We start from the raw sequence: 576,716 nt of genomic DNA on the forward strand, positions 1-576,716 counted from the left end.
AAATGTATAGAATGTGAAAAAGATTTCAAATACAACACAGGCCTTACTCAACACCAGAGGATTCATACTGGTGAGAAGCCCTACAAATGTACAGAATGTGGGAAAGCATTTACACGAATTTTAAGCTTCACTGAACACCAGAGTGTTCATAGTGATGAGAGACCATATGAATGTAAGGAATGTGGCAAAGGCTTTAAGTATAATGGAGTCCTTATTCAACACCAGAATATTCATACTGGAGAGAAGCTGTACAAATGTACAGAATGTGGGAAAGCATTTATTGACTTTTCAGCCCTGACTCGACACTACAGGATTCATATAGATGAGAGACCATATGAATGTAAGGAATGTGGCAAAGGCTTTAAGTTTAGAGGAGGACTTATTAGACACCAGAGGATTCATAGGGATGAGACCATACAAATGTAATGAATGAGGCAAACATTTGAAATTCATCTCAACTCTTACTGAACAGTGGACTATTCATACTGGAGGGAAGCCATATAAATGCAAATAATGTGGAAAAGCATTTATTCAGAGCTCACATCTTATTCAACACCACAGGATTCTTAATGATGAATGTAAAGAGTATTGCAAAGGCTTTAAGAACTGCCCAACCCTTATTAAACATCACAAGGTTTATAGTGATGAGAGATCATAGAAATGTATGGACTGTAGCAAAGACTTTCAATGCAGCCCTTTCTTACTGCCAGAGAATTCATATTGGAGAAAATTTCTATGATTGTAAAGAATGAGGCAAAGCTCTTAATAGGAGTTCATTTTTGGTTTTTAACTTGACTTGGTTTCCCCTTTGATTGACTTTTTCTGTAGTGTAGTTTCTCCCTCTGCTAACTCATTGTTTTTCATTTCCTCCTTGTGGAATAATTTTCTTAGAATGTCCGGTAGTTCATGCTTTCAATTTGTAAATTCTTTTACCTTTCATTTATCATGGAAGGATTTTATTTCATCATCAAATCTGAATGTTAGTTTTGCTGGTTATAAGATTCTTGGTTGGCTTCCATGTTATTTTAGAGTTTGAAATATGTTGTTCCAGAACCTCCAAGTCTTTAGTGTCTGGACTGAGAAATATGCTAGTGTTCATATTGGATTCCCTGTATATGTAATCTGATGGTTTTCTCTCACAGACTTTAAAATTCTATCTTTATTTTATATGTTAGACTTTTTCTTTATAAAGTGCCTTAGTGTGGGTCTGGTGTAATTTTATACATTTGGTGTCCTGTAAGCCTCTTGTAATTGATTTTCCATTTCATTCTTCAGTTTGGAAAATTTTCTGATGTTATTTCATTGAGCAGATGTTTCATTCTTTTGGTTTGTAACTGTGTCTTTCTCAATCCAAATAATTCTTAAATTTGACCTTTTCATGTTATCTCATAATTCTTGGAGGTTCTGTTCATGATTTCTTTCAATCTTCTCTTTGTAGTGAACTTTATTTTCTTTCTTTTTTTTATACTATTATAGTTTTTTTTTTTTGTAAACAAATGGGATACATGTTGTTTCTCTGCTTGTACATGGTGTAAAGGCATACCATTTGTGTAATCATAAATTTACATAGGGTAATGTTGTTTTATTCATTCTGTTATTTTTTCCCTTCCCCCCCACCCCTCCCACTCCTCCCACCCCTCTTTTCCCTCTATACAGTCCTTCCTTCCTCCATTCTTGCCCCCTCCCTAAACCTAACTCTAACCCTAACACTAACCCCTCCCACCCCCCATTATGTGTCATCATCCACTTATTAGCGATATCTGAACTTTATTTTCAAGATGAAATATTTTGTCTTCATTATCTGAGGTGGTGGGGGAAAAGGTACACTCATACATTGCTGGTGGGGTTGAAAATTAGTGCATCCACTCTGGAAAGCAGAGAGACCCAGATTGAAGACCCCGCAGCTGGATATCAAGTTGAGCAACAAGACAGAGGAGGACATCAAGAAGGCAAGGAGGAAGTCCACACGGGCTGGTGATGACCTCATGTGCTGTGTGGACCTCCATAACCAGGCCCTGCAGAAGTGGTTTGAAGCGATGATGACCACCACTTTGGAGCTGGAGCAGCTGGTAGTGGAGAGGGTGGAGATGATCCAGCAACATTTGTGCCAGTACACACAGTTGCAGCATGAGACGGACATGTTCAACCAAAGCACAGTTGAGACTTTGGACCAACTACTTTGAAAAGTTGACACGGTCAAAGAGAGAGAGCTGTGGGTCAGAGAGCACACAATGGGCAACATTCACCCTGTGGACATGGAGATCTATACATGCCTGTGTGACTCCGGGAGTCCTGCTCAGGAGAGGGGCTGGGTGTCCCATGGAGAGGAGATGGTGTCTCCTGCTGGATGAAGCTGCCCTCCCACACACTCCTGTCCACTGAGAGAGCTGGCAATTCCAGAAGGGTAATCTGGATGTCCCAGCTGGGGGATCCCAAATATTCCCAGGCCAAGAAGACAGACCTGCAACCCTGCCCTTGTCTCCAAGACTGAAGCTCCCGCAAACCCCAGGCCATGCTTGTTGTTCTGAGAACAAACTGAGGTTGGAAAAAAAAAAAAAAAAAAAAACAGAAAAAAGTGAGTAAAGGGAAGGTAAAAGGGATGGACATAGGAAAGACAGAATGAGTCAGGCCTCACTTTCCTATGTTTTTATATGAATATAGAACCAGTATAACTCCACAATATATACAGCCTCAAAATTGGAGAGCAATACTTCATGTATGTATATATGTCAAAATACATTCTACTGTCATGTATAGACAAAAGAACAACTCAATTTTTTTCTAAGATTGTAAAATTTTATTGAGCTATAATATGTATAGTCACTGAGATAGAGAGCATTTTTATAATACATGGTATTCTCAATTTTTGTTGCCATTTCTGAAATTATATTCAGAGTTTTCATGTTCATGTTTTTATAAAGACGGAGGTTGTAAAATAGCACACTAATTTGAATAACCTTGAGTTAGATACCATAAAGAGTGAAACAGGAAATACTTTAGGATACACTTTTACTCACTATATTAAAATTTATAAATCTTTCACAAGTATTCTACAGCTTAACTTCAGCAGTAGAAAAATCAACCTGAAATGTGGCACTCAGATGAGTGAGTTCATTCTGAAAAAATTTTTATTTCAGCATCAAATAAAAACAGTTTAAAGATGAATCTTACCAATAAAAATACAAACTACTATTAGAAGCCAGTCGTGATATTTTTCTGGAAACAGAGAACACTAAATTACAAATTAATCTTATCAGAAACTATGAGACAATGAAATAATGGCAATAGAAGGTTATCTTTCAGTACAATGTTCAATTAAGTGTAAACTGGACCACAAGTCCTAAAATGAAAATTATCTGTAATGATTATGTAATATTTTTATTTGAAACTTTTTTCTTATGTTTGATGACTCTATAGGATGTGGGGGTTTTTTTTGTTGTTGTTGTTGTTTTGTTTGTTTTTACTGGTTTATCCAAAGTCTGGCTTTTAATGTTTGAAATAAATAAACATTAAGGAAATATTATATGAAACATGATTATAATATAAAAAAAAATAAGCAAACAAGCAGTTGCCTCATAGATATTTATGTACATAAATATGAATATATGTTTATGTGTATATATATTTACAGTTGGGGAAAATGTTAGGTGAATTCACTGTAGCCAACTTTACTTTTTACAGTACATTTTAGATCCTTTTCAAAAGCCTTGTGGCATTGAATCTCCAAGAGATAATATCTGTGAAAAAAAACTCTAGAGGATTATTTTCTACAGAAAATTTTATGAATAATCTCCCAGAACAGGTGATTCTTCCCATTATTTTTTAATAATGTTTATTTGTGCCTATATTTACTAATTTTGAAAACACGATTTTTCCAATTTTCAATAAAAAACACATTTGTTAATAATGTCTTTATAATGTGACAAGCATGAAACAAAAAGTTAATTTTACAAAATTCACTTAAATTTTCACTTTTTCCCAGAGTTCGCTTCTTTGGGAAATTATTCCTTCCAAAAAATGTGAATATCAGAAAATAAACATAAAGATTATTTTCTTTATTTTGTTTTTGGCACTGGGGCCACTTAACCACTGAGCTACATTCCCAGTCCATTTTATTTTAACACAGAGTCTCGCTAAGTTGCTGAGGTTCTTGCTAAATTTCTGAGGCTGACCTCAAACTTGCAATCTTCCTGTCTCTGCCTCCTGAGGCACTGGGATTGCAGGTGTGCCACCATCCAGCACCATAAAGGTTCTCAAAGTATCCATATAAAATACTATAAGCTCTGTCTCAGAAAAAGAGAGAATTAATATACTTAAATCATGCATGAACCACTTAAACTATGAAAAGTGTCATTCTATGATCATGTCACTCACAGAAACATTGAAGTTGTAAATTTTCTAGAAATGGAGTTTTGAGGGATCTGTCTGAGGAAGATGGGTAAATACACTAACAACCTTGTGAGACACCTGAAACAGCCCTGAAGACATTAAATAAATAAATCAACAAATAAATAAATAAGGAATAACATTCTATATAGTTAAAGGAAAGAATTAAAATTATAATATCTAGGACTATTAAGTTAGGAGATAAGTGATCCTCAATGTGATCCAAAGACAGTAATCAACACTATAGCTATATCTTGATGATTTCTATATTATTCATAGTAACATAGAGCTCTATTTTCAAGAAAAAAAGAAATTTATACAGAACTATTTGTAAATAGGAGAACAGGTAGATAAGCATGAACTTTACATACAAACCTAGGTTCTAATTTACTTAAAATCTTTCCGATTCTTGGTCAACTAACAATATATTAAATCATTTCTCTTCCTATTTGTAAAATATAGGTATTATCATCAATATTTTTGAGTCTTTGAAAAGATCAATGATACCTTGATTATTAGTGGGTATTAATGGAAAGCATTATAGTGTTAGCTTTCTAGTACTGCAATAAAATCATTAACCTGTAAAGATAAAAGGGTTATTTTAGCTCAAAGTTTTGAAAGTTCCAGTTTATAACTGATTGGCCCTGTGGTTTGGGAGTTGAGGTAAGCCAACACATCATGGCAGGATTGGTGTCTGATGGAGCAAAATCTCTCACCTCATTGCCCTGGAAGAAACAAAACAAAAACAAAACAGAAGAAAGGAATAAAGAAAAAGAAAGTAAAAAAGAAAGGAAGGTATTAGGGTCCCACAGTCCCCATAGCAACATGCCCTCAATGACACCTTAACCTTCCATTAGACCTCACCTCTTAATACTTACACCACTCTGGGGATCAAGTTTTTAATAAATGGGTCTTTGGGGGATATTCAACAACCAGACTATAGCACCTGCTATTTCTGTTACCATTACTACTAGGGAAAAGTACATGAAACTTTTATTAAGAGATTTATAATTCATGTTGTTAATAAGAACAAAATGTGAAATTTCCCCTATATACAAAACAACTCATTCTATTTATGCTGGTAATTGTGCTGATTTCTTTGGTCATGTGGTTGTTATTATAAGCTTCCTTTTGAAAGATTTTATGCTCACTGCTTTCCATCATAAGGAATGAAGTTCAGACTTTATAGTTAAACAATTTTTATGCCCTTTTCTCCATGTAAACCAAATTGACCACCTGTATTGTGTTCAAGATGGAAGACAATAATGCTTTTGGAAGTTCATCTTGGGCCTGTCAAGTTCTCTTTGGGACTGACTCTTCATTCCAAAATTGGGGTAAATGCAAAACCTTCTTTACTGTTATTTGTGGAGGCCTTGGAGGAGTCCTAAGGTAACATCAAAGTGATTCTCTTTTCCCAAGTTGGGATAAAGGCCATGCTTCCAAATGCCATCTCTCCTAGAGCATTGATTCTTTTAATTTGATTACTGTCTTAACAAAAATAAACATGAGTATACTCTGGATCAGACTGATTATCTCCTTTTTTTTAAGGAAATGCCAGCATGGAACATGGGTACTTGGATTAAAGCTATGTGATTCCCTTAAGAAATATCATTTAATATAAAACATGTGGGTAAATGCCAGTATGCCTGTCACCTTTAAATTAACATAATTTTGTCAAAATCACAATAGTCTCAATTAAATTGATCTCAATCAGGTTTAAAGGCAAAACTCTTGCCAAATGACAATTTCTATCCAAATGATATATTTTTTTTACTGTAGACAAATGGGAAACATGTTGTTTCTCTGTTTGTACATGGAGTAAACACATACCATTTGTGTAATCATAAATTTACATAGGGTAATGTTGTTTGATTCATTCTGTTATTTTTTCCCTTCCCCCCCACCCCTCCCATCCTTCTTTTCCCTCTATACAGTCCTTCCTTCCTCCATTCTTGCCACCCTCTCTAACCCTAACACTAAACCTAACCCTAATCCTAACACTAACCCCTCTCACTTCCCATTATGTGTCATCATCCGCTTATCAGCAAGATCATTCTTCCTTTGCTTTTTTGAGATTGCTTACTTCACTTAGCATGGTGTTCTCCAATTTCATGCATTTGCCGCAAACGCAATAATTTTATTATTCTTTATGGCTGAGTAATATTCCATTGTATATATATGCCACAGTTTCTTTATCCATTCATCAACTGAAGGGCATCTAGGTTGGTTCCACAATCTGGCTATTGTGAATTGAGCAGCTATGAACATTGATGTGGCTGTATCTCTGTAGTATGCTGATTTTAAGTCCTGTGGGTATAGACCAAGGAGTGGGAAAGCTGGGCCAAATGGTAGTTCCATTCCAAGCTGTCTGAGGAATCTCCATACTGCTTTCCAGAGTGGCTGCACTAATTTGCAACCCCACCAGCAATGTATGAGTGGACCTTTTTCCCCACATCCTCGCCAACACATATTGTTGCTTGTATTCTTGATAATTGCCATTTTAATTGGGGTGAGATGGAATCTTAGGGTAGTTTTGAATTGCATTTCCCTTATTACTAGAGATGTTGAACATTTTTTCATATATCTGTTGATTGCTTGTAGATCTTCTGTGAAGTGTCTCTTCATTTCCTTAGCCCATTTGTTGATTGGATTATTTGTATTCTTGGTGTAGAGTTTTTTGAGTTCTTTATAGATTCTGGAAATTAGCTCTCTGATGTATTACTGGCAAAGATTTTCTCCCACTCTGTAGGCTCTCTCTTCACATTACTGATAGTTTCCTTTGCTGAGAGAAAGCTTTTTAGTTTGAATCTATCCCTGTTGTTGATTCTTGCTTTTATTTCTTGTACTATGGGAGTCCTGTTAAGGAAGTCTGATCCTAAGCTGACATGTTGAAGATTTGGACCTACTTTTTCTTCTATGAGATGAACAGTCTCCGGTCTGATTCCAAGGTCCTTGATCCATTTTGAGTTGAGTGTTGTGCAAGGTGAGAGATAGGGGTTTAATTTTATTGTGTTGCATATGGTTTTCTAGTTTTCCCAGCACCATTTATTGAAGAGGCTATCTTTTCTCCATTGCATATTTTTGGCCCCTTTGTCTAATATGAGAAAATTGTATTTATTTGGGTTTGTGTCCATGTCCTCTGTTCTGTACCATTGATCTACCTGTCTATTTTGGTACAAATACCATGCCATTATTGTTACTATTGCTTTGTAGTATATTTGAAGATCTGGTATTGTGATATCCCCTGCTTCGCTCTTTCTACTGAGGATTGCTTTAGCTATTGTGGGTTTCTTTTGCTTCCAGATGAATTTCATAATTGCTTGCTCTATTTCTGTAAGGTACGTCATTGGGATTTGAATTGGCATTGCATTGAATCTGTATAGCACTTTTCGCAGTATGGCCATTTTGACAATATTAATTCTGCCTATCCAAGAACATGGGAGATCTTTCCATCTTCTAAGGTTTGCTTTCATTTCTTTCTTTACTGTTCTGTAGTTCTCATTGTAGAGGTCTTTCACCTCTTTTGTAAGATTGATTCCCAAGTATTTTTTTTTCGAGGATATTGTGAATGGGGGAGTTTTCCTAACTTCTCTTTCTGAAGATTCATCACTTATATATAAAAGTGCATTGGATTTATGAGCATTGATCTTGTAACCTGCTACTTTACTGAATTCACTTATGAGTTCTGAAAATTTTCTGGTGGAATTTTATTGTTCCTCTAAATATGTAATCATGTCATCAGCGAACAGGGATAGTTTGAGTTCTTTTCCTATTCGTATCCCTTTAATTTCTTTGGTTTGTCTAATTGCTCTGGCTAGAGTCTCAAGGATGATGTTGAATAGAAGTGGTGAAAGAGGGCATCCCTGCCTTGTTCCAGTTTTTAGGGGGAACACTTTCAGTTTTTCAACCTTTAGAATGATATTGACCATGGGCTTAGCATAGATGGCCTTTACAATGTGAGGGAAATTCCCACTATCCCTATTTTTTCTAGTGTTTTGAGCATGAAGGGATGCTGCATTTTATGGAATGCTTTTTCTGCATCTATTGCAATAATCATGTGATTCTTGACTTTAAGTCTGTTGATATGGTGAATGACATTTATTGATTTCTGGATGTTGAACAAACTCTGTATCCCTGGGATAAAATCCACTTGATCGTGGTGCACTATCTTTTAATATATTTTTGGATGCGATTTGCTAAGATTTTGTTGAGAATTTTTGGGTCGATGTTCATTAAGGATATTGGTCTGAAATTTTCTTTCCTCGATGTGTCTCTGTCTGGTTTAGGTATCAGGGTGATATTGGCTTCATAGAATGAGGAGTTTGGGAGGGTTCCCTCCTCTTCTATTTCATGGAATAGTTTGAGGAGTATCGGAATGAGCTCTTCTTTAAAGGTTTTGTAGAACTCGGCTGAGAACCCATCTGGTCCGGACTTTTCTTTGTTGGTAGGCTTTTGATGACCTCTTCTATTTCATTGCTTGAAATTGATTTATTTAAGTTGTGTATGTCCTCCTGGTTCAGTTTAGGTAATTCATATATCTATAAACATGTTGTTATTTTCGAGGTTTTCTTTTATGTTGGAATATAGATTTTCAAAATAGCTTCTAATTATGTTTTGTATTTCACTCGTGTCTGTTGTGATATTTCCTTGTTCATTCTGAATTTTAGTAATGTGTGTTTTCTCCCTCTTTCTCTTTGTTAGTATGGCTAAGAGTTTATCAATTTTGTTTATTTTTTCAAAGAACCAACTATTTATTTTGTTAATTTTTTTGATTGTTTCTTTTGTTTCAATTTTTTGATTTCGGCTCTGATTTTATCTATTTCCTGTCTTCTAGTACTTTTTGTGTTGCTATGTTCTTCTTTTTCTAGGTCTTCAAGTTGTAGTATTAGGTCGTTTATTTGTTGATTTTTACTTCTTTTTTTGAATGCGCCCCATGTAATAAATCTTCCTCTAAGTACTGCTTTCAGAGTGTCCCAGAGATTTTGATATGATGTGTCTTTGTTCTCGTTTACTTCTAAGAATTTTTTTATTTCCCTCCTGATGTCTTCTATTATCCATTCATTATATAATAGTGTATTATTTAATCTCCAGGTATTGGAGAAGTTTCTGGTCATTTATTTCTAGTTTCAATCCATTATGATCTGATAGAATACAAGGTAGTATCTCTATCTTCTTGTATTTGCTATCAGTAGCTTTGTGGCATAAAATATGTTCTATTTTAGAGAAGAATCCATGTACTGCTGAGAAGAAAGTGTATTCGTTCTTTGTTGGTTGGTATATTCTATATATGTCTGTTAAGTCTAAATTGTTGATTGTGTTATTGAGATCTATGGTTTCTTTATTCAATTTTTGTTTGGAAGATTTATCCAGTGGTGAGAGAGGTGTGTTAAAATCGCCTAGTATGATTGTGTTGTGGTCTATTTGATTTGTGGAATTGAGAAGGATTTGTTTGACGTACGTGGATGAGCCAATGTTTGGGGCATAGATATTTATGATTGTTATGTCTTGCTGATTTATGCTTCCCTTAAGCAGCATGTAATGTCCTTCTTTATCCCTTCTGACTAGTTTTGGTTTGAAGTCCGCATTATCTGAAATGAGGATGAATACTCCAGCTTCTTTGCTGTGTCCATGTGCATGGTGTGTTTTTTCCCATCCTTTCACCTTTAGTCTATGGGTATCTCTTTCTATGAGGTGAGTCTCTTGCAGGCAGCATATTGTTGGATTTTTCTTTTTAATCCAATCTGCCAGTCTATGTCTTTTGATTGATGCGTGCAGGCCATTAACATTCAGGTTTATTTTTGTGATATGATTTGTATTCCCAGTCATTTGACTCATTTTTGTTTTTTGACATGGTTTGGGTTCTCCTTTATTTGGCTATTCCTTTAGGCTATTTCCTCCCTTTTCTGATTTGCATCATTGTTTTTCATCTCTTCCTCATGGAATATTTTGCTGAGAATGTTGTGTAATGCTGGCTTTCTTTTTGTAAGTTCTTTTATCTTTTGTTTATCATGGAAGGATTTTATTTCGATGTCAAATCTGAAAGTAAGTTTTGCTGGGTATAAGATCTTGGTTGGCATCCATTTTCTTTTAGGGCTTGGTAAATGTTGTTCCCGGCCCTTCTAACATTTAGGGTCTGGACTGAAAAATCTGCTGATATTCTTATTGGTTTCCCCCTGAATGTAATTTGATTATTTTCTCTGGCAGCCTTTAGAATTCTGTCTTTATTTTGTATGTTAGTTATTTTCATAATAATGTGCCTTCGTGTGGGTCTGTTGTAATTTTGTATGTTTGGAGTCATATAAGTCTCATACCTGGTTTTCCATTTCATTCTTTAGATTTGGGAAATTTTCTAATATTATTTCATTGAATAGAGTGTTTCATTCCTTTGATTTGTTTCTCTGTGTCTTCCTCAACCCCAATAATTCTTAAATTTGACCTTTTCATGATATCCCATAATTCTTGTAGATTCTGTTCATGATTTTTTACCATCTTCTCTGTTTGGTCAACTTTGTTTTCAAGATTAAATATTTTGTCTTCAATGTCTGAGGTTCTGTCTTCCAGGTGTTCTATCCTATTGGTTATGCTTTCTATGGAGTTTTAACTTGGTTTATTGTTTCCTTCATTTCAAGGATTTCTCTTTGCTTTTTTTTTTTTTTTCAGTATCTCTAATTCTTCATTGAAATGATCTTTTGCTTCCTGCATTTGCTCTTTTAACTGTTGATTGGTGCAATCATTTAATGCCTGCATTTGCTCTTTCATCTCTTCCTTCAATGCCTGCATTTGCTCTTTCATCTCCTCGTTTGCTTCCCTGATTGTTTTAATTGTGTACATTCTGAACTCCCTTTCTGACATTTCTTCTGCTGTGCTGTCATTGGGTTTTATTGACATAGTATCTAGGTTTGTTTGGGACATTTTCTTCCCTTGTTTTCTCAATTGGTCAGATATTAGTGGGACTCTGAGATATTGCAGATTTCCTCTTTGGCTCATAATGTCCCTGTAGATTTCCAGTATATCCCCTCCCAGCCTTCAGTAGTCTGAAGTCTTGGAGAAACTTGATGATGCGGTGCTTCCAAAGAAAGCTGCCCCTAGCCCGCTACTAGGTCCAGGGCTGGGGGCTGGTTCTGCATGGAAATCCTCTCACTGGGAGGTCCTGCTCCTAGAAGCTGGCTATAGACAGGGCCTGCCCCCACCTGAGAGAGCCAGGTCACTAGGGGAAAGCCTCTCTATGTCCTGCCTTGGTCCTAGAAGCTGCCTGCAGGCCGGGGCCCGCCCCTGGGTTCAGGGCTTGGGGTTGGCTTGTGCGGAAAAGCTTTCACTGGGCAGCCTGCTCCAAGAAGCTGGTTGTGGACCCTTCCTGCCGCCAGAGGGAGCAGGGCTGCTTGGGGAAGTCTGTGGCTGCCCTGCCCTGGTCCCAGAAGCCTCCTGTGGTCTGGGGCCCACCACTGGGTCCGGGGCTTGGGGTTGGCTCTGTGCGGAAAAGCTTTCACTGGGCGGGCTTCCTCCTAGAAGCTGGCTGTGGATGGAGCCTGCTGCCAGAGAAAGCAGGGCTGCTTGGTGAAGACTCTAGCTGTCCTGCCCTGCTCAGAGAAGCTGCCCCTGTCTGGGCCTGCTGCCTGGGCTGAGCTTCACCTGGTGGGAGAGACTCACCCCACGGCTCTAAGTTGGTCGGAGTCTCTCAATATCTCCCCTTCTTGAATCCTGGATTCTGGAGTGACAGGAGATGCAGTCACCCTCTAGTCCGCCATCTTGAATCTTCTCAGGATATTTTTTTGGAGCAGGAATTTTTCTGTTTAATTTTCACATAACTCGAGATACTGATTTCACAAAATGGAAACAATATATAGTGGCAGAGTAACAAACTACTTTGAAAAGCATTAAATGATTTTTTAAAATTATAAAAAATGCATTTTTGGCTAAAACAGATGTTATATCACTGAAAATTTCTTAGCAAGTTGTGGTAGAATATGAACTTACTAACAGGAATGTTGACAGGTACTAACATATCACATCAAAAGTAGATTATTTATTATCTGCATCCAGCACAAACTATTCCAAAATGATTCATTAAGAGTAAGTATACTTTACTGTTATTAAAAGTTGAGATCCACCATATAACCCAGAAATAAAGAAGACTATTCAATATGGATGTAAGACACCTTCTTTTCCCTATTATGTTCTTTAGCTGATAAAACTATTAAAATTTATAAAAAGTTTCAGTTAATGAGCTAAATCTGACTTTTCATATTCCTACCATGGGCTTTATTAATAATTTATGATTATATAATTATAGTTTATAACTAATTTATTTACTAAAGTTGTAATTTATCTGTACATTTATGAGGAAAAATCTTAAAGTCAAGTTGAGTGGCTTTAGAAAACCTTCAATCCTTTCTTCTAGAAAGGTTAGCTATGAATGTATATATGTGAGCAGTACATTTTAGCAAATATTTACAACCTCTATCTTTCTACCTTATTATTGACTTTTGCTTTAGAACACAGAATCTTAGTCCTCAGAAAATTTAGAGATAAATGTGTTGGTCTAAAAAGTAGATAAAAATATGCTGATAAAATAATTTTTTTTCCTTTCTCTAATAAATGTAACCTTCAGTTACAGTGAATACTGGGCAATGCTGAATGTGAAAGTCTAGTTCATCCTCCAACACAGGCACTCTGTAGGGAATTTGTAGCTTCACATGCCCTGTGGAATTGCCTCAGCACTTGTTGCAATCCCCTCCCTGATTATGTCTTCCTTTATTTCCTCATGGGGGTATAAATTCTGAGAACACTTTCTAATTAATTTCCTACGTGTGGTCTCCATCTCTGAGTTTAGTTTCCAAGAAAACTAACCTCCCTGAGTCTGTAGGAAGCATAGTTGGTGAAAGTAGATGTGACCTTGGGATTCTGAAGCTGGCTGCATCTCCTCTTGGCTGGCTGCCTCTGTTCACTTGTTGGTAAAAATGGATATGTGTTGCTCCACCTACTCTTTTCAAATAATAACTTCTGTTCTGTATATCATTCTGTATTGTGTCATAATTACAGAAATTTCAAATTCATATGGCACAAAGAGAAACTTCCTGTTTGAATTCTGAGTTTAAACTCTATGCTTCATTTTCAAGGGCTACGTAGCTTTTAGAGGAACCATGACACACCAGTGAGTCAATATCTAGTGACCTACAGTAACTTTGTGAGTATTTAATATCAGAAAAAGAGAAAATGTATGAGGTGGTTATGACTCAATTATGTGGGAAGTTAAAGAAGAGATGAAACATGGAGAGTCAGGAAATAATGAAATGTTCAAAGGAAGGTGTCATCAGTGGGTAGAGTACAAGGTCAGAAAATGGAAAACCAATGAATCATAACACTTGTAGAATACCATATAACAAAAATCAGTAGGTAAGATTCAAATATGAATATCAAACTTTAGAATTTTATTAAAGAAGTCATGGTTGCTTCACTTGCTCCCAGAAGGAACATCTGAAGTAGTCTAGGGATTAGGAGTGCTAATAGCAAATCTATTTAGAAGTATGTCCTTGCTTGAGTTTCCCTCAAAAATGAACCCTGAGATGAAGACCTGTGTATAGGTTACTTATTTGAAAGATGATTCCAGAGAGTACGAATGAGAAAGTGGTTAAGAATGAGAAAGGAAGAACAAAATGTCAACATGGGCTTTCACCATCAAAGGATCCAAAATCTTCTAAACTGTATAAAATGGTAATTGTGGGCTTTGAAGTTATGCAGACAAAGCTTTGAAAGTGATATACCTACACTTATGAATGGGGTCTTCTAATGTACAGTTTCCTCATTTGAAAAATAAACATATTATCACAGACCTTGAAATGTTATTTGTCAATTAAATAATAATATCAGTTGAATTTCTTAACACCATGTCTAGACTATAGTAAATATTCCTGCTTTATGTTACTGCTCTGTGATAATTTAAAAGACAAAAGAGCTAAAACCATTGAAAATAATATCTTGCACATAAATTTCTTAGTATTAGTCCAACTAATCTGCATTTAAAAATATTTTATTTATTCCTTCTTAGTAGAAATTAGATGTTCAATTTGCCCAATTTGCCCAGTTTGAAAGCCAAATTTTATTATTATGTATATACATCTTTAATATCCAAATGTGAAATAAACTTTCAAGAACTTCAGTGGAAATTATAGTATGGTCCTACTTTTTTCTAATATTTTCATTTTAATTACTTTGGCATCTGAAAGAGAAAAAAATTAAACAGTGCCATTCTTCCATGATTTTAAATGGTTTACTTAAAATAATATCTAGAATACAGTTCTTTGTGATTTTGTGTCATCTTTGGAAAAAAGAAGGGCAGTGAAACACCATGTCCCTGAAGTGTCGCTCTCCATTGTCAAGAACCTAGCCAAGTTAAGGAAACAATGAGAGCAAGTCTGCGCCAGATACAATGAGAGCAAGTCTGCATACAGATAAATATTATCTTGAAGGACACACTGGTTTTCTATCATAATGCTGGGAATTAGAGCAAGTTTGTGTTATCTGTAGAGAGTTGCCTTCTTGCATGCATGTTTAACTCTTTTGAAAGCTGGTCATGCGATGGCACAAAGCATAATGATGTCACTGCTTCTGTAGCCTGGCTTATAAAACTCCTCTCCCTAATGTATCTGGTGCAGAATAGAGGGCACTGTGGAGACTTGTGTCACTTGCCCAGCTGATTGCCACTACACAAGGTGTCATGAGGGCTGGAGATGTCCTTTTCTGGAGTAACATTGTGATGGATGGAGTCATTCCTAGTTGAAGCATCATGAGGGCAGAGGTCTAACCAGCCTGCCACCAAGGGACTTTCCCTTTAAGTGTGTTTCAATAAATCTTGTTTTTCTCCAGGTACTCTCTTGGGTGTCTTGGCAACCTATCTCACAGCCTAGCATAGTGAGGCTGTGAACAGAACAGATTCCATGATAACATCATGTTGACTTCAAAAATATTGACGACATTAAAATTAGGGGTGGGCAAATTGTAACCCATTGGCAAAATCTGACTTACTAATTGCCTTGTGAATAAAGTTTTGTTGGTACAGAGTCATATTCATTTAATCAAATAAATTTATACATCATCTGGGCTCATTCTTGTATCAGTGATTTAAAAAATAGGTTTAGGCATGTTAAAAATATTAACTTTTAATTAAAGAGACTATCAGTGACCCAACATGAGACGTAGCTCCCTTGGTCCAGCGCTCTCTTTTTTTATATTTCAATTTATTCCAATTTGAAAGTAAGTTTGCCCTTTTGGCTAATGTGAATGACATGTTAACTGAAGATGCTTATGTTATTAATATACAAAAATTCTGACTTTCTTCATGAAATTTGTCAAATATTAATAAATTTAAAAGTAGCAAACACACTGGAAATGTAGAATTATACTTTCTTTGTTTAGAAAATTTCCTTCAGAAATAAGATATGCAAAATATACCTTACAGCAAAAGTATTTCTAGCATACGTCCTAGAAATAGTCAGTGAGAAACAATAAAGTATTTTACAGAATAGTTGAAAACTGAATAAAATTCATAACATTTTAAAGATGTTTATTTCTGTCTTTCAGACTCAGTTGGCCCCTACATTTTAAAATAAAAGGGAAATAATCTGAACTTATAAATAGGTGAAAAACAGGAGTGATTGTTTCCTTTGCTGTGAAAAAAACCTTTTTAGTTTGAATCTATCCCAGTTATTGATTCCTACTTTTATTTCTTGTGCTTTGGGAGTCATGTTAAGGAAGTCTGGTCCTAAGTTGACATGATGAAGAATTGGACCTACTTTTTCTTCCATTAGGTGCAGGGTCTCTGGTATAATTCTTAGGTCCTTGATCCATTTTGAGTTGAGTTTTGTGAACTCAAAAAACTTTACACCCAAGAATGCAAAGAACCCAATCAATAAATGGGCTAAGGAAATGAGCAGACAATTCACAGAAGAAGATCTACAAGCAATCAACAAATATATGAAAAAAAATGTTCAACATCTCTAGTAATAAGAGAAATGCAAATCAAAACTACCCTAAGATTCCATCTCACTCCAATTAGAATGTCTATTATCAAGAATACAAGCAACAATAGGTGTTGATGAGGATGTGGGGAAAAAGGTACACTCATACATTGCTGGTGGGATTACAAATTAGTGCAGCCACTCTGGAAAACAGTGTGGAGATTCCTTAGAAAACTTGGAATGGAACACCATTTGACCCAGCTATCCCACTCCTTGGCCTATACCCAGAGGACTTAAAATCAGCATACTACAGTGATGCAGCCACATCAATATTTACAGGAGTCCAATTCCCAATAGCTAGATTGTGGAACCAACCTAGAAGCCCTTTCAATTGATGAATGGATAAAGAAACTGCAATACATATACACAATCGAATATTATTCAGTCATAAAGAAGAATAAAATTATGGCATTTGCAGGTAAACGGATGCATTTGGAGAATAACTTGCTAAGTGAGAAAAACCAATCCCAAAAAAACAAAGGCCAAATGATCTCTCTCATAAGTAGATGATGACATATAACAGGGAGTGAGAGGGAGGCAAGAATGGAGGAAGGATGGATTGTATAGAGGAAAAGGAGGGCTGGGGAGGGGTTGTGGGGAAGAAAAAATAACAAATGACACAAACATCATTACCCTACGAACATGTATGATTATGCAAATGGTGTGACTCTACTTCGTGTACAACCAGAGAAGAAACAACAGTTGTACTCCATTTGTGTACAATGAATCAAAATAAATTTTAAAAAATTAACAGTAAATATCATATAAATGTTCAAACAGTAAAGTAATTCCCATCAGAGTCAAAAAAAAAAAAAAAGGAAATAATTGGATGATGTTATGAGGATGTACAATGGGATCGGGCCCTTTGTAGGGCAAAAAGGAACTCTGGAGTCTCCTCTGTGCACAGTGTGAGAACACAATCAGAGGTTGAGTGCAAGGTAGGGAGAAGGCATTCTTCAAGAATTAAATCTGCTGGCACATTCATTTTGAACTGCTCAGCCTCCATAACTCTCTTGTTTAAGTCACCCAGTCTTAGTATTTTGTTATGGCAACCTGAGTTGACTAGAATAATGTATAAAGTAAAATTTACTATTTTAATTAATTTAAGTAATTATTTTACTTTTACAAATCACAATTTTGTAGTCACAAACACTGTTCATTTTCAGAACTTTTTTATCTTTCCTTATACCAAATGGAAATTCTGTATCCATTAAATAGTAAGTGTCTGTTCTCCCTTCTCTCCAAGCTCCTGAGGTTATTCTTCATGTCTCTATAAATTTGTCTATTCTATGTACCTCCCCTAAATGGAATCATACAGTACTGCCCTTTGGGTTCACCTAGCATAATGTTTTAAGGTTCATTCACATTGGAGCATATATCAGAATTTTACAAGACTAAATAATGTTCCACTGCACGAACATATCATATTTTGTTTATTCATTCATCTATTAATGAACATTTTCATTGTTTCTAGTTTTTAACTATTGCAAATAATACTGTTATGAATATTTTGTCACAAGTATCTATTTGAGTTCCTACTTTCAATTATTTTGAATATATACCTAAAACTAGGATTACTGGGTCATATGGTTCATTCTAACTTTTATAAAAAGTCATAATGTATTCCACACCATTTTTCAGTCCCACTATCAATGTACCCATTTCCAATTTACCTTATTCTTATCATTATTTGTTAAATTTCTTTCTCTCTTTCTTTTTGATGATAGTTATTTTAGTGGGTATAAATTGATGTGTCATTGGGAGTTTAATTTGAATTTCTCTACTAGTTATATCGAGCAAAAATTTTCATTTATTCATTGGTCACTCATATATCTTAAAGTACATTAAAAGTCTATTCAGTTTTTGTTGTTGAGTTGTAAAGTTTTCTTTATATATTATGAGTATTCATTCCCTTATCAGATTTTAATTTGCATATGTTTTCTACTATTTTGTAGTTGTCTTTGATAGTATTCTTTGATACATATTTTAATTTTGATGAAGTACAGTTTATTTCTTTAACTTTTGTAAAATATGTTTTTGGTGTCACATCATAACTCATTTTGCTACTTCCGTGTACACAACTTCACAAATTCTCCTCTTTCTTTGGACTTAATGAATCAATTAAGACCCAGAAATAGACAGAAGACACTAGAATCATTCAGTCTCCAAAGCAACGACTACCATATGAAGTTTTTCCCTTATTTCAAATACTTAAACTAATTTTCAGTGACTTAAAGAGAAGGTGAAAGATGGGGTCATTTCAAGAAGACAAATAATTTCCTCTGAGACTTACTGCACGAGGAAATAGCACATGAAAGAGAAGAATGTAGCGATCACTGGTATGCATTCCTGGCCCTATGAAAAGTTAAATTTCTGGTTCACATAGGACTCTTCTGGTATAGACATAAACTTTAATAAGTTGTAAGTGAGTATTTCTACAACATCACCACCAAATAGTGATGTATTAGTGTTTGTTAGACAACAGTTATAATTAATACAACTTTTTTCTTGTACAATGTCATCTGGGCACCTAGAAGTTATCATATTAGTCAAAAAGTTGGCCAGGAAAAGAAAAAGATAATCTCTCTATTGCATTAATGAGAGAAAAAAAATGAATACTAATTGTTGATCTACATTTCTTTTTATAAGCTAAAAGCTTAACTGCAATATGATCCAGCTACATTGCTCCTGGGTATATACCCAAAGGAAATGAAGTCATCATACAAAAGAAGTATGTACATACCCAAGTTCATCTTGGCACTATTCATAATAATCAAGATGTGGATTCATCCTAGGTGCCCACCAATAAGTGAATAGAAAATATATGTTATATATACACAATGGACTATTATACACATTCAGCCATAAATAAGAATGCAATCATGTCATTTTCAGAAGAAGTAGATGGAACTAGAGAAACTAGACATAGAAGGATAAATATCGCCTCTCTTATATGTGGGCACCAAATAAACAAATCAATTTAATTGATTAGTTTAAAAATGATCTGAAAGTACAAGAGGGGCTATTAACGAAAGTGGAAGGAACTCTGGAGGAGCAGGGAGGGAGTGGAGGGGAAGGTAGGGGAGTAGAGACTAAAGCATGATATTTACATGGAAATGACACACTGAGACCTATTAATTTATCTAGTCAATATGGATTAATAATTATAATTAAAAGTAAATACATAAAATACATACAACCATATGTAAAGAAATTATCTGGTTTTCCTCTACAATATTAGACTATCAGAGTGATGTTTAAGTCATACTCTTTTGTTATGAAAATTAGGGCAACAAAAGTTTTCTCACTTGTGATATCTTTATTTTGTACTTTTGAAAAAGAAACAAAACCTGACCTTGAAAGTTATGTGTTTATGGGCCGATAGGTCAAAAATAATGAGTTACTTGACAGTTACATGATCATGTCTACCAAATAACGATTTTTAAACAAAATCATTTTGTTCTGTTTAAAAAAAAATTTTATTTTCTACAAAATATTTTCTTCAGAAGTAGATTTATTTTTTTTCATGAATGCACTCATTGCTCAGTATAAAAATATACTTACCAATAGAAATGGACATGGACACACAATGCACACATGTACAAACACCAGAAGTCAATATACTAACACACCATGGGGAATGGTAATTACAAAGTAAAGTCATTCTTTTCTTGTAGTAGAGTTTCAAAGCCTAATTAAATAGTCAAAATGGCATTTACAGAAACCGAATAAAATGATTACTTGACCCTAATGGTTTATCTTAATAAACACTGGCAGTTTTTTACATTCACTCCACTCTATGAATGCACCTGCAAGACCGAGAAGATATTTGTCGCAAAATAAAGAAATAATAAAGAAAATAAGAGTCACAAATTTTGTTCCACAATTCACACCACCTTTTGATAAAAGATAATATTTTCTGGTTTTATGCTTTTTACCACTGAGTACCAGTACTAAACTTTGGCCTCTTTAAAGTCTCAATAAAAGTTTCCACAAACATGAAACTAGTTTAAGAATTTTATTTAGTCTGCCTTTCTCACTTTATCTAAACCAATAGCCTCATATAGCAGGAAGACATTTTGGGGAGTTCTCCAAGGACTTCTGCAGTAGACTACCAATGAATGTACTATTCCTCAGGATGAACCCACTGTGACTAGCTTGGTAGGCATAATTATTACAACACTGTATGATCTAGAGAAACCTTAATACATATTTTAAATGGACAGAAAATACATGAATTCCAGTAGAAATTTAATCTTTAATTTGTCATTAAAAAACATCATTTCTATGTATTGGCTAAAGGATCAATGGTGTAAAATCCTACTATAGGATACATTTTACATTAAAAGATCATTAAAATGCAATTCTAAGATAGATTTTTAATTTAAAAATTAAAATTTAAAGAATAAACTGCTTTAGGAAAAATCTGCACTTGAATAGTTGAAAATATTACAAAATCCAACCAAAGACTTTAAATACCATTTAGCAAATGGGCATGCTGTATTTTATAAAGTGAATTTATATATGCTTCAAGACACCATTATGAATATTTTATAGTGATCAGCAGAGTAGGAGGGATAGTGCATTAATCAAGAATATTTTATTGTCTAAATGCCCCTAAGACAGGCTGAATAACATTGGTAGTACATATTATATACTCTAAGTTGTTCCAGTAGTAACGGAATAATCCTGCCACTGAACTCTTCAGTGCATAATAAATGCAACAAACATTGTCAAGATTCAAAATTATCTGTATGCTATATTCCTATCAAAATAGAATATTTTTAATCTTAGCTAATCTTTTTATATTTTATGAGCAGAGGATTCTGCAGTCTTAGTGACTTATCACCTATTCATGTCTCTGACAATCTTTATATCAGAGTAATAAATGCATTCAGGGTGAATGATGATTTTGTAATAAAGAGATAAGTTCAACAGTATATTGATAGACGATTTTGTTCCCATTGTGCTCAAATTCTTATTTTAAAAGAATACATTGCAAACTGGCCCTTAATTTTTTAAAGGAAGAAAAGAATATTAGTCAAGCTGTGCAGATCTACTCCAACAATACACAATATCACTGATAGAATGAGAACATGAAAAGTGACCTTTTGTGACAAACATTAAATCTTTCTTCAGATTTCACATATTAGCTTTTGCATTAAGGCAATCTTTATTTAACATAAGTCCTTGGTCTTAGAAGAGAACCTTAGGCATAAATCCTTTGGTCCATTTATTCACACTATACTAGAGAGAAATGAAAATCTCTGTCAGATCTGGAATCTGGAGAGAAAAATATCTGTTCTCACACATGTGTAATTCCTTTGCTTTTCCTCCTTGGGTTACCATAGTTTTTAAACAGAAATATATGGAGATATTTATTCTGTTATCTTTAGGATGCATAATAAAAAGTGTTTAACTTATTTGGTTTAACATCTATATTTAGAAGAAAACACTTCAGTAACCCAAGATGACACTGTTAATGCCATTTTCCCCAAACAACAGTGATTTAGGAATTATCTTTCTTCGTGTTGTCCATCGCTGAATAAAGATGCAACTGAAGAACAAAGAATTTCAGAGGACTACAAACTGAGTCTGAGAAAGGAATCTACCTTGATCTCCTGGGTGAAAATATAATGTCCTCTCATTTTTCCCGTGTCTTTCATGAGAATTTCAAGTTCAAAGGGTCAGCAAGAAATGTTGCTCTTTCTGGATGAGGCAGTATTATGCTGTATAGGATTTACAGGCAATTAGAAATAGAAAAGCATTTCTGATGTACTCTTAGAAACACAAAGATGCTGTATACTGAAAGAAAATGAGAGGAAAGAAGAGATTCAATGCTGGAGTTTGAATTTAAAATGTTGTAACTAACCTTGGCATTAGAATTCACAGGCCGGTTTCATGAGATCTGAAGAGTTCCAACTATATAAATTATTGGCTTTTGATTGCTCAGTTCGGAAAAATTTTCTGACATGTTGCAGACCATGCTATTACACATTTTTATTTTAACCAGTGCAACAACTCAGTAAATCTTACCTCACATGGTGGCACATACCTATAACCCTAGCGATGCTGGAAGCTGAGGCAGGAGAATTGCAAGTTCTAGGACACCTCTGGCAACTTAGTGAGACCCTTTCCCAAATTAAAAATAAATCAAAGGGATAAAGTTGTGACCCAGTGGTAAAATATCCCTGATTTTGAACCCCAGTATGCAAAAAACAAAAACAAAGTAATTTAATAAGTTTTACTAAATTTTTTTTTTCACAAACTAGAACTGAAAAAAATTCAAAGATACTGGGAGGCCAAAGAGAAGAATCATTTCATGATTTTTTTGATGTCTTAGATCTGCAAAACTGGTGTCTCCCTCTAAAACTACTCTAAATCCATTTTCTTTTTACATCATACATGGCTTTTTCACTGGGGATTCATCAATGAGTGACTAGGATGGCTTCTAAAAACATAGAATTTTTTTTTCTTTGTCCAATTTTGCTTCTCATTAATTCATTCTTTACACAGAAAGTAGAATGATCTGTGAGATATGCAACTAAAATCACAATATGCATTATATAAATAAATGTCAAGGGATTTCAAGGTACAATTTGAATATTACCTTTTATTTGATCATTTTGTCTAATGTTGATCCTTCCTTATTAATATTGAGAGTAGAACTCTACTTATTTATAGCACTTATTACAATTTATAAGCATATATATCCTTTATATATGACTATGATGTACATGTATGTACAGAAACACATACACATGTTTCTTTAAATATATGTTTTCTGCCCACTCTACAAACATGTGCAAAGGGAAAGAGGATTCAGGAAGGCCAAATTCCTATATATTTCATTTACCAGCACATTTTTTATAATAAGGAACAGAAATATTCATTAGCAAATGTAAGCACAACTAAACTCTTTTTTTTGTGATTGTGCTTAATTTTAATTTTTTATTTTTATTTTTACAGACTGCATTTTGATTCATCATACACAAATGGGGTTCAACTTTTCACTTCTGTGGATGTACACAGTGAAGATTCACAGCATTCGCACAGTCATACATGTACATAGGGTAATGATGTTTGTCTCATTCCACCATCTTTCCTTCTGATCCCTCTTTCCCCTCATTTCCCTCTACGTAAAGTTCCTCCATTCTTTTCCTAGCACCTGCCCTGTTATGTATTATCATACATTTATCAGAGAAAACATTTGGCCTTTGTATTTTGGGGATTGACTTATTTCACTTAGCATGATATACTCCAACTACATCCATTAACCTGCAAATGGTATAATTTTATTCTTCTTTACGGCTGAATAATATTCCATTGTGTATATATACCACAGTTTCTTTATTATTAGCTACAGTATATTATCTACAGTATAACCATTAGGTTTGCAATGAGGTCTACAACTTCTAATTGTGAACAGAGGATGGGGTGTTGTGTAGGATGTTAATGGGATAAGAAGTGAGTATATAGATGTAGTAGATCATAGGAAGAGGGAAAGCAGAATCAGAAAAAGTTGGTTGTTAGCATGAGAGAAGGGAGAAAAAGACTCCAAGGAAATAGATAAAAAAGAGGAAAACAAAGAGTGAGGAAAATAAAATAAATAAGTAAATAAATAAAAATTAAAAAGAAAAAGAAAAAATTCTACAATATAACTGTCACATACTAGTCAAAGCTCTCAGTCTTCAGCAGCCTGATGCATGAGAGGTACCTGACAATGAACTTCTAGTCTCTGGTAGGTGTCTCAGGATGGGAGCTGCCCCACTTAAAGATGGTGGCTACTGCTTTGGAAATAATCCAAGATGGCTGCAGAGGCTTCTGAAGGTGTTGGTAGATGGGGAACCTGGGTGCTCACTGAAGTTCTCGGGTGTATGGTGGAGCACAACTAAACTATTTCTGCACAGAATTCAAGAATTTTGAGTCAAAAGAAAGTATACCAAAAACTTAGGAAATTCTAGCTTTTGTAGTATCTCTCTCCCCTTATATAAAATAAGATTGACAGCAACAAATACAATAAAAATACTTTTTAAAGTATTTGTTGATTTTACTCTGTAGGTTTGATCTTCAACAAACAAAAAGTTTGGTGGAGTGGTACATTCCTGCAATCCCAGTTGCTCAGGAAGCTAAGGCAACAGGATCATGAGTTCAAAGCCAGCCTCAGCAAAAGTGAGGCACTAAGCAACTTAGTGAGAGATTGTCTCTAAATTAAATACAAAATAGGGCTGAGATACAAAATAGGGCTGAGGATGTGGCTGAGTTGTCAAGTGCCCCTGAGTTCAATCCCTAGTACCCTCCCCTCACAAAAAAAGAATAACAAAGATTTTTTTTAATTACTTGTAGTCTTTCATATAAGAATGTAATGAATTTTGTTAAGTGAGTAACTTAATGCTTTATGATAAGACTTGTGGACTATGAAAACTAGAATCCCCAGCAGTCATAAGCATCTTCTTCAATGAGACAATAGTCTAGTTCAGGAGATTGAGAATAATACTTCAAAAAATGTTCAATTAACAATAGAAATGTGCTCTCACAAAACCATACTATATAAAAATAATAACAAATATATGACTAAGCTGCTAAGGGAAAATTTGTCCAGGAAATATTTTGCACTATTTTAATACATTTGAATACAGTATTTGGGATTGGTAATTTCCCTCACTGAATTAAACAGTCATTTTGGTAAACATTCATTTTGTTAAACATTCATTCAACAAAAACTGTTTAAGGGAAGTGGGTAATCATATTTCCTTAACCTATGGACACAACCTGTCAGGTCCTTTTCATTCAGGTTATGAAAGCTTTTAATTAAGTAAAAGTGAATGAAAGATAAGGAAGCACAAGAGATTTTAATACAGATTTCATAAGCATGCTAATGTTTGAACAGTTGTTCAGACTATGCTACAGAGATTCTCTTGTTTTACAAACATCTTTATTTTAGTCACTTTCCATTCCCTTTGCACAGTTCCTGTATCTTCGTTTGCTATTATGAATTCATTGATCAGTTTAAAATTGAAAAGAAATCAAACAACTGTAGAGTCAAAAGGATGATTCCTTTGTTTTATCATTTCACTGATATTTTTCTGTACTTTCAGGAGTAGACAATCAAAGCTTTTGGTATCTCTGTTATGGTTTGGATGTGAGCTGTCCCCCAAAAGCTCACATGTGGACAATGCAAGTAGGTTTAGAGGAGACGTGGTTGAGTTGAGAGCCATAACCCAATCAATGCATTAATTGAGTGGAAACTGAAGGTGGGTAGGGTGTGGCTGCTGGGGGGGTGGGTCTTTTGGGGAATACCTTTGGGATATCTATTTTGTATCTTGAGTGGAGTCTTGTTCTTTGCTTTCTGATCAATATGTGAGCTGCTTCTTTCACCACACTCTCCTGCCATGATGTTCTGCCTCACCTCAAACCCCAGGGAATGGAGCCTGCTGTCTATGGACTGAAACCTCTAAAACTGGGAGTCCCCAAATAAACTTTTCCCCATCTATAATTGTTCTGGTCAGTCTTTTAGTCACAGTGATTTAAAAGCTGATTAAAATAATCTCTTATATAAGTTCCCATTTTTCCTTTAATTCCTTGTTCATTAAAAGCAGAATCTTCAAAAAGTTTTAAAAATTAATGAAAACATGTATTTTTTTGTAATTTATTTAAATATTCTCTTTATACTTTTTGTTTTATTTTCTATTCCTTTTATATTGACTCTCATCAATGCTGTTGTGATTTTCTAATGCAAATAATAGTTATTAGGTAGCTATTAAAATCACATTACCATCAGGAAATCTTTACTGGAGACTTCGAATCTGATTTAACTAATAACAATACTATAGGCAAATTTATGCTTCAGTTAGCTTACTGTCACAGAAAATGGCATCTCCCCTTAAGGAGGAAATAGCTGACTACACAGAAAAACAAATTTAATGAAAGGCTTTAATGTTGTCTATTATTTTTGACATCATCATTGTCATCTCTTCTTTAAACTACAATTGAACAGGTGATGGAACTCAAAAGAACAGGATATGGAATCATCTTAAAATCAGTATTTGATAAAGTTGTAGTGAAAATCAAGTTATAGCTAAAAATTTGGAAGCCTATAATTCATGAATAACTGGAATTTTTCATAAAGATATTTCTAACTGATTATTTTTCCAATCACAAATTCTCATAAATACCTACACCATTTAATTTAGAACCAAAACCTAAATACCCACTTAATAATCTGATTTATATATAACTACAATATTTTTATGTTTTCCTAGTAGATAGCTCACAATACCAGAGGACACAATGGTTTTACATATTCTTGATTTTGATGTTTGTCAGTTATATTTCTCTATAAATACAAAAGTTGAATACAATCAATATCTGAATTCCCTTTTAGCTTCAATTCCATATTATCATGTTGCAGCTGCTAGCTGAATGTTATTTCTCTATAACTATTATACAAAATCTTAATAACTATGATCTTATTGAGCAAAAGAAAAGTAACATAATTTATGTGAATAAAGAAGAAATCTATATGGGAGAATTGAAGACCATAGAACACAAGGATTACAAAAGGTTTTATAGGTTATGAAGAGGATGTGGCCTTTGTCTCTAAGGATGAGGGACATTAATTAATGATTTTTAAAAGGTAGTTAATAAAATTTGACTTATATTTTATAAAAATTATCATGGTGAAATTCTGGTAGAGGTTAATACATAATTATGGAAAAGAGATGCATATTCATATATTTTGATTTTTGTATAGAAAACAAAAAGATAAGCCTCTAAAAATAAACAAGAAAGGAGTATTTAGTATCTGACCTGATTGTCTTAAATTTCTTTGAAATGACAAGACAATTTTTAAAAATATGAGAGAATGGAAACTTTTGAATAAGATGTTGATAATGTTGGGTTGAAATTGGAAATCAGATATACAAAAGAATAAAGCAAACATCAGACGTAAGTGCATTTAAAGTAGGAAATGAAAAGACTAGAAAAGTATTTTCTGCTGTTTAGAAATGTGACCTTTTCATAAAACAAAGAGTGAAAGTCTGTGCTTAGAAAGTGCTTCTATAGTCCCCTCCAACATCCCTGCTGTCTGATGCTCAGGTGGATGAGACTATGCAAAACACCCCCAGAGCCCAGTAGAAGCAGTCAGAGTTCAGCACAAGAAACAATTTAAAGAAACTCATATCATTCTCATAGCTACTAGGGGGAAACATAGAAGGTAGCTGTGAATTATTTACATCTCTTTTCCATACTTCAATAATTTTTATAAAATATAAATTAAATTGTATTACCTCCCTTCCTAAAATTGTTCATTAACATCCCCTGTACATATGGATAAAGGCCACACCATGCTCGTAATCTGCAAAGTCTTGTAATGTGGCTCATGTTTATATCTGCAATCATATCCTGTCCCATTATTTGCATAATATATTTCATCCATGTGGTCCAACTCTGAGTTCATAACATGTAGCAACCTAACTCAGCTGAAAGTCTTCTGCACAAACTCTTCCCTCTACTGGCATGCTCTTTCAATCACCCTTCACAGGAATGACTCTCATTCTCTGGGTCTGAGCTTAAGTCCATTTTTAAGACCTTTCTTGAAGTATCCTATTTTTAACCTGATCAGTTAGGCTTACTTCATCAGTCACTCCAGTTATAGTTTGAAACAATAACTATGTTTCAGCTCACTATTCTTTAAATCAACAATTTTAGTTGGACTTAGGCAGGCAATTCTCTGGTTCTGGGTTGAATCCTGCTTTTGACTTCCCCAGCTATGTGTCACTGAGGGCTGGATTCTCTGTGGTAACTTCAGTTAGGAAGACTTATCTCTGGTCCATGCATTTCTCATAATCTCAAAGGCAAGAAGGCTAACTTGTTCACATGGTGAAAAGGAGGAGAGAGAGAGACCTTAAGGTGTGTGCTTTGAGCACTCTGTCACTACATTACACTGCAATCTATTGGTCACTGAAATCTACAAGGCAGCCCAGAATCAAAGGAAAAGGGAATAGACTTCAGCACTTAATGAAGGATGCTACAGGCATATTATAAAAGGGTACGGAAGTAGAAGGGATTGTGACCATTTTTTCAGTTGATTGCTCTAACTCCTTTACCAGAGAGCACCCTGTTTATGTCCTTTGTCCCATATCCTAATTGTGTTTCACCAGTTTGATGTTTACTGGGTCCCTCTAGACTATAAACCCCATGAGAACAGAGACCACTTCTTCCTTTTTAATGTAATGTAGCCATGACCTGGCATAATACTGGGTGTGTGACAGACATTTAATGAATGTTTTACATAAAAATTTGAAAACCAAAATAAGGGAACTATGTAGTGATAATTCCCCTCCCTGTTTTTAAGCATGATGATTCCTCTTAAGGCTTGTATGTCTGTCATCTACTCACAATCCCAATATCTAGTAAGTACATTAAAATTCATAACAGCAATAGAAGAAAGTTATAGCACAGAAATTGGGCAAGAACTTTACATAACTAGAAGGCATGGCCTTATTCAGAAGGAAGATAACTAACTTACATTTGCTCTGTGCATTCAGCACATCACAGAGTACGCTGATAATTTTGTTCACACCATCACTAGTCTGCAAAGCTAATGAAGGAACAGAAGAAAGGAGATCTAAGAGAAATGGCATGAGGTATCTGACTTGAGGAATGATGCTTGGGTTATTTGGCAGGAATCTGGGAAGGGCTGGGATATTACCGTGGAAAGGAATTGCATAAGAAATTAATGCTAGTGTGTAATTGCCGTAGGGCTCATTAAAATATAAGCACACTATGACTATGTAATATAGATTTTTTCATAAGGAATTTTCCTCAATATAACTACAGTATTTTGGCCCTCTTCCCATATAATGAAACACTCAGAATATTTTCCAAAAGATATTAGTGTTTAAGGATGCTGTATCCACTGAGATTTTTCAACTGCAGTTTTAAGATGAACCATGTTAGAAAGTAGTAATAACTCTAATGCTATGACAGTTTCTCAGCAGTACTTGTTATTTGAATCAGACAGAATTTTTTTACTTTAATATTGGCAATGCAGATACATAGCACATCAGAGAGTATGCTGATAATTTTGAACATAAAAAAGAATCATTTTGCTTAATCTTCTTTAATGATAAAGAAGTACAGTAAAGCAAATGGAACCTGTTCTTATAAAAATGAAACAGCTATTACAATACTAGTATTTGTAAGGCATTGTGCTTTCAAAATTTGTACACAGCTAAGTTTATTTGGTCAACGGAATTCATATTTAAATATGTTGAATAATTTGTGTAAAGTCTTCCAGAGTAACATAAAAGGAAATCTGAAGTTCCTAACTTATGGCCCAATATCTTATACTGCTTTTTGATTGAATAGAAAATACATCAATAAATTTCTAAGTAAATAAAGAAAATTCATAGAATTAATTGACATAATGTTCAATAAATTGCTCCTTGAAAGGAGTGTATTAGGTTTATGGTTAAAAATAGTCAATATTTTAAATAATTTGCAAATCAAAATGTATAGAATTAAGTTAAAATATAATTTCCAATAAATTTATATTTTAAGAAGCAGATATGTTAAGCTGGTTTGTTCCAATTTCATTAATTTCCCTTGTCTTTTCTATATGTCCCATTCTTCAATGTCTTTGTATCCAAATAATATTTGTACAAAAAAACATTTCAAGGGGAGAGACAATCTTATTTCATTTAATTCCCATGATTCTATTTTCAAAAACGCATAAATATTCTATAATGAGAAAATATTTTAATGCTTATAATAAAAGTAAAACTTCTCAGGGCATTTACATTTTGCAGTCATGAAGTTTTGCCACTTTTTTCTTCCAAGACTTGGAAGGAGATAAACTATCTTTTTCTCTACTGTGTCCTGCCCAACCTCGACAACAGTTATGAACTCAATTGTGAATCCCCCCTCAAAAAAAATTCCTGTGCTGAAGTCTTAGCCTTCATAATGTCACTGTATTTAAAGACAGAGTTTGGAATAATTCATAGAAGTAGGCCCCAATCCAGTCTGACTGGTCTTCATACAAAAGAAGGGAGATACTAGGGTTGCCCATGTAGTAAAGAAAGGCCACTTGAGGACACAGCTAGAGATAGTCATCTGCATGCCAATAAGAGAGGTCTCTGGACACAGTAAGCTTGCCAATACACGGTTCTTGGACTTCCAGCCTCTAGAAATGTGAAGAAATAAATTTCTGTTGTTTAAGGCACATGGCAGCCCTAGCAAATGAGTACATCTAACTATAAGCATCTTAATTATAAGACTAGGAAAAAGGCAACTGGCCTCTATTATAGGAATAGTCATCATGATCTGGCTATAAGTCTTACATCTAACAGAGTTTGTAAAGAGGCCAACCATCCTGGAAACCACTTCTCCTGTGGTGTTTTTTCTCTGTGATGATTAATCAAAGTCTTATCTATGTTATTTTTACTCAGAATTTCCTTTTTTTTTTTCCTAATTATAGATGATCACAAAGCAAAACATGGATCTAGGCAAACTCTCCCGTGTTGCAAACCTGAATATACACTTCCGAATTTTGGGAGGTGTTTCCTTGCCCTTTACCTAGACCCACTGTGCCAAGCTGACTTCCCATTCATGCTTCTGGCATGCATTCTTTGGCTATTGTCCAAGACCTTGGTCATACTCGTTAGGTTTGATCACCAGCACATCAAAGGGCTCATTAAAGGTTTAAGACACTGCAACAATTCATGCCTTCCCCAATACACAATGCTATTATCAGGGACTGGCACATATCCAGTTTAAATTGATATTTTTGCCTACAAATAACATACAGTGAAAGGTTCAAGTTTTGCATCACTTATAGTATATGCTTCCTACAGAAATTTAGTAGCCAAAACATAGAAATTCAGAGAAAAGCTATTATTTGCATTTCAGGATAAATAAGGAAGCATTCATGTTGCTCTTAAACCTAAGCAATTCTAGGCCAAAGAAAAGAAGAATGCACATATGTTATTGTCTTTTATTCTGTGGTACTTCTCCTTCAAACTGAAGGAGGTAGAGAGATGGTGATGTTGGAGACTTTTATGCTTTGATCTCTATCTTGAGAAATCCCTCAGTATTTCAAGAGATATGTAGTATACTTAGTGTTGTCCAGAAACTTAGTTCCTATTACATACTCCAGGAAAAAAAAAAAAAAGGCACAACTGGCAATTCAAAAGGCACATTTTGAGTATATATCGCAAACACTGAGTATATCTCGCAAACACTGCCGGCGCATTTGAAACTCTGATGTGCAGCCAAGTTTTATAAAATTCTAACTTTGTGAGTAAAATAACATTTTTCCCCTGAAACTGTAGCAAGTTTTCTGATCTGGGTATAAACTAAGAAAACATTAAAGGTGCTGGGGCTCCCCCTAATGATCATGAAACCAAAACGAGACTATTTTTGCTTTTACAAAATTTATTTTTTCATACCTTAAATGCTCTTAAACTTTAGTGTTAATCTACTTATACTCTCCTTGACTGAAAGTATTCAAATTCCCAAGTGGCCTGGATTCTGTATACCCCATGGAATATCAATTGCAATACTCCCAAACTAAACTCATTATGTGATTACCTCTCCAGATCTGCTTCTGTATGTTCCCTCTCATGGAGGATTCTATTTAACCACCTCTCCATAAATTTTGATTCTCCTGTCCTAATTGAGAATGACCACTGTAATTGATCTCTACAATCACAAATTTCTCATTATTACTCCCCCACTTTTTCTGTCTGACCCCAAAGCAACCCTCTTCAGTGGTGTCCTATATTACTCTCATGTGTCTTCTCCTCAAATCTCTTCATATTAGTAGTTACACAAATATTTTCAATATCTCTTTTTCTTTGTGCATGTGTAAAGCCCTTAACTTGGTCATGTGTGGTCTTCTCTAAAACTACTTTCCCAATCATCACAGAAATGAAGATTTAGACCATCCAAGAGTTACACTTGATAGAAAAATGGGAAGTTATCTGGGATCCTCATTTTTTTCAAAAACCCCTCAAACTTTCTCACTTTTGTGAAACACTTGTCATCATGAGTTTCACAGACATTTCTTTGACAGTAAATAAAGGAATAATAAATAAATAATAAATCTACTCCTTAAAAAGAAATGAGACAATATATTCTTTTTGATAAATTTAGCAATTTTAGATTAAATTTTAGTAATTTTCCCCTTTAAATAGATTCTTGCATCATTTTATTAGTTGCAGTATAGGTCATGAATCACTCCCCCCATGTTAATTTCTGCAATTTATAACTCATGGAATCAGGTGATTTGTATGCTTCAATATGACTTGTAGAGAACATATGTTACAGAGTCTACACTCACCCATAAGATATAAGAGCTTCAAGAACCCTGTCTCACTGTCCTGAACTCATGTATCCCACATCTCATGATATCCACATTTAAATAAAATTACAAAAGTTTTCTCTCCACACAGGAACTGTGGGTAGAAACTGACAAGAATCTGCCTGGTTTACAAAGCACTAGGCACCCTTTAGTTTTGTATGACACCGTCATAGTCTCATGTTTTTGCTTTGCTGTGTGGATGTTTTACTTGAGTAGCATGCCCTTAGGTTTTATTTTGATATAACTATTAAACATTACTTAATATTAAGCTGTCAAGAGGAAAGCTTGTTTACCTAAAAGAAAAATCCTTCATGCTCAAACTATATTTGGGCATTATTATTTTAAAATACAGATATCACCCCATTTACAATGGCTCAACTTACTAATTTTTTTGACTTTACTATGGTGTAGTAAGAACACACATAGGGAGGAAATTGTGTTTCATAATTTGAACTTGATATTTTTCCCAGGTAAGCTATAGGCAGTGCACTAATTTCTCTCAATGACGGGCAGAGGCAACAAGCCTTAGATCCTTAGCCAGTTATGTGATCATGAGGTTAAACTACTGTGTTGGTAAGCTGTGATGTTTGGCAGCTAAGTGTATCAAACACATTTTTTAATTACAGTGTTTTGATTTACAAGTACACACACACACACACACACACACACACACCAAAACATGTACATGACTAGTTAAGTATGTCATGTTTTAACAAACAAGTTGTTTTTTTTTTTTTTTTTAGATACAATGTAAGAAATGCTTTTGGGAGAATCCAAGAAAAAAACATGAATTCCTCTAAAAATAAGACAATGATGAAAGTCCATAAATTTTTTTTTTTAAAAATCACGGAAGTTTAGACAAGGAAAAGATTTATAGCATATTAACCTTTTAACACTTGTGAACATTAATCAGCTCTTGCATTCTGAGGATAACTTGTAAGTTGGCTATAATTTTCCCCCCTTTTAGACCAATCATGCAGATTTCTTCAATTCTGCCAGACTTGGGTTTGGGGGGAAAAACTCAGAGCCTTAGAAAGGAATGATATCAAGATACACGGTTAAGGCCAAGGGTGGTCCTTCAAATGGTCCAGAAGAAGAAATTTGGATGACAGTTGAACAAAACTTCATGAAACTGTATTTTATAGAACTGAATGGCTTGAAGTTTAATTATTCAGGATAAAATTTTCTGACTTCCCTTTTCCTTTATCTTCCTCTGTTCCAGCTCTTCCAAGCCTCCTCTCTTCTTCACCCTTCTTTTTGGTTTCTCTCATTTCATTGTCTTCTGTTCTCCCTTCTCCCTTTTCTCTTATTTTTCTTAATTTATTTATGTTCTTCTTGCTTCATTCTTCTTTTCCTCCTTACCCTTCCTCATCTAACTCTGCCTGTCTCAATCTCTATCTACCCACCCTCTTTGTCTTTGTTTCTTTTATTTCCATGTGCTAAAAATTCCATAGGAGAATTAGACTAATAATTTTACCTCCATTTATTTAGTTTAAGTGTTGGTCTCCTGGTTTATTCAAATGCAACACAGCACTGTGTTTAGTGAAGTATGCTATGACTAACAGCCTTGCATGGTGACACACACCTATAAAACTGGTGACTTGGGAGGATGAAGCAGGAGGATTGCAAGTTTGAGGTCAGCACAGAAAACTTAGCAACACCCTCAGCAAGTAAGTGAGAGCCTGTCTCAAAATAATAAAACAAAATAAAATAAAAAGGATTGTGGATGTACCTCAGTGGTAAAGCATCCCTGGATTCAATCCCCAATCACAGAAAAAAAGCATCATCTATAGCTAACATACTTTCCCTCCAACCAGCCATAGAAGCCACATATATATAAAAGAGAGAGACATGAAAAAAAAATGTAATGATAAGATCGGTGTAGAGGTGCACACCTCTAATCCCAGCAACTCAGGAGGCTGAGGCAGGAAGAACACAAAGTTGAGGCTAGCCTCAGTTACTTAGTGAGGCCTTAACCAACTTAGTGAAACCCTGTCTCAAAATAAAAAATAAAGAGGACTAGGAATGTAGCTCAGTAACAAAACATCCCTGGGGATAATTCCCAATACCAAAAAAAAAAAAAAATTAGTGATGATAAATGCTGACTCTTCCAATGGTCTTCACAGAAGGAAATGTGGAGACTATAGCATAAAATTTCTAGTCAATTATACCAGAAAATTTTAAATCTATTATTTAGCCAAAGCTGAAGTCATATCCGTGTTGCTGTCAATATATAGTTAATGAGAACATATAACATCAGAATAAAAAGTCTTGAAACTTTGTAAAAGAGTGCTCAAAAGGGAAAATGATAATTTTATTCTTTAGGCTGCATCTAATTCCTTAATTAGCATAATTTGATGTTCAAATAAAATTACAATTATTAATAGATCACACAAATCAAGACCTGCTGACTGTACAAGGACATTTAGATAAGTTAACTTGCATTTGTATTCTCCATATAAAACCAGTGTTTTTCACATTCCCTTGGCTATTGTTCTCTTTATGTCAAAACGGATATTTAGAGTGAAACTCTTTTATTTATATTGCATGTAAACAAAAGAGGTGCTTTTTAGAAAACTCAAAACTTGAAATGTAGAATTGGCCTGGAATGATTCAAAATCTCAAAAACTGTAGTTGATTGAACCATTGAAACTTTATTTCAAGGAGAAGAGGAAGCCTTAAATGAATGGTTTTCAATTTCCTGAAGTTAAAGAGAAGGGATGTGCCCCAGTGCACCATTCTTTCTTTTTAAAATGAGAAACTGCTTCATAATAAAGTCTGTGTTCTCAGGCTGGAACGGCCCTAAGACTTAAAATTTTTAGTATGATAAACACCTTAGAATTCAGAACATTTTGGAAAATCCAAAAGAATGATTAACTTTGAGGAAAATAATCATGTATGAATAATTTAAATGGTCTCACGTTAGTTGAATGATGTTCACAGATTTCAAAGTGCACATAGAGTCCTAATTGCTTTTTTCCTCTTTTACATTTGTAATTACTGGCAATAAACTATATAAATATTTCATAATTTATTCTCTTCCTATAATAATTCTCTAATTAAGAATTATTTTGAATATGAAATAAAATTAGAATATTTATGTGTGCCTTTTACTTAATTTTAAATTGTTTCTAATGGCACAAATAAATATGGTTGTATATATGATTCTAAAATTGGTATCTTTATGTCACAGTTAATGCTTCTCCTTTCACATGTCCAGGAAAAGACCTTCCTGGTGGAAAAGTACCTGAGGGCTATAATAAGGGTGTGGCAGGTGCACCTACCAAAGTTCCAGCAGAAACCAGAGCAACATTTGAAATGCAAAAGTATGTAAAGTTGTACTTTTATAAAAAGGAGATAGAAAATAATAATCATTTCATACTTGAGAAGCATATTTTGTATGTTTTGGTTACATACTGCTATCTATCAAACTACCTCAAACCTTAGTGTCCTAAAATATGATTTTGTACCTAAAATATGATCTACAATTTGGTTGACTATGGGTTCTGGAAAGGCTTGGCTGACCTTCTGTCTCAGAACTGCACACTGTGAACTGGAGTAGCTGTGAGTGGGATTAGGTTCCAGAATGACTTCACTACTCATACATACTGCCTTGGTGGAAACCATAGGAATACTTGGCTTTAAGGGGATACTTTTACTCCTCATGTGGCTCAAAGGTGTCTTTGCATGATATCTCCAGCAGGGTTCTTTGACATCTCACCTCTTGACTCAGATCTCCAAAGTAGTATCCTGAGTGATAGAAAGCAGAAACTGTTCTTGTTACAGGATAGAACTGGAATTGCCATAGAATTATCTATGCCACACTCTATGCTGGAATATGTCATAGGACTGTACATTCAAATGTAGTAAAACGAATAGACCTCATCTCTCCAGGGGAGCTGTTCACATTGCATATTTCTCCTCTACCCTACACACACCCATTTAAAAACATATTTATACAAATGTTTTCTATAACTATAGGAGGATGCACTTATAAATGCATGATTGCTCTAGGACCCTATCGATAATACTGTGATTGGAAAAATGGACATAACTTGAATCTAGATATATTACTCTCCAAAAGTCTATTTCATATTTTCATTTGGAGGTGTTCAGAATATTTTTCTCTTAATAATCCTCTATTACTTTTTTCCAGGGAAAAAGAAATATCTTTATAAAGAACACTCTAAATCTTTAAAAAAAAAATCATATTGTTGTGGTACTAAATGGAACCTGTCTTTTCATATATCTCTGCTGTCTCCAAGAAAATATTTAAAAACTGTCAATATCTCACCCATATATCTTATGCCCATGTATATTCAGAACACAGTGTCCTATGATCTGATGATTCAGTAAATGCCTGAGGAGAAATCTTGGAAAATAAAATGAAAGACACTAATATTTAATGAGGATACCTTATTTAATAGATCCTTGATGAATGATAAACCATCAAATTCTCTCACAGGAATATCTATAAAATAGATATTTATTACCCCTTTATTGAAGGCAGATTAATTGAGGATGAAAGAGAATAAGCAAATTTCCAAGGTCACAATATTTACCATCTGTCTGAGACAGAACTTGAATTTATCTAATTGATTCTCAAATCTGCTGCATAATCAGGATAGGTTAAATTTTGTTGAAATAATAAACAATCCCTCAATACTCCCCAGAATCAAATGAATTTTATTTTGCTAAACAATCAAATGAAATCCACGTGACTTATAACAACAAAATTTTATATCTTAGTCACATTACTAAAAGTTCTTCATGAGCTGGCTCAGCTCTCCAACATTACTTTCCATTTCCTAAGCTAAAATGACAGAGCAGTCTCTTTCTGGAACACTGTTATTTCTATTGAGAATGAAAATGTATAGTAAACTACCAGATAGCAGTCTCCAGAACTTTCTGCTTGAAAGTGATAGAAATCACATTTGCTCCCATTTCATTGACAAAACACATAATATGTCCCAAGTCAAATGTCAATATAATAGGGTAGTATAATCCCATGCTGGGCAGTGATCACCTGTGACCAACAATGAAATCTACCACACTTATTTTTTATTTATGTATTTTTTTGCTCATTTGATTCACTTCCTTCACCTTGTACTTGATATATTCTATTCAGTATCCTCTGATGTTTTGAGGACATTAGATGTCCAGTAGAAATGGAATCACTGAGAGAAGCTGCAGTGGTTGATGATGTGCATGTGATTTCTAACACCAAGAACAACTTTACCTGGAAGATAACATGTGCTACCATCTGCAAAGTATGACAGGAACTCCCTAATATACTTTAGTAGGACTGGTGGAAAGAAGTCAAGAGAGGTCTGTGCTGAGATCCTATGAGGACAGTGGAATTTGAGTAATTACTATTAAAGTGATCAATGTATTTTAACTCTCATTTCAGTAAGACCTAATAATTTTCCAGTTTATTAACACTAAATGACTTTAAAGAATTACTATTGTTAATCTAATCATATAAAGTCATCTCTTCACTCAATTAATACCTAACATTTTGTATTCTTTGAAATAACTATCTATGAGAAAATATCCAGAGATGAATATTGGTTCATGCTTTTGCCAATAAAAATAAAGTAGTAAGAAACCTAATGTTTTGAATTACTGATGCTTATAGTATAAAAGTGCCCAGGCATATCCTTCAAATGCTAAATTACTGCCATCCTAAAGTGCCATCCATAAGACTCTCATTTTGAATCATCATATAAACACAAGTCTTGGCTCTTTCATGAACAGGTGAGTGCTAAGGATGAGCAGAAAAGGCTTGGATGATGAAAAATATGTAACAAAATGGCATTTTAATATACATATTACTTTTATATTGCTATATATTTAACAAATTTTTCCAGTCCCAGGGCATCCTTTGGCAAGAGGCAGGGAATAGGTCTCTCCATCCCTCTCCCTCTTTCTCTCTCTCTTTCTCTTTTTCTCCTTCTCTCTCTTTCATCTTTCTCTCTCTGGGTGTGTGTGTGTGTGTGTGTGTGTGTGTGTGTGTGTGCGTGCATGCGTGTGTGTGAGTGCATGTGCATGGTTTCTGATGTCTTTTCCTCTTCATATAAGGCCAGCAGGATTCAATCATGTGACTCCACTCTCACGACGACCTTAGCCAATGCTAATCCCTACCTAAAGACCCCCACCTCAGAGCCATACTAAGTTCCCACGCTCTTAATTCTTCACAATGAGGATTAAAGTTCAACACATGAGGGTAGGGAGACACTTAAACCATATACAAAGCATAGCATGCCACTTTTGGTCACCAAGAATAATGTCCTTCTCCCAACACAAAATGCAATCCATTTATCTCCAGTAGTCCCAAAGTCTCAATTCATCTTATCTGAGACTCAAGGTAACCTCCTTGCATTTATGAGTCTATAAAATGAAAACATGTCATCTATTTCCAATATACAGTGGTGGGAAAGGCATAGGATATACATTCCCATTCCAAACAGAGGAATGGGCAAGTAGAAAGAAACAACGGATTCAAAGCAAGACTGAAACCTAGCAAAACAGATGGACAATACTAAAGTTCTAAGTCTGGTGTCTTGTGCACAGTGCAGTGAGGGGTGGACCCTAAGGTCTTAGGTAGCCCAGCCCCTATGACTTTGTGGGTTTCTGTCCACATAACTTCTCTCTGGCTGCACACTGATGTTGGCATCTTCTTATGGAGAACTTATCATGTTGCTGCTTCCTCTACTTTTAGGACTCTCTGCTTTGGCTCCATTTCCACAGCTCTCACTAAGCATCACTTTATTGGGAACTCCGTATAAGGGCTCCAAATATGCAGAAAACATTTGGTTGATCTCCCAGGTCATCATTTGAAATCTTGGTGAAAGCCACCATAACCCCAGAACTCTTGCATCCTTCACATCTGCAGATCAACGTCACATGGACTAAGTCATGCCTGGCTCTGCTTGAACCAAGTCTGCAGAGCACTTCTCCAGGAAGCCATAACCCAGATGCCACAGTGGCCTTGGTTCTTGAAATCGATTTGTATTTTTTAGACCTCTGAACCTGTGATGAAAAAGGTAGCCTAAAATATTTATGGGATGCCCTTGAGGTCTTTTTTTCAAACTGTGTCAATACAAAGCAATTCTCTTCCTATTATTTGCGCTAATCTTTTCATTAGGTGGTTTCTCTTCCACATCTTTACACATTCTTTCCCTATCTGGCCTGTAAATTTTCCAAATATTTTTATACTTCTCCCTTATTGACTACATATTTCACTTTTAAGTCATATCATTGCTTCTGAATCCGGCTATATGCAGTTAAAAGTAACCAAGTAGTGGCTTTAATGCTTTGTTGTGCAGATACTTCCTCTGCCAGATATGCCAGTTCATCACCTTAAAACTGAACCTTCCAGAAAACTTCAGATCATAGTTCAGTCAAGTTCTTTGTCATAGAACAGGTGACCTATAGTTCAATTTCCAACTGAGTCCTCTTCCATCAGACATGTCATCAACACGGCCCTTACTCTCCACATTTCTATCAGCATCCTAGTCACAATCACTTAGACAATCTCTTATATGTTCCAACTCTCTCCTAGTCTCATCTTCTGGAACCTTAACTAGAACTGCCCATAACATTTCACTTACAGAATTCTAGGCATTTTCTAGTCTGCTCCTCCAAAATCTTCTGACCTCTATCAGTTACCTAAATCCAAATCTGTTTCTACATTTTAGGTACAGTTATAGTAAGGGTCTTTCTTCATTGCCAACTTTCTGCATTGGTCCATTTTATAGTGTTAGAATACTAATGAAATGCCTGAGGCAGGCTATTTACAAAACACAGAGTTTATTTTGGCTTGCAATTCTGGATGTGATCAAGAGGCCCAATCTGGTGATGACCTTCTCACTGGCAGGGTACCAGGACATCTCCTGGCAAGAAATAGGAAGTACACTTCTCTGTACGTGCCTGTCTGCATATAAAGGCAGCAAGATTCAAACATGGGCTCCACCCTAATGAATTTATATAACACTAATCACTTCCTGAATGCCCCACCACTAAACACCACAAATGGATTAAGCTTTTCAACCACGTTCACGAACTTGCTAAGATGACTTGTACACCTAATAGATCAATAAAATATAAAAAGAAGATAGTGGGTGTCCCTGTTGATGTTTAGTAAACATAGATATGTTGCTCAGAGAATTTACATGACTTACTCAATGCCAAATTTAGTTATATGTTTGGATGATTCATGCAATTGATTTACCAAATATTTATTGAGATCAATGTATATGCCAAGCTCTATTCTCCACCATTGCAGGCAAAGTTGTGAAAAAGAAAAAGAAAATTATGAATGTCACCTTGTAATATATATTTCTATAGGTAAGAAACATTTGCATATGTATTATTAACATAGAATACTTAAATATAAATCTACTATTATTATTGGTGTGGAGAAGGGGAGCAGTTAAATCCACCATTGTTATTGGTGTAGTAGAGAGAAGTTAATAATACATATACAAATACATAGATTACATAGTATTTTAGAAAACATTAAATATTAGAACAGGGTAAGAGAGAACTGGTGTGAAAGCAGTTTGCAAGGTCATATACAGTGGTCCAAAGGACCCTCATGAAAAACTCAGACTTTGAACAAAGATTTGAAGAATGAGATGGAGTACATGCACATAACTGAAGGTATCTTGGAGAAGATCAGGCAATGGAGCATCCTGTATACTGGCATTTACATTGGAATGTCATAGTTTTTCAAGGAACACCAAGGAGTCAGCATGGAGAGAGCAAGATACATGAGTGGACAATTAAAGTAATTGAAGACAGACTGTTAATTGTAGTCAAATTATGTAGAAATTCATAGGTTCTTAAATTGATTTTGTGTTTTAGTATCAGAGAATATATATCCCGCTTGAAATTTTATGAAAAAGAAATTATTTTGTCTCTTGGAAGATTGAGATATAATGCTCATCTTGATCCAGGGGCTCAAACTTTGTCATGAGTTTTATCTTTTTTCCTGTTTCCCTCCTTGTGATAACCTGTTCTCTGCTTGTGCTCTGTGCATTGTTCCATAAAGCTTGAATATGGCCATTAGTAATCTTGGTTACTGGTATAGGAAAAGCCGTGAAAAGCAATTTTCTCCCAGTGATATTATATCAACTCAAGTTATTGGCTTTGCCTCATCATTTGCCAATCCTAAAATACTCACTGATGTCAGGAATATGCAATACCTGAACTTGACAAATCTGTACCACTTGACAACTCCTGAATCCTGGATGACAGGTGGACATAGGTTATCCAGTAAATTCACATCAAATAGGGTAGAAAAATTTGCACAAAGGTGGCGATGCTGGGCAGAAATAATGAAGATCTACCTCTACTTTAATTCCTCACTCATACCTTCTGATTCCAAATTCAGCTTCCTTTACTTGTGCAAGGACATTGTCATGGCTGATGCCATGGTAACCCCAAAGATCTCTGGAGTTCTACCTATTGGTGTGGCTGACTGGCAAGATGCCTTTCATGCTATGTACCATTCCACAACTCCTTCCGCCCTTTCTGATGTCATATGCTCAGTGGATGATTATGTCCTCACTTTATAGCAGGAATTCTTGGTTTGGAGAATGTAAATATAAATAGCACATTTCTCCTTCCTGAACTTTTAAACAAGTACTCAGAATTGTACTATCTATGCCTCTAACAGAAATTCGAGTGTGGAATTGAATTCTTAGTGATAGAAAAGATCAATTCTTGGGGAAAATCATTGAAACTCACATCCTATAAGTGAAACTATACATAATAATCAGCTTACTGGGTTCACACTCATCCCTCTATCATCTATTGATGGGCTATGAAAAGGGTCAAGGTTAATAATTAATAATGATTCAGTGAGTCTTAAATGGATGGAACTCTAGAGACCTTTGGTAATTCAGTCTTTCAAGGGCTGCCTGGACACCATGTCCTTAGATGAGAAGGTTTTGGAGTGTGATGTTAATAAGTATGAGTTTCTATATGCCTATGTATAAGACCACAGATGAATATGTGCTATCTGGATTCAATTTTGTGGTGTTTTTACAATTAACCATATTGACTTTGAACAGGGACAGATAAGATTATATTCTATGGAATTTGCCTTAGGAAATGGTGGGTTCTTCAAGTAATCTACATCTACCAGAAGATAATTGTATTCCTGCTTGGTTTTTCTTGTCTTTATAAATCAGAAAAGAGGTAAAATCTGAGTGAGACTAGCTAATAATTAAAAGTTTAGACAGAAAAACAAGTAAAAATATGTATTTTGTTAATTTAGGTTTTTTTTTTATTCACCAAACCTTAAGAATAAAGTAAAAATTCATAAGACTGAAGTCCTTACTATGATCTCTTTTTTATCTGTCTGTGACTCACATTATGTTGCATGACTTATCCATTAAAAAGTATTATGTTATTATAAGTTATGCTTCAATAAAATTCATTAAAAGTAGCCAGCTTGAGGTTTTTGTCACTTGGATACACTTGGATATGGAAATATCCAAAATTATTTAAAAGTTTGTGTTGGGATCTTTTAGAAACATGGAAAAGAATAGGATCTTAGAAGTTTATTTAATCTTAACTTTTCACTGGGAAACCTTCACAAATTAAATATTGTTTAATAGAAGCTAAAAACCTTCACAAATTAAATATTGTTTAATAGAAGCTAAAAATCTTACTGCTATTACATAACTTATTATTTGCAGTATTATTAATCAGTAAATAGTAATTGGTTGAAACTATCCTAGAAATCATAATTCAAAGATACATTTTAAAATTTGTATCTATATAGTTTTAGTGTTTCTTTTTTTAAACCAACTTTAAAAATATAAAGATTGAAGTATATAAAAAAGTGAATTTCAGCAATTTTTACTTGACGGGAAGAAAAATACACAGTTTTGTAAATCTCAGCAGGGATCTTCCAAGTAGGAAATTTGCAGTGTACATTCTTCTTACATTGTTCCCAAGAAATATAAAAACGTTTTAAATTTAGTTCATATATCACTGGTTTGTAACAATGAAGTCATGCTTCCTCTGTCTCTACTTATCATTTGCCTTTTTGGCGAAGGCATTTTTTTTTTTTTTTTCTTAACAGTGTGGAGTGGGGAAGTGTCGAGAGCAGTGAGTAAGAGAGGAATCAAGTTTGGTTCCACCAAGTGTATTTTATTCATGCAATGCACATTCAACTTAACATTCCTAAAAATAGCAAGTCACAAATGCATTGAAGATTCACTCCCTTGTTCATCTACAGTCAAATCCCCATGGACTTACTCAATGCAACGTCTCTTAGCCAAGAAGTAGTCAGCAAGACCGAGGGGATTCTTCTCAGCCATAGCCTCTCTCACCTCCTCGGATGTCTTTGGCTGGCCTTGGGTGTCTGATAAGCCGGAGGCTGGGTGGCAGTCTTCCCAATGGGAGACGTGGTCAGTCGTCTGGCCTCAGTGACACCGGTCAATCAGCAATCAGTGATGGAGTGGACACTCAAGAGACAGAGCAATGTGGAGTCCTCTGGTCACGGTGCTACTGACAGTTTGCTCCAAAAGTCCAGGGGTTTAAGTAGTGATTTTCAGCCCAGTCATGCTCTGGTCTTCATTGATAAAGAAGAGAACACCACTATACTAGGAGCCACCACACAAATCATAAAGGTTCATATCAGCATTGTTCAGGAGTGTCATCCTGCCATACAGCAAGTTTGTCACCAGGTGCCTTTATTTTAGTTTTATAAGTTCAGGCAAATACTAAATGCAGCTTATCATTACTGCATAACACACAACTATAGCAATTCCTATTATTTCCTTGTCTCATTACAGAGTGTGGAAAGAAGTAGTCAGTGGTACAGTCATTTGAACGTCACATCACAACAACAGAAATTCTACTCCACAACAATAATTTGTATTAGTAAGTTGTAATTGGTAGTTCTGCCTAAATTCATATTTTGAAATGTTGGATAAAAGAGGAACAGGATCCAACGTATTGAATTTCCCTATAAAGCCTTTCGGGCAAATATACCAGATTCCTAAAACCTTTACAGTCTTATTTACATGTGAATAAAATAATTACCAAATAAATGACATGCTTTTTAGAAACATACTGGATCATCTCAGACCTCAAGTCCTTCTTCATGTGCATCACAAGACCAAATATCACTGCAATAACTTCCCTCTGCCTTGGGCCTAGAGTATTTCTTTTTCTTACTTTGTTTTTGAAGTCTTATAAAATTATAATGCTTTTCAAGGTAGTCACACCTCAATTCACCTGAGTTAAAACTTACAGAACTTAGCTGCTCTTTGGGGAAAAGAGATCTGAAGTACCTGAGGATAGAAGAGGTACTGCAGGCCAGAAAGAGCCCCAGGAAAGCTAATGTACACAAAAACAGCCTAAGCAGGCTGTCTCCTGGCGAGCCCCAGGAGAGATTATTAGATAAAGTATTAAGACTATTCTTAAAGTGATTTATACTTTACTTGGTAGGACAAAGTTTATAATTTGTAAATTAATTATTAAAACACTAGGAAAATGGTCAGTTCAATTAGACAGTACTCCAGTCAGACTGAGTCATGAGACAGCAATATTTGAAGCATTAAGAGCAAGGAGGTCACTATAAATATATCAGTCTTAAATAATTACTTTTCAATATTTATTAATTTAAAAATTCAGTTATATGTATCATAATACATAATCTCTGGATACAAGTCAGAGATTTTTAAAAACAAAACTATTTTAGACATGGCTCCTGGCTCCTGGTTTCATATAATTCACTTTACATAATTATTTTTAAAAACTATAGATTTTCTTAATGATTGTTAGGAAGAAAATATTTCCTATATCTTAGTCCTAAAAATGTTTCATAATTTTATGTGTTCTGAATACAGCTCAGGGGCATGCTTAGTGGCCAAATAAAATTGGACAGAAAGCAGTTGAAGCAAATTTTATTGGAATTTGGCTCTTGGGTGAAATTCCCAGCTCCCCTCCTCCTGGACAGGTCAGGGTAGAGAGCCAGAGAAAATCGCACATGGCCCGGGTTGCTCAGGGTCATTATAAGTCGGAATGGGCGGGGGTCCTGCTGAGTGACAGGTGGATGTAAGGGTGAGTGGAGTTTTCCTGCCTGTTTGATTGGTCGCTGTGTGGTGCGCTGCCCTTTGCCTCAGTTGCTCCGCTCTCCATCATATAGTCGCCCAAATTCCGACCTAACAATAGTTAGTTGCCTCTTTCTGACACTTTACACAATCTGTAGCATAGGTTTTTATTTCTTCTTTATTTATTTATTTATTATTATTTTTTTTATTTTTTTATATTTACAAACTGCATTTTGATTCATTGTACACAAATGGGGTACATCATTTCGTTCTATGGTTGTACACGATGTAGATTCATACCACTTATATAATCATACATGTATTTAGGGTAATGATGTCTGTCTCATTCCACCATTTTTCATACCCACCTCCCTCTCATTTCCTTCTACATAATCTTAAGTTCCTCCATTCTTCTCTTACTCCCCACCCCCCAACCCTATTATGTATCATCCTCCACTTATCAGGGAAAACATTTGGTCTTTGGTTTTTTGGGCTTGGCTTATTTCACTTAGCATGATATTCTCCAATTCCATCCATTTATTTGCAAACACCATAATATTATTTTTCTTTATGACCGAATAATATTCCATTGTGTATATATACCACAGTTTCTTTATTCATTCATCTGTTGAAGGGCATCTAGGTTGGTTCCACAGTCTAGCAATTACAAATTGAACTGCTATAAACATTGATGTGGCTGTGTTACTGTAGTATGCTGATTTTAAGTCCTTTGGGTATAAACTGAGTTATCTCCAAAATTTATAAAGGACTTACAAAACTTTACACCAAAAACACAAATAATCCAATCAATAAATGATCCAAGGAACTGGACACTTTTCAGAAAAAGACATATAGATGATTAATAAATATATGAAAAAGTGTTCAACATCTCTAGTAATTAGAGAAATGTAAATTAAAACAACTCTAAGATTTCATCTTATGCCTCTTAGAATGACTATTATCAAGAACACAAACAATAATAGATGTTGGCGTGGATGTGAGGAAAAAGGCACACTTGTACATTGCTAGTGGAGTTGCAAATCGGTGCGGCCACTCTGGAAAGCATGTGGAGAATCCTCAGAAAACTTGGAATGGACCCACATTTTGACCCAGTTTATTTCTTCTTGGTACCGCTGTTTAAAGGTGAGAGTTCTGTTTCCTCAGGTGTTGAAGTATAACATCAGAGAAGCACGCCAAGGCAAGCATATTAAGCAGGTTTTATTTAAAGGTAATAATACAGACTTCTGCAAAGAGGGAGAAAGGGGCCATGGCTGATGTTCTAGAATCCCAAGAAATGAGAGCGCCCTGCAACTCTTATAGATTATGGTCTTCTTTGTTCTGTTCTCTCCCCACTTACCTCTCCTTGCTGACTATGTGACTAGGTCCAGGAGTTGCTGGTGACAGAGCAAAAAAGGTGAGCAGATGGCAGGGGGAAGGGCCAAATGGAGATTCAGTAGGGGCCCAGGGGACATTAATTAGCAATTCCCTGTCTGCAGCATTTTGGGAGGGGTAGTTAGGCAGGTAATCTTGGTGATCAAAAGGGCTCTAGAGACACTGATATTCCAGTCTCCCAGGAGGGTCTGCAACGTCCAGATGCAGATGGCTTTCATGGCCTCCTTTTCCTTGATTTGACCTGATCCCCTGTTTCTACACTAACTGCCTGTCCCCACTTCTGGCTTCTGTCTTCTTCTTCTTCTTTTTTTTTTTTTTTGGTACAGGGATTAAACTCAGGGGCACTCGACCACTGAGCCACATCCCCACACCTATTTTGTATTTTATTTAGAGACAGGGTCTCACTGAGTTACTTAGTGCCTCACTTTTGCTGAGTCTGGCTTTGGAACTCTGGATCCTCCTGCCTCATCCTTGGGAGCTGCTGTGATTACAGGGATGTGCCACGGCACCAGGCTTTTATTTCTTCTTGCTTATATAATTGTACTGTATTTGCACTAATTTAAAAATCTTTTAACAAGTATTTTTGTTTATTTAGTCAGTTTTTAATTTTTGTTTGTTTGTTTTGTTCTGTTTTTGAGACCCTCCTATGTACGAGGTATATTCCAGGCAACAGAGACACAATGGGATCAAGATTGGCCAAATCCATGCTGGGAATGTAGCTCAGTGGGAGAGCATCCCTGTGTTCAATCCCCAGCACTGGAAAAATAAACAAAAAACTCTACATTCAAACAGTTTCTATTTCACTGTTCGTTTTTATACAAATAAAGAAATGTTGTTGTTTCAGAATGTGTAAGTACTTTGAAAGGAATGAATCTTGTGGCATAATAGAGAGTAGTGAAGCCAGAATTAAGGACAGGTAGTTAGTGTAGAAATAGGGAATCGGGTCAATTCGAGGAAATGAAGCCATGAAGCCATCTGCCTTTGGAAGTTGGAGACTGCCCCTGGAAGAATGGAATGTCAAGGATCTCCGGAGCCCATTGATTACCAAATTTACCTGCCTTTATCAAGGACTGCAAGCATGGAGCTGCTAATTAATGCCCCCTGGGCCCTTGCCTGCCTGAGTCACCTTGGCCCTCCCCCTGCCCATGGCTTCTCACTTAATGCAAAACCAGGCCTAGTCATGTAGGCAGGAAGGAAGGAAAGATAAGGGGGGAGAAAACTGGAGAACAAAAGAGACTTTAACCTATAAAAGATGTAGGGTGCGCTCACTTCTTGGGACTTTAGAACATCAGCCATGGCCCCCTTCTTCCTGCCGGGAGAAGTCTGTATTATTATCTTTAAATAAACCTGCTTAATATGCTTGCCTTGGCGTACTTCTCTAGTGTTCAATCTTCAACGTTAGAAGGAGCAGAACTCGTCACCGGTAAACGGCGGTATCAGTAGGTCTTTGGGATTGATACTTAACCTTAGATTTGAATAGTGAGAAATTCCAGAAGTACAGAGATGAGAAAAAGCAACAGAGACCAAGGGAAATGAATGGGTTCTACAGTCAGAAATGGGGTCAGCATGTTGGCAGTCAAAAGAAACAAAAAGAGTTTAGTTAATTTTAAGCTGACGTATATTGAGAGATTTTCTTGGGCGTTTTGGTATGTCTAGAGAACAGAGGCATGAACTAGACTTTGTTCCAATCTTTTCATGAATGTTATCCAAATAAGAGAGAGTCATCCAAATAAGGCTCTCATTCTGTTCTTCCCTTTAATTTTTATGTGTTTTTGTCTTTATTTTAGTGTTCTTATTTGTATATTTAATTTGAAATTTAATTAAAGACACAATTTACCTTAACATATGACATCCTAATGATACCGCCGTTTACCGGTGACGAGTTCTGCTCCTTCTAATGTTGAAGATTGAACACTAGAGAAGCACGCCAAGGCAAGCATATTAAGCAGGTTTATTTAAAGGGAATAATACAGACTTCTCCCTGCAGGAAGAAGGGGGCCATGGCTGATGTTCTAAAAGTCCCAAGAAGTGAGCGCACCCTACATCTTTTATAGGTTAAAGTCTCTTTTGTTCTCCAATTCTCTCCCTCCTTATCTCTCTCCTTCCTGCCTACGTGACTAGGCCTGGTTTTGCATTACTGAGAAACCATGGGCAGGGGGAGGGCCAAGGTGATTCAGGCAGGTAAGGGCCCAGGGGGCATTAATTAGCAGCTCCATGCTTGCAGTCCTTGATAAAGGCAGGTAAATTTGGTAATCAATGGGCTCCGGAGATCCTTGACATTCCATTCTTCCAGGGGCAGTCTCCAACTTCCAAAGGCAGATGGCTTCATGGCTTCATTTCCTCGAATTGACCTGATTCCCTATTTCTACACTAACTACCTGTCCTTAATTCTGGCTTCACTAACCTCCAGTCTCAAGTTCTCAGAACTCTTGAGTGATATTTTATAAGTCTACCTCAGGGTTTATTTGAGAACGGACATGACCCATTTACCAAGAAACACCTGATTTTTCTTAAAGTAATGAAGTTGGTTCTATAAGCTTATGGCCAGTCACCATTCTCTTCCTGGATCAATCTCCCCATGTCTTCCTTTCCTCCCACATATAAAATAATCTAAATCCTTTATTGTGCTCTAGGAAGTCCTGTGTGATCTCTCCTGAGCCCATAGACCTTATTTCTTATTGTCCTTTCTCCTCCCCTTTCCCTCTGTTTACACTGACTTCTTTCTCTATTTTCCAAGAACATGGAAATGTTATCTCTAGATTTTTTCCCTTGCTGTCATTTATACCAAGAACACACCCTGTATTCATATCCTGTTATAAAATAATCTCTAAAAAACCACTGGTTTTGTCATTCAACTATTTTAAATCCTTGGAAAATGTTTTAAAACTTCAATATAATATTCAAACATTGATATGACATACAAGGCTTACCAAATTCAAATCCAACATACATTTAGACCTTTTATCACCCGTCCCCTTATGAATCTTACGCTGTAGCACTTTGGGCCATTTCCCAGCATTTCCATAACTCTTGTTTCTTATACTTCCAATTGTTTTCTTGACCTAACTGACTTCTCCTTCCCCTGCCAAACTCTTAACTCAAACTATCACTGCCAATCTAGATAATTGATAACTCCCTCTTTTGTGATATTACATTTTCTCAGACTGAATTTTTTTTTCAAATATTATGTCATGGAACTGTTCAAGGAACTTCCCAAGAAATTGAGTTCACTGAAAAATGACAATTGGGTTCATTTAATATATTGAAGTATATTAAATAGTTCAGTATTTATTATACTCTCAATACATTGATTAAATTCAAGTGAAAATTAGCAGAGTTCATATGTGAACTATGCACTGTGCATGGTATCATATGCAGTTTGATACCATGAGGAAGAATCAAAACTTCAAAGTCCTTGATTCAGTTCTATTACACTTAGATTGCTCAAAGGTATTTAATGTACAGGAAGTATTGGTTTAGATTTTAGATTTTGTCTATGCAAGATCTACTGTGGTCTAAAGTGTTTTTGTGTCATATGATTTGACATATCCAGATTGTTGTAATCATAAATAAAAAGAAAATCTGAATTCTATTGTGTCAAAGGATTGTCTATATGGACTGTGGTTAAAGAGTCAAACAACTTGAAAACTGAGTTGCAGTTATCTCTAATAGGTAACCTCAAAGCCCATCATATGACATGTTCAAAGAAACAAAAAATGATGAAAGAAAGTTTCAAATTTGTTCTTTTCCTCACTAGTAGGGTACATTTGATTATACATTTAAGTGTTTTAGCACAATCTTCTTCTAAAATGTAGCTTTCTATTGACCTCTAGTTCTTTTATCTAAAAAAAATATTTTAAAAAGTCGATGGTATTTGCATTTCAATCTAGGTTGTAATGAGACTGCTTGGCTTTAAGAGAAGCACTATAGAGTAATGATTCAGAGTAGTGATCTGAGGGCCAAAATGCTTAGATTTGAATCCTGGCTCTGCTATTTAAGAGCTGTGCTATCTTGAAATATCAGGCAAGTTATTGATATATCTCTACCTCAGTTTCATCATGTTTATAAAGGGGATGGTAATGAAACTCATCTTTTAAGGTTGTTGTGAATATTAAATGAGTCAATATACATAAAGTATTTTGAATATTATCTAGAATTTGCTGAGTGATAGGAGAGGGTTAGCTATCCATATTAAGCCCAGTGGGCCAAGCAGGCACTACATATACACTGTTATGCATCCATCAACCTCATTATTCATTAACAATGGTCCTGCAAGGTCATAATATTCAGCAGCACAAACATGAATATTCTACAAGAACTTGTCTTCCTGTGGACTCCTTAACTGGAAAATGAAGTTTGAATTACATAAAACATGACTGTAAAGGAAAAAGCTGTCACACTTAAAAAATAATAGCATGAACTTTGTCTAAATAGCAATGTTAATTCCTGGTAATAAAGATGATCAAGAAGTATCTTTACAATATCTAGCTCACAAAACTCGTAACTTTTTGTTGTCTAATTTCAGAAACCAAGTCATAATTTTCAGGTACATTTTAAAAATAAGGAAGAAAGAAAGAAAAAAAGAGAACCACAATCTGACAAAATAAGTATTGTTTTGTTTTTGTAATTGTTGTTTCTAAAATTGATTCATGGAACCATCAGGGATTTAATTTTGGCGTTAGCAGAAAGAACTAAATGCATTAATTAATTTTTAATATGAGACATCTTTCTCTCAGAAAAAGATTATGCAACTAGCAATCTTAAGAGTCCTCCTACCCCAGCTATGTATAAGTGTGGTCACCAGTAGTGTTTAGAAAGGTTCCTATAGGAAGGCATGAGTAAAGAAGCAAAAGATTGTTCCCAGAGGGAGCTGCCAGGTTCAGGACAAGCATGGAAACCTCTGGTTCAGGCAGATCACTGAGCCTTCTCCAAGATTCGCCTTCACCATCAATATGGAGAGGAGGTTGAGAGTGACAGGCTTGACGTAACATTCTGGCTCTCATTTGTAATCGTCTATGTGTTCACAAAGGGATAATAGTTATTATTAATAAAGTATGTCAATGTCACTGCCATTGTCACTATTATTGTTATTACAACTTGTTTCAAACAGCAATTATTTGTTTTAGAACAATTTATTTTTCTAACTGATCCCTGAATTCACCATTTGCTTTCACAGTGAATCTCTCAGTTTAGATTTAATGTTTGCTGCTTCTGATTTAGACACACTAAGGGGTCTTTTTCCTTAAAAAAATTTTTAAAAAATAGAAATTAGCAAATTTATGTTTTATCTTTTTCATCTATGCACTAATCACAAAGTTGTTCTTTTATTTGGTGGATATGATTAAGAGGATACTTAATGGTCTTGGAAAATGTACACAAGGAAGGACACAGCCTTCCATATTTTAGTATCGCTGGCCCTAATTCTACAATTTCACGTCCCTCTATACTGCATTCATCTCATTCCATATTTTGTACAAGTTCTAATTTATCCCTGAGTTCATTTGGAGAGCTTTCTGTACTAAATACTGTTTTTTGAAATTTGACCTAGTAATCCATGAAGGACACTTAGGAAAAAATAAAATAAAACCATTTATAAATATTGAAAGAAAATTCTACCTTTCACAAGATGGTCTCCTCCTTTTAACATAACCTTGTGGATCTATTTTTTCTAAGACCACCTGGAAATATTTACCAATACTTCTATAATATAACAGACATTCCAATTGATTTCTCCTTTCCAAGTGCTGATGACTTGTGAAATTAGACTCAGGGAGAGAGCCTGGGGAGGGACAGGAGCCTCTGCCTCCCACCCAAATTTCCAGAATGAATAGCAATCTTTTACTCCATTTAAGGAGTACTTACATTTTATTTCAGAAGTATCATATGTCTCTATGAAAATAAAAACTGGAAGTCAAAAGGACTGATTTATTTTTTTTTTTAATGTGGAGAATTTAGAATCTTGGGTAAAAATACAGCAACAACTAACAATTACATGACTTCAATAATAAACATAATTAGTTTATTTTGAAAAAGTATCACAGTAAAATCCATGATTTAGTGTTCTTTGTTATTATTTTTTAAGTATCTCTTCTCCAATGGAAAAGGAAAAACTTAAATACATAGCTTTTTATTTATTTACCTTGAATCTGTATAAATTGAAGAAAGACTGTAAAATGTAGAAAAAATATGTACAAAAAATGTTTCATAAAAACAGAAAACAACTCACAATAACTGGACCCCTGCTGTTATATCACAGGATTGTGGACTCACATTTTTCAATAATATGCATATCTTCAGGCAAAAACAAAAAGTATATATGTAAACAAGGAGTAGAGGGTTTAAGATTTTTTGATTTTTACATGTGTAACTTGAAGTTCAAGAAACTGAGTATGATTTAATACAATGAATTTTTTATTCTAAAACTAAAATGTCTTTAACAAAGTATTTCAAAAGATACCAGGAAGAGTTTCATATGTGGACGACATTTCTCAAACCTAGATATAGTTCACCCTTGTTCTAAACTATCCAGTCAGATACTTCTGTCTTTGAGACTGTGAATAATCAGCCACAGCAATGTCATCAGAAAATGTTTTACATGATCTCCCCAAGAGAAAGGATGAAATCAACTTGTCAGTGTGAATCACTTAGCAGGAATAGTCTAACTAATTTAATTCAGATGAAATAAATGCAAAATAAAATGACTGTCTATTAAATTGATTGAGTTCTTTCCTGCCCTGGAAATATTTTAAGAAAAAGAGCTAAATAAATAAAAAATAACATCCAAAAGAGAAATAAAAGTGATTGTGAATAAAGTATCACCCTGTGGGATGGACTTATCCCTGCCTCAGTCTTCAGTCCAGCTTGCACACTCAGCAGGACACACAAGGTTATGAATGGAACCTCATCTCAGGCTCTCTGATGCTGTCAGAGCTCAACAGTGACAAATCTATGGTGCTGACAGTCATGCTATGACTCACCAGAAGGAAATTGTCAACAATACTGTTTGAGATCTGCCAACCTTTGTAGATCAGTTAATTCCCAGATCAAACATTTAAAATAAAAGAGAATCAAAGAGTGCATAGCAATTTTCTGGAAGATCTAAGTACCTTCTAATCAGTGTCTTTTATTTGTTTGGGGTTATTTAAATGTTAGTGTAGTAATGCAAATATTCTTTGGGTCATCTATTAAAATGAAGAATTTTGATGAGGTGGGGTTCTGGGTACTCAGTGACCATGAAAGTCAAAGCGAATGGCCAGATAGTTTATTCGTCTTTCCCAGTTCAGATAAGGGGACTTAAAACTGTTTATAACACTTCTGATCAACTTCAGAATTTGTTTCCTCAATAGTAGGTAATACTGCATGAATCTATATTAGTGTGTCTGTACATACACACACACACACACACACACACACACACACACACACACATCTTTACTTTGTTTTTGTTTTTGTTTTGAGGTGCTGGGGATTTGAACCCAGGGTCTTGTGCTTGCAAGGCAAGTGCTCTATCAACCGCGCTATATCCCCAGCCCTCACATCTTTACTTTGTAATTTTTCATTCAATAAAGACCTGTTGAGTGTAGCTCATATATGAGGGACAATCCTAGATTCTATAATAAGAAAAATTGAATAAAACAAGGTCATTGCTATGCAGAAGCTCCCAGGAGATATTTCTATTTTATTCCATAAGTTAATTAGTTGAAAGAGGGAGAATTCAAAGATATTAACATAGAAGTCAAATTTTTAATACAATTAAACAACTCAGTGTAGAGCATATTACTGACAATGTGGGGTATTTTCATATTTTAACAGCAATAAGAAGGACAGCATCTATTATTTGATATTTTGAGAGACAGGATACTGTGCTAAGGACTTCATATAACATATTAAACAAATGTTTATTGGTATCTACTGTGTAGCAGGAATGAGTTAGTGAAGTCTGGGGCTTCCAATACATTTTCAAACAGAAAATCTAACACCTAACAAGGTAAATGGTGTTTTAACTCCAATTTCTATAAGCAAGTCACTGTGATATAAGGAATTCCTACTTCTTCTAACTCCTCTATTTTTATTTATACAGCATGAAGTGATAAAGTGCATGAGAAATTATAAATTCAGAAAGCTTTACTGAGTTCTCTCTTCCCTTCAACTCTATAGCAATTTAGTGGTAAGAGCAAAAACTGCAAAAATATAATTTTTACTTCCCATCCCAGTACCTTTTGACTCATATTTTTGCTGAAAGGTATACAGTTTTGCTGTTTACTCACTCTTTGAACTAATTTCCAAATTACTTAAAAGATGTAAGAATAAAATAAAGAACTTCTTTTCCTGAAACATTTCAGAAATGAAGTTTCATTACCCTTTTATTTCTGAAAACTCAATTTGTATTTCCTATGACAGGGACATTATCTTTATTAGGTCTATACAATCAAAGAAACAAAAAGTTCCTATATATTTCATAAACACAGACTCTTCAAGAAGGAAATTTTACTTTTATTTCTTTATTTATAGAAACTAAAAAGCTCAAAAGTGCATTTATATTACAGAAAATATTCTTGAAATTTTAATGATAAAGTAGAAATTCAACAATAAACTGAAGAGTCAGAAGATAAATGTGTGACAAGGTGAGTAACTTAGTAATAGAGCACTTACCCCACATGCACAAGGCTCTGGGTTTGAGGCCAGCACTAAACTATATCAACAACAACAAAGAAAGAAAGATGAAGAAAATAAATGTGAGCAACTCACCCAAAATATACAATCTAGTTGGCATGTAAATTTGCAAAGCAGAGATCATAAAATCAGTCATCTTAATACAATATTCAAAAAGTCTTATATATATATATATATATACATATATATATATATATATATTTAATTGTTGTTTTTCACTATTCATGACAATAGCATGTATTTTGACATATTATTCTTACATGGAGTACCCATTCCAGTTAGAATCCCATTCTTCTTGTACACGATGTAGATTTACACTGGTCATGTACTCACATATGAACATAGGAAAGTTACATCCAATTCATTCTACTGTCTTTCCTATTCCTATTTCCTATTAATAAAATTTTTCTTATTTCCTATTAATAAAAAAAATCAAGAAATAGCAACATAAGCATATTGTATAGCGATACCATAAAAGAATCAGCCAATATAATTGAAAGTGGTTGCATCTGTGTGACAGAAAAAGGGTTACAAAAAGAACACAGGAAATTGCTTTTTTAGTAGTAAACCTAATGGAACCACTTCACTGTTTAAATTACCTACATGTATAAATTTGATTAAAATAAAAAGTAAATTGAAAAATACCATACTGCATATATTGAAGTCTAAATGCAAGTACAAAAAGCCATGTTTTCTTAGTGCATTTTGAATTGATTTGAGATTAAATTATTTTATGAAAAGTACATAAGCTTTACAGACTAGTTAAAATTTTAAGAATACAAAATGAAAAACACTTATTTTTCAGTAAAAGGCAAATATCTTTTAAAGCTACTGCTATGGTTTGGAGGTGAGGTGTTCCCCCAAAACTCACATGTGAGACAATGCAAGAAGGTTCAAAGGAGAAATGATTGGGTTGTAAGAGTCTTAACCCAACCAGTGAATTAATCCCCTAATAGGGATTAACTGAGTGGTAACTGAAGTGTTGATTGTGGCTGGAGGGGGTGGGAATGGGGGGCATGGCTTTGGATATATTTTTTACATTTTGAGAGTGGAGTCTATCTCTCTGCTTTCTACATGTGAGTTGCTTGCCTTCCCCAAACTCTTCCACCATGATGTTCAGCCTCACCTCAAGTCCTGAGAAATGGAGCTGGCCTTCTGTGGACTAAGGCCTCTGAACCCATGAACTCTCAAATAAACTTTTCCTCCTCTAAAATTGTTCTGGTCAGATTGTTTTAGTCACAGCAGAAAAAAAAAAAATCTGACTTAAACAACTACTAAACCTAAAACAAACATTTCACAAAATATTTACTATAGAAACTATAAATACCTTCAAAGGCAATATTTTTGGCTAGAAAGAAAGAAATTATTACAAAGAACTCAGATTTATATACCTAATAATTCATTTGTAAAATATTGAAAAAAAATGTGCCCATAGGAAAATGTCATCAAAAGTCACTGTCCCCATTTCAGTATTAGTGGGATTATGGATAATTCTACAAGTTGTCACACATCAATGCTGGGTCCTGCAATGTTTCTTTCAAAATTCAACATTCGTGGTGAAACTAACAGTAACATCATTCATCAGTCACTTTCAAAGTTTTGTTGGTGATTCGAAAATGTTTTTATTTCATCTCCTCATGGAGATTGCTTTTGAATGTTTTAGTCTGAGTTCTAAAATATATGATTAAAAATGCAATACATTGTGAAACTCAAATAATTACATTATTATAAATATTAAATAACATATTTATTAATGGTGTCTGATTTACATGGTCATGGAACGATATATCTTGATCCAATTGAGAATTAATTTGCATTTTTATGTATAGAAGAAAAGGAGAACTGACAGATCATAAGGTGCCCAGGTTATAGATGTATTCCTAAGATAGAGAAAACACATAGAACGAATGCTTGACCATTTTAACCTATTTTTTCATTTTGCTTTCACATTTTACTAATCAGATATAACAGTAAGATGAGCCTAAGAAAAGATCCAGCTTAAAAATGCAGAAAATAGAACAAAAAATACCACAAAGACCTAGAGATCAGCTTTCTTAGACCATCCATGGGATTCTATACCCATATTAACTCATTACTGTCATGGGAGAAACCATGTACATTAATGCCACTCCCAGGCTGTCTCTAACCTAAACCCCTATAAACAGCAATTCAGGACCCTCCTTTCAAGCTATGCATCTATAATCTGTAAACCTAACGAATTGTGCATTATATATCTCCTTCTAGGGGTGCACAAAGCTGGGATAGGGAAAGCAATCAAAATGAGGTGTGAAGTCCATTGGATTAGATGAAGGGGAATGAAGCAAAGGGAGGGGAAATGGGAATAGGAAAGACAGGAGAATGACTTGGATATGACTTTCCTATGCTCATATGTGAATTTGTGACCAGTGTAACTCCACATCAAGTTCAACCACAAGAATAGGATCAATATTGTAAAGAGGTACACCCCAAGTATGTATAACATGTAAAATACACTATACTGTCATGTCATAACATCTAAAAACAACAAATTTAAAAAATGAGGTGTGCGAATCTTTCCCCATAGAGGCATACAGGTATCTATTTTTCCAAACTTATTGTCCACAATTATAGTGCAAGGAGAACTTTGGAAATCCTACTTACAATTTAGGATCCCAGTCATTTGTCATGGAAAATAAAATAAACAAAATGAGGAAGAATGAGATTAATTCATTATGGCACCATTTCCAAAATGTCATATGTTAAGGCCTGGACAATTCACACCTAATATCATTTATACAACTTTAAGCAAGAAAAGAAGATTCACTTAAAATTTAACAAAATTCTTATGGAATTACCAATCTGGCAATAACCAATACAAATCCTAGGCTGTGCTCCAATCTTTTCTTTCTCTACTGTTTATTTTTTAATACTTCTTATATTAAGATCTTCATGCTAATATCCCTGGCATTCCCTGCAGCCTGCATGCATGGCATGGTTAAAATAGATCCTTAATGCATGTGCATGTGCGTGCACACACATACACACACACACACACAAACACACACACAGAGAAAGATCAAAATGGGCCCTGGGAGATACAGGTACTAAGTTAGCAAACAAAATATATTTCTAACTACAATGGGAAGTTGAAATATTTAGTTGAAAATTGCAATTTATTAATTTTTGCAACATTGAGACTTTTTATTCCTGTTTTACAGATAAAGAAATGGAAACTATAAGACATTAAACAACATGCACAAAAACACACAAATGTGTGAGGGTATCCATATTCCAGTAAGTCTCAGCCACTATGTAGGTGGTTTTATTAAAACACTCAATGTCTTATGAAGCATGGAAGAACTGATGACATGATTAGTTAGATGTGGAGTTAATTGCTCACACTGTATAATTTGAGGTGCATTAGAAAAAGTCTATTCCCATTAAACACTGTTCTGATTTTTCTTGTGTCACAATTAGGCATGCATTACTTTGGGATATGACATTCCATTAAAATGGGAATTGAAATGTGGCAGAATGGTATGGATCATTAGATATCTAACTGATACGGTCAAGACATAAGGTATAAAATAAGTATCAGTAGACAGGAATACAAATATGAGAAAACCTGCGTGATATTCCCAAAAGAAGATTTGATTTACTTTGCAACTTTTCACACTTGACTAATGGAGGACAGCTGTTACTCTTCTTTGATACCTAGAAAAACAAATCTGGATTCTTAGGCCAAGCAAAAGCTAAAGAGTCAAAGTACTTTCAGACCAAATAAAATTGTTTAGAACTTCTGTTATATAAACTCATTTGGTTCAAGAAATTATGGAAGGAGAAAAATTAGCAATTCAAAACTGAGAAATATAACAGAGAAAGTTTTATTTCAGAAAAGCTGAACAACACCAGGAGCAACTCAGCTGCCAGGGATGTTTCCTCTTTTGAAATAGCATGTCCTAGAAGAAAGGAAGAGCAACAAGAAGAGAATGGAGATAGCTCCTACTGAGCTCAAACCTTCACACTTGGCCCATAACTCCCTGACAATGAGTGTGAGTTGGTGTCTAGAGATGAAATCCTTTTGTCATCTCAGATCAAAGAGAAAACTTGACTTCATTCTGAGCCTGGAATGTGTCAAAAGGCAATTGGTATTCTTGACATAAGATTAGTCACCTTCTCTGTGCAAAGGACCAAGGGAAGCAGACTCAGTGTGGAGTTAAAAGTAACTGCATCCTCTTTCTGGGGAAAAAAAAAAAAAAAAAAATCAATGGTAACAATGATAATTAACAATAACGACTAATTTGGCCAGGGCTGTTGTATTTTTAGCATTATCCTACTTGCTTTATGGAGAGTGTCTCATGTAAAACTCTCAACAACCTGATGAAGTGGTCACTGCATTGTATTTTATTTATGAAAAAGCTGAGAAATTATGTGCCACATCTAAAATAATTCAGATCAAGCAGTGGACCATGATTCAAAATTAGCTCTGAGTGTAAAGTTTTTATTCCCTAATCCCTAAATATACAGATATTTTGAGTTTTATTGACAAGTGTTATTTTAATGAGGCTCTTCCTGACCAGAGCTTTCTAGATTGCATTTGTGGAAAAATATCTTTGTCACTTTCTCTCTCTGCCTTTATCTGAATGAATATTTATAGATAAAATATATAGAAATGAACATATCTACCTAGCATCTAGAAATTAATAGATTTGTGTATATCCTCTATAACTCAATAGACTATCATCACATTCTCCTCATTTTGAAATGGTACAAAAATTATACTGGAATTTTATCATTAAAAACTGGAAAAAAATACCTGTGGTTAAAATATCCTTGACTATCTAATTCTAAAAGTGCTATTTTTTGAATAGGATTATGAAGGCTGAAAATTCACCTTGTACTCTGCTTAGTAAAAGCATTTATTAGGCCAAGGTGGATGCTGACATACTCATAAAATGTTCTTCTTATAAAGCACACAGCACAAGAAAACAGCTAAATAAAATCACTCATAAAATCTGTTTCTGTACAGACAACTTGAAAAACAGATTTGCAACTCATGCTTGTCTGAAGTCTAAGCTCAGAGTAGAGTCAAGGGGGTAAAAATGTTCTTCTGTGTAGCCAAAGTAGTAACATCAAGCCACAAAGGATAAAAACAAAAGGCTCCACATACTGGATGGTGATGTCTTGGTGCACACACTATGGCTGGCAAGGAAAGCTGAAGGGATGTCAACCTCAACCCTCGGAAGGAAGAACAGCTATGGTGAAACGGGAAGCACCATGGTTGCAGGTAAGAGGCACTGTCTCCCTGGCAAATCCCTGGCACAGCTCCACTTAAGTATCTACATCTGTGCAATAAAAACATCAGCACCCTTTATCCTTCTGGGGTTACAGGTCTTGGAATGAATTTGGTGGAAAAAATTGGGCATGTTCACATACACATGAAAATCTATATAAAATCCAAGATACCAAAATCTCTTAGTGCTAAGTATCCCTGAATTGAATGATCTTTGTGGTCTTTCCCAGATAACTCCCCCTTTCATTTTCTCTCTTTTGGATATAAAATAAGGTATTTTGTACAAAGTAAATAAGATTTGTTCTGTTTTCAGACTTTAGATATCACAACTAAATAAATAATGAAAATGATACTGTGGCCCCACGTGTGAATTTATGTTTTGAGATGTGAATAAGCATGTTTTACTCTCTATTTTTTGTCATTGAAATCCAGGTTATTTGGGGGTTTATTTTCCATACTGTTCTAACAACAAGCCTCTCATCACCAGTGACTTCTCACTCTTTCTGGAGAGTTCAAGGGGGTTGGATCCTTAACTGCACACAGATTTCATGCTTGATGGACAAATAAAGAGCAACTTAAATTCATCTCTTGATGAAACCGGCAATTACCCAATCCCCTACTGATGCCTTAGAAAAGTGGCACTACCTTTTCTGTTCTGGCACTGCCACAGATAAGAACACATCTTTCTGGACTCTTCTAGAACAGCTCTTGGAACATGGAGAAAAAGAGAGAAGTGTCTGACATTTGCAGGGCGTTGCTCAAGACTGCTCTGAGCAGAGGAGAATGAAAAGCAAGGCTATCTGTAGCTTAGCTGAAAATGTCTAGTCAGATCAACTTTTTATTTTCTGCTTTAATTAAAAACACTGATGTGCGTTAACGCTGAGGAACTATAGGGGTGAGCCTGGTCATCCAGAGATTATAAAGGTATATTTGTGAAGACAATAGATTACAATATGTTTTTCAAATTAGTTTGCTTGCTTGACTTACAACTTTTAAATACTTAAAACTCTTACAACTACAGTGTACACAACTCCACTTACCTTTGGTCCAGGACCAGCATGCTGCAGGTTGAGTTCCACCTCCCCTGCTCCTAGATTATCCCTTCACACACAGGACTCAACTACCAAACCACCCTTACCTCATCACCTTGTAACAGTGGTCCACTTTATGCTTTGAATATAACCCTTGCTGCTCAGCCACTGCAACTTATTTTTTAAATGGACAAGTTTCTTTCTCTTCCTCTCTCCTTGCTCCTCCCTAATCTCTCCTGCTCTCTAATCTCAGGGAAAACAGCATCACCTTTCTTCCCCATCCTAAGCAGAGTTTTCTGTCCCTGAGTACATACCCACCATAGGAAAGAAGTAAACCAGACTTTGTGGATGGTACCAGAAGATCTTAGAAATGACTATCTCCCAAATTAAGCAGTGAATTACAACTCCAATTATAATTCCACATAGAATGTAGCCTTTGAGTGACCTCTTTAAAAGTCCCCTGTTCCTGCTGATGGACAGAATCACAGCCTTTGGGACAGGAATTCCCTGTGTTTCTCCTTATTCTCAAAACTGTGTCCTCGTTAATGAACAGAGCTTTTAGCAATAACCTCCAGAGTCAAGTCCTCTGCTTCCTCTTTTACTTTTTTCTAATTTTCTTATATAACATATACTAGATCATGTTTCTTGTTAATACAATCCTTGTTTCAAAAACTCAAGTATAAGTAAATTTTTATGTGATATGAGTTTTAATACCTCCTTTAGAAGTAAAGACTAGAAATAATTATAGAACTCAAAATTTTGTGGATGTTTCTGGAAGACAGGGTAAAATCAGATATGCAGAAAACCACACAAAGTTGAATAGTTCAAGATATTGTCTCTTTGATTATCTCATACCATTTTCAAAATTTTCACATAATGAAATGCACTTAGGACTGGTCAAACACTTGAGAAGTTAAAAATCGATGTAGATAGAAGGGGTAAAGATTCAAAATACAAAGAACAATTATAAATTCCAAATGGATTGTTCCTCAGGTATCAAACTTAGCTTTTTTCTTATAAATGAGGATATAAGTGGTTCTTTTAATGATGTCAGTCTCCTTGAAAACACTTTAAAACCTAGTTTTACCAGGTTGAGAACACATCGATAACATTAACAGAGAAAGGTAATGTATTACAAAATATTTCAGTTGTCAGGTTTCATTTTGGATCTTCCTCTCTACCCTAAAGATATTAAAAATTATAAAACAGACCACTAAAAAGTGATTTAGAGTAAGAGTTGTTAGTATAAATTTATTACAAATGAGAATAGAATATATGATTTTCAAAGGAGACCTTGAGAGTTGCTTTAAATATGATCACAGAAGAGGAACAGCCTTTATTCTGTGTCATTTGAGAGGAATGAATGGGATTAAGAGGCACAGTTTCCAGGAGACCAAACCTTGACCTAAGGAAAGACTAATGATTTTCTCCCTGATGAGATAGAGTCTTCAGGGGATTTCCAACAGGGAGCTCTGGGAGACCCGAGCTGTTGTGCAGGTTGTTGTTCACTCCCTGGGGGGTAAACTAGATAACATTATCAGGTCATTTTTCAACCAAAATATGCCATGCAACTAATGCTCATTTCTTGCCATACTTGAAATGTCACATACACACTTTCACATGAGAAAATCGAATTACCAAAGCTATATTATCTTATTGTTATTATAAAGACCTTATATCAGTTATTCATTCTGGTAGTAGTGCCATATAGCGGCAGCAACAACAAAATTTTAAAAGTTCAGTAGTTTACAACAAATCTTTAATTAGCTCATGGAATTATGAGGTTCAGCTGACCTGGGCTATACACAACAAATCTCAGTGGGGTTCACTTACATATCTAGAAGTGACCTGACTGGCAGCAAACCTAAAATGCCCTCAGCTTGCCTGACCAGGCAACTTACCTCTCCTCTACTTTAATAGACTCTAATAGACTCTAGAGTCTTGCCTGGACATGTGCTTAAGGACATGACAAAGAACCAAGAATGCAAGTTGAAATACGCAAATGATTTTCCAAGCCTCTTCTTATATCGCCCTTGTGACCATCTCACTGCCAATCACAGGGTGTAGCTGGCAGAATGGGTGGCTACAAGAATGTTGTGTGGCAACTGGTAGGAATAGAGGGAAACTGAGGAATTCTGGTCATTAGATTTCATCAATCTACCAAACACCCTACATTTCAAAAGAATGACTAATAATTATCATGAAAAACCTTCACAAAATGTGTTTATTTTTTAATATATTTTAGTTTCTTTTTGTGAAGAATAAGAATATAATTTTAAATGACACATATTATCAAAAGTCATTAATAGTGATTTCTATATTCAAATTTTATTTTAAGTAGGTCATTATACATATACACATACATATATATACAATTTAACATTTAAATGTCTATTAGAATAGCTAAAGTCCAAAATAAATAAATAACAATAACAAGTGCTATTAGAGATATAATTTCTGTAGATACCTCTCCCTCCAGGAGAGAGATGAAACTTGACTACTCATCACTTGAAGGTAGATTTTGCTTGGTGACTTGGTTCCAAAAAAAAGTTTTTAAAGAATAAACAAACAAACAAACACACAAAAAATCAAATAGAGATGCACCTAGCAATCATTATGTTGGCCCAGTGATGTTAATTACCCTCACGAGTGATAAGTCACATACACTGCAGGCCACCCTTGTTAAAATGTGATGAAAATATCACTTTACAGTTATTTTTTGGTCTTGTGCCCCCAAATAATAATTCACATCTAACTTGAAAAAAAAAAAAAAAAATCCAGACTGAATGACATTCAGCAATATACCTACCAGCAATCTTTAAAACTGTCAGTCATCAAAAACAAAGAAGCTGAGAAACTATCACAGTCAAGAAGAGCCTAAGGAGATATAATAACGGAATATAATGTGTTATCCTAGAAGGGATTCTGGAACAGAAAAAGAACATTAGGGAAAAACTAATAAAATCTTAAAAACGTATAGGTTTAGTTAATAGTAATAAACCATATACAAGTTGGATATGATTTATCACGTATACATATATATATATACAAATAAATATGTGTGTATATGATAAGAGTGAAAGCATCAACTTTTCCTATTAATTTTAATTTATATGCATTTTCTACGCATGAATAGAGTCCTAAGGCAGATGAGTAAAATAAAATAGCAAAAATTCCCAGAGGCCACCTGCCATTATTCATTGTAATCTCATTCAGGAGCCAGTTTTTGGTAAACAATTGAGGGCATATTTAAGTATGGAATATTTTCTTAAATAAGCCTTTGAAACAACTATCTAAATATAAAAAGGGTTTATATTATTAGTATTATTTTAATTAGTCTGTCTCAAACTGAAATAGTTTACTCCCTAGGTTGCAGGCAGTGTATTTAATTTTTACTAAGATTTGTGTTTTTACTTATCTTTCTTCTTCAAAACCAAATAAGAATTTCCTTGAAGTTAGCAGTCATCGGACATATGTATTTTTTTTTTTATTTTAACCACTCATAACACCTCATAGCTTGACCTTACACATTTTTGCTGGCTTGATTTTGTATTTTGTGCTTCTAAATTAAAATTTTCTCCATACATAATTATTGACATTGCATATTCTATGAAATCTTAAAATTCATTAATATTTGGATTCCATTTTTAAAATATTTTTTATTATTTTCATTTGTATTATTTGTATCAACACAAAATCAAGCAACACACTGCTTATCCTAAAATGTGTCTTAAAATTCTACCGTATCAGAAAAATTATTTATTTTAAAAGAAAATAATAAATTCATTTAAACACATCCGTAAGGTTTCTATTACTGTAACAAATATCTGAGATAATGAACCTTATAAAAAGAAAAAGTTTATTTTGTTTTATGGTTTTAGAGGTTTCAGTCCATAATAAGTTATCCTTGTTGTTTTTAGGACTGTGAAGAGGTAGGCATCACAGCTGGGGCACATGGCAAGGAAAAAAAAAAAAAAAGACCTGCTCATTTTATGGCCCAAAAGCAAAAGAAAGAGAAAGAGGAAGGAACCAGGGTTCCCCACTACCCTTTTAGGGCACACCCCCAGAGACCTGAAGACCTCAAACAGACCCACCTTCCAAAGGTCCAAGAGCCTCCCAATAACACCACAGGTTATGAACCAAATCTTTAAGACATAGGCTTTTGGGGGAAAACTTATTCAAACCATAACAATACATCTCTTATAATTTTTTTTCATATGCAAGCAAACTATTTTGTTTGGTCAGCTCACTGGGTATTTTGATTATGTACACTAACAAGATTACTTCAAAATGATACATGAATAATTTTATTGAAAAACAACCATAACAGAAGAATCATTAGTTATAGAGAAGAATGCTAAATTCTTAAATTTCATGGTCAAATAATGTTTTCACCAAAAATAGAGGTTATTTATTGTGTAAATTTATCTAAGCACAAAGTAAATTATTTTGTAGGAACTTACTGTTCACATGAATTATGAAATGGAAGTCAAATATTAAAATATAATTATCATTAATCAGGAAGGGTATCAAACCTTTCAAACCTTAGGGTGACCTTGTATCTTTATAATGTTTCTCTCTTTTTTGCGATCAGGTTAGATGGATTATACTAGATAAATCATCTTCCAGAACTTGCTACAAAACTGTCCTCTTAGGAGAAGGTTATAGGCATAAAAATTGAATAATATATGCAATATCATTTTTGAAGTTTGGATTGGGGTACTAACTTTTCTCATAGTTAGAATTTATTATTGTATATGGGGGAATGTTCACTGCCATCAAGTACAAAAGTTCACAAGGATGAGAAAGGAACACTTACAACAAATGGTTTAAGTTGGAAAGCAAGCCCTGTCTTTCCTGCCAATAGTACCTTCCTCTTCTTTTCCCTTCCCACTCCTTGTTAACATAGGCTAGCACTGCTTCTTTTAAGTTGGGAAATATAACTGATAACTGAAGATGTTAGAGGACATTGTAATAGCATTACTTACAACATTTATTAAAATTCTTTATGATGGAGTTTGCATTTGGTTCAGATGTTGCTTTGCTCCTATAAAATGAAAAATACACTAAGTCTGGTGAAATATCCTAAATTCACTGTATAAGCCTTCCCTGTTTTACCTTCAGTATAATGTTTTCCCAGCCCACAAGTCAATTCTCATTAGAATAAGTTCAACCTGATTCTTAATGAATAAAATGTCATTACAACTATAAAAGATTTTTCCTGAATTTATCCAAATGAGAAATTTTCCATGTGAAATACAAAAAGAAGGCAGACTTGACTATAAAATAAATTATAAAAGAGATTAATGAGTAACTAATGGTGGACTTGAGTGTTTTCACAGGATCTGCCTATTTCCAAATAACGTATCTACATAATGATAAATGTTGGCATTTAGTTTAACATCTGCTATTCTAAAAGCAAAACAATTTTGAGGTCTTTTTTTTCTACTTTATATCTTCTTCCCACCCACTGCCAAATATCTGCCAACATGTGTATTAGTTTTCTACTACTGGAATAAAAAGTATTCTCCAACTTCTTGACTTAAAGCAACACAAATTTAGATTTATGATTCTGTAGGTCAGAAATTTACAAAATCAAGGTACCAGAAGTTGCATTTCTTTCTGGAGACTCCATAAAAGAGTCCATTTTTTGCTCATTCATTTGGTTGGTAGAATTCAGTTGCTTGTAGTTAGTCAAAGGGCCAAGTTCCCTGTTTGCTTACTGGTTATAAAGGGAAATTCCTTTCCTGCCTTGAGTCTCCCACATTTCTTGACCCTTGGGTCCCTTCCTCTGCATCAAAGGAAGTAATAGCAAATCAGGTCCTTCTCATGTCACATCTCTCTGACCAGCCTCTCTGAATATTGTTCTGATTGTACATTTATGCATTTTGATAAATCATACAAAAATGAAGTAATTTGTCATTTTTCTGATTGCACATATTGTAGGATCACATTGGTCAAGTAGTCATATATGTACATGAGGTAGTAATGTCTGTTTCACTCTACTATCCTTCCTACTCCCATACACCTTCCCCTCAGTTCACTTCCCTCTACCTAATCTAAAGTAACGATATTCTTCTATGGCGCACCCCGCTGCCCATTGTGAATTAGCATTCTCATATAAGAGAAAACATTTGGCCTTTGGTTGTTTGGGTTTGACTTATTTCACTTAGCATGATATTCTCCAACTCCATTCATTTACCAACAAATGCTATAATTTCATTCTTCTTTAAAGTTGAGTAATATTCCATCATATATATATATATATATATATATATATATACACACATTTTCTTTATCTATCATCTGTTGAAGGACACCTAGGTTGGTTCCATAGTTTAGCTATTATAGCTGAGTTGCTATCAACATTGATGTGCTGCATCACTGTAGTATAATTTTAAAATTATATTTTACCAGGTAACATAAAATAATCAAAGGTTCTAAGGATTAGAAACAGATGACCTTTCTTGAGTGTTCAAACTTGTCTCCCTCAACCATAGCTCTGATGTTGCTCACTGTGCTTTTGAAGAGTTGTTATTCCTATCCTTTTCTGAACCCCTCAATACCCCTCAATAACCTAAAAGTCTCCTCCTGCACACTGGATAGTTTATTAAATCAAGGATTCATATTCCTTCTCCCAGGAAGCATTTATTCATTATGTCCCAGAAGGCCCTATCCCTAAGAAATGCCTACATCCCAAGTTATAACCTAGCATGTGCATTGTACAAACCTTGGTAAAATCATGTAGTCAATATTGTCAGAAGCAGGACCCTGTAGCCATTAAGTGATACAACAAGCTTGGCTGCCTGTGAATTAAAGATCAATCAAGCTCCTTAGTTTTCCTGGGTCTCAGTTTCCCAAGTTAAGAATCATTCTCTCCATTTTCAAAATAAAAGTACATAATGTCATTTTATTACTATGGAGTGGAGACATATGTTGGTTTCTGCCCCACAAGGATAGTTTGAACCCATGACACTATGTCTTTCTTTGTTTTGTTTATTTTTACATTGTTTATATTTTATGCTTGGCCTCTTCTTGTTTTTGATTTTTGCATTCCAATAATGTTAGATCCTAAAAATGCATTTAAAAATAAACCTCTCAAATTCTTGGAAAGCAAGAATAGTATATATAACATGTAGACAATAGCTGCATTTTATTCCATTACTTACCCAAAATACCTACTAACATTTTCTGTGCTTCAAAAATGCCGAAAAAAATACTTTGATTTGCTATTTGGGGTTTTTTCTTCCACTCACTCTTCCATTACTCTGAAAGAAGTTGATGTTTTTGGATAGTTTGTACTATTTTGAAATAGTAATGCATTTTTGAAAATAAAATAATAATAATAAAACTCCCACTAGCACTGCAAGTCAACCTGGGAACTCAAAATTAAATTAAATTCTTCTGCACATTGCTACTATAAAATTTACCATCAGAACTTTTTAAAATGTGCTGATGATGCACAAAGGAAAATGAAATCCATTTTGGAAAGGGAAATAAATTAGCTCTCTGCAATGGGCAGGCTCAGTCCCCAAGCAATAGCCTTGAGTCTATAAAGGACTGCATGCTTGAAATACGGACATATATAAAATCAAGCAAGGAGGTCATATACTTATTATATATTTTGTCAGTTCCAGTATAACATATATATATCTCTCTATATATAATATATATGTATATGTATATACACACATATATATGTAATTACATATTTATATTTATAAATTATATATATATATATAAATATTTTTGTTAACCTCACATTCATCAGTCTATTGGCAATTTCTATTCAGGACCAAGTAAATGAAAATGTATACAATCTGGATTATCAATACAACACAGATACAGACATGTTCTGCAGAAGGTAAGTCTATTATTAACATTTCACTCCTCTATTCTCTTTTCACACTGATTTTAAGCAAAGATACCATTTTGCACATTTTGATATAATAGTCTTCCTTAAAATTATGCACACCTATGAAAAAGAACATTTATGAGCTCTAACTTCCCATGTTATTCTTTGGTGAAAAGTAAAACATAGTAGAAATTGATGGAAAATAGTACATAAGAGGAAAGTAAAAGTGTATTTAAAAGATTATTGGAGAAAAGAAAAATGAGAAGAAACACAGGGAACCAGAAATCAAACCAGACTTTGTATCATTCTTTTGACATACAAAATCTATTTGAAGTCTTCAGTGGTTAGAATTAAAGGCTAATGATTATTACCACTTGCAAATATTTCAGGTCTCATGTAAAAACATATTTAAAATGCTTAGGCATTCATGCATCACACAGACATTAAAAGAAAAAAATAGATATTCTTTTTAATCATTTATTCACCTTATGTCTGTGTGACTAACAGTTCATGACTCTCCAAATGTCCCATGAATCAGAATATTTTCAGAGAGTAGATAAACACCTTAATTTATTTTTTACAAGTCCTACATGTATCTCTGTCATTTGTAGACCACTTAGATAAGTACTGTGCTTAAAAGTGGGGCAAGGCATAATACCAGGTCTGTAAAACCTTAAATTCCATGCTCAAAAAACTCTTCATAATTATTGATTATGAGAATAAAAACTAAAATAATCTATAACTCTCAGTATGATACTTATTCTTTATGTATCTCATTTTTTTTCTGTAAAAAAGGATTAGTTGTATTATCTATCTTATAAGGTCATTGTCAAGATCAAATGACAGTATATCTGTGAAGTTCCTAAGATAGAGTTCAAGGCCTCTGTCAAGTTTTCAACAACTACCAACCATTAATGAACATCAGTAATGGTCACTCCTCATAGTTGCAGTCATTAGGAGTCTCAAGGAAAAATAATTGAGGCACTCTGAGATATATAAATTGTTAATGCATTAGTCAGGGATTTTCAGAAAACAGAACATGTATTTTAATAATAAATATGTATTATATAGTCATACACAATATATTAAAATAAATATTAAATATTTGTATATATAAATGTATGACATATTAATTATTAAAATATTTTATAGAGAAGATAAATTGTTGAAATTGGCTCACATAATTCTGGTGAGAGAGAAGCTGTAGAACTAGGAAGCTAGTGGTGTAACTCCCAGTCTCAGACTGAAGGCCTGGACACTGGTTAGGGTCATAAGACCCCCAAGGCAAAAGTCCTGAGAACCAGGAGCTCCAGTATCAAAGGGTAGGTGAAAATGGATGCCACATCTCAAGAAGAGAGAGAGAATTCACCTCTTCTCTACCTTTTTGTTCTATTTGTGTTCTCAGTGAATTAGATAACACTGGCCTCCATCAGTGAAGGTGGACCTTCTTTACTCAAGTGTACTGATTCGAATATCAACTTCTTCTGGAAACACTGACAGACACACCCAGAAATGGTTTTGACCAGTTACCTGAGCATTAGTCAATACTAACTAGCCTAGTCAAGTCAACACATAAAATCAACCAGTTACTAAGAAAAGTGTTATGTTCCATAGCATTGAGGGACTTGGTAAATTCTTTTCATACCTCTACTTGTTAAAACCTACTAAACAAAGATCACCAGGGTTACACTGGCTGCAAACTTACCTTTACTGCAAGACTTGCAAGATAGAAAGCAATCTGTGAGAAAAACGGACTTCTCAAAAATTGACTGTTAAGAAAGTAAACTTAGAGGTCCTGGGGTCTACAGTTAGTCACACCATTTTGACAGGGTTTGGCCATCATTTGTAAACTGAGGGATTTGCTGAAATAGTGTCCTTATCTTTAGAACATGTGACCTCATGCCACATTTCTGTTAGATTGACTTGTCTGAGGTTTTATCATTAATGTATGGGAATTAAAAAAGAGTTTGTGCTGAATGTGTCCTGAATGTCCTGGTTTGGTAAAAATTTATCTGTTTTGTGACTCATAGTAATGTTTTACAAGTTGTGATTTATATTCAATTCTAAGTTCTCCCATCATAGCCTATTTGCCAGCAGGGCCATATTTCACAGCATCAGCAATTAGTTTGGAGACTTCCAGTAGTTCTGGTGAGAAATAATTGTGGCTCGTAGAGAGATATTGTAAGTGGAAATGGAAATAAATGACTGAACTTGAGGAATATTTATGAAGCAGAACTATCAGGTTTTGGTGATTGATGAAATGCCAGGGGCTACAGGAAAAAGAAACATCAAGGATGCCAGTTAGAAGTCTAAGTACACAAAATTTTTAGCAAATATATATATGCATATACAGAGCAAAATAAATATCTACCAAATCAATATTAAACAGAATGAAAAATCAGTATTTTAAAATTATTACATAATCCATAAAAATATCTTTTGTATTATTAAAATGACTGCAATGTTAAGCATGGAAATCATTTAAAGAAAACAATAATAATGAGTAATTTTTTATTCACTTAGTTGCAAAATTGCATTTATTTTACTAACATCTCACATTTCCAGAATAATATTTTATTTGGGCTTTGATGCAATGATCTGAGTGCAGATGTTTTATTTAACATTTAACAATCCCATTGAATTTGATCACCTGGTGGCAGAGATTTTAAGAATTCATTGATTTTATTCATGTAAAAGTTATTCCTCTCCACTGAGTAGCATCTTTGCAGCTTTCTCATTCTTAATGCCTGTTCATTCACGCACAAGAGAACATTTTTAAATAATGCTCAGCATCTGACCTGCGTTTCATAATATTCACATATGCACAGGGCAGTGGTAAATCAAAGATTTTGTGTTGCAAGCATTAAGGAAAGCAATAGAAGAGAATGAAATGAAGCTTAAAATTAGAGCTCTATTAAAGGGTCCTGCTAAAATCTGGAAAATAATTGTACAATGGAGTTGCATTATAAGCTAGTTGAAGACCTCTGCTGACTTAGAGCACATGTGAAATCTGTCTTCCCAGGGATATCTTCCATCATGACTGTGTCTGCCTTACCTGCTCAGGTAAAAAAAGAAACAATAATGCAGATTTTTCATAATGCAAGTTAGAAAAACTAAATGAAGTCATATTCTTTTCCCAACTTACTAGGTAAGCACCCATTTCAGGTCACCTATCCCCAGATTACACAGTTAGAATAATCCAGTCAAATTATGTATCCTTTGGTCTTCCTGCCATTATGAATAATCACCCTCTTCTCCTTGGGATTATCAACTTCTATCCATGGTAAATTTAAAAACTCCCCAGGTGTTCTGAAGACACCAGGTTAGAGGCATCCTCTATTTGTTTGTCCTTTAACACATTTAGGATAATTTAGTGACTATTTGTTATTTGATATGACCCTAATAAATCATAATAAATATAAAGTGAAAAAATTGTAAATATCTCTTATTTTAAAAAATTAGTTAAATTAGTTTGATCTTGAAACAAAATGCGTGCCAGCAAACACTCTGAAAAGTCTTTTCAAATGTCAAAGCAAGAGATTTAAAATGTTGTGAAGGTGTGTAAAGCAAAAATGAGGGTTTATGGGTAAAAGTGCAAATATTATAAGTTCATATAAAGTAAGCCCATGATTTTCCAACCCAACAATATCTAGAGGAAGAGACCAGAAAACACTTGGACCTAAAATGTAATGCAAAATGGAATTTATATATCATTATATGAGTCACTTAAAGTAAATACAGCTTTTTACAGATGGAGGCAATAAAATGGTCTGGTTGTTTTCTGAACTGAAACAGAAACATATTTACTTACATGTCATCAGGTGGAAATTGTGGTCTATGTCATCCTCCTCCGAAAACACTCAGCTTTGCGCGAGTCTGCCTTTCCTGCAGTAAGGATCACAGCTTCTAAGGATAACTGACTCTACCACAGTAATATCCTGCCTGGAGTCTCACAGGCAAAGTCTCAATCTGTAGAGCACATTTTACAAGTGATAAGTGATGCCGTCTTGTGTTATAATACATTTTTTTCTGAAATTTTGGATATTTTTCAATAGAGAAGAACACCAATGTGGTCCCACATATATTTAACATCCAACCAGAACTTTGTTCAAACACAGAAAGAGGACAATAGTTTTCTAAGAAACATGAGCAACAGAGGAAGTTTATCATATCCTTTCTTAGGTACTTCTTCTCTACATTAAGCAACTACATACATTGATAACTGATATATAGAAGGGAATGGAAAGATAAGGCAACTCATATTTCCCCTTTCTTTTAGTCCTTCCTTATCCACTAGTAAGCATGAACATGTTTCTATTAAGTGTGCATATTGATGAGTTGAGTATAACAATTGAGTTAGTTTTGTGTAGTGTTTTCACTATTGGTAATAGAAAAATATATATGCAAGTACATTCTGTGAACTATGAATTGTGTAATTTTGATGATTCTGGGAATAAGTTAAATAATTTTATATCTGCATTTGAAATTGCCATTGCACAATATAAAGATGAAGGCAAAATTTCATTCTCATAATTTAAAAAGTATTGTTCTTTACATAGAAGAAAGTTGAATAGCAAAACAAAGCCCAAAAAATGCATGACATATTGAGAAAGAGACCACGGATGAGAGGAAAAAAAGTTTAGATTTTGGTATATTTACTAGCACTTTTTTGGGGGGTTTGAACCAGGACCCCTGCTGAATGAAGTTTTGACCTTTCATTTTGCATTAGGGCCTAGTAAGTTAATAGCCAGCCCTGAGTACTGCCTTTTTATAAGAAAAAAGGCAATATTTGAGCCAATGGACAATTTAGACCAAGCTATTTCTTCAGAGCTATTCTGGTTCCTGTTTCAAGCTGTGAGTAGAAATTCCATTTCAGGAAGTGAAACTGGTGAGGTCTATGTAGATGGGGGTAGTTTTGTGCTATAGGACTCTGTAGGATTCTCTGCTATTTGTATATAGAGGACTTTAAAATTTCAGAGATTTCTATTTCTATTTTTATAGTGCTACATACTCCAGAAGGGAGTCTCTCATAGATTAAGGAGAACTTGTGGATTTAGCATTTTATTTTATATCTATTAGTTTCTGGACCATGAAGATATTTATCTTGTTTAGTTCATGTTTCCCTTTAAATTTTATATGCACATATTTATTTCATCCAAGATCTGTATTTGGAACATGTTAGTGGGTAGATATCTCCACAAGAACACTCATTAACAAAAGTAAGGAGCATTCTTTTAGACAGATTTAATGAAATGTTAAATAATAGATGTTATGTATTTCACATTTCTAAAAACTTGCAATTATTAGTAAAGGGGAAAACAAATGGTTTTGTCTCAAAATATCTACAGTATCCAAATGATTCGCCCCAATTCCCTTTCCTTAGTGATCACAGAAAATCTCTCTAAAACAATTAGGTTATTAAGTACATAACTCTCTGGGTCTGACGGTTACTAATATGGAAAGGCTCTTTCCCTTCTTTGCCAGATCTGTTTAATTTAAATTTATGTTTCAGTCAGTGATTATTAAGCTTAACCAAGAACTCCTTTCTGTTTATCTCTTGTCAATAAGAAGTGATGTTGAATATAAAAAGAGCATTTGCTTAGTAGCTCCACTAACTAGAAATAAAACAGGTAACATGGATATGAGCAATTTAGAGACTTCATCTTAGATTATTTTACTCATCCCATACAGAAGTATTTATTACTACTCCATTTCACATAGGGAAGGGCAAAGATACATCATATTCTGAAAACTCTAGTATTCCATTATTATGGTTTGTTTATCCGTGCACTAGGCTCAAGGTCATGCATAAAGGACATTATTTTCTTGTTCAAAACTTGTCTTCTGCAATGTGGGAGATAGCGATCTGAATGTAAAGAGCATAGTCAACGAATTTCCTCTGTTCCTTAGCCTTCTGGACATTGCCAATTAAATACCTTTAACCTTATACATGTGAAGCCCAAACCCTTTTTAGAAATGGCTTCTGTTCTGACATAATTGCATTGCCTGGAATGTTAACTCTCTTGGTCAGTGTCACATGCCCGATACTGAAGTAAACAGATTGAAAGTGGTAGGACCTGCCCTTTGTAGCACAAAAATGCAATTGCCACTTAACATTCTGTCCAGTAAAGACAAGGAAGTACCCATTGTCACAACACTGCTTTGTCAGCTAGTCGCTCTCTGGCAGCTGCATGAAGCAGCTGGCTTCACTACTAATTCCATGTTTTTCCAAGACATTATTGAATTTCTCTCCCTTCTGGATCACTTTTTAAATGAAAGAAGTAAATGGCAGTCTCTACTCTCTGTTGCTTTATGTATGTCGGAGGGCCAGTTTCTGACCTGCCTGTATAAGAAACATGTACCTTTGTCAGACAGTCAGGAATAGCTTGACATTTGTGCCTCTTTATCTATTTAATAATACCTACACCTGATTTGATAGATTGAACTTGAAACAAAAAGATGAGTTCTTTTTTTTTTTTGAAAGCAAACATAGTTTTTAATTCACATAGTTAATACATATTATTTTCCCTTGGAAAATTCTTAGCTATCAAATGGTGTGCAAATAGGCTCTTAGGAAAAAAAGATAAAATTTCCAACGTGCCAATATTATTTTACTTCAAGGCAACTGAATAAACACCATTACCCTATGTACGTGTACAATTACACAAACAGTATGAATCTACATCGTGTACAACCGTAGAAATGAAATGATGTACCCCATTAGTGTACAATGAATCAAAATGCAGTCTGTAAAAAATAAAAAAAATAATTCAGATTAAAGGACTGGGGATGTGGTTCAGAGATAAAGAAAACATTCCTGAATTCCTTTCTAGGATTCCCCCACTCCAAAATTAAATCCAGTATTAAACTGAGATCTCTTTTTCCCTATTGAAATACATCATGAAAAGAATCCACTTTGTTATTTTAAAAAAGATCAGTTCTTAAGAATATAAATATTTTGAAATGACACATAAGCAAGAGGCAAGCAAGTTAAAATTTTAAAATTTGTGATCTTTATGTTTACCTTAAAATATTTCTTTGCAATTTGTCAAACAATTAACAAAAACTTCACAGATTATCCACTATGTCAGAGAGTTTTTTGTCATTTTGGAAAACAGTCCTTGTTCAAACATTGGAGTAGATTCTCACTTATAGAGATATTACTCTTCAAACTTTTCATCTAAAACTGAGTATAAGAGTATAATTAAAATCAGGGTTGAAATCAATGAAATTGAAACAAAAGAAACAATTCAAAAAATTAACAAAACAAAAAGTCAGTTCTTTGAAAAAGTAAACAAAATAGACAAACCCTTAGCCACACTAACAAAGAGGAGAGAGCAAACTCAACTTAATAAAATTTGTGATGAAAAAGAAAATATCATGACAGACACCACTGAAATACATAAGATAATGAGAAGCTACTTTGAAAATCTATATTCCAATAAAATAGAAAATACCAAAGACATCGACAAATTTCTAGAGACATATGCTCTTCCCAAACTGAACCAGGAGGACATACACAATTTAAACTGATCAATAACAAGCAATGACATAGAAGAAGACATTAAAACCCTACCATCCAAGAAAAGCCCAGGACCAGATGGATTCTCAGCCAAGTTCTACAAGACCTTCAAAGAACTCATTCCAATACTTCTCAAAATATTCCAGGAGGTAGGAAAGGAGGAAACCCTGCCAAACTCATTCCATGAAGCTAATATCACCCTCATACCCAAACCAGGCAAAGACACATAAAGGAAAAAAAATTTTAGGCCAATATCCTTGATGAATATAGATGCAAAGATCCTTAACAAAATACTGGCAAACCATATCCAAAAGCATATCAAGAAAATTGTGCACCACGATCAAGTGGGGTTCATCCCTGGAATGCAAGGATGGCTTAACATCCATAAATCAATAAACGTAATCCATCATGTCAATAGACTTAAGGATAAGAATCATATGATTATTTCAATTGACGCAGAAAAAGCCTTCAACAAAATGCAACACCCCTTCATGCTCAAAACACTAGAAAAATAGGGATAGTAGGAACATACCTCAACATTGTAAAGGCTATTTGTGCTAAGTCCACAGCCAATATCACTCTTAATGGAGAAAAATTGAAAGTATTCCCTTTAAAAACAGGAACAAATGGGATGCCCTCTTTCACCACTTCTGTTCAATATCATACTTGAAATACTACCCAGAGCAATTAGACAGACTAAAGAAATTAAAGGGTTACGAATAGGAAAAGAGGAACTAAAGCTGTCACTATTTGCTGATGACTTGATTATTTAGAGGATCCAAAAAACTCCTCCAGAAAACTTCAAGACAATATCAATGAATTCAGCAAAATAGCAGGTTATAAAATCAACATGCATAAATCTAAAGCATTTTTATACATAAGCAATGAAACATCTGAAAGGGAAATGAGGAAAACAACTCTATTTGCAATAGCCTCAAATAAACAAAAATATTTGGGAATCAATCTAACCAAAGAGGTAAAAGATCTCTACAATGAAAACTACAAAACATTGAAGAAAGAAACTGAGGAAGACCTTAGAAGATGTAAAAGATCTCCCATGTCCTTGGATAGGCAGAATTAATATTGTCAAAATGCCCATACTACCAAAAGTGCTATACAGATTCAATGCAATTCCAATTAAAATCCCTATGACATTTCTTATAGAAACAGAAAAAGCAATCATGAAATTCATCTGGAAAAACAAAAGACCCAGAATAGCCAAAGCAATCCTGGGCAGGAAGAGTGATGCAAGAGGTATCACTATACCAAACCTTAAACTCTACCATAGGGCAATAGTAACAAAAGCAGCATGGTACTGGCACCAAAATAGACAGGTAGACCAATGGTACAGGATAGAAGACACAGAGACATACCCACCTAAGTACCGTAACCTCATACTAGACCAGGGTGCCAAAAACTTATAAGGGAGAAAAGATAGTCTCTTCAACAAATGGTGCTGGGAAAACTGGAAATCCATATGCAGTAAAATGAAACTAAACCCCTATCTCTCACCCTGTACAAAACTCAACTCAAAATGGATCAAGGATCTAGGAATTAGACCTGAGACCCTTTACCAAATAGAAGAAAAAAATAGGCCTGAATCTCCATCATGTTGGCTTAGGACCAGACTTCCTTAACAAGACCCCCATAGCGCAAGAAATAAAAGTAAGAATCAATAAATGGGATAGATTCGAACTAAAAAGTTTTTTCTCAGCACAGGAAACAATCAACAATGTGAAAAGAGAGCCTACAGAGTGGGAGAAAATCTTTTCCACATATACTTCAGACAGAGCACTCATCTCCAAAGTTTATAAAGAACTTAAAAAACTTTACACCCAAAATACAAAGAACCCAATCAATAAATGGGCTAAGGAAATGGGCAGACACTTCACAGAAGAAGATATACAGGTGATCAACAAATACATGAAGAAGTGCTCATCATCCCTAGTAATTAGAGAAATGTAAATTAAAACCACGGTAAGATTTCATCTAACTCCAATTAGAATGGCTATTATCAAGAACACAAGCAATAATAAGTGTTGGCGTGGATGTGGGGAAAAAGGCACACTCATACATTGCTGGTGGAGTTGCAAATTGGTACAGCCACTCTGGAAAGCAGTATGGAGATTCCTCAGAAATCTTGGAATGGACCCACCATTTGACCCAGCTATCCCACTCCTCAGTTTATATCCAAAGGACTTAAAATCAGCATACTACAGTGAAACAGCCACATTAATGTTCATAGCAGCTCAATTCACAATAGCTAGATTGTGGAACTAACCTAGATGCCCTTCAATTGATGAATGAATAAAGAAATTGTGGTATATATAGACAATGGAATATTACTAAGCCATAAAGAAGAACAAAATTATGGCATTTGCTGGTAAATGGATGAAGCTGGAAAATATCATACTAAGTGAAAAAGACCAAGTCCAGAAAACCAAAGGCCAAATGTTTTCTCTGATGAGTGCATGACAATATATAACGATAGGGGGTGGCAGGGGAAGAGAAGAATGAAGGAACTTTGAATGGTATAGAGGAAATATGGGTGAGAGGGGGTGAGGATGAAAAAACAGTGGAATGAAACAGACAGTATTACCCTATATATATGTATGATTACATGAATGGAATGAATCTACACTGTGTACAACCATAGAAATGAAAAGTTGTTCCCCATTTGTATACAATGAATCAAAAAGTGTCTGTAAAACTCAAAAATATTTTAAAAAATAAAAAAAATTTAAAAATTAAAAAAAATTTTTAAAAAGAGTTTTCTCTACATAGATAAGAATTTAAAAGAGATATGCCAGTAGTTTGACATCTTTGGTCTGTCTATGAATCACGTGGAAGACAAACTTAAATACAGATTATGTGGGTTACAGCTTATCAGATTCTGGTTCAGAATTCCTTGATATGCAAGAGCATGCATCTATAAGCATGAACCACAGTGATACTGCTTTAAGTCATCAGTGGAAAATTGGAAATCAACAATATATGTAAACCAAATAGAAAAATGTATAGGTTAAGAATTTTACAGGTACTAGGAATTATAATGCACAGAGTTAGAACTATAGTAAAATGCTGGTACAATCTACTAACCCTTCTTCTCTTGGATATCTGTTCAGCCCTTACCAAAAGATAAGTAGGTTAGGGGCCCTGCCTGAGGTCAGTCCAGATCCAATTATTATCTTAGTCCTGAGTTTCTGCTCTCAGTTTATGAGTCTTATATTGATTAGTCATTCTGTACATAGGTAGACATATCAAGTGCAAAGATCTCATTTTCTCTCTGGCAGTTGCTCAAACTTCTGCCACCTCTTTTGGTATTTATATTCTTTAAGTGTTCTGCACAGGAAGTGATTATCACCTGGTTGCCCTGGCTGTGTCCCTTTAGGTTACTTGGAAGGTCTGAGAATGTCATCTATTCTTTCACTCTTTTCTTATCATTGTCATTTAAATGTTCTTGCACCAACATCCCTGGGAAAAAGAAGGTCCTTCCTAAGATCTATATTAAGTCACTCTGCAGAGTCATGCATATGACCATAGTACGCACATTCACAAATAAGAAAAATAAAATGTTTAATAAATAAATGGACAGCTTTTGGGGTTGACCACTACCTCTCTTTTTCTCCCTACTTACTAGATGGGTAGTTAGGGGAATCTTAGAAATTGGTTTGATTTTTAAAAAGTGTCTGAATAGGATGGTCATAATACGTAAATAAAATAGAATGCTCGCAAAAGAATATGGTTTATAAGAAATTACTTGCAGATCCTTTTCCTCTATGGTAATATAAAAGACAATGAACAGACTCATTTCTTTGATCAATTATTTCAATTTAAGCAATCTCTTATTAAAATGATAATATGCTATATGACTCTCATGTAACTAACAGCCCGCTTGGAAAACTCACTTCAACAAGTGGATGTTACTAGTTAAGATTTTCAGACAGAGAAGGAGAATGCAGGGAGGAATGCTTCCCAGACATTGGCAGCATGCCTCAGGGTGCCAGGGTGCTGTCACATGACATATGGACCTGGCAGAACAAACTTGTGCACTAAAATTGGGAAGAAAAGAAAAAAAAAAAAGGAAAAGTGGACAGAATTAAATTGAAAATTCAATTACTTCACAATTTTTCTTGGACTTACTTTGTCTCTAAATCATCTTGAGAGGTAGATTTGATTCTGTGATGTGCCCCAGAGGAAGAGGAATGAGTGATAGTCTATAGTCTCACCTTCAGAGAAAGGATGTGAGACAAATATCCTCTGACTGACTCAAAACCTGAGCAGTGTGAGGAGTTTAGAATATTTCATAAAGATTGCTAAATTTCAAAATGAATTATATGGATTTTTAAAATAATTTTAAAACCACAGAATAAGTTGATTTGTTTGTTAAAATATTTTTAAATTTAGTTTCTTCGGTTTTATCCTTTCAACTTTGACTCTTCTAGTAAAATTAACATTCCATAACTGCAGAACTTTTTAAATTAGAGATAAGCAAATCTGGTCTTCACCTGTTTCTTTAAATAAAATCTTATGGAAACGCAGTCAGTTTGATGATTGTATTCAGCTGCAATATTTCTGACGAGTGGTTATAACAGAGACCAGAGACCTATGGCCTATAAGTGTAAAATATTTGCTATCTGGACCTTTACAGAAAAGTTTACTGTCCACTCATTTAAATGTCAAAGTCCATTACAGAGCTCAAGCATGCCTCTCTGCAGTCGCCTTGACCTAGGGTCATAAACACTCTGAACATCGCTTTCTAGAGGAGTTGCTTTTGAATTATTAATTCTTAACAATGCCACCTCATAGAGGAAAGACAGTGTTTAAATTAGAATATCACCAACTTGGGTATGAGTAAACTTAAAATCTAAAATAAGACAGTGCTGGAGAATGAAAGGAGGTAGAGGGAAGATGTGGTAGGAATGGGAAAGAAAGATTTACAAGAGAGAAGGTGAACAGGGAGCAGAGAGAAGCAGTTGTGAACACAGTTCAATCAGTACAGAGTCTCCCCCAGGAAGCTTGCTTCCTTTTTATGGAGGCCACCTCACTTAGATCAGATGGAAGGGAACTCTTTCAAGGAGTAGAACAGGCCAGAGAGACAGTGCTTCAGAGACTTGCTTAAGCCAAACAGACCTCTCAGAAAACATTGCCCAGAGGACCACTCACGGAGAAAATTGCCTGCTTCACCTCACAGTGCTGGCTTCTTGGCAGCCACCAGTTCTGATTAAACTTAGCTTTCTGAGAAAAGTAAATTTATACTTACTTGTCTGCTCTAAGTAGAGCACAGGAAGGGTTTGGGAAAAATACTGTTTCTTCCTAGTCTCATCCTCTACATCAGGATGTCTGATAATTAAACTTTGGAAAACAAAAATGGGAGAATATCCAAAAGTTTTCTGTAATCAATAGCCCAATTGATCACTTCTATTTCTTATTTATAGTTTTTAAAATATGTAGCCATTATTTATAGCTGCCCTTCTAAGTCCACCAAAAAAAAATGTATCCTAAAAATTACTCACTCTAGAGCAAAAACGGGCTTGGTTAAATTATATATATATAAATACACACACACACAGGCGTATATATACATATATGCTTATATTTTACATATTTTATATGTATCCTATATTTCATATTTTACATATAAACATATTTCATAGATATATACAAATGTATTTTTATATATTCTATATTATATATTTCATATAATACATATCTATTATACATATAAACCTAACTTCCAGAGTGACCATATTCCTAATACAGCAATGCCTAAAAACTTAAAATCACAATGACAATCCTGATATTTGGTAATATAACAAAAGTCCCTACCATTTATTTTCATATATGACCATCATATTAAAAACATTATCTGAATTATATTTTGAAAAACTCTATGAAGCATATAACATTTTAGCTAATAAATATAGTATTAAGAAAACATGGTTTTCCTATTTAAATCACACTCTGACCACTATCTGATCACATAGCTGATTTAATCAATCAAAACCAATGCTCACATCACAATTTTCAAATACCTAAAGAGGGTCTAATTTAAGGAAAATGTCAAACTTTTTTAAGGAACACAATTTCTAGTTTGCTGCATCTGCAGTTGTTATGGTCTGGATGTGAGGTGTCCCCCAAAAGCTCATGCGTGAGACAATGCAAGAAGGTCTAGAGGAGAAATGCCTGGGTTATGAGAGCCAAAACCCAATCAGTGAATTAATCCCCTGATGGGATTAACTGAGTGGAAACTGAAGGTGGGTAGGGCATGGTTGGAGGAGGTGGGTTTTAAGGGCTTGCCTTTGGTGTATTATTTTGGATCTAGCAAGTGGAGTCTTGCTCTCTGCCTCTGATCATCGTGGGAGCCACTTCCCTCCACCATACTCTTCTGCCATGATGTTCTGCCTCACCTCAAGCCACAAGGAATGTGACCTGCTGTCTATGGACTGAGACCTCTGAAACTGTGAGTCCCCAAATAAACTTTTCCTCCTCTATAATTGTTCTCATAAGGTTTCTTAGTCACAGCAGTGAAAAAGCTAACTAAACCAGGAGTCTATTCTGATATAACAATTTTAAATCCAGGAATCTTTCCTTTAAACTCAACTATCCACTGGAGTCAATGACCAGAAGAACAATGCCTACTTTGCAAAAACAAAAGTATCTTTCTTCATAATATAACCATTACAGGAACAATCCTAATTGTGCTCTAATAATGTGAAATACATATGTTTATTCTCTGTATTATTTGTTCAAGTCTCGAGGCAGCTCTCAGGTTTTGTCTTTACAAATACTTCTATTACTTCAAGGACTTTAATTTTGGGGAAAATGTACCCACATATTTTTACTGACATTGGAAAATACACATATTTCTAGATAATTTGCACATTTTTCAATATTGTCTTCTCAAATGAGTAAATGCAAAATTATTTTAGGATATCATATGAAAAAATATAATATTCTAAGACTGGAGTGTAGCTCAATTTGTAGAGTATAGGCTCAGCATGCATGAAGACCTGGGTTCAATCCTCTGCACCAAACATAAAAATTAAAAATAAGAAATCCCACTGTTTGGTTAGTTTTGTGAGGATATGGATAAATAGCCGATAAATAATTAATAGGAGATTGTGATACTAATAAAATGTTATGCTGTGAATGATAACATAAGCAACATAATTCAAAAGATTAATCACACTTTCTGACCACATACTGAATTTCATTTATATTACACAGTTAGAACTTTCTAACATGCACACCATTACTCAAATTTTACATTAATATATTTATACCTATTAATTCATATGCAGTTACTGGAACATGGATGTCTTATTGCCCATCAGAAAGAGATAATGTATTAATGGCTTAGTCTTCCTAAAGAGTGTTTGTGTGCAATATGAATATTTCATGTCTGGGAGAGCTCTAAATTTGAATATAGATTGACTCATAATGTGTTCTTTGGCTCTATTCAGCAGTACAAATGATACTGAGTAACTTACATAACTTCTGCAGAATCTACAAACAAACTTATTCAGATTACTAGATTAGATACCTTTGCAAATTAACTATCTGACAATGAGTTTCAGAAAATGAATATCCACAGAAAGCTTATTTGAATAATTAAATATTTTATTATTTAAAAATTAATAGGTTTGTGATAGAAAAATATGAGGTCACCAATCAAATCCTTAAAACTATTTAAAAGTTGTTCAGTCATAATTTCAATTACATAAAGATGTCATTCCTTATCTCCAAAACTGGTTAAATAATAAAAATTATTACAATTATTGGCAAAAATGAGGCAACAGGAAGTTCATGCAAATCCTATGGTAATAGAAATTAGAAAACTCTTGTGAAGGCATATTTCACAAAATTTAGTAAATATACAGATGGGCTTCACTTTTGGTCTATGTCTAGAGGTTTGTCATGAAGACATGGTTCAATAATATAAAAATATATCTATGCAAAATATTCATAGCAGTAAAGTTCATAATTCCAAGGTGCAGTAAACAACTTAAATGTTCAAATATAGAAGAGTAGTTGAAAAAATCTGATCCGACCACATAGTGGGCTACTGTCTAGCTATTAAATAAGATCTCTATGACCTGAATGGAATGATTTCCAGGCTATATTATTAAATAAAGTAAGCTAATTGCAATGGAATATCTATACTGTGCTCTTTTTTTGTGCAGATAAGAAAAACTATAGACATACACACAGAATAAATAAAAAATTGATGAGACTGATTATTCATAGAGGTAGAAAGTGGAACTTGGTAGAAGAGGGTAGAAGTAGTAAAGAAAAAATAACAGGGGAAAGGTATGACAGTTACCTGAACATATAATATGGATTGTATCTATCATTTGGGATTTTATGAGTTGCTCATACACTCAAAAATAGAATAAATCAAATTAATAAAGATACAGGATAGTGGGCTTACCTAAGTAACTTTTTAGCATATTATATGATTTAATGCTCTCAGACTAAATACAAAAATAACAAATGTTGAAACAGTTAATGCATTTCTGTCTTTCATTCTTTGTAGACATTTTTTTATGGTTTGTTTATTATTGGTTTTAACAGTCAAATTGGGTAGAAAAAATTGTTACTTTCTGTTAATTTTAGAAATGAAAAAAAAATAATTTAGCTCTTTCACATTTCTAACCCTGAATAATGTATCCAATATACATCTATTAAGTGTCTAATACAAAATAGCCACCAGCTATACAGAGAAAATCTAACAGAAATTAAGGAATAACAAATGCATTCAGTGAGCTTAAATTATATTTGGGAAGATAAACTCGTCAATATAATTTTAGGGTAGAAAATAAAACGTGAAAAAATATCTATGCAAGAATTTTCATTAAAAATGTTTACATGTACTTGTGAGTAATGAGTCAAAGATTTCAAGAACTAAATCAAAATATTCATGCCATTTTTTGGATGACAACATTGTTAAGAAGAGATCTTGAGGAAGTATTTTTCATGAAATAAATTAAAAGAGAAATTAGCAACTTGCCCCATCCAATGGCAGGAGAAGTGGGTCACTGTTGAATGGTTCATAATAAATGTCAACACAATCCAAATGATTATATGGATTCTACAGTTATGTATGACAAAAAGAATCAATAAAAAATTCAAATGGAGATAATTAGAATAGAAAAAAGGGATTGGGGGAGGGAGGAGAGAAGGGAAACAAAAAATCCAGGGAATGATGTTGAAGAAATTATATTGTTATATATTGTGTGCATGTATAAATATGTAAGAACAAAAACCCCACCATTATGTACAAGCATAACGTACCAATTTTAAAATGTGGACAGATTACTTCAAGGAAATAAGGCAAAAAAAAATTTTATACTATCTATCTAAATATCTATTAATAATTTTTTTATTGTCAGAACATTACTTACTGGGTGATTAATGAGACACTTATAAATTGAAGAGTGATTTGTCAGAATTCTTGTATTTCACCTTTTTTGTGGAGTTCATATTCAGACAGTGGGCTATTTGTTACTGCTGCCATTGTACAAAGATGTCTTCTATAACCATTTTCAAATTGTTTTCATCATACTGTAGCTAATTTTAATTTCATTAGCATTTATGGCATCTACCCATTGCTGTTCAAGTGAAGTAAGAGCTCAAATATGTGTAATAAATCTAAAAACTTCAAGAAGAAGGAAACAATGATCAAAAGAAGCATGTCCTTTTATCTCTCAGACTTGGACTCATTTGTTGATAGTCAAATGAACTGTCAGAAGAGGAGGTAAAGAAAATCAATTTTGCATAGCTTGTACAGACTTATTTTATGCAAGGAACATTTACTTTATCTTATACAAATCAGGGTATAATGTAGAGGAAGAAGACCTATTTATGTTGTATTATACCACAGATATCACATTGTGTCCTATCACTTCAAGAGGACTTTAAACATAGATCTAAATACAGGCATTACAAATTTCAGAGATTAAAAAAAGACAGCACTTACTCCAGGCTGATTATTGACTGCTATTATTTCCATGAAAAAAAAAATTATGTATTATGCTACAGGACATTCTCTTCTGTATTTAAACTGAGGGAAGTTTCCTTGGAAGAATTAGGCAACTAAAGTGGTTCAGGGAAAATTACTTAATTTTTCCATAAATAAGGTACATGTAAGTCTTTAGGAATGAAGGTATCTTGTCACTTGAATGAGTTTCTCATGCATTCTAATAACTATGGAATTCCTTTTCATGGGAAAAAAGCATTTGGCTGGAAATTTTAGATTCAGTGCTAAAAAAGAAGTTGCTGATTCTATTGTGAATTTTATCTCACAATCTAGTTCTGATTCCTGCTGCTAGTTACAAGTCAGAAAGGTAAGAACTATTTAAAGAAGCTTTGATATGTGTATTTATGTGTGTGTGCATGTTTGTGTGTAAGTTTGAAAGAAGTAAAATGTAGTTTTTGATTTACATTGTAGTTAAAACGTTGAAAAGTCAGTAATTTAGAAAGAGATTGTTGGATAGTGACAGATTTGGTGAGTGAAATGTGTTATCCTATAAAACTGCAAACAATTATATCTTAACAAAATATTGGCAAAAGAATTACCTTAGTGAACTAATATTAGTAAGACCAGGTGTTCTATTTACACTTAGTGCTAACCTAGTGATAAAGTAAATTCTATACTTTAATCACTTAGAATGGTACTTTTATTCAACATGTATGGTAAACTTTAAGGGAATAATTTTATTGTGTGTATAGTTGAAATTTGCAACAGATTGTAATGAGTTTTGTTATCTGTAAGCTTTCCTGAAATGATAATTTCCCCAAGAGGGAAATTATATAATCATATAATCTTGACATTGTATAAAAAAAAGGTATTCCTTAGCTTATATTACTTCACAAAAAACAAGTCCATCAGAATAAGGATTTTATAATGAGTGGACAGTAGTCATAACTCCAAATTTAGTGAAAAACTTGCTTTATATTATATTGGAAGAAAACCTTACCTGCTTGGAAACAGGCCTTCTAATGCAGCAGAGCATAAATTTACAAGTTGGGAATCATAAATTCTCCAAGTAGATTTCTGAAAGTGATGATAGGAGGGATTTTTCCTTTAACTTTTGCTTCCTTTAACCCATTATGTCCCAAGTTTTCAATTCTGTGAACATTTCAATGAAATTGACAAAGTTGTATTTAAAAGGTGAGAAAAAAAATGTCTAGAGCTTATTATATAGTTTATTATCAATAATATTCATGATGTCATTAATAAATATTATTAGTAATCATTCAACTTTTCTCAAAGGAGCAGAATTCTAAAATCATAAATATCTCAAAGTTACCATAAGTGGCACATCTGTTGTTTAAGTCTTTTGAGTTTTCCATTAAAGGGTAGATGGTACATAATGGGTTATTATGTACCTGCAATTCTAGATATTAAGAAAGCAGTCAAGCAAAATAAAATACAATGGCATAGCATTAAACACATCTTGGGATAAAAATTAAAAAATGTTATTCATAATAAGTGTTTATAGGTATGGAGGAACTGGAATATTCATAAACTGCTAATGGGAATGCAAACTGATAAAACTTTTACAGTTGCCTAAAAATGTTAAGCCATTTCATGCTTAGTTATTTATCCAAGAAAAAGATAGGTCTATAAAAAGATACATACACAAATATTTATAGTAGTTTTATTTGTAATAGCCACAAGCTAGAAGTAATCCAAAGTCTATCTGAAAATGAATGGTTAAACAAATTGTGGTTTAGCAGGTGATGGAAGATGACTAAGTAATAGAAGTAATGAAGCATCAATATATATAACAATATATATAAATATATATAAATTCTTATGAATAGAGCACAAAAAGAGTGTAAACTATGTGAATGCATTTCCAAAAACTTGAAGACCCCTTAACAAGCAATAGTAACAAAAAATATACCAGTGGTTATGTGATCATGGGAGCTGACGAGGGACAAAGCTAGTATTTATAAAATGGGCACGAAGAGCCCTTTGAGGGTAATGGATATGCTCACTACTTTGATGTGATAATGGTTTTATGACTATAACTGATATCAAAACATAAGAAATTGTGCAGTTTGAATTCATGTATATTATTATGATGTCTCATAAAAAGCTCTTTCAAAAACAAAATAAATGTGCTATATATTCAAAAACAAAAAAAGAAAGTAGACTCATATGTTAACTATTGGTTTCGTACATGTATTAGAACACACAGTGAGTGCAGTCTCCAAGACAGTAATTTAGCAAAGCTTTTAAGAGGTTATTCCATTGTTCTATTAAGCTAGGTTTCTTTTTTCTCTTGTAGGTTATATAGTGTAGGGAAGGGTAGATTGAATCTCTGATTTGTCACTCATTGTCATACCTCTTTTACCTATTTATGGTCTCTTGTTCTGAGATGATGTTATGTTGCATCTCTTGTCAGAACGTCAGACGATCCATAAACACTCAGAATGAGTTGCAGACAGAGGTATAGAAGTTAAGGAAATCGCATAATGTGAATGCGTGCAGGCTCCAAGGTAAAATAGGTCTGCAGTTACTAGCTTCTCAATATTTGGCTGACTTCTGTCTGACTAATGGTACCATATTGAAGACTCATCATTGACAATGGCTTGGGCAGACAGAGTAATCTGTTATGAAATTAACTAGATCGTTCTTTTTTAAAATTTCTTTCTCACTGCTCCAACTCCTTTCACTCCCCTCCGCACAATCCAAAGTTCCTTCAGTCTTTTCTACTCATCCCACACTATAGATCAGCATGTGCTTATAAGAGAAAACTTGCAGCCTTTGGTTTTATAGGATTGGCTTATTTCACTTAGCATGATATTCTTTAGTTCCATTCATTTACCTGCAAATGCCATAATTTCATTATTCTTTAAGGCAGAGTAATATTCCATTATGTATATGTACCATGTTTTCTTTGTACATTCATCTGTTCAAGAATATCTAGGTTGGTTCCATAGTTTAGTTATTTTGAATTGAGCTGCTATAAAAATTGATGTGACTGAATCACTGTAGTATACTGATTTTAAAAGTGGAATAGCTGGGTCAAAAGATGGTTCCATTCCAAGTTTTCTGAGGAGTCTCCATACTGATTTCCAGAGTGGTTGTACCAATTTGCAGTCCCACCAGCAATGTATGAGTGTACATTTTTCCCCACATTCTTGCCAACATTTATTATCACTTGTATTCTTAATAATTGCCATTCTGACTAGAGTGAGATGAAATTTTAGCATAGTTTTGATTTGCATTTCTCTAATTGCTAGAGATGATGAATATTTTTTCATATGTTCATTGATAGTATTTCTGTTTTTCTGTGAAGTGTCTGTTCAGTTCCTTAGACCATTTATTGATTGGGTTATTTGAGTTTTGGTATTAAGTTTCTTGAGTTCTTTATATATTCGAGAGATTAATTCTTTATCTGAGGTACATGTGGTAAAGATTTACTCCCATTCTGTAGACTCTCTCTTCAAATAACCAATTGTTTCCTTTGCTGAGAAGAAGCTCTTTAGTTTGAGTCCATCCCATTTATTGATTCTTAATTTTACTTCTTGCCATTTAAGAATGTTGTTAAGGAAGACAGATCCTAAGCTAACATGATGACGGTTTGAGCCTATATTTCTTCTATTAGGCACAGGCTCTCTGTTCTAGTGCCTAAGTCTTTGGTCCACTTTGAGTTGATTTTTTTGCAGGGTGAGAGATAGAGGTTTAATTTCATTTTGTTACATACAGATTTCCAGTTTTCACAGCATCATTTGTTGAATAAGCTCTCTCTTCTCCAATGTATGTTTTTGGCATCTTTGTTATGAAATAATCATATTTATGTTTGTTTGTCTCTGTGTCTTCTGTTTTGTACCCGTGTCTCTTTTGTTGCCAATACCATGCAGTTTTTATTACTATTGCTCTGTAGTGTAGTTTAAGATCTGGTATTGTGATGCCCCTGCTTCACTCTTCTTGCTCAGGATTGCTTTGGCTATTCTGGGTCTCTTATTTTTCCAAATGAATTTCATGATTGCTTTTTCTAGTTCTATGAAGAATGTCATTGGAATTTCAACAGAAATTGCATTAAGTCTATATAACACTTTTGGTAGTATGGTAATTTTGACAATGTTAATTCAGCCTATTCAAGAACATGGGAGATCTTTCCATCTTCTAAGGTTTTCTTTAATTTCTTTCTTTAGTGTTCTGTAGTTTTCACTGTAGAAGTCTTTCACCTCTTTTGTTAGATAAATTTCTCAAGTATTTTATTTTTTTTTTTGAGGCTATTGTGAATGGGGTAATATTCCTAATCTCTCCTGCAATGGATTTGTTGCTTATGTATAGAAATTCATTTGATTTATGGGTATTGATTTGCTATCCTGCTACTTTGCTGAATTCGTTTATTAGTTCTAGAAGTTTTTTGGTGGAGTTTTTTGAACCTTCTGAAATAGAATCATGTCATTGGCAAATATTGATAATTTGAGTTCTTCTTTTCCTATTTATATCCCTTTAATTTCTTTCATCTGTTCTGGCTAGAGTTTCAAAGACTATGTTAAGTAGAAGTAGGGAAAGAGGGCATCCCTGTCTTGTTCCAGTTGTTAGAGGGAATGCTTTCAATTTTTCTCCATTTAGAATGATGTTGGCCTTGGGCTTAGCATAGATAGCTTTTACCATGTTGACGTATGTTCCTACCATCCCTGGTTTTCTCGTGTTTTGAACATAAAGAGTTGCTATATTTTGCCAAATGCATTTTCTGCATCTGTTGAGATAATCATGATTCTTGTCTTTAAATCTACTGATGTGATGAATTACATTTATTGATTTCTGTGTGTTAAACCAACCTTACATTCCTGGGATGAACCCCACTTGATCATGGTGCACTATCTTTTTAATATGCATTTGCATGCAATTTGCCAGAATTTTATTGAGAATTTTTGCATCTATGTTCATCAGGGATATTGGCCTGGTGTTTTCTTTATTGAATGTGTCTTTGTCTTGTTTTGGTATCAGAGTAATACTAGCTTCATAGAATGAATTTTGAATGATTCTTCCTTTTTTGTTTCATGGAATTCTTTGAGGAGTATTGGCAGTAATTCTTTGAAGAGCTTGTGGAACTCAGCTGAGAATCCATATGGTCCTGAGCTTTTCTTGATTGGTAGACTTTGAATGGCATCTTCTATTTCATTGCTTGAAATTGATTTGTTTAAATTGTATATTTCTTCCTGATTCAGTTTGGGTAGACCATATGTCTCTAGAAATTTGATGATGTCTTCAAGATTTTCTATTTTATTGGAGTACAAATCTTCAAAATAGTTTCTAATTATTTCCTTTTTCATAAAAAATTTTAGTAATTTGAATTTTCTCTCTCCTCTTCATTAGTGTGGCTGAGGTTTTATCAAAGTTATTTATTTTTTGAAAGAACCAACTTTTTGTTTTGTAAATTCTTTTGTTTCTTTTGTTTCTTTTTTTTATTGATTTCAGTTCTGATTTTAATTATTTCTTGTCTTCTATTGCTTTTGGTGTTGATTTATTCTTTTTCTAGGGGTTTGAGATGTAATGTTAGGTCATTTATTTGTTGATGTTGTATTCTTTTAATGTATATACTCAATGTCATGAACTTAGCACTGCCTTCACAGTGTCCCAGAGATTTTGTATGTTGTATCAGTGTTCTCGTTTACCTCTAAGTGTTTTGTTTTGTTTTTTTTAATTTCTTACCTGATTTATTCTGCAATCCATTCATCATTCAATAGTATGAAGTAGTTTCTATTTTTAATTTTGTCATTGATTTCTGTTTTCATTCCACTATGATCTGTTAGAATGCAGGATAGTTTTACTATTTTTTGTATTTACTGAGATTTGCTTTTTAAATTTTTTTCATACATGTATATAGGATAATAATGTCTGTCTCATTCTACCATCCTTCCCATTCCCACAGCCCCATCCCTCTCCTCATCTACCTTTCCATAACCCAAAGTTTCTTTTTATTTCCCTACTCAACCCCCATATGGATCAGCATTCACTTATCAGACAAAACATTTGGACTTTGGTTTTATGTGATTGGCTTATTTCACTTAGCATGATATTGAGCTTTTTTTTTTTTTTTTTGGCATAACATATGGTCTATTTTACAGAAGGATCCATTTGCTGCTGAGAAAAAAATGTATTCTCTTGATGATGGATGAAATACTATGTATATATGTCTGTTAAGTCTAAATAATTGTATTATTTAGTTCTATAGGTTCTTTGTTTAGCTTTCATTTGGAAGATTTATCCAGTGGTGAGAAAGGTGTGTTAAAGTCACCTAGTATTATTGTTGTGATCTATTTGATTCTTGAAATTGAAAAGGGTTTGTTTGATGTACGTAGATGCTCCATTGTTTGGGGCATATATATTTACAATTTTTATGTCTTATTGATGTATCATTCCCTTAAACAGTATGAAATATTCTTTTTTATCCCTTCTGACTAACTTTGGTTTAGTCCATTTTGTCTGATATGAGGATGGAAACCCATGCTCCCTTAATTAGTCCATGTGAGTAACATGTTTTTTCCCTACCTTTCTTCTTCAGTTTCTGGATATCTTTTCCCAGGAGGTGACTCTCTTGAAGAGAGCATATTGTTGGGTCACTTTTTAATCTAATCTGCAAGTCTATGTCTTTTGATTGATGAGTTTAGGTCATTAACATTCAGGGTTATTATTGTGATATGATTTGTATTCCTGGTCATTTTGGTTTATTTTTGTTTTTTAATTTGACTTCTTTTCTCCATTAAGTGACTTTTCCTTTAGTGTAGTTCCTCCCTTCCTCCCCTTGCTGGTTTTCATTTTTTGTTTTGTTTTGTTTTTTCATTTCCTCCTCATGGACTATTTTGCTGAGAATGTTCTGTAGTGTAGGCTTTCCAGTTGTGAATTCTTTTAACTTTTATTTTTCATGGAAAGTTTTAATTTCATCTTCACATCTGAAGCTTAATTTTGCCGTATATAAAATTCTCAGTTGACACCCATTTTGTTTCAGAGCTTGATATATGTTATTCCATGATCTCCTGACTTTGAGGGTCTGGGTTGAGAAGTCAACTGAAATCTGAATCAGTTTCCCCCTATATGTAATTTGATTTTTTTCTCTCATAGTTTTTAAAATTCTGTCTTAATTCTGTATGTTAGTCATTCTCATTATAATGTGCCTTGGTGTGGGTCTGCTGTAATTTTATACATTTGAGTTTCTATAAGCCTCTTGTAGTTGATATTCCACTTCATATTTTAGATTTGGGACATTTTCTGATATTATGTCTCTGAAAAGATTGTGCATTCCTTTGGTTTGTATCTCCATACCTTCATCTATTCTGATAATTCTTAAGTTTGGTCTTTTCCTGTTGTCCCATATTTCTTGGAATTTCTACTCATGGTTTTCTACCATCTTCTCTGTGCAGTCAGCTGTATTTTCAAGGGTATTTATTTGGTCTTCATTGTCTGAGGTTATGTCTTCCATGTGGTCTAGTCTGTTGATGGTACTTTCCATTGTATTTTTAATTTGGTTTGTTTCCTTCATTTCAACAATTTCTGCTTGATTTGTTTTTATGATCTCTGTCTCTTTATTGAAGTAATCTTTCACTTCCTATAGTTTTTTTCTGACACCATCCTTTATTTCACAGATCAGCTAACTATGTACCTTCTAAGTTCCTTCTTTGACATTTCTTCTACTGTGTTTTCTATGAATTCTGTTGTTGTAACATCTTGATTTATTTGAGGTGCTTTGTTCCCTTGCTTTTTTGTGTTTTTTTGTGTGCCTTCCCATCTAGTGGTATGGATCTAAGGCAGTATTGTCTCTACCCTGTAGTCTTATGGTGTCCCTGAAGGCTTCCCATACTGCACCTAATGGAGAGACCAAGATTAACAGCACCCACTGCAAACAATATACAACCTTATACCTAATAACTCCTGTTAATGTGTCTACAGTTTTGTCAAAATAAAGAGAAATGAAATGTTCAATTATTGTCTACAAAACAAACAGTAAGTTTGCTAAAAGTGTTTAGCATTTCAAATTATAGACAACGAGGGAACAGAAGGAGTATAAGATGTGATGTTTATGAGAAAGAAGGAGAGAAGATAGAGGTAAAAATTTATAAGATGTGATGTTTATGCAAAAGAAGGAGAGGAGATAGAGGTAAAAATTTATAGTAAGCAAGATGGAGGAATTAATAGAGGTTGGCTGTTAGTATGAGAAAAATTAGAATGAGAATCCAGGGAGAAGATAGGAAAGAGAAAAAAAATCATATACAGATTTATAAAAAAGAAAAAAAAGTAAAACTGTAAGAATTCATAACAAAACTGCAATATACTATTCAGACATCCCATTCCTCAATAAATTGATGCATGAAAAATATTTGGATTCATAGATGATAGAGGTGTGTGAGAGAGAGAGAAAAAAAAAGAGGAAGTCTCAATGGAAAATTGAACTACTGCTTCCGTTGGCTTTCAAAATTTTTCTCAGCTTCTCTTCTCCACGGATAGGTGGCATTTTCTGAAGTTTGATGTTGGCTTCAATCTGGTGGATGCCAGACCAATTGGATGGGTGAGTGGATAGCAAGATATCCTCACACCCTCTTCCAGTCTTCCTACCCATTGTAGCTGGCTCTTTCCATCACAGAGCTCTTTAGGACTCACTGAGCTACAGAGTACCAGTTTTTCTCCAGTTTCTCTAACCTGTGCGGGTGAAGGGTGACCAGGGAACTGCCCCTAATCTCTGACAGACTTGCCAGACCCAGACTGGCTCACACAAACCCAGCTGCATATGGTGACCTGAGCTTCAGTTTCCCCAGGCTCTGCCTTACTGCAGTCCCAAGATCTCAATGCCCTTTCAAATTGCAGACAGACCAGCAAGGATGTGCTCATAGAAAGGAGTGACCTATCAAAGAGGCAGCCAGATTACAGCCATTAGCACACCAGCAGAAAGACCTCAGGTTCAACCAGACCTGCAGGTAAACTGACAATATATCTCCAGGTCCTCACTAGTCTCCCCAGACTGACGTGGCTGAGCCCCAAGATGGTGGTGGTGGTGGCAAACCTGAAGGCCTTGGCAGGTGCCCCAAGATGGTGGTGGCCATGTGTAATCAAACAGGGAGGTACCGTGACAATGGACTTTCAGGCAGCAACAGGCAGCAGGCCCTGGGTGATATGCTGGTGGTCTGGGGGTATTCTGCAGGCTAACAGCAGGCAAACAGCAAGTGGATGTTGGGAAGTGGATGATGGCAGGCAATGGGCAGGCAAGAGGCAGGCAAATGGGCAAATGGATGATGATAGGCGGTGGTCAGTGAGCCATCTGCACTCAAAATGCAGGCGATATACTGACAAACAGGGGGTAAACAGTAGGGGATTGGTGGGCAGTGATAGCTGCCTCGCAGAGGAACACTATTTCCTCTGCTTGAATACCTAGTCAGGGAGCAATGAGGAATGCATCCTCCCTCTAGTTCACCATCTTGATCTCCCACCCTAGATTGCTCTTAATGAGAAGTTCTCTATGCTATCGGAGACATGGTTTACATAACCTGCCTGCTACGATGTGTCCTGCATTCACACTACTTTTGAACAAGAAGTAATTGAGATGATAGGCTGGTTGACAATTATCGATAAATCAGTATGTCCACCTGTTAGTAAGTGACTTCTCTGTGGTGGGTATTTGCAGGAGACTAAACATGTACATGCTTCATGCTCACTCCCATAGGTCTATCTACATTTCTCTTCTTAGTCTTTCTTGTTAGTCTTTTAATCTAGCCTATTTTATAGTTAAGTCATTCCCCTCTGTTTGAGTGCAGGTATATCATTACCTTAGACAATGTTTCCCCCATAAGTGGGAAAGACCATGTGGCCTGCTCACAGCAATGTGCAATGGACAGAGTCTCACCTCCAGCATACTATCATTTAGAGTGACACCGGGAAGGAAATGTAATGTTCCAGGCTTGTAATTTTAGCTTCCATCAATACATCAAGTAAACCCATCTGTTATCTATACCCAAGATATTTTACACTTCTATTAGATAGTTATAGAGAATTCCCTATGAGAACACAGACATAGTTTAAAAAGAGGCATTAGTATAAAAGAGGCATTGAGTCTGGACTACCACTACTTTATGTAACATTGTGAACATTTACTTGCTAAGGCTAATATAGAATGGAAATTTTCTATTATACAAAAGATTGCTATTTTAACTTCGTGACTTTAAATCATAGAGTATCTGATGCTTCCCAACATCACAGGCAGCTGTGTTTAACTTCAGAATGCTACTAGGATCCAAGAGCTCATTAGGAACACTGTTGTGAATCTGGTAAGTAGTTTTCTGCTGCAAATGACATGACTTTTCTCTGCAGTTCTGTTAAGGCATGACAATGACTCCATAAAGCAGTATCATTCATCATGAATATCTAAAACAATGAAGATACTTGAGCATTTTTAGACAACCTGAGTAATATGGTTTAAGTTCAGAACAGCTTATAGTGCAGTCTGTCCTAATGCAGAGCCCATTGTTTTCTAGGTACCACTCAAAACAGGTATTTTTTCTGTATCTGTAAATTTTTTGGTCAATTTACCCAAATACAGTAAATATTGTCTCCAATATCTGAAGAAACCTACTGAGCATTGTCCCTCTTTTGTAGAGGTTCAAGTTGCAATGACTTGTCTACTTTTGAGGGAATGTTGTGATATGCTTTAGAACACTGAACCTACCTTTGGAAGAGTCAGGACTTCAAACTCTGTGCATTTTTCTCCCAAGTTCTATCTTGTGTCTTTCTTATATGTGATTGCCATTGCTAGAGTCAATAAACTTGATGATATCATGAGATGGACTAGTGTGATATGTTTCAGAAAGCCAAGAAAGCAAAGGTCCTATAAACCAGATTGTGACCAAGGTTATTATAGTTAACATAAACTGGGTATGATGGTTAATGTTTCCTATAGTCCTTCTAATGTAACAATGAGCTGGTTTTGATTTTCCTTAGTAATAAGAAATGAAGAGAAAACATTCTGCTGATCAGAATTCTGTCTCTATATGAACTGTCATAGGTATAATATCAATTAAAGTTCCAAAGGTGGTGTCCTCTGAAGTTATTGCTACAGTTATAGATGAGCTTGGGTTGATCTGAAGCGTTTCAGAGAAAAGCATCTTACATAGAATAGATAGCTGACTATCTTTAAAATAGACAACAATTTCCGGCTGAATGCAAGTTTGAAATTGTTTTAAAACTTTTAAATTAAGTCAAAATATTCTATCTTGTTTAACACACAGTAAAATAATGGAAAAGCTGAACATGGCATATTTACATATAGTTAGTATGTTTCTTGAAACTTATGTGTCAAACACTGTGATGCAGAATTTCATCCTATAGTTCATTGAGTTGTTTTACCTGAACACTATGATAAATTTGGAGCTCAAAGAGGTTATTTGTCAAAGTCACACAATCATTACTTGGAAAAGCATGAGATCCAAATCTGGCAGACTCAAAAGCTACCATACTTTCTATTTTAGTACCTTACTTCCAAGTTCATTGCTTACTTTCAAAGACTTTTATTTTCTAACATTTGTTTACAACATCTGTTACATCCACAACAAGATAATTGGAGGGAAATAAAAAATAAAAATGTTAAAATGATATAAAATTGCACAGCCTGCCTTATTTTAAAATCAAAATATAATAATAAAATCAGCAAAAATTTAGCAGTAGCAGCCTACAAGGAAAATTGAGACTTCTGATGACAAAAATTCACAAAATAGAAACTGAGGAATAAATGATTCTGAATCTGTGAAGTGCAAGGTTCCAAATTACAACACTAGAAATTTTACATGCCTAATTATTCTTAAAAATGTTCCTTACAGATATTAATTTAGTCTGTAGAGATGTAAACTGAGTAGATGCACCTATAACCTCTTCCTTCTCCCTTCTGACTGAGATGGGGGACAGATGGGTAAAATGATGTGGGGCTGGTGAACATTCAGGGCTGATTCTCTTTGTGTTTTAAGAATCCAGGGCTCGACATCACAAGGGTATCCACCAATGAGAATGAGTTTTCTTCGTTTCACGTTATTTACACTAAAGAAAATAATATAACTTTCATGACCATTAACATTGACTCCTTATTTATCAGAGACCCAAAACCTTGGAAATATCATTGCTTATCACTATTCCTCATAAGTGGAATAAATCATTCTCTTAAGCTAGTTTAAGTTGACCTGGACCCATTATGGACTGGAGTAGAATTGCATAGTTGGTCAGAGCCTCACATAACTCCAGACATGTCAGAAAAAAAATATCAAAGAACAAAGGAAGAAATCACGGCCACAGGTACCTCCCAAGAACTTTGGATTACTTTACATATCACTCAGATGTTTAGGCTGAGCTAAAGTATCCTTATAAAAGATTAATCCCATTTGGAAAAAAAAAAAAAAAAAAGAATAGCATAGAAAAAGAAATGACTTTTAAAGGTCCTTTTTACATATCCCAGTGCTTCCTCTCCTGGTTTCAATAGATATACTTAGTCTCTTGATGCTGTGTTATCCTTTATTTCCTAATCTTTTAAAATAAGGTGACCTCAGTCTTGCAGGTTGTAAAAATGGAAATTATTGAATAAACATTAGTGCCACAGATGAGAATTGCTCTTTTAAAGTTAAAAATTGTTCTGCTTTATGTGCCTTTTCTAAAGTGCATGCATTTCAATTCCCTGTTTGCCCTTTTTTCTGTTTTAATATAATTGAGTGGAAATGATGTTCTCTGGAATAGATTCTTTGCAGAGGTTAGATAGCATATACTCAGTAGAGGGAAGAAAATTCTTACTAAAATCCTTTACCCAGCATTAAGTTATAGTTTGCACTTTATAACTTCCCATTTGTTTTGCACTATAGAATGTTCTACATACAAAAACTTTCTACTACATCCACAGGATGATAATGATAATGATTATTATTATTGTTATTGTTGTTGTATTAGAAGGATGGCTCAATTTATTTAGACATTGTTTCTATTTCTCCTCTCCTTTAGTATTTCTAAAGTCATTATTACATGTTTCATTATTAAGTTGATAGATCCAGCTCTGATTTCTTCCCTTAAATTCATATACTTTTTAGCATTACATATCTTCATCTGGATGGCCAATAGATGTGTCAAACCAGTCTATCCTTAAGAAATTCTAGTGTTTTTCTTTTTGCTAATTCTCAGTCCAGTAAAAGTTTTATCCATTGCAAAACCTAGAAGCTACTTTAGCTTTCTCTTTTTTGCCTAATACATTAATCATCAACAATCAATGCTGGCTTCTTCTTCAACATAAATCCTGGATCTGATCATTTTTGCCACTTTTCTGTTGTCACCAACTGAGATCCAATTACCATCACCTGAAACCTAGATGTTTGAGTCAGTTGTTTTGCTGATATAACCAAAAGACCTGACAAGAACTGTTGTGGGACGTAACTTAAAAACAGAATGATCATCACTGAGAAGTCCAAACTTGAGAGTCTTTAATAGCCGGCTGGCTGACTGTCTCACACAATGCCCCAAAAATGGCTATTTAGAGAACAACCCTGACTATAGGGTTGCAGGGATTTTTATACCATAAATCAGTACATGAATCATAAGTGTCTATTGCTATGAGTTAAAATTACAAACTAACATAATGAGAGCTGAAATCATTAGCAGAGGGGGAAGTGGGTCAAAATGACCTTACTTATGTACAAACTAAAGAATGGTCACTAACATCTAAGCAATCACTGTTGACATCACTGTTAACATAGTACATTGTTTAGGAACAATAGGAATCAAAAAGAGAACCATTTTCCATTATATAAGAATTGTCATTTTTCATTTTGTATTGCCAAACATGCCATGCTAAATAACTGATGACAGGTACAGAGGTGGGGTACTCCTATGGGAGAAGCATTTCCTACATAACTTGGAGTCTCAGAGCAAAATGGAGTCTGTTTAGTCATTGCCCATGTAGCCTGGCCTATACCATTTCTATGGAGTCAAATATGTCAGCCCATCACAGAACAATTTTAGAGGAGGAAAAGTTTTTTGGGGGCTCACAGTTTCAGAGGTCTAGGTCCATAGATGGCCAACTCCATCCTTCTGGGCCTGAGATGAGGGAGACCATCATGGTGGAAGAATGTGGTGGAGGAAAGCACATCAAGACATGATGATCAGGAAGCAGAGAGAGAGCTCTGCTCAGCAAGGATAAAATATAACCCCCTAAGACATGCCCCCAGGGACCCACCTCCTCCTGCCACACCCTACCTGCTTGTAGCTTCCACCTAGTTAATTCCTATTACATTAGGGTAAACTCCTTACAACCCAATCATTTCATCTCTAAATTTTGTGTTGTATCACACATGAACTTTGGGGTACACCTAATATCTAAACCATAACACTAGAAGAAAGCAACAACTTTTTAATTAATATTTGATTTTCATTTTTTCTTCTCCATAAAGGAGCCACAATGTTTTTTTAAAAATTAAATGATGTTATCATTCTACCTTTTGAAATTCCACAAAAGATTCTCATCACACTTATAATAAAACCTACATTCTTACCAAGTTCTATAACTTCCCACACGTTTTGCTGTTTGCCCATCTTTTTAAAATGTATATCCTAGTGTATCTCTGTTAATTCTACTCTAGTTGAACAGAATTATTTGCTGAATTTTCCAGATGTGCTGTGCTTCAAGAGTGCCTCTTCTTCAAGTGCCTCATCCTCAGATTACCATATAGTTCCCTCCCTCCCTTGGTTCAGGTCTCTGAACTAAAGTCACTTTAGCTATAATTTCTCCTCTTTACCCCCACGAGGCTTACTCTAAAATTTTCTGTAATTTTTTTCTATAGTACTTTTATATCTATAACTTTTGATTTTATATTATGTATCTACTTGTATGTGATGTGTTGCCTTTCCTAGCCAATATCAGATAAAACTAACAAGGAAAGGGTCTTGGCTTGCCTCTTCTACTGTGCACTTCTATTATTCCAAACCAGGTATGTTCAATCTTGGAACTATTAACATTTTGAACTACTTAACTCTTGGTTTGGGGAAATTGTTCTATGCATTGCAGGAGATTTAGCCAAAACCCTTTACCTACGACTTCCCTGCTTTATCTCTAAATATTCCCAAATTTTCCACAGGGGACAAAATTATCTGACATATGAGAAGCAAAGTCCCATACCCTAACATTGCCATCACTTAGAGAAAGTTCTTTGTCTGTATTCCTCTTTCTCTATTTTATATGTAGCCAAGAACATAGAATGACAGAGAAATATGTTGATTTCAGATTTTTAAAAATAGAAAGAACTTACATGGTTCATTTATGCAAAATATAATAATAAATTGGATGTATTTTATATTTGCATAATAGAAAAAATAGAAGAACACATATAAAATGATATAAACAATCTGAGAGGTGTCATTCTGAGTGACTTTTTTATGTTTCTCTCTATTCAACTTTTTTGATTGAGAAAATAATTATAATCTTTGTAAAGAGCAAAAGAATAAGAAAATGATATGCTTTAGTGATAATAGAACAGAATTCATGGCTTATTCTGCTCTGCTCTTAAAGAGAGCTGTTTAATTTTTATTTCTTCTTTTGTGCTATTTTTACATTGGAGATGGTATTAGGTACTCTCCCAGCAAAACTGTTGTGTGAATGTTTCATGTGAGTGAATGAAAATATGCCAGAGACATCTAGGAGCATGGTGATACACGATGGTGTTATGCAGAAGGGAATTGAGCATACAATATCCACCATCCTGTCTCTCTGATCAACCCTATACCACAAAGGGAAAAGGGTAAACAGGAGATCCCCAGCAGCCTCATGTCAGAAATTATATATTAATAGTTTATAGTTTCTGACTATTTATATATATAAATATATATAAATATATATTTATAATATATATAACATATATTATATGTTATATATATATGTTATAATATATATATATATATATATATATATATATGTTATATAGTTTCTGCTGGGAATCCTGCAGCCTTCAGAGTCTCTGGGTCCAGTCTGAGCTATATGGTCTCTCCCATTTTCCCAGAGAGAGCCTGATGAGTGTTTGGGACTGCCCGGGCCCCCAGGAAACAGATGAGTAACCCTGCCAAACACTTTCATCCCAAGGAATCAGCTCCTTCTGAGTAATGGTGCTCACCTACCCACAGCCCAGGATGTAGCCAGGGAGTCAACCTGCCCAGTGTGGTTCTACACACAGAAACTCCTGGGAGAAAATGAGCTGTCCTATCCATTTTTCACAACTTATGAAGCAACCAAATAGATTGACCTGAGCAGCTTCTACTACAAGGCCCTGAGAAACAGACAGGAAGGCCCAACCACACACTGTTGACCCCAGAAAGCATACTGCAAGATGATTGGTTCATAGAGACTACTGGAAGTCATCTTAGGATGACCTTAGGACGCATCACTGGGAGAAAGTCTTTTATCATTAAACCTATCCTATAAAACTGATAAACACATTTTATCCACCAGATGACAAATATCAACATAGGAAAACAAGAAACATAAAATAAAGATAAACAAGTGTAATGGTTTAGATATGCATTGTCCCCCAAAAGCTCATGTGTAAGATAATGCAAAAAGGTTTAGATGCTACACAACTAGATTATGAGAAGTATAACCTAATCAGTGAATTAACTGACTGATATTTATTAAATGGGTGTTAACTGTAGGCAGGTATGGTATGATTGGAGGAAGCAGATAAGAAAATGAACATTATAGACATATACATCTACATAGCAAACAGAGAATTTCTCCTTAAATAGTACCTGAATATAAACCCAGTATCAAATATACACTGTGACTAATTAATTAAATAAAACTGATTAGTCTCTACTATGTGCTAGGCACTTGAACCGGGGTTGTGGTTATAAGGATAAAGTAGAAATATACATGTCCAGTTCCGTGGGCCTCTTCAACTAGTACTTAAATGGAGTAGGAACTAATTACACCTTAATAATTCTGCCCATGCCGTGTCATTTATTATCCACATTAATCAAGGAAAGTGTAGCAATTGAAATCAGTCACCTCTTTTCTTGTTTCTTATCACTCTAAAAGTCCATGAACTAACTGTGCTATAATTAGCTTTGTACTGTGCCAAACAAACAAACAAAAAAGAGTGGGCTCAGTTACTGGTCTCCGTCCACGGTGAGGGGACAGGAGGGCTTAGTGCATTAAATGCATTCTTGACTTAATAATACTTTTAATTTCCAGTGAGTTCATTATTATAAGTCAGGGAAGAGTTGTATCTTGGATATACAATACACACATACAAGAGTGAACATTACCCATATGTGGAGTTCAATTTATTTTAAGAAACCGATTACATCCAAGTAAAAGCACCTCAATCAGTAAACTACAATCAGTGTTTCTGCAAATTCATTCAAAGCTCCCTTCCAGTCAACAGCCTTCATAGGGTTCTTGAGCCCAAGGTAGCTTTTATCATGACTAATTGGTAAGGACATTTGTAGCTGAGCCTGCCTGCCCGCCTGCCCCCCTACTGCTGAGGGACACTGCGCCTGTCTCCGTGCTCAGTGCACCCTCACTGGTACTCCCCAGCTCCTTTTGGAGGCTGGTGCAGGCATTTTGAATTATTCCTGAGGTTTGGTCATCATCATTGGAGGGGCGGCTCCCTTCCTGAGACACCTACAGTAGACTAGAGCCCCTTTGACAGGTACCTCTATTTACTCACTTATATCCTACACCCTTTCCCCATCTTGTTCACAATTAGAAATATTGTAAATAGTAATTGAACTGATCCTGTTTATTTTAAAAATGTTAAAGTCTTTATAGGGGCTATCTGATTCAGGGCTACATTTTCTTTGTATTGGGTGCTATTGGTATTGATCTCCCCTTCAAAGGAGAGGTAGTGGAAAACTGCAGGGTCATAATTAGCCTGCAGGGGGGGAACTTCACTATCTCTGATCTTCACTGCTAGAGGGGAATATACAGAAACAATAAGAAAAAACAGGGGAAGAAAGTGTTCCTAAAAAAACACTTGAGTTGCTATTGTGATAACTCCAATAATAGCATGGCAGTAGAAATGACAAAAAAAAGAGTTTAGAATCTGCATACTTAAAATGATCCATGAAGCAAAAGATGAGATAAGAGAGCAAATGTAGGCAATGCATGACCATTCCAGTAGACAGTTAAAAGAGCAAATGCAAGAAGCAAAAAAACACTTCAATAAAGAGATAGAGACTCTGAAAAAAAATAAATAAATAAATAACAGAAATACTTGAAATGAAAGAAATGATAAACCAAATTAAAAGCTCAATAGAAAGCATCACCAACAGAGTAGACCTGGTGGAAGACAGAATCTCAGACAATAAAGACAAAATATTTAATCTTGAAAATAAAGTTGAACAAACTGAGAAGATGTTAAGAAGTCATGAATGGAACCTCCAAGAATTATGGGATATCATGAAAAGACCAAATTTAAGAATTATTGGGGTTGAGGAAGGCACAGAGATACAAACCAAAGGCATGAACAACCTGTTCAATGAAATAATATCAGAAAATTTCCCAGACCTGAAAAATGAAATGGAAAATCAAATACAAGAGGCTTACAGAACACCAGGTGCACAAAACTACAACAGATCCACACCAAAACACATCATAATGTAAATATCTCACATACAAAATAAAGATAGGATTTTAAAGGCTTAGAAAGAAAAGTGTTAGATTATATATAAGGGGAAACCAATACGGATATCAGCAGATTTCTCAGCCCAGACTCTAAAAGCAAGAAGAGCCTGGAACAATATATTTCGAGTTCTGAAAGAACATAGATGCCAACCAAGAATACTATACCCAGCAAAACTAACATTCAGATTTGACAATGAAATAAAATTTTTCCATGATAAACAAAAGTTAAAAGAATTTACAAATAGAAAACCTGCCCTTCAGAAATTTCTCAGCAAAATATATTGTGAGGAGAAAGTGAAAAACAACAGCACAAGTCAGTAAAGGGAGGAACTACCCTAAAGGAAAAGCCAATCAAAGGACAAGTAAAAAACCAAAAATAATTCAAAATGAGCAGTAATACAAATCATTTCTCAATAATAACCTTGAATATCGATGGCCTAAATTCAATAATCAAAAGACAGAGACTAGCAAATTGGATTAAAAAGAAAGACCCAACAATATGCTGCCTTCAAGAGACTCACCTCATAGAAAAAGACATCCACAGACTAAAGGTGAAAGGATGAAGAAAAACATACCAGGCACATGGATCCAGTAAAAAAACAGGGGTCTCCATTCTCGTATCAGATAAAGTGAACTTCAAACCTAAGTTAGTCAGAAGGAATAAAAAAGGACATTTCATACTGCTTAAGGGAAGCATAAAACAGCTAGATATAACAATTTTAAATATTTATGCCCCAAACAATGGAGCATTTACATATATCAAACAAACCTTTCTGAATTTTAAGAATCGAATAGACCAAAACACATTAATTGTGGGGACTTTAACACACTACTCTCACCACTGACTAGATCCTCCAAACAAAAACCAAACAAAGAAACTATAGAACTAAATAATATAATTAATGATATAGACAATGGATATTTACAGAGTATTACATCTATTGTCAAGCGAATATACTTTCTTCTCAGCAGCTTATGGATCCTTCTCCAAAATAGACCATATGCTATGCCACAAGAAAGCCATTAGTAAATACAAAAAAATAGAGATCTTATACTGTATCCTATCAGATCATAATGGAATACAATTAGAAATGAATGATAAAATAACAAACAAAAACTCCTCATATACCTGGAGACTAAATAATATGCTACTGAATGATGCAATGATAACAGAAGACATCAGGGAAGAAATTTTAAAAAATTCTTAGAAGTAAATGAGAACAGTGACACAACATATCAAAATGTCTGGGACACTAAGAAAGCAGTACTAAGAGGAAAGTTCATTGCATTGAGCTCATACATTGAAAAAATAAAAAATCAACAACTAAATGACCTAACATTACACCTCAAAGCCCTAGTAAAAGAAGAACAGATCAACACCAAAAATAGTAGAAGACAGGAAATAATTAAAATCAGAGCTGAAATCAATGAAATTGAAACAAGAGAAACAATTCAAAAAATTGACAAAACAAAAAGTTGATTCTTTGAAAAAGTAAACAAAATTGATAAACCCCTAGCCACACTAACTAATAGAAGGAGAGAGAAAACTCAAATTACTAGAATTCATGATGACAGAGGAAAGATCACAACAGACACCATTGAAATACATTACATAATTAGAAGCTACTTTGAAAATCTATACTCCAACAAAATAGAAATTATTGAAGACATTGTCAAATTTTTAGAGACATGATCTTCCCAAACTGAATCAGGAAGACGAACACAATCTAAACAGATCAATTTCAAGGACCAAAATAGAAGAAGCCATCAAAAGCCTACCAACGAAGAAAAGCCCAGGACCAGATGGATTCTCAGCCAAATTCTACAAGACCTTTAAAGAAGAACCAATACTCCTCAAAATATTACAGAAAATAGAAAAGGAGGGAACACTTCCAAATTCATTCTATGAGGCTAGTATCACTCTGATACCAAAACCAGACAAAGACACATCAAGGAAAGAAAACTCTAGACCAATATCTCTGATGAACTTAGATGCAAAAATACTTAACAAAATACTGGCAAATCACATATAAAAATATATTAAAAAGATAGTGCAACATGATCAAGTGGGGTTTATCCCAGGGATGCAAGGTTGGTTCAACATCCAGAAATCAATAAATGTAATTCATCACACCAAGAGACCCAAAGTTAAGAATCATATGATTATTTCAATAGATGCTGAGAAAGCGTTTGATAAAATACAGCACCACTTCATGCTTAAAACACTAGAAAAAATAAGAATAGTAGGAACATACTTCAACATTGTAAAGGCTATCTATGCTAAGCCCATGCCAACATCATTCTTAATGGATAAAAACTGAAAGCAGTTCCTTTAAAAACTGGAACAAGACAGGGATGCCCTCTTTCAACAGTTCTATTCAACATTGTCCTTGAAACACTAGCCAGAGCAATTAGACAGATCAAAGAAATTAAAGGCATACAAATAGGAAAAGAAGAACTAAAGCTGTCACTATTTGATGAAGACATTATCCTATATTTAGAAGATCCAAAAAAGTCCACTAGAAAACTTCCAGATCTAATGAATGAATTCAGCAAAGTAGCAGATATAAAATCAATACGCGTAAATCTAATGCATTTCTATTCATAAGTGATGAATCCTCTGAAAGAGAAATTAGGAAAACCACTCCATTCATAGTAGCCTCAAAGAAAATAAAAATACTTGGGAATTAATCTAACAAAAGAGGTGAAGGATCCCTACAATGAAAACTACAGAACATTAAAGAAAGAAATTGAAGAAAACCTTTGAAGATGGAAAAATCTCCCATATTCTTGGATAGGCAGAATTAACATTGTCAAAATGGTCATTCTACCAAAGGCACTGTATAGATTCAATGCAATTCCAATTAAAATCACAATGATATTCCTCATAGAAATAGAGAAAGGAATCATGAACTTCATCTGGAAGAACAAGAGACCTCGAATAACCAAAACAATCCTGAATAGAAAAAGTGAAACAGGACATTAAACTATACTACAGAGCAATAGTAACAAAAAGAGCTTGGTATTGGTACCAAAATAGACAGGCAGACCAATGGTACAGAATAGAAGACACAGAGACAAAACCACATAAAAACAGTCACCTCACACTAGATAAAGGAGCCAAAAACATTCAATAGAGAAAAGATAACCTGTTCAACAAATGGTGCTGGCAAAACTGGAAATCCATATGCAAGAAAATGAAATTAAACCTCTATCTCTCACCCTGCACAAAACTCAATTCAAAATGGATCAACGACATAGAAATTAGACCAGAGACCCTGCACCTAATAGAAGACAAATTAGGCCCAAATCTTCATCATTTTGGCTTAGGATCAGACGTCCTCAATAAGACTCCCATAGATCAAGAAATCAAAGAAAAAATCAATAAATGGGATGGACTCAAACTAAAAAGCTTTTCTCAGCAAAGGATACAATCAAGAATGTGAATAGAGAGCCACACACACTTCAGATAGAGCACTTATCTCCAAAATTTATAAAGAACTTACAAAACTTTACAACAAAAATACAAAGAACCCAATCAATAAATGGGCCAAGGAACTGGACAGACATTTTACAAAAGAAGATACACAGGAAATTAATAAATATATGAAAAAGTGTTCAGAATCTCTAGTAATTAGAGCAATGCAAATCAAAACAACTTTAAGATTTCATCTTACTCCAATTAGAATGGCTTTTATCAAGAACACAAACAATAATAGATGTTGGCGTAGATATGGGGAAAAAGGCACACTTTTACAATGCTGGTGGAGTTGCAAATTGGTACAGCCACTCTGGACAGCAGTATGCAGAATCCTAAGAAAACTTGGAATGGACCCACTTTTTGACCCAGTTATCCAACTCCTCAGTTTATACCCAAAGGATCTAAAATCAGCAAACTACAGTAACACAGCCACATCAATGTTTATAGCAGCTGAGTTCACAATAACTAGATTGTGAAACCAACCTAGATGCCCTTCAACAGATGAATGGATAAAGAAACTAGTATATATATGCCATGGAATATTATTCAACCATAAAGAAGAATAAAATTATGGCATTTGCATGTAAATGGATGGTTTTGGAGAATATTGGAGAATATCATGCTAAGTGAGATAAGTCAACCCAAAAAAACCTAAGGTTAAATGTTTTCTATGATAAGTGGAGAGTGTTACAAAATGGGGGTGGAGGTGGGGAATGAGAAAATAATGGGGGAAATTTAGAATATATAGAAGGAAATGAGAGGGAGGGGGTATGAAAATTGGTGGAATGAAATCGACATAATTACCCTATGTACATGTATGATTACATGAATAATATGAATCTATATTGTGTACAACCATAGATGAAATTATGTACCCCATTTGTGTACAACAAATCAAAATGCAGTCTGTAAAAAATTAAAAGCTAAATAAAATTTTTTTTTAAAAGAGTTTATATGAAGAGGTTACATGGGAATGTTTATAAAATAACCATGAAATTAGTATCCTTATAAAATATGAGATGGATTTGATGGTATTAGTCTTGAAATGCTGCCGTGGTACATTTAAATGAACTAATTATACACTAATTTGCAGTTATTTTTGCATAAAAGATTTTGTTATTGTATAAAAGTTATATTGTTTCTATAATAGGTGAAAATGAAAATGTGGGTTGATATCTGGTGTTTTATGTAAGAATGGTGAAGAAAAAATAAATAGTTAAGTCTACTTTTTTGATCTCTTTAAGTTTAACCAAGTCATTTGATTGTCAAGCATTTTAATCTCTCATTTATGAAAGGAAAGATTAGAAGTGGATTTCTTCAAGAGAGCAGATATTTATATATTATCACTCCCAAAATTAAAAGAGAAATTTAGCTATATGCAAAGATAAATATTAATTACCTTGATCATGGTAATATTTTATTCTATACATACATTTCAAAACATGTCATTGTGTAATTAAATATATACATTTTTGTCCTTTATACCTAAATAAAGATGGAGGAGAAAAATTATGTCTTCTGGCTCTAATAGTCTAGGTATAAAATAGAGACATTTTAGCCTCTCTATAACTCCATATAAATTAATAGTAAAAATTCTAAGAGAACATGGAAAATTTTAAAGATTTTCATAGTAAGCATGTACAAAATCACCAACCAGATGCAAAGCTGATTTATGACATATCCATCTTTCGATTGCTTTTCATCCATCCTTAATGCATTTGTAAGAAAGATGCCATTATCAGAAAGTTTTCACCCAAATACATCAGTGTACAGATTATAAATTTGAGTTCAATATTATCTTTTGGTTAATTTCATTTCCCTTGATGGAAAATTTACATACTTTTAAATTCATAAGTTATAAGTTTGTCACAGTAGGTTCTGGCATTTACATACCCTTGTATAAACCGAACCCATATCAAGAAATAAATCACTATTATCAACTCAGGAATCTTCATATCCTCTTCTCAGTAAAATCCTACCATTCATGCCAAGATAAACATTATGCATTCAACCTGTTTTAGATATAAAATATTTAAACCAAATCATAAAGCATGAAATAATTTTATTAAAATTTCTTTAGCATCTTAAGATGTTTTAAGTCTCATCTCTATTGTTTTACCAGCAAATTGTTCATTTTACTGGTGAAATAAATGCCACGGTTAATATTATTGATGGGCACCTGGACTGTTTATAGTCTCGGACTGTTATGAAAAAATTCTGTGAAGATCTTAAAGATTCATTTCTATGGACTTTTTTCTCTTGGATAATTATCTAGGAGTGATACTGTTGTCATAGGCTAGATACGTGATTAATTTTCTAAAACTAAAACTTTTTGCAAAGGGATGATATTATGTATATTCATACCTTTAATATATGAGAGTTTCTCTTATTACACATCCTCCCCATCATTTGGCTTCATCAGTTTTGATGTTGCCATAATTATAGGTATGCTATGGGATCTTACTATGGTTTTTATATTGCTCTTCTTATTGACTAAAAATAATATATGTTGTTTCATGTGTATTATTAGTAATTTATGTATTTTTATCAAACTTTATCCACCTTTTAAAATTATCTTGCTTTGTCATTATCTTATTGAAATATAGAAATCACAACTTGGGCACAAGTTCTTTTTCAGATAAATGTTTTGCAATTTTTTCTCTCAGTTCATGGCTTGTCTATTGATTTTCCAAGTGATGTCTTGATGAGTAGATATCAGAGAAATATTATGTACTTCCAAGTTGTGAAAATATCCTATTTTAATGCATAGCTTTAAGGTTTTGTATTTACATTGAATTAACAATTTGGAATAAATTAGGTACAGGTAGAGCTGCATGTTTTACCATATGGAAATCATGTTTTATGATTTGTTGAAAAACCTCTTCTATCACCATTGAATTCTTTTCTTTTTCTTTTTTTAATCATTTTTATTGGTTCTTTTTAGTTAATCTGACAGTAGAATTCATTTTGACATAATTATAAAAGCATGGAATATACTGTGTTCTGACTCAGTTCCTGGTATTTCCCTTCCCCATCTTTCCTCCTACTCTACTGATCTTTCTGCTATTTGTTGTCGTTGTTGTTGTTTGTTTTTGTTTTTTAGATTAGTGTCTTGTGTGTGTATATGATGGTGAGATTACCTGTGGTACATGTACATAGGAAATTTAGGTCAGATTCAATTCATGGTTGTTTTAGTCAGTTTTTTCACTGCTATAACTAAAGAACCCAACAATCACAACTGGAGAGGAGAAAAGTTTTATTCAGGGGCTCATGGTTTCAGAGATCTCGGTCTATAGACAGCAGGCTATATTCTTTGGGTCTCCAGGTGAGGCTAAACATCATAGCAGAGTGTGTGACAGAGGAAAGCAGCTCACATGGTGGTCAGGAAGCACAGAGTTCTCCATTTTCTAGATAAAAATACTCCAAAGACATGCCCCAATTCCCACCTCCTTCTGCCACATCATACAACTTCAGTTACCACTCAGTTAATCCCTATAAAGGGATTAATTCACTGATTGGTTTAAGACTCTTACAACCCAATCATTTCTCCTCTGAACCATCTTGTGTTGTCTCACACTTGAGCTTTTGGGGGACCCCTCACATCCAAAACATAACAACAGTCTTTCCCTATTCCATCCCCCCTTTCTTCCTTTCATTCCCCTTTTTCTACTCCACTGATATTGTATTCCTTTTTTTTTTTTTTTAAATCTCACCCCTTATTTTGGATTAGCTTCCACATATCAGAGAAAACATTCAACTTTGGACTTTTGGGGACTGGCTTGTTTTGCTTAGCACGAGGGTCTCCAGTTCCATTCATTTGCTGGCAAATACCATAAAATCATTTTTCCTTATGGCTGGGTAATACTCCATTGTGTGCATGTATGAAGGACACCTAGGTTGGCACCCAAGTTTGACTATTTTGAATTGAGCTGCTATAAACATTTATGTGGCTACATCACTGTAGTATGCTGATTCTAAATTCTTTGGATAAATATTGGGGAGTGGGATATCTGGGTCATATGGTGACCCCATTCCTAGATTTTGAGGAATTTTCATATTGCTTTCCAAAGTGGTTGCACCAATTTGTAGTCCTACCTACAAAGTGTAAGTGCACCCTTTTACTTTACATCCTCATCAAGATTGATTATTACCACTTACCGATTTCTTATTTTACTTCTTACGCTTCAGGAGTCTTGCTGAGGAAGTCAGTTTCTGTGCTGACATGTTGGAGTGTTGGGCCTACATTTTCTTCTAGCAGATACAGGGTTTCTGGTCTAATTCCTAAGTCTTTGATACTCTTTGAGTTGAGTTTTGTGCAGGGTGAGAGATAGGGGTTAAATTTTATTGTACTACATACGAATTTGCACTTTTTCTCAGTACCATTTGTTGAAAAAGACTATCTTTTGTCCAATGTACATTTTTGGCACCCTTGTCTAGTATGAGACAACTGTATTTATGTAGGTTTGTCTCTGTGTCTTCCATTCTATTCCATTGGTCTTCATGGTTGTTTCGGTGTCAGTACCATGCTGTTTTTGTTACTGTAACTCTGTAATATAATTTGAGTTCTAGCATCATGAAGCCTCCTCCTCCTCCTCCTCCTCCTCCTCCTCCTCCTCCTCCTCCTTCTTCTTCTTATTTATTTATTTATTTATTTTGCTAGGGATTGCATTGACTCTCCTGGGCTTTCTATTTTTCCAAATGAATTTCATGACTGCATTTCTATTTCTGTGAAGAATGCCATTGAAATTTTGATGGAAATTGCATTGAATCTAAATTGCATTGAATCTGTTTAGTACTTTTGGTAGTATGGCCCATTGAATTTCTTTCACCTTTGCCAAGAATCAAATAATTATTTAAACCTGTATCTATTTCTGAGTTCTCTATTCTGTTATACTGATCAATTTTATCAGTTCTTAAACCAGTATTACTCTGTCTTTATTAGTTTATAAATCTGATTCCTTTACTTATTTTTTCAATTTTGATGTATACTTTAGAATCTGTCTATAAACTTCCAGGAAACTGAATAAAATAACATTGACATTGTCATGCTCAGAATGGCTTCAAATCTCTAGCTCAAATTGAGGTGGAATTGACATCTCAATAATACTCAATCTCTTGATCTATGAACATGGTATATTCCTCTCCCTATTTGAGTAAAGGGAAAGCATTTATTTTCTTGAATGTATTACTAATTATTTTCCTTTGACACTATTATAAAGGAAAAATTTTTAAATATATACTCCAAATTCTTACTGTTAGTATTAAAAATTACCCTTGAATTTTGTGCATTTGACTTTCATTATTGTTACCTTTCTAAATGTAGTTACTAGGTCAAATATTTGCTTTGCAGATTTTCTACAATTTTCTATGTAACCAATTTTGCCATGTTTTCAATAGAAACATTATTACTTTTTTCTTCTTTATTATTATTATTTTTATTTAGGTTTTAATTTTTTACAGACTGCATTTTGATTCATTGTACACAAATGGGGTATATAATTTTATTTCTATGGTTGTACACAATGTAGATTCATACCATTCGTGTAATCATACTTGTATGTAGGGTAATGATGTCTGTCTCATTTCACCATTTTTCATACCCCCACCCTCTCATCTCCTTCTACATATTCTAAAGTTCCCCCATTATTCTCTCATTCCCCCACTCCCACCCCTATTATATATATCATTCTCCACTTAGCAGGGAAAACATTCGGCCTTTGGGTTTTTGGGCTTGGCTTATTTCACTTAGCATAATATTCTCCAATTCCATCCATTTATTTGAAAATGCCATAATATTTTTCTTCTTTATCCCCTGAATAGTATTCCACTGTGTATATATACCAGAGTTTCTTTATCAACTCATCTGTTGAAGGGCATCTAGGTGCGTTCCACAATCTAGCTATTTGAACTGAGCTGCTATAAACGTTGACGTGGCTGTGTTACTGTAGTTTGCTGTTAGGTCCTTTGGGTATAAACCGAGGAGTGGGAACATTATTACTTATTACTCGGTAACTTTTTTTCACTTAGAAATATTTTTTGTTCACAAATGGGGTGCATTTTTGTTTCTATGGTTGTGCACAATGTAGATTCATATCATTCGTGTAATCATACATGTCCATAGGGTAATGATGTCTGTCTCATCCCACCATTTTTCATACACTCCCTCCTCCCTCTCATTTCCCTCTACATATTCTTTACATATATTTCTTACCCTTGCCTTATTTGAAAGACAATCTCAAATATAATGTTGGATAAATATGTTGAGGCTAAATATCTTGCCTTTTTCCTGATGTGAAAGAAAAAGCATTTCACCTTTCAAGATTAAAAATGTTTACTTGGTAGATTTTCACAATATTAGTATGATGTGCTGTAGTTTTAGGTGAAAAGAATATTTCAATACTTTGAAGTTCCTATTTAACATATAAGTTTCTTTTTAACTAAGATTTGCCATTCACAGGAAAGATAGTCAAGTGATCTACATATCTCATTTCAAATGAAAAACTTTCTCGTCATGTATCTTTTCCAAAACAAAAGTAAAATTCATCAAAAAAAAAAAAAACATAAATACTAACATGTCTTGGTGAGTTTTACTTTTTTAAAGATTGAGAAATAGATTCTCATGCTAAATTTGTACAGTTGTCACATTTTAAGAAAAGGAAAATAAATCAAACATGATTTAGGTTCTAATGAAACCATTCTATATTAATAATGCTATGGAGGAACAAACACTGGTATTATCTTTGAAGGTATATTTCTTCTCTTTATGCTAATAATTCATCTTCCCAAATCCTTTGCTTCCAGGCTCCTAAGGAACATACCTCAAACAAAACCACCCCTCACTACATCACTCGTGTTATAGTTTGGATGTGAGGAATCCCCCAAAGGCTTACATGTAGGACAATGCAAGAAAGTTCAGAGAAGATATGATTGGGTGAATTAATCCCCAGATGGGATTAAATGAGTGGTAACTGGAGGAGGTGGGCATTGTGAATGTGGCTTTGGGACATTTACTTGTATCTGGTGAGTGGAGCCGCTCTCTGTTTTCTGATCATCTTGTGAGCTGCTTCTCTCTGGTACACCCTACTGCCACAATGTTCTGCCCCACTTTGAGCCCTGCAGAATGAAGCTGAGCTTCTATGGACTAAAACCTCTGAAACTGAGAGCCTTCGAATAGACTCTTCCTCCTCTACAATTGTTCTGGTGGGTGCTTTTAGTCACAGCAGTGAAAAAACTGACTAAAACAACTTGTTTGATAGGGTTTCCAGTTCAACAATGCATCCATGAGTTTTTCAGATACTCCTTGAAAATCCTGTCCACTACAGTTACTTGACACAAACTGAAACGAGTAATATATTCACAGCTAACTTATCACCTGTTATGTAAGCTCTGCCTCAAGTAGTTTACTTTTAGTTTCTTATTGCTGACTTCTCTTGGTGGATTTCCTCCTGTGAATGGCCATAAGCTGTGTCTTTTCTCTCAGTGGATTTCAAAACTATTAATTTTATATGAGGATGTTATAAACCTCTGAGCCACTGCAACATAAAAATTTAATCTAATTTCCCTGGATATAAATTTCCAATACACTCACCATTTCACTTTGTGTGTGTGTGTGTGTGTTTGTGTATGTACTGTTCCAACTTAGATGTTATATTTAAAAAGCAAATTTATTAAATTATATTTATCATACTCTCTCATTTTAGGGCTACCATATCATCAAAAGATCATAATTTCAATTTTTAATACACAAATATCACTTCTTTGGCTTAAAATTATCTACATGTATCCCAAAGATAAATATAGATATGTTCCAAAGGAGTTAACTTCTAGACATTATTAGTCATTATAGCTTGCAAAGGTAAAACAAATTAGTAAAGAAAACTTTCTATTGAAAATAAGGGAATGAGACAAACATCATTATCCTATGTACATGTATGATTACACAAATGGTGTGACTCTACTTTCTGTACAAGAAGGGAAATGAAAATTGTACTCCACTTGTGTACAACGAATCAAAATAATAATAATTAAAAAAATTAAAAATACTGGAAAGACAAAAATTTTTATATAATTAATAATAAATGTTTTCCCTCAAATAATGCTAAATATATCATGAAGTTAATAAAATACAAGCTAACAATTGTTTTAACACTTTGAAAAAAAAGAAAAGGGAAGAAATTACCTTTCTATTTTATTTTTTTATTTATTAATTTATTTATTTTTATGGACTGCATTTTGGTTTGTTGTACACAAATGGGGTACAACTTTTCATTTCTATGGTTGTGTATGCTATAGATTCATATCATTTGTTTAATCATACATGTACATAGGGTAATGATGTCTGTCTCATTCCACTATCTTTCATACCCCCACACTGTTCTCTCTCATTTCCCTCTACATAATCCAAAGTTCCTCCATTCTTCTCTCACCCCCCACCCCCACACCCCCATTATGTATCATCATCCACTTATCAGGGAGAACATTCAGTCTTTGGTTTTTTGGGATTGGCTTATTTCATTTAGCATGATATTCTCCAATTCCATCCATTTATCTGCAAATGCCAAAATATTATTCGTCTTTATGACAAAATAGTATTCCTTTGTATCCTCAGTAAAGAATATAATCAATAATTTAAAAAGAGAACCTACAGAGTGGAAGAAAATCTATTCCACACACACTTCAGATGGAGTACTAATCTTCCAAAATTTATAAAGAACTTACAAAACTTTACACCAAAAAATACGAAGAACCCAATCAATAAATCAAGTGTCTGGCCAAGGAACTAGACAGATACTTGATAGAAGGAGATATACAGGTAAATAATAAATATATGAAAAAGTGTTCAACATTTCTAGTAATTAGAGAAATGCAAATTAAAACAACTTTAAGATTTCTTCTTACTCCAATGAGAATGACTATTATCAAGAATACAAACAATAATAGATGTTGACATGGATGTGGGAAAAATTGCACACTTCTACATTGCTGGTGGAGTTGCAAATTGGTGCAGCCACTCTGGAAAGCAGGGTGGGGATTCCTCAGAAAACTTGTAATGCACCCACCTTTTCACACAGTTATCCTACTCCTGGGTTTATACCCAAAAGACTTAAAATCAGCATACTACAGTAACAGAGCCACAACAATGTTTATAGTGGTTCAATTCATACTAGCAAGATGGTGGAACCAACCTAGATGCCCTTCTAAAGATGAACGGATAAAGAAATTGTGGTATATATACCTTCCTATTTTAAAATTTCAGTTATTTATAAAATGAAGACTTTTAATGATTTTTTTCACTCTTCTTTTTAAGAAGGCATCCAGGATCACCAAAGATATTTTACTACTTCCTTTGGAAAATTCAACGTACTGACAGAGCCTGGTTGCTGGTGACCTGCGAGGACTCAGGATTCAAGAGGAGGAGATATTGAGAGACTCAGGACCAACTCAGAGCTGCTGGGTGAGACTCTCTCACTGGGCAAGGCTCCCTAGCCAGGGCGGTAGTCCTGGAACACAGGGAACTTTGTGGAGAAGTTGCCCAGCAACACTCCCCCATTGGAGCAGTGCACCTGGACTGCAGGAAACTTCTTGGAGGAGGGCTGCCCATTGAGAGACTTCTGTGCAGAACGAGGCACCCTGGCCCTGGTGATAGTTCTGGACCACAGGGAATGTCACAGAGGAGGGCTGCTCAGCAAGAGGCTTCCTCGCAGGGTGAGGATCCCCTAGCCCAGATGATAGTTCCGAACTGAAGTGCACTTCTCAGAAGAGAGCTGCCCAGCGAGACTTCTCCACCAGGTGAGACTTCCCCACTGTGCGAGGCATTCGCACCAGGGCAGTAGAACCAGAAACCCAAGCCCAGACCAACCATGCCACAGCCTGCAGTCTAGTCCCCCTTTGGCTGACCATAGGACAGCAAGTGGAGGTGCCTCTACCCACTAGCAGGAATTATACTCCACCTGAAGACCACCAGCGCTAGAGGGGCAGCATCTTTGTGGAGCACTGCATTATCAAATTCCTCCAAGACTTCAGGCTACTAAAGTCTAGGAGGTAACTTATTGGAAATCTATAGGGATACTATAAGTCAATAGGGGAAATCTGCAATATTTCAAAGTTTCACTACTAGAGGGGAAGATACCTGAGCAATATGAGAAAACAAGGGAAGAAAATGTCCCAAACAAACCTAGATTCTACATCAATAAAATCCAATGACAGCATGGCAAAAAAATGTCAGGAAGGGTGTTCAGAATGTACTTAATTAAAATAATCAGAGAAGCAAATGATGACATGAACAACAAATGCAGACTTTGAAAGATTGAACCAATCAACAATTAAAAGAGCAAATGTGGAAAGCAAAAGATCATTTCAATAAAGAGTTAGAGATACTGTAAAACAAACAAACAAACAGAAATCCCTGAAGTGACGGAAACAATAAATCAAATTAAAAACTCCATAGAAAGCATAACCAATAGGATAGAACACCTGGAAGATATTGAAGACAAAATATTTAATCTTGAAAACAATGTTGACTAAAAAGAGAAGATGGTAAGAAATCATGAACAGAAACTACAAGAATTATGGGATATCATGAAAAGGACAAATTTAAGAATTATTGGGGTTAGGGAGGCACAGAGAAACAAACCAAAGGGATGAAATAATCTATACAATGAAATAATATCAGAAAATTTCCCAAATCTGAAGAATGAAATGGAAAATCAAATACAAGAGGCTTATAGTGCTCCAAATATACAAAATTACAATAGACCCACACCAAGGCACAATAAAATGAAAATACCTAACATACAAAAATAAAGACAGAATTTTAAAGGCTGCAGGAGAAAAAAATCAAATTACCTTCAGGGGGAAACCAATATGGATATCAGCAGATTTTTCAACCCAGACCTTAAAAGCTAGAAGGACCTGAAAAACATTTTTCAATCTCTGAAAGAAAATAGATGCCAACCAAGAATCTTATACCCAGAAAAACTTACCTTCATTTTAATGACAAAATAAAATCCTTCCATGATGAACAAAAGCTAAAAGAATTTTCGCCAAAAAGAAAGCCAGCACTACAGAACATTCTCAGCAAAAATATTCCATGAGGAAGAGATGAAAAATGATGCAAATCAGCAAAGGGAGGAACTACCCTAAAGGAATAGCCAAATAATGGAGAAACCAAGTTGTGTTAAAAAACAAAAATGAGCCAAATGACTGGGAATACAAATCTTATCTCAATAATAACCCTGAATGTTAATGACCTGAACTTGTCAATCAAAAGACATAGACTGGCAGGTTGTATTAAAAAGAAAGACCCAATGATATGCTGCCTGCAAGAGACTCATCTCATAGAAAGAGATTCCCAAAGACTAAAGGTGAAAGAATGTGAAAAAACATACCAAGCACATAGCCCATCCTCATGTCAAATAATGTGGACTCCAGGTCAAAGTTACTCAGAATAAAGAAGGACATTTCATACTGCTTAAGGGAAGCATAAATCATCAAGACATAACAATCATAAATATCTATGCCCCAAACAGTGGCTCATCCATGTACATCAAACAAATCCTTCTCAATTCCAGGAATCAAACAGACCACAACACAAGAATACTGGGTGACTTTAACACACCTCTCTCACCACTGTAAAGATCTTCCAAAGAAAAATTGAACAAAGAAACCATAGATCTCAATAACACAATCAATAATTTAGACTTAACAGACATATATAGAATATACCATCCAAAAAAGAGTGAACATACTTTCATCTCAGCAGCACATGGATCCTTCTCTAAAATAGACCACATATTATCCCACAAAGCTACTGTTAGCAAATACAAGAAGGCAGAGATAATACCTTGTATTCTATCAGATCATAATGAATTGAAATTAGAAATAAATGACAGAGTAAAAAACAGAAACTACTCCAACACTTGGAGATTAAATAATTCGCTATTGAAAGATGAATGGATAGCAAAAGACATCAGGGGGGAAATAAAAAAAATTCATAGAGGTAAACAAGAACAAAGAAACATCATATCAAATTTCAGGGACAGTATGAAAGCAATACTTACAGGAAGAGTTATTTCATGGAACACATTCAATAAAAGAAGAAAAAAATCAACAAATAAACGTCCTCACACTACAGCTGAAAGTCCTAGAAAAAGGAGAACAGAGCAATATCAAAAGTAGTAGAAGACAGGAAATAGTTAAAATCAGAGCTGAAATCAATGAAGTTGAAACAAAACAAACAATTGAAAAAATTGACAAAACTAAACAAAATTGATAAACCCTTGGCCACACTAACAAAGAGTAGGAGAGAGAAGACTTATTAAAATTTGGAATAAACAAGGAAATATCACAACAGACACAATTAAAGTACAAAACATAATTAGAAGCTATTTTGAAAATCTATACTCCAACAAAATAGAAAATATTGAAGACATCAACAGGTTTCTAGACACATATGAATTACCTAAACTGACCCAGGAGGACATAAACAATTTAAATAGATCAATTTCAAGTAATGAAATAGATGAAGTTATCAAAAGCCTACCAAGGAAGAAAAGTCCAGGACCAGATGGGTTCTCAGTCGAGTTCTACAAAACCTGTAAAGAAGAGATCATTCCAATACTCCTCAAAGTATTCCATGAAATAGAAGAGGAGAGAACTCCAAAACTCCTCATTCTATGAAGCCAATATCACCCTGATACCTAAACCAGACAGAGACACATCGAGGAAAGAAAATTTCAGACGAAAATACTTAATGAAAATTGATGCAAAAATTTTCAACAAAACTTTAGCAAATCACATCCAAAAATATATTAAAAAGATAGTGCACCACGATCAAGTGGATTTTATCCCAGGGATGCAGGGTTGGTTCAACATCTGGAAATCAATAAATGTAATTCACCATATCAATAGACTTAAAGTCAAGAATCACATGATTATTGCAATAGATGCAGAAAAAGCATTCCATAAAATACAGCATCCCTTCATGCTCAAAACACTAGAAAAAATAGGGATAGTGGGAACATTCCTTAACATTGTAAAGGCCATCTACACTAAACCCATGGCCAATATCATTCTAAATGATGAAAAACTGAAAGCGTTCTCTCTAAAAACTGGAACAAGGCAGGGATGCCCTCTTTTACCACTTCTATTCAAAATCGTCCTTAAAACTCTAGCCAGAGCAATTAGACAAACCCAAGAAATTAAAGGGATACGAATAGGAAAAGAAGAACTCAAACTATCCCTGTTTGCTGATGACATGATTATATATTTAGAGGAACCTGGAAATTCCACCAGAAAACTTTTAGAACTCATAAGTGAATTCAGTAAAGTAGCAGGTTACAAGATCAATGCTCATAAATCCAATGCATTTTTATACATAAGTGATGAATCCTCAGAAGGAGAAGTTAGGAAAACTACCCCATTCACAAAAGCATCCAAAAAAATAAAATACTTGGGAATCAATCTCACAAAAGAGGTGAAAGACCTCTACAATGAGAACTACAGAACACTAAAGAAAGAAATTAAAGAAAACCTTAGAAGATGAAAAGATCTCCCATGTTCTTGGATAGGCAGAATTAATATTGTCAAAATGGCCATACTACCAAAAGTGCTATACAGATTCAATGCAATTCCAATTAAAATCCCAATGATGTACCTTACAGAAATAGAGCAAGCGATCATGAAATTCATCTGGAAGAATAAGAAACTCAGAATAGCTAAAGCAATCCTCAGCAGGAAGAGTGAACCAGGGGGTATCGCAATACCAGATCTTCAACTATACTACAAAGCAAAAGTAACAAAAACGATATGGTATTGGTACCAAAATAGACAGGTAGATCAATGGTACAGAATAGAGGACATGGACACAAACCCAAGTAAATACAGTTTTCTTATACTAGACAAAGGTGCCAAAAACATTCAACGGAGAAAAGACAGCCTCTTCGACAAATGGTGCTGGGAAAACTGGAAATCCATATGCAGCAGAATGAAACTAAACCCCTATCTCTCACCCTGCACAAAACTCAACTCAAAATGTATCAAGGACCTGGGAATCAGACCAGAGACCCTGCATCTTATAGAAGAAAAAGTAGGTCCAAATCTTCCACATGTTGGCGTAGGATCAGACTTCCTTAACAGACTCCCTTAGCACAAGAAATAAAAGCAAGAATCAATAAGTGGGATAGATTCAAACTAAACAGCTTTCTCTCAGCAAAGGAAACTATCAGTAATGTGAAGAGAGGGCCTACAGAGTGGGAGAAAATCTTTGCCACTCATACTTCAGATACAGCACTAACTTCCAGAACATATAAAGAACTGCATCTCTGCAGTATGCTGATTTTAAGTCCTTTGGGTATAGGCCAAGGAGTGGGATAGCTGGGTCAAATGGTGGTTTTGACCATTCCAAGCTTTCTGAGGAATCTCCAGACTTCTTTCCAGAGTGGCTGCACTGATTTGCAACCCCACCAGCAATGTATGAGTGTACCTTTTCCTCCACATCCTCGCCAACACCTATTGTTGCTTGTATTCTTGATAATCCCCATTCTAATTGGGGTGAGATGGAATCTTAGGGTAGTTTTGATTTGCATTTCTCTTATTACCAGAGATGTTGAATATTTCTTCATGTATCTGTTGATTGCTTGTAGATCTTCTTCTGTGAAGTTGTCTGTTCATTTCCTTAGCCCATTTGTTGATTGGGTTATTTGTATTTTTGGTGTAGAGTTTTTTGAGTTCTTTATATGTTCTGGAAGTTAGTGCTGTATCTGAAGTATGAGTGGCAAAGATTTTCTCCCACTCTGTAGGCCCTCTCTTCACATTACTGATAGTTTCCTTTGCTGAGAGAAAGCTGTTTAGTTTGAATCTATCCCACTTATTGATTCTTGCTTTTATTTCTTGTGCTAAGGGAGTCTGTTAAGGAAGTCTGATCCTACGCCAACATGTGGAAGATTTGGACCTACTTTTTCTTCTATAAGATGCAGGGTCTCTGGTCTGATTCCCAGGTCCTTGATACATTTTGAGTTGAGTTTTGTGCAGGGTGAGAGATAGGGGTTTAGTTTCATTCTGCTGCATATGGATTTCCAGTTTTCCCAGCACCATTTGTCGAAGAGGCTGTCTTTTCTCCGTTGAATGTTTTTGGCACCTTTGTCTAGTATAAGAAAACTGTATTTACTTGGGTTTGTGTCCATGTCCTCTATTCTGTACCATTGATCTACCTGTCTATTTTGGTACCAATACCATATCGTTTTTGTTACTTTTGCTTTGTAGTATAGTTGAAGATCTGGTATTGCGATACCCCCTGGTTCACTCTTCCTGCTGAGGATTGCTTTAGCTATTCTGAGTTTCTTATTCTTCCAGATGAATTTCATGATCGCTTGCTCTATTTCTGTAAGGTACATCATTGGGATTTTAATTGGAATTGCATTGAATCTGTATAGCACTTTTGGTAGTATGGCCATTTTGACAATATTAATTCTGCCTATCCCAAAGAAACAATTTAAAAAACAAAACAAAAAGTTAGTTCTTTCAAAAAATAAATAAAATTCATAAATATTTAGCAATATTAATAAAGATAAAGTGAAAGAAACTTAAATTTGTGATGCAAAAGAAAATATCAGGACAGACACTATTGAAATTCAGAAGATTATCAGAAACAATTTTGAAAATGTATACTCCAATAAAAGAGAAAATCTTGAAGGCATCCACAAATTTCTAGAGATATATGAACTACCCAAATTGAATCAGGAAGAAATACACAATTTAAGCAAATAAATTTCAAGCAATGAAATAGAAGATGCCATCAAAAATGTACCAGTCAAAAAAAGCCAAGAACCAAATGAATTCTCAGCTGCATTCTATAAACTCTTCAAAGAATTAATACCAATAGTGCTCAATGTATTCCAGGAAATAGAAAAGGAGGGAAACCATTCAAATTCATACTATGAAGCTAGTGTCACCTTGATACCAAAATCAGATAAAGACACATCAAGGAAAGAAAACTTCAGACTAATATTCCTGATAAACATAGATGCAAAAATTCTTGATAAAATTCTGGCAAATCCCATACAAAAATATATTAAAAAGATAGTGCAGGACAATCAAGTAGGGTTCTTCCAAGGGATTCAAGGTTGGTTCAACATAGAGAAATTGATAAATGTAATTCATCACATCAATAGACTTAAAGATAAGTTTCCTATGGCCATCTCAATAGATGCAGAAAAAGCATTTAACAACATACAGCACCTCTTCATGTTAAAACACTAGAAAACTAGGGATAGTAGGAACTTACCTCAACATTGTAAAAGTTACATATGCTAAATCCAAGGCCAACTTCATTCTAAATAGAGAAAAATTGAGAGCATTCCCCCTAAGATATGGAACAAGGAAAGAATGCCCTCTTTCACCACTTTCATTCAACACTGTCTTTGAAACCCTAGTCAGAGCAATCAGTCAGGTGGAAGAAATTAAAAAGATATGAATAGGAAAAGAAGAACTCAAACTCTCACTATTTGCAGAAGACCTGATTCTATATTTAGAAGATCCAAAAAAAAAAAAATCCAGAAGAAAACTTCTAGAACTCATAAATGAATTCAGCAAAGTAGCAGGATATAAAATTAATACCATAAATCAAATGTGTTCCCTTACATTGGTAAGGAATACATCAAAAGAGAAATTAGGAACACTACTCCATTTACGATATCCTAAAAAACAAAAATCTGCGAATCAATCTAACAAAAGAGGTGAAAGGCCTCTACAATAAAAACTACAGAACACTAAAGAAAGAAATTGAAGAAGACATTAGAAGATGGAAAGATCTCCCATGCTCTTGTATAGACAGAATTAACATTGTCAAAATGGTCATATTACTAAAAGTGTTACATACATTTAACACAATTTCTGTTGAAATTCCAATTACATTCTTTATAGAACTAGAAAAAGCAGCCATTAAATTCATTTGGAAAAAAAATAAAAGCCCCAGAATATCCAAAGAAATCCTTAGCAAGGAAAATGAAGTGGGAGGCATCACAATAACAGAGCTTAAATTATAATACAACACAATAGAAAACACAGAGACAAATCCTCATAAATATAATTTTCTCATACCAGACCAAGGTGCCAAAAATGTACGTTGGAGAAAATATAACCTCTTCAACAAATGGTGCTGGAAAAACTGGAAATTCATATGTAGCAAAATGTAATTAAACCTCTATCTCTCATCCTGCAATAATTCAACTCAAAGTGGATCAAGGACTTAGACATTAGAACAGAGACTCTGCACCTCTGGGCCCAAATCTCCACCTTGTTGGCTTAGGAACTAACTTCCTTAACAAAACTCTTAAAGTCAGTAAGTAAAATCAAGAATCAATAAATGGAATGGAATCAAACCAAAAACTTTACAGCAAAGGAAATAATCAAGAACATGAGCAGAGAGACTACAGAACAGGGAAAATCTTTACTACATGTACCTCAGATAGAGCATTAATCTCCAAGATACTTTATATCCTGAGTTTTTTATGAGCTCAAAAATCTTAACACCAAAAAAAAAAAAAAACCCAATCAATAAATGGGCTAAGGAACTAAGGAGATAATTCACAGATGAAGAAAGGCAATATATCAATAAATACATGAAAAACGTTCAACATCTCTAGCAAGTAGAAAAATGGAAATTAAAAGTGCATTGAGATTCCATCTCACTCCACACAGAATGGTAATTATCAAGAATACAACTAACAGTAGGGCGTGGTGGTGCACATCTGTAATCCCAGCACTCCAAGGCTGAGGCAGGAGGATCAGATTCAAAGCTAGCCTCAGCAAAATCGAGGTGCTAAGCAACTCAGTGAGACCCTGTCTCCAAAAACATTAGAAAATAAAGGTTGGAGATGTGGCTCATTGGTTGAGTGCCCTTGAGTTCAATTCCTGAACACTCCCACCAACCACCAACAAAAAAAGAATACAAAAATTAAAATTAAAAATATTTTAATTAAAAAAAATGAGATTATGACATTTACTGATAAATGGATGGAGTTAGAGAATATTATGCTAAGTGAAGTAAGCCAAACCCAAAAGACCAGAGGTCGAATGCTTTCTCTAATATGCAGATGCTAATTCACAGTAAGTGGTGTGGGGCTGGAGAGGAATAGAGGTACTTTGGATTAGGTAGAGGGGAATGAAGGGAGAGGAAGGGGTATGGGTGTAGAAAGGATAGTAGAGTGAAACAGACATTATTACCTCATGTACATGTGTGACTACATGACTGATGTGATCCTGCAATATGTACAATCAGAAAAATGAGAAATTATACTCCACTTATGTACGATTTATCAAAATGCATAAATGCATTCTACTGTCATGTACAACTAATTAGAACAAATAAAAATATTAAAAAAAAAAAAAAGAATACAACTAACCATAAGTGTTGACAAGGGTGAGGGGGAAGAGGTACACTCATATATTGACTCTGGAAAGCAGTATGGAGATTCCTCAGGAAACTTGGAATGGAACCACCATTTGACCCGGTTATCCTACTCCTCAGTTTATACCCAAAGGACTTAAAATCAGCACACTACAGTGACACAGCCTCATCAATGTTTATAGCAGCTCAATTCACAGTAGCTAAACTATGGAACCAACCTAGGTACCCTTCAAAAGGTGAATGGATAAAGAAAATGTGGTACAATACACAATGGGACATTACTCAGCCTTAAAGAAGAATGAAATTATGGCATTTGTAGGAAAATGCATGGAACTGGCTTATTTCATGCTAAGCGAAATAAGCCAATCCCAAAGAATCAAAAGCCAAATCTTTTCTCCAATAAGCGGATGCTAATTCACAATAAGTGGGCAGGTTAGGCAACAATAGAGTTACTTTGGATTAGACAGAGGAGCAAAGGGAGGGGAGTGAGTTTGCGGGTAGGAAGGATAGTAGAGCGAATTGAACATTATTACCCTATGTGCATATATGATTACACAACCGATGCACCATGTACAACCAGAAGAATGAGAAGTTATGCTCCATTTATATATGATGTGTCACAATACATTCTACTGTCATGTATAACTAATGAAAACAAATTAAAAAAAAAAAAGATAGATAGTGTTCCCTGTTTCCCAGTTTCTGTGAGAGGGTGGGAGTCTAACTTCACTAGTGCCTTGCTTGAAAATTATCCCTCACAAAGATAAGTTTATTTATATTTTGTAAAAAGCCTATTATCTAATGCAGATTGGTCACCTGGATTACAAAATAAACTTAGGTTGATCTATGTAGGAATATTGGTGTCTAGTATTCATACTTGAAAGCTAGTTATTGTCTCTCTTAAGGACATATTTATTTTGAACTTCATCTTCTTGGTAACAGAAAAGAGTGAAGAATCTTTCTGTGTATCCCTATGATGCGTAACACATTCTTATTCAATGGTTATTCAGTAAATTTTTCTTCTTCTTGCATATGCAGAAAGGTTTTCAGGCTTGGCTGGAGATTTTGTTTTTAATTCTATTTCCTCAGTATGCTTTAGCCCTAAGTAAAATAAAAATACTTACTAGCCCTTTAGAAAATATTTTCTATCCCTTTAGATCAAAATAAGATAGCATAAGATAACAACACACATATTGTGATGAGAGAAAAGTTATATATGTTGATTCAGAAGAAGGAAGTATATTGAAAAGAAAAATGTATTCAAGTAGTACATTTAAATAGGTACTGTGGAGAAAGGAAGATGGCAGTTTTAGGGTTTCATAAAAAATATGAAGGAGAGAGTTGTGGAATTAATCTACTAAGAAAATTGTCACAAAAGATAGCAGAAAATATATTTCAGTTTTGTGTAAACTGGATTGGTTGGGATTAATGTATATTAATGATAGAATTCAGTGATTCAAAATGAAATTACTAGTATTATGTTGTGAAATGTGTGTGTTTCATACATGTATAAAGTATATAATTATTTATTATGATATTTTATCTATAGAGTGTCTTCCACACTATGGATGCTAAACATGTTATCTGAGTATTTAAAAATGTTTTATGTTTTATGCTAAGTTGCCATGGTCAGTAAATTTAAGAGGAAAAAATTTATATAGTTGCCTTGCAGAATCAAGAATATAAATCTACATTATCTTTACATGTGCATCTGGTCATAATTTTGTGATGTACTAAAGTCACTGGTAGGAACCCAGCCAAGCTGAAAAGCCTTCTAGGTAAAGACTGGATTTCACAAAACACTATTCCTGGGTACAGACAAGAATTTGGGGACAGGGTAGGGATGTGGTGAGGTGCACCAAAGAAGAGTTCACATGGGAAGGATGGGATGGACCCAGTAGCTTCTAATATAATATATATTATATATAAACAGTGTGTGTATATATGTGCATACACTGAGCCTGTGTGCATGACAACTTCATGAGTACAAATGCAGATGTATTATTTCTTCTGTTTATTTGAATATAAGTCATTCCAAGTTAATCATACTTTTTGTATATCCTGTGGCCCCACTTTTCCCACCTGTCAACAATGTTCCAGAAATGAAAGAGATGGAGAAGAAAGCAAGAATCTAACCTGAGAAAGAACAGCCACTGCTCCCCTGGTGGCCTGCATGAAGTGTCTGGGGACGGCAGCACACAGCGTGGGCTGCAGTTTGATGATTACGGTGTTCTCTTACATCATTTGTTCTGCCAAAGTGGGTCAAGCCCTTCTTAAGGAAGGAATGAGAGTACACTGGCAAGTCAGAAAGTTAGAATTATAGTGGAAAGAGAAGGAAAAGAAATATATTATGAATTTGAGAAAACTGAAGAATTACATTCCAGATAATCAAGGCTTCAAAAGCCCTCTTTAGAAAATCAATCATAATATCTAGGCAACACTATACTAAAAGGAACTCCTAAAGCATTTATAGAATCTTGTACTTTCAGTTGAGAGCTTTGAGTTTAGGCCTTTATCCGTTGACACAATGTATTGATTTCATCCCCGTTGTCCATGAGTCCCTTTTATTTTTTTAACAGCACTACTATATTGTGAATCACAAAGAACCTTGTGGTTTACATAGTTAGGAAGTTACTATCTTTTCTTATTACCTTAGGACCCAAAGTAAGACAGAAATAACAGTCAAAGAAAGGAGACGCAAGTGAGTTCTTTGCCCTAAGCTCTGTTCCTCCTTTAATAGTGACCATAATTGAAGGATCTGCCAGTTTCAAGATGGGATCATTTTTAATGGGTAGTCTCTCTTATTTCTTTAAAGAGATGCAATGTGAAGGTAAGGATTAAAAAACCTTGCTTTTGCATTTGAAACTTTTACTTTCTCAGAAAGAGTAATTTGAAGTCTGTTTCTTCAATCTGAGGCACATGAGTCTTTGCTTTCAAGAAATGATTAAATGAAATCACAATTTTAGGAGTAAAAAAATTTAAATAAATTTGTCTGATATGTATAATAAATGTTCCACTTCCTGGAACAATATTTGTTTGTTTGTTTGTTTTAAAAGGAATCTTAATTGGTTTGAAAATTAAACAAGGAAACTGTGAAACCAAAAACTTCTACAAAGGACCAGAGTGTGTTTCCAGCTTTGGGGACCTGATTGGATTTGCCTGTAGAGAATAATCTACAGCCCCGGCTAAAGGATATATGAAAAGTATTTCAACACATTTTCAAGTGTTTGAAAAAGCTCTGAATTATTTAAAAAAAGAAAAAAAGAGTGAAATATATATTACCCACAGCTTTTCCACCTATAGATAAAATATTATATATAAATTAATATATTTACCAGTTTTTTTTTCTTCACAAGAATATGAGACAGAAATGGAATCTTATGGACTACACAGTCTTTTTCTGTTCTCTTTTTATATTTGTTTCCTTTTTATATGAATAAAATTGTTCTGAAATGTTATTTTAGTTGTCAAAATATTAAAATTTAATGATTATAAACTGATTTTTGTAATTATCTCCTCTATTTATAATTTGTGTTGTTTGCCACATATCTGCCATACTGCAAATAATGTATGTTTTAAATTGAATTTTGATCTTTTTGGTTTTTGTTTATTTAGCAGATTTTTAGAAGTGGATACTACATTTCTAGAGGTTATTATAGTATATAAACTTTTTGAAATAAAATCTGGATATGGTCCAGTTATCCCACTCCTTGGTTTATACCCAAAGGGCTTAAAATCAGCACATTACAGTGACACAGCCACTTCATTGATTATAGCAGCTCAATTCACAATAACCAAGCTATGGAACTAAACTAGGTGTCCTTCAACAGATGAATGGATAAAGAAAATGTGGTATATATACACAATGGAATATTACTTCACCATAAATAAAAATGAAATTGTCACATTTGCCAGTAAAAGGAGAAAACGAGAGAATATCATGCTAAGTGAAATAAGCTAATCCCATAAAAACAAAGGTCACATGTTCCTTCTGATATGTGGTTGCTAACCCATAACAAGGAAAGGTAAGGATGGGAACTATAGAAGTTCTTTGGATTAGACAAAGAAGAACAAAGGGAAAGGAGGGGGGATGGGAATAGGAAAGACAATAGAATGAATCGAACATACTTTTCCTATGCTCATATATGAACACATGACCAGTATAACTCCACATCATGTATATCCACAATAATGGGGTCAAAGTTGGAATGGGTTGCACTCCATGTGTGTTTAATATGTCAAAATACACCCTACAGTCATATATAGGTAAAAACAACAAATAAAAAAAACTGGATATGGAAAACCAAATTACTTTTTATAAAGCATATGACTTCCTATTACATCACATGCTCATGAGTAGACATGGTAACTGTTTTAAAGAACTTTTCATTTAATTCTTTCTTAAATTAAATGAGAGATAGAATGATTTAGGGAAAGGAATAGAGATGGTGAGGAAAGAGTACTCTAAAAATTACTTTAACCCTGAAAGGAAATGAATATGTACACATGACAGGTTTCTACGACATACATATGATGCGCTTCTTTATGAATTGGCACAAAGAATATTTTTCCTTATAATAATAAAGTTCTAATGACAAAGTTGTAATTATAACATCTTTTACTGTTCAATTGCCAAAGTAGGGTAAGAATTTCTGAAAATTGTCTCATTCTGTCTATTTATTCTGTTAATGACTTCCTTTGCTGTGAAAAACTTTTCAGTTTTTCAGATTTAATCCTTTTATTTCCTATGTTTTGGGATCTTTTCAAAAAAAAAAATTCCTTGCCCATTTAAATTTTCTGAAGCATTTTCCCTGTTTTCTTATAGTAGTTTCATAGTTTCATGTCTCACAGTAATGTCCTGAATCCATTTTTAGTTGATTTTTGTAGATGGTGAGAGATAGAGGTTCAGTTTAATTTATCTGTATGTGATATCCAGTTTTACAAGCATCATTTATTGAAAAGACTGTTGTTTTTCCAATATAAGTTTTAGCATGTGTGTCAAAAATCACATGACTTTAGAAACATCATTTTATTTCTAAACCCTTCAGTCTGTATCTTGGTCTATGTGTGTATATTTATGTCAAATGCTATGCTGTCTTAATTACTATAACTTTGCAGTATATTTGGAAGTCAGGTGTTGTAATGCTTCCAACTTTGTTCTTTTTGCTAAAGATTGCTTTCCTTATTCAGGGTTTTTGTAGTGCCATATTAACTTTAAGGTTGTTTTCTTGGGTTCTGTGAGAAATGTCATTGATATTTTGATAGGTATTGCATTAAATCTATAGATTGATTTGAGTAGTATACATCTTAACAATATTGATTTTTCTGATCCATGAGCATCAATGTCTTCCCATTTCTTTGTGTCCTCTTCAATTTCATTCATGAATGCTTTAAAATTTTGAGAATTTTCAGAAAAATCTGAAATGTAGTACCATGAATATGCATCTACCACCTAGATTAATTATATTTACTTGTCTATCTATCCAGAGAGCTATAAATGCAGAACTTTTAATTATTTCTTTTTTAGTAAATCAATAAAAATAAGATCCAGACACTATTAACACTTTATCCTCCAAAGTAATTCAGCTTCCTCATGTAAAAACCAAGTATGTAATCTCAGTCTCATTATTTCTTCCAAGAATATTAACGATAATCTCCTAATATTAAAAAGATTAGCATATGTCCAAATTTCAAAAATCTCCTCAAAGTGTACCTGTTATATGGAAAAAAATTTACATGTTTTTATCTTTTAAACTTGACCAGTTTTTCTACCACTTGTTTTTCTCATTGCAGAAGAAAAAAGTGAATTTAAACACATTACAAAAGAAATTATCCAAAATAGAGAGTATGATGCAGAAAAAAAAATTGGAAAAAAATAAGCAAAGCAATGGTGAGCTGTGAGAAATTTTTATGCTGCTTTACAAATGTACAAATGCAGTCCATGACTGAAAACAGAAAGAAAAGATGAAATAAAACAAAAAAATCAGAAAAAATAATAGTCAACAAATTCCAGATTTTATAAAAAACAAATAAATGCAGATCAAGAATTGCAGAAACCTGAAATCATGAGAAACCAAGAAAAGAAGCTAAAATAAATAATCCTCTAGGGTCTCATAATTCTGTATGTTTTATCATCAAATGCCTTTTCTTAGCTCTTTGTAAAGGATGATTGTATAGAAAATTACTTTAGAAAATCTATTTAAAATCTCTCTCATGAGCAAGGATTAGGCATGCCTACTGGGGTATTAATTAAGGCTCAAATTACCCTATAATATAATTTATTGCATATGCAGGGGTCACATAGTTCTCATCACATCACAATTTGAGAACTGAATATTGACAAACTAATGCAAGGAAGTATTAGTTCTAGAACAACTAAATATCCTTGTGGAAAATATGAACCTGGGTTTTTACCTCACACTATACATAAAAGTCAACTCCAAATGAATTGCAGACCTGAACATAAGAACTAAAATTATAATGTTGAAGAAGGAAACCTTAGTGATGTTGGAGCAGGCAAAGACTTTTAGGATTATAGAAATAATAATTATCAATTGGATTTCATTAACAGTTTTTAAAAAAAGCTCTTTGAAAAATATCATTAGGTCCTACGGGGTTTTTTTTTAACATATATATATGTTTTTTTTAACATATATATATATTTGGAAACTAGAGAGAAAAACGGAGAAAGTGACATCTCATGTAAACAAGGAGACAACTAGGATAGAGGAAGACAGGGAGAGGGAGAACAGGGTAAAGGGAGATAGTAGGGAATGAAACTGATCAAATTATTTTATGTGCATGCTCAAATATGTCACAATGAACCCCACTATTATGTATAATTATTATGCACCAAATAAGTGTTGTTGTTGTTGTTTTTAAAGAAAAACACCATTAAGAAAATTAAAGGCATGCTACAGATTGGTAGAAAACATCTGCAAGATATTTATCTGGAAGAATACCTTTATCCAGAATATATAAAGCACAATACAAACAGAACAACAAGACAAACAACACAATTTTTAAAATGGGAAATGTTTAGTACACTAGTTTATTAAAGAAGATATTCACATGACCTTGAAACATGAAAAATTAGTCTATATCCTTTTATCAGGATAAGGTAAATTAATGATGAAACACCACTATAGAAGTCCTAAAATTTGAAAGACTGACATAGTTTGCCATATCTATACAGCAGAATATTATTCAGCAATAAAATCCATGATGTAATGATATGTTAATTAGCATTTAAAAGTAAAAGGAAGAGGGACAAAAGGGAGCATACTATGGTTCAATTTCTATGAAATTTTACAGACTGAAAACTATTCTTCAGTGACAATAATTCAGTTGGGGGACAGGAACTGGGAGTACAGATTGATCCCAGAATAGAAGTGTAATAGAAATATCCTATATTGTGTCTATAGAAAAGATCTTAGGGTATGTAGAGTTGTGAAGGTCAATTGAAGGGTAGAGTTAAAATGGAAAATCATTTCTCAAAAAAGTTGATTAAAAAAAATAAGACCAGTGAATATTTTACTTTCCAGAGACTTATACAGGAATTTTACTGCTTGAGGAATTGAGACTGATTTGGTTGACAGAGAGGTAAAGGGCAGCAGAGAAGATATAACATTATACCAGAGGGTATTCATCTTTGATTGGGGGAATTAGGACAACTTCAGTAAGACAAATGTAGAGAATATTGCCCCAAACTGTAAAGGAGAAAAGGAAATGAAAGCTCCAATGATTTAGAGTAGACAATGTTTGTATGCCTTCTGGTCATTAATCATGTCACTTATTTATAAGCACTCTCATTTTCCTTGTTCATTTTGTTTATTAACAAGAATCACCATTCATAATTCTAAATATTTAAAAATGGGTTCAATATCTTATATTTCCTCATTCTCTGAAACTAAATATTTAATACACTGAAGTACATCAATAGTTTTTAGTTGACTGTGTATTTTGTAGTAAATTTCAAAAAACATGTTGTAATTTTTTTTTTTTTTTTACCTACCCACCAATCTTCATATTTAACCTTTATCTATCTATTAATTTATTTTTTTAGGCAAGACTTGATGTTGCTATATCTTCTTTTCCTAATATTTATTTCAGATTCTGTCACTTGAAGTTAAAAATAAGATTGAATTTAATATATTGAAGGTCATTGGACTAATTTTAAATTTGTTGATAATGTATATCTTAAATATTTATTTGATAGTAAAAATACATATGATGATATCATTGATTCATATAGGTATCATGGAGCAAAAGTTTGTCCTATTTGCTGTTATATCTGGATGATTAGAAGAGTGTACAATAATCACTCACAATACAATTGCTATGAATAAGGTTAATGCATGCCATTCATTAATAGTTAAGACAATTAGTTTCTATCTTATGGTGGCAACTATATTTAAATATTCTCTCATTCTCTATTTTTATTTATTTCTCTCTGCCGATGTCTTCATTTTCTTATTTTGACACACTATCTATTAATCCAACTGGAGTCAAAACCCCAATATTGGGAATTTTTGTAAATTTTGGATTCCATTGAATTTTAAAACCAATTTCTTACTACAAATTCCTAAAAAACTTTCCATTTATCTTCAAATGTTAAGAAGGTAGCTAGTGCCTTACAGAATTTAGGAATTAAAAATTCTTTCGGGTTGTTACAAACATTCATTTACCCTCTGCTGTTAAAATCACATCCTGTTAATACTTGTGTGGTAAGGAATTTAGGCTTTCCCGAAGAGATGTCTGGATTTTACTTGACTCCTTGGAGGTAATCTCTAAACCTTGAAATGTTATGCTTGATAGGATTGTGTTAAAAGGTGGGTTTTACTATGCTAGGAAGTCAGACAATGTGATTTATTGGGAAGTTTGGATCACATGATATCAGCTCAGCTTAGAGACGCAAAGTGAGAACAACCACTTAGACAATCAAGCTGTCTACGCAATGGAGCTATCAACACTCAGGTGAACTTCCTTGTTTAGAAATATATAGCCATACATTGTTGCCACTGGTTAACACTTTCATGACTCCATAGGGAGAAAATACCTGGAAGCTCATGTTTGGAACCTTCTTATTTTCTGTCCTATCAGTTTCTTCCATTGACTGATTTTAATTCATATACTTTCCCAGTAATAAATCGTTGTTATGCATATAAAATCTGTCAATTCATTTTGTTGTGTTCTTCTAGCAAATTATTGAACCTGAGGGTGATTTAGGGATCCCAAAACTTGAAAATGGAGTCATAAATAAAAATGTTCTTGTGTCTTTCCATGCTTTCATACCCATGATTACATGGCCTCATCATGTTATTAATGTTCCATTCCAACAGCTTTACGACTATTTTGTACTATCTGAAATCAATTTTTCCATTTAGTTACTGTTTTAGAACTTGAATATTTTCACATAGGCTTTGTCAACAATAGGTTATTCTTCAATAAACATTTATTGCCCTTTTAATTCACGTGTTGCATGCCCACTTTCTGCTTGGAAGCCTCATATCTTTTATACCTTTCCCTTTACCAACTCCATGATTTGATCATTCAGATTCTATCATGGTTTTCAATTTTTGCTTAAGTTCTGTTAATTCACCTTTCTTCTCAACTTGGAAAACTTTGCTAAAAACTAATTGTGATGCCTTACTTTATGATCTAGATTTGACTTTGTTTTGTGTTCTTTTAGCAATTCATGCCTATATTTATCACAGAAGGTTCCAAGTTTCTCATTTATTGCACAGTCAACACATGCAATTTAGAAGGTATATTTTGAGAGCACTCAGAAGGAATGACTTTTAATAGTTGAGAATTCAATACCTTTGTGCTAACTTCATCCTGATAGTTTTACTTGTACTTGAAAATGCTACTGTTACCTATCTGCTTTGAGATCAGAATGCTACCTGTGAAGGTTCAGGCTTCAGTATCAGAATAGGAACCTCTGGGTGTTTTACGGAAACAAATGAAGAATTACCTACAACTCAGACAGTGACTTAATTATATGACTCTGATTATTTAACGAGTGTTTACACTGTGCCAAGCATTACACTAACCATTTTTCATGTATTACCTCAGTCATAAAATGCAGAAAAGCAAAACAGTGCTGAAAGAATGAGTAAGGAGTAATTTATTTCAGACTTAAAATTGCCAGCTACACATAGCTACTTCATTGGTATGTTTGAGCTGCCTTTAATATGTCATATATAAGAACAACATAAAATCAGTTGTAACTCCTTCCTTCCTGGAGCATGCAACCTAGAAAGAAAGGAACACACACACACACACACACACACACACACACACAAACTATATAAAGACTCTTGTAGTAAGAGTGTTATGGTTTATATATTAGCTGTCTCCCAAAAGTTCATGTGAGAGGCAATGCAAAAAAGTTCAGGTGGGGCATGGTGGCCCACATCTATAATCCCAGCAGCTCCAGAGGCTGAGGCAGAAGGATCACAAGTTCAAAGCCAGCCTCAGTGACTTAGTGAGGCCCTAAGCAACTCAGCAAAACCCTGTCTCAAATAGAATACAAAAACGGGCTGGGGATGTGGCTCAATGGTTAAGCACCCCTGAGTTCAATCCCTGATTTAAAAAAAAAAAAATCACAATAAGATGAAAGTGTTATGAAAATATTAACAGTACATTAACAGTGGATTAATCAGTACATTAATCCATTTATTGAATAGATTAACTATGGTATAACCACAGGCAGGTAGGGTGTGGCTGGAGGAGGTATGTCTCTGGGGGTATGCATTATGGGTTTATATTTTTTGTCCCTGGCGAGTTAAGATTAGTCTCTTTCTGCTTCCTGGTGGCCATGTACTAAGCTGCTTTCTTCCACACATTCCACCACAGTGTCCTGCCTCAGGCCCAGAGCAATGGAATTGGCCTTGTATGAACTGAGACCTCTGAAACCACAAGCACCAAATAAACTTTTTCCTCATCTAAAATTGTTCTTGTCAGGTCTTTTGGTCACAGTGGCAAAAAACAGATTAAAACAAAGAGGAATATGTAATATGCAGAAATACAGACAGATTATTTCTTTTTAAGAATGTTGGAAGTGTTTTCAGATAGAGTAAAATGTGAACAAAGACTGCCGGGAATAGTATTATCTTCCTTTATAACTTGGACACTCTGGTTAGAAGGAATGAAGAGCTACATGGGATTTATGTAGTATTTAGCATGAAATAATTTTCTGCCCTTATACCTGTTGAATGTATTTAAATTTGTTCAAGATGGTAGCTTTACCAATACTGTAGACTTCATTTTAAAATGGTGGTAAATCTCTCAGATTATGGCATAATGAATTTTAATGCACTTATGAGTAATGTATCAGTGCCTTGGAAATAATAATCAGATATCAACAAATAATTTAATATGAATTTATGTTACTTCTTAAATTTTTAAAATTGTTTCCTTTAATATTGGTCATAAACTTATCAGTTGCAGAAAAAAATATGCAATTTTGACTGATTCATTATTTGTCATTTACACATGAGCTATAATTAGCTTCTTGGCCACCTATGTCATATTTAAGTTTTGGGACTCTTGACTATGTATTGCAGAGTTTTCCTGTATCTAATTACTCAAAATTTGAATAAGACAGGCAAAAATAAAAACCGTCTTCCTTGCACTTCTTTCATAGTTCTTTGCTATGACTGTGTCCCCCCAAATCAACGTGTTGAAAACTTAATTTGCTCCCTGCAATGTTTTTAAGAGGTAAGTTTTAAGAGGTGAGCAGGTTATGAAGACTCTACTCTCACAAATGAATTAATTTCATTTCATGAGAGTCTGCTTATTATTGTGGGAGGAGGTTTGTTACTAAAGCAAATTTAGACTCCTTTTGTCATCTCTCATGCCTCTCTCAAGACTCCTCTTGCCCATTTCCATTCCACCTTCTGCCATGGAAAGACCCATCAAAAAGGTCCTCTCCAGATTCAATCCTCTCATCTTGGACTTCCAAACCTCAGAAACCAGGACCCAATTACGCTACTTTTTTTTTTTTATATAAATTATCAAGCACGTGAAATTTTATTGTAGTAGCATGACTTGTCTAATGGAGTGCTCTTCCTTATACCTTAATACCCCTTCCATTTTCCTTAGGGTTTTGTTGGACTTTGTGCTCCCCATCCCACCGATATATTTACTTTCTGAAAAGATCGCTCTTTTTTTTTTTTTTTTTTCATCCTTGCCCATAATGGCAAATGCACTTTTTATTAAAACCATGATAAAAAAAGAAAAGAATGAAAGTACTGGGTGTATATTTTAATGAGGTGATGAACTTGTTGTGTTATAAAACAATATATATTAGAGGTTTAATATTCTTCATAGGGAGAATCCCTGGATAGTGCATTTTAGAAAAAAGCAGCTCATTCAATTGTTTTATACTCTTTCATTTAATTACCTGTTCATCATTCAGTGAGGTGCCACTGCCCACCCACACACTGTTACTTATCCCATGACTGACAGATTCATGACAGCATTACTAATCCTTTTCCCCAGTCACAGAGTAGATTTGGGCCAGACAAGGTTATTATCTTTTTAATTTCAGCAAGATTAGCATAGTTAGAAACAGCTTTATAAAATTCAGCATAAGGTTAACAGCATTTTCCTGTCTAGATCTAAAATGCTTACATTTTATTTATCTTGCAATTAATCAATATAAGCACAAATGGCAAGTTTGCATGGACACCCATTGGTTGATAGCTTTTTATACAAATCTCAAAATCCAATTGACATTTTGTGCTATTTTCCTTTCATATTTCAATAACCTTTTGCTTTTAAGCATTTTGTTTTATTTTTAAAACTTTGCTTACCTTGTCGTTAGATTTAGTATGCATCATACATCAGTTCCCAAAGGGTCCAGCAGTGATAATAAAACAAAAAGCAGATTTCTTTTATGAGCATCATATTAGAGTGTATTGGGGATAAAATTTTATACCATGTTGCTTAAGTTTAGCATCCTTTTTCCTTCTTAAAAAATTTCCACATTCAATTCATTAACTAAATGTGAGTGATCACATATATGTAAGTGATATAGCACAGGACAAGGCAATTTCTTTTGGAGGTATAATACATATTTCACCCCTGTATTTAACTTCCTGATAAAAATTGTGAAAGTTAGCAGATATGTGCATACAAAAGGATCAGATTGTATAATCTTTGCAATATGTATTTTGTTTAGGCCATGAATTGGTACGATTTCACTTGATTTTATAATTACTATATTCTGACTTGTAGATGGAAGAAATATTATAGTCCAAAGGAATCTGAAATTTCTAAATTATACAGATATTTTACACATATAAACTAAAATTAAAATTCTCATCAGTTTTAATCTTCAACAATCATTGTTAACAAATATTCTACATGGTGTTTCTTCTATTAATATGTATAATACATACTTTTTGAAAGATATTTAATTCTAGGCTCCTTCACTAATATTTGATATACTAAGTGCTATGTGGTAAAATGTATTCCAATAATATTCTAATAATACCTTGATGTGTTAAATATATCTGATACTATATTTGGTATGTGATATTTACTAATCTGATACCTGGTCAATAAAATTCATTTTATTATCTCAGTGCTGATATTTACTTTTTAAATTAAGTTAGAAAAGTTAAACACTCATTTTCAAATTCCCTAAAAACTAAATGTAGATAATATCCTCAGATACCAAGGAATTAAAACCAAAGCACATATCATTGAAACATATGCAGAAGGACTTAGCAAGCTCAAATTAAAAATGCCTTCCTATAATTGTATAGTTATGATAGTAACTCCTATAGTCAACCAACCAATATGCTTCAAACAGTACTAAAACTTGACAGTTATTACAATATAAAAGAAATGGCTCTTGCCAGCCTAGAAAGAAAATTATATATATCCTTTTTTTTTGTGTGTGTGTGTGTGTGTGTGTGTGTGTGTATCAAAATGTAAATGAAATTTTTTTCAGAAAAAAGTTTTGAGACCACATATCTGGAGATCCCCTTTCATTAATTTACAAATAATTATTAAGAAATGTGAATAGTTGATCTTTCAAATTTCTATTACTATAAAGAAAAGTTGTCTGGTCCTAAAAAACAGGACAACTGTAGCTTGTGAGAAGTAATCTCTGGGATAAGAGAGAAGACTGAAATTTTAGAATAGTTGACAAAGGATGCTAAAATAATTTGACAGTGCAAATCAGTAAGCTTTGCTTTGTGATCTAACATATTATAATTATTATTACAATGGATTGTTAGAAAATGAATAAATGTGTATATTTATTGTTAAAGGTTAGAGTGAGTTCCTTCAATATCCATATGTTGAAATCTCAAACACTAGCACCTCAGAATGTGACTGTATTTGGAGATGGGGCTATAAAGGGATGAACAAGTTCGAATAAGGTTGTTAAGGGCCTAATCCAATTTGACTGGTGTCCTGACAAGAAGAGGAAATCAGGACACAGAGAAACACCAGGTTATACTCGCAGGGAGAAGACCATATGAGGACACAGCAAGAGGGCAACCAGTTGTAAGCCAAAGACAGAGATCTCAGAAGAAGAAGAAACCAAACCTGCTGACAAATTGACATTGAACTTCCAGCCTCCAGAACCATGTGAGAAAATAAGCCTTTAGCTACAGGGACTAAGAAATAAAGAATGTTCTAATTTCCACTTCTAATTTTATATAGCATAATATCTTATATTTTAAAATGCATCAGTCATTACTATTAGTATGACAAAAGGTTAGAACTGGTTTTTTTTGGATATTAAAAATTGAGTATAATTCATCCATTATAAAACTTACTTTTTAAAGTGTACAATTCAGTGCTCTTCAGTTGATCCACAGTTATACAAATATTCACAGAGCTGTGATTATCACTTTGTAATTATAGTACATTTTATCACTTCAAAGACAGACCCTATACCTGTTAGTAGTTACTCTCTAAATCCTGAAAATGATCAGTCTATCTTTTTTTGTATGAATTGGCTTATTCTGGACATTTAATATAAGTCAGTTCATTCCAAAGGATTTTTGTGCTTGGCTAATTTGATTTAACATAATGACTTCAAGGTCAGAAATACACTTTTCCAAAAACAAAGGCAAATAGATAAGCAGAGAAGAAAAAGACACTTCCAGATTTTTATGAATCTGATCATTCTAACTATTCCCTAAGGATAGATCCATGCACATCCTTTGATAAATGAGTATCAGAGATGATGACATATGGCAGGATGGCAAACCATTTTTATCTCACTGGAACTTCTTGGATTTCTTTCAGAAAAATTAGTAATATTCAGGGTGACCTGCTGGAAAATGGACTACTATTGTTGTGTCTTAGTCGAGAATGATAGGGTCAGAGTCACTAAAGCAAATCTTGAATTATGTGATCTGACAAGCAGGGAATGGATTTCCTTTACTCTAATGCCTATGAATCCAGGCTTTTATTTCTATTTTTTTTAATTGTTTGTGTTTTGTCACAAACAATTAAATGATTGCTTTCTTTGATTCATGAATATAGAATAAAAACTTTCTTTCTTTACAAGTAGCAAGCTTTCGAATGAAAAATGAGAGAACGCCAAATGTAAATCATATTATTCTTATCCTTTATATAAATTTATACAAACTTCTCCCTTAAAAGCAGGCTATACTTTATAAAAGTTTATCAAGTCTTTCTTATTAAAATCTCTATAAGCAGTGTTAGGATCTTTAATATCTCTATAAGCAGTATTGGGATCTTTGGATCTGATCTATTTTCTCCACCTGTCCAAAGGAAGAATCTAGGATATCTCACTTAGCTGTCAATGGATGTTTATTATTATTTGTCCTTTAGTTATATTCAAAGAATATATGAGACTTATGAATGACATTTTATGTGGCATTTGAGATGTTTAAAGCAATAATTATTAGAATTTGAATTGACATAATGGAAAATTCCCTAAAGAATATAATTATGATATTATTACAATAAAAGATAAAGTAGGAGGTCTAAGGAGATGAACTTCTAAATCTTTGACTTACTGGGACATAATAATCTTTGCGTTCTCTCTACTCCCCAGCACTCTAAAGATAGTAGACTTGAACCTGTTTGATAGATAAATTTCATTTCAATTATAAATAATATTAGTATCCCTATACTGCCCACACAAACCTAACCACTGTTTATGTGTACTTCAGTTTTTCAAAAGAAATAAATCCTAACATATATTTGAGGGACAGTCTTCATCTCCACCCTGAAATTTCTCCCCTAACACCTTCCCCAGAGTTAAGTTTATTTAACCGGTATCTGTCTTTCTCATCCAGGTTTAAATTCTCCTCCAAATATTTGAAATCCCAGATAATATATAAGATATACTTTTTATGTCATTATAAAATTAATAAAAAGGATAATGAAAAATAATAATATTCATCTGTAATAAATAAGGAAAATTAATTTTAGTTATCTAGGTCTTTTAAGTTATGTCTACTACCTGGATGTTTGTCAAGACTTTTCCCCCAAATTCTCTTGGGAGTGTATTGACATACATGCACAATCAATATATAGCCAAAGGTATGGAACTGAAAATTATTGAATGTCCATACCAAAAATTTGAATTAATATAATTGATGATAACCATACAAGTATATTATACATTCATCATAATTAGATTATATGAACCAAAGAATATACTTGTCAAGGAAGTAACTATGACAATAATATTAATAATAATATTAATAATAATAACAGGTAATATTACCTGTTTGGGAGGGACAACTGTTAATCTTCTGTCATTCTAACTAGCCAACATTTGTTAGAAATCTGTGATTGCATATAAATAAAAGAATAAGTTCCTTTCCTCAGGGGCAGAGATGGTAATGGAATGTATAACAGTGGGACTTTAGAACATGAGCCTCTACTGAAAGTTCACTAACTCCCTTCAAGAATTTAGTGTCAGAGGGGCTGGGATGGTAGCTCAGTGGTAGAGTGCTTGCCTAGCACAAGTGAGGCACTGGGTTCTATCCTCAGCATCACATAAAATAAATAAATAAAAATAGAGGTAGTAAAAGACTATAAAAAAATAATTTAGTGGCTGGGTGCAGTGGTGCACACCAGTAATCCCAGTGACTTGGGAAGCTGAGGCAGAAGGATCATGAGTTCAAAGCTAGCCTGAGCAAAAATGAGGCACTAGGCACCTCATTTGGACCATGCCTCTAAATAAAATACAAAATAGAGTTGGGGATAGGGCTCAGTGGTCAAATGCCCCTACATTCAATCCCAATACAAAAAAAAAAAATAGAGCTAATTTTGTTGTATATCACCCCAACATTTCATGCCTTAAAAATTATTTTAATTTCCTCCAAAGTCTTTCTCCTATTTGATTCAGAGCTCCAAAAGCAATATCCCAAGACTAGAAGTTGAAGCTGCCATGTTCTAAGACCTGTGTCCAGAAAATGCAAGTAGTCACTTCTGCACAGCCTAGTTATCTAATCAATCATGGTTTCTTCCCAGATAAAAGGGAAGACAAGGGAGTCAGAGAATATGTGGTCATTTTAATTGACTACAGTTATAACTACTAAATCTTCATGATAACTTGTAAAGAGTAAACTGCTAGCTCAAAAATTCAATTCTAAGCATGATACCAAGATACACTGACTTTCCAGGAAAGTAACATTAAAAGCTTTCAGTTTTTAGGGCTGAGGATGAAGTTCAGTGGTGGAGAAATTGCTTACCATGTGCAGGCCTCTGTAGCCCTATGAACCAAAATAAAACAGAAAAAGAACGTTTAATCTCTAAAAACTGAGTTGATTTAAGAAGCATTATTCCTTATTTTATCTAAAAACTTAACATTACAAGGAGAAGTTGGATTTTTCTTATTTCTCCATCATGTTAAGCAGAGATCAGCAAACATTTTTCTATAATAGGACAATAATAAATATTTTCAGCTTTGCTGACCATTAGACTTTGTCACAATTCTTCAGCTCTGTTGTTGTTGTAACATGAAAGTAGCTGAAGAAAATAAGTAAATCAATGGGCTAGGCTGTGTTCTGAAAAGACTGTATTTTAAAAAAACAGCTTCAAAAGCCATAGTTGCTGAGTTCTATGAGAAAATAGTTTGTATACATGTGTTATCATATGAAGCAGTTTGTTTAAAGAAATTACAAATTTGTTAAGAAATACTTGTGCCTGGGTGGTTTTCTGTACAGGTGAATGATTTTTAGTTTTAATTAGGTAGTTTATACTCATATAAAATAAGCTTAAAAATAGCTAAAAGCTTTAAAAATGTGGTCCTTTATGTGTAAGATTATGAAGAATTAATCAGGATTATGAAGAATTAAACATTATAATCTAATTGAATTATAAAACCCAAAGTAACCATAATCATGCCAGTGATTATAATTGCACAAGGTTAAATGCGATTATATATAATGAAATTATTTTTTCCTCAAAATCTATAATATTTTATAGATTCACTTTTTCATATGGGAATTAAGTGTCAAGTTAATTAAGTGTAATTGAATTAAGTCATGGTTTTGAAATTAGAGAAATTTGTATCTTAAAACCTGCACTATGTCACAGACATAAACATATATTCCAAGAATACTGTCAACGCAGAACTAGAACCTGAATTGTTCTAATGTTCAGATTTTATATTAGTGAAATGAAAATACCTTAACCAAAATGATTTCCAACCCCCATTCCTAGTCTTGGAGGTTGTGATGCTCTAATTCTCATGTTGTACTTATATAGCCTTCTTTATCATTCCTCTAATCAACTATTCATTCAATAAAATCATCAGGGCTAAAATCACTGTGGTCAAAACTAGCAATATTTTTTTAGGATTAAATTCAGTAGTGCTTAACCTCTGAATCACATCCCCAGTCCTTTTTTCATATTTTATTTAGAGAAAAAGCCTCTTTATGTTGCTGAGGCTGGCTTTGAATTTGTCATCCTCCTGCCTCAGCCTCCCAAGCAGCTGGGATTACAGGCATAGCCCATCACATCCAGTTTAGCAATGAGTTTGAACAACACAGATGTGGCTCCTGCCTTCATGGAAGATCATTTCACAAGGAAACAAGCTAGTGAGAACTACCCATGATTTCATGCTCAAAAAAGAAATTTAAAGTGAGTCCTTTTTTTTGGCGGAAGTTTTGCTCCACCATCAAATCTTGTTGCTTACTATTGCTTCCTTGATATTACTAACTTGCCTCCCCTGTTTTCAAATTCTCAGACTATGTATGAGACAGATAATTCTTCACTCCATGTCTCCATAGCGGATTGTCTCAGATATGCCTTTCTTTCTATGGTTATATTGAATACTACCATTCCGTGTACTTAGAACATGTGTTGAACCTGTGTTGAACCTATTGTTTCTACTGGATCCAAGTGTACAAGCACCAAATCTGAAGCCAAATTTAAGATTATAAATGCCTTTAATTTTAGATTTCTCAAGCATTGAACTGTGGGATGGATTGTGGGAAGTAGCGTTCTTCTCGATCAAACTTTCAGTCCTCATCCTTTCCAGTCAAAGTGAAAATCTAAGATGAGATCAATTGAACACCACCACAAACAATTAATAATGAAATTAGTTTTAGGCCTAAATTACATAAGCATTTTATATATGAGTCAGTGGAGAAATTGAATCCTTTATTCTATTCCAAAGGAGCATCAATTTAGACTAAAGGGCCAAAACACACCAGAAATAGCATCAGTGAAATATCTTTAATCTAGTTTGACATCATCATTTTGGTGTTAGTTCTTAAAAGTCAAAATTTATTTCTTAGACTCTCTACTCTGGTAATTACCAGATCATCAGAATTGTTTGGAAATATTACATAATTTCTTAATCACAGTTAATCGTTCTTTAAAAGAAATAAACTCCATTTCTAATCAAGATGAAGTAACAGGTCCAGATTTATTCTATCTCCTGAAAGGACAAAAAAGTGGAACAGAACATGAGAGCAATGATTTGCAAGGCTTTAAATATCAAGCAGTAATACAGGGATCCCTAAGAGACAGGAAACAAAGCAGGTATCATCTATGATTGCCTCTGCCTATTATATTGAGAGAGTTTCCAGAGGACAGCAAAGGGAGGGGAACCCAAGTGGAAGCTACACACTCCTTGGCTTGAAGAGATGAGCTAAGTATGTACAATGAGAACAAGGCAGCTAACTTCTGCACAGAGTACCAAAAAGAACAGCACTACACAGACAGAAAACTTGTGATATCTATAAAGGGTCTACACTTGAGTACTTTGTTGAGTACTGATCAGTGTATGTGTGTGTGAAATACCTACCTGATGTTGGAGAAAACAAATAAAAAAAAAAATATATATATATATATATATATATATATTAGATAAAACAGTGCCTAGCATTTGCCCTTGGTAGGAAATGGCTCCTTTCATAGTCAAACTAGAAAAATTTTAATTCACAGCATGGTATAGAATACATAGAAGACTCTTGCTTCAGGGCTTAGACAAAGAGACAGTATTGCTTTGATTATGCACATATCTTAAAAGCAAGATCCAAAAGATTCAAACTGTTTCCAGGTAACTAAGTCCCAAAAGAAAGTTTAAGATATTTATAAGAATGCAAGCATATCTAATATCTTTAAAAAGAAAAGGAAATGAAAACAAAAATTTATAATATTGAACATCCAATAAAAAAATTGCCAAGAATGAAAATAAAAGGTAAAAGATAATTTGGCTGCAACTAGGAGATAATCTATGTCAACCCAAAAACAAAGCAGAAGAAGGGGACAAATAATAGATGAAGCATATAGCAAATTGTGGGTGATGAAGGATTTCAACTAATCTTATTAATAACATCAAAAGTAAATAATCTGAATTTTCCCTGCAATGGTTAATTTGAATTGTCAACTTTATTGTATTAAGAGATGCCAAAGATTAAGAGGTTCCTGGGTGTGTCACTGAGGGTGTGTCTAGGAATGGCTGGCATGTGGGATAGTGAACTGAAGTGGAGATGCTCCCTAAGCGTGGCAGCACCTTAGGATAGTGACTTGGATGGAATAAAAGTTGGAAGAACAGGGAAGCAGCAGATGTAAACTCGATTTTCCTTGAACAGGTTCTTGATTGGTGCTGCCATCACATGAGGATATCAGATTCTCACTCTTTAGCTCTTCCAAAGTAGAAACTCTGTGGGCAATTCCACAGGAAGTTTCCAGAAGTCTTTGGTCTCAGACTAGGAAAGCAACATTGATCCCTCTTGTTCTGAAGCTTCAGCTTCTTGGACTGCACAGCTACTGGTCCCTCAAGCTTACCAGCCTGCAGATTGAAATTGTGAACTATCCAGGTTCTGGTCATGAAGCCAATCTAATAAATTCCCTTTTTGTAATCATACTTTCTGTTGATTCTGTTCCTCTAGAGAACCCTGACTAAAACACCCTCAAATAGAAGACAAGAGGGTAAGGTTATAGTTGTGTTTTTTCCTAAAGCACACACTGTCTTACCAAAATCTCAAAGTGCATAGACACAAAAGTGCTGAAAGTAAAAAGGTAAAAGCTTGCATATGTTAACACTAATCCATAAAAGCCTGAATGATGGCTACATTAACATCAGTCAAAACATATTTTGGAGCAAACAATATAATATGGAATAAAGAAACTCATTTCATCATGATAAAGGGATGAATTTATCAAGAGGACTTCTCAATGCTTAAATATTCAATTAGAGAAGCTTAAAATACATGAAGCAAACACTGATAAAACCACAAGGTGCAAGAGAAAAATACATAGTTACACTTGATGATTTCAATACCCCTTTATCAATAATTTTTAGAAATATAGACAAAAGATTAGTAATGGATACAAGATTTGAACAACATTAAAGACTAATTTGAACTAATTGATATTTAACTAATTTTAACAAATATGTATGTTTCTTCCAATTACACCTGAAACATTTACCAAGATGGACAATATTTTGTACCATAGCAAAGTCTCCATGTATTTCAAAAGTTTCTGTTCATTCAAAGTACTTTCTTTGACCAAAACCAAGTTAAATTAGAAATCACTGAAATATCCACTTACAGAAAATAACTAAATACTGGAAACAAATTAACAAAGTACTAATGACTCAGGGTCAATAAATCAATGAGAAAGAAAAATCAATAGTTTTTTGAGTTGAAGGACAATGAAAATTCAACATATAAAATTTCTGAATATCACTAAATTAACACTAAAGAAGAATTATTGTTTATAGCTATAAATACTCATTTTAGAGAACGAAAATGATCACAAGCCAATGATCTCACCTTCCAATTTAAGAAATAATTCCTCCAAAGAAATAAGTTGAGATTAGGGTGGAAATCAGAGATACAAAAAACCGAAAAGTAGTAGACAAAATAGAGGAAAACTAAGACAATTATATTTTTATGCTTTTTAAAAAACTGTTCTAATTATTTATCCATGATAGCAGAATGCACTTTGATACATCATACACAGATGGAGTATAAGTTGTCATTCTTCTGGTTGTACATAATGTAGTATCCCACCAGTTGTTTAGTCATATATGTATATTCTTCCTAATCCCCCAACCCCTCTCCTCCCTTCATTCCCCTCTGCCTAATCCAAAATACCTCTATTTCTTCCCTGGCCCCCTCTGACCCCTACCCTTATTGTAAATTAGCATCCACATACCAGAGAAAATATTTGACATTTGCTTTATTGGGATTGACTTATTTTGCTTTCCATGATATTCTCCAGCTCCATGCATTTACCAAAAAATGCCATAATTTCATTCTTCTTTAAGGCTGAGTAATATTCCATGGTGTATATGTACCACATTTTCTTTATCCATTCATCTGTTGAAGGGCATATAGATTGTTGCATAATTTAGTTATTTTGAGTTGAGCTGCTATAAACCTGTATATGACTGCATCACTATAAAATGCTGACTTTAAGTCCTTTGGGTATAAATTGAGGAGTGAGAAAACTGGGTCAAATGGTGATTCCATTCCAGGTTTTGTGAGGAATCTCCATACTGCTTTCCATAGTGGTTGCACCAATTTGCAGTCCCATCAGCAATGTATGAGTGGACCTTTTCCCCCATATCCTTGTCAACACTTATTTTTGCTTGTACTCTTGATAATTGCCATTCTGACTGGAGTGAGAGTAGTTTTGATTTGCATTTCTCTAATTACTAAAGATGTTGGACATTTTCTCATATATTTGTTGATCATTGTATTTCTTTTTTTGTGAAGTGTCAACTCAGTTCCTTAACCCATTTATTGATTGGGTTATTTCTTTTCTTGGTGTTAAGTTTTTTGAGTTCTTTACATATGCTGGGATTAATTCTTTATCTGAGGTTCATGTGGTAAAGATTTTCTCCATTCTGTAGGCTCTCTCTTCATGTTATTGATTGTTTCCTTTGCTGAGAAGAAGCTTTTTAGTTTGAATCCATTTCATTTATTAATTCTGGATTTTACCTCTTGTGTTTCAGGAAGTCAGATCCTAGGCCAATATGGTGAAGATTTGGGCCTACATTTTGGTCTATTAGGCACAGGTTCTCTGTTCTAATGTCTCTGTTCTAATGTCTTTGATCCACTTTGAGCTGAGTTTCATGCAGGGTGAGAGAGAAGGTTTAATTTCATTTTTTTACTTGTAGCTTTCCAATTTTTCAAGCACCATTTGTTGAATAGGCTATCTTTTCTCCAGTGAATGTTTTAGTCGCCTTTGTCTAGTAAGAGATAATTGTATTTATGTGGGTTTGTCTCTGTGTTTTCTGTTCTGTACCATTGGTCTACTAGGAAAAGAAGAACAAGCAACCACCAGAAAACAGTAAAAGATAGGAAATAATATCAGAGCTGAAATCAATAAAATTGAAATAAAAGCAACAACTCAAAAAATTAACAAAACAAAAAGTTGGTTCTTTGAAAAAAATAAATAAAATTGATGAATTCCTACCTTCACTAACAAAGAGAAAAATAGAAAAAAAAACTCAAATTACTAAAATACATGAGAAAAAGGAAATATAAAAAAGAACATGACTGAAATTTAGAAGATAATTAGAAGCTATGTTAAAAATTTAATTTCCACTAAAATAGAAAATATTGAAGACATGGACAATTTCTAGACACATATGACCTACCCAAACTGAATCAGTAGGACATACACAATTTAAACAAACCAATTCCAAGTAATGAAATAGAATATTCCATTAAAAGCCTACCAATCAAGAAAAGTCCAGAACGAGATGCATCCCCAACCAAGTTCTACAAGATCTTCAAAGAATAATTAACACCACTACTCCTCAAATTATTCCATGAAATAGAAAAGGAAGGACTTTCCAAACTCATTCAATGAGGCTAGTGTCATCCTGATACCAATACCAGACAAAGACACATCAAGGAAAGAAAGCTTAGGACCAATATCCCTAATGAACATAGATGCAAAAATTCTCAATAAAACTCTGGCAAATCATGTACAAAATCATATTAAAAAGATAGTGCAACATGATCAAGTGGGATTCATCCCAGTGATGCAAGGTTAGTTCAAAATAGGGAAATCAATAAATGTAATTCATCACATCAATAGACTTAACAAGTTTCATATGACCATCACAATAGATGCAGAAAAAGCATTTGACAAAATATAGCACCCCTTCATGTTTAAACACTTAAAAAAAACTAGAGGTAGTAGGAACATACCTCAACATCCTAAAAGCTATATATGCTAAAAGCATGGCCGACATAATTCTAAATGGAGAAAAATTGAAAATCTTTTCTCTAAAAACTGGAATAAAACAAGGATGTCCTCTTTCACCACTTCTATTTAATATCATCCTTGAAACTCTAGCCAGAAAAATTAGTAAGAAGAAATAAATTAAGCAAATAGGAAAAGAAAGATTCAAACTATCACTGTTTGCTGATGACATGTTTCTATATTTAGAAGATCCAAAAAATTCCAGCAGTAAACTTCTAGAACTCATCAATGACTTCTGCAAAGTAGCAGGATATAAAATCAACACCCGCAAATCAAATATGTTTGTATACATCAGTGATGAATCTACTGAAAGATAAATTAGGAAATTTACCCCAAAATATCCCATTCATAATAGCCTCAAAAAAAAAAAAAAAAACCTTGGGAATCAATCCAACAAAAGAAGTGAAATACCTCTACAAGGAAAACTACAGAACACTAAAGAAAGAAATTGAAAAGACCTTAGAAGATGGAAAAATCTTCCATTTTCCTAAATTGGCAGAATTAATATTGTTAATATGACCATACTACCAAAAATATTATGCAGATTTAATGAAGTTTCTATTAAAATCCCAATGACATCATTTATAGAACTAAAAAAGGTAATCGTGAAATTCATTTGGAAAAATAAGAGACCCAGAATAGCCAAAGCAATCCTTAGCAAGAAGATTGAAACAGCAGGCATCACAATACCAGACCTTAACTATACTACAGAAGTACAGTAACAAAAATGGCATAGTATTGGCACTGAAAAAGATGATTCTTTTAGAAGACAAATAAAATTTCATGATTGATCATGAAATTGACAATTATATGATTGTATAAAAATCATACAAATCATCAAAATCAAGCATGAGATGATTGCCAACACTAACCATTGTAGATATAGTATTAGGTTAATAACATAAAATTATGCACAACTTTTTACCAGTGAATTTTGGAAACAAATTCCTAGAAATATGCAAACCATCAAAGCTCACTCTGAAAGCACCAGATCAACTAAAAAGACCTATATTTAAGCAACAAATAGTATCAATTCTATACAACTATTACAGAAAAATGGAAAAGATCAGTTATCAAAACCTGAGGAAGATATTTACAAGAAAAGAACATTCAAAAACCTTTTAAAACATAGGTAGAATGTTCTAAATGCATGTTGAGCAAATGAAAATCAACAATATATTAAAAGATAGTAAAGAATGACCAAGTCATGTTTATCATAAGGATATAAGTCTAGTTTGAAAACCAGTTGAAAGAATTCATCTTTCTTCTTTTTTGCAAATGATCTTTAGAAATCAAAAAATAAATAAATCATCTCAATGGACTTGGACTTGACAAAATTCAAACTCCATTTCTGATTTTTAAAAAACTCTCAGCAAACCAGGAATGAAAGGGATTTTTTTTTCAACCTGAAAAGGGCATCTATGAAAAACCCATAGCTGACATATGTACTGAAATGTTTCCTCCTAAGGAACAAGAGAAGGAAGTCAGCCCTTCCACTTCTGTTCAGTAGAATTCAATCAACATATTACATGATATACAAATACTAACCAAAAATAAAACTGCAGAAAGAAAGTATGGGTGAAAACTTTGTATTAGACAAAGCTGTGTAGGGACAGAAACAAAAGCACAATCATAAAAGAAAACACTGGCATATGAGAATTAATCAAAATTGAAAACATTTTTGAAAGGCATTACAACAAAAATGGAAAGTCAAACCATAAACTGGGAGAACATGTCTGGACATAACATATCCAATAAAGAAATTGTATCAGGATATATATTTTAAAATTAAAAACTCCAAAAATTCAATAATATGCAAAAACACATTTAAAAGGGGGAAATCAGTTTTAAAGGGACTTGTCACCAAACAAGAAGTAAGCAATTGTGAAGTTGTTCAATTATTTTTTAAAATTAATTAATTAATTAATTTTTTTTTTTTTTTTTTTTTTTTGCGGTACCGGGGACCGAACCCAGGGCCTTGTGCTTAGAAGGCAAGCACTCTACCAACTGAGCTGTATCCCCAGCCTGAAGCTGTTCAATTTTATCAATAATTAGGAAATTGAAAATTAAAATCACCACGAGACACTACTACACACCTATTAGAGAAGCTAATACTAAAAATATTGATAATATTAAAGAGGATTTTGATATGAAAAGCCAGAAAGGACATTATTTTAGAAAATTCTATGAATGGGTTAGAACTGAACTTTTCTGTTCCTGATACTGCCATGACTAATCTTCCAAACACACAGGGTATTTCTTTTCAAAGTATTGTCGTAAGTTGTTCCTTTGAAAATAAATCAAAAGGAAGGAAAAATGTACTGTTTATAATGCAACATTTTTGGGGGTGGGGTACCAGGGATTGAACTCAGGAGCACTCGACCACTGAGTCATATCCCTAGTCCTATTTTGTATTTTTTTTAGAGACAGGGTCTCACTGAGTTGCTTAGTGCCTTTCTTTTTCTGAGGCTGACTTTGAATTCTCAATCCTCTTGCTTCAGCCTCCCAAGGCACTGGAATTACAGGTGTGGGCCACTGCACCTGACTGTGATGCAACTTAATTACCTTCACTGGATTGATTCCTCATCTGACAGGATGTTGTTCTCTATCATAATGTCAGTATTAAAGAGCAATATTCCCTTTATAAAGTATGAAAACTTCACTCAACTTTAGTCTAAGGACTTTATGGATCACAGTTAGTTTCTTTTACTCTGTGATATGTTCTGAGGGAATATGTAGAACATGAAAGAGACAGTTAATCCGAGTGGGGATTGTAAAGAATTGGAATTTCAGGTATCTTAAATCTCTCTTACTCAACTTTGAAATCAATCTTTCAATAGTATTTTAAGTCATTGATTATCCAGTTGAATCCTTGAATTCTATAATATTCTCAGATATGCTTGAAAATGCATATTTACTGAAACAAAAGTAGTTTGATTCAAATACTGTATGATATGTTTTATTCTTCTTACCTGAATATATAACCCTGCTCTTGTATAGCTTCTAAATATCTGTAACAGAATGATAATGAAAATTTTATACAATGAAGGGAAGTGTAATTGCCCATTTACAACTTAAATAGCTTAAATTTTAAAACAGAAACTCATTAATGTATATATATAAATTTCTTACTAACCTTTATTTTAGAAGAATGATAAAGAGTTGAACAAATGCAAATATCTTTTATATAAGAAAATATTTATTTTGGATATGAGTAATATTAGTTTAAAATTCTGTTATTTTCATGAAACGTTAAATTATCATAAACAAATAATAAATTATTTTTAAGTTTGGACTGTTTGAACAATTTCCTTCTTCCATTTTACTGAAGATAATGAATTCTGTATATTAGAATGATAATGCAATTTTGTTGACAAGAAATGCAAAACAAAAACAATAAAATTATTTATTTGGTTGTTTTTGTTATAAAAAAGACTGATTGTCTTCTTATCTACATTACTTGCTATAAGATTCAGTTAAACGCTTGATTTGGGTTGGTGTGTAACTCAGTGGTAGAATGTTTGCCTAGCATGTTTGAGGTACTGGGTTTTATCCCCAACACACAGAAAACAAAACAAAATAAAAACATGACTCCATTAGGAAAATACAAAATGCAAATTCTCCTGGAGGGTAAGCCTCTCCATTCTCCCTTAGTAAGTAAAGGGATTGTACCACTCCTGGTAGAACAATCAGAATATAGACGAGTCTTAACAGAAGAAGAAAATAACTGTCTATACAGTCTCATGCTAGCAAAGGCTTAAGAACAACTGAGCTCCTTACATTGTAGTTTACATTTCTATTTCTCTGACTAAATTATTTAGGTAAGTACTGCAGTATTGATTAGAGTTAATAACCTGGGAAAGTATCTGCCTTTGGCTGGAAAATACATGACATGAAATTTAAGCCCTTGTGGAACCTAAAATTCTTTTGCTCATTAATAATTCTAACAACCAAAGCAAAACAAAAATGAATTCTAAAAATAGTTATCACATTATTGGGTAGAGGGTGAATATCTTTAACAATAAAAGAATAAACAAACATACATTTTATAAATGTTTTAACAGACTAAATCAATTTTGAGTTCAGATTTGCAAAAATATTTGTTAACTATGTTGAATTCTTATTTATAGAACATATTTGTGCTATGATATTTGTGCTTTAATGAACTCAAACACCTCTATTGTCTCAGAAGATTCTCTGGAAGATAAATGAATTTTATTTCTATAGCAATCATATATTTCAATGGCACTCATTTCAAGTTTCCAACCCCTAAATTTATACCCATCAGGTACTACATATATATGTATATGCATATATATACACATATATATATCATTTTCCTATTAACAGTTTAGTATTTAACCTTCTGAAAATTTATTTATATATGAAGCAAAACACATATCTGAATGTATCTTTCTTTACTTTTTTATATTTAATAATTACTGCTACTGTTTTCTGGGCATCATATATTAGCTTTATATATGTACTTGAATAATCTTTACAATCACATTTGTTTAATACAGTATATACACTTAGATCAAGTATCTGTCTTCACCCCTAGCTTTAAGAAGTAGAGGGAAGAGCCAAACTCATTCCTAACTTTAAGCCCAGGACCCCCTCATTTCCCAAGTCACTCTTCCATAGAAGACTTCATTACATAGAATTAGATGAACAGATGTTTCTCCTAAAAGAACAAAAATCTAAAAATTAAAGAATGTGCTATATAAATTAAGAAATTTATATATATCTATCACTTATATACAAATATATATAAATATGCACACACAACACACATAAATGGCACCTTACAAGGATAATAGATGATATCTTATTTTTAAAACTCTTTAAAATATTGCTTTTCTCTCTCCTTTCCTTTTCATTTAAATGTACCCAAATTTATTTGATTGTAATGCAGTACACCTTAAGATTTTTTTTAGTGTAATGTTTGTGCTGCCCTGATATGTATTAACTTCACAAGGAAATGATGTTATCTGACTTACTTTCATATTCTAAAAAAGGCAAATTTAGATTAAAGATGACCAGCACCAATTTGGGCAATTCCTTTTTGGAAAACCATTAAAGCCAAGAAATCCATCTCACCTTCCAGGATGATCATCTAAAATTTCAGGATGTTCAAAGACATGATCACAAATGTAAACAATATATTTTTCCTAAATATGTATTTTGTTAGGAAATGAAAGCATGCCCAAGCCATGTGTTCTGTCCCAGCACCTCTGAACTAATTCTAGAATTTTCAGTGATTATACTTTCCCTTATTATTTTACCCATTCAGTAAAAATTCCATGGATAAAATTCTTGTAAAATTCATCCTCTGTCAGTCATATAAGGAAAGGTTTTTCCTTTTCCATTGTTGAATTTTAAAAACAAGCAACTCTCATTTATTGCAAGAAGTAACAGTATACTCAATATAGCACCAAAACACAGAGAGAGTATTTCAACAAAATGATTTTCTGAAAAAAGATTTGATGAGAAGTCTAAATAGTAAGAAGTGGAGAAAATGTGAAACTGCCATTTGTTTTGCATGTGATGGTGTAATTCAGAATGATAAACGAGGCAAGGACTAGATTAGTTATTGCAAACATCAACTCTTCTCATATATTGCAAGGAACCTAGAGACCACCACTGGGTGTCCCAGACCCCCCAGTTCTCTTGGTTTAGTTTGGTTTTACCTGCTTCCATTTTACTTCCAAGGAGACTCCTTCATATTTTGAGAAATACTTTTTAGTCATGTTGGTTTATCCTTTGAGAAATGTTTAAATGGAAAAAAGGAAGATTTGACAGTTTGGAGTTCCTGTCTCCAAATACTCAACAGCTTCTGTGTGTTTCAGGGGACAAAAATAAGTCAAAAGACAACATTATACAAAAGCAATTTTGACCCTAAATAAGTAGGAAGTCTGATCCTAGGATTATTTTCCTGAAGGACTTTGCTAGGTGGGTAACCTAACATTTTCTCATGTAATAGTTCAACAACTTCATAAGGTACATTTTATTATCTGTCCTGGCTAAATGAAGAAATTGTTACTCAGAAAGTAGTTTACATGTTCGAGATAAAAAGTGAGTGCTGGGGCAAAGATGCAAATATATCTGTATGATACAAAACCCCAGGGCTTATTTCCCTGTATCCAGCTATATCCAGGTGAAATGCTTTTCATTCTGTGCAATACCAATCAGTTAATGTAGTTGTTATTTCTCTGAAGTCAATAAGAAATAGCTAAAGTCTTAAGGATTGATTCAATAAGTAATATAATCCTTTCTTCATCTAATTGTTTTAATTTCACTAAAGGGTACATCTTTTGATAATACTTATGATTTAGAAAGAAGAAAGATCTACCTTAAATTCCTCCTTTATATGTAGGGACTCTATCTTTTAGAAGACACAAATTAATTAAGAGACTGCTCGAAGTCACTCTTTACCTCTATGATAAATAGTGAATCTTATTCCCTTAAAAATACAAATAATTTTACAAGGAGCTGCAGTTGGTAGAACAATTACACATTCCCATCTGCTGCATATAATGAATTGCTATTAGCTTCCAATGTGTGTCTTCTTTAAATAGACATCTTGCCAATGCAATACATTTCACATTTTTTATTAGTTTACAATAACTTGAATTCATTTCTTTGCTCAGTTGAACTCAGGGCCTGGCAAACTAATCCAAGGGACGGACGACTGTAATTGTCTTCAACAGCATGTCCAATTTCTATGGCAACGTTCTTCAAGTTAAAATAAAAACAAACATACACTTCATGTTCAAACAATATTTTTATCACTGTGTGGTGATTTTCCAAAAATTAATTATCAAAATAAAATAATTACAATTTGCCTCTTAATGGTTTTGATTTTATATAATTTTAAAAATTTGTATAGAAATTAAAAGGAAGATAGGGACAATTATATCACAATTATCATCCTTCTCAAAATCTCTGATTAAAAATAAAAAACTGAGTCCATTTTACCCCAACACATCACTCCTTAGCATTGTGGTTGATTAAAGAGAGCAAATGGAATTAGTCGTCTCTCTGTGGAAAGATAGTTTGCTTAGACTTAACACTTGAGCTTTCTGTGCACCAGCCTCAGTTTTCTAAACCCTACATGTGGTCCAAGGTGATAGGCCAACAATTCATTTGGCTTTTGCAGAGGTTTATCCACAAATCCTTTATTAAACTACCAATTAAAATATCATGGATGTCACTATCTAAACATATTGGCAAAATTATCTGGCAATCTACATAGTTGTAATCATAGACTTGGGGAAAAATATAATCAATCTAGAAATAAAAATACATAATTACTGGAACAACATAATTAGTTTATGTACATATGCATAAATCATTTTAAAGTTAAAATTTGTACAGAATTAAAACTACATGTTCAATTAATAATCTTGTAATAACTAATTCTCATGGAATATGTCTATTTTTGTAATATTTAATTCTTGTTTGAGTATCCATTTTGTAATAAATAATTCTCATTTTAAGTACTTGTCTGTTTTTGCCAAGGTACATATCAATCTAACAGGCCATTTTTAGGTACAGATATTTTGTATATGGCACATTGATTGATGATGTAAATTTCAGATACCTTGTGTGGTGGAAAAAAAATAGGGCACCTCATATTGTACCTATAAATTTATAAAATTCATATATATAAGTTCCAAATCCAGGAAAGTTTATGCTGTATTAACATAACTGAATGTATCTCTTTAAACTTTCAAACATCAAGTATGTTAAAGAAAAAATGATAGAATATAGACAATATCAACAATTAAAAAGGAAAGTTGATAATTTTATTTTCAGTATTAGCTAAAAATTGTTTGTCAACTTACAGTATGCATAGTGAAGTTCAAGAATTTTAGGTCATAGGCAGGTAAATATTCTTAAAAATTATAAACTTATTATAAAGTCTTCTGTTTAAGGACAGTATATGAGGTACCTAAACCAGAATCTGTGATAGATATTAAGGAAACTTAAGGACAATCAGGACACATACATTCATCCAAAAGTTTCTTTGTAAAATTATTAAAACTTTAATATGTATTGAACTCTAAAGTATGATATTTTGACAGACATGACCCATGTACTTTTTAAATTCTAAAAGTACAATTCTATGAGTCAAACAGAAGAACAAATCAATAGTAATACCCATGGTTGACTGAAAACTCTGAGAAGGAATATAAGATTGACTTACAGATCCAACACAATCCATTTCCCATTTTGAGAAATTGGAAAGCTAAATAAAAGTTTTACAAAGAAATGCAAGGGACCTAGAATAGCTATAGCAATCTTGAGGGAAAGAAACAAAAATGCAGGAGGATACCCTTCCTAATTTGAAATCTAGCACAAAGCTATAGTAATCAAAACAATGTGGTACCAGCAGAACAGATTTATAAAATAGAAAAGAATTAAGTCCAGAAATAAATATTTCTATAGTCAGTTGATTTTGAGAAGGGTACCAAAACTATTCAATGGAAGGAAATAATTGTTTTTCAACTAATGTTGCAGTGATAAATTGATATCTCCATGCCCCCCTTAAAAATTGTCACCCTTCCCTCAACATCATAAGCAAAATTAACATAAAAGAATCAGAAAATATAAATGTAAGCATGAAACTATGAAACTCCTAGAAAAATAGGTATAAATTCATAAAGTTAGATTAGGCAACAGTTCCTTAGCTATGACACTAAAGGCACAAGCAATAAAAGAAAAACATATAAATTAGACTCATTTTAATTCAGAACATGTGTGTATTAAAGTTACTATCAACAGTGAAAAGGCAATACACTGAATGGGAGAAATATTTATAAATTACATGATTGACAAGGGGCTACTATCACAAATATACATAAACATACATAAATATGAATTTTATAATTCAATAATCAAAAGATAAATGATTCAATTAGAAAACAAACAAGGAGTTGGGGTAGACTTTTCACCAAAGAATTCAATAAGCATGTGAAAGATGTTCAAACTCATTAGTCATTAGAGAAATGCAAATAAACCATGGTGTGGTATCAGTTCACATCCACTCAGATGATTATAATATTTTTTAAAAAATGGAAAATAAGCACTGGTGAAGACATGAAAAAAACAACCTTCCTGCATCGTTAGTAGGAATGTAAAATGTTGTAGATGCTGTGGAAATATTTAGTCATTTCTCCAAAAATTAAGCATAGGCTACTATGTGATCCAGCACTTTCATTCTTAAGAAAACTTAAAACATATGTTCACATGAAAACTTGTATACAAAAGTTCAAGCAGCATGATTCATAATATCCAAAATATAAATTGTCAAAATGCAAGAATTGAGTAATAGAAAAAATGTGTTATATCATACAATGAAATATTATGCTGTCTTTTAAAGGAATGAAATATGGATGTATCACAATATGGATGAGTTTTGAGAACTTTATGCTAAGTAAAAGAAGTCTGTCACAAAACACCACACATGGTAAGATTCCATTTATATTAAGAAAAACATGTCCAGAATAGGCAAATTCATAGACAGAAAGTAGGCCAGTATTTTCCAAGAGATAGACGGGCATTTGGGAGGTGTGAGGAAACTTTTGAGGGTAGCATATATTCTGGAATTAGAAGTGTTGATAGTTCTATAACTATCTTGAATATAATAAACACCACTTTTTAAAATTTTTATTGAGACTATGTATCTTTATAGGTTTACCATAATTGATACATGCATACAATGTGTTATGATACAATCAGGATAATAAGCACCTGTGCCTCCTAAAATAGTAACCATTGTTATGTACAGGGAATGTTTATGCTCTTTTCTAGTTATTTTAAGATATATCATGGATTATTGTAACAAATACTTACCCAACCATGCTATCAAAAACTGGGAGTAATTCTTCCTCTCTGTGTTTGGGGGGCCCTATATCTAACTTTTTTCCATCTCTCCTTCCACCTGTCTTTCTCAATTTCTATTGACCATTATTCCACTCCATAGTTTTTATGAGATCAACATTTTGGTTTCTGCAAAAGAGTGAAACCATGCAGAACTCTCTTTGTGTATCTCAACTGTATTTTTAAAATTTTATAATGGCAAATTTTATACTATGTAAACTTTATCTTGAAAAATTCAAAAAATATTTCAGGTACCTTTATAGATGGTTGTTTATTGCAAAGGGACATCACTGACCTTGCTCTAACATTCCCTCCAACTTCATTTCTTCCAACCTGAAAATACATCCTTCATTCTATTGCAGTTATGTGATATTTCTGATAGTCATGGAGCTGATTCACGACTTTTCCCCTTTGCTTATATTGTTTCTTCTGCCGAGAATTCACTTTTCTTAGCACAGTTGCAAGATCTATTTGTTCTTCACATTCCAACCTTTTTAGCCAGGATGGTGTCTTTGATCATGGTTTGACTTATTTTGATTCTCCTTACTCCCATTGCACTGTCAGTTACAGCTCTTATTATATTAACCTGCAAAAATTGATTTGAGTGTTGCTAATAGGATACCCTTAGTTTCTTGTTGCTGTTTAGCATTGAACAAAGTGCTTGACACACAGTGGCCACTTACCAAATACTTGAAATCTCAAGGAAAGAAAGATGAAAAGTACCCAGAGCTCAGCTGAACCAGACCATGTTGAGATATCAAGTATCAAAATAACAGATTAAGACATCAAGCCAAAATGAAAGAAATAGTCAAGCCTTTAATCATTTCCTAAAATAGTAATGAAGCTAAACTGGAGAAAGCCGAGTCCCCTCACTGTCCACGTTTTTCCTATGGAATGGCATGTCCATAGACAATCAAGTGGATCTGCACAAATGTAGGAAATTGTCTCACTGTGAAGGAGCTCTAGGGAACAAAAGGTTCCTGCAGTCTTTTGAATCCAGGGTATAAGGATAATGCAGGGGGATGGGAGTGGGAGGGCTCTAAGAATGGATGTACTCCAAGTACTTGAGTCAGAGTGGAATGAAGAAAAGTGTTCTCCAGGTCCCTCACCTCTCCCTGTAGGAAGTCTTAGCAGAAGCACCTGAGGATACTGCTGAAAGTTCCACACTAACAGACCTCCAAATGGAAGTTCCTAAACCAGGAATGCAGCCACATGGCTGGACATGACTGGGTAGGGACTATGAATCCTTGACAGTAATTCCTTTCAGAGACTCTAATGTATAGACTAGATATCATGCCTCATATGTGCCTTTGATGAGGACTGAAAAGTCACTTAGATTTTTAACCAGCAGTTTGACTCCTCAAAACCAAAGGGAGAGGCAACACACTCATATTTATACTCACTTGGGAAATACAAACCAAAATCACAATGACTAAAACTCCAGTGTGTTTGTGTGTGTGTGTGTGTGTGTGTGTGTGTGTGTGTATGTGTGTGTGTGTTTGAGAGAAAGAAAAAGAGATTGATTTTCTTTATCCATTCATCTGTTGACAGGCACCTGGACTGGTTCCGTAACAGCTCTTGTGAGTTGCATTGCTACAAACGTTAGCATACATGTTTGACTACAGTATGCTGGTTTTAGTTCTTTTGGATAAACACCAAGGAGTGGAATTGCTGAGTCATATGATGGTTCATTCCTGGCCTTTTGAGGAATCTCCATTCTATTTTCCAAAATGGTTATATTAATTTGCAATCCCACCAACAATGTCTAAGTGTATCTTTTCCTGCACCTTTGCCAGTAATCCTTGTTATTTGTATTCTTGATGATTGCCATTCTAACTGAACTAAGATAAAATCTCAGTGTACTTTTGATTTTCATTGCTTAGGATTGCTTAGGATGTTGACTTTTTTTTGTGTGTGTAGTTGTTTGCCATTTGTATTTCTTCTCTTCAGAAAAGTTGGTTTGGGTCATTTATTGATTGGTTTCTTTGGAGCTTTTTTGTTTGTTTGTTTGTTTAGTTGGTTGCTTGACTTTTTGGTGTTAAGCAGAGTTCTTTATATATTCTGCATGCTAATTTCCTGTCTAAAGAGTAACTAAAAGCTGAGTTGTGGTAGCAAGACCCTGTCTAAAAACAAAAATATAAAAAGAGCTGGGGATGTGGCTCAGTGGTTAAGCACCCTTGGGTTCAATGCCTGGTACCAAAAGCAAAAAAGTAACTTAAAAAAGATTTTCTCCCATTCTGTAGATTCTCTCTTCAATACTCTTAATTGTTGCTTTGCTATGATTTTTTAATTTGATGTCATCCCCCTTATTGATTCTTGTTTGTATTTCTTGAGCATTAGGAGTCTATGAAGAACTTTGGAGTCTGCACCTATATGTAGGAATTTTGCCCTTATGTTGTATTTGATCTACTTTGAGTTGATTTTTGTGCAGGGAGATAGATAGGGATCTAGCTTCATTTGTCTACATATAGATATTCACTTTCCACAGCACCATTTGTTAAAAAGGCTATCTTTTCTCCAATGTATGTAAACACAATGGAGTCTTAACTCAGACTTTAAGAAAAATAAAATTAAAATATTCACTGGTAAATTGATAGAAATGGAGAATATCATGCCAAATAAAATAAGCCAGACTAAGAAAATCAAGAGCCAAATATTCTTTCTCATTTTCAAAAGCTAGAGAGAAAAAAAAGGAAATTAAAATCATTAAAATGAGGGGGGATATCATGAAAAAGAAATACAGTGGAGTAGAGGAGGAGGATAGAATGGAAGAGAATGGGTAAGGGGAAAAATTTTGAAACAAAATTGATCAACTTATGCTATATACATATTATAATAAATTCCACTTTTATGTTCAACTTTAATGCACCAATTTAAAAAACACTAGGTAAACAGAAGGAAAACAAGTAGAGGAAGAGCAACACAAGAAGGGGGTAAGGGAGAGAAAGGTGATACACTGGGAAATGAGAATGAGAAAAGTATATTAGAAACATTTATGATTATGTAAAAATGAAGCTTACTATATGTATAATACACTAATAAAAACATAAATAAACAATGAGCTATCAGCTCAGTAGGGTGAATATTAAAAACACAAATATCTCAAAACTTTTTAACTTTACAAAATCAGTGACATAGGAGAGAATTCAAGAAAAACATAATTAAGATTTTGAGGAAGGACTTATAGGGAGATTAGAAAATCCTTCACAAATGTATTCATGAAAAATGTACTTAATTACTGGTAAATAGGAACATCTCAGGAACTGGAAAAGGAATAGACAAAGATACCAAAGCATGAAGGCCTGCCGTGTATTCAAGGATAGAAAGAAAAATTCTAAAGTATCTGGTATATACAGAGGGAAGTCTCAGGAGATGGTGATGGAAAATAGTTCATAATATAAAATACCTTTAATATACAATGGGGAAATTTAATTTTGAAATAAATAATATACCTTTTAAAAGTTATTTATTTGAGACCTGATTAAAATTTGCTTTAAGAAAATAATTCAAAATTCTTTTTCATCATCAAAAAAATTAACCAAAATTCAACTTAGATTAATTAAATTAGATTATATTATTCCAAATGATTAAGAAAGCTTTAATGTACAAAAATTTATGCATTTATTTATACATTTTAGTATAATGTAGACAACCTGGAAGATAAAGTTATCTGGATATAACGTTGTTGCTGCAGAACTAGCATTTTGCCTTGTGCAGAGAAGGGAATCAATACATGTTTCCTGATTAAACACAATTCTAAAGTCGCTATTCAATGCAGTGTTGACATTCAATAAATGCACTTAATTCAGAAATGAAACCAAATGCATTTCACACTTATTTTTTCTTTTTTATAATCTTCTCAAAACACTTTAAAAGTTTTCAGGCTTATGGACAATCAATATAAAGAATAATATGCTAGTATATACACAAAATGCTGCTTATATAAAATGTCTTTCTTCTATATTCTGGATAAATGGCACTCAATGAATTTTTATGTCATCATGATGACAGCAAACCATTGTGTAACTTTATATTTTGTTTGAAAAACAATTACATTCTGATATTCCTGTAGGCAATCATTGTACTTACTTTGCTTAAGTGTAAATGTGAGTACTAACTATTAGCAGGTTTTAAAGATGAAAAGCTACTGCTCAAATCTCTTCAAGAATATCTGGTAGTTCTGCTTTATATTAACACAATCTCTTGTATTTTCATCCTGCCTGATTAACTGTATGGCATACCATGTGATACTGGGATAGGGGGTACCAACAGACTCAACGAATGAGTCAAATTTGATTCACATTTGCATCTAGATGAAACCTGCACTCAATATTTTAAAATAGTTCTGTGCTGGGAGATGTGGCCTTCCTTCTTGGCTTAAGTATCACTTTATTTTTCCACTTCAGTGACATGATTGCAATTATCAAACAATCAAACAAAAAAATCAGATGAACAAAACTATTGAGTAGTTTTTATGTGCAAAGAATTGTACTTGGCAAAGAGGATGTGACAAACTTTCAGTGATATCAAAGCTTTTCTTTGTAGGTGTTTATAATTCTTTTCAAATAAATAGCCACAATCTTTCCCTGAGATTAGAAAAAGCAAATTTGTATTTCTGCAATGAGTCCTTAGTCATTCATTCATTCTTGGTTTGGGTTGGAAAATGGGAACTAAAAGAATTCACTTTGGCTTTAGGAGATACAATTTATTTTTATTATATATTTTTATTTTATTTTTTATTTTTTGTACTGGGAATTGAACCCAAGGGGCACTTAACCACTGAGCTACATCTCCAACCATTTTTTAAAATATTTTATTTAAAGACAGGTCTCACTGACTTGCTTAGTGCCTTGCTAAGTTGCTGAGGCTGACTTTAAACTTGTGATACCACTGCTTCAGCTACCCACCCCCAGATCCTGAAATTATAGTACTACGCCACCACACCTAGCCAATTTATTTATTTATTTTTTTTAATAAGGGAAAAAGAAAGAAAGAAAAAGAGATGGAGAGAATGAACTAGTGGACTTTGGGTCTCTGTGTTTATTAAATCTCAGTGTCTATAGCAGCATACCCATATGGCAGGCATGCATTGGCCACTAAAGCATTTAGGTAGCCAGTAGAAGCCTAGCAGAGCATGCTACTCCCTGAGGAGGGAATCATAAATACATGCTCCCATTGCCTTCAATTTGCAAGAACAATTTTATTTGAGTTTCCCATCCCATGCTCAAAGAAGTTGATCTTTCAATGCATTTTGTCCAAAACATCCAATTAATGAGTGAGAAGGCACAGCTCTCTTGGATGGTGGTGAGGTGCAGAAGAATAGCAAAGGAGTTCACTCTCAAAGGCTCCCATGCTGCACTATCAGCCTAAAACATGGAATTCATGTCTTATGCATAGCACACACTGCCTCCGGGACCGGACATCACAGGAAAGCATGACTTTCATAAGTGGACTCTTGAAGCTCCACAATCCACAGATAGCCTAATGTGTAGCTCATTTAAAAACAAGACATGCAGATAACCCATTACTTAGCTTACTTAGCAAATTAGAACAGAAATTTGCTGGAAGGAAATAGCTGAAGAAATACACAAGTATACACAGTGTGATGCAGAAAAGCACTATAATTCACAGGGGTACAAAGCCCATGGATGAGGACTTATTAAAAAAGGCAGAATTCCTTCCGGGCTAAATTTCAGAACAGAGCTGTTCATCTGGGGATATGACATATCCTTCTGGGAAATCCTGATTATTTGTGTAGTATTTAGTCTGAGCTAAATAAAAATTAACCTTAAAGTAAGTATTACAGGTTTGGGTAGCTTGACCCTGAAAAGTGGTCTAATAGCAACTTTGTAAATTAATTCATTTCTATCTTCTGCATTCTAGAGGCACCTCTGTCAAAGGAAGTATTACATTTAACCATCAGTCATAGGGACACCAGATTTCTTGAGTATCAAATTTCTTACAGCAATATAACCTAGAGGAGATATAGCACTGCCTTTGCTATAAATTTTTTTCAGATTATGTATTAATTTCATTTTTAAAGAAATTATTAGAAACCGTGGATGAAATATTATACTTAAGTTTGAAGGGTTTATTTCTGTTTCCAAATTTTGGTTTCAGGTAAATTTCACCTTCTGTAATCTTTGTTGAAAATTTAAAAAGTCAGTGAAATTATTAAAAACAGTGGCAATGCTACAGTTTGAATCTGATTTGCTCCTGACAAAACTCATTGATACTTAACTGCCAGACATCATTATAAGTGCTTAAAATGGCAAGTTCTCTTTGTCTTCTGTCTTAATTACTTGATATCTGTAATCACGAAGCAGTTCAAATTCTTAAGCCAAGACAACATTATGAGGACCCAAAAATGATGGAAAACAGGGATGCACAATTGTCCCTTCTATTCTGGGCATGGTAATTTAATCATAAATTTTCAATGTAAACTATGCCTGTTAGTGATAAATTGCAAGTGTTAATGTGGTTAATATCAACCATTCCCTGCAGCCTGACATCCCCTAATTGTTACGTTTAAGATCTGCCTTCACTTGGCAGCAACTGGAGTTAAACCAGTTTATCATGTTTTTAATGACCAGCAAATGTATGGAATAGTATCTTTCCAGGAATACAGGAATCTCAAAAACTTACATAAACACTAAAGATTTACATGATGCAAATCTTTGGTATACCAGTTTATTTTCATATATATATATATATATATATATATATATATATGAAAAAAATATATATAGAGAGAGAGATCATCAGTGACTAGAGAATTCTGGAGAGAACATGTGGATTTTAAAGAAAAATAAGACACTCTTTTGAAGTTATACAAGTTTATGTCATTGTCCATATGATTACTTATGTTATAATTAGTTAAAAAGAATCAGTATCCTTTTCCTTATGTAACAGGCAGTTGCTATTATAACTTCTTCCTCCAGTAAACCAATAAAATCAAAATTCAAATAAGGCAATCAATAAAATATTGTGCCCAAATTGAAGGTCTCTTGGGTTTACTGACTATCTATTTATCTTAACAAGGACCTGGTCCTTCAGAAGATAATTGAAGGAATCAATGGAACTTGACCTAAATAACCTAGAGTTTTGCTTTCTGGGACAATATGATTCTTTAAGTAGTATCATTTAAGAAGAAAGGAAATAATATATTATGATATTAATAGAATTTTACATGCCTTTGCACTAATAATTTGTGACATGCTATCCTTACATCATTTTGAGAAGGATGGCTATTGATTTTATTATTTAAATCCAATTGAATATGTGCCTCCATTTATGCATTTAGAGATCTGTTTCCTAAGTGGTACAGAATTTCTACCAGAGAGTTCAAATCCCTTGGTGAAGGTGTTTGAAAGAAAAACTTCACATTTAACAGAGCTTAACTGAGCTAAAAATGATTCACCAAACTGACAGCCCTCAGAACTGGAAGAGGCTCAAAGAATTCTGCTTCACAAGAAACAGAAAGGGGAAGACAGAAAAGGGATGTGATAAACAGAGGCAGCTTGAGTTGTTACAGTTCAGTGTTTGCCTTGTGTGAAAAGTCTGACAGAATGGCAGCTACTGATTGGCTGAAGCTTGGCTGCTGTGATTGGCTGAGACTCAGCTATTAGTCAACAAAGTGTTTATGTACCGACATAGGTTGCTGTTCATTATGTAGGGACTGGAGATACAGAAGCAGTCTTAGGCCAAATTCATTTTAATTTAACAAACATCATGACAATATGTACTTTTCTTTTAAGTCAACTATGGTAGCATATTTGGAATCTGGTCCTCATATGCCCCACTATACAATACAATAATATAATTATGCTTTCAATTTTATTGATTATGAATTTGGGCAAAGTACAGAAAATATAGTTCATCTGTGCTCCATGAAGCCTGGGGTCTCACCCAGAGTGACTCAGATGCTTGGAGGTGGTATGGAGGGCTTGACTGGTACTTTGCGTCTTGAGCCCACAGTTTTGTTTGCTGGTTAGTTTTCTCAGTTCTTCTCCACATCATTTTTTATGTCTGTTTTGGCCTTTAAATACCCATGAAGGTTTCTTCACTCAGTTGGTGCCTGGCCTGGGGATAGTTGGACCAGAAAAGTCTGGTCACGCATCTTGCTGTCTCCCCTGTCTCCCCACATAGCTAGCTTGAAGTTCTCACAGGCTACTATAGTATAGTAGTTTGAATTCTTCTGTAGAATCTAGTTTCTCTGAGAGAAGTGACCAGATGAAAGCTGAAGGAATTCTACTGACTTAAATCTTGGTAATGACAGAGTATGGAGTTCCACCTCATTCTATTGGTCAAAACAAGTCACTAAGGTCACCCCAAACTGAAGGGGAAGTAAAATAGATTTTACCTTGCAACATCTAAAATGTAGACTGTTCTCTTTAACTTCACAACTGACAAAACAGCTCATCAGGAATTATGGCAGATATGGGTAGTTTTTACAGTCTGATAATGTGTTTACTATCATGCTTTTGTCTTTAAAATGAAAATGTTAAATACATGACTGTACACATGTTATTTGACCTATAGAAATTCAATTTCCCTTATCTCTCATTGAGAACAATAGTTGTTTTTCCATAGATTTGAATTTTATTAAAGGTAATGACTGACATACATTGACTCTCAATAAACAACAGCTACTATTATCATCATCACTCTACTAAGCATACATTATGCATATAAAACAAGGATGGAGTCTGTCTTCATAAACCAAGTCCATGTTCCTAAAATAGTTTTAGTCATTGAGCTTTGGCTGACTTAATCTTCATCATAGAGAATCATTGTATGGATTTATACTCCTTACTTACCTGTTATTCCATTTGTTTTCAAGTTTTTCCTCCTAAAAGAAGGGTATTTTTATATTCAAGCATACATGAATTATAAAAACCCAGTTTACACTATTACAATTTTTCAGAATTCAGATGGAATTGTATTAATATATTGTCTAGTGACACTGCAGCATGAGATTTCGTCCCCCATCACTCAAGTGGGTGATTATCTAACTATTCTGGGATCTTAGTCAACATATGTTTAAATTTAAATTCTGTATAGAACATGGGATATCACATGAATGAACTTAATAACATCTTCACTTTTACCAATAGAAATGTGCCACGTAACAATGCTTCAGTCAATGACGGGCAGTGTATACAACAGTGATCCCATAAGATTATAATGGACTGAAACATTTCAATAACCTAGTGACATGACAGTCAATGTAACATGATAGGAGCCATGCACTAGTCTCATAAGTGTTTGTGGTGATGAGGATGATGTAAACAAGCCTATGTGTCACCAGTCATGTAAAAGTATATCACCGATAACTAGGTACAATATATGATAATTGATAATCACAGTAAGTGACTATCACTGGTTTATGTATTTGCTATACATTTTTGCTTTTTTAGAGTGCATGACTTCTATTTATAAAAATACAAGCTTAAAGTAAAACAATATGCCATGTTACCCAACTGCGTCTCATGTTTACCATGTCTGTTGAGTCATTAAGGAGCTATGTCAAGTGACTGACCTACACATTCTAGGTTTGTGTAGGTATATTCTATGTCTCAGAATATATCACCATCCATAAGTGATTCATGACTGTACTTAAGTTTGCTAATTATTTGTATCCAAAGGAGCTCAATTCCAAAGAAGGTTCATCAAGAGAAAGTTCAGGAAAGAGGTAACAACCATCCTCTCATGTCAGTCTTTGATTAGGGTTATAGAAAAACATCTGAATTCTTTTATAGTTTGTTCCAGAAATGTTTGGATCTTGAGGCAAAGGAGCACATCCTCAATTTTGTTTTATTTTTAGCTTTTTTTTTTTTGGTTTCCATGTAAATGTCTGTCAAAGAGCATTGATAATTTAGTGTTAGATATTTTTCCCCTTCTCCTTGATTTAGCTACACTGGAGAATTTGTGGATAAATTATTGAAAACGACTTTTCCACTTCTCCCTGAGATCATATTTTTTTATCTATATTTTGGCAGTCTAATTGGGTTATAAGCCAGTGGTTGCAAGTAGAAAAGAACACACTAATAAGATTTAAATCTAAAGGTTTTTAAAGTGACCAAGGTAATTTTCCCAGAGATAACATCTTTAGGTATCCTTTTCAGAACTGCAAAACAATACTTCCATAAACCAAATTCATGTGAGTTGAAGAACTTAGCAATAATTCATATGTATCATTAATTAATCAGACCATGTGAAGGACACAAAATCTCAACAGGTAAAGGGATTTAGTGTCTGTATTACAAGGCTTCAAACTACTCTGGCACAGAGTACTTGCACTCAGTGCTCCTGTGATGAAGTTGGCTCCGTGTAAACCCATTTGGAAAGGACCACCTTGAGTAGCGTGACTGAATTAAATGCCAATCAAATTGCTATATTGATCTGATATAATATTAAATTTACTTCATGCATAAGTTTTATATAATTATAGTGCCTGCCCAAAAGTGGGTAATTGCATCCTTTTGAAGTTTCTTAAATGACTGAAGCATAAGACATTTCAACACTTGACAAATTGGGGCCCAATTCTAGTAAGAGAACAAAGTGCTCTGTTTTCTGAGAGGAGTAAACCTGGACAGTTTTTCTTTTATTAAAATATTTTAAATTTTGTGATTCATTGTACACAAATGGGGTACAAGTTTCATTTCTCTGGTTTTATACAAAGTAGAGCCACACCATTTGTGTAATCATATATACACATAGAGTAATGATGTTTGTCTCAGTCTATTATCTTTCCTTCCCCCTACCCTCTCCCCACCCCTCATTTCCCCTACACAATCTATCCTTCCTCCATTCCTCCCTTACCCCCCTCCCATTATGTATCATCATCCATTTATCAGAGAAATCATTCAGCCTTTGGTTTATTGGGATTGGCCTACTTCACTTAGCATGATATTCTCCAACTCCATCCATTTACCTGCAAGTGCCATAATTTAATTCTTCTTTATGGCTAAATAATATTCTATTGTGTATATATACCACAATTCCTTTATCCATTCATCTACTGAAGGGCATCTAGGTTGGTTTCACAATCTATCTATTGTGAATTGAGCAGTTATAAACATTGATGTGGCTGTATCTCTGTAGTATGCTGATTTTAAGTCCTTTGGGTATAGGCCAAGGAGTGGAATAGCTGGGTTAAATGGTGGTTCCATTCCAAGTTTTCTAAGGAATCTCCACACTGCTTTCCAGAGTGACTGCACCAATTTGCAGTCCCCCCAGCAATGTATGAGTGTGTCTTTTTCCCCACATCCTCGCCAACACCTCTTGTTGCTTGTATTCTTGATAATCGCCATATTGGGGTGAGATGAAATCTTATCACTGCACAGCCCAGGCATAGGCCCAACCACCCCCACGCAGATCTCCAGTTTTTCTGATATAAAAAATTGGTTAGGATTCCATTACCTGAAATGAACTGTGACCACTGTTTATCTGAAAATGTGTTTCCTCTCTTATTTGCATTCAGTTTAAGGAAATATGACATTTACTTCTTTTATGTCGTTTATTTTATTTTATTACACTCTGATCACCATTTTGGCATTATCTGTTTCTGCCTAACTAGAGCATCATTAGCTCTAGTACAACAGTACAATGAGTTAGATACCTTTATCCTGCCCACTTTACAAATGGGGATGTAGAGACACAGAGACAGTCACATGCTCAAATGATAAACTATGTTTCCTTACTCTCTGAATTAATTTTCTATTGCTGTCATGAAAAAACATTACCACAGCTTCAACCCCTCACTTATTCTCTCACAGATCTGTATGTTAGAAGTCTGACATAGATCTCTCTGTGCTAAAGTTAAGGTTTTGGCAGGTCTGTCTTCCTTACTGGAAAATCTGGGAAAGGATCCAGTTTCAAGAGCACTTGAAAGTAAACTAGTGTTCACTCAAACTCTTAATCTAATTCAGTTAATTGCAATTGTAAGAGTGGGATCCCCATCTTCTCTTTGGTTAACAGGCAGGAGTTAGTGTTTGCTCTTACCTTCCATGAGTTCCTAAAGGCCTCTCTACTGTCCTTACATGTGACCCCTAACTCTGAGAACCATCAGTGGTGGCTCAAGTCTTACTCAAGCTTAGAATCTGCCATGTTTCTCTGACTCCAGTCAGAGAAAATTCTGTACTTATGGAATTAGATTTGGCCCACCTGGATAATTTACTATGATTGCCCTATTTAAGGGGTAGTAGCCATAATTACATCTGGAAAGTTCCTTTTGCCATTTAAGCAACCTATTCAAAGTTGTAGGGATTACATGGGAATATTGTTGGAAAGAACATTATTCAGTCTGCCATACAATCTTTGTACTGTTTCAGTTTCACCTACACTGATAAATCACTTACAGGTAATTTACTAGAGTAAAGGTAATTTATTCCAATTTACTGAGGAGAAAGACTGTTTAATCAAAGCATACGCATGATAATCAGACTCATAAGCTGTTCTCCCATCTTTCCTTTAGTTTACCTTTTGGACTTTCCCAGGAAAGTTTATGGGACAGTTGAAGAAGATGAAAGAAGAAAAGAGGTAGTCACCCCTAGGTCAAGATGATGTGTCCCCCAAACTCTTCTCACTCCCTGTTTTGCTGTGTACTAAACAGAAAGGCAGAAGAAACAATATGAACTTCCTTGGTAACTGTCAAGAAGTTAAATACATTTCTTTCCACACTTGTCCTAAATTTTATAATTATAGGATGCTGTTCCAAATAGTGCCATTCACTCAATTACTCTTTCTCAATCGCTGCTGGAGAGTTATGTGATAATACACCAATGAGGTATAAAGTCCTTTCTTTATATAACTATTGGTCATGAATAATGATTTACCAACCCACAGGAACTCATTCCAATTAATGATACTATTCATTCTTGGTTTATAAATTATTCACAAAAGGCATGCTAATTAATTCAACCTGAGTGATCATCAGAAATAAAATCTTGAGCTGGCTTAGGGGTTCCTTAATATGTTTTATTCATCCTATTGACAAACGGCTTAGAGTCAATGTTAATGAAGCCAAAGAAATGAAATATCTAACAGAAGGGGAATGTCAGAAGGAACAGTATACATAATAGAAACAGATAGTCAAGGAATTGCAAAGGAAGTGGTGATCTATTGATACTCATGGAATTTATGGTCATTTGAAGAGCAGAGTCAGACAAACAAACAGAAAATAGTGAAAAGAGGTTAATTTAAGAGTCTATAAGACTGAAATACTCCCTTTATAATTCAGGGCTAGGACATCTTAGTTTTCAAGATAATTCTCCCTCTTGAATTAAGTTCTAAAAGGAAACATTTTTTCCCAACAAATAGATATCTCGTATTGTCTTCAGAAAAAGGTGTAATGTACATCATGTAATTATGGAATCACTAAAGCAAAAACACCAGAAGAGATTTTTTTGGCACTGGGATTTGAATATTTGAGATGATATTTAAGAATGTACACAATATATGTCATAGTCACATCTAATAAACTTACATGGATTACATGTCATAATCCTATATGATAGATTTGCTGTATTATTTTAAAAATTATGCAGACTGTATTTCAGGACAAAATATATCCAGGTCACTGGAATAGTCCAGAAAACAAACCTGTTCTTTGGAATAGAGTATGTGGACTACTTCATATTCAGCTGAAGTTTTTGTAAAGAAATAAAAGTCCACAAAATAATGTCATAAGTATATAAAGGTTTCTGTGACGCATGGTGTGTTAGCCAGTTTTACATCACTGTGACCAAAATGCCTGACAAAAAAAATTTAAAGAAGGAAGAGTTTATTTGGGCTTATGGTTTCAGAGTTTCAGTCCATGGTCAGTTGGCTACAAGGAGAAACACAGCAGAAGAAAGCAGCTAACTTCATAGCAGCCAGGAAGCAGAGAGAGAAAGAAGGGGCCTGGGACAGCTATACTCCAATTTCAGGCACACATCCCTTCCCAGTGACACACTTTCTCCAGTTTACCTGCCAACAATTACCATCCAATAGTCCTTTCAGTTCTTATGGATTAATCCAGCAAATGAATGAATTCACTGATAAGGCCAGAGTCCCAGTCATTGCCCAGAACCCCCCACCTTTGAATATTGGAGAACATATTTTCAAAATATGAATTTCTGGGGGGGAGGACATTCCAGATCCAAACTATAAGATGGCAAATGGGAGCTTTAAACCAAAGATTGACAGTACTTGTCGGGAAGAAATCTGGAAGTAAATGGGTCACAATTCAATAGAGTAGCATTATCTGTGTCTGATAGAAAGTAAGAGTTCTGAACATGACTAGTCAAAAAGGTTGAGCTACTATTGTGACACAGCCACATCAATGTTTACAACTGTGCAACTCACAATAGCCAAGTTATAAAACCAGCCCACCCCGGTGCTATCAACAGATGAATGGATTAAGAAAATGTGGTATATACACAAGAGGTTTTATTCAGCCATGAAGAATAATGAAATTATGGCACTTGCTGGTAAATGGATTGAACTGGAGAACATCATACTAAGTGAAATATACTTCTGTCATTATTTTGTCATCATTTTTCTTGGCTAAGAAAGTCAAGGGTCAAATGTTTTCTCTCATGTGTAAATTTTACCAAAATAAGAAAAACAAATATGAGGCAGAGGATCCCATGAAAATGGAAGGGAGATCATCAGAATAGAGGAAGGGAATAGAGGGGGAGGAAGGAGGGGACAGCAAATGGGAGGAAAGGTGGGATGAAATTGACTAAACTATGGTATATGAATATACCACAGTGAATTTCACTTTTATGTATATATACAAAGCACTAATTTAAAAAAAAAGAATTATAAAAGGAGAACCAATAATGTAGAGGAATGGGAACATGGATAAGGAAGAGGGGACGGAAATGGGAAGTACTAAGGACTAAAGGGGAGCAAATTACATTCCATGCTTGTACTATCATGTCAAAAGGGATGCCAATATTATGTATACCTGTAATTCTTTAATAAAAGTATGTAAAAGTTGAGCTTTAAAAAAAGTGTGGAGAGTTGGAGTTGTGGCTTAGTGGTAGAGTGCTTGCTGGCATGTGAGGCCCTGGGTTAGACGCTCAGTACCACATATAAATAAATTTTAAAAAAAGATTCATTTACAATATATATTGTAAATATATATAATAATATATATTATAAATATATAAAAGGAGGTATATATATACACATACCATATATATATATATATCCCTTTTGAAAAAGGGGTGGAGGATCCAATTCCCTATGCTTTGAATGGCGTAAAAGAAGCAGTAGAAACACATAACCTAAGTGTTGACTTAGTGCTAATCACCTTAAAGCTACAGACCTTCATTGTTTCATTGTTTGTGTCTCATGTAGAAATTGAGTCTAGAGAATAGAGGAAAGCTGGTTATTGAAAACTGGTTATTGAAAGTAACAATAGCATCCAAAAAGTAACAAGTAACAAGAGCATCCAAAAACCAGGCCAAAAAGGCCAACTGTAATTATTACTGTAAAGTTTCTCAAATTATAAGTTTCTCAAAGTATAATTCCTTGAATAGCACGGTAAAAATGGAGATTCTGGTTCATCACCCAGACTGACGCCCTGGATTATTTTTTAAAAAGCATGAGAAGTCATCTGAGGACCATACTTGAAAAATGGTTGGTGGTTAGGAAATAGTATTTGGAAACAGACCCTCAATTGTCTACTGATACCTCCATATACTGAGTAACTTTGATCAAATTACTTAAATTCCACTATCACAGTTTCCCACAATAAAATCATAATAAATTCTAACTCACAAGATTGTCATAGGATTAAATAAAAAAAATAGTGCATGGCATATCTGTAACATTTGCTCACAGAAATTAAACTTTATTATTAGATTAGAGCTAATGGTGAGTTAGGGAAATTATTATGCTTCTTTTCCTCATTCCAATTGGCAAGATTAAGAATATTACTTTACTCTGATTTGTTAACAAACTTTTTACAACATGTTATAAACATTAGATGAAGGATATTTAGTCTCTGGGAGTGACTTCATAAAGCAAAAACAGAGTTCATATAACTTGTTTCCTGTATTTCTGAAAATGACAAAAGAAGGGATAGTGGATATATAACTAAAGATATAAGAAGGACTCAATGATTTGATGATTTAATAATCTTGTGAGATATGGTGGATACAAATATTTGAGGTATAGAAGGAGGAACCATTAAATATTCACAGATGAGTTCCAAAATTTATATTTTCCAAAAGAATATTTCATATTTAATATGTACACATATTAAAAAAGAGAAAAAAAACAAATTTAAAAGAGTTTAAAATTTAAGTTTGGAATATTTCCATAACAAATAATAAATTTATACTTTAACTCATAAAAGAAAAAAACAGGGAGATCAAACTTAAACTACAACATGCATTTTTGCCAGTAAGGATAGCCAAAAGCAAAAGTACAAAAACAAATAGAAATATAGTATAACATAGAGGCATTTTTATAGTTGACAATAAAAGCAGTAAAAATTTAATAAATTCAGTAAAATATTAGTCCTCACATTATATTATACTGAGCATTTTCAGTTTCTCTAATTATTCAATTTGGTTAATATTATAATAAACCTCACATATATTTTTCAAAAAGGAATGTTTAAAGTAATTTTCTATTTACAAAGTAAAGAGATGTTTATTATTTTAAGGTCGAAAGGAATTCTGACCTCTAATTACCATTAATGACAATGATCTCTTCTCCCTCTTTACATTGCAACGTATTTCAAGTGTAACAATTACCCTTTAAGTATGTGAATTAAATTTTCCCTCAAAATATTTTTATGAAGTTTAAACATATGATACTGAGGATTGTCTAGGACATGAAGTAAGTCCTCAATATTAATTCATAATTATTCCTCATGTTCCTAAAGTTGTCAAGTACTTAATAAAATAAGCAACAAAAACAAACTTATGAAAATATTAAAATTTACTGCCCAAACTATTTAAGCCTTTAACTGGAAAGTAGCCAAAATATTAATCAAATATGTGACCCATAGTTTTTGAAAAGGTAAAATGGAAATATGTACATTCATGTAAAAGTAAGTCAGGCATATCATTTCAAATATTGAAGAAAATTACATTTCTTAATTTATTAATAACAAAGACAAATATTGAAACTAAAGTGAGGAAAACTAGAAGCAAAAAATAGTGAAGTTCATGATTTATAAACTATATGAGAGGATTAGAAATTAAGTTCCCATAATCCCCTAATGCATGGGGATTCCAGAATATTAAGTTCATTTTCAATTTACTTTAATGTGATTCCCATGGTCAGAGGTGGGTTTAGGAAAAGGCTTATTTAAAAGAAAGAGACAGCTGGGAGGGGAGGGGTGGAGAGGGGAGTAGAAGAAATTGTGGGCTTTAAAGTTCTTCAAAAGGAAAATTACATTAGAACACATTTTATTTGAAGAATGCTGTGGTTGTCTAATGAGAAATTACTATGTGTACATGTGTATTGTTTAAAATATCCAGATCTCAATTTTCTTTTTATAGCTATTTTTCAGGTTTCTTCTTCCTTGTTCCAAATCTCCCAGCTTTGGTTTTCATGTCCTCATACCACACCACCAGCTATCTCCCTTGCAGTCTTTTAAGACCACCAATGCATTGCTCCTCATTTCTTAAAATTTTAGCTCTTGGCATATTCCTATTCTCCTTTAATTTATCCTCCCATAACCTGTGCTGATGTAATTTTTCCTGCAGACTGTCCTGCACCTTGGCTCTGCTTCGGTTGACCTTCTCCCCACCAGTGATCATGCCATCCATCCCACCTCAAGCATTCCAGAACATGCCTTGTGGTGGACCACACACCCCAAATTTTGCTGTGGTAACAAAGCTCACCAAACTCCAATTAACATTAAAAAAAAAAAAAAACAACAAGAAGTGTACTTCTCACCCTTGTAAATACTCTGTGGATCCACAAAGTTCTCCAGAGCAGCTGGATTCCCTGTGGTTGCTGAGTGCTCAGTAATGTGTTAACCATGAGTAAGGCTTGACTTTGCCTTATTGCCAGGTTCTGCCTGTCTTTGGGTTAGAGGCATCACCTGCTATGGGTCACAAAAGACTTTGCATATTTCATTTGTTGAATTATTTCAATATCTCCACAATTGCATCTTGAGAAAACAGCATAAAAGAAAAAGGAAACTAATTTTTTAAATGAATCTACCTGGAGGTGAACCATTTGCTTTCCTTTCTTTGACCAGTTTAAGTTACACGAATATAACTAAACTCAAGGAATGTGAAAGTGGAATCTTCCTGTAGGGTAAGGAAGGAGAAGAAAGAGGAAATTCCATTGAGTACTAGTGTCTGCTACACAAACTTATTTATCTGATCAGAAACTCCATCTTCAACCTCATTTTCGTGTATTCCATCCTCTGACACAGTGTTTTCTATTCCCAGTTCATTCTCTTTAATACCCAGATACAATTTTTCAACCCCATAAGAACCTAAAATCTACTGGTTGATCATGACTGCTTCATTACCACTTATACCGCATCATCTTCTTGTATCACTTCTTAACACTGCTAGATTCAACAGTTCAGTATTATGATAAATACCATGTATACATACTTAGTCCCATCCTCTATCCCACTTTCTTTGTTGTGTTTTAGTGGGGGAAAAAAGCACAATCTTATTAAATTCAGCTCTCAGTCTCCTCTGCACCTGCAAACAGAGCTGACAGGTTTATTGCTAAATGTACTAAGGCTAATCTCACAAGGCTTAGGGCTGCCCATCATTCTTACTAGTTTTCTACTGTTTATTCATTCTTCTGTGTTTCAACAACCACTCCAAAACTTATCCATCCTCAAACCTACACTAAGTTTCAATCTTCTTTTTCAACAGATAGGTTCTCCATAATTCAGTTTATTTTAATTACTTTTGTGAAGTACATTTAAATACATACAGCAGATGAGATGTTCATTGGAGGAATATGAATGATCTGAAAAGAATTTACATTACCTTCCACAGAAACTTCCCTCCACTTCTGTGCACCTGCACAGCCTTCTTTCCATACCTCCTCATTAAGCAGCTCCCTGTGTCCCTTTCTAAGGGCATATCTTCTGCTTGTTGCTCAAATCCCATTTCTTACCCTTCCAAAACTTTTTTGTAGCCCTTTCTTAGCTCTATGTCTACTTTAAACTATTTTCCCATTTGTTGCTATTGTTAGTGCTTTATTATTGTTTGTTCCTAAATCAAACTCCTAAATGATATCCTAATCCACTTCTTTCTTTTACCCTTGAGCATATTGTAATTAGGCTTGAATATCAACATCCACCAAAACTGCTGCTGAAATTTTCCATGCTGCAAAGTACAAATTTATTTCTCAATTCATTTATATGGTTCTTCTGTAGCATCTGACGGTTGATCATTTCATTCTCCCTGAAAAACTCTCTTAACATGATATGTAGGATATCACACACTCACTACCATCTGCTTTTCTAGCCCCTCTTCATTTTTCTACTTTGCTGATTCCTCCACCTCTCACCAACTTCCAAGTGATGGAGTACCCTAGGTGCCCCTTTCCTTTGTTTCTTTTGTACCTATATTCTCTCCCTTGGTAATCTTACACATTCTCATGAGTTTAAACACTGTCTATACACAGATGCTCTGAGTTATATTCCCAACCTGAACCTCTTCTCTGAACTCCAGGTATATTATTAAGCAAAATGCTACCCTGACAACTTGGACAAGTTCCCAAAGTGAACATTTAATCTCCACTTTAGATATGTTCATCTTACACTCTTCTTTATCTTATCACATAAGAACTCCACCTTATCAGTGTAATAGGTTAAAAAATGGAGTCATTCTTGATTACTTCTCTTATATCTTTATCCAACATATCAAAATGTCCAATTCGGTACAAACTGTATTAAGAACCTTACTATTTCTTACCACTTCAAGGACCATTAACCTGACTCAACAGCTCTTACCTATATCACTGGAATAGCCTTCTAACTCATCTCACTCTTGCTCCTTTGTTAACTTGCACCTCACTGTCAACACATAAGCTGGAGTGATCCAGCCAATGTAACTCCTCTGCTCCAAATGTCTCTCATCTCTTCAGTGACTTTCCATCTCACTTCAAGTGAGAGGTAAGGTTTTTACAATGACCTGCCAGCCCCTTTACTTTGATCTAACTCATCTCCCACTTCGCCCTACTCTTCACACTGGCTTCCTCGATCTTCCTCTAATAGGCTAGGACCTCTCTTCTCAGTGCCTGTAGCCTTGTTCTTATATACATTTGCATGCCTGGCACATCACCTTCTTTAAGGTTTTGCTCAAAAGTCTCATTCCCAGAGGCACCTTTCCTCCCCACCTAGTTTCAAATGAAATTCTGCATTCCAGCTAACAACTCTTCTCTCTAAATGCCACTTCCGCTCCCCTTCCCTGGTACGTGTTTCTTCATAGCAGTTACTACCATCTGAGTGCTGAGCATCTTTGTGTTTGATCTAATGTCTCCATTCTCCAACTCTCCATTCTGGTAGAGTTTTTACAAATTTTGTTCCCTGACACATCTTCAACGTGTATAAAATAACCCACCACATAACAGATATTTTATAAATACTTGTTGATTAAAGTACAGAAGAAGATGAAGACAAATATATAGGTAGGATATACTACTTAATCTGCATAAAATTTTAATTTGCTAAATTAAAATATGTAAAACAGGCAGTACAGATTTTGATCGACAAATACTAATTTCCTCCCAATACCTTCTGCATGTCTTGTAATAGCGATGGTGAACTAAAGCCTCAATAAATTAATGACACATTTCTGGGAAACACATTAAGAATCTAGTGTGGAGACAAGTACATATCCCCTTGAGTTCTTGCATCAGGAGTAATGGCCCTACCAATTCTCTTGGGCATTGGAAATTAAGAATCAATATTAATAGCAGTCATCTGTGAGAAGTTCTAGGACTGAGAAAAAGTGAATTAACTTAAGAGTGTGGAGAGCATCACTTTTCTGCCACTTCCAACATTAAAGTATTTGAAAGTGAACTAGGAACATATATTCAGTTTGATTCAGACCAATCAATAGGTATAAAATTGCCCCTATGTTCTGACATTGAATATTTTAAAACAATAGTAATAATCTAAACCCTTATTTTAAGATTACTTCAGTGTCAAAAGTGGTAAACTGACCAATTACAACAGAAGGAGAAAACGTTTTCACTTTCTTGCTCAAACTTGAGAAATGGAGGTTGCTCTATTTGTCATGGGAATAAAAAGCCAAGCAAAATAACTGTTTCCACTGATGTTATAGAAGGAAAATAGTTGCAATGCCTCTTTATCCCTAACTTTTACTGAAGAATCTTTACAAATTCAGACACAGCTCTGCCACTATGCAATTGTGTATTGATAGGCAATTACCTTTGCTTTGGCTGCCTTGGGTAAGATAAGAGACCTCTTGCCTTTGGCTGACTATTAGTTAAAACAGCCTTTAAGACAACTTCCCGCTCATAAATTTGGGATTCTGTGAGCTTGCAAATTGGAGCACCTGACATCCCTTGAAGTGTGTGATATGTCAGCGAGAGCTGTGGCTTCCATGCTAATGAGGGCAAATGTTGGAGCTGACCCCCACCTGAAGTTCTGAAGCTTAGCGGGCCCTCTCTCCAACACAGCCTATCTAAATGACTGTGGGTTCGCATTTCTCAGAATCCACCCTGTGCAATCCTGGAGCATTAAATCAGAAAAGGACACAAAATCATGGACAAACTGGAGCATCTCCAGCATTATGAAATAAGAGGCAGCCTTGACAGCCAAGGCCTGATGTTGTCTTAAGCTGCATCAGCTTTATCCTCCTTCTTTGTGACAAGGTACTCCATGAAAAATGCCTCTATTTTGTTTTCCTCTTGCCAGCTCTTTTAGCTCATCATATTTATTATTTTAGATGTGCCACCTGGTGTCAGGAGAGGTATTGGAAGGAAATCAAGGTCCTGGTTAAGTAAATTCTGTCAAATTAGACAGGGTCACAGCAGACCTCCAGTTCACTAGAGAACATTAATACGGCTACGAGGATGCCAGAAATCTGTGAGAAGCACATCCTGTCAGCTCTGCTCTCACAAAATATCCATAGCCAGGCCATTTCTCTCTACCTGACAGATCCCACGGTAATCCCGGCCTCAGTTCTCTCTCCCCTAGAATGCTGCAGTGCTCCTCGGATGCTCCATCTCCTCTCTTGCTCACCTTCTCTGCACAGCATGCATAATGACTGTTTAAAATATGGCTCAGATCATTTCACTCTTGCTCACCATCCCACATGGCTTCCTGACCCTTTCAGAATAAAATCCAGACTGCCCACCTTGAACTATGGAGCCCATAGGACCTGGGCCTTGTCTTTCTTTCTGACATCCTTCCTTCCCTCTCTCTCTCTCTCTCGTTGTCCCTGCTCTAACCGTGGAGGACTTCTCACTGTGCCACCGACACAGGCAGTACTCTTTCCACTCTCAGCACCTTATCTCAAGAGCTTTTGCTTTCCAGGAGAGTATTCTCCCAGCTATTTATGTGGGATTCTGTCTCACTTTATTTAGGTGTCAGCTGCAATATCAGCTTATCAGTCACATTGTTCATATCATTTTTCTAATATGAAGTAGTTTTCTTCCTACCAGCTTTCCCGATTTCATCTTTTTCTCTTCATAGCACTGCCTGACATAATATTCTCTGTTTTTCTCATTTCCATACGTCACTTACACTTGATAGCAGCTCAGTAGGAGGGACGTCTATGACTCATTGCTCCATCACCAGTGCTGGATAATAATATTGAGCACCAACTCAATATATATTGAAAAAAAAAACACAATGAATCCTTTGTTTTCATTTTTATATCATTTAAGAAAATCAGAATGATCAGGAACATAGTAATAAAGTTCATTAACCTAAATCAAGGACGTGTGAATTGTGGTCCAGGGGCTATATTTGCCCTCACTCCCATTTTTGTAAGAAAAGTTTTATTACAATACAGGCTCACACTTATTCATTTATTATTGTCTATAGCTGCTTTTAGGAAATGCCAAGAGTGATTATAGCTAGGAAAGTATAAAATATATTTTAGAGATGCTTTAGGGAAATTTTGCCAAGTTTTGGCCTAAATTGTAAAATTGTTGCTTAATTTCTCACATTTCTTTTTTCCTTGCATTACTGCTTTTCCATTTTTATAGTCACATCAAAGTAAAGCTGGAAGTTGACAGAAACTGATGTTAGCTTCAGAAAGGAAAGCAGGGTTAATCACGAAGAGCCCAGTGCAAGTTGCTCCACTTCAGAGCAGGCCACAGGCCTGCAGAGGCTCCTCCTCATCATTTATTTCTGTTATGTAATCAGGGTTTTTCTTAAGGTGATGGTGATGCACAGAGAAAACATCTGAGGATACTTCGTTTCCAAATTTGAAAACAACTTAAGAGAAATGTTATTTGAATAAGGGGGTTTTATTTCATTTTAAATTTTCCTTCAGAGAGTTTCTTGCCCAAACCAATCCTTTTCACATTCTCCTTAGACATTTCATGAAGACTGTTCTTCCTCTTGGAAACTTGTGACCTTTGCTGGGTAGATGGAGAGGATCTTTGCTGAGTGGATGGGCAGGATATTTCAGCCCAAATTCATTTTACTCCATCAACAATCATAAACAGGGTCTAATTTTTTGCTAAATATTTCACATCAGGAAATCTAGGTTAAATACATATTTCTTATCCTCAAGTATTTGTTGTTGATGTTTTGTTTTTTGTTTTGTGGTCGTCCTCAGAATTTTTTTTTTTTTTTTTGGCCTTTTGATTTCTTTCTTTTTTTTTTTTAATTGTATACAAATGGGATACATGTTGTTTCTCTATTTGTACATAGAGTCAAGGCATACCATTTGTGTAATCATACGTTTACATAGGGCAATGATGTTTATTTGTTTTTTCCCTTCCCCCCCACCCCTCCCACACCTCTTTTCCCTCTATACAGTCCTTCTTTCCTTCATTCTTACCGCTCTCCTTATCCCTAACCCTAAACCTAACCCTAAACCTAATGCTAACCCCTCTCACCCCCCATTATATGTCCTCATCCGCTTATCAGCGAGATCATTTGTCCTTTAGTTTTTTGAGATTGGCTTATCTCACTTAGCATGATATTCTCCAATTTCATCCATTTGCCTACAACAGACTATGTTTCTGTTCAACTTGCATAATACAACATAATGGAAATCATCACATGACCCTGAAATAAATAGCTCAGCCTTTAGAGTCACACAAACGTGGGTTAAAAGCAGTGCTTAGCTGGTTACTGCTCTGAGACCCTGAAGATAATGCCTTTCTTTTGGATGGTAGATAACTCAGCCTACACACAGGTAAAGATTAAGATCATTTAACAAATTTTTGATATGCAATAAATGAGAAATTCCTCCTCTATTGTATATAAAACAAACATTATAAGTTCCATCATGTAATTTTTCATGAACTCTTAAGGAAAAGTAAATTAGCAGATGCTTTTGATACCCTATCAACAGAACCTTGGCACTTCCCACTCCCAGGCATACCAACTAACTTCTTGTTACAAGTAGTTGACAATATCTAAACAGTTAACAGTTCCTCCCAATGGCTAAGGGAGATTCTTAGTTCTTGTGAAAGTTGGGGGAAAAGTTCTGGGAACTTGAGGCTCTACAGAGGCAGTGGTGTGTTGGATCTGTGTATACTGGTACACAAGTACTGATGACTATGTTTTCAGATTATTGCAAGCTGGTTCTTACACATGGCCACTATTAAAATCTATATAAACTTAACCAGAAGAATGAGAAGTTTTACTCCATATATTTATATGCCAAAATACATTTTTAATATCATGTAAAACTATTAGAATTAATTTTTTCAATCTATAAAAACTTATAAATAAAATATATTTAACATGAGAGTAAATTATGTACAAAACTCTTAACTTCCTGATAATCTTTTATTTCACTCATCTCTTCCAGGAATGTTTTAAGTTCTGTTTGTATCTGTGGGGTGGAGATTCTTTGTGATGGTGAGTTACTGTCCCTCTCTTCCCAAGTCCACATTCTGCAATATCGTGTTACAGCTTGACACTGGCTCTGGTGAGAGTACTTCCGCCATGGTTGTTGGCCAAAGCTGTAAATCAGGGTAATTATTCAGGGAGCTGATTTTTAACCATATAAGCAGTGTACTAGTGCCCATCATTCAAACCAAAACAGATGGGAGTGAGTGATAAGCCTCCTCATCCCCTTGACTGGGGGCAAATCAAAACTGTCTTCTATGCTCCTCCCTGTCGGCTTCCCTAGAAGACTGAGTTCCACATCCTCACAGCAGTAAGAAATACAGAACCAAGAAAGGACCTGGCACTGGTAAGACCACAGTAGTGGTTCCCACTCATAAATCAGACTTAATAGTACCAGAATTTGCCATAGAACTTGAATCTCTAGTGTCACTTGGAAAGACGGGACTCCAGAATAGCAGACACAAAGTGGCAGTAATTAACCATCACAGGAAAGGAAGGAATCATGACAATAACATGCCAAGGTCAAAATGGCAACCAGGGAATCTGAGGTCTCAGTCTGTGATTTGTCCTTTTGTAACACAATAAATTTTAAATTTTTTTCTCAATTTTATCTGATTTTATTTCTGGCATGTGTAATATTTGAAATGATTTTCCAGTGAAAAAAGAATGATGAAAATATTTCAAATTTGGATGCTTTGAGAAACACTTGATAAATATCAACATTTGTCAAAAGAACTCATGAAAGAAGACTGTACTTTTTAAAAATTTGTAGTCGAAGAAATGTGCTTCTAAACTTGGAATGGAACCACCTTTTGACCCAGGTATCTCACTCCTCAATTTATACCCAAAAGACTTACAATCAACATATTACAGTGATGCAACCACATCACTGTTTATAGCAGCTCAATTCACAATAGCTAAACTATGGAACCAAACTATGTGTCCTTCAACAGATGAATGGATAAAGAAAATGTGGTGCATATACACAGTGGAATATTACTCAGTTTTAAAGAAGAATGAAATGATTGCATGTGCAGGTAAATGAATGGAACTGGAGAATATCATGCTAAGTGAAATAAGTCAATCCCCAAAAAAACCAAAGAGCAAATGTTCTCTCTGAAAAAAAGATGCTAACTCACAATAAGGTGGAGAGCCCAAGGGAAGAATAGAAGTACTTTGGATTAGGCAAAGGGGAACGAAGGGAAGGGAGGAGGAACGGGAATAAGAAAGATAGTTGAATGAATGGAACATAACTTTCCTATGTGCATATATGATTACACAATCAATGTGATTCTACATCATGTACACCCAGAAGAATGAGAAAGTATTCTTCATATATGTATAATATCTCAAAATACATTGTCATGCAGAACTAATAAGATCAAATAATAAAAAAAGAAATGTGTTTCTAGTTTTTACTTTATCCTCTACTTTTAACAGCAACACTAAAAAAGAAAAGTTGGTACAAAACAATTATCTAAGCATAAAAAATGCCCAGGGTAATAGAAGGAACAATACTCTGACTTTCAAGAGGTGGTGATCACTAGCTCAAAAGCAGATATAACCAGCACTCTGATCCTGAGAAAGTCACTTAATCTTTCTGGGCCTCAGTTCTTCATTTTTCATACAAGATTTTGAATGTTATCCAAGAAATTCCTCTCACATTTCCACATTACTAACTGATCACTTAATCTCATCAATTCTATCTGCTAAGCATTTCTGGTACCTTACTCTTCTCTGTCTCTTTTGTTTCTTGCCTTCATTTAGGCACTCATCTCTTATCTAAAATCTCAAGTTAGATTTTACTCATCGCATCAGTATTTCTTAATGCTTACTATTTATTAACAAATGTTTTGGGGGTTGTGGATACATCCTTAGCAAGATAAAAAGGTCTCTTGTTCTTCTAGGATTCTCTTCTCAAAAAGAAAAAAAACAAACTAGTAAAATAAATGATATATTTGGGGGATAATTATTAAGATATATGTAAAAAACAATATATAGAAGAGTAGCTTAAGTTACCCTGTATGGGTGAGGGCTTAATTTACCCTGAGTGTACAAATCAAGCCTCATGAGGAGATATTATTTAAAGGGGAAACCATCAGAAAGGTGTAACTGTGTAAAATCAGAAGCCAAGCACAGCAGATAAGGAAGCAGTGAGCTCAAGACCACAGAGAGAGTGTAATAGGGTAGAAAATAGGAAGTGTAGACCCCTCCCCACAAAAATACAAAATTTGGATATTATTTTCAATTATCTTGAAAACCGAGGGAGGTTTTAAATTTAATGCAAATAAAGGCCACAGTGAGAACTTTACACCTGCCCATTTGGAATACATTTAGTTCTGAAAATACCTAGAGTTGATGAGACTGTAGAAAACAGAAATACTTTTCTGGTAGAAGAGAAAATTCACCCAGTAATTTTGGATACTAATTGGACACGTACTTTTTGACTGTACAGATTTATCTTAGGTATATTTTATCTCTTGAGGGTAATATTAAAATTGTATTCACTACGTGGCATGAATGGGAATACTCAGAGCTGCACACTTCATTATGAATAAAAACTAAATACAAATTGCGATGTATCTGTGAGTAGAGCAGATATAGCCTCACATCCACAAAGATGCATGTATCTCAAAACACAATGTCAATAAAAGGAACAAATATCACAAGAAGGTGCATCATATTTTTTCTATTTTAAAAAATCAAAACTAGTAAAACTAAACCGAGATTTTTAGGACTCTTCATATAAATTGCAAAAGTACAGAGAAAAGTAAAACAATAGCAAAGTAGTTACTTCTGATAGGGAAGAGGAGGGGTGTAGAAATAACTAGTTCTATGTACACGAGGAACTGGCAAGGAACCAGTACTCTCTCTGCTGAGGTGGTGAATAGATGGGTATTTATTTAATAATTATTCTTTACACTGCACATATTCATTTTTTACGATTTTGTATATGAAGTATACAACAATCAACAATTAGCAGAATGACTACTGTAAAAATAATGTAAAATGAAATGTTCTTGCAAAATAATGGAGTGTGTCTTGACATTTGGCAGTTATCAAACCGAATTACTCTATTTTAAAGTCATCTCTAAGACTTATAATCATAGTCCTGTGTACTTCAAAATACTTGACCCAGTTGCAGCTTACCTTGACTGCAAAATTATTCAATTGTCTGTGTCTCCCACTAATAATAATAAATAAATGTTCAATAAACACACATGATATGAGAATGATCATGCCAGGTCCTACAGGAAAGATTATACAGTAAGGTTTTATGGTAAGAAAAAAAGGAAAACTACTGAATAACATTTATATATGCATGAAAAGTAATATATAAATATTAAAAAGATCATCCTGTATGCCTGGGGAATAAAAGATTGAAGGATATTATGAGTGACCATTTAGGACATTGCTTCTGAGGCCCCAATGAAAAGTGAGTGAGCTTGTGTCTCATATGACCTTGATGGAAACATGGCAAGGGAAATGGAAATAATTGAAAGGGTTAAACTAATAAAATCAGTACAACTCAAAGTCAGGTTGTTAATGTGGGGGAGGGTTTGTGTAAAATTTGAACCAATAATATTTCCAATGTTTATTGCTCTGTAATGAATGGTCAAGAATGGGTTATAATTTTTCCAGATCATTATTATTGTTAGATGATCAAATTTAAGATTGCCAGGGGGAAAGATGGTAGTTTTCATGTTTTATTTTTACTATGATTTGGATCATAGTTATTATTTGAATACCAATTTTGTGGTATAATCTAAGCATAGGTATTAAAATTGCAAGTGGGTATGTGGATTAGAAACTTGAAAAGACACATAAATTCCACAGACATTGCGTAGAGGAATTTAAAGCCTTGTACATGTGTGAGGTCACCTAGAAAATTTAGCAGTGAGCAAAAAGAAAGACCAACACATGAAAAACTACAGAATTTAAAAGAAGTGGGGAAAGGATGTGCCTATAAAAGGTCAGAAGTAACCGTACCAGAAATATACAGGAAAGTGTGTGCTGGAGGATGTTTCAAGAGATTTTCAAAAGGAAGAAAGGTGTCAAATAGATCAAGAGGTCAATGAACACCATGACTGAAAAAGATTAATTGGATTTAGCCAGAGATGAGAGCTCTTTTTCTATATTATTAAGGTAGATGCTATGTTGGAGTGGGTTGAAAAGTAAAAAGTAGACAAATTGAGGGAAAAACGAATCAAAATATAGATATTTTCACAGAAATTTGGCAAAATGAATGAGCACAGTTTCACTGATTCCGATTTGAACAATCTTCCCCTAATCAAAAATCTTCATAAGATAAAGTCATTACCATTTTCATACCCTATGTTATTGTGTTTTTCATACACATACATCCTTAATAATGAGGACTATGTATCATATACCATCATCTTGCTTAAAGATAAGTTATTCCTAGTTGATAAGCTTTAAAAACATTCTGATTGGTTTTCTGTATTTCCAATGGTTATCTGTAATTTTCGATACTTGGACATATGAAAAGATGTAAAATATATTGCCATCCCAAATACACTGATTTTGTATAGTTTATGCTGCCTTATAACAAAGTATCACAAATTTAGCTTAAAATATAAAATGTAGAAAGACTGGATTACTCATACCTTGCTGGGGGCAATGTAAAATTGTATAGCCATTCTGGAAAATATTTTGACAGTTTCTCACAAAACTAAATATGCAACTACCATAAGACCTAGAAATTGCATTCTTGAGCATTGATCTCAGAGAAATCAAAACTTATTGTAGCAGGCTAACACAGGCCTTCTCCCAACCAAAAAGATATCCATATTCTAATTTATGGAAGCTATAAAGGTTGCCTGATTCAGGAAAATTCTTCGCAGGTGTGATTAAGTTAAGGCTTTTAAAAAGTGGAAGAGACTGTACAATCATAGAAGCAGAGAAAGGAATGTGAGCTGTCTCCAGAGACAGAAGAAGCAAGGAGTGGATTCTCCCCCAGAGCAGAATGGTCCTGCTGAATTGTATATTTTAGCTCAGTGATAGTCATGTCACTCTTTGGTCCTCCAGAACTGTAAGAGAATAAACTTCTGTTTTAAGCCCCTGAATCCATAATAACTTGTTACATCAGCCATAGGAAACGAATTCACTTATATTCACATACAACTTCCTATGCAAATGTGTATACAAGATTTATTTATAACAACCAAAAATTAGAATCAACCTTGACATCATTCAATGTTGCTATAAGTCCGAACTGACTAACACATATGGGTAATGGTTAAAAAGTTTGTGTACATCCACCCCACAGAATACTACTTAGAGACAAAAAAGGAACTATTCACACAATAGCTTGAGTAAATCTCATGAAAAGCCAGTCCCAAAGGTTAGATACTGTGTGATTTCATCTTAACATTCTCAAAATGACTAAGTTCTAGAAATGGAGAAGAGATTAGTGGTCGCCAAGGGCTAGAGACAACAGGGGAAAGAGGATGCAAGACAGATGTAGGTGTGGTTATAGAAGGACAATATAAAAGTTCCTTCTGGTAATGGAAATACTCTATAACGTCCCAAGGATGATACACCAAATAAAAGCACAACTGGACTGAAAGCTTGATTTGTGTTTTCTGATACCTGAGAAAAAGACCTAATCAAGCCCTGAACATCTGATCTTCTTAACTGTGAGCCAATAAGTAGGTAGGCATATATTTTCCTCCTTTTATTTTGAGATAATTGTAGAGTCACATGAAGTTCTAATAAGCCATAAAGAGAAATTCCATGTACCTTTTTGTTCCATAACTCTTAACGATAACATATAAAGCCAAAAATGATAAAAAAAAAAAAAAAGATAGCAACAAAAAGAACACCTTAATTTCCAGATGTTCTTTTGTTCCTAGCATATGAGCCAGGTCAAGTGTTGCTCCCTGTAGGGCAACAAAGTCCGATGTACCTCCTCAGGGCCCGCCTGAGGAGAATACGGGGCCAAGCAGGATGATGAGTGTCGGGGGCAAAGGAAACACACCAGAGCCGGGTCGTCTGTCAGCACAGGAGGGACAGCAGGAATCTCGTTTATTGAGGAAATCACAGAGCTTTTATGTAGGGTGGAGGCTAGGCAGGAACCAATCAGCTTAAAGGTCAGCAAGGCATGGGAGGTTCACGCAGGCGATAGTCCCATTAGGGCTATATGGCAAGCACAAGCTTATCACGTTCGTCAAACTATTGTTAACCAATCCCTGACAGTGGTCCGATTTATCATCATTAACTATTGAAATCGCCTGTGAGGCCTTGATCTTGCTCACTCGCCAGGGAGTAAGGAGTCAGCCTGAGTTAGTTAACATGTCATTAGTCCCAACAGTTAAGGAAACAATGAGAGTGAGACCAAGCATGAATGCCTAGATAAGTATTATTTGAAGGACATTGCCTTTTCTTACAAAAGCTGGGAACTAAAACAAGCTAATATTATCTGTAAAACTGCATGAATGCTGGAATAGCTGCCCCTTGAACTGGTGGTCATACAAGGAACAAGAAAACTAAGCAAGCTAATGATATTATTGCTTCTTCAAACTAACCTATGAAACCCTCCTGTGGTGGCTGGTACAGAGCTGAGGACATTGAGAAGACAAGTGCCACTGGTCTAGTGAACCACCACCACATAAGACACCATAATGGAAAGAGACATTGTCTTCTGAAGCAGCATCCTGAGGGACACAGGCTTTGTTTGGCAAGGCACTGTGAGGGATGGAAGTGCTAACTGTTCAGAGTATCACTACTGAACTCTCCTTGGAACTGTATCAGGAGGGACCGAGATCCTCCTAGACTTGTCAATCTTCTTGTAAACTTTCCCCTACAAAACATGTCTTGCCCTACAGCCCCAGGTACTTTCTCTGGTCTCTCAGGAACAAAGCCCACTGCCCCAGCACAACATGGATATTGAGGAATCTACTTCTAAACTTATTCAGGTTTCGGGCAGAACTCAATTCCCTACAGTTTAGGACTCAACTCCCCATTTTCTTCCTAGCTGTTTAGCATGGAGTGCTCTTAGTTTCTACTGACTGTCCCACATGAACCCCTCCACCTTAGAGCCAGCAATAGCACAGTGAATCCCTCTGGTGTAGGAATCTCTCTGCCTCCTGCTGCTTCCATTGGATGAAGAAAGCACACTGGTTTTAAAATGCCTGAATGGTTAAATGAGGCCTTCTAAGTAATCTTAGAATAACCTGGTCATCATAACTTCAATTATATCTTCAAAATTTCTTTTGCCACATAGTGTAACATAATCATGGGTCTGATAGCTCATTGAAATCATAGTTCTGAGACTAAGAATGAGAAATCTTGATTGGGGAATAATGCCTGCATCTTAAAATTCAGCTTACTACAGGTACAAATCCTGGTTTTACCTATCTCTTTAATTCATTCATTGATAATGTCATACTATCCCATTTAATAGTATAAGTTCCTATTATGGATAAACTATTAAAATTTAAATATTAATAAGCCTGCCTCAAAGATCTCAAATGTCAAACCACATTTACTAAAAAATTGTTTTTTAAATTTTTTTTTAGTGTAATTTTACCTTTGATCAACAAGTTATAACTGTATATATTTATGGGATACAGTGTGATATTTTGATGCATGTATATGTTGTGGAATGATTGAATCAGGCTAATTACCATATTCATCATCTCAAATATATATCATTTATTTGTGGAAGGACATTCCAAATCCTCTCTTTCAGCTATTTTGAACTGTACATTATTAGACTGTTGTCATTGTGCTGTGCAATAAAACACCAGTTACTTCTAACTGTAACTCCGTAGCCATTGACCAGTCTCTTCACTACCTCATCCACCCCACCCCACTCCTAGCCTCTGGTAACCACCATTCTATTCTCTGCTTCTGTAAATTTGACTGTTTTTGATTCCATTATATCAGTTAGATATTTGGTGTTTATCTCTCTGTGCCTGACTTACTTCACATAACCAAATACCCAAGTATCCAAATATTTCAAAGAATCAAATATCTGGTTCTACCTGTGTTGTTGTGAATGACAGAATTTCCTGGCTTCTTTTTTTTTTAAGGATAAATAGTATCCCATCGTGAGTTGTGTTTGATCATCCACTGATGGTCACTTCAGTTGTTTCCATGTCTTGGCTATTGTAATGCTGAAAGGAACATGGGAGTGCAGACATCGCTTTAGCATACTTCATTGCCATAAGAACACCACGTGAGATCTACCCACTTAACAAAATCTAAGTGTATAATTCAATACCACTAATTGGAAGAACAATGTCAACAACAGATTACTAGAACATATTCATCTTAGATCTTTATGCCAGCTAATTAACAACTAATTAATTCTAGTCCCTGACTAGTCCACAATTCTACTGTTTGGTTCTGAGGTTGAATATTTTCAATTTTTTAAGAAGGAATTAAGTCTACATGTTCAAAAAAAAAAAAAGAAAAAAGAAAAAGACATCTGTTTGTAGCTCATCAAGTTCTAATGGCCCTATATATCAAATGTCAAAACAAAACTTCTTTGCTACTCAATAAATTTTTTTTCTGATGCAGAAAATAGCATAACCAGTGGAGAAGGAAGGAGAATTCCTCTAAGCATGTAATTGATATAGACTTTTTTTAATTATTAAAATAGAAATATCTTCTCAGAACCATTGAGAAACTGTACAATATAAATAAAAACCATCCATTTTGTAAATAGCAAAGTTTATCATTTATTCTGAAATAATTATTGTAGCACTTGGGAAAGAGTTCTGAAAATGTTACTTACATTAGCCTCTAGCACTCAAAAATCAACTTTTTTTTTTTTTTTTTGGAAAGTCATAGAGTGTGCAGGGGGCAAATTTACTATTGTTTTGTGGAGAATTAAATAAACATAACTGTCGCCGCCCATGGCAATTTGTCACCGCCTGCAGCAACACTTTGCGCGGGTATAGAGGATAAAGGAACTGAGATTTGCTTGCTTTGAGAGGAGAGAGAGAGAGAGAGAGAGAGGCTTTGCATAAGAGAGAAAGACTTTGCTTAAGAGAGACTACACTTTCAGAAATCCATGTCTTCTCAGTTTTGCTGCTGCTTCTTAAAGGTGCGTCCTGCATCCTGTGAACTAAGGGTCCATCTACCTAAGGTGCTTTAGGGATGTGTCCCGCGTACTGCAATCTGTGATCTGCAACCTAAAGATGTGTTCTCAGTTCTCCGCTCTCCGCTCTATCTTCCACCGCTGCCCCTACTCGCTGTTTCTATCTGCTTGCCGCTTCTTCTTCTTCCTTTCTGCTAATGGCTTCTCTGTTTCTTTCTGTTAGCTGCTCCTCTTACTGTGGCTCCTTACTCCTTGTCACTTTTCTCTGCCTGCTGCTGCTCCTTGTCACTTTTCTCTGCATGCTGCTGCTCTCTCTCTACTACCTACTGTCCGCTTATATTCCCTCCAAGAGGCGGAGGGCGGAGCCACGCCAGTTGAGATCAGGCGAGGAGCCAGCTGCCCAATCATGAGCAGGCGCAAGCAGGAGCACTTGAGAACACCTGTGCACATGTACCTTCAAAGTGATCAAAACAGCTTCTGGCTAGCTGCCAGGCGCCATCTTCGGCGAGTTTGCATGGCATAGCCCCCAATACATAATAATGAGATAAGAAATACATTTGTAACAAAATAGGAAAATATGCCTTTGTTATGTTAGAAATTGCATCTCTTGCCTTTGGAACTTTTTGCCAATTGAATAGGCTATTCTAGAATTGGAAGCTATTAGAGCTGTATATATGTATATTAGAGCTGTTACATGCCAAGATCACCTAATAAATAATGGAAAAACAGATAAATAGAATAATTTTATTAATTTACATATTGGTAATAATTTTATTAAGTTATTAACAAATAGGAATGCTTTAAAATCCTTTGCACACTTCTAGAAGAAAACAGGGTCAACACTCCAAACTATTGGTGCAGACAACAGCTTACCTAACAAGACCCCTAAAGTTCAAGGAATGAAACCAAGAATCAATAAGTGCTATGGCATCAAACAAGAAAGCATCTGCACAGCAAAGGAAACAACTAAGAGCATGAAGGTAGAGCCTACAAAATGGGTGAAAATCTGGGCCAGTTACTCCTCAACAGGGGTTAATATCTCAAATATAAAGAATCTCCCCAAAACTTAACAGCAAAACAATAATAACCCAATCAATAAATGGGCAAAATGCAGTCTGTAAAAAATTTTTTAAAAATTAAAAAAAAAAATTAAACAGACACTTCTCAAAAGAGGAAACAAATAGCCAATCACTGTACGAAAAAAATGTTCAAAATCTCTATCAATCTCTAGCAAATCTCTAGCTCATTTCACTCCAGTTAAAATGGCAGTTATCAAGAATACAAATAATAATAAATGTTGGTGAGGATGTGGGTAAAAGCTACACTCATACCTTGTTGATGGGACTGCAAATTAGCAGAGTCTGGAAAGCAGTGTGGAGATTCCTCAAAAATTTGGAAATGGAACCACCAGATGACTCAGCTATCCCACTCCTTGGTATTTATTCAAAATAATTAAAATCATCAAACTATAGTGATACAGCCACATTAATATTTATAGCATTAATGTTTTAATATTTATAGCAGTTCAATTAACAGTAGTCATATTATGAAACCAACCCACATACCCATCAAAAGATGAATGGACAAAGAAAATGTGATATATATACACAATTGAGTTTTACTCAACCACAAAGAAGAATGAAATTATAGAATGTGCTGGTAAATGGATGGAACTAGATAACATAATGCTAAGTAAAATAAGCCAGACTCAGAAAATCAAGGGTCAAATGTTTTCATATGAAAGCCAGAGAACCAGAGCAAACAGAGGGAAAAAACAGTGGGATTGAATCAGACATCACAAAGTCATAAGGAAGATGAGTGGAATAGAAGAAGATCAAGAGGGAGGGAAGAGGAATGGAAAAGAGGTGGAAATGCAGAATGAATGTAATAAAATCACACTATGTATCATAGTGAATTACTTACATATATCTACAAAGTATCAAACATAAATAAACAAGTGAAAGCAAGACCAGTACAGTAGAAGAAGATGGGGAAGGAGAGATGGGTGGGTACCAGGAACTGAAAAGGAGTAAATCAAATTCCATGCATGTATGATTTTGTCAAAATGATTCCAACTATTATATATAATTATAATGCACTAATAAAAGAAAAAAAAATATTCTTTGCACTCTTTCAGAATTTCACAACTTAGCACCAGCCATAAAAACCTGTGAATTTTACAATCCACTTCATATTTCCTTTCAATTTTCTAAAATGCTGTTGCCCAAACATTAACAGTTTTACCGTCTTGAAGGCAAGACTTGAAATCAGCTGTTCTTATCATCAGCGCTCACAGTTCTACTATTGATGTGCTGCCCCTCTCTCTCTTTCCCTTCCTCTTTCTATAACCTGCTCCTTCCCTTGGACACATCCCTACCATTCTCCATACCACTTCTGCACCTCATCTCTGTAAGCGCAAAAGGACAGGATGCAGACTTCAAGGGATTCAGAGAAGCCTTTATTCCTTCACAGTGGGGGCTCACTTTCCTGATGGAAAATGGCAGTCAGTTACAGAGGAGATTTTGGTTTTATAGGTACAATGATGTAATCACTGGAAGCCATGTATGTGCAGTTTTGACTGTCAGGTTAGTTGAACAGGTTAAAACTTTAATTTAGGAGTGTAGTTGTAAAAAGGTGGAAACTCATTGTTGTCTGGGGACATAAGAGTCCAGATCCCAAGGGTTGAATACTCAAATCCTGCTCATTGGTATTTGCTGTGCTTCCATTTAGGACTAATTTGCCATGGGGGAGGGTTAGGGCCCAGCATTCAGTATCCACCCCTTTCCCCCAGGGCCCATTGCTCCTTGGCTAGCTTCCCCTCCCTCCTTCTAAGCCTCACCTCTCTCCATTTTTCTTTGGGGGGCTATCTTGCAGGAATATTATTTTCCATAACCCTTCAGTCTCTACCAAAATGGACTATGTATATAATTCCCTGTGGACACTGCTGCAGGATTCTTTGTTCCAACAGAGTCCCCCATTTATTTTAAGTAAAAACATTTCTCCAAGATGGAACAAGTCATTGAGGAGGTTCTTTTGGAATCTGTGAAAGAAAAGAGAAAAAAAAAAAATGTGAGTGACTATTAAAATTTAAATAAAAAAAGGTGTGGAGGCATGCTCCATCCAAAGCTATTTGGAAATGGATGGGTGAGTGTATTTAATTCTTGGATTCATTACCAAAAATTAACTTGAAGTATAAAACACCAAATTCCAATGACTGGTGATAATTTGGATTCCATTTGTTGAATTATTTAACCTTTCATTTGTCTGGTTACAAACTCAGGCGAAGAAAAGAAATGCTACCTATCTGTCACAGAAATCTCAGCATAAGGGTTCTGTTTAGACTCTCCATTTCACACACCTTCATATTTATTGAAATTAAAATACTCCTATTTTTCCTATGGTAGGTTTTTAACATGCATAAATACAGTTCCATCCCCTAATTCTGTGACCTGGTTTTAAATTAATCTCCAAAAAGCACCAATATTTTAGGCACCTTTTTCACTCCCCCTTTTATCATTGATTTCTCTCAGGTAACATCCTTTTTTATCAGTCTAGACTGGTTATTTCCTAGGACCACTGAAAACCTGCCCTGTTGGGCTACATTTACTGGAAACCTGACAAATGCATTTGCCTCCCTCCCACACTGGCTCTGCGGTTTCTGCACCATATGTCAACCACAGCATTTATTGCGTCACACTGCTTCCACTTATGAACTGGTTGTCATCAACTTGAGGCAGAAGCCATGGATGATTTGTGTTTTTAATTGCCTGAGCCTGACATAATCATCAGTGCATAATAGATATGCAACGAATATTTGAAGAATTGAAAGGACATATGCTGTCACTTAAAAACTGTAATAGAAACTGACATGAATAAACTTCCAGTCATTTAAATTGGCTACAATTCATACGGTTCTGTTGAGGACAAAATCCATTTCCCTGTGGTTCTCATAAGCTTCACCAGGTTCTTATGGCTTTTCTTAATATTTGTTGCCATAAAAAAAAAATAATCAAAATAATCACAACCATTACAAATTCCAAAAATTTTAATTCTTTGTGAAGAACAGGGAAATTTACATTAAGCTCTAGGGCATGATATATTCTTTACCCCAATCATTGCTTTGATTGTCAGGACAGAAATGTATGTTAAGAAAGACATGATAATATAAGGTGACATGTACCAAGTGACACATAAGTGTTAGGAAGAGTAAAGTGCTACAATAAACATTATATTATTTCATTCCTGTGAGATTTCCAGTCTTGTGGTTATAATCATCATTTACATAAATGAGCAATTTCAAATCTCCTTCCCATGAGTGAAATTTGCTAAGTAATTTTAACCTTTGTAATACAATTTCTATCAGGCAAAAATCTTTCCTATGATGTAATAGAGAAATTGAATCTGGCTCATTTGGTACAATATTAAAATGACATTTAACATTTAACCTTAATGATGTAATTACCTAACCAAAGAGGTAATGAAATTCACTACTTAATAAAAGCATTGATTATAAATATTGTACATTGTAATACCTTTTAATTTTACTTATGCTACAAAATTAAATTAAATTACAATTATGAAATACAATACATCTGACCATCACTTCCTTTATAATCCATTAAATTATGATTTAATGTCTCATTTGCAGCAGTAATTATTTTATATTGAATATTACATCTTTGGGCTTTGAATATTTTTCTAAAGCTTTTCAAACAAATTGTATTAATCACCTGACAGTCAAATATTGATGGATTTTAAAATTAAAAGAATTAGTAGTCTACTGTATTATTTAAATTGTATTATAAATAGGAGGTAAATGTATATATATATGTGTGGATATATGTGTTTATTTAGGCTTCCAATTTAGTAATAAGACTCATAACAATTTCAAAATATAATAGCAATGATTAACAGCAATAAAAAGGTCTGGAACAATTACAGTTGTCAATATGGATATGGAAATTGGCATAAATATAGTGGTTAGTGAGAGAAACATAAATAAAATAGATATAATATCTGACTATCTGAAAGAACACTTTAATCTAAGATATTACAAAAATCACACACAAAAAATTCTTGAGAAGTACAGGATGTTGAGCCTACAAGATACGTTATAGACTAACACAATATTAAGCCTTGAACAGATATTTACTGGGGATCAATTATGGAGCTAGGGTCAAGCAGGTGGTTTCCCTCCTGTTCATCTTGTTCTGAAATATCTCACAAGGAGCTAGTAGACCCAGAATTAGCCAATAGACTCTAGTGGATACGTACACAAGAGAGGGCATTATGAAGGATCACCTTAGATCTGACACATTCACAATTTCTGCACTACAAAAATGATCTGTTTTGTTTTCATTTTTGTTTAGGGTGAATTGAATATAGGATGAGAATTTTTCTTATCCCATAGTTTCAGAGAAAAGTGAGACATAAATCATTATTCTCATTTATTATAACTAGATATAATAACAGGGAAGGAAGTGCTGAGAAGAAGTAGGAATGCAAATGATTTTATTGGGAAATAACACCTGTGAAGCTAAAGAGAAAGGAAGTAGGATGGGGCTGGGACTGTCCCCACACAGTGGTTCAGACCTGGTGAATTCTTTGCCAGCCCAACCAGGAGCTCCACAGCAAAGATTGACTCCTGGTAGAATCTCCCCTTGCTCAGTGGCTGTGGGTCACCCTCAGTAATTACAGACTAACACAATGTTCAAAAGGTGAGGAAAAAACTCAAAGACCTCACAGAGTATAAAGAATATGTTTAATACATGGTCAACGAATGTCTACAGTGTAGGTGTATGTGTATGCATGCATGTGTATTTATAAAGTAAAACCGAATTTTTAGAGCTTAAGTAGATTACTATCAATATCAAAAAAAAATTTTTAAATCAAATTTCCTGTTCTATTTTTGTGTCTTAACAAATAGTTATGTAGTCAGTTTATAACAGAAGCATTCTGCTTAAAGGAAGTCATATAGAAAAAAAAAAGAAAACATAACTCTTGCTTTATATCATCTTGATTGATCTGACAACTTACAGTATCGGTAGTGTTTTTCTAAAGAAAATTATCATTGTGCAGTTTCTTTAATAAGATGGAAAATTTTAGTTAAAGGGAAAAATACCCAGACCCTAGAAGACAGCTCTGTGCAATCCTGCCTTAATCACCAGAGATCACATCAGAAAGTGTTGAGAAATTTGAGGACTTGGATACTTACAAAATTTGTGTGTGTGGTGTGTGTGTGTGTGTGTGTGTGTGTGTGTCCTCCAAAAAATGTACAGATATACAGTTTTGCTACCTAAACTGGGAACTATGACTTTATAACAGGAACCATGTTGCAAAAATAAATCATTTTTTAGTCAAAAAATAAAAATAAAAGACTTCCCAGATGGAGAGTATTAGTTAACTAATAGTCCCTAAAGGGTAAGCAGCAAATACTTTCCCCGGAGAGAGCTATGGAGTCACTTCCTTCAATTTCCTCAAAACAGCCTTCCCACACACCCATCCCATACTCTTTGTAATATATTGTCTACTATCTGTTCCATTTGTCCCCAGGTTGACAAGTGACACAAATACTCTGCATTTGTTTGGAGGTGTGCTTTTTCTACTTAGAAGGCAAAAAAGAACTTTTTTTTTTTTTAAAAAACTAAAAATAAATTTTATGCCTTCTGCAGGCATATCCATCCTGCCCTTAGAAGCAGAAGTTCTGAATTTCAATAATTTTGCAACCAATTTAGGATATCTGTAGTAATATAGACATTCAAGGCCTTGCAAATGAACCTCATGGATGTCTGACTGCCTCAAGATGTTGTTGGTGTCAATATGGGATCTTGGTTGAGAGGAAAGAGAGGACAATATCTGAAGCAATCTCACAGGCAGTGAAGACTGGGACATGCAAATTTGCCATCAAGAACAGAAAGTACAAGGCATGAAGTGAATAAGCAAGAAATGAACCAGACTGAATAAAAGTAAAAACAGCGAAGATTCTAGAGGGAAATTGGATGAACAAATGCATATCCGGTAACCAAACCTCAGCTTGCTTTCTGTCTCAGAGAATCCCCAGAAGTCTCTGCTAATAATAGAAGTAAACTACAATTAAATTTGCTCCTACAGAAATCAGCTCTGAATTTCTGAGGATACAGGCTTGATCTCTCCTTTACTGGACCAGTTTAGACCATTGGCTTCCCCCAGAGCCCAGGGCACAGGTAACCAGTGCCATGATATTCAGGGTTTCAGCATGAAGATTCTCCTTCCTGAACAACACAGCATCTCACCTTGAATAAAATGCTTTGTCTAGTATTAAAATGAGAAATCTATGCATGAGCATACTTATTTCAAAGTGACTATTGCTTATAATGAAGTTCTAAGCTAAGACATTTTACCTGGATTAGATTGACTCATTGACAGACTAATCATGACAAGTTGCATGCCATTGTGACTTTTACTATCACATGACTTGTTTATCTGTTTGAACATCGTTGTTAGAAGAAAACAGATGGAGCACTCATCTCTAGAATATAATCTCTTTCCTATGCTCACATTAGCACTTTCCAATTAATAAGATGATTTTATTTAAGCGAATTAAAAATTCTAAAGGCATTCTAATAATAGTATACATTCTTTTTAACCACAATATGATGTTTAAAAGTCTGGTTAGTGTGACTTTTCTGAAAACACTTGATATTTCTACCACATGAGACACAGAGACACAGCCAGTATCTACACTCAGGAATTGTCTGGGTCTCTCTTCAGATCAATTTGTAACAAGTAAAAGCAGTGATGTGCTGGATATTATTTCACAAAAAATATTTTTATTTAATGAAAGATTTTAACACAATAACACCCTCTCAGTTTTTAAAAAAGAACAGATTAGAGAATTATTTGCTATAGTTACATAGATAGAAGAGAAAATATTTAACAGGGAGAACTGTGCTCAGACTAACAGCTAGATAATTTTTTAGGATATGTGTGATTTGTGTCACTAAGAAACTGCAAAATTCAGGCCCCTCTTTTGGAATCCCTAAGGGCTTAGCACCCCCAGTATCCTGAAATAAGTAGTAAATTAAAAATGTAGATGAATATTTTCAATTTGACCAATTGGACCAATCCCTGCCTCAGTAACTCATCCATAGAATGTTACCCCAGAGAAAAAGGTTGTAATGGCACAAATTTAAAATTTGTCCCTGGTTAAAACTTTTTCAAATTTCTGTACTGCCATACTGCCATGTAATTCTTAATATGGTAATGATGTCTGTCTCATTCCACCATTTTTCATACCCTTCTCCCTTTCATTTTCCTCTACATAATCTAAAGTTCCTCCTGAATCTACTTCATGTACAACCATAGAAACAAAATGATGTACCCCATTTGTGTACAATGAATCAAAATGCAGTCTGTAAAAAATTTTAAAATTTTTTTAAAAAAATTACTCAAACATAAATAAAAATATGGCCTACTGGTGTGACTAACCACCTTTTCTTAGGTTTAATTTTTGCATCTAAGTAAAATTTTCTAAAAATTAGGATTCTTTATCATATATAAAGTCAAATACACCTACAAATAGCTCCAAGCCCATAAAATCTACCTAAAGAATATTAATTTAAAATGAAAGATTTATTTGTCAAAATCACTGCTATTATATGTCACAAAAGAAACATGTAGCCTCAGGCAACAATCACAGTTAATTTCTTTCTACACATTTTCTTCAATAATTCTAATATAAAGAATTCTCTGGCTAAGCAATGTTAGGCAAAAAGTAAAAAATTATCTCAAGGCTTAGTTTGCTAGTTTCCTAAGATCAGATATCACATTAATGAAAAATTTAACAGAACCATCTTCAATATGAATTTAATGGTGTTTCATTTAATAATCCTATAAATGTTTTTGTTCACTTGAAGATTTATCCCTCATTGTACCATTATTGAATTCTGTCTTCAACTGATACATAAACCAATAATTACTGGAATCAAGAGCAAAAGAGTCTTCAGTATTTTATTGGCATCTTTACAACTAATAAACTGTCAGAGTCCAAGGAACAGAAGAAGCCAAAGGCGTGCTTGCATAGTAAATGGGGAACCAAAGGCTGCAGCACAGGCTTCTCCCATAACTTTTCTCTATTTAAATTACTAAAAATAGTTCTCGATAATATCCTTTCACCTTTCACCTTCTCTTGGAATAAATACTATCATGAACACAAATGCAGGCATGAGAGTTGAATTACATGGTCAATCATAATGAATGGAACATGATTTTTTTAAAACTATATTATAAATATTCAAATTTGTATATTTATCCATGCTGCTGTGTAGTTCAATAGTTCTCTCCCTTCCCTGTCTAAAGATAGCTTTACTGAGGTAATAACTAGCAGAAAGGAGATGTGCTTATTTAAAGTGTACCTTTTGGTTGGTTTTTCCACAAGTACATCTAGCCTTGAAGTGATTGACACCATGAAATTAATGAACATATTCATCACCCTCACAAGTTTTCTCATGCATCTCTATATAAAATGCAATCCATTAATAACTGGCACTTCCTATAGCTGTTGCTATAGCTTTCACTTTTATCACAGAATAATAATAAACTTAACAATTACGGAGAAGGTACTTTTCTCCATTCATTAATTATAAACTTATCATCTTGTTAAAATAATTGTAACAATATTCCCATCTTCCATTGATACTGCATATTTTGGGATGTTGTTTGTTTTCAGAATTTGAGCTAAACTGGTGACGGTATACTCTGAATATGTACTTAAACTTTAGAGTACCTGAGAATAACATGAAAGGTTTTTTAAGACCCAAGTTGCTGACATTCACCCTCAGAGGTACTGACCCACCTCTGAATGGTAGGACAGGAATTTTCAATAAGTAACCAGACAATACACTTGATGATGATCTGGAGTTCATTTCTCAAGAACTCACTTCCAAAGAGTACTATAAATTATCCCATTTTCTTACTCATTCCCAAAAAAACTCTACAATATATCCTGTTCAAAATTAAGACAATACAACAAAAATTAAAGCCAGTATGTATTTTGTCCTAAAGTTGCTACACCAAAGAAGTAAGTATATTTCAATTGAAGTACTTCATTGATTTATAATACATATCTATTTATTTACCAGGATTTATTGTTAACATATAACATAGTTCTCTTAACAAAATTGTAATGAATCTGGGAGGTTAAAACATAAGGAGTTTTTAAGTAGGTCATAAATAACTCATGAAGTTTTAAAAATCATCTTTTGATAGATTTATGACATTCTTTTAAAACTGTTATATTTATATTGCATATTTATTGTATACTATTTTATGTGATAAAAGTAAGCCACAATTATTATATTATTTCAAAATTCATTGTTGCATAAACAACAAATATGCATAATCTCATAACCATGAGGTAAAGCTAATAAAAATTATAGTGCAGTTTTCTCCAGTAACATATATTACATATGTATGTGATCAACACTAAAAGAAATGGAGATTTTAAAAAATCAGTGTATAAATAGATATACAAATGTTTATTGTGAAATGCATTCAGAGCAAAAGTAAAAAATATTCTTCAAATTCTATAGGTTTTCAGAGATTACCTTGCCAGAGGATTAATAATTCCCACACACATAATACCCTTTGATAAAATTGTGTGCTTTTGAGAATTAAGTTAAAATTATGTGTGATTTCATGTATATAGACACATATACCATTATGAGCATTTTATATGACAAACTATTCTATCAGATTATCCATAATATACTTCCAAAAATCAATATTTTTAAAGAATAAAGACTATTCTTTCATATGTATCTAATGAACTTAGTATTTATAATCTTCAATTTTAGACTGGGCAGTTTCTGGTTTTTCTTTTTACCTCTTTTATTATTGTAAATAACAGAATATCCTTAAACACAAATAATTATTTATTTTTTATTTTAATGACTTGTTTTTCTAATTTTTATTTTGTAATGTTTTTTAATATTTAGTGAAGATGAAACATCCCTCTCTTTACAATATTTTTATTACTTAGGAGTATTTCTGGCTATAATAATTTTTTTCTAAAAAATAATGTTAGTATAAATCTGTCAGATCTCTAAAATTTCAAATGAGTTTGAATTTAAACTACATTAAGTAAATTATTGAACAAAGAATCCATCATCATTTTAGCAATAATCTTTCCCTGTGAAACACATATTATAGAATTCCATTAAAATTTTACTTGACCAAAGTTTGTAGATTTTTATCATGGAAATTCTATATTTATTTTGTCAGGGTTATTTCTATGTATCATGTGCTTTCATTTATGGTAAATAGGATTTTTATTGTATTCCTAATTAACTCTCTTTGCATAGTTACTGCATACTTTACCTATTATATATTTATCAAATATTAATGTAAAAGTTGTATTCTATTATTATTGCAGTTGTGTTGTTTTTATTGATGGAGTGTTCGGGATTTTACCAGCTGCCTTTCTGTACTTGAGAGGAAGTCACTTGTTTTTAAAGACTAGTGATTTATTTTGATTCTGTCTCGTGAATTCTTTGATCTTTCACTTATTTGGTTTGAACTCAGCTAAGGAACACAGGGATATTTATTGGACCTTCTCAGAAATTTCAACCAACATAAGGCACTATCTTTTATATTTGCTGAAGTTAAAATATGCTTACTTTTCTCTTATACTAGGTTTTCAATGTAATCTAATCTCTAATTCAGCCATAGGACTCCATAATCAAGCTATAAAATATTCCTGAATACAAATAAACACATCAGGTAACTTTTAGTTTCTCATTTTATGATTAATCTCACCTAGTAACAATCTTCTTTTACCAGTCTGGACCAGTTCCTTTTAGAAATACTAAAAACTTGCATCCTGGACAGAATTTACTATTAGCTTAAGAATTGCATTTGTATCTCCCATATTGATGCTCTCATTTCTATACTCATATATTCCTCTCTCTTCATTAATTTCTTATTTAGTGGCACATACCCTTAAAAAACCTGCTTCAGTAAGGTTATTTAGGTCTCAAGAAACCCATGATCATGCTTAACATACAATATTTGTACACATCTATGAATTACAATGTGTTGTTTTGATTTATACATATATATAAATATTAAACACATAATATCTATACATATCTATGAAGTACAATGTGCTGTTTTGATTTATATACTTATATATTTATATAATGATGAACTCAATAACAAATAAAATAAAATATTTAGAAAAATGCAAACTACTTTAAGCAGAACTTTAGACCTATAAGGAACCTTGGAGATCTTTTGGTGTAAAATTTTCATTTTACAACAACAAAATCATATCAAAGGGATAATAAAGACTCGATCAAGGTCATATAGCTATTAAATGATCATCCAGGATATAACTCCTGGCACCCAAATAACCTAACACCCAGTTTAGGGGGCTTTACCCATACCACCGAGCAATAAAATGTGAACACCCCATCTGGCAGATGAAATGGTGTGTTAGCAATCCATCAGTGAACATAAACATGCTTCAGAGAAATGGTCCTTACTGTTAAAATGAGAAAATGTATGCAATGCTCTTAGCATGATGTGGGCTACATAATAAATGATTGTGAAATTTAAAAATTATGAAAGAAACTTGAGTTTAAATGTATCAGAAATGTATAGCATTCTAAGAAAAGAAATCCTTGAGATAGAAAAGATAATGCTCTTAGGGTCCCCAAAGACTAACAGAACAAAACTTCCAGCCAACCTAATATGCCTACCCAGGATTATTTCTTAACACAGGAAAACAAGCTCCCTTCTGATTTCTATATTTATATATTCTTTGGGACTTGGGATTGAACCCAGGGACACTCTACTACTGAATTACCTTCCCAGCCCTTCTTAATTTTATTTTTTTAATGTATTTTTTAGTCGATAGAGATTTTTATTTGGTAAAATATATATAACATAAATATTTCCATTTTAACCACTTTTAAGCATACAGTTCATCGAGTACATTCACAATGCTGTGCAACCAGCATCACTCTTCCCAGAAGTTTCCATCATCCCAAACAGAACTCTGTATCTATTAGACAGTAATACCCCATTACCACAGTTAAACACTATTCTGTCTCTATTAATTTTCTCAATCTCAGTAGCTGACATGAATGGAATTATATAATATGCATCTGACTTATTTCACTTAGCACAATGTTTTCAAGGTTCATCCGTGTTCTAACATGTACCAGAATTTAATTCCCTTTAAGTGCTATATAATATTCCACTGTATGTATTCAGCACAGTGTTTATCCATTCATCAGTTGGTGGATATTGGGGTGTTTCTACCTTTGACTATTATAAGTGGTGCTGCTACAATATTGGTGTTTATCTATTTGTGTCCTGCATTTAACTCCTTGGGGTATATTCCCAGTATATTGACATATTACTGGGTAATGTTAATTATATGTTTTAACTTTTTGAAGAATTGCCAAACTGCCTTCCACTGTGGTTGCACCATTTTTCTTTCCATTAGCAAGGCACAAAGGCACCAGTTTCTCAACATCTTTGTCAATGCTTTTTGTTTTCTTAAAATAATATTAATAATAATAATAATAGTCATATTAATGGGTGTAAAGTGATATCTCTTTGTTTTTTATTTGCATTTTCTTGATGATTAGTGATGCTGAGTATCTTAGGACATACTTAGGGCCATTTGTGTATCTTCTTTGGAAATGTCTATCCAAGTCCTTTGTTCATGTTTTAATTAAACTGTTTTTGTTGTTGGGTTGTAAGAATTATGAATGTATTCTGCATAAAAGTCTCTTGTCAGATGTATGACTTGCAAAAATTTTACCCCATTCTTCAGGTTGTCATTAATAGTATTCTTGAATGTACAAAAGTATTTGATTTCTTTTCTTATTTTATTGTTTTTTTATTTTTACAGTTTGCATTTTGATTCATTGTACACAAATGAGGTAAAACTTTTCAATTCTCTGGTTGTATATGATGTAGAGTCAACCTTTTGTGTAATCATATCCACCATCTTTCCTTCCTACCCTCAACCCCTTCTCTCCCCTCATTTTCTTCTACATAATCAAATGTTCCTTGGTCCTTCCCTTATCCTCCCCATCCCCCATTATGTATTAGGATCCTCTTATCAGAGAAAACATTCTGCCTTTGGTTTTTGGAATTGACTTTTTCATTTAGCATGATATTCTCCAACTCCATCTATTTACTTGCAAATGCCATAATTTTATTCTTCTTTATGGCCAAGTAATATTCCATTGTGTATATACATCACAGTTTTTTATCCATTCATCTACTGAAGGGCAACTAGGTTGGTTCCACAATTAGTTATTGTGAATTGAACTGCTATAAACATTGATGTGGCTGCATCACTGTAGTATGCTAATTTTAAGTCCTTTGGGTATAAACCAAGGAATGGGATAATTGGGTCAAATGGTGAGTTCATTTTGAGTTTTCTGAGGACTCTCCATTTATTGAGTTCTTTTTTATCTTTTGCATAAAGTTTTTAAACTTCTTTATAAATTCTGGAGATTAGTGCTCTATCTGAAGTGTGTGTGGAAAAGACTTTCTCCCACTCTGTAACCTCTCTTTTCACATTATTGATTGTTTCCTTTGCTGAGAAAAAGCTTTTTAGTTTGAATCCATACCACTTATTTATTCTTGCTTTTATTTCTTGCTCTCTGGGAGTCTTGTTAAGTAATTGCTCCATGCAATGACATAGTGTCCCAGAGATTTTGATATGTTGTGTTGTTTTTCTCGTTTACCTCTAAGAATTTTTAAAATATCATCCCTGATATCTTCTGCTATCCATGCATCATTCAACAGCATATTATTTAGTCTCCAGGTGTTGGAGTAATTCCTGTTTGTTTATTTTATCATTAATTTCTAATTTCATTCCATTATGATCTGATAGAATACAAGGTAGTATCTCTATTTTTCAGTACTTACTGAGAGTTGCTTTGTGGCATAACATATGTTCTATTTTAGAGAAAGATCCACATGCTGCTGAGAAAAAAGTGCATTTGGTCCATAATGGATGGAATATTCTATATATGTTGGTTAATTCTAAATTATTAATTGAATTATTGAGTTCTGTAGTTTCTTTTTTTAGTTTTTTGTTTGGAAGATCTATCCAGTGGTGAGAGAGGTGTGTTAAAGTCACCCAGTATTATTGTGTTGTGGTTCATGATTCCTGAAATTGAGAACTATTTGTTTGACATACTTGGATGATGCTCCATTGTTTGGAGCATAAATATTTATGATTGTTGTGTCTTGTTGATTTATGGTTCCTTTATACAGTAAGAAAAGTCCTTTCCCTTCTGACTGACTTTGACTTTATCTGATGTGGGGATGGAAAACCCTGCTTTTTTACTGTGTTTGTGTGCATGGTATGTTTTTTCCCATCCTTTCACCTTTGATCTATGGATGTCTTTTCTTATGAGATGAGTCTCTTGAAGGCAGCATATTGTTGGATCCTTCTTTTTATTCCAATCTGCCAGTCTATATCATTTGATTAATGAGTTTAGGCCATTAACTTTCAGGGTTATTATTGAGATATGACTTGTATTCCCAGTCATTTTGACTTATTTTTGATTTTTAACTTCACTTGGTTTCTCCTTTGATTGACTTTTCCTTCAGGGTAGTTCCTCCCTCTGCTGACTTACAATGTTGTTTTCTATTTCCTCCTCATGGGATATTTTGTTGAGAATGTTCTGTAGTGCAGGCTTTCTCTTTGTAAATTCTTTTAACTATTGTTTTTCATGGAAGGATTTTATTTCATTCTCAAATCTGAAGTTTAGTTTTGCTGGGTATAAGATTCTTGGTTGGCATCCATGTTCTTTTAGAGCCTGAAGCATGTTGTTCTATGCCCTTCTAACTTTTAGGTTCTGGGCTGAGAAATCTGCTGATATATGTATTTATTTCCCTCTATATGTAATCTGATGCTTTTCTCTCACAGCCTTTAAAATTTTATCTTTATTTTATATGTTGGGCATTTTCATTATAATGTACCTTGGTGTGAATCTGTTGTAATTTTGTACATTTGGTGTCTTGTAAGCCTCTTGTATTTGATTTTCAGATTTGGGAAATTTTCTGATATTATTTCATTGAATAGATTGTCGATTCCCTTTGGTTTGTATCACCATGCCTTCCTCAATTCCAATAATCTTAAATTTGGTCTTTTCATGATATCCCATAGTTCTTGGAGTTTCCATGCATGATTTCTTATCATCTTTCTGTTTGATCAACTTTATTTTCAAGATTAAATATTTTTTCTTCATTGTCTAAGCTTCTCTCTTCCAAGTGATCTAGTCTATTGGTAATGCTTTCTATTGAGTTGTTAATTTGGTTTACTGCTTTCTTCATTTCAAGAATTTCTGGTGTTTTGTTTTTTGTTTTTTAGAATCTCTGTCTATTGAAATGTTTTTTGCTTTCTGCATTTGCTCTTTTAACTGCTTATTGGAGTGATAATTCATTGCCTACATTTGCTGTCTTATATTATCCTTTACTCAGCAGATCATTTTAATTATGTACATTCTGAACTCGTTTTCTGACATTTCTTCTACAGTGCTGTCAATGAATTCTATTAATATAGAATCTTGTTTTGTTTGGTGTGCTTTTCTTCCTTTGTTTTTTCATGTTGTTTATTTATCTTCCTTTCTACCAGTGCAGATTTGAAGTATTACAGTTCCCCCCATAGGTTTACAGTGTCCCTATAGGTTTTTAATACCTCACCTTTAAGGGGGAGATCAATAATAGCAACACCCTATACAAACAATATGCAGCCTTAAATCAAGTAGCCTCTATTAAGATGTTAATAGTATTGCCATAATAAACAGAGAGGATGCACTTGATTATCTACAGTAAAAACAAAAAGTTTGCAATAGGTCTACAATTTCTAATGGTGGACAAAGAGGATGGGGAGGAGTGTAGGATGTAATGTTAATGGGAAAGAAGTGAGTATATGGAGGTACTAGATCATAGGAAGAGAGAAGGCAGAATCAAAAGAAGTTGGTTGTTAGCATGAGAAAAGGGCGAATGAGATGCCAAGGAAATGGGTAAATAAGAGGAAAATAGAGTGAGAAAAACAAAAAATTAAAAATTAAAAAATAAGAATTAAAAAAACAAAATCTACACCATAATTGTGATGTACTATTCAAACCTTTCAGTCTTCAGTAGCCTGATGCATGAGAGGTACTTGATAATGAGCTCTAGTCTTCAGCAGGTATCCCAGGATGGGAGCTGCCCCACCTAAAGATGGCTGCAGAAGCTTCTGATTGCTTTGGTAGATGGGGAGCCATAGTGTGGTGCTGAGTCCACAAGGGGCTGCCACTGAAGGTTCAGCCTTAATTTTGTTTTGAAACAAGGTCTTACTAAGTTGCTTAGAGCCTTCCTGAGTTTGAGGTTGGCCTAGAACTTGCAATCCTGCCTCAACCTCCCAAATTTCTGGGATTACTGCCATGCACCACTGTGTCTGGATCTCTCTGCTTTTTAGAAAAATTATTTTATTTTATATGTTCTAATTAGTTGTACATGACAGTAGAATGCATTTATACCTTTTGATGTATCATACATAAAAAGAGTGTAATCTCTCATTTTCCTGATTATACATATGACAGGATCACATCAGTTATGCTTATTTATTTCAGCAGGTTAGCCTTGTCCTAACTAATAAGTTTTCACATTGTTATTCTAGTTTTTAGATACAGGTATATAGGTATATAGATTCTCTCTCTGTCTCTCTCTCTTTCTCACCAGGATAATTTGACATCTTTATCTTTCAGCACTTACATTAAAATTTCTTCCATCAAATTTAACTGACAAAGTGCTGGGGATATAGCTCAATTGGTAGAGTGCTTACCTCACAAGCACAAGGCCCTGGGTTCAATCCCTAGTACCATAAAAAAAAAAAAAAAAAAAAAAAAAAAGAATGCAAATTTAACTAACAAGAACACTTCCCTGTAATTTCATATGCAATTTCATATCATTCTCTTGTTACTTTGTGATAGCATCTCTACTTATTTTTCGAATTTTAATTCACTTTTAAAGATTTTCTTTTTCCAGAATCTTCTGGGATTTCTCTGAGTCTGTGTTGCTTTGTGAAGCATTCTGCTTCAGTAGTAAGCCACAATAATAGCCATACTTTCCCAATTATGGGAGTAACTCATAGAAATTTACTTGAATTTCCTGAAGAATAGTCCACGGCTAGTGCTATTGCTCAAGGATGCCATAAGATCCGGATTTGCTACCCTCCTGCTTCACATTCTTAGAGTGTGACTTTGTTTCTCCAGGTATCAAGACAGCTCTTGTATCTCCAAGGGGTTATGTTTGCATTATAGATTAGCAGAAATGGGAATTGGCATAGAGGATAAAAACTTCATTAGCTGAGCCAATACTTTAAAAAAATTCAAGAAAGCTTGCCTAGAAAATCCATATCACATCTCATTTTCTGGAATCAGGTCTCATGGTCTAAGCTGCAAGAAATTGGGAAAGATCAGCATCTTGTCCCTCCATATAGGATTTATGCGTTGTCAGTCTACAGTGATAGGGAAGGCACTGATCTCAAATATCTGCAATTACTGCATAAACATTCATATCAAAGAATGAAACTCTTAAAAAGTGAATATCTTACTATGGTAGTGGAGCATTATCAGATAGGAGACCTCACTGGAAGATGATCAGATGGGGACATGTCTTCTTTTTTGGAGATTCCCAAGATCACTATTAGTAAACCTCTATTTTTTGCTCAGAACTATTAAGTTTCTGAGCAAAAAATTTAATCTCCTGAATGGAAAACATAAAGATTGTTGCCAAAATTCTACAACCAAACTAAGGAAGAACTCTGGGGATTTTATTTTACAGTACATTGACTTCAACATAATTCTCTTATTTGTGGTATGGTTTCTCCAACAGAACCTCAGTTGTTATTGACGTTACTGAGCAGAGAACATCTCCCGACTATAAGGTTGTGCCCTCCACCCCACCATGGGGATTTCTGGAGAACAGGAATTTTGGTGCACTTCAAATTTATGTGGTTCTTACAGTTTCTGATTTTCAATTTTTCTCTTTCACAGATCAGCTAGTATTTTCTTACTTGGTCCTCCATCAAGAATTTAAGTTTTAGTTTCCTCTAGTAAGCCTGCTACTACAGCTGTATTGATTTTTCATCTTTCTTCTCCTTTGCTATTGTCCAGTTTCCTGTTCTAAATTTCCTTGTGGTCTTAAACATATTTTATAGTTTGGTTTAATTTTAACATGTTGTGAAAGTTAGATATTAATCCATGTTTTCCAACTAGTTGCTCTCTCCCATGTAAGCTTACACCAATATATTATTTTATTTGCTTTCCCCAAACCTGGGAGACACTTCATAAACAGAATAATCTATTTTATGAACAGAGTGATAAATTCAACAGTTTGCCTCAAAATACTACCCGGTTATACTTTTAAAATAATTATCCCTCAAAATTCATTAAATTTACTTTAAAATGCTTTTCACCAAATAAAGGCCAATAAAGAAAAGAGGATGATAAAATATAAAGTTCATTTTATTACTATGTATGGTAATTTATCTTTCTATTTGTTCAACATATCAATGTAATTCAATTTAATTAAACTCTAGAATTATTTATCCCTGGTCTTTAATATGTCTTTGCCTTTAATGCTTCAGAAACTTCTCTAGGCTCTGAGCATAAAGTCTGAATGGCTCATGGTCTTCACAGAATTATAGTTAATTGAGGAAGACAGATGTGCATAACACATATATGTGAACATGCATATACATTATGTACTTTTTGGTAGAAAAAACAGAGCCTCTTATGAAAGCATTAAGAGGTATTTACCCAGACATTATGGATATGGAGGAACGTAATTGAATAAGCAACTTATAAATTGGGAAAAAAAAAGATTTTCTACCTATGGAAGTTCTTTTTATTTTTCCCAATATTTCTGCTGTTTGCCTATTTTAAAAATTTCTGTTGCTTTCAAGTAAGCTAAAATTTCATGTTTTCAAAATATGATGCTAAGTCTTGGTTTCACAAGAAATATAAAATGCTATTGCCTAGTGGAGTTCATTTTCTCTGTACCCAGAGTTATCAGTTCTCAGGCTTTATGATATTCTGTATAGTGGTGCAAATTATCTTCTGTCTTTGGCACTGCACATACAATATGCACAACTATATGTGGAAATTCCGATGGGCCCTACTGCATCAAGTGATGGAACAGGCCCAGTTATTTGAATTCTCTAAGCATAGTTTTTTATTTGCAAAATATTGATAATAATTACATCCATGTAATAGAATGGGATCAAGTGATACGTTGGCTGTAAGTTATTGAACACTGTAATTAAATACTATTTTTTGATGATAAAAACTGTAGAAGTTCAAACATTTCATGTTTTTCTCATTGTGCTATTTGTATCATAGGGATCCCCGCTACAGTTTGTAGAAATATATAAACACAATCCATCCATGTGAGGAATGAACTCAGGATGTACAATTCTTAAGTACATACATGTGCAACTGAATAACTCAAGATTACTGATCTCACTTGCATGTTATAATCTTTTCTATTGAATTACATTGGAAAAAACAGCACTTTATGATTTTAAGCCCATACTTCACTGAGTCAACAATTTATCTACCATTATCTAATCAGATTTCAGAAGACGACCTGTTTTTTTCTTTTATTTAGTAATTAATTTTTTTTTTCACAAAGTTTATTTTTCCATTTTTAGTCTGTTTTTGAGGGTATATTTTAAGTTACTTTTAAAGGTAAATATAATGCTTTATTTTATTTCCCTGTTCAAGGATAAAACATAGGACATTAAATCAACTAAATATTTATATTAATACCAGGGGACATAATTTTTCTTAACTTTCTTTCACTTAATTAAATCCATTATTTTACCAAAAATAAACAAAATACTGAGTTGTAGAGATGTACACATCTGTGTGTATATTAGTGTTTATATTTATGTGCATGTATAGTATTTCCTTCTTCAGAATAGCAAGTATATGGAAAACAAAGCATGTTGTAAATTACAAATTTAAAATCTAAGTTAATAATGAATTTAATATTATCTCCCTTCAGAGAAACAATTTAGGCTAAGAAAAGGAATACAATTATTTCAATATGAATCAAGACGTAGGGGGAGGATATTTCATCCCTAGAGAAAAAGGAATACAATAAAGATCATGAAATCTAGTTAGGTTATTTTCTAAGGTAGTTAATGTGATTTCTCATTTTTGAAATTGATACCAAATATAAAAATATGTAGTTTATGTAGGACTCAGTGCACCTTTACTTTTGAATGCATACAAATATAAAAAAAAAGTGTGGAAATTATGTACACAAGGTAATAGTTAATTTTTTCTGTGTATGAGTGGGTATGGAATGTTCATATTAAACATATTTATGAGTGTGTCTGTGAGTGTTTCCCAGTGAGAATAGCCTTTGAATCAATGAACACAAGGAGATTGCCCTTTCATGGAGGGTCTGGATAGAACAAAGACTAAAGAAGAGAGAATTCACCCCTTTTCTCCTGCTTCATTGTTTGAGCTGAGACATTTCATTTCATCCTCTCTGGTTCTTGGCCTGGCCTGGAATTTAGGTCAATGGCTCTCCTGGTTCTCAGGCTTTTACACTTACACTGAATTATATCCCTGCTTCCTGAGTTTTCAGTTTGCACAGGATTGTAGAGGCAGGAAGCTATGGAGGCAAGGACTTTCCTGAAACAATCATATAAAACAACTTCTCATAAGACATCTTTGTGTCCTCCTCTTTCTGTGCATTTATGTCTGTATATATATGTACACATGCAAACTATCCATTTCTCTAGCGAACACTAATACGCAAATATATGTAGCTATCTAGACATCTAATGAATACTTTTCTGTTTATCAGTCAACTTAGATGGAATACAAAGACAAAATTTGAAAAAATGTATATTTAAGGAATTCACATTCTGAATGGCTACATATATTGTATGCATCGCTCAAAAATATTAGAATATATTTTAATTAAAATACAGTTCATTAATATCTATAAACATACTACATGTATTTATGAATATGAATAGGTAAATAGATACACATGAACAAAGGAGGTAGGGAAAGAAAATTCAGGTTCTCCTTCTAGGTAGTGCCCAATTGGCCATTATACTGCCCAGGGACTGTCCTCTTGTAGTCACAAAGTTCCCCTGTCAATCTGGAGAAAATGGATAGTGTCTAAATATTTTCAACATGGAATGACTCTTGCAGACACAATAAGCCATGTCAGGAAACCACAGTAACTTCCCCAAACACATAATATGTGAAGAGGGAGATTCCCAGACCAAATATAAAACCCTGACTCATGGGAAACCCCAGACCCTTTCCTCTCTTGGGATAGTCTGCTCCAGGCATCTGAGTGTATTTCCATTTCACTAAATAAACCCCTTGTGCTTTTCTATCTTAATCTCTTGACTGAAATGTTTCTTCTGAGAAGAACTGAAGGAACTTCCAGCTGATAACAAATATGTGTTTATAAATATACACAAAATTAGAAAACCAAATCAAAAGAAATTAAATTAGAATATAACCTTAAGGATAGGTGGCAATGTGTAGTGTAGAACTTGGAATGACAGCAGCAGAGAGATTAGATAAGGAAGGTACTACTCAGATTTATGACATTTTAAAGATAAAAAAAAAAATAAGTTCTACATTAGAAGCTGAAAGTCAAGGTAGAAAAATCAAAGAGAAAATTTGGAACCATATTTTTGCAATTCATGATTATCCATATTATTTTACATGCAATTACATTCTAGTTCTAATCCCAATTTAGACATAGGTTCTTCAGTTGAGAAAACCCTAAGAAATGTAGTAAACTCAGAAAGATTAAAGGAAGGACAAAAGGCAAAGATCAGAGGATTTGTAGTTCACACAAGAACACCTTTTCCAAATTTATTTTTTAGGAACTGGGGGGCAATGTTTCTAATACCACCCTTGATCTTGTCAGTGTCTATCATTTGAATTGATTTTGGTATTGACATTCTTTCATTGAAAGACCTTGTTAGAGAATGGAACCTGGATTAATGATGAAGATAATGGGTACTAAGTCCTGGCCCATGACTTTGGAAGATCCACTCCACTTTCTTCACCGGCACAGACTGTTTCGTCAAGTGTAAAATGAGCGAAAGAAACTGAATGACCTTTAAAAGTACTTTAGGCTCTAACAACTTACAATTCTATTATTCTTCATTTTTCTCCCATTCTGACAGTTTCCCCTTTATAAGTTCAGAACATTCTATCAAGAATGCTACAGAAAACACATTTTTGAACCTGCAGTGGAGCCGATGTAGAACTCTAAGTCACATTGCACAAAGTTGTTAGCTAAAAAGTTTGGCCTCAAGCAATGCAATCTCAGATTTATTAGCACCTCAAATTTTCACCTTATTGCAAAAGCATTTTTGTTCTCTGTACTTAATAGGAATTGTTCCCATTAAATCATTCCAAAGCCCAGGTAATAAACCAATTCTTGGTACTTCAATTAGTGCTATAATCATCAGTCACCTTAAAAAAAAATAATGTAATCAGCACAAAGGAACACCATAAATGACCTAACGATGCTGGAGAGTTTCTAAGTAAATGGGGATATTTTCAAAAATAAAACTACTAGTTACAGTATATCATTTTGCTACCTCTGCAAGTTGCTCTTCATTTGGTAGAAGGCCTATTATTTTCTTCCCTTTCGAAAAGAATGCACAAAGACAAAAGAAATAGCCTATTAAGTTCTAATTTTCCTCTTAATATTTTTTTCTCCTGAAGCTCTCACATTGTATGAAATCTATGCCAGGACTTACACAGACATTATCAGAAATATTAAAGAGTTCTGATTTTAAAGAGAATTTTTGTTTTTATCTTTCTACATAGGAAATGGTTGGCCTTTTTTCTAGAGAGTCAGTATCTATAAGTTTTACAAGGAAGAATGTTGTCTGGTAGAGAGGAAACATGTGTACCTGAGACATTACTTTCTAATTTATGGTTGAGCTGCCCCTGAAATACTTGAAACACTTCACCTTTATTCCTTTTAAGAAAGGATGAAGCACAAACTTTAAAAATTGTTTGCTTTACATAAATTATCATCCAAAGCTCTTAAAGAGTTAACATGTTTATAAGCAATGGAATGCAAAAGTTACTGTAAAAAAATCAATCTTATCTGATTCCTAGTGAGAATTTAAGAAAAATTCCTAGTGAGAAATTGAGATTTCCCATAGATAACATATGTAAGATTCATTCCATCATCCTTGTCACCCCCACGCTACCCCTCCCCTCAACCCCCTCTGCCCAATTCAGAGTTCCTCCATTCTTTGCTAGCCCTCACCCCCATTATGGATCAGCATCCACATATCAGAGAGAACATTCAGCCTTTGGTTTTTAGGGATTGGCTTATTTTTCTTAGCATGATAGTCTCCACTTCCATCCATTTACCTGCAAATGCCATAATTACATTCTTCTTTAAGATTGAGTAATATTCCATTGTCTATATATGCCACATTTTCTTTATCCATTCATCTGTTGAAGGGCATCTAGGTTGATTCCATAGTTTAGCTATTGTGAATTGAGCTGCTATAAATGTTGATATGACTGCATCACTATAGTATGCTGATTTAAAATCCTTTTAGGTATATTCCAAGGAGTGGGATACCTGGGTCAAATGGTAGTTCCATTCCAAGTTTTCTGAGGATTCTCCATACTACTTTCCAGAATGGTAGAATCAGAAGGACATTATTACCCTATGTACATGTATGATTGCATGATTAGTATGACTATGCATCATGTACAGTCAGAGGAATGAGAAGTTGTGTTCCATTTGCACAATGCATCAAAATGCATTCTGCCGTCATGTACAACAAATAAAAGAACATAAGAAAAGATATGTAAGATTCATTTCTGAAATGGAAACATTACTATCAGGCTAAAATGAAACTACAAGTGAAATTTATGGTTTTGCTTAGTTTTACCATATAGAGTATCATTCCATAAAGATTGTGTACCAAGACACATAATGTTTTTCCCTATCTTGATAAAGATTGAACTGACATTAAGTTCATCTTATGTTAATTATATAAAGGAGGAGTGCTAAATTATTTCTTCTAGTAATGATACTTAATTTTTGAATTGTTGATTTATTTACACGATTATTCTTTTACTTAATAAATATTTATTCATTACTTACTTATCTTCTCATTATGGTTAGGTTGTCTTTTTTCTTCTTCAATTGCTTAGTGCCTTAAAATCCATACCATTAGATTACATTGCAAATGCTCCTATTAATCTTTACAGTTAAGACATATGTGTTAGTCAGGTTTCTGTCACTGTAACAAATGTCTAAGAAAATCAGTCTAAAAGATAAAAGGTTTATTTCAGGTAACAGTTTCAGAGGTTTTAGTGCCCTGGCCAATTAGTTCCATTGCATTTAGGCTTGTGGCAAGGCTTGTATCACGGTGGGAGTATATGGCAAAGGAAGCTTGTTCAACTCATGGCCAGGAATCAGAGAGGGGAAAAACTGGGGCGCCCAAATCCCCTTTAAGATCATACCACTAATGATCTAATACCTCTCCCTAGAACCACATTTTAAAATTTCTTTTACCTCCCAAAAGCACCATGCTGGGAATGAACACTTGACACATGTGTCTTTGTAGAACATTTCAGATCCAAACTGTATCACTACATTTCTCAAATAGATTTGAGATAGTCTATGAGAATTTCTTTGAATTATTCCTACATCCACCTTTATGGCACAGACTATAGTTGTCTCCTTTTATCTTACTTCCTCTTCTTTATTATGAAAACCAATAGCATATTTTTTGCTAAGCTAAAAAATATATTTTCAAATCACTTACAGTTGAATATAATGATGTGATTATATATAGACTATGAACATATAGGAAAATATAATGTGGTAGTGCTAGGGCATGTTTGAAAAATAAGAAACAGCAGAGAATTTCCTCCTTTGTTAATGAAAGAATGATCTAATGTTAATATCCTATCAATAACCAGTATAAATTTTAGATATATGGTCAATTCTAAATATCCCCAGTATTAATGTTGTATAAAGTCACTGTGAACATTAAATTAATAAATATTGAATCATTCTGCCTATAGGAAATATGTAAGTATATTTATATATGTGTATATATGTATATATGTATACATAAATATGTATATATACATGTGTGTATGCGTATATATAAAGAGAGGAAGACTATATTGCTTTTTTTTCTTCTTTTTTTTTTTTACAAGCAGTTCATCATTTTATTGCCCAATAAGATTCAATGGTCTACAATGGTATGCAGTTAATGTAGAAAAGTATATAAAAGATTTTTTCTTAACTTTAAAACTTGTATATCATATTGGTTGAATTCTAGAAACAACTCATTCAAGTAGATTCTATTTTCTTTATTTTAAAAAAGAAAATTAGAAGAGTTAAGTGACTTTCCTAGGACAGTATATACTGTCAGGTGCCAAAGTGGGGATTCAAGTATCATTCAATTGACCTTAAAGCTGGAGCTTCTTGCAAAATTCTGTACTGTACCCTTACTGTCTCTCATCTCTGAATGAAAGCTGAAGTCAGAAGACAAAGTATAGGCTTCTTCTCCCTCAGGAATATGAACATTGTCAACTTAAATTTTTCAGCACTTTGTACATCACTAATGTCTCAGAAGGCACTATGTGTTGACTTTGGGACTACAAATTACCTAGGGTAATTCACAAGCACAGAATCTATGAAAATTGAGGACTGACTGGATATACTTTCTGCTTCTGAAGACACAGGTCTTTGAAAGCAGGCAAAACTGGAAGACTATCCACTAAAAGAAAGTAATTATATTTGTCTGCAAGAAGCAGCAGTACTATTTATCTAGGAAGTTGAAGGCCACAATTTAGGGCTCCTGGGATATCTGGGAAATGAATACACAAGGAAGAAAGAGAGAAAAGGAAAAGAAAAAGAACAGAATACAGAAATATTCTAGTTAAGAGCATCAAAAGTATTTCCCCTTTTTAAGAACAAGGCAGGACATTCATTTGCCTCATTTCTTTTTAATACTCTATTGGAGATCTAACCAGTGCAAACGTCATGAAAAAAGTAAAAGACGAATATTGAAAAAGAGTTCATGTTTATCCTTAGACAACATGTTGATCTATCAGAAAATCTAATAGAATCTCTATATAAGAAACCTCAGATTTAATAAGTGGATTTTAAAAGGTCACCAGACACAAAGCAAAATATTAATAATAATAATAATAATACTTTCATTTTTGCACATAAACAATCAATAATTACAAAATGAATTACAAAATCATAAGATTTATAATAGAAATCACATAGGTGCAATGAAACACCTAAATTAGTGAAATCTGTGAAGGACCTGTAGACTGAAAACTGAAAAATTACAAAAAGTAATTAAAGAAAATATATGTGAGTAGATATGCCAGGTTCATAGTTGGTACATTCTGTATTATTATCAGCTCATCCCATGCTAATTCATATTTTTGGTGAAATACTAGTCAAAACCAGTAGGATTTCTTTTTCATTGAAAAATTCTAAAAATTATATGTAAATGCAAATGGCATAAACAAGAAAGCAGTTTCAATAAAGAGCAAAATTGGAAGACTTACACCCCTGACTTTTTATGTAGCTACAGTGATCAAAATAATATAATATCATCATGAGAATGGACATAGAGATTAATGGGTTAAAGTATAGAACTAGTCCTAAATATGGTCAATTGATTTTTAACAGAGGTACTGGAATCATCCAACAAGGAATAGATAGTTTTGTACTAAATTATGCTAAAACAACTGAATATCTTTGAAGAAAAATGTGAACCTCAACCTGTACCTCAAAGCACACCAAAAAAAAAAAAAAAAAAAAAAAAAATTAATGGTAAACTTTGAATATGGAATGTCCATAAGGCCCCTGTGTTAAAGGTTTAGGTGTCAGTCTGTGGCACTACTGGGAGGTGGGGGAACTTTTAAGAAAAGGATCCTAGTGGGAATAAGTAAGATCATTGAAAAGTGTAAGCCTTTTACATGGATATTAGATCCCCAGTCCCTTCTGTCTCTCTTTGCTTCTGGCTGACATGGGGTGAATTTGTCTCCTCTGCCACATGCTCCTATTATAATGTACTAGGCTGCCACAAGCCCAAAGGAAAAAGTCAAGCAATCATGGACTAAAACTTCTGAAAATATGAGCTAAAATAAACTTTGCATCCTTTTAGATTGATTATCTCAGGTATTGTGTCACTAATCAGAAGCTGGCTATCACAAGTTCACATACTTGAGCTTAAAAACTAAAACTATAGACTTCCAAAATAAAGCAGAAAAGAATCTTCCTGGGATAGAGAAAGGTATCTTAGAGAAAAAAAAAGAACACAAACCATAAAAGAAAGAAATCACAAATTGAAGTTCACCAAAATTCAAATCGTCCATTTTTCAAAAGCCATCATTCAGAAATTAAAAACAAAATAAAGGAATAAAATGCTTACAATACATATATCAGACAAAGGCTTGTATCCAGAAAATATAAGGCATTTTTAAGTTTCAGTGCATAATAATACCATACAATAAAAATAATAGCAACAATATAAATGGGCAAAAGAGTAAGGAGGTACTTCAAAAAGAAGTTCAAACTATTAGGACATGAAAATAAATCCAATAATCTCAATCATCAGAGAAATGTGAATTAAAATAACAAAATATCACTGTAAATTCCAAGAACATATTAAAATTCCAGAAACTTTATGCATTGTTGGGTGGGAATGTAAAATGGCACAGTCACTTTGGAAATAATTTGTTAGTCTCTTATAAAGTTATATCAAACATAACTATATGAACCACCCATTCTATTCTTTAGCGTTTACACTAGAAAAATCTATATATATGCTCACATAAGAACTTCTACAATAATGCCTTCAGTGGTTTTAGTGTTTTTAAAATTTTTTTAAATTGTTTTTTTTTGTAATTGGTTATACATGACAGCAGAATGCCTGACATATTGTACACAAATGGAGCATGACTTCTCATTCCTCTGGCTATACATGGTGCTGAGTAACACCAGTAGTATAACCATACAAGCAGCTTTAGTCTTATTAATCCAAAATGTAAAGAACACAGACAATCATCCAGAGGTGAATCAATAATCTATATTAATTCAATGGAATAATATTAATAAACAAAAACATAAATACTTTATATTGATACAAACCACCACAGAAATGAATACAGTAAAAGATTGCCTTAATATGGAATCCTAGAGTGGCAGGGTTAATTTATGTAACAGAAAGTAAGTCAGTGGTTACCTGGGACAGTGGCTATGGAGGATTGACTGTAAAGGGCATGAGTGAATATTGTGAAAAGACAAAAACTGCTATATCTTCACTTTGATGGTGACTTCAAGTCTACATATATTTTCAAAATTCATCCAATGGAATAATTAATAAAGGTTGCATTTTGTTTCATGAGAATTTTAGCCACAAAATGATTGTATAAAAACAATGAAGTGTACACTATGGCTTACAATTTCACAGAACAGGCAATCAGGTAATTAAAAAAAATTTTCCATTAAAGAAATGGAACACAAAATGTCTTGTTGGTTAAAATCAGAGACTAAAATCTACATATTCTAAATCAGAAAATTCAATGGATAATTCCTAGTGAGTCATTACAAACTAATTTCAATCTCACCAACCCTGGATTTGTTGAGTGATGACTACAGATTCATCTTGCAGAAAATACTGGTTTTAATGGGCAGAACCCCATACCAACTAAGAGAGATGAGACTACCACGTGATAAAGAAATCTTTGGAGCAATGTGGGACTTATAGTCTCCATCATATCCTCCTAACAACTAAATATCCGATATGCTCACATACAACATACAAGCTGAATTGAAACCCCAGCTGCCAGTAAAATTGGCTTCTCTCAAGTATATTCCTCTTTAGAGTAGAGTAGAAACAAAATCTAGGATGAGAATCCATCATAGCTTTTGCTGGATGATTAGCTCAGTTTAGAAGTCCTAAAATATAAAACATGTAGAAATGATTAAAACTCCTACCGAGAAAGGCTGTTACCAGAGTGATGATAAACAAATTTAAATCAGTTAAAAATGAATACTATCAATGTGATATTATCTTAATGAAGACTATAGATAAGATGGTGATGAACCACTCTAATGATTTTCAAAACAATGCATGCAGAAAGTTCTGCATCAGTGCAATGAAAAAATCATACTGTAACCTACAAATATCTACCATTATCATCTGCCAACTAAATAAATAAATAACTGTTAATATAACAGTTCATAAGGAGCATCAAATTTTTAAAAAGGAAAAATTTTATGTGAGGAAAAATTACTGTGAGCTGGGGATATAGCTCAGTTGGTAGAGTGCTTGCCTCATGAGCATAAGGCCCTGGGTTCAATCCCCAGCACTGCAAAAAAAAAAAAAAAAAAAAAAAAAAAAATTACTGTGAGAAGGAGGAAAACCTTAGGAAGGAAAGGACAAGGGAAGAGAGAGGCACAGCTAGGAAGGAAATGAAAGCAAAGGTGAGAATAAATCTATGGAAAGAAAGAGAAAGGAAGAGGGATGGGGGAAGGAGAATGAGAGGAATGAGAGGGAGAGAAGAGACGGAAAGAGTGTTAGAAACAATGGTAAATGGTACAAGTTAGAGGAAGAGATGAAAGACGGGAAATGGAGAAAGAAAGGAACAGAAGAAGAGATTGGAAGAGAATGGGTAAGAAAGACTGATATTAAAATGTTGCTTTTAAAGTAATATATAGTGTTTATAAAGTACTTCACTGAAACCCTCAAAAACATTTTGTTGATATGATACTGATATTTTGTTCAAGAGAATGTGTGCCTAAAATACAAAATGAGACAGAATATTCAGTAAAAAGATGGCATGAGTGACATATGACAATTTAGCATGTGTTTCCATTATTAAGGGAAAGAAGGACTAATAAGAGGGCAAGTGCGAAAGGACCCAATCAGAACAACTGTAGGGGAGAAAAAGTTTATTTGGGGGCTCACGGTTTCAGAGGTCTCAATCCACAGACAGCAGGCTGCATTCGGGGCTCAAGGTGAGGCAGAATATAATGGCAGAAGAGTGTGGCAGAGGCAAGCGGCTCACATGAGAATCAGGAAGCAGAGAGAGAAAAAAACATACTCTCCAGATACAAAATATATACCCTATAGCCACACCCCCAGTTAACGACTTCCTCCAGCCACACCCAACCTGCCTCCAGTTACCACTCAGTTAATCCCATGAGGATTAATTCACTGATTAGGTTAAGACTATAATGCAATCATTTCACCTCCAAACCTTCTTACATTGTCTCACACATGAACTTTGGGGAGACGCCACATCTAAACCAGACAGCCAAAAAGTTCCAGGTAGAGAGAGTATCTCCAGTTCAAGATTTGTCATTAGCAACTACCCCTTAACAATATAACTCTGGCTCTTCCCACATAACACAGGCATGGTATCCCATAAACATATACAATTATCATTTTTCAATTTAAAATAAAATTTTAAAAAGCTTGAGTTCTCAGAGATGACAAATCCTTTTCTGCAATTAAGCTGGACCCAGTCTTACTCAACAGATTTGATGGGTTGTTCAGGAAAACTACTCTTTCACTATGAGACATATATTCTATCTCCACACATCATATAATAATCTAGCTTTTCCCCACTCTAATAAATTATCAAAAATTTGAAGGCTTAAAAACAACACAAATGCATTATCTTATTATCCTGGAAGTCACAGGTCTGCAATAGGTCTCACCTATTGCACTTCATGCTCAAATCAAGATGTTGTTAAGGCTGAATTCCTTCCGGAAGCTCAAAGAGAGATTCTATTTCCTTGATTTTCTGTGCTTTTTTTTCTAGAGGCTACACTCCTGGGCCTGTAGCTCACTTCCTTCATCAAAGCCAGCAACGGCTGATCTGGTATTTTTTATGTTAAATCATTCTGTCACTGATTATGCTACCTCCCTCTCACTGTTAGGGATCTTGTGATGGATTGTAAAGACCCACCCAGAAGGTATTGGATAGTCTCCTGGGCTCAAAGTGAATTATTGAACAACTGCAAGTCAGCCAACTTTAGTTTCTACTCAGAAGTCACTATTTGAAAAGTTCTTTGTCATCCATTCATTACATTTATTACATGCTATAATTGCATATTCATTTATATTGTTATTAGGTGTCAATTATTGGTCAAGCCCCTTAATGTCTCTAAGCACAAGGCTTCTCATCTCTAAATTGGAAAAATAATAACTTCTCCAGTTTTCTTACAGGATTACATGAAGGTAACTTTTGAAATATCTAAACCTCAGGATATTTAGGCTACTGTGTTAGTCAGCTTTTTTGTTTCATTGACCAAAATACCCAAAAAGAGCAGCTTGGAGGAGGAAGTTTATTTTGACCTGTACTTCCAAATATTTAGTTCATGGTGGACTAAATCCATTGCTCTGAACCCAAAGTGAAAGAGAACATCAAGGCCAAAAGGCAGGGTAGAGGAAAGCAGCCTATCTTATGTTGATCAGAAAGCAAACAAGGAAGGGGAAAGGAGCTACAGGGAGATAAACCCTTCCAGGACACACCCTCAGTGACCCACTCCTCCAGCCATAACCTACCTGCCCATGGTTAACACCCAACAATTTATTCAAACTAGAATGAACAACTAGATTACATTTTCATGAACTAATCATTTTACCTCTGACTATTCCTGCACTAATACAGCAGCTGTTAGAGGACAATTGAGGTATCAGCCATAACAGCTATACTTACTAAGTCAAAAGAATAAACCTTGAGCTGGGGTTGTAGCTCAGTGGTAGCACTGAATTTGATCCTTGGCACCACAGGAAAAACAAATTTAAAAAAATTAAGTTAAATTCTTTTAAAACAAAAGAACAACCTTGGAGAATATAATATAGATCCAAAATGTAGACTTAGAGGTTTCAATGTCTAAACATTTCTTTCTCTTTGGTTTGTGGTTTGTCTAGAAATTTTGTTTGGAGTGAATAAACATAGTTTTGCTCTCATTGCAGACTATTTTGCTCTCATTGCAGTTTTCCCATCACTATATAAAGCAGATGGTGGCCAAAATCTTGGGTGCCCTCTTAGAGTAAACTATGTCAGGGAAGTTGCAACCTGCTCAATATTCCCAGTATTTAACAAATGACATTCAGAATCCTATTTCTAATGTCACAGCTCTCCAAGCCTTGATATTAGTCACATTCCTTGAGAGCAAATCAAGTAATTATAACAATTTCATTGAAACTAACCTTTATGTATGCATCAAATAGTAAACAATATAAGGAGATATAATATTTTGTATGCCTGGTTTTATACAGTAGAACTGCAAACAAAAACCAGACATTCATTTGTAAAATACCTTTTCAACTCTCAGACTGTTCTCTGAATTTGATCATAGCTCACTGGTAGAGAAAAATAGGACAATTTCAAAAATGGTGGGTCTCAATTGTGAGAGGTGATAGCAGTTCAGGAAAATGTTATCTGTGTTTCGTAATTATGTGATTCTTATCTCACTGTATTCTATAGATCTATAATTCATCTTATTTTTTGCTACCTATAAGATTATTGCCTAGAGGAATAAAAATAAAGAAACGTGGTGCCTTTGATTAATGTCTTTGAAGCATTTATTTTGGTGAACCAAACTAAAATTATTTTTCTCACTTAACGAAAACCACAGAGGATATGTACCTCAATTGCTATATAAATACTGTATATGCTATTTCTGAGAAAGCAATTATTTAGCCCATTTGAAGAAAAATAGAGTTAAAAATTTTCTAACTTTTGTCACCCTTTAGTGTTGTTTTGATCATAATTTCCCCCAAGCATTCAAAATCTTTTGCTAATATTGCCAGTAAACTCCACATTGAGTGATTAACCTGGAAAAAAACACTAAAGACTACAAAAGTGAAATATTTGTGATAGTTATTGCTTGCCAGTCAAGCATGCACCTTCCCACCATAGCTGCAATTGTGAAGAACACAAACAAAGTAATGGAAGCTGTTGAAAGTACCTGCTTCATGGAAGGCAACAAGACTGACAAGATCTCTATGATCTGCACTGAAGACCAGGCACACCGAGTGCACCCTTTCAGTACCATAAGAATCACAGCCCAAAATGTTTGTGGAATAAAGAAAAGACTGGGCCGGTGTCCAATACTGAACTTACTGATTAGTTCTGAGTGGCTTCGAATCAAGAATCATTATTCACTGCAATGAACAATGTGAAAATGAGTATCGAGTCTGCAAATGCTAATGTGAAGACAGCTTAAGAACTTTCAGAAACTCTAAGATAAGCTGATTGTGGGAAAAAAATTACTTGCCAGAACAAATCTTCAATATGAATGAAACCTCCCTAACCTCAAAGAGGTTGCCTATAAAAACTTTCATCCATAAAGGAGCCAAGTTGGTGACAGTTTTCAAGTCTTTTAAGGACAATGGTACAAGTGACAAATGGAATCCATTTGTGGTCTGGCACAGTGAGAAACCCACAGTTTTTGAGCCTATATATGAACAAATGCTGCCAATGTACTATAGGACCAATAAAGTCATGGGCAACCCAGCTCCTCTTCCAAGATGTCCTTCTGAGCTGCTGTGCCTGCAAAATGGAGAGGGACTATTTGGAGAGTAATGTAGCTTTGGCAATTTTGATTATTACTGACTGAGGTTCCATGCATCCTCTTATTATTGGTTATCTTTATTTTGATATAAAAAAATCTGCATCCTTCTCCACTATCGCCTCTTTTTTATCCAACCAATAGATTGAGGAGATAGCAGCTTATAAGGTCAAACACCCAAGACAACCTTTGCCCAGGCTATGCTGCAACTGAGGAAGGCACTGAGAAGACATGTATACTATGGGATTACAACATCTATGATTGCATCAAGAACAGCTCGAACTCTGGATAATGCTATCAATCAGTCTATGAATGGCATCTGGAAGGAGACACTCAGGAGGTCCACCCATGACTACAAATATTTTGCCAAATATGACGAATTTGAAAAAATCAACAAGACTGTGGTTGAGATAATCAGAAAAGCAAAAGTAACACAAGAAGAGACAAGAGAATAGGAAACTGCTGGAGAAGAAAAGGAACTCCCATGAAAACTCACAGTGAGGGATTTAGCAAAAAAAATTTGAAGACCTCACCAAGCTCCATGAAAACTTGAAAACATAGACCCCAATGTGAAAAGGTTTTCATTAACACAGAGAAATATTTGTGGTGCATGTTCTGCTTCTAAGAAAATCTATGACAACAACAGAAAAAAAGAAATAAAAGAAAAGAAACAAACAACCGAAGAAAACCACCACCACAGACATATTTCTGAAAAGAGTGACACCTTGTGAAGAACCCAGACAGGTCCTTCAGGAGGTATTTCAGAAGCACTGTCATCATAGGGAAGATGACCTTCATGCTGTTTCTGCTCTTGATGACCTTCCAGTGGGACAAGGTATGGAGGAGATACACATGATGCTGATGACCTCACCCTGTGCAGGCTAGTCTAGTGTGTCTATTCATGACTTAGTCATTTAACAACAATGTTTGAAAAATTAAATATAAGAATACAAGAGAAAAAATAGTTTATAGAATCAGGACTTAAAATATGATTGCCGAGCTATACAGTGTGTTTGTATTTTGATCTAAGTGTCTTTATAAAAGAGTAAGAAAGCTTTTCAAAATTAAACATTTATAAAGAAATATGTTATAGTAAAGCAAGGTTAAATTTCTTATGGAAGAAAAAAATTTTATATTAATTTAGTGTAGACTAAGTGTAGAGTGTTTATAGAGTGTGCAGTAATATACAGTCATGCCTTAAGGCTTGGCATTCGCACAACACTCACTCATTCACACCCAGAGCTACTTCCTGTCCTGCAAGCTCCCTGCCTGTCCTACACAAGCATGCCTAGTATTCTATGAGGTTGACACTATGACAAATGGCCAGGAATAATTCTGAAAATGCTTTTCCGTCATTAAGCGATGTGTGACTATATTGGTCTCTGCCCCCTGACATGAAACCTCTAAAACCTTATGTATTTTCTGAGAAATAGGGGTTCTAGGAGAATCTTTCGTTATAATATATAGACTTTGACCTCAGTTCCTGACATGGAGTTCCTAAATGCCATGTAATTTCTTGAATGACAATATTCAAATTGACTAGGAAATTCCCTAGTAATACAACAGTAAGTCACTTTTGACAGTAACATGCTAAAAGACCTTCAATTCTCAGTCAGCATATACGGATGAGAGATCAGTGTGCATTTATGAGTTAGTCATCTCTTATATTTTCTCTAAAAAGGCCCAAATCAGTTTCTCCCATTATAAAGTATGGGGGGGAAATGGGATTTTCATGAGATTTGATCATTGAAGGATCATGTTTATTACTTTTAAAATATAAACATTTGATTTTATCTTCTAATAGATATCTAGGAGTGTTATATTTTTGTCTCTTACTTTTTAAAAAAATCAGTGCAAATTTCATGTTATTTTCTGTTTCCAACCTGATTTATCTGTCAAGGGAAAGCAAAATGCTTAGATGATAGGAACTGTACCTGTTTCCTAATTAGAGAGAGGAAGGGAGAGGAAAGTACTGGCTCTCTCTGAATGGCTGTTATCATGCTATGACGTAACAATCTGAGAGGGATAACAGATAAGAAGATATGCTACAGAGTTACAAGTTGCTGTAAGATTGAGATTCCCTGGACTGGGGGTTGGCTCAATGGTACAGCACTTGCCTACCATATGTGAGGCACTGTGTTCAATCCTCAGAACCACATAAAAATAAAGGTATTTAAAAAAGAGTCAACTCTTGCGATTATAAACATTAAAAAAAAAAGATTGAAATACACTAAGAATGGCTCTCCACATGCTACGAGCAACAGAGCAGCATGATAAATGCCTAGTAAATAGCCCCAGAAACACATATAACATGTTCCCTTTCCCCTTTTACTTTAAAAATGATTCTAATCTAAATAACAAATTACACAAGCTCTCAAACTCTGCATAATAATGAAAAAATAACTTAGATATAATTAATTATAAATAAGTAATGGTTTTTTTTAGCCTAAACCCTTAATTCTAGAGAAGAAATCACTTTGAGAAAGTTTTGCCCTCTGAAAGTGCCTTTGTTTCTGATTTTGAATTATTTTAAGTGTAGAAGTCTGAATTGTTTTCTCTTCTTCCCACCATGAAATTCTTTTTAAGCTTACAGTTCTATCCTTTTATCATGTCAAGTATCTATTTTCCTATAGCAATATTTCTTGACTTGATGTTTGGAATTGGTCTTCATTTAATTGTGTCCATCAATCTGTATAGAATTGATATAAACAGCTGAGTAAATCAATAATATTGGATAATACATACACAAACTTCTCTTGTTAGACAAGGAAAAAGGCCCTTTGGGAAAGAAACATCCTGGGTTTGGAAATGAATGATTCTCAGTTAAAATCATGGTCCTGCTATCAGAAGCATTGGAACCATATGCAACCTTATTAAGGTTTAAAAGCCTCAGTTTCATCATAGGAAGGAAAGAAGGAAGAGAGAAAGGAAGGAAGGAAGAGACTAATTCCTACTTTACACAAAATTTGGGTTTTCTTTGGAGATGACATGACTATGTTGCATGGAGCAGCTTACTAAATGCATAGCATTAGAGAGATGAATCTTATTTTTATCAGTTTTCATATCACAGAAGGGTACGTTTAAGTGTATGGAAACTTTAATATCTTCTCCAATTATGTAATGACAGGAGCATAGAAAGGGCAGAGGATAACTAATAATTTGAAATAAAAAAAAGAAAGCATCATTGCTGATTTCTTCTCGTATTCTTAATTTCCAAAATAAAGGAGCTCAGTGCCCTGATTTTTGTGACCCATTTGTATTATATCAGTTGAGAGGAGTTGGAATTGTCACTAGACCTGCAAGTGCCCTTTGATTGAAGAAGAATGCTAATAAGTTAACCACTGACAACAGTATGAATTAAGTAGTTGTTTTCATAAATGTAGTCAATTCTCTTCTAACAGGAAAGTAGGGACTTTCCCACAGTGCGACAAATTGGGCAATCTCCACAGGCCCTGTCATTAGCCTTGGTTAGGAACTCAAAAAGAATCATGGAGGAGAAAAAAAGAACTTCTCTCTGGAGTTGAACTTTCTTGAGGTGGTCCATCATAAAGAATGCAATACTAAGAATCTGAAAAAATTAAAATTTGGCATCATTGCCCTGAAAAACTCATTTATTGTTGAGCACGTAGTTATTGGATGATTAATACATTGTAAACTTTGTTCTAAGATACAGGTTTGAGTAAAAGGAGAAAGAATCATGCTCCATGGAGTTTACATTCCAGTGACAAAAATAAATAAATAAATCGATCAATTGTAGAGAGTCAGTGCTATGGAGAAGGAAAAGCAGGACTACACAGAGATAAGAAACTGGGACAGAGGTGATCTATTTCAAACAGGTTGATGAAAAGAAGTCTTTTGAGTTATCAATATTTGAACAGCCTTTAAAGATATAAAATAATTGAGTATGATGACACCTGGACAGAATACCTTTGCATGCAAAGAGCATATAAGTCACATCTCATTAAAATGATACATAATGAAAAGTAGCAACATCCTTTTGATGTAATATTATAGAGAAATAAAGCAGCACACAAAATTGTGTATGTGTGTGTGTGTGTGTGTGTGTGTGTTCTATGTGATTTCTGTGTATAGATAAAATTGTGGGAAAAAAGATACAACTATGAGCAGGCGCTGTAGCACACACTATGATCCCAGGGGCTTCAGAGGCTGAGGTAGGAGGACAGTGAGCTCAAAGCCAGCCTCAGCAATGAGGCACTAAACAACTCAGTGAGACCCGGTCTCTAAAAAAAATATAAAATAGGGCTGGTGATGTGGCTCAGTGGTTGGGTGCCCTGAGTTCAATCCCTGGTGCAACCCAACAAAAAAATAAATACAACGATAAAAATAGTACTAAGGTATGAAATTACTGAACTTCTCTTTTAAATTGAATTATTATTTTATTGTGCATAATTTAAACTTTATTCTATTTTCAAATAATTATTCTCACTATATTAAGTAACTATAATACTTAAGAGCAATCTTTCTTAAAGACCCCATACTCTTCAAATAGGAATACTCAATTTACATGATATACACATGAGGCAAGTGAAATTGAAACTCATCTCTGTTGGTTATTAAAACCTTACTATATTTATTTGTCAAAATGATAAGCAAAACCTCACTGCTAACTGACTAGAAATATTAACAAGCAGAGAAGATAACTTCCGACTAAGAGAAATTGCACTTAAGAGAAATTACTCATCACTTTTGCTTACCAATTTTCCTAGCTACTAATTCTTTAGAATCACCAGTTCTTTAGAATCTCCTCTCAAAACCTGAATGAAAATCTGTGCTACTAATGTAAGAAAAATATTAAAACAATAACCAAATTAAAAGTAAAATAACCAGTTCTGAATTATGACTCATGGTTCTCTTCTTGTCTGTGACATCGGGAAAAGCTTTTATTTTCCAGGAATTGTTTTCTCTGCTTGAGATTATTTTGTTTGTTTACTTTAAAAATATAGAAATGTAAAATAAGAGAACAAGTTGCCTTTAATTATACAGAATAAAACTTAGTTTTAGCTGAAAAGTTCTAAAATTCTCACTTCAGCACACACTACATTGTAAATGCATGTTTATTTATATACTAAAATATATCAGAACCAAATTGATAGTGACTTTGCTGGTGTAGCTGAAGGTGACGATTAGGGTTCCTTGTGAGCACAGTCTTATTTAATATCCTAGAAATAAACTTGGAGGAAAATTTACAAACTCCAAAATTCATCAGTTTGATCTATTCATGACAACAAACTCATTTAGTAATACTTGTCTAAGACATTCTCATTTTATGGGCCATGATCATTAATTGGTTATTGTCCAAACTAATAAACCCTTTTAAGTTATTTTATTATTTCTGGCATTTGGGATGGCACATTGTGTAGAGTTTGGAATAAGGAAGGTCTTTGTATGTGTTTATGGTTGTAAAATAAGACCATTACAGCCTGTTTGTACAGAACACCAAGATGTAGAATAAATGCAAACCATAGGAAACATTTTGGGTTACCAATATTAACACAAAATAATTAGCTGAAGCTGTTCCATAACTAAAATAACTTTTTAAACAGGTTCAAGTAGTTCATTAAAGACTTTTAATGACATACAAGAATCTTGAAGTTGACATTACCTAGTATTTTAATTCATTCAGTGGCTAACTTTATCTTCTAAATAGCTCCATAAACCAAGATAGAGTCAATGAATTTTATATTCTGTATTCAAGGACAGAAATGTTAAGTGTATTAAGCATGCTTTTTCAAACACCACTATGAAAATTCAAGAGGTGCATCAGAGAGAGAAAAAAATTATAATTGTTCAGCACTGTATTAGTTTCCTATTTCTGTTATAAGTAATAAAACTGGAGGAGCTTTATACAATAGAAATTATTCTCCATCCAAAAGTGAGAGTCTAAAATCAACATGCCAACAAGGCTGTCCTCCTTCCAGGGATTTAAGGAGCAAACATGTCCTTGCCTTGTCCATTTAGAGGCTGCTCATTCTGTGGCTTGAACCCCACTTTTGGTAAGCAAAAGTGATGAGTAATTTCTTTTAAGTGCAATTTCTCTTAGTTGGAAGTTATCTTCTCTGCTTGTTACTTTTTTTAGAGACCGGGTCTCACTGAGTTGTTTAGTGCCTCATTTAGTTGTTTAGTGTTCAAAGCCAGCAATGTAACACACACACCATCTCCACTTCCATCCTTCATCTCTACATTCTTGCATCCTCTGACTTTGACCTACCTCCCTGTGATACTTCAGGCCCACCAGGATCATTTCCCCTTCTGAAGATCCTTAATCATATCCAAAAAGGTAACAGATTCATTGATTCTGGAGAGGAGGGTGTGGACACATTTGGAAGGTCATCATTCAACCTGACATAATCACATCAAGATCCGGCAACTTTACTGAAAAAGTAAAACCTATGTAAGCACCAGGTTTTATTTGGCTTTTATTTAGCATACAAATAACTAATGATAAATTCTGGCCTAGGTTAGTCATCTTTTCCACTCTCATAATTACTGGAAATTACTTGCGCTTATAAAACTATCACTTTGAATTTTTTCCATACAGAAAATCAATACTATAGAAGTTATCAATAAATGATGAAGAAATATTTAAACATTAACATTATTGTATTCTAGAAGAGTCAAATTTAGAGTGTTTGTCTGTGTTTTAATATTTCTTTCAATTGACATTATTGTATTCTAGAAGAGTCAAATTTAAAGTGTTTGTCTATCGAACTAAATCTCTTTGGACTATTACTATTACTAATATGTAAATTTGATTTTGGGTATTTCATTTCTAATAAATCCAACAACTATTTTTATTTTAATACAAAACAACATTAAAGTGGCAAAATTTTTCCTGAGCTTTAGATCATTAGCAGTTTTCCTTAATTAAAACATAGCATAAAATGTATATTTTAAAGGTAAATGCTATTGTTTTAAAGTGATTTAATCAGATCATAAATCTAATTTTGGATTTTCATCTGTGAACCCTAAAAACAGTATCAGAAAAAATGCTTTGATAATATCAAGTAATGTTAAGATTTATTAAGGATTCATAAAATATTTTAACACTCAAACCAAAATTGTCATTATATGCACGTTGGTTTTCTGACCTACCTCTTTTTAACTTCCTACAAAACTGGACAGGTAACAACTCATGATCATTTAAGGTGGTATATGGTGATTGTGGAGAAAAAGGAAGAAAATGTCAGATTCTCTTTGTAATTCACCATCTCCCCCAGAGAGACATTTGTAAATTCCACGTCCTCTAAGATCTGGCAATAACTCTTAAGGCAAATGCCATTTTGCATTATAAGCAGTAGATGCATAGCAGTCTCAGCACCAATTCTTTAATCAGATTGTCTTCATTGATAATGGAACCTTTCTCATAGTACCATCTTAGAATACCTAATTTCTCTGCATAAGCACAAATGTTTCTTTCTCTACACATTGGGCTGTCACTTCAAGGAAACTAAAACTATTTCAAAGTATTGCTATTATTTTATTCCTTTTATTCATGACCTGGAACAAATAATATTCAGTCCTTCTAAATTACTTTTAAATGACCCATATTCTCATTTTATTTTGAGGAAGATGAATATTCATTGGAGGCTTCTGGGAAGACACTGAAATAAGCAAACATTCCAGGAATCCCTTCTTCTAAATCTCCATTAAAATATACATTCATAATAATAATAGTCTCCATTTCTTAAAACTTACTGTGTAAAAGGAACTATGATAGATATAACATATTGTAACTTATTTAATTCTTACACCCATTTTTTTGAAAGGATAAAATGGAAACTCTGGGAAATGAATTTCTCAAAGTTACTCAGCTACGAAATTATCAGAGCTGACATTTTGACCCAAATTATCTAACACCAAAGTCTACTTGCTTAAAGGATACATGTAGGAAAAAAGGTATCAGCTAGAGAGGCAGTACAAAGTGTAAATGACATTCAAGCTCCAGTTTCCATTTATAATAATTAAAATGTAAATGAAAACAAATTTTTCAAAATATATTTTCTTTCTATCTTTCTTTCTTACTTTCCTCATGGTAGTGATCAAACAAAGGACCTTGCTCTATACTTGTTTTCTATACAGATAAGCATTGTAACACTGAACTACATCTCCAGCCCACCTTTACTATTAAAGATATTGAGTGACATGTTATACTACTTATAGTATTTTTAAAAAGTCAGACTTGATAAATGCAAGCAGTAAGGTATACAGCACCAGCAGTCTCCATTTCTATTACATGGAAACAGATGCCAAAGGTGATAAAATTACCTCTTTCCCAGTAATGATATTTTTTATAAAACTATTTAGGAACATAATTCCAGAGAAAGCCTGAATTCCTAATAGACTTTCTATCCTATAACTTCCTTAACTTGTAGGAGAAAAAAAATACTATAATACTGTAATACTATAATCAAACCCAAAGAAGTCAACAGCCCCAGTGAATTACTCCAGTTTCATCAGATCTCAACTTCAAGTCAATAACATTCCTTTTGTTCATTCCTGTGCTATCCCAAAGTGACCTGTTGTATTTTGGGTTGTAAAATTACTAACAAACTGCTTCAAAAAATTTTTAAAGTGACATTTCATGGTAGTGATTGAAATGACCACGGATTTAATCACTAAATTAAGGCATTTTAAAAGTGAAAGAAGTACTATTGATATTCACAGCAGGACAAAAATAAAATAGGATTTTCTGGGCAAACCAGGTATAATGTGGCCCTAAAGGCACCATAGCATAGGAGGTACCATGGACAAAAGATAATGCAAATGTCCCTCAACTTTAATGGGGTTACTTCTAATAGTCTCATCTGTACTTTAAAATATCCAAAGTCAAATATGCACATAATACACCTGACCTAGTGAACATCACAATTTATCCTAACCTACCTTAAATGGGCTCAGAACATTTACATTAGCCCAGAGTTGGGTAAAATCATCAAAAAAAAGTTTTAAAAAACTATTTATAAACATAATTTCAACTTTACAATAAAGTGTTGAATAACTCATAGATGATATTTTATCTAGATAATAGAATACAAAATTATAAAGTACAATATCCCCAAAATGCTAAAAACACAGCACGCTGTAGAGTATCAGTTGCTTAACTTTGCAGTCACATGGCTCACTGGAAGCTATGGTTTTGCTACCCAATATTTCAAGAAAGTACCTATGGCAGAATGCTAGTTTAGGAAAAGATCAAAATTCAAAATTTGAAGTACAGTTTCTACTGAATGAGTATTACTATCAAACCATCAAAACTGAACCACAGTAAGTCAGGGACCATCTATAACCTCAATGATGTATGTGCAGGGCAAGAGGGAAGTTGGAAGAATTCTTAGTTGAATACAAATAGATAAAAACAAACAAAAAAAAAATTTCTGCTTCTAATATGGCATGATAAGATCCCATTGGACCAATCACCCTGTAAAGAATTATTAACATCTATGAATGGGGAGGTGGGGGCTGAATTACTGGAAAGTCCTAGGAATTACAAAACATGAACAGATTCTGGACAAGAGTCAAAACCTGAATAAAAGAAATGCTACCAAGAAGTCTTTCCTGCTTTGACAGCTTTTCTGCCAGAAGGATGTAAGGTCGCCGGCTATAGAGTCTGTATAAAACTTCAACAGAAAACTCATACTCTTCCAGGTTGTCAGAGTTTGAGACAACTCCTCAGCAGCTGAAATGAAATTCCAGAAAGAGAAAGGCCCAAATATTGACTATAATACCATACAACCCTTTGTTGATGAAGAAATTTCTAAGGAGAGATAGAATCCAGGTAAATTCACCTGATCTGATATTTGAGTTGATTCTGAAAACAGAATTTGCAGTTAGAACTCATGCATGTTATTGTCTACTGAAACAACAGTAAGTATTATCCAAAAGAACACAGCAAAACCTAGTGCACTTCATGAACAATGTCTTGGATAAAATACAAAATCAACTGACAGACATAGAAGAAGGTGACCTACACACACTAGAGCAGAGATTAGCAAATATTTTTATGTAAATATCCACATAGAAAATATTAAAAATTTTGCCAGTCATTTACAGTCTCTGTCATATACACATATTTTTTGTTTTGATAAATATTTACAAATGAATAATTTTCTTCTGCTCACCTTAAGGAGCTAAAAGCTATGGCCAATAGGCCCAATGCAGCTCACACCCTAATATTTTTAATGCCCCAGTAACTAATAATCATTTTTACAATTTTAACATTTGTTGAAAGAATAATGCCTGAGAGAAACTCTCTGTTTTCTGAAAAAGTTAAAATATTTTCTCTCTGACCCCTGACAAAAAAGGTTTCCCAAGTTTTGAGAATAGGGATAGGGAGCTGTAGCTACAGCCTACAACACACACATCTAGGGTAACACCTGTGTTTTAGAGTCTGTTCATTAAGATGGGCTTTCACATTTTATTTCACAATCAAGAAATATTCACATATAACAGGCATAAGATATTATAGATCCTAGTACTATTTATTTTATCCTAGAAGACAAATTCAATACTTATGTTAGAAAAATTAGAACCATTGTAAAGCAGTTTGATTTTTAAATCATAATTTCTAGGAGAATGTGAATTGTTTAACAGCCAAAAGTCAAAGTCCCTCTTCTTAAGCAATTGTCATAGGAAGGATAGGAATGCTAAAAAGGATTGTTCTCTGCTCAATGGTTAAATCTTCCTGCAAAAAAAAAAAAAAAAAAAAAAAATGAGTTTTAAAACAGCTGAGATATATACTTGAAACTGAATAATTCAAGTACTTTCCTCATTGTACAATAGCTAAAAGGCAAACAAGTTCTTTTCTACTATATAATTTACTTGCAGTGAAAGGAGAGCACCATTATTTCTGCATGAGAAAAGGAATGGTTGCTACCCAACAAAAATTTGCATCCTTTTTTTTCTCAAAAAGTTCACTGAATTCTCCTAAAAATCTTGATGCTTATTTCCCTGAAAGCCAGTTCTTTGATCAAACTTTCCCTAAACCAGAAACGTAGATCCATCTACAATAACATTCATTTGCCCTATTTGATCTTATGATCCTATACAGACTGCAAAACAAATACATAATACATAGGTAAAGAAATAGAGACAGTAAAAATATTTTTATCTATAGAATTCCCTCATAACTTCACATATTTTCAGAGAGAGAAATGATTCTACTAGGTAAAAATTAGACAAATACAGATATATTCATGCAATATAAAGAGGCATTTTCTAGCAGGCAAAAATGCATTGGTTAAGAACCATTAGAATTTTTCTTCTCACTAGAGGTGGATTAAAATCAAGGCTCTGGCAAGGCTGTTAGATGATTTATTATTAAATTAATGGTTTCTAAACTTTTTATTGACACTTGGAAAGTATTCATAAAGATTATAAATAAAAACTGGTATCAATAACCTGTTTTAGTCAACTTTTTCATTGGTGTGACTAAAGGACCCTACCAAACATTTGAAGAAGAGTAAAGGTTTATTTGAGGACTCACAGTTTCAGAGGTCTTAGTCCATAGAAGCCTGACTCCATTCCTTGGGGCTCAAGGTGAGGCTGAACATCATGGCAGGAGAGTGTGGCAGAGGGAAGCAGCTCACATGATAATGAGGAAGCAGAACGAGAAATTCCCAATTGCTAGATACAAATATATACCCCAAAGTCATGCCCCAAATTTCCACCTCCTCCAGCCACAACCTACCACTTCAGTTACCACTCAGTTAATCCCTATCAGGAGATTAATTCACTGATTGGGTTAAGACTCCTACAACCCAATCATTTGTCCTCTGAACCTTCATGCATTGTCTCACATGTGAGCTTTTGGGAGATACCTCACATCCGCACCATAACAGTGATCATCAATAGTATAAAACACACACACATACACACACACACACATACACAAACACACAAACACCATTTGTTTCAAAGGCTAAATTTTAGCTTTTAAATCTTAAAAGCAGATGTTTTAATTTAAATGTTGAGCAGTAATCATGATTTTGAATATTGGGTATTTAATTCTATGACTAATAATGTAAAAATGATCCTATCCATACTAGATGTTTAATTAGACTCCAGAGAATTAAACTAAAGATTAGGAAGTATGTCTTGTATTATGAATGAAAGGTAATTTGATGGTCTGTAAAATGGGGGGGTTCCTTGAACTCTGAATTTAAAATATTGACAAACTATATTTTATAATAGCCTAGTCTAATTACCAATTATTTTATTCTGTTCAGAAATTATGAGCAGAGACTTTGTGTAGTTTGGTCCCTGCTCTCCCCATCTGTCTTCAATGAGTTAAACTCTTCCAAAGGGACTTGACAAGAAAACAAAACTTGATTGCTTTTTTTTACCTAGGAGTTAATCAAAACATCTTAAAACATCTTACAGATAAACTGGGAATTTAATAGACTTGTAAAATATTCATTCCTCAGGGAAAGAAAATCTTTTCCCAGTGATGAAACTGAGCAAGAAGAGAAACAAAGAATAAACATCATGAAAAACAGAATTCATTGAAATATAAAGAGCTGGCTAGAAAAGCAAAGATTTGCCAAAAATTAAAATAAAACATTGAAAGTAAAAGTTCAATGAGTTAAATGACTGATTAAATATAGTTGGAAACAAGACTGTAAACTTGAAGATTTGGAAACATGAAGCAGTAGTAGATTTGAAAGTTCTTAACACAAGAAATGAGAAATAGAAAAAGAAACAAAAATATGCGTTTAAAAGTAGTTCCTATTTGTATCCCTTTAATTTCTTTCCTCTGTCTGATTGCTATGGCTAGAGTTTCAAGGACAGTGTGGAATAGAGAAGGTGAAAGAGGGCATCCCTGTCTTGTTACAGTGTTTAGAAAGAATGCTTTCAACTTTTCTCCACTTAGAATGATATTAGCCTTGGGCTTAGCATAGATAGCCTTTACAATGTTGAGGTATGTTCCTACTATCCATTAGTTTTTCTAGTGTTTTGAACATGAAGGAGTGCTGTATTTTGTCAAATGTTTTCTCTGTGTCTATTGAGAAAATCATGATTCTTGTCTTTAAGTCTATTGATGTGATGTATTACATTTATTGATTTCCGAATGCTGAGCAAATCTTTCATCCCTGGGATGAACCCCACCTGATGGTGGTGAACTATCTTTTTAATATACTTTTGTATGCAATTTGCCATAATTTTATCGAGGATTTTTGTGTCCGTGTTCATTAGGGAAATTAGTCTTACTGAATGAGATTGGAAGGGTTCCCTCCTTTCCCATTTCATGGAATAATTTGAGGAATGTTGGTGTTAATTCTTTGACAGTCTTGTAGAACTTGGCTGAGAAATCTGTCGAGTCCTGGGCTTTACTTGGTTGGTAGCCTTTTTTTTTTTTTTAATTTGTTCTAATTAGCTATATACATGACAGCATTTTGACACATCATACATAATGGAGTATAATTTCTCTTTCTTCTGATTGTACATGATGTAGTATTACACTGGTTGTATAATCATCAATGCATGCAGGGTAATAATGTATGATTCTTTCTACTGTCCTTTCTACCCAATACCCACTCCCATCCCTTCACTCTTCTCTATCTAATCCAAAGTAACTCTACTCTTCCCTAGTGTCCCCCTAGTTATTGTGAATTAGCAAACCACATATCTGAGAAAACATTCAGTCTTTGGTTCTTTGGAATTGGCTTATTTTACTTAGCATGATATTCTCCAGTTCCATCCATTTAGTGACAAATGTCATAATTTTGCTCTTCTTTATGACTGAGTAATATTCAATTGTGCATACATACCACATTTTCTTTATCTGTTCTTCTGTTGAAAGGCACCTAGGTTGGTTCCATAGTTTAGCTACTGTGAATTGAGCTGCTATAAACATTGATATGACTGTGTCACTGTAGTATGCTGATTTGAAGTCCTTTGGGTATATGCTGAGGAGTGGGATAACTGAGTCAGGTCAAATGGAGGTTCCATTCCAAGTTTTCTGAGGACTCTCTGTACTGCTTTCCAGAGTGGTTGCACCAGTTTGCAGTCCCACTAGGAATGTATGAGTGTACCTTTTCCCCCACATACTTGCCAACATTTATTGTTGCTTGTTCTTGATAATTGCCCTTCTGACTAGAGTGAGATACAATCCCAGTGTAGTTTAATTTGCAGTTCTCCAATTGCTAGAGATGTTGAAATTTTTTTATATATTTGTTGACCAATGGAATTTCTTCTTCTGTTCAGTTCCTTTGCCCATTTATTGATTGGGTTATTTGGTTTTTTGGTGTTAAGTTTTTTGAGTTCTTTATATACCCTGGAGATTAATGCTCTATCTGAGGTACAGGTGGCAAAAATTTTCTCCTATTCTGTAGGCTCTCTCTTCATATTCATTTTTTAAATTTATTTTTATTGTAAACAAATGGGATATATCTTGTTTCTCTGTACATGAAGTAGAGGTATACCATTTGTGTAATCATACATTTACCTAGGGTAATATTTTTGATTCTGTTATTTTTTTCCTTCCCTCCCACCCCTCCCCCCCTTTTTTCCCTCTATACAGTCCCTTATTCCTCCATTCTTGCCCCCCTCCCACCTCCCATTTTGTGTCATCATCCACTTATCAGCAAGATCATTCTTCCTTTGGTTTTTTGAGATTGGCTTATCTCAGCATGATATTCTCCAATTTCATCCATTTGCCTGCAAATGCCATAATTTTATTATTTTTTATGGCTGAGTAATATTCCATTGTGTGTGTGTGTGTGTGTGTGTGTGTATATATATACCACAGTTTCTTTATCCATTCATCAATTGAAGGGCATCTAGTTTGGTTCCACAATCAGGCTATTGTGAATTGAGCAGCTATGAACATTGATGTGGCTGTATCTCTGTAGTATGCTGATTTTAAGTCCTTTGGGTATAGGCCAAGGAGTGGGATAGCTGGGTCAAATGGTGGTTCCATTCCAAGTTTTCTAAGGAATCCCCACACTGCTTTCCAGAGTGACTGCACTAATTTGCAGCCCCAGTTGGTAGACTTTTGATGGCGTCTTCTATTTTATCGCTTGAATTTTATCTGCTTAAATTGTGTATGTTCTCCTGATTCACTTTGGGAGGATCATATGTCTCTAGAAATTTGTTGATGTCCTGGAGATTTTCTATTTTATTTGAGTATAAATTTTCAAAATAGTTTCTAATTATCTTCTGAATTTCAGTAGTGTCCATCACGATACTTCCTTTTTCATTATAAATTTCATTTTAGTAATTTGAATTTTCTCTATTTCTCTTCCTTATATAGCTAAGGGTTTATCAATTTTATTTTTCAAAGAACCAACATTGTTTGTCAATTTTTTGAATTGTTTCTTTTGTTTCAATTTCATTTATTGTAGCTCTGATTTTAATTATTTCCTGTCTTCTATTGCTTTTGGTATTTATTTCTTCTTCTTTTTCTAAGGCTTTGAGGGGTAAAGTTAGATCATTTATTTGTTGACTTTTTATTCTTTTAATGTATGAACTCAATGCAAGGAACTTTCCTCTTGGCACTGCTCAAAAACCTTAACACCAAAAAAAAAAAAAAAAAAAAAAAACCCAATCAACAAATGGGCTAAGAACTGAACAGACACTTCATAGAAGAAGAAATACGATCGATCAACAAAAATGTGAAAAACTGTTCATCATCTCTATCAGAGGAATGCAAATTAATACTACTCTTTCATCTCACTCTAGTTAGAATGTCAATTATCAAAAATACAAGCAATAATAAGTGTTGATGGTTATGTGGGGAAAATGGTGCATTCATATATTGCTGGTGGGACTGCAAATTGTTGCAACCATTATGAAAAACAGTATGTAGAGTCTTCAGGAAACTTGAAATGGAGCCACCATTTGACCCACTCTTTGATTTATACCCGAAGGAGTTAAAATTAGCCTACTATAGTGACACAGTCATATAAATGTTTATAGCATCTCAATTCACAACAGCTAAACTGTGAAACCAACTAGATGCCCTTCAATAGATGAATGGATAAAGAAAATGTGGTACATATACACAATGGAATATTACTCAGTCTTAAGAATGAAATTGTGACATTTGCCTAATGGATGGAACTAGAGAACCTCATGCTAAGTGAAATAAGCCCATGCCCCAAACCAAAGGCCAAATGTTTTCTCTGATAAGTGGATGCCGATCCATAGTTGAGAGGGGATGGGTAGGGAAGAATGAAGTAAGTTTGGATTGTGCAGAGGGGAATGAGAAGAGGGGTGATTCAGTGGGGACGGGAAGGACAGTAGAATGAGACGGACATTAGTACGTTGTATACATGCATGATTACACTACTGGTTGACTCAGCACCATGTACAGTCAGAGGAATGAGTAGTTATGATCCATTTGTGTACAATGTGTCAAAATGCATTCTACTGTCATGTATAATCAATTAGAACAAATCTTTAAAAATTTTTTAAAAAGTAGTTCCACAGAAATAGAACAGAGGAAATTAATGGCACTTTAAATCTGAAGAAATAATTCATATTTGTGTGTGTGTGTGTGTTTTGTTTGTTCGTTTGTTCATTTGTTTGTTTTGGGGACCAGGGATAGAACTTAGGGGCACTTAAGCACTGAGACACATACCCATCCCTTTTAGGGTCTCACTGAGTTGCTTAGGGCCTCACTGAGTTGGTGAGGCTGGCTTTGAACTCATGATCCTCCTACCTCAGTCTTCTGAGCTGCTGAGATTACAGGCATGCCCAGCAATTGTGATTGCTTTTGCTTTTTAGTGGAAAACATGAATCCACAATTTTAAGGAGCACAAAATGATCCAAATAAATCTACACCTAGACACATTATATTGAAATGCTGTATATTGAAGAAAAGGGAGAACTTTAAAAACAATCAGAGTAGGGAAAAGGCATATTATCAATAAAATAATTTTATAGTAACCTTCTCTTCTGCAGCACTAGATATGAGAAGAGGTGTCATAAGATTGTATTCAGTGAAGTATAAAAAAATCTCAACAAATCATTATAAAAAATCTCAGCAAACCAGGAAGAGAAGGAAAGTGTGTTAATGTAACAAAAGTCAGATATGAAAAGCCCACAGCTAACAAAATCAAAGATGAATATCTTAAAGCTCCTCTTACTACGATCTGGGAAAAAACACAGACTTACTGAGAAAAAAATGTTTTAAAAATATTTTTATTTGGTTATACGTGCAGATAGATACGTGTATTATCCTTATGTGTATTAATTTTCAACATTTCTCCATTTTCATTACAATATAAAATTAAATGTATAGAACAGATGCAAAAAGACAAAACAATGAATGATTCCATCTTATTTCAAAACACATGAAGTTCTACAAGAAAGCACTAAACCACAGTTTCATGTTATAAAGTACTTTGCAGTGTCTAACATAAATCTTCCAAAAAATGTAGGTAATCTGTTAATTTAAAATAATCTAAAAAAATGAGGGACTATTTTGTGTTTCTAATACCTCTTGAACACAATACTGCAATTTCCAAGAGGAAGTTAAATAAAAGTTTACCCACTAATGTGTTGTGGTCAACATTGTGCTTACAAAGTAACAAAACTGAATGCATCCTAATGACTTCAGGGCTCTCTGATCATGAATATTTTCATAGTAATAAGAAAAATCATCAGTCTGCTTTGGAATGACTAAAACACTGTCATAGCACTTCGATATTGGACAATTTTAAATATTTTAATGGTATTAAGCAGAATTTTTATATGTGCTCAGAGAAAGAATGCATACATGAATCAAATATAGGCTCTATTCTTTTTTGTTGTTGTTGTTGTTGTTGTTTTTTTGCGGTGCTGGGGATTCAACCCAGGGCCTTGTGCTTGCGAGGCAGGCACTCTACCAACTGAGCTATATCCCCAGCCCTAGGCTCTATTCTTAACAACAAACTTAAAATGAATCAAACTAGGTGTCCATCAACAGAAGAATGGATAAAGCAAATGTGGCATATATATAAGATGAAATATTACCCAGTTTTAAAGAATAATGAAATTATGGCATTTGCTGGTAAATGAATGGAGCTGAAGAATGTCATGCTAAGTGAAATAATCCAAATCCTTCAAAACCTAAGTCCAAATGTTTGTCCTGATATGTGAATGCTAATTCACAATAAGGGGTGGGGGATGCTAGGGAAGAATGGAGTTTTCTTTAGATTAGGTTGAGGGGAGTGAAGAAAGGAGAAAGGGTATGGGGGCAGGAAGTATAGTAAGTAGAGTGAAACAGACATTATTACCTCATGTACATAGATGACTGCATAACAGATGTGATCCTACAGTATATACAATCAGAAAAATGAGAAATTACACTCCACTTATGTATGATTTATCAAAATGCATAAATGCATTCTACTGTCATGTATAACTAATTAGAACAAATAAAAAATTTAAAAAGTAAATGAGAGATAAAACATTAACATAAATGAGCAATAGTTACAGAAATACTGACCAAACTCAACAGGAGATGAATCTACCAATATCAAATAGAAAATCAGGTGTGACAAGAGATTTTCCTATTTGGTCCTTTTTGAGAACCTCTCTAAAGCTGGTTAGAGAGTTGATGAGGAAGATTTCGCAGGGATCACAAAACCATGCAGACTAACTGGTTTAATTTTTTTAACACTCTATGGACTTTGCCGTATTTAGTATTCATTACTTTCTTCAAAAGTCCTTTAAAGATTCACTTTTCACCTCGACCTTTGAAGCACTTCTTTTTTTTCTCAAACACTTTTTTTTCAGAACTTAGTGGGGAGGGACTTGTATTTATCTTTCAAAAATAGAATAAAGGATTCCAAAGGCATTTTAAGTGCTTCCCCCCCCCAAAAAAAAAAAAAAAAAAAAAAAAAAAACCTAATAAAGGGAAAACATTTGTTGTCCTAGCTTTTAAAAAAGGCAGGGCTGACGGGGAAAGGACGTGATACAGATCTTTTTAAAATAAAAAATGGGAGAAATAGATTTATTAGAACCTAGCTATATGTAATATCAGGTCTCTTCTTTCTGACCTTTTCCCTTGTCTACATTAACACATCTCTGTATTCCCACTGTTAGTAATGACTTTCACCTTGTAGAGTTCACTCCTTGCGACTCACAGGCATTTTCACTTTGACAGTAGGTCCAACCTTCATTTTCAAAAAGTTTCAGAGGAAGCTGCTAGTTTGAAATTCCTTTTCCATTCCTCACTGAGTCTCTGAATCATTCTCCCCATCAGGCCATAAATACAGGACTTTAAAATATTTAAAACCAATAACTCCTCTTGCTCTTTTCATTGAAATTTGTCTCTGCTTTTAGAGTTCTACCTCTTTATAAGTTTTTCTACATATAAAGGTTTTAGCCTTGGTCCTATAAACTTATATTCTAAATTCTCATTTGTTCCTAACTCACAACATCCAGATGTTCTTCCCTCCTTCCATATTCTTTGATTGACAGCTTACACTGAATCCTCCTTGCCCTGCACATCCCAGTATGCTCTTGCCAAATAATCTGGGGTTTGGGGAACTGTTTATATATTTTCTAATTGAATTGCTTCATTGCATTTGCTGTCAAATCTACCTGGAAATATACAGGCATCCTTAAAAATCTTTATGTTAAAGAAAAGCCCATAAATAACTTGACAGTTACATTTTCTTTGTTTACTTGCTAATTCTTATGACCTCAGTAATACAAGCCTAGCTAATAATCTACTGTGCTTTGGCTTTTTGGGAAAATGCTTCATTAAGGAATTTTATAGTTCCATTAATACATCAAAATAAAAGTTAATCAAAGATATAAATGTTTTGGGCAGCCATCTGCTTGGACTTAATTACCTACAATTTTAATGTGTGATATTCTATGTTGAATATCAATATCCTCTTGTGAGCAGGTTTTGTATGTCTGTGTGTGAATGTGAATTAAGAACTAAACTATAGGTTGACAAAACTCATGTTGACTACACCAAAAGGTGAGATTTGGAAAGCAGCATATAAATAATATATATTTCTTTAATTTTTCCCATTAGACTTTTACAAAATATTTCCAATGCTACTTCTTAGCTTTCTGTGTTCCTCACAAATAAGAGAAGAAGATAAGTTCAGTAGAGTAGAAAAAGGGGAATGAAGGGAAGGGAGGGGGAATAGGAATAGGAAAGACAGTAGGATGAATCTGACATAATTTTTCTATGTACATATATGAAAACACCTAAGTAAATCCCACCATCATATACATTCACAAGAATGGAGTCCTAATTACTGTAAGATACAATCTATGCTTGTATAATTTTATCAAAATGGATTCTACTGTTATATATAACTAGAAAGAAAACAATTCATATATATATACATATATGTAAATTATGCTAAATTATTAACTGAATTTGTCCTCTTTGGCAGGAATTTCTTTTGGATTATAGCACATGCACTTAAGGAAAAATTATCACTCATGTATGCCAATCTCCTCCCATCATGGGTTCTGGGCACATCCTGCCACTACTCTTTGAGGCAGACTCCTCTCCATTTTTTTATTTGAGCTCAAACTTCACCTCCTCCTCAGAAAGTTCTTCCTTGAGCAGCTAAGGTCATTCCCAGAACATCGTAACTGAAGTAGATGCTCTTCCATTACTACTAGTCATTCTGATTTATTTTCTTCCTAGCACTTAGTACTCTCCAAAACTATTTATTTTCTTATTTCTTGTCTGCCTCCCTCCAATAAAATGCCAGCACTTGAGATAAGGGTTCTTGTCTATCTTGTTCACTGCAGCATAATGGCATATCACTTGGTTGAATGAACCTTGAATGAACCATTCTGTACCCCATAAAATTGACTTCACCTTTTCTTTGCAGAATCTGCACTTTTTAAACTGTAAAATATTTCAAGAAGAACAGAAAGAAATGCATGATAATTTTCTCAATGAACCTTTTTGTTTCTCCCTGGTATGCAAGTATAGAGTATGTACATCCATAATGCTGATTATAACTTGCACAAGTCAATTATAAAATGCAAGCAATTTTGAAGAGAGACATTCTACCTATAAAAAAGATAAACAATTCTAAGGGCTTAGACTTGACCCATAAGGTCCATGTAAAGCCAATAATACTGCCTCATTTGATAGACGATATGGACATGGACACAAAGAACTAATCTGAACTCACATTAGCCATTTTTTCTCAATTATTTATAAGAGGAGAAGTGGTATAGTTTTATTCATTGATTAAACACCACCTCAAAGCAACAAAAATGACTACCCTTTTATTAATTTATCAATTCAACATTGTTGCTTTTTCTGTTCAATATACTTCCACATCCACTCTTCATTTAATTTTGAATACTTCTGAAGTTGGTAAAACTATACTTTTTGGTTTTTTTCCATGAGAATAAATAAATTGTAATTAGAGAGTAATATTATTGAAGAAATAAAGAAATATCAAGGAATTCAGGATTTAAATACTGATGAGAATGGTGAAATGGCAAGTTGAGAATGTAAACTTTCTTTCATGGTTTCCTTTACACATCCGTGTTAAGGTTCTACATTCTGTTCATGGTCCACACTCAGAAAGTTCTGGACTAACTGAAAAGTGGTAAAAGTGTATGTGTTGTTATTTATACATGTATTATCTTGAATTGTACAGATATTCTTTCGAAAACATCAAATACCTCTTATGACTCATTCGATTATGAGATAATTTTATAGTAATTATAACCCTATATATATTCTAATAAAGAGTTTTCTTCACTTACATACCCCACTCATATTTTCTTTGAAATTATTAATAATCTTCAGCTTTTACAGATTTGTCCCTTAAAGTTTCTTTGCTTAAACATTAAACTTCTTCTGTTACTTTCCTTCAACCTGAACCTACTATCGCTTCTCCACAATGAAAGTAATATTACTTACTCTGAACTCACAATTCTCTTTACATTTATGTATTTTACCACTTATCCATTATTTCTTATGATTAATGTATGTATAAATTTTGAAGACAGGATACTAAACAGTTTGAATCACTGTGTAAATTTATAGAATGAGTTAGTGATCAAGGGAACCAGTATTTTGTTAATTCACAATAAAAGTAACATCTTAGAAAAGCTTCATTGGCTAAATATTCAAAAAATATGCAGACATTGAGTTAGTTCCACATCCTTATTTCTGGAAAGAAGTATTATGCTAAGAGAAACTGCATGAGACTTTGGCAAAATATGGTATTTGATTTATTTCAGAAGATAAAACTGTAACTTGTGGTTGATATTCTAGCACATTATTTGTACTGCCACACCAAGATAAGAAAAATTGCAACAGATGGTTAGTTTGCTTTTAACCATTATAGTGACTTTTTCTGCTGTTAGATATTTTAAAGTCATTAATTTTATTCAAACCTCCCCCTGCCTTTTCTCTTTTGCATTTCATACTTTCTTGTATAATAATTAAGTGTACAGTTTTCTTTACATCCAGATCTCTTCATAAACTGGAATCAATGTAACCTTTCACATTTATTCAGGCTCATCCTCTATACAGATGACAAATTGACAAAGTACCAAATTTTAATTCCATTTTTTTCTTGGTGGGAAAATAATAATACCATTGATCAAAAATGTACACACTAGCAAAAAGTGATGGGTCCAAACATTCTAACAGATCAGAGGTCTTTCTCTTGTGAGTCTAGTCTATAACATATATTAGTTTGTCTGTCATCTACACCCAGGTTTGGAACAGTTGGATCAGAATATATGCATTATTTCCACGTAACTAGACAATGCCCCACTGTGTACCATGGGAGCTACAAAGAGTTACAAAACCACAGAGCAGTATATGAGAGATTCCAGTGCTCCACATTTGAATAAACATCATCAATTTCCCTGGTTACAAATGAAGTTGAGGAGTTTTTAAATTCATTTCATTGGTCATTTGGATATTTTTCTATGTGAAGTATTATATTTCTACTTAGTCATCTCTCTCTTTTAAGGAAGCTCCATATTTCTTTCCATAGTGACTATGCCAATTTATATTCCCAACAAGAGCACAAGGATTCTCTTCTCCCTATCCTCAACAACACTTGTTATCTCTAGTATTTTTATTAATAGCTGTCCTATCAAGTGACATCTTATTGTGATTTTGATTTGCATTTCCGTAATGATTAGTGATATTGAGCCCCTTTCCATACATCTATAGGTCATCTTTATTTCTTCAGAAGAAATATCTATTCAGGGCCCATCTGATTTTTTGATCAGATGGTGATGATGATGGTGATGATGATGATGATGATAATGATGAACAAGACAAGAGGAGAAGGAGGAGGAGAAAGACGAAGAAGAGGAGGAGAAGAAGGAGAGGAATTTTTCTATTTGGTTGTAGAAAACCCTTTATCACCAGGCATGGTAGAGCATGCCTGTAATCCCAGCAGCTCAGTAGGCTGGGGCAGGAGGAACATAGGTTCAAAGTCAGTCTAATTAACTTAGTGAGGTCCTAAGCAACTCAGCAAGACGGTGTCTCTAACAAAATATAAAAAAGGACTGGGAGTGTAGTTCAGCAGTTAAACTCCCCTGGGTTCAATCCCCAGTACCAAAAAAAGAAAAAAGAAAAAAAGAAATACCCTTTATCAGATATTTGATTTGTCAATATTTTCCATTCCTTGTTACTTTTCTTGTTTTGTTCATTATTTTCTTTGCTATGCAGAAGCTTTTTAATTTGATGCAATCCCACTGATATATTTGTGATTTTTATTCCTTTATTAAGAAATGATTGCCATCACCTAAGTCATGAAGATTTTTCCCTCTCTTCCTCTAAAAGGTTAATAGTTTCAAGGCTTACAATTATGTCTTGAATCCATTTTGAGGTTTGTTTTGGGGGACATAGTGTAAAATAATAGTCTAATTTCATTTGTCTGTATGTGAGTACCCAGTTTCCTCAACATCAATATTGAAGAGACTGTCCTTCCCCCATGGAATTCTTGGCTTCCTTGTAGACCAGTTCACCATATATGAATGGTTTTATTTCAAGGTACTCTCTTCTATTCCATTGTTTTATGTGTCTGTTTTTATGCAGGTATCAGACTGCTTTGATTACTTTGTAATACATTTTGAAATTAAAAATACTTGATGTCAGCAACTTGTTCTTCCTTAAATTTGTTTTGGCTATTTGTGATCTCTTTGGATTCCACAGGAATTTCAGCATTTTCTCATATTTCTGAAATAATGCCATTGGAATTTTGCTGGGGATTGCATTGAATTAAGAGATTGCTTTGGGTAGTATGGGCACCTTAAAAATATTAATTATTCCAATGCTTGAATGTAGATTGTCTTTCCATTTTCTTGTCTCTGGTTTAAAACGATATGGGAGTTGTGCTGGGGATTTGTTGTGGTAGATTCTTCCATTCAGAGTCTACCACCACAAATTTGTTGTGTGGTAACCTCATTCAGAAAGCTCAGATAGTTCAACTCTAATATATTTAACCCTCATTATTCATGATTGTGCATTTATAATAAATTTATTAAAATTTATTTATAACTCTTAAGTATTCATGGCATGTCTAGGGTCTTTGAGGACTTGCACAAAGCACTAAAAGTGGTGGTCAGATTGCCACATTCCCAACTGAGGTCATACAACACAACGTCTGCCCTACTGTATTAGCTCTCATATAGTAAATAAGGTTTTCAGTCTATCTAGTGCCATGTTTTTCACATTTTGTACTTTTTGCTAATAATTTAACTGTTTAAAATGGCCCCAAGCATAGTGCTGAAATGCTCTCAGCATTACTAGTATAGAAGGTTAAAATATGATTTGCAGGAAAAAAATAGATGTGTTAGATAGGATTCATTCATGCATGAATTTTAGTGCTGTTGGCTATGAGTTCAATATTAATGAATCAATAATAAAATACATCCAGAAAAAATAAAATAAAATACACTAATCTGTATGTGTGACTACTGTGGAAAGGGTTAAGATACATCTCTAGTGCATTATAAAGCTTTGTAAGAGATGGAAAGTGGCTGAATTCCAGGATTCATGAGATGATGACTCACTGTTGTGAAACTGAAACAAAAGAAATTAATGGTCACATTATCCAGGGTTATAAAAGCAAACCATTCTCAAGTTAGGACTGGCTGGCTGACTTGCATTTTTCAAAATGTAATGCAGCACAAAAAAATAAAAATACTTGTAGGTAAAGTAGAATCTGCAAATCAGGAGACTGTGAAAGAATTCTAAAAATACATGGCAAGTGTTAAATTCAAAAAGGGTTTTGTGGGGCAGTAGGTGATCAAGGGTGAAGAGACTAGCTTGCTTCACAAGGATGTCGTTGACCAATAAACCTATATAACATATATGGCATTTCAGATGATAAGAATATGACCAGAGGCTATTTGAAACCTAACTCTACATTTCCCCTAATGTAAATAGTTCAGTGCTTGCTAATTCAAAGTTTGTGATAACTTTCTAGAACTGTGGCAAATAATGAGAATTGACTATATATACAGAAGTTCCCACTAAAACTAAACTTTATAATTCCCTTTCTAAGTTAACCAAGCTATGATATCATTTCTTGCTAATGTCATTAATTAGAAAAACCACAACAAAAGAAATAAAAAAGTATTTTAAGATATATAGAAGGGAGGTAATGTTCTTTATTAGCACCAATTCTGAGACGGCTGGAAGAGTTTGCTTTCATTTATGCAAAAGGGAAAGGAAGAGCTCAATGGGGAAGAGCAGAGCTTGTTTATCAAAGAAATCATAGAACCTATGAGATGGACATTGTTAAAATGACACTTTTTCATGAATCCATAATTTACCAACTAGAATTAACATGTGGAAGGATTCATGATTTAGAAACTTGCTCATCATCCAAGGGAATGACTCCCAATATAGCAACTCATAGGAATGAATATTTCTCCATCTTACTGGGGAAAGACAATTGAAGTCCATTGAAAAGAAGAAAGACTGTCAGCTTAGCATTTGAGGGATTTGAGAAGAGCTGATCTGGCAAAAAAAAAAAAAAAAGGGAAAAAAAGGGAATCTTGGAAGATTTCGGATGGGCTTCTTAAAGTGTTTGAGCATGTGACATGCTGAAAGAGTGTTATTGAGTATCTTAAACTTATTTTTATTCCTTAAGAAATGTATGTGGGTGGGAGGAGGCAAGAATGGAGGAAAGAGGGTCTGTATAGAGGGAAAAGAGGGGTGAGGGGAAGGGAAAAATAACAGAATGAATCAAACACCATTACCCTATGTAAATGTATGATTACACAAATGGTATGCCTTTACTCCATGTACAAACAGAGAAACAATATGTATCCCATTTGTTTACAATAAAAATAAATTAAAAAAATAAAATAAAATAAAGAAAAAAAGAAGGTATAACTAGAAGCAAGCAATGGTTCTAAAGTTGCAAAGAAAATTATTTATGCTAGCTATTAGAGATACCATTTGAACACACATATTCATGCAATGAAATTCACTGCATTGAGGCATTCTGTTTTACCTTTTGCTGCCATAATTAATCAGAATTAGAGTAATGTTTTGTCAGGAAAGGTATGCAGGGAATTTTCCTTTGGGTAAAAGTTTGTACCTAATGATATTCAAGTTCCTCCTGGCTCTAATTCCCCAATTCTAAGTCTATTATTCTCAGTATGAAAAAAGAAAGTATTAACATAAGTCAATAAATAAATATTTAGATAATGAGCAATGTGAGTAGATTAAAAAAATGGCAGTTAGGTAAATGTGACCTTTAATAAAACTACTTGCTTTGTATAAGTAATCTGCCAGGGGATTTTGCTACATTATTTGGAATAAAGAAACAATCTCCTTTTTATATATGATTCAATAGAGAACTATAAAACAAAAAGAATTGGAGAATATATAGCAATAGTAACCACAGGGGTAATTGGTAGAGAGAAAGGATGGATGCACAGGATTAATTAAATTACAAATCCAATTACCTCAGGGGGAACTAAACACAGGCAAAAGAACAAGTAGTCATTCATCAATAATTGCATTTAATAAATCATTCTAGAAATTTAAGAGATTGGTCCTCTGGAGCCAGACAGAACTAAATTTATATACTGATGCCATCACTTCTAATTTTGTATCCTTATCTCTGAGAGTAAGAACATTCACTTATAAGCCTTGATATTCTCGTTTTAAAAATAAATCATCATAATAATATCTCTGTGAGTTACTATAAAATTTACATTATGTAATTAATGTATGTGCCTTTTAAAAGTACCAAGCACAGGGTATAATAGCCACAAAAATGTCGGTCATAACAGCAGCAGCATCAATAATACTGTCCCCACAATATCTGGGAATACAATGAATTATTTTATTAAAAAGATAGCATAAGACCAGTTTCTTTAATATAGACTAAGCATTAGATAGAAATGATGAAGAGGAAATATTCCAAGTGACTAACATATAAAGGTGTATAAACAACCTTTAAGTAGTCTCTAAGATAGGACATCGTTTGGTTGCTAATCACTTGACTGACTCCATCAAAACAAAATTCATGAAACTCCACTTTCCCATTGTGTAGATTTAAAAAAAGAATCCTTAGGTCATCATTGACTTTGTTCTCACTCTAAGCAAATCCTGTTGGCTTACTGTGACCCCTTCTCTTGGAAGGAGGCCTTCACCTTTTAGACCACTTGGGGACTGGGATCCCATCCTCCTTTCGTGTACTGTTACAGAAACAGAGAAATAATCATGTGGCACCTGATGTGACTGCTGTAATAGTCTATGCTATGAAAAATTATTCAAAACTTTTATATTAAAAGTAAATACAACACATCATTTCAAAGTTGCTTAGGAATATTGTTTAACATGCCCAATAAAGACCATTTAGTTTGACCAAAAGAGGCAAAACATTTCCCAAACTTTAGATAAACTAAATATATTTCTTCCTGACTCTAGTCTCGTGCTTTCTCTTTTATTAGAGTATGTCCTTAATAAAACTCGTTACTATATAAAACATTTTAACCAAGAAAAGAAAAAAAAAAGAGACTTGTTTCTGTAAATTAATTTTTGGTCTTTTTGAGACTAGTACAAATTTGTAACAAGAAATTCCATCATTATGTACAATTATAATGCACCAATAAATAACTGAGGGGAAAAAAGTCTCTTATCATCTTTATGACCAGGACTGTCTGCTTCAAAGGACCTGGTGACCACTGCTTTGAAATGTAATCATCAAGAAAGAGAGAGACACTATATGCTCTCTTGGTCTCTGCAAGTAGACACCCATATCATGTGGTTTTCAATAAGTAAGCATCAAAGGGCTAATCATAGAATGAAAGAAAAAACTTGTAAACACTCAGGATTTCTCAATGCATTGAACACAATCAACTGACTAACCTCCCACAAGAAAGCACTAGTACCTTCCCACTAACTTGCCCCAGAGCTTAAAAATCCTCTTGTTTTGTTTCAGTGGATCTGAGATCAGACTTCAATTCTGGTTCTCTGTAATACTATAATATCTTTGAATAACATCTTTGACTGTTTAACTTTGTCTGGTGGATATTTTTCTCTGACCTCCATAAGAATGTACATGTATATAATTCTATTAGATCTCAGACACTATGAGTATAAATATTAATATCTAGATTTCTTCTCTGATAGAAAAGATGACATAAAAGGTTTGGGAGAAACAACCATCAAACATTTTCAAAAACAATTTTAGAATCTTTTGTCCATCCCTGATTTTTTTTTAATTCAGAAATCTAGGCATAAACGTTAATTTCCTTAGCCTGATAATGAACATCAAAAAAATAAAATAAAAGAATTGTGTAGGTAACATTGTACTGAATATTGAAAGATTATATTGTCCTTACTATCAGAAGACAGTAATGTGTGCTTTTACCATTTGTATGCAATACTGTACCTTCTAGACAATGCAATAAGAAAAGAAAAAGAAATAAAAGATTAGAAAGACAATATTATTTATTTAGTGATGACATCATTACCAATGTATAAAATCCTATAACATTTATGAATTTACTTCTGAAAATAAAGTTTAAGTTAAGCAAATTTTTCAGAATTTAGGATCCATATTTTACTATCAATAGATCTGAGCATTCATAACAAATGGAAATAAAAATTTTTAAATGTCACTTATGATTATACCAAAATTAATTCTTAAGGTTAAATCTTCCATAAAATGAGGGACACCTTTAAAATGAAAACTTGAAAGTTTTTGTAGATGAATTTAAGATAACTAAAACAAATCAAGATAAATAATTTGCTTATGGGATAAAAATCTCAAAATTTCAAGAAAACACTTCTTTCCAAATTGATCTAAAGATTTAGCACAATACAAATAAATATTATAGCAGAATTTTTTGGTAGAAATTGTTAAATTCATGCCAAATTCATAACAGAAATGTGGAGACCTAGAATATCATAACAACTTTGAAAAACATGTATTTTTTAGCAATTTTTGCCCTTGCTATGTCCCTCCATATCTATTTTCGTTCATTCTCATCTTCTCAGTCTTATTTTTCTGAAACTCCCATGTGACTGGTATTAGACATTCTAGAATATATCATACTTTCTTGCATATATGCAATCTCTTTATTCTTTCATTCTTTCCATAGAAAATAAAATTTCATTTCTATTTGACATCTTTTGGCATTAACATACAGAGAGCTCAGAAGAGTGAATAGTGTATAGGGAATGGAATGTAAACCATTTCATCCTTGAGAATGAAATGTTAAAAGTACAAAAGACAGAAGGGAGAAATTTCAAAATGGTCAAAACTTGGTGGAATTCTAAGGGTAAATATCCATGTCATTCACAGCTACAAAAATAGCTATAATTGAGAATACAAAAAAATTAATACACTGTAGAGTTATAGAGATAATCAATAAAAAGGGAAAAATAACACAACTCTCAAAAACAGGGGAAGCAGGTGAGATAATCATGAGACAAAAATCCTCATGTCTAGCAATAAGAACAAGAAGTAAATGTAACATATTTTATAGCAGTAAACATAATAATTTATGATAGTCTTGATTGTAGGCATAAGTATTGGTTAAGTATATTTTTTCTTTTAAATTTTTACTGACAAGTATATTTGATATGTGTTTCTGTATTATATTTCTATTAAAATACAGACGTATAATTTCAATTTCATAAGTTGAATTGAAAGATGTATATGCATTTTGTAATTCATTGTACACATTTGAGTAAAATGAAATATATGACATACAATAAATATGAAATAATGTTATAACAGGGAATAACTATAATTTGATAAAGCTATACCATTTTACAAATCAATCATAAGCAATAATCTGAAAGGTAGACAAATATGCATGTAATAAAGTTTGTGACAATTTTTATTAAGATCATAAAAATGTTCAGCATGGAGGAAACTATTAACTATATTATGAAAAACAATGCAGACCTTTAGAATTGTGTACTTAAAGAATTTCAAATTACATGAGAAATAAATAACTATAAAAGAGTAAACAAAAAGATCACTATCAAAGTTTATGTATTCATATAACATCAACTGACAAAGAAGAAATTCCTTTGTGAAATTGGGTACAATCTTGCAAGGAGTTATCCTTGAATGGTATAAACATGTGATTTTTATTTTAATCACAGTATCACTATAATTTTAAAATTTCTATGATGATACTTCAATAATAAAAATATCATTATTAAATAAATAAAAATGAAAAATAGATGTGCAATAACTGATGCCTAGATCTCAGAATGATGCTACGTTAGTCAGCATTTTTCACCAATATGCCAAAATGCTATTGATCGCCCCTCATCTTGCCAAGTGCCTAACTCAATTTGATATTGCTGAATGCTTTGTGACAATATCTTATTCACAAGACATTGGTTAATTTTTTCAGTGAACTCTGTGTCCTTGATGTTTCTAAAGTTCTAAATCACAAAGTGCCTATGAATTAGACAAGAACTAGTTCTCTGAACTCCTGACACTATAAGACAGACTTTGAATTAGATTCAGAGGGAGCTACGGAGCATGGGTAATCATGACTCTTTTTCAATATTGAAATAAAAATTGATTTTCCTCAGACAATTGCATTGAGAAAAGGCCAGGGAGATTTGGCAGGCAGGAAGTAAGGCTATTATTTTTATATACATAAAACTATTTCTTAGAAAAAAGAAAATGAGAAATTGGTTCAAAAAATTTAAATATTAAAACATAATTTTAAAAAAATCTATGTTCTAGATACAGTAGGTAGACTTTATTTTGGATTAATTCTCTATATTTTAATCAGTACAATACAAGCTACAATGGAAGGTCCATCTATTTCTGCTTTCGTTTTCTTCATGTTTTTGAAAATTGACACATATTAATTGCACATGTATATGGTTATACAATTTGCTGTCTCAATACATATATACATTTTGTAATGATCAATTTAAGGTAATTAGCATAATCATCACCTCAAATGAAAAAAATCATCACCACATTTTTTGTGGTGAAAATATTCAGAATTCTCTATTCCAGCTATTTTGAAATACATAGACATTGTTGTTAATTATTATCCCCCCAATTTCCATCCATGGTGGACTTGATGCTTTTGACATATAATAAAAATAAATTACTAAATACATGTTCTCATCTGTATAGCATGGAAATGTTAATCACAATAGAAGTTTCTAAATATTAACTCTCATCTCCTAAATTTATATCATGGACTGGTAATAAACAGTTAGTTCACAGATCATAGGAAAGACCATCCTTCCAGCATCAGTACTTTTGATAATCCAGGACATTTTCTCTTGCATAAATGAATAGAAATACCACTACTCATTTATTTAGTGATATTTAATAATATAGATTCAAAGAGTACATTAATTTTAAAATAATCCATTTGTATCTAATATTAATTCCTTTTTTTCAGAAAGTCCAATATATTCCATTGACCTTTAAACATGTAAGACACTCCCCAACACCTTATCTATGTATGTTGAAAATCTGCATTAACTTTTAATTCCTCCAGAACAACCCACAAAATCTGCTGTTAACTGGAAGTCTTATCTCTAAAATATACAGTCAACTCTTGTTTCATATATGTTATATATGGTGAAAAATATACAAGAACTAGGAAAGATCAACTTTCACTGTCATATAAAACTTACTGGAGAGACCAACTGCTCACATGGAGATTAGTGTTATTTAGATTTTAAGCAGATACTCAGAACATTTGAGCCCACCTCAATAGCATGGGGGCAGCTGTGAAATTATTACAGTAGTCCATTGAAGTTACAGCTAATTTTCTGCTGTTGTGATTTCTTACTACATGTTTATGTTTGTTTACACTTCTCTCAACTCTGAATGGCACCATGTACAGTCTGTAAATATTTGTTGGCATCCTTTTAATAGATTTCAAATTTTTGTATTGCATCTGTGGTTTTATGGTAGTAAGTGATAAAATAGACTAAGTAAATGGTATGTCAAGAATGTATGAAAGATACATAGATAATATTACTTTTTTTTTTTCATTTTTGGCCCATACAATCTGTAAGATTTTTTTCAAACTGTCAGAAATCTCAAAAAAAAAAAAAGAAAGAAACTACTTATAACTAGGCCGACACAACTCAAACTTTATTGCTTAAGTGTCATCTGTACTCACTTGAATTAAAGCTCAAGTAGAATATTGCCTATATAAATGGATTTAAAAGGAAATAATGCACATCTAGAGAAGTATCTTCTCTGGAGAAATGTTAGTAAACTTGTCTTTGGTGACCACACATAATAAAATAAAATTGAACAAGTAATTCATGATACATTAAGTTATCACATCAGATTATGAGAACAAGCAACATTTTTACACTTCTCATTAGTACTTAAAATCCTCATGTGTCCATGATCACTATATCATCTATTTTCTTCTTTCTCTGTGCATATGCATATTTATAAATACACATATATTTACATATACACACATTTAAATGCACATACATAGAAATAATGCTCAACTTAAAATGGGCTTAATCTTGATAAACCTATCATAAGATGAAAATACGTTAATCGAAAATGCATTTAATTAGTGCACCTAGCCAACTAAACATCATAGCCTGATAACACATTACATTATAGTTTCATGTGCCTGACTTGGGTTCTGTGACTCGATGTTACCACCCAGCATTTCAACTGACTATTCTAAAATATATCCTTAGCCTGGAAAAGATCAAAATAAAGACAACATACATTTTATATTGTCTAACACTTCCTCACCATTGCAAACTTGAGAAAACATTGTTGAATAAATCAGGACTATCTGTAAATGTACATAATACACACAGTGCACAATATATACAAACATATTTTTTTTGGGAGGATAGATTACTTCTAAAAAGAGTACCACAGACTGTGTTGCATTTTTTAACACAATCTTTGGGGGTTGTGTGTTGGGCGTGAGTTGTGTCATTTAACTAGCTGAATGACCATGAGTTACTGATTTGACCATGGTAAGTCATAATAAAACAATTTTATTTCTCAGGAAAGGGCCCTGACCAAATGCTTATCATAATGTCTGGAATGAGAAATGCTCAAGAAAATAAACAGGTATTATTACCATAACGAATACATCACTGATGACCAGTTGTGAAGCTTGCTCCAGTTAAGTAAACAAAAGAGTCACAAATAAACATTGTAAATGTGGACACATGCAAATTTGTGATGTTCTGAACTGCTATGATAAGCACTGTCCATGATTTTAATCTGCCTGTGAATTGAGTCAGGACTGGAGGGATGAGACTCAGGGAAGAAGAGACTCTGAGCTCAATACAATCAGATGTGCTGTGAAAGGTTATATATAGAATGGTCTCTTGTCAACCCAGATCTCTTAAGCATTCACATTTTTGCCTTCACCCAGGACTACACTGAATTTGGCAGCATACATGAAACAAGTTTTCTTTGAACACTTAAATCCACCAGAAGCTAAGTACTTTCTTCATTTCACCAGTATTATTTTATTATGATAAATTTCTTTTCTTAGTCTGATTTTCCCACCTTTGTCCATCAAGATGGAGAAAACAGCTCTATGAATGAGTCAGAGGGAAGGGTGGAATTCTGATAACAAAACCACCACAACTTTGAAGCTTTATTGAAAACAGATATGGAAAACGAATGCTCTAATGTTTCACATTTCACTTACTTGTTATTTAGTGAGATCTCTACCTTCTTGCTTTTTAACAGAAAGTCACCTTCCAAGTTCAAATATTAAGATTTGTTTTCATGTTGATTTTTCTTATTTCAGAGCACACTGTTTGCCCTGAGATTTTTAAAGAATCTGAACACTCCAGTTACATCATGTATGTTGTTTCAAATTCCTAGCCTATAATTCTTTGCAATCATATGGGAACCGGATTCTCTTAAGACCCATCATTAATTTTAGTTAAATTATTATGTTTTCTCTATCAAACAATTTATCACTGATTATAAAAGATGGAATGTTTTGTCTGAATTTTCCTTCTGTTACGCACCTAAATATGTTGTTAACTTCTTTGGAGCTATAACTGAATGACAAACACTGTCCATAGCTGTCAGGATTCTCTCAAAAAAAAAATCCATTTTTTATTACATTTTCTTAGTTATGTCTATTTTTAAAATTTACTCCTTGTTTTAAAGTCTCAAGATGAATCACTGAGGAGCCATTATTGAAAATATGCATAAAATATTTTAATAAGTGAAGATGATGGAATTGTTGAGAATCAAACATCCCAACTCTAATCCTAAAATTGTGGAATCAAACTACCCTGTCTCCTTGTCTACAAAGTAGGAATGATAATAATAGCACCTATCTTGTTTGGTTAAGAATTAAATAGCTCAATGCAAATTGAAGCATTTTACCTGTTTTGTACATAGTTAAGTAATTTAGTAAAAATTATTATTAATAGTCTCTTTAATACAAATGGCAACTATTTTGATGCTATTTCAGGTTTCTTCATCCTCTTGGACATTGGACTTAATTTCACATCTGTTTTTGCATCTAATTCTAATCCAAAATTATTTTGCTGAGTGCAAATGATGCTCAGAAAGTCCACTCTTCTGGCTATTATAAGACTAAGTAGCCCTCAATTTATTCCTCTCCAGTTCCTTCTAGACTTGATAAATTCCAAGTGATACTTAAAATATTCAATTTATATTGGCCTCCATTCCAATACTGGGAAAACCCTAAGAGTATTGCAAAGGTCTTATATTTATTAGACAAATATTCATAAGTATTTATGAGATAAAGTCCAGAACCTTATTTTAGCCATCAAAAGCACAATGAGACCTACAATGGTTCCTTATGTCTCTAATCCAGCCTCAACAATTTATTTCTCAGAAAGAAACAACTGCTCAAGTTTTATTTGCTTTTGTTGAAAACTCAGAGAAAAACATTTTCATGTTTCTACTGAACACTGACTTCAGTGTGAAATCAAGTCTCAATTTCCAGTACATAGTACTATAAACCTGGATTCGCCCTCCGTGTTCTCTGCTGTTTCTTAGCACACATTATGTTACTACCTTTGCCCACTGAGTTTAACAAGATCTTACTGTCTGCCAAAAGCTCTTCTTTTCAAACTGCTAACTTTATGATTATTTAGGAAGATGTGTTCTTATGTTTTATTTTTATGAGATCCATAGCTGGAACAGAGAGATCAAAGAAATGTGTAGACAACATTTTTTTTAAGAAATTGCCAGAGTAAGACCATAAAGTGATCTTCATTTTATGATACGGTGGAAAGGAGAAGTATTTTGCTCCCATCTTCTGAAATGAACAAAATTCAGCCCCGGGAATTTACTAAGATCAAAGGTAAAGAAAAAAAATTGATCAACTTTCAAAGTTTTGGATCTTACTAAATGACTTCCAATGCCTTTCATGATATATTTCAATTTTAACTGGACTAATATTCTTACAGTACAATTCCACTTGTGTAATCCTTCAAGTTAAAATATCTACAATTGCAAAGTATTTTTGGAGAATGATCTGATTCCAGGCTGTGTCAGTAAGATGAACCTAGTCTTCTTGTTCTGTCAAAAAGTAAGAAAGTCTCAAAACAGTGGAAGAGTCAAAGGACATAGTAGTTAACTTGAAGGGAATCCCACTTGCCAAATCTGAGACAATTGATCTCTCCCCCCAATTAAAAAAAAAAAAAAAAAAAAAAAAAAAAAAAAAAAAAAAAAAACCTAAGAAGCAGAATAAAATATACAATTAGGAAAAAGTATAGAAAACATGAATTTGCATCAACAGAGAGCTATAACATAAACTAAGAGGGCAGAAGCAGGTGAGAACCACTTCTTGTAGAATAGCCAATGCTGATTGATAAATACAGAGAGCATGCTCAAGTTGGAAAATCATCACTTTGTAATTACCATAGCAATTATTATTTCACATGTGCATCATCAACAGATGCTAAACCTGGGGGGAAATTTTGGTAGTGAACAGAATATTTACGTATTTCTAAAGTATCTCTTGACAGATCGCTCATTAGTTGCAAGGGGAAAATTAGTAACTATACCTTATAAAGGACAGCACCTTAATAAGATGATCAAAGTTAATATCCACCAAAAAGGGGCAAATTGACATTGTTAAATTTCAGATAGGATACCTTAATAAATACACAGTATCACTTAAGTGTTGCATCATATATGCAAAGAAAAATGAATCTAATTATGGGAAAACATCAGAAAAATCCAAAATGAGGAAAATGTTACTTTAAAAGATGACTGTATTTTTCAAATATTAATGTAATAAAACAAGGAAAGGCTCATTATGCCTTCAGTTAGTGTGGTACAATCCAACGCAGTATGTGATCTGGGTCAGGATTCTAAGTGGAAGGAAAAAAATAAGCAACTCAGGACATTGCCTAGGTCAAAAACTGACACATGGGTAACTTTTTTTTTTATAAAAGTATCATATCCAGGATAATTTACTTAAGATGAAACTATACTCTTATGTAAAAGAGTAACCTTATTCTTAGGAAATACCCTTTATCTAGGGGATATAATATTTATCACTTATTCTCAAATGGTACTGATAAAGACTGATAAGTATAGTAGTTTCCTATTGCTACATAATAAATTACCATATATCTTATCTCATTTTGTTTCTTTTTAGAGTTACATGACAGTAGAGTACATTTTTACATATTATACATACATGTAGTATAACTTCTTCTAATTAGGATCTTATTTTCGTGGTTATACATGATGTGGAGTTTCACTGGTCCTATATTCAAATACGAACATAGGAAAACTATATCAGATTTATTCTATTGTCTTTCCTATTTCCATTCCTTCTCCCTTCCCTTCATTCTGCTTTGTCTAATCCAATGAACTTCTATTCTTCCCTCCTACCCCTTACCATGTGTCAGCATCTGCATACCAGAGAGAATATTCAAACTTTGGTTTTGGGGATTGCCTTATTTCACTTAGCATGATAGCCCCAGTTCCATACATTTACCAGCAAATGCCATAATTTTATTCTTCTTTATGACTAAGTAATATTCCATTGTATACATATTCCACATTTTATTTATCCATTAATCTGTTGAAGGGCACCTAGGTTGGTTCCATAGCTTAGCTATTGTGAATGGAACTGCTATAAACATTGTTGTGGCTGTGTCACTGTAGTTTGCTGATTTTAAGTTCTTTGGGTATATAATAAGGAATGGGATAAGTGGGTGAAATGGTTGTTCCGTTCCAAGTTTTCTGAAGAATCTCCATACTGCTTTCTAGAGTGGTTGTACCAATTTGCACTACCACCAGTAATGTATCAGTTGCCTTTGCCCCCATATCCTCAACAACATTTATTGTTAGTTGAATTCTTGAAAACTGCCATTCTGACCAAAGTGAGATGGAATTTCAGTGTAGTTTGAATTTGCATTTCTCTAATTGCTAGTGATGTTGAACACTTTTTCATATATTTGTTAACCATTCATATTTCTTCCTCTGTGAAGTGCCTATTCAGTTCCTTTGCCCAATTTTTGATTGAGTTATTGGTTTTTTGGTTTGTTTGTTTCGATGTAAAGTTTTTTTGAGTTCTTTGTAATCCTGAGGATTAATGCTCTCTCAGAGGTGCAGGTGGCAAAGATTTTCTCCCATTCTGTAAGCTCTCTCTTTGTATTCTTGATTTGTTTAAATACTATATCTTAAAACAACATCACTGATTCTGACCACATGGTGTAGGTCAGAGGTCCACAAAGGCTCAACTAAGTCCTCTGCTTAGGATCTCACTTCGCCTACATCAAGGCATCAACAAAGCTGCCTTCTTTCAGAAGGAAGGAAACATTTGCTTCTAGTTTCATTGAAGTTGTCCCTTCTAATCTCATTGATGTTGTTGACAGAATTCAATTTTTTGTACTTATAGATTGAGGTCAAAATTTTTGCAGACTCTCAGTCAGGAAATTTTGTTTCAACTCTATAGAGCCACTCACCTTTATTAACTATGATCCATCTTCAAATTCACCATGAATGTTGGTATCCTCACATTTTGAATATCTCTGATCTTCCCTTTGACACATGTCTCTGACCTCTGACTTTGAGGGAACTTAAGTAGTTAGGTCAGACTCACAAGAATAAGGCTGCATCTTTAAGGCCGACTGATCTGGGACTTTATTTACATCTGTGAAATCTCTTCACAGCAGTACCTAGATTAATGTTTGATTGAACAATTAAGAGACAGTTGGGGACTGGGAGGAAGTCATTTTTAGAATTCTGACATAGAAAGAAATAGATGATGTTTTTAGAAATAGATAAGAGAGAGAGGGAGGAAGGGAAAGAGCTATAAGGTCATACATAGACTAGGACTATTCAGTGCTGCTAATTTTATCAATAAAAGATATTTGGAATGCCCTATACTTTGACAGACACAAGACCAAAATGTTTTACATTTCAGATGGAGGGCTATGAACAAATGCATAATATTCCTGCTTCAACCAACTATAACTTGGTAGAATCTTGTAGAAGTCTGTGTTGCAGTGAGGTGAAGGGATTGCAGTAGAAAATATCTGTGGTATATTAAAGGCAGAGAGAAAGGTCATGGAGTTATAAGAAAATCACCAGAAAGTGTGACACCTGTGAATTTATTTAATTGTGTAATGCAAGATTCCAATTTGAAAGAGAGGTTTGGGTTCCTAAAGAATCCATCGTAAGCCAACAAGTTGAAGATTTGGACCTACTTTTTCTTCTATAAGATGCAGGGTCTCTGGTCTGATTCCAAGGTCCTTGATCCATTTTGAGTTGCATTTTGTGCAGGTGAGAGATAGGGGTTTAATTTCATTCTGTTGCATATGGTTTTCCAGTTTTCCCAGCACCATTTGTTGAAGAGGCTATCTTTTCTCCATTGCATATTTTTGGAAACTTTGTCTAGTATGAGAAAATTGTTTTTATTTGTGTTTGTGTCCATGTCCTCTATTCTGTACCATTGATCTACCTGCCTATTTTGGTACCAATACCATGCCGTTTTTGTTACTATTACTTTGTAGTAGAGTTGAAGATCTGGTATTGCAATACCCCCTGTTTTGCTCTTGCTACTGAGGATTGCTTTAGCTATTCTGAGTTTCTTATTCTTCCAGATGAATTTCATGATTGCTTGCTCTATTTCTGTAAGGTACATCATTGGGATTTTAATTGGAATTGCATTGAATCTGTATAGCACTTTAGGTAGTATGGCCATTTTGACAATATTAATTCTGCCTATCCAAGATCTCTCATATATGGGAGATCTTTCTATCTTCTAAGGTTTTCTTTAATTTCTTTCTTTAGTGTTCTGTAGTTGTCATTGTAGAGGTCTTTCACCTCTTTTGTGAGATTGATTCCCAAGAATTTTATTTTTTTCGATGGTATTGTGAATGGGGTAGTTTTCCTAATTTCTCTTTCTGAAGATTCATCACTTATGTATAAAAATGCATTGGATTTATGAGCATTGATCTTGTAACCTGCTACTTTACTGAATTCACTTATGAGTTCTAAAATTTTCTGGTGGAATTTCCAGGTTCCTCTAAATATATAATCATGTCATCAGCGAACAGGGATAGTTTGAGTTCTTTTCCAATTTATATCCCTTTAATTTCTTTGGTTTGTCTAATTGCTCTGGCTAGAGTCTCAAGGACGATGTTGAATAGAAGTGGTGAAAGAGGGCATCCCTGCCTCGATCCAGTTTTTAGGGGGAATGCTTTCAGTTTTTCACCATTTAGAATGATATTGGACATGGGCTTAGTGTAGATGGCCTTTACAATGTTAAGGAATGTTCCCACTACCCCAATTTTTTCTAGTGTTTTGAGCATGAAGGGATGCTGTATTTTATCAAATGCTTTTTCTGCATCTATTGAAATAATCATGTGATTCTTAACTTTATGTCTGTTGATATGGTGAATGAATTTATTGATTTCCAGATGTTGAACCAACCTTGCATCCCTGGGATAAAACCCACTTGATCGTGGTGCACTATCTTTCCATCTCACTCCAATTAGCATGGCGATTATCAAGAACAGAAACAATAGGTGTTGGCGAGGATGTGGGGAAAAAGGTACACTCATACATTGCTGGTGGGGTTTCAAATTAGTGCAGCCACTCTGGAAAGCAGTATGGAGATTCCTCAGAAAGCTTGGAATGGAACAACCATTTGACCCAGCTATCCCACTCCTTGGCCTATACCCAAAGGACTTAAAATCAGCATACTACAGAGATACAGCCATATCAATGTTCATTGTTGCTCAATTCACCATATCCAGATTGTGGAACCAACCTAGATGCCCTTCAGTTGATGAATGGATAAAGAAACTGTGGCATATATATACAATGGAATATTACTCCGCCATGAAGAATGATAAAATTATGTCATTTGCAGGCAAATGGATGAAATTGGAGAATATCATGCTACTTGAGATAAGCCAATCTCAAAAAACTAAAGGACGAATGATCTCACTGATAAGCGGATGAGGACATATAATGGGGGGTAGGAGGGGTTAGCGTTAGGGTTAGGGTTAGGTTTAGGATTAGGGATAAGGAGGGTGGTAAGAATGGAGGAAGGAAGGACTGTATAGAGGGAAAAGAGGGATGGAGGGGTGGGGGGTAAGGGAAAAAAAATAACAGAATGAGTCAAACAACATTACCCTATGTAAATTTATGATTACACAAATGGTATGCCTTGACTCCATGTACAAATAAAGAACATGTATCCCATTTGTTTACAATAAATAAATAAATAAATTAAAAAGAATAAGAATAAAAAAAATAGAATCCATCATGCACAACTTAAGAAACGAAATGATGTACCCCATTTGTGTACAATGAATCAAAATGCAGTCTGTAAAAAATTAAAAGATAAATATATATATATTATTATAATATATGTATTATATATATTATATATATATAATAAAAGAATCCATTAAACCTTCCAAAGAGAAATTTGATGTTTGGAAATCTGCCCAGTCAGATGATGTGACATACAATAATAACATACTCATGAACTATGTTAATGGATTTTCTGCTTGGTCCTGATTTTCTTGTATCTCTCCTCCCTTCTTAAACCTAAAGGAATTAATTAGAAGCAGTGCATTCGCCATGGGAGGAATCAGGACCACCAATCATTGCATGCTCTTCAGGAAAGAACTAGGAACATACTTTGATGTTTCAAGAAATATTCTGTTATGATTTGGATGTGATGTGTTCCCCAAAAGCTCACGTGTGAAACAATGCAAGAAGGTTCAGAGGAGAAATGATTGGGTTGTAAGAGTCTTAACCCAATCAGTGACTTAATTCCCTGATAGGTATTAAGTGAATGATAACTGAAATAGTAGGGTGTGGCTAGAGGAGGTGGGAATTGGGGTGTGGCTTTGGGTATATATTTGTATCTGGTGAGTGGAGACTCTCTCTGCTTCCTGATTATGAGGTGAGCTGCTTCCCTCTGCCTCACTTTTCCCCACGATGTTCAGCCTCACCTGAAGACCAGAGCAACGAAACTGACCTTCTGTGGGCTAAGACCTCTGAAATGTGAACACCCAAATAAACTTTTCCTCTTCTACCATTGTGTCCTTTAGTGACAGCAGTGAAAAAGCAGACTAAAACATATTCTGACTCTAAAATAAGCATACTTTAGGCCCAGATTTCCTCAATGAAGACAGTAAATAGTTTCTACTATTACTTTTTCCTGTCCCTGCCAAAAAGTCTTCTGAACCTGATAAAGCATAAATGAGTCAGAAAAACCACACCAATCTTTTATTCTTTCAGTGTCTTTAAATTTGCATAAACTATGTTCTGTTTTCATGAGAAATTATCAGTTTAATTAGAATTTTAGAGTGATTTAAGCCAAATATTTGGAGTAGGGAAGAATAATTACTGTTTAATAACTGTAATTGAGGGTTTGGACAAAATTCCCTTCATTTCATCCAATATTTCATTCCCACTTCTAATACAAAAAAACTACTCTATAAATTTGGAAGAAATTAAATGCTACAAGTATGTTTGTGTATGTGTATGTGTATGTATATGTGTATGTGTATATATATAATGTATATATATATACACAGATATATATATATATATACATATATACATAAACCTATACCTATGTACGGACACACACACACACACACACACACACATATAATGTGTGTGTGTGTGTGTGTGTGTGTGTGTGTGCTTTAGGAAAGAACTATGAATATAATATAATCATATGGAAAAGATACAGATATATTTTTGGTGTGCCTGTGTATGTATCTATAATCTAAGCATCTATATAGCTGAAGAGCTCAGACAAGAGAAATTGCTAAACCAAATTGTTACAATGTTGCTTTGGGCTGTCTGCCAGATCAACCGAACCATGCTGTTATGAGAAGCAAACACTTTTATACTAATTGCTGTTGGTTGCTTTACATAGTTTTGATAAGCAAGTAAATTATAAACCATATGATTTATAGTGCAAAATTCCTAACAACATATTCAGAGGTGATAGTTTGAAGGAAAGCTGGCCAAAAGGTCCATTAGACCTAAGAAAATAATTACTAGTTATCCTTTGGAACCTATTTATGTTTGGGACACACTGTTTCTCACTGCATTTTGAAGAGCACTGATTACTCTGGAATGATTTTCATGGAAGCTCAATACTCAACTGCAGTTTTATTTGAAACCCCCCACATTATAAAGAGCATGCTGATTCCAGTTCCTAGAGATTTTCCTTGTATTAAGTATGGAAAAGTCATGACCTTATTTACAACATTACTCATCAACATAGTGGGATCAGTAGGTTTCTCTGAGAAGAAAATCACTAGAGCACAATATCTAAAATGATATTTAAGTTTCTCAGTTACCTCAAATTGAATACTGCAAAATGTTCCCCCTTTATTATAAAATATTTGAAGTTGATTTCATGATAATATGCCTATTGTGTATAATTATATAATTAACAGTAAGTATGTCAGCAAATATGTGTCTTTCTGTTTTGTCTTACAGACTTCTAAAAATACTGAATACTAAGCTGATCAAAAAAAAAATAACCTAAAGTCAATGCTATTAAAATCTCCATTCAAACATTACTCCATTTCATTCAAATGTAAACTCATTGACACTGAATAAAATCAATGCAATTTAAGTGGCCAAACAAAATATAGACATACTTGATTTAAATAACATTTTAAATCACTTTGCCCTAATCTCCATGATGAAGTTAAAATTATGACAATTTAGTATATATATTAATACCCAAAGATAATTTTCACTAGAAAAAAAACACCATTTATTGAGAAGCACTAAGATTAGTGAGATTGTTTTGAACTGATAATTCAAGATAAGAAGAAAAGAGATCAAATTCAGCAACATAGCTTAGTGGTAAGAAATTAAGGTCAGCAGTCAGATTTTTTTTTTTTGGCCTCTGTCATTAGCTAGGAAGTTATAATTTATGCACATTATTTCTTGTTTTCCGAGAGGAATTTGTGCATGTCATTTCCTCTTTTCCAAGACAGGAATATCATTTCTGATCTTCCTCCTCAAGTGGTTTCAAATTCCCATTAAATCATCACTTAAGTCATTAAACTTTGAGGACATGTTCAGAGAATAGTAAGTTAAAAGGATGGAAATAAAACTGCACATACAATATGATTCCAGTTTTATGTAAAGAGAAATGAACCCATTTCATATTGGTATAAGGATAGCAAAAGGACAAGAAAGAAATACAAAGGTTATCTCTGGATGATGGATGATGTTTGATTTCTTCTTTTGTATAAAGTTATGAGAAATTATCTAATAAGTAGCAATAAGGAAATTGAGTAGGGGACTATAATCTTTCAATGTCATACACAGATATCATTTACCAGACTCTGTTAAGCATTTTTACTTTGATAATTTCCATTTGAGTAACTTCAGTTCAGGATAGCAAAAATGATAACCCTAAAAATTGTGATGTTGCCTTATAGGGCACAAACCAATTTTAGATATAATCTACCAATCTTATTATAGCATTATTTTTATTTATTTCTATAAAAACCCAGGTCCTCACATGCTCTTGGAATAAAATTTATACTCTTACTAATCAGTCAAGTAAAATTTTGACTCATAATCATTTTATGGTCTTATGAGTCATACTGTTAACACTTTGAAAAACTACTTGTAGTAGAGCTTTTGATATATTCTAAATTCTCATTATGCCTTCATAAATCAGTCTCTAAATTTTAGATCACTGCTGGCATTGTATTTTGAAAACTTAAAAGCATTATATTAAGGAAAACATAGTGTACAGGAGGTAGTGGGTTGCAATGAGAAGCATTAACATCTCTCTGAATTCCATTACTGTCATACACTAATATGATCTAGGGGAGAAAAAAATAACAGCAAAGAACTTCTTGACTGCTCTAGGATTCAATGTCTTCATCTCGGAATGGGTGCAGTTATATTATTATTATTAATTTTCTGTATTAAAAATAGTATTAACCAGTCTAATGATAATTCTCTACATCTTCTATTTGGGGATTTGTTTCTTTCTCAGGTCTCATACTACCTAATTCCTACCCCATTTTCAATACAGATGTTCCAAGTTCAGTTCCTATTAGATACAAGAAAATATGGCTTCTTTCATTCCCTTTCAGGTTGGGTCAACCCCTCCCCCACATTTCAAAGGGAATCCTCTGACAGAAATGTCAATGTGCTACTAATGAACCCTCTGGCATATACTTTTGGTCAACTCCTAATTTACCAAAGGAATAGGTACAATGTTAAATACTAGATAAGGAAGACCATGTTAGAAAATGCTTCTGATGGGGGAGCTGGGGATGTAGCTCAGTTGGTAGAGTGCCTGCCTTGCAAGCACAAGGCCCAGGGTTCAATCCCCTAGCACAAAAAAAAAAAAAAAAAAAAAAAAGCTTCTGATGGGCATGTTAATGAACCAAAACTTTCTAAACTATGATCTCTATCATGTTTAGTCATTAGAAATACACTGGGCCCAAACTTATTGAATTAACACTTATAAGAATAGCATCAAAACTTGATATCTGTTGTTTATGTTTTAATAGTTTCACAAGTAATCCTAATAATCATCCTGGTTACTGTTATATTTTTTAATCACTATAGGACCTATATATTTAGTATATACACATTGAATCTATACTCTGGTTCAGGACTTGTGTTCTGTAGCATCTATTATTTCACAAACCTTTGAGGGTTTTTCTTTTCTTTACAATCCTTGGAGGGCTCAAATAAGTCTGAAGTAGTAGCCTGAATTATTCTAAAACCACACTATTCAAAGCACCAATAAGACAGAATCAATATCTGTTTTCTTCTAAGCATAATCTGCATGAAACTTCACTGTAACATTTTGGGTACCTTGAAAGAACCAGGCTGTTGTTATATTCAGCTACTGATATTCATCATTATCATTACCTTCATGGCTGACTGCTTTCTTGGTGGAAGAAGTTACCTTTTAAATGAGTGATTTCTGTCTGCAGAATAGTTCATTTTGAATTGCTGTCTCTCCACAACTAAAGAAAATTCTCCATCAACCAAATAGAACATGACAACTTTTTTAAACTTGTCTTTATCTATTGCTCAACTAAAATTATTTTCCAGATTACAAGGCAAAATTCCTTTCATCCAATTAAACTAGATTATGAAATTCTTCCAGACTTTTTTTTTTTCATTATTCTTAGCTCAAGGTTTCCAACATGCATTATCTTAATAAATTCTGTTGACTGGGCACAATACAAAGCCTCATTTTGCATGTCAACTTTAGAACTGCGTCATCAGCCAGCTTTGTTGTAATAAAATAACTCATTTGTAAGGCAAGAGGAGAGAGAAAGGATTTGGTGTAGCTTGTTCTAATATCTGTTCTAATAAAAATAGAGAGAAACAAAAGACCACGGAAAATTTAGGGAAAGAGATTGAGAGACAGAGAAAAGGTAGAAATGGGAGGAGAGACAGGGAGTGTCATTTGTAGCTGAAAATCAATTAAATTTAGTTCCACTGAACAAAATTTGCTTATTTCAGTCTTCTCAAAACATTTTACAAATGCCTTGATTTTGTACTTGTTATATCCTCCTGTGCATAATTTCATGTTTACTTAGAATAAAATTCCTGAGTAACGAATATATTATATTTCAGAAAAACATCTCTACCAAATAGCAAAAAGGGGAGAGGAATTAACAATCCTCTTTTGGATTAATAATGAAGTTTGAATAGAATGATAAAGCAGCATAAGACATCAATGCAATATTGTTGGCAAGAGAAAATAAATGTTCAGGCTCTTTGGCAAAGTTGAAGGAGGCATCAATTTATTTAAATGCCTCACAGTTCTTTCTACTTTTACTTAATACATTTGCAGAAAGTAGTAACTATACAGAGAGCAACAAAGCAGAAAAGAGAGAGTCTCTTGTTTGTTACCAGTCAGCTTAATCTTCCAGTTCCACAGAATCACAAAGGAGAAGTGCACAGAGAGCCAATCTAGGAAGAACTAGGTCATTTACATATTGAATCCACAGAAAAGTGGTCTTTGAATGTTTTGTAACAGAAGGCCCTGGAAAATAACATGTTTTAAAAGTTCACTTAATCAAAATATGCATTTTAGAAACTAAGAAACACAGTTTTATCTTTGGTATGTGTGACTAAGACACAAATGTGCTTTATAGTTGTTTGGTTTTATGGTTGACAAGGTATTTTTAATGATAGTATCTCCTTTGAGCCTCAAAACAAAACCATGTTTCAGGACAAGCTTACTTTTCTCATCTGACAAACAGGGAAGTGGATGCTCAGAGTAATTTAATGGCAAAAGCAAAATTAGCACTCACGTTCTGACTTCTGTTTCATGAAATTTCTAATACAGCTTCAATACACACTATTTTAAATCTAAAGAAACACCACTGATATTTTTTTAAAGTTATTCTCCTTCTAACACATTGTGAGTTTGAAAACATAGGTCCAAAATAAAAATTGAGGTGGAAGGAAAAGCAAGTGCATTTCTGAGAATTTAATTTTTGCTATCTTACATGAAAATCTTTATTGAAGTTATACTGCACATGCAGAAAAGTACTCAAATCACACATGAAGGACTTGTTAAATTTTACAGAGTGAATACATCACCTCAATCATGAATAAGACCATTTCCAGTATATCAAAAAATTTCATCCATGTGCAATTTTAGTCTCTGTGTCTACAAGGGTAATCACTGTTCTGATTTCTAATACTGTAGACTAGTCTTAGAACTTTATTTCAATGGAAGCTTGAAATTTATTCATATACAGTTTCCAAATCTGCATTTGCTAATCCACCCCCAGAGCATTATTGCTTCTAAAGTAAATTCTATACATCCAGGGTATCTTATATAGTTAATGTTTTAGATCTTTGAAGATTTGTCTCTCAATCTTACTTTATGTTGTGCTATAAAGACATTTATCTTGCATATTTCCATTCCCTCACCCCTGTGTTCACAGACATGTATGCCACCTGCTCAGACTGGGTAATACATGCTTGAGACTCAACCTGCATACCATGTCAATCCTATACCAACCCTTCAAGGCCATTTTAATCCTCTTTGTTTTTTTTTTTTTGTTTCTTTTTTTTTTTTATTTTTTTTTTTTTACATTTACATAGGGTAATGATGTTTATTTTATTTTTCCCCTCCTCCCACCCCTCCCACCCCTCTTTTCCCTCTACACAGTGCTTCTTTCCTTCATTCTTGCCGCTGTCCTTAGCCTAACTCTAAACCTAACCCTAAACCTAATGCTAGCCCCTCCCAACCCCTATTATATGTCCTCATCCGCTTATCAGCGAGATCATTCGACCTTTAGTTTTTTGAGATTGGCTTATCTCACTTAGCATGATATTCTCCAATTTCGACCATTTGCCTACAAATGCCATAATTTTATCATTCTTCATTGCGGAGTAATATTCCATTGTATATATATGCCACAGTTTCTTTATCCATTCATCAACTGAAGGGCATCTAGGTTGGTTCCACAATCTGGCTATGATGAATTGAGCAGCAATGAACACTGATGTGGCTGTATCTCTGTAGTATGCTGATTTTAAGTCCTTTGGGTATAGGCCAAGGAGTGGGATAGCTGGTTCAAATGGTGTTTCCATTCCAAGCTTTCTGAGGAATCTCCACACTGCTTTCCAGAGTGGCTGCACTAATTTGCAACCCCACCAGCAATATATGAGTGTTCCTTTTTCACCACATCCTCGCCAACACCTATTGTTGCTTGTATTCTTGATAATCGCCATTCTAATTGGGGTGAGATGAAATCTTAGGGTAGTTTTGATTTGCATTTCCCTTATTACTAGGGATGTTGAACATTTTTTCATATATCTGTTGATTACTTGTACATCTTCTTCTGTGAAGTGTCTGTTCATTTCCTTAGCCCATTTGTTGATTGGATTATTTGTATTCTTCGTGTAGAGTTTTTTGAGTTCTTTATAGATTCTGGAAATTAGCGCTCTATCTGAGGTATGGTTGGCAAAGATATTCTCCCACTCTGTAGGCTCTCTCTTCACATTTCTGATAGTTTCCTTTGCTGAGAGAAAGCTTTTAAGTTTGAATCTATCCCAGTTGTTGATTCTTGCTTTTATTTCTTGTGCTATGGGAGTCCTGTTAAGAAAATCTGATTCTGAGCCAACAAGTTGAAGATTTGGACCTACTTTTTCTTTATAAGATGCAGGGTCTCTGGTCTGATTCCGAGGTCCTTGACCCATTTTGAGTTGAGTTTGTGTAGGGTGAGAGATAGGGGTTTAATTTTATTCTATTACATATGGTTTTCCAGTTTTCCCAGCACCATTTGTTGAAGAGGCTATCTTTTCTCCATTGCATATTGTTGGAACCTTTGTCTAGTATGAGAAAATTGTATTTATTTGGGTTTGTGTTCATGTCCTCTATTCTGTACCATTGATCTACCTGTCTATTTGGTACCAATACCATGCCGTTTTTGTTACTATTGCTTTGTAGTAGAGTTGAAGATCTGGTATTGCAATACCCCCTGCTTCGCTCTTGCTACTGAGGATTGCTTTAGCTCTTCTAGGTTTTTTATTCTTCCAGATGAATTTCATAATTGCTTGCTCTATTTCTGCAAGGTACATCATTGGGATTTTAATTGGAATTGCATTGAATCTGTATAGCACTTTAGGTAGTATAGCCATTTTGACAATATTAATTCTGCCTATCCAGGAACATGGGAGATCTTTCCATCTTCTAAGGTTTTCTTTAATTTCTTTCTTTAGTGTTCTGTAGTTCTCATTGTAGAGGTCTTTCACCTCTTTTGTGAGATTGATTCCCAAGTATTTTATTTTTTTCGAAGCTATTGTGAATGGGGTAGTTTTCCTAATTTCTCTTTCTGAAGATTCATCACTTATGTATAAAAATGCATTGGATTTATGAGCATTGATCTTGTAACCTGCTACTTTACTGAATTCACTTATGAGTTCTAAAAGTTTTCTGGTGGAATTTCCAGGTTCCTCTAAATATATATCATGTCATCAGCGAACAGGGATAGTTTGAGTTCTTCTTTTCCTATTCGTATCCCTTTAATTTCTTTGGTTTGTCTGATTGCTCTGGCTAGAGTCTCAAGGACGATGTTGAATAGAAGCGGTGAAAGAGGGCATCCCTGCCTTGTTCCAGTTTTTAGGGGGAACGCTTTCAGTTTTTCACCATTTAGAATGATATTAGCCATGGGCTTAGCGTAGATGGCCTTTATAATGTTTAGGAATGTTCCCACTACCCCAATTTTTCCTAGTGTTTTGAGCATGAAGGGATGCTGTATTTTATCAAATGCTTTTTCTGCATCTATTGAAATAATCATGTGATTCTTAACTTTAAGTCTGTTGATATGGTGAATGACATTTATTGATTTCCAAATGTTGAACCAACCTTGCATCCCTGGGATAAAACCCACTTGATCATGGTGCACTATCTTTTTAATATATATTTGTATGCGATTTGCTAAAATTTTGTTGAGAATTTTTGCATCGATATTCATTAAGGATATTGGTCTGAAATTTTCTTTCCTCGATGTGTCTCTGTCTGGTTTAGGTATCAGGGTGATATTGGCTTCATAGAACGAGTTTGGTAGGGTTCCCTCCTCTTCTATTTCATGGAATAGTTTGAGGAGTATTGGAATGAGCTCTTCTTTAAACATTTTGTAGAACTCGGCTGAGAACCCATCTGGTCCTGGACTTTTCTTTGTTGGTAGGCTTTTGATGACCTCTTCTATTTCATTGCTTGAAATTGGTTTATTTAAGTTGTGTATGTCCTCCTCGTTCAGTTTAGGTAATTCATATGTCTCTAGAAATTTATTGATGTCTTCGAGGTTTTCTGTTTTGTTGGAGTATAGATTTTCGAAATAGCTTCTAATTATGTTTTGTATTTCACTCGTGTCTGTTGTGATGTTTCCTTGTTCATTCCGAATTTTAGTAATTTGAGTTTTCTCCCTCTTTCTCTTTGTTAGTGTGGCTAAGGGTTTATCAATTTTATTTATTTTTCAAAGAACCAACTATTTATTTTGTTAATTTTTCCAATTGTTTCTTTTGTTTCGATTTCGTTGATTTCGGCTCTGATTTTAACTATTTCCTGTCTTCTACTACTTTTGGTATTGGTCTGCTCTTCTTTTTCTAGTGCTTTGAGCTGTAGTGTTAAGTCGTTTATTTGTTGATTTCTACTTCTTTTTTGAATGCACCCCATGAAATAAATCTTCCTCTAAGTACTGCTTTCATAGTGTCCCAGAGATTTTGATATGATGTGTCTTTGTTCTCGTTTACTTCTAAGAATTTTTTTATTTCCCTCCTGATGTCTTCTGTTATCCATTCATCATATAATAGTGTATTATTTAGTCTCCAGGTATTGGAGAAGTTTCTGTTTTTATTCTGTCATTTATTTCTAATTTCAATCCATTATGATCTGATAGAGTACAAGGTAGTATCTCTATCTTCTTGTATTTGCTAACAGTAGCTTTGTGGCATAAAATATGGTCTATTTTAGAGAAGGATCCATGTGCTGCTGAGAAGAAAGTGTATTCGTTCTTTGTTGGATGGTATATTCTATATATGTCCGTTAAGTCTAAATTGCTGATTGTGTTGTTGAGATCTATAGTTTCTTTATTCAATTTTTGTTTGGACGATCTATCCAGTTGTGAGAGAGGTGTGTTAAAATCACCTAGTATTATTGTGTTGTGGTCTATTTGAATTCTGTAATTGAGAAGGATTTGTTTGACGTACATGGATGAACCAATGTTCGGGGCATAGATATTTAGGATTGTTATGTCTTGCTGATTTATGCTTCCCTTAAGCAGCATGTAATGTCCTTCTTTATCCCTTCTGACTAGTTTTGGTTTGAAGTCCACATTATCTGAGATGAGGATGGATACTCCAGGTTTTTTGCTGTGTCCGTGTGCATGGTATGTTTTTCCCCATCCTTTCACCTTTAGTCTATGGGTGTCTCTTTCTATGAGGTGAGTCTCTTGCAGGCAGCATATTGTTGGATTTTTCTTTTTAATCCAATCTGCCAGTCTGTGTCTTTTGATTGATGAATTCAGGCCATTGACATTCAGGGTTATTATTGTGATATGATTTGTATTCCCAGTCAATTGACTCATATTTGTTTTTGACATGATTTGGTTTCTCCTTTATTTGGCTATTCCTTTAGGCTAGCGCCTCCTGTTGCTGATTTGCATCGTTGTTTTCATCTCTTCCTCATGGAATATTTTGCTGAGAATGTTCTGTAATGCTGGCTTTCTTTTTGTAAATTCCTTTAGCTTTTGTTTATCATGGAAGGATCTTATTTCATTGTCACATTTGAAGGTAAGTTTTGCTGGGTATAAGATTCTTGGTTGGCATCCATTTTCTTTCAGGGCTTGGTATATGTTGTTCCAGGCCCTTCTAGCTTTTAGGGTCTGGATTGAAAAATCTGCTGATATTCTTATTGGTTTCCCTCTGAATGTAATTTGATTCTTTTCTCTCGCGGCCTTTAAAATTCTGTCTTTACTTTGTATGTTAGGTATTTTCATAATAATGTGCCTTGGTGTGGGTCTGTTGTAATTTTGTATGTTTGGAGTTCTATAAGCCTCTTGTACTTGGTTTTCCATTTCATTCTTCAGATTTGGGAAATTTTCTGTTATTATTTCATTGAATAGATTGTTCATTCCTTTGGTTTGTTTCTCTAAGCCTTCCTCAATCCCAATAATTCTTAAATTTGGCCTTTTCATGATATCCCATAATTCTTGTAGATTCTGTTCATGATTTCTTACCATCTTTCTGTTTGGCCAACTTGTTTTCAAGATTAAATAATTTGTCTTCAATGTCTGAGGTTCTGTCTTCCAGGTGTTCTATCCTATTAGTTATGCTTTCTATGGAGTTTTTAACTTGGTTTATTGTTTCCTTCATTTCAAGGATTTCAGTTTGTTTTTTTTTCAGTATCTCTAACTCTTTATTGAAATGATCTCTTGCTTCCCGTATTTGCTCTTTTAACTGTTGATTGGTGCGATCATTTAATGCCTGCATTTGCTCTTTCATCTCCTCCTTCAATGCCTGTATTTGCTCTTTCATCTCCTCATTAGCTTCCCTGATCGTTTTAATTACGTACATTCTGAACTCCCTTTCTGACATTTCTTCTGCTGTGCTGTCATTGGGTTTTATTGATGTAGTATCTAGGTTTGTTTGGGACATTTTCTTCCCTTGTTTTCTCATATTGGTCAGTTGTCAGTGGGACCCTGAGATATTGCAGTTTTCCGCTACTGGCTTATAGTGTTCCAGTAGATTTCCAGTGTATCACCTCCCAGCCTTCAGTAGCCTGATGTCTTGGAGGAATCTGATAAAGCAGCTCATCCGAAGAAAACTGCCCCTAGCCCCCTACTGGTTCCACGGTTTGGAACTGACTCTGTGCAGAAATGCTCTCACTGTGGGCCTGCGCCGTGCAGCTGGCCGTGTGGGAGGAGCCCACTGCCGGAGTGTGGAAGGCTACCTTGGGAAGACTCTAGCTGCCCTGCCCGGCTCCAATAAGCCACCTCTATCTGGGCCTGCCACCCGGGCCGAGCTTTACCCAGTGGGCAGACTCACCCGTGGTTCTATTTCAGTCTGAGTCTCTCAATGCCTCCCCTTCTTAACTCCTGGGTTCTGGAGCGACTGGGGGTGCAGTCTCCCTCTAGGCCGCCATCTTGGATCGCCCCATGAAGAGAGCCTGCAGCCGGAGTGGGCAGAGCCGCCTGAAGAGGTCTCTGGCTGCCCTGCCCTAATCCCAGAGGCTGTTTGCCGGATCGCGGCTCTCCGCTGGTTCGTTGCTGGAGTACGCTGCGCTGCAGGGGCTCTGGGACTCGGAGCTTGTTCTGGTCAGAAAGGCTCTCACTAGCGGGCCAGTTCCGTTCTGAGAACCTGGAGAAGCTGGCTGTGTGGGCGGGGCCCACCGCCGGAGTGCGCAGGGCTGCCTGTGAATGACTCTAGCTGCCCTGCCCGGCTCCGATAAGCCACCTCTATCTGGGCCTGCCACCCGGGCCGAGCTTTACCCAGTGGGCAGACTCACCCGTGGCTCTATTTCAGTCCGAGTCTCTCAATGCCTCCCCTTCTTAACTCCAGGGTTCTGGAGCGACTGGGGGTGCAGTCTCCCTCTAGGCCGCCATCTTGGATCGCCCCCCTCTTTGTTTTTCATTTGACAAAATTATATTAAGTGTTGTCTCTTATACAAAATAATATTTAAGAAGGATTTTTCATTCCTTATTCATAAAATATTAATAATGTTGGAACTTCCAGTCATATAGCAGGACAACAAAGAAAAATGAATTCAAGAAAGAAGAATTTTAGTTTCTAGTGACTTTCCCAGATTTCTTGTCTCTCTCTGAAAGTATAAGCATAAGGAGTCATAAATGAGAATGACTTCCACTGACATTGTGTGTTGGTTGATTGGGCACACGTTGAACAAATGTTGTAAAAGCTTAGAAAAAAGTATCAAATCATCCTTGTGATATTTGAAAAACTACCATTTTACTCATCCAAGGAGTTTTATGAACCCCTAATGCAACAAGATCTCGAGACACAAATTCTGCAGGAATGACAATGTCTGATAATGAGGGTAATGAAATTAACAATAAAGTATTGTCTTAACATTATCTACAATAAAAGAATATAGAACTAAAGCCAATAAACATATGTTTGAGTCTTGAATCCAGTTATTCATACATGGAAGTATCATGATTTTGAAAGACTCACTTTTTAAAAATGCAAATAGTAAATAAGATGTACATCTTGGCTATTTTATCTTGTACTTCTTTGCTATGTTAATAGTGCTGGACATACATGTGACTTTTATAATGGTACTGAAGCAGACCAGATACCCCCACCCAAAAGACCGTTGTCATAATTAAGCTTCTCCTCTTGTCAGATCAGCAGGACAACTGCAGAGGCTATTATGGTTGGAAGTTTCCTCTTTCTTGTAAATGCCAGGTTTGCACACAAAAGTTGTGATGGAGAAGAGTCTGCAAGCGTGTTGTGTGAAAAGATATTATCTCTGTTTTCTTGGTAAAAAGAAAAGAGAAAAAAATTGTGAAACCTGTGTCTGGTTTAGAGCATGGAACAGGAAGCACTTGTCACGTAAAACCTCCAAACCCCTCCTCACACGGCATATAAAGTTCAAAGAATTTCCAAAATCTTTGTTCAGAGAAAGAATTCTTAGGCAAGAGCCACCTCTGAACCCTGTCGTCAATAAACCTGCTTCCTGAAAATTGCTCAGGTGTTCAACCTCTTCTATCCTACTTCAATTTATTTTATGTTTTTATTACTACATTATAATTATTCATAATATTGGGATTCATTTTGACATACACATACATGCAAATTTATATATGTACATGTAATTTGCTCCATTTCAGTTCCCAATACTTTCCCTTTTCCTCCTCTAATTCCTCCCCCTGTTCTCCTTCCTCTATTGTACTGATCTTTTATCTATTTTATAGGTGTTTTTAAATTTTTAATTATTTCTTCAGAAATATACATAAGGGTGAAATTGATTGTGGTATATTCACGTATGTACTAACATAGTTTTGCCTATTTCATTGTGCAGTCTGCTTCTCTGACAGGGGATTAGCATGAGAATATATAAATATCTCAAAAAATTAACCCCAAAATTTAAAAAAATCAATAAATGGGCAAAAGAACTAAGCAGATATTTCTCAAAAGAAGAAATGCAAATGGTCAACAAGTATATGGAAAAATGTCCAACATCCCTAGCAATCAGGGAAATGCAAATCAAAACTATATTGAGATTTCATTTCACTCCAGTTAGAAGGAAAATTAGGAATACAAAAAATAATAAATACTAATGAGGATGTGGGGAGAAAGGTATATTTGTACCTTGTTGATGGGACTATAATTAGTAAAACCACTCTGGAAAGCAATGTGGAGACTCCTCAGAAAACTAGGAATGAAACACCATATGACCCAGATATCCCACTCTCAGTGTTTATACAAAAGAACTTAAATCAGCATACTATAGCGATACAGCAACATCAATATTAACAGCAGTGCAATTTACAATAGCCAAGTTAAGAAATTCATCAATAAATAAAGTGTGAAGAAAACTGTAAAGCATATTACTTCAATCTAAAATAACATAATTTTAAATCATGGAACTAGCATATATGTAAATATGATTTCTATTAATATTTACCAATAACAAATACAGCACATCTTGAGGAAAATTCAAAGAAGTTGAAATTTGGGAACTAACTATATGATTTCCTCTGAAAGTACTCATACTACATTTCTTAAAAGTCTTTCTTACCAGCCAGATCTAAAACAAGTAATGCTAAGAACCTTGATATTGTTTAAGAGGAAGTAAGGAAATTGACTTTTCAAGTCTTTGCAATCTCTCAATGAAATTACTCAAAACAGATAAATAACTGAAGAAATAAAGTGGTTCCCATTTATATTCTTCCTTTCTATCTTCTTTCCAAACAAAACAGAAAGCATACATGACTAATAAAATTCAGCTTCGGGCCTAGAAAAAAATGATCGTTGGTAAAAATTGCTCACGTTGTGCCACAATTTTCATTTACAGAATACATTTTCTCTAAGCTTTTAGCATTTGCATCTCTAAATGTAAATGAATATTAATGAAGCTTGAATGACCATAGATATTTGACTAATAGTTTAACTCTTATCTTTAAAAATATTTTCAAGAATTGTTGTGAAAATGCAAAATAAAATTTAAACACCACACGCAATAGATCAGTATTTCTCAAGTTTATGGATATAGTTTTAAACCCTGAACTCAGAGTTGTACTGAAATTCTTATTAAAGGAAAAGTGAAATTTGGGAATGGACATGGTGCTCATGTTGGAAGTCTGATGACATGGAGAAAATTGTAAGGAAAATTGCTTCAATCTAGAACAGCAAAGTGTAATTTTAAAATATAGAACTATCTATTAACTAAAGAACTTCACAACTACTAGGGCAGCAAATTCAGTAGCATTCTACTTTCAAATACAAGATACTGTGTAGGGTAAAACCACTGAGCAAGCTGCACTGAATGAGGAGCTGTTCAGGTACTTGGTGCTGAGCATTCCTATGTTTTAATCTGCATTTTCACCTTTCCCAGTGGAAATCTTTCTTATTTAGACTGATATTATCAGTATTCTTAGAGAGTTGTTAATAGTAACTATGCTTGATGATTTAGGGTCATTTGGGATCTACTATATATAATGCTCTCAGAAGCTCTTACTTCTACTCTACCGTGGTTTGAATATCTTGTCTAGGTTTTTCCTTGCTTTTGACTTTTCCTTGCTCTCAGATATAACTTGTTGTGCTGTTCAGTATCTAAATCTGGGATCCCCATCTTCCAATTTCTGCTGCTAGAAAGTCAGCATGGAAAATGGCAATGTTGCACATAGAATCAGAACATGGTTTAATGCCTCCTCTGACAGACTTGGGGCCATTTCATCATCCTGATAAGACTCAATGTCTTTATGCATAAAATTGGAGGTATAACCTACCCTACAGAGAAAAACATGAGTATCAAACAACAGTGCATACCAAAGTCCTAATCATAAGAAAGATTTAATATTTCAAATTTATCATGCTGCCACTTCTAATCTGCTGTGATTTAAAAAAAAATAATTAGGTATGTCAAAATCATGTCAGAGTGGATATTTTTCCAGGTTTCTTGGCATTCAAGACATGTATATGTCTCCTCACATAGGCCTGAGCATGCAAAGCATATGTTAGCAGCTCAAACTGCAGTGCATAGGGATAACAGGAATATGCTTACCAACTCAGTTCTTTGCATTGAAACAATGCTTCAAATTTTTATAATTTTCCCTCCATTCCAAGAGGTCAGTTTTTCTAACAAACAAGGATTAGGGAAACAATGGATCATTTTTTTCAGTCTATTTGCAATTTTTCTGTTGTTTACTATAGTTTTAAAATTTAGATTTTCTTTTAAACGATGGTCATAATAGTCTGGAAAGAAGTTAACATAAATTCATATTTCAAGTAATTTTTAAAATATATGCATATCTGTATTTAATTTTTTAACATTGCTACTAATTTTTTCCTTACCTTAGAATTGGCAATATTATTTTATGTATTTATTTTTATGTGATGCTGAGGATTGAACCCAGGGCCTCACATATGCCAGGCAAGTGCTCTACCACTGAGCTACAGCTACAGCCAAAGAATTGGCAATATTATAATGATTAGGAAATAAGCCACGCTTGACTGTGAATTCAGCTATGCATTTATCTAGTACTGGGCAAATTAACATAGAAACTTCAGCATAATTTTTAATCCAATCATAATAGACCAACTTATACATTTACCAAAAAAATGCATATTCCTATGCCCTCCTTTGTAAGCTGTTTCAGTAACAATAAATCAATGCATTAACTAAAGTGTTCTTAAAAATGTAAAGTAAAATGCTTTAGAAACAGAATTTGTAGTAATGCATTTGGTAGTTGTGAAGTTTAATGTAGATAAGCAGTTCTACTCCACAATGTTACCCAGAGACTCAACCAAGCAAATTAAGTCCTCCACTTCCAAGTAGCTTCTTTTCCTTAACCCAAAGAGTCACTTGAATGGTTACTATTCTCAGTTGTGGTGTAAAATCAGTCAAGGTAGGAGTCAATGTCTAAGAAGAAAACAAAGATATATTGATTTTACTTTCTTTTCTTTACAATGAACCTCTCTTACATGAACAGAATGTTTTGACATGAAACTGTTGGAGACTGAGAAAGGTAGCTAATAACTAGGTAATCATGTCATTGCTAAACATTATTAAAAGAAGGATAAATAATATGCTAGAGTAGTTTCTTACTACATAAAAATGTCTGAATCCTAAATATTAAAACCTATTCTTAGGCAAGTGTGGAAATTGTAGGAAAAATGAGGGAAAATGAGTTCTGGCATCTGAAAGACTGATTTTGAAAACATAAAGCCTTCAAAAGTTGTGTTATTTTAAAGACAAAAAAATCTCTCTTGCTTATATATTTCATGATTGCAAAATCAATGATTAATATGTGCACATAACATACTAGAGGAATACATAATATAGAAATCAAAAAAATGTTCTCCAATTCTCCCATAAAATAATCATGGATAATGGTTTGGATAAAATGCTTTATATCCCACTTTAAACAAATACCATATATTATTATCAAACTTTAGTTTATAAAAATCATAAGTCAAAAACCATAAAACAACTTTTCCTTAAAAATGATCTAACACACATGTGTGATTGTTTTATAAATAAGTCAATTGTAATATTTGAAATTTATTTCAAATTAAATAGGTAGAATTAATCTATATTCCAACTTATTCCAAATGGAATAAATTTTGTAAAACTATGGAATAATTATAAAGAATGAAGAATATACACATACTTTGAAATCAAATTCTTATAAGATATATTAATGAAAAACATTACAGAATAATATAAATAATATCATTTGATTGTTAAAGTATTTAGCAAAAATATTTAATGCAGACAAATGTATGTAAATGTATAGACGAAGTTTAATGAGTTGTATGTCTAATGGATAATCGATATACCACATATAGTTATTCAGATATCAGGGGATGGTCAAGAAAAAGTTCCCTCTCTTTGCTCTGTTCAAATTATCTTAACACTTGAAGTAACTTAAGTATTACCTAAGTAAATTTTTAAATGTCTATATTTTATTTGGAAAAATTTTACAGCATGGTATATAAAGATCTACTTTGCATTGTTATCATTTATTGAATAATTTACATAATGACTATACATAATATAGTTTGCCCTTCCCCTATCAATGGAAATTTAAATTATTTCCAATCTTTCCCTATCACAAACAATGGAGTAAATAGCATGTTTATCTTATATGTGTGTCATTATGAATTGATTTTCTATAAAGTTTTACTACAGTTACAGATATTAGATTAAAAAATAACACTTCTTTATTTAATAGATATTATCAAACTACTCTGCAACAATTTGCAAATCTATGCCAGAGTCAAAGTGTTCATTTATTTCTCTCCTTGACTTCAGAAATATTTCATCATTTTAAACTTTGATAAATAATTTTCATTTCATTTATGTATTAAAGGGAGCCTCCCATGGAGTTTTTAAGAAAATAATCAAAAACCAATGAAAGAAGTTTTGCAGATTATCATAGAATAAATTCTATTACAGAAAACCCCCAACAAACCTAAGATCAGTGACTGAGTAATTTATGATATCAGATTTATTCTAACTCAACAATAAGAGATACAATACTACCATCCAGAAAACATTTTTAAAAATTCCAGCTTATAATGAGATTCATAGAAAAAGACTGAGAATGCACCTTCCTGGATTTTAAGTTCTAAAATGCTAAGTAAGCCAGCTTGTAAACAGAAAATACAAAAGTTACATTCTTACTAAAAATGGCACCTACTTTTTAAAAAATGTACTAATATCAAGGCTTCAGAAGATTACTAAGTTTATAAGTTATAAAATAGTCATATTAAATTTTGCCTGAAACTAGAGACCAAATTCAATAACCACAGAAGAGTTTCAATCAGGTAAATGCCTAATGCTATTTATGGTATTGCTTTCTCCCTGGAAATCCATTTAAAATGATTTTGGATATTCATTCTGTGCTTATATAATGAAAAGGCATTAAAACCAGAAAGCAGAAATTGAAGAAGTACTATCATTTCACTTTGCCCTGGCATACCCACTACATTATACATGATGAAAAACCCCCATCCTCAAAGGTGGTGAGAATGTGCACAAATAAATGCATGTAGTTTTTTTTTTTGCTCTTTTTGACAAAATTTAAATATGAAATATATTTTACAATTCTTTTTAATAGAAGTATTCTAATAAAGTCATCATAAATATAGAAATGATTTGCCTGTATGCAACATTGCCCTATCAATAGATACACTTATAAAATATCATGTGAAGAATAAATAGAAAAGTTATTCAATCACTCTCTTTCTCCATTACCTTCAATGATCATTTCTCTGATTCTGTGCATAACACAAAAAGACATTTTAACACTTTTGCCCAGAGAGTACTGATGACTATTTATAAAGGCAATTGCATTCAACTCTTGGAAATTAGTCTAATGATTCTGCTTGGTGTCCATTTGCTGGTAAAAGTAAATGAGAACTGGGAACATCTAGGAAATCCCAATCACAATGATTATAATTCTACAATTTCTGACTGTTATCTCTGCATCAGCATGAACAAATTAAGTGCTTCAGTTGAATTTGACAAAACCCAGAAATTTTTGTGAGCTCTTTGAAATATCCTGGGTTAGTTGCTGAAGAGGATTCAAAGATAAAGTTAGCTACATGCCTCACCTCTAGGAGCATCTTTAGACTCTGGGTACTGGAAGAGAGAAAAATACAAGCAGAGTAAGAATATGTCTTAAAAGAGGTCAATACACACTGCTATTCTTTGGATAAAAAGTGGAGAAAATCACACACTTTTGGAGCTTCACATCATTCTATTAGAAGGATGGCATTTCTACTGAACAGTGAATAACAGAACTTCAGCGGCTTACAAGGAAGTGATGGGGTAGGTTAGCCAGAGAGAGTAGTGAGGCCGAAAGCATGGGGCTGTGAGACGGGTACTTCGAAATCAGCATAACGTTCAAAAACAGTAGTAATAGTTAAGACTGGAAGTGTGTGCATTTATGTAAGAAAAGGAGACAAGAATGTCTGGGACCTTTATCAACCTTGAAAAACCCATAGTAAAGAATTCCACTCGGGAAAGAAGCAAGCCTTCAAGTTTTATGAAGAGGTCCTTATCTGACAGAAAAGTGCAGGGTAGGCTGGAGGAAGATAGAAGTATGGAGTCTGGTTTTCAGACCTTGAAATATGTTTACAGGTTTTTTCTCATGTAATGCTTGTTCTGTGAGGTAGTATATTGGTTTGCTAGGGCTACCATAAAAAAGGGCTTCTCTCTGTGGCCTGTATATGACTGTCTTCACACCATGTCTTCACACAGTCTTCCCTCTGAGTATTTAATATCCTCTTTTTATATAACACTTGTCCTTTTGAATCAGGACCCACCCATATGACCTCATTTTATCTTTTGTTTTCTTTTTTATTTATTCTTTTTGTAACACATGACAATAGAATGTATTTTGACATATCATACATATATGGAGTATATCTTTCCATTCTTGTGGTTGTACATGATGTGGAGTTACACTGGTTGTGTATGCATATGTGAACACAGGAAAGTTATGTCCAATTCATTCTACTGTCTTTCCCATTCCCATCCCTTCTCCCTTCTTCCACTGCACCCTGTCCAATCTTGTGAACATTCACTCCTCCCTCCCACCCACCAATTGTGAGTCAGCATCCACGTATCACAGAGAATTTTCAGTCTTTGGTTGGTTTGTTTGTTTTAATGTTTTAATGTTTGTTTGTTTGTTTAATATATATTTTTTAGTTGTTGATGGACCTTTATTTTATTTCTTTATATGTGGTGCTGAGAATTGAACCCAGTGCCTCCCACATGCTAGGCAAACACTCTACCACTGAGCCACAACCCCAGTCCTCGTTTTTAAGAATTGGCTTCTTTCACTTAGCATGACAGCTTCCAGTTCCATCCATTTACCAGAAAATGCCATAATTTAATTCTTCTTTAAGACTAAGTAGTATTCCAATGTGTTCTTTATACATTCATTTATTGAAGGGAAACTGGGATGGTTCCCTAGCCTAGCTATTGAGAATTGAGCTACTATGAACATTGATTTGCAGCACCACTATAGTGTGTTTTCACTTTCTGTGTTTCTTTTTTATTTTTTAATTTGTCTAATTAGTTACACATGACAGTAGAATGCACTTTGACACGTTGTACACAAGTGGAACACAACTTCTCATTCCTCTGACTACACATGGTGCAGTTACACCAGTTATGTAGTCACACATGTACATAGGATAATAATGTCTGTCTCATTCCACTGTTCTCCCCACCCACTCCCCTCCCCACCCCTCACTCACCTCTACCCAATACAAAGTTCCTTCATTCTTCTCAATCCTTCCCAATTATGGATCAGCATCTGTTTATCAGAGAAAACATTTGGCCTTTGGTTTTTTGGGTTTGGCTTATTTCACTTAGCATGATATTCTCCAGCTCCTTCCTTTCACCATCAGCCATAATTACATTCTTCTTTAAGGGTGAGTAATATTCTATTGTGTATATATACCACATTTTCTTTATCCATTTATCTGTTGAAGGGCATTTATATTGGTTCCATAGTTTAGCTATTGTGAAATGAACTGCTATAAATACTGATGTGACTATATCACTGTAGTATGCTAATTTTAAGTTCTTGGGGTATAAACTGAGGAATGGGATAGCTAGGTCAAATGGTGGTTCCATTCCTAGTTTTCTGAGGAAACTCCATACTGCTTTCCAGAATGGTTGCACCAATTTGAAGTCCCAACAGCAATGTATGAGTGTACCTTTTTCCCCACATCCTTGCCAACACTTATTATTGCTTGTATTCTTGATAATCGCCATATTGGGGTGAGATGAAATCTTATCACTGCACAGCCCAGGCATAGGCCCAACCACCCCCACGCAGATCTCCAGTTTTTCTGATATAAAAAATTGGTTAGGATTCCATTACCTGAAATGAACTGTGACCACTGTTTATCTGAAAATGTGTTTCCTCTCTTATTTGCATTCAGTTTAAGGAAATATGACATTTACTTCTTTTATGTCGTTTATTTTATTTTATTACACTCTGATCACCATTTTGGCATTATCTGTTTCTGCCTAACTAGAGCATCATTAGCTCTAGTACAACAGTACAATGAGTTAGATACCTTTATCCTGCCCACTTTACAAATGGGGATGTAGAGACACAGAGACAGTCACATGCTCAAATGATAACTATGTTTCCTTACTCTCTGAATTAATTTTCTATTGCTGTCATGAAAAAAACATTACCACAGCTTCAACCCCTCACTTATTCTCTCACAGATCTGTATGTTAGAAGTCTGACATAGATCTCTCTGTGCTAAAGTTAAGGTTTTGGCAGGTCTGTCTTCCTTACTGGAAAATCTGGGAAAGGATCCAGTTTCAAGAGCACTTGAAAGTAAACTAGTGTTCACTCAAACTCTTAATCTAATTCAGTTAATTGCAATTGTAAGAGTGGGATCCCCATCTTCTCTTTGGTTAACAGGCAGGAGTTAGTGTTTGCTCTTACCTTCCATGAGTTCCTAAAGGCCTCTCTACTGTCCTTACATGTGACCCCTAACTCTGAGAACCATCAGTGGTGGCTCAAGTCTTACTCAAGCTTAGAATCTGCCATGTTTCTCTGACTCCAGTCAGAGAAAATTCTGTACTTATGGAATTAGATTTGGCCCACCTGGATAATTTACTATGATTGCCCTATTTAAGGGGTAGTAGCCATAATTACATCTGGAAAGTTCCTTTTGCCATTTAAGCAACCTATTCAAAGTTGTAGGGATTACATGGGAATATTGTTGGAAAGAACATTATTCAGTCTGCCATACAATCTTTGTACTGTTTCAGTTTCACCTACACTGATAAATCACTTACAGGTAATTTACTAGAGTAAAGGTAATTTATTCCAATTTACTGAGGAGAAAGACTGTTTAATCAAAGCATACACATGATAATCAGACTCATAAGCTGTTCTCCCATCTTTCCTTTAGTTTACCTTTTGGACTTTCCCAGGAAAGTTTATGGGACAGTTGAAGAAGATGAAAGAAGAAAAGAGGTAGTCACCCCTAGGTCAAGATGATGTGTCCCCCAAACTATTTCTAATTGCTGGAGATGATGAACATTTTTTCATGTTTGTTGATTGATTGTATTTCTTCTTCTGTGAAGTGTCTATTCAGTTCCTTAGCCCATTTATTTATTTATTTTTGGTACCAGGAATTGAACCCAAAGGCATTTAACCACTGAGCCACATCTCCGGCCCTTTTTATATTTTATTTTGAGACAGGGTGTTGTGAAGTTGCTTAGGGTCTTGCTAAGTTGCTGAGGTTGGCTTTGAACTTTCAATCCTCCTGCCTCAGTCTCTCAAATCACTGGTATTAAGCCAGGTGACCCTTCTTTCAGTTCCTTCTTGGCTGTGCCCCCCTTAGATAGAGCAAGGGCTGGGTTTGATAAGCCCCTCCTCCTCTTGCATTGCCACCAAGCTGCCAGCTGGAGCAGCCTGAGACTACAGCTGGTTGAGGTGGCTCTCAGTTTCCCTGCTCAATAGTACAAGGTCAGATGGAATGGGAAGAACCAACGAGTGGAGTTTTGTATGGACAGACAAAATCCTGGAGCATTATAAATGGATTGCAGAGTCCACGCTCCCCAGCAGAGGTTCAGTAAATCATCTGGATGTAATTAGAAAAGTCTTCAGGTGAAGGGTAATTTAGAGATCATCTCCTGTATTATAGATGAGGAAACTGAGGCTCAGGGAAGCGACTTTCAGATTACTGTGTTTGCTTAGCTTATACTCCAACAAAATAGCCCATTTATTGATGGGGTTATTTGTGGGTTTTTTTGGTGTTAAGTTTCTTGAGTTCTTTATATATCCTGGAGATTAGTGTTCTATCTGAGGTGCATGCAGTAAAGATTTTCTCTCATTCTGTAGGCTCTCTCTTTATGTTATTGAATATTTCCTTTGGTGAGAAGCTTTTTAGTTTGAGTCCATTCCATTTATTGTTTCTTGATTTTACTTCTTGCTTTAGGATTCTGGTTAAGAAAGTCAGTTCCTAAGCTGACATGGTGGAGATTTGGTCCTACTTTTTCTTCTATTAGACACAAGGTCTCTGTTCTAGTTCCTAAGTCTTTAATCTACTTTGAGTTGATTTTTGTTCAGTGTGTGAGATAGGGGTTTAATTCATCTTGCTGCATATGGATTTCCAGTTTTCACGGCACCATTTGTTGAAGAGGCTATCTTTTCTCTAATGTATGTTTTTGGCACCTGTGTGTAGTATGAGATAACTGCATTTTTGGAGGTTTGTCTCTGTGTCTTCTATTCTGTATCATTGCTCTACATGCCTATTTTGGTGCCAAAAAACATGTCACTTTTGTTACTATTGATCTATAGTATAGTTTAAGAATTTTTACATCTATATTCATTCTTGGATATTGGTTTGAAGTTTTCTTTCCTTAATGTGTCTTGGTCTGGTTTTGGCATCAGGGTGATACTAACTTCATAGAATGAGTTTGGAAGGGTTCCCTCCTTTTCTGCCTTATGGAATAATATGTGGAGTATAAGTGTGTTTTCTTCTTTGAAGTTCTGGTAGAACTCAACTGAGTTTTTGGATTATTTCTTCTGTTTCAATTTTATTGATTTCAGCTCTGATTTTAATTATTTCCTGTCTTCTACTGCTTTTGGTGTTGATTTTTCCCTCTTTCTCTAGGACTTTGAGATGTAATGTTAGGTTTTCATTCAATGACTTTATATTCTTTTAATGAATGAGCTCAGTGCAATGGACTTTTCTCTTAGTACTGTCTTCATAGTGTCCTAGAGATTTTGATATGTTGTATCACTTTTCTCATTTACCTCTAAGTCCTTTTTTTCAACCCTGATTTCGTCTGCTATCCATTCATCAATAAGTAGTGTATTATTTAGTCTCCAGGTGTTAGAGTAGCTTCTATTTTTTTCTTTGATTTCCAATTTTATTCTATTATGATTTGATAGGATGAGAGGTATTATCTCTATTATTTTGTATGTGCTAAGAATTGCTTTGTGGTCTAAGATGTGGTATATTTTAGAGATGTGCTGAGAAGAAACTGCATTCATTCAATGATGGATGAAATATTCTATTATGTCTAAATTTTAAATTGTATTTTTTAGTTCTATAGTTTCTTTGTTTAGTTTTTATTTGGAGGAACTATCAGGTGGTGAGAGAAATGTGTTAAAGTCACCCTGTATTGTTTTGTTGTGGTCTCTTTGGTTCTTGAATTTGAGAAGGGTTTGTTTAGTGTATGTAGATGCTCAGTTTGGAGGGTATAAATATTTAAATTGTTATGTCTTATATGAATATTTATAATTGTTATGTCTTGTTGATGCATAATTCCCTTAAGCCATATGAAATGTCCTTTTTTATCCCTTCTGATTAACTTTGGCTTGAAGTCCACTTTATCTGATATGAGGATAGAAACCCCTGCTTGTTTACTTGATCCATGCGAGTGATATATTTTTTCCAATCCTTTCACCTTCAATCTGTAGATGTCTTTGCCTATGAAGTGAGTCTCATAGAGACCACATATTGTTTGGTTTTATTCTTTAATCCAATCTGCCAGTCTATGTCTTTTGATTGATGAGTTTTGGCCATGTACATTCAATGTGATTATTGAAATATGATATTTATTCCCTGTTATTTTTATTTATTTCTGATTTCTAATTTGAATGTGTTTCTCCATTGAGTCACTGTTATTTTAGTTTAGTTCCTCCTTTTGCTGGTTTTCACTTTTACTTTTTATTTCTTCTTCATGAAATATCTTATTGAGTATGTTTTGAGTGAAGACTTTCTAGTTGTGAATTATTCTAACTTTTTTACCATGAAAGGTTTTTATTTCATCATCAATTCTGAAGCTTAATTTTTCTGGGTTTTGTATTTTTGACTATCCATATCCTTTCAGAGCTTGGTATATAGTATTCTAAGACCTCCTAACTTTGCGTGTCTGGGTTGAGAAATCAACTGAGATCTGGATCGGTTTCCCTCCAAATGTTACCTATTTTCTCTGTAGCCTTTAAAATTCTATCCTTACCTTGTATGTTAGGTATTTTCTTAATAATGTGTCTTATTGTGAATCTATTGTAAATTTGTATATTTGGGGTCCTAAAGAATCCTGTATCTTATTTTCCATTTCATTCTTAAGTTTTGGGAAATTTTCTGATTTTATTTGAAAAGATTTATGCATTCCTTTTGTTTGTATCTTGAGACTTCATCTATCCACATAAATCTTAAATTTGATCTTTTCAGGTTATCCCAGTTTTTTTGGAAGTTCTGTTCCTGTCTCTTAACATCTTTTTTCCATGGTCAACTTTCTTTTTAATATTATATATTTTGTCTTCATTGCCTGAAATTCTGTCTTCCAAGTCATCTAGTCTATTGATGATACTTTCAATTGAATTTTTAATTTGATTTATATATTACTCCCTTTTGAGGAGTTCTTCTTGTTTTTTTTTCTCCTCTAACTCTTTATTGAAATGATCTTTCACTTCCTGTATTTTCTCTGATTTCACTCCTTATACCATCCTTTACTTTGTAGATCAGTTTAACTGTATACATTCTAAACTCCTCTGACATTTCTTCTAGTGTGTGTCAATGGATTCTCTTATTGGGGATCTTTGTTTGTTTGGGGTGAATCATTTCCTTGCTTTTTTATGTTGTTTGTGTGTCTACCCATCTAATAGTATGGATGTGAGGCAGCAGAGTTTCTCTCCTGTGGACATATAGTGTGCCTGAAGGTTTCCAGTTCCTCACTGTTTGGGGAAAGCAAATAACAACCAATGCAAACTATGTTGTTTGCATTAAATCCAATAGTTCCTACTATGACATCTACAGTGTTAATTATCCCAATAATCAAAACTTACATGATCAGTTACTGCCTGCAATAAAACAGCAAGTTTGCAAAGGGTTTACAATTTCAAATTTTGGACAAGGAGAGAACAGAAGTGATAAAGGAAGTGATGATTTGATTATGAGGGAAGAAGAGAAAAGATAGTAGTAAAAAATTAAAAGAAGAGTGAAAAACACAACAATAGAGGTTGGCTGTTAGTGGAAGAGGAGAGAGGAAGAGAATCAGGGGAAACAGGTAAGAGAAAAAGAAAATATATAAAGTATTTTTTTTTTAAATTCAAAATAAAAATTAAAGAATACAAAACAAAACTAAAATATACAAATCAAGCATCCTAGTCCTCAAAAAAATTAATCCATGAAAATAACTGGCTTCAAAAATGTTAGAAATGAGAAAAAAACAAATATGAATATGTACGAATGTTTATGTACAATTAAGGTCACAATTACACAAAGAAAAGAGAAAAAAGAAAAGAGAAAGAAAAAAAAATTGATGAAAAGTGAAAGAATTCTTCCACTGGCATTCAAAAGATTCTCAGCTTCTCTTTTCAGCAGTTTTAGGTGGGGTTGTCTGGAGCATGGTAGTGACTATGCTGCTGGGGATTTCTTCCTTTTTTATTATATCCAACCTCCTAAGTCCCTGTTCTTCTTTGAATATCCAGTTTTAAATTCCAGTAAAGTCATCCTCATTTTTTTTTGTTAGCCCACCTTACTGAAAAGCTGCCTTTCTGCTTTCTTGCTTTCACACCATACAAAATGTCAGGAAAGTGATCTCCTCTGTCTCATTTTATCTTAATTACCTCTATAAAGGCCTAATTTCCAATAAAGTCATATTCAGAGGTTTTGGGGATTAAGACTTTGAAATATCAATTTTAAGGAGACTCAATTCAGTCTATAATGGGTAGCCACATTGTTAAGCCTCATTGATATTTATGGGGGATTTGAAAGGTTAAATAATTGGTTTATGGTCATAGAGCAAGAAAACAAAGGACAAATATATGTATGCTATACCTTAGTATGACTGGTTTTAGTCCTAGAGTACAGTTGGGGTAACTTAATAAGTAAGCCATGAACAAATCAATAATGAGTGACTATAATTCCTCATTAAGCTTGTCTTCTGACCAAGTGAATTGCTCCTAGAGAGAGAATTTTTGCTCTTCCCAATTAATGATGGAACCATAAAGAATTTTCCAATATAACAAAGATTTGGAATTTTTGCTGTTCTTTGCTCATGTAAATGCAACTAAGAATTTCATGCTGCCTGAAAAACAGCAATAAAAAAATGCTCTATTGACTTACTCTATCTGGAGCCTTGTATTTAACAGATTTCCACTAGCTATATTGTCCTCCTTTGAGTGATCAGGCATTAAAAACCCTAGAGAAAACACTCAAGGGAACTCTGAATTCTTGAATTGGGCTTACCTTAGCTCAAATCAAATAGGGCATGATCAAGAGATTCAAGTCAGGCTAGAATATAAACTCACTCAGTGTTGCTTCAGAGGACAATTTTTTGAATCAAAGAGTAGATGGGAGAAGTTGAAAGGCTTGTGAGCAGGTGAAGAAGATCCTAATCTTGTAAACCTTAGAGTTCCCTCCACTTGACAAAACTTTAGATAGGGTTCTTCCTGTCTATAGGCACTTGACTTTCCTTTTCTTGGAGAATTTTCTTTAGAAAACTTGTGATTAATTTTTTTTCTCTGCCTCTTTGAAAAATATAGTTAGCCCTTCATATCCATGGGTTCCACATCCACAGATTCAACCAATTATAGATCAAAAGTATCTTTTAAATGGCAACTAGATTAGACATTGCAGTTGTCCTTATTATTCTCTAAACAATACAGCATAATACCTATTTTATGGAATTTACAGTGTATTAGCTAGGATAAGTTCTCTAGTGATGATTTAAGGAACAGGGGAGGATTTATTTGCAAATACTATGTCATTTTATATAAGGGCCTCAAATATCAACAGATTTTAGTATCTGTGAGGGGTCCTGAAGCCAATCACCTACAGATTCAATGGGATGACTATACAATTCCCTTAAAAGCCTCTTTCCAGTTTTGGGAAGTGCTTTTTTCAAGCACAGGACACATTTCATTGAAATACAATCATAATAGAAGGTAATTTTCATATCTATAGCGTTTAGGGAAGAGCATACCCTAACTCTCGTAAGTACCTGGTCCTAAATTATACAACTACCTTTGTCATGAACATATGATAAAATTTGCTTTCCTTTAGGTAAGACTAATTAACTAACATAAGAGACCTGTGGTTCTCCACAGGTTCTTAACCTGTTAAGCCCTTTATTACAGCAAAGTTGAGATCATTTTCTCATCCTTAATGTAATAACCTTGCATAGCATCTTCTTTTCCTGTTTGGCTTTTCCAGTGAAATTCTTCTTCAAAACTTCTAATAATTGATGCTATCCAACAATATGAGAAAATGAGCTGACTTTTACTGAAAATTAGCCATATGTCCCTGAATATTTTTAAGACCCTTAGTATCTTCTTTCATCTATAACTTGCAGAATAGAGATTACTATTGTCCTATTTTTACAGATAAGGTAACTGAAATTTAGATTTAAAAAAAAAAGTGACTTGCACAACTCTAGTTCCTATGGCTAATTTATGATAGAGGCAGAATTTATGAGGCTGATTCTAAGGTCATGAATCTACCTGTGACTCTGCCCCCAAGATTTTATGTTTTGTTTGTTAAGCAAGAAGAAATTGCCAAAAAATTCCAAAAAGGTGATGAGAAAAATGGTATTGCAAAAAATCAATATGCAAAACAAGGAATCTTAAGATGGAAGTGGGCATTCTGATACTGCTGCAATAATGCAGGATTATGGAAATGACTAATCATGATACACTAACCTACCAGACGGTTTTACATGTACATTAATGGTATTGGCAATTGGCATCCACTGAGTTGTTATAATATGACTGGGACCATGCCATTTTGTATACAATATATCATAAAATCCTAAAAAGTATCTTTAGAGGTATGTATAACAATTTTCCTTTTTCTGAATTTTTGCTATCCATCAAGTACTGTGTTAAGTGATTATTAACTTATCTCATCATTACAATATTCCAATGGTGTAAGGGATTATTGATATCCTGCTTTTACATATGTAGAAATTTAACCTTAGATCAAGTAATTTGTCCAAGGCCACACAGCACATAAATGATGAACACAGCTTTTGAGTAGACCTGAGTCAAGAGTGATTAGTCAACAATCCATGTTGATCATATCCATAAACACTTTTGAGCTGTACAACCACCTTCTCATTAGACACTACGATAAAACTAAAATCTTATGGCCATTTATCTAGTATTATTAGATAAATTATAATATTAATAAATTATAATATTATTAATGTTTTCTACTGAAACATATTATATTTATCATCTAAGAGCTCTGAGAAACTATTTATTGATGAATTCCCTAAGGGTAGCATTTCTAAAATGAGATAACTGATTAGGAGTTACTTGGAGTTATCTTTTATTTTTATTGTGGTAAAATAAGCAGCACTTAATGTTTTAACTATTTTTAACTGTACACTTTGGCGACATGGAGTATGTTCAGATTTTTATGCAACAGGTTGGTGTTATCTTAGAAAAAAGTGAAAGATCACACAACAAATTATGTTTTCCAATTTACTTTCCTTTTAACTTAATTAAGGATTTCCATGTCAGAGACTGTGATATCCATATTAGCTTGATTTAGCTCATACATGTTTGCTATGCTCTTTATACATTGAACAATGGAATAACTAGAGCCTGTCATAGGAAGGCCCACTTTCAGTGCTGGTGGGAAGTCTCCAAGCAGAGATGGAGCACCCACCATTAGGAAGAAGAAAAGAATCAGTTAAGATCCTATCATGACCGATTCTCATCAGAAACAATAGATGATTTGCCTGCTCCATCTTGGTGAGACAAACACCCAAGTTTTACTCTTCTTTTTTTCCTCTCTTTTCCAGAGTTGAACTTGTGACTGACAGATTGACACTCTCCTTGTTCAGGTGATCATTGGCCTTGGCTCCATAGTAGCAGCATATATGGTTCAAAGACTCAGCATTTCTTTACTTTTTCTCAGTACACATTACACAGTACAATTTTTTGTTGTTATTAGACAACTCAAATTTCAAATTGTACAATATAAAATTGGCATATATAGACCATAACGCATTAACACTGTTAAATTATAGAGGTGTAAATTTAAACAAGAAAGTGAAACATTGGGAGACCCCTACAGGGATAGCTAATACATGCAAGTTGCCACTTTGTCCTTACTTTTTTTTGTGTGTGTGGTAAAAAATAGATCTTGCCACTCTGTTATTTGAACTTGAACTAAGCTGTGGATCCCTAATAGCTAATACTCTTCCTATAATTGAACTTCACTTGCCATTGTTGATCCAGTCCTTGCTAGAGTGATCCAAATACATACCTGGCATGATGTAAATAGCAAAATTATTTCGAAAATTTAGACAGTGATGATATATTTAGTCTGAAAATAAAATAGAATCAGTTACTTTATCATCAAACAAGCAGAGTTTTAAAAATCAAAGTCAAGATAGTTTAAAGACATTTCCTAATTTTCAACCTCTGAGTCAAATGAAAAGAAAAAGCTATTCTGAAAAGATGCAGCAAATATTTTGTAAAGCATGAGTGTCCCATTTCAGGGACATTTAATGACTAAAACTAATATCCTGAATTACAATTGCCAGGGGACATATTTAATGAAGGAAAGCAAACTCTTCATGAGAAATCAATTATAACATAATCATTACTAAAATCTGTACTCTAAGCAAATACTCATGCAAAGATAAGACTTGGTAATGCAGGCTCAAAGCAAATGCAGATGTATCAGCACACATTTACCTATCTAGTAGACTTGGGTAAGAACTTCCAGTAGACAAGCATTGAAATCATTTTCAAGCTAAATTATTTGAATAAAATTAAGCCTAAGAAGAAAAAAGATGTTTTGAATGTATACTGATTGATACACAGGAGCACTAATTTCAGAACAATTTTATATCATTTATATTTCATTGTGTATGATAAAGGCTATAGAATGTGCATAGTTCTTCAGTGATTAGTTTCAGTTATTTTTATGATTTGCTTCATAATGTCCTGCATTTTGGAAATCCTCTAAAACATGGTATTGATTTTAGAATTGGATGGACTGGACCTTATTATCAAAATCAATATTATGGATCCATAATATTATATCATGCTGAGAAAGTATAATAAAAAAATATATCCAGAAGAATTTCAGCCTCTTTGAGTACTACAAATTATAGTAGTACCAGTAAGCTATGAAGTGGCATAGTAGCAAAAGAAGCAAAAACAGCTGGAAGAGATGAATACTCTACTAAAATGTGAAATATGAGAGAATGTACAACCAAGATAACCTATAAATCCTGAAAAGGAAGTCTGTGGTTCCCTTCCTAGACATTGTTAATTAGAGTGACCAATGCAGGCAATTAAACACAGAGTCAGATGAACTGGGTTTGAACACAGCCTCTAGCTACATATACGTCTCAGACATGCAATTTAATATTTCTCATCTTTAGGTTCCCATTTTAAGAGGAGGAAAATAATAGAATTTACCCCTCATGATTGTTCTAAGGATTAAAAGGGAGTGTATAAAAATATTTGGAACATAGCCAAGTGTTCAGAAATGCCAGCTGATGTAAGTTGCTAAGACCTCCTCTCTTCCCACGTGGACCCATGCTCACTTCTTACAAATGTGACTCCAGGAATCCTGACTCTGGTTTTAATACCTGTATTGATAAATAAGCACTCAAATATGGTGGAGAGAAGTTGGGTGCTGAGACTCTCAGAGGAACTGAAGAACTAAGACATTATTGGTGCAATATAATTAATCAAAGTGTAGAACTTGGTTTTCACCATTTTTTCTTCTAATATCTCTTTTTCTTCTCCATTATTCAATTTAGAGTCCTGCATGGCATTTACTTTTCATGTCTTCTTAATCTCAAATCTGTGACATTCCCCCAAACTTTTCTTCTCTTCCATGTCTTATCTTTCATTATTTTGTAGTTATTCCTTAATTTCGTATCAAATTTTGCATTAATGGGAAGGATGGCATTGAAGAGATATGCGCTTTCCAAGGCATCATATCAAGTGTCATATGTTTTTATGTATTATTGATAGTGTTGGTGATATTGATCATTTGGTTAAGGTGGTATCTGCAAAAATTCTCCTTTTCCCCTTGTAATTAATAAATATTTCAGGGAAAAAATGTAGGACTATGCGTATAGCCTGTATCTTTTAGCTTCTCTGAATGGATCTTGCCTATGATAATTATTACTGTGGGGTTCTCATGGTATTTTACATTTTCCTCATTACTTTTATATTAATTGAAATTTTTCTTAAGGAATATTTTTTATTTTCCACCCATTATGCACTTGTTTACATCAATATATAATTATATATTAACTTCATTTCTTGGCTTATAATCCATTACCATACCTACTGTGTTGCTCATGTTGTTTCAGCTATGCCATTAAGGTTTGTTCTTGTGCCCTCTAGATACATATACATCTTTTTAAGACTTCCTTGCATTCTAAGATCACAAGATGCTCCAAAATCATCATTATATTTTCTCCACCCAGTGCTGGAATCAATCATTTCTCCAAAGATTCCTGGTTCCTTTACTGTTGCATAGTATTTAAAAATAAAATCTTGGTTCTTAGTGTGCATATTGCAGCTATTAGGTCATTGCTTTAAGACCTTCTTTTAGACAGAGCCAGAATATGTAAGTATGTATACAAATTTGCCTACAGAAACATATTCACATTATTTCTACATATGCTTTGTGTCTACATATTAACTATATGTAATTTTTAAATGAGTTCATACAGATACCTCTAATGCCAGTATCGCATAAATTCAATTCTGGTATTTCCTTTTTTTTTATAACTTCTCTCTCTAGCAATGAGAAACTGTCCTCCCATAATATATTTATTTTATTTGCTCAATTCTAGCATATAAATAAAGTTTCATAATTTCCAGCACATATTCCTGAGAAAAATATACTAACAAACCAGAGTCATTTGACTATATATGCCTTTAGCCTTATAGTATCCAGTCAAAACACTGCTTTTCAAAGGATTAAGACAAGGTGATTGAGTGGATAAGGCAAAAGACTGCCAAAGATACTTAGGTCAGTTTCTTTCTTTTCCATCTGCTTAAGTGAGACTATGCAATTCACTTATAGAAAAATTAGATTTATTTATCACAAACTCCTTCTTTTCCCTTCCACATATACACTTTCTTGTTTTCTTTTGTTTTGTTTTTCCAATTGGTAAAACTCACATTTTACGGTGAGCAGTTCTCTGAGTTTTAACAAATGTATAGTCATGTGTCGACCATCTAATCCCATCACCCCTAAAATTCTCCCATGCTACACTATTCTGCCAACTGTTTTCCCCATTATTAATCCCTGGAAATCAGTGATATATTCTCTCCTCTATTGTTTTATCTTTCCTAGTGTCTCACATAAATAAAATCAGGCAATATATATAGGTTTTTCAGTCTAGCTTCTTTTGCTCAGAAAAATGCAAATTCATGTTGATATGTGAATTGATAGTTCATTTATTCTTCTTTGTAAGTAGTATTCACTTGTATAGACCTACCACAGTTTGTTTATCCTGAAAAAGATTTTTAAAAGCAGCCTCTTAAGTCCAGGAACTGATCTGACATTCACAGCTAGGCCTCAAGGTTATTTATTATTAATTGATCTTGTGTTTATGACTAAGTCAGATCATTCTCCAACTGAATATAAACAGTCTCACAAATATCTACTTCAAAAAAACTGACTATGCAGGCCACAAAATACAAAACATCCCTCTTTATCATTAAATGAGTAATTGCTAATTATATATCAATTTTTGCTTTTACCATACTCATGAATGCCTTCCCTATAATTAAGATGTATTGAGATATATAATCATGACATTGCCTTCACTTATTACACTTAATATAGAGTGAACCTCTATTTCCTTAAACCTTCCCCAAAATACCCAATCCAATGTAATAGGTCTTTCTGACACCCTTTTACTGAGACATCTCACAGGTCACTGTGGTACATTTCTGGAAGTTTGAGGTTGAAGGGATCCAACAGTGGTGGAAGGTTGTTTGCACTGTTTCCAATTTTTGGTGGCTATAAATAAAGTGTGTATGAACATTTCCACAGAGGCTTTTATAAGTTTTCATTACCCTTTGGAATCATATTTCTGGGTCATATGGTAAGTATATGTTTATAAGACACTACCAAACCATTTTTCAAAGTGGCTGTATAATTTAGCATTTTTATTGGCAATATTTGAGTGTTCTAAAAACTCCACATGTTGACCAGTTTTGAAAAATTTAGTTTTACTTTTTATTTTAGACATTCTTAGAGGTATGTAATACTAATTCAATGTGGTTTTAATTTTCATTTCCCTAAATATTGATGATATTGTTAACTTTTACATAAGCTCATTTTTTATTCATAGATCTTTTTTTCATAAGTGAAAAACATGTCCATTCTCACTTTTAATCAGGGATATGAAAATTAAAGTCACGAGAGAACATTTTACATACTTCAGATTGATAGGAATTAAAAACTTCGACATTAGCAAGCATCAGTGAATACAATGAGCAATAATAAACTATTAGTATAATAAATTGGTTCAAAAATTTGGAAAACAATTTTGCATTATTAACTTATATGATGTGATTTTATTTCTATACTTATAACTTAGAGCCATTCTTTCTACACTTGCACTCAAAAATGGTTTATTTTTTTTGTTGTTTTTGTTGTTGTTTTATTCTTTTTAGTTATTCATGACAATAGAATGTATTTTGTCATATTATATGTATATGGAGTACAACCTCCCATTCCTCTAGTTGTATATGATGTACATTGGTCGTGTATTCATATATGAACATAGGGATGGAATGTCCAATTCATTCTACTATCTTTCCTATTCTAATTCCCCCTCCCTTCCCATCATTCCCCTTTATCTAATCCAAAGTACTTCTATTCTTCCCAAATGCCTCCCCACCTGATTGTGAGTTAGCATTGGCATATCAGAGAGAACATCTGGCCTTTGGTTTTTTGGGATTGGCTTATTTCATTTAACATGATAGTCTTCATTCATTTACTGGCAAATGCCATAATTTCATTTCATCTTTATGGCTGAGTAATATTGTATTGTGTATATGTACCACATTTTCTTTCTCCATTCATCTGTTCAAGGACATCTAGTTTGGTTCCATAGTTTAGCTATTGTGAATTGAGCTGCTAGAAACATTGATGTGGCTTATTTTAAGTACTTTGAGTATAAAGTGAGGAGTGGGAAAACTAAGTCAAATGGTGGTTACATTCCAAGTTTGCTGAGGAATCTTCATACAGCTTTCTGGAGTGGTCACACAAATTTGCAGTCCCACTTGCAATAAATGAGTGTACCTTTCCCCCCACATTCTCATGAACATTTATTATTGCTTGTATTCTTGATAATTGCCATTCTGACTGAAGTGAGATGAAATCTCAGTGTAGTTTTAATTTGCATTTAACAAAAATGGCATGGTATTGGCACTAAAACAGACATGCTGTAGAATAGAAGACATAGATACATACCCACATAAATACAGTTGTCTCATACTAGACAAAAGCGATAAAATATACATTGGTGAAAAGATAGCTTCTTCACCAAATGGTGCTGGGAAAACTGGAAATCCATATGTAGCAAACCCCTATCTCTCATCCTGCTCAAAACTGAACTCAAAGTGGATCAATACCTAGGCATTAGATCACAGACCCTGCACCTAATCAAAGAAAAAGCAGGCCCAACTCCTCCTTATGTCAGCTTAGGAGCCAACTTACTTAACAAGACTCCTAAAGAGCAAGAATTAAAATCAAGATTCAACAAATGGGATTTTATCAAACTAAAAAGTTTCTTCACAGTAAAGGAAACAATCAAGATGTGAAGAGAGAGCCTACAGAATGGGAGAAAATCTTTGCCATCTGAACCTCAGATAGAGCATCAATCTCCAGAATATATAAAGAAATGAAAAAAACTTAACACCATAAATTTTCTTTTGTGAGGAGTGTATTCAAATCTGGTGCCCATTTTTGAATCAGATTGTTTTATTGCTATTTAGTCTTTAGAGTTCTTCATACAGTCTAGAAACAAGTACTTTCTCAGAAATGTAATTTGTAAATATTTTCTAACACTTTGTGGTTTCTTTCATTCTATTACACAGATGTGTTTTCCTTATGCAATCATTGACTAATTGTGATTTTTGAACATTTCTGAATAGTTGTTATTCTTTAATAAAAATAATCTTAACCAAAGAATTAGAGTGGAGGTTTTGGATGTGGAGAAAAATGGAGGTCAGAAAATGAGACTTATAATTTAGTGAAGAGAGCAATCTTTCATTTTAATTACTAATGACTATAATTAATTCAAACTCTCAATACCTGAGGCTCCAGAGTATACAATAACCACTACCAACACAGCAACACTGGTTACACAGCACCAATGATTTCACGTTGCTTTCAAATTAAAATCTAAAACTACAGTTTACCCAGTTCCTGCCCACCTTTTCTACCTCTCTGTACTGTCTTTTGCCATGATGTATAGAAACATTACATTTGATTCTGTCTTTCATACATAGGAAAACCCTTCCCACCCGAGAACTTTACTCTGGCCTTTACTCTGCCTTGACCAAGTCCCCTCCATGCCTCCTTGAAATTTAAGTGTCAGCAAAAATGCCACCTTGTTAGACACAACTTTCCTGACACCTCAACAATGAGCACCTCTTCCTGCTTTGCACACCCTTCCCATCATCTTGCTATGTTAACTTCACCTTGCTCCTTTCAGGACTTGTTAGCCTTGCTCTGTCCCCATTCTCTAGAATGAAAGCTCCTTCCGGGTAGAGAAACATGCCTCTGAATCATTTTTGTAATCCAAGCAAAACAATGTAGCACCTGACATAAAAACTCAGTGAATATGTTTAATGAGTAAATGATCTAATGAATGCTGTGGTAGCAAAAGGAAAAAACCCATTACCATGCTGGCTGTCACACATTCTTACTTTTATGAACAGATTTCTAATTAATAGATATTAGATCACGCATGCATTAGCCCGTAACAAGAACTGGTAAGCATCTATACCCAAAAATTTCTACTGTTCAGTTATTCTTGTTGTTAAAGTAATGAATTGACCTTTATCATATTAAATGAATTACAAAGCTCAAGACAAATTTAAAGATTTCTAGCACAGACATTTGATTACATCTTGATATATGAAAAGTGTAAACTTCAAGCAATGTGTACATGGTCTTTGGGTCTTTGGGTGCACTTCACCTCTTTCGAAGTAGTAAAATTTCTGCATTTGTTCCAATACAAGAAGTGATAAGTTTTGGTGATCTGAGGCAACTAGTTAATTCATGAACAACATAAATGGGATGATTTTGGAATTCATTCTTTTGGACCAAGAGGTGGAATACTTGTTAGCACTACCACAAACACTTTTTAAAATCACACTTTAGAAAGTATGTTAAAGGTTTCAAATATAATTCAATTTTACATTATAAAGTTGATGTGTTATCAGTATTTGTCCTAAGAAAAATATCAAAATTGAACAGACACTTCACAGAAGAAACACAATTGATCAACATATGAAAAAATGTTCATCATCTCTAGCAATTAGAAAAATGCAAATAGAGACTACTCTAAGATTTCATCTCACTCCAGTAAGAATGACTATTATCAAGAATAGAAGCAATAATAAATGTTGGCAAGAATGTGGGGAAAATTGCTGGTGGGACTCCTAGTTGGTGCAACAACTGTGAAAGCAGTATGCAGATTCCTTAGAAAACTTGAAATGGAACCACCATTTGACCCAACTGTCCCACTCCTTGACCTATACCCAAAGGATTTAACATCAGCATACTACACTGGTGAAGCCACATCAATGTTTACAGCACCTCAATTCACAATAGCTAGATTGTGGAATCAACCTAGATGCCCTTCAATAGATGAATGGATCAAGAAACTGTGGTATATATACACAATGGAATTTTACTCATCTTTAAAGGAGAATAAAATTATGTCATCTGTAGGTAAATGAATGGAGCTAGAGAATATCATGCTAAGCAAAATAAACCAAAACCAAAGGCCAAATGTTTTCTCTGATAAGCAGATACTGATCCATAATGGGAGGGTATGGAAGAATGAAGAAGTTTGTATTGGGCAGAAGGGAGTGAAGGGAGGTAGGGGTGTGTGGTGAGGAGAATGGTGGAATGAGATGGATTCTTACCCTATGTACATGTGTGACTACACTTCCAGTGTGACTATGCAACATGTACAGTCAGAGGAATGAGAAGTTGTGATCCATTTGTGTACAATATGTCAAAGTGCATTCTACTGTCATGTATAACTAATTAGAACAAATTAAAAGATAAAAAAGAAACAAAGAAAAAATTAAAAGAAAATATATATCATATATATATCTGTTTGTGTAGTATATATACAAAATCTTCACATCACCTTGCTTTATATATGCACACACAGATATTATATATATGCATCTCTGTGTGCATAGTATATTTGCATACTATATACACACTACACACACATATATATTATATTTATGTAAGTATGCATATGTATGTGTAGAGTATATGCACACATATTTATGAACACATTATATAACATATATGTATATATTGAGCCTCCGTTATATGGTGGTAATTATGCTTAACACCTGGAATATAACTTGAAAAATTACATGGTTCCTGCATTCTTGGAGCTAGGGTTTAGGGGAATAATGCTATTTGTTCATCCCTTATTTCCTATCAATGACCACCATTTAATAGGCAATTATATTAGCATGGAAAATGTTGTAACTGAGTTCTATAGGAGCACATAAATATAACACCCATCTTTCACTGGCATTTAGTGGCAAGGTAGAGAGTGATTGATGCTAAGGCACACAGTGTGAGTAAAAACCAGTTAGTCTTGGGTGTGGGCAGACTGGATGAGAGATTCAGTAGCTAATAAAATGTAAAGAGGAAGTAGTTAAGAGGATACAAGTAAAAGTACCTCAGTATAACAAGAAAGTGGCCCCATGTGATTGGGTTTATTAATATCTATCATTTGTGTTTTATCACTTAAATTTATAGAAATATTATTTTTTGTGAAAAAGTTACAGAAGTGAAGGCAATTATAATCTTTATTTTTCCCAGTGTCCAAGTCATTCTATAAGAATTGTTTATAGGAGTATGTTTAGACACTTGTTCATTTTAATCCTATTGAATACAGCACTCACTTATTAAATTAAGTAGTAACTTCATCAAGCCTGATAGACTTACTATATTTTCCCAAGTACTTCATTTGCTAGCAAAGTGGTTTTGAATCTTGTCAGAATAGATTACTTACTCATACAAAAATAAATCATCTATAACAGTAAAGTATTGTTCATGTTAAGCTGCACTGACAGAATACTCCCAAATTTCATTTACAGACACAGACCATAAAGACTTTTGGGGGGAAAAAGTGTTAAATACACAAAATATATTAACAACTGTGAACTAGATTGATGACTTGGAGAAACTGCAATGATGAGAAAAATGTTAAATTCTTAGAGTATTAAGACCATAACTTCTGGGCATTTTTATTTTTTTCATTACATTGAAAAGGAAGCAATGACTCTTTGCTGCAAGCTAAGAGAAATACATGAAGAAAATGGATTTGATCCAGAAAAAGAATACTGCTCAAATGAATTTGGCACTTTTTAAATTTAGTATAAAATCTCCTGACTTGGTCTCTCTTTGGGTGTGAGCACATGGAGTTACTGGAGTCCTACACCCCAGAGGTGGCAGGAGGACTAGGCTTGGAGATCTTGATTGGTAATGAGAGATAATGATATACACAGAAAACAGTGGAGCCACTGCATCTCAAGTGAGGCATTTTAGGTAAAATGAGATTTTATTTTAAAAAAAGATTATGTAATGTGACTATATATCTTCTAAGATATATAGAAAATATATTCATGAAATTGTATTTATAAAATGTGAACTACTGGTAATAGAAAACTTGCTTCAAATTTCTTTTGATGTGTTATTGAAAGTGAGATACTGGATGGTGGCGGTGGTGGTTGTCACTTGTTTGAATTAAGACCCTGTCAGTGTTCACTAGCCTTCATTACTATCCAAAGACTGCCCTTGATTTTGTGAATTGGAGTTGCACATGCCATATTCTTCTCTAAACATGCACCAAAGAAATGTCATTATGGTAGGACATAATGACATTAGACTAGAGACAAAGAGACCTGAGCTCCATTTCTACCACAAATTAGCTATTTGTCCTTAAGTAAGTCACATAACTTCTATGAACTTTGGTTTATATTCTGAAATTACAAATTTATTATGCATATAAAAGTTTATTGCTCATAAATTAGATCTCAAATTATCCTTTGACTCACAAATATTAAGGTGAAGGAACTCATTAAAATCACAAAATAATTTCTCTTTAATAAACACTACTTCCCTTTTCTCTTTCCAATTGGTTGTCAAAGAAGAAAGTTGAGGGAAAGAGGGAACATGGAGACCACTTAAAATTTGAAATAACAACTCTGCTGTATGGCAAATGGTTTAATTGTCAGCAGTGTTGACAGAGTAAATTTGATAATGATCTATCAAAATGTATAAATGCATTGCACTGTCATGTAAAACCAATTAGGACAAATAAAAAGATTAAAAATAGAGAATACTGAAAACCCTCTGGTTCTAAAATTTCACCATCTCAAACACTTGGTATTTTCAGCACTCACTGAATTGAGCCTAGCCCAAGTGATAATTCAAAAAGGTTGCAGATGGATGGTCTATCAAGAGCTCTGCTCTCTACTTACATCAGTCTAGTTAAAGGGTGTACACAAGTGCTTAGCTCACAACAAGCCTGAAACTTCTACTTAGAAATTAAAGTGGGATCATTATTAATATGCTAGCCTAAGATTCATAATAGAGAATTGTTGATTTTATTTTAACTCTCCTTTTAGTTCCTAGTTCCTTCCAACCAGTTGGGTTCATTTTTCTAATTTAAAGTAACATCTGTTTTAGTTGGTGTCTACATAAGTATTCACTTAAACTGTTGTTGACCTATCATCTTAAGTTCACTTCACAATGTCCCCGCTTATTATAATGCCAGGATTGCTCCAACTGTAGATTTGTTACAATAACACAGTATTAAGAGATTAATTTTGAGTTCAGAAGTTTAGTATTCCCCTATCATTTTGAGTTTTTAATATATTAGACATGCATGTATTTGCATGTGTGCATACACATGACTGTATGCATATATGTATGGATATGTGATAGGAGAAGAAAGGGAAAGAAAAAGAGAAGGAAACTTCCTGGAAAAAGGAGAAATACAGCCTTGTTTGAGATAGGAAAAAAAAAAACAAAACTAAAGCCCAATTGGTAATTCTTAAATCACTTTCCCACACAAACTCAGGTCCATACATTCTTTCTTAACTTTCCAACTTCAAAACGAGCTCAGTTTCTGACTACATTTCTCATGACCAATTTCATTTAATGTAGTCCTCCGATCTTGTAAGTCCATATTTAAGGTTCAATATTGAGGATATGATAAAATTTTAAAACTAACTTTTACATACAATGATATATATTTAAGTCTTTTGTTTGTCTTGTAGAAAGTTAGACATTAAATGGTGAAAATTATATTTTCATGCACAGCAATGAAATCGTGATAAAATTGTATTTTAAATGAATTCTTTGCCTCCAAGGACCTAGCCAGTGACACACCACACATGCACCTCAGCTCCCCATCTATGAATGCATGACAGCCTCCATCTTGGGACACCTCCACCACCATCTTGGGTTACCTCCACTGCTGCCACTGCCATCTTTATTTGGGGCAGCTTCCATCTTGGGACACCTGCCGGAGACAAAAAGCCCAATATCAAGTTACCTACAGGTTAGCTGCTGTCATTACCACCAACTAGGGATGTGATCTCTTCCATCTAGGGATAAAAATCAGGACCTAAAAGAACATCAACGAGGTCCCTGCAGGCATGGTTACTTCTGAGGTATCCCTGATAGGTGTGCTAATATTCACCATCTTGCTTCAGAGGCAGGAGGGAGCCTTGCATGTGATCAGTAGGTTGGGAAAAGGTATGAGGGCATCTTGATCCCAGTTCATCCAGCCAACCAGTTTGGCACCCACCGAGATCCCAGAGACAACTCTGGCAACACTTGCTAGGACCTAACATCAGCCTGGTCCACAACTCTCTCCCCAATAAGGCACCCACTGATTACATGGTCCCGACAGTTTGGCAATCAACAGGGTCCTCTGGCTCCTCAATCAACAGTCTCCCAACTACCCTCTAGCCACCAACCCAGCCCAGAACTTGCAGGTCCATGGCTGTCCCATGCTCTCAACACCTGGTCCTGATCTGCCCAATACAGAACAGTTTTCCACAACAGGCATATAGGTCCCAGTCCTCAGGACCTCCAGGGAGAGAGGTTCCTGGTTGGGAAATCTAAAGAGAGAGGCAGGAGAGATACAATTTAGAGACTAAATTCAGACCACGAGTTGTGGGGTGAAGTGATGAAGGGACCAAGACCAGGCTCCTGTGTCACATGAGTGGACCCCAAAGGAGAGTCCTAGGGTGCAGTCTTCTAGTGGGACAGGCAATTATTATACCCTGCCTCCAGGAGTTCTGCCTCCAAGTCAAATACCTTAGTAACATTCTCCATACTGAGAGTGGAGTCACCAGCAAACAAACCCATCTATCAGAAGAGAAGGGAAGCAGAGAAGATATTGAACTCCAACAGAAACAATTGTTCCATTTTCCTTCAAGACTCTTCCCCCCCCCTTCTTTTTTTCTTTTTTTGTTTCCCACTCTCACATCCTCAACATCTTTGAAATCAAATAATCATCAAGCATCAGGCTACTGAGGACTGGGAGGTTTGAATAGTATATTAGAGTTTTGTTGTAGATTTTTTTTAAATATTTCTTTTATTTTTCTTTTTTTCAACTTGCTTTCTCTATTTTCCTTTTATATATTTGTTTCCTGAGAGTCTCTTTCTCTCTTTTCTCCTGCTAACAACAAATTTCTTTGATTCCTCTTTCACCCTTCCTATGATCTAGTACCTCTATATTCTTACCTCTTCCCTCATTAACATCACCTCCTACACCCCTCTCCTATTCTCTCTTTGTCCACCATTAGAAATTGTAGACCTTATTGTGACATCCAATGCAAATTATATGGAGCCTTAAACCAAATATCCCCTATTAAGATGTTAACAGTTTTGTTGTAATAATCAGAGATGATGTGTTCAATTATTTCATACAACATAAAATATCATGCTAAGTGAGTTAAACCAATCCCAAAAAACCAAAGGCAAAATATTTTCTCTGATAAGTGGATGCCAATCTATAATGGGGGGGGGGGGTGAGAGAAGAATGGAGGAACTTTAGATTCTGCAGAGGGGAATGAAGGTAGGGGAGGGGGCAGGAGGTGGGAAAGATGGTGGAATGAGACAGATTTCATTACCCTATATACATGTGTGATTGCATTAATGTTGTGACTCTATGTCATGTACAACTAGAGAAATCAAAGTTTGTACTCCATGTGTGTATAATGAATCAAAATGCATTCTGCTTGTCATGTATAACTAAATAGAACAAATTGTAAAAATGAAAAAAAGAATGGTTAATGACTTGGAAATCATTCATATTTAAATTTAAAAATAAAATAAAACCATAGAATGTGACATAAAATGCAATTAGATAGAAAAATAATGTGTGCATTTAAAATGTGAATATAGATATGTGTATATACATGTGTGTGGGCACACACAAACACACTCATGCACATATTTATGAAAAAGTGGCTAAAAGTAAATATGCAAAAATACTACATGCTAGCTGTAGATAATAGTGCTATAAAAGATTTTAAGATTTATTTTGTTTCACTATTGTATTTTCTAAGTTTCTGATAGCTCAAGTTTTACCTTAAAGTAAAAAGTAAATAAATTTAAAGCTTAGTCTGAGGATTAAACAGCTGCTCTAGACTTTACATCTCATAGTTTGAGTTAGATCTATATGTTACATAACCTGGATATTCTCTAGGAATAGTTTATTTTTGTTTTTAAGTACACATTTCTAAGTCCCATCCTTATTGAATGAATCAATCTATTTAGAGACTGAGAATCAGTGTTTTAACAAAGGTCCCAAGGGTTTTAATTATCAAGCAAATTTTCAAAACCATAATCTAAATAACAGATGCAAGTGTCTCCTGTCCTAATCACAGAAATCCTGTGCAGGCAAAGGTATTAGATACCACTATTATGGACACCACACTTGGTTAGAAATGGAAATTAAACCACAGGGCTAACTACTAACAGAGTCAGGACATCAAATCATGTCTCCTGGTGATTTCAAGTTTCTTGCTCCAATGTCATACATCCTTAAGTCAAGCCCTTTGGGTTCATGATCCTCTCCTAGAATCATTTATAATTTGGTTCCTTTCCTTAAATAGCACATATATTTGCTTTTGTTGTTGCTTTGGGGTGTGTGTGTGTGTGTGTGTGTGTGTGTGTGTGTGTGTGTTTTGCACTGGCAACTATTCTTTAAAGCACAGAACAAGAATATCAAACGCACAGTACTTCAAGTAGGCACTAGTCATCCAAGAGTGATAACACTTAGTACTGCTCTCTACCTTAGTCAAACCTAGCTGTTTAAAGGAAAAAGACCCTGCTTTCATAGAAAGTTTAGACATTGTTAGAAGAATGTGAAAAAAGTGAACATCCAATTGATATAATATTGTTATAGGCTTGCATACTGTGGGAAAATTAAAACCTATATCAAAGTTGAAATTAAAATATTGCAATATTATTTTTTAAACTTTTAACCAGTGGTCAAAGGGTACTAACACAGCTATAAATAAGTGGATTTTGATATGCCCACGAGAGTTCCTTATTTATCTCTTCACCATGTAGAACCACCAGAAAACAGTGAATAAAGGGTACTGGTGGCAGCTGTTTTAGTTAGCTTTCCACTGCTGTGACTAACAGCACCAAACCAGAACAATTTTAAAGTAGGAAAGGTTTACTCAGGGGCTCAGGGCTTCAGAGATTTCAGTGCATAAAAGGCCAGTTCCATTCCTTGGGGTTTGAGGTGAGGCAGACATCATGGTGGACGAGTGTAGCAGATGGAAGCAACTCATATGGTGATCAGGAAAGAGAGTGAGACTCCACTCTCCAGATACAAAATATATACACATAGCCAAACCCCAATGAACCACTTTCTCCAGTCACAATCCATCTGCTTCCAGTCACCACTCAATTAATCCCATCAGGGAGTAATTTACTGATTAGGTTGAGGCTATAACCCAATTATTTCTCCTCTAAACTTTCTTGTATTGTCTCACATGTGAACTTTTGGGGGACACCACACATCCAAACCATAACAGCAGTAGAGTCAATCTGGAAGAGAGATGGCTTTGTGCCATGAATCTGTTCTTAAATTGCCTGCTTAGACACTCCTTACCACCATCTTTAGCCTGTTGATTATAAGTATGTTCATGGGTATGAGCAAGAAAAATACAAAATCTTGTTGATTTCCCAGAAACAGTACACAAACACTTCCTGTGAGTAAACTAAGAGGGATCTGATGGTTCATGTGTTTGTCTGCCTTCTATACTCTTCTCCCTGATTTCCTATTTTTAACAGTTTTATTGAGGTAGAATTCATATACAGAACAAAGAAATACATTTGGTGAGTAACATGCAAACACCTGTGATGTGTGTACAAAGTAATCGACATAACCAACTCTTCCCAAGTTTCCTTGTATCCTGTTTAGATTTTCATCATGTGTTTGTTGGATTTTCACCACTATGACAAAATACCTGAGATAAACTTAGAAGGAAAGACTTATTTTGGCTCATGGTTTCAGAGGTTTCAGTCCTTGGTTGCTTACCACCTTGCCTTTGAGCCTATAGCCACATAGTTTAACATAGCAGAGGATATGTGGTCAAGGAAACTTGGGCACCTCAAGGCACCCAGAAAGCAAAGAGAGAGAGAGAGAGAGAGAGAGAGAGAAGGAGGGAGGAAACAGTGTCCCAATATTCTCTTCAAGGGCAAAACCCCAATGACCTAACTTCCTCCCCATATGTCCCACCTTTTAAAGGTTCTACCACTTCCCAATAATACCACAGACTGGCAACCAAGCATTTAGCACAAACCCTTAGGAAACATTTCAAATCCAAACTATAACACTTTTGAAAAAATGTGTGTATCTAGGAATAGCTTATAGATTGTACAGTTTGTTGATGTATAACTTTTCAAAGTAATCTCTTAATTCCTTTTCATTTCTAAAGCATTGGCTATAATGTCTCCTCTTTCATTTTAATTTTATTTACTTAAGTATTTCTCCTTTTTCTTAGTTGCATTCCCTTTCTTCTAATAACTTTAGTCTTAGTTTGCTCTTTTCCAGATACTAAGATACAAAATTAGGTTGTTTCCTTGAGATCTGTCACCTTGTAAAATGTAAATGTTTACCATTATAAACTTCCCTCTTTGTTGTGCTTTTGAGGCAGCCAGTGTGTTCTGGCATGTTGTGGTCTCACTTTTGTTTGCTCAAGGAATTTTCTAATTTCCATTTTTGTTTTATCTTTGGCACATTGATTATTTTAAAGTGTTGTGTTAATGAGTTTTCCATGACAGTAACAAAATTCCTAAGATAATCAACCTATAAAGAGAAAACATTTGTTACGGATCATGGTAAGTTGACCCTGTTACTTTGGGGCCTGTAGAAAGGTAGTAAAATAATGGTAGGGAACATGTGGTAAAGCAAGCTACTAGCTTCATGGAGGAAATAGAAGAGGAAGCGGTTGGAGTTCCATTACCACCTCCAAAGGTATGTCCCCAAGGACCTAAAACTTCCTACTAACCTACCACCACTCAAAGGTTCCACTATTTCATAGGATTCCGTGCTTGAGGACCAAACCTTTAAGACATGGGCCTTTAGAAGGTGTTCCAGATACAAACTATAGCAAATACACTGTTTTACTTCCACGTAGTTAGAATTTTCTAATTTTCCATCTATCGTTGATTTGTAGTTTCATTCCATTATGGTCCAAAGAGATACTTGGTATGATTTTTATCCTCTTAAATTTTTTGACTTGATAGATAAAAATTTAAAAAAATAAATAAATGTGCTCATAATTATAAAACATGTTGTAAACCATTAAAGCACTATGAAAATATGTTTTTGAAAAGAGATTTAGTCTTTCTATATCTATAAACCAAAGTGCAATGATAAATAATCAAAATAATACTTAAAAATTAGAAAAAAATATTAAGATTTGTTATGTGGCCTAACATGTGGTCTATCTTACAGAATGTTTCCTTGAAAACAATGTACATTCTACTGGAATGTGCATACTATTGGAAAGGATATTTGTATTTATCTGTTAGGTCCATGGCTTCAATTTTGTTTAAGTTCACTGTTTATTAATTTTCTGTCTGTATGTTCTATACATTACTGAAACTCAGATATTGAAGTTTCCTACTATTATTATCCTGCTTTTAATAAAAGCACATCTCCACAATATCTTTCTAATCAAGGCCAACAATTTATTTTCTAAATCAAAACTCAAGTAATTTATCTTCAATCTCACCACTTATTTCACATCCGTGATAGTGTACCAGGAGAATACTACTGTCTATTTCTCCTTTCAGTTCTGTCAATGTTTGATTTCATAATTTTTGAGTTCTGATGTTGGATGCCTATATATTAATATTAATTATATCTTCAAGTAGAATTCACTCTTTTTCATTGTATAATGTCTTCATTTGTCTCTTGAGACAATCTTAAGTTAATTCTATTTTGTGTCATATACACACACATGCACCAAAAACTAAATTCTGCTGACATCTTGAACTTGGACTTCCTAGTCTCCAGATATGAAAGAAAATAAATTTCTATCATCAAAGTCACATACTCTTTGGTATTCTATTAAGGTAACCTGAAGAGTTTAATACAATGGTTAAAATTTAAAAAGAAAAAACCCTCTTAGGTATACATTAAAATACTATTGAGTATATAACCCCCAAGTTAGAATGTGGAAAAAACTGAAATACCACATCCCTAGGATCTATCTTATCCTTTATTAATTTAAATATTTAAATACCTACCATGTTTCATACTTGGGGTATAACACAATGAATTAGGTAGATACAGCCTCTACTCTAATGTTACAATACAAAGTGAGACACAAAGAAGAGGTAATTAAAATGAAATGCTGAATTGAAATAAAGATCAATACATATAAAAAGAGCACCTACCCTTCACCTGGAAAGTGGGTGAAAGCTCTATTGAAGAAGCAGTACTAATTAATGGAAAGACAACAGTGAAGGCAAGGGAAAAGTGTATGAAAAGTGCAGGAAGCCATCTATGAACCATGTGTGAAATGAGCAAACTCTTCAAGCCATTAGACAGGGAACCCCTGATTTGGGAACTCCCAGGCAGGCAGAACCCCCTGGTACAAGAATCCCCAACTCAAGGTGGCACCCTGACCTAGTTCACATCTCAAGTTCATGGGAGTAACCCACCAAGAACCAAACACCAAATACTCTGTTTACTGCAAGACCCCTGCCACACCAAGAAGTAAGCACCAAACAAGACTCCTCCCACACTGAAACTTCATACCTACCAATCCCCTTTAATCTGTACCACTATAAATAAAGCAAGTGTGGACTTCTTCTGTGTTAGAGCCAAACCCCTCTGGTTGACTCAAACATCCAAACCCCTGCTTTAAAAATATTCTTGCCTTTTTGTCTTATTTCTGATATATTATTTTCATAGTATTTATTTCTCAGACATTTCAACCCTCCAGGGGGTTCCTATTCTCTCACTCACATGGGATATGGCTAAGAGAAAAGTGTATTCCATGACACCAACATCTGAAAGACCATGCCATGGCACCTCAGGCTCATGAGAACGAGAGTAGAAGAAATTTGGAGAGGTATTAATGGAGGAAGAGAAACAGAGACTAGATGGAGAAGTAGTCAATGAGCTGGGTTTAGGAGTTTGGACCCAACCTTTAGCAGATAGGAAGACACAAAATATATTTTTAAGGAAGATGGTGAAAGTATTGCATCTGCATTTTATTAACAACATCAATCTGCCTAAGGTTGGGGTGCCCAGGACAGCAATGTGTCCAGTCAAAAGACCATTCCATCAAGAAGAAAAGGCATTAACAAGTGGCAGCGGCGGGTAAAGAGATACAGAAATGTCTCAACACACTTGGAAAAGAAGGGAAGTTTGGGAGGAACAAATCAAAGAGTGAATGATTCCCAGGTTTCAGGATGGAGGAGATGGAGAAAAGAAGACAATAGGAAGATTTCTTTGTGGAAACTAGATACCAGGAGAAGACTGGCATCTCACAGCTCCAGCCATATATTGAGCTTTAAGTGTCTTTGAAGCATTTAAAGGTACATGTTAGAAAAGCAGAATGATATCAATCTTTATTTGACAACCATTTTTTGAGCTACTGCTGTATATCATAAGCTGAGCTACACTGTGAATGCAGTATAGAATAAGGTCATGTTTTAATCTGCTCTCATAATTATTATTATGCACTAGGTAAAACAGAAGTAGAAAAAATAATTACAAATATTTTATTAATGTTATAAAATGGAGATATAAAATGATTAAGGGATGTATCATAATTTGAAGGCATAAAAAACAGTTTCCTTAAAAACCAATATGAAACAAAACATATTATACCTGAAATTAGGTGCCTGAACTATAAATATCAGATCTGCTTGTCATGTTTTATTTTAGATTTCTTTCCAAAATATGACATATCAAACTAGTGAGATATTAAGCCTTGAAAATATTATAATTCTTGAGCTTGATGATGGGAATCATGAGAGTATGTTCTGGTAATTGTCATAGTCATTGCACAGCCAAAGAAGGATTAATTTCCAAAATTTTCTCAATAAGCACAAGTTAGTATCAAGATGTTTTAACATGTTTTAAAACTGTATTCATCTCACACTATCACCTAATGTTGTTTCAGTTGCATATGGTCCAATATTTTAACCATAAATTATCCTCCCACAGTCCTTGTAAATTTGACCATGGATTTTGCAAAATGCATTAGTAGTGCTTGTCATCCTAACAGAAATTGTCCATTCTCAGAAAACCTTTGGAAAACAGCACAGTTTGTATGTTCATAATGAAAATGTGGAGATATAATATTTTAGTGAGTCTACCAAATTGTAATTATTTCCAGCACAGCATTTCCACATCATCTTATTTAATCTCTGCAACAATCATTTGAAGAAATTCTTCATCTCCTTCCAATACCATAGATATGAAAACTAAGACTTACGATGAAGAATAACTTACCCAAGGCTGCACATGTAGGTAAAGGATAAAAAAAGGATTTGAACCAAGCCCTATGTAATTCTATTTTCTAAACTTATATATTCAACAGAATTTATCTGTGATGTTGACTGAATTGGTGAAAATTTAGGGACTGGTAAATTAGATATCTAAAAAGAGTGGATAATTGTGCAGATTCTCTGTAGTTCATATGTTCATATAAAAATTTCTTTGTAGTCAATCATTTGCTCTGCTTCTTTAACTCATTCATATTTTCAGAGTATTCTTCCCTGACATTCCAATAATCTTCCATTTCTTGATCGCAGAATAGCTCAAACCAGTTCTTACCCTTTCCTTGGAAATAGGCCCCTTTGAAAACTTTAAGAAAGATCTGGATGTTCTCCATTGATCCTTAAAGGCAAACATAAAAACACTTGTGTTTAGAATATTCAAAGAGGTTCACTGTTGGTCTGAAACTAGGTTTACTATATACCTGGTTTTCCTAAGACAGTTTTAGTGTGATGTGCCAGTGTCCTAAGTGACCATAATAGTGTCCTGGCTATGATAAGTCAAATAGACTTTCCACCTAAAAACCACTTATACTTAAATATTACATCCATTTTTCATTTTCATTTTCTTCTTAATAAAAATTGTGTTTGGCTTTCTCATCCTGTTATGTTGTCTACTGGTGCAATGTGAAGATGCAAATGATGGAAAATATCAATGAAGGTGAAAAGATAAGAGTCTAACATTATCTCCTTTGTTTTCAGACTCTTTAAGCTCTTTACTCACTCTGTTAATATTCTAAAGCATCTTAATATTACAGGTTGCATTATATGCTGCCAAAACTCATTTGTTAACTCCTAATCTGCAGTACCTTAGAATGTGCCTACATTTGGAGACAGGGCCTTTAAAGAGGTAATCAAATTGCAATGATGTCTACAGGATGGCCTCTAATCCAATGTAATTGTTGTCCTTATAAGAATAGTAAATCTGAACAAGAAAAGGTAGTATGAAGATACAGGAATGTGATGCCTCAATAGATTCAAAGACAGCAGATCCAGAAGAAATCTGCCCTGCCCATACCTTATTCCAGACTTCAGCCTCCAGATTGTGAGAAAATAAATTGTTGTTTAAGCCATTCACAATGTGGTACTTTGTTTGGGTAGCGCTACAAAACTAATATACTTAGTAACTGATCTTTATGTCTCCCAGCATGAATGCAGGTGTGAAATATTTAATTATATAACCAAAGTTCAGCAATTAAGCATAGCTAGTACTATTTTGTTCATTAAAGAGTAGCATTACTCTCCTCAGTTCCTAGGCCTTAGAACTTCTCCCCAATATAATGTTGAGTATGAAGTATTCAGAATATAATAAACATTAGCTATAGAAATGTCTAATGAGAATTCAGATGAAGTATCATGGTCAAATACTTTTTAGTACTAACTTCAAAGAAGTGACTTCTTCACATCAAAGATTTAAAAATACAGCATTATTATCAGTCTTGTGTGCAGAAGATGATGATAAGGGAAAGAGAAAACCTAACTGGTCAATAAGATTCAAAGAGCTGAAGCTTCACATAGATAGTCTTAAGACTAGCCAAGCATGGGCATCCAGCAATTAATACTGTAACAGAATGCAGCAAAACCTTTCTATAAAGTAATTGTAAAAGTTTCTGTCATAAAAATTTGCTATAGTAAATGTCTTTATGATAAGTAAATGTAAACAAAGAGGCAGAAATGAGTCCAGTTTAGGTGAGTCCTTCAATTACTTGTTAAAGATCATCATTAATCCCAAGTAAGGAGGACCTGAAGCCAAAGATAAGTCAATACATCTCCTTGATGCAGCAAATGAATAAGTCTGTGCTCTAAACAATACACAGTTATCTCTATGGAGGTTAGGTAATGTTACTTTCATAAGCTCTTTCCACATGTTCTTTAAGATTTCAAGAAACCCTTCAAGCATCACCATGAGAAGGTGCTAACACTAGGTATAGACTACAGAGCCCAGTGCCCACATACATCAACGCTAGGTAAGCAGGCTTCTTCATGGCATCACATCCTGACAAAGCTTATTTTTGTCTTATAGCAAAAGATGTGGATGACTGCTTGTGTTGTCTTTTGGGCGCCATCAAGGTTATCAATCCCTTTTACAACAAAAGTAATAACCAGGTATTTAGACAAAATATCCAAAGCAAAATTTCACTCTTCCTATATATCTATGATTGTATAGAAACACATTTATGGGTACACACACATGCACACACACTCATATACAAATATTAAGTGTTTCACAGACCTTGAATGTAGAAAGCAGATACCACATTCTTTTGCCAATTGTACATTTGTTCTCTATTTACTGTAATTATGGCAACCCACACTCAAACACACTTGATCTGACCAATTTCTAGACAAAAATCTCTCCTATGAACATAATAGAAAAACCAATAGATTACTCTCTTTGACCAGTATTTACATTAGAAAAATTTACAAGAAAAAAATATGAAAATAAAAAAAATCACCTAATACCTGAATGCTTCTATAAAATCTAGAAAAAAATCTACTGTCAATTTCATAGAAAAATGGCCCAACACCTACAAAGTTGTCTTTAAATAATAAATTTACTTTTCTTAAAATAAACAACTTTAAAAAGATCAGTCTTCTTTCTTTAGAAATAACCCCCTAGAATTGGCACTATTACCTGTGATGGCTTCTCTTAAGGCATCGTGACCTTTAGCAATTTTTTTTTCAATTATTTTGCATCAAGTCTCTGGAGTAGGAAATTCAATCAATTTTCAGTAATCAAGTTCTCCTACTGTTATAATTTCATCTTGTTTCCAGATGTGTTCTCGTTTCAACTAATTCTCTAATTGCATTTAAAAATACCTCATTTCCTCTCAATACATTTGTGTTTGATCATAAACAATCATGCCATTTAGGTATCAAGAAATTCCAATTATAATTTATTTTTGAGTTTCTTACAAATGAAGATAGAAAAGTAACTTGAGTTGACCTTTAAAATAAGAATTAAAAATTTCTATAGTACTCTTAGTTCATTTAGAATTTCATTCTTTAAAATGAAACACAAGGTCATTTTAAGCAAAGCTTAACCAAACACTTGTTCTGGCATAAGACTTTAGCAACCTGTCCTTGAATTTAATAAACATTTAAATTATTTCAATGTTGAAGTTGAGAATTTGCTTGTTTAATGCTTTTATGAATGTTTTTCTCTGCAAATTAAAAGACTAAAATGTGTATAGTTTTTCCATAATTCTAATAATTTTAAAACAATAATGATGATAACTACCACATATATTTATTACATGTCAAGCACAATTCCAAGCATTTGCAAATATTGACCTATTTAAGTCTCTCAACAGCTATATGAGAAATGAAGAAGCTGAGACACAGAAAGATTAAACAGCTTGACCAAATTTGCAAAACCAGTAAGAAATAGAAGCAGAGACCCTCTCTACTCCCAGAAGAATCTGTCTCTGGTTTCTGTGGCTCAAGTTCTCTCTTCTGCCTCTCCTGATCAGACCTGCTTGAAATATGAAAATGATATCAATTGTAGAGTGAAACTTAAAGTTAATTAATGTTTTTTTTTGGGAAAAATAAAAATTGGAGAACTCAGCAGGAATGTTTCATCCAGCATATATATTTTTTTTTTGATGAATCCTGGTTACAGAAAATTTCAAATGTAAAATTTAAAAGTGTTCAAAAAATGGTGCAAATATATTTTTACATGTTCGGCGTTTTAGTAAAAAAAAAATGAAATGGTTGCCATACCAATCACTTGAACTAAAATGTCACCTTACTTAACCATAAAAATTCAAAGTAAATCTAATTTCTTTTTTCTTATTAAGAGGGAAGAATAAAATCATGGAGAAGGAAGAGGGGGAAGAAGAAGGTGCAAAGTAGAGGAAAACACTTCATGCCCCAGGGCTTTCCATTTATGTCATGCAATAACCAAAGAACATCATAATTTCTAGCATCATAAACCATAACAACAGTATGGTACATACCTGTAATCTCAGGGGCTCAGGATACTGAGGCAGAAAGATGGCAAGTTCAAGACCAGACTCAGCAACTTAGTGAGGCCCTAAGCAACTTAGCAAGAACCTGTTTCAAAATAAAAAATGAAAAGGGCTGGGAATGTGGTTGGGAATATTATTACAATGTAACAGTTGCAACTATCCTGGTTATACTCAAAACTGCAAAAAAATAAAACTCTACAATATCATTTTAATATGCTAAATAAAACATTAGGGTATGATTTTGTTGTTGCTGTATGTATACATTTATAATTAAGCAAATATTTTCCTGAGAATATTCCAATGTTTCAGAGACATGAATTTACAGATCAGTGAAATCTAACTTTGCTAAAACTTAATCTTGGATAGGGAAGCTACTTACAACCCATATTTTATTTGATTTTAGTACTCAGGAAAGATGTCAATGATGAAGGTTATTTATTTTGTCCCAACTTTTTTTCTGTATAGATGAACTTCAAAATCAAAATCTTTCTAATATATTCTCTCCCCTGTCCCTCTCTCTCTTACACACACACAAGTTCATTTTTTTTTTTTTTTAAAGAACTTGCTTCCCCCACATCACTGATACTCATATTATTATTCTGGTGGGGCTCCCAATCAATTTACCATACTCTATAACCATGAAAATGGGGTTTATGTCTCAAGTCCATTTAGACCTCTTTTCCCACATTTTTATATAATGAATCTGAGAAAGAAATCTCTCTTTGCTCTGAGACTAAAGAGCTATAATAATGTAAGCTTAGAGTCGTCTGTGTCCATTTCCTCCCTTCTATATGCTTTTTTTATTGAAATAGTTTTTCTGCAACAGAAGAATCCAAGGGTGGAAAGATTTTAGAACTGACTCTAAGACTTAGTCAAATACCTAGCTAAAAGAAACACAGTCCTCCATATGACTGCCTTTATTTCTGACACCAATTGCCAAGTTTGAAGCATTCGCAAAAGCACTATCATTTTTGAACATTGAAGAACTCATAGAAGTCACTGAAAGCAATTATTCTCATGGTTTTAATTTAATAAAAGGAAATAATACAGATTAAAATCATCCAAGGAAAGAAGTATATCAGGCAGAGTTCAGGAAATTTTGAAGTGCAGAGCTTCTGTTGTTCTTTCCCCTTGGAGTCAGGATGCTTTACCCTCCTGGCATCCAGCATCAATGTGTGACAACACACACCGAGCAGTGTCAACCAGTGAGCTCTGGGTGTTTAGAATTTTTACTGGGGATCCATTGCACAGGCACAATTGGTTGCCCATGTAGCTGATATCAGCCTCCAGGTAGACTGAAACCACCTGACCTAAAGCTTCTGCCCTAAATTTGTACCAGCCAAATTCTTTACTATTCACAGACCTACACAAAGTTAGGAGAAAGAAATACAGAGAGACAGAAAGAGAAAGAGAGAGAACAAACATTGCACTAAGTCCTGTATCAGATGGTACTGGAAAACTTTACCACTCATATCTTTCCAAATGCCATGAGTTAATACATTAGCAGTTTGTCTAAACAAGTATCGATCTGGTTTCCATCACTGTGAAGAAGGAGGAGGAGGAAGCATAAAAATAGTCATACCAGAAAAAGTTAAGAATTATGTTACATCCACATTAAAAACTGCCACAGAAATAAATTCCATGGATTTGCTTTCTTTCTAAGAAACTAACATGTTAACCATTCACCACTTACACACTCCTGAGTGTTGTGTCCCAACAAAACTAAGACATCATATATGCTGTGAAATCACTCCATGCCCCCAAAACCCAATGCACCTCAACTGAATGCACCTTAACCTTCGATTGCATCATTACCCTGGTAGCTCTTTATTTTTGATCTACGGTTCACTGTGATGGGATGTAGAATTAGGGGAAAAAAGAGAACCTTGGAGCCACCCCAAGAGAGTGCCTTAGAATAAAATGTTCAATGTTAATCAGGTGTATATGTGTCAAAAACCACCTAAAATGTTTTAAAAGGATATACTCCTCAGGTCCCAATCCAGAACTTTTAAATCTGTGAGCATTTGTATGGTAAAGCTCTTTGAGTGACTCCATTTTTCATCCCTGTTTAAAAACACCTGCCACACATTCATTGGTTTTCTTTATAAAGGTATCTCAACAAAGATAAAGATAAACTGTACTGTAGGACTAAGAGTTCTTTATAAAGCAGATGAATAATCCAATGGCTAGCACATCATAGGCACTCAATAAATATTTCTAATATGAATGACTATATAAGTGATATGTCATTTATGCATGAGAAACTTATGGACCTTGTTGTCAATTATTCTAGCCATGAGCAAATAATAGAATTCATAGTGCTGGCATGTATTTCATTAAAATCTAGCATTGACCCTAGGATAAGGAATTATCTCAAATTTTTTTATAGAGAAAGGACCTCTAACCCTTAAGACATTTTCCACTTCAACCTATATTTTCTATTTATCCACAACAGTTAATGTCCAATGAAAGAACTTAGAGAGGCAGGATACATGGTGGGACAGGAAGCTTAAACTATAAGTCAAAGAATCAGTCTTTAAGGAGACTTTGGGTATTCATGAATCCTCGACAACTTGTGTCCACATGTCTCACTATGGATAGAAAGCAGAGTATTTCCTCACCAAAACTTCTCTGTTTGGAGCCAGACTAGTGGCTGAAACAATGATGATTATTTCGAATTCAGAAAAGTAAGCTGGGATAGAGTTGACAATCTACATTCTGAACCCCGTGAGTATGTTACCTTATAGCAAAAGGGACTTGGAGATGTGAATAAATTAAGCATCTAGATGATTGGGAGATTATCCTAGATAACCCAGGTAATCCAAATAGGCCTATAGTGATCACAGAAGGCCTCAGAAGAGGGAGGCTAGCATGTCAAAGTCACAAATGTGTGTGTATGGAAGCAGAGTTGGAGGTATGCACTTCAAAGATGAAGGAAGGGGCCGTGAACCAAGGCATGCAGTCAGCCTATGGAAGCTAGAAATGGCAAGGAAACAGACTCTTCTGGAGCTTTCAGAGGAGCACAGCCCTAAAGACATGGGATTTTAGCCACATGACTAATGTTGGATTTCTAACCTTGGGACTGTTAGATAATAAATTTGTGTTGTTTTATGATACTCTCCTTGTGGCAATTTGCTTCAGCAGCATTAGTCCACATGCATGTACCTGATTTTAAAGCAAGAGACCTGAAGTAGCTCTCATAAATTTGAGAAAATACTAGAAATCCCAGTTTCTCTTCCAGAGTACCATGGTAGGAGTACATTAATGTCACTTGTAGAAAAATAACTCCTTTTTACACAACCTGCCCTCATTCATATTTATTTAGCTGAGCAACTCAGCATCATGGGGAATTTGTGCTTGTTTTATTTTGTAGTGGTGTTTTATTTGCTCTCCATTGCCCATTCTTCATTCTTATCTTATTCTTCATTCTTATCTCTCCAGGTCTGTATCTATGTTTTGGGGCTGTGACAAATCATCTAGTTAATTAGGTCAATTCTAAGCCTTTGACTAAAGTGATTCGTTCCAGAGAAAACATGGAACCCAAGTCAATTCAGAACTTTTAACTGATACCAAATATGATATGTACCAGTTGCTGATACTTGCCACAAATGGCTTAAGCAAGCTTTGAAAAGGGACTATGTGACTTGAAAATCTTGCATCCTAACTCACAGAAGCAGCACAACTATGCTCAGACCAAAACAGTATAAAGCAGGTTCTGGCCCAGTTACATCTCAGAAAGTTCAAGAGGTGTTAGTCTCCTCCCTGTCTTTGACTTGAAAGGTCATGGAACTATTCATAAAATTTTAGAAAAATAGCAAGAATTCCTCCCCTATTTATTGATGGCTTTCTTTACAGAAAGAAAAGTATTCACCAAAGTAGACTAAGTGACTTTGCATTCAAGTTGGGACCCTCTAAAAATAAAAAAGTATACAAATAATAATTATGCCAAGGCAGCAGACATAAATGATGACTGTCCCAGACAATGTAAGGTCATTGTTTAGTTAGCTTTTTTGTCACTGTGACTAAAGGATCTGACCAGAGCAATATTAGGAGAGGAAAAGCTTATTTGAGGGTTCATGGTTTCAGAAGTCTTAGCCCATGGAAGGATGGCTCCATTCCTTAGGATTCAAGGTGAGGCAGAACATCATGGTGGAAGAGTGTGGCAGAGGGAAGCAGCTCACGTGGTGAACAGGAAGCAGACAGAGAGAAGTCTACCCCTGCCAGATACAAATACATACCCCAAAGCCACTCCGCAATGAACCTCCTCTAGCCACAACCCCCCTGCATCCATTTAACACTCAGTTAATCCCATCGGGAATCAATCCACTGATTAGGTTAAGACTATGATTCAAGCATTTCTCCTCCAAACTTTCATGCACTGTCTTACACATGGGCTTTTTGGGGACACCCCACATCAAAACCACAACAGTCATCCTACCTGGAATGGGACAAGACAATTGGTTTTTGTGTCAGAAGCTTGAATTCAGATCCAGCACCTGTCCCTGCATACTTGTGGTCACTTAAGTACTCAGGGTTTTCATTTACTCATGTTAAAGTACTTGTGCTAAAACTCTCTATCTAGAATGACTACTGTTGAGAATTGGGAGACCTGGCTTCAAAGACCCAGAAGTCAGGTAAAATTAAAATGCAGAATTCATTCTGTTGCAAATTCAGTTGAATGGGACTATGGTCCAGGTGAGTATCTCAGGTCGACATTGAGATCAGCAACTGGATCTACAGAGCACTTATAAACCACAAAGCCTACATTGATCAGTTTTCTATTTATTAGTCGTATCTGATTTTTTTAGAAGCTAGGAAGAGGGCTCTGGAGAGATGAAGTGAGACAGGAAAAGATGAAAGGATGGAAAGTGGTCAGAGCAACTCTCACTTTGTTTAGGGCTAATGCCTGTATGGTCAGCTGTGAATTTTCTTGAATACAGAGAGCACCACCTACAGGTAGCATAGTTGCATTACAGTCTATTGGCAGAGTTTCCGAGTCTTCATAATGAGGACGTTTGTAAGCATTTCCATCAAAGGAATTGATCACTGAGAAGCTGGCAGCCTGCCCAGCTCCACAAACTGGAATGAATTCTTGCCCTGCTCTGATCCATTTAAACATTATGTGACCATTTCAAGAACACACTTCTCAGTAAATCTCTGATTTTACTTCCTTTGACTTGACTAGCTAAAGAATTGGATACAAACCCCAGCTCTCCTGCCAAAGAGCTGTTGGGATATTAAGAAATTCACTTAAGCTCTGAAATGCGATTCCTTAAAATGAGAATATATTAGAGTTGTTTAACAGAAAATACTGTGTAGAACAATCTGAATTCAACATCTGGCTTCACTAATTACCTTGGGAAAATTATTGTCCCTTGAAAATCTTAGTTTCCTTAGCTAAAAGATGAAAATTTCAATAGCACCTATCTCATGGAATTGTTATGAGGATTAAATGAGATGCTGGGTGTTATGCACTTAGCACAGCAGCTGGGTAATGGAATCATGCTTAATAGCTGGTTGTTTTCTCTTTCCTTAATTCCTCCCAGCCATGACCTTCTATAGTTAACATAATTTAGCCTGAACCAATGTAAGTGGGCTTTCCTAGCTTTTACAATTTTTGTGGCCATTAGATGAACAAGGCCAGATACCTAAAGTCAGAACTCCAACTCACTTTTTTCCCTCATTGACTGACTTGAAGATGTACAGACCCCTATCTCTGCATCCCTTAGGATATGTATTTAGCATTGGAGGAAACCTAATTAAGCAACTAAATTCAAGTATCCAAGGAAAAGCCCACCTGCCTCCAAATAATCTCTGTCTCTTAATTCCTTGCAGATTGAAATTTGCAATGGAAATGAGATCAGTGCCATGGATATTTTTAGTTCAGAGTATTTAAATGGCATATTTCTTCAGATTTAATGTGTACAGCATTTTAAACAACAACGGTTGTTTGATAAAAGACTCCAAACTTATTTTTTTTATGCCGCTGTTGCTTTCAGTTACTGAAAGATAAGAAATTTTAATTATATGGTGAAACATTTTCATCAGGAGTTACTTTGAAATATCTTTTCTAATATATAAATTGACCATTTGTGTAGTTTTATCTCTATTCTCATTATTAAAAAATTATTTGAAGTCCAATACAAATTGAATAGTTGAAAATAGATTAAAATCCTGAATAAAAATTACAAGGACTAAATTCAAGCTATTTGAACATTCTGTCCTTTTTGTTCCAGCCCACACAGCTTCATCAACTCAACATTGATTGAGCAAGTATTGAATTCAGTCTCATAGAGCTGGGCATGCATGATTCTTCATAAGCATGTAAGATTTCTGTTAAAAGGTAAAAGAAAAAAAACTAATGAGGAAGGTCTGGTATTATTTTTGTCTCTTCTGTTAAACTTGCTATATAGAGCACACTCAGACGTCACAATTTATTTAAAAACCCAAAGAACTTCTGTAGTCTTTAAAAATATACAGATAAAAGCTAGTCTTTTAAAATAAGTTTTTAAAAAAGGACGATAAAGGAATGGTTTGCTGTTTGTCTCTTCCAAGAAAAGGTCCCTGTAAATGGCAATAGTATTTATTTAAACCCAATTTTAGAATCCATATGAAAAGAAAACAAGATCTGAAACCTTGAAAACTAACACCAAGAATGCATTTTTTTCTGGGATAAATTTCTTTTTTTCTTTCTCCTGAGCTATGTCTATAAGCTAAATATACTGTATTTAAATATAAGATGTGAAATTAGCTTTCTTTTATATCCATCTGATTATTTACACTCACTTACCCGAAGTCTCACATTACTCTAACAAAGATGAAATGATGGTGATCAGTATGAAGCCAAGTCCTTGTCCTTGAGTAAAAGAAGGACAGACCAAGAACACAGGAGTGCGAGGGGCGGGGGAGCTCACCAAGCCAACTCCGGCCTCAGGCCCTGGGGAGTCGACCTGAGCCAAGCCAGGGTCACCTATGTGACTGAGGCAGCCCAGTCCAGGTCCAGTGCCCAGTGCACATGCCTGCTCCACATAGCATTGCTGTCCAGAACTCCTCAATATCCACAGTCCCATGACCTCAATCTCTCTTCCAAATAAGAGGTAAGAAAATGAAAATGGGGCAGACCAGAAAGGAAGTGCAGACTCAAGGATTAACCAATAGGGTTGGTACTTTTCCAAACCCTGATTAGCATAAATTTGGACCTGAAGACTAGTGCAATCAAGATGGCAACCCTTACCAGGGTCCCCTCTTACCCCTGACAGAGTTCTGTTTCTACTCTTCACACTTGAATAAATCCTACTCCATTTACTCTTGCCTTCTGTTGTCCCACGAATGTCCCACTTCAGATTTGCAAGACAAGAACCTGGAAAGAAGTTGGCAATGGGCTGCTGAGTCTATTGCAACACTGGAGGGCACAGTGCACCATTTAGAGATGCAACATGGCAACTCAATAGTAGTGAACAAGAATCCAGCTTTGCCAACTGTGACCCTTGGAGTTGACACCAGTAGATATCCCCTGCTGTGATTAGTGTTAACACTAAAACAGGATTTCTCCTCTGCAGAGGCCTTCAGTTTGGAAAAGCCCCACCGACCACCAGAAGCAGAGAACTGAGTTTTGTCTCAAACCCCAGTTTCAAATGTAGAAAACAGAAAATGAATAAAGGAATTAATTGAACCACCATCTAAGAAATAGAGCAAACACTGATAAATAGTTTGATCAAAGGCCTATAAGGGCATAATGCAAAGTCATATGAGCCATGGGCCAATGTGATAATTAGAGATTTAGACAATTAAAGTTTGACTTTTGGGAGGCCACCTGGTATTACAAAAACATCAATTTAAAATCAGGTTAGCAGGGTTACATTTGCAAAGACTGAGATTAATTAGAAGTGTAATTTAAGCAAGTTATTTAACTTTGGCCTCAGACTCCACAAATAATAGACAAAGTAATTATATTTGTAATTAAAACTAAAGACACAGTGGGGCTTTATGTCTGTAAACTCTAATAAAAGGGTCAGGTATAGGGGTGTGAGTGACTCCCCAAAATACAATGACCACTTTGTTAGACAATTCTTGTGGTCTATTTCAGTCCTTAAATACATCAACCCTATGAAAAACACTAAGAGTATACATCATTTCAGCAAAATTTTGAAACTCTGATGATAAAGACAAAAAAAGCAGGAATATTTAAAGATCATTTATAACTCCTTGGAGTGATATAAAAGAGAGAAACATACTATTCCACTATGGATTCCAGGGTGTTTCTTCTCCACTCAATGGTTTGTTCAGCAAGTAATGTGTATTGGTTAGGATGGAAAATGAACACAGAAGTTATGGATGCAAACATTTTATATATGCAAATAGTGGGCAGCCCTAAAGAGATTTCCCAAAACATTTAGAATAATTTTTTTTTAGCTATATTAGCTATGTGTCATGAAGATGCTGGTCTACTTGAACTAGTAAAACACATGAGAACTGTGCTCACTTCTTAGTCCTCAGAAGCAGAAATTCCCATGACCCCATCCTTATTTTTAAGCTGTAATCTCATGTTGCTCCTGGGATTTTGCTTCTCCATAAGAGCTTTTTGACTATTTGGATGAGACTCAAATTCAATTATACCTCCAAATAGCTATTCAATAACTTTATTTGAAAAAAAGAAATCCCACAAAATCCAGAAATCCATCTTAACAACCAACTGATGTAAAACACAAAGTTCCCACTCTTCTAATTTGTATTAGACTTATTACTGCAGCATTTCAACATACAATTTCCAGATTTCAACAGATTTCTGTGGCAGCTTCAAAATGTACTTCATTTTACTCAAATGTCACCTGGGACATATCAGTTTTAGAGTCATCAAGAAAAGCAGAGTATTTGAAGATGGTTACTTTTTAAACTTCAGTTTCACATATAATGCTGACCATCAAGAATATTTCTACAAAACTATTAGATGACATTTTCTTTGAACTCAGCCATGATGGTACATTTTGTCAGATATGCTTCATTTTTGAAAGTTTCTTTACATCGTCTTATTAATCCAAATATATATCAGAAAGCATACCAATAATTATTAAATTGCTATTTTAGCTCTGTAGCCTGCCTTATCAAATCTCTGGCATTTATTTCAGAGTACACATTTTACCTGGTTCTTAGATATCTTTATTTGTTCACTCAGTGGAAGAATCAGAAATATCCACAGCCACACATTGGAAACCCTCTTCAGTTTAAGAGCAGAACTGATTTGGAGCACACCCTTTCCATTCCACCAATGCTTGTTACTCACCTCAAGGCTTACTCAGTGCCAAAATATTGCATGTACTCAGGGAAATGACCCCAGTGAAGAAATAACCATGAGTAGGAGTACAAATGCTAAGAAGTGATTTGGCCAAGTTCAATGCTAATTAACTCTTCAAGATCTCTTTTAAGCTCATAAAAGAGAAACAGTTAAATAAGAGAAACTGAAATAGTAAATACAGCTCTAAGAATAATGTGTCCATAAAAAAAAAAAGGAAAAGAAAAACCCAAGAAGACGGATATGTCAGTGTCAGTGTAACTCACCAACTAGTTTAATTCTCTCCTTCAATCTGTCTATTTCTACTTTCAAGACTAAGACCCTTTTAAACTAAAATGTAACTTTGTTAACATGACAAAGTTTTCTACATAAAGTCCTGATTACCTTCCCAGAACCAAGTTTTTTTTTTTTTAAACACGAAAGTCATTAGTTTAGTGGAAGAAAAACATGAAGAAACAAAATATGTTCACTTTGGCATCAGATTATAACATGATGACATCCACATATTTGTCCTTTCATGTTCTCTTTAAATCTTAAAATTACTAAGCAGAAACTATCATCTCTCAGGACCCAGAACACTTGGTGTCTCCTGACTCACCAGCCACTGTTTTACTAAGCAAAAATAGGATCAATCTCATAAGAATCTTCAGTCACATCACCAGCATAGTTTTATTACAGTAACAATTTCTTCTGTGTCTTTTTCAACTAGATTACAAACTCTTGAGAAAAAGTTTGTCTTATTCATTTTTCCATCCTGGAGTTTCACATCATACCTGCATAAAGTTAGCATTTCAAAAGCATAGATTGAATCTTAAGAAAGGAAATAGAATTAAGTCACAATAATTGGCAAATAGATTTTCAGATTTTCAAAAATATTTCTCGAGAGCCATAAAAATGAAAACCTTTTAGAAGTTTTCTAGGTCTGCCCTGGAGTGTTACACATGTGAAATTTGAGGTCATGAGAACTTCCATGATCTGATAATAGGCTGCTAGTTTGTGAACCTACCTCCATTAATATTCAGATCATACATCCTTTCCAGTCGCTTCAGTGGGATAATTAAAATGCAGTGCAAATGAAGTCTTTTGTCTTTTTTTTTTTTTTTTAGTAAATAAATGCTGTTTTATTAAACAACATTTTTTGAGCATTTACCAAGAGCAATCTACTGAATTTATCCCTAAGAGTAAATCAGAAAGTGTAGAAAATTCTGCTTGACTTGTATTCTAGCTGCTCTTTCTATCCATTACAACAGGAACTGAAAAGGGCAGCTGGGGTATTTCCTCTCATGACATCTACAAATCAATCCCACCTTGTTTACATGTAATAAATGTTAGGCTGTTTATCATTGCATGTTGCAGAAGGAGAAAGGTAGGGAAGAGAAAAGGGAGGGAGAGAGGGAAGGAGGCAATCTGTCTTCCAATTCTTAAAGACCTGGCATAGGAATTTTAATTTTTTGTCTGTTTTAATCTGTTTATATTTTTATAATATCCTTTTCTTATTCCCCTACCTCCTAATGTATTTTTCTTGTAGATATGATTATACTGTTACTGATGTTATTAAAACTTGTGTATTTTCCCCCTTTTGGAACTTTAGAGTAAATATAATTGCTTACACTTATTGATGTTTATTCCTCTTTTGCAATAGCTCATTTACATGCATATTTCCTCAAATGATTTTCTTACCTGAAATTTGAGAAGCAGTTAGGTTATATTGGTGTAAATCAACAGATATTATTAAAATAACAATTATATAATATATTGATGACAATTTTTCTCAATTAAACTTAAATACTACCTATGTTTTTTAATCATCCCCGGAAAATATCATTGGTTTCCATAACCTTCACATAGAGGAAAAAGGTTATAAAAATATTAGAATGAAGTTAGAGAAAATCATTTAGCAGAATATGGCCAAAGTGAGAAAAATAATTTAGAATTATGTGGCTCTTGAAGTAAGTATTTAAAACATACTAAACTGCCATAAATTTATTGGATTTTAGTGTAAAATATGAGGAAGATTTCAATTAGGGGATAATTTTAATCTAAGTTTTCTTGAAATTACAAACATCCATTGTGTATCTAATAGGCCTTTATATAATGGAAAAAATTACTCCCTATGAACAAATTCAAGGCCTATAAACTATTGTCATTCACTTAAGGATATTTAAGATAGTTGGGTTAAAAGTTTCTTGATCAAAAAGCATAATTAAGGAAACTATAGTGAGATACATGCTAACAAGTAATGTCCATAAGAAATGACCCCTTATTACTGTTCCATAATATTCTCAATTTCCCATGTTCAAACTGGAAAGGACAATGCCTTGGGGTATAGGCACAGCAATATGTGAAAAAAAAAAATAGTGTTGAATAATGTACTTCTTTGGCAGAAGCCAGTTACCATGGCAGCACAATAACTCCAGGCAATGTTGTTTGGCTCTTTTGTCCATGAAAAATTTTAATATAAAATATGCTAAAATTTTAAAAACCAACAAAATGAGATTACTTCCTAGAATCACAATTTTGTATAATGAATAACAACAGCATACATTTTTACATTTTAAAATTTGCATAAAACCATCACATTGAACTGTGCAATCATAGAGATACAGCTTAAACTTTCAGTGGTTCGTTTGCTCCTTTTTTAAATGTGCACCAACTTTCTATATTAATACTGTCTGTTTGAGTATAACATAAGATACTGGACTCAGTTGAAAGCTGTGATTGCATGAGACCAAACCACTCAGAGTGCAGTCATGCTCTATTTAAAGTGATCGAAGACCTTGGAAAACTAAGTACATCCCAGAGGGTTCAGCAAAGAGATTTGGAGAATGTGAACTAATGAGCCACTCCCAATAGCGCAACTAGGTCTAATCCAGGAATAGTCTGTAACCCCAGAGTAGCATTTGCCCATCTAGATTTCAGAATTGTTTTGGGCAAATGACTACCATGTGTTTCTCGTTCTTCCCTTTTTTGAATGCAGATGTCTGCTCTACATTGGGTATAGGTGGTATTGATAACCATGTTCATAGATCTCTGGATTAAGAAGAACACTTCCTGATTTGAAGTATGATGTAAGATACTAGACTCAGTCTGAGGCTGCTATTGGGTGAGATTTTTGAGGGGACTTTGCAGGAGATGACTTTTCTTTTACATTTGGGAGGCACATAAGCAATTTCAAACAAAGTGAACTATGATAGATTGACTTCATTAATGCCATCAGTTATGCAAGTGCTCATACACACAATCCCTTGTTCTAGTCTTGTCCCTTTCTAAATCTGATATCTGCCCGTGACCTGCTTCGGCCAGTGCAACATTAGCAAGTATAGAGTAATAAGAGAACTGAAAAGTACATATGCATTTCTATTTACTATTTTATATAATCATGCTTGCTTTTCTTGACCCCTGGCATCATGATAAGAACAAGCAAGTCTGCCAGAGGTATATAACAGGCATTTGGGAAAAGAATGTTGAGGTAATTTTAGGCAAACCAATGACCAGCAGGCCCCAAAATAAGTGAGAGAACACAAACAAAACCAATCAATCTCAGCCAAATAAACAGAAATGCCAAGCTGTCCCATACATAGACTGAAAAATAGGAAATGGTGGCTGTTTTGAGCCAGCAAGCCTTGGGGTATATTAAGTAGACATGACTAATTTGATGTATCTTCACTGGCATAATCTAATCTATGGTCCCAAGTCTTGTGGTTGACCAGGATAAATTACTGGACATTAGCCAGTTTCCATGGAGTTTCCAATTAATTCCTTTTCCACAAAGGCAGTTTTAAGGGAAATCAGTGTTAAGCATATTGACCTATTCTTTCAATCTACTACCCTGATCACACACTGTGTTCTCTAAGCAAAATATTCCAATTCCTTTATCAATCTCCTATGAGCTGTGAGAGTAAGAACTAAATATGCCAAAAGAAAAACTGAAGGATTACTACCCTAAGGATGCAGATTATTTCTCCTCAAGATTTTGTATTACCATTTTTATGAACAGTCCAAAAGGCATACTCTATCTGGTATTGAATATGTGAATAAGGCTGGCATCCACAGATTGAGAAAGTCTTAGGAAAGTCTCTAAGGTTTCTCCCAAGTATCTCCTAACAATTCCTACCACTCTTAAAGAAGGAGCCATTCTAAATAATTTGGGAACTAAGAGTCATTGAGTTTGATCAGAAGTTCCAGGAGCAGAGCAGAGGTATTAGCAGGTCCTGAAAGTGTGCTCTCCCTCTTAATGGTTACAAAGTCAAATACAGATTACAAAAATGAAAACCACCCCTACCCATGAAAATTACAAGGAAGAATCTGGGCTGCACTCTGTGGCAGCTTTCCTTAACAAATCTAAGTACAAGACTCTGTATACCCACTCCCAGCCTCTGATAAATTCAATATTTCTTTCTCACTGAGTGAGGAACTTTTTCTTCTTTTGGATTTTTCTACAGCTTCTGACACATAGGTAGAATGGTTACCTCAATAGGGACCAGTGTTTTCCTATTGCCACAACACTAATCGCCCCCCCAATACCCCTGACATGGTTTGAAGTATACATATTGGTATTTGTACCAGCATGAGAAAAGTCAGTATGTTCTTTATATAGCAGAATGCTTGGACCTAGAAATACATTATTACAGAAAACAAAGTAAAAGTTAATTGGGGTATATTCCTGAGCAAGGGCATCACCAAGTAGTCCTCCCATATACAATAGTACTTTTAGACTTCTTGCATCCCTTGGCAAAAAGAGCACCCAGACTTCAGTCAAAACAGTGATGAAACCCAGTTTCTTTCACACCATATTACTATTGTTTCCTATTCAGTAACAACTCCAAAGAAAGAGGTGATGCTTCCCTGTAGTGCATCTTAAAACGGTACTAATGAACTTTCAGCATGCCTCTGCAGAATCTGCTTTCCAGCCCAGCCTCAGCACTGACCTAGAATGAAATGAGCAAAGGAGGATTCAGACGCTGGCTACCACTTCCATCTCCATCAGTATTCCCTGATAAATCCTGCTCCCACATGTTTAGTGTATGTGCCCTCTTGCCATGTCTCCTCATTTATGTCAGGAAGGAGAGATGCATATCTGACTAAGAAGCTACATCTTCCTAGAAGTGAATTGAGGGTGCAGATGAAAATGACTAGCCTTAAAGAAGAGAAAACTCCATTTGGTGCAATACAGCCAGTCTTTAATATATGCAACCATTAGTTGCTCACAAGAACCAGTCCCGTTCATTCTCTAAAAATTAATCTAGAGCAAAATAAAATTACCTGAAAATAGAATATTTTGGTGTGCTTAACCACCAGTGAGGGAAAGCATGTGCATACAAGTGTGTCATGTGCATGTGCATATACACACAGACACATATGCCAGCACATACAGTACTCATCCAATGATTACTAAGGAACTGGCACAAAAAGACTGATTTGGACTGGAAAGACTGTCTGGAAGCCAGGGACAAAAGAAGATCTCAAAATTGTACAAATTGCCTATGAAATTAAGATAATACATCTATGAATCATGGCCTCCTGGGTTTCGCCATCTTGCCATATCTGCATTCCCTTAGTTATCCTATGACTGAAATGCTAAAGAAGAGGGAATATCTAGACCAGTCTAGACTCTCTACAACATTAGTGCAGGAAGAAATTCTTGTAACATCCAGATGCTGTTCAATCAACCAATAAAACTATAATGATCAAGCAACTCATTAGGCATGCCTTTGTAGGATAAATAGCTTCCCCTTGTCCTTTACCGTCCGCATATTCTGCAAACAGAAAATGAACCTACACTAGATTTCCTTTCTCTCTCTCTCACACGCCTCCTTTTCCCTGCATTTCTGTTTATTCCAAACAGATATTTTGTTGTTCATTTCTCTAGTTTCTTCCAGTGGCTGGTAATCTTTACTTATTTGCTTTCTATGTGTGGGTCTATTAAAAGTAGATTAAAGTCCCCATGTCCATGGTTGGGTGATATTGATTCTGAGCTTTGCTGAACTATTTGATTCATGATAGAATTCCCTATCTCTATATTGTTCAGTGTTTTCTTGGACTGCTGAGATATTCCCATGCAAAAAATTATTTTATTCTCTTATCCTGATGATACAACCTTTGCTTACAGTGTTTTGGAAATCAAATGACATAGGGTTTCCCTATTTACTATGTAAATGCTCATTTTATCCCCGTTTCCGGTATATAACCTTTACTTTCCATTCTGTCTTCTGTCACCCATTCCAGAGACTTCTGTTTATTCTCTTCAAATAACAAATCTCCAGAAATCTAGCAGAATAAGAGGGGACAGACATTCAAGTTCTAGAGTAGGAAAGCAATATGGACAGCAGTGTTTTGCAAATACACCTTGAAAATTCTCCTATTGTTAGCCTTACTTTTATTTATCTTTTATGAAGGTCCTGAACTATCAATTTCTAGGCCTGTGGTGGGGGAGGGGCGCTGGGAGGAAACAGTTTGATTTTAAGCACTCCCAGGATAGGATTCAATTTTCTTGGACATTCTCAGTATCTTATTTCTGATTTCCCAGACTTTTATATCTATTCTCTTCTTTTATTGTCTTTGTCACTGTCACAATAAGCATCTTTAAAAAATTTTATTTTCTCACTTTCTTGTGATTTCTTGAAAGAACAGGGATAACTGTGTCTGTCCAAACCCCTTTTAAAACCTAAAGTCTCAACCTAACTTTCTTAAAGTCCCACAACATTGGCAAGAACACTCCGGGGCTTAAGCTCAGGCATTTCCCCCAGTGCCACATTCCAACATCAGGAAATCCAATCAATTCAGAGGTGCTCTTGTAAACTTTCCACCAAAACTCTATTCATTAAATCTATCTGTTAATCTGTTATGTTTCCCAGAAGCCCTAGTAAATGCAGAATCCATAGATCTTTTCATACCAGAAAAAATAAGCTCAGAGGGGAAAAGCATCAGTTACAGGAAGGGTGATTAAATCCTGTGCAGTATCACTATCTTGAAAATGGAAATTATGAGGCACCAGCTGTTGGCTCTGACTTTATTTCTCATAAATGCAAAAGTGTGAATTAATATCCATGCTTTATAAAATGTTACAAGATGTAGGACGTGAATACATATGCATGGTTTTAATGTTTCTCATTTTGTGCAGACACTTTCTGTGAAGTGCATTTGACACATTTCTTAAGTAACTTCATGTTGTGGTCAATATGGATGCTTTGAAGTTATACATTTTAGATAAATTTCAAATATTTTGCTAATAGGATTTCTTACCACAGGACTGAAAAGTGGAAACTGGATTCTAGCAGCTGTGTGATCTTTAAAATCCTCTTCAGTGTCATTAAATGGCAGTTATTTCTATGGAAAAACATTCTCCAACTCTTTTGTAGTATTTAAGCCAACATCTGTTTGAACTTTTTAAAATTTCATTTAAAATTCATTCCTCTTACTTTTTGAAAACAGCAAACCTCACTTGTTCAAACCCCAGTCCACAGGAGTAGGATCTTCAAATTACACTTTGTTTCAGCTGCCAATAAATACTAGTCAACAAGAAACCAAGAAGTGAAGGTCCAGTGTCACAGGTATAGCTTTATTGATTATCGTTTCCTGGTAGGATTTACACTGGATCTGCTACATAAGAAAACAAATACTAAACGATCAGTAAAAAGTGATGAGACACAACTTTTCTACCCTTTTAAGAAATTACATGCAGTTTAATGTGAAGTTTCTACAAAGTGGAAATCTATCATCAGCATTAATAATGTAAAATTAATCTCTATAAAGCTGGAATTTCAACTTAAAACAATGAGCTACACCTACAAGGCCTAATAAAGAAGTCACTTTAGTGAGATAGCACTTTAGTACCTTTGATGATTACAATAAGTTATATTCAGTTCAATTTAGGTTACATGTAAATAAGCCAACATTAGCAGTTTATATCATATGTAAATATTGTAAAAAAAAATGTTCTAATAAGTTGGTACATATACAAGTTCAAAAACAGGGCTTTTCAAAACTTTGATATTATCAAACTCACTGACTCTATCCCTGAACTGGATATTAAGCATCATGTATTTTATTTTGGTCAGTTCTTTACTTGTCTTTGTTTGCTATAATGCTTAACTTTATTAATTTTTTAACCTGAATGTGCATGGGAGGTGCTCTGGATCAAATACAGGTTATCATTATTCACTTAAAATGTAATAATGACTGCTCGGTTCCTCATCTCAATTCTTACCAGTAGCGTGATAAATAATAGCCAGGTCAAATATACCACATATAAAATCTGCAAAATCTTTATTCCAAATGAGGAAGGGGAAATGTTGAATTTTTTTTATCTGCTTATATACAGAAGGAAAAGGCAATTGCCTCTTCTCCTCCCTTCTCAAAATGAGGGAAAACCTTTGCTCTTTGGAGATTGGATGGAAAGAATACCAAGATCTCACACTCAGCATTTGGGATACAAAGGCACATGTCCAATGGACAGATTATCCAGTGCCTCTGAATTTTCTAGTATAGAGGTGTCTTCATGACCCAGAGACTCATTTTCCTTTGAGAGATCCACACATACCTCAGAAGTTAGAGAAGTTTTTCCAGCATTCTTTCACTACCTATACAGTTCCGAATTGACTCCCAAGGTCTGCTCTTAGCCAAGGATCCTAGGTTTTCAGCAAAATATATTCAAAAGCCCCAACTCTAAGGAAAGCCAAAAATATTTTTTCTATATCCCACACACTGGCTAGTTCTAGTTATTGGCACTATGGACTATCTCAGGGGATTGTCTCCAGTATTTCTCAAGTATAAACCCCTTCCTTAAAAAATCCAGACTGTTATGCGTGACATATTTGGTTCATATCATTAACAAAAATTCATCTTAATCTAATTAATTAAAGCAAGTCTTATTTATCTTACAGAAGTTCCAGGTTTCTGAAAGGAGCATGTAAAACAATGAATAGGGTTGCTAAAGAGATCTTTTCAAACTGCCAGCAGCAGGTTTCCCTTACTACCTTTGAATCAGCTAATTTCTTCCTTTCACATGAATTTGACAATGGCATACTTTTTCCTTTTCTTTTTCTTTATTACAATTAACTTATTTCTGAATCTGTCATAACTATGACAGATTCAGTACTAACATACCTTTTCTTTAATTAAGACTTGAAGGATTATTTCTGCTCCTGTAGCAGTTCATTTCATTATCTTTTTCAAATTTCTATGTGTCAAAAATTATATTTTCTAAGCTTCATAAAACTGAATTTACATTTAAATACAATTCATTTTGCTGAAAAAAAGACAATCTTTTCAAAGCATGGTTTAGGCCATCTTTAAATGTAGAATCACAGGATTATGTTAACCACATAAAATGGAGTATTTATATTAAGTGCAATATATTTCTGCAAAATGCTATCCATATGCCAAATGAGAATGATTACTTCTAATTCATAATTTATCAAACTAAGTCAGATTAGTCTTTGAGAAAGACTCAGAGCCAATAATCAAGAAAAAAATAGAAATCCAATACTTTTGTCACAAAAGGCTCTGTTTCCCATAAGATTGAAAAAGATGCTGATTATGAAGTTTATAGAGAACAGTAAATTTGGGGACTTTTATAAAAATTAACCTATCATAATTTACTTTTGTCTTCAGATACAACATTTGAAAACAATGAAATATCTCAATATAAATTTAACTGGCCTGATCCTAACTCCTTTTGTTAACTTATCAGTTGATAATATTTCTAAATTGACCTGGAAACAAAATCAAAGAAAATAAACACAAAAACTGAGGCTAACATAAGTTATATGCCATACATTGATTATGTAAATTTGATCAAGTTAGAAAACAGCATTCAGGAACAACCAGCAATATAAGTCAATTAGGCTAATCAAGAATAATACATAATCCAAAAATGAATTGAATACACAAATTTGCTATTTTCTCCCAAAGAAATGCTACTGCACTGATGTTTATTTTATAAAACTGTGATATCTTATTTTGCAAGGAAGACATACCCAAATATGCATTCTACAAATGGAAATATGTTGTAAGGATCTTGGAAATACAAGAGGAAAAGCAAACACAACTATGTCCCTCAGGAAATAGAAATATTCATGGGCACAGCATTTCGTCTGTATCTGTAGTCCTAGAGGATCTGTGATGAATAGACCACAGCTCTACTTAGCTCTCCCTTCTGCACAGGTATCCTCCACTCCCTAGACAGGCAAGTTTCTGTTAGGAGTAAGGGATAGTTTTACTGACAATTTTCTCTCTAGCTATTTTATCAACCTACCAACTGTTAGTATAGGCAACTGTGTTAGGTATACTTTTTTCTTATCAGTTACAGGAAAACCTTCAGAGTCTTCGAGGGCTTCATTTCATTCAAAAGTTATATCGACCATTTATTACAAATTTATCAACATTATCAACAAATGCAGATTTGCAAGCTTTAGCAACTTAATAAATACTATCCCCGAATTGAAATCTTGAAGCACATCTTAGTTCCTCACTTCCTTGTAACTGAAATATGACATTCCTTTTGGTTTTATTTTTTGAAGAAAATATTTCTACTTACCCCTGAGATAGTGTAAAGTTCTATAATTGCTATGGTTTGGATATGGTTTAAGTATGTTCTATAAATGTTCAAGTACTGAGCCGTCAGGCATGGTGGCACATGCCTGTAATCCCAGGGGCTCAGGAGGCTGAGGCAGGAGAATCGAGAGTTCAAAGACAGCCTCAACAAAAATGAGGCACTAAGCAACTCAGTGAGACACTCTAACTAAATAAAATACACAAAAGGACTGGGGATGTGGATCAGTGATCGAGTGCCCTTGAGTTCAATTCCTGGCAACTCTTCTGTCCCCCAAAAAAGGTTCATGTACTGAAAACTTGGTCTCTAGTGTGGCAATATTGAAAGGTTGTGGTACTTTTTAAAATGGAACCCAGTGGTGGGTGGTTAGCTGATTGGAATACTATCTTCAGAAAGGATTAATGCACTTCCCAGGGGCCACAGTTTCCACAAGAGCAAGCTGTTATAAAAAGAGCAATCCTGGTTCATAAATCCCTCTTGCTTCCTGATTTGCCATATGATATTCTCTCTCTTTCTCATGTTCCTGCAATGATGCCATTGATCATGTTGTGATATAGCCAAAAGAGCTTCACCAAATCAAATGAAGCCTTCTGATTTGGAACTTTTAGCCTCCAAAACTGTGAGCTAAATAAGTCTTTTTTCTTTATAAATTATCTAGCCTTTGGGTGTTTTGTTATAGCAACAGAAAATAGACTAAGACAATAACATTCGTTGTAGATATAGTAAAGTTGTTCAACCTTTCTATCTTTAATAAAATTTCAAATTGTTTTCAATATACTGCTACTAAAAGTCCTTATAAACAATTGCTATATATGTTTAAACTATAAAAAAGTTTCAAAATATATCAATATGCTTTACTATTTTGTATATTCATGTGCTCAGTCTTTTTCTCAATGATCAAGTGGCCTTTATTTATTTAAGAATGGGATAAGAATTTGATAGAATTATTCAAACTATAATGCAAAAAGAAATAAAATTAATATTTAGTTACTGATATACCATATAAAAATTTTAGATACTCAGCAACAATTTGATGAATTTTAATCCAGTTATATCACTTCGTATAAAGATAGACTTCAGAATTATATTTTGAAATGTTATTATACCCCCAGAATCCAAGAAGGAAAATACAAAATTCAGAGATGAAAAATCCATAGCTCTCCCTGTAAGTTTCTTCTTTATTTTAGTGAGAAGAGAAATAAAAGAAGAATGGTATCAGATTCCAGGTTTCTCTCTCATCCTGACATGTGTGCATCGGCAAGGGCAGTGATATTTACTCTGTAACATTCATATGGACATGGGATAGTCCAAAACGTTGGGTTTAGTAAAACTGGGCTGGATTTAGTAGGGGAACTGAAAGCTTTTGGAAAAGCTCCATGTGTAGCCATTTCCCACTTGACACAACAGCCATGTGGAAACGCTGACATGGAATCAGACTCTAACTCTGAATGACCATGTAGAGCAAAAGACCCAGGAGTGGCTAAGTGAATCAGTAAAGAAACTCAGAGGTGGAGGGTGTCTGGAGACCACTTCAGAAGGCTAGGGGTGGATGCGAAGAAGTAGCTTTAAAATGGAAGTTCATGCGTGAACCACTCTAACGTCCTTTGGTGGGGTAAGTGGCAATTCAGGCTAAATTTCAACCACTATACTTCAGGATAAATCTTCTTTTCTATTAAAACCTTTCCATATGTTTTTTTAAAGCCCCATTAATAGCAGCATTCTATTAATTGGTGAGAATAACTTTCCTCTTTCATTTTGGCCTGATCAGTATTCTGCATGGCCATGATGTAACTGTTCTGGTGGCTACTGCTTCGCACAGAAACAACTGATTTGGCCAACCCTCATGTGTCGTCTGTTCTCAAATGTCCTAATGTGAAGAAACAGCAGCCTCAAACTGAACACAAAACCACATATTCACTCACCAGTGCTTGCTTCAAGAGAGAACACCCTGCTTTCTATCCTAAAACCCAATGACATTAATTTCTTTCTTAATACAAAAGCTACTAACCAACCAGCAAGCAATGGATTCTCAAAGGATCCTACTTAATGAGACAGTAGACTTTCAAAATCTTTTTTTTTTCCCACCAGCAAAATTAAGGCACAAGATCAAACACATTAATTGCCAATTACCAAGGACTAACAAGTTAAGATAAAATGTCTCTCCAAAATGTATTGCCAGATAATTGCTGTGTAACCTCTTCTCAGTACTGTATTGTCAAAGGTGCTCAAATTCAATATGGTGAAATATTTAATTAAATAAAATTTTGATATTCTGAGAAATTGAGTCAAATATATTTTTTTGGTGTGAAAATTTTCTATTTTCTAATTTAGCACTTTATTTTCTTCTAAATTAACTATTGTTACTCGGGAAAAATTTAATTTCCTTAAGAAAAAATTTTTTTATATTTTAAGAGAGCTATTACTGTATCAATAAGTAATTATATATTCAATAGGGAATGTTGGAAATGTATTATAAGTCAATAAGTAACCACAATCGAACTGTAAACTATTGTTACATTTCCAGTTGCCAGTATTAGAGAAAAATTTAATCCAAAATTAACAAATGTGGTTTCTAAAACTCTTGGTTCCTAATAAATAATTTTCTTAAAATCAAAGTCCATTTTAAACATGTACTACATTTATTAAAATTTTCCAAATTTAGAAAGCAACTGATTACAGACACATAATACATTGTATATGCCCCTAGAAATATTGTTTTTAACTTGGTTAAGATCTTTTCCCTCTATTGCTACTTGACGAAAAGTAGAAAAAAAAATTTTTTTAAATAGTGCTGGGGATTGAACCTAAGGCTTCACACATGATAACCAAGTACTCTTACCACTAAGCTACCCACTATACCACCAATGCCAGGAACTTTTCCTTAAGACCAAAGATTCTTTTGTAGAAGAAGAATGTATAGCATCCAAATCCCGTTTTCTTTCAAAAGTTCAATGTTATAGAACTTCTCTGAAGGCTTAAAATAGCCCCAAATGGGATCCTTATGCAGGAAGGTTAGCAGTGCCTTCTCCTTCCATGCTCAAGGTAGAAGGATCAGGACCCAAGGGCCAGTTCCAGGCTTAGCATGTGACTGAGACTGCAAAACTACCTTCTCCAGATACCCTGGCACTGCTGGCAAACTTGGATTTCTGAGGTACCACATCAAGTGAAATTCAGAACTGTGACATTGGGATTTCATGTCCCCTGCTATAGACCAAACTTAGCTGAGTCTCAGCCTCTTTTAGTTGTTTTGAAACTGAGTCTTGTTAAAACATGTTTCTATTCAGTTTTACAAAACACCGAAGCCTACAATTTTTAGAAAGTCAGTAGTCTCAATGTTATATCTCAAGGGTGTCCCCTGAGGTTGTGGGTGGGTAGAAGGGGTGTCTGCTCATTTTCTACCTGTCAACAGCAAGTCTCTGGCTTAGCTAGTGGTCTTTTACTTTGATAACGTGATGGGCCTGTGTACCTACTCCAGTGGGTAGGAAGGATCAAAATGTTGGGGCCTGTGAAGACTTATTTTGCCAGACAAACTGGCCTGGATAAGAAGAGGACGTTCCTCAGAGTGATGTTAAAATGTGAAGTCATCAATCAGATTATCAAAACAAATAGAATTTTATTTTTATCCCATATTGGTATGTGGGACATAAGTTTATGACAACACCTCTGTACTCTACTTTTGAATCATAATAGGTAAATTTCTTGGCAGACAGTTGACTAAATTGTGTTTAAAAAAATGTAAATACATTAAAGTGAAAAAGGGTATAGACTTAGAATCAAAGATCAAGTGAAAATTCCTATTATACTGACTACTCAGAAAGAAACTTGATAAAATCAATTACGCCAAGGACTCAGGTCCTTGATCAACAAAATATGAATGCCAGTAACTACTCTGAAAAGGTATTATAATATCTAAATAAGACATTGCACTATTTAAAAAATTCTTTGTGTGTTTTTCTAACCATATCATGTGTTAAAATAATCAGCAGACCATGTGTTTTTTGCATTTCACTGTGACACAAAGCCAGTTTCAATAACAAAAAGCAAAACAATACTGATATCGCATAATAATATTTATTAATGGATGCTTGACAATCATCTTCTAAATTTCAGTAGCAAAATTGGAGTCAGAATTACCTGAATCCACCTCTCATATTTATCAGTAAAGATCTTAACTCTTCCCTTTGTTAAGATTCAATCACAATCTGAGGCAACTTTGTAGAAATTGAACTTCTTCATGCAATGAGATAGATGCAAATCTCACTTAATGTCACTAAATCCAAAATATATGTAAAATCAAGAAACTGTTGAACAGCAACAAATGGCATCACCATGATAGAAGAGAAACTAATTTTCAGGAAGGAAACTGAAATTTTCCCAAAGAGTTGGTGATTCTAAATTTTGGTCAATAGTCAGTTTAACTCAGTGGAAAATTTGTCATTTTATCATGGAGCTGAAGATAAAGTTGTGCCTTCTTCACTTAAAAAGGCAGAGGGAGTTTTTAAGCTGAATTCTTAATTCTTCCAGTTCTAACAAGTGGTGAGAACCAGGGGATGTACATAAACCATGACCTGGAGTCAGCCTAGCCTAAATGGGTCTCTTTAGTCACATTTGCACAGGACACACATGGCCCCAGGCAGCATGAGATAGGAAAAGTGTCTCTTGTCTGATCTGTCGGCTTTGTGGCTGCAAGAGAAAAGTTTTACTCTGAGAAGTAATTCCTATATTATGCTTCTGAAGAGTATTTTTCATAAAAGGGGGGAAATAAACTAGAAGTTTGAACTTGTTGCCTCCTTTAGTTGCCGTGTTTTGGTTGGTTTGGCTGGCTGATTTTAATTCCATATTGTTATGGTCTAGATATTAGATGTCCCCTAAAAGTTCGGGTGTGAGACAATGCAAGAAAGTTCAGAGGTGAGATGATTAGGTTATGAGAGCCTTAACTGGTCAGTACATTAATCCTCTGATAGGGATTAACTGGATGGTAACTGTAGTCAGGCAGGGTGTGGTTGGAGGAGGTGGGTCCCTGGGGCTGTGCCTTTGATGTATATATTTTGTCCATGTGGAGGGGAGCGCTTGCTCTCTTTCTCTCTCTCTCTCTCTCTCTCTCTCTCTCTCTCTCTCTCTCTCTCTCTCTCTCTCTCACACACACACACACACACACTCACACACACACACCTTGAGCCTAGAGGAATGGCTCTGAAATTGTGAGCCACCCAAAAACTTTTCCTCTTTAAATCACTCCTGTCCGGTCAGCAAAAAAGCTGACTGACACAAATATCTGAAGTGAAAGTGACACACACAACAGAAAATAAGATTAGGAGCACAGGAGACCTACATTAATTGTGTGTGTGTGCGCATGTGTGTGTGTGTGTGTGTGTGTGTGTGTGTGAGTGTGTGTGAGTGTGTGTGTGTATGTATGTGTGTGTGTGTGTGTGTGTGTGGTCACAAATGTGCTTCTTTCTTCTGCTGTAGGCATCACCCCACCACATGTTCTGCTAAAGGATTCTGACACATTTAGCACCTAAATTTATATTTGCACAGCCTTCAAAATGTATTTCTTTATTATGTTGCTCTTCCAAGGGGTAGTATTTCAAATATTAATAGTGGAAAAAGTATAGACATAAAATTTAAAATGATAATGTCCCTCTGTCATAAAAATGTTTGCCTTATCCATGAATCGTCCACAAATAATTTTTAAATTCTTTTCTAAAAACTCCTTTTCAGCCTTTTTAAAATTCCTTTTTATCCTTGGTTTATCATTTAGCAATGATATGCATCATAAAAACTGTTGAAAGTTTTCATTAAACAAAATGTTGTAAATAACATTTGCCCATGAGAATTTTTAGACATGACTACATGAAAATCATTTTGCCAAGTTATTCTAGTCTTTAACTTTTCACCACTCTATACCCAGCAATTAGAAAATGCCTAACATGGAGTTTTCTTCCATAAATGAGTGGATAAATAAATGAACGAGCAGCAGAGAACATAGTCCAGGAAGTAGAAAGAGAAAGAGAGAGTACACCCATCACCATGGACAAAATATATACCCAAAAGGAACACCCCCAGGGACCCACCTACTCTAACCACACCCTACCTGCCTACAGTTACCACCCAATTAATCACTATTATAGAATTAATGAACTGATTAGGTTAAGGCTGCCATTCCCACAATAGTAATCAAATCATATTTCCTGGGTTTAAACTCCACTCACAGGATTGTAGGAACTCTCATTTCAATAGATTTCTTAAGTCCCCAAGGGCTTCCCACAAGTGTCCATGCTGTTCCGCTTTCTTTTCTATTATCATGGAATTATTGCTGATGTTCCTACCTAAGACCAAACCCCACCTCTGTGTGGGATATGATCTAGTATCTGTGCAGTATGACAATTTCTTATCCCTCTACATCAAGGGTTGTATGTACTTTATGTGATAAGATAATTTCCTCCTCAGGATTGACTGCTCTAACATTCCTATCAATGCAATCCTTCAATGCTGTAGTACAATATATATTAATGTAATTTTTGTCATCTAGATGAATGAATGAGTGTACTCTCTCCACTGCTATTTCTGCCTTTGTCTGAACAGCAAACTTCGTGTGGTCTTTCACCATTTGAGAACTACAGTGGGCCCATTCCCATTGTCTTCTTCACCCCTTGGATACTACTTCATGGCCTCCTTGACTCCAAGAGTAGTGATTCCATCACCTGTCATCCTCATGTGCGAGAAGTTCCACCTCTCCTCTCTGTCGGGCAATCTGTAGTGCTCCAGAATGTGAACAGATGTGGCGCTTCTGCCCCTGAGGCTGACCCTTTGGATCCCCAGCTACCAGACAACTGATTGTATGATGATGGTACCCTCACTCTTCATACCAGGCTTTCTTCCCAGCCTGTCCTTCTTTAGACTGAACTCCAGCAGTTCCCTCCCTGAAATGGGAACATGCCCTTCACACTGAATATTGAACAAACAGCACTATTACGTGCTCTGAATATCTAAGAGACTTGATAAGTTAAAACTTGTTTTCTTTACACTTTTCTTTCTTCATGGTCTTAGCAAAAGCATTTTTAGTTTTGTTTTGTTTTCAGGGAAAAGTTATGTTGGAAGGTATGTTGTTTGGTGTATACTGCTGAATTTAAAACTGTTGCTTCCCTATGCAGTGGTTTGTCTTCCTTGCATCAAGCTAATGTATCTTCTTTTTGTTGAAGATGACTATCTTCATGAGAGTGTCCTCCATCTTCTCAGACATAGATATCAGGCCTCTCCCATATTTTTTAAACACACCTAATGTTTAGACAACTCATGATCTGAGCTTTTTTTTTAAATTATTTATTTTTTTTATTTTTTACAGACTGCATTTTGATTCATTGCACACAAATGGGGTACGGTCTGAGCTTTTAAGATGTTATGTTTCTCTTCTTAAATGTCAGTATCACTAAATGTAGGTTAGCATATCTGATTGAATAAAGTAAGTATTATCATAAATGGTGGGAGGAACTTAGTGCTATTTAAAAAACCTAACAGAAAAAAAGATCTTTAAATAAAAGAAAGAGGGGGAAAAATGAAGGTGCTCAAACATTACTTATTGCTGGGGTGCAACTTAGTGGTAGACCATGTTCTTAGCATCATTCAGTTCTCAGCACACACACACACACACACACACGCACACATCTCTAGATCCTGTGCAGTGAAACCCTCTCTAGTTTCTCAGGATCAGGGAATTCAGGTCAATGTTTCTCAACATTTTCTGGATTTCTCTTAATGCATTCCATAAGATCACTTATAAATCCTTAATATATTAAATTCAAAATTAATTGAATATTATGAATAGAGAGAAGTCAAAACAATACAATACTTGATATTCAAATTAATATTCATCATCATGACATGAGACCTTAGTGGATATGAGCTGTCCATTATCATGACCTAAGTTTCCTTAGCACAGAATGAACCTGTGCTGAGCTGCTGCACATTCTGCTTATGCACATCAATCAAAGAGAGGGATCTATAGAGTGGAATCAGGAAGGCCATAGGAATGCAAGTTTCAGTAGATGAAATATGTGAGACAGAGTAGACAAAGGAGAATATTGACTATATCCAACAGGTGCAGAGGAATGAATGATAGTGAGCTTTCGATCATGCTGATTTTCTGACCCTACATGACAATGCATTTGTGGTACTGTCAGGATGACAAGATGGCAGCACCTTGAGCTTCTGTCCTCCTTGCTTTCACAGAGTTCATCAGACACACAAGGTGTAGGAAACTCCCATCCCATAACTCACAAACCACTACAAGGACTTCGGGACTTACTCCAAGTGGGCCTTCATCTGCTCACAGGCCCCATCTCACCTGGCCTGGCTAAAACCCTGTCGTCTGAGAAAGTTACTTGCTTTTAGAAGTGAATTCTAAATAACATCAAACATTTTCGATAACCCCTAGAAGAAGAAGCATGTTGGCTGTCTTCAAAATAAACTTTAACTGATCAATTGGACAAGACAGACACAGTAATAAATGCAGTGAGGAGATATTACAATAATAGATATCGTAGACCAGTAAATTCTGTAGAGTGAATCATCATATCACATAAGATGCCTACAGTCCTTGAGGTAGAAGGATGAGGAACTTCCACATAGCACTGACATTAGATCATATCTTGGTTCTGACAAATATTTTAACCTCAGACATGCTATTTTATTTTTTATACTAGTGTTCTTCACTTAAAATTGAATTAATACCCTTTGAGTGTAGCTGCTAGATATTTAAATGAAGTGATGTGTTTGAAACCACCAGAAAGATTCAAACTATGATTACTATTATTTTTAACTTTCATTTTTCTAGATTTTATATATATATATGTATATATTCTATACTTTAGAACCTGAAAAAAGTCAATTTCAAAAGTAAACACACATTCTGCTACTTGCACGATTCCATGAATATCATGAAAAAAATAATGAATTGAACACTTGACATGGTACCTACTATATGGAACATATATTTTATCTCAATAAATCCATTTTAGCCAGGTACAGTGGTACACAGCTATAATTACAGCTACTTAGGAGGCTGAGGCAAGAGAATCACAAGTTCAAGGCCAGTCTGGGTAATTTAATGAGACCCTGTCTCCAAAAAGGAAAAAAAAAAAAAAAAAAAAATTAAAAGGGCTGGGGATGTAGAGTATTCCTGAATTCAATCCCTAGCTCTATAAAAGGAAAAAATCTTTAAATCTGTTGTATATATGCATGCATATATATATGTAATACATACTCCTCCATAACAGACACTCAAATGTAGTTGCTGAAGATCCAGAAACAGTTTCAATTCAGCATGTTAATGAGGAGAATTTTAGGAGCAGGAAAATGAACCTGAGTCAAGAGAACAAGCTACAGGGTTGAAAGAAATTCATTCTCCAAATAAACTGAAGCCGTCACTATCGACTCAAGTCATAAAAACCATCTGTTCTCCCAGGCACTTGCACAACCCCTCTGCTCTGCAAATTGGGGATAATGATGCTGCCACTGAGGATTCATTTGTGCTGTTGATGTGAAAGTCCCCGTGTGGATGTAAAATATCATTATGTCATTACATGTGGCTCTCAGGCCTCATCACTGATACATAGTGTCAAAAGCAGTTTCCCCCCATCCTGCTGTTCAATGAAAATTGAAGAAGCAATATGCTATTATTATTGTGGTTGCTAATCCATTTGGAGCTTGTCACATGCCATCCTCAAACTGATTTACATATTCGCCTACCCCTGTGTCTGACGTTGTGAGAGTGCCCTTGTATTTTAAGATTATCTCATAAGTGAGAAAATCAAATAAGCAGTTGATAATTTAGTCTTTCTGTTTAGTATCATGGCTTAATGAGTAAATGTGAACCATGTTATTTGCTTAGCTTTACAATTATAGGATGTCACCCTCTCCTGCTAAAATCTGCAAAATAGACTTCATAGAGCATATGCCCATTGTAATTATGACTCACGCCTGTGTTTTCACAAGGATTCTTTAATTCTCAAACGCCAGGCCTCATTCTACTCTTTCAGTCTGCCTGACCCATTGCAGCTGAGCACAGCCCATTCCACCTCCCTCATTTTGTAATCAATCTTTCTTTATGTTCCTGATCTTTATTTCCAGTTGTTTTTGGTAATGGTGAACTTTTTTCATGTCTCCTGTTCTTTAGACTTGGCAACTAATCTCGATTTTCCCAGATTGATCTACAGTGTTTTCTCAAATATCTTCCCTCTGACATTTTCCACTCCTTGTTGCTGCAGGTTATTTTCCCCACATAAATTCAGGTATTAAACCATAATAAACCCCAGGACTATTCCCCACAGCCAGCATCCTTCACTCAACACATGGGAAGGAAGAAGAGAGAATCCAAACAAAACATTTTCACTTGCCAAAAGACCTTTTTCTGCTCATTCTGCATATGCAAATCCAACACATTCATTTGGCCCAGACTTATTTGACCAGAGCTAGCATGATCCTAGCCTACCACTGGGTTTCCAAGTGAAAATCCTGAGTAAAATCTGACCCAGAGCCTTAAGGTTCAAGTTCAACTTCTTTAACGTGATATATAAGCCATTTTACCTTTCAGGCATCACTCTGAATTTCTTGAGTCTCATGACTTTACTCTGTTTTTGGTGCCTGAAAACTTCCTATTTTTTCATAACTCTGTGCCTTTGTAGGTGACCCTGATGCAAACAAAAACTAAACTGCATTGGTCATTGTCAAACATTCTATCTTTAGGACATTGTACTTAATACTGAGACAAGATCACTAGCATCAAAATCCTGTCCTCAAGTAGCTACAATGGAGGAAAATAAGTGCCTCCATAAATAATTAAAATATAAAGAGGAGTTCATGCTTGGAAACAATCTTGGGAGAGGTATTAAGTTTACTAGGAATATAAGAAGTTAGTATTCTGTTCATAAAGAAGGTAGTGTATGTAAATCCAAATTCAAAAAACATTTTCCTTATTGTATCTTGCCCACAGTGAATAATTCAACTTAATTTTATCCTTGAAATTATGTCCACCTTTTGGTAAAAAGCAGGAAGGAGAAGACATTGCTTAAGAGGCAGAGTGAACAACACTGCCATGATGAAGGGTAACTCCGAGAAATAAAAGCATCTAATGAAGAGTAAAGAGATAGATCAGGAACTGACCAAGTGGGTTGAAAGACAGGAAAGTACTTTCTCTCTTCATCTAGCCAGATGCAAACAAAATAAAGTTAAAATATATATTTTGATTCAAGATTTCTTTAATTGGGGTTTAGGAAGAGAACTACTTGATGATCTTCTTTTGGTTAGACTATATATATCTCACATATAACTTTTCTAGATAGAGCTAATAATCTTTATATTTCGAGTAATCAATCTGTGTTTTTACACAAACCCAGAACAAAATCAGAGAATTCACATTCCGGTTCAAGATCCTCCTGTGCTGTCAGCTAAAGGTCACTCCTTTCCTCATCCATATTTCTGTCACATAGGTGACTCCACCTCTGGCCACAGTTGAACTGGCAAATGTGAGTTAAGTCAACCAAGAACATTTGTCAAGGTTTTTACTAACCAGAAATGAGAACAGAGACTCAGCCCAGGTGGACACTGTGAGATACGGTGCTCAAGAATGCTGGAGGTAGCATTCCCTACCACCTGGATGAAGGTGGCCCACGTCTATTTGATAAAATAGCACTTGCATAGAAACGCAGGGTTATGAGTGGAACATGAGTCTCAGCCCACCCAACCTATTCCCATGGGCTACTGAGGACTAATTGTATCACTCACTATACTTCTAGTGGTAGGGACCAACAATTTCCCACTTTTAAATTTGGTTTCAATTTAAAATTAAAATTTGGTTTAATGTGTGTAAATTTATTATGACTAATAGATTTCAAAACACTTATAAAATAATTCTCTTCTTTGAATATATTCTAAGAATTTTATGCTATTTCAGAATTCTCTATGCATGTGTGTGCACGCATGCGCACCAGCCGGCAGTCTAAAAACTTAGAAAGTGTTTGATGTTTCATTTTGGAGGATTCCTTTTTCTCTAAGAAACCTTAATTTTGCTCTACAGTCCTTCACCTGGTTAGGTAAGGCCCACCCACATTATGACAGGCAATCTGCTTTAAAGTTAACTGATTACAGATGTCACCACATCTATAAAACACCTTTATGGAAACAGTAAGATTTTTATTAAACAACCCCATACTCTAGACTACTCAAGTTGTTACATAAGACTAACATTGTCCTTATGCAACAAATATATAACTTCTTAGATGACAAATTCTAAGAATCTTGTAAAATATTCTGGAAAATATATTCATAAGGGGTATCCTCCAGAGCTTTAAATTTAGCCTTAGGATTTTCAAGGTAGTCATAAAATTTTCAGATAATATTCTTATAATGTATAAAGTCAGCAGAAAACTCTAAATTAGCCTCAATAGAACCATCAATTACTGTTTCATGTATAAATATCAAGTACTTACCCAGTAATAGGTAAGACTTTTGTATAAAATTATATGATATTTTGTTAAGCAGGGAACATAAAGGCCAAAATAACAATGTGCCAAAAAACAGTTTTAAAGACAGGCATTTATTTACTTAAGCTAGCTGTGTTTCATAGGCCACACTGGAAAGCAGATATACTTGAAATCCACACTTGGTATTTCACAACAGGATATATCATTTGTACATTCCCTCCAACATATAGCATTTCATCATGCACTTTTACTACTTCCTTTCTTTAAAATTGTTGCTTACATGTTACCAATAAAATACTTAACATGTGTTCTTTATATAAAGTTTTATTGGGTCCATGGAGTACGTGATTTAGTGGAATGGTCTTGGATCAATAATTGAGCATCACAATCTTCAAATAGTGCAGCAAGCCAGAAAATGAAAACTGAGACAAGAACTCAGGGGACAAATGTGCTTGTTCAGGCCTTGGGCAAAATACATCTTAAAACGGGGAGAATATTTGGAAGAAGAGAAATTAGGCTCAAATTCATGTTTTGACTCTGGTGTACAAACTAAAAAAAAAAATTAGAAATTAAATTCTTCCTCTGTAAAACTTACATAGCTGTAGCAACTTTATACAGTAATACGAAAAACAGAAGACACTTTAGAACAATGTCAGACACAGACAAATATTCAGTAAATGTATACTAATTTCATTATCCTCTCTGGGTTTGTTCTCATCTCTATAATTTAGAGAATTAGGCTAAATGACTCCCTAGGTACACTCCTCTTCCAAATTTGTGCATTCTAATTACTAGTGATGAATTCATTTGCACTTTGGAGAGTCAATTCCTTGACATTTTCTATTTGCTCTGTCCTCTCTTCAGAGATGGACTGGGCTAGGTATAACAAGTACCTTATTTCTGACATTTTTTCACTAGAATATGGTACTGCATGAGACATTTGGTGCTTTATTATGCTAGCAAAGAATTATCTTAACTGAATTAGCTTCTACCTTAAAAACATGACTTTCTAATTCACTACTTTGGAAGATGAATGTGTCTATACCCAGCTAGTTCTAATTTTTACCAGTGACTCATGCTCTCTCAGTGTTTTCCAATTGATTACCAGTATTTACTTATGGTTAATAGGACAGAAGCCAAAGTTAACCATTTATTCTTACAGGTTAAGAAAAGCTGAGCTGGCTCTTTGAAAATGACAAACATGTACGACAGTTACCGGGGAGATTCTAGTCACAGTTACGTGAAACTAGGAAAACCGAGCATCATCACGGTCTTAGTCCAAGTAATTTTCTTAACGTAATTCTTCCATTAGTTCAATCTGATCAAGGGATGAAGAAGTCACAGAATGTTATCTCTTTTTTAATATTTTATTGGTTCTTTTTTAGTATACATGACAGCAGAATTCATTTCGATATAATTATATAAACATGGACCACATTATTGGAATATGTATATATATGGAATATCTTATTCTAACTCAGTCCTCAGTACCTCTTCTTCCCCTTCCCCTTCCCCACCCCTGCTCCCTCCCATTTATGGTTTTTTCTGCCATTTGTCCATAGTTATTTGTTTAAATAATTTATGGTGGATGTACATGATGGTGAGATTCACTGTGGTATAAATTCATATATGTTGTGTCTCATTCATTCCACTGTCTTTTCTTTCCCCATTCCCGTTTCTTCCCTTCATTCTCCTTTTATAATTCACTGATCTTCCATTCTTCCTTGCCCCCTTATTGCAGGTTAGCTTCCACATATCAGAGAAAACATTCAACCTTGGGTATGGGGAATTGACTTAGAACGTTATCTCTTAAAGGACCTTCTCAATCAAGTCCAACTTTCGCTAGCTTCATTTTCTGAAATCCAGATGTCTCATGAAACCTCTGTGTCCCTTGAGATGTAAGAATGATAGACTCCAACCTTGCCTGATCCCTTCCCAGAGCCTGCTGCCTGTGTTTTCCTGTCATCTCTTTCTGTTTGCTCATGATATCAAAATAGCCAGGAAATTTAATCCTTGTCCTCAATTTCCACAACCAAAAAGGTTCCCAAAAACCCTTTGCGAACAAAAATGTATGTGAATGCGGAGACATGTTTAAGTGGCTCTAGGATGGTGGCTGGTGTTGGGCCAAGAGGTGGCGCATAATTAGTATTAACATGGCGTGATCTCTCATGACCTTTTGCCTGATTGGTTGATGTCTCTTCAGCACTCAAGGTCAACACATGTTCCTTATTCTTTTTTGATTGGTACCATGGCGCGTGCTCTAATCGTGCTAATAAGCCTAAGCTGATTGGCTGCCTTAGTGTATATAAGACATTCTCTTCACCTGGGAGGAGGACTAAGAACGCACCTATAGGAAGCACCTCTGATAAGCAGCACCTCTGATAGGACGTAGGACGCACCTCTGGACGCACCTCTAAGACTCACCTCTAAGAAGAAGCTGCAGACCTCTAAGAAGTAGCACCTCTGAAAGTGTAGCCTCTCTGAAAGCATAGGACCTCTAAAATCAAGCAAGTCTCTCTTCTTCTATAAACTAGCAAACAAGCAAAAAAGCAGCCCAGAAATAGAAGTAGTCCAGTCCGCCTCCGATAAATTCCCACGGGATTGTTGCTGCGGGCGGCAACATGTGAAAGCAGAAATGAGAAGACAGTGCCATTTTAAGACAGTGTCTTCTGATCTGAGGGATATCTGTGAGAATCTGGTGGGAAAAGGGCTTATCAGGCAGGTGGCTGCTCCCCTGAGCTTGACATTGATGACAGAGTGGCTACAGGAGGAGGAGTTTTGTATTTATAGCATGTCTGCTTGTTTCTCATGGTTATTTCACACCTGTGCTCAATTTCACACCTATTTCTCCCCTCACTGAAGTACGAGAAGAACAAGTCTCCATATTTTGAAATATCTCAAGACAGCCTTTTCCAGGGTACATTTTTTTTCTTCTCAGACCAAGGTTTCTTGAATCAGAGTTACAGGTAGAATTGTGTCCTCAAAAAGATTTATTGAAATCCAATCCCAGTACTTATCTTGTTAGAAACAGACTTTGTTATGGTTTGGATCCTAATGTTCCCCAGAAGCTCCTGTGTAGAACGCTGGGTTCCCCACTGCAGCAGTGTGCAATCGTGGGGCCTTTGGAAGGTGATTGGATCAGAAAGCTGTAACCTCATGAAAGGGTTACTCTACCTGTAGATTGATAGTTCAATGGGTAATTGGGAGGTAGTAGGAATTTTAGGGGGTGGGCCTAGTTGGAGTGAAATGGGTCTTTAGAGGTGTGCCCTCAAAGGGTATAATTTGTCCCCAGCTGCGTCCTCTCTTTGCTTCCTGGTCACCATGAGGTGAGCAGTTTTACTCCACCACAGATTCCCTACCATAATGTTCTGCTTCAGCACAAGCCCAGAAACACTGGAGCCAAGTGACCATGAATTGCAAATCTGAAACTAGGATCCAAAATGCATCTTTCCTCCCTTACGCTGATTTTCTCACGTATTTTATCACAGTGATGGAAAGCTAACTTACTCAGAGTCTTTGTAGTTGCCATAAACCGAATTGTGCCCCTTTAAAAACTGTACATTGAACTCCTAGTCTCTGTTGTGTCTCTATCAGAGTAAGGAAGTAATTAAGTTTACACAAGGTCATAAGGCTGGAAACCTAGTCCAGGAGGCTTAAAGCATTTATGAGGAGAGACCTCAGAGGCCCTCTCCCATCCTCATGTGCTCCCTCTTGCTCTCTGCCATGTGAGGACACTGAGGGAGAGCTGCAGTCTGCAGGTCAGAAGGCACTCCTGCACTGGACACAGAATCATCCAGCACTGTGATCCTGACTTCCTGGCCTACAGAACTGTGAGAAAATAAATTTCTGTTTTATAAGGCAATCTGCAGCATTTTTGATAGCAGCTCTAGCTGACACAGACAGTAGAAGTAACCAAGTTAAGATACAGGACTTATTCTAACTCTAATCCAATGACTGAGTATCTTAATAAGAGGAGGGCAACTTGAACACCAACACACACAGAGGGAAGACAACCACGAAGAGACAGAGGCAAAGGCTCCAGGAAGTGCTGAAAGCAAAGGAATGTCACAGATGCAAATAACTACCAGAAGCTGAGAGAGGCAGAGAGGTGCTTCCCTAGAGCCTGTAGAGGAAGCACAACCTGCCAACATCAGGACTTTATACTTCCAGCCCCAAGAACCAGAGAGAATGCATTTGTCTTTTTAATTCATCCAAGTTTCTGCAATTTATTATAGCAGCCATAGGATATTAATACATCCTAGGTATGGAGAATCTAGAAAATTAGGATTCCTTGGGGAAGGGTAGGGAATCACTGCCTTTGAGACTGACCTGCTGTTAACCTTCCACACCTTAACCATCCTTCAAAGCTAACTCAAGACTTCCATTATGTCTTCTTAGAGTACTCCAACTCACATTTATCTCTTCCTTCTCAGATCTCCTTGCCCCCTATCACTAGTCATCTACTTACTGCCTTATAATATTCTTTTATTTGTGTCTTACTTTTTACTATGGTGTAAGCTTAATCGTGTAATGCAGTGCTTGGATGAGCTGCACATTGATCCTTACATAAGTAGCACATTTCACTTTGTTTTCACCCTCTTCCAGTACTTTCCATTTTAAATACCCTCCCATTCTCCACCCACCCATTTCCCTATCTTAAATCAGACTCGTTTTTCACCGTCCAGGTGAATTGTCATTTGTTCCTGAAACCCACAGTCCCATCCAGAAATATGCACTTCCAGCAGTGAAGTCACACAGCACTTATTTCTACTTTTGTTATATCACCTTTTACCTTGTTTTGCCTGGACTTGATGAATTGATATACCTATGGAACATACTTGTGGAACAAGAGATAGTATTTACTCATTTCTGGGATTTTGCTTTGCTGAGTGAGATATGTGACTGTGAACCAAAACAGATAGCCCAGAAAAAGAATTTGTAGACAATCTACAAAAGAGAAGAAAATGAGAGGGGAAGACCTGCCACACTCATAGTTGAAGAAAAAATCTTAAGAAGACAAGTGGCTAACTAGTGACTTTGAAATGTTTCATATAACATTCTTCTTCATATTTAAAGGAAACTTTAATCAAATCAACAAGAAGTACCAATATCTTTGGAATCAGTTTTTGGCACATTTTGGTGAGAGGAGGGAAGAATGCAACTAAAAGAAAACTAAAAACTTTAAGGGGATTGGGTTGTGGCTCAGTGGTAGAGTGCTTGCCTAGCATGTGTGAGGTCCTAGGTTTGTTTCTCAGCACCACATATAAATAAATAAAACAAAGTCCATCAACAACTAAATACATAAACTTTAAGCTTTAAGGTAGATTTTATATATATATAATATGATAATAAATAAATAATATACATATTATTACATATAATATATACATATAAACTTCAAGGTAGGTAAGAGGTAAAAGCCAAAGCTGCCAGTCATGTTGAGATAACAGATATTATTCACGTACATCTCCTATTCAAACAATATACTACCTATAATAGATAGGGGACTTTCTGGAAGAAATTTGGATTCCTCACATTCAGTGTCATCATGTTTTACAGGTAGTACAATATAAAACAAAACAAACATTTTTTGAGTCTTTCCATGAATTAGATACCATGGGATGTAAGTTGATCCTACAATGCATGAAAACTTTCTAAAGAATGGAGAACATTTCAATGAATTGCCCAAATTACTATATAGATCTTAAATGGTAGTAAGGGGCTTTGGACCCACGCAACAATATCAGAGCTCATGCATGCAGATATCCAGTCACACTGAGGTCATAGTGTATAAGCAGTTCCTGGAAGAAGTAAGTACTCAGTGCTTATTGAATACCTCTCGATGGGTTAATACTTAAGAGTTCATTCATAGCCTTTTGAGTTAAAATCATAGGGAAAGAACACTTGGATGGCAGAGATGGAGAACCAACTGGAAATGGCTAGTGATCCCAGTCAGGTCCTGCTTTATCTTCCCTGCTGGGATTTCCATCTCAGTCTCAAAAAACGGGCTATGTGTTTAGTCAGGTTTCCACCAAAGAGAAAACATATGTAGTGAAAATGAGTACTGATTTAATGGTCAGGAGAAGCCCTGAGAAAATCAACAGGATCCAGGCATACTAGCAGAAGCAGGAAGTGAATAATTTATCTATTTCATGCAAAGGCAGAATGGTTTGGGCGAACCTTGCTGTATCAGTGAATGGTATGATTATCCCAGTAACCCCCCACTTATTTATTTTTTTTTTTTTTTCAGTTTTTAGTCACTTGACTATTTCCAAAAACTAAATAGTTGGGACAGGACATAATCAGCACTAAACAAATGAGTCAATTCAAGAGATAATTAAATAACTTAAAAAGCAAATAAAAAAAATGAATAGAAATAAAGAGAAAAGTTGAATTAGATCTGAAAATGCACATTAATCAAAAGGGAAAAAACTGGTCTAAATATTTTTTTCTGATTCAATTATCTTGTCAATAGGATGTTACAAAAATAAAACAGAAACACCAACATCATATCTGAACCTGCTTTTGTAGGGTGAGCATAAAAGTGAAAAATATAGCTTGCTGACCAAATACTGAGAAAATAAAGACAGAGAAAAGTTTAAAGAACAGAGAATCAAACTAATAAAATTTGGACTGAAAGAAAATTTAAAATGCATTCAATCCTACTGGTAGGTTTTATAATTCTCAACCTTCTATTCTAAAATTTTTTCCTCAATTGTAAAAACATTAGTGATTATAGTCTAAATAAATAGTTTTTAACCTGATTTAAATCCAAACTAGTAAAATTTCTATATCATATTTTTCACAAATATTAGTGAAGCAGACCAGGTAGCCCCACCCAAAAGACCCTCACCATAATTAAGTTTCTTTTCTTGTCAGAAAGATTTCTACAAAGGGTGTTAACAAGATATCAGCAAAAATATTATGCAGAGGGCATTGTGGTATGTAGTTTCCTCTTTCTTGTAAATGCCAGGTTTGCAGAAAAAAACTTGTGAAGCCTCTGTCTAGCCTAAGAATGTGAGACAAGGAGTAACTTCCCACCTATTGCCATGTAACCAACACCTGAGTATAATTTTAAAAAGAATTTTCAGACTCAGGGTAAGAGATTTTTAGGTATTGTTCCCCTCTGGACAGCTGCAGCTAAATAGACCTGCTTCCTGAAAATTCGTCGGGTGTCCGGCCTCATCTGTCCTACATCGTTAGGGTCATCTTTTAGAGATAAGGCTATTTTATTAAAACAATTCTAAAAGAAACCAAATAAAAAAGAACCAGAAATTTTATTGAATAATTAACGTCATGTCGTTCTTGTTTGTCCTTTTTGAAAATTAGAAAATAAATTCTTGTTAAGGATTAAATTTTTCAAAATAATACTATGAGGCAACTGTAGAAGCTAGAGATACTGGGCGAATGAACTAAAATCATCAACTTTAACTATGAGAGCTTTCTAAAAACACTAGACATTCAAAGGTATCTCTTCACCCAGAAAACCCTGCCTTGCTCTGTAGAGCAACAGGAATTTATTTGTCCCTAGTTGCTCATATCCTGAGAGCTGCTTAAATCCAGGTGAGAAGACCAGCAGTTGTGGACTGAGATCAAATCATGAGCCTCCTACTGGCTGTGGCACCAACTGAAACCATTGCCTGATCCTAGTCTCTCACAATCAGAAACCACTACATATTGACACTATAGAGTTCCATATAGATAGAACATACAGAGAGAGGTCAATCTGTTAGAAAAAAGAAAATGAAAACTATTTATGCTCCTTGCCCAGTGCAGTTCTGTGAAAAACAACCCCTACAGTACCAATTGGACTACAAATGTGCTCATATACAATAATGTGGTTTAAAGCCTGGCCTTTTCGAACTTGAGGCTACCCACAGTGTGACCCAGAAATAGCTTTTTGATCCAATGGAACAATTGTTACTTTAACTGCAGTGTAACTAGAGAATTATTCTGGATTTCATTCAGTTAGTAACAGCAGGGGTTCAGATCAGGTCAGGAGACAAACAGGACCTTTGAGTGCCAAGGTAAGTAAGAGAAGACACCCAGTGCTCATTAAGATGCAGTTTACTGGACCCCAGCTCAGGCCCTCTAAATCAGAGTTTCTGCATAACTTGTCACAATTCATTCACAAATATTTCCCATTCTTATCTCCATTTTATACAAGGCAAAGCAGATTTTAAGGAAACTTGGAAATGGAAATAAAGTTCTCTGAGCTAAACTAATAAAAGCAATGTTCAGTAAAGAGATGTTTCATAAGGTTTAGCTATATCTCAGTCACAGTCTCAACTAAAGAAGAAACGCAATACCCAAAAGTGAATGATCTGCTCAAAAAGGAAAACCAGAGAATTAAATATACTAAAATTATAATTTTTGAAAACGTTAAACAAGTTACTGTCACACAAACAGGAAGTAGATGCCAAAGATTTACAAATTTACTAATAAAGGAGTCAGTTAGCTAGTATTCTAGTTTAAGGAAGAATTTGAGACAATGGTGTTTATTTTCAATGAAAGAAATAAAGGTAAAATGTGATTGTGTCTGATACATAAAACATAATATTTTATAGGGTAATAAAATTGCAATATCCAGGGTTACCCTTTTACTGGACAAAAAGCATTTATATCTATACTAGACAAAAATCTGCAAGTTAACATGAAACTTCAGAGCATTTCACATCACAGGAGATAAGAGAACTGAATAATCCTTGGGTGGGTGCTTCAGATATTCCAGTATGATATTTTTGCTATCTACAATCATTTATTCTCTTAGTTCCTAGTTTGAATATTTTTTCTTAATATAGTACAGAAACGATCCTGGGCTCAATGCTCAGTCTGGAGATATGAGTTATTTGGTCAGCAGAAAGGATTTTCTGCAGTGGACTAGAAGCATTTCTTAGTGTTTTACTATATCCTCAGCAAAATATCTCTTAAAAATATCTTCCACCTCATCTTGACCTAACTAGTCAGGCTTCTCTCCTTCCAACAGGTCCCTGAACATTGGCTTGTTACCAGTCCTGAGCAAGGACTGAAAGTCAAGGCATCGGTCAAAGTTCATCCAGGGAATCCAAGGATCACAGGGATACAGCATTGTTGTCAGCCTGCACAGCTCAAGCTATCTGCTCACTCTCGCTTCTTGCCCAAAGTACACTTCATAGTTTCTGTTACACCCAATTTTTTAAAAATGACTTTTTTCTATTTGATGTTTGAGATGCATAAAGAATTTTTAGAGAGTTCTAATGCAATAGTATTTTTGCATATAATCTCTCCTTATCTAAGTCCATATTTCTTATTTAATCCCAATGCAGACCCTTATTTTATTTCTTTTGTAGGCATATCCTTCATTAAACTATGTTCTCCTATAAAATAACTCATGAGAAAAATGAACCCCACTTTTCCTAGTGCCGTCAGTTAAATAAGTCTATCCACCCTTTCCCACCTTCCTAAGATTCTCATTGTTTCTCCTTAAATCATAAAATTACTCTGGAGTGTACTTTAATAGTTACTCAGGAGTGTACTTTAATGAAATAGCACAGGATAAATTAACGCACTAGGAGTGTAGTTCCAAATCCTTTATGTGAGCAGCTACCACATGGTATAGTGGAACATACGTGTTTCTTCTTTTCCTTTCCTTCTCCCTGTCCCTCTTTATGTCTCTTTCTCTCCCTCTCTCTCCCCCACTGAGAAAAATATGATACTATTTCTCAAGTTCTGTTTCTCTAACAATTCCCTCTTCCTTGCTAAATTTTCTATCTAGTTGGCAATACGCCCAGGTTCATTGATTCAGGTATTCATTCATCAAGCATTTACCCTGTGTCCAACACTTTGATAGGAACTATAGATACTCTGATAAACAATTCAGACCTTTGTGTGGAAGCACAGAATTGCAAAGAGCTCTGTGGTTTTTCTGTATTATTCTAGGTCTCCTGGGCTTTTTCCCTCTTAAGGTAACTACTATTGCACATTTTAAAGAAAGTTATTGTTGAGATACTTCATGGAGGTTATCCCAAGTAGTTCTTTTTGTCACTTGCCCTTAAATTGATTCTACCCTTTTTTGTGTGTGAATTGACATAACCAAATTTTTCCTTACTTTTGAAGTTTTATTCTTGTAGATATAGCATAGCTGTGATTATTGTGTAAGAGTCTTGCAGTTTCAAGATGCTAACAAAAAAGGTAAATTATAGTCTCACATTCTGATTCAGTGAAAGTACAATCCAGGTGCTCAGATGTCATTAGGCATCTGTCTTCATGTCTGCTCTCATTTCCCCTGTAATATTGGTTTTCAAATTGGAATCTCTGCACAATGGGATAAGAAGAACAAAAACAACCTCAAATATTGACCCTGTGATGTTAGCAAATTTAGTTAAGAAAAATTTCATTTTTTTTTTTTTCAGTCTAAGTCTTGGGATTGTCTGGGTCCTGCCTGTGCTGACAAGATGCGCTGCTCTGGTTGGCATGTTCTGGGTCACATGTTCATTTGGAGTTGGAGGTGGGTGAGTTGCATTAACATATACATAGACTATGCGTGGGAAAGATGTGTTTTTTAATAGGAAATCTGCTATGCTATTATCAGGAGGAATCTGCATTGCTGTTACCAAAGGGAATAAAGTCCACAAAAACAAAACAAGGATACATGTTAGAGTACTACCAAGGTGACACCTGAAACAGGGATTGCATACTGCCCTGGCATGCTGTAAGGTATGGGGTACACACCCTCCAAGAAGAGATGATAAAGTTGTGTGAGCTTCTGTTTTTCTTGTAGGTCAACGTAACTTTTTGAACAAATAGTTGATAGCAGGATCTTCATAGAATGTAACAATCTCAGAAAATTCTAGGAGACATGCTTTCATACAGATATTTTGTAGGATTAGAATATTACCTTTCTCCTAAGGACTTCAATCCACAGGGTTGCTGGGATAGGCAAAGCCCTCCCCTCCCCTTATCACCACCACCTGCAGTGCTCTGTCTTATTCATCCTTTTTCTTTTTTCACTTCAGTAAGCACTGTTTAGTATCCCTCCACAGGGATCCCATAGAGGAGTAGGATATGCAGATACAGCTTTCTGTGGTTACCTGTATGTTCATGCAGATTTACAGACACACATATCCATATATAGATATAGCGCCTTGACCTCAAAGAGTCAACAAATTACTATTAGAGATTGAGTAGGATGTAACCTACAGGAAGTATATAAATTAGTCTCCAAACAAACTCAGAAAAGACTTCATGAAAGTAGTTGTAGAAAGACCTAGAAATAAGAAATATCTGAAGAGTATGTAAACTTTTGAGGCATAAAATTGAGTTTAGTATAAGCATAGACAGAGAAAAAGGCTGAAAATGGCTGCTGAGCACAGAACAAATAATTGAATTTGACTCACCTAATATGACATATTGAATAATACTGATGATTATTCTGGAAAAGAAAACTGGGATCAAATTTTAAAAGATCCCAATGACATATGAAAAAAACAGACTGGGGTTCTATGGAAATGGAGGAGTTACTAAAGCTTTTCAGTAGATCATATGGCAGCAGCATTTTAGGAACATTGCTCAGGCAGCAGTAGTTTGGTGGAAAGGGGAGAGTGAGAACTTTAGAACCAAACAACATGTTACTGAGTAGTTAAGGCCAGAGGCAGAGGGAAACCAAAAGAGACTGGTGATGGATGATTTTTTTTTCAAAGGCAAATATCAGGTACATTAGGAAAAAACTCTAAAGAATTTAGGAACTGATGTGGCTTGGACCTGCGATGTCAACTCATGGGTTGAAGGCTTGATCCCCAAGATAGTAGTAATCAGAGATAGAGCCATTCAGAGGTAATTGAATTATGAGAACTCTAACTCACCAATAAATTAATCCATTGATAGATTCACAATTTCAGGGGCTATCTGTAGGTAGTGGAAACCTTAAGCGATGGCGTCTAGTTGGAGGAAGTGGGTTCTTGGGTTTCATGTCCTGGATGGCTATATCTTATCCCTGGTTTCCCTCTTAACCTCTGTTTCCTTGCCACCATGAGGTGAATAGCTTTGCTCTATCACATGCTCTCTGCCATGATACTCCACCTGGTCAGAGACCCAAAGCCATGAGACTGAGTGACCATGGAATAAAAGTTCTGAAACCATGAACCAAAAATAATCTTTCCCCCTTTAAGTCGTTTTACTCAGGTATTTTGTCACATAAGACAGAAAGGTGACCAGCACGAAAATTCTTTTTTTCCTTAGCAAAACACATTGAAAAGAAAATTTTCTTTAGGATGTCCACTTTTTAATCTCCCACAGCTTGATCCATGGACATTTCATTTTTAATCCTGTTCCTCACTATTGTTGTAAACCATACTCTTCAATATTTACAATACCTGTCTTATGGATCGATTCGATGAAACCTTCTTGAGTTATCTTTCTGGATCCTTCTGATGTTTCAGATTCTCTGCCTTCTCTAATAGTTCATGATACCATGTTCTCCTCATTCTTCTATTTCTCTAAAGAATGCTTTAATTCAATTGCCTTTATGGAGGTTTTCTTTTTTATTTTGAAAATTTGTTCTACTTGGTTATATATGACAGTAGAATGCATTTATGCATTTTGATTAATCGTACATAAATGGAGTATAATTTCTCATTTTTCTGATTATACATGTTGTAGGATCACATTGGTCATGCAGTTGTATATGTACAAGAGGTAATAATGTCTGCTTCACTCTACTATCCTTCCTACCCCCATACTCCTTCCCCTCCCTTCACTCCCCTCTACCTAATCTAAAGTAACTCTCTTCTTTTTGCTCTATCTTTAGTGGCAGGGTGACTTTTTCCTTACAGTTGTTAACGTTTGTGCTATTAGTGTTTAGCTAATTCACTTTAATTATTTAAATAATTATACATTGATAATTTTCCAATCTATATTTGTGTCTACATTATGAATACTTCATAAGATACATATCATAAATAAAATCTACCTCTAAACGTATCCATTGGCTTTCCATTAATACCTCACATTTGAATCCAAAACTCAAATTGTCAGATTGCTATATACCAAATTTTTCTAATTTTAATTGACTCTCAATTAACCAAATTTGTTTATACTTTATTACAGAAGTCAGAAGCTAGAATCATCTTTGACTTATTCCTTTATCCTGAATTAAGTAGAATGCGTGCTATTTCTACCTCATGAACCATTCTCAACATGTTTTACATGAACCATAGCATAACCTAATAATTGGTACCCTAGAATATTGTCTTTGTCAAATGAAATTTTCTTCCATACTGAAGTCAAAGTAATCAATATAAAATATCTGTTCATGTTACCCCTTTGTTTAAATTCTTTGAAGACTCCCTGCAGAATAAAATTCAAGACCCTGAGAAGTACATATAATATCCTCAGTGGAGTGACAATTTCTATACCCAGGACTCATGACTCATGACTTAAAATTAATTAAGTAATGTAAAAGTAAGTTCTGTTCATACAGACCATGTGTTTATTATCTAAAATGCTAGTGTAGCATGAACTCAACAAATTAACAGTTGTAAATTAATCTTATTTTTCTACCTAAATTATTTGAATTTTATAAATAGTTCAAAAATTAGTTTTCATAAGTTACCCAGCTAATATACCTTGAGAGTCATACCAAAAATCTACATGTATTAATGGTTTCTCAGTATATAAAATGGACTTCCATAACCATCAATTGTTGAAGAATTATGCTATTGCAATTATAATTATACATTTTACTTCAAAAAACACAATTTTGATATAGGAGATTTTCACTATACACACACACACACACAAACACACACACACACATATATACATATATATATAGTATATTTTTCTGTGTTTAAATGGAATAATCAATTTAACAATAAATCCCAATGATTTACCTTATTCACATTACTGAAAATATTACACTGATTAAGTCTGATGCTAACCTATCTAATTATACCATTGTTTATCATTTACAAGACAGAGATGTCAGAAATGTTGAAGTAAACACCTAGCAATTTAGCCCTCCTACATCTGATACCAAGACTGATGCCAAATCATAGAATTTGGCTAAATTTTGAGACCAAATATTGGTGCTTCAATATTTTAATTAGTGTCAGCTCTTAAAATGTTTCAGTGAAAATGATATACCTATTTTCTGCCCTGATAGAGTTTACAGTGTACTGGAGTAGTAACCTTCAGGTCAGTACATAAATGCAGTCTGTCCTCATTATTGAAGCATCTCAAATTTACTAATTCATCTACCGACTCACAATACTCCCAGTGCATTTGTGGTCATTCACAGACACACACACAGCAGAGAAAAATATGAATAGCACCATGTTCATGTTGCCAGATGAGGCTGAACCAGGTGACAATCTGCCTTCCTATCCCAACTCTCATCCTGTAAACAAGTATACCTTTCATGGTCTATTTTCACACTTTTCTGATTTTTGCAATTTTTTTATGGTTATGTTGCTACTTAAAATGGTCCCAAATAGTGCTCAAGTGTTGTCTAGCATTCCTAAGTAACAGAAGGCTCTAATGTGCCTTAGGGAGAAGATAGAACCATTAGATCAGCTTCTTTCAGACATGATTTAGTGTACTTTTGGCCATGAGCTAAAAGTTGATGAATTAACAATGCATGTTAAATATTTAAACTTAAACACACCTGGAGCAAGGTTATATGTTAATCAGTCGATGAAAATATGATCAGCAGCAGCTTTCGGGAACCTAACATCCTAATTCTCCTAGAAGCAATGGTCCACTGTATGCTAATTCAGTGTTTACCAAGTCTTTATAGAACATGGCTACCTCAAATAGTGAGAATTCACTCTAAATAATCAAGCATTTGCTTGATTTATGTTGCTTGAAATTAAAAAGAATGGGTTGATATTTTAGAAAATAATTGTAGAAGAATAAACATGTTTTGGACTAAAGACAAAGGAAACTTCTCTAAATTTCCAAAGGAAGAACTGATAGGGAAAAGAGGATAAAGTAGCAATTATCATGGGAAAATAGACATTATTGTGAGGAAATATCCATTATTGTGAAAAATGACCATTATTGTAGAAAAAGAGCCATTATTGTGAAAATGAGACAACAGATTATGATACCTGAATAATAGCATGTTGTTACTAAGAAGGCTGCTATCAGGAGGAACTGAGGGGGCACCTGAAAGGCAAAAGTCAAAGTACTATTTCACTTCTGTACTTAACCTGCTGATTTTTAGAGGTTCTCCTTCTATAAGATTATATAGCTCAACCTTCCTAACCCACCCCCCCACCTATCATCACTAAACAAGACTTTAAAAACACCTCATTCACCCCAATTCCCTTCTCATCATACAACTTGGAAAAGTGGGAAAACTATTGATACTTTTCAATATCTCACACTTAGAGAGTGACCCTGTTAGTGATAAGGTGGGCATGTTAACCTATGCCAGGACTCTGGTCCTGAGTCTCATTAACATATCCACAACCAACACATAAAGCAGCAACTCTTGAGGCTTGGTTTTTCCTAATATTCAGCCAAAGAGAAAAATGCTGACCAAAAGGAAATTAGAGTGAACTATTACATGCATACTAAAACTTTTAAAATAAGAAAAGAACACAATCTGCAAGTGAGACAGTCAGGGATCCCCATAGAAAAGGGCAAATACACTCACTCCCAGGACCTTATGTCATAGGCTGTCAACCATTGTGAGCTTTTCCTGCTGTCCCACCTTAACCCAAGATTCACTGCACATTATAATATGCGATGTGTTCCTCCTTATATCAACCTGCATCATTGAAGCCAGGATGCTTTTCCACATTATTAAAAATGTACCACTGATTAAGTTCTTACTCAAGCAGAATACCATATATATTTGAATTTCCTCTAGGTCTGTCTTATCTACACTTTTTTCTGGATCCAAGAACCTGGCTTCTGCAACAAAAGATTTCAGGAGACCAGTATAACCAATATAGGTTTAAAGTGTTATATAATTAGAAGTAACCTGTAGCACCAAATTGACTGCCAACAAGTCAAAGTAATTCACACTTTAAGGAGACTGTCTTTCAAAGTTATTAAAGTAAATGAAAATTCCAACCATTACATTATGCAAGCCTAATACATAGCTACCCTAATGGGAATAACTTGCTTACCTAATTATTAAATAATTGTAAATAAAGTGTTTACCTTATTATTATTGTTATTATTATTATGTAAATCTACTAAAACTAAAGTAGATATAATGGTTCTTTAGTCTTTTTAATCTGGAATTGAATTGTTAACATCTGCATTTTATTTTTACTTTTGTATTAGCTTTGATGGTTCAACAAGTGGTGGTGAACCAGTGTAACAGAGAACTAGAAATCGCTTTTGGAAAAAACACTGAGCCTTCACTTGGGTCTATAGATCCCCAACAGGTAACTAAAAACAGCATAAAGCTTGCAATCTCAGTGTTCATTTTTCTATCAGTCTCTTTTATCCCTTTAAACTTTGAGTCTATCCCTGCTTAACTCTGCACATAGGCATGTTAATCACTCAAAGAGCATAATACAGGTTTATTACCCCTAAATTTGCCTAACCCATCTTGTCCCCCTTCAAGACTAAAGACACCAAGATAAGAGTAACCAAGACATTTTCAAAATTTGCAAGGATCTTCAGTAGCCAACTTTTACTCTTCTTCCCACTCCCTGGAACAGTGCCTAGAAGATCTCCACTCACTGCTCTAAACTTGCAGTCACCTTGGATTCCAGGAACAGCACAATATTGCAGGCATATCACCCCATGATGAGATCACCCCACTAAATGGGAACAGTTACCCCATGATAGGAGCTGAAGCTGCCAAGCAGGAGCAATCATCTAATGGAAACCAGATTACTTCATCAAACAATAAGGACTTGTCCAGAGTCACCTCACAGAAACAGCCCTAAGTTAATGATCAACCAGACTATGACCTAACCATGATGACCTACTCTACTAACTATGCAAACTCCCCAATCACACAAATCCCTAGCTTTAACCTTTATACCCATTTTCTATAAAACCCTCAATTTTTTGTCAGTCCCTTAAAGACATCTTTATTCACTCTATCCCAGGTCTGTTTTTCCCAGCCTGGCCATGCTGATTGAAGCTCCTTTCTGGTCTTACACAACTACTCCACTGTTCCTAGGTTTGATTGGCATATTGGTATGGGTGTGCAAACCTGTTCTGTTGGGACCCCTCATACAGGGCCTTCACCCAGGGATTCAGGTAACACCAGATATCACCAATGTTATCTGTGGAGATGGAGATACTTGTAAAATATGTGCAGGAGATTCATTCTGCCTGGATTACAAATCCTGGTTAAAAAACTTACTATGTCCTTGTAAGTATTGCCCTTGAAAAATATAGAACCAAAATATCACTAAGTACTAAATGAATATTAGCCATGATTAGTGTATACTTTAAAGCTTTTATGCAAATAAGGAGTCTTTTACCTTATTTTTAACAGGGATATATAAGCCTTCATTTTTAATTTGTATTTGCCCTTATATCTCAATATCTATGAGGAAATCTGACTTTCATAATTTATTCAAAAATTTACACTGAAGTTCTAAAAGATTCTCCTTTCTAAAGGCTTTACATTTATTTTCTTTTTGTGTTTCCAAATCCAATAATAAGCAGTCTACTCTAAAGGTGAGGTCTATGTCATAGACTATTCTATTCAATTCAGTTACAGAATAGCTATGATTTCTATTGTGCTGCTTCCTACACATGTACTTTCTTGATTGTTTCCCTCCTTTTTCAGGAGAACACTCACTATGGTGTACACTCAACACTAGGATGATGTGCAGCTTCCTGAGCCTAGAGGGTGAGGGATGAATGGATAAGGTACTGAGCAGCAATATCTCCCATTCCATTTTCCTGGAAGATGATTATCAAACATGTTTCATGTGATTTCAAAATCAATAAACTAAAGCAGCTAACTTCTGACAAGCAGCCAAGTATTTTAGTCTCTCTCTCTCTCTGCTATATACTTTGACCTGCACACTGTGTCTATTAGAACGTGCACAACTATACACACATGGTCATTCAGAGGTGAATATGTGTTCACAGATACATATAGGCTCCGAGATCCAGCTCACTGTATAAAAATATAGGGAAACTGCTAGAATTCATTATTTTAAAGATGACAAAAAAGTAAGTCATCTCTACTAGAATTTACTATTCTAAAATAAAAGAGAATATTAATATATTTAATTAATATATATTAACATTGATATAAAAGCAATATAATATAATGTGTGACTATATCAATTATATATATTAATATGATGTATTAATATATATCAATATTAATATATAATATATATTATGTATATGTCACTCAATCTCATTGTTTCCTTTTTGGCTGTTCTAATTAAGGCTATAGTTATTTGGTTTACTCATCAGCCTTAGAAAGTGTCATTTAGCAGGAGGAATATTACAAGCAAATAGCATGAACCAGCACCAGTGTGATCTAGGTGGAAAGTCAAACTGAGAACTGCTCGCCACATATCAGCCCTGCAAGTGGCCTGCAATTCTGTCATTAGAACTTCACCCTTTTATGTGTATGTGTGCTGTGACCAGCACGGCCAAACTCGCAGTACCAGTGAGGGGTAATGGGGGATTAAAATACACATACACACACACACACACACACACACACACACACACACACACACGTAGATAGCTGGAATCAGGTGGAACACTGCTCTCTGATGGAGAAGCTGTGTCTGAAGAGCTGTTCCAGTAAATTAATTTATATATGTCTCATAATCAAATTAAAGACTATAGAAGCATTATCCTTTGTGCTCAAGAAAGTTACAGGACTAGAAATGTCTATGTAGCTTTTCCACAGTTGCAATGTGCAATATTAGGAGCTTTGTGTACCACTCAAGAAGCCCATTTTCTAAAGTTACTTTTGAGCAGTGAAGCTCAGGAGTAGCAGTCTTGGTGAAATATTGTTGTTGTCTTACATCCTCAGAATTCCTCTATCCCTGGAAGCTATGTGCCTGAGATTAAGATGCAAACTGATAAGACTCTTGCACAGAGCCTCTTCCAGCAGAGCATCACAATAGCAACTGGGCATCCTATACCCTTGCACAGAAACATTCCCAGGGAGCAGTCATGCCACAGCCATGAAGTCATCAGAGACCCCAATCTCAGTCACTGCTCTTCCATTCTCTATTACCACTCTCTGCATATGTGGAAATTGAACCCAGGTCTTTGCACATTCTAGGATAGTTCTCTACCACAAATCTATATCCCCAGGCCCTAAAGCTTAATGTTTTAAGTCTCAAGGGATATTAGTTAAAATCTATAGACCTACCCAAATGATAACATGGGGCCACATTTGTGGTCATTTGGTTCCTAGGGAGACCAATAAAAGTAGATATTCACAAGAACAAACTGAGAAGCACTAATATGGGGGAATTTTGAGAGGCAAATTCAATCCAAGGTTAATTCTGACCCCTGGGCTTTATTTCTGAAGGACAGTTCCAGGAAATGGGGCATGTGTGGTATCTAGCACATAGGAAGGCAGAGATTTCCAAAAGCAGAGAGAAAATTGTGGCCATAGCTCTTTTATCATTTTGCTTTTATGGAGAAAGTAATTCACAACAACACACAAAAGATGTAAATGGTCCCTGTCTTTATAGCAATTGTAGTCAGATGAGTGGACTTTGAAAACATCAAAATACAAGCATAAAGAAGAAACTATTTTTCATCATAGCAATAAAGTGTTATTTTGGCATTCACTCTGTAAACACGGCTACTTAGATTATATTCCATCTTCTGAAATATTTAAGATTTAGAAAAAGTCAATAATTTCTTCTTTCAACCTTAGGAGGACACATATACACTCCCACCCACTCAAAAAACTGTAAACTATTAAATTCACAGTAATTTTATCCTTGAGTTTCATTTTAAGAAAGAATTATAAAAACATATTTTGTAAGAAAAAAAGTAAAATTATGACTCTCATACAAATAAGATGGACACATGTCAACAATTCTATTTAGTCCATAATTAATAAGTGATACAGTAATTATCTTTAGTTCCTTTTAATTTTACAGTGCCACTTTGTTAAGAATGATCATAGAATTTGAGTACCTGAAGCTTCATTTCCAAAACAGACAAAGAATACTTTGCTTAAAGAAAGTTACATTAGGATTAAAAGGTAATGAAAATAGTCAAGAATTAGGGTATATAGACTGTCCTATGCATTTCCCTGCTATGCCCCATTTCACTCTTGGGTGGACAAACAAGAGGAGCAATTTCCTGGATTTGAACTTGTAGAATTAAAAAGAGCTCTCCTTTTCTAAACAGGCATTTTTCTAATTCATCCAGGATAAAGACCCAGCTGGCTGACCTAAGCTTATTGCCAATTAATCTAGGAGAAGGGAATATCACAATAGAAATGATATGTGAGTAACACAAGAGAGACCTTGTATTCCAGATTCTCTTTCACAAATAGTTTTGCCTTGGTTTCCCAGTTTTAAAACAACTATCCATTAATTTTCCCTTCACTAAGTCTCCTATTTTAATAGAATTTCTACAATAAAATTCCAAATTCCTCCTCAGCATGGTTTAGCCCCTTCTTACCTAGCCTCATTTTATTTCATATACTCCCCCCTTTGCTCATATATTCTATCCTCAGTGACCACTTTTTGTTATTTATATGCCATGCAAGCTCATTCCTCCTCAAGGTTCTGACATATGCTATGCCCTGGGGTCTTCATTCAATCAAGCTGGTTCTTCCTCAGGTGCCAAGGATGAGATCAAAACATATATTCAACAGAGAAGCCTTCTCTTGACCATCTTACCTAAAGTATTTACATGCTAATCATCTGCATTTGAACTAACCAGAACCTTCAAAATATCTTAATTTTTTACTTACTTTTCTTACTTATCTATTACCCCAAACAGAATGCTGTCTCCTTGAGAGCAGAGGACTCACAATACTAGCTCACCCAAAGCAAAACATGGCACATGGCCTTTTCTCAAGAAATGTTTTTTGAATAGTTGAATAATTAAAGTGACCCAACTGAATTTATTTCCCAGTTTTACCCCTTACCTTAGGCTGTGGGATCTCAAGCAAGTAATGAAACCTCTACTACAATTTCTTCCCCAACAAAATTGACACTCTATAGCAACCCTAGAATACTTTTTGGATTATCAAGGTGGTAATGATATTATAAGGTGATTAGGGGACAAAGAGATCCCAATTACTTAATTAGCACCTTTATAAAAGAGACCCAAGAGAGAAGTCAACTTTAAGGGATCAGGCCCTCACCAGACACAAAATCTGCTTGAATCTTGAACTCCCCAGCCTCCAGAACTGTAAGAAATAAATCTCTGCCATTTACTTTTAAAAAAAAATAGTTTTGTTTGGATAAAATTAGTTCATTCAACAATAATCTTAGCTAGTAAATTTCAGTACTGCATTCAGTACAAATGATGTGATAGTTAGAATGAATCCCATAAAGCTGAACTATGAAAGGCTGTCTAAAGGATACTGTATTTCCCCTGCCAACAATGAAAAAGGAGAAAGATTGCAAAGCATACTGCTCTTCCCAATTCCAAGTCCCTGTCTGTCTTCACTACCATGGATAGCAAACTTTTCTATACACACACTCTCTTTCACTGTGAGATAACCAAGGTGAATTTCTAAACCTACTTCAGGCTCAGGTAAATTGTGGGCAAAGGTTCACTTGAAAAGTTACTTCCAATCAGTCTTGTTTCTTTATTCTTTCATTAGTTCTTGCTATAATTATCCTACTTCTTTGTTTTCACCTTTACTTATTAGTTTCTCAAATTCTACAGTCACCAAGAGAATTAGAAAAGTCTGTGTATTATAGTCATGAAGACTTCTAGGTCTGGTGCAGTTGCACTATTTCTATTACATAGTCTTTGGTACTAGTGGATAAATTGAGATGTTAGCTCTACTGAAATTGAAAAAAAATTCCAATTACAAAATTATTCTTTTTCCCTGTGCCTCCATTGCTAAGAGAAATTATGAAGAAGGAGACAGGAATAGGTTGACCCCTCTTTCCACTGAAAGCACACACATTCATGGACACACACACACACACACACACACACACACCCCTACTTTTGGATATTGCATGACAATGACACCAACTCAAGTCAAATTCTTACTAAACACAGATATTTTTAAATATCTTTTTAAAAGAGGATGACTATTGGAAGCTCTTCTATGTTACTATTATTAAAATAGATATAAACCATATGTCTACAATATAAACATATCTGCTTCAAGAGTCAAAATACTTGGAGCCTAGGCTTAGCTCAAATTTTTATAAGCTATAGAAATTTGAGCACTTATTCTCTCTGAGTCTTACATTCTTTTCATGTAATATAAGGTTATTTATAACTCACTTTAACTTCCCCAAGGGGATAGTCAAAGACATTTAAGTCTATTCTCCCATATTTCTGTGAATATACGATGAAAACTATGAAGCACTTCACAGTTGTAAATTATTTTTGCTTTTATTATTACTGTCATTGCTCTTAATAAAGCTATAATGGGACTAACAAAGTAGCTCAGCTATCTCTTTTCCTCTAAGATACTTAAAAGTAAATGAACAGAAGAAAGCAATTCTAAGATTTATGAACATACAGAATGAAACTCTAATCCTATAGAGGCAAATATGTGTTTCTGAGAATTTTCTAAAGCACTAATTTTCATGAATATGTGTGTCAGAGCTTCCAAATCAGTTCTTCATTTTCCACCCATGGAAACAAATTTAAACCTTACAGAATGTTGCCTCATTACCCCACCAGACCTTTCACTACCCCACCACTATTCAAGCAAGTAATGAGACAAAAACTACTTGTAAGAGTTCCTCAGCGTTTGACTTATCTTTTCCTAAATTCTACAATATTTTTTGTGCTTTCATGGTTTCATAGCATCTTTTGGACTCATTTCTACATTTAACATTTGTGGAATCACTCTATAACTAGCAAGTCATAGTTAACTGTTAGCCAGAGACAAACACTGAAATGTGAATCATATCTGTGGTTGATCTTAGTTGTTGTATAGGTTATGTAGAGTAGTTTCATTCTTCTGTAGGCATTGATACATTGTAGATTTTATCTGATACAAAATTCTTAATTAGATATTGAACATTAAAACCTAAATGGTTTTGCAGAAAATATAAAATCAAATAGCCATCCTTTGTGGGTGAACTATTGTTTTTCTGTTGACTTTGTCACATTTTATGTCAAATATCATATCCATATGGAAGCAGATCTAAACCTGTGTGGCCTAAATACCAAATAATTAGTCAATGAGCTTGCTCAGTATCTGCATACAAATATAACAGAAAAGTAATACCAGAAAACTTGCACCCATTAGGCAGACATATGAGATTTTCATTAAAATTCTATTTAGGATTTCTTAGCAAGAAAGAAGTCTTAAATAGCAAATCTCTTGGAGAGGTCATAAAACTTTAATTGAAATAATGCTGTCAGTGACTACTATTGCATCCCTATGAGAATAAGTTGATGGCTTTGGAGAGAAAGAAAGAAGGGGATGTTATGACTTGGATAGGAGTTGTCCCCCAAAAGTTCATGTGTGAGACAATGCAGGGATATCAGAGGTGAAAGGATTAGGTTATGAGAGTTATAACCGATTCACTGGATGAACCCATTTGATGAGTTAATAATTTTAGTGGACTAACGGGGTGGTAATTGTAGACAGGTAGGGTGTGGCTGCAGGAAGTAGGTCCCTGGGGTTTATATTTTGTCCCTGGTATCTATCTATCCATCCATTTATCATCTCTGCTTCCTGACTGCCATTGGCTGAGCAGCCTTCTGCCATGAAGCTCTGTCTCACCACTAGCCTAAAGCAATGGAACCAGCTGACCATGAATCAATCCTCTAAAACATGAGTCCAAAATTAAACTTTTCCTCCTGTAAGTCATTCTTGTCAAGTATCTTGGTAATCACAATAAAAAGCTGACTAATAGAGGAGAAGATAGTGGGAAGAAACACCCTCAACATAGAATTGAGATAGAGAAGGAACATTGAGACATCAGTGCAAACATTACCTAATTTATCACTTTTTCTGAATCCAATTTAGCTTATTCCTCTCCTTTCTATAATTTCCTGGAAAATCACTTTCAAGGAGGATTCAAATCTATGCACAATGCTTATAGAATACAGTAGATATGTTTGGCAAACAAGAATAGAAGACACAATCTGGTTAATGCATGACTTATAGGCTAGACTGGGCCTACAAAGTACAGTATGCACACTGAAATATTAGGCTAATACATGAAATTCTTATTATGAAGAATTTCAAAATCATTATAACTTGACTAACCTAATAAGTAAGCACTGTCTTGTGAAAGCAGTTTAAATGGAAAGTCCTGCTATTGCTCTAAAGGTTTTTGGCTTTTTTTTAATGACCTGAGACTATAGGACATTGTTTTGAATATCCTTTTTTAATTTTTTTATTTATTTACATGCAGTGCTGAAGATTCAACCCAGTGCCTCTTGCATGCTAGGCAAGGGCTCTATCACTGAGCCACAATTCCAGCCCTGAATATCCTTTTTACATGTTATTTTTTTCATCAAATTTCATGTTAAACCCTAACTCCTCCATAGATCCACCCACAATTGTCTTATTCAGATAGGGCTACTCTTCTGAATATCAATTGAAATGAATATATACTTAGCAGCATCTATGCACAGTGTGGTAGGCCTAATTCCTGCCATTTCTCATCCATTGATTCATAGTTTGTATGATCATTTTCACTTGGGTATGGGCAGAACAGTTAAATGCCATGAAAAATATTCTGTGATTAGATTTCCATATTATTTGCTTGAGCTCTCATAACAAAATTCTCCAGATTGGAGATTAAACAACAGACAATTGTGTCTCACAGTTCTTGAGGCTGGTAGATGAAGATGTCAGGGGGTTTAGTTTCATTGTGAGTACTTTCTCCTGGCTTGCAGATGGCCATCCTCCCATGGTTATTCCTCTGTTTCTTGTGGATATTTTAATCTCCATTTCCTTTAAGGGCTGCAGTCCTATTGAATTAGGTCTTAGACATATACCGGCACTTTACCTAAATTATCTCTTTATAAATTCTATGTCCAAATACAGTCATATTCTGAAGTACAGGGGGTGGGGAAAATATACAGCTGATAAAATTCAACCTATAAATATTATTAAACTGCTGATTTGAGTTCATCAGAATAGTTAATGTAGATAGATAACCTAGATAAACACTTAAAAGGGATTTCTTCCTGAAATCAGATTAGATGGAAGTATGAGAAAGAAAGTCTGGAGAGGGTAATGAGGTGAGGTCCCTTGGACCTCAACAAGACAACAGGGGCCTCTGTCATACCTCCACCAGGAAAGACATGCCCACACAAGTCTCCAAATGAGGACAGAGATGGTGAAATATTTTCATTATGATCTTGTTCTACCCTGAACTGGGACTCTAGCTAAAATGTAACATATTCTTGACCCACAAAAACTCTGAAATAAAAAAAAGTTCATTTTAAGTCACTATTAGTAGCAACTTGTCATACAGCACTGAAAAATGAGTGCAGTTAGTTATATTATACTGTTTTATGTTGTATTTTTTAACTGCTTTTCTGATTCCCAGACTAGTACATTGGTTGTGAGGATAGGTTCTAGAAAAAAAAAAAACTACTTGGACTCAAAACCCACCTCAACATTTTGAACTCTGTGACATTTTGTATGTTGCTTAATCTCTCTGTGCTTCATTCTTCTCATGTATAAACAGAGAATACAATTATATCTCATTATGAGAATGAAGAGTATTGAAACATAAATACCCATCCTCAAGAATATTGTCTGGTACTATGTAAACACAGATCATGTTTCTTATTACTATATGGTAACATATAAAGGCTTTGTTAATATACTTATAAATGCACACCAGGGTGGATGACTACTAGTCTTTACTAAAGTGTACTATGTAAATGACATTATTTAAAGTTGTTTTGTTAAAGAGTCTTTATAATTAAGAAAGAGAATTTGGTGGCATTATAAATTATGAAAGAGGATTATAGACGATCTCATACATTAATGATAGAAACTCAAGATAACAAAAATAAAAGTACTTCCTTATAAGTTCCTTGAGAGCACAATTTCAATGTATTCTAATTTTTTGATTCTCTTCACAAATTCAAGTTTCATAAAGGAAGTCAATAAACTGCTAAATTTGCATTCCCTCATTTTCATCTGTCTCTCTGGAGTCCTCTGGAGAATATGTAAATAAATACCTTGGAAGAAAAGAAAATCACAACAGTGATAAGCACTTCCTATGTGATGGATTCTCTGCTAGGCTATTTGCATATGTTATGTCATTCATTCACTTACCATTCCCTGAAACAAATATTAACTTTGTAACTTTCCATTTTGAATTAATTTTAAACTTTCAGAATTTGTAAAACTAGTACTTGTTACCCAGATTCTCCAAATGTTAACATCTGCAACATTAATAGTAAAATGGTGAAAATCAAGAGAATGTCATTGATAGGATAATATTATCTAATGTGTGGGCCTTTTCAATTTTAGCTAATTGTCACAAGACTATTTCTATTCAAGGCCAGGATCTAATTCAGGACCAAGTATTGCATATAGTTATCACATCTGTTTAATCTCTTTTTAAAAGAATTTGTTCAATAGACAATAGACAATAGAATGCATTTTGACACATCATACATAAATGGAGCATAACTTCTCATTCTTCTAGTTGCACATGATGTAGAATCACACTGGTCATGTAATCATATATGTGCATAGGGTAATAAAGTCTGATTCATTCTACTATCCTTCCTACCCCCATATCTACTCCCTTCACTCCCCTCTGCCAATGTAAAGTACCTCTATTTTTCCCTAGCCCCACCCCCTTATTGTGAATTAGCTATCTGAATATCAGAGAAAACACTTAGGCTTTGGTCTTGGGGGATTGGCTTATTTCACTTAGCATGATATTCTCCAGCCCCATCCATTTACCTGCAAATGCCATAATTTTATTCTTCTTTAAGACTGAGTGATATTCCACTGTGTATACGTACCACATTTTCTTTATTCATTTATTTGTTTAAAGGCATGTAGGTTGTTTCCATAGTTTGGCTATTGTGAATTGAGCTGCTATAAACCTTGATGTGACTGCATCACTATAATATGCTGATTTTAAGTCCTTTGGGTATAAACCAAGGAGTGGAACAGCTGGGTCAATGGTGGTTCCATTCCAAATTTTCTGATGAATCTCCATACTGCTTTCCATGAATTTGCATTTCCATCAGCAATGTATGAGTGTACCTTTCCCCCACCCCCTTATCCTTGCCAACATCCATTGCTGCCTGTATACTTGATAATTCCATTCTGACTGGAGTGAGATGAAATCCAAGAGTAGCCCTGATTTGCATTTTTCTAATTGCCAGAGATGTTGAACATTTTTTCATACATTTATTGATTGACCTTATTTCTAATTCTGTGAAGTGTCTGTTCAGTTCCTTAGCCCATTTACTGATTGATTGTTCTTCTTTTTCTGGTGTTAAGTTTTTTGAGTTCTTTATATATCCTACAGATTAATGCTTTATCTGAGGTGCATGTACTAAAGATTTTCTCCCAACCTATAGGTTCTCTTGTCACACCATTAATTGTTTCTTTTGCTGAGAAGCTTTTTAGTTTGAGCCCATCCCACTTATTGATTCTTAATTTTACTTCTTGCACTTTAGGAGTCTTGTTAAGGAAGTCAGATCTTAGGCAACATGGTGAAGATTTGGGCCTACTTTTTCTTCTAGTGGGTACAGGGTCTCTGTTCTAGTGCCTACGTCTTTGATCCACTTTGAGTTGAGTTTCATGCAGGGTGAGAGATAAGGGTTTAATTTCATTTTGTTACATGTGGCTTTCCATTTTATCTAGCACCATTTGTTGAATACCCTATCTTTTTCCAAGATTTTCAGTCAAATTCTTCAAGACCTTCAAAGAAGAATTAACACCAATAGTCCTCAAATTATTCCATGAAATACAAAAGAAGGGAAACCTTCCAAACTCATTCTATGAGGCTAATATCACCTTGATACCAAAACCAGACAAAGACACATCAAGGAAAGAAAATTCAGACCAATATCCCTGATGAACATAGAATAAAAAATTCTCAATAAAATTCTGGCTAATAATGTACAAAAACATATTAAAAAGATAGTGCACCACAATCAAGTGGGATTCACCCAGGGATGCAAGGTTGTTTCAACATATGAAAATCAATAAACATAATTCATCATATCAATAGGCTTAAAAACAAGAATCGTATGATGATCTCAAAGGATGCAGAAAAAGCTTTTGACATAATACGGCACCCCTTCATGTTGCAAACACTCGAAAAACTAGGGATAGTAGGAACAGACCTCAACATTGTTAAAGTCATATTATGCTAAACCCAAGACCATCATAATTCTAAATGGAGAAAAATTGAAAGTATTCCCTCTAAAAACTGGAACAAGTAAAGGATGCCCTCTTTCACAACTTTTATTCAACATCATCCTTGAAACTCTAGCCAGAGCAATTAGACAGAAGAAAGACATTACAGGTATACAAATAGGTAAAGAAGAACTCAAACTATCAATATTTGCCCATGACATGATTCTGTATTTGGAAGATCCAAAAAATTCCACCAAAAAACTTCTAGACTAATAAATGAATTCTGCAAAGTAGCAAGATATAAAATCAATACCCATAAATCAAACATATTTTTATACATCAGTAATGAATCCACTGAAAGAGAAATTTAGAAAACTATCCCATTCACAGTAGCCTCAAAAAAAAAAAAAAAAAGCCCTTGAGAATCAATCTAACAAAATAGGTGAAAGACCTCTACAATGAAAACTACAGAACACTAAAGAAAGAAATTGAAGAAGACCTTAGAAGATGGAAAGACCTCCTGGATAGGAAGAATTAATTTTGTCAAAATGGCCATACTACCTAAAGGATTATACAAATTTAATGTAATTCCTATTAAAAATCCCAATGTCATTCTTCATAGAACTAGAAAAAGCAATCAAGAAATTCATTTGGAAAAATAAGAGACCCAGAATAGCCAAAGCAATTCTTAGCAAGAAAAGTGAAGCAGGAGGCATCACAATACCAGACTTCAAACTATATTACAGAGCTATAGTAATTAAAACAGCATGGTATTGGCACCAAAACAGACATGTAGACCAATGGTACAGAATAGAAGATACAGAGACAAACTCACATAAATACAGGTATCTCATACTAGACAAAAATATTCACAGGAGAAAACATAGCCTATTCAGCAAATGGTACTGGGAAAACTGGAAAGCCATATGTAACAAAATGAAATTAAAGGTGTTTTTGTTTGTTTGTTTGTTTTTAGTTAAGCTCTTCCTTATATAATTTGAAACTATGTTATTGAATGCCTACCAGTTTAAAATTATGATATCCCTCTGGTGTCCTGACCTTTTAATCACTATGAAATATCTTTCCTAATCCTAGAGTCACTCTAGCCACGCTCTCCCTAAAAAGTTTTCATATAGGTTCCCTTTATCTTATCTATAACCCCTTTTTATCTTGAGTTTATGTGATGATTAGCTATTTTTCTATTATCATGATTTCTATATTCCACTGCAAGCAAAGTTTTTCCTTTACCCCATTTATCTGTGATTCATTTCTATATATATAAACATGAACTCATAGATGACCATTTTTTTCAAATCAGTTGAGAGTATATGACTTTATGTTTATTTAACTTTGATATGTAAAAACATAAAATTGTACCTATCTATGTAGTACCATATGATATTTTGATACAGGGTACATTTTGCAATGTTTAAGTCAACTTGCACAGATCCATCTCATCAAACATTTATGATTTCTTCATGGTGAAAACATTCCAAATCTGTTCTTCTAGCTTTTGAAATTTACAGGAATTGTCATTCTCTGTAGTCTCTCCACTGGATAATAGCACATCAGAACTTCTTGTTACTATCTTACTATAACTTGGTACCTGATCCATCTTTCTTTTTGTGTGTGTGTGTGTGCCAGGGATTGAACCCAGGGGCACTCAACCCATGAACCACATCGACAGCGCTTTTTATGTCTTATTTTGAGGCAGGGTTTCACTAGGTTGCTTAGGGCCTTGCTAAGTTGATCAGGCTGGCTTTGAACTTGCAGTTCTCCTGCCTCGGCTTCCTGAGCTGCTAGAATTTCAGGCATGTGCCCCTGTACCTGGCTGCATTTCTTCATTTGAGAAGTGTCTGTTTAATTCCTTCATCCATTTTTTAATTGAGTAATTTATCTTTTTGTTGTCAAGTTTTTTTAAATTCCTTTATTCCTATGCCTGACCTATTTCACTCAGCTTTATAATCCCCAATTCCATTCATGTTGTTGCAAATGACAGGACTTCATTTTTTTTAATGGTAAAACAGTATTTCCTGGTGTATACTTACCACATTTTCTTTATCCATTCATTTTTTTATGGATACAAAGGTTGTTTCTACGTCTTGGCCATTGTGAACAGTGCTATAGTAAACCTGGGAGTATGGATATCTCTTTAACATACTGATTTCTTCTCCTTTGGATATATACCCAGTGGTGAGATTGCTGAATCATATGATAGTTCTCTTTTTTACTTTGTGAGAGATTCTTACGCTGTTTTTCACAATGGCTATACTAATTTGCATTCCCACTAATGTCATGCAAGCTTTCCTTTGCCTTCACATCCTCAACAACACCTGTTATCTTTTGTCTATTTGGTAATAACCATTCCTGCTGGAGTGGAGAAGTTTTCTCATTATGATTCGGATTTGCATCTTTTGATGATTAGTGATATTAAGCATTTTTTCAGATATCTGCTAGCCATTTGTGTATTTTTGAGACATTTTTAGATCTATTTCTCATTTTTTTAATTGCTTTTATGTTTGGTACAATTTGCTATTGAGTTTGATGCTTCCTTGTATATTATGGATATTAACCCCCTGTCAGATATATAATTCACAAATATTTTATCCCATTCTGTAGTTTGTCTCTTCACTCTGCTAATTGTTTACTTGACTGAGCAGAAGATTTTTTTTTGTTGGATGTAATTCCATTTTTCTATTTTTGCTTTTGGGGTTTGGGAGTTATTTCCAAAAAATTCCTTGGTTATTTCAATACCTTGAACACTTATCCTTTTTTCTTTTAGTACCTTCATAATTTCAGATCTCACATTTAACTCATTAATTCATATTTTAGTTGGTTTTGTAAATGATGAGAGATGGGGATCTGGTTTTACTCTATATGTGTATATTCAATTTTTGTAGTAGCATTTATCAAAAAACAAAGGTCCTTTCTCCAAAGAGTGTTCTTAGTACATTTGTTGAAAATCAGTTGGTGATAGATATGTGAGATTACTTCTAGACTCTCTATTCTGCTTCACTGGTCTGCCTGTCTGTTTTTGTTGATTTGTGTTGTTTTCTTTTGTTTCATATTTGGCCACTGAGAGATCCTTTGAGTTGGCCCCTATGTTCTTTTGATGTTTCTCTCATCACTTTTTAAAAAGCACTTCTTATTCATTTGGTGTAAGATGTTCCAGGTTCATCTTTATGCTTTCTATGCCTCCGTTCTAATATTAGCTATTTCTCTCTAAGCAAATTTAGTACCACTTATTGGAGAATAAAACTTAGAAAATAAGTTATGGACTCTAGGTATACTCATTGGTACTAGAATTTCATTGCTCCTAGACTCTCAGAGTTAATACAGCACACACACATTTTACGTGTTTACAAACACTTGTCTCTATCTACTAAATTCATGAATAAAATCATCATTTCATACTGGTATTTGCAATTCTAACCAAACTCCAAAGGATTCATTTTAGCCTTATAATCATCTTTCTTTCTCAACCTCCCCCTTCTTCACAGATGAAGAGATTTAAGTTTAGAAATTAGCCAAAGTCTGCTGGCTGCTAAGTGATAAAGTTAGGATGCAAACTCCAGCTTTTTGACTTCAAAGCCCAAGCTCTTAACCACTAGACTTTACTTTAACTTTAAGAGTAGAAGCACAAACACCTCCCCCTGAGAACTCTGTCTCTGAAAGACTTCATGAGATTCAACAAATAACTTGGGGTCTCAATCAAAAGTAGACAGAAAAGTTGCTCACTATAAAATTTAAAAATTTTTTTTCAAATCTGGTCTCAGTTGAAAGAGGACAAGCAGGTCTATTAATCTTCAAAAATCTAAATTTGTTATTTTGCAAATTGGTGCAGTCACTCTGGAAACCAGTATAGAAATTCCTCAGAAAAGTTGGAATGGACCACCATTTGACCCAGCTATCCCATTCCTATACCCAAAGGACTTAAAATCAGCAAACTACAATGACACAGTCACATCAATGTTTATAGCAGCTCACTTCACAATAGCTAGATTGTGAAACCAACCTAGATGCCCTTCAACAGATGAATGGATAAAGAAACTATGGTATATGTACACAATGGAATATTACTCAGCCATAAAGATTAAAATTATGACTTTTGTAGGTAAATGGATGGAATGAAATAAGCTAGTCCCAAAAACCAAAAACTGAACGTTTTCTCTGAAAAGTGGAGAATGGGGGAATTGGGAGGGTGTAAGGGAAGAATGGAGGAATGCTGGATTGTGTAAAGGGAAATGAGAGGAGGCGAGGGAGAAGGGGGAAGGAAACATGGTGGAATGTTGGAAACATCATTACCCTATGTACATGTATGATTACACAAATGGTGTGAGTCTATACTGTGTACAACCAGAAAAATGAAAAGTTGTACTCCATTTATGTACAATGAATCAAAATGCATTCTACTGTCATGTATAACTAAACAGAACAAACAAGAAAAATATCTACAATGTCAGTTCTTTAGAATGTACCTAAATGTAACAGGCCCACATTGCAATTGCATTGAAAACACAGAACATAAAACTGTACTGTTTTTTTTTCCTTGACCTAAAACAATTAAAGTTTCCATAGAATGGAATAATCACTTGAAGAAGTTTTAAGCCTTATATATTAGTTCTTAAGCCTCTCTTCTCTTCCAGAATTTCAGAAAACCATCTCCTGCCAAGTAAGAATAATAAAAAATTATCAACAATATCCATATGTGTCCTTGACCTTAAAAAAGTTTTTAAACTGTAACACTTACAGTTCTTCCTCTCAGTTTTTAGATGGAATTGCTCGCCAGCTTATAAAGTAGTAAATAATATCCCCTCAAATATGATTCAAAGCTTTCCAAAATGTGTCTAAGAATTCAAGGAAAATTTTGCCAGTTGAAGCTGATAACTTTGATGGAGAAGAATATTTGAAATTACACTTATTCATGTCAAATATATATGTGATAAAGCTTAATATACATGCCATAAATCATAAATCACAAATCACATATGGAATAGTTAATACCTCATGTGATCAAGACAGCAGACCTGAATCCCAAATTAATTCCAAGTAAAAATAACACAGGAGAGCAACTGTAATTTCTCAATTCCTTCTTTCCACCTGACAACATATTTCAATCTGATCTTAGTTATCTTTTCCATTTGGGTTAAAAATTATTCTTTGGCTTCCAAAAATTGGCAGGTATTAATAAATAATGGTTATTTATCACCAATCAATTATTCTAAAAATAGTTTAAGCAAAAAAAAATTCCAAGTCATCAAAATACATACAGAAATATGACTTATAAAGTTATAACACTTGACAAAATTAATACCTCATAAACCCTCATAAAAAGCATTTCATAAAGAAATGTCAGCTCAGAGAATTTCTACTTTAGAGGAAGGGGGTATAATTACACTTATTATAAGTAGGATTTATAGTTAATTTGTCAAAATTGCTAAAATCGCCAAGAAAAAATATTATACATATTTCCTCAAAGATTTCAATTTTCTTACATTTAGTAACCAGTTCTTAAGAAACTTATAAAAGGGCTGTTCTCATCAAATAAGTAAACATGGTATTCATTATATAATTTATACAATAGCTGCATTTTCTGGAGTGTAAAATAGGATCACAGTGATACAATGTGCATGGTAATGAACCTAAATGGATTGAGCTAAACCTAGAGCTTCCCTAAACCCAATTGTGATTACCCAGCCCAAGCAGGACTGAGCCTGGTTAATATTGCCTTGCGGAGAAGTGACCAGAAAGTTAGATTGACCTAGTAGAGGTCTCCCTCCTCTACTCATGATGATGTTGCCTTGCATGGTATTTCTGCTAAGACAAGGGTTTAAAAAATTTGGGGCAAACATGAACCATAGAAAATCTGACCTGAAATTTGGAGACTACAGAGTTGACAGGTAAGGCCCGTTTACGTAGTTTCATTTATACAATAGCTGCATTTTCTGGAGTGTAAAATAGGATCACAGTGATACAATGTGCATGGTAATGAACCTAAATGGATTGAGCTAAACCTAGAGTGATAGGTGAAACTCTATCCATTTTTTGAATCCTGAATACTCAAGGCACCAACTTTGTGTTTTGTTTGGGTGGGGAGGAGAAAGGAGAAGGAATCACCTCCCTTCAGGTATCATAGATGTCCACTGCAGTGCAGGACTTACAGGTATCAGTGAAGCCAGCCTGTCTACTTCCCTCACAGACAACCCTTCCCTCAAGACAACCCTTAGTGCCATAGCTATGTGGGGGCTTCCAACGTAAGTTAAATGCTGAATACAGAACCAGCCTTCAGTCCACTGCAGGGGAAGGACTTTGGTTGGTCAGTTCTTGGTCCTCTCAGCACTTGCTAGAGGACCAGAAGCCAGAATCTCTCCCCTAGGACTGAAGGTTACCTCCACATTAAATACCTCTCCTTTTCTGCAAGCATCAGAAATACAGAGGTTTGGATCATTACATCCTGCTACTTCTGCCAGGTCAGTCACTGATTAATCTGCCCATCCTGACTCAACAGCCTAGAAAGAAGAGCAAGTCTTTCTCTCTCACTGCATCAGGATTACTCTCTAAGAGCATTTTCAGCATGAAATAAACCCATAATGACACACTGAAAAAAAAAAAGGACATTTCTGCAGCTTTATGTCCAACTCATTAAGATTGCAAGGCTGAGACTGGTGGTCTCTAACATACATTAGCCTAGAGAAGGTCATTTCACTTCTTTCACACCAAATATAAAATGGGAATATAGTTTGCTCTTACTGTATACCAAGATTGTTTTAAGAACAAATGAAATTAACAGGTAAGACAAAGAACTTGAAATATTCAGGTCGAAACAATTAAAAAATATTAAATTTTATTTCACGTTGTTCTCATCTGATATGATAATTAATTTTTACATTACCAAAGTCTTTGCTCAATTGGGGGTGGAAAAATTATCAATTTAAATTCTAGGGCTAGGGTCGGGGCTCAGTGGTAGAGTGCTTGCCTAGCACGCATGAGGCACTGGGTTCAATTCTCAGCACCACAGATAAATCAATCAATAATTTTTTTTAAAAAAAAGTCTATCAACAACTAAAAAAAAATTTAAAAAGAAAACATTAAAAAGTAAATAAATAAAATAAAAATAAATAAGTTATACCTAGTAATTTTAAACAGCAAAACTCACAAAGAGGCTGGAGTTACAGCATGTAAAAATCAGGGCACATGTTCTAACATCAGCTTAGGCCTCATACCTGTCTTATAGTGCTCATAGCCATCTTTAAAAGTATCTTGCTTCACTTCTTTCTCTTATTTCTTCTTTATTTTTCCCCATTCCAAATGATATCTAAGGAAATGCTTAACCACACCAAGATCTTCAATAAAAAGGTATATGTTCACCTCCAGAATGCATGTATTTCAAATTAAATATGGTGACTTTTCCTTCTTGTTTCACATATCTCTAATTTGACAGGGCAAGTTCATACATAAATTAACAGAAGAGATACATATTTAAATAGTAATTCTTTTTAATGGAGGTTGAAAAATATACTGTTCAATTTTTTTTTAATATTCAATGTAAAGTTGTATAATAGTGTTCATATGAAATTAAAAGATTATTTACCAAGCAACTGACCCCAAGTGAAAATAAGCTGTCAAAAATATTAAATTTTGTGAATAATACCTTAAGGTAAATAGGTTAGAATTAGAGATGACTCCAAATGGTACACGTGCAGTCATAATCTAATGATGGGGGTGGGGCAAAACACAGGCACTGTTTGAAAGTGTCAGGCCTGGGCAAGTTCAGCCTGCGAACCCTGAATGGAAGCTTTCAAAGCAGCAAGACTTGAGTCCTCAAGACCTACAGTGCCCAGAGGAGACAGGGAGGAACAAGAAGACTGTAGTCCAGAAATTCCCTGCTTACAAGAAGAGATGAATTTTAAAGATGTGACTAGGAGTCTCACTCAGGCCAATGAGACAGCCCTAGACGGAGACAAAGCTGAACCAACACAAAGACCTGGTCTTTCTAGACAAAACTAGCAAAATCATGAGTATCAGTTTCCAAACTAGAGAAAGAGGAAGGACCAAGGGGAGAAATAAGAAAAAAGATCTACAGCAACTAACCATATTTGGCAATGGACTTAAATAAGAGCACCATCTTCAAAGTAGAGAACATTTTCAGTTAAGTCTTCTCATGAAGTGTATAACAGGAGAGCAATTCAAAAACTGACCAAAAAAAAAAAAAAATGACTGTCATGTTTATATAAAAAACCTAAAGTTTGTAGGGATCAGATAGAGGGATCAGGAAAGACAACGGAAAGATGTTTGAATGAAATATGTTATCATTTGGATCTAAGGTGTCTCCCCAAAGTTCATGTGTGAGACAATGCAAATATGTTCAGAGGCAAAAACATTAGAGTGTGACAACTGCAACCTACTCTGTAGATTAATCCACTTGATTGGATTAACTTAATAGTGACTATAGGCAAGTAGGATGTAGTTGGAAGAAGTAGGTCACAGGTGCTTGCCATTGGGGTTTATATTTTGTTCTGGCACTTCACTCTGTCTCTCTCTCTCTGCTTCCTGGCTGTCATGAACTGAGCACCTGTCCTCCACCACACACTTCCATCATGATATTCTGCCCAACCTTGGGCAAAACCATGAACTGAACCTCTGAAACAATGAGTTAAGATGAACTTTTCCTCCTCTAAGTTGTTCTTGTCAAGTCTTTTGGTAACCATGACAAAAAGTAGACTAAAACAAAATATTACTCAACCAATGAAAACTTTAATTCATAATGGAAACTGCATAAAAGAGGAATTGAAGGAAAAGAGTGGTATGATTTCAAGTCTTCCTCCAACTCAGATAATATTTAAAAAGCCATTGTCATGAGCATATTTGTGCATATCAGTGCTTTCATCATAATTCAACTTTTAATAGCTTCAGAAGATAAATAAGCATTTATAAGATAGATAAGAAGCATTCAAAATAATGAATTTATAACAGTGACCTTATTTATCTTAAAAATCTCAGAAGGTAAATAATACATATATGCTGACAATGTTCAATCTTTTGATTCAGGTGTCATACATAAGGATGCATTATCTTAAGGTGGAATACCTTTTGAAAACAAAGAATGTGCATAATTTTTTATATTCTGTCCTTATTTTATTAAAAGTCATTTAAAGTATTTCCTTTTTGTATTTATAAAATCTGCTATTATAAGAACTTCAATTGATATGAAGTAGAAATGTTGGTTTATAACAATGGATATAAAATTGCCCATTTATTTCTAAAGTAGCCATCAAATAACTCAATATGGTTTTGAAGAAAGTATTTTATCAGTAATTACTATTATTGGTAGCTTTATAAGAAAAGTAATGTATCCTGCCATGAATCTTTTATTCAGTCCTTTTTTTAAATGTTGGATCTAATATTTTTTTATAAATAAAAATTGTATATATTTTAGTCTTCTTTTACAATGTGTTCCAAGATAATATGAAATGCAATTATGTCTATTCCTTTAAAATTCACAAAAATGAAAAAAGATATTCATTTTACTGAAGTCATGTTAGTAAACTCTGATATATCTTTAATAAATCATAAATTTATTTTCTCAGTTGGTTCAAGGAGACTCAGATTTTTTTCCACCTGAGCACAAGAGAAAGAAGTCTCTGTGTAGGTTCTATAAATCATTTAATAGATATTTGTTTTCCCCCAGTACAAGAAAATAAATGAATGCTTACAATTTATTAGGAAGCACCATGAACTTCTAAAATACACTTCATGCAAAGTGACCTCCTAACAACTCACTAAGGAGCAAAGGTTGGTTTTATGATCAATAAAGATTTTTTTATTTGATAATTACACATTGTGTACATGTATTGAATTACACTAGACTCTATTAAGATGTAAGTATTATATCAATATTATGCCCTAATAATTATTAAGATTGTTCACTTGGCTAAACTTTGTTTAGGCTTTTGAACCTTCTCTTAGGCCCACATTTGCACTATCTTGTAAAATCCAGTTTTAACAAATGCTGGGAAAACAGTTCAGCAAGAATTCCCTGCTCTGGCTACCTGGTTACCCTCAATGCTCCTCACTTCCTGCCCTTGCTGTCTGATCAGCCCAGCCTGCCTTAAGTAGGAATCCTATTAGGTTGATTCAGCCAGAATTCACCCATACTTGATGTCTCTTCTTTCTTCTTCTTTTTTTTTTTTTTTAATGGAAAGAACTCTTTAATACAATTGAAAATAATCATGAAAATTCCTTAATATCAAATTCCCAATTAATATACAGATTTCTCCAGCTATTTCAAATAAATTTTGTAGTTAGATACAAACAAATCAAGTTCAAACTAGGAACATTCATTGCATTTGATGAATATGTCTCTTCTTTCTAATTTTCATCCACTGACCTCTTGTTCTTTGGTCTTAAATCCCCCTTTCTCCCTGGTGTTTTCAGAATGGAATCCAGTTCTATCCTGGGGTCTCTCTTCCCTTATTGCTAGTCCAGAATCAAATTTCTCTTTCCTACTTTAACTTCTGTTCAGTTCTGGTTTTCTTTGACTTGAATGACACTTTGCATAAATGGCTATTTTTCAAAAAGAAACAGACTTCTAGCCAATCTCTGGGCCATCAAGTCAAGTGTTTTTGCCTTGATCTAAGGATTATTTCAAAGAAATATTCATCAAAAAAGAACAAAAGCCAAGATAAAATAGAATAGATAATCTGAAACAAAGCTAATAAGAAGATGAAAATTGAAATCATAAGTCAGAACCAGAAGAATAATATAATTGGGAATTGACAATTGAGATATTAAACACTGTAAAAGGAAAATAAGTTCACAAATTTTCTAACATGGTACAAAAGACAACATCCAGAATAGAAGCAGGAGGGAGGCATTTTAATCAATTGTTTGAAGATGACCTTATAAATGAGAAAAATCAAAATCAAAAGGAGCACAAAAAAATAATCAACAAAATTTATACAAAACTGACTCTCAAGATGCCCCAAATTCTAATTTCCTCCAATTTGGAAAGATTTTTCTGAGTACATATTTTTCCAGTACCAAATGCCTGGAATAATATCTAATATCTACACATAATAGATGTTTAATAAATATTTGGATAAAGAATAAATTTATAAAATTGTCATATTTACACATGTATTCACTGAAGCAACAACTGCCTGAGATGTTTTCCTAAATTTGTTCTACTGATCCCATAAGAATCTGGATGATTGTGATCTCCCTATATGTATTAGCTGCAAAAAGGTAGACGGTAGACACAGAGGCTCCACTGCACAATGACTTCAATAAATCTCTTAAAGTACATCTAATGATCACAGTACTATGGCATTGTATTTAGAATATAACTAAATTATAAAGCAATGTTTGTCCATTATATTAGATGACATTGCTGTTCAGTAGCTACTAGATAAGCTAAATAACAAAGGTCCCTGGGGAGTGGTAACATTTTCTCTCTCAACTTTACCATTGACCTATGTAATCCCAGATGAGTCCCTCAACTGTTATCTGTCCCTCATTTATTTCCTTATGAACAAAATGAATATCAACAAGGATATTCTAATTTTATATTATTTTGATAAAAAGAGATTTTTTTTAATGATAAAAGCTAAGGATGGTAACACGTGTGGCACTGGGTTCCATCCTCAGCACCACACAAAAGTAAATAAGATAAAGGTCAAAAAAAAACAGACAAGGGTCTCAAGTTTTTCAAAAACAACCTGAGTATAATATTGTAGTTTTTCAATTCACAGTTCTATCTTACTGTAAATTAGGTCTAGTCTGTCATATAAAAAGATGGGCATGAATTCCAAAGGATATTTTATGATTTGTATTAAGGAAAAATATGGACATTTGTGAAAATCAGCCATTTTTCATGTGATCATAAAGTGAAGGAGGCATCAATTATATATATGTAAAGCCCCTGGAAATGTTTTAATAATAAACAAAGATTTCTGGTTTCAACTTGGTAATGTCTATGAATATAGTTACCAGAGAATTAGGTCTGATCTTTGATTGTTGCCTTACTATGTGACCAAAAAGAAGAAAAGCAATAAAACTTACTAACCTTCTTACCAACAACTGGTTATATATCACCAGCAATGCCTAGTCCTCAGGACACATACCTCTAATCCATAAGATGAATAGAAATGTGACTGAGGATAAAGAGAAAAGATGCAGAAAGACTGGTGTATGGATAATGTAAAAGGGTCTAAAAGAAGGGTTAATTGTGTTATAGTACACTGTGTTGTTCAGAACAATTTGTGAGAAGGGGAGAGAGGAAGGAATACGTCAAAGATCTGTGTTTTCAAAAGGTTATTCAAAATGCAAGGGGAAGAGCAAACAGAAACACTGGTTATGACAAGGAGTGTGTTGAAGTAGAGCAAAAGAAGAGCTCAACCAAATCATAAGCAATAAGTCCTCAATCTGTCCTCATCTGGGAACCCCTGGGATGGTGAAGGAGTCCCACTGGGAACACATTCTCCACTAGATAGGAGCATACTGACCAGAGAATGGGTGGATGAGGTCTTTAGTAGCAGAAGAAAAGACAAATATAAACTGGAAAAACTGATAGCTGCTGTTGAGTATAAGCAATGTAAGACATTTGAGTTACTCCCTTGAACTGGAAAGGAAAAATTCAAGTCTGATATTTTTTTAAAAGGTAATGAAATTTGTGGAAATATGGCCAGGAAAGGGGATAAAAGAAAATTGAAGACAAACTCATATTTTGTGGATTTGCCCAAAATCATTTGTATACTTACCAAGTGATGTATAAGAATCACTCTATGGTGCTGAGTCTTTGTGGGTTAAAAATATAGGTTTTATAATCATGACCAAATAAATAAGTGACTTTTTTTTTTTTGGAAAGCATCCATCTTGACCTCTGAATTTAAAAATAAACTTACTCAGTTGTGAGTTCTCACAAGTCTATTTAGTTATTCCTTCTAGTTCCTCCAACTAATTATTATGAATCATAAAACCCAACTTTTCTCATGCCTGATGATTTAACATGCTTTATGATTAATTCTTCTACTTAAGGGATTGCCTCACACTTTGAGAAAGAACAATTTAATGTAAGCATCAGATCCTTTCCTAGTGTGGCTCTTTTTAATATCTGTGCCTGGATGACTCTTGCACTTCTTATCATTTCCACTACAGTAGTTAAATATCTGCGAAAATCTGGTTTCTTTTTTGAATTTAACAGGGACAGGGTTTGGAAAATAAATCAGTTTGATAAATGCATCTTTATTGGATTTTATGACCATATCCATAACTCTTCATGAGACACTCTTCAAGAGATAGAAGAAATAAGCCCAGAATAAATATACCATTAAAATTCAAAATGCTGGATACCGAGAGAATATAAAACATCTAAGGGATAGTACAAGATGTGGAGAAGACTAATAGAAAAGAAAAAGATGAGAAAAGTCCTTGGAGTCCATTAATAACAATAAAACAATTCAGCAAGAGAACAATGAAGTACAGGTATACAGGTTTAAGAAGAACTTCTCTTTCAAAAAGTCAAGTTTAAATTAAATGAAACAAACAAAAGCTTTATTATAAGCTCAGACTTGAAACTGATGGGAAATAACACTCAAAGAACTGACATAAGTACTCACAAAAATGTATGTAAGAGTATGTGTAGCATGACTAAGTATGTAAGCCAAATCAAATCAAAAAATGACAAACATAAATGTTAGAAATCTCTACAGGCATAGCCAAAGTTCCAGATTGGGGAAAAACTCAATGCTGCTCTCACTCTAATAATCATAAATGGCAGTATCATTTTAGTTATAGACATGTCTTATCATCAAAGTAAAGGCAATAAAAGAAGAAAATTGTTCTTTTATAATTTGACGTAATGAACCAGTTACTGAATTTCTAAGGGACCCGATGAAGCTTTCTTTACTTTATGAAATTTTTCCTGCGGGTTTTCACTTTGAACTACGTTGTGTTAGTTGGGTTTCTGTCACTGTAAAAAAACACTTGAGATAAATTGACTTAAAAAGAGGAAAACCGCTAGTCAGGGTGGCACTCACCTGTAATCCCAGTGGCTCAGGAGGCTGAAGCAAGAGGATTGCGAGTTCAAAGCCAGCCTCAGCAAAAGCAAGGTGCTAAACAACTCAGTGTGACCCTGTCTCTAAATAAAATACAAAATAGGGCTGGGGATGTGACTCAATGGTCAAGTGCTCATGAATTCAGTTCCCAGAACTCCCCACCTGCCCCCCAAAAAGAGGAAAATGTTTATTTTGACTCGTGGTTTCAGCGCACTGTCCATAGGTCCATTGCTTTTGGGTCTGTGGTAAAGCAGTGTATCATGGCAGGAGCACATGGTAGAGAAAGCTGCTTATTTAGGTGGCCAGAAGGTAAAGAGACAGAGGAAGATACTGGAGTCCCAGTATCATCTTCTAGGCCACGTTTTCAGTAATCTAACTTTCCCCTGGTAGGTGGTACCTCTTAAAGATTCCACACCTCCTAATAGTACCACAGTCAGGCAGTCAAACCTTTAACACACAGCCTTTAGGGGACATTTATCCAAACCATAGCATATGTTCTACATAACCACTCTAGGTTTTCTTATGCTCATAAGAGATTGTGCAATCAATTTAAACTGTATAGTCAGGCAGCATGCTGATTTCTAAATGGAATTTTTTAAACTCTTCTGCCCAATTGACTCCTTAAATTTGTCCATTTTTTTTTCCTCTTTGTAAAAGTTAGTTTTTATAAAACCTCTTATGTTTCTATTCTGACCCTTTTAGAATGGGCACAACAGACAATGGGTAGAACTACATATATATTTGTTATGAAATAAACTTTCTTTTTTTAAGTCACATTCAATCAGTAAATAATTCCATAGTACTTTAAAAGCTTATTTGCCTCTTATATCAGCAATAGCACTAACTTCTAAATTGATTTGTTTTGCATTTCAATTTTCTTTTATGCCCACCCATCAATTGTATAGGGAAAGAGAGAGATTATAGCAAAAGGAAAATAAATTTGCATATGGATGAAGTCTAACCATTATGCTAACAATTTACTTGTAGTAAAGAAGAGAACTGGTATGTGTCTCCTTCATCTCTGAATGTTCTCACTTCTAAGAGCGGGTGAGCCCTTCCAGAAGGAGGACTTCCTTTCGAAGCTGTCGTCACCATCCGAACTCTGATCAATTTTGTCTGTACCTTCTCTTGCTCCTAGCAATAGCTGCTGTATTCTGACAGTCTCATGCTGGCTGAATAACTCAGCACTGTCACTTCTCCAACAGGATTTTCTTTAGCTAGCAGAAGAAAAACAATTCCTTTGTAATGGAAAAGATCCTGCTTTTCAGTGAGCCCTGAAATCATTCTTGCTAGGATTTATATTGCTACTTTCATAGAATTATTTTTTAATTACAAGCACAACTTATTTTAAGTTATCCCTACCATCTCCATATTGGTTCCTTAAGCACATGGTTCTATACATTTTAAACAAGTTTTCATGCAAATATAGCTTTCTCTAATTGTAAATAACCACAAGCAGTATACAAGTTCCCCTGCTGTGTGGATTTTCTTCCTTTAGCATGATTTTATTCTACTTGCTGGGAGACTGATTTTTATTTAGGGAAAAGAATTCACCTCTGAAAAGCTGCAGGCAACCTTTTAGATTTAGTTTCCAAAGTTGCAGAAAACAAGTCAGTTCACAGAATTAACTTACCAAAAGCCAATTCACTCAAAACCTACTTTACCAAATGCCCCATTTCTGGAATGAACTATCCAATAAGTTACTCTAAGTCTATAAATATTTAAAGAATCATGCAAATTTAGCTATGTGTCTTTCAGAGAGTATCCATTTGATGAACTGGACTTTGGTGGATTGAAGGTTGGCAACTAGATTTGTATTTGAAATTTCAAAGTGTTGGGGTAGGAGAAACTGAGGATGTGGGGGTTCCCAATGTGCCATCAACAGAGCTACAGCAATGTACCAGTAGGCAAAGTAGCAATATTTATATGTGGAATATAGTTACACACTATTCCTGCAGAGGACTCATTTCTCCCTAGGTGGAGAAGGGAGTGGAGCATAAAGGAGAATAGGGGACTCATCGAGAGGAACCCAAAGGCCTTTCCCCTAGCCAGACATGGTGGCATACACCTATAATCCCAGTGACTCAGGAAAGTGAGGTAAGAGGAGGCCAGCCTCAACAACTTAGTGAGATCCTTAGCCTTGTCTCAAAATAAAAGAAATAAAAAGGCCTGGGGATATAACTCAGTGGTAGAAGACCTGTGGGTTCAATTCCCAGTGAGGATGGGGGGAGGCCTTTCCTCTACTATAGGAAGAATAAGTTGTATTTCATAGAATATTCATTGAATACCCATTGCTCACCCAACTTTTCTAAGATGTAAATTACCTAATTTACTTAGTCTCAAGGATAAGACTCCATTGAGCTTGAGTAGTTTGTTGGAAACCCACTTAGTTGGGAGGCAGAAACCCTAACTATCAATTGGTTTTATAGCCTGATTTCTATGGTTTATTTGAACTATTCACCCTCGACTTTTTTTCCCCTATCCCTGACTCTTCCCTGATTTCCCTTGTATCTATATGCTCTAGTACCTATATCTTAATTAATTACACCTCCAAATTATCCAGTAATAGAGACCACATGCCCATTGCAACTATGGATCTCACCAAACAATAGTCCCCTATTATCCTTACCTCACCAAAGCTACAACATACTGACCTCCTAGAATTTATTAATCTATTCATTTTGCATTTAGGAGAACAGGGTTATTATCCATAGGTAATTACTGTAAGAAGCAATTAACCTTTAAGGAGTTTCACCTGAAAAAATGTGAAAAACAATAATTGAGATGTATTGAGCAACTGGTATGTCATAGTACATGTGGGAGGAAAGTCTTCACCTTGGGAAAAAAATTAAGAGGAACATGCGTCAAATATGCTTATAAGCTCTAAATAATGCTTTACAAGTGTAAAATTCTGCTTAGCACCTGTTGAATAAAGAGGCAGGGGGAGGGATCCATCTCCAATGCTATTAACCTTTAGCAAGAAAAACAATTAGGCCCTGTAAAAATTAATCTTTGTTATTTTACATATGAAGTTGGACAGGAAGATGGACCAGAGGAACAGAGAGAGAGGAATTATGAAATGAATATTGAACAGGTACTATAAAACTCAGCTTTCTACAAAGTCCACAGCTGGGGTTAGTATAGTCAAAATTTTATTCATTTATATGCTATTTTGAATTTAATTGGAGGACTTACTACCACTGTATCAACAAACCATCAGACACATCCACTGGGAAAAGAGAGATACTCAGACTATGATATCACACATTATGAACAAGGCAATGGACAGAAATTATACCCCTCAGTTCCAATAAACAGTTTTCTGTTGTGAGATCCTGAGTGATACAAGGGCTTGATTTGATTTATTCCACCATTTCATTTGGGGAGAATGGACTTGATCCTTCTACTCCCAGGACAAGGGTGTTTCTTTGGTACCTGCTACAGGGAATTAGGAGGTAATAATACATCCTAGAGAGATCAAGGCCAGGATATCATTAGCCCAACAAAATAGAAAAGATCGAAGTCAGTCTTCTAATGTAAGAAGCTCAAAATAATGTTATTTACACAGGAAAATTACTATTTACAATTAAACTATTAGAAAAACAGATGTAAAAAGTTACACAAAAATGATCATTTCTGTTTTTGTGTGACTAGCACATTGGCTTCTGAAGTAAGTCTCATAGGTCAACTCCCTGGTCTCCTGAGTCAAACCATACCATCCTCTCCCCTCATATATGTATATGTCCCTGGATAACTTAGGAGAAATCAAGGAACAGTCAGGAATAACAACAGGAATTTAATGTATACTAGGTAATAATGCTCACTACAGCCCTATGAGACAGACATTGTTGACTTATTTATAGGTAAGGAAACTACAGTACAGAAAGTCTAGAAAGCTTGCCCTCCATCACACAATACATAAGAGCCAAGATTCATGTTGCAAACAAACTAGGTCTATGTGAATATAAAACCTGTGATCTAGACCTGATTTTTACCCTTCTTTCCGGGATCATAAATTTGAGGTCTTTTAAAATGGATTTCCTTAACAAAAAAAAAAAAAAAAATATATATATATATATATATATATATATATTTTAATAACTTTGCCTTAAATATATATTATATATATATATTTAAGGCAAATTTGTTCAAGAATGTTTTTTCATCAAAGATATGGTTTTTGTTTTCTTGTGTTACCAGCTTCTCCTCCAGGTAACACAGTGTCTGGTCACAATAGCCCAATGTGAGCCTGCTGCCAGCAGACACAGCCTGCGGAAACTGAACCACATGGAGCATTTCACTTTCCTAGGGATGATGTAAAGGGGGCTCTGATGGTGATGGGATGTCTGGTCTGACTCTAAGAAAACACCCTCCAATTCCTTTCTTGTTTCAATGGTAAAAGATACTTAGTGTACTCAATGTGTAGTACATTGACCCAGAAATAAAAAACAGTCTATTTGATTTCCATCTACATCAGGAGTTCACAATTGCACAGACAAGAGCATGTTAACAACATTATTTTCTGAGACATTCATAAAATGGGCTTCTACTTGGAGCTTTCAATTTTCCCCCTGATGGTTTAAGTGATTCATAGCTTGAAGATGCCATTTGCTTTCCAAAAAGATAATAGGAAAATGAAAGGAGAGTCAGTAAGCTTGAGTTGTTACACAATTTCAGACCTTGAGATTTCTATTTCGGGTCATAAAAGTTTGGTTCTTTCCCGATCTGTGCAATTGAGGCTGAAAGTAGTGTATACTTTACTTTGTGCCTTCACTCTTAAAAAACTCTTAGTTAAATAGCACCAAAACAGTGCACAAACAGATGTACTCCCGCTTCACACAGGTTAGACCTGGGTTTCTCCTTAGGTCATGCCACTGAATTCAACCATTTGTGACTCCTAATAAAGTTCCCACATGTTATCTGAGTAAAATCCAAAACCACCAATTCAGCCTTACCAACAGTAGTATCACATCTGTAGAACCACTTTGTCAAAATAGGCACAGTGATCCTGAAAAATCCCTAAAATAACAACTGAGAGAGTAGGAAAGGTCCAGATAGATGGCCATGTCAACAGACAAGTATAAAATGTGAAAGCCAGGGAGAGGGGGGCCCATCAATGCAGAAAGAAGAAAAGGAAAGACTGGAAGGAGAATGGGGGAATATTTGGTAAGAGAATGAGTGGATGATGGATGGAAAACAATGCATTATCCTTATTTAAATTTATTCCCCCACAGTCCGCCTCCCTTAGCCTATGAACTTGATAAGAGAAAAAATCATATCCTTCAACTGTGAGGTTTCTTCTAATTAGTGGACCCTTTCTCCTTCCCATTTTATTAAATTTCTTGAAAAATAGTGATCTGCTTTCATATTTCCAACTCCTCTCCCCTCTGGTTTCTTCTCAAACACTGCTATCAATTTTCTGTTCATTTCATTCTCCTGGTCTTACCCTCACCAAGAAGATCAGTGACGTATTTGTTACCACACCTACTGAGTCTTTTCAATTATTATCTTACTTTTGAGTTGAGGGATTTCACACTGTTGTGAACTAATTCCTATTTAAAGGTGTGCCCATTCTTTGACTTCCTTTCCAGCCTGTCTTTTCTAATTATTTGATGGTTGTTTTGCAGTCACTAGTAAACATTTATCTACCATCACCTTTTAAATGTTCTTTCTTACAATTCTACCCTGATCTGCATTTTTTCTCATGAGCTGAGTAGGCTGACCCATTCCTTAGTTATCACGATATTCTGATGAATCCAATCAGTAACTTCAGCCCAACCTTAGTAGATCTAGCCACTTACCACCAACTGTGTATTGCACATACATACCTGAAGTTTTCTTGAGCATCATATATTTAACATTTCAAATAGATTAATAATATTCTATGCATTCAAACTACTTCTTTTGAATTCACTATCTTGGTACTTACAACCACTAAAGTCATACAAAAAAAAAAAAAAAAAAAAGAAGGAAAGAAATTTTTCCTGGATCCCTTGCCTTTTTAACACCTATATGCTATGCAATAAAATTCCTAAATATTTCATATTAATTCTACTCTCCTGCACCCCATTTCTACTGCCATATTTAGGATCATATGTGACCTTCTCAGACTACTACAATAGCCTTATTTTGATCTGTTTGATGAAGATTTAAAATACCCTCATCTTAAGCTCATCCTTAGACCCCTTCCTCCTATTTGGAGAATATCCTATAAGGACAATGAGGTTCTTCTCAATCCTGCCTCTGTTTTCCAGAGTCAATTTCTCCTCTTCTTCCAAAGGCATGCTATACTCTGACCTTTCAGAATTATTGCCTATATGAACTATGCTCTATTGACTTTTACATTTTGATACTCCGTTTTGGGAAATCTCTTGCCTCTCCCCCTCATTCATGTCTTTCCTTGCTTGCCTAACTCTATTTCATTCTTAAGAACAATTCACACTTCAAAGCATCTGTATGACATACCCAGCTTCCCGGTAAAGTCATTTTCCACTCGCCTTGATGATCGCATGTTTTACATAGCTCTTGTGTTTCAATTTTTGTTCATACCCCCAAACTGTGAGCTGTTTAGAAGTTGTTACCATTCATCATTATACCTACCATACACTCATGGATAAGACTAGTGAAGGAGAGAGAAATACAACCGATCACCACAACACTAAGTACATAATAGAAAGACAAACTGTTCCCACAAAGGATGCAGGCAACACTACGTTAATAGATACAGAGGGACATAATTAAAATATGGACCATTCTGAGGAAGGTCAGGTTTAGTCATAAATCCCATGTTACAGGATAATGAGGTTTCACCTGTTTTAAAACAAACAAATATAGAAATACACTTCAAGAAGAGAAAAAACACTTTCAGAAGAGTGGAAGCAGGACACAATCACAAGTCTTTTAAGTAGGAATTCATGTTGGTGAAGCTTAGTTGGTGAGGAAGAGGGTTGCAGGATACAGGTCTGTAAGAGCAAATGGGACCCCTAGGCCTTGTGTTTCCTGCTAGAAGGAGTGTGCACTCATTCAGGAGGCAGGTGAGAATTACTGACAGACTCTCAGTAGCATAAAAACATATGCCAAGATTTTAGTATTAGGAAGATTCTACTGGCAGCAGTGGAGAGAATAAAGTAGAAAAGTACAAAACTGGAGGCAGAGGAATGAGTAGAAGGTTCCTGTCTTATCGGGGTTTACACTAAACAAAAGTTAAAATAATAAGAACAGATTACGAATAATGAGAAGTTACTATAGCCTGTCAGATTATGGGGTATGATGTGATGTTTTACCCTACTTACATATTATAGAAGGACTCACACAAACTAACATATTGTTAACCTCGAATTATCTTTGTGCATGTATGAAATGAAAATGTTAAGAATCTGTTTTAATGATTATGACGCAACACATTATTTATTTTATTTTTATTTTTTTAGCAAGACAGCTTCTGGGAAACTTTTTTTAAATTTTTATTTGCTCTAAATAGTTATACATGGCAGCAGAATGCATTTCGATTCATTGTACATGAGTGGAGCACAACTATTCATTTATCTGTTTGTACATGATGTAGAGTTCATACTATTCATGTGACCATACAAGAACTTAGGTTAATGATGTTAATCTCATTCCACCATCTTTCCTACCCCTTGCCCCCTTCCTCCCCTCTGTACAATCCAAAGTTCTCCATTCATTCCCATCCCCATTATGAATCAGCATCCACATACCAGAGAAAACATTTGGCCTTTGGTTTTGGGGGATTGGCTTATTGTGCTTAGCATGATACCCTCCAACTTCATCCATTTACCTACAAATGCCATAATTTTATTCTCCTTTAAGACTGAGTAATATTCCATCGTAATGCCACAGTAATATATGCCATGGTTTCTTGATCCATTCATCAATTAAAGGGCATCTAGGTTGGTTCCATTGTTTAGCTATTGTGAATTGAGCTGCTATAAACATTGATATGGCTGCATCACTGTCATATGCAGATTTTAAGTCTTTTTGGTATAGGTCAAGGAGTGGAATAGCTGGGTCAAAGGGAGGTTCCATTCCAAGTTTTCTAAGGAATCTCCATACTGCTTTCCAGAGTGGTTACACTAATTTGCACTTGCACCAGAAATGTATGAGTGCACATTTTCCCCCACATTCTTGCCAACACTTATTGTTGCTTTCATTCTTCATCATTGCCATTCTGACTGAGATAATATCTTAGAGTAGTTTTGATTTGCATTTTTCTAATTACTAGAGATGTTGAACTTTTTTTTCATATATTTATTGATCAATCATATATCTTCTGTGAAGTGTCTGCTTAGTTCCTTAGGTCATTTATGGACTAGGTAATTTGTTATTTCACACATTATTAACTGTGGTCACCACACAGTGTGATAGATCAACATCTTCCCTGTCTCCATCTCTCCCTTCCCTGCTCCAGTCTCTGAAAACCACACTTCTACTCTGTTTCTATGAAACAAACTTTCTTAGAGTTCACATCTAAGTGAAACCATTGTCTGTGTCTGGCTGATCATATTGTCACAAATGATAAAATCTCCTTCTTTTGAGGGCACATAGTGTTCCATTGTATACGTACACACACTTTCTTTACCCATTCATTTGCTGATAGAAATTAGGTTGTTTCCACCTCTCAGTTATTGTGAATAATGCTGAAATGAATATGGGAGTGTAGACGTCTCTTTGATAAACCAATTCCAGTTCCTTTGTATATATACCCTGAAATAGAATTGCTGGATCAGATGGTAAATCTGAGTTCAATTTCCCATATTCTACCATTCTAGGTGTATGACTTAGAGAAGTTGCTTAAACTTTTTTTGCCCTGAGGTTCTTTTTTTAATTTAAACTTCTTTTGATGTTAAAAATAGATTAAATTAATTTTTCATAACATTTTATTTAACACTATCTAAAAACTAGTATTTAAACATGAGTTTCTTGTATCCAGTGACTATAGTAAGAACTGTTAAAAGATAAACTGAGGCACATTGAAATCTTAAACAACTTCATCAGAGAAATTCATGCATCAAGTTGCTCCAAGTTAGAAGTGGTTCCAGGCTTTACCAAATAGCTATGATGGAATGACATTTATAAGGATGAATGGTAAAAAAAAAAAAAAAAAAAAAAAAAAAATGACTTGCTCAAGTGGAAGAGTAGCTTTATTTAGGCCATTCCAGTGGATAAGCCATAGTTAAAGATTAATTGGAGTTTCTGAAAGACTAAGATGGTTAACACTGAGTTGGGTTTTTTGTTTTTTTTTATTTTTTAATTAATTAATTAATTAATTTGCTTAAGTAGGATCCCAAGGTACCTGAGCTGTCCTGGTCTAATAGCCTCTTTAATCATCATTTAAAAAGAAATAATGAGACAATGCATGTAAAACCAAATAACTTATTACTTGACACACAGTGAACACACAAATTCTTAATTATTATTTTTCTTAATGACTCTTCAGAAATTGGGAGCAATACAGGAAAGAGAAAAGAAATAAGGATGCTAGTGAGTCAAATTTAAGAATTCTCTTATTCCCAATATCAAATTAATTATCACTCAAATTCAATATTTTGAGATCCAAATACCTTAATTTTTCAACACGAGTGGAGAAAATTTATATAACATCATGATGGTCTCACATTTACTTTGAGTTCCAGTAACTTCACATCTGTACAAACAGACTCACTTACTTTAAAACTTTCCTTCTTCCAAAAAAGATCTAATTTACTAAGCCAACAGAACATTTAGGAGTCTGACGTCCAATGATCCTTTCTGCATTCAATTTATTAAACTTATTATGAAAGCCTTGATCCCCTTGTAATACTATTAGCAAAGTTCAAATTTCTCTCCTCCAGCACGCTCTTCCTGCTGAGAGGCAGAAGTTGATTGAAGTCAATAAGAGTTGGGAATGTGTAAACGATGGCAGCTTTCGCTCTCAGATAAAGCTCCTTCTATTTTCTTTCCACCCGAGGAGTTTTTTCTCCTCTTTCATCTTAAGACAGAGGCACTGAATACTGATGAGCCTTTTCTTCAACCAACCTCAGTGATGAATATTTGGAACACTCATTTGGATTTCAAACACACACACTGCACATTTTCTGCAGGGTTAGGTAATCTGCCAGAAATAATAACTGTTTCCTTTCCTCAGAGAGAATGAGCCAATGAATTACTTCAGATCTCAGATCTTGAATTACTTCAAGATCTTCAGATCTTGTTGTGATGTGTGTCTCTTTTTACTACTCCATTTTGATGAATTCTGCTTTTTTAAAAATTTTTAAGAAATAGTAAAGGAATTGGATGGAATACCATTTAGGAAAGAACAGAACAACATGTAGCCATTACCAATTCCTGAAATATAAATGCAAACTCAGGCTTTGCCTTATGCCTTCATCACCTTTTAAAATAAAGAAAAAGGAACACACTTTTGCTCTTTCCAAGATTGTGCAAAGACAATAATAGGTTATTTTCTCATCTTTTGAATAGAAAATTTCAGAAGTATTTACAGTGCTACGAAAGGAACACAATTAAGGGAGGCTATACTATTTGAAAGAGCCAAAATACAAGAGGTTGTGGATAAAGTAATCTGTGCTTGATCCCTGTAGGACAAGAGGGTAGACTTGCTGCTTGTTTGAGAAGACATGAAATAGGAGCACAGAAAGGGCAGGCACAAATATTTAGCTGCAACTGTCAGTCTCACAGGCTTCTGCCAAAAAAAAAAAAAAAAAAAATCAAACTGATCAAAATATGAAATCAATGATTTGAATGAAGAGTAAATTCTGTGAACTTTGTATTTAGTGTAAATTGGCTATTTTTCTCTCTTAGTTTTAATATTAAAGGAAATAGAATCTGAAAGTTTCATGTACAGAACCTGCTCTGGCTTCTATCATTCAATACATTCTTTTTTACAGCAGAAAACACATCTTATTTGATTGATGAGGATAATAATACACCATTCTCTTGAAGAAGACAAGTGTCTACTGAAATTAAATAATGCCCTAAACCACCAAATCATTGTTGAGGGACTTACTAAAGTAGTAATTGGATTGACTATACCTTATAATTTAAATGTATAAGCATGTTAAGAGAAAAAAAAATTCACTAATTCTATTTCTACCATGTGTCTTATATGTGTTCTAAGGTTCAGATTGAATTTCAGCTACTCCTTGAAGAACAGTTACTTTTCTAATATTAAATATCAGACATCAATTTTCTCCACACACTACATTGACAGTGCTATCTCTTTGTTGTTTATCCATTCATCAGTTGATAGAGATTTGGGTTATATCCACTCTTTGGCACATTTGTATATAAATTTTTATATAAACATATGTTTTCATGGCTCCTAGGTATGCACCTAGAAATGGAATTGCAGCTGTGATTGGCAGAATAAAGGTCCGCTGAATATGTCTACATCTTAATCTCCAGAAGCTGTAAATATGTTAAAATAAAAGATAAAGTGGCGAATGAAATTGAAGATTCTACAGCTGACTTTAAAAAATAGGAAAATAATTCACAGTTATCCAAGTAGATTCAATAGAGTCACAAGAGTCCATAAAAATGGAAGGAGCAGAAGAAGTGAACATGATTCAGTGTGAGAAGGACACTGTAATTGCTAACTTTGAAGATGGGGCAAAAGGCATGAGCCAAGGAGTATGGCGAGCCTTTAAAAGTTGAAAAAGTCAAGGAAATGAAATATCCCTAGAGCTTTAGTAGGAATTGCAGACTTGCCAATACCCAGATTTTATCCTTGTGAGATCTATGTGGTAATTGATACACAGAACAACAAGACAATAAATTTGTGTTGATAAGGCCATTGGTAGCAATTTGTTACAGTAGCAACAGGAAATTACAGAGGGTCCTATAATAAGTCTATGTTTAACTTCTGAAGACCCACTAAACATATGGCCAAGACTACTAGATTAGATGCCCCATGTATTAAAACCTCTTTCCACTCTGGTTGGTGGAAACAGATTATTTGTATCTCTGTGTCTTTGTGGATCACAGGGACTGTTCTGCCTACTCCTTTTCAGTGTTTCTTTTCAGTCTCAGAAGGTCACTCACATGCATGCACAGTTCACAGACACAAATTCAAGGGGTACCTCTATGTTCAAAATTGTTCTGCAGTGCCTGGCCCAGATGAGGTGCCATATAATTTCTCTTCTCTCCTATATAAATTATATTAATTTAACTGATTCCCAAAGATCTTTACCTGATTAAAAATTTTATCCACCAAAAAATAATAATAATTTGCCCCAAATATCAGGAATATCAAAAGCTGTCAATAAAATTAAACTCTTTTAATTTGGTTTCTCCATAATAAATGTAAATAACATATCAAACACAGATTCTTTAAAAATGTTACTTAGAAAATATGCCAAAACAAATATCAATGCTATTCCTAAAATGGCCTCTGGTCTGAATTTAAAATGGATTTTCTTCTATTAAGTAGGCCTAGAGAAGCTGGAAAGAAATCTCAGGCCCCATTTACCTCTTGTGATTCAAGAAAAAAACATCTCAAGCTTTTTCCTTTTTTCTTTCCCATTCTCTAAAAACACCCTTGAATGTGTGAAAATCTCCTTATCAGCAAAAATTTCCCAGAACACTCCTGCTCACTCAAGAGGGTCTCCTTTCTTTTATAGAACATGATAAGAATTACAACTGTTCATGTCCCCCAGGCTACGAATCTCTACAGTCTTCATAGCAAAGGTCTAGTCTCACTGCTTCTTCTATTATTACAGATACTGTGATTTCAGGGATGATAAGGTTTTTTTTTTCCCTCCGACTTACTGTTTCAGTCTTCTCCTGCCTCTTTTTGAGCTGGCAGACTCTTAGGACCCCACATCTTCCCAGGCTATTTGCTAACTTATCAATCATTTTTGTAAGTTCATTATCTACTACCTGAGTTGTAAATGTTGGAATTCCTCATGACTTAACCCTAAACCACAGTTTTTGAACCCTATCTTGTATCCAAAGTAATCCTAACTATGTGCCCATTTTCATGAATTCAAACTTTTTATGATAACCAAGGCCTACTGAATTCTAGATTAATATCATCAACTTAGCTCTCTTTTCTGAGCTCCATAGTATAGCTAGCAATGGGATCTGACATTGCAGTGGACCCTGTGGACACCTTATATCTCAAACTCAAAACTCCAATAAAACTCTTTCTCAAAAGCAGGTTTTCCATAAGTATTTCCCAAGTCACAAAATGATACTATTCTCTCTTCAGAAATCTAGGGTGCAGCATCCTTGATACTTGATACATATCTGTATTTACTCTCTCCTCCAACAAATCATTGAGTCAGCCCAGCTCTCAAATGCTCACATTTCTACTCACATCCACTACTACTACTCTAGTTTTAGCTGCAACCTTCCCGTGATATGATTATTGCAACAACGTTCTCAAAATAGGTTCTTCTGATCTACTTTACTTCCGTCTAAATCATTCCCCCCACTGCAGCCAGAGTATCTCTCAGCATTTATATATTTATGTCACTCTTACAATAAATAGTCCCTCATTTCAATACAATCTAAAACCCTGAACTGGATTTATAAATTATATATGCTTAGTCCTCTTAAACTTTATAAATTTCATATTATATCACTTTCTTCCATACCTACTATGTTCCAGCCAACTGATATTCCTTAAAAGTGACTACTTTCTTTTTTTCTTTCTCAAAATCCTGAGGCTCAACCTGATTCTTCTCGCCAATGACTGGTTTAGGCAAGGACATATGATCCAATTTGGGCTGGTTGTGATATAAGAGGGAGTCTGTTGGGTAATTTGTGGGAACGTTTTTCTAACTTTAAAACAGTTATACAGAGGTATCAATACTTCCTCTGCTAGATGGTTTTGTTTGCATGTAGTACCAGGAACAGTTTGTAGCCATGTTATGATCATGAAAGAATCTAATGAAAAAAGAAGACTGCTGCTTTATGGATGGCAGAATTGACAGCTGGAAGTAACCATGACCACCAGGATGGTATCGAGAGACTGGTCTAATGAACCCTATAACCACCTTACTGTCAGACTTGTAATGGGATTTTCCTTATGGTTTAACCCATTTTGTGTGGCACTTGCTATTGCTTGTTGCATAAGAGAACATACGTAAATACTCTACACTCTGATTTTCACAATTATAAAAACAAAATTGATTTTTGTATAAAGACTTGGTTTCTACTAAAAAAAAAAAAAAAACCTGAGGCTCAGACTCCTGGGATTAATTCCCAGGTAGGGACAAAATTAAACAGCAAGGGTGCCAATCCAACCTTCCTCCCTGCCTAGGCCTGAAAAGTTTATTACCCAAGATAAGGGACTCAGTCCTACAATAACAGAAGCACAGACTCTAGCTCCTTCCACTGTAAACCTCCCATGGAGGCAGGGTGTAGGGATCGTACTTTTTCCTCTCATACACCAGAAATGAATACTTTCTAGGAAAAAAAAAAAAGTATATATATACATATATATATATGCACTAGTAAATAGAAATGCCAATTAAAAATGCAATGAAAATTAATTTTTATAGAATTTTATTTTTTATAGCTAGGCACTGTGTTTCACACCTGTAATCCCAGCAGTTTGGGAGGTTGAGACAGGAGGAACATAAATTAAAAGTCAGTCTCAGCAATTTAGCAAGGCCCTAAGCAATTTAGTGAGACCCTATCTCTAAATAAAATATGAAAAGGGTTGGGGATGTGGCTCAGTGGTTAAGTGCCCCTAGGTTCAATCCGTGGTACCAAACACATATACATATATACATATACATATATATATACATAATTTTTATAAAAATTTTAAGCAGTTTGCCATATTTTTCAAAAGGTATATGCTTTATTGAATACCCTATTTCTGTAGGAACAGTAGTTACCATTTCTTGAGCACTTTTCTGTAACTATGGTAGACAGATTGTATTAATGGCCCCATTTCTTTCTTTTTTATATTTTTATTTTTAATAAACTCAAAGTAATTGTACATATATACAGTGTACAGTATGATATTCCTAATTTTCTATCACTTCAGATATTTTTTTCTTTAACATTAAGAACATTAAAAGTTCTACTAGTTATTTTGAAATATTCAACTAATTATTGTCAGTGATAGTTACCCTGCTGTGCAATAGGATATTTGAAGTTATTCCTTCTATCCAAACATACTCTTGTATCCATTTCTCTTTCCTGACTTATTTCTTTGCATCATTCAGTATTTATGCCCTTTTATGTGACTTTTTAGTTCCTCTCAATAAGAAAGTCTGTTTTCTCAACCTGTGTATCTTGGTTTCCATGTAACTTGCCAACAGAATATGGCAGAGCTGACAGTTGACATTTCCATCCCTAGGTTTCAAGAGAGTTTTTGAGTTTCTGCCTGCTCCCTTGGGTCTTTGCCATGGCCATTGTCATGGGTCATGTCTTCTGAAAAATGAGAAACATGGAGCATAACCAAATGTCCCTAGTCAAGGCCATGCTAGGCTAGATGTTCCCATCAAAGATCACAGGTACCAAGGTCAACTGATCCCTTGCCTGTGGTTCATAAATTCTTTTTATTTGAAGCTACTGTTTTGTAATTGGTATGCATTAAATAACTGTTACAATACTACATGCTATATATATTTATACATGTTTTTCAAATATTCACAATAGCCATATGAGGTGTTACTCTTTCCCATTCTACAGTTCATTTAACTTAGGATGATAGTTAATTAAGATAAAATACACAGAAAATTAAAACATTGGAGTCAAATTTCTTCCCACACCACTGCATAAGAAGCTAATGTTGTGAAACCAGATTGCTTACAATCTGTAGTCTTACTACTTTTGATGTTCTTGTTGTAGTCATATTTTCATTGTTATTACCATTATCACTGATTCTGCACATGAAGAAATATGGATATTCTTATAATCCAGGGACATATTTGGCATTCAAAGTCTCTCCGATTATTTCACTAAAATGTATTGCCATATGATGTAAAGAAATTGCATAGGACTATCAATTGCCTTTCAGACAGATATTCAACACATAATTCCTTCTATTTGAGAGTCAGTGAGTAGCTACCTTTTGCTATAAAAGAACATGCCCAGAGCACAGTTATGATACTTAAGTTCAGTTCATTTTTAAGTATGTCTCAATCCATAGGAAATTGAAAGAAATAGAGGTAAAACTATTCTTTTAATTGTTCTGTTTCTCTTTTTCTGTACTATCTCTTTCTGTTCTTCATTCTCCTACCTGATGTGTTCAAACATTTTACTTTATCCATTTATATTTTGATATTGACTTAAATTTCCAAACAAGTATCAGTCTCATTATTTTAATTCATCTAACTTACTTTGCTCTGAAATTTTAGAAATAGAATTTCTCTCATTCTTGTGAATATTTGAACAGGAAATTACCAGTAACTAGATCACTAGATTTTTCAGAAAATTCAAGTTTTCTTACTCTTTTGAGCATCTGACTAAACAACCTTTTAATGCAAAGTGGAAGCTTCAATAAATCACAATCAATGGCCCCTGCCATGGCCTCTCTTTTCCAGAAAGGTCATAGTTTACCACACAGATTTCTAAGTTCAAAGTCTAAAGTATAGCATTTCCTCATGTCCCACATTTATGAGACTTATATATGTTTAATGATGACAAATTTTGAAAGTGTCTTTACTGCAAAAATATAAGGAGGAATTCATGGGTCAGTACTCTGTACTGAGTTTTAAGGTAGAATTTTGACGTTCATGGCAATACTTTTGAGAACAAAGAGTATTTTGAGTAACAAATGCCCAGACCTTTTTTGTTCTTGGGTCCAATTCTTATCTAATGATAGATATTGCAGAATGCCATATTATTCTCATCACCTTCCTCTCTTTTATGAAATTAGATAATGTTCAAAGAAGAAGAAAAAGGAGGAGGGGCTGGAGATGGAGCAAGAAAATCAACTGAACAGAGTATATTTTGCCCACCCTTCCAGTCATGTTCTGGATAAAAGACATAATACAACTTGGTTAGGAATGATGATCTGAGTGAAAAGAACTTTACTTCCTGAGTTCTGTTCATGAGGAATTTTCACCAGAACTTCATGGTGAAAGATATGAAAATGAGGCATGTGTAAGCCAGATTGGCCCAGGCAATGTACAGATGTTTCCATGAAACTGAGTGTATGGGAGAGTAGATTTTTTAATCTTTTTTTTTTTTTTTTTTTTTTTTTTTCTTTTCTGTGTTGCCACCAAGAAACTTGCAGATAGAAGAGAAAGAGAATAAGGCCACCCTCAACACACCTCAAAATGTCTTTGGCCATAACAAGGAAGCTACAGGAAAAGTGACTTGCACTATGCGTGACTGCATCCAGATGTCTTAGAAGGATATCACTGTAGGAGCCTGCAATACCCATGAACCAGATGGGGAGACTGCACACACCTTGGCAAATGCCATAGGCAGACCAAAACCACTGACATTAAAGCAGTTTAACTGCCACTCAAGGCACAGTTAATGAAATAGAAGTTAGCATAAATCCAAACTATATTGTTTAGTATCAGGCAAATGAAGCATTTAATGGAATTTAACTTGGTTTATAGGACAAAAAATTTTGTACAACTGGGTACATGATTGATAAAATATTTTTGAACAAGGAACCTTAGAAGTTATCTACTTCAAATTTGTCATTTGGTCAATGAAGAAGAAAGAGTATGGTGTGGTTAAGAGATTTGCACACACTTACCAATATAATTGATGGCAGAGGCAGAATCGGAATTCGGTGTCCTGTTTTCTCATTTAAATATCTTTCTACTTCATTAGACTACCTCACTGTCACTATAAAAGCTATATTAGTATTTATGCAATACAAATTACCATTTCAAAATATAAACAGTTCTCTGGAAACTGAATTTACTCATGCAAGCTTGAAAGTTGGGCAGTTACAGCATGTCAATTTGTTATAATGTTTCAATGAATGTTTAAAATATACAATGTGAGTGATACAAGTACTTTTTACTTCTGTATTTGGTATAGGCAATAAAAGGGGCATTTTATTATTAACACAACTCAAAACAAATAGTTAAAACCACCTTTGAATATTTTATCACCAATCTTATCTAATATACACTAAAATTAGGTGGAAAATCAATCTAGAGTAAATTTGATTTTAAATTGTAATGTTTAATATGACAATAAAAGAAATTTTATAAGACATTTTTCAGACATGATCTTTAATATTTTATCTTTGATATATGCTATTTTAAAGCTTTTCAATTAAACTAATTACCCGAGGAATAATGAATGAAAAAGTCCTTTGTATCCTTCTTATTTTTATTACAATTTTGATCTTTTTATCATCAGAGCAGAATTACAATCATGTCCAATTTTGTTAAGGTACTTTATATTTATGTCCAATTTTGGTAAGTTTTCTGATTTAATAACCTTTAACTCCTGACATCAAGTTTGATATTTTTCTACTATTAAATTTCACATATTTGCAAATGTGAGTTTATGCCATTTTTTCCTAGAATTTATATGTTTCTTTTAGATAATTATTATTTATTTTAATTCTCTTTCAGAATACTCCTAGGTAAGTCATCTACTTATTCCACTAAAAACGGATTCATAAATAACACTACATAGATGTTAGTACTTTAAACAGTTTTCATATCTACTAATGCATTAGATATTCAAAACAATCCAGTGAGGGAGAAATCCTTGAAAAAAAAGATAATGGCACTGACAATAGAGTAATATTGACAGGCAAGATTATTCATCATTCCAATTTTTAAAATTAATTTTTTAAAAGTTCAGACTTTAAATCATCCAAGATCAAATATATATTCTTATATGCTCTGTACATTCCAACTTAAATGTTAAAACAAGATTTTATAGAATAAATCCATTTTCAGAATAAATTTTGAAATATTTTATGATGGCAAAGTGCTAAAAATGCATTGTGATGTTTCCAATCATGAGTACAAAGGGAAAAAAATATGTACTTATCCATATCACCCAGAAGACCTGTGAGAGGCTGATCCTTGCTAAGGAATAAAGAGAAATAATATCACAGGAACAAGGGAGAAAATAGACTAAGTCTACTGTCCTTTTACTTTGTCATCGGAATAGTGATAAACAAAACCAAAAACATTGTGAATTAACATTGTCCTGGGATAGTGTTCTAAAATAAACATTTCAATATATGTATACACATATATTGTTGTTGTGATTGGTTTTGAGAATATTTACTTTTCCAGACAGTTGTTGTGATTGGTTTTGAGAATATTTACTTTTCCATATTTTTGACATATTTTCAAAGAAGTAAGTGTCAGGATCTGCTTCTAAGTGAGATTGTAGGATACAGTAGGCCAAAGTTCCCACCAATGAACCAAAAAGTCATGAAAAACAAAAGCAAATCTGACTTTTAAAACACCAGAGAGCTATGAAAACAATGGAATTCCAGTGACATAAAATTCAAGAAAGGGAAGACTCAAAATGTGAGGAATAAAGATTACAAACTGTCTTTTCATAAATTTTTCAACCTTTGCTAGCAGATAAGTTGGGAATAGAAATTTTTGATTTCAGAATTATGCATAAGAAAATGTAGAGTTTTACCATAATTTAGTTGTCATTGATTGTCTGGCCACACTTAAATTCTGTGAGGGGAGCAACTTTTCAGATTCAAATGGCCATATCCCCACATCCCAGAACAGCTAACAACTCATTAGAAACTCTCAATAAATGAATGAATGATGGTGAGGAAAGGGGATGCCCAGGAAGGAAAATACTGTGTTCCTTTAGCAACCATAAAACAAATCTGAAGACTGTTTATCACTGCACTGGTATTGAGCCATGAGTAACTCCATGGACTTTCCAACTCAGCAGATTTGAAAAGTCAAGCACTCAAATATATTGAGAGGAGAACAGCTGCAAGTGTTTAATGTAAATGGAGCCTGGAGAATCACGATAAAATGAAATTTATTACACTACCTACTTGAAAGGGGGAAAATTATCTTCCTCATATACATGATCTCTATAAGTATTCTTAATTTTAAACATACTAACTCTTCCTAGAGATTGACAGTTGTTTATATAGAGAATACAGTGAACTGTGTAGGTGGGAAAAAATTGCAGGAGACAGGGTCATCCCAATACACAAATATACATTAACAGTCTATTCAGAAAGAGAAAACAGTAAAGAAGGAATATAACTTTTATATTGCATCAATTTTAAAGGCATTTCTTAATAAAAAAAAAACAGCTATTCATGAGATTGCAGGCTTTGTGAGCTATTCATGATATTGCAATCTTTGTGTTAAATCAGATCTTAGGAAGTCTATACGACTGATGCCTAAATCACCTGGGGGTTGGAGAGGAAGCAAATAGGAGTCAATTTTTAAAATAAACATTTAAATGAGCACAATTTACAAAACCGCACCAATCAAAAAGTCTTCATCTTAATTGTATGCCTGGGAGTACATGGGTACTATTGCCAAGATATATAAATGAATACAATGTCCCCAACACTGTTCCTGAGCTTGCAGGAATTTTTTTTTTTTCTTTTTAAGAAGTAAAACCAATATAAGAACATTATAAAGTGAAGGCTTAGAGGCATGGAGGATAATAAGAATTGAGATAGGAAAAATATCAATGTGAACTGGTAAAGAATCCTTGGACCTGGTTAGAATCTTCAGCAGCATTCAGGGTATATATGGCTGAAATCTATTGGGAATAGCCTTTTCCATTGTAGAAGAAAGCATGCGCAGATGTGCCACTGGGGAACAAAGTATGACAGAGCCCACACTAAAAGTAATGCTCAACTTTGGTTTCAGGTATGACCAGCATATAAAGAAAATTACTACAGATTAAACACCTACATTACCCAGCTCCCTCCCAACAACTGCCATACTGCTTTGCACGTGCTTAACATCCTGGCTGGGTATGCAATTGTTTTAGTCAACTTTTCACTTCTGTGACCAAAAAACCTAACAAGAACAATTTTAGAGTAGGAAAAGCTTAATTTGGGGCTTATAGTTTTATCAGTCTCAGTTCATAGATAGCCAACTCTCTTACTCTGCGCCGAGGTGTGGCAGAACTTCATGAAAGTAAAGTGTGGTGGAGGAAAACAGCTCAGGACATGGCACCAAGGAGCAGAGAGAGTGCCTCCCTTCACCAGGGACAAACTATGTACTCCAAAGGCATAACCCCAATGATGGTCCTCCTCCAGCCACACCTTACAGGCCTACAGTTAATCCCTAGCGGTGGGTTAATGCACTGATTAAGTTAGGGCTCCCAACCCAATTCTTTCACCTCTAAGCTTTCTTGTGTTGCCCCACCCATGAGCTTTTGGGGGTCACCTAATATCTAAACCAAAACAGCAGCTTCTAATTGAAAAATTAAATTATAGATTCTATTTCCAACTCAGCCTTGTGCTGATCACAGTGACTTTGGGGAGAATCAATGGAAAAAAAGATAAAAGATTGCTTTGAGTCATTATTCAAATAGCATCCTCCCTGGGTAAGGCATATCTGATCCTGCTCACACTTACAAATATAACCCACTTTTGGTGAATATTCTAGTCCCTCCTGACCTGAGAGGAAATGCTCCAAGATGCCCAGTAAATACCTGAAATCACTGAAATTCAGAAATTTCAACAGGATGCAATATGAGGGGATGTGTACTTGCAGAGGCTATATTCTAGGGGACTTTTTTTTTCTACATATATCTAGAATAGAGTTTAAATTATAAATTAGGCACTCTAACATATTCACAATATCTAGTAATAAAATGAAATAATTGTAACAATATACTATAATAAAAGTTATGTGACTATGTCCTCTCAAAATATTTTGTATCATACTATGCCTACTGTGATTGATCAAGGCAATTGAAACCATGGAAAGTGAAATCACAGATAAGAGTATTACTGTATATCACCAATGCTTTTTACTTCTGTACACATCCCTTTGCTTATAAAAACCAAAGCAGAAACCATGTGGCAAGAAGTAGATGATGCAGAAAAGTCAGCCTGTGTCTCAGAATAATCCCAACTGAATAGCAGTCATAAGCAAATGGCCTAATTGTTCAAAACCTTGGCATATCATGCATGATAACTATCAATAAAGCCAATAAAATACTCAGCATAGAGTCTGGCATACAGTATAAATTTAGTATGTATCAGTAGTTAGTTTTATCACTATTAGTTGGCTCTATCACCAGAGTTGTTCAAGGAACTGATTTATAATGATCTATAAAAAATTTACATTTCACTAGTAATATTATAATATTGCTGATACAATTAAAATCATTTGTCATTTTAATAATTAATACAGTCTTACATAAATTTTTACTTCAGAGCAAAACTTTATTTTCAAATGACATATTTCTTTTTCTATTATGTAGGACAAAGATGAATTAATTCATGCAGCTACTATTTGTCTTGTTCCATGTAGCCCGAAGTTGCCTGTGTGCAAAACAGCTTGTTCACAAATCAGTCCCTGCAGATCAGCACATCTGCCTTTGCAACTTATCAACACTCATGACATACCTTGGGAATTGTAGTTATTTCACAGAAAATGAGTAGCATTAAAAAAAAAAAAAAAAAAAGCAAAGGAAATGGCCACTGCCACAAGTACACATCCTCTCATATTGCAACCTCTTGAGATTTATTAAATGTCAAGTCTGGATGTTTCATTTTTCTAGAGTATTTGTATATTGGCTCTAATTTGATTTTAGTAGTAGGAAAGTGTGAAGTCAAATTCTGGAACTTAAAGACATACTCGATTTCTTAACAATTTAGTATCAGTTATTAGTTTTATCACTACTAGTGATAAAACGATTAGTCATTTTGACATCTAATATGTAGGGCATGTCTTGCCCAAAATGGAGGGCACATCTCTTTAGATAAGAGTACAGTTTCAACTACCTGGGGCAAAGCATGCCTAACACTGTCAGCAGCCCGGCACAGGGTCCTCTGAAGAGAACAGCATACATTCATGTGACCAATATTTTGTCAGAAAATATCAATCACACTCATCAAATTTTCTTTTCACATAAATCCAGTAATTTTCATGTACTGCAGTATTATATATAAAATACATTTTAATTTTACAGATAATATAAATCACATTTTTCCAACCCATCACACTGACCCAGAAGACTATTCCTCAAAAAATATACAAGAATTTCTTCTCACAGTTTTGAAGAAAAGAGTTGATTTAGCTGTGTGATATGCCTGCTTTCTACAGCCTTTAATTTTTCTTAAATATATTACTGAATATAGTTTTTGTAGACCTCCCTGAATCTGTAACAATATTACCACCTTCTATGTTACTATTGCAAACCATTGCAAGATTTTCCTTTAGTTAACATTGACTCTGAACACTGTCTATAGAGAAGTAGAGTAACCAATTATCAACAGTGAGATATTTTCTTTTGGATTTATGTTGCTAATCCTTTTCCCAACAAAGCCTCAGAGGCAGTCAGTCTTTGGAATATACCTTTGAATTTAAAGAGAAGCTTTATTTGATTCTTCTTAGACTTTCCAGCAACCCCATGATTGCATTTATTATTGATGTGATAAATTAATTATTGAAGAAATCATCTTAGAATGGGTGAGGCTCTGGACCAGGGTCCCCAGTTCCACAGTCCCAAGGTTGTATGCTTTCCACTCCAGAACACTGCCTCCTACAAGCAGCCAGAAGTAGAGAATATTTTTAAGATATAGAATATATTTTTCCTATGGAATTAATCTTGAGTCCATCAATAGACTTCTATATTACCAAGAATTTGAGATGTGTTAAATTTTATTCATCCTTTCTCACAGATCTTTTTTTTAATTTTTAAAATTTGTTCTAATTGGTTGTACATGACTGTAGAATGCATTTTGACACACTACACACAAATGGAGCACAACTTCTCATTCCTCTGACTGCACATGGTGCAGGGTCACACCAGTAGTGTAAACATACATGTATATAAAGTAATAATGTCTGTCTCATTCTACCATCTTTCCTATCCCCACTACCCCACCCCACTTCTCACTCCCCTCTGCGTAATCCAAAGTTCCTTCACTCTTCCCTACCCACCACCCACTATGAATCAGCATCCATTTATCAGCAAAAACATTCAGTCTTTGGTTTTTGGGGATTGGCGAAAACATTCAGACTTTGGTTTTTGGGGATTATGTAGCATGATATTCTCTAGTTTCATCCATTTACCTGCAAATGTCATAATTTTATTCTTCTTTAAGGCTGAGTAATATTCCATTGCTTTCTCACAAAGCATACACCTTATCTTCTTCCAGATCTCAGGGTCAACTCAGAGCAGCTGACACAAAACCTCCAATACAACAGCAAAACTTGCTCCTGAACCACTCAGAAGTCCATATGATTCCGGCATGGACCAAGAGTACCAATGCATCTAAGCACAATAATGACCTCTGGAATTTACAGTTCTTTATTGAGTGTATGTAGATAGGAATTGAATTGTTTTAAACTTTTCAGCCATGGTAGTAGGATCACTAGTGACTTCAACACCGTCCAGAAGCTCAATCTCACAGAATTATGCATCATTCTTAACAATAACAACCAAATTGTTGGTGATTACACTCAGGCATGAGAAGCTAATCTCCTTACTGGTCCTGAATGCATTAAATCCCTGAGAAACTGTGGGTGACTTGTGTTATTTTATGTGCCATGACCTGGAAATTCCCCTACAACATAGATTCTACACTCTAATTAAGTAATAAATATGTGAAACATTCACCAGGATAGAATGAATTCTCAGCCATAAAACAAAATATAATAAATTTAACAGAATATGAACATACAATATCTGCTCTCAGACCACAACAGAATTAATCTAGAATTCAATAACAGAAAGAAACTATATGGTGATAAAACAACATAGTCCTAAATAACACATTGGTTCAAGAAAAACTGTCAAAAGAAATCTAAACATATTTTGAACTAAATGAAAAGGAAAATACAATTTATAAAAAAAATTTGACCTGCAGCAAAAGCAGTCCTTAGAAGTTTATAGCATCCAGTGCACACACTAGAAAAGATTTAAAATTAGAAATCTAAGTCTCCACCTTAAGGAACTAGAAAAAGAAGAGGAAATTAAAGCCAAAGTAAGCACAACAATAAACTAAGTGACAACATCAATGAAATTACAATAGGAAATAGAGAAACAACAAAAGCAAAACTGGTCCTTTGAAAAAATAAGTAAAATTGATAAACCACTAGCCAGGCTACATAGGAAAAAAAGAGTGAGGATACCTAATATTAAAAATAAAACAAAGGATATCACTATAGATCCTACTTATGTTAAAAAATTTTATAGGAATATTATGAACAACTCTATGCCCACAAATTTCATAATGTAGATAAAATGGGTCAATTCATTGAAAGACATAATTTACCAAAATTCTCAAATGAAGAAATAGAAAATCTGAATAGGTTCATACCTACTAAAGAAACTTAAGAATAACTGTCCAAAACAAAAAGCACCTGGACCATATGGCTTCACTGGTGAATTCTACAAACCATCTCTGTCATGAATATAGATGTAAAAATCCTCAACAAAATATGAGCAAATTGAAGCTAACGATATATTTTAAAATCTACACCACTACCAAATGAGTTATCCCAGGTAAGAAAGGCGAGTGTACCATTCAAAAATCAATTAATGTAATTTAACACATCAACATTCAAAAATAGAAAAATCACATAATCATATCAGTATGTACAGAAAAAATATTAGACAAAGTCCAACTTTCAAATTTTTAAAAAAGAATTCTCAGTCAACACCTGTATTTCCTAAACTCAACTTGACAGATCTACAGGTAACCTACTGCTGATATCCTGCTTTTTTGGTGATAAACTTGATGCTTTCTCACTAAGATTAGAAACAAAGCAAAGATATCCTTCTCACCATTTCTTTTCAACACTGCCAGGAAGTACCAACTAATGAGTAAGATAATAAAAAGAAATAAAATGTATACAAATTGGGAAGGAAGAAACAGGACTATTTTTGTTAATGAATGGCATGATCACCTATCTCATCAGAAGACCCTAAAGAATCAACAAAATTACTTGTGAAACTAATACATCATTATATCAGTATTATAGGATACAAGGTTGCTATACCAAAGTCAATCACTTTATGCCAGTAATTAATAAGTGAAATTTAAAATTAAAAACATAATGACATTTACATTAGCATATCCAAAAATGAAAGACTTAGGTAGAAATCAAACAAAATACATTCAAGATTGATATGAGAATGAAATTGACAAAATGATATGCATGCGTGCATGTATGAATATGTAACAATGAAACCTACTAGTACGTATGATTATGATGCACCTATAAAAATAAAGATTGGCATGAGGGAAATTATAAAACTTGAAATTAAAGAAATAAATTGAGAGATATCCTCTGTTCATGAATAAAAAAAAAAAAAAATCTCAATATTTTCAACATGGCAGGTCTTCCCAACCTGATCTGCAGATATGATGCAATCCCAACCAAAATCCTGGTGAGATATTTTATGGATATGCACAAACTAATTTTAAAATGCATTTGAAGAGTCAAAATTCTGAGAACAGTGAACATAATATTGAAGAAGAACAAGTCAGAAGACTAACAGTACCCACCCTCAAGACTTACTGTAACTACAGTAAGCAATTCAGTGGAGTATTAGTGAAAGAACACAGGAGTAGATCAATGGAACAGATAAAGAGCCCAGAAAAAGACTCAAATAAATATGTACAATTTATCTTTCACAAAAGAACAAAGGTAATACAATGGAGCAGGGATACTCTTTACAACAAAGGCTGCTAAAACAACAGGATATCATTGCACAAAACGTATAGATTACAGATGTTATAATCTTTGCCACCATTAACTGAAGATGCATCTTAGACATGTAAAATGCAAAACTATAAAACTCCTAGAAAATAATATTGGAGAAAACCTAGATGACCTGGGAATGAGATGACTTTGTAGATACAAAATCAAAGGCATGATTCATGAAAGAAATAAAGAAAAATTGGACTTCAGTAAAAGTGAAAACCTTACCTCTGTGCAAGCCAAGCCAAGAGAGAATGAGAAGACAAGCCACAGTCCAGGAAAAAATAATTTCACAAGACACATTTGATAAAATACTATTATTCAAAATATACCAAGAACTCTCAAAACCCAATAAGAAAACAAGTAACCATTTTTAAAATGGGTCAAATATCTTTAAAAATACCTCACCAAAGAAGACATACAGATGGCAAATAAACATGAAAACATAATCCACATCATATGTCTTCAAGGAAATGAAGATTAAAACAATGTTAAAAGACACTATATACCAAATGTTGGTGAGGACATGGAACAGCAGGAACTCTCATTAATTGTTGGTCAAAATACAAAATGGTACAGTCAATTTGCAGAACAGTTTAATGGTTTCTGACAAAACTAAAAAGATTCTTACCTCATGATCAAATAATTAAGCTCTTTCATAGTTACCCAAGACAGTTGGAAACATGTGCTTGCAAAAACCTATACATGAACATTTATAGCAGCCAAAGCTGAGAAGCAACTAAGATTTTTTTCAGTAAGTGAATGGATTAATAGACTCTGGTACATCCACACAATAGGATATTATTCAGTACTAAAAGGAAATGACTATCAATAATTAAAAAAAAAAAAAAACATGGAAGAGAAGGTAGGCAAGATGCGGGAGTAGAGGTAGGTGACAAAGCTTCACTACTCTGCAGTTTGGAACTGAAGCATTAAGAAAACTACTTAGAAAGGTGGAAGACAGAAGGAACCCACAGACACATAATATCGGCCAGTCAGAGACTTAGAGGGACTTGGAAATTCTGCTTACTCAAAATGAGAAAATATTTGGTAACCCTGAACCAGCACCTGCAGTGCTAGGGACAATCTGAGGGGTGGGGTAACAAATAGACACACAGAGGCAAAGCTTACAAGCTTACTTCACACACACTGGCAGAAGAGAAAGTCAGACTGAGCTAAGCTTAGACAAGAGCTGCAAAGCCATTTGATGAGCACAAAGTGCCCTGCTACTTTCAATTTGCTAGTGGGAAAGTCATTATATAGATACCATGCCTAAGTCTGGGTTGAGGAAGAACTTAAACCTCATCAGCTGCATCCTACCAGCATATACTGTCGTGAGGAATGCTTTTGAAAGGGGCTTTTGAATAACCTGCATAGTATGAAAGCTGCGACCTGAAGGTTTCTGAACAACCCCCCCATCACTGACCACAGGGGTGGGAGGAGTCAACACAAAGCTTGGCACTTCCAGGGAGTGCATCACCCAGGGAGCAGCACAGGGCTCAGCCACCCACCACCAGACATGTGCTCCAGAAGCAGCAGCTCACCACTGCTCTCACCCTGGCCAGAAACCACTGCCACATGCACCTCAGCAGTAGACCACCCCATGCTACTGTCGTTGTTGCCACACCTCCTCTTCCAAAGGCCCCCACACCACACACACCTATAAATCCACAGGAGTGAAGTTATACCTGTTTTAATTGCCCTGGGCACATGAAGCATTTCTATAGACAGGTACACAAGGCTGCAATCCCAACAAGGAATACACATGACCACGAGGCCTCATACAATCAGGGACCATTTTCTCTGGCCCTTCAGAGAACTATTATGTGCCTGGACACACCAAGGAACATGGGATTTCCCCAATGTTCACCCCAGAGGTAGGTGAAACAGTTCTGACTAAATAGATACCAAGACCTAAGTTCTGTAGTTTTTGAAGGAGAAAGTTATACTAGACAATTAGAAAAACTAAATATACAGCTTCTAAACACTGCATAGTAACTTAGAGGACAAGCTGAAGAGATGTGGGCATTTACTATGACTCCTCAAAACTGTTGGAATTCACATTCAGAAATCCAATAAGAAATATATACACCTCAGCTGGACATGGTGGCACACACCTATGTAATCCCCAGTGACTGGGAAACTGAGGCAGGAGGACAAGTTGAAAACCAGTCTCAGCAATTTAGCAAGGTCTTAAGCACTGTCTCAAAATAAAAAATAAAAAAAGAACTCGGGATGTGGCTCAGTGTTTAAGTGCCCCTGGGTTCAATCCTTGGTTTCAAAAACAGAAGGAAGGAAAAAAGGAAGTGAGGCAGGGAGGGATGGAGGGAGGGAGAGAGGGAGAGCAAGAAAGATCCACCTCAAATAGCTTGGTAAAAAATAATTTAAGAAGTTGTTTGTTATTTCACTGGTATTTGTCTTATTCTTGATTTGATAGGTTTCTCCATATCATTGACACTACACAATTTAATTCAATTTTTATGTATAATCTGTTAATGTTTTAATGTGTTAATTGGATATCTAACTTTTTTCTTGATCATTTTTCTACTCTCCTCTCTTTTGTATCTGTTATCTTCCTGCATTATCTGCTTAGGTCTACCCAACCTTTGTTTCCTTATTTCTCTTTCCTTCCATGCTCTATATAGTTTAATAGCATTTTTTGTTTTCTTTCATAACTGAATTTTTTAGTCAATTCTAGAGTAGTTTTCTCCTCTTTTCCACTTTTGGACTAATGGAATCATGGAAAATATTTTCAGTATGTTTTTATTGTTTGTTAATATATGGTTTGCTCTGAAATTGTAACAGTTACTGAAAATTATTATCTCCCCTCAAAGCACTGCAGAGATTGAGCATAGTACTGTGATCAAACTGAGTGGATGTTTTGGATTGAGATATACACCCAACCCAGAGCACATAGTACAGAGTAAGCCTCTCACTAAAAAGACTTTCATGTAACAATGGTACAGCTATCTATCACAACAGAAGAGAAAATTTCAACACAGAAAGAGAAAACATAATCAAACAAGGCAACGAGATGCCTCTGAAAATTTAAATCTGCCCAGAGATGCTGAAGTGGAGGGATGCTGGACAAAGAATTTTAAAACATGAGTGCTAAAATGATCAATGAAGTAAAAGAAGATCTAAGGAATGAACTAAGGAATAAAATGTAGACTATGAAAAAGCACTTTAATACAGAGATATAGACTAAAAATCAAACAAATCATGGAAATGAAAATTTCAATTATTAAAAATAAAAACTCAGTAGAGAGTCTCACCATCAGACTAGATCATACAGAATAAAGAATATAAGGGCTTGAAGAAAAGGTGCAAAAGTGAACATTCAGATAGTAGTAATGAAAAAAATTAGGAACTGTGAATAGAATATGGTAAAGCTCTGGGACAACATTAGAAGGTCAAACTTAACACTCCGGTTTTAAAGGAGAGGAGATATAGATAAATGATATAGAAAGAAAATTAATTCATTAAACTAAAAGCACAAAACTTCCAAAATCTTTGGAATTTGATGTGTAAGCAGGTACTGAAGGTATTTAGAACTCCAAATAGAACCAGAGGAGAACCACTCCATTAGGTATTATATGTAAAATGCCAAAAATTCAAAATAAAGAGAAAATTTTAAAAGCAGCAAGAGAGAAGTGCCTACTCACTTATAAAAGTAAACCAAGTTATAAAACAGCAGATTTCTCAGCAGAAACTGTAAAGGCAAGGAGGGAAGGGAATGATGTATTTTAAGCCCTGAAAGACAATCAACTTCAACCTAGATTACTATATGCAGCCAAGTTATTCTTCAGAAACAAAAGAGAAATCAAAACCTTCCAAGGTAAGCATGCACAAAAGGCATTCATGGACCACAAAGCCAATATTGCATAAGCTACTTAAAGGAACCATGTAAATAGAAGAGGAAGATAAAAATAATGATAAGAGCAGGGGAAAGAATAAATCACATCAGAAAAACAAATAAGAAGATGAAAAGTAGGAACAATTTAAATATATATAAAACAAAAATAAATAAAACAAGGATAGGAAGTAACATACACTTCTCTATAATGACTTGGAACATGAATGGTCTTAATCCTCTAAAAGACAGACTAGCAATTTGAATTTTTAAATGAGATACAATTGTATGTTATCTCCAAGTAATACAAATCACAAGGAAATATAGTCACAGACTAAAATGAAAAATAAGATTTCCATCCAAATTAATCAAAAGACACAAAGAAGACCATTACATACTAGTGAAGGGAAAAATCGAACAAGAAAATATAATGGTTGTAAATAATTATGCTCTGAATATCAGTGCACCCAACTGCATAAAAGAAACACTACTTGACAGAACGGAACTTATTACCTACATACAATAATAGTAAGGGAATTCAAAACACCACTCCCATTAATGGCCAGATCTTTCAGACAGAAAATCAACAAAGACACATCAGAATTAAACTGTACTATGAACTGCACTTAAGAGACTACAGAATATTATGTTCAACAATAACTGAAAACACTTTCTTTTCAGACACTCATGGAACTCTCTACAAAATTGATTATATATTAAGGCATGAAGTAAGTCTTAGCAAATACAAAAGAAGTTAAAATAATCTCTTACATATTTTCAGATAATGATGGAATGAAACAGAAACAAGAAAAAACTACAGAGACTATACAAATTCATGGAGATTGAACAATACACTTTTGAATGATGAATCAGTCATTGAAGAAATTATTGAGGAAATTACAAACTCTTAGAAGCAACTGAAGAATAAAACACAACATATCAGAATATCTAGAGTACAGCAAAAGAAGTTGTAAGAATAGACACTTATAGTCTTTAGTACATTTATCTAAAAATTCAGAGAAATCTCATATAATGCAACTTAAGGTCTTAGAAAACAAGAATAAATCAACTCTAAAACAAATGATGATTAAAGCTGAAACTAATGAAATAGAAACAAAATACAAAGAACCAAAGAATTGGCTCTTTGGAAAAATTTAACAAGATTGATAGGGTTGGGGATATAGCTTAGTTGGTAGAGTGCCTGCTTTGCATGCACAAGGCCCTGGGTTCAATCCCCAGCACCAAAAAAACAAAAAACAAACAAACAAAAATTAACAAGATTGATAAACTTTAGCCAAACTAACCAAAAGAGAGAGAGAAGAAACGTTTTTCAAAAATAAGAGACAAAAAAATTGGGGATATTACAACAGACACAGATGAAATTCAAAATATTATTAGGGAATATTTTTAAAAGTATATTCCAATATATTGGAACATTTAGGAAGAAATGGATAAAATTCTAGACACATATGACCTACCAAAACTGAACTAAAAGGATGTAGAAAATCTGTGTAGATCAATAACTAGCAATGAGATGAAGCAGTAATAAAAAGCCTCCCAAGTAAAGAAAAGGCCAGAATCAGATGGATTCACAGCTAAATTTTACTAGATATTAAAAGAATAACTAACACCAATACTTCTAAAATTTTCCATGAAATTGAAAAGCAATGATCCAAGTTTTGGATCATTGAAGCAATGATTCTAAACTTATTTGGTGAAGCCTGCATTATTACACTGATATCAAAATTGGGTAGGGATACTTCAAGAAATGAAAATTAGACACCAGCATTGTTGAAAAATATACATATAAAAATCCTTAATAAAATGCTAGCAAATCAAATTCAACAATACTTAAAATGATCACACATTATGATTAAGTTGTTTTCAACCCAGGGATGCAAGAGTGGTTCCACATGTGATAAAAATCAGTAAATGCATTTCACCCCATAAATAGAACAAAGGACAAAAATGACACAATCATCTCAATGGAGGTAGAAGAAGTTTCTGTGAAATTAAAACCCTTTCATGATAGAAATCCTGAAGAAACTAGAAATAGAAGGACCTTACCTCAACCTCATAAAAGCTATATATGACAAATGTAAAGTCACTAACATACTGAATGGAGACAAACTAAAAACATTTCCTCTAAAATCAGGAACGGATGGGCTAAGGAAATGAATAGACACTTCACAGAAGAAGATCTACAAGCAATCAACAAACATATGGAAAAATGTTCTACATCTCTAGTAATAAGAGAAATGCAAATCAAAACCACCCTAAGATTCCATCTCACCCCAATTAGAATGGCGATTATCAAGAATACAAGCAACAACAGGTGTTGGCCAGGATGTGGGGAGAAAGGTACACTCATACATTGCTGGTGGGGCTGCAAATTAGTGCAGCCACTCTGGAAAGCAGTATGGAGACTCCTTAGAAAACTTGGAATGGAACCACCATTTGACCCAGCTATCCCACTCCTTGGCCTATACCCAAAGGACCTAAAATCAGCATATTACAGAGATACAGCCACATCAATGTTCATAGCTACTCAGTTCACAATAACCAGATTGTGGAACCAACCTAGATGTCCTTCAATTGATGAATGGATAAAGAAACTGTGGTATATGTATACAATGGAATATTACTCAGTCATAAAGAATGATAAAATTATGGCATTTGCAGGCAAATGGATGAAATTGGAGAATATCATGCTAAGTGAGATAAGTCAATCTCAAAAAACCAAAGGACAAATGATCTCACTGATAAGTGGATGATGACATATAATGGGGGATGGGAGGGGTTAGTGTGAGGGTTAGAGTTAGGGTTAGGGAGGGGGGCAAGAATGGAGGAAGGAAGGACTGTATAGAGGGAAAAGAGGGGTAGAAGGGGTGGGAGGGAAGGGGAAAAATAACAGAATGAATCAAACAACATTACCCTATGTAAATTTATGATTACACAAATGGTATGCCTTTATGCCATGTACAAACAGAGAAACAACATGTATCCCATTTGTTTACAATAAAAAAAATAAAATAAATAAATAAATAAATAAAATCAGGAATGGGGCTGAGGAGATAGCTCAGTCGGTAGAGTGTTTGCCTTGTAAGCACAAGGGCCTGGATTCGATCTCTAGCATCAAAAAAAATTTTTAAAAAATAAAAAATAAAATCAGGAACAAGACAAAGATGTCCACTCTTTACCACTCCTATTCAATATAGTTCTTGAGATATTAGCCAGAGCAATTAGGCAAAAGAAGGAAATAAAAATGATACAAATAGCCAAGGAAGAAATTAAATTATTCTTATTTGCAGATGATAACCGATCCTATACTTACAAGATTCTAAATGTTCCACCAGAAGAATTCTACAGTTGATAAGCAAATTCAGCAGAGTAGCCAAATACAAAAATTAATAACTTTTCTATATACCAATAATGAATCTACTGCAAAAGTTGTCAGGGAAATAATGCCATTCACAATAACTTCCAAAACAATAAGATGCCTAGGAATAAACCTAACCAAGGAGGTAAAAACCCTCTATGACGAAAAGAATAAAATACTGAAGAAAGACATTAAAGAGAACGCTAGAAAATGAAAAGAACCCCAATATTCATGGATAGCCAGAATTAATATTGTTAAATGGTCATATTGCCAAAAGAAATACACAGATTCAAAGGAATCACCATCAAAACACCAATGACAATCTTCACAGAACTAGAAAAAGCAATCCTAAATTTCATGTGGAAGAACAAAAGACCCAGAAGAGTCAATGAAATCCTGAACAAAAAGAGTAAACTCAACTTCACATTATACTACAAAATCTTACTAACAAACAGGTTGGTACTGGTATAGAAATAGACAAGTAGACTATTAGAATAAAATAGAAGTCATGGAGACATGCTCACACAGCTTCCGTCATCTAACTCTTCCCAAAGATGCCAAAAGCTTATACTAAAGCAAAGACATCCTCTTTAACAAAGATGCTAGGTAAAGGTTGGAGACAGAAGTCAACTCAAAATGAGTCACAAACCTTAGAATGAGACCAAAAACATTTACAACTGCTGAAAAAGAACACTCCAACATAAAGAGACAGGCAGCAACTTTCTCAGTAAGACTTCTATAGCTCAGGAAATAACACCAAGAATCAGTTAATAGTGTGGCATCAAGTCAAAAAGATTCTGAACAGCAAAAGAAAACAATGAACAGCACAAAGAGATCCCACAGAAAGGGAGAAAATCTGTGCTAATGGCTCTTTCAACAAAGGATTAATATCCAGAATATTTATAGAACTCGAAATCAACACAAATAAAAACAAATAACCTATTCAATAAATGAGGAAATGAGCTTAAGCAGATGCTTCTCATAAGAAAAAGTACAAAAGGTCAACAATGATGTGAAAAAAGTATTCCACAACTTTGGCCATCAAGAAAATGCCAATCAAAACTATGCTGAGTTTTCATTTTACTCCAGTGAAAAGGCAAGCTAGATAGAAAAAAAGAGGAAAACAGGATCTCATGAAAATAGAAGAGGGAAGATAGGATAGAGGAAAGAGATTGGGGAAGGGAAGAGAGGAGAGCAAAGGAAGATACGGGTGAATGAAATTGATAAAAGTATATTATGTACATGGACAAATGTGCCACAATGAAACCCACCAATATGTATAACTATTAGGCAGCAATTAAAAATAATAATGCCACTTAAACTTCACTGGGCAGCCAATGAAGTTTATACATTAATAAGGTGACTACCACGTGGAATTTAAGTTTTTGCTAGAGTAATTTAAATAAACATGCATCTAACTAAAGGGAGGAGGAGGAAACTTGTATATGAAACCTAAGATATTTTACCAGGCCTAAATCCTTTCATTGTCATGGAGTCCTCTAAAGGGTCATTTTATCTAAAATTCCTTGTTTTAAAAAATCTGTGTGACCCACAATGTCAGATAAACCTAGTATCAAAGTAGAATTTTCTAATTTACCAATTTGGGGAAGTTACCTAATTTTACTGACTCTCAATTTACCATCTAAAAATCCAAATAAAGGTTGTTAGCTTTCAATATTATTTTTATCATTTCTAGCACATATAATAAAGGCTCAACAAATGGCAATTCTAACAACTCAAAAGGAAATAAAAAACATTGTTTTGGACTGAAATAGACTGTCAAAGTTGTAGGGTAAAGATTGAGTAAGATTTATTCGTTTGAATAAGAAATAGAATTGGAAAATAAAAACTGGGCTACCATTTTGACTCAGAAAACATGACATCACTGTGATTTGATACAGGGTACCTTCAGAATAATGTAACTATGATCTCTATATTTTTTATATACATAATTTGTACAACTTTTAGGCAGTTGGTTAATCCCACTCAATGCTGGCCAGCCCCAAGAATATTAGTTGCTCCTAGATCAGGTTTGGTGGATGTTCCTTGTAGCATTCAAGGGTCTGAAAACCAATGAGATAATCCTAAAAAGCTCCCTGTTCTGTGTGCCATTCCAGAACTGAGGCAGTCAGAAGGGATGGAATAGTGCTGATGTGTCACAACTGCTGAGGCTGGATGTAAAGGGCATCATCCCATATCCTGAGAAGTGCATTTGCAGACAGATGGTGAATTCATCGAGCACCCTCCAGGTTCCACATATTCCACAATAGTCTTTTAAAATAATTGCTGCCACTTGAGCAGTTCTCTCAGAAAATTACAATGCTGTCAATTTATTCTCTAGCTTTTAAAATTCCATCACACATTTCCCTAAAATAACAGCCTATAATGTCTTAAATATCCAAAACAGAAGTTACATTCCCATTACATATTACATTAATATTTTTCTCACTTCCTTAGATAACTTTTTAAAAGGTATAGACTTTTAGTTCAAATTAATGTAGCTTGTGATTAATTATTCTGTACCTTATTTGAATTTTTTATTTACATAATGCATGTCCATGTTGAAAGAGGTCCAGTATCCAGTAGGGTAGAACACTTTTAAATTCATTTGCCATGAAGTGTCTTCCTCATTATTTATTATAAAATGAGAAACATTGTTTTACTAAAGTTTTCAGATTGCAAGTTTCTTTTTCAAAAGTAAATTTTAGTTGAGCATGCAGTTTTCAAGTTTATAACTTAAGCACTTCCTATGGGTTTTTATTAAGTGTGATCGAAATGACTATTTAATGCACTGTTTTGTATTACAACTACATTAGGTCTAACAACACCATTATATAAACGTGCATCCCAGAAATCATAAAATTTCAGCTGAATTTTTCTTTCAGTAGACATCCAAATGTAAATGTAGCAAAACTAAGTAAGACTAAGTTTTATTGAAGCAATGGCTCTCTACCTTCCTCTTCTTTTTTGCCTAACGGTTGAGGAATATCACGTGAATAGTTTGATAAGTTCATATGCCACTGGGAAAACAGGGAGTGCTACTTATCCTAGAAATTTATGAATGTACATCAGAAACCAAGTCATCTCTAAATATCTCTTCTCCATCTTCATCTTCCTTTGAAAAACAAAACACTTTCTAGCTGAGTAGTCAACCATTCAGAAGAAAAGTGCATTTTATTTATGTCTTCTTAGCCAGGTGTGGCACGAAAGTATGGTCTGGCCAAAGAATGTAAGCAGAAGAATCTCATATGTGACTCCCAGAATGGAAAATGATTCTGTCCCTCCTGCTGTCTTCACGCCCCCATGTACTGGAATATATTATTTTGCCTGAATCTTGCATAGCCATCTAGGCCCATGCCGTGGTGACTAGAATATAAGTTAACCATGTGACCATTAGTTCAGTTATAATACATGCTTATGTACAGTGTAAAGATGCAAGTTGACCAAGGCAATGTGAAGCAGTTAATTCTCAGATTCTCCATTAGTCTTGTTATGTTTACTTAGGGTTATATTAAAATACCCAAATACCTCAAATTTAAATTGTATTAATATACAACAATTTAGCATATTGTGTTAGCAATTCCTTTACTTTGGTTGAAATAGAATTAGAACAATATTCCTTCTAGGAAATGTTCAAAATATCCAAATAAGTTAAGTACAGAAGAATTCTTTTAAAATATATTAAATCATAATTCACGGCAAAGCTTATTACTTTCTTAGAAACAGAACAACTATTGGATGCTTTATTAATAAGAAGTACTATACTTTATTTGTCTTTTATTTTATTTAGTTATCATTTTTGGAAGAAGTGTCTGGATCTATAGTATACTCACAGACAAGTATACCCTGGTGGTTTCAATCACAGTTGGATTATCTGGGTTTCAATCTAGGCTCCACCAGTTGCCAGCTCTGTTGCTAACAAAATCTTTTAATTTTTCTGTGCCTCAGTGTCTTATATAGTAAGCAGAAAGAATAAAAGTAATTACTCCATAGAATTGTTGAGAGCACTATGTAAATTCGCATATGTAAGGTGATTAGAAAGGTACATAGCATTATTAAGAACTCAGTAAGTTTTAGTATTACACTTGTGTTAGTATGTATTACACTTATTACCCAATCCAAATATAAATAACCTGTACTGTGATGGATTTCTTTCCTATTCCTAAAACATAAATGAGTTTGCTAACATTAATATTGGCTATTAAAATGTAAAAGATTGGTACATTCACAAAAATGTGTCCAAATTACAAGAATATTATGTCTCCATCTTTTCTGTTTGTGCTATGTACAAGAAGAAGGGAGAAGGAAAGGAAGTCAGATTAAACACTGTCATAGTGAGAAATTTCTAAGGTTAAGCACATTGTCTATACAATGGTTTGATTGCTCACCCTCCAAAGGATTTTGGACTGTATATTTCCCTCTAACTGATTAGGCAGTTTCACAACCAAATTATAAACCCTAGTTTATCAAAACACCCAGTGAAACCATGGTAGTGAACCAAATGTAAGAATTTGATTTTCACCTAAATTAACTCATGAAGTCTAATCTGAAAAGGCAATTAATTTCTGCCTCACATATTGAAGGTCTCTATGTTTTGGGCTCTTCACTGGTCACCAAATTAAGTGCAAATGTAGTTATCTCATTAGTTGTTGTTGATGGGAGTAAATTGCACTTTTATTCAGAATAAATTTCTGTAACACTGGAAAAGAGCAGCATTCTTAGGAAAGCATTGTCTCCTAATACAATAAAAAGAAAGATCAGGCTTACTTAATTCTACAGAACATCAAAGACTATTTCACATTAATGAGTTTAAGTTACTGGTATGTCACAGTCTAAAATATCCAGATAATTTCCAAAAATTTGCTCTCTTGGTTGGTCCTATAGCTTCCAGGAACACTTACAAAGTCAAAAGATTATTTAAAAAAAAAAAATCAGTTCAGTTAGGTCTTGCTTCATTTTGGTGACACCAGTGTACTTACTAGCCCTTCTAAATAATATTTAATCTCATCGAAAGTGGATATCAGAGAATTTTTAATGATGAAAGTAATGAACAAATACATATTTAATTGACCATCTTTTGCTATGCCCTTCCTCACCACTGCCCAAATTTGTTATTAGCACACAGCAAAAGCACTGTAGAATTATTATTCTATCACTAGGCATCATCTCTCTTGATGATGGAATCTTGGTCTCTGGGAGCAATCAATACAGACAGGTAGAGAGGCAGAATACCTGATGATTAATATGAAGAAATGAGGATGATTTTTTCAAAGGAGATCATCACATGTCTTAAGTGAAAACCAACCACAACTCAACCCATAAATGGGAAAAGGCAAGCTTCAAATGACTATGGCAGAGGAACACCAAACTTATTTTAATTGTTCTTCTTCACTTTCACCCTACTAAAAGTGTTCATTAAGCTGGCCACAAGAAGTCATCATACTACGTGGTATTTACCATATCTAATACCAAAGGAAGAAGGGTGAATACACACACACACACACACACACACACAAATACACACAAGTTTTACGCCACAAGAGAAATAGCTGATAGGAAAGAGTCACAGGGGAGAAAGAGGCTCTCATGAGCCTGGAGAATGTGGACCACCTGAGTGGATAACATCAGTAAAGTGCAACTGCAAGATAGGTCTAAAGCATCAATGGATGAGGTACAGTTGATTATATAAAATTGAGAACTAAATATGCTAAAGATCAAGGTTTTACTGACATCCAACACTATAAAATTCAAGCACAGATTCCTGAAGGAAGTGATTGAAATGAGACTAGATGAAAATCCATTTATAAGGATTTTTTTTTTCAAATCACATTAGGTCAAATAAAAGTGAGTACATAATAAAGAAAAATCTACTGACAAGGGAGGGACTAATTGTCCTCTTAACTTTTCCTGGATACTGGTTTTTATGTTTCTTTCAGACCAATTTTCAGTCTATGGCATCAGTTTTACAGTGAGAAATTATTTAGCAGTGTATATGCCTGAGATTTTTAAATTCACTTCTCCTTTTAATGAACCAGGCTGTATTCATAAGTTTTTGATGCTTTGCCACTTCCGTTTTACATTTCAGCTCTAGTAAATAGTCTTGTGTGTTCTCACTAATGTTCTAGCCCATTTCAATTCTGTGCAAATGCAAAAGGAAAGATATTTATCTCAACTAAATGTCAAAATTAGATTTTGAATTAGCCTGCCCTGAATTCATGACCTCTGTTTTCACCTCTGCTTTGTCTCATTTTTAAATAGTGTATCAGTGCTTCAGGTGCACTATTAGCAGAAAATCAAATCTCTGACTGAGTCCTTTTGTATTTTTATACATCTACAAAGGTTTACGAATAGACAATTTTAAAGTCTTTTAAAAGCAAAGGCTTGCTTCAGACTCTTAAGCATAATTATTTTTTCATCCAAGAAGATTCTCTTTTTAAAAAGTAGTATCATTGAAGTAATTAAGTAATCAACATACAATAAACTACAGATAATTATCATTTACAGTGTGATGTTTAGACACATGTAAAGCCCACAAAAGCATCACCACAACCAAGATAATCTACATATCCTTTACTACCCAAAATTTACCCATTAGAAATCCTTCTATTCCATCCTTTGTTATCCCCCATGTACAAGCAAGCCCTGATCTGTCATCAGATGCTAAACATGAATGTGCATATTCCACATTTTCACATATGAAAATTCACATTTTTTCATGTTTTCATACATTATGTGGTGTATGTGTACTTCTTTCTCTCAACGTAAGTATTTGAGATCCTTCCATTTTATAACACATACCAAGAGCTCATTCTATCATGTAGACAAATAGCAGTTTATTCACTTGCCTCTTGATGGACATCAGAGTTGTTTCCAGTTTGGGGCTACTACGAACAAAGCAGTTAGGAACGTTGTGTGTAATCTTTGTATAGTCATATGCTTTTAGGCAAGGAATGACTGAATCATGTGTTGAATATGCATTTAACTTTTTATGAAACTGCTAAGCAGATTAATATATTACACTATTTCACCATCCTGCCCAGAATCTAAGAGAATTCCAATTGCTCCACAACCTTGACATCTGGTATGATCAACTTTTTTAACTTTAGATTAAAAGGTAAGCAAGTATCTAACATGATACTTTTAATGGGCAATTTTTAATGTGTAATTATGGGATTTTGATTAAAATTTTCAATCTGTAAATCAACTCAGGGAAATTCAAAATTTTGATAATAAATTCTTCAAATCATGAACTCAGTATATTTTCTCCATTGCACTCAGAAATGCTTTGCAATTTTCAATATAGAAGTTCACTGCCATTTCAAATTTATTTATTTTATGCTACTATAAATAGCATATTTTATTACAATTTTTTATTCTTTATTGCCAGTATGCAGAAATAAAATATAACTTTTATATTGATCTTTCATCCTGCAACTTCGGTAAACTCACTAGCTCTTGTAACTTTTGTTTGTTTCGGTATACTGTTCACATTTGCTACCTTACATGATTGTATCATCTGTGGAGGAAAAAAGACAATTTTACCTATTTCTCCTCTATTTGTACATATTCTTTTTATCCCTGTCCTTAATGCTACCTAGATTCTCTAGTATAATATTAAATAGACATGAAAAGAGTAGTCATCCTTGTCTTGTACCTGATCTTAGAGATAAAATATACAGTCATTCACCATTTATTATCATGTTAGCTTTCAGATTTTATCATGTGCCTTTTATTGGTTTTAGCCAATTCCCTTTTGCTCCTAGTTTCTGAGAATTTTTCTCAAGAATGAATGGATTTTTTCATATATGTCCTCTATATCTTTTAGATGATCACAATTTTCCTTTTTTGTTTGTAATTACAATGCGTTACCTTGTATTATAATATTAAGCAAATCTTGCATCTTTTGTATAAACCCACATGACCACAATGCAATATCCTTTTTAAATATTGAGGATTTCAATTGGCAACAATTTTCTTTAGAAAATTTTATTCATGATGAATATTGGAGTATATTCTTTTCTTGCAGTATCTTTGGCTGATGACTGTTCTGGTAATGCTAGCTTTGCAGAATGAGTGGGAAATGTTCCTTCCTCTTCCATATATGATTTTGGTATTTCTTCCTCTAATGTTTGGTAGCATTCACCAGTGGACTAGGAGTTTTCTTTGTAGGAAAGTTTTCAACTACAATTTCAATTTCTTTAATAGATTATATAGGACTACACAGGTTATCTACATTTGTGGGTGAATTGTGACAATTCACTTCATAGAAGGTATTTGTTCATTTTTTTCAAGGAATTGATTTTTCTAAGTCATTAAGTTTATTGGCATAAATTATTTATTTCCTTGAAATCCTCTTCGTGACTTCAGGATCTCTAGTGATTTCACTTCTCTCATTATTTACATGGTAGTTTGTGTCTTATTTATTTGTCTATCCATTTATTTGTTTTTATGATCAGCCTATCTAGATATTTATAAATTTTAAGGTTTTTCTCAAAGAATCAGCCTTTAGTTTTATTGACTTTGTACATTGTATTTGTTTTTCCTTGACTTTTACTATTATCTTTCTTACTTCCATTATCCCATGAAATTTTTGGTTTAGTTTGCTCTTTTTTTTCTAGTTTCCTAATATAGAAATTGAGACCACTAATATGACATCCTCTTGCCTTCTAATCCAGGTATACAGTGTTATACATTTTTACTAAGTATGGTTTAGCAGCATCCCACAAACATTGCTATGCTGAAATTTTAATTCTCAGTATAACATACACTGTAATTTATTTTGGATTTCTCCTCTGCCTCCTGGCTTATTTACAAGTGTAGAAATTAGTTTCAACTATTTGGGGTTTCCCTAGTTTTCTATTTTTGATTTCCAATTTATTTCCATCGATGTGAGAGAACACATTTTGTATAGCTTGAATACTTTTAAATTTATTGAAATATTTTTGACCCAAAATATTTTAACATTATCTTGGTATATAGTCCTTTAAAAATTTTTTTAAATGTACAATCTTCTGGTACTGGATAAAGTATTTTATAACTGTCAATGAGGTCATTGAACTTGGTTGATATGTTGAAATATTCTGTTAGAGCATTATAATTATACATAGTATTCAGGTTCATTTTGACAAGGAATTTTGATTTCAATTCCCACCCCATCCCGTTTCTTCCCTCCTTCCTTTTTTCTATTTTCCTTTCTCTACTCTACTAAAATTCCTTTCTTTTACATATACATAAAGGTGAAATTCCCTTTGGTAACTTTACATATGAATATAACATGATTTTTTAAAATTCACTCCGTTTCTCTTCCCCTTTCCATTCCTTCCTCCCTCACTCTTGTTCTCCTGCTAATCCATTGATGTTACCTATATCTTTATGATTCCCCATCACCTCTCAACCGCAGTGTTTCCTTATTTGGCTCTAGCTTCCACGTATAGGAGAAAACATTTGACCCTTGGTTTTCTGACTTTGCTTTATTTCATTTAGCATGATTTTCTCCATTTCCATCCATATACTGAAAACTGCCATGATTTCATTCTTCTTTATGGTTTTGTAAAACTCCCGTTGTGTGTATATATCACATTTTCTTAATCCATTCATGTATGGAGAACCACCTTTGTTGATTCCATAATTTGGTCATTATGAACTGTGCTGCTATAAACATTGAGGTGACTATATCACTCCACTATGCCACTTTGAGATCTTTTGGATAAATACTGAGAAGTGGATCATATGGTGGTTCCATTCCTAGTTTTGTTTTTTTGTATTTTGCTTTTGTTTTTTGGAGGAATCTCCACACTGCTTTCCCAAAGTGGTGGTATTAATTTGCAGTCACATCAACAATGTAAGAGTGTACCTTTTCCCCACATCCTCACCAGTATTTACCATTATTGATGTTCTTGATAATTGTCATTCTTACTGGAGGGAGATGAAATCTTAGTGTAGTTTTGATTTGCATTTCCCTAATTGCTGGTGTCACAGAGTACTTGAGAACTACAGACCACCATGTGTACCGGGCAAAATTGAAAGGGAAAAAAAGTCCTTTAATGAGCATGCCAGGCAAGTCACTGGGAGTGGGCTAACACCTCAAAGAACTCCCCAGCAGCACCTGAATTTTGGAAGTACAGAATTTATAAAGACAAAACCACAAGAATAATGAGGCACGTGTAGATCAGAAAGACCCTGTCGAAACAGATATTTTGATTACATGAGAGAACTGTTTTGATTATACATTTCAGAGTCATTTTGTTATACATCAGGGCGACAGGGCCACGAGAAGGTTCTACTGTACTGTAAACATAGATAAAGCTTCAGGAGGCTTAAAACATTTTAAGCATAAAATGGAATCAGGTCAGAACAAAATGGCATTGCTTTGGTTCTTTTCCATTTCACTAGAGATGGTGAACATTTTTTCATTTATTTCTGGACCATTTGTGTTTATTTATTTATTTATTTATTTATTTATTTATTTATTTATTTTAGAAACTTCTGTTTAGTTCTTTTACCCATTTAGTGATTGGGTAATTTTGTTGTTATTGTTTTATTTTGGGCTTTGAGATTTTTTTTTAGTTTTTTTGTATACTCTGGATTTTAATCCTCTGTCAAGGGAGTGACTGGTAAAGATTTTCTTCCATTCTGTATGATCTTTCTTCACTCAATCATTTCTGTTGCTGTGCAGAAGCTTCTTAATTTAATGGCATCCCACTTATTCTTAGATTTATTTCTTAAACTTTAGGGGTCTTTTGAAGGAGTGGTGCTTGAACTTATATGATGGAGTATTGACCTTATTTTTTCCTCTATGTTTCTTTTCTAATTTCTAAGTCTTTGATCCATTTTGATTTCACTTTTGACAAGGTGAAAAATAGGTATCTAAATTTATTTTTCTACATATGAATTTCTAGTTTTCTGGCATGATTTATTGAAAAGCCTGTCTTTTCCCCAATATACATTTTTGGCACCTTTGTCAAGTATTGGATGACTGCATAAATTTGGGTTATAAATTTGGGTTTGTCTCTGTGTCTTCTGTTCTATTCCATTGGTCTTCATGTCTATTTTGATGCCAATGTGATGTTCTTTTTTGCTACTAAAGCTCTGTAGTGTAATTTGAGATCTGGTATTGTGATGCCTCATGCAACATTTTTCTTGATTACAAATGTTTTGTCTATTTTGGGTCTCTTATTCTTCCAAATGAATTTTAGGAGCTGTTTCTTCCTAGTTCTTTGAAGAATGTTGTTGGTATTTTGATGGGAATTACCCTGACTGCATATACTGCTTTTGGTAGCATGGCCATTTTGATGATATTAATTCCACCTTTCCAAGAACATGGTCTTTCCATTTTATGAAGTTCTCTTCAATTTCTTTCTTTTGTGTTCTATAGTTTTCATAGTAGGGTTCTTTCACCTTCTCAGTCAGATTAATTCTCAGGGTTGGTTTGTTTGTTTGATTGTTTTGTTTTTGAGGTTATCATGAAGAGGATGGTTTTCTGATATCTTTCTCAGTTGAATCATTGTTGAAGTATAGAAAAGCTATTCATTTATGAGTGTTGATCTTGTACCCTACTACTTTGCTAAATTGATTTATCAACTCTAGAAGTCTGGTAGAATTTTTTTGACCTTCTAGATACATAATAATGTCTTCAGCAAACAGTTTGACTTCTTCTTTCCCAATTTGTATTCCTCTAATTTCATTCTCTCAGCTGATTACCCTAACTAGAATTTCAAGAACGATATTTAATAGAAGAGAGAGGGTGGACATCTTTGTTTTGTTCCTGATTTTAGAAAAAATGCTTTCAGTTTTTCTCCATTTAGTGTGATGTTGAGGTAAGTTCCTTCTATCCCTAGTTTCTTCAGTGTTTTTAACATGAATGGATGCTATATTGTATCAAAGGTCTTTTCTGCATCTACTGAATGATTGTATTACTCTTGTTCTTAATTTTATTTAAGTGGTAAATTATATTTATTGATTTCTGTATGTTGAATCAACTTTGCATCCCTGGAATGAAGCTCACTTGACCATGATGTATTATCTTCTTAATATGTTTTTAATGCAGTTTGTTAATACTTTATTAAAGATTTTTGTATCTATGTTCAATGGAGATATTGATCTCTAGTTTTCTTTCCTAGATGCATCTTTCTCTGATTTTGGCATCAGGATTATAGTGGCTTCATAGAGTGTGTTTAGGAGTGTTCTTTCCCTTTCAATTTCATGGAAGAATTTGAGAAAGACTGGAATTAGTTCTTCTTTAAAGGTCTAGTAGAACCCTAATGAGAATCCATGTGGTCCTGGCTTTTCTTTGTTGGTAGACTTTTAATATTGGTCTTGATATTGGTCTGTTTAAATTTTTATATCTTCCTGGTTAAGTTTGGGCGAGTTGTATGTGTCTAGAAATCTGTTAATGTCTTCTAGATTTTTCAGTTTATTAAAGTATAAATTTTCAAAATAATTTTTAATGGTCCTGTAGATTTAAGAATCGTCTATGGTAATATCCCCTTTTAAATTTCTCTTCTTGTTGATTTGGGTCATTCTTTCTTTTGACTAGTTTGGCTAAGGGTTTATCACTCTTATTTACTTTTTTGAAGATACAACTCTTTGCTGCATTGATTCTGTGATTGCTTTCTTTTATTCTTAATTTCATTAATTTTGGATCGGATTCTTATTATTTGTGTCTTCTACAGAAATTGGAGTCATTTTGTTCTTCTTTTCCTAAGACTTTTAGGTGCAGGATAAGCTTATATATTTGGGATCTCACTCTCAATTTTTTTGAAGTAGGCACTCAATTCAATGCTTTCATATTGTCCCAAAGGTTTTGATAGGTTGCATCTTTATTTTCATTTGTTTCTAAGGATTTATTCTTTCATTTCTTTTTTGATACTTTTTTTTATTTAAAAGAGTATTGTTTAGTCCCCATGTGTTTGTGTGGTTAATATTCTTTTTCTTGCTATTGATTTCTAGTTTCATTCCATTATGGTTTGATAGAATGCATGGAATTATATCAATCTTTTTGTATTTGCTAAGACTTATATTGTGACCTAGAATATGATCTATTTTGGGAAATGTTCCCTGAACTGCTGAGAAGAATAATTCAGCTGTTTGGGGGTAAAATATTCTGTAGATGTCTATTAAATCTATTTGGTTTATATTATTATTTAGGTTGGCTATATCTTTACTGATTATACAATTTGAAGACCTATCAGTGATGAGGGTGTTTTGAAAATCACCAAGTATTACTGTATTGAGCTTTATCTGGAATTTAATGTCATGGATCATTTTTAATGTAATTGAGTATATTGAGATTTGGAGCATATATATTTACTATTGCTCTATATTCTTGTTGGATTTTTCCCTTTACTGGGATATAATGGCCTTCTTTTTCTCTTATGATTAATTTTGCTTGATTCAGCTTTGTCAGATATAAGCATATCTGCTCTGGTTTGTTGTTTTTAAACTCCATTTGCATGGAACACTTTTTTCCATCTTTTACCTTCACCCTGTAAGTGCCTTTGTCTATGAGACAAGTCTTTTGCAAAGCTTATAGTTGTAACTTATTTTTTCATTCATTCTTCTAATCTATGTGTTTTAATTTGGGGAGTTGAGACCATTTATACTCAGTATTATTATAGATATATGTTTGTAGTATGTTGCCATTTTGATTTTTTGTTTTTTTAATTCTGTCTTGATTCTTGTTTAGTTGATTAGTCTTCTATTAATTTGCATTTATGTGAGAGTTTTGGATTTTGTTTTTAGTTTCTTCTGTCTGCAATTTATGTTTAAGGAGTCTTTATAGTTCTGTCTTGGTTGTCATGTATTCTTTTAGTTTATCTTTGCCATGAATATTTTTTATTTCCTTTTTGAATATAAAAGAGAGTTTTTGCTTGGTACAGCAATCTGTGTTGGCAAATGTTTTCTTTGTAATTTGGAATATCTCATTCTACATCCTTCCTGATTTCAGTGTCTGTGTTGAGAAGTCATAAGTGAGCCTTATTGGTTTTCCTGGAAATGTGACCTTATTTTTTTCTCTTGCAGTTTTTAAAATTCTTTCCTTATTTTCTGTGTTAGGCATTTTCATTATGATGTGTCTTGGATAAATTCTCTTCTGGTCTGGTCTATTTGGGGTCCTGTGTGCCTCTTGGGTATGTATGTCTACCAATTTCTGAAATAGAAAAAGTTTTCCGTGACTATCTCATTGCAAATGTTCTTAAAGCCTTTAGCTTGTATCTCCATGTTCTCTTCTATTCCAGTGATTCTCAGGTTTGCTCTCTTGATGTTGTCACAGAGTTCTTATATCATTCTGGTCATGTTCTTTTTTTTCTTTTTCCTTTACTATATTCCATGTACTCAAATTCATATGTCCTGTCTTCAAGTCCTAAGGTTCTATATTCAAGCACTGAAGTTCTATTTTTTACACAATCTAATCTGTTTGCAATGCTTTCAAATGAATTTTTAATTGGATTCATTGTCTTTCACATCCAGGAATTCTGATTGGTTTCTTTGAAACAGTTCTATTTCTTTATTGAAATAATCTTTCATCTGAATTTGCTCTTAATTCATTCCTTCGTTCTTAATTCATTCCGAAGCTCTTCTTTTAATTCACTCAACATTTTAATAATGAGTTTTATATAATGTTTCCTTGGAATTTTATCCACTTTGAGATCATTTGGGGGGGAAGGAGTTATGAGTTTTGGGGAAATTTTCACGTTTCTTCATGTTTTCAGAGGGCATGGGTTTGTGCATCAAACGAGGTGGATTCCCCTCTTTTATATATGGGTCCTTACATGATTTTTTTTTTAATTCTAGTATTTTCCCTCTGTTTTTTCTTTTTTGGATCCTGTTTTTTATTGTGGGGCTCCTGTTTCCCCAATTCTATAACTTAAACTTATGTTTAGGCTCAGGTGGGGTTAGATCTTGTGTGGGGTGAGATTCACTGTTGTTTGGCTAGGTTGCAAGAATTTCTCAGCAGCAGGGGCTCTACTCTAATTTTGAAGTGTCCCACTTTACTTTCTAGCCCCTCTTAAAAGGAGGGATAAGCTAGGAGTAGCACTAATGTCAGTAACTGATATATGAAGAAAAATGACCAGTGTCTACTTTGACATCTGTAACATTAATTGCCACCTATACAGGAATGGTGGGTCAGTAATTAACATCAATGTACCAGCAAAACAAAACTGTGAACTAGATCTGGCATTCAACATCAAGTGTCCACTATGTCAACCACTGAATTAATAATCACCTCAACATAAATGGGGTATGAATTGCATAAACCATATACTTCTATTATTCAGTGGGGTTACCATTTCTTAAAGATGAAATAGAATGAGAAGGTGGGCAAATTTTTTAAGTGATCAGAGGAGAGGCAGGAGGTAGGTAGCAGATGACGGCTATAAAGCAGAAGGAATAAAAGATTAATTAAACATGATAAAAGAAAGAAAAGAGGAAGTAGGAACAGGAAATTTTGGTTAATAGGTTAAGAAGATGAAGAAGGGGAGACAGGAGGGGCCATAACAAAGGAATGAGCAAACAAGCAACTGTAAGATCTAATCAACTCAAACCCTACTTGAACCCTTACTAAGACAAATTAATCCTACATAAAAAACAAATGCAGAAGAAAGAAATTAATGTGAAGGGCAAATTATAAGAATATATTTTTTCATGCTTATCCATGGAGTAACCCCCGCACACATGCACAAAATCATGCATAATTTTAAAAAGCAAAAACTAATGCAATATGTAATGAAATAATGCTTGGAAAAAACTTTTAAAATAGTTTTTTTTTTTAAAAAAAGGAAGACTATAATAGAGTAAAAATGGAAGTCTGGATTAAAGAAAAAACGGAAGTGAGAAAAAAGTAAAAAGAAAGAAAAAAATTAAAAGGAGAAAAAAGGAAAAAAATCTTACGGGGAAATAAGGAGATTGTTTCTGCTGAGGTGGTCAAAATGGTTGGCAGGAATGGAATTTCAATCTTCTTGTTTCCTTTTGGTTTTGTAGGGGTTGGGCAGAGAGGTGCTGCCTCTTTATGGTTAGGAGTCCCAGTTATAACAGATTTCAGTTTCCACTCTCCAAATATATGAAGGGATTTCACTATTTGGGTGCTGCAAATTGTGTGCTTCTGAGGCAGTGGTAGTATAGTGTTTTAAATTGGAGATTCTAATAATTAGAGTGTAGTCTCAACTGAACTTTGGAACTCTGTGGGAGGGAGTTTGAGAATTGATATTCTCCCCTATTATGAAGTGGGAGGGTATGCATTCACTGCAGGATGAATTTCCAGGTTTTCCAGTAAAATCCACTTTTAGGGCATAGGGGCAAAACCTCCACAGGTTTCAATTTCATCTCTTTGCTTTTGAAATACTGGATATCCGCCCTGGAGTGCAGATGCTCCTGTTTGTTCATTACAGCACCAGCAATAAAGGTAAAGTTTGCCCCTGGGATTCAGAACCTAAATGGTCCACTTACAATTTTCTGTGTGCCCATTTCAGTCTCCCAGGTTCAGGGGTCTTCTGGGATTTTTTCTTTAATTGGCTGCGGGTGTTCCCAATTGCCAGTCACTGCTAGCAGTTGTGCTGGCAAGCACTCAAGTTGGCCCCCAACTGGGTTGCCCAAGGCAATGGCACCAGAGGCAATTTTCTGCCCCAACTAACATTTGCACAGACCTTGGTGGAAGTGGAGGCTTGTCTGCCAAGCAAATGTGTGGGGGGCGGGGTGGGGCAGTTCTTTTTTCCTGTTGGGGACATGCACAGATTGCAACTGCCATGGCTTTTACTGTTGGAGGTGCCGGTGCCACAGGTGGAGTTCCCTGTAAGGGGTCACATGGGGTGAATGGTTACTGTAGTGGGTGCTGATTACAGCCTTGGCAATATTTTGTGCCAAGCATTGAAACACTCAGAGCTCTGCATCCTCTTCTTTTTTTAACCCAGAAGCATTTTCTGCACCCAGAGAATTTCCCAGCCCCAGGGAACTAATTTTCCATTTGCATACACTAAGAGGATGATCCTATGGACTCCCTGTCCATTAAAATCAGTCTTTCTAACACTCAGGTTTTCTGAGTGTTATGAGCAGCCCATTTTTCTTTCTTCTAGCCCTATTGGCTCCTTTGTCTGTGGTACCCCTTTCACTCCCTGGTGCCCAGACTGAACTTCTCTAATATGTTATTACTCATAACTTCTCTAATAATTATTTCTTAACATTCAAGTTTCTGATTGTGCATCTGTATAATTTTAATTTTCTTAACATCTTAACAGTTCAGTACCAAGTTTCATTGAGTTCCCTTTGGTGTTTACCTCACTCAGAAGCAGTCTTCTGGCATTGTGAGTCTCATGCTGAGGACCTGCAGTGAGGTGTTTCTTTCCTTATTGGTCGTCATCTATGCCCCATGTTGTAATATTCTTACAGATTACTCTTCCCGGCTTATCAATCATTAAAATAATGTCACTGAAATCTCCAACTATAATTGTGAATTTGTTTGTTTCTCCTTACCTGTTTCTTTTTTCTTTTCTTTCTCCTTTTTTTTTTTTTTGTCTTATGTATTTGAAAGCTGTATCATGTGTGGCGTGTAGGAATATTGTGTCCTCTTATTGAGTTAACCTTTTGTCATTAGAAAATTATTTCTTATCTCTGAAATCTTTTTTGGGTAATCTGTAGCACTGCAACTTTGTATTGATTATTCTTAGCATATTATATCACCCTTTATTTTTAACCTTTCTTTACCGGTATATTTGATGTATTTTTCTTAAAAGCAGATTTTTAATCTTATCTGACAATCTTTATTAATTGACATCATGTCATTTACTATGACTGCTCATATGGTTAAGTTTATATTATCGTCTGGTTGTTTCCTAGTTATTCCTCCTATGTTTTGTACCCTCTTTCTTCTTTTCCTGCCTACTAGAAATGGGATTGATTGAAGAACTTTATGATTATATTTTATCCCTGAGTAGACTAATTAGGCATAGCTGCTTTCTTATTTGATACCTTAGGGTTTATTATATATATTTCAAACTTATCACCCTTGACCTTCAAGTCTCCTTCCCTAATACTATGCTACTGTTGTCATACATTTAATTTTTAAAACATTTTCACTCCCATATTGCAGTTGTCCAATTTTGATTTTCCTAATCTGTTATCATCTACAGGAATTGTTAAGAGAATAAGTACAGATATGTTTCCACATACAGTTTTCATTTCCCTTGCTCTTCGTTCCTTTTTATATGTTCATATTTCTACTTGTTACCATTATTCTTCTGTAAGACTTCCTATCATCTACCTTCTAGAATGGGTACAATGGAGGTCTATTTTTGCTTTTGGCTGTCTAAAAAAAAAATCTTGTTGTATCTTCATTTTTAAAAGACATCTCATTGGCAAAGAATTCTATGTTGATGGTGTTTGTTTTCCCTTCCAATACTTTAAAAATATTGCATCACTGTTTTGCCACCTTGTTTGCAACAAAAAGTCTGTTGTCATCATTTTCTTTGCTCCTCTGCATGGAATGTTATGTTTTGTTCTTTCCTGTTTTGCTTTTTTCCTATTCTTTTCACAAATATTCACTGGGTACCTCCTGTGTGTAAGGCACTATTTCAGGTGCTGGGGTTACAAAGTAAACAGACAAAATTCCTGTCACGATGGAGCTCACATTCTACTGGGGGAGACTGACATAGGACAGGGTGTGAAAAATTGTGGGCATAGTATAAGGTATACTTGGGTGGCCCAAAACATTCATGGAAAAGGTAATTGGGAGAATATGAAGAAATGTAGGCCCATGGAGGAGGGGGCAAGGAAAGGAGCATTCAAAGAAGACAGACAGAAAACCAAGGTTCTGAGAAGAGACCATGCTTGTCACATATGAATTAAAAGTAAGAGAACAGTGTGGCTAAAGAGGAGAAAAAAATATATATAAAGAATAAAAAAAATTGTGGGGAATCAGATCTTAGAGACTGAGAGGTCATAGTAACATCTGTGAATGTTTCTGTGATTGTGATATGAAGCTGCTCATAACACATGATCTGGCTCACATTGCACCAAGACCATTCCGGCTGTATTGTTGATAGACTAGAGAAGATCAAGAATAGAAAAAGGGGTTACAGCCATGTAGGCAAAAAACAACTATGGCTTGAGCACTGAAGTGGTCAAATTCTGGATTTATTCCAAGTAGAAAGTCAATAAATAAGATGAAGCGTGGTGGAAAAAAGAGAAGAATCAAAGATGACACCAGAAATTGGGATTGGCGAAAATAAAAGAATGAAGAAAAACTGGTTCAGGGAGAATATCTGGAGATTTCATTTGGACAGGTTAAGTTAAAGTGTTATTTGTCACCAAAGAAGAGATGTCAAGAAGGCAACCAAGTTGAAGGGAGCCTTGATTAAAGATTTAAATTTGAAGTAATTAGCATATAGATAACATTTGATCAAATGCAGATAGAAACTAATTGAATACCTTTTTAAAAAAACCTTTGAGGTTTACCACCATTGGAGCTTTTCAAAATACCTGTTATCATCATCAGAGTAAAAGGGCAACTCACAATATGGGACAAAATAGTTGTCTCTTGGACAACATTTCTAATGTTTTTAATCTAATTGCTCAAAGATTTTTCTTTGCTAAATTGTTTGATGATGATACACTTTGGTGTGGTTTTGCTCTTGTTTCTGTTCAGTTTTCTTTTTCTTTAGTATCACTGAGTTTCTTACATTCTGTGTTTAAAAATTTATCAGTTTGGGGGAAAAAAACATAATTTCCTCAATTTTTTCACCCACACTTTTCTTCTGAAATTCAGGCTCCCCACTGCTGCAGGAAGCACCTCTGCACATTGATCTCAACGCACAAGAAACTTGAGGTCCAAGCCTGTGTGTTGAGAAAAGACTCAAGTCCCAGTCCTAAGTGCCTAGCTCTGGTACCATTCAACATCATACAGAACAATCCAATCTTTCCTGAATAACATTTGGGTTTTCTTTCCATGTCCCTAGCAGGAATGTCCCCACTTCCTTCTCTAATGAACTACTGTCCACCCTTCGAGATTCAGATAAACTTCTCTGGGAAGAACAGCCTGTGCACAATGGATGCTAACATTTCTCACATCTGTTCTCATCCTTGATGCATGGCACTCACCACATTTTGTGAAAGTTTTTTTGAAGCATTTGTGTATCCAATCAAACTTCTCAAGATCAAGAATGACAGATTATTCATCTTTAAATACATAGTTCCTAGCAAAGAAGTTTCCACTATTGTTGCCCATTAAGTATTTGTTGTATGAACACTTGTCATTAACCCTTCCTCTCAAATTTTATATGTAGATATGTGCTATGAAAGTCAGTAGGTATGGAACAGAAACCTCAAGGCCCCGATCTAGAGCTCTTCCTGAGGATTCTCCTTGGGATTATTCTATTTGTTCCACTTGAAATAATCCCAGGGGCTGGGGATAGGGCAATTGCCCGGTCTGTGTGAGGTCCTGAGTTTTTCAATCCCAGTACTACAAAATAGTAATAATAAAGGCTCCCTTTTACAAATAATCCTCACATCCATCCTTATCAGTAGGATTGATAATACTCATTCTCTTAGAGTTAACCTCTATATAACTTCCAAGAGGAAATGAACAGGATACTTGAAAGTGTTTATTTTCTAGTAGGAAAAAGCTTTGGCAATCCCCAAGCCGTTTTCACTCATGACAATGCACATGCATTTCTAAAGTGACATTATGGAGATGCCATTATTTGCATTGATAAACCCAAAGCAAATATTCTAATGCTCAAAATTTTATCCCAGACAATGGAGGCACAGGGTTTCATTTAAAGGCTTGTGGATAACAATTAGGGAAGAAGAAAGCCTTGTGCACCTTTCAAATAGCACGAGATAGAAGCTTTCTATTCTGTCAGTAATTAGAGATTTAGATGACAAAACTTGTCTTTGAAAGAAATTAGGTCAGACTGAAAATTAATCAGGTAAATCAGACTGCACTGAGGAAAAAAGTGGTAAAAGATGTGGAATTATCTTTTGTTCCTTTAAAGGGAGTGCTCACATCTGTTTACCAAGTGGGTGCAAAAAAATAATAATAACTAATGAAATATGGAGCCTCAAACATGTTCCTTTACTCTGAAATTAATCTGAATCTCAAGGTTTAAACATCAAGAGGGGAGGTTGCATTGTTTTGGTTTTTGTTTTTGTTTTTTGTTTTTTTACAAGGAAAACTGAGCTATTTTGTGGTTTACATTTTTAAAACTATAAATTCCAGGTGTCTTCAGTTAACTTCTCTTCAGGATTCTCAGCTTAGGTTCTTAAGAACATCAGTGAGTGGACTTTTCAGAAGTGCAATAGTTCTGCCTTTTCAAATTCATTTTTCTTGCCTTGTTATTTTGAAGCAGACAATACATTAACTGCAATAGAATTTTAAGCTAAAGACCCACTTGTAATTCCAAAGGGCAGTGGCTAAGAATCAATTAACAATTTTACTCTCTAGCTATTAAATTAGCCCAAAATTATGGGTGAGCCAAAGACAAGGGGAACAAAGGGAGAAGCCATGTTTCTACAAGCATGGTGATTCTCCTGGGATGGGCAGTGGCCAGCGCCTTCCTATTCCCTCTTAACTTACATCAACTCCACCCCACCACTTCCCATCTCCAGCCACCAACTACTTCTTTTCTGTGCATCGCTACTCTTGATAATTCAACACTTTCCCAGTCTAAAGGAACCTCCCTTTATAGGAGGCTATTTCAGACAGACTGTAACAAAGGTCATGTCTGAATTAAAATTAAGTCTCAAACCAGAACGTTTATTTAAATTCTTCTCTAACTTTTTAGAAATAATCAAAGGCCACTATTCTTGTTCAAACAGCAGGCTTTATTTCATTTTAATTACTTTCAGAGTCTTTCATTCCAGGCAACTTTCACTTGGTTTACACATAATTTATTTCCTCGCAGTTCTAATTGATATCCTAAGTATTTATTTTGCCCAGTGGTCTGTTAACTTTCAAAGCTATTTTCAGTCTCTGCTATTGGGGATTCACTTGAACTCTCCTCAGGGGTTAAAGCAACCATTTCTATTACATAGCGTGCATATTCAATCATTTCTTCTCAAATCAGCTCCTCTTCCTTCCATCCCTGTCTTTATCCTGCTCCATACTTCTAAAATTTATGGTAAGCATTTATGTCCAGTGTTTTCTTAGGGAAGAGAGAATATTCATTTTACTGAGTTGGAGTTTAATGGTAACCTTCTAGGAAGCCCTCCATTTAGGAAGGTGACAGCAGTGAACACTGAGAATGAAAACTAAAATAAAAGCAAATAACCTGACATTCGAAGGACACATGCCATGTTAAAATTCACAGAGGACTAAAACTCCACCAATATCTATAAGTTATGAAAATATATGCAAATTTTATTCTGTATCAGAAGGCTTAAACTTACTTTCACATTGTTCTCTATTGAGGAAATATTTTATAATCTTTTAAAAATGACTTTTAATTGTATAATACATCTTTGAATTTTTTCTTTTATATATTTTAGTGAGAACTCTTCAGGCATGTGTCTGCTCCTAGCCATCTTATCGTACTGTTACTTCCTTTATTACATGTGGACAATGGTTGTGTTGTGTGTGTAAAATGAACTGAGGGCTTATATTTGCTTAATCCCACTTTGCCTTCCCACAGTAGAGGTACAATAAATGTTTTATCTCTTGTTATCTCCTCTATCTGCTCTTCAGCTTTCCATCCATCTTCCACCACTCAATACCTCTCAGATTACAATAGCAATTAGCACTCACAGCAGGGTGACTAGAAAATGATAACATATTATATGTTATTTTGAAAACTAGAAGAAAGGATTTTGAATGTCTTTACTATGAAGAAATGATAAATATTTAAGAATATAGATGTTTACCTCAATTTGAGCATTGTACATTGTATACATCTAAGAAAACATCACATGGAACCCCATACATATGTACGATTACTATGTGTCAATTAAAATAGATAATGACATATTTTGTGTCAAACACTCCCAGGTATCATCTATTTCCTTTCATTCTTGTAACTATCATATGAAGTAGATACTGTCATTAATCCCAGGCTACAGATGAAGTAAGAAGGCATAAAGGTTAAGTTTCTCAACCATATAACCAGCAGGTGACAGAATAAGGACTTGAATCTGGGTATGGGCCTCAGCCTGCTATGTGTCACCACTCCACAGGCCCTATCACCAGTTCATTCAGTTGGGCTACACTCATCAGTTTTCAGTTCTGCTTGTATACATTTTCACTTTTTAAAATTTCCAGACAATTCAAATTCCAATCCGCTGAATAGATTTTCCTGATCAAATGAATATATGAAGTACAAAGTGTAATTTTTCAGTGATGTTTCTGAGATGTTCTTCTCCCTGAATTCTATGCATGAGGTATTTTATTTCCTTTGAAATAACTCCTATCACAAACTGACACTGAATTTTCTTTAAAGGTACATTACTCTTAAATGCAGAGTGTAATACAAGGGCATCAGGTAATAAGAGTAGCCGTAGCCTTTCTGACATTTGTTTTACTGTTTTTGAAATTCATTAGAAATAATTTGGTTTGAAAAAAATCATAAGTTCTTATAATCTTTCTCCCCCACCTAAAAAAAAAAGGATTAAGAACTTAAGATCACAAGGAAACACAACATGAGATCTTTACCAGGTCAATGGTGTATATTTGATTTTAATTTTGTCTTCAAAGCACATGATAAGATTTTTGCAATTCTTTCATTTAAAAGTTATTAATGAAAAACATTTGTGCTTTGAACACAATCCCTTTGGTCGTCACAATGCCTCATCAAATGTTAAAGAGCAAAGGATGCCTATTGTCTCCATTTCTACCAGACACGCATTCTCTTATCTTACGTCACCTTGGTCTTATGCCAGTTCCACCTGAAGACTAATGGCAGAGAATTCTCTTCATATCACGATATATTGTACTTTCTTCCATCCTTGAAACTTCCTTCACTTCTCGTGCTCCAGAACCAACCTGGGTTTTTTTTAAGCATTATATTGTGCTCCGGCCCTCACTTAGGATGTGCATTTGAAATGGTTGTGTCACTTTTCTGCTTCTTGTGTATGACAGGAGTTTGAAAGTTGAATGATGGTAACTGGCCTTCTCCAACGTGCATAAAATGAATAAATATCATCAGTGTGTAGCATTACAGTGACGTCAGTCATTCTCATTATCTTTGTCACTCTCCAAAACAAGTGTTCGGGATAGAGAGGGAACTTCTCTTAATTCTTTAAGAGGTCTTCAGTTGTCCATGCTTCTCAGTGAAAGATCATCTTTCTGTTAACATATTATTTATCTATTCCTTCTCAATTTCTATGTCTTTTTGTTTCATTTTGGTCTATTTTCAATTAGTAATTTAAATAAGTGTTTACTTCAGCAATTACTGTGGGACTAAGTAAAACAAAAATGTATATTTAATATTCTTTTAATTAAAGTGATCACATTTAAGAAAAATAATTTGCATGTCTCTCCAGATCTTTTATTCCTAACCTTAATCTATCTCATCTGCAATCAAAATAATTTCTAAACAGTGAAGAGCTTATGTTCCACAAGGCATTTAAGTCAGTGGACTTGTGCAAGCCATTAAGGGTAAGTAAAGAACTATGAAGACATTTGAACCAAATGTAGACTCTAAAAGGGGCCAGCTTTTCTTATTTCTCTGACAACAAAATTTCCTTAAGCCACAATGAGGTTATATAGAACGAAGACCAAACCCTTATCAAGGTCTTCCTAAAAAACACTTCTTAATATCTTAAGTTTTATGCTGAAAATTATAACAAATCCCCCTGTGGAAGGATACAATATTAAACTAGAATTTTCAGATTCTGACAGTGTCTTGGTCATGGTGATGTGTCATGACATTACCATTAGGCATCAAAGAGGCAAAAATTCTATACTGGTTTCTACTTCTTGGTTGGTTGAAGGCAATTAAATTTTCATTCTTTTTCCATGGCCACCATCCTGGCCCATGTAAGGTGACTGATCCTTCTCTAAATTTAATTTTGTTTAAATGGAAGTCATCTTCCATTAAGTCCTCTTCCCCTAGAGAGATTTATGTTGCAGAATTCATTGAAATTGTATTTCCTCAAGGCAATGTTTCAGGAACACACCTCTATCCTGTAACTACAATATCATCTGAGACTTTTCATGTATATGTGTAAATATGACAATAGCTCCTGACCAATCAAAGCCTATCCCTAATTACAGAATGGTTCCAAAATGGATTCCCTCTTCTCATTCCTGCCTCCTTGACTTCTTAGTGTCTTTCTTCCCCCTCTTTCTTCTGACTCGTTTTCCTCCTTCACCCTTCCTTAATTCCTTTCCTCAGAAGCAGCATTTAATATTGGATGAAACATGAATTTTTGGATGAAAAAATGCAATTTACTAACTGATATGTTCTACAAATTATTTATCCTCTTGAAACTTCAACTCTTTCATCCACAAAATATTCTTAATAATGCCTACATCACAGACTTATCTCCAGGATTAAATTAGGCCGTGGACATGAAGAACTTGGGATGTATCAAAAACCGAATACATTAAAGTCATTATTTCGAATATCATTTTTTTCCATGGGTTTCATATCCTTCCTTTTCTGATTTTTCTTACCTCAAATACCATGTACAAAGCACTATGCTAAGTTCTGGGGTGAGGTGTCAGTTGTTATAAGAGAGTCTTCAACATGGACCATTAGGAAATAAAGCTCTGTAGGGGCTGACATGGAAATCAAGAAGGACCATCTTCTTAAATTTTTCTCTCAATTAGTAGCAGTAATAGCCAACACTTGTTCAATGTGTGTTGAAAATCTGTTATTCTATGAATCAGTTTGGCTAGTTTAAGCTCTTATTTGGAATTTCCTTTGTATTAAGCTGTCTCTACATCACTAGTCTTCACCAAAGTCAAGTATTTTCACTACGTGGACTTTCTGGATGTTCGAATTCTGGATGAGCTTGATTCTGCTGACTTTGTATGAATGCAATTCAATAATACAATGTCTCTTTAAGTGCCGCTTAATATAGCAGGAAAACACAAGATCCTAATCCCTCCTGTTCATCTATTTTTATGCACAATGTACTTTTTGTCTTTCAGTACCATTTGAAACCTAAAATTAATGAACTTTCACTTTTAATTTTTGCTAATATAGAAGCATTTTCTCTTTGATTAAAACAGTTTTGGTTTGCATCAGTAGAAATCACAATCATGTCTTCCCTTAAGCATATTTTTATATTATTATCAACTGTCACTTAACTTGGTCAAAATAATGATAAAGAAAATTAAAGTATTATAAAACCTCTATGAATCCAAAACAAACAATTTCTAATTCATCAGGTTTGGGCTTAAAGACAGTACAGGTATTAGTAAGGACTTAGAAATCAGATGTTGTCTTGTCACTTAACAGATGCTGAATCTCAAGCAAGTTCATTCATTCATTAAATTAAGACACATTGAGAGCTGAATATGAACCATATATTGTTCTGAGGAATATAGCTATTTGACTCATCTCTCCTTCTCTCAGTTTACTAATCTGTAACTATCACTTTTCTAATCTATTAAAACATATCTGAAATGAGAATTCTTCAGCTTCTAGTGGAAGCTGAAGTTAATGTTGAGTTCAATTCAGAATTTTAATTTATAGATACAGTAAGAGGTTAATAACTAGCCCATTTAAAAAAAAAAAAACAGTCTCTCATGTATTTTGTTTCCTTTTAATGCAATACTATTGAAGTAGCAACAATTTGGACTTTTGTAACCAGACTGTCACCTAGGTTGTCTTATTGTTAAAAGTGTCTTTTAATTGGTTTTACAGTCGCAGAATTTCTCCCAGTGGTGAATGTCATTATCAAAAAACTCTGGCAAACTTCGTGATAAAATAATAGTAACAATTGATGGACCTCTAAAAAAACATAGAAAACCTGAGGAGAAAAGGAGAACATGTATTTTATGTCAGCTCATGCATATCAGAATAGGTACAACAAATGCAATTTCCATGGAACTCCTGGTAACTCACTGCAGGCAGTCCTTGCTTTCAGAAGCCAATCCATAAAATTCCCAATTGATACAATGGTGATTATCCAAACGATGAAAGCATTAACCTGAGGTCTCTGTATAGCCAATTTCTCTTGTGTATTTCAAATAAAGTTTGACTTACACCTGACTTTTCGAAGCAAGCCTATATAACAAAATAAACCTCCAGTCAACTTAGTCTCTATAATTCAATTTGGAAAAAGATTCATGTTTTCAGATAGACTTAGGGAGAAGTTTGTTATTGGTCAGCAACAGACACATTGACCTTGCAAGTGAGTATGCAGAATTTCATGTGTTCTGTCTGCCTCATTATGGGGGAGTGGGGAGTGGATGTGATGGGGAGGACAAGGCCTCATCATCTTTGATTCATGCCTGGTATCTGGACCTTTCTCATCTTATTTCTGTGTAAGCATAGATTAGGAGGTTTCCTGGTGGGTCATTTCTAAAACTTCTGATCTATTCAGAAGAGAAGTTAAGAAAAAAAGTAAACACCTATCAGCTCAATTAGCATAAGATGGCCAGATGAGACTAATAACAAGCCAACCTGATCTCAAACAGAAATACTTTCAAAGGGCTTAGTACCTCAAAATATAATTCTAGAGTAAAGAGCATTTTTAATGTCAGTAATTTTCAAACAGTTCAGCTGTAATTTTATCTCTAATATTCTCAGAGACAAAACCTCCTTAGGGTGGATAATCTTGTCCTCCACAGCTCCCTCAACAGTGCATGTTCTACAATCACAGGGTAACATCTGATGTGTGAATGATATGGGGCAAACCTGGATAAACTATCAGGTAGAGGTGTGTATGCCCACAGCATGGAGGGCGGGATGTCCCCAGAACATTCCCAAATATTCCTGGTTAAAGCAAGGTATCTTGAGATCTAGAGAAGATAGTTTTCCTTAGTGACGATCTCTAGATTATTATTTAAATTACCACTCCTTAGAAGCAATGTTTAAATTAATTCATGGTCATCTATTATAATTTCTTAAATCCATTTCTCTTTACTTGAATTGGAATAAAACTGGCTTTAGAAAAGAGTTTTATTCGAAAAATGTCAGAAAAGTATTTACCTCAACAGGTTGGACTTTGCCAATAAAACAATTATTTGTTCAAATGTACAAAAGATAAAATATATTATGGAATTAATCACTAGGAGTAGCTGGCAAGCATGTTTTCCTATGTCTTATGGGTATCACAGTGCAATAAAAGAGGAAGAACTCATAATGAAGCTAAGATACAAGTTACAACTACACTGAAAGAACTTTCCTGTGTTCATATATGAATGTACCACAGTGAAACTCCACATCATGTACAACCACAAGAATGGGATCCTAGTTAGAATAAGTTATACTCCATGGATGTATAAGATGTCAAAAATATGCTCATGTCATATACATATAAAATAATAGAGAGAAACAATAATCATACCATAATCACTGAGTCATTAGCAGTTAATTCAAAGTAAGTATTATACGCAGACTAGATATGCTGTGGGTCATCAGAAAGATTAGTCTTTCCTTTGACTTGGAGAGACTAGGCATGCTTCTCAATGTTGGCAGAGTCATTTGGGGGCATTTAAACATAGGTAGGAAGGATGGTACCCCAGATTGGAGAAACATTGAATTGAATAGGAATACTGTATCATTCAGGATAAATAATGTTAACTGCTATAATACACACCAAAAAAAAACCAATAAAAATGAGTTAACCCAATAGAACTTTGTAACACATGTTCCTTACCTAAATTCTGATAGAGGTATTCTCTGCTTGTCTATCATGTAGCTATTCCATTTATAACATGTAGCCTCCAAATACATCCCTTAGAGAAAGAGAATAAAGAGGTACAAAAACATCTTCTTTCCTTAACTTGGAAGTGACACATCACTTTGTTCATAATTCCTTGCCTGAAATTGGTCATTGGGCCACACTGGGAGAGATAAATGTCAGGATGGAACACAAGTATCTGGAGAGCAAATGCTTTCTCCACCAATTGAGTTTTCTAAAAGGAATTTCTTGTTCTAATGAGCATGTTATAGGATATGGTCAGGAAAAGATAGTTCGAGTCAAATTCTGGGGATCTTTTAATAGCAAGCTGAGGATTTGGTTTGGTAAGTAAAAGTAATTAAAGAATATCCAAAACCACCCTAAGATTCCATCTCACCCCAATTAGAATGGCAATTATCAAGAATACAACCAACAACAGGTGTTGGCGAGGGTGTGGGGAGAAAGGTACACTCTTACATTGCTGGTGGGGCTGCAAATTAGTGCAGCCACTCTGGAAAGCAGTGTGGAGATTCCTTAGAAAACTTGGAATGGAACCACCATTTGACCCAGCTATCCCACTCCTTGGCCTATACCCAAAGGACTTAAAATCAGCATATTATAGAGATACAGCCACATCAATGTTCATAGCTGCTCAGTTCACAATAGCCGGATTGTGGAACCAACCTAGATGTCCTTCAATTGATGAATGGATAAAGAAAATGTGGTATATATATACAATGGAATATTACTCAGCCATAAAGAACGATAAAATTATGGCATTTGCAGGCAAATGGATGAAACTGGAGAATATCATGCTAAGTGAGATAAGCCAATCTCAAAAATCCAAAGGAAGAATGATATCTCTAATAAGTGGATGATGACACATAATGGGGGGTGGGAAGGGTTAGTGTTGGGGTTGGACTTGGGTTTAGGGAGGGGGGCAGGAATGGAGGAAGGAAGGACTGTACAGATGGAGGGGAAGGGTGGGAGGGGAGGGGGGAAGGGAAAAAATGGCAGAATGAATCAAACATTACCCTATGTAAATTTATGATTACACAAATGGTATGCCTTTAGCCATGTACAGACAGAGAAACAACATGTATCCCATTTGTTTACAATAAAAAGAAAAAAAAATACAAAAAAAAATAAATAAATAAAAATAAAGAATATAATAGTACAGAAGGCATAATAAATGAGAGTGTGAATAGGGTAAAACTCCATATGCCAGGTTATAACAGAAAAAATTGGATGATACAATTTCCCCAATTCTGTTTCTTCAAGACTGAAATTTATTGTTTACTTTATCCTCCCTGATGCTTCACGCAAACTCATTTGTGTGTGTGTGTGTGTGGGTGTGTGTGTGTGTGTGTGTGTGTGTGTGTGTGAGAGAGAGAGAGAGAGAGAGAGAGAGAGAGAGAGATTGAAAGAGAGATTGATTCAATAAATACAAATTGAGAACAACATACATGCCAGACATTGTTAGGTACTTGGGATAGACCAGAAACCAAAAAAGACAGAAAAAAAATTAAAACCTGTTCTCTGTCAGTGGGGAATTTTCTAATTTTTTATATCATTAAATAATGGCATGACCAAAATATTATAGTATATGTGCTTCAGTAGGAATAATTTGCCTAAAGTTGCTCTAGCATGAATTAACTATATTGAGCAAAAAAATAATAATTTGTTGAATCAGATTACCTTTAAAACAAATACTGTTGAGCTGGTGGGAAAAAAAGACTCTCCTTTTTCCCTAAAATCTTGACCTAAAATATTAAAGTTTGATAGTTTGGTAACACCCATGTGAAAGAGATCATAGAAACAAACTTGTCATTTAATCAATTTAGGTTTATTTTCTTACTGCAACAGGGAAGGTATATCAAAGAAACTGTAATGTATCTCATCAAACAAAGAGGCAGGGTTATTTATTGTAAGATTTGGGAAAAGGGTGAAGTTGAGGTAAAATTTAACTGAAACAAGCTTTGATTGTTAAAAGAAGATCTTGATATAATAAGGCCTATAAAATGCCTGAAATGCAAAGAGAACTGACGTTTCTGTTTCCTCAGAAAACCACTTTGTTTAGAATCCCTTATCTAAAGTTCTGAACAAGGGTCAGCAACTGGGATATCCCAAAGGTACTCAGATCCCCGAAATAAAATGGAAAACTTATCTTATCCTTCTTCCAATTAGTAGAAGACATCTCTCTTTGCTTAATTTATCTAATTACTAATCCTCCTTCAAGGCTTCTATACAGTCCCAGCTTCTCTGCTAATCTTTCCCTAATTACCAAAGCTCACACTGCTTTCTCTCATCCATGAGTTGCTTTTGGACTTAGAATCAATATCAACCAACCCAAACTCACTGTCTTGTAATTGATTCATTTCTAAAGAAAACAGGTTTAAGAATGCATTTTCTTTATTATAATTATTTTCTTGTGAATATTATAATGTAAATGTTTTCAGCAATGAATAAAGTAAATCAACTACAATTAATATTCACCCATGTATCCCAATAAAGTGGCTAAGGAAATTTCACTAAAAGTTTGTTGAATATATGGATAGGTAGATAGATGTAATTCATTGCATAGTTTGTGATAAGTGACTTCGTGCCCCTTTTGTCCGATTATATTTTTGAAAGTGGCAATAAATTGCAGTTTATGTACTTGCAATCATTTCAAAGTCACTGATCCGAATGGAATCCTGGATTCCTGACATTTGAAGGAAAAACTAAATTTTATTCTGTGCTCAAGAAGGGTGATAAATGGTCTCCTTGAGAAAATGTAGCTAACAGGCATATTTGAGAAGGAGAAATAGATACTATGGCAAAACTGGCGTAACTCAAGCCTCAGAAAGAACAATAGAAAGGAGGTTGCTGGAGAAAGAGTTTTACTTCATACAAAAGATTGACCAATTTAGATTCCCTTTTCCCAGGTTAACACAGCAGACTTAAGTTAGGATATCTACTAAAGGGGAGAGGGTGGGTTGGGGCTGAGGATAACAATGATATGTCATGATGTTTTTAGCAGGTTGAGTATGTATGAAAGAAAGACACAACTATACCTTTTTGATGCTGAACATGGGATTTTGGCTATTATTAAAGGTTTCAAATTACTACAAGTCAATTATCCTACTTAGCAGGGATAGCAATCATTTTTAAAAGTAGGATCTATTTTTGTGTTTTTTTGTTTTTTCTTTTTGGTATCATGGCTTATAATCCATAAATGCTGACTGACGGAAGCTACCTAACTCTCTTGATTGCCATTCTGCCCTGAGATTGACATGAGCCACACAGAGTTGCTGACTGATAAATCAAAAAAAGTTGTGCTTTTCTGTGAATACCCTTGGGAAAACACATTTAAAATCAGTCCCTTGGATGACCAAGAGAATAGATAACCTGCCAAGGCTCTATCAGAGGAAATCCAAATGAGCTATTTCCTATCAGATTCATCAACTCCTCACACGAAATACATTGCATGACTTGAGCCCAAGAGTAGATGACACTGAGCCTAAATGATAGGCAACACTGAATGACTTGGTCCTTTCCTTCCTCTCCAGCCTCTCTGCCTGCTGCTCCCCCCGCCATCCTATTCTACTTCAGTTAAAGTGCTCAGCAGTTTCATTTTCTATGAGGCTTGGCTGACATGGGGTTCTTTACTCCAAAGACACTAACAACTTAAAAGTTAATAACTCCTAAGAATTCTGCAAACATTGCTGTAAACCTCGGCTGTAGTTCCCATCACTATAGATATTTGTCGTTAGTTTCAAGTGTTTTTCTTCTGAGCTTCTTTTAGAGCAGTCCTTATGTATACCACTCACTGGATATCACCCGTGAGACCTACCAAAGTGCTCTATGAAGTAAAAACTGAGTAACTCCTTATTGTATCTAATTAAATAATGCCAAGAAATCATACAATTTTCAGTCAGGAGATGATTTTTTCTGCTGTTTTCCCAACAAATGTTCACATAGTTCAGAAGTTACCTGAAAAATTCCAACTGGATAACTGACAGGAGGAATTAGCTTCTGATCATACATCTTTTAGGATCTCTTTTTTACAACCAATTTGTCCTAAATTCATCATGCTATAATGAATGACTCCCTGCCTATTGAAACTTACTCAAATCCCCAAGGGAAGAAATATTGGAACTGGAGAAAACCTTTTCTTACTGTGGTCAGAAAGATACCATAAGGGAGTGTTCTGGGGAGCAGGTGAAGAGAGACAGAGATCACAGAGAGATCCACATAGATCTATCTAATGTGGGGCTGAGGAAGAGAGGCAGATGCCAGACCAAAGAAAGAAAATCAAAGTCAGAAACAAACAAGGCATCTCAAATGGAAATCAGATGCATGGAAGGCTGAAGTCCAGAATGCAGTCAATGTTAACAGTTATCCGATTATTCTCAGTGACAGGATGAAGCAAAATTCCCTGAAGTGTTCTTTCAAATGAAATCACAGATCCTTCCTACTACCCAAGGGCAGAACAGAATTTCTGGGAAGAAAAATCTGAGAGGTATATTTTTTTAAATGCTTTTAGAATTTAAAAGCACCATGACCTATTACTACTGCTACCTTATCTCCCATAAGCATAGTTCTCCAAGTCAAGTATTACTAGGATAAAAGGAATAATGTGAGGATGGGTCAATTTATCATAGGGCTTCAGTGTTGAAATCTAGACTGAGACAATGATAGGCTAAAATCTCAGTACCACCAGGTGAAGGTGAAACCTATGTATCCTAGAATAATGTACTTAGCCTCTTAGAGTATCAGTTTATGACCTACTGAATAGAGATAATAATGGTACCTGTCATTGAGGGTACTAAATGAGATGGCTCCTCCAAGGCACTTGACACTGCCAGGCTACAGTAAAGCCTATAATATTAACTGTAAATAGTAAGATCAATATGAATTATAAATAAAAGCCAAATAAATACCATAGTCATATAAGGATTTGTTCCAGGGATGTCAAGAGTATAAATAAAGGGACAGACAAAAGAAATATGTAACTTGTAAACCAAGTCAAAGAACACATTCACAGGAAATGAACTTCATGATCAAATTTTGGGTACTTCACCAGATGCAGTGGTGCATACCTATAATGATTCTGGAGGCTGAATCAGGAGGACCACAAATTTAAAGTCACTCTTGGCAACTTAGTGAGGCCCTAAGCAATTCAGCAAGGACCTGTCTCAAAAAAATTAAAAGGGCTGGAAATGTGACTCAGTGGTTCAGCACCCCTGGATTCAATATCTCATACCAAAAAAAATTGGAGGAGTCAACTCAAATCATAGGAAATAGCACTCTCAGAATCCTACTTTTAAGTTGTGTTCAAATAGAAAAGGGTAAATTGGGTGGAGGTCATATAAATTACTGGTGATTACTGTTCAGCTAATCAGAGTAAATGGTCTGTCTTACCTGTGATTTTAATTTCATACTTGACACAGACAACTCAGCAAACCATAGAAGTTGACCTGAGTATTCAATAACTGGATTACCCTCATTTCTTTCTGCACAAAGTCTAACATTAAGACAAAGACATTTTTAAGATGCCTGATCTGTGGAACAATGATCAAGACCATGTTATTAAGAATTACTCAAAATAGAATATACTTCAAATAGCCAGTCAGTCCACAGAGTTTATAGAGGAGCTTTGTGATTGCACCTATTTACCACTTGGTTTAGGAGACCCCTTAACTTTGAGGGGATTCATTCAAATGATCATGAAAAATGTTTGTATATATAAACAATAACAAAATTATTTTTAATAATTTCTCAGTCTTATTGAATGTAATGTTGGCACAACATCTTTGATTTTTAGCAAAGGAAGTCAGCTCTGAAAAGGTGTCTGACAGCTATTCTCTACAAAATTCTAAGCATTGCAAATGCTACATAAAAATCATGATCTAAGGCCTGAATGCCCTGAAATCATGTCAGAATTTACATTAGATATAACAGAAGTATCTAAGATACTCGCATTAGAACTACTCAGACTGACAGGCAGAGTTTTCTTTAGATCTTTGTTAGTTCTGAGTTAGTCTGTGAAGAGCCAGTCTTTGGGGAGAGCATCTTTCCCATGCCCTTTGCTCACATAAATTATACTTTAACTTGACTGAGTGTTCATTATGCACAAGGGTTAATTAAGCCCTCTGTGGGAACCTGAATTTGTAGTAAAACCCAATTTAATTGCTCTAATTAGACTTAGTTGGGGTTTCTTAGTTAAGGGAATATTTATCCTGATTTTTTTTTTAGATGTGACTTTCACAGAAGACTCAAATTCTGTGCTTTCAAAATAAATATCACTTTCAGCAAAGTAATTTGTATTTTCTACTGGTCAGTCAAAAACTATGTCAATGGTTCTGGTCACTTTGCCAAATATTTTTGTCAGTTAGCTAATTTGTTTTAATGGTAGCTGTAAGGTTGATTCAGGACTTTGACGTGGACTCAACATAAGCCATTCCTGCTTCAATTTAACTGTTGAAAGTGAGGAAAGGGCTTCTGGAGTGTAGATAACTGATAAGAACTCAAATTTGTTAACCGAATCACACAGGTAAGAACTCAAATTTGTTAACTGAATCACACAGTTGCATTTAAAAGTCAGGATCTGATGTATAAACTTTCCAGTGATTGGGTGGACTGTTCTTTGAAAATAACCAAAATGAAATGCCACTCTAAGCACTTATACTATTACTATGTATCGATGCTATTTAAGAATTACTAGAAATTTCATACATGACAAATATTGTTATGATGAGCTTTCAAAGAAATTATTATTGAAACCATCCTCCTACCATGAGTAATACACAAGTACCAAAGAAACAAAGTTGACCCAGGGCTACGCTGAGAAACAGCCTAGGATACCCTTTTGGTCAGTGTACTAGTACATCTCTGAAGTTCTAAAGCACCATGTAAATGTTATAAAACAATTACCATATGTTTTAGTCAGTTTTTTCACTGCTGTGACTAAGGGACCCGACCAGAAAAACTGTAAAGGAGGAAAGGTTTATTTGGGGGCTCACGGTTTTTGAGGTCTAGTCCATAAAAGTCTGGCTCCATTTTTCAGGGCTTGAGGTGAGGCACAGCATTATGTCTGAAGAATGTGGCAGAGGGAAGCAGCTCACATGGTGATCTGGAAGCAGAGGGAGAGACTCCACTTGCTAGATGCAAAATATATACCCCAATATATGCCCCATAGCCATGCCCCCAGTGAACCACTTCCTCCAGTCACAATCCACTGCCTCCAGTTACCACTCAGTTAATTCCATCAGGTTCATTGAAGGTTATAACCCAATCGTTTTCCCTCAAACCTTGCATTGTCTCACACATGAGCTTTTTGGAAACACCACATCTAAACCATAACACCATTATAAAGACTAATACATAATGGGTGCTTGCTATGTGAGAGACATTTTCTAAAATATTTAATTTATTTAATCCTTACAACAGATCCACATGGTACATCCTATTATCCCCATTTACAAATTATGAGAACCTAGCATACAAAAGAAAGTTACTTATCCACGGAAAATGTTGCATTTACCAGAATCCCTCTCACAGCAAGTGTTTTCCGATTTTGGAAGAAACACTTTGAACAGACACTTGATGTAGGAAGTAAGATTACTTAGGCCTTGCTAGAAAAATAATAAATGGTCACTAATTATCATCTCAAAAGGATGGAGCATCCTCTTTATTTTGCTGAGTAGGCTAATCTTGAACCAGTTAAATTGATTCAAGCCATGCTATTCATTCCAGTTACGGAGAATACTTAGGTTTTAGGGGCATGTTTCTGCTGCCAGTATTTATCTCCTGCTTAGAAATTAATTGATTTTTTACCAGTGTTCTTTAAGTCCAAGTGATATGAGCAGGGAAAAAATGGGGAAAGGGGGAAAGAGATACAATCTCCATTATCAAATTTACTTTGAAAGATTCTCATTAATGCAGATATGTCAAAAGAAATTGCCCAATCTGAAAAACGGGAAGTAAAAATGATAGAAGAAAATCGAACAGAAGCTCAGACAACTGTGGGACAAATTTAAAAGTACCAGCTTACATATAGTAGGAATCATAGAATGGAGGAAAAGAAATAGAAAATAATTTAAAGAAATAGTGGCTGAAAAATTCCCGAATTTGGTGAAAATAGTATTTGGTAGATATAAAATTTCAAGGAATCCCAATGGAATAAGCACAGAGATACAAACCTATGCAACATCACAGTCAAGCAGCTGAAAGTGAAAGACAGAGGAAGATCTTGAAAGTGGCGAAAGAAAAATTAGTCATAACATACCAGGGAACAACAATATTATTAATGACTGACTCCCCAACAGGAACAATGGGAACTAAGAGTCAGAGGAGTGACATATTCAAAATGCTGGAGGGGGAAAAACAAAACAAAACAAAACAAAAACCTGTCAACTAAGTAAAACTGCCCTTCAAAAATGAAGGTGAAACAAAGACAATCAAACATAAATAAAGACTGGGATGATTCATTTCCAGCAAGCCTACCTTATGAGAAATACTATGGAAAGTGTTTCAGACTGAAAAAAAAAAAATGACAACAAACAGAATCTTAAATTCACAGGGAAAATATAGAGCATTATAAATGAAAAATACATGGGCAAATATATACATCCTCTTTCCTTCTCTTAGCTGTTGTGGAAAAGAACTTGGTATAAAGCAATAATTATAATAGTGTTATATTAGGTTTATAAGTGCAAAGTATATAATATTAGAACAAATGATAAGGGGGAAAAGGTGCTTATATTGGTGTAAATTTGCTATATTTGCTATATCACATCAGTATTGACCTGAAAATATTGTAATAAAATAAAGCATACAACTCCTAGAGAAACCACTAAACAACTAAAAAACATATAGTTAAAAAATCAAAATCAACAGTGAAAATGAAACACAGAAAAACATTCATTACACAAAAAAGGAAAATATTTTTAAAAGGGTAAAATGACATGAGGCATACAGAAAAATATAAAATGGAACACACAAATCTAAACATAGCAACAATCATATTAAATATGAATGGAAGAAATATTCCAATCTGGAGGAGATTATCAAACATGAAAAATTTGATAACCAAGTTTTAACTATATACTGTCTATAAGAGCAAACATAAATAAGTGAAAAGCAAAAAAAAAAAAAAGAAAGAAAAAAAAAAGATGAAAAAGACAAACCATGCAAACTAAAACCATAAAAAGAAATAGGATCTGGGGATGGGGCTTAGTGGCAGAAAGCTTGCCTAGCATGTGCAACACCCTGAGTTAAATCCCAGCACCACAAAACAAACAAACAAACAAACAACAACAAAAAAGGACTGAAGTCATATTAATATTTACACCAGAATTTTTAAAACATTCCTAGAAACAAAACACCATTATCATAAGATAAAATGGTCAATATATTAGGAAGGCATTTTTTAAAACTATACTTTTTTGACTACTGAGTTCCAAAATATATGAAGCAAAACACTTCATAATTAAGGAGAAAAACAGGTAATTCAATGCTTACACTGTAGTTGAATATTTCAATACCCCTCTTCATAACTGAAAGAACATTTAGATATAAAATGCATAAGTATATAAAAAACTTGAACAACCCTATCAACTAATACAACTGACATATAAAGCACATACTCCAAAACAGTGGAGAATATATACTCTTTACAAGTACACATAGAACATTTTCTAGAATATATCATATGCTACACCATGAGCTACATCATGTGTAGTATCGGGGTGACCATGTGCATTGTCATGGTGGTGTCATTTGGTTTATTGATTTAGAAGGAGAAGATGGGGATAGCCTTGGATTTGAATCATGACTTAGACATTTAGTTTATCTTAAAATTTGAACAAACTAGTCAAGCTCTCTGAGGTTGTGGGTGATAATAGTACCTACTTCACAGACTGTTGAAAAGAACTCAAAATAACATATTTTAGTATAGGTTCTGTAAAACCAGAAACACTCAATAGAAGATAACTATCATCATTATCATGAACACCCAGAAGTAGTCATTCCTATTTACTTATTTTACCTATGAAGCAAGTAGTAAACACATGTCTAATCTAAATGATGAGATGACAACCAATGAAATAAAAAAATGTGATATGAGAAAAATCTGAAGTAATAACAAGTTATGCTTCCAGAATTGAAAACACAAGCAGGGAGAAAGAACCAAGAAAAAATGGTTTGCAAAGAAATGTGGTGGCTACTTCATATATTTACACAGAATGGAACTTAAAAATTATCTTATATTGCATCTGAAAGAGGTTAGTACCCAAGTTCTAGAGGAATACTCAAAACACACACACACACACATAAACACACACCACCACACATTGCATTTAGCCCTATACCAATTGACATCTCTATAAGAGAGTTGATTGAACTTTTAAAGAATAGTCTGATTAACACTCCAAATTCATCAATAGAAAAAGTCAATAATACATTGTAGATCTGAATTATTTCAAATACATTCTTCTATTATTTATTTGTGGAAGAAATAAAAATGGTAAGAAAGAACTTGGTAGCTAAGAATCCAATACTGCAATCATATCCCCATATATTTTGAATCTTTGGGTCCAATCACGAGACCAAATATTAGTCACAATAATTTATATTATTATTTCTGAAGACAAATATCATTCTAGAGTGAGAGAGAGTCTGTTTCAAAGTTCACAAGTAAAAATAATTCTCTCATGTCTTCTCTTTTACTTTTATTTATGCACTTGTACAAGAAAAATAATAACTATATCAAACTGTGATATAAAAAGTAGATTTTTTGAAACCATTGTGGCAAATATTAACTACTGATTTAGATACTCAGTACACTCCATGTTCATTGTAGGTAATTTATTCAAATGCATATACATTCAATCATCTTTAGTCTTCTAAGAATTTCACACAGTGTAGTATTGAACAACAACAAAAACAATTTATTCTACTCCAGGGAATCAGACCTAATTATCTTTCTACTTCCCTTTGGATAACAGGTAGAAGAGGGAAAAAATGAATTCTCCAAGCATTCTCCAGTTCTTTAACCCTTAGTTCACAGAAATGAGGTAAGAATATTTAATTAATCGGAGTTTTATATCAAGGTTATTACATAGTTACCATGTCATAGAAATAGTTTAGGAATTAGATTCTAAGACATGGGAGAAGATGGAAATCCATTAATAAACTATTATTCTCTTGACTTTGAAGTGGATTTTATATTCCGATCATTTTATAGGATCTTTGAAGATGATAAATGTGGAGAAATGATCCCATGGAAGAATGCATTTAAAATAATGAGGTTGAACAAGACTGAAGGGCCTTTCTTTTCTATTTTGCTATGGAACATTTTATATTTTTATCTTAAAGCAATTAAATAATTTTAACTGGTACTTAATAATTATATATATTTATGGGGTATAATGTGATATTTTGTTGCATGTATGCAATGGATAATATTCAAATCAGGGTAATTAACAAATCCATCACCTCAAACATTTATTGTTTCTTTGTGTTGGGGACACTAAAAATTATCTCTTCTAGCTATTTTGAAATAGACAATAATAAGCATTCAGAAAATATTTAATAAATTATTTTTAACTATACTTACCCTGCTATACTATAGGACACTAGAGCTGCTCCTAACTGTAGTTTCATTACTGTTAACCAACTTTTCACTTTCCCCTTCTCCTTCCTAACCTTCCCAGGCTTGGATGATATTTAGAAAAGTGAAACAAAACCTCATCTTTTACTAAACTCAAAAATCAATTAAAAACTTAAATGTAAGACCCAAAACTATTGAACAACTAGAAGAAAAATTGGGGAAATGTTTCAGGACGTTAGTTTTGGTAAAGTTTTTGGATATGATCAAAAGCACAGACAAATAGACAAATGAGATTGTATCAAACTAAAAGGTTCTGGACAGCAAAGGAAACAATCATCAGAGTGAAGGGACAACTTGCAGAGTGAGAGAAAATACTTGCAAACCATTCCAAATTTTAATGAATTACAAGACTATAGGAATTTGAGAAGACACAAAATGCACTATCTCCAAAATTCACCTAAGGAACACAACTTTCCAGAAGATGTTTTGAAAAGTGTTAACTTCTGTCCAACTAACCCTTTACACAATAGGAAAATGAATTTCAGAGATGTGGTTTATTTTAAATCACAGGTAGAACCAACCTTAGGGTCCAAGTTTTCTGCTTCTAGAAGTAAAACCATTTTCATATTCCTTCTCAGACTTGAGCCCACCTCTTGGTTAGTTTTGAGAAGACTTCCAATTTGTTTCATCTGAAATCTTAATTTTTTTTAATATTATAGTGAAAAAATCTTTATATTTATCCTTTATTAAGTGATCAAATGAGTGGACTTCTGAAGAATAAGAAAGTGGCTATAAAAAAATTCTGTTTGCTTCCCTTTCTTGTTTATTTTTCTCTCTTCCTCCTACCATGGATCAGGCTGCCTCAAGAGTAGGGAATGTTTTCTACTGTGTATATAATTTCACATTAATAAGGACGCTCTTCTTAACAATGTAAGCCAAATATTAACTCTAATTATATTTATCACAGGTTCTGTCCAGATTATAAATCCAGTTCATTCTCAGAATTACAATTTGCAGTGGACAGAACATTTATGTTTCAAATTCTTATGTTGAAACTCTAATCCCAATGTGATGGTATTTGACAGTAGGACCTTTGGGAAGTAATTAGGTCATGAGAGTGAAGCACTAATGAATGGGATTAGTGCCTTTATGAGACCAGAGAGCTAGCTAGACCTGGGTCTGCCATGTGAAGCTACAAAGAAAAGTTGGCAATCAACCACCCAGAAAAGGGACCTCAACACAACCCAACGATGCTAGCACCGGATCTCAGACTTTCAGCCTTCAGAACTGAGAAGTAAATCCTTGTTCACGCAGTCTACAGTACTTTATTATGCAGCCCAACTAAGAAATAATTATTTTATGCACTGAATGTTATGCTAAATGTTTTTGACATTTACATATTTGCTTAATACTTATAATCAGAGGGATATTGTAATCAGAATAATATTTCAAATCAATTTTATAAATCAAAAGGAGAAATTTTAAAATGTTGAGGCACTTGCCCAAGCTTACTCCACTAGCTAGTTGTTGAGCTGCAGTTTAAACCTGGCAATGGTACTCCAGAGCCAGAGTCTTAACCACTCACCATATGGCTAGTTAGTTTTTAAGTAGTCCCAGCAGTTCAATACCAAGCCACCAAGACTAAAGTGATTAATTTGATGTGATGACTAAGAAAACAGAAATAATTAATGCAATATTGATGTTCAATCTGTCACTCAAGTCTCACTCCTCAACACACATCATTTTTGTCTGTTTCTCCCAACAAGGATGATTATATCTGATATCAATGACTTTCCATGTGTATTGCGAATCATTAAATGAGCCTGAATATTCAACTGCATAAACAGTACAGTACTGGTTATAACAAATATTTTGTTAATATTTAATAGCCAATGAAGAAAACATTTGAACAGAGATTACAAAGATTATTTTTATGCATCAAAATTATTATCAAGCATAAAAAACGAATTAAATGCCACATTTGGGTAATTGAGAAATGATGACTTTTGCTCAAATCAACCTGCCTCTTGTCTCATATTTAGCAGTTTTATCTTAGAATAGCAAAAGCTGTGCAGACAGCTTACTCTTGGTTTACCCTCCAAGATGCATCCTCAGTCACTCAGTGCTGAGTTTTGTGCTTCAGGAAGCTGAGCACCAAGGGCTATATCCCTAACCTCCCTTGTTCTCTGGCTTCCAGTGTTCAACCCCTGTGGGTAAGAGAGGTCTGGTAGGGGATCATGAAGTAGAAACATAGATAGATCAAGGAATTTGTCCCACACCTCCTTCCTTGTCAGAATGCTGTTTGACAGTGGTTCCTTCTTCTTATGCACAGACAGGACTCTTGTCAGAGCTGTATCTCCTGCCAGTTCTGGGAACTGCTCCCTCCCCTTGTCATTTTATACCTGGAAATGGCAACAGCTTTTCACTTGTACTGGGGTAGTTCACTGTTTCTTATTGCTTTCCTTTTTTCTGTTCACACTTACAAGTGGACATCTCTCAATTAAACTCTATGGATATCCCTTTGATTAAAGCATCTGTGCTCCAGTCAGAACCCTGACCAATAGTTTCTTGTTTTAAAAAAACAAAAGTAATAAGTAATCCAATCACATCTCCTTTCCACAACAGAAATTAATTTCCACTCTTTTTTTTTTTTTTTTTTTTTTTTTTTTTTTTTTATTTTTTATTGTGAACAAATGGGATACATGTTCTTTCACTGTTTGTACATAGAGTAAAGGCATACCATTTGTGTAATCATACGTTTACATAGGGTGATGTTGGTTGATTCATTCTGTTATTTTTTTCCCCTTCCCCCCACCCCTCCCATCCCTCTTTTCCCTCTATACAGTCCTTCCTTCCCCCATTCTTGCTCCCCTCCCTAACCCTCACTCTAACCCTAAAACTAACCCCTCCCACACCCCATTATGTATCATCATCCACTTATCAGCGAGATCATTCTTCCTTTGGTTTTTTGAGATTGGCTTATCTCACTTAGCATGATATTCTCCAATTTCGTCCATTTGCTTGCAAATGCCATAATTTTATCATTCTTTATGGCTGAGTAATATTCCATTGTATATATATGCCACAGTTTCTTTATCCATTCATCAACTGAAGGGCATCTAGGTTGGTTCCACAATCTGGCTATGGTGAATTGAGCAGCAATGAACATTGATGTGGCTGTATCTCTGTAGTATGCTGATTTTAAGTCCTTTGGGTATAGGCCAAGGAGTGGGATAGCTGGGTCAAATGGTAGTTCCATTCCAAGTTTTTTAAGGAATCTCCATACTGCCTTCCAGAGTGGTTGCACTAATTTGCAACCCCACCAGCAATGTATGAGTGTACCTTTTTCCCCACATCCTCGCCAACACCTGTTGTTGCTTGTGTTCTTGATAATCGCCATTCTGATTGGGGTGAGATGGAATCTTAGGGTGGTTTTGATTTGCATTTCTTTTATTACTAGAGATGTTGAACATTTTTCCATATGTTTGTTGATTGTTTGTAGGTCTTCTTCTGTGAAGTGTCTGTTCATTTCCTTAGACCATTTGTCGATTGGATTATTTGTAGTCTTGGTGTTGAGTTTTTTGAGTTCTTTATAGATTCTGGAGATTAGTGCTCTATCTGAAGTATGATTGGCAAAGATTTTCTCCCACTCTGTAGGCTCTTTCTTCACATTGCTGATAGTTTCCTTTGCTGAGAGAAAGCTTTTTAGTTTGAATCTATCCCAGTTGTTGATTCTTACTTTTATTTCTTGTGCTATGGGAGTCCTGTTGAGAAAGTCTGGTCCTAAGCCGACATGTTGAAGATCTGGACCTACATTTTCTTCTATAAGATGCAGGGTCTCTGGTCTGATTCCGAGGTCCTTAATCCATTTTGAGTTTAGTTTTGTGCACGGTGAGAGATATGGGTTTATTTTCATTTTGTTGCATATGGATTTCCAATTCTCCCAGCACCATTTGTTGAAGAGGCTATCTTTTCTCCATTGCATATTTTTGGCCCCTTTGTCTAGTATGAGGAAATTATATTTGTTTGGGTTTGTGTCCGTGTCTTCTATTCTGTACCATTGATCTACCTGTCTATTTTGGTACCAATACCATGCTGTTTTTGTTACTATTGCTTTGTAGTAAAGTTGAAGTTCAGGTATTGCAATACCCCCTGCTTCATTTTTCCTGCGAAGGATTGCTTTAGCAATTCTGGGTTTCTTATTCTTCCAGATGAATTTCATAATTGCTTGCTCTATTTCTGCAAGGTACATCATTGGGATTTTAATTGGAATTGCATTGAATCTGTATAGCACTTTTGGTAGTATGGCCATTTTGACAATATTAATTCTGCCTATCCAGGAACATGGGAGATCTTTCCATCTTCTAAGGTGTTCTTTTCCACTCTTAATACAAAAAGCATCATATGTTCACCATGGAGTCTCCAAGTGTTTGTCCTTCTTCCTTAGGCTCACTAATTGCACCTGTGATCCACCTGAGAGCCACTAGGTTTAATTTCACAATCCATTTCCTGTACCTTTGTGTTATAATGAACTTTTTTCTGAACAGAACTTTGATACTTAGCTGAGATATGAATTGAGAATTTAGTCACCACAAATAGATTCTATTGTTCTCATTTGAATCATTTAAAAAGTCACTTCATTTTTGGTAGTTGAAGTCCCTAAGAATTATTGTTGCCTTAATTACATAGATTCACCTTAATGGATCATAAACTTTTTCATATTTTAATTTCATCAGGTATAGCTGCAAGGGAGGGTGAGGCTATTTCCAATTTTAACACAACTTCTATGAAGAAGGCAGAAAAGGGAAATGGATGAAAATGAGAAAAGAGAAAAGGTAAAGGAAATCATCATTTTCCTATATAGCATAATATTGAAGATTTCCTTTCAAAATGAAATATTATTTCTAGAAAACTAACTCTACTAAAGAAAAGTGTAAAGACCCTGGCACGTTAACCTAAAGAAACACATAAAAGCAAAAGTAGGGACATAAGTCTTCAAAGATGAGTATAGATTTTTACTGTTAAACAAAAAAAAAAAAACAATAGCAGCTTTTTAAGATTTTATAGGCAATATGAAAAATATGTATGCATTCATAAAAAACCTCAATATAGAATTTGGTCCATCATTGTCTTTTATAATTTTGAGTGTTCAAAAGTTTGCTTTAAATGAGAAATTTTCATTCTTTTTCATGTTTTAAGAACCATTTAAGATGATTGTTAAGAAGAAATTAATAATAAACATTTATTGGGCATTTGTTCTGTATCAGGCACTATGTTGCATTTTGTAGTCTACAAATGGTTAATAACTGCTAATATTATTGAGCACTTGCCAAGTACCAAATACTGTTGTTCTAAATGCTTTCCAAACATTAACTCATTCAATTCTCACATCAAACCTATAAGGTAAGAATTATTGTTATCCTCATTTTACAACTGAAAACAATGAGGTAGACAGAGGTGAAGGAATTTGCTCCAAGTTGCTCATCTATGAACTGGTAGAGCTGCAGTATGAACCCAAGGACTCACTTCAGAGCTCATTCTCTTAGACACTCTGTTTTTATTGTTCCTGATTTACAATAGGGAGAACTAAGATTTAATAGGTAATTGTATTAGCTTCCTAGGGTTGTCATAACAAAGTACATAAAACAGAGTGGTTAAATAACAGAAATTTATCATCTCACAATTCTGGAGACCAGAAGTCCAATATCATGGTTAGCAGCCTTGGTCACCCCCTCCCTACCCCCCAGGGTATGAGGGAAGGATCTGCTCCAGGCCTCTATCCTTGGCTGTACATGAACATCTTCATGTTCACAGGGCATTCTCTCTGAATTCATATCCACTGCCAATTTCCACCTTTGAGTACCCAATCATTTCAGATTAGGGCTACCCTTAACGACCTCATATTAACTATCTCTGTAAAGACACTGTCTCCAAAGTCTAATTCTGAGGAATGAAGGATTAGGAATTAAACATATGAGTGAATATTGAGGAAACAGTTCAACCCATAAGAGTAATGTAATGAGGATTCAGATCTAAATGCACTCTCAAAATTCTGACAGTGGAATTAGATAATGAAAACCCCGTTCTGTCAGCAACTCAAACACAAAGATCAATTTAAAATCCCCAGGATCCACAGATGTGCAGTGATAAGTGACAGAGATGAGCTCAGACCACTGTCATTCAGACTCCAAGTTAAGTCTCCATGTTCTTTCTGGGACACTATGATGTATGCATTTAGGACTCTAATTCTCCCAGTGAAGGGAGATGACAGAGGAATAGAGGGACCATTTCTCTTCTATTAGTCACAGGCCTCTCTTTGGACAATAAATTCTAAGAACCTATCTAGGCTGCACATCTCTGCATTTAAATCACTTTTTATCAATAGTCACAACCCTGGACCTAAGGCAGGTCCAGCAAGAATTGTTGCCACATGTATAGAAGCAGTTTAAATTATACTCCAACCAAAGCCAGTGAGGACTAAAGTGACTTTAAATTAACTCAAATTTATTTTCTTAGCATTTCATAATTTGAACAAGCTTATGTTCCCTTTATGCTAATAGACTTACAATCTTAACTTTTTATTTCCTCAAATAAAAGACAGCTTTTCAGTATTCAGCAAGAAGGAGGTGTGATTCTAAGGGCATAAAAAGCAGATGCTTCTTTTATGAAAGAACAGAGACCACAAAGCTGCAACCTTCCCCTTAATATCATTTTTCACTTCCATTGTGTATTTATAACTATTATTTTAGGGGGGGAAAGAATGCATTCAAATGCTGAGCCAGTATTTTTTAAGTCTCATATTAGTAAGCTTATTCTACAAAATTAGGCTTGGGTATTCAATGAAACCTAAAGTAATTATTTAAATCAGGGCCTAGAGCAGGAGATGTACTTTGTACACACATTTTCAACATTGCTCTACTTATTCTTCAGCAAATGTGAAAATGTGAAGCTCATATCTTTTTTAAAAAATTTTTCTGGTACCAGGGTACTGGGGATGAATCCAGAATCACTTTGTCACTGAGCTACATCCCCAGCACTTTTTTTTTTTTTTTTTTTTTTGAGAGAGGGTCAAGTTCTAAGTTGCTAATGTTGGTCTCAAACTTGTGATCCTCCTGCCTCAGCTTCCTGAGTCATGGGATTACAGGTGTGTACCACCATGCCCAGCAGACCATGTGTTTTTAGTTATGGCATAACAATAATAATAATAGACACTCTGAGACTTGAGCCAACTTACTTATATGACCAAACTTCTGCTATTGTTTTAGGAACTTCATGCATTTTATCCAGTATATATTATATCTACTTCTTAGAGAAATTGTGCATGAAAGTTTTCATTTTTCTATTTTACAAATGAAGAGAATGAGACCCAAAAAGACTCATCGATGTTCTAGGGAATTAAATTAAATGTGGAAATCAACATTTGAAGATTAATTCCTTTTTCCTGGTGTTTCTATCTCAGGATAGATGTCAGAGAGGCAGCTGGTTAGGAAAGGATAGACTTTGAATTCAGAAGAAAAGGAAAAGTTCGACACAGGATCATGTAAAGCCAAGGTTTGACCTTGGGGATTTTGGCTAAAGCAGGAAGGTCAGTTCTCAAAGGTGCCCAGAGCTAAGCATCTAGGTAGAGTCGGCAACAGCGCTGTGAGCTCCCTGCTGAGCTGGGGTCCCTAGACAGACTCTGCTTTTATTTTGCCTGATGAAAGTCACCCACAGGTAGTCCTTGATCTGTAGGTATTGATGGTGGCATGAGACTAATGAGGCTCGCAGGTGATTCTTTCCTCTCAGCAAAGAAAAGGATATGAGTATTAACCCGCAGTGTGCCCTGTCTAAAACAGGGCAGAGTGGATGAGCTGGCTGCACCGTGTTCCCAGATCCCCACTCCCAGCACAAATCTCCCTTCTAAGCCTCCTTCTTTCCAAGAACCTGAGGGACTTGATTATATTGTTTCTTGGTCTTCCCAAACCCAAGAATCTGCTCTAAGAATCCAGTCACTGAACATCTTGAATATCATAGCCTGTTCAACTCCTTTCCTATTTGTTCCTTTATTTGAAAATTTTAAAAAATGAAAGAAAGAAAAAGCAGTTCTTTCAAAAAGCAAGAGGCAAGTCAAATCTTACTAAAAATAGGAAGCACCGTACTCCCTTAACGAAATCATTTTGGGTGGTTGTGAAATGTCTTATAAATTCATTTAGAATTTTAAAATAAATGAATTATAAACTTATGAGATGTATACATTAATGTGTACAAAAAGAGCTGCATTATAAAATTGAAATATACTCCCTATGTCTATTTTCATCTCAACTAGTTACATGCATACTTCTTCCCAGTTTGGAAGCTTTATGATGGTTCATCATCTTAAAGAAGTTCTGGACAGCAGGAAAGCTGTTTCTGGTGTCCACGCCTATCTTTTCCTTCTTACAGAGAGTGCTTATCTCAGCTTATCCGTCAAGATCCATTGCCCTTTGAATGACAATGGAGTGATGAAGAGGGAAAAGAAAACCTTTAAGGATAGTGCAGATTTTCAAGTTCAGATATTCAGATTTTCAAGTTGGTCATTCAAATGGAAGGTGACATGCAGCAGACGGAGGGAGGCAAGCTGCTGTGGCAGTTCAAGCCTTCTGTGTAACACACACTAGTCGTGTGCAGGCAGGAAAGATTCAAGGGTGAGTCAGACAGTTTCTATTGACCTGTAGTAATTTAATGAAGAAATCTTGACTCAGCAGATCTAAATGAGAAGGAAGAAGTAAGCATTTTACCCCAAATAACAAAATAGATAAGGTAAGGACTTTGATTTTTGTTTTAAAGTTTTTGCTTTGTTTTATTCAAAAGTGGAAGCAAGGCAGAGAAAATATGAATCAAAGGGAAATCAAGAGAGATTGTTAAACATTTTGAATCAAAACTCATATAGTAATAAATTTTCTGATCAAAGCTCCGGACAGAGAAGAAAAATAGGTCATGTCAAATTAAACATGGTGCACTAAGCTGCGGTTACTTTAAGTGGTTCAATTCAGGAACCAGAAAATGCACCTCCCTACAGGTCTACTGTACTGTGGAGTCACTGCATAAATTTAGGCCCACCACCTAATTAGAAAATTAAGAAATTACCACCTTCTGTTTTATTTATTTTTATTGGTTATTTTTTAGTTATACATATCAAGAGGATTCATTTTGACAAAATTATAAAAGCATGGAATATAGTTTGTTTTAATTCAGTTCCCAGTACTCCTCCTTTCCCTCCCCCTCTCCTTCTCCTATTCCCCTTCCCTCTACTCTACGGATCTTTCTGCTATTAACATATAGGATTTTTTCAATTCGTGTCTTGTGGATATACAAGATGGTGAGATGCACTGTGGTATATATTTATATATGTACATAGGAAAGTTAGGACAAATTCATTTCACTGTCTTTCCCTATCCCATTCCTCTCCCTTCCCTTCATTCCCCTTTGTCTATCCCACTGATCTTTCTTCTATTCTTTTTTGTCTACCCACCCCCACTTTATTTTAGATTAGCTTCTGCTTATTAGAGAAAACATTAGAGCTTTGACTTTTGGGGACTGACTTATTTCACTTAGCATGGTAGTCTGCATTTCCATCCACTAGCTGGCAAAGGCCATTAAAATCATTTTCTATGACTGAGGAATACTCCATTGTGTGTGTGTGTGTGTGTGTGTATATATATATATATATATATATATATATATACACCACATTTTCTTTATTATTGAAGGGCACCTAGGTTGGCTACTATAAATTTGCTGCTATAAACATTGATATGGCTGTGCAATTGTAATATGCTGATTTTCAACATTTTAGATATACTAAGGGATAGCTGGGTCATGTGGGTGATTCCATTCCTAGTTTTTTTGAGGAATCTCCATACTGCTTCAAGAGTGGTTACAATAACTTGCAGTCCCACCAACAATGTATGGGTGAACCTTTTCCCTCATACCCTTGCCAACTTTTATTGTTGCTTGTATTCTTTTTTGTTGTTGTTGTTGTTTTGTTTTTGCGGTACTAGGGATCGAACACGGGGCCTTGTGCTTGCAAGGCAAGCACTCTACCAACTGAGCTATCTCCCCAGTCCTGTTGCTTGTATTCTTGATAATTGTCATCCTGACTGTAGTGAAATGAAATCTCAGTGTAGTTTTAATTTGCATTTCTCTAATTGCTGGAGATGTTGAATATGTTTTCATCTATTTGTTGACCCTGTTTATTTCTTCTTTTGAGAAGTGTCTGTTTAGTTCCTTTGCCCATTTATTGATTGGGTTATTTGTTTTTTGTTTGTTGCTTTTTTTTCGGGGGGGTTGTTAAGTTTTGTGAGTTCTTTATATCATTGCCTATATGAGGATCAGGTGGCAAAGATTTTCTCCATTCTGTTGACCCTCTCTTCATGCTTTGATTGTTTCCTTTGCTGTGCAGAAGTTTTATAATTTGATGGCATCCCACTTATTGATTTTTTTATTTTATATCTTGTGCTTTAAGATTTACATCAGCAATGAGGAATATCTCTGCCTGAACTTTCTCCTCTGCTTCATAGCCCAGCAGTCTCCTTTCCACCTGCTATGGTGACATACCTACAGATCGGCTCTAGAAACCTGAGGTGTTTTCCACACAACCCACCTAGTCCGGTAATCTTGACGGAAACCATAACTTGTCTATGAGCCTTTGGTTGGCAAATTGTATCATCTTTCAGATACTGTCCAGGTCAAACGTGTTGTAAAACACAGTGTTTTCAGTTATGTTGATAGATTCAGAATTAAATGTCAGAGAAATGACTTCAGCTTCTCTCTTCACACACACACACACACACACACACACACACACACACAAATGGCCTATTTCCAAACTAACTTCCTCCCATATCACTCCATCTCATTCTATACTGAACATCTAATATAGACTATCAGACTATCATACGTCCTACTAGGCATAAAGGGAACATTTCTCTGTGTCCTGAATACCACTGTTCTCTCAGTAAAGAATGTCCTTGGCACCATTTCCTTCTACTGAAATCCTTATTACTCTTGTTTATACTTCGAGCCCAGTTAAAACATCAGTCTCCCTGCAACTTTTCCTAATCACAAGAACTCATGTCTTTTCGAACACAAAATACTCATGTAACACTTCTAGCATGAATTTCACTTAGACTTAAATCAATACTTATTTGGTAATTTATTCTCTATCACCTACCAAGTCATAAATGCCTAAAGCATATGGATTATTTCTTAGTTATCTATGTGCCGCCCAATGGCACTTTATGCATTTAAAATAGACACTGAATGAATGAGGGGCTCTTCATTAAATAAAAAACCTGAAATCAGAAATACAGTATTCATAAAAGCATAAAATGTTTTATAAAAGATGTTTGAAATTTTCTTTTGTGGTGCAATGATGTAGTACAAGGCTAGAATAATTTTTTGTAAATAATATTATCAAATTTATCAATGTTTCTATATACCCATGTAACCACATCAACAAGAAACCAGTTTAATAATCTTTCTCCACTTTTATGATATGATTTTATATTCAAACATTCAAATGTTTAAAATCAATTTCCTTCACTAATTGTTATGCATCAGCATGAACTTCAATGAAAATGTTAAGTGTTCTATATTCAAAATCCTGTAAAAGGCAAATTTTATCTGTCCTGCCTTTTATGTCTGCTCTTTAGCCATGGGTACCTGACCCTGCTGCATTTCAACTTTATCCTCAAGATGATTTTAACTAGTTGCTCTAGTTTCATCTTGTAAAAACGTGGCAAGGGCAGCAGGCTTGAATGTAACGCTGTCACCTCCTGCTGACTTTGACTCCATGTCTGTGTGTAGTTAGTTCTGTAAAAAGAAAGCACACCCTGGTCTAGGGTAGGGCTCAACTGCCTGAGTGTGTGTCTACAGATCTCAGGCTGCAGTTAGGAGTCTCTGCTGGGGCATATTCGGAAAACACCAAAACCTCAGCATATGGGTTTGCAATCAGCCCCTCAATCTCATGTCCTGCACTTTACAGTTGCTTGAATTTAAAAATGGAAGAGCAAAAGGCTATGCATAGTAAGACAGAATTTGTCTGTTGTTTTTCAAATTATCAAGTACTTCTCCAAACAGTGAAAACTCTTGAGTTTCTCCTAACAAAATCACTAATGGTATTGCTCTGTCTTCACAGTTTGTGCTATTGCTTTTTCTCCTCCCCTCTAGGACAAGTCAAAAAACAAGATGGGTTTTGTGAGTAACAATGTTATCTTCCCTGCAAATATTTCTTCAAAAGAGACTATATTCTCATCTAGTTGAATGGGCTTGTGTTAATGGAGTCCAAACAGCAGGAAACAATGATGTTTTAATATTTTTCCAGTCTTATGATACATTACAAAGAAGTGATCATAGTTTGATTAACTACTTTAATAACATCAGAAAGAACTCAGGGTAGCTCTAAACAACTTGGACTTGAAAAGGTCCTTTGAACACACCAAAAAGCAAAGGTTATAATTAATCGTGTGGGAAAGTGCATTAAGAAATCATGAGCAAATTTGGGATGAAAAATGCTGAAAGTCTCCAAACATGAGAAAAAGTGATTGGTAACCATCTCAGGTAAGTAGAACTAAGGTTATTTGTAATTGTCTGACACTACATGATCTGCATTGTCCTCTAAAGGCAATGAAAGAACAAATAAAAATGTGATATGTATATATAGAACCAGAAGGAGAATGGTCAGCCTAAAAATAAGGAATGAGAAACACTTACAATAAGAGCAATCATGGTTTACACAGCATCCTCCAGAATGAAAAACGACATCTGGGAGACACACAGGCATCAGAAAGGAAAACTCTGCTATGTAAACACAATAAATCACTGAGCATCACCATATTCTAAAGAAAATCTCCTCATTATTATTCCCCTGCTTCAGCATTCATGTTATACTCGCCAAATTCCTTCCAGGTATTGATTTGACAATAATAGAGGAGTTGGCCTAAACACACAACTTGAATATTCCAGTTCATGGTAAAGAATATTTCTTATGGTAAAATAATGCATCTACCTTATTTTATTCATAGTCTTCCATGAGTTAAAATAACTTTTTCATAATCCAGGTAGCAGAAAATACCTTAGCAAAAATACAACCATGCCCATATAAATTAAATGTTACAACGCTATGAATATATTATCAGTCACTGAGACATATCAACTATCTCTACTGATAAAATCAACTCATCCTTAATCTATCTTTTAACCTTATAGGAATGTATTTTATATATATAGAAAGGATTCTTCACAACTATGATGCTTGATCAGTTTTCATAAACTGAACATAAATATGTAAGCAGCATTCGACCATTTATATCTAACCAGCCAGGTAAAGGTATAACATTCAGCAACTCACAAACTCCATTCCAGTCAACAACTCCCCTACAAGAACAAGTAATTAATAGACTTCTCATAAATTATGTAGTATGTTTTCTTTTGTGTCTGACTTCTTTCACTCTTGTTAGTAAGATTCCATGTTGTTCCCTGCTGTTGCCAATTTTTATTGTTGTATGGTATTCCATTTTACAACTATATCATTATTTATTGAACAATTGTTCTTTTGATGGGCTTTCAGATAGGTTCTGATTTGGAACAGTTATAAATAGTTATGTTATCACTTTGGGGGTACGTATTTTTAGAACTACAGTGACTATGTATGAGTATGATCAGCTTTAGTAGGTTCTACCAAAAACAGGTCTGTCAAGGGTTGTACTGGTTTGTACTCTCATGAACAATATGAGTTACAACTACTGCATATTTTCAGCAGTTTTTTATTATTTTATTTTAATCTATAATAAATAGTATGACCCTTTGTGTTTACCTAGTACATTGATCTACCATATATTTTAAATAGAAAATCATGAACCATATACTTAATTTGGTATATCAAATATTGAATTAGATTACCAGTGCTATATGAGCTCTCATGATATATTACAGTAAATGATGCAGAGACTTAAGTAAAACTATGTATTGTAACCAGTCACTAGCAAATAAATTACAACAATAATTTCTTAGCAATTAGAGTTTTAAATCAAAATGGGAAATCTAGAAGCCTCATTTGTTCCTTCAGAATAGAAAGGAGAAATAATTTTTATCACACTGTAAAATATGATTCTCATTTATTCAAAAAATGTTTCAGGAACTTTGATTAGAAAATTTAAAAGGCCCTAATGAGAATTCTTTTCTAGTCTGACAATGATTAAAAGAATACCATCACTCAGAACATAGCTGTCTACAAATGAAAAATTCTTGTCTCTGGAAAGGGATGTTGAAGCCAATTATGCAAATATGCAAAAAGAAGAAAGAAAAGATTTTAAAACTTTTAAATATGGCCAAAGAGTGCATTTTCAAACCATATTTAGCTTTGGTAATTATTATTCTACAAATCTAAAAACAAAGGCCAAACATAACAAAACAAAATTTGATGTGCATGCCAAATTTCTAATGTTAGTCTAAGACAACTGTGACCCCTACTGTCCACATGTATTTGCACATTCAGATTTTCAAGACAAAGCTTTATAGTGTTATCGACTATTCTTTGTGCTTCTGATTTAAAAATGCCACTAGGATGAAGACCAAAGCAGGATTTTAAAATATGTCTGAATAAAGAGGCAATTCAGCAAAACTTAAAGGAAGCGCAAATGTATCAACATGTGATAACTCTGTTTTCCCTCAAAGCTCTCCTACAGATTAGCAGTGGTGATTGTCTCTGTTCCTCTCCTGCCCCTTTTTATCTATGACTAAGATTATAATATAAAAAGAATATCTCAATATATTAAGTTGAAAAGGGAACACTAAGAAATGACACCTACCACAACTGAAAACCCTCTTTTAATTGGTTATTTAGATTTCTTAGTTCAAACTCAGAAGTTAACACAACTTTCCCCACATAAAGAAAAGTACACTTATTGGTAGATTGCGTATATTAGTAGGCTGTTGTTGTGATTTGGGATAGGAGTGTCCCACAAAAGCTCCTACGTTAATACAGGAACATTCAGAGGTGAGATGATTAGATTGTGAGAGCTGTCACCATCAAATGGTGGAGGATTAATTCATTTGATGGATTAACAAGTTGAAAGGACTACTGTACTGGGTGGTGACTGCAGGCAGATGGGGCCTCGGCTAGAGGAGTGGGTCATCGGGACTGTACCCTATATGCTGGCTCTTTCTTTGCCCTCTCTGCTTCCCAGGTGTCAACTGAGCAGCTTTTCTCTGCCACACCCTCTTCTGTACCGTCTTGCTTCACCTCAGACCCAGGTTGGTGGGGCAAACTGATCATGGACAGAACGCTTGTGAGCCAAACATTTCTTCCTCTAAGTTTTTCTTGCTAGGTATTTTGGTCACTGCCATGAAGAGGTGACTAAAACAGCCCTCCAGATACTTGGTGGAATTTTATGTAACATTCAATGAGAAAGATTAACTGGACATCTCATCAACCAAAATGATGTTTATTTTCATGTGCAGTTTGGGATGAAGGGTGTGAAAAAATAACTAATACATATTAGCATCTTCTAGGTGACAGTAACTGTGCTGTGCTTTACACTTATTTTCCCACTAATAGTTGGAGCTTTATGAGTCATTAATTAGTATCCCAGTTTCAGAAAGTCTGAGTAAATTTCCCAAAATTACACAGTGATTTCAGGAAAGATGCAGGACTAAAAACCCAAATCTAACTGACTCCCAAGCACAGGCTTTGACATTCAAGCATCCTTCTACCCAAATCCTGTCATACAAGGATTAAGAAAACAGCACACAGAAACAGGAAGGAAAAAGAATCTCTTTGAAAACTAATATGACATTTTCCACACTCTGCTAATTAAATTCAATAAATATTTATTTATTGTCACTATGTAACCAGAACGTTGCTTTATTCTAAAGAGAAATCAAAGCATAAAGGACAAAAGGCAAAAGACAAGAATAGCTAATTCTTTGTACAAAGAGAAGAAATACTAACTAAACCCTTGAAAACATGTTCAACCTCTTTGTCATTAAAGGAGGTAGATTCAAACAATAATGAGAGAACAGTTTTCATTTTTTTACACTGGCAAAAAAAAAATAACATTTGATCCTAGAAAATACTGGCAAGAAAATATCGAAATTGTGCTTTAATGACTGTGGGACTCTGAAATGGTTCAATTCTATTGTGAGTTGGAGAATAATTTAGTAAAATCCAAAAAAAAAAATTACAAATGAATATCCCCCATGATTTAGTTGTTTCCTTTCTGATAACACATCATCAGAGATTTTTTAACACAGAACCTTGTACAGGATGTATATTTAAATATATTCTTTTCCACATTGTTTTTGTCATATAAGAATTAGAAATAGCATAGAAGTTCTTTACTCAGGAAACAGGTAAATTAAATATGGCCAGCTTGTATAATGGAATATTACTCAGCAACTAAAAGGAACAAAGTAAGTAAAAAAAAAAAAAAAACATTGCATGAAAATAGATACCAAAGAATATGTCTAGTATGGTGTAAAATATAATCACATGAGTATCAAATGAAAGACTTTCTCTAGAATTATACAGTGCTTTGAATGTTATTTGTAGAAATTTGTTAAATAGACTCTCTTGATACATGGATGGATAGATGAATGGAAGGAAGGAAAGAATCTAAGTAGTTTGTGTCTAAGTGTGTATATCTGTATAACTATATCTCTGTTTTTATATCTATCTGCAAGAATAATCATGACCTGTAGGGGATGCACCCTAATGTCGGCTGCACCCTCTTGACAACCTCTTCCTCATACGTGGCACTGCCTGATCCACCAACAGTTTACCCGGACTTCTTTGTACTGCCACTCTCCCCCAGAAACTGAAAATGTGTTCTTACCCAGCAACTCCCTGATCGGCCTGCTCATCTCCACCCCCTACTGTCTGGGATTGGTTAGCAGCAGTTCCGTGAATGTGATCAACTCTTGCTTGCCATTTAGTCCTATGGGACTCTCTCCCTCGTGAATTCCCCCTGCCTTGTTGACCTTTAAGCTGATTGGTTCCCATCTAGCCCCCACCCTACATAAAAGCTGTGTAACTTCCTCAATAAACGAGTTCTTGCTGTGCTTCGTGCGCTGACAGACCTCCCGGCTCTGGTGGGTTTCCATTGCCAACGACACTCATCATCCTGCTCGGCCCTGTATTCTCCTCAGGCGGGCCCTGAGGAGATACATCGGACCTTGTTGCTCGACAGGGAGCAACAATGACCGGAAAAAAATATACCAAATTCATGGTAAGCATGCTTCTAGGAATAGAAGGAAAGGGATTAAAACCAAGTTGTTGTTAAAAATGAATTTTAATTGCATTTATATATTTATTTTCTTTAAGAAATGATAGAACAATGAAATACTGCTGAAATTCAGAGTGGTAGAACTATAGTGCTTATGTTTTATTCATTTATTCAAACTAGATACATTTATACATACTAAAAGCCATTCATCCTTCTTAGTAAAATGAATAAATGGAGAATAAAATAGAGAAATACACCCAAGTTTATAAAGTTTACATTCTGGTTTTCATATTATTTTACTTTTCTGTATTTAAATTATTGAAACATTCAAAAATAAAAATATTTTCTAAGGATGGGTCTTTGTAAGCAAAATAAACTTAAATCAACTAATACCAACCAAATCATAGAAAACTCAGGAAACATGACAGTTACCAGATGCATGTATAAGAGTTGCTATAGTTTGGATCCTACATGTTCCTCAGAGGTCCGTGTGTTAAAGACTTGCTGGGGAGATGGGACCTAATGGGAGTTCCCAGTATATTGGAAAGCCCTTGTAGGAATGTTGGAGCTCTTCTCCTTTTGCTCCCTGTCCATGGGATGAAAAGTTTTGCTCTCACAGTCCCCACCATTACCATCCAGCACCTCTACCAGAGGCCTAAAAGTCACAGGTCTGCCCAATCATGGATTGGAATTGTGCATCAAAACATACTGCTTCTGTTGGTAAGCTGATTATCTCGGGTATTTGTTGTAGTAATGGGAGACTGACTACTACAGACTTCTTTGAGCTGAGGATCCCAGCTCTACTCCAACAAGGCTTACTCCAGTTATACCCCATGGACCTGGCTTTAGACTTTGAAAAGAGCAGGAATGTACTAGAAAGTCTTTTATGCTGGTATTTTATGGCAATACTATTTTCTTCCAAGTTGCTAATGGGTATGGCAAAGTCTCACTCTAAAAGCTTGGTATTTGTTTGTTTGTTTTTGTTATTGTTAGTTTTCCCCTTTAGGAGTCTAATCTGTAGGGCAGCTCAAAAGAGGACTTTAGGATCAAGTTCACTCATAGGTCATGACTGTCCTATAGTCTATACTAAATGCCTGCATTAGGGTTCTCTAGAGGAACAGAATCAACAGGAAGTATGATTATAAAAAGGGAATTGGCTTACACGACCGGAAGCTGGATAGTCCACAATGGTCATCTGTAGCTGGAGGGCTGGAAGAACCAGCAGTTGCACAGTCCAAGATACAGAAGCCCCAGAACAAGAAGGATCAACAGTGCTACCCTAGTCTGAGAACAAGGCTTCTGGAACCTACCTGGAGAATCACTGGCAGAGTCTTCTTTGGAAGAGTGAAGAAGTGAGAGTCCGATATCCTCAGAAGATCCAAGCAGCAATCCAGAACCTGTTCAAGAAGAACTGAGTTTGCATTGGCATGTTTCCTTGTTCTTCCAACTTTTAGTCCATCCTATTGGGCAGTGTCTCCCACGCTTAGGGAGGGTCTCCCCTTCAGTTCCTATCCCACATTCCAACCATTCCTAGACACACCCTCATTGACACCCAGAAGTCTCTTAATCATCATCAGCATCTCCTAATCCAATCAAGTCGACAATTCAAATTAACCATTATAATGCCCCATGTATTCAATAAGATCTCTCCACCTAGGAATTGTTCCACTTTCAGCACCTCAGGTATTCTTTTCTTAACACTTTTCCTTGTCTGATCACATAGGGCGGGTTTAACCCTATGCACACACGTATTTGTATGTGTCCAAAGTTTCCAGGGGCCTCTACACAGTTTTCTCATACTTTTACTTTGTGTAACTCTCTCCTATTGTCCTCAGGATTCTGTCTTGGCCTCACAAAACTCTGTTCTCTGCACCTTCTGTTTAGGTTCTCCCGTCTTCCACCATAGTCTGGAAATTACCATTAGCAGAAATTCTGGTCTTTCTATGTAGGGATTTTTTTTTTCTCTCCATCCCAGGGATCACTGTCTCCTGCTGCTTGTTCTCCAGTATGTTAAAAGGCTTGTTTTCTACAGGTTTTGCAGATTTCAATTTGTTTGTGATGGAAGGATAATTTAAAATCCTGTTACTCCATCATGACTGGAAACCATTTTCTCATACATAATGAGAAATGTGGAGTTTTATGGTCTATTGATGCTAGTGAACGGTAGTGGAAAAAATTCAATAAGCAGGTAACATTTGTATAACATAAAGGAGGCAGGGTTACTGGAACCAGTTTCTGTGTGGGCAAAGGCAAGAAGTTATAGTTTATGTGGTTTATCTTGGATAAAACTGTGGACAGGACACATGTGTATAAGGATGGAAGAGGAATTATTAGAGATTTAAAGGAAGAGAAGAATGTATGAATAGCTGCCTAGGAAAGTAGGAAAGTAACTAGGGAGATGAAGTAGGCTTTTCAAGCAGCAATAAGGCAAAACCTGAAGTTGATAACTGACCAGTCATGTTCCACAATGCTACTGCAGATCCAAGAAAGGTAAAGACTTGGATTTAATCACAGTAAAATTTTACCCTGGTGATCCAGAATTCTGTAGTTTAATGTTTCATTTACTTACATTTTAGTTTATGTGTATACTCCCTTAATACATATATTTAAAGTTTCTATAATATAAGGCATATCTCAATGATATATAGTACAAATCATACCCTATCTTAAATTATTTCATTTGTGTCTTTTTTAAATTGGAGAATTGATAGCTATTCATTATGTACTGAAGCATGCTTTGGAATTCAATATACCACTCTTTATTGTATAATTCTCATATTTTTCACTTCCTATTTTCTTAAGGAAGAAAAACTCAAGAAGACATAGGCACTTTGCTTCTGGTACTAACTTAATAGTTCAAACAAATTACTTAAAAATACAAGCTGTTCATTTGAAAGAAATTTTTTCAGGAAAACAAGTTTCTTAATTTATAGAATACGTTTATCATTAAATATCATAGGTGGATTATATCTTTATCATTGCCCTTCCCACTTTTACCTGTTTTTAAAATTATTTTATTTTATTTATTTTTTTATGTGGTGCTGAGGATCAAACTCAGTGCTTCACACATGCTAGGTAAGGACTCTACCACTGAGCTACAACCACAGTCCCTTTTACCTAGTTTGATAGATAACATAAATTTATTATACAATCATTTTGAAAATATTAAGAAATAAGTATACCAAACCATTATTATATTATACATATTTTGAATATCATATTATGAACTTTTTAAAGAGCAATTATAACATGGGCAGTCTCAAAGCTTTTTCTCTTTCACTCAAAATGTTTTAAGTATCAAGACTTTTTAGAACTTGTTTCTAAACCTAAGGATGTTCCATTATTTTGGGGGAAGGGGAGATTTCAAGCAATGGAAATATATCTGTGCTCACTATATATCCTTAATTTTTGAGCTAACAAAGTACTACTTTAAAACTTATAAAGTACTACCAATGTATGAATATATGTGGTTATATATTAAATCAGGACTTGAACCAAACAAAAGATAAGAAATTGCTTTATAAAGCAAAATTTTAGCAACCCCCGCACATTGTTCATAAATCATTTTCCTATTCCTCTAAGTTATAAATTATGCATGCATAATGAATTCCCCAAATCCACAAGGCCAAGACCTGTAGTCTCACATCTCACTAACCAAAAAAAAAGAAAAGAAAAAAAAATTGCTATTCTTCTTGAAGAAAATTGTTTTCTCCAACAAAAATAATTTCTCTAATCCTAAAGAACCACATAATTTGAGAGCTGCAATAGGTCACTGCATTCTTCATGTTAAATAGTTTCTAAATTTTTATTGCTCTAACCACCTTCTTGCAAACACATCAGTTTTGTCATAGTAACTATTTAAAATATTTTACTATGAACTAGAAACAATGATACAGAGAGGTTCTGATAAAAGCAATGAGACCAGTAGAATCATCCATTTCTTCATATTGTACATACTCCTTCAATCTAAATAATATCTTTATCCAGGCACAGTGGTTCATGCCTATAATCTCCTTAGGAAACTTAAGCAGGAGGATCACAAGTTCAAAGTCAGCCTCAGCAAAAGTGAGGCACTAAGCAACTCAGTGGGACCCTGTCTCTAAATTAAAAAATACAAAATAGGGCTGGTGCAGTGGTTCAGTGGTTGAGTGCCCCTGAGTTCAATCTCCAGTACCAAAACAATAAATAAATAAATAAATAAATAAATAAATAAATAAATAAATAATATCTTGGCCTTCTTTGACATCATACTGTGGACTCATTTTGAGAAAGTGTAGCCCATTCAGTAGTGCCCCAGTGGGTTGAGTTGTCAACTTTGGTCCCATTCTGGATCTTGAAAGGGTACCATAAATGGGTTCCCGCCCTTCTCAACCATAATCTGAGAGTAGGTCTGCTCACCCAAGAAGCCCCTGGGAGACATGCCCATCTATATGATCCCTGATAGATCATTTTGACTGCAGACACTAAAGCAACCCTGTGATTTAGTTTTAGGCCTCTTAGGCATGGCCAGAGCAGTACAGACTGTCCAGGAACTCACCCAGTGTTCTAACCAGAGACCAGAGATGGCCATACCCATCAGTTCACCTGATAACTGGCCTCTCATCTGTAAATCCCAAAGCTGATTCTCATCCCAGCATCAATCCATGGACCACGGTCCTAGAGACAGTTCAGTCCACTCAGGAACCAGATAGGATGCATTACCACTAGAGACACTAGTAAGAGCCTACCAACTTCAGATCCAACTGTGGAGCCAGTGGCAGCCATGTGATCCAGATCAATTCTAAAGACTGAAAAAGGTGGTTGCTCTTTCAGATGCATAGACACCAATGCAAGGCTACATGGTAACAAAGAATCATGCTAATGAGGCATTAGCAATGGTACCTAATAAAAATTTCCAATAACTAACAGCAAAGAAATAAACATGTAGGAATTACCTGAAAAAGAATTCAAATTAATCATCTTAAAGAGCTCAATGAGATGCAAGAAAATAAAATATCAGTTAGAAAAATACACGAACAAATTGAGAAGCCTAATAAAGAAATAAAACTGCAAACAAAGAAGGTTTCATCTCTACACTCTTTTCCCTAGACATTTGATTATATGAAACTAGCACAACTCATATTTTTCATGATTAAACTTTCTATTGCTAAGGAGAATTATTCAAATCTGAAAAAAATATTGCATTTTAATTTTACTTTTTTTGTTGTTTTTCATTATAAGTATATAACAAAAGTGTCATTTAATATTTCCTGTGTTTCACACATGGCTACAAATTCAGATTAATTGATCCCTTGCATTCATAAACTTTACTCTGTGTAGATTTCTAAGTTTTCATCTAGTTGATAATTTAATGCTGAATGGAGCAAATTCATGACTCTGTTCATGCATTAACTTTTCTGGCAAGTCCCCTGGCCTCTGAGGCTAAGCAAAGTGCTCTCCTCTGTGCCCCTAAAGCCCAGTGTATCCATAATCAATCTAGTACATAAGCTCTTGGTAGGTAGTCCTTAGCACAATACTGAACTCACCTATTATGTGCCTTCTTATTACTAGATGTCAAGTCCTATTCTTTTTATCTCAGCATACAAATCACCAACACTCTCTGTAGCTTTTGGTCCTTTCTGAATGAATTAGCCATTCCACTGAAATGGACAAAGCAGGATAAGCACAAAGATGTAGTAGAGAACCAAACAATAACAATTCTCCAACTTTCTTCATGAACATCACATTTTTTAAATACATTTTACTGTGTATATTAAAGTAAGCAATGAATGTGGGGAACATTAGGCTAAGTGAAAATTTTCTAACAAAAAATATTGCATGATCTGTCTTTTATGTGGAATCTACCAGGGGAGGAAAGTCCAATACGCAGAGGTAGAGAATAAAATAATGGTTACCAGGTGTGATGAGGTAGAAGAGTGGAAATGGGAAGATAGAGGATACAAAGTAGAAGATTGTGTAGGATGAATAAGACAACAGATATAATCATCACCTTTGATTATTTGAATAAAACATCATATAATTTTCTATATTTATGGTTGTGTATGTGTGTGTTTGACATTTCGGCAAGACTATTCTAAAAAGTACTTTACTCAGTTCTTCCAAACTGCTCTCTGCTTTCTCTAGTCCCTAGACTGTTATGCATAAAGTCCCTTTCATTTCCCTCTCTGACTGGTCCCTAGTCACCCTCAGATTCTATTGTCTCTTTCTTAGTAAGCCTTTTATATCACTCATTTACCAAGGTTGACTTTACTTTCTCTGTGCATATATAGCACCTTTAATTGCCCGGCAACAGCCCACTGTTTGCAATTACTAGTTTTAATTTCCTTATCATCTAGAGTTTTGATTTTATGAAGTACACCACTGGGACTACATAAGGCATGAATATTGTAGACATAATTCATGTGGTGCCACCAAAGTAACAGTCAACCACAATGTGAGAAATATTTTAAGGTAAAAGTTTATATGTTTGAGCAGTTCACTAAAAATATAAGGAATAAAGAAGAGGAATAAGTCAAAAGTTATGCCAAATACTGTTAAGCCCAAATGTTAGAATATTGTTTCTTTTTAAAAAATTAAACGAGAATTAATTCTAAGACCAGGAAGCATTGTTATAAAATGGATGTGTTTAGTGTAAAATAGAGATGAAATACATAGGTGGAAATTTCTCAAATATATTTGAAAATGTGCTATGTTGGGGGAAAGAGATATTAAAATGTAGAGAAAATTAGAAAAAGAAGCATAAGGAAAACTGAAGCATTTCATGGGTGTTCACATTTAAAAGCTAATAGGAAGAAGAAAAGTCAGAAAAAAAAAAGAGAGAGAGAGAGAGAGAGATTTAGTGAGAGACAGTAGAGTAAGGAGAAAGAAACCAAAGGGGAGAGTTTCAAGAAATAGGGGATGACTATTTGGGCAAAATACTAGGGAAAAAAACAAAAAAGTGATGACAATATCCCAAAGTAGGCTAATTAAATTAGCTATTGGATTAATCATTCCAATATTTCAATTGATAAGAAGAGTCAGACTACAAAGACTATAGAGGAGGAACAATGACTATCTGATGACAGAACGGCACATGGCATTTGAGTAATTGCTGTATAATTTGCTATGAGCTTATCATACAATATTTAATACAACCCTGACAGGTAAGTCAGAATAACCACATTTCATAATATGCCAAAGTATCTGAAACTTGGAAACAGGCAAAACAGATTTCTTGATTTGTGTTTGTTTTGTTATTTCAAGTGTAGTGCTAGACTTGATTTTTTATTGTCTGAATAATTTACAAGTCTGAGTGGGCTGAAGTTAACTTGAAGGTTTTTGCGCAGAAGCAAGTAATTTATGTCTGGGAAAAAGAAAATATCTGTTTTGTATATAAGTCAGTCTTCTTACAATATTCTTCTTAAATTGTTGATTTTACTTTTCAAATACTCTTTTTTAAACCTTTTTGGTAGTAATAGGTGTTGAATTTAAAGATATTAAGACCGTTAGGGAGTTAAGAGTTTGGAGATACAATTGTGAATATATTTTATTAAGATTTTTACTCCATGTTTTGAAGGATATCCAAATTCATCTCTTTTGGATTTGTGAGAATTTCTGCAAATGCCATAATTCTTTTGACTGGTGTTAAGACCTTACTTACTCTTTCATTGCAGCATTCGGGAGGGTGGTGCCATCAAGGACTGGGCAGGTGTTGTTTTGTCCACATTCCTAGCTAGGTTCACGTGCACTTCTGCATTCCTAATCCACATGCTCTTATGATAAGGTGAGGGGAGAGAACCTTGGCTAAGGAACTTTATTCCACTCTGACTCAATACTTTTCCACCCCAGTCCTTCACCCTTTCCCTGCCCTGGTAACTGAGATTCATAGAAGTACAGGAGCCCACTTCAGATTCCACATATAAGATCAAGGAGTATTTGTCTCTCTGTGTTGGACTTATTTCCCATAACACAGTGTTCTCCAGTTTCAACCACATTGCCCAAAATGGCAAGATTCCCTTCTTTTAAAAAGCTGCATGGTATTCCACTGTGTTTTATACCACAGTTTCTTTATTCATTCATCCATCTTTAGATTTTTAGGTTATTTCCTGATCTTGGTTATTGTGAGTAATGCTGTAATGAACATGAGAGTGGAGATAATCTCTAATACAAGCATTCTATTCCTTGGGATACTCAGGAGGGAGAAAGGCAGTTCTATTTTTAACATTTTGAAGGAGTTCCCTACTGTTTTCCATAGTGACTGTACCATTTTATATTCTCATCAAAGGTGTACAGGGTTCTCTACTTTCTCTCCAACCCTTATTATATCGTGTCTTTTCAGATGGCCATTACAACTGGTGTGAAGTGATATCTCATTGTGGCTTTGATTTGAAATTTCATGATAATTAATGATGTTGAGCTCTTTTTCTTATTCTCTATTGGAATCTTCCAGAAGCAGAGAAAAGCAGTAATGGTTTCCAGTGTCTGGGAGGAGAGATGCGGGTTCAAGGGTGTAAGTTCTAGAGAGCTCACAAACAGCGTGGAAATGAGAGTTAACCATACTGTACTGCATACTCGAAATTTGCCAAGAACCTAGATCTTAAAAGTCCTCACAAAAAAAGAAAAAAACAAACATAACATTGTGAGATTGTGACTTGATGGATATGCTGACTAGGGTGAGCAGACCACACCAGAGCCTTTTGTTCTGTGCTCCTTGGTAGTGAGATGATTTCTCCATGTTTGTTGGGTATTCATTTTAGCCTCACCCTGTGCTGTTCCTTGAGGAAAATGCAATACTGTACTGATGGACCAAGTCCTCTCTTTTTTTTGTCTTTTGCCTGCGCTGTTGCAATATGTGAGTAAAACCTTAATTGTTACTTTCATTGAGATCAGCTCATTCCAATCGACCATCTCCACACCTGGCAGCTCATGATGTGCAAAGCACAAAAGTAGCAACTTGAGTTAAACAGAAATTCCTGACAATTATAGACATTGGAAAGGGATTGGATAAAAACAATATGTCTGAAATTTTTATTTATCAAATGATTTCTTTTGACTAGGCAAACTGCTACTTCTTTTAAAGTGTTATTATTTATTTAATATTACAGCTACCCAGATAGGTAGGTATGGTTCCTAATTTTACAAGCAAGGAACCTGAGATTTGGGTTGGTTGAGTGCTTGCCCACCTTACATGACTAGGATTTGAATACAGGTAGCCTGAGCACATGCACCAAACCAAGAGATCTGATAATTATCTGCAGGCATTTGTCAACAAGGAAAATCTGCAAAAGAAGCTGATGAAAATACCATCACTAAGACTGACAATAATAATCTCAATTGAAGAAAAGAGGACTAAATCTGTGAAGAAATAGGAACAACAGAGATATACAAACTGATGTCCCCTTTTTTAAGTTATCAACCTATAGCTAAGTAAGCATGAGATGTTTCCACTTGCACACATTTTGTGATGAAGTAAGGAAGCACTACTTTAGAAGATAAAAGGAAATTTGATGTGGAAATATCTTTGTAAATAAAGTCTAGCATCTGTGCATGTATTCTGGTCCTGGGAAAGAAGAGAACAGGGAGGAAGCAACTGAAAATGCCAACGAGGGAAAGAGAAAGCTAAGTTTCCAGGAAGGAAAAAGGAGGGCGGCCAAAAGCACAGGAAGAGATGTCAGCATTATAAGGGAAGCAGGTTGCCTTTTTATCCACGTCAGGAAGAAAGAAAAGAGGATCGGTAAAAGTGCAGGAATAATTAGAGGCAGCAGAGATGGTGTTTTGACAGGTAGCAAGAGTGGAGGAACGAAGGAGTTCTCATTCAATGACCTCAATCTGCTCAAGAAAATCAGAGACAAGGTCAAGTGCTGAGAGTAAAGAGATTTGAGGTTGATTGGAAGGGACAGGACTGGAGCAGCCACTCAGGGGATGCATTAGGGAGTGAACGTGAAATAAATAAAAGAATCACTAAGTAGTAGAGAGAGCAGCAGTGGTGTTACTTGGTCAAATACTGCAATCTGAGGCTTGAATGGATAAAAGAAGATTGTGGGGACCCAGAAGTAGGGGAACATCAAGGTGGACACAGGAACCAAAAAGAAAGCCTGAGGTTATGGAGAAAGACGCCAACTCGGAATGCCCAGCCAGAGCACTGAGACAGGGTACGAATAGCAGTCTAGGTGTCCTGCTATGTGTTCCCATGCATAGTGTAATGCCCCATCACAACTTTTCTCAGAAAGGATCTTTATTCTTAACATGACCCTGGACTCAGCATAAGTGACTAGTGAGCAGGGGTTGTGATTCCCTTGTTCATCCCTCAATGTAAAGCGAATAGCACAGCCCCTGCCACTCATGTAGAAAGGGACCAGTAAGTGGTTATGTGCTTGGGCTTCCACCAATAGCATTGTAAGTCTTCTGGCACGTATGCTGTTCTGGCTTATGATGCATTGTCCTTCTTGGGTTTTTCCCCTGCTGGATGTTCTGATTCTTATGATGTGTGCATGTGCCATCCACCTGGCTCTGTCCAGTGCACTTGTGCTAACCTGCAGACTGAGTATCTGATTCTAGAACCCTTCTTCTCTCTTGGTTACTACTTGCAGGTATCCTTATCCCAGTTCTTATTTTACACTCACTGTATGTTCTGCCACTTTTATGACCAACACTAGCTGAGGCAGTATTATCAACATGGCCTGAAAGGAAAACATCATGCCAAAACGTGAACAGAAACAGAAGACGGAAATAATTGGGTCATAGTTAGAACCAGGAGACAAATGCCAGCATTTGGCATCAAAAAGACAACAAAGACAGAGGTCAGAAATATGTGAAAGGCCAAGAACCAAAAGTGCAAGGAGGGAACCAAGAAAAAGTAGAGTCGAAGTTTCCAAAGAGGCCATAAATTACAAAGAATAAATCTGGACTTGTGGGCCAGAGGTAGATGATCTATGTAGCCAAAATAACTCAGTTCTAGCATTCATGGTTGTAGCACATCATCTACAAAATGACAGGAGTTGCTGAGTAGGAAAAAGGATATGTCAGAATACGCTAGTGGGAATGAGCAAGTTGCATTTGGTAAACCATGGGTAACTTGGCATGGTTTGAACATTGAAGAGGTATCAGAGAATGACCAGGCTCGCCACACTAAGAATTTTATGTTGTGGTTGTGGGAAAAAAATCCATAAATTGATGGGGAGCAGGGAATTTTCAACCAAGGGAAAAGAGACTTCATGGGAAACATGATGCTTTTCAGATATGTGAGCTAAAATGCAGAAGCATAGCATTCCTGTGATATTTCATAAGACTTAAGTAGAGACAATCTGTGGGATTTAAAGAAATGCTATAAATAAAGAAGAACTTTTGCTTCCTAAGGATCTCCAGCAATGAAACAGCATTATTAGGTAACTGAGTTTCTTACCACAAGTGGATTAAAGTAGAGGCTGTATTTGCCTATATAAGTCTCACTAGAAAAAGAAGATGCAGGAAGTAAAAGACAACCAATCATACTTCCTCAAACTCAGATAAGATTTTCTATTTCTTCTCTACTTCAGAATGCTAGGATATTATGTGATCCATCGATACTGAGTATTTAAATATCTATAACAAAATTCAAAATTAACTCTGACATAATCTTTTCACAAGCAGTTTCCAGGCCTCAGTGGTTTAATAGAAATACATTTATAAACCAAGTTTCAACATTTAAAGTACTTCTCAGACTTTAGAGACTGAGATTTAAATCTACAATTATAAAAAAGGGAAAGTTCCTAAATTATAGATAAAACAGTTTAGTCCTCTTTAAAATCTATTTCCTGATGTTAAGGATATTTTAGCCTTCACTCCACAAAGATGTAAAGTCAATTATATTCAAGGATTTTAAAACTGCCTTCACTCAATCTAGGTTTATAACATGGCTATGTTCTTTAACCAGAATCTTGTCACTATATTCCTCATAGTCTAATTTATCTTTCTTGAATCATTTTCCATGGAGATTGAGGTCAGAAAGTATGTTGGTCTTGTCATTTTTCATTCCAAATGTGACGAGTTCTCAGGTTTGCATTTAGCTTACCAATGTTTGATAACATATAATTGTTCCTGCTAAATTTTAATTATGTACAGGTGCTTGAAGTAGATGAACATCTATGAGGAACGCTTTTATATTTTTAAGCTCATATTTTTTGGTCAGTGAAAAATAATTTGATAAATGGGCCTTTTGTATTATAATAAAATCAACTCACAAGAATCTGGGAATTGGTTCTTTAATAATGTGAACATTTCTTAAAGCTGCCTATTTGAGTTTCACCTGCAATTGTGCCACATAAAGTAAATACTGACTTAATCAGCAGAGCATCCCCAGACAAACTCTGCAGTTCCTAATTAAGCCAGGCAAGAACACAATACAACCACAGAGACCTTTTCTTCATTGCGTTTTGTCAAGTCTTCCTTATTCCAGTTTATGAAAATAGGTCAGTGTCATTGAAGAGCCTGAATGTCAGGCGGCCAGCCTTTGTTCTCTTGTCACCTATTGCCTGCCATCAGCAACTGTTTCTTCACTTTAGAATTGTCTAGAAACTGTTCCTCAAGCCTAATGGCTCATCAGAACACCAGAAAAACATTTGAGAAAAAAATAGATTTTTAGGCCTCAGCCAAGATCTAAAATCATTAGGTATTATTTTTAAAAGGCCCCCAGGGGGACCTGATAGCAGGCCCATGGACTGGGGTTGTGCCAGATTAGATCTGAATTCCTTGTTAACTAACTAGCACTTTTTCTGGATAACCCAAATTCTCTACCAGTGGTCTCTGCGGTCGTTCTGGAAGTTCTGTTCAGAAAGCATCTACTATAAAGTCACCCCTACTTGATGGCAGTGTTCAGTGTCCCCAGTGCTTTTCAAAAACATCCATGGGACAATCTTACGGATGTTTTCTCCATTACTAGACTTCAAGTGCTAGATAAACTCCAGTGCCTTGGTGTTCTCATGACATGAAAAAGATCTTGTCCTACACGTTTTACCATCTAGAAACCCCTGCATTTCCTTCCCACCAAACGACCACAAGCCTGTGCAAAAATTCCCCTTTCTCCTCACATGCAATATTTACAACCTTTATGTTTTTAAAATCAACCTTGCATAGGCATAATTTATTTACAATAAATGTACCCACTTCAAGTGTGCCTTTTGATGACTTCTGACAATGTTTTACACCTGTGGTACCACCTCTATCAAAATATAGAACATTTCCCAAATGTCCCCTGGTGCCCCATTCCATTCAATTCTCCCCAAGCTCCAGCCCCCAGGATACCTTTAGTTTGTTTCCTGTCACTGCAGATTAAATTTGTCTTTTCTACAGGTTCATATAAATAGAATTATATAGTATGTATGCTTTTGTGTATAGCGTCTCTTGCTCAGTATAATTCTATTAGGTTCTCCAGAGAAACAGAATCAACAGGGTGTGTACATATAAAGACAGAGATTTATTGAATTGGCTCTCACAATACTAGAAGCTGGAAAATTCAAACTCTACAGGATAGAAAAGCAAGCTGGACACCTAGGGAAGAGAGGAGGTTAGAGTTCATGTCCCAAGCCCATCTGCTGGTGACTTACTTCCTGCTTAAAAGACCAGTTTTTATTCTACAAATCCTCTAACTCATTGAATAAGGCCCACTTACATTACAGAGTGCAATCTGCTTTGCTCACAGTTCACCAATTTAAATGTTAATCTCATTTAAAAAAAAAAAAAACTTAGAAAAACATCCAGAATAATATTTGACCAAATATCTGGGCACCATGGCCCAGCCAAAGTGATACATAAAAGTAACTATAAAAGTAACTATCAGAGTAATATCTCAGATTCATCCACAATATCGTGTATACTAATAGATTTTTCTGTTTTACTATTGAATAATATCCTATTTTGTGGATATATCACAGTTTCTTTTCCTATTGATTAAAACATGGACATTTTAAATGACTGGAGGAGGTGGGTCACTGGGGTTGTGTCCTAAAGTTTGCATCTTCCCTATCTTCCCTGTGACCTTCCCCACCACCCCAGCCCCCCCATCCCCCACTTCCTGTCCCTGCCATTAGCTTATTATTTCCTCTATGGGGCCCCTACCCCATGCTATGGTGCCTCATCTTGGACCCAGAGCAATGGAGTGAACCATCTATGGACTAAGACCTCTGAAACCCTGAACCCCAAATAAACTTTTCCTCCTCTGAGTTGTTCTTATCAGATGTTTTGGTCATAGCAATGAAAAAGCTGACTAAAACAGTTGCCATATAGATGTGTGTGTGTGTGTGTGTGTGTGTGTGTGTGTATACAAGTATTTGTGAAGACATTTATTTTCATTTCTCTTGGGTAAATACTTATATAGTGGGATTAGTGGGTCAAGCGGTATGTATACATTTAACATTAAAAGAATATTCCAACTTTTTAAAAGGTATTTACCATTTTAAATTTCAGAAAGCAATGTAGCAAAGTTCTAGTTGTTTCCACACTCCTACAATTATTTAGTACTTTCAGTTGTTTTAATTGCAGACATCTAGTGGTGTATACAGGTATTTCATTGTAGTTTTTATTTGTATTTTTCTGATTACTAATGATGTTGAATATTGTTTTATGTATTAACTGGATAATTGTATAGCTCTTGTTATGAGGTGTCTGTTCAAATCTTCTTCCCATTTTTAAAAATTTTTTAAATTTGTTCTAATTAGTTGTATATGTCAGTAGAATGCATTTATATATTTTGATAGAGCAAGCATAGAGTATAAAATCTCTCATTTTTCTGATTATACATTGCTTAAGTTACTTCATATTATTGAATTTCAAGTGTCTCTGATGTTTCTGGATACAAATCCTTAGACAGGTGTATATATATTGCAAAAGTTTTCTTCCAATCTGTGGATTATATTTTTTATTCTTTGATGATGTCATTAGAAGTACAGAAGGTTTTCATATAGATGTACTATTTATCATTAGCTCTTTTGGAGTTTGTGTTTTTTGTGCTCTCTAAAAAATATTTGCCTATCACAAGGTAAGGAAGATTTTCCTGTATGTTTCTTTTTAGAAGATTTTTTAATATTTACTTTTATATTTTTGTCTATTGTTTATTTGGTTTGTTAATTGTGTATTAGATGAGGTTAGCATTTATATTCATTTTTTCCACTTGGATATCAAATTGTTTCAACACCATTTTTAATTCAGCTCTCCCATTCTTATTTGTCTTGTCTCCTTTGATAAAAATCAACTGACAAATCTATGCCTCTCAATTCTGCTTCACAGATCTATGTCTATCTGCATGTCAACGTATTATCTGGGTTACTGCAACTTTATAATAATCCTTGAGATCAGGTAATATTGGGTCTCCAGCTTGGTTCTGCTTTCATGAAATTGTTTTGATATAGTCTTAATTTTAACTCTAGCTGCCAATGCATTTTTATTACATTAAACTCATTTGTATTAGCCTTTACTCTGATGTTTTCATAAGATTGAATCAATAAATAAGAAGATGCAGAGGCAGAGACACAGCACTGTCTTTTGGTTCTGTGAAATTATCCCTTTATATTTACTTTTAAACATAACTAAGTCCTTTGGTATCTTAAATATTTATGGTTTGCGTATTATAGTACATACCATTGCCCTGCATATTAAACTACTCTCACATAACACTTTCCTTCCTACTCATTCACAGTGAATCTGTGCATCATAATTGCATTGCCTGTCCCTGTAATATTGTCTCAAAACTCATTCTCCAGGACACTTAAACATTTGGATTCCTTTAAAACCCAGGCTACCTGCTGTCAATACCAATTTTCTTAATCTGAAAGACAGCATCTGAGGTCTAACCTCTCCAGGGCTTAGATGCAGAATAATCACCTTTGTGACATATACAAATGCCACTGCACATTTTGATGGCATTCTCGCTGTGTCAGGGCAAATCTAATTTCTGGTCTGCTCTCACTAGAAGTCACCTTCTGCTTTGTCAATTCATAACTTATATTTGCTATTATGAATCTCCCCTTTTTATAACCATTGTATGTATTTTTTAAATCAAATCTCTTTGGGAGGTTTGCATCCATCCCCAATTATATTTTTAATAAGATAAAGGTCAAAAGAATGGTTGAATTTAGTTGCCCTATTTTGAAGGGTACATATACTCATTTATTTCTGAGGAGTGAAATGAGCCAATGGAATTATAAATTAAGAACAGAAGGAGAAAAGAAGGAGGAGGATCTTCTGGAAATAATGAGATGAGGTGATAATCAAAACTGTAGGAATTCAGAGACACAGGAATAATCTCCCCTGCGTAATTTGATTTTCACCAGTTTCTTGGACAGCATTTTCTTAGTAGCCACAGTGCTATTATTTGTCCATACACTTACCCAATTAAACCTAGATCTGAAGGTGTGTGACCCAACCCCAGCCACCCCCAGGTGAAACTGCAAAGATCAACACTTAGTTTTCTTCCTGAAAATCTATTAGGCCTTATCCTAATTATCATGAAAAAATATGGCAAATCAAAATCTTAATTATTCTTAAAAATACAGAAACTAAAGGGTGAACTCTTTTTCCCTCATGCCCTATGAATCCCATAATGCTACAGAAAACATACAACACAAGGATCTCACAGGTTACTAAAGTACCCCAGAGGATTTGAAGGTATACTGACTAAGCAACACCAATCATCAACAATGCAGTGAGTTTTAACCAATGCCGGAATGGGCTACCAGCAAAAGACGGTAACCATGTTTGTCCTCTGTAAGCTGACAAACCAGACAGATAAATTAAGCACAGTTCTGTAGCATCCACTGGTAATCAAAACGGATTTATTTCAGAATCATCTTTACTATCACAGCTATCTAATTTCTTGACAACCCCTAAAATTTTAGAATCAAAAGAATCCTTGGAAATCATCTACTATATTTAAACTTTTTGCAAATGTACAAATTGAAAACAAAAGTGTTATGAAAGAACATTCAGAAACCTAATCCAAAAAGTTACTAATAGTAGTTTTCTGTTACTGTTACTGAACCACTTTGGTGGTCGTTCAATACCCTTATCTTTCCCAGATCCTTTTGAAAGCATTTTTCTCAAGCTTATAAGAAGCATTTCTGGAGATAAAAAGTAGACTGTTACTTTCCACTTAACGAGAAGCATTAAATTGGGAATAGAATATTGCTTTACAGAATATTGCTTTAGCAGAGTCAAGTGCAGTGAATCTTTGATTTTTAGATTTGTACACATACATTTAATTCTAGTGAAAATCAGAAACACTTCCTAGAGTGAAAAACTAAAGTAATTATCCACTGTGAAAATAACAAATCTGATTCAGTTTTCTGAAAAATTAAATTATTTTTGTGTTTAAATTTTCCCATCAATTGTTTCTCTTTTTCAATTTACTCCATAAGATTAAGAGGAGCAAACTTGTGGAAGGAATTTTTCTAAAATATGATTACTAATAATCTAAGGAGTGTTTCATTAACTACATTACATAAGAAATTCAAGGCAATTTCAGGTTTCATCCAGAATCTCCTTCCAGACAGGAGTAATTCTCCTTCAGTCTCCCATTATTGACAAAATAATAAAATGTATGGTACTTTCTACTTTGTACCAGTAGATTTTTTTTTAAAGTCATTGTCGTAGTCTCAGGAATAGTCAGTAGTAATGAATATCAGCTTGCCTACCTGTATCTCTATGTCTTATCCTTAGTAATAGAGAAAAATGAAATACATACTTCCAGTTTTACTCTGCCAGACTGTCTTAGTTCATAGAAAACTTTTTCTCCATTATCTTCATTGTAAATTGTCATCATGCTAAATAACAAATACCTTTGCAAACAGCAATTATTATGAATGTATTGGGGTTTTGATGACTAAAGATATTGTGACATAACTCATCCCTAATCGATAACTGCTCATGAAGTTGATGAATAACTACATTTTCTGTCATAAAAAGGACATTTAATCACATATACATATTAGAAATTCTGCATTTAACAATGAAAGCTGGATGATTTTTTTCGTTAATGATAAATGTTTTTTAAAAAAAATTCAGCCAACTGAAAGGCAATTTGAAATAATTTCATTTTCATAGTTTTTACCCCTCTCACTCAAATTTTTTAATTAAAAAGATTACTTGCCCAGTGAAAAACAAATAATGTTGAATGAAATTCACATCTCTACAGCTGGAAAATCATCAGACTGAACATAATATTTCCATCATACCATAGCAGTTCATGGGACAACAGATTACTGACATACCCCAAGCTGTTGATATGTGGAGTTCTGTTTTTATACAGCTTATCTGAGTGTTAAAGTTCACATGTAATCTGGTTTTATGTCTATTAGAAGCCACTAACAAAGAAGCAATCAGCATTTTTTTATTTACTTGTATTATTACTGGCAGTCTCCCAAAGAGCTAGATGAAAAATGAAGTTTCTCAGTCAATTATCAGTCAGCAGGTAATAATTTCACTTCAGGTGATCTTCTGTGAGCAAGACAGGATTTTATTTACAAAGTATACCATGTTTTCTGCCAGCATTCCTATATCAAGGCATGTGTATTCATTTTGCATGTGTGAACTAAGCTATAAACTAAAAATACTAGAGACTGTTCATATCAACAAGAAGCCACCTTATTGTAAATGAGTTTTTTAAAAGAACAATGCATTCATATATCAATTTGAATATAAGACAGCACAGATTTTTATGATAAAAAGCACCAGTATTCTCCTCAAATTCCATGCCAACAATTCCACCCCTCAGAGGTCAATAATTTTACCATTTCTGTCTTCATGTAATTACCTCTAAAACACTAAATAATATGCTTATTTCTCCATTCTGTTCTTTACCTACTTTCATCAAACTCTATGGCCCACTATTAATAATAAGAGGAGGATTTATATCTTTATGATACTTTGACCTTCCTCATCTCACTTTTTGAGAGATAAAAATGTCCAGTTCTTTTATTGATAGCCTTGATAAAATTGAATAATATACCTAAAATTCAGTATAATATTAACTTCAAACAATAGCTTAAATATTCACTATGTAAAATATTTATCCTATTGTTCTTTTTTCCTTTCCACCTGTCTTTCCAATTTTGATCCACCCCGATATCTGTTTTTTTCTCTATTTTCACATTGTTAACCCTAATAGTACATTTTATTTGTAAATATAATTATATTATCCACATTTTGACTGTGGGTTCATTGCAAAGTTGAAAAATAATAAGTAGATGTTATATTGGCATATATATAATGCTTGATCCCTAAAGAAAAGTTTAGGTTGATTATTCCAGGAAGCTATTGAATTAGCTTTGTTTTCTCCCAGCTGAGTGGTAAAGCTAAATTAGGCTGTTTCTAATGGAAGGAGTTTATAACTTCAATGCAGAAGCAGAAAGTTAGCTGATAGATGGCCCCCCACAACCCCATGTCAAAATGAGAAGCGCTTCACCCTACAATGCCAACATCTAGCCTAAAGATCTCCTTCACTTTCTTAGAACAGTGGTTCTCAACATGTGGCCTCCAGAACACTAGCAGCAGCATCATATGGAACACTTCAGAGTTATAAATTTTTTCAGACACCACAGAAATACTAAATCGGTAACTAGAAATGAGGACCAACAATCTGTTTTAACAAGCTTCCGTGTGATTCTGATGCAGTCTGAGAACTGCTTTCAAAGAGATCCCTAAGGTCTTACACTGAGGCAAATACTGAGCGATAAGCAGAAGTAGGGTAAAAGGAATGAGGACTGATTGGCACAGCTAGTCAAGAACTTTAATTACCCTGCTCCATTTTTCGATCCCCACTCTTCACTCTTGCATTTTGAACTACATTACCTGAAGCTCAGATTTTCTATGGGTTTCTTTACAGTGATGTGCTGACAAATGCTTAACAACCAAGTAATCAGTTAAGAGAAACTCTGATTTGTACTCCCAGCATGGCCATTTTCAAGCTAGCAACATGACATCTCTTAGCTCAAACTTGGTAATAGGTACATGACTGCAGGTTCGTGTGACAGCTGACTCCCACCACACCCATGTGACAGCTGTCTCTAAGAAAATCACCTCTCACATAGCACCTCTGTGCATCTCTCCAGGTGTTTTATGCACAACATGCCTTCATAAGGTTTTTGAAATAAGGTTCCCAGAAATTCTATCGACAACTCTTTCAGCTGTTAACCCTTTACTATTAAATGTTTTATCACCTTTGAGACTTCTTTACTAACATTCCACTCCAGTTGTGATTTCAATTAAAGCAGAACCAAAAAAAGGCATGGATAGCCAAAGTTCATGGCCAATTTCACTGGAGAAATAAGACAAAGTGGCCACTAAACAATGTATTATTGAAGTTATAGTTTACTTTTTTTTTTTTTTTGGGTACCAGGGATTGAACCCAGGGGGTACTTTATCACTGAGCCACATCCCCAGCTCTTTCATTATTTTTTTTTTAATTTTGAGACAAGGTCTCACTAAATTGGTTAGAGTCTTGCTAAATTGCTGAGGCTGGTCTTGAACTTGCTATCCTCCTGCCCCAGCCTTCCTAACTACTGGCATTACAGTCGTATGGCTGCATTTATAAATAGGAACTCCCATGGTAAAGGCAGGAATCTAAGTAGTCCTCTATAGGTTTGTCATCCATTTATTCATTCAGCAAGATTTCATGCCATCTTTCCTATATGTCAAAAACTATTATGAGTGTTAGGGATACAAAGTTGAATAAAACAGGCTAAAATTATGGTATGTCCCAAGAATTTTATCTTATAGACATTGGGATACCATAACTCTGAGGACTATCCTGGAATGGGAAAAATCACATACCAGTAGCTAAAAGCAGTCTGGGGACATGGAGAGAGGTTAATCCAATGTCACTTTCCTACTGATAAAGTGGGCTGGAGAGAAATTTATGGGACTGCTTGCAAACAGACAAATCATGCACATTGTAAAACTAATACAGTCACCAATTTATGACGGTTTGACCTACAATGTTCTGACTTTACGATGGTACAAAAGTTATACATATTTATTAGAAATATCAACTTTTTAATTTAGATCTTTCTCAGGATTTGCAATATGTACTTCTGTGCTCTCTCATGATGCTGGACAGTGGCAGTGAACCACAGCTCCCAATCAGCAGTGCAATCACAAGAGCAGACAACCAATATTCCAGTGTACTGTGCTGCAAATCTATGACATTCATTAAGTATTAAATTTTGTGTCATCCTTGAAGAAAAAAAGGACAGTAAAACAGCAGGACCCTGAATCATTCCTTCTTATTCCCAAGAAGTTAGCCAAGCTAAGGGAAGAATGAGAGCAAGTCTGGACTGAAATGTCCAGATAAATATTATCTCGAAGGACACTGGCTTTCATGTATGGTAGGAATTTGGGAGAGATAGTGTTATCTGTAGAGAGCTGCCTTCTTGCCTAAATAACAAGTTCCCTGGGGTGTGGTTATACAAATGGGACAAACTAAGCTAGTTAATGATGTCACTGCTTCTGAAGCCTAGCTAGCTTCTGAAACCACTCTCCCTATATAAGTAGTGTGTAATTGAGGGCACTGTGGAGAGGATAAGGGCCATTTGTCAACCCAGTCACAGCTAGGTGTCATGATTGGCAAAGCCTCTATATTTCTGGCAAAGTACCATAAAGAACAGAGGTGCTATTTATCTAGCCTGTCACCACTGGAACTTCTCTGTAAGCATTTTTCAGTAAACTATGTCTTGCACACCGTCTCTGGATATTTTCTTTGGTCTCTCAGCAACCCAACCCATTGTCCTAGCACAACTGGACTATAGACAACACAAAAGAATTTATATTTTCAACTTATGATGGGTTTAGTGGGGTATAGCCCATCATAAGTTGAGCAACATCTGTAAAAAGTATATAAGGTATATATATTCCATTTGACTCAGTCTCAGAGCAAGCTTTTCTACACCACTTACAGTTGCTAGCCAGTTACCCAGAAAACAAAGGAACAGAATTTTCTTTAACAAAAAAAAAAGTAATCAAACCAAGAATAATAATGATACCTGATTGTCCTTCCCACTTCCTTGCCTTGCCTACAATGAGTTAATCCCCAGACAAATCTACTTCTCAACTCTAGAGGGCAGTAGGTCACCCTCCAGTGAAGAGTTGGTCACATCAGCGTTGGTTGCAGATCCTAATTCTGCCTCTCTAAGCCTCTCCACACATTCACAACCTGCCCTAAGATGAAATTGTTTCATCTATAAACTTCATAATAGTAGAAATTCAGAAATTTGCTGTAAGAGTTAAATGAAAGAAAGCAAGTAAAAGTGAAGTACACAGTAAATGCCTATTAAATGCTTGCTATGGACTGTTTTTGTCATTCTCTGTTCTATTCAGTAGTACCACTCCATCTTGTCTTCAATTCACTCAACTTTGATATTGCTGAATTATGGTAACTTTTTAAAACAACATACATTGTATGCCAGCTCTCAAAACTGTCTAATTTATAAAGAGGAAAACATTTATTCAGAATGCCATTCAGCTCATTTCATCCCCCATCTGCTTAGGATCACACTGGTGCTATTTCCTACAATCATCTGAAGGTTCAGAAACTGGCTTTCCTAGTTTGTTTGTCTACTCCTCAGGCAGAGCTTCCATTCTCAATGAAGGCAAACACTGGTCTTAGGAGTGAAAAATCCTACTCTTGTAGTTTTAAAGGACAGATTATAGATATGGTTTTGGCTGTATGATAAATGTCTAAAAGAGAGCAAATACAAACTGATATACATTGTATCTATGATATCAGTTTCATGGGGGTGAGTAGGTGAAAATATTCTAAAACAGTCTTGTGAAAAAAAAGTTTTGAAAAAGAATGAGTTCCAAAAAATATTCACAGTTTCAACTTACAAAAAAGTAAAATTGATAACTAGGAATGTTCATGAAAAGAAATATCATTAGGTTAAAAGATTCTAAGTTCCCAAAAAACTTTGCTTTATTCCGTAATACTTTTGAATTATTACATGATCAGACCAGGATAAAAGCATTACCTTTGACAGTGACTGCTGCAAGAAACAAACAAACAAACAAATAAATAAAGTCCCTGCAGAGTTATCAGCAAAAGGGAACACTCAAGAGTCCACAAGAAAATGATCTTTAATTCAGGCCTGAACCAGGAAAAGATATACCAGTCAGGAAAGCCCAAGTTAGATTGTGATGAAAAATGATCTCAATATTTCAGTGGCTTACAACAACCAAGATTTATTTCTGATGCATGCAACATGCCCATGCCAATAGGCGGTGACTCAGCCACATGTCACCTTCACTCGGATTCACACTGTTAAAGCAGCTTCTTTCTGGGATATTAATGGTTATAGAAGAGGAGGAGAGCTTGGGGTCACATGCTGGCTCTTAAACCTATTATCCAGATGTGATACATGTCACCTCTATTCATATTTAAGCTCATAGGCAAGCCTAATGCCATTTGGATGGGGAATTACAATCCTTAACCCAGAAGGCATGACTAATCACCCCGTCTAGCACACTTGGAGAAATGAAGATGATATCTTCCAGTAGGTCTCACTTCTCTCACTTCAGAGAGTACACCGTACTCATATATATATTTATATGTATGTATCTCAACATATTTTATCCTTACAAGAAGTTTATGAGATAAGAAGGTCATTATATTCATTTGCATTTATATATCTGAAAGCAAAACAACTCAGTATCTAGATATCTCACTAATACTTAGAGTTGTCTTAATAGTTTGCATTCCCTTGGTTAATACCAAGCTCCCCATAATTACGAGGCGTAAACAGAAGCTGTCTAACTACTTTGTGCTGATGCTGAAGAGGAATTGCTAGGCTCCTATGAGCCACTGGCAAGATAACCTTTAAAATGTATTTCACCCAAAAGATTCTAGGATCTCTGCAAATCCTCTAAGCTCACACAGCTATTAAGCAGATATCCAAGTGGCTTATGGACATATTCACAGAAAGGAAAAAACAAAGTCCATTGTAATTTAATGATATGGCATTAAGGTTGGTTCCCTGGTTCTGATATATAAATGTTGGGACAAGTCCTATTATTCCTTACTCAGTATGTATCAAATGTCTGCTGTTGGTTTAGTGACAAAAATGCCATGAATTGTAACTATGCATTTCCAAGTCTTCCAAATACTCTAGGTTTGCTGCAATAAAGAGGTTCTGCATAAAATATAGGGATATTGGCACTAGCCTATCAGTCCTCTCGACACAAATATTCTCTTGGATTGAGTAATAAATAAACAAATGTTCCATTAAAGGGCAAAAAGTAAGTATAATCATGTCATTACTTAAAGAATAGATTGATCCCAAATAGAGGAGCTGTAGTTAGGTCTTGCATTTTAAAGATATTTGTTAAACATAAAGAAACAATTCACTTACTGAGGCCTCTCATTCCTCCCCTTATTCTTTCATGAGTTTCCTTAGACTTTACTAAGACTGATTCTAAAGTGCTACGATTCAAATATATTTATTAGATATTGTGATATGAAATTTTATCCCTTATCAAATTAAATTGTACTATTGGCATCAAAGTTTTTTTTTAAAACCTAATTTTAGTATTTTAAGAATTTGTACTAAAAGTAACACACATTTTTCACAATCATTCCCCACTATCAGAGCTCATTTGACATAAAAATGCAAAGAATGATGTGTATCTATCTGCCTATTACAAATGTGTTCATTCACTCATTTTTCATTTCATGTTTGGGAACCAAACATTGGGTAATAATTTTTTTTAATTAATAAAACTTTCTCATCATTGAAGAAAAAATAAAGATTCAGCACTTCAAAAACTCAAGATCTGACATCTCATCAGAATGTTGACTCAGCCCATACAGGGACTGCTCACAACAGCAACTAGCACCAAACCGTGTTAGCAAATGAAATTCTTTTCAAGTTGGTCCTTAGCCAGTGACCCAAGAAATCATCTTCTTCAAACCCAATTTTAAGTTAGGCCAACCATTTAAAACCAATTTAGGTCTTGGATCCCAAGAGGTCAGAAGTCATGAATGGTACAAAGCCAAACAGGCTGTCTGCAATGCATTGTCTCTGCCAAGATTTCCCTCAATAATACACCCCAAGTTAATTTCTACTGACAAGAACTCTGACCCTATTCAGAACACAATTTGGATGTTGCCAATACTGACACTTTCCTGGGAAAAATTCAAGTTCCACTGTATAAGTATAACCAATTAGGCAATACAAATATATATCATTCTGCTTCATTCGGTTTGCTTCTAGGAAACAGTTCTGAATCCCAGAGTGGTGCTTTTCCTAATGTAATAACTGCTGAGGTGCACTGAGCCAGGAGAGGCACCTCTGTCCTCAGATACAAAAGTCAGGATAAAATTATTCCATGTTTAAATCAATCCAGTTCGTGCAGAATCCACAGGTGATTTGTCTGGTAAAGTTTAAAATTCCATGTCATTTTATTTGACACATCCAAGCCCAAATAAGGAAGATAAGGAGATTTACTCCCTAGGGAATGTGTCATATACTTTTAAAAGCTTAGAGACAGAATTATTCCTTTCAAAACCAGTTCTAAAAAAAGAATTAGAGGGGAAAAGTAAAGTTGATTTTGCATAGGAAAAATAAGTCCCATATTAAATGCTTTAAAATACAATGAGTTCTTTCATCATGGAAGTTTATGTTTATAGGTTTTAGACAACTTTTCTAGATTGGCTATTAACACAACTAGCTCTTTTTCCTGTTTCCATAACACTATATCATGTAAATATGTCTCTCTAAACCAAGTAGGCCACTTCTCATATTCTGTAGTGCTGAGGAATATAAAGCAAGGCTTTTTTTTATTAATATGACTTGATGTAGATGATTTTCTGGAGATTTCTACTTGTATAATTACATTCCAAACTTGTCTCCATCTTGAATTGCTGGTCTTCTGGCAGGTCAGCATCTGCTCATTTTTTAAATATTTTGTTACATCCATTTCTGTGCTTGCTGTAACAACTCAAACGACAGAAGAAGAGCCTAGAGAAAAAACAGAGATGCTAAAGTCCTCAACATTTAAATCCCAGGTCTGACATTTCCTTGTTGTGTGACCATCAGAAAACCACTTAATCTGAGAGTTCCTCAAATTTTTACTCTCAATATATTGACTATAATAATACCTACTTTATAAGGTTGTTTTGGGGTTTAAATGAGTTAATATTTATAATAAGCTTAGAACAGAGCTTGATGGCATATCAACGTTTATTATACATTAAAAGAAACACAATAGTAAGTCATGATCAAAACATGTATAAGAGAGCTGAGAATATAGCTTAGTGGTAAAGTGCATACGTGAGGCCCAGGGTTCAAGTCACAGTACCACAGAAGAAACAAACAAAACAAAATATAACAATTGTATATATTCATTTAAATTTCATTCAAAATGCATTTGATAATTGCTACTTTCACTTAAGATCTGTGAAATCTGCTTTCTCTTCAACTTCTAAATGGTGTCATCTTGAATAGGTTATTTACCATCTGTACACCTCAGTTTGTTCATCTGTAAAACAGGGGTAATAAAAGTACAGACACTGTAGGATTACTGTAATAAATAAAATTATAAAAGTAAAATGCTTAATAAAGTGCTTATGATATAATAAAATCGTAACATATGTTAAGTAATACTGATACTCTAATTTACTACCTGGATATTCAATAAATGTGGTATTTCATATTAGGGATGAGCTAATGAATTATGCATTCAGTGGTATAGAGGTACTCATATAGAAAAGTAATTCAGTTAATCTTTTACATTAACCAAAATAAGTGAAAATGTAAAAGTAAAATCATTAAATCACTCATTGGAAATATAGATAAGTATTTATATATTTTTTTTAATCACAGCAAGGCACAAACAAAAGGTAAAAGACTATTTCAAGCAAACCTACGCATAAAGGGCTACATATTAAGATTTTGAGACCCACAGTTTTTGCTGCATCTACTTAACACTATTGTGGTAGCAACAAAGTCACAATAGACAGTGATCGGAATGATTGTGTTCCAGTAAACATTTATTTACAATAAAAAGCCAGTTTTGGCTGCACATATTTTTCTATCCAGGGATCTAACAGAAACTCCAGTAAGAGTCATGATAGCTTACCAAGGTTGCTATTATCTTCAGTCTAGATGCTATAGAACATCACAAAAATGAAATAGATTATGTATGTTCTCCACCTTCAAGAACTTTGAAATCTAATTAAGTGGGTCCAGATAAAGTGATACATGAAAATTTATAAACAACTGTACAGACAAATTACTATGGTTTTTCATCAAATCAGGTGATGTTGAAGAGAATTATACAAAATTCAACTGAAAGAAGTTTTTGCATTGATAGTAATTCTGTGACTCATTTTCCATAGGTACCAGCCAACTTTTCTTCAAAAGCATGAAAGAACTTGAAGATTTAATGTTCTTTCACAAATTGAATCAATTACTCATGTAAATAATCATATATTTTAATTCAAATACTTTTTGAGAATTTTAAGAGCTCCAAACAAGAAAATATTCTCTCTGGATTTTCTTTGCCAAGTATCTGAAAACAAGATAGCTTCCAATCCCATTTGTTCATGTTTTTCTCATCCCATAATCAGACACTTTCATTTCCTTTGCCTTAATGATTTGAATGGTAAATTGATTTTCTAAAATGTAAGCCCGAGTTATTCTTCAATTAACTTGTTAAATTAAATATCAACTATGCCATCAAGGAATTCTTTCCTAGTGAACAATTAAATTTTACAAGCATTATTCAGTCTGTTCATTCTGGCATGACGAATACAACACTTTAGGCATCAAACTTCTATAAGCTCTCTATTAACTTGTCATCTAATCCAGTTTGAGAATATAAGTTTTGTCCAATGGGAAGAATGATTCTTCTTGATGCACAGTTGAAGAATGGCAAGCCAAGCTCTTCTTTCATGCTTCAGTAGCCATTTCAAGTTCTTTATAACCATCCCATTCAGTCCTACCATAAAGGTGTGGGTTGATGCAGTCTCTGATTCCCATAGAGGTTTCCATTTTTTCTCTCTCAGAAGAAAGGTAGTTCTTGAATTCTCTCCAAGTATGGTATACAATATTCTGCCACAATGGGCTTCTCAGACCCCCAAATTCATTCCTGTATATTTGTATTTGCTATTTACTCTGCACTGAAGTTTCTACTTGTGTTCTTCTTATTAATGATTCTTGTTAGTTAGTACTCCGTAGTCTTAGCTTTTCTTTAGTGCTTCAAAGTAGCTTTTACAGATTATTTAAAGTTGTGACACACATTCTCTCTATCATTATCAGAGCAAGTTTTCCTCTGTGCTTCTGTGTATATTTGTGTTTTATGACTCCCTTTTCCAGAAGATCCATGAAAGAAAGGATTTATGTTGTTTTGTTCTTTGTTTCATCTCCAGTTCCTAGAACAGGGGCAGGCATACAGTGCAACCTCAACAGTAAGAGGGCAGAAAGAAAGGAGAGAAAGGTGGAAAAAAGAAAAATAAAAGAAAGTAGGAAGAAAAACCAATAAACAGATAATAGTTGAGGTCAGTCCAACCTCTTTTGAAATTGCTAAAACCATGTGAACTCTCAAGGCATCTCCCTTACCCTGCCCAAGTTTTAAAATCTCACTTTAGGTTTTAGATGCATGGCTATTCCCCTTAGGGAAGTCTGCTGTACGTGTAGCAGGACTACTTGTGTTGGGGACTTCCTCCCACTCTCTATTTCTCTCTCCCTACTTCCCTCCCACTTTCCCTCCCGCTTTGTATGTGTGTATAGGCATGCTTAGGTTCTATTCTATTCAACAATTCATTGATTCCTGCTGGGTTCAAGTATTCGTCTTCTTGTTTATTATTTATTATTTTCTTTTATTTATGCCTCACAACCTTTCTCAACCCAGATATTTGCATCTAAAATAAGATTCTATTTAAATAATTTCTTTCCATTTTTCATTTCAAATTTTGAGAGAAAAAATCAATTACCTAAATGGGCTTTTCATACTTCAGTTAGCAGATCTTGTCATTTTGGCACCATGGAATTTCTTCTGTTAACTTTCTTTTCCATATTTATGCTAAATTAAGCAAAATAATTTTTTTCCAGAAAAGACTCCAATAATTTAGTTCAGCATTGACCACATTGCTTCCAGCCATGCCTGTTGCATGTGTGTGTTATTATCACACAGATTTAACTTTTGTTTTAATTAGTAGGAAAAGGAGGGCACGATATGGTTATCTGATATTGGTGGAAGACATCACCTGAATAAAATTGCATATAGATAATAAATATAAGCCTCAGGAGAAACTTATAAATATGTGTAAAATATGTTCTGTATCCTACATTTTAAAGTTAAGATTAAATATATGTCTGCATTGTAATCAAAACTACAAAAATTACATGTGACATGTACAAGCATGATAAGCACCATCAGAGAAAATGGAAAATTGTTTGATGAACCTGATAGATGGACTTCTTTTTTCATTAACTAATGTCACCACTAATAGAACATTACATTCATACCTGAAAGGAAGTAAATATCTACCTACAGCAAATCAACATGAAAAGTCTTTTTCATTCACTGAACCATCTTGCCTGCCACAGATGGAATTCACTGTGAGGTCTAAACATGACCCGTAGGAGTGTATGATATAATAAAGGAGATTAAAGAGCATATACAAAAATTACTACCTTCCTAGGAAGAACATGTAAAAGTTTTAATGTGAACTACTGAACCAAAGTAATTCTGTATTTCAAAAGTGGACAAAGGAACGCCTGCACTGAAGGACAGAAGTATGCTTCACAAAGGGACAAACTTCCAATCTAGTCCTTGAGAGATGGAGATGATCTCAGATAATTTTAGGAATGAAAGAATTTCGAATTTCCACCTAACTGAATTGCAGTCTTAAGCCTGATTTACACAGAACTTATAGAACCATTAGCATAAGCAATTGGGTAGATTTAATAACTGTTCTCTGCCAGAAGATCAGCATTTCAGCCTATCTATAAAACTTCTCTCTGGCAATCATACCCATACATGCAAAATCTGACTGCCTTAATAACTAGTGTCAGCTTTTCCTGAAATGTATTTTGCAGAATTCTGACTCCTGGACATATTCCACCAAATCCATTCATCCTCATCACAAATTAACAGTCCCAAGATTTGCATAATGAATTAGATACCTCTACTCTTGTTTGCACTAAACCTTTAGGTTAATAGGCAATATTTATTAATATCTTAGCAGTAGAATAGAATTAAGAGGCAATATAGCAAACAAGAGAATGGAAAAGCTGAGAAGATGAACCACCTAGGCTGAAATTCCACTTTCCATCTGCTAGCTGTGTGCCCTTCACCAAGTTTCTTAACATCTCTGTCTTGCTTTCCTCAAGTGCAATGATAATAAGAATTACCTCATAAAACTGTTGCAGAAAATTAAATGAGGTCCCCATATAAATCTTTCAAAACAGTATTTCATACATGATAATCACTAACTAAGGATTATCATTATAACAAACTTCTCTGTATTCAGAGTTACAAGCTAAAATAAAACAGACTAATAACTACTGATATAAATATTCAAGAAGTTGGCTTCACCCACGACCTGGCACTTGGACAGAAGTTTCTGCTTTTTCTTGCAGCAGAAGCCTTTAGGAAGAAGCATGGCAGTTAATATAATTGTTTAAATTTGAGATGCCAGTAATACACGGAGTCTTACATGTTCAGTAGGCAGCAGGTCATATGGATTTTCAACCTTTAGCTAAGGACAACCTGTAGCTAGTTTAGTTTATTTTTCACAGTGCTGGGGATCAAACCCAGGGCCTCATGCTTGCTAGGTATGTGTCCCACCAACAAACCACATCGTTAGCCCTAAGGACTGACTTTTAAAAATGAATTTCCACTGGGTCTTCTCCTTTGCACATACTCAGTACACTGATGGCTTTAAGACTCAAACTTTGCATCCTCTTTTCTAAATACTTTACATCCCCTTCCTAAATACTGGCTGAGGTTTAATAATCTGCTCAGAGACTTCCCTAAAGCAACCCTGGATTACTCTTTTTTTTTTTTTTAAGCTCTATCCACAAATGGATATAATTCTATTTGATTGTGAAGGCCAACCTTAATGTCAATAGCTGTGTTGACCCTCAGTAGTAACATGCCAGTTAAACCTATGTAACTGACTGACATCACTTCCCACTAGGTGACAAGTCAAAGTTCCAGGTGTTAGAGCTGAGAGTATGTCCCATCCTACCACATATATGACTGAGAATGCCCTCAAAAATACTCTTCCCATCTCAGACGAAGATGATGCCAAGTTGGATAGACATAGGATTTGAATCTAGGGAGAGAACTGTTCTAATGTCATGTCAAAGCAAAACTGACTAAAATGAGAATGAGTTACAGTCAAGGTTGTCAGAGAACACAAAGGTTCAATATTGGGAACCTGAGTTCGATCACCAAATTCCTAGTGTCCCTGAGCCTCTTCTGTTCTTTTGAACTGTTGTTCTTTCTTTGAGAAGTTCATAGGAGTCTTCCTCTTTAAAATGTAGTACAATCAAAATGTGGCAACAATAGCATCACCTTTGCTTAAATGATAAGCCACATGTGTATTTCAGTGACACCCAAATTTCTCTAGTTTTCAGAATTACCAGATTCTTGCAGCATACCTGTAATCCCAGCAAAGAGGGACACTAAAGCAGGAGGATGGTAAGTTCAAGGTCACCCTCAGCAACTTAGCAAGACTCTGAAACAAAATAAAAACTAAAAAGGGCTGGGAATGCAGCTCACTGGTAAAGCACCCTTAGGATCAAACAGTACCAAAAAAAAAAAAAAAAAAAAAAAATCACCAGATTCTGCTGACTAATCAGGTATGAAGTTCGGTGGTTGATGCATTGCCTGGTTTGCAAAATTCATTTGGTTCTCAGTCACTTGCAACAAATGACCTGCTCCATCAGCAACAGTGACACACTGGGTAAAACACACATCCTCCCCAGGGAGACATAATCTTGGAGAATAAATGCATTAAAATAATACCCTTAGAATTACAATGTCTCCCACACTATATCTCTGGGCAATTACTCTTATACATGAACATGCTTCATATATGTTTATTAAATATGAGTTATTAGTTAAGTTGCCCATATATAGAAAAATGTTATTTCTTTAATATGTACTTCCTTGTTTTCTGTCTCAGTGAATTTAAAATTCTGTATCTGTGCTTCCTTTTTAAACACCAATAAATTGCAGATAGAGATATAACCTTTGAAAATGCATATGTTTAGATTATTTCTCCTTCCCATTTTTCTGTCATAGGACTTTACAATTTGAGTAAGTCTTGCTGGATTTCAGTTTGTTCATCTAGAATACAGATAAGGTTATCTTGCCCTATCTCATAGTTATACAGAGTACATTGGAAGAAAAATCACAAAGACACTTTTAAAAGTTCAAAATAATCTACCTATTTAAAATGGGATTTCCTTTAGTATAATTATTGTCATTGCTATCAAGATAGTATGATTTAATTATTAAAGTTCATTGTCTCACTAAATCACTGTTGACACCAATCAATTTTATTAAGGGAGCCAGAGAGAACAAGAATAGCCTGCCTTCCAAGTACTTCACTAGTGAATACTGAATTGATATGCAAATCCTGTATAAAATAACTTGGTAAAAATGGTTTTACTAATTGCTTTCTCTTTAACCATAAAAGAACCAATCCATCAAGTGCATTAATTTTCTATCCCTAAACACCACAAGTGAATCAGTTCCATGATACACAGCATCAATCATTACAACAGTCACCCCTCAGACGTGGTTTTGAACTCAAAGTTGTAGGCACTGTGTTCATTTCCTAGATGACATTAATTATGTAACAGTACTTTTGCCTTCAGGCAACTTGTTTCTATCAGAGAACAGAAGCAATTCTGTGGTTTCTTAGTTGGGTGAGTGACTATTATCAATTCTTCAGAAACATGAACAAAGTCAACTTCTGAAGATTTGGAGTCTGAATATGAAGCATATCATCACCCCAAGAGATAGGAAATCCTACACCACTGAAATGGAGTCAAGTCATTGGCAATATCATACCAAACACACTGACAGATTTGTGTTGTCATTTTATGAGGCATTCTCAAAGAACCCTCATTATGTCACATCAGGACTGCAAATAATTCCTTAAACTTTAATCAAGAAAGTAGAAAAACTCCTCCAACCCATTGCCCTATTTTATTAAAAAGAGAAAGTCTGCTTAAAGTTTTGCTTGGTTTAGAAATCAAATTATCTGATGTAAAATAACATTGAAATGTATATCATGTTAAAAGTATTCTCTTGGGAATTATTTCCATCATATTCCTGAGAATACACTATTATAGGTGGCTCATGAAAATAAATAATTCACTAGCAATGTCCGCTTTTGAATTTAATTGCCAAGCTTGAGACATGATATACTGCAGTAGAGAAAAATATCTTAGATGAGTTAATTTTCACAAAGAAAAAGAAATACTAAGCACTTGAATATATGTACAATTTAAAGTTATCAAGTCACTGACAAATGTGGCTAGTAAAAGTTAATTTTATGCTTGTATGAAAAAGTCACTGGTCAATATTCATGTTGTGTCACATGAGTAAACTACAGTCTGTCTCTACAAAATGCAGGATTTTCAAGGGCAAGATATGACCTGACTGGAGCAAAAAAGGCAGATTTAAAGTGCATCTAGCTTTATATAAATTCTTTCTTGTCATGAATGTCATTTTTACAATGAGATTTGAAAAATAGTTTAAGCAATCTAGTACTTTTGCACATAATTTTCACCTTTTGAATAATGTGGGAAATTTTTCTAATCATATTTTAGTCAGCAAACTTTTTATAAAATGTTTCACCTGAGGTGTAAAATCCAATATACAGATGCTTAACTGTTAAAAAGAGAAAAACTGGTATCTTGACTTGATGAGTTATAAAAGTTAACCCACCTGTATACCTTGCATCTAATAATCATTAAACTCCAATCTAAAAGTTATTGAGCAGGGTTTAATTATTGAAAACAAAATGCTTCTTGTTAGTTAGAAGTAAAGGGGGCAGTTTTGGTTCGTCGATAACTCCCGAAAAGACGCTCCACAGATACAGGTCTCACACGAGGAACTTTTATTCTAAGTGGACAAAACGTGTCCGCTCGGGGGAAAGGGGAAAGGGAAAGAGAGAAAAGAAGATGGCGCAGGGTTCCTTGTATTGGAATTTCGCGGGCTGGGAGGAACCAATCACGGAGGAGAATTATTACAGACTGACTGATGGACCAATGACATATTGGAACGTAATGTAGGGGGCAGGAAGGTTATGGCGACGTAAGCCAAAAATTCCTATAACGGGAGAGGCGGGCTTAACGGCAGATTGACAGGTGGGTTGGGAGGCTGAGTTAGCTCTGGAGAAAGGTTGCTTTATACCTAACATTCCCCCATTTCCTTTTTTATAAAAAATAATAATAATAATAATTTTTTGGGTACATGGATGAAGGTCAGTCTTCTGTAATTACTTCCTGCTGGGGTGTGGACGTAGAGCTGGTATCATTGTGACAGGAAGAACTGGAGACTTGATAGTTTCTCTGGAGGCACATCTGCAGCCAGGCTCCAATCCTGGAGGCACATCTGCAGCCAGGCTCCAATTTTTGTGAGATCCTGATATTTCTGCAATACAAGTTGATTAATTGACATGGAAGTAAAAGACAGGGGGTGGAAGAACTGAGAAGTTGTTCCCATAACAAGGCCTAGCAAAGGCTGGAGAGTACAGGCCTTCATTTGGGAGCTTCAACATTGTCTAGGTCATCAGGAATGTGAACACAACATTTAGTACTAGCAAACATAGATTAAGCCTATTTGTGTCTGTAGGCCTTAAACTGACTAAAAACAGAAATTCTGACTCTAGCAGTTTCTCTTGATAGTTACTATTATTTTTAAATGCCCAAGAATGGCTATACTTTGGTTTTAACTGATTTGCTAGGTGTTTAAGATCAAACTGGTCAAAGTGACCTGTTCCTATCTGTTAAAGAGTCAGCTAAGTTTCCACAGGGGTCACTCATAGAGAACTTAAGAGCAGTTTCTTAGCTCCATTAGTGCAATTGATTAGGCAGGGTCTTTTCAATGACGTGGCTTTCCTTGAAAGTGCTAGGGATGTCTCCCTTTTTCCATGACCCTCCTCTGCAGCAGATGCACTGAGTGGCTTTTTCTCTAGCGGTCTCATCAATCTCCTTGCTCAGGAGGTTGTGTGACCTAGAGTTGCAAAGCTCCTTGGAGAAGTCTTCTTATTCCCTGGGTTCAGGCTGACTTTGAGGGCAAGACCCAAATATGGAGTTTTTCTTGACCTCTGTATTTAATTTCTATCTCTAAGTTTGATCTTAACCATCAAGCAGGTCAGTCTCACCAGTCATAAAGTAAGAGTACTGGGCTTTAGCTTTAATGTCTATAACTTTACAGTTATTTACCCCCTTTTTTTAAATTGGGGTTTACATTATGTGTTGTATAGGTGACGGCCTACTATTCCAAGTTAATTTACGGTGTTCGCTCTTGAAGCAGTACTTCTGCAAAATATTGATCAGGCAACAATTAGAGTTTACAAGGAAAATACAAAATAGAATTAGCAACTGTAAAACATTCAGTTTGTGCAATAGCTATCTTGAATTTTGGTTGAGTTCCATTTTTGCTACTGCATATTACACTCTTTCTTAAATGTCATTTTACATATACCCTATTGATGACAGGTCCTATAACAGAATATTAAATGATAGGGTTACCATTATAGACAAGTTTAATTTGGAGAATAGCAGCTTGATAAATTTTCTGCTTTAAAGGCTTGTATACCTGGAAAATATGAACACATTTAATATACAAAGAATAATGTTTTTAAGTATGTTACTCCACGGAATAACCTTATAAATTAATTAGATGTCTCTAACAAACACATTTGAGTAATTCCATACATGTTGACTCCAATTCACTCATCTTATTGTAGAAAAACCAAGATATTAGACAAGTGTACCAATAGTATTTGCTGTCTCTTTTCTGTTGAAGAAAATTCCTAGAAAAGTTGATGTTAGACATTTTATAAACATTAATATTTTATCAGTTTGACCATTTAGAGACTTGTGAGTTAATTTTAAGGACATTTTACTTTTATTAGTATACCCAATTTAAATTGAACCTCATTAAATCTCGTGAATTAAAAATATTTGGATCCATTTTTAAAAATTTAATTTTTATGCGTGCTTATATTTAACACAAAAGCAAAGGCCTTGTAATATTTATCTCCATTGCAATGTAACAGATGTTCAAAAATAACTCAAGTTGGATAAAAAGAACTGATTAAAAATCATTAACCTAGGTCTGTAGGGTCAAAATTGTGAGCTCAAAAATACAGCATTTAAGAAAAACAAAGTCCTGGAAGAAAAATGATAATGGTTATTAATTAAAGCATGAGAAAATAAGAAGGAGAGAAAAGTTGAAAGGGAGAAAAGTATTCTGAGTTGTAGCCCAGGAGAAATTTAAAATGGACACTTTTGGGGGGGGGGGGGTTGAAACTGGTCTCCTACTGAGCCTTTAGGAAGAGCTAAGATAAGAAAGAAAAGATTTGAAAATAAGGAATTATCCAAGAGAATGTGTTCAGGTTTTACTCCCTCCATGTCAGCCACCTCCAGTAAAGGAGCTAGAATGTGTGTACAAGACCGCATGGTTGGGGAACTTGGAGGGCTGAATGGAAGAGTGGAAGGAGAAACAGAATGAGGTGAACTCAGAAGAAAAAGAAGGGTTAAAAGGTGGGGGAGAAGCCAAGAGAGGTTTAGCAAGAAAGAAAGGAAAAACAAGAAGGGGAAAAGTTCCTTTCCATTCACCAGGTTGCCCATATATGTACTTAATTATAACTAGCATAATTAGGCATACAATTTTACCTAGTATAAAGCTAGAATTTAGGGTGTCATAAATAGACCATTCTGACTTACTATCTAAAGGACAATTTAGCTCTGATTCAGGGAATAGGTGAAGGGGTTTGAGATGATTTAATCTCAGGGGCGAGTTTGCTGGGTTGGACGTTTTGAATTTCATGGTAATCTGAGACCCACCTGGGTAGTGGATTTGGCGTCCCATGAATCCACGGTGCCAGGCAACGAGAGGTTAAAAACAATGATTAGGTCGTCACCCGAAATCACTGTTTAACCGGGCAAAAAAGCCAAGAGAGGGTTTGAAGACCTGGCCAGGATTTCGAGCAAGAGCCGCGAGAGGGGGGGGGAAAAGCCGCAGGGCAGCGAGAGGGACTAGTAGCGGCAGAAGTGAGTGAGCTTCAAACCCTGAGAAAGAATCACAGCACCATAAAATTCAGACATCCACTCAACAACTAAGACCAATTATGAGGACCAAGGAGGTACCCCCACACCTCGGCAATTGAGTGGCAGGAGCCACGAGGGGTGAAGCCGCAGGGCAGCGAGAGATGAAGCCGCAGGGCGAACAGCGAAAGGCTGCAAGCCGGCGGAGGGAGCTGGGGCTGGCTGCTTAAATAAGGAGGGGACTGCAGCAGACTGCAGGTGGAGCTGCGGGTAGCCGAGATGTGTTTAAATGGTCAGGGGCCTGCCTAAGGGAACTCACCAATTTTGGAGTCCGGTGTTGTATGCAGAAAACTGGGCATCCAGGTAAATGGAAGGTGAGCCTGAATCTGCGGGCGTAGGAGCAATCAGATGGGTTTCCACTTGCTTAGTCAGCAGAAAAAAACCCACCCCGGGTCTTTCGGCACCAGATGTTAGTTAGATGTAAAGGGGCAGTTTTGGTTCGTCGATAACTCCCAGAAAAGACGCTCCGCAGATACAGGTCTCACACGAGGAACTTTTATTCTAAGCGGACAAAACGTGTCCGCTCGGGGGAAAGGGGAAAGGGAAAGAGAGCAGAAGAAGATGGCGCAGGGTTCCTTGTATTGGAATTTCGCGGGCTGGGAGGAACCAATCATGGAGGAGAATTATTACAGACTGACTGATGGACCAATGACATATTGGAACGTAATGTAGGGGGCAGGAAGGTTATGGCAAAGTAAGCCGGAAATTCCTGTAACGGGAGAGGCAGGCTTAATGGCAGATTGACAGGTGAGTTGGGAGGCTGAGTTAGCTCTGGAGAAAGGTTGCTTTATACCTAACACTTCTCAGCTGATTTAAATAGATACAGCACTGAAGCATTTACGGAATCATTAGTTGACTGCAATAATAGACTATGGACTGAACTTCCAGGATGGATTCCCAAGGCCACATCACAGGACCTGGGCCTGTGCAAAATAGCAGCTTTCACAAGATTGGAAGGGTCCTCATCAAACCAAAAGGCCAGAAGCCTAGCTGCTTACTTTAGAACAAGTACCTCAGCTCCTGGCCAAGTGGGGAAGTCATATTGATACCACCTTTTAATGGTGATGAGTTCTCCTCCTTCTAATGTTGAAGATTGAACACTAGAGAAGCACGTCAAAGCAAGCATATTAAGCAGGTTTTATTTAAAGGTAATAATACAGACTTCTCCTGGCAAGAAGAAGAGGGCCATGGCTGATGTTCTAAAGTCCCCAGAAGTGAGCGCACCCTCCATCTTTTATAGGTTAAAGTCTCTTTTGTTCTCCAGTTCTCTCCCCGCTTATCTCTCCTTCCTGCCTATGTGACTAGGCCTGGTTTTGCATTAAGTGAGAAGCCATGGGCAGGGGGAGGGCCAGGGTGATTCAGGCAGATAAGGGCCCAAGGGGCATTAATTAGCAGTTCCATGCTTGCAGTCCTTGATAAAGGCAGGTAAATTTGGTAATCAATGGGCTCCGGAGATCCTTGACATTTCATTCTCCCAGGGGCAGTCTCCAACTTCCAGAGGCAGATGGCTTCATGGCTTCATTTCCTTGATTTGACCTGGTCCCCTATTTCTACACTAACTACCTGTCCTTAATTCTGGCTTCATCCCCCGCCCCCTTTTGCTTTAGGAACTCCTAACTGCTGTAAGGAAAAGGGGACGCCGATTGTTCTGGCTGCTTCGAAGCTGGAAGTGGGCAGCAAGGGGCAAGCAGTTTGGAGTTCCCTTTTAAAATCAGGTCAATCGAAGGGTCCAAGGTAGAAGTCTGGTTGGGGAAGATCAGGTTGTAAAGTCATCTGGGGTAGGTGCTTCTATGATAGAAGAACAAAAAGACATGAGTACTGAAATGAGATTAATATAATATAAATGTTGCAGAATCTGGAACATGCCAATGAATGTCATAAAGATGACAGAAGTCTATAATTCCTCACCAGGGGGTGGAAGAACTGAGAAGTTCTTAACAAGGCCTAACAAAGGCTGGAGAGAACAAGGCCTTTATTTGGGAACTTTAACATTGTCCAGGTTATCAGGAATGTAAACACAACATTTAGTGGAGAGCTCTACACTTCTGTTACTTAGGGCTAGATAATCATATGAACAAACATAGATTAAGTCTACCTGTGTAGCTTAGGAAGGTCTGCAGGTTTTAAATTGACGGAATACTTCTTACTCTGTCCGTTTCTCTTGATAGTTATCAGGCACATTTGCCTACGAATCTCTCTTTTGTAGCTTTTAGTCTTTATTCTAGTGGACTAACACAAGTGTACATCTTAAGTTATATTTAACTATTATTTCTTTTAAATGCCCAAGAATGGCTATATTTTGGTTTTAGCTGTTTTGCTGGGTGTCTAAGATCAAGTTGGTCAAACTAACCTGTTCCTGTCTTGTTAAAGAGTCAGCTGAGTTACCACAGGGCTCACTTGTAGAGAACTTAAGAGCAGCTTCTTAGCTCCACCAGTGCCATTGGGTAGGCAGGGTCACCTCGATAAGGTGGCTTTCTTTGGAAGTATCAGGGGTGTCTCCCTTTTCCATGACCCTCCTCTGCAGCAGGTGCAATGATTGACTTTTCATCCTCTAGTGGCATTCTGGCTTCAATATTATAGGAGGATTCAAACTGTAACTTTGTTTGTAAACAAAAAATCTCTGAACAAGATGGCAAGATTGCATAGGAGTGCCTGATCACAGCAAAAAGATGTTGACTCACCTTGAGAAACTAATTCAATACCCACTATATTTAATAATACTTAACCCCAGTCTGTTACTGGTTTGTAGCTTGTTACCAAATATATTTACCTCCCTATGCAGACTATAAAAGCTATTGAACAATTTGTTGAGCCAAGATTCCAGGAAAATTCTAGATGGTTAAAAGTTGTTGATGATACTTTATTTTTTAATTAAAATCATAGGTATAAATATTAAGTCTAAAATGGTGCTGTATAAAAATTTTGCTAACTGGTATGCAGAAATACATGGAGATATGTATCTACCACACAGAGTTGAAAATTGCCTTATAGATCAGCTGAATTACCCATTTCAGAAACAAATCATCTCTGAAGGGTGATTATTCAGACTGTTTTAGGCATTTGTTGGTACAGGACACTGTATTGAATGGATCATCAGATAGAATCCCTTCTGCCTTCTTGCTATCACCAACACTGAAGTGGAGAGTATACCCCACTACCTCTTTTCTCAAATCTAACAATGAGTTTCCTTATATGCATCCACAATTCATCTTTAGTTAACTACATAAAACAGACACTATTGGTGTCATACCCAGGTCCTTTGAATCTCTTTACCAGTTACTGTGCGTGATGACACTAATAGTTTTCACCTGCCACCTTCAGAGGCTTAACCTTGGGTGATGAAAACTGTCTTGCCTGGAAATCCATTGGAAGTTACATCTAGTAGGCAATGAGTTGGAGTAATGATTGTAGATACAGAATATAAGAGCCCAACTCCATTTACAGAATCATTTTCAGTTAAGAACTCCCAAAAGGATTAGACTAAAGCTAGATTTCACCTAAAAGACCTCCTCTTTGGTTATTTTCTCTCCCACTTCTGTCATTCCCTTACAAAGTTCTATTGAAAGCACTCCTTTAAATCATTAACACATAAATCTCTGTCATAGGCATTACTTTTAGAGGCTCATCTATTATACCACCCTTCCTCAAATGCATCCTCAGGTTTATTTCCTAAGTCTACTACATTGCTCATTTTGTATATCCTAGCACAGAGGATCACACATGGAAAGTCCTGGATAAAGGTCTCAATAACACTGAGTATCAATAGCATTTTCACTGAAAATTAAAATTTTGTTGTGGTAGTTATGGTTGTTGCTCTGAATTTGACTATGACTCTTGAGTTTACTTTTTCCTCAGCATCTCCTACCATGGAATCACTGCTCTTTTCCTTTTAATAAAACTGTAGTTTTATAATATAGACATGGGTTACCATGGATGTACTGCACTTCCTGATAAACACAACTTTTAGACCACCAGAAATACAGAACAAAGTTACATCTTCACCATAATTTTTATAGTGGTTCGCTGCAGATATTTTGTCAAAAGATAAGAATAGTAGATGAGAGTCCTACAAAAAAAGTTGTCTTTATTTTGTATTACAGCTTGTGGTGTTATAGTGAGATTGCAATAAATCACTGAGTTGATCTTCAAGTAGGAGACAGAACCCTCTTTATTCACCAGCTGGCATCTGGATTCACCAGCTGGTGGGATGGAGGGGCAGGCTGCAAGTCTACACCCTTCAACTCTCTTCAGGAGTTAAAGTACACCTTTATTACTATAAGTAAAGAATGCCAGAACATTAATCATAAGTGTTTGTTGCTATGATTCAAAACTACAAACATCATGGGATCTAAAATCATAAGCAGAAGAGGAAATAGGTCAAAATGACCCGAGTTGAGTACAAGTTAAAGAATGGTTACTAACATCTATACAATCATTCTTTGACAGGGTAACTTGTCCAAGAAAAATGGGAACCAAAAAGAGAACAAGTTTACATCGTATAAGAATTGCCATTTTGTGTTGCCAAACATGCTATGCTAAGCAACTATTGATGGGTATGGAGGCAGGGAGTTCCCATGGGAGAAGCATTTCCTACCTGACATGGAGTCTCAGGTAAAATGGAGTCTGTTTGGTCTTTGTCCATATAGCCTGACACATAACAGTGGAATACAACAGGATTAAATATTTAGGCAGACAGGTAAGCTAGGTAGATATTAGAGTTCTGTAACCTTGGAAGAGGAACTTACTTTGTACCAGTGCCCATGACAGCATCACTAAAATAGTTTAAGCATTATTCATATCTAGGTAATATGTGAATCTTCATATACAATGTCAGGGCTTTTATCATCTCTTGAGAACATAGTAATGAGTAGAAAGTACATTGCACACAAACACACAAATGCAAGTTTTTCAGTTTAATATGCAACACCAAAAGTTCCTGGATAGAAAGTTAAGATCATCCATTAAATTCTGCTCCCTACGATCTTGCCATCAACATCAAATAAGCATTTTGTCTTCTCTTTCTTCTCCTTATTTTCATAGTACTATGTCTTTATTAGAGGACTTTTGGGATTACAAATTTCTTGTTTGCTTTAAGCCTTAATTATTTGTATATAGCCAAAATTCCACCAATAACACTGATTGCGGAATTGAAATATACTATCCTTGCCAGTCTGCTTAAGGCTCACAAGATTCTTAACATGTCTGCCTTGCTCTGATTTCCTGTCTTCTCCTGGGTTTCCTCTGGAACTATTCTTTTAACCACCTCATTTTTCTATCTCTATTGCAGTCACTTCACATATTCGGCTTCTGTTTACAAACTCTTTTGTAACTGGGGTACAGATAATAACAGATATTCCAAGAAGTCAGCAGCACCTGAACTATATTGATAGAATATTTTCAGGGTTCATTGGGGACTTGGGATAGAACTGCATATCAGAACTTAAGGGACCAGACAAAATGACTCAGTGACTAAAGGAGGAAGGCATAATTTAAAAGTAAAAGGGATTTTTTATGTATTTGTTGGCCATTTGTATTTCTTCTTTTGAAAAGTGTCCATATAGTTCATTTGCTCATTTATTAGATGGGTTATTTATTTTATTATTTTTTAGTATAAAGATTTTTACTCCAAAAAGCTCTTTGTATAGTCTAGACATTAGTCCTCTGTCAAAAGAGTATCTAGCAAAGATTTTCTCCTATTCTGAGGATTCTCTTGACATTTCAAATTGTTTCCTTTGCTGTGCAAAAGTTTTTTAATTTGATGCTATTCTATTTATTAACAGCATTATTTTCTGAGCTTTAGAGGTCCTACTGAGAAAGTTACTGCTATGCCTAAAAGCTGTAGTATTGACCTTACATTTTCTTCTAGAAGTTGCATCATTTCTTGTCTAATTCCAAGATCTTTTATTTATTTTGAGTTGATTTCTGGGCAGGGTGAGAGATAAGGGTCTAGTGTCATTCTTCTACCTATGGATAACCAGTTTTGCAAGCATACTGGTCAACTCTTGTATCTGAACTTCCATTCAGGTCTGCCTCACTACAGATCCGGCGGCGGGATGTTGAGGTCACAGGATCGTCTATGCTTATAGGTTCCTGGCTGACCCACTGCACAGAGTGGGGTTCCATAGCAGACGTCTACTCCATGCACAGGCCTGGCTCCTGTGGGATGACAGGCTGCTGTGCCTTGGCTCACATTGCCTCAGGCCCACTGTGCCTTTTTAATAGGCTCTGTGCAGGCATTGCCCATGCTCAGCACACATACTCCAACCCACCCAAGTCACCACTTGGCTGCTACTTCTTGGCAGGAACCAACAGGTAGCTGGGGAGCCATGTCAATACTTTACTTTAAATACAAATGGCCAAAAAATACATTTCAAAAAAATGTTCGATGTCATTAGCAATTAGGGAAATGAAAATAAAAACTGTACCTAGATTTCATCTCACACCAATCAGAATGGCAGTCATCAAGACTACAATTCGTAGGGCTGGAGTTGTAACTCTGCAGTAGAGCACTTGCCTAGCACATGTGAGGCACTGAGTTCAATCCTTAGCACCATGTGAAAATAAATAAAGGCATTGTGTCCATATACAACTAAAAATATATATTAAAAAAGAAGAATACAACTCATAATAATTGCTGGAGAGGATGTGGAGAAAAATGAATACTTTTACACTGATGGTAGGACTGCAAATGAGTAAAACCACTATGAAAATCAGTACAGAGGCTCCTCAAGAGATTAGGCATGGAACCAACATATGACCCAGCTATACCATTTCTCAACATTTATCCTGAAGAATTAAAGTCATCTTACTACAGTGATACATGCATACCCATGTTTACAGAAGCAAAATTCACAACAAGCAAACTATGGAGCCAGCCTAGGTGTCCATCAACAGATTAATACATAAAGAAAATGTGGTATGTATACATAATGGAATTTTATTCAGTCATAAAGAAAAATGAAATTATGGCATTTGCAGGAACATGGATGTAGCTATGTATTTATTTCATGTTAAATGAAATAAGTCAAACTCAGAAGGTTAAGGGTCACATGTTTCTTCTCATTTGGGGAAGCTAGAAAGGGAAAAGGAAAATACAGGTGGCGGTGGCTTTCATAAAAATCAAAGAGAAATCCGTAGAGGAAAGGGACCAAGGGGTGGGAGGAGGGAGGGATTGGGGAAGTGCTGGGGAGTGACATTGGCCAAAGTATTTTGTTATATTATGTGCAAGTACAAAATCTGTAACAATTTCATCAATATGTAAACTAGAAAGCACCATTAAAAAATATGGAAAATAAAAAGTTGACCAATAAAAAGAATAGTAAAAGGGAATACAAAACACTTGCAAGCATCTTCTGAGAAATTAGTATTATACCAAAATCATTATTTAGGAAAAGATGGATCGGAGACTTTTTATTAAATATTTACAAAATATAATACTGAAAATTTATAAACTTTACTAGAGAAATATAACTTCAAGATAATATGGTTGAAACTTTAATAATATGGTAACTCACAGATGTAATATGGTATTATCATACTTGTTTTATTGTAAGCATTCACTTTTTAAAAGATAATTCAATACAGGCAATTTTTTATTTGTATTTGATGAATATGCATGATTTCTGAGAGAGGTTATGTAGAATTGCTAGTTGATGTTAAGGGAGTAAAACATTCCTCTGAACAAGTCATATAAGAATAAGTTGGAAATGACAATCTAATATGAAATTTTTCCAAGTAGATTTTAGGGAATTCTTTATCTTCAAAAGAGAATATTAAAGTAGCACAAATTGGTCTTGTTGAATTCTTTTTATAGCCTGTCTCCAGATATTTCTATCATTCCTGAAAGATGTTTTGTGCTTCTTTAAATGTGTAGTGCACTTTGAAGGCAATATCAATGACACATTTACATAAATAAATATTAAGGGAATTCTTCTGGAATAAATAATATGTGAAATGAAAGTTCATAATAATAGGAAAAGAGAATATTAACAATCATATTAAAAATAGCATCACAAATTGAAATGGAATATTATAAAATGTGATTTATTTTATGAGGTATTTTGTTTTGAATATATAAATATGGCATATGATGTAATATCCCTCTGTGGGTTTAAAATTAAATAAGAAGGACCAGACAAAATCATTAAAATTTGAAATCTTCTCACAAATCAAAACTAAGCCAAGTTAACACATGTGATGAATGTTTTAGATACAACAATCAACTATCAAGACAAGACCACATTCAAGGAAAGAACAGACACTACAAGGGAATAATGTTTATCACAGCCTGGGAGAATATCCCTAGGAACAGAACTCATATTATTTGGTTTCTTCCATTAGCTATTCATGGAGCCTCAAAATATCACCTGAATCTCTCTCCAACTCTGTCAACTATAGGCTTCCTGACCATCTACATCATGTAGATTAAGTAAAAATAAAATGAGAAAATTGAAATGAATATGCTTTGAAAATGCCTAAGCATTTGATAATAATAAACCCATAGCAATAAATATGGCAAGCCTCTCTGGTCTGTCTCGTACCTGCCCCCAAGACTCTCATAACCCACCACTCAGCCCTTCAACCTCAGAGCTCCAGCTACAAGCCATCTCCCTTCAGTATCTCCCATGTCTTGCGTCACTCTGCTGCTGGCCCTTTGCTCCTGATATTCCTTCAACTGGAACTCTCTTTAACTTTTAATCATCTAGCTACATATGATTATTTGTTTTATTTTAGTTTTGGCCACAAATTTGGAGGAAATAGAGCAGAATGTGCCAATTATTTTATTCCCAAAACTTAATATACCAACTGGCACCCTAAACAGCTCAGTTAACCAGGGGGAAAAATGCAGATATCTACATGATTCACTTCATTATCACATTCAAGTATTGGCTCATATGTCACCTTCTGACACATGCAACTTATTTCGAGATGTGCAACTTATAATTATGTTACATGGATCTGCTTATTCTGAAGTTTTCTGTCAAGAGTTATTTCTTTATGTTAGCACAATCCTGTGTTTCTATCCTTTGAGAAACACCACCTGGAACATCTCATAGTCACACATATATTTTTTACTAACTAGGTGCAAATTTTTTTGCTAATTACCTTGGTTTTAAAGATAAGTAAGTATAAAAATATTTATTTCACATTCACATACCTCAAGTAGTTTACATGAAAAGTTAAGGTATAACTCACCACATGATATGTACAGAGAAATACACAAAATAATTGCTACAGAAGTTCAGTAGATAGACAGCTTGTTTTGCTGGTACCAACAATAAGAAACATCCCTGGTATGGGCTGAATTTGATTGTAACAAGGCAAAAAGTTGAAAATAAACCTATAATAAATAATCCCTATCAGCTAAAAGTCACTGGAATTTACCTACTTTTTCATTAAAAAAAAAAAAAAAAAGAGGTATCTCCATAACCTTTCCGAGAGATGTTAGACCACAGAAAGTTATAAGACTCTCTTTCTGACTGAACCTTCTTTTGTTCTCCTACTGGTCCCATTCCAAATAAAATGGCAGACTGAATTTTTAAGAATAATTATTAGAATTATGTATAAGGGGGTAGTATTAGGGATTGAAAAAGAGAAAACTATGAAAAAGAGAAAACTTCTGGTACCTGAAAATTATTCTCTGTGGTAGTTTTAAATATTTCCTTTGTTTTCTTCATATCTTTGATATTTTAGCCAATCTTTTCTCTACAAATAATATCAAAGCAAATGTCAGTGCAATTGAGGTAGCAGTTAGACATAAGTAGACATGGGCTTAAAAAATGCTGATTGCAGAATGAATCAGTTAATGAAAACTCTTGCCTCAGTGGAACAGAAAGGTCTGACAAGATAACTATTTCAGGACCCTTGCCAGGTCTCAACTCTATAAACTATTCTTCTTAGAATAGGAGAAAAACAGATAAACTCAGGAGGCAAAAACTAAAGGGAAATGTATGCTTGCTTTAGAAAGCCTACTTTCTAAAACATCTTAAGCAAGATTCTGCACAAACAATAGAGATTCCCAGACCTAGGAAAGCAGGATGATTAAGACCAGAGCCACAAACCATAGATCCTGTAAAACCCATTCCAGTTAGGGGCTGTCAGTGAGGCCAAGATGACCAAAAGCTGCCCTTATGTTGTTAGTTCATGTAGTCCATCCAATCCAGAGTCAAGGTGATACTTGGACAGGACCTTTCAACAATCTCTCTCCTACCCCAATAAAAGTTGGGACACAAGGAAGTGTGTTGTCACTGTCCTGTCTGAGAGGACCCACTCTCTTTCTCAAGAGTGTCTTTTTCTCCTCACTCTTTCCCTTCTTATAAACTCTGCACTTCTTTTACCACATTTCATGTCCTGCTTGAAATCGTCTCCTACAAGAACACAATGAAGATCTTCAGTAATACTACTGCTTTTCAAATTAAAAATTCTAAATTTAAGACATAGCAAATAATACCATAATTAGTTATATTTCTTTCAGAGTATCTTTTTTTAATAAAAAAAATTTCATGAAAATTTTACTTTAAAGGAATAAAACCCTACTGCCATCAAATTTGATCTTCTTCATCTAAACATTTCTCAGTTCACACAGAAAGATGGCAAATGCAGAGCCATGGCCACATAGAGTTTGGGAGGTCTTTGTCAGTTGAAATGTCTCAGAAAGAGAAGTTCATTTCAACAGAATTAACCAGGCTAGTTTTAGAGAAGCCTTCCTAGTCAGTCGACAGGGCCAGAACTTTGTGAACTCAAGTATCCCCAAGATAACTTTGACAATATATATCCTAAGAGGCAGCATTTATCAAATTCCAAGGAAGCTGTTATTTCATCAGATTTCATGAGCATGTCTTAATTACAATACTGATGTGTTCAGGCAGCTGTGACCCCAGGCTATAGCTCCCTAAGGATTCATACCATGTTCCTGAATGACCCCTCATTAGCTAATAAGTAATAGCTCTCCATGGCTTTAGTTAGAATTCAGGATTTATTATTTCTTTTTCTCTGGTTCAGGTATAAGTTATAGTACATTTATTCTCAACTTTGCTGGTTTGTCAGACACAAAAGTTTGCAGATTTATTGTTCAATCCTTGTGCTTTGGTTTTATTGTTACTATACAACTTAGTCTGTTTAAATGAATGGCAAAATTATTTCCTTTGCTGAAGAGATAGAGAATTAAAGCATTAATACTCTAAGAAAAATACTTTAATTTCTGACATATTTATAAGACCAATAAATCTTTTCACCAGAATGCATTGCTGGTGGAAATATAAATAATTATAGTCTTTTTGAAATGCAGTTAAGAATAAATCAATTAAAATTTCTGTGATGTTATATTATTGCTGGATCATTATGCCAGAGATAAAGGCACAAAGATACATGTAAAAGGAAGTTTACAGTGCAAAAACAAAAGTCTAAACACAAAACAGTTAATATTCATCACCAAGTGAATAGTTTGAATAAATGTGCTTCCATTCCACAATACTTTATGCAGTTAACCAAAAGAGGAAGCTGCTTTTCAAGACCGGTGAAAAGAATAAGAAGCAGAAGCAGCAGAAAACAAAGAAAAGAAAACCAGTAATAATCTCCAGAAGAAAAAGAGAAAGGAAGAAAGGAAGGAAGGAAGGAAGGAAGGAAGGAAGGAAGGAAGGAAGGAAGGAAGGAAGGAAGGAAGAAGAAAGAAAGAAAGAAAGAAAGAAAGAAAGAAAGAAAGAAAGAAAGAAAGAAAGAAAGAAAGAAAGAAAAAAAGAAAGAAAGAAAGAAAGAAAGAAAGAAAGAAAGAAAGAAAGAAAAAAAAAGAAGGAAAGAAAGAAAGAAGGAAAGAAGGAAGGAAAGGAGAGAGAGAGAGAAAAGAGGAAGCTGGAAACAGATTTGTGGGCATATTTTATAATGATGAAGGAATTCTAAGAAGATACTCAGTTAGCAATGGTTAAAGGATTTAGCACTTCCACAAAACAGAAAAGCAACCCTAAGGCCTGTACTAGGTAGGAGATTGGAACTCAGCACTAGAAGACTCTAGAAGTGTTATAAGCAAAGTGCAAGAAACACAAAATTTCTCAATCCACTGACCAGAGACAATAAAGAAATGGCAGATGCCCTCAAGACCCTGTCCATATCCCTAGGATGCTGACAGCACATACCTGAGACTCTGGCCTAGTATAATTTCCTAAGGGTTTGGTATAGATTTTTGGCGTGGGGGGTTAATAGGGCAAGTTTAAAGAGCTAAGAGGAAATGCCTTTAGAAAAGTCCCAACCAGAGGGTTTGTATCTAAACATCTCATCATTCATCTTTTCAACTGAAATAACTCTGGGATATATTTTATTCTATATCCAGCAGGATTGTGTGCCAGTTGCCCACCGTAATTACCTAATTACTTATCAGGCTTTGTTACTTTTCTACCATTTTCTATCTCACTTTTCCGTTCCCCTTGTGGTGTTACCTGTGATAATACTCCAAGTAAACTACTTGCATTTGGATCCTTATGTTGAGATCTGTGGGAACCCAAATTAAGACAGGTTAGAGCCTAGATAAAGAGTAGGAAATAATTGTCCTATAGAAAATTATAGGAACAATACCCACTGGCTTAGAGTCCAAGTCTATGCACAGGTGGTACAGAAAAACACCAAATATAAAAGTTTTGTTGAAAATTGGGTGAGGGGAGACCAAGATGGTGGACTAGAGGGTGACTGCATCTCATATCACTCCAGAACTCAGGATCCAAGAAGAGGAGGTATTGAGAGACTCAGGACCAAATCAGAGTCGCTAGGAGAGTCTCTCCCACTGGGCAAGGCTCGGCCAGGGCGGCAGGCCAGGGCGGCAGGCCAGTGCGGCAGGCCTGGACCGCAGGCAGCTTGTTGGAACAGGACTGGGCAGCAAGAGGCTTCTGTGAACAGCCATTCTCCCCCTTCCACGCACAACCAGCCCCCACTCCCAGACCCAGCAGTGGGCCTGGACAGCAGGCAGCTTCTCGGAGCACTGCTGGGCAGGGAGAGGCTTCTACGCACAATTAGGCTCCCCTGGCGGGGCAGCAGGCTGAACACAGGCCCAGACCAGCCATGCCCTAGCCCGCAGTCTAGTTCCCCTTTGGCAGAACATCTGTCAACAAGTGGAAGCGCCTCTGCCGCTAGCAGGGAATATACCCGTCTTGAAGGCCACCACCCCTAGAGGGGCAGCTTTCTTGTGGAGCACTGCATTATCAAGTTCCTCCAAGACTTCAGGCTACCGAAGGCTGGGAGGTGATATACTGGAAATCTACAGGGACATTATAAGCCAATAGAGGAAATCTGTAATATCTCAGAGTTCCACTGATACCTGACCAATATGAGAAAACTAGGGAAGAAAATGTCCCAAACAAACTTAGATGATATATCAATAAAACCCAATGACAGCATGGCAGAAGAAATGTCAGAAAGTGAGTTCCAAATGTACATAATTAAAATGATCAGGGAAGCAAACAAGGAGATGAAAGAGCAAATGCAGGCATTGAATAATGAAATGAAAGAGCAAATGCAGGCATTGAATAATGAGATGAAAGAGCAAAGGCAGGCATTGAATGATCATACCAATCAACAGTTAAAAGAGCAAATATAGGAAGCAAAAGAACATTTCAATAAAGAGAGATACTGAAAAAAAAAAAAACAACCAGAAATCTTTGAAATGAAAGAAACAATAAACCAAATTAAAAACTCCATAGAAAGCATAACCAATAGGATACAACACCTGGAAGACAGAACCTCAGACATTGAAGACAAAATATTTAATCTTGAAAGCAAACAGAGAAGATGGTAAGAAATCATGAACCCTAACCCTGGAACATTTTTCAAGCCCTGAAAGAAAAGGGATGCCAACCAAGAATCTTATACCCAGCAAAACTTACCTTCAGGTTTGACAGCGAAATAAAATCCTTCCATGATAAACAAAAGCTAAAAGAATTTACTAAAAGAAAGCCAGCATTACAGAACATTCTCAGCAAAATATTCCATGAGGAAGAGATGAAAAACAATGATGTAAATCAGTAAAGGGAGGAACTACCCTAAAGGAACAACCAAATAAAGGAGAAATCAAGTCATGTCAAAAAAAAAAAAAATGAGCCAAATGACAGGGAATACAAATCATATCTCAATAACCCTGAATGTTAATGGCCTGAATTCAACAATCAAAAGACATAGAATGGCAGATTGGATTAAAAAGAAAGATCCAACAATTTGCTGCCTGCAAGAGACTCATCTCATAGAAACAGATACCAACAGACTAAAGGTGAAAGGATGGGGAAAAACATACCATGCACATGGACCCAGCAAAAAAGTTGGAGTATCCATCCTCATATCAGATAATGTGGACTTCAAGCCAAAGTTAGTCAGAAGGGATAAAGAAGGACATTTCATACTGCTTAAGGAAAGAATAAATCAACAAGAGATAACAATCATAAATATCTATGCCCCAAACAGTGGCTCATCCATATACGTCAAACAAATCCTTCTCAATTCCAGAAATAAAATAGACCACAACACAATAATACTAGGTGATTTTAACATACCTCTCTCACCACTGGACAGATCCTCCAAACAAAAATTGAATAAAGAAACCATAGATCTCAAAAACACAATCAATAATTTAGACTTAACGGACATTTATAGAATATACCATCCAACAAAGAGCGAATACACTTTCTTCTCAGCAGCACATGGATCCTTCTCTAAAATAGACAATATATTATGCCAGAAAGCTACTGTTAGCAAATACAAGAAGATAGAGATAATACCTTGTATTCTATCAGATCATAATGGATTGAAATTAGAAATAAATGACAGAGGAAAATACAGAAACTACTCCAACACCTGGAGATTAAATAATACACTATTGTATGATGAATGGATAACAGAATATATCAGGAAGGAAATTAAAAAATTCTTAGAGGTAAATGAGAACAAGGAAACACATATCAAAATCTCACGGACACTATGAAAGTAGTTCTTAGAGGAAAATTTATTTCATGGAGTGCATTCAAGAAAAGAAGAAAAAATCAACAAATAAATGACCTAACACTATGGCTCAAAACCCTAGAAAAAGAAGAACAGAGCAACACCAAAAGTACTAAAAGACAGAAAACAGTTAAAATCAGAGCTGAAATCATTGAAATGTTAAACAACTCAAAAAGTTGACAAAACAAAAAGTTGGTTCTTTGAAAAAATAAACAAAATTGATAAACCCTTAGCCACACTAACAAAGAGAAGAAGAGAGAAAACCCAAATTACTAAAATTCAGAATGAACAAGGAAATATCACAACAGACCCAAATGAAATACAAAACATAATTAGAAACTATATTGAAAATCTATACTCCAACAAAGCAGAATATCTCGAAGACATCAACAAGTTTCTAGAGGCATATGAATTACCTAAACTGAACCAGGGGGACATACACAATTTAAATAGATTAATTTCAAGTAACGAAATAGAAGAAGTCATCAAAAGCCTACCAACAAAAAAAGTCCAGGACCAGAAGCGTTCTCAGCTGAGTTCTCCAAGACCTTCAAGGAAATATCCATTACAATACTCCTCAAAGTATTTCATAAAATAGAAGAGCAGGGTACCCTCCCAAACTCTTTCTATGAAGCCAATATCACCCTGATACCTAAACCAGACAGAGACACATTCAGGGAAGAAAATTTCAGACCAATATCCTTAATAAACATCGATGCAAAATTTCTCAACAAAATTTTAGCAAATTGCATACAAAAATATATTTAAAATATAGTGCACCAGGGCTGGGGAGATTGCTCAGTCGGTAGAGTGCTTGCCTTGTAAGCACAAGGCCCTGGGTTCGATTTCCCCACCACCCCCAAAAAAAAAAAAAAAAAAAAAAAAAAAAAAAAAAAAAAAAAAATATATATATATATATATATATATAGTGCATCACAATCAAGTGGGTTTTATCCCAGGGATGCAAGGTTGGTTCAACATCCAGAAATCAATAAATGTAATTCACCATATCAACAGACTTAAAGTCAAGAATCACATGATTATTTCAATAGATGCAGAAAAAGCATTTGATAAAATACAGCACCCCTTCATGCTCAAAACACTAGAAAAAATAGGGATAGTGGGAACATTCCTTAACAACGTAAACGCCATCTACGCTAAGCCCATGGCCAATATCATTCTAAATGGTGAAAAACTGAAAGCATTTCCCCTAAAAACTGGAACAAGGCAGGGATGCCCTCTTTCACCACTTCTATTCAATATCATCCTTGAAACTCTAGCCAGAGCAATTAGACAGACCAAAGAAATTAAAGGGATACAAATAGGAAAATAAGAACTCAAACTATCCCTATTTGCTGATGACATGATTATATATTTAGATAACCAGGATATTCCACCAAAAAACTTTTAGAACTCATAAGTGAATTCAGTAAAGTAGCAGGTTACAAGATCAATGCTCATATATCTAATGTATTTTTATTCATAAGTGATGAATCCTCAGAAAGAGAAGTTAGGAAACCCCCGTCCCATTCACAATAGCCTCGAAAAAAATAAAATACTTGGGAATCAATCTAACAAAAGAGGTGAAAGACCTCTACAATGAGAACTACAGAACACTAAAGAAAGAAATTAAAGAAAACCTTAGAAGATGGAAAGATCTCCCATGTTCTTGGATAGGCAGAGTTAATATTGTCAAAATGGCCATACTACCAAAAGTGCTATACAGATTCAATGCAATTCCAATTAAAATCCCAATGACTTACCCCACAGAAATAGAGCAAGCAATCATGAAATTCTGGAAGAATAAGAAATCCAGAGTAGCTAAAGCAATCCTTAGCAGCAAGAGCGAAGCAGGGGGTATCACAATACCACAACTTCAACTATACTACAAAGCAATAGCAACAAAAATGGCATGGTATTGGTACCAAAATAGACAGGTAGATCAATGGTACAGAATAGAGGACATGGAAACAAACCCAAATAAATACAATTTTCTCATACTAGACAAAGGTTCCAAAAATATGCAATGGAGAAAAGATAGCCTCTTCAACAAATGGTGCTGGGAAAACTGGAAATCCATATGCAACAGAATGAAACTAAACCCCTATCTCTCACCCTGCACAAAACTCAACTCAAAATGGATCAAGAACCTCGGAATCAGACCAGAGACCCTGCATCTTATAGAAGATAAAGTAGGTCCAAATCATCAACATGTCGGCCTAGGATCAGATTTCCTTAACAGGACACCCTTAGCACAAGAAATAAAAGCAAGAATCAATAACTGGGATAGATTCAAACTAAAAAGTTTTCTCTCAGCAAAGAAAACTGTCAGCATTGCGAAGAGAGAGCCTACAGAGTGGGAGAAAATCTTTGCTGCTCATACTTCCAGAATCTGAAAAGAACTCAAAAAACTCTACACCAAAAATACAAATTATCCAATCAACAAATGGGCTAAGGAAATGAACAGACACTTCACAGAAAAGATCTACAAGCAATCAACAGACATATGAAAAAATGTTCCACTTCTCTAGTAATAAGAGAAATGCAAATCAAAATTACCCTAAGATTCCATCTCACCCCAATTAAAATGGCGATCATCAAGGAAAAATAGGTGTTGGTGAGGATGTGGGGAAAAAGTACACTCATACATTGCTGGTGGGGTTGCAAATTAATGCAGCCACTCTGGAAAGCAGTATGGAGATTCCTCAGAAAGCTGGGAATGGAACCACCATTTGACCCAGCTATCCCACTCCTTGGCCTATACCCAAAGGACTTAAAATCAGCATACTACAGAGATGCAGTCACATCAATGTTCATAGCTGCTCAATTCACAATAACCAGATTGTGGAACCAACCTAGATGTCCTTCAATTGATGAATGGATAAAGAAACAGTGATATATATATACAATGGAATATTACTCAGCCATAAAGAATGATATAATTATGGCATTTGCAGACAAATGGATGAAATTGGAGAATATCATGCTAAGTGAGATAAGTCAATCTCAAAAAACCAAAGGACGAATGATCTCACTGATAAGTGGATGATGACACATAATGGAGAGTGAGAGGGGGGCAAGAATGGAGGAAGGAGGGGATAAGAGGATAAGAGGGGTGGGAGGGGTTGGAGGGATTAAAAAAATAGCAGAATGAATCAAACACCACTACCCTATGTAAATGTGTGATTACACAAATGGTATGCCTTTACCTCATGTACAACCAGGGAAACAAGATGTATCCCATTGGTTTACAATAAAAATAATTTAAAAAAAAAAAGAAAATTGGGTGAAAGCAAATGAAGAAATGAAGATCTTAAGGTATGTTCCAAAAGCAAACTGAAACCATTGCAGAATTGTTTCAAAAATTTGCATATTTACCTTCTTTTTTATTATTTTGATTCATTGTACACAAATGGGGTATAACTTTCATTTCTTTGGTTGTGCACCAAGTAGAGTCACACTGTTTGTGTAATCATAAATGTACATAGGTGGGTAATGATGTTTGTCCAATTCTATTATCTTTCCTTTCCCCCAACCCCCTCTCATTTTCCTCTATCCATTCATCTATTAAAGGACATCTAGGTTGGTTCCAAAATCTAGATATTGTAAATTGAGCAGCTATAAACATTGATGTGGCTGTATCTCTGTAGTATGCTGATTTAATGTCCTTTGGGTATAGGCCAAGGAGTGGGATAGCTGGATCAAAGGGTGATTCCATTCCAAATTTTCTAAGGAGTCTCTATACTGCTTTACATAGTGGCCGTACCAATTTGCAACCCCACATCCTCTCCAACACCTATTGTTGCTTGTATTCTTGATGATAGACATTTTAATTGGGGTGAGGTGAAATCTTAGGGTAGTTTTGATTTGCATTTCTATTACTAGAGATGTTGAACATTTTTTCATATGTCTGTTGATTACTCGTAGATCTTCTTCTGTGAAGTGTCTGTTCATTTTCTTAGCCCATTTGTTGACTGGGTTATTTGAATTCTTGGTGTAAAGTTTTTTGAATTCTTTATAAATTCTGGAGATTAGTGCTCTATCTGAAGTGTGTGTGGAAAATATTTTCTCCCACTCTGTAGCTCTCTCTTCACATTGTTGATTGTTTCCTTTGCTGAGAAAAAAACATTTTAGTTTGAATCTATCCCAAATATTGATTCCTGCTTTTATTTTTTGTGCTTTGGGAGTCATGTAAAGGAAGTTTGATGCTAAGCTGACATGATGAAGATTTTTATTCTACTAGGTGCAGGGTCTCTGGTCTAATTCCTAGGTCCTTGATCCATTTTGAATTGAGTTTTGTTCAGGGTGAGAGGTAGGGGTTTAGTTTCATTCTACAGCACCGTTTGTTGACAGACTATCTTTTCTCCATTGTATGTTTTCGGCACCTTTGTCTAGTATGAGATAATTGTATGTATGTGGGTTTCTCTCTGTGTCTTCTAGTCTGTAACATTGGTCTGCCTGTCTATTTTGGTGCCAATACCATGCCATTTTTGTTACTCTTGCTCTGTAGTATGGTTGAAGTTCTGATATTGTAATACCTCCTGCTTTATTCTTCTGCTAAGGATTGCTATGGCTATTCTGGTTCTCTTATTCTTCCAAATGAATTTAATGATTTCTTTTTCTATTTTTATGAGGTATATGAGGTATGTCATTGAGATTTTAATTGGAATTGCATTGAATTTGTAGCACTATTGGTAGTATATCTATTTTGACAATATTAATTCTGCCTATTCAAGAATATGGGCGATCTTTCCATCTTCTAAGGTTTTCTTCAATTTCTTTCTTTAGTGTTCTGTAGTTTTCATTGTAGAGGTCTTTCCCCCCTCTTTTTATATTGATTCCCAATTTTTTTTTATTTTGAGGCCATTGTGAAAGGGGTAGTTTTCCTAATTTCTCTTTCAGAGGAGTCATCACTTATGAATAAAAATGCATTAGGTTTATAAGTGTTAATTTTTATCCTGCTACTTTAATGAATTCATTTATTCATTAAATTACTATGAATTCATTTATTCATTTCTGGTAGAATTTTTTGGCTCCTCTAAATATAGAATCATGTCATCAACAAATAGTGATAGTTTGAATTCTTCTTTTCCTATTCATATCCCTTTAATTTCTTTGGTCTGTCTAATTGCTCTGGTTAGAGTTTCAAGGATGATGTTGAAAGAAGTGGTGAAAGAGGGCATCCCTGCCTTGTTCCAGTTTTTAGAGACTTTCAGTTTTTCTCCATTTAGAATGATGTTGGCCATGGGCTTAGCCTTTACAATGTTGAGGTATGTTCCTACTATTCCTATTTTTTCTAGTGTTTTCAGCATGAAGAGGTGCTGTATTTTATCAAATGCTTTTCTGGACCTATAGAAATCATCATATGATTCTTAATTTTAAGCCTGTTGATGTGGTGAATTACATTCATTGATTTTCCAGATGTTGAACCAAACTTGCATCAAGTGGGATAAAACCCCTTGATCATGGTGCACTATCTTTTTAATATGTTTTTGTATGTTATTTGCTAAAATTTTGTTAAGAATTTTTGTATCTATATTCATTAGAAATATTGGTCTGAACTTATCTTTCCTCCATGTGTCTTTGTCTGGTTTTGGTATCAGAGTGATACCAGCTTCATAGAATGAGTTTGGAAGTGTTCCCTCCTTTTATACTTCATGGAATACTTTGAGGAGTATTGGAATGGATCTTTCCTTGAAGGTCTTGTAGAACTCAACTGAGAATCCATCTGGTCCCTGACATTTCTTGGTTGGTAGGCTTTTGATGGCTTCTTCTATTTCATTGCTTGAAATTTAACTATTTAAATTGTGTATGTCCTCCTGGTTCAGTTTAGGTTTATTCATATGTCTCTAGAAACTTATTGATGTCTTTGAGATTTTCTATTTTGTTGGAGTATAAGTTTTCAAAATAGCTTCTAATTATGTTTTGTATTTCAATAGTGTCTGTTGTGATTTTTTTTTTTTTTTTTTTTTTTTTTGCATCACAAATTCTATAATTTGAGTTTTCTCTCTCCTTCTCTTTGTTAGTGTGGCTAAGGGCTTATCAATTTTGTTTACTTCTTGAAAGAACCAAATTTTTGTTTTGTCAACTTTTTGAATTGTTTAACATTTCATTGATTTCAGCTCTGATTTTAATTATTTCCTGCTTCTACTACTTTTGGTGTTGATTTGTTTTTCTTTTTCTAGGGCTTTGAACTGTAATGTTAGGTCATTTATTTGTTGAATTTTTCTTCTTTTATTGAATGTTTTCCATGCAATGAGTTTTCCTTTCATAGCATCGCAGAGATTTCAATATGTTGTATAGTTATTCTCGTTTACCTCTAAGAATTTTTTATCTCCTCCCTGATATCTTTTGCTATCCATGCATCATTCAATAGCATAGTATTTAGTCTCCAGGTGTTGGAGTAGTTTCTGTTTTTTATTTTGTCATTGATTTATAATTTCATCCCATTGTGATATGATAGAAAAGATAGCATCTCTTTTTTTTTTTTGTATTTGCTAAGAGTAGCTTTATAGCTTAACATATGGCCTATTTTAGAGAAGGATCCATGTGCTGCTGAGAAGAAAGTATATTCACTCAATGATGGATGCAATATTCTATATATTTCTGATAGGCCTAAGTTATTGTTTGTGCTCTTGAGTTCTATGTTTTTTTGTTTAATATTTGTTTTGAAGAGCTATCCAATGGTGAGAGAGGTGTGTTAAAGTCATCTGGTATTATTGTGTTGTGGTCTATTTGGTTCCTGGAATTGAGAAGGATTTGTTTGACATACATGAAGGTGCCACTGTGTGGGGCATAAATAGTTATGATTGTTATGTCTTGCTCATTTATACTTCCATTAAGCAGTATGAAATGTCCTTCTTTATCCCTTCTGACTAACTTTGGCTTAAAGTTCACTTTATCTGAGATGAGGATGGAAACCCCCACTTTTTTACTGAGTCCATGTGCGTGGTATGTTTTTTTCCATCCTTTCACATTTAGTCTATGGGTATCTTTTTCTCTGAGATGAGTCTCTTGAAGGCAGCATATTGTTGGTTGTTTCTTTTTAATCCAATCTGCCAATCTCTGTCTTTTGATTGATGAGTTTAGGTCATTAACATCCAGGGTTATTGAGATATGATTTGTATTCCTGGTAATTTTGGCTTATTTGACTTGTTTTCTCCTTTAATTGGCTTTTCCTTGAGGGTGGTTCCTCCCTTTGCTGACTTACATGGTTGTTTTTCATCTCTTCCTCATGGACTATTTTGCTGAGAATGTTCTGTAGTGTAGGATTTCTATTTGTAAGTTCTTTTAACCTTTGTTTATCATGAAAGGATTTTATTTCATCATCACATCTGAAGGTAAGTTTTGCTGGGTATAAGATTCTTGGTTGGCATCCATTTTCTTTCAGAGCTTGAAATATGCTGTTCTAGGCCCTTCTAGCTTTTAGGGTCTGGACTGAGAAATCTGCTAATATCCATATTGGTTTCCTCCTATATGTAATCTGATGCTTTTCTCTCACCACCTTTAACATTCTATCCTTTATTTTGTATGTTATGTATTTTCATTATAATGTGCCTTGGTGTGGATCCTTTGTAATTTTGTACATTTGGTGTCCTATAAGCCTCTTATATTTGATTTTCCAGTTCGTTCATCAGATTTGGGAAATTTTCTGATATTATTTTATCAAACAGATTATTCATTCCTATGGGTTTGTAACCCTGTGCCTTCCTCAATCCCAAAAATTCTTAAATTTGGTCTTTTCATGATATCCCATAATTCTTGGAGGTTCTGTTCATGATTTCTTACCATCTTCTCTGTTTGGTCAACTTTGTTTAATTAAAAACAATAACAAAAACTGGAGGTGTAGCTCAATTGTAAAGTAACCCTGGATTCAATCCCCAATAACAAAGGAAAAAAAATCTAAAATTACACAGAGCTAAAAACACCCACAAGTCACACTTAAATAAGCCCAAGTAAAAAGAAAGAAATCAGAATGAGATCAGCTGATGGGATCAACATTGATATGCTGGTTGTGATGTTGTACTTAGAGTTTGCAAAATATAGTTACTAGGAAAGCAGAAAAAGGGTACAGTGGATCTCCCTGTATCATTCCTACAATGGCATGGGAATCTACAATTATCTCAAAATAAACATACAATGTAAAACAAAGGTAATGAATACTCAAAAAAAAAAAAAAAACCCACTACATAGAAATGTATGAAATGAAGCAAAATCAGTTTAACAATTATTTTGAAACTGAGCTCACTTTTCTGTAATTCCTGTAGTCTAATTTTGTTTGCAATAGTCTGAACCAGATCATTTCTTTGGAAGGGCTTACAGTCTATATAAAAATAAATCACTGTAAATAGCACCATATCACAGCATAGTGATTAAGAACATGAGAGTTTGAGCAGAGGAACGAGTTTTAAATTCAGTCTTTGCTACTTTTTGGCTGTGTTATCTTCAGGGAGTTATTTAACACCTCTAATACCTCCTATTATAAATGAGAACAAGCATAGTATCTAAATCACTGAGTGGTATGAGTACCGAATGAAGGAATGCATGTAAAGCAGTTGGTATAAAGTTGGCACATAGTAATAATTTATCAAAATTAACTATGACTTGTATTTATGTTTGTTGTATTTGTTCTGATAGTAGCACAGGTTTTATTTCTATTTACAATGACGGTTTACTGCTAAATATCCATTCACTGAAACAGAAGGGACTTCTCTCACTCTTAATTTCTCTCTCTCTCTCTCTCTCTCTCTCTCTCTCACACACACACACACACACACACACACACACACACACACTCACACAATATTCAACAGGGATAGGTTGAATAATGGTGACATGGAAATTCACTTGATTTTTTTCAAAACTTCTGGAATATTTTGTTCCATAGGAGAATGACCTTTACATATTACAAGTCAAGTTTGAAATGATACTTGGGCACCCAATTTACTTGGGCACTTAATTTTAAGGTGCCACATATCTGATGTATTCCAGTGATGTTTCAGAGATATTTAAAGATCAGAATCCAAGCTAGCTGGCTTCACTCCTTACTAACATTTAACAAATGCTTTTATTTGATATTCACAATAACTCTATAGCATAGGTGTTCTTATCACTTTTCAGATGAGGAAATCAAGACTTAAAAAGATTAAGCAACTTGCCCAAGGTCCAAAAGCTAAAAGCAAAACCTTAAACATACATTCGAACAACACAAACTGTTCTCATTTTTTTAAAACTAAATATCAGAAGCTAATAAACTTCTATAATATATTTTAGGTGGGTTGTCTCATATAGACAGTATTTCACAAAGTGAGAGATACACCTCCCCCCAATTTGAAACTTCACTTATTTTTTAAAGTGAACCATTTGATAGTTGCCAAGGAGAATTGACCTGTTTACCACAAGGCTGGGTATATCTTTTTGTAAAGAAAATTTTACTTGTTTTGTAAACTTAGATTCTGGCATATTATGCCTATTAAAAATGTAGCATATTACCATATGACCAGTTAGGAAACCTCCTTGAGTTTTCAGAAGTTTATCAGATTGATGTAAGTCCTCAATTTCTAATAGAAAACAAAGTGGTGTCCTCAAAAGTCCACAATTTTGATTCCTAACTTCATCATTTTAATGATAACCTTTCTGTGATACACATATTATGTAGTTTGGATCTGAAATGTCTGCCAAAAGCCAATATGTTAAAGACCAAATTGGGAGGTGGTGGAATCTTTAAGAGGGGAGGTCTAGTGGGAGGTCTTCAGGTCACTGCGGGTGTGTCCTTAAAGGGGATATTGGAACCCCAGTCTTTTCCTTTTCCTTTTCTTTCTTGTCCCAGTCATGAGTTGACTGGGTTTGTTTGCTCTGCCACTATCCCACCATGATGCACTACCTTGCCACAGACTCAAAGCAACCAAGTCAACTGGACTAGAACTTTCAAAGCTTTGAGTCAAAATAAATCTTTTCTAAGTCAATTATCTCAAGTGTTTGTCACAGTAATGGAAGGCTGACTAAATATCAACATGCACATGGTATACGTTATCCTTTTTCACCTTGACCACAGTTCTTTAAGAAAAGATTTTTAGTATTTGCGTTCCATAGGTAAAGACATTTACGTTTCCAAAAGGCATGATTCTTGCCGGAGGTCACAAGAGCTCAGTGTTCAGATCCCAGCCTCAAGGTGGGTAGTGTCACTCCACAGCAATGTTTTCAGGCACTAGTGATTTGCTGCCTCTTCTGCCGTCTCCTGACCTTAGCAATATGTGTCACCTCCCGAGGCTTCTGTTTACTCATCTATTAAATTTTAAAACAACATCTTCCCTAAAAGATGTTTCTGAGAATTAAAGGAGATAATGCATGTAAATCATCCTACAAAGAAACACAGAACCTTCCCCTTCCCATCTCCGCCACCTAATTGCCAAAAATGTGTCCACCAATAGGCAAATATGAACTAAGGAATTGATTCTAATTACACAAAAATAGAAGAATAAATAATATGTATCCCCACAGAGGCTATTAGACTGGAAATCCAGAATGTTGTCCCTGGCTTGCACAACACTAGCTGTTTCTTTCTTGGCCCATCACTGCTCCCAGAGCCAGAACTTATGCCAGATAGCTTTGAATTTGAGCATCTGCTTATTCCTCCATCAGTTCCCACAAAGCAACATATGAGCTTCATGTTGCCTTAGTTAATCCTCTGAACATGAAGAAAATTCCAAGGCGAGTTTGTTGCAGCTCCTTTTTTATGCATGGAAGCACTCACCCTTCTGTCACAACTTTACCATCTGGTAATAAACGCTTTCATGAATCTGCGTACATTGTTCTAACAAAAATGCCCCATCTCTGCACACAAGGAATAATATGGCATTTCTGGTCCCAAATAGGAGGACTAATGTGGGGGATACACAAATTTCCAATGACCCATCAAGGAAGACGGAGAGCTTTGTCTCTGCAGTGATCCCTCAGAACACGGATTAACACAGAGACATGTAAATTGTTGTCTGTCTACAGTGAATGCTAAGGATGACAGTGAACAGATGTTGCCTTATTTCTTGAGAAGTGGTCATCTGGCTTCTCATCGCTTCTTGATCAGCCAAAGTCCAAGGTCCCCAGGACTTTCTCCTCCATTTGTCTTGAAAGTCTCCACAACTCGCTGATCCTCTTCATGTGACTACTCTGATTATGACTTAAGATAACTGTTTCCAGCTTGTCACCAGGGCTTTTTATGACGGTTCTCAAACAATATCAAACACATCTTGAATTATAAAGACAGAATCAACTTAAAAGTTTATGATCAATTGAAATTTTAAAATCCAACACCACCACCCACAAGTGACTGGTTTTATTTTATATGCAATTATATACATTCATTCGGATGTGGCATAGAATAATATTCAGCTACTTAGAAGTAGTGAATGAAATGTCAGAGCTACGTCCATTCACCATCTACTAAACACTGAAAGTAAATGTTAATAGATTCTGATATTTTAGTTATAATGCTGATAGAGTATCATTTCTGGAGTCATTAAGATTTAATTGAAATGTTGACGAAGATTAATTGAGTTGTACCAGTGTTGGCAGTTTAGAAACTAAAAAAGGTTAGAATATGCCAATTTGTTGATGATTAATTCACATTAGATATAAGATGTTCATTAAACTACCTTGCATATATTATTTTTTACTTCAAAATAAAAAGAAGTATCTCAGATTTATCAATTTTACTATTTGTAGGATCCAAATTTTAATCCTTCCTTCTCTCTCTCTCTCTCTCTCTCTCTTCTGAGACAAGGTTTCGCTATGTTGCCCAGGCTGGATCCTCCTGCTTCAGTTAACCAAGTGGCTGAGATTATAGGCATACATCACTCTGTCTGGTTTAAATTTTAATTTTCTGGACAAATCAAGATTTAGAAGACATAAGGATTCTTAATTCATATAAAATATGCATGTCTAGATTTAAAGCATATTGGTGGTTATGACTATTCAGTAAATCAATATAAGGACTATTTTAATACTTTCGGAAAATAAAGAATGCTTATCAGTTTTCTGAATGGACTTTCATTTATCTATTCTTCCCCAAGCATCCACATGCCAGGTATTGTTCTGGATTGTGTGGATTTTGTTTTGAACAAGAAAAACACTTCTGTCTTCAAGGAGTTTATGCTCTGTACAGAAAGGACAAGGAAAGGTAGCTATTACAAGAAAAAACTACCTAGGATTTTTATTTATAATAAGTATTCTTTCCTCTTTATATTGCTCATATTATTTATTCATGTTTTGAAAATTGAAGTGGTGCTACAAATCAATAATCATGGCAGCATCTCAATGAATAGAAACAGATATTTAGTAGATATGATTAGAACCAATACCAAGTTTAAGAGGACATTATGTTTCATTTTGCTAGATATGGCAACTTGTGCTGTTTCTAACCTTAACAGTAATAATTGCCAAACTTGATTGATGTCTAATTCAGCAGTGTTACATTAACAACGTTAGTTCTGAGAGTACTGCATTTAATCACCTGTAATCATTTTCGATAGATAAGGAAAAAAGATCACTTTGCTGTAAACATATTCACATGAAGATTAATAGCACATTTTCTGAGAGCTCATTGCAATTTGACATTTGTTCTGATTGACTGAACAGTCAAGAGCAATTTGTTCCTTGAATAGCTTGGCTTATCTTAGTAGTCTTATTTTGAAAATATCACCATCCAGCTCAATATTTATTTTTGTTCAGTCACATAAATAGAGATAATATTATGAACTCCATAATCTCATCCCCCAAATCATTACCTTTTCAACATTTCCCTAATGATTTAATGAGAAAGACTTGTTAAAATGACTAAACATCCTCACACAAAAAACAAATTGTGAATGTATTACAGGAGTCCTACGATAAGAAAAATATTTGTAGATAATTTACCCATCCTCCCTTTTACAATACAGTATATTATGGACAGTCTTACTGACTCAGAATCTCATATATTTTTGTGGTATCACTCAAAATCTATAAATAATAGTTACCACTATCAATTAAAAAATCAAAATGGCAGGGCTCAATTCCAATGTCTCTCCAACACACCATGATAAAATTGCCCTCTTTAACCTGGAGATGATTTTAAATTGTTATACGCTGAGCTTTTTGCTGATGCTTGTTGCTGAACTCAACAAATTAAGACCATTGAGAGTAGCAAAGGGAAGAAACAAACATCTAGCCTAAAGGGAGCAACACTGAAGGAAAAAGTACTGTTACCCAGAACATTTATCATCATTTGATGCAGTAAACATTCAGCGTCTAAAACTGTCAGCAATTTTTCACAAGAAGCAACAGCTGAAAAACGCCTGAATACATTTGATTTGAACCTGTTAGTCTCATTCCAAGATCAGTTTTGTAGTGCTGTCAGGATCATTTCTTAAAAACAAGTTGTGTTTAACTCAGTTTGGCTTCATAATGTAAATATTTTATGAGATGTTAGAATTACAGTTTTTCATAAAATCTATTCATATATACAAAAGGAATTGTATCATTAAAATAACAATAGTAGAAAATAATAAAAGATTTGAGGCATGAAAGACATTTTTAAATCCTCTCTTTTAGTACTAAAATATGAAATTCAGAATCTTAAGGGGAAAAAAATTATAGGTGTGCTGGGAAAATACAAGTGAGAAGGAAGAGAAAGCATGACCTTTCTGCTTTCATGCAATTTACAAACAACTTTGGATTATGAGTGTAAGTCTCACTAGAAACAGTCAGGAAAGAAGTTCATTAATTTACATTAGAACACTTTTTAAAAATAAAACACTAAACTATCTGTCTTCCCATTTCACAAAGGAACCTGAAAGCAAGTATGAGAACTAGACAGATAATGTGTAAGCCTCTTCATTTGAAGGATATCAGTTTGGAGCTTGGGAGATTTGGAATTTTTTTTTTTTTTTGATTGTACCTTTTGCCAGTGACTTGTGTATTGGGACACTGTACACATATGAATTACCATTGCCAGTAATTACCCAAAGAAATACATAGCTAATCATCCCCTCTCAAATTAAAACAATTGATTTTAATTGATCCTATCAATTTTCTGTGTACATAAGGAGAGAACCAATTACTAGACTGAATAATATAATGAAAAATCAGAAATATATTTTCTAAGGCTTAGTTTTTGCTGAAACACCAATCACAATTTTTCCTAATGTCAATGATTCTGATTGTTTCCTCTCCTAAATGATGGAGAGGGCAGTGAATAACAAAATCTAGTGTCTTTATTTTGTTCATGTAAATAGCATAAAGTGTGTGTGTGTGTGTGTGTGTGTGTGTGTATAGAGAGAGAGAGAGAGACTCTATATGTGTGTGTATAGATTATAATTAAGTTTTATAATTAAGTTTTAAGTGGAAAGAGGCCACTTGGACAAATTTCATCCTTTATACAATTGTGAATTCTAATCTCAGTCTGATGCCACAAAAATTTTTTTCCCACTACTGATATTCTTGGGGCCACAGTTCATCCTGTAAGGAAAACTGAGAATTTCCTGTACTTTAAAAGCAACAAAGCTTAAAAAAACAAAAAATTTTTCCATGTAACTGTGTCACAAGGTATGAGACCAGATTCCTTTTGATATATAATTATAATAGACACAGAGCAGTATATTATAAAAATATTACTTAGAAAAGATATACTTAGAACATATTATTTATGGCCAATTATATTTCTTTCCATTATAGTCAGCAAAATATGACATACACGTTAACTGGATAAGGAAAAAGCCATATCAAAGACAAATGGGTAAAGAAGAACTCTCAGATCTTCCTGCAGAAGCAAATCCTTTAGCAGATTTATCTAAATTTAAGGTTTTTCTTCCAAACTTAATGAGGACAGAGGAAATGACCTCATGACAGTTTTGGTAGATTCCAAGACTTTATTGAAATATACAATATTGGATGTTGTCATCAAGCAGATCCTCTCCCAATGAATTACTTTATTGATTTTTTAAAGCAAGAGAGGTGCCACATTTTTTAGACTATTTATTGCAAGTGACAGTTACTCATTTCAAACAAGTTTCAGCAGAAATCATATTAATCATAAGGGTGCTGATTGCCTCAGAAAACCCAAACTGAGGACTGGTAATGTGGCTCAGTGATAGAGTGCTTCCCTAGCTTATGTATGCCCAGGGTTCAATTCCCAGCACCTCAAAAATAAACAAACAAACAAACAAACACAAGTTGAGGAATGGGACAAGACCACCAAAACAAACTAAAGCCCAGGACTCAGAATGCCATTATAGCTATTTCTGTTCTTCTGTGTACTCATTTCTACAAATCTCCTCTGGTCCTCTCCCTTTCCCTCCCTTCAAAGTCACTTACTTCTCCTCTGGCATCCAGTCTTGTCTCTCAATTTAATGGGCCCAATCATTCCCTCTTGCAGAATTTAGGAGCTGAGATTGAATCTCTGACATATAAATTGTGGGAGATTTAAACTACTAATTCCATTTTTATCTGTAAATCACTGTGGTCATCATTTTACACGATCCTTCCGCAACATGTGAAATGACCAAATACTACCTCTTTCATGGAACTCTCTATACCTATTTACGAATATTTAACATAAACAAGGATTTGCACCAAGCACTGATGGACTCAGAGATCTAGATTATAAAAAGACTAGAGGAAGTAGGAAATGTTTCCCTAATGCCTGATTGTTATAGGGGTTTCATCTTCCAAGCCCTTCAAAGAAACACAAAATCACTAAATCACACAGCAAAATGATCCTCAAAGAAACTTCAAGGAATATATTTGCAAAGCACATCACCCAACTGTGGGTAATAAACTCAGAACAATAATATACACAGAAGGATTTAGATAAATAAACAAAAATATTGCTATGAAATAAAAATCTCTGGTAAAATTTCTGAAATTTTAATTAGTTTTAGAAATAACTGCTATTTATATTCTATAAATATGCACATACTGACATAAAAATGTACATAAAAATTTAATTAGGAGTCAACTTTGTCTCACTTTCAATCTAGATTGTTAATATTCTAGTATTCATAAAAGTTCAATAAATAAACACATGATTAAGTTAAATTCTTGAAATAATAAAAGATAAAGTTCAAATTCACTTTTAGGTTTCTGCTCAGCAGTTTGCAAGTTTATTAATTTAAAAAATCATTGAGATATTCACATATTTGTTACTGCAATTTAGAAATTCATGTTTATGGGTGCTGAATTGTATGCAATTCATAGTTCAATTTTTACTTAATAAAAAAGTTTGAAAATAATTCAATAAATTTCCCTAAAGTCCATCAATTAGAAAAGATGAAGTACAGTATTGCCATTTTTAGAAGGGTCCATCAGAAAGATATTGAAGATTAATTAACTAAGGATAAGTTTCAAAACATTAAACCATCTTAAGTATTTACTTGTCTAATAAAATTGAGACAAATAAGGCATGCCATCCAAAGTGAAATTTTATTCAGGAAACAAATATAAGTTAATATCTACAAAGGCAGTTAGGAATAGTTTGCAAAACACTGGATTCATGAAATCTCTTATGAACTTTTAAAATAAACATGGGTTTCAGTTTAAAATTTTAATTTTGTAAATATGAAAAACACAAGGATAGTTCTTCATTCATTACCTCATTATTTAAGCCAAGTGAAACAAATCACAACATCTAAACAAAATCACACACACATCTGTTTCTTCATTTAATGGCATGTACCAGTATCACTGTGATGTGAGGCTCAAACGGTATCAAGCTTTGTAAAGCACAGGATGATTTTCTCCTATGTGAGTAAATGTGTTGCCCTGTACTTTAGATGTTTCAGGCTCAATGCCATGTACTCACCATATCCCATTTCCAGATACACTACGTTCCCTACTTTTGGTTCAAAAATGGTAGTTCCACACTTGAACTATGCTAACTGAGAGATTTTAGGAAAATTCATTAATTCTTAATTTTCCAACTTTTTACTGAAATAAATATTGGACTATGAATAGCATGGAAATATGGGACTCATGAGCATGTAATTCTTAAATGGCAATAATATACTTATATGGATTATTTCAGTGATAGGTTTAATTAATGAAATTGAACATTTCTGAGCTATCACCTGCAGAAGTAAATTTGATCAATAATTTGTGTCTCCAATGGAAAGAGAACATAAGTGATGTATGCCACATTTAGGCCCGACTTCCAAAGACATCCTGCATGGTCTCCATGGTCAGCCATAGGCAGAGGACACAAGGCCCTGGAGGTTGGTGGAGCCACCAGAGCAAATGGGCCCAGTCTACAAGTAACTTTACTGAGGAAAACCTACTGCAGCCCTGCCCTGGACTATCCAGTGTGAGAAACAAAATCACTTAAGAGCCTGACCCTTAAAATCAACTGCAGATTTTAAGCACATATCCCAAACCCATTAATGGGAAATAAGTACATGTATAGGCTCAATAGTATCACTGTATACCTAAATTTTTTGTAATAATATGATTTAATAAACTGTAATGAATTAATAGTAATATTTATTGTGCACATCACATGTCTGATGCTGAGTCAAGCACTTGACATGCACCATTGTAATGAATCACTCTATGAGATATGCAAAATCAACTCCTGTATTATATAGGTAAGAAACAGAATCTCAGAAATGTTAAATATTTTATACATGGCCATGTAGTTTGAGTAGTTAAAACATTGTTTGAACAATATCTATCTGACTCCCAAACTATGCTCTTACCCACTTAACAGGAAAATGTTAACTATCCTGATTTGATCATTATATACTGTACACATGTATATAATTATCACACTGTACCCCATAAACTTGTGCAATTAAAATAATCATTTTAAAATCAAGTTCGCTCATACTTAAAGTAGTATTTTCTAATATAGATACTATTTCTAAAGATTCTAAAATTTGGGAAGTTGGAATAAAAATAAAGCGGATACCCACACCAGGCATGGGAATTTTTACAACAGAATGTTAATGTATTTTGCACTTTGGAAGAAGACTAGAAAAAGTGTTTAGAATTTAGAAATTGAGTATCTTGGGCTCACAATGAACAACCAAAGATGATGTGAGACTAAGAAATGTAAGTCTGAGAAGCAATTTAATATGTAAATCTGTGAACCACTTAGACTGCATCTTAAGGATAAAAAAGGTACTGAATAAAATAAGCTCATTCTCTAATTATTAGTCTTAAGGAGAAAGGACCAGCTAGGAAAATCTGCACTCAAACTAATGAAAAGAAGTGGAGTTTCATATCTTGTACTGTCTTCAGAGGACACATTGCTTTTCAGAGCATCATTTGAGATACAGCTTAACCTTAAACATCTCCTATGAAAACCAGTGAAATAATGGGGTTCCAGAAGAAATCAAGAAGTTCTTCTATACAGTTACTATGAGTCATGAATGTCTTGAGGAAAAATAAAATGTTCTTTCCAGAAAAGTTGGAGATAAGGCATAAGAAGATGACTACTGCTATACTATGTGTTCCTGTTTTCTCTTCAACACCCAATAAATATACTTTACTATTGGGGGAACACATTATTCTTAAATTTTAAACTGAGTACACCACATGAGTAGGAAAGATGCCATCAAAAGAGTCTTGTACACAATAGAGACAATTCAAAAGCAATTCTATGAAAACTGGATATATAGACATTCCTCATATAAAGATCTTTTGTAAAGCAGTTCACTTAGAATTTCATTTTTATCTATGTCACGATGTCCTTTTTTTAAAATTTTGGGTAAATATAAAATTTTCTATAAAGATCTTGACCTACAGTGCATATGACCAATTTAAACTGTAATCTTATGCTTTTTTTATAATATGCCATTCATAAATGAAAATTTAATTTGGTCTCATTCCCAATGTAGCTTTGGCTTCTGATAAAATCTATTTTAAACAATTGGGGTGTTTTTGCTGTTGTTCTTTTAGATATGCATGACAATAGAGTGTATTTTGACATATCACACATACATAGAGTATACCTTATTCTAATTAGAATCCCATCTTGTGGTTCTACATAAAGCAGAATTATAGTGGTCGTGTATTCATATATGAACATAGGACAGTTATGTCCCATGTATTCTACTGTCTTTCCTATTGCCCTTACTCCTCCTCTCTCCCTTCCCTTCATTATCCTTTGTCTAATCCCACGAACAACTATTCTTCTCTCTCCCGCATTGTGTGTTGGCATCCACATATCAGAAAGAATATTCAGCCTTTGATTTGGTGGAATTGGATTATTTCACTTAGTATGATAGTCTCCAGTTCCATTCATTTACTAACAAATGCCATGATTTCATTCCTCTTTGTGACTGAATAATATTTCACTGAATGCATGTACTACATTTTCTCTATCCATTCATCAGTTGAAGGACACCTAGGTTGGTTCTGGAGCTTAGTTATTGTGACTTGAGCTGCTGTAAACATTGATGTGGTTGCATCACTATAGTATGCTGATTTTAAGTCCTTTGAGTAAATGCCAAGGAGTGGGAATACTGGGTCAAATGGTGATTCCATTCCAAGTTTTCTGGGGAATTTTTCCATACTGCTTTCCAGAGTGGATGCACCAATTTGCCGTACCACCAGCAATGTATGAGTGAATCTTTTCCCCAAATCCTCACCAACATTTATTGTTAATTTTATTCTTGATAATTGCCATTCTTACTGGAGCAAGATGGAATCTCAGTGTAGTTTTAATTTGTATTTCTCTAATTGCTAGAGATGTTAAGTATTTTTCCATATATTTGTTGATAGATCATATATTTTCTTCTGTGAAGTACCTTTTCAGTTCCTTTTCCCATTTATTGATTGGGTTGTTTGTATCTTTGGTGTTAAGTTTTTCAAATTCTTTGTATATCCTGGAGATTAATGCTCTATCTGAGGTGCAGGTGGCAATGATTTTCTCCCATTCTGTAGGTTTTCTCTTTACATTCTTGATTATTTCTTGCTGTGAAGAAACTTTTTAGTTTGATACCATCCCACTTCTTGATTCTTGATTTTACTTACTGTGCTGTAGGAGGTTTGTTGAGGAAGTCGGTTCCTAAGTCGACATGATAGAGAGTTGGGTCTATAATTTCTTCTAGTAGATATAGTTTCCCTGGTTTAATGCCTAGGTCCTTGATCTACTTCGAGTTGAGTTTTGTTCAGGGTGAGAGATGAAGGTTAAATTTCTTTCTACTACATATGGATTTCCAGTTTTCCCAGCATCATTTGTTGAAGAGGCTATCTTTTCTCCAATGTATGTTTATGGTACCTTTATCTAGTAAGAGATTCTTAAACCTCAACCTTCAACTTGGTGAGCAACACAATAAAAAGGAAGGACTTGACCATCCATGACCCATAAGAATTGGGGTGTTTTTAAATTACAGATTAACCAATGTTTTTAAGTCATGTCTTCCTATTCATAATTGGCATTTATGAAATATAATAACTACTCTTTCATCTATCATTTGGCACTAACTCTTCATTTAATTGCACATGAATAGTTAAAAGTCTCAAGACAGAAAAAAAACAACAAAATAAGATAACAGGAGAAATGCAAATCTACCCAGAAACTAAATTCTATGGGTAAGAACAAAATGTATGAAAGGATTCTCAAAGGAGATCTTTGCTTTACATAATCACTGCATGAAAACATTTCAAATATCATCAGTGATAGAATCTCATCTCAGCTGGAGCTATCACTCATCCCACTTGCAATACAGTCGAGGTCTCTTGCAATAATATTATTACCAATATGAGTTAAGAGGCCTAGCCAAATCTATCTTGGATCATGGTGAATGTCAGTAACTCCTTATGATATGGAAAAGATGGGAAGAAGCTTTGACTTTCTTAACTAGATTAAATCCATAGGGGAAACCGTACTGGTCTACTTTGCCCATCTAAGGTACCGGAGCTATCACTATCATCAGCTCTTCCCCCAGCCTCAGGCCATCAGGAGTGCACTGCTTATATGTGCTGATGCTCCTTCCTTCTCAGGAATATTTCCAGACAAGACTTAACCATGTTAGCCCACTGCCACATGCTTACTATCCAGCTTTTTATTATACTCAGCTCCAAAGCACTTGGGTTGAGGAATTGCTCATTTGCCGTCATAGTTGTTTTTCAAGATCCAATTTTTGCATTTCTACCACAATCTTATTTATCATAAATATATAGTCTTCAAGTCTTTAGCCTTACACATCAATATTCATATCTGCTTCACACCTGAAAAATTATATTTGCTCAGAATCTTCCCTCACACCTACTCCCAAAATGTAAAATAAAGTTCTAAAGTAGATTTTTTAAATGTATAAATGTTTAAATTTTTTCCAAATAAAAATTTTAATGTTAACTAAAAAGTTGAGAATTTTATTAAGATATGTCCTAAAGGTTGTTTTTAGGAGAATATGGTGGTCAAATATTACATGTTTCCAATATGATTGTGTCATTTAAGCTCTTAACAGAAATTATTATTTACTAGGAAGAAAGAAGAATATTAACAATGTTAATTACATGATTATAGTAACATTGATGAAGAAATATTTATAAAACATAAAAGGCACAGAAACTAGTAACTTTGGACATTTATTTAAAGATTTTATATAACTTCATCTGATAATTCTCAATTATATTACTTACTGGATATAAGTAAGAACAGGAACTTGTATTTGGTCATCTCTAAATATAATTGAATCTAAAAACCCAGCACTATACCAAAAATAGTGTACTGGTAAAAACAAAATTTCTATTAGACATTATTGTCAAAACTCAACCTTTACATTTGTGTATGTGTATATGTGTGATTTATTTCAGAGTGGTTATGCAACAAAGGAGAAATTTTAACTTAAAATAAGTTATGATAGGAAAAATTAAGTCAAAGTTTTCACACACCATAATATATAGTTGTCCCTCAGTACCCATGAGGAATTGTTTTCAGAAACCACTATTGATACCAAAATCATGGATGTTGAATCCCTTACATAAATTGGCAAAGTATTTGCAACAAAACCTGAGCACATTCTTCCATATACTTTAACTAATCTCAGATTACTTATAATACCTAATAAAATATAACTTCATAAATAATTATTATAATGCATTATTTAAGGGAATAATGACAAGGAAAAGAAGCATGCACATGGTTAATATAGAGCCAAATTTTTTTCCAAACACTTTCAATCCAAAGTTGATTGAACCCATGGATACAGAACCATGGACATGCAGGGTCAACTGTGTTACCTACTACACTTTAGATGACGTCAACAAAACTGATTAAAAAAAATTTCCTCATTTTTTAACAGTAAAACTGAACCTTAAAGATTAAAGAGAATTTTCTCTTCTGATCTAGAAAATTACAAACAATTCAGTTTTTCAATTCTGTTAGGTTCTGGCAAGTGCGTGTGTGTATGTGTGTGTGTTTGTTATACTATCACCCAAAAGACCATCAATTCTAAAATGATAACATCTTAAACTGTTGAAAACTCTTTTAAATGAACTGTAACAACAGTAATTGTGTTTCTCTGGGTCAACTGCATGGCAAATGGTGCATGAATCAATACATGATGAGATGTACACAATTTATCTTTGTGTGATCCACCAGAAATTCAAGTGTATAATTAGATTATCCATGGCCTGTCACAAGAACAAAATAAATAGAGCCTGCTACCTTGGAGAGAAAGAAACGGAATATATATGGACCAAGGTGGCAAGATGCTAGAATGGTTGAGGAGAAAAACGTTGCTTTTGAAAGGACTGGGAGCAACGACACCACAAAAAGGTAATCAGGTTTTATGTCTGAAACTCTAGAGTCAAGATTTATAGCTCTTGCATATAGTGTGATTATAAATATATATAACTCACATATTTTATTATATACTGGATATCAACTACATAGACATAATGTTTAAAAGTGCAAACAAAATTTAACTAAGGAGAGAAATTTAGGAAACTAAGGGATTTTTTAATTTTTATCAAATATATGTCTATTTGATTTATTGCGATAAAAATATATTATCTTTACGATATTTTTATGAAAAAAAATCTTTCAAAACCTATACATATTTAAAAGTACAGAGGAAAGATACTACGGTTTGGATATAGTTTTTCCCCAAAGTTTCATGTACTGGAAATGTAGTCCCCAATATAATGGTATTGAAAGGCAATGGGACCTTTAGGAAGAAAGTCCCTGCTGGAGTGACTGGATTATGAATGTGCTTGGAAAGGATTGCTACTGGTCTCCCAAAGTGGGTTGGTTCTTATAGGAGTAGATTAGTTCCTTAGAAGAGCAAGCCTAGCCCCTTTCATCATCATTGTTCCTCTTTTGCGATTTATTTTTTCAGAAGGCAATCTTGTCACTGTGATGCCATCTGCCATGTGACACAGTCAGAAGGTCCTCACCAGAAGCCAAACAGATAGAACTACCCAAATCTTGGAATTTCAGCCCCCAAAACTGTAAGAAAAATAAATCTGTTTTTATTTTATAAAGTACCCTGTCTCCTGTGTTTTTGTTATTGCAATCTAAAACAGTTAAAGACAAAAGATATACTTCCAAATGAAATATTTTGGGGTGGCAGAATCACAGGGAATTCCTAAAATCTTTTATTAATCAATATATTTTAAATATGCAATCTGATGTTGTACCTTGGAATATGTACTGTATTTGCTCATTCTTCCTTCTCTGTCTGACCTTTCCTAAGCATTGGATGATGTTCCTGGTAACTATGTGTAAGTGACCCATTCATCTTCCTATTCCTCTCACAGTGGATCTCAATTTTTGCCCCTGACATCCTGGTTGAAGACACCTCATCCAATCCTTTTGTGCAATAACATGCTGATTAATCCTATTTCTTTGAATATATTTCCTCAAATTTTGGCTACAAAACAAAATATTTAAAAGAGTAAAACAAAAATCTTCACATCCTTGTTCTGATAATCTTTTTGTTTATTTTCACAGTATTCCCAGAGTGGTAGAAACTGTTACTCAGCAGTAAATGTGTCCTGCTGTCATAAACACTCAGGTTTCACATCTTATTGTTTATAAAACAGAAGGAGTTTATTGCCTTACACATCATCTCCAGTCTTGGGATTATCTCATACAGTGTTGACCTGTTTGGAAATGAGAATGACTCCTCAGAATCACAGGTAGATATTTTTCTCAACAAGAAAAGATTATATAAAATAGAAAGAGGATAAATATCATATGCTGAAACATTGACTCCGTTTTATTATTAGGCTCAGAGAAAACATTTCTTACTATGAGATGTGGTAAGAAAATATATTAAGACATACGAGTGCAAATTTACAAATATTTCCAAAGAACATATATGAAAGCCCATATTTCTAAAACTTCTCCAACTTAGACCTAAATAAGTATTTTCTTTTTTTAAGCTTGTATCTCCTTGTATCTTTGTATATTCCATAGATCTCAAAGCATAACGAAGAAACTTTTTAATCAATATGATCTTACATGGAATAAAATAACTACTATAGCTATTCACATTGAATTAGTTTGACATTGAAAGTTTGAACTGATATAGTTACTTTGGTTTACAGAATTTAAAATCAGGCATTTTGGAGAGATCTAATTTATTTATTTTCTGAGAAAAATTTCCCCCACTGCTATAGACTGTGTCTATATCCTCCTCAAGTTCACATATTGAAATCCTAACTTCTAATATGATATTAGGAGGCAGGTCCTTTGTGGGTAATTGGGTCATGAGATCTAGTACACCTCACATGAATGGGACTAGACTAGTGCCAACATACTCCTGAACAACCAACAGAGAAATTAAAGGGAAATGTCTCAATATAAAAAATGAAAGAAACATACCAAAACCTATAGAATATAGCAAAGGCAGTTCTAAGATGTTTATAGGTATAAATGTCTATAGCAAAAAAGATCTCAAGTGACCTGATGTTGAACTTCAAAAAATTAGGAAAGCAAGAAGAAACTAATCCCAAAATTACTATAAAGAAGGAAATAATAAAAATCAAAGCAGATATAAGAGAGAGAGAAGACAATCAAAACTGAGTTGGCTCTTTGATAAGATAAAAAAAAATGACAAATCTTTACCTATACTAATTAAGAGAAAAAAAAGACTAAAATTTTTAAAATTGGAAAATAAAAAGGAGACATGTTATAGCAGCCACAACAGAAATAAAAAAAAAAAATAGAAGAAACTATTATGAACAATTATAATACCTACCAATTGGATAAACTAGAAGAAATGGATAAATTCCTTGACACAACTTACTAAGATTAAATTTGGAAGCAATAGTAAAACTTAGTAGACCAACAATGAGTAAGAAGACTAAATCAACCACAAAATTTTCCCAATGAAAATCCCAAGCCTAATGGTTTCACTGCTGAATTCTATTAAACAGAAAAGAACTCTAAACAGTCCCAGACTCTCAATGCTTTGATGTAGAATTTTTCAACTTTATAATGGTGAAATGAAACACACATTCAGAAAAATATACTTCAAATTCTGAATTTTTATTTTTATTCAGGTGAGTATGTGCAGTAAGATACCCTCTCATAATGCTGGGCAGCAATAGAGAGACATGGTTCCAAGTCAGTCACACCATTGTGGGGGTACACAGAATACTCTGACAGTGTACTGGATTACAAAGTCACCATGTTAAATAAACGAAGTATATTAAATGCAGATTCAGATTTTAATATTTCAAAATTACAATGGTTGTAATGCCTTCATATGTTTAGAAGCATCTGTAATATCAATCATGCTTTTTCATTTTGATTAGTTCTTTTTAGTTATACATGATAGAATTAATTTTTTATATAATTATACAAGTATGTAATATATCTTATTCTACTTAGGAGTCCATTCTTTTGGATGTACACGATATTGAGATTCAATCAGTTTCTGAGCTGGTACGTTGGAGTGCTGGGCCCACATTTTTCTCCTAGTACATGCAGGACTTCTGGTCTAATTTCTAAGTCTTTGATCCACTTTGAGTTGAGTTTTGTGTAGGGTGAGAAATAGGGGTTCAATTTCATTCTACTACATATGAATTTCCAGTTTTCCCAGCACCATTTGATGAAGAAGCTATATTTTCTCCAGTGTTTGTTTTGGAGACTTTGTCTAGTATGAGGTAACTATATTTTTGTGGGTTTGTCTCTGTGTATTCTGTTCTGCTCTATCGGTCTTCTTGCCTGTTTTGATGCCAACATCATGCTGGTTTTGTTACCATAGCTCTGTAGTATAAATTAAGGCCTAGTATTGTGATGCCTCCTGCTTCACTTTTTTTGCTGAGGATTGCTTTGGCTATTCTGGGTTCTAATTTTTTAAGATGAATTTTATGACTGCCTTTTTAATTTCTGTGAGAAATACTATTGGAATTTTGATGGGAATTGCAGGTATTTACCTCATGTTCAAATCTGAAGCTTAATTTTGCTGAGTATAGTATTCTTGTGTGACATCCATTTTCCTTCAGAGTTTGCTATATATTATTCCAAGACCATCTTTTAGGGTGAAGGTTGAAACTTCTGCTGAGATCCAGGTCAGTTTACTGCTAAATGTGACCAATTGTTTTTCTTTAAGAATTTTAAGCTTTTAAAATTCTATCCTTATAGTATACACTATGCATTTTCATAATAATGTCACTTGGAGTAGGTCTGTTGTCATTTTTTTATATATGGAGTCCAGTCTTCCTTCTGTTATTGATTTTCCATTACATTTTTAAGGTTTGGGAAATTTTCTGATATTATTTCATTGACAAGATCATGCATTCCTTTAGTTTGTACTTCAGAACCTTCATCTTTCCCAATGAATCTTATACTTGGCCTTTTTATATTATCCCATATTTCTCAAAGTTTCTGATCAATGTCTCTTAACATCTTTTCTCCATTATTAACTTTACTTTCAAGATTATATGCTTATCTTCATTGCTTCAGACTCTATCTTCCAAGTGGTCTAGTCTATAGGTGATGCTTTCATTGAGTTTTTAACTGGATTTGTTGATTCCTTCATTTTGAGTATTTCCAATTGATTCTTCTTCAGGATCTCTCTTTATTGAAGTGATTTTTCACTCCCTATATTTTCTCTCTGATTTCACTACTTACATCATTTTACCATATAGGTCAGTTTAACTATGAACTTTCTAGATAACTTCTTTGATGTTTCCTCCACTGTGTTGTCAATGGAGTCTTTTGTTGAGGCATTCTGGGTTGTTCTGGGTGGTTTTTTCCCTTGCTTTTTCAGTGTTGTTTATGTGTCTACCCATCTATCTGAATAGATCTGAAGCAGCTAAGTTTCTATCCTGTATTAGTCAGGGTTCTCTAGAGGAACAGAATCAACAGAAGATATATATATATATATATATATATATATATATACACACACACACATATATATTTACATGCATAAATATGTACATATATGTGACTTAAAATATGATAATAGATGCATATGATTATAAAAAGGGCATTTATTAGATTGGCTTACACAACCAGAAGATGGATAGTCCCACATAGCCATCTGCAGACTAGAGAGCTGGAGGAACCAGTAGCTATGCAGTCCAAGATGCTAAGCCTCAGAACAAGAGGGATCAATGATGCTACCCCAGCCCAGGACCAAAGATTTCTGAGAATTTCCTGGAGAATCACTGGCAGAGTCCACTTTGGAAGAGCAAAGGAGCTGAAATCTGATGTCATCAGCAATCACAGCATCAATCAAGAATCAAGCTTTCATCTACTGCTGCATCCTTGTTCTTCCAATTTTTATTTCTCCAAACCAACAACCTATTGAATGGTGCTACGCCATACTTAGGGAGGGTCTCCACTTAAGCTTGCTATCCCACATGCCAGTCATTCCTAGATACACCATCACTGACACACTCAGAAACCTCATAATCTTAGGTATCTCTTAATCCAATCAAGTTGACAATTCAAATTAACCATTACATACCTCATAATCTTATAATGTCCCTGTTGGTTTTAGTACCTCAGATTAGGGGGAGCCAAAGAGTAGCAGCAACCTATGTAAACAATATATAGCAATAAACTAAGTACTTGGTTCCTATTATGACATCTACAGTGTTAATTAGCACAATAAACAGAATTGGTAGGATCAGCAATTTCCATCAGTGAGACTAGTAAGTGATCATGTATTATGTCTGGCATAAAATTCAACAATAGGTATTATCTCTGACTTCCACCGTATTATTACTCCAGCATTAGTGGTGGAGTTGGTGTTATATAAACCAATTAGTATTAAGAGGTATTAAGAAGAGAGTTAATTAAGAGGAAAGAAGAAGAGATAGGTAGACAGAAAAAGGTTGTCAATTTTAATAGGTGAATGTGGGAAATGCAAAAGTGACATTGGATGTTATAGCTATAAGGAGGGAGGAGAAAAAATAGAAGAAAAAAATTAAAAGAAGAGTGAAAGAAATAATAGAATTTGTTAGCATGAGAAAAGTGAGAAGGAGAAAAGGGAACAGAATAGACGGTGCAAACGTCTTGTGTGAGGAAGACAATGCAAAACAAAATCAAAATTTGCTCTTTCCACTTCTTCTTGAGGTATGTATTATGTGCAAGTGCTGCAAGTTGTCAAATCCTCTTTTTGTTGTGCTTCTTACCAAAATGCTGGTTGAAGTTCAAAAGCTTCTCTGCTTCCTTTCTAGATGGCAAGATGAAGTTTCAGATGGGATATACTATCAGTTCTCTTCCAGGGTAATGCTGCAGCTGAGTTCTGTGAGATGAGTTCCTGTAGGTGGAGGCCTCAGGGGTCGGGGGTGAGGCTTAGGTCTAGGGAGCCACAGTTGGTTATCTGAATATATTAAATACATGCACCTTTAGAGCCCATTAGATGCCCATCTACCCTGGGAGACTGTACTCTAGGAGACTCTCAGGAATCCACTTATGGGACCAGGAACCAGTCCTTCACTACTTCTGTTGCTCTGGATACCACCCTTTGTGGTCTTCCAGGGTCTGCCCCCACCACCCTCCCTGCAGTGCAGTCACACCCACCTGTTCAGATTCCGACCTGCTGAAGCTGATCCAGTGTCCTTCCCAGCTTCCCGAGGTCAGTCACGGAGTGCACATACTGCCTCCCCTGTCCCCCGACCCCCACGTAGCTTGTTGTGGGAGCCTTCAGACTCGAAGGAGAGAGGGAGCAGGGTTCTCCCTGGCCTCCCTGTCTGGTATTGCCCCAATCAATATACACTCCATGCCAAATTTTCTTCAGATTTTACTAGGCTCAGTCTAGGTTTCATGGCTGGTGTCTGCATGGACTGTGTATCAGAGCCAGCCCTAGGATTCCTGGATCCCAGTTCTCGGTTCCTGTTTCCAACATCTGCTACAGTGTGTTAGGTTCAAGATAGCTCCTGTCTTGGCTCTCTGTGGACGATTGTTAAATATGGGCATCTTTTGCGTACCAATTTATTGTGCCCAACAACCTAGGGCAGGATGCCCCTCCAAACTCAGAATTTTTCACACTAAGACTGTCTGTAGTATTTCTCAACTTTTTCTGTCCCAGGGATGCCAATTCTGCTGCTCCTGCCAGCAGCCCAGTTCTATTTTTGTTCCTTTTCCTTGTTTAATGTGCCTCAAATTTCTAAGTCTCTAAGGCACTCTGGCTGTCCAGTATTGAGTTTTAGTGAAATCCCTCTTTCACCCACCTTACAGAGAATTAGTATTCTCACTGCTTGAATCCTAGGTCGCCAAG

The sequence above is a fragment of the Sciurus carolinensis genome, chromosome 5, assembly GCF_902686445.1.
Source record: "Sciurus carolinensis chromosome 5, mSciCar1.2, whole genome shotgun sequence".
Taxonomy (NCBI): domain Eukaryota; kingdom Metazoa; phylum Chordata; class Mammalia; order Rodentia; family Sciuridae; genus Sciurus; species Sciurus carolinensis.